Here is a 480,419-nt window from a genome sequence, read left to right as displayed (position 1 = left end):
ATGTGAAAGGCAAAAAGATAACCGTGTACCCTTTCCAAGCCCTGATAGAGCGTTGTCTTCACAAGGCAGCCTCTGGGCCAGCTGGGTCTCGGAAGATGTTAGTTCGAGCGGCTCACCATGTGCTATGGGTTAGGACTCAGCCTCTGGAGTTAGAGGTTATGTCTGTTTGTTCCTGTAAGACACTAAAAAACTTTGTCTCTAACTGTGCCATCTTATTCCAGCATTCTTTTTTTCCTACTAAATACACGTGTGTGTGTATGTTACGTACATACATGTGTGCATAATAGTCCTCATCTCCGCCTTTGACTTGCTTTCTCATCCTGCTCCTTAAAGAGTTCAATACATTTTTTGACACACACTCGCTGTATATTAACATCAGAATCATGTTTTTAACCTTTGGGAAGTTATACTTTGACAAGTGAGGGTCCTTATAACCTCAGCAGGATTTGGGAAATCTGAAATAGCTATACTAATGGCTTCAAAGGTTCATATTAAATGCTAGTGGAGTGGACGTCATGGTGCGCCACCCAGATAGACCTCCCTTTTAGGACTGAGGTGTTCGTCCTTCTAGGTGTCTCCTTCGAGATGCTGGAGGTACAGCCCCTGAAGCCTGTCGGTGGACTTCCTGTCTGGGAATTGCCCTTGGCTGAAGGAGGTTGCCTCGCCAAGGTTAAACCTCCTCCTGGGGCAGCCTGTATCTGATGACTGGATCAGTTCAGTGTACAAAGCCCCTTGCCTGGAGGTAGGACAACTCTGAGTTAGCCATCCTAGCTTCAGAGCTCCCTGTGGGGTCACCTGAGGGCTCTGCAGAGACTACATTGCAGTCTAAGTTCTCCCTCCTGCTTCCTTCACGCCTCCCCACCCCAGCCACTCTGCATACATGCCCCGCATGCCAGTTGGTCTGAGAGTTTCCCAAAGAACCCATCCTGAGCCAGCTGGGCGTTGTGCTAAGGCTTTTCATGTGCTAGCTCTCCTAACCTTCCAGACAACATTCCGAGAGAGGCATGGATGTTACCATGCTCTTTTCACCATGAGGGACCCGAGACTCAGGCTAAGCCACTGGTCCGAGGTCACATGCAACCAGGAAGTACAGAGCTGGGCTTCCAACCCCAAGGTGTGCTTTGGAGCCTGCACTTGGCCTAGCTCACCACAGCCCAAAGTGCCTGCCCAGACAAATCAGACTGACCCAGCCCCTAGAGGCTCTTGCTAGTCTACACACCTTCTAGCTTCATTTTCCCAATCAATCTCCTCAACCAGCTTCCCTCACCAGAAATTGTTGCTGACTTTGAAAATCCTTGAGAATCTTCTGCTGAGGGCATTTCATCCATCTTTGTATAGCTCACACAAGCAGAATATGTGCACCTTCCACCTGGGAGCACAGTTGCTATGAGATTTTTTTCCCTCATCCAGAAGGCAACCCATTTCATAACTGCTCATTTATGAAGCAACTACGAATGAATATCTACTCCATTCTAAGCATTTTGCTAGGGATGGGGATGGAGCAGAGAACAAGACTAGAAAGTGTCCCCATCCTCCTGGAGCTTGTAGTCTAGCAGTGAAGAGAGACAGTAGACAATTTTAAAAGTCATTATTTGCAATTGTGATGGATGCGAAGGTCAAGCCTGCTGTTATACATTTTCTTTTTCTTTTATTTCTTTTTTTTTTTTTTGAGATGGAGTCTTGCTCTGCTGCCCAAGCTGGAGTGCAGTGGCACAATCTCAGCTCACTGCAGCCTCTGCCCCCGAGGTTCAAGCAATTCTCCAGCCTCAGCCTCCCGAGTAGCTGGGATTACAGGTGTGCGCCACCACATCCAGCTAATTTTTGTATTTTTAGTAGAGACGGGTTTTACCATGTTGGCCAGGCTGGTCTCAAACTCCTGATCTCAGGTGATCCACCTGCCTTGGCCTCCCAAAGTGCTGGGATTACAGGAGTGAGTCACCACGCCCAGCCCACATTTTCATATCATTACAGTTTGTGATGATACATTGATTTGTGAGATTCTTTGATTAAGGTCTATCTCCCTCACTGTAAGTGTCATGACAGCAAGACTGTCATATTCCTATTACCCAACATAGATATTGAGTAAATATTTGTGAGTGAATAAACACAGTTGTTACTGAGAAACTCTTTGAATTAAAATTATGGCCTCTGCCAGGCACAGTGGCTCACACCTGTAACCCCAGGACTTTGGGAAGCCAAGGCAGGTGGATCACTTAAGCCCAGGAGTTCAAGACCAGCCTGGGCAGCATAGTGGGACCTTTTCTCTACAAAAATTAAAATAACAGCCAGGCATGATGGTGCATGCCTATAGTCCCAGATACTTGGGAAGCTAAGGTGGGAGGATAGCTTGAGCCCAAGATACTTGGGAGGCTAAGGCAGGAAGTTAGTTGAAGGCTGCAGTGAGCTGTGATGGTGCCAATGTACTCCAGCCTGGGTAACAGAGGCCTTATCTCTAATATATTCATAAAAATATAATATAATAAAATTGTGGCCTTGGATCTGCATGTGTTTCTGCCAGACCCACAGTCTGATAAAGATAAAGGTCCCAGGGACCCTACTTTTCATATTTGCTATTGAATCCCCAGCACCGAGAACAGCACCTGCCACACAGTGGACACACGATAAATCTTTGTTGAATGAATGATTTCTCTATTGAGAATAAATATACCAGTTTGAATGGTCCCAGTACATATAGCAGAAAGCATTTTCGATATTAAGGGTATTTATCACACCTACTATATAACAAGCTCCAAAGGCAGCTCAATGGCGTCAGGATTCTAAGGCAGCATCTCTTTGAGTGTCTTGGCTTTGAAGAAGGTCGCTGTAGCACCAGCATCCCAACTGCACACCATCATGGTCAAAGGCAAGAAGTCAGTGGCAGGCTGCTCCTTGTTACTGCACCTTCCTTTAGCCAGGGAGGAAACCCTCTCCCAGAAGCCCCCAGCAGCAGATTTCTACTTCTCATTGGCCAGTACTAGGTCTTCCACCTACCCCTCAGCTCATCACCTGCCAAAGGGAGTGAGATTATTCCATGTTATTAGTTGAGGTAATGCTCGCTTCTGTAACAACCACAGCACACCTAAAATGCAGAATGGCTCAAATACAAGTTTTTTTCTTCCTTATGTGAAGTCCCAAACAGATGTGCCTGATTACAACGCTCCTCTGAGTCGTAAGTCAGAGACCAGGCTCTCTCCATCTTGTGGCCCCCTCATCTTCCAATTGTATCACGTTTTTCTGCATCAAGCTGACAGAACAGGGAAAGAGTATGGAGAAGACACATGACTTCTTAACCACCTGGGCCCCTAAGGGACATGTACTACTTCCTCTCACATTCCGTTAGTACAACTAGTCATGTGGCCCTACTTAGATGCAAGGGAAGTATATTCCCTGGCTAGTTTGCTTCTTACCAGAGATATTGCTATTCTATGGAAGAGAGAACACACATAATTTGGTGGATAGTTAGTCGTCTCTGCCATGCCATGATTGACTTAGACCAGAGCTGTTCAGTAGGAGTATCATGTGAGTCACTTGTGTCATTTTCCCATTTTCTAGTAAGGGGCCTGGGGAGGGAAGGGTGGTAAATGTTTTGAATATATTATTGTAAAATCTACCACAGAGTCCATTATGTTCTCTTTCCCTACCAGTCCAAGGGAGAGTGGGAATTGGAGTGAAAAGTTAAGACGAGACTGTGGGGTACCTAATAAATATGGGGTTGAACAAAGTAAATTCGTCAGGCAAATGAAGTTTTGGAGAGATGAATGACTTTTGAATTGGTTTCAGGGTTGTGCGTGGACACAAAAGAGACCATTTATGGTAGGAAGGGATTTGGGTATAGAGTTTCTACAGTGGGAAGGCACTGGACTTTTTCTTTTCTTTTCTTTTCTTTTTTTCTGAGACAGAGCCTCACTCTGTTGCCCAGGCTGGAGTGCAGTGGCATAATCTCGGCTCACTGTAACCTCACCCTCCCGGGTTCAAGCGATTCTCCTGCCTCAGCCTCCAGAGTAGCTGGGATTACAGACATGCGCCACCACACTCGGCTAATTTTTGTATTTTTGTTACGGACGGGATTTCACCATGTTAGCCAGGCTGCTCTTATTTGTTTATTTCTTTGAGACAGGGACTTGCTCTGTTGCCCAGGCTGGAGTGCAGTGGCGCAATCTCAGATCACTACAAGTTCTGCCTCCCGGGCTCAGATGATTCTCCCATCTCAGTCTCCCAAGTAGCTGGGACAACAGGTTCCTACCACCATGCCTGGCTAATTCTTTGTGTTTTTTTGTAGAGACGGTGTTTTGCCATGTTGTGTGGGCTGGTCTCAAACTCCTCCTTTTTGCCTTGCGTTAATGTAGGTAGACTATCTCAAAATGTTTTTCAAAATAATTGCTGAGTTGTAAGACACTGCTTTAAAACCACAGATATTATATGTCTTTCAGAACCAGAGCCAAGCCACTACACCTATTACATTACAAAAGAGTTCATCAGAAATAATTTATAGGACCAGAGGACTGACTGGTAGCAACTACCAAATTTTGTTTAGGAATTTGTCCTCCATCTCAGTAGGAAAACAGACATACAGGCAGTGACTAGAATGAGCAAAAAGAAACCTGCAGCATAAGCCTGTCTAAAAACATTTTCATCCAAACAATATAAATCAGTTCTGTCTGTACTCTGCTGTTGACAAAGCCATTTAAAAAGCAAAGGTAAAGAAAGGACAGCGTCCACAAAAAAATGCCTATATCATGGGATGGAAGACAAGGAGGAGGGAACAGGGCCAGCTAAGCATTATACATTAAATTTCATTAATAGCGTTAAGCCACACAACCAAAGTCAGATCGTTAAGGCAAGGGAAAATGCACCTGGTTCTGCCAGTCCTGGGTTCTAAGCGCTAATGGAGATGCTGAAGTCACACCATCACCATACAAACTAGGGTCAATCTGGACAACAGTGTTTTCAAGGGTTGAGAAAGCTATTTGTCCTACTGCTTCACAATTTTCTTTTTCTCACGTCAGCATTTAAAAAAGAAAGCCACACAGAAGGGTGGCGGGAGAACGTGCCAAGGCAGCTGATAGGTCTCCCCAGAAGCTGATGCTCTCCAAAAAATGACGATGGCAGTATGTACTTTGTCTAAGTCTGCATTGCAGCCTGAATTGCTCCTTTTAAAACTGTTTACATTTTTCTCTGGTTTAAGGATTTTAAAACTACCCTGAATTACAGCAAGCCTCTGTGTCCATGTTCTGGTTTGCAGGGAGTACAAGCGATGCAGCAGTGGTTCTCGTTTGAGGGTGCGTCAGAGTCACCTGGAGACTTGCTGAAATGAAGTTTGCTGGGCCCTACTCCTAGAGTTAGTTTCTTTCTTTTTCTTTCTTTCTTTCTTTCTCTTTCTTTCTTTCCTTTCTTTCCTTCCTTCCTTCCTTCCTCCTTCCTTCCTCCTTCCTTCCTTCCCTCCCTCCCTCCTTCCCTCCCTCCTTCCTTCCTTCCCTCCCTCCCTCCTTCCCTCCCTCCCTCCTTCCTTCCTTCCTTCCTTTCTTCTTTCTTTCTTTCTTTCTTTCTTTCTTTCTTTCTTTCTTTCTTTCTTTCTTTCTTTCGAGTCTTGCTCTGTCACACAGGCTGGAGTGCAATGGTGCAATCTCAGCTCACTGCAACCTCTGCCCCCCAGGTTCAAGTAATTCTCCTGCCTCAGCCTCCCGAGTAGCTGGGATTACAGGTGTGAACCACCACGCCTGGCTAATTTTTGTGTTTTTAATAGAGACAGGGTTTCCCCATGTTGGCCAGGCTGGTCTTGAACTCCTGACCTCGGAAGATCCACCCACCTCAGCCTCCCAAAGTGCTTGGATTACAGTGAGCCACCATGCCCGGCCCTAGAGTTTCTGATTTGGTGGCTTGAAGCAGGAGCTTCACTATGTAGTGTATGGTCCCACCCTTGCTTGTTTTCTTCTGATATGACAGTGGTAAGCTCTCCGGCAGGGTCTATTCTTTCAGTCTGGATCCCAGACAGGAGAGTCAAAGTTGCCCCACGATGGATGTGAAATGTAAGTGAGAAATAAACATTTGCTGTTCTTTCTTTCTCCAAGCCACTGAGGTTTTGGGATTGTTATTGCAGCATAGCTTATTCTTACCAATACAAATTCCTTGTTTGAAGCAGAGCTGGCATTCTGCAGCAGATTTGGCTTCACATGAAACCCAAAGGAAAGGAAAGGCAAGGGAGATGATACTCCGTTTCTCTTAGGCTTGCTCTGCGTACATGTGCATGTATGCTATTCATATAGACACCAAGGACTATGTGCAAACTGTTTAACCTCTCTTTCCACACAAGTAGACAGCAAATAGGGCCAAGGACCATCTACTTGTGCTGTCTGTTGACAATTGTGAGTCTGGAAAAAGACCACCTTGTTCAAAGAGGAGTCAAAAGAAATATATATATATATATATATACACATACATACATACACACATATATATACACATACACAAATATATATACACATATACATATATATATCTGTGTGTATATATGTATATGTATGTATATATGTGTGTATATATTTTTTATTTATAAATATAAATATGTGTGTATATAAATTTATATTTGTGTGTACATATATTTATATTTACATATAATGAAGACACAGAAACCATGGGAATGGAAGAGAAAAAAGAGCACATTTCTTTTTTTTTTTTTTTGAGATGGAGCATCGCTCTGTCACCCAGGCTGGAGTGCAGTGGCGCAATCTTGGCTGACTGCAACCTCCACCTCCTGGGTTCAAGCGATTCTCCTGCCTCAGCCTCCTGAGTAGCTGGGACTACAGACGTGCGCCACCACGCCCAGTTAATTTTTGTACTTTTAGTAGAGACGGGGGTTTCCCCATGTTGGCCAGGCTGGTCTCGAACTCCTGACTTCAAGTGATCCACCCTCCTTGACCTCCCAAAGTGCTGGGATTACAGGCGTGAGCCACTGCACCTGTCCCAAAGGAGCATACTTCTGAAAAGGATTATCTGCAGAATCTGAAAGAAAAATTTCACAACCGGTTTAGCATCCTTTTGGAATATGATAGGCTTTCTATAAAATCAGAACAGAAATTCGTAAGGAAATGAAAGGGTGAGATGGAGATTACTACAGTAACAAGAGAGAACCGGGCAGGAGAGAATACAAAGAAACAAAAATCTCAGTAATAAAGTTTGAGTCAAAATAGAGACAGAAATAATGCTTTAGTAAGCCATATCAGTATCAATAAAGCAAACTTGAGGTCTACTGGAAATGCTGGAAATGGATGAAAGACGAAAATGATAAAACAGGCCGGTGCGGTGGCTCATGCCTGTAACCCCAACACTTTGGGAGGCCAAGGCGGGTAAATCACTTGAGGTCACAAGTTCGAGACCAGCCTGGCCAACATGGTGAAACCACGTCTTCACTAAAAATACAAAAAGTAGCCGGGCATGGTGGTGGGTGCCTGTAATCCCAGCTACTCAGGAGGCTGAGGCAGAAGAATTGCTTGAACCTGGCAGGCGGAGGTTGCAGTGAGCCAAGATTGCATCATTGCACTCCAGCCTGGGTGACAAGAGAGAGACTCCGTCTCAAAAAAATAAATAAATAAATAAAAATAAAAAAATAAAACAGAGAACTAATACAGCTAATTGCTCTTCCTAAAAGAGAGATTAGAGCTAATGGAGCAGAAACAATTCTTGAAGATAGAATGGAAGAAAATGTTTCTGAATTGAGGCCATATATATGCAGGTAAAAAAGGACTTACACCTCTTAACCAGAAAGAAAAAGCATTATTTATTCTTACATTACAAAAACTTTAGTATGACCAGAGCATTGTGTACAAGGGGAAGAGAGGCTAGAGAATAGATAATGAAAAAGTTTGTATGCTGTTTGAAAGCATGTTCCCTGCCAAACAGGAAGCAAAGTCATATATGAAGAAAGGAAAATGATCATTTGCATAAGGCTTAAAAAGAGTGGTAAAAGGGTTTGTAACAGCAATTATTGGAAAAAAGATCACATAAAAGGGTCACATAAAATGATTACAAAGTGCTATCAGGCTCTCCACTGTGGTGGGCATCCACACATTTGTAGTGGCATCATTCTTTGATAGTTGTGTGGCTTTCTCCCCGCCCAAGCAGTGTTTGGAAATGTAGACATAGGAATGGAAAATGCAGACTGGAGTTTTAAGTGGTAGTTTAATGTTAGGACAAGTCAAAGGGCAAAGCAGGGGGCTCTGCTTACAAGAGTGGTTGAAGGCTGGGCACAGTGGCTCCTGCCTGTAATCCCAACACTTAGGGAGGCCGAGGCAGCAGGATCACTTGAGCCTAGAAGTTCCAGAACAGCCTGGGCAACATGGCGAAACCCTGCCTCTACAAAAAAAAATTTTTTTTTAATTAGCTGGGCATGGTGGTGCACGTCTGTTGCAACAGCTACTCTAGAGGCTGAGGCAGGAGTATCACTTGAGCCCAGGAGTTTGAGGTTACAGTGAGCTATGATTATGCCACTGTACTCCAGCCAGGACCACGACCAAGTGAGACCCCTGACTCTTAAAAAAAAAAAAAACAAAAAAAGGCCGGGGCGCGGTGGCTCATGCCTGTCATCCCAGCACTTTGAGAGGCTGAGACAGGCGGATCACTTGAGATCAGGAGTTTGAGACCAGCCTGGCCAACATGGCGAAACCCCATCTCTACTAAAAATACAAAAATTAGCCGGGCATGGTGGCGCACACCTGTAATCCCAGCTACTCAGGAGGCTGAGGCAGGAGGATCACTTGAACCTGGGAGGCAGAGGTTGCAGTGAGCCGAGATCGCACCACTGCACTCCAGCCTGGGTGACAAGAGCCAGACTCTATCTCTAAATAAATAAATAGGCCGTGCGCTGTGGCTCACGCCTGTAATCTCAGCACTCTGGGAGGCTGAGGCGGGAGGATCACCTGAGGTCAGGAGTTCGAGACCAGCCTGGCCGACATGGGGAAACCCTGTCTCTACTAAAAAAAAAAAAAAAATTAGCCGGGCATGTTGGCGCAGCCTGTAATCCCAGCTACTCAGGAGGCTGAGGCAGGAGAATCACTTGAACCCGGGAGGCAGAGGTTGCAGTGAACCGAGATCACACCACTGCATTCCAGCATGGGTGACAGAGATTCTGTCTCAAAATAAATAAATAAGTAAAAATAAAAAAGTGGTTGTAGTCAAAGGCCATGGGTTTAAGTTGGGTAGTGGGATTTCAACATTTAAGGTTTTAGAGATGGAGCAGTATCAAGTGATGAATATCTAGATTTTCTAGACTACGGGTGAACAAAGTAGAAGTAAAGGTCATTCGGATTGAGGAACTGAAGGAAACCAGGCTGGGTTGTGGATGTTGGATTCATTGGGAGGATGGCAGTAAATCAGATGGAGAGGAAAACTAATTCCAGACAGTCAGTAGGTGACAGTGACAAGGGAGGGCAAAAGGTGTTACTACCAGATGGCACAGAGCCTGAAAGAGCTATTTCACAAGGGGAAGAAAGAATATCAGTGTCAAGCGGAAAGCTTCAAGAGTGAAGAAGACACACTACCTTTGAGGCTGGTGCATGGAGTGTGGGAGGGGAGAAACCAAGCGAGTAGACAGAGATGAGGCAATCTTTTGAATTGGATGACGGATAGATGTTGGTACCATCCGACCATTTGGGATGTCCAGAGGGGAGGCTTTGTTTTCCGGGAATATGCTTAATTTGAGGAGTGGTAAATGGATAGAGGGTAGGTGAATGGTTAGAGATCTGCACAAAGCTGGAAGGCCCACGGGATCAAGTTCTGCCCATGACTGAGGGGTGACCTCCAATCCCTGGGCCTTAACCCCCAGGATCCCTGGACCTGGAACGCCCATTAGGTCCCCTCCTTTCCGGCGAGAGGGCGGCAGAGGGCGCAGGCGCTCTAGCCGGACCCGGCGGGCGGGTGGCAGAGGGCGCAGGCGCCCTGGACAGAGCGGCCGCAGTGGGAACGGCCGGCAGGGGGCGCAGCTCTCTGGTCCGAGAAGCCCGGGCGGGGCACCCTGGCCGGGAGAGTAGAGGATAGGGGTCGGCTGGAGAACCGGCCCAGTGCGAGGCCGCGAGCAGTGGGCGGAGCCAGGGTGGGGGCGGGGCGAGGCGGTTCCGGAAGGAAGTGGTTCCGGGTCCCACGGCCCGGCAGAGGTGGCTGGGGTGTCGCTGCTGTGGGAGGCGGCGGAAGAGTGAGGGGCGAGGCCCGAGGGGCCGGCGGCGGCGGCGGCGGCGGCGGCGGGGGCTTCCCGGCCGGGTGAGCGGCTCGGGGGGAGGCGGGGCGAGGAGGCCTGGGCCCGCAGGGAGGGCGTGTCCGCCACCCGGGAGGGGCGGTTCTCGGGGTGGCGGATGGGGCAGCGGGGAGGATGCGGCGGTCCGACTCGGGTTCTGTTGGGACAGCTCCTCTGCGCCCCGTAGGTCCCTCGGTCAGCGCCTTCCCTTGGGCGCGGCGACCCGGCGCTGGTTTCCAGGGGACAGCTGCCCGGCGCCCCTGAGGTCCCTCGACAGGCACGGCGACCCGGGCACCTGCTGCCGCGACCCTGATCCTCCGCCGTCGTCGGGCAGGTTGCGGTCCCCGCGGTTCCTTGCATCTGTCAAGAGGGCGGGGGCCGGGAAGGCGGTGTCCGGGGACGGTGCCCTTGTCCTCGAGGCGGCCCTGGACGCGTCGCCTGCGGGGCCTGAACCGAGGACCCCCCCCGCACCCCGCTTTGTCCTGGTGAGGCGCTCCTGCCGCGCAGCGGCATCTTCCTCTGTTAACGTCGAGAATGAGTAGTGAAGGCTGCTCATTATCCTGCATTGTAAAGTAAAACTTGTCTTTTTTGAAGCGTCTCCTGAAAATTGGCGCATCTCCTGTGCTTCTCTGGGTTGTATTGGGAAACTGGGCCAGTCGCTGTCAGGACTGTCCTGTTGGTAGGTCTCGAGGGAAAGAAATGGGAGAGAAACCTACCCCGTAAATATTTTCCTACTCAGGTGCTTTTCGAACTACCTATTAGGTGATTGCCTTTTTTTTTTTTTTTTTTCCTGGAACAAATTACAAACTGCAGGTAGAAATCAGGAAGGCCTCTTTAGGCTCCTCGCCAGGCAGCCTTTTTAGCATTTTTCTGAATGTGAACAGGTCCGAACGACAGAGCAGAATTTGAAAAGAAAGGTTTTGCTGCAGATTCATAACGAGGGCTTTATTTTTCATTGGTATTTTAATGGTAATGGTATAGCAATGTTTTATTTTTAATGTTTTTTTTAAATGGCTACTAAAATTTTATTTTGAAATCACAGCTGTTTCAGTCACCCCCAAGAAACCTTTAAAACGTCTTATTAGAAACATTTTTATATATAGGAACATTTAGCCATTTATACACATTTCTAAGATAGAAATCACAATGAAGATACGTTGTTTCACTATTGCAAGTTCCAAGTAACCATGGTGAATATGGTTTCCCCATTCCAAGTAACCATTGTGAATGTGGTTATACACCTCCAGTCTTTTTCTATGCAGAGCTTAATACATGAGTTTTTCTAAAGTGAATTCTCTTTTGTAATTATCTTTTTCTGACTAGATAGCATGCCATTATATGGCTGTAATATTATAATTTATTTCATTGGTCATTCTCAGTTCTTCCCTATTAAAATACATTGTTGGGTAAATGTAAAAGTCCGCATATCTGTGATTACTTTCGAATCTCACTCTGTCGCCCAGGCTGGAGTGTAGTGGCACGATCTCGGCTCACTGCAACCTCCACCTCCTGGGTTCAAGTGATTCCCCTGTGTCAGCCTCCCGAGTAGCTGGGACTACAGGCGTGTGCCACCATGCCCGGCTAATTTTTGTATTTTTAGTAGAGATGGGGTTTCACCATATTTGCCAGGCTGGTCTCAAACTCCTGACCTCCGGCGATCTGCCCGCCTCGGCCTCGCAAAGTGCTGGGATTACAGGTGTGAGCCACCGCGCCCGGCCCATGATTACTTTCTAAGTGTACATTCCTAGATGATAGAATTATTGGGCAGAGTATGCACATAAGGGTTTTTTTTTTTTAATGTGAATTGCTCAATTTCCCTCTGGAAAGGATATGCTGTTTTGCACTCCTACCAACAATCTGTGAGTGTCCTTACCCACACCCTAGCAAAAGGCAACATTTAAAGGGATTTCTATAGGAATACTTTTGAGCCATACTTGTACTCTCCAACCAAGTACAACTACCCCTCTCTAGTCATCACTTTTTTCTTATTTGTTGATAGCACTTCAGCTTCTCATCTTTTATTGCGCCTTTACTATTTTGGTAAAGAAAGCTTATCTAGGTGAGGCAAAGGCATAATAGAACAAACAAGAGATTTAAAGTTAGGATCCCCTTGAAATCCAGTATATCTGATTATCTTGAACAAGTCACTTAACTTTTCTAAGGTACTCTTTCCTCAGTGATGCATTAGGGGTTATAATACAGTTGCCTTACCTTTCTTAAGGATAATTTTAAGGGTCAGTTGAAATATTCCTGGAAAGTACATTTAGACACAATTTGTCTTGTTGGTATTTTTAAAAATTATTTTTAATTTATTATTTTTAAATAGAGACAGTGTCTCACTATGTTGCCTAGGCTGGTCTCAAACTCCTGAGCTCGAGTGATTCTCCTGCCTTGGCCTTGCAGAGTGCTGGGATTACAGGCATGAGCCACTGCACCCGGCCATGTTATTACCATCTGGTAGAAATTTCAGAGCACAGAAGCATCTTGAGGTTCATACATTTTTTAAAGTAAATACCTTAATTCAAAAGGCTATTCTCTGATACCCTTTGCCCCCATACTCTTTCACTCCTTAAATTTGAAGTTTTTTGTTTTACTGCTGCCCTAGATTATATTCAAAACTTTATCAGGGTTATGAAATTAGATGAGTGAATGAATCTGCACAAATGTTGAAGGAGCAAATATTTAAAAGCGCTATATAAAGCTGAGAGGGACAGGTATAACGCTAAATAAAACACAGTACTTGGGCTCATGATAAATAAAACATGGTCTTTGTGCCCTGCAGGCTACATTATCCAGGCAGCAGAGGGCATAAAAGCTGCTTTCCAAATTTAGATGGCAATTTTAGATGTGATGCCTGATGTCAACTATTCTCAAGTATGCTAAAGCCCATTTCTGCTGACCAAGCACCTGAGCAAGTGACCGGGCAGCCTCCACAGGGTCATCTTTCTGAAGGTAGGATTCGCAAGGTGAGGAAGTGGTAGCATTATAGTCCAAGAACCTGGGTTCTACTTTCAGGTCCTCCACCTGGGGCAGATCAGTTAACTTTTTTGAGGCTGGCTTTATTCACTCGTGAAATGGAGGTAATTCCAGCTTCCTCATGTGTTTGTTGTGAGGATTACATGACATAGTACGTGTACAACACTTAGTAAACCAGGAACTGCTGGTACTCATGTCATCATTCTTACCCACTAGAGACTTAGCTTCCCCAGGAAAGAAAGTAGGTCTCTTCTAACTTTGTATTCCTACCCCCCAGCAGTCACTGGTACTTAGTCACGTTTGATAAATTAACATAGAATGTGACCACTGATAAAAATTCAGTTTGGGGGTGCCGGGCACAGTGGCTCACCCCTGTAATCCCAGCACTTTGGGAAGCCAAGGTGGACGGATCACCTGAGGTCAGGAGTTTGAGACCAGCCTGGCCAACATGGTGAAACCCCATCTCTGCTAAAAATACAAAAAGTAGCTGGGCGTGGTGGTGCATGCCTGTAATCCCAGCTACTCAGGAGGTTGAGGCATGAGAATTGCTTGAACCCAGGAGGCGGAGGTTGCAGTGAGTCGAGATCGTGCCACTGCACTCCGGCCTGGGTGACAGAGCAAGACTCTGTCTCTAAATAAATAAGTAAATTCAGTTTGGACCAATGAAGAAGGTAATATGTAAATATGGAATATTGGGAAAAATTGACCACGTTATTTGGAGTTAATGTTAAGGAATCAAAGGAAACATTGAACTAATTGGACTTAGACTCATCTCTGCTATGACTATCATTCTACTTTAGATCCCTAATGCCAGGCAAATAGTCCCTCCTTATTAAGAATAAATGTACTGGCTGGGCATGGTGGTTCATACTTATAATCCCAGCACTTTGGGAGGCTGAACTGGGAGGATCACCTGAGGCCAGGAGTTTGAGACTAGGCCTGGCAACATAGCAAGACCCTGTCTCTACAAAAAAATTTTTAAAAAATTAGCTGGGTATGGGGTATGCACCTATAGTCCCAGCTACTCAAAGACTGAAGCGAGAGGATCACTTGAGCCCAGGAGTTCAAGGCTGCAGTGAGCTATGATTGCACTACCGCACACCAGCCTGGGTGAGGGGGTGAGACCTGGACTCAAGGGGAAAAAAAAAAAAAAAAAGAAACCGACTCAAGTTTCTCCCATTTTAAAACCTCATTCCTAGACCTCTAATCACCCTGCTGCTACCTAGTTTCTCTCTTCCCCTTCCCTTCCCAGCTGGACTGTTTGAAAGAGTTGTTAATAATTGGCTTTCTCAGTTTAGCCCTCAAGACATGTGTTAACACTTTTCATTCCTTTTATTTGATCTCTCTGCAGTATTTACCATGAAAGTCTCCCTTTTTGAAACATCCTTCTTTTGTTTCTGAGATTCTGTGTTTCAAGGTTCCCTTCTTCCTCCCGGGAAGTTCCTTCTCAGTTTCTCCTTTGCTGGTTCATCTTCCTCCAAAGGTTGATTTTCCGCAGGCTTGATCCTTCTTGTGCCGTACTGTCTCTGGAATAATTTATAGAGCATTGAGGCTATCTCGTGTTTGAAGATTTGGTAGAATTCCCTGTGAAACCATCTGGGCCTGACGCTTTTTCATGTGATATTTCCTTTATAACTTTCTCAATTTTTTTTTCTGTGGAAATTGGTCTATTTAAGCTTTCTAACTCTAATGGAGAAAATTTTAGTGATCTGTACTTTTCTAGCAAATTATCCCTTTCATCTGGGTTTTCAAATTTATTTGGTAGAGGTCTACAAAGACATCCTTTATTATTTTTAAATTTTTTCATCTTATTTCCTCCATGCCCTCATTTTGTGTTTCTGTGCTTTTCCCCTTTTTTCCTTAAGTTATCTAATGGTTTATCTATTTTATTTTGTTATTTTTTTCAAAAACTACAGAATTTTGAATTATTAATTATATCTGTTTTTCTGTTTTTTTCCCCTCATTCTTTTCTTCTACTTTCATCTTTTTTTGCTTGTTTTTTCCTGAGACAAGGTCTCTCGCTGTCACTCAGACTGACGTGCAGTCAGTGGCATTGTCTCAGCTCACTGTAGCCTCTACCTCCTGGGCTCAAGCAATCCTCCCACCTCAGCCTCCCAAGTAGCTGGGACTACAGTGGTGCACCACTACACTTGGCTAATTTTGATTATTTTTTTTTGTAGAGACAAGGTCTGCCCATGTTGCCCAGGCTGGCCTTGAACTCTTGGCCTCAAATAATCCTCCTGCCTCGGTCTCCCAAAGTGCCAGAATTACAGGCATGAGCCACTGTGCCTGGCCTACTTTCATCTTTATTATTTACTTCCATGTCCTTTCTTTTGGTTTATTTTGTTATTTTTTAAGTTTCTTTTTTTTTGAGGCAGGGTCTCACTCTGTCACCCAGGCTGGGGTGCAGTGGTCTATCATAGATCACTGTAGCCTTGAATTCCTGGGCTTTAGCAATCCCCCTGCCTCAACCTCCCGAGAAGCTAGGACTACAGGCGTGTGCCACCACGCCTAGCTAATTTTTTTTTAATTATTTTTTTGTGGAGACAGGGTCTTGTTATGTTTCCCAGGCTATTCCCAAACTCCTGGCATCAAGTGGTACTCCCACCTTAGCCTCCCAAAGCAGTGGGATTACAGGTGTGAGTGCACGGTGCCTAGCCTATTTTTAAGTGTTTTTTGACCTTGGAATAAAATTTACTTATTTTTATTCTTTCATTTTTACTAATAATTGTGTTTAGTGCAATGAATTTTCCTCTGATTACTGCTTTAAATGCATGCTATAAAATGGGATTTGTAAGCTGGTTCGAGTGCAGTGGTATTTACAACTAATCGATGACAACCAGTTACAGATTTCTTTGTTCCTTCTTCACTCCCGCTACTTCACTTGACTAGCCTTAAAAACATAAAAAAGTAAATAAAAAAGAATCTGATATGTAATGTTTTCAGTGTCGTTATTTCTTTAAAAATGTATAATTTTGGCCGGGCTCACGCCTGTAATCCCAGCACTTTGGGAGGCCGATGCAGGCAGATCACCTGAGGTCGGGAGTTTAAGACCAGCCTGACCAACATGGAGAAACCCCGTCTCTACTAAAAAAATACAAAATTAGCTGGGCGTGGTGGTGCATGCCTATAATCCCAGCTACTCGGGAGGCTGAGGCAGGAGAATCACTTGAACCTGGGAGGCGGAGGTTGCAGTGAGCCGAGATTGTGCCATTGCACTCCAGCCTGGGCAACAAGAGTGAAACTCCGTCTCAAAAAAAAAAAAAAGTATAATTTTAGTTCTAAAATACCCAGGAGTTGCTTAATAGTAGGCTATTAAATTTCTAGATGGAAGAGGCTTTCTGTTTTTTAAATTATCGTTAATAAATTCTAGTTTCATTGCATTATAATCAGACATATTGTTTGTAATATTTCCACTTTATTGAAGTGGAAATATTTTTTCTTTGTGACCTAATACATGATTATTTTGATGAATGTGGTGTGAGCAGTTGAGAAGAAACTGTATTCATTAGTATCAGAGTGTAGAGTTTGATAAACATTAGTAAGAGTTACTCTATTGAGTATGTTGTTTAGATTTTAGGTCTCCTTATTTTTGGTTCACCTAATATGTCTTGTACAAAGAATGATGTATTAAAGTCTCCTATTATTAGTGTGTTTCCAGTGTCTCCTCGCATCTCTTGTAGTTTTTGTCTCATGAAGGTGATTGCTGTGTTATGTTTATATAAATACATATATTTATATGTTATATCTTCATTGTGGGGTGTGGCTTTTAGGATTAAAAAGTGTCTTTTTGTGTCACAGTTAATGCTTTAGGACATTCTGCTTTGCCTGAGACCAGGATTGCCATCCCTAGTCTTTTTTTTTTTTTTTTTTTTTTTGAGATGGAGTCTTGCTCATGTTGCCCAGGCTGGAGTGCAGTAGCATGATCTCGGCTCACTGCAACTTCCGCCTCCCGGTTTCAAGCGATTCTCCTGCCTCAGCCTCCTGAGTAACTGGGACTATAGGCGCGTGCCGCCACGCCCAGCTACATTTTTTTATATTTTTAGCGGAGACGGGGTTTCACGGTGTTTGCCAGGCTGGTCTCGAACTCCTGACCTGAGGTGATCCACCCGCCTTAGCCTCCCAAAGTGCTGGGATTACAAGCATAAGCCACCTTGCCCAGCTCCCTACTCTCCTTTTGTTTCCATTTGCCTCGTATACCTTTTCCAGCTATTTATTTATTTACTTATTTATTTAGAGACTGTGTCTCACTCTCTTTCCCAGGCTGGAGTGCAGTGGTGTGATCTTGGCTTACTGTAAGCTCCGCCTCCCGGGTTCAAGTGATTCTCCTGCCTCAGCCTCCTGAGTAGCTGGGACCGTAGGCGCATGCCACCATGCCCAGCTACATTTTTTTTATATTTTTAGTGGAGACGGGGTTTTGCCGTGTTTGCCAGGCTTGTCTTCTGACCTCAGGTGATCCACCCGCCTTGGCCTCCCAAAGTGCTGGGATTACAGGCATGAGCCACCATGCCCAGCTAATTTTTTTGTATTTTTAGTAGAGACGGGGTTTCGCCATGTTGGCCAAGCTGGTCTCGAACTCCTGACTTCTGGTGATCTGCCCGCCTGCCTCGGCCTCCCAAAGTGCTGGGGTTACAGGTGTGAGCCACTATGCCCGGCCTAACCTTTTATTTTTAACCATTCAGAATCACTTTGGGGCTGGGTGTTGTGGCTCACGCCTGTACTCCCAGCACTTTGGGAGGCCAAGGCAGGTGGATCACCTGAGGTCAGGAGTTTGAGACCAGCTTGGCCAACATGGCGAAACCCCATCTCCACTACAAATACAAAAAAATTTAGCTGGGCGTGGTGCTGCACACCTATAGTACCAGCTACTTCGGAGGCTGAAACACGGGAATCGCTTGAACTTGGGAGGTGGAGGTTGCAGTGAGTGGAGATGGTGCCGCTGCAGTCCAGCCTGGGCAACAGAGCCTCCGTCTCAAAAAAAAAAAAAAAAAAAAGAAAAAGAAAAAAAAAAGGAATCACTTTGGTTTAGATATGTCTTTTGTATTGTAAAAGTTGTTGAGGTTTCTTCTGTTAGTCAAATTGAAAATTTTTATTGTAATAGGTGGATTAAGCCCACCCACATTTATTGTTAGGACTGAAAAATTTGACCTCAAATCCATCATAATATTTTATAATTATGTGTATTTGTTATCTTTGCCATTTCTCTATGCGAGGTAGATATTTTGCTCTTTTATTACAAAAATTAGGGTGTGTGTGGGGGTGTATTTAGGAAGGTTTGCATTTTTGTTCTAATCATTTACCTTTGTACTTACACCTTTTAAAATACCCTCACTCCTTTGTTTGCTTATTTATCTGTGCATGTGTGTGTGCGTGCATGTGTGTGTGTGTGTGTGTGAAATTGCATCTGTGTAATCAAAGTAGGATAATGATAGACAACTGTGGAATTCTGTATCTACTTCGTGCTCCTCCTTACTGAAGAACTGGCAATAACAGATAACAGCTACCCACCGTGGCCAAGATAATAATCCATGATGGTCTCTTCAGGTCTACCTTCCCCTTCTCACTATTCTACTGATTGTGCTCTTTTTCTGTGGGCTCTGACTTGGTGCGTTTCTGTGATGGGAGTGTGGCTTTTTTGTTTGTTTGTTTGTTTGTTTGTTGTTGTTGTTGTTGTTGGAGAGAGGGGGTTTCACTATGTTGCCCAGGCTGTTCTCTAACTTCTGGGCTCAAAGGATCTGCCTGCCTCTGCCTTCCAAAGTGTTGGGATTACAGGCATGAGCCACCACGCCCAGCCTGAGGCTTCTTTGTTGCAAAGGCTTTCCTGGGGAATTTTTATTCTTTGCATTTGTAAATGCTGAATTCACATTTAGTGTGGAATCTCTGTCAGTTGATTTTTTTTTCTGTAACAGCTTTGTTGAGATAGAATTAACATAACACAATTTACCCATTTAAAGTGTACAATTCAGTGTTTTTTAGTATATTCATAGAGTTGTGCAACCATCACCACAGTCTAATTTTAGAACATTTTCTTCACCCCAAAAAGAAACTCTGTGCCCATTAGCCATCATTTCTCATCCCCCCCACCCCTTCTCCCACCCAAGCAACCACCAGTCTACTTTTTATTTCTATGGATTTGCTTATTCTGGACATTTCATATAAAGGGAATCATATAATAGTGGTCTTTTGTGACTGGCTTCTTTCGCTTAGCATAATGTTTTCCAGGTTTGTCTGTGTTGTAGCATGTATTGGTACTTCATTCCCTTTTATGGTCAAATGATACATATTCCATTGTATAGTGTAGTATTAATATGCTCCTATGGATATTTGTATACAAGTTTTGTGTAGACATATGTTTTCATTTCTCCTGGGTATCTATCTAGGAGTGGAATAGTTGGGTCATACAGTAACTCTATGTTTAACTTGTGGGGGAACTGCCAAACTTTTCCAAGTGGCTACTCTATTTTACATTTCTACCAGGAATGTGTGAGGGTTCCAATACTTCTACATCCCTGAAATGCTTGTTATTTTGATGATGCCCAATTTATCCATTTTTTCTTTTGTTGCTTTGTTTTTTGTTTTGTTTTGATTTTTTTGTAGCAGCAATTGGAAATAACGTTGCTTTGTTTTTGATATCCTAACTTAAAAATCATTTCCTGATCCAAGATCACACAGATTATTTTTATGTTTTCTTCTAAGTTTTATAGATTTAACTCTTATATTTAGGTCCTTAATCCATTTTGAGTTAATTTTTGTATATGGTGTGAGGTAAGGTCAAACTGTAACCTTTTGCTTGTCGATATCCAGTTGTCTCAGCACCCGGTGTTGATTTGTTTAACCTCTTAATATCTGGTGTATCTATTTTTTCCTGCCAGTATCCCTTAAACCCACCTATTGTGTACATAGCAGTGGAACTGCTTCTACTGTTCTCTCTTGCTTTCTCTTCTTCTCCCATTTTCTAGTTGTACTTTCTTTTTTTAACTCTATCACAATGTGTAGCAATTTTTTTTTTTTTTTGAGACGGAGTCTTACTCTGTCGCCCAGGCTGGAGTGCAGTGGTGCAATCTTGGCTCACTGCAACCTCTGCCTCCTGGGTTCAAGCGATTCTCGTGTCTCAGCCTCCCGAGTACCTGGGACTACAGGTGTGCAACACCACGCCTGTCTAATTTTTTGTATTTTTAGTAGAGATGGGGTTTCACCATGTTGGCCAGGCTGGTCTCCAACTCCTGGTCTCAGGTGATCTGCCCACCTCAGCCTCCCAAAGTGCTGGGATTACAGGTGTGAGCCACCACGCCCAGCCAATGTGTAGCAATTTTACACTAATCTTCCGCCTTCATCCTTATCTTTCTTTTAGTGTCTTATATGTACATTTACATATTTTTAAATGCTCACAATCAGTCCTTTTGCTGACATTTCCCCCATTTAGTTGAATAAAGCTCATCCTCCAGTATATTCCTCAGAAAGGGTTAGTGAGTGCAGAATTCCCTATACCCTTGTAAGTTGAAAACTGTTTTTCTTGTTGCCTTGATGTTTAAGGAACTTCATGACTGATGTAAAATCCTCAGCTCACATTACTTTCATTGAGTTTTATTTTTTAGTGCTGCTGTTTCTCACCTTGCTTTGTATTTTGTTTTTGAAAAATCTCATAATCTGATACTGATCCAGTTCTTTTGGACTTGTAAGTTATTTATTCTTTTTGCCTGGGAGCCTTGAGAATTTTATCTTTATGTTTGAAATCACATAGTTTTTATTAGGCTATATTTCAGACTTACTTGTTCTAGATTAATTTTCCAAGGTACCTGTGAGCCCTTAAATGTATAGATTCAGGTATTTTAGGTATTTTAAAATTTCTGAAATGTTTTCTTGCATTCTGAGCAAATTATCATTTTAAATATTAGTTTAGTTCTATTGTTTGTTTTTTCTTCTTCAGGGACTGCAATTATATGAATATTAGTTTTTTTCTCTACCTATTTGCTATTTCCACTACTTTCTCTCTGACCCTTTCTTTCCCTCTCCCCACTATTCTCTCTCTCTCTCCCTTTCCCTCTCCCTCAATGTCATTTTTATTTTCTCGGTTGTTTTCATGCCTGCCTTCAATGTTCCTTATTAAATTTTAATTTGAGTTTATTCTCTCTTGGGCACATTGTAATTTATTCCTCACTTTTGAGATAGTTGAGTCTTTTTCTCTCATTTTTTTTTCTTGAGTTCAGTTAACTTTTATTCTTTCATTTTTTCATTTTTTGTTTGTTTTTCATCTATTTCTGTTCTTAGTTTGTGAATTTCTGATTCAAGGTAGGTTTTTTAATATCCTCAAATGCTTTTGAATATATTTAATTCTATTTGTAGTACAGGCATACCTCAGAGATATTGCGGGTTTGGTTCCAGACCACCACAATAAAGTGAATATTGTAATAAAGTGAGTCACACAATTTTTTTGTTTCCTGATGCACATAAAAGTTATGTTTATGCTATACTGCAGTTTGTTAGGTTTGCAAAAGCATTATGTCTAAAACAATACATACCTTAATTTAAAAATATATTATTGCTAAAAAAAAATGCTGATGGTCCTCTAAGCCTTCAGTGACGCATCATCTTTCTGCTGATGAAGGGTCTTGCCTTAGTTTTATGGGCTGGTGACTGATCAGGGGTTGGTTGTTGAAGGTTGGGGTAGCTAAGGCAATTTTTTTGGGGAGGGGGTGGAGTCTTGCTCTGTCACCCAGGCTGGAGTGCAGTGGCACAATCGTGGCTCACTGGAACCTCCACCTTCTGGGGGTTCAAGTGATTCTCCTGCCTCAGCCTTCCAAGTAGCTGGGATTATAGGTGTATGCCACCACACCTGGCTAATTTTTGTATTTTTAGTAGAGACGGGGTTTCACCATGCTGGCCAGGCTGGTCTCGAACTCCTGGCCTCAACTGATTCACCTGCATTGGCCTCCCAAAGGGGTGAGATTACAGGCATGAGCTACCACGCCCAGCCTAGGGCAATTTCTTAAAATAAGGCAACAATAAGGTTTGTTGCATCGATCAACTCTTCCTTTTACAAAAGATTTCTCTGGCTGGATGCTGTGGCTCACCCCTGTAATCCCAGCACTTTGGGAGGCTAAGGCAGGAGTATCTCTTGAGGATAGGAGATCAAGACCAGCCTGGGCAACAAAGTGAAACCCCATCTCTGAAAAAATATAAGACAAAAAAATAAATAAATAAGAGATTTCTCTGTAGCATAGATGCTGTTTGATAGCATTTTACTCACAGTAGCACTTCCATCAAAATTAAAGTAAACCTGTCAAACCCTGCTACTGCTTTATCAACTAAACATATGTAATATTCTAAATCCTTTTTTATAATTTCAACGATGTTCATAGCATCTTCACCAGGAGGAGATTCCAATCAAGAAACCACTTTCTTTGCTCATCTGTAAGAAGCAACTCTGCATACATCCAAGTTTGATCATGAGATTGCAGCAATTTAGTCACATCTTCAGGCTTTACTTCCTATTCTAGCTCTCTTGGTGTTTCTACCACATCTGCATTGACTTCCTCCACTTAAGTCTCGAACCCCTCAAAATCATCCATGAGAGTTGGAATCAACTTCTTCCAAACCCCTGTTAATAGTGATATTTTGACCTCCTCCCATGAGTCATGAATGTTCTTAATGGCATCTAGAATGGTGAATCCTTTCCAGAAGGTTTTCAATTGACTTTCCCCAGATCCATCAGAGGAATCACTATCAATGGCAGCTATAGTCTTACAAAACGTATTTCTTAAATAACAAGACTTGAAAGTCAAAATTACTCCTTGATCTATGGGCTACAGAATGAATGCTGTGTTAGCAGGCACAAAAACAGCATTAATCTCCTTGTATATCTCCATCAGAGCTCTTGGGTGACCAGGTGCATTGTCAATGAGCATTAATATTTTGAAAGGAATCTTTTTTTTTTTTTGAGCAGTAGGTCTCAACATTGGGCTTAAAATATTCAGTAAACCATGCTGTAAACAGATGTGCTGTCACTCAGGCTTTGTTGTCCCATTTATGGAGCACAGGCAGAGTAGATTTAGCGTAATTCTTAAGGGCCCCAGGAATTTTAGGATGGTCAGTGAACATTGGCTTCAACTGAAAGTCATAGCTGCATTAGCCCCTAACAAGAGAGTCAGGCTGTCCTTTAAAGCATTGAGGCCAGGCATTTACCTAATTGTGAAAGTCCCATCTTCCAAGAGAAGGCTGTTTCATCTACACTGAAAATGTGTTGTTTAATGTAACCACCTTCATCAGTGATCTTCTGGATAACTTGCTGCAGCTTCTCCGTCAGCACTTGCTGCCTCACTTTGCCCTTTTATGTTATGGCGATGGCTTCTTTCCTTAAACGTCACAAGCCAACCTCTGCTAACTTCCAACTTTGCTTCTGCAGCTTCCTTACCTCTCTCAGGCTTCACAGAATTGAATGGAGTTAGAGTCTTGCTCTGGATTGGGCTTTGGCTTAAGGGAACGTTGTGGCTGGTTTGAGCTTCTATCCAGACCACTCAAACTTTCTCCATATCAGCAATAAGACTGTTTCACTTTCTTATTCATGTGTTCATTGAAGTAACACATTTAATTTCCTTCAAGAACTTTCCCTTTGCATCCACAACTTGGCTGTTTGACCCAAGAAGCCTAGTTTTTGGCCTTTCTCAGCTTTCGATGAGCCTTCCTCACTAAGCTTAATCATTTCTAGCTTTTGATTTAACGTGAGATGTGTGACTCTTCCTTTCACTTGAACATTTAGAGGCCATTTTAGGATTATTAGTTGACCTCATTTCAATATTATTGTGTCTCAGGGAGTAGGGAGGCCTGAAGAAAGGGAGAGAGAAGGAAGAATGCCCCATCAGAACACATACTACATTTATTGATTATGTTCGCATCTTATAAGGGCATGGTTCATGGTGCCCCCAATTACAATAGTAGCATCAAAGATCACAGATCACCATAACAGATATAATAATAGGGAAGAAGTTTGAAATACTTTGATAATTCCCAAAATGTGACATGACACAGAGACAAGAAGTAAACACATGAGGTTGGAAAAATGGCACTGATAGACTCGTTCAATGCAGGTTTGCCACAAACCCTGCATAGTAAAAAATTCTGCATTTGTAAAAAATGCAGTATCTGTGAAGCGCAGTAAGGCAGAGCACAATAAAATGAGATGTGCCTCTACAGACTTACTGTTTCCTTTTGCTTCATGGTTTTTTGGGGAGAAAATTTTCGCAGGTAGGAAATTCTGTTTTCTGGCTGGGCATGGTGGCTCTTGCCTGTAATCTCAGCACTTTGGGAGACTGAGGCAGGTGGATCACCTGAGGTCAGGAGTTCGAGACCAGCCTGGCCAACGTGGTGAAACCTCGTCTCTACTAAAAATACAAAAATTAGCCAGGAGTGGTGGCGCATGCCTGTAATCCCAGCTACTTGGGAGGCTGAGGCAGGAGAATCGCTGGAACCCGAGAGGCGGAGGCTGCAGGGAGCCGAGATTGCACCACTGCACTCCAGCCTGGGTGACAGAGCGAGACTCCATCTCAAAAAAAAAAGAAATTCTGTTTTTCCACTCTCTTGTCAACACATGGGTGCCATCAGACTTTAAAATTTTTGCAAATCTCATGAGTATGAAATAATATCTCATTATTTTCATGTTATTTCCTGGATTCTTAGCAGGGTGGAGTATCTTTTCATGTGTTTATTGGACATTTGTATTTCCTCTTTGTTGAAAACTGGAAGGGTGGAGCTGCCATTTACTGAGATGGGACAGACTGTAAGAGGAGAAAATGTTGGAGGGAGATGAGGAGTTTGCTCATGGACATGTTTACAGAATCCGGTGGGCTGTTGGATATGCAAGACTAGAGTGCATGGGATGGGTGTGAGCTGGAGTTATAAATTTGAGGTTGTTAGTTTATAGAGGATATTTAAAGGCATGAGACTGAATGAGAGTATGGACACAAGTCCAAAGACCAAAGTCACTATTTAGAGGAAGACTGGGTTCACTCTTAAGGGTCAGGGTGATGACAGGGAAGATGAGGAGAAATGGCAAAAGAGACAGAAGGAATTGTTATAGAGGTAGGAGGAAAACCAAGAAAGTGTAGTATTCTGGAATCCAAGTGAAGAAAATGTTTCCAGGAGGAAGGTGTGTGAAATGCTCCTGGCAGCCATGTGTGGTGGTTCACGCCTGTAATCCCAATGCTTTGAAAGGCTGAGGCAGGAGGATCGCTTGAGCCTAAGAGTTTGAGACCAGCCTGGCAACATATTGAGTCCCATCTGTACAAAAAATTTTAAAAATTAGCTGGGCATGAGCCAGGCGCAGTGGCTCACGCCTGTAATCCTAGCCCTTTGGGAGGCTGAGGCGGGCAGATCATTTGAGGCCAGAAGTTCAGGACCAGCCTGGCCAACGTGGTGAAACCCTGTCTCTACTGAAAGTACAAAGATTAGTCGGGTGTGGTGGCGCACACCTGTAGTCCCAGCTACTTGGGAGGCTGAGGCATGAGAATCACTTGAACCCGGGAGGTGGAGGTTGCAGTGAGCCGAGATCACAGCACTGCACTCCACCCTGGGTGACAGAGTGAGACTCCATCTCAAAAAAAGAAAAAAAAAGGAAAGGAAAAAAAAAAGAAAAAGAACCATATAGTAAATATTTTAGGCTTTGTGGGCCACGTACAGTCTCTGTCACATATTCTTCTTCTTTTTTTTTTTTTAACAACACTTTAAAATGTAAAAAGCATTCTCAGCTCAGGCTGTATGTTTAAACCTCCTCTCTTATCTATCAAGCAGCTGAACTAGTACTTCTCGTTATCAGCTGATGCCCACTAAGCAATTGCAAACAAAGTTAACTTTAAAAAATAGCTTTATAGTTTACTGGTTTAAAGTGTGCATTTCAGTGGTTTTTAGTATGCTTGCAGAGTTATGCAACCATCTCCATAATATCTGATCTAATTTTAGAATATTTTCATCACCCCCAAAGCTAATGTTTTTACAGCTTTGAGGTATAATTTATATGCAATAAAATTCACCATCTTTGAATGAATAGTTTGAAATTTATTTATTTATTTATTTTTTTGAGATGCAGTCTCACTCTGTCACCTAGGCTGGAGTCCAGTGGTGCGATCTCGGCTCACTGCAACCTCCGCCCCCCCGGGTTCAAGCGATTCTCCTGCCTCAACCTCCCGAGTAGCTGGGACTACAGGCACGCGCCACCATGCCTGGCTAATTTTTTTGTATTTTTAGTAGAGATGGGGTTTCACCATTTTAGCCAGGATGGTCTTGATCTCCTGACCTCGTGATCCACCCACCTCAGCCTCCCAAAGTGCTGGGATTACAGGGGTGAATGAGCTGCCGTGCCTGGCCCATTTGAATTTTAATAAAACTAATTTTAATATTGGGTGAAGGAAAGTGTTCTTAATAATACTTCTTTTATCACATGCAATAAATGTCGCTTGTAAATATTTCCTCCCAAGTGATGTCCACTTTTCCTTTAAAACTAGTGGTTCTGTAGCCCCTGGACCAGCAGCATCCACATCACCTGGGAACCTGCTAGAGTGGGGCCCACCCCAGGGGTAGGGCCCAGCAATCTGTATTTTAACCAGCCCTCCAGGGGATTCTAATGCACACTAAAGTTTGAGAACTACTCCAGTGTATATTCTTGCATGGAATTGCTGGGCTGTGGGATATGGGCATGTTCGACTTTATTGGGTATTTCCAAACTACAGGTGACACTTGAACAACATGGGTTTGAACTGTGTGGGTCCACTTATATGTGAAGTTTTCCCCAATGAAACGGGTATAGAAAATACAGCATTTGAGATATGTGAAAGCTGCCTATACAGAGGGACTTGGATATGCACGGATTTTGGCGTATGTAGGGATTCTGGAACCAATCCCCTGAGTGTACCAAGGGGCAATGGTATTTTCAAACTGGTTATACTGTACCATGTACAGTTCACCTAGCAGTAACTGAGAGTTCCCATCTTCACACATCTTTGCCAACACTTTGGAATATGCAACTTAAACATTTTTGGCCTATCTGATGGGTGATCATAGCCCTTTGGCATATCAAATGGCTATGATCTTAATTTGTATTTTCCCAATTGCTAATTAAGTTGAACATCTCATACGTTCATAGGTCATTTGAGTTTTGTGTTCTGTGATAATGGAGTCGTTTGCCTATTGAAATAAATACAGTTATGTAAATAAATACGATGTGTTGAAATAATTGCAAAATAAACCCAGAATTCCCAAGGAGAAAGAAGCCCAGAGGGAAGAAACAGAAAGTCCAGGAAAGAGTCCTAGGGGATGTGATAGTTACACAATCGGGAAAGAATAGGGATTTGTCAAGCTGACCGAGGGAAGGCCATCCATGTGCTGGACCAGCATGGCCTGATCAGGGAAAGCAAGTAGTGTGGTGTAGGGGACTAGTAGGGTGTGTGGAGGAAAAGACACACATAAGGCTGGAAGAAAGGTAGGAAGCAACTAGATGTATCTATCTTACATTTGTTTAATCTTTTTTGTTGAGCATTTGGGTTATTAGTTTTCTTGAGCTTTTTTTCTTTCCTATTATAAATAAAACTGATACAAACATCTTAGTGTACACAGCTGATTTTTTTCTTTTGAATTATTTTTTAAAACAAGTTTAAACTGAAATTACTAGATTAAAGGAAAGGAGGTATGATTAGTTTCATAGTTTCTTGTAAGAAACATGTATGTTTCAAGATTACTCTCCATTAGTCATTAGGGAAATGCAAATCAAAAACACAATGAGATACCACTTCATACCCACTAGGATGGCTATAGTCAAAAATATAGTAAGTGTTGGTGAGGATGTAGAAAAATTAGAACCCTCATACACTGCTGGTGGGAATGTAAAATGGTGCAGCTACTTTGGAAAAGTTTGGCAGATCCTCAAAAAGTTAAACATAGAGTTACCAAGTGACCCAGTAATTCCACTTCTAGGTATATACCCAAGGAAGTGAAAACATATGTCCACATAAAAACTTGTACACAAATGTTCATAAGAGCGTTATTTATAATAGCTGAAAGGTAGAAACAACCCAAATGTGCATGGAGAGGTGAATGAATGAACAAAATGTAATGTACCCATACAATGAAATGTCTATTATTCTACCATAAAAAGGGATGACGTACTGATACATACTACAACACAGGTGAACCTTGAAAACATGCTAAGTGAAAGAAGCCAGTCACAAAAAAACTACCTACTGTTTGATTCCATTTGTATGAGATGTCTCGAATAGGCAGATCCATAGAAAGGGGCTAAGCAGGGGAGGGGAGAAGTGGGGATTCACTGCTAATGGGGTCTCTTTTGGGAGGATGAAAATGTTCTACAACTAGACAGTGATAATGGTTGTATATCACTGTGAATATACTAAAAAACATTGAATTGTATACTTTAAATGGGTAAATTATATGGCATGTGAATTCAATATCAATAAATATGTTTTGTTTTTAAAAATGGAAAAAAGATTATGCTCCAGAAAAATTTTCCTTTCTCATTATCATCAGCAATATTTTTGTTCCCACCCCCCCCCAAAAAAAATTACCACCTTTGGGTTTATTATTTTCATTAAATTTAATAGGTATGAACTGATACCCAGAGTTTATCTAGTGAAATTATAAGCTTCCCTATTGAATGTAATCTCTATCAGAGCAGGAAGTTTTGTCTGTTTTTGTTCACTGCTGTAGCCCTAGAACAGTGTCTGGCAAATAATTGGTACACAGCAAAATTTGTTAAATGAATACATTTTGATACTTTTAGTTACTAAGTAAACATTTTTTCCTTTAGTGTTTTAATTTCATAATACTTTGTGAGCTAATTGTTCTTAGCCTCAAAATCTTTTTAGAAAGAGGCTGTGTATAACTAAATGAATTGAATTGATTGTACTTCCTTTAATGAGTGATCTAGTTCAAGTTCTTTGACTTGATATGCTTTTACTTTCTTTCGAAATTCAGGATAACAGTAGTTTGCAAATGTTTGAGTATGAGGACCGCCTTTTAAACTGATGTCTACATAATAATTGTACTTTTTGTATCTGTGGGTGGAAAAACTGCATAGTGACAGGAAGCCTTTATATTTTAGTTTCACCATAGTGTCTTCAGAAATTTGCAAAATCGAGGTGCATAATATATGAGACATATACTTATTTATTCTGTGGTCTGTGCACGGTAGCTATATGATAATTCATGAGCCCATGGCTAGTCGTTCTAGAAGCCACCAGGGGTTTGGGACCACTAAGTTAGGAACTACTTAATATTCGTATCAGAACTGAGGAGGACTACTGAGTTGTAAATAATAGCTAGTATAGGAGATTATACCTACTTATGTGTTTTTAAAATTCAGTTTCCGAAGCTATCAGTTTCTTTTAAAGACTGAAGAATATTTGAAAAATCAAGTTTAGAAGTGCCTTTTAAAATTTACTTATTTGACATTATTTGTTTTAGCAAAAAACCAGAAGCAAACTAAATGTCTAATAATGTTCAATTATATTTTGGGCATATTTGTCTGGTGGAAAGTTAGGCAGCAGTTGAGTATTAGAAATTGTAATTCTGACCGGATGTGGTAGCTCACGCCTGTAATCCCAGCACTTTGGGAGGCCAAGGTCGGAGGATTGCTTGAACTCAGGAGATCCAGACCAACCTGGGCAACATGGCAAAACCCCGTGTCTACCAAAAATACAAAAATTAGCCAGGTGCGGTTGTGCACGCTTGTGGTCCCAGCTACTTGGGAGGTCGAGCATCGCTGGAGCCTGGGAAGTTGAGGCTGCAGTGAACTGTGATCGCACCACTGCACTCCAGCCTGGGAGAAAGAGCAAAACCCTGTCTCAAAAGAAAAGAAATTTTAAAAGAAGAAATTATAATTCTTAGAATCTAACAATTTAAAAAGCAGAGTATACCATCACGTATTCCTAAACATTTAAACTGTGATTATATGAAGTGTTTCTGTACATGGTGAAAGACAGGAAAGTAGTAGTGCTTGTATTCAGATAGAGGAATTCTGGGTAATTTTTCCTCTTTTTGGAATACTTATTTAGCAGTTGCTGTTGCCAGACACCAATAAGCTCTTTTTATGATTTAATTTAGGGGTCATTAAACTACAATGCATTTGACTTGCCGGGCCTGTTTTTGTATGACCCACTTGAGCTAAATAGTTTTTGTACTTTTATTTTTTTAATTTGACCAACATAGTGCCTTTAACCTAGTATATTCAAAATATTTCAACATGTAGTTAATATTAGAAATACATCAATAAAATATTTTACATTTTTTATATGAACTCTTTGAAATCTGATGTGGATTTTACACTTACGACACATCTCAATGTTGTCACATTTTTACATTTTTAAAGAGTTGCTTTAAAAAAAAGAAGAAACAGATGTGACAGAGACCTTATATGGCCTGCAAAGCCTAAAATAGTTACCATTCGGCACTTTGCAGACAGTTTACTGACCCCTGATTTAATTCATTTTATCCTGACAACATTCCAATAAGAAGGGGTGCTATTATTATTATTTCCATGTTAGAGATGAGGAAGCTGAGGCACAAAGGGTTTAAGTAAATTGGCAGCATTCGCTATGTTTTAGATCAAATTATAGGGTCTTTCTACAAACTTGCTAATCCTGTGTTTCTTTGCAGTGTAAAAAGTGGATAGTGGCTCACGTGTCAAAGGATGGCACGGTCACGATCTAGATCCCCCAGGTGGAAACACAGGTGAGCAGTTCTTAGCAGAGTAAGCTTGGATTTGGGATGTGCTGTGACTTTCAATTTCACCAGTACTAGTAAACGCTTAAGCTCATGGGACCTGGTTATTCACAGTAGGTACTTTATCATAGTAGAGGTTGTATTTCTACATTCTAGTAGCTGACAGCTTTGTTTAATCATAGCAGGTGGCTAGAGTTAATCCATAATGAAAAGCAGTGCAGTGGCCACAGCAAGAGAGAGTGAGAAATATCTTTGAGAGTATTACATTTTTTGAATTAGTGAGTAGTTTAGAACTCCTCAGTATGGATTTCATTTTATTTTTTCATAATTAATATGTTTAAAGAAATTTCGAGTTAGAAAATAGGGAGTTTCCTCTTTCTTCTTCATGGCAGAATAATAGAGTTTTGAATAGTTCGATTATAGTCCATTTCTCCTTCCTTCTTGGTAGTATCAAAATTATGTATCATTAGACTGGAACAATTTAACCAGTCTTTATTGTACACCTGCTACAGGCAGGTTCTTGGGCTACAAAGGCAAATATGCCATCTTCTTTGGCCTCAGCAAGCACGTGGTTGGGCTGGGAGATTGACACCATGGCCAACTATGATACAGTGGGGAAAATGCTGTGCTACTTATTGGGACAAAGGATTCTGGATTTCTAGGGAGGAAATAATTCTGTTTTTGTGGAGGAAAAAGAGGGTACTAAGAAAGTCCTCAAAGAAGAGATGAAAAGAATTTTATCTGGGCGTTTCAGGATGTGTAGAACTTCTAAAGGCAGAAAGAGTGAAGAGAAATATTCTAGTTAAGGGGGAGAGCAGGAGCAAAGGCACCGAGCTGTAAATGTGACTAGTATTTTCTAGGACTTAAAAAGGACCATCATTTCACACAAAAAAGGCAGACCAAGATTTTTCATGTTAAGATAACTTGCCCATTTTGCTTATGCGTTTCAGTTATGCAGTAACTAATCAATCATTTTGTCAACAGTTTTCATTTTGTAATTCACAGGAGCCACTTGCAATGGCAAGGAACTTGAGAAAGAAAAGGGAATGTATAGAAGTGGTCCACAGAGGTCATTTATTTATTTATTTTATTTTTTATTTTTTTTTGAGATGGAATCTCGCTCTGTCGCCCAGGCTGGAGTGCAATGGCGTGATCTCAGCTCACTGCAAGCTCTGTCTCCCGGGTTCACGCCATTCTCCTGCCTCAGCCTCCTGAGTAGCTGGGACTACAGGTGCCCGCCACCACGCCCGGCTAATTTTTTGTATTTTTAGTAGAGACGGGGTTTCACTCTGTTAGCCAGGATGGTCTCCATCTCCTGTCCTTGTGATCCGCCCGCCTCGGCCTCCCAAAGTGCTGGGATTACAGGAGTGAGCCACCGCGCCCGGCCCACAGAGGTCATTTCTTGATAAGACAAAAGGCGCTGATGAGGGGCACAAGAGACCCTGCCAAGCTTAGTGCCTGAGTTCCAGGTTCCTTCTCAGGTTTCTTTGTTAAGAACTATAAAGGATCTGATATTTTACCTTACTTGCAAACTAACACATTATTAGCCTGCCACAGGGCACTCTTGGGTCAGAGACAAAGGCCTTTATTACTCAGAATACAGCAAGCAGCTTGAGCTTCATGTTCCTGTCATTCCCCCCACCCTCTGGGTCCCGTGAGGGCTGGGACTGCAGAGCCACTGACTGGATGGATGCCGTGAGGCAGCGAGCTTTCCATACAGGCAATGGGGTTATAGTACAACTGAGGAACATGAGTCCCTTATCAGGGGCTGCAGATAAACCCATGCAGCCTTTGCCTTGGAGGAGACATTTATTTTATTATCCTGGACAGCAAACACATCAGCCCTTTTCCCTGAGTGAGACCCTATCTCTATCTTGCAACACTGCCTTAGAACAAAGGTTGTCAGTGCCTCTGCTCACAGGGCACTCGCAAGCCGTGCAGAACTCAAGAGACTGTGGAGAATTATCTCCCAACAGACTCCTTGAGTCTTTTTTGTTCCTTTAGGAAAACCAAAAACAATAGCAACTGTTCCAGCAAACTTCTTCGGAAGAAAGGGACACTGTGCTATGAAACATATAAAATAGCATATCAAACCGATATTGAATGTGAAGTAAGGATTAAAAGTAAGTTATTGGGAATTCCATCCAGACTGCAAGACCTTTGACTCTGGCTGCCAGCTTTTCTCCTTGGCTGTGAAAGAGATGAAATCTTCCAGGAAGTCCTCAGAGGCTCCACTTGCTTCCTCCTGTGATGAGGTATAGCCAGCTGGATGGCAGAGTTTCTGCTTTAGCTAAATAACACTTGCCAGTATGTCTAGCTTGGTGACTCCAGAGGGCAATATTGCCAAGTTCAGTATATAACTCCTAGTAGGTACATGAGGAAGGTAGATCTGCCTCCTTTCTTGTAGGGAGGGCACAGACTTATCATCGAAAGGAAAGGGTTTCACTCATGGTTGCGCCAACTCCATGGCAGCTTCTAAGAGAGAGCCATAACAGAAGCTGCAAGGATCGCTTCCTCATTGATTAGAAGACATTAAACCCTCAGGGAGGAGATGGAGAAATTGGGCAGCTCAGATAGGGGAAAGGTCCCCAGGTGCAAAATGGAACTTTATTGTGTCCCAGATAGTGGCACCCCTCTCTTTACATCTAGGCAACCCAGACTGGTTTCCCTGGATACAGAAGCCTTCCGCCTTAGTGGAAACACAAGCCTCAATGTTGGCAATGCTGAGGTATGGAGAAGGCAGTTCCATAAAGGATGTGCTGTCCCTGGAGAGCATTATAGCTGCTTTAAAGTATAACTTCACCGAAGTTACAAGCTCTGTTCGAACAGCACATCTTTCCATAGATATGCAAAGGAACAGATCTGGGAAAGAAAAGCAACTTACCTATGTTAGAGGTATTTCTGGAGGAACTAAGCATGAGATTCAAGTCTTAAGAGCCTCTTGTTCCCCCTTTTCCCCCGGTTAATTACATATGTTTTGTTCCTTGATACAGCCTTAGTAGAGAAAGTAGACAATCAGCTGGAGAAACTCTGGGCCTGGCTTGGGTCTGAGTTTGAATTGTAGCATCATTAAATCTTAGACTCTAATTTATTGTCAGAGGTAATGTTCAGTTTGCTGGAGACCCTCCTACACATTGATTTGTGTGAGTCTTGCCTTCCTGCTTGTTTCTTACCTGGCCTTTGAACTGGATGTAAGCTTTTGTTGACTGGCCCTTTGAAGTCACTGCATCTTCTTTTGCCAGAACTTTGCTGTCAGCAGTCTTCCAAAATGGATCCTGCTGTGCACCTAAGCTGGCCCTCCTCCAATGGGACAGGTGTGCTCAGCTCATTTGGATAAGCACATGGAATACCTTAGTTCAGATGGAAAGAGTATGCTTGTTGGTTGGGCAGTACCATAATCAGACCCCCAGATGTACAATTTAGAATGCAGATGTAGCAAATTGATAAATTTAGTTTGAGTGGAAGAAGCCGAGGGATCCTAGGAAAAGCAACTGTTTTTGGTAGGTCATATTGAGACACACTTAGTTGATTAAATGGTTTACACTTTTCTGTGTTTGTTTACATAGGTCTTTATCACCAGTACCTAGAAATGCTGAACACTACAAGCAAAGACATTCACACGGGCATTATGGCTGTGAATATAGGAAGGATCCAAAAAGACCCGTCGCTTGGAGAATGGACAGTGAGAAACATGGACAGAGTAAACCAAGGATTCCCTCTCGTGGAAATATATATTACCAGTCTTATGAACATAGATCACCTTCCCCTAACATAAGAAACTCTTTAGAAAATGTTTATATGTATAAGCCTCACCGAGGATATTCGCCTGGAAGAGGGGACAGTAACAGGAGAGCTCAGTATATGCCCAAATACTCAGAGGGTATACCCTACAAAGAGCATGAAAGGAATTCTTATCCCCAGAAAGTGCAAGGAGGGCATAGTCCTGATGACCACAGAGTTAGAGGAAGTGGAAAAGGAGGGAAACCACCTCAGAGGTCAATAGCAGATTCTTTTAGATTTGAAGGAAAGTGGCATGAAGATGAGTTGAGGCACCAGAGGATACAAGAAGAAAAATACTCCCAGTCAACTAGAAGAGGCTCTGAAGACTTTGAGACAAGGAGCTCATTTCAGAAGAGGTATAGGAAAACATTAAACCTGGGTAATTTGGTATAAAGCCTCAAGTGAAAAGATCTGTTTACTTTATGGTTGAAGATAACCACCTTGAAAAGCTTTTGTCTAAAAAGACAAAAAGCATTGTAATTTAATTATGGGGTACTGGTAGTAGTGAAGTATTTCTTTTTAGAGTAAATCATGTTGATGGCTAGAATACTTTTAAAAGATGGTATTTTCCTCTTTAACTGCCTTGTGCCTATAGAATTGGCTTAAAGGGTTATAGATTAACTTGCCACTGCATTCTGCATTTAAAGCCATGCTGCCCAACATTCTACACATATAAATTCTCCCTTTCTTCTCTCTATTGCAAGTGTAAACTGCTTTATGTCAACACAGGTATCCTGAGGATCGTGATTTCAGAAAATATGGACACACATCAAAAAGACCTAAAGACGTGGAGAGGTATGAAAGCAGAGAGCCTGCCAGGAACCCAAAGTGGAAGCCTGAGCATTCCCTCCCACCTTACCAAGAGGACACAGACCAGTGGAACCTTGGGCCCCAAACTTATCGACATGCTGAGAGGGAACACCCAGAGACCAGTTCAGCAACCAAAGTATCCTATGACTATCGTCACAAACGTCCTAAGCTCTTGGATGGGGACCAGGACTTTTCTGATGGGAGAACTCAGAAGTACTGTAAGGAAGAAGATAGAAAATATAGTTTTCAAAAAGGCCCTCTAAATAGAGAGTTAGATTGTTTTAATACTGGAAGAGGGAGAGAGACTCAAGATGGACAAGTCAAAGAACCTTTTAAACCGTCTAAGAAAGACAGCATTGCCTGTACTTATTCAAATAAAAATGATGTTGATTTGCGATCTAGTAATGACAAATGGAAGGAAAAAATAAAGAAAGAAGGGGATTGTAGAAAAGAGAGCAATTCTTCCAGTAACCAACTTGATAAAAGTCAAAAACTTCCTGATGTGAAACCCTCGCCTATCAATCTTAGGAAGAAATCACTTACAGTTAAAGTAGATGTGAAGAAAACAGTAGATACATTCAGGTATTATCTTTGTTTTTTCTTTATGATATTTAATAATGTTTCTACAATCTTTATTTGCAGCTTCAAAAATGGAATTAATAGTGTGTTTCGAGTCCATCAAGTGGGAGGGATTGCCAAGAATTTCCCCCCCCCAAAAAAAAGCCCTGTAGTGAGGCTGTTTCCTGTGATTAGTTACATGGGAGCGATTTCATGTCTCCTTGTTTCCACATCCTATCTCCAGATGCTTCTTGGATGTGGGGCATTCTGTGGAGTTGTTCCTCTTCATGAATTCACGTGTTTTTGTGCTGCCAGGTTTTCCTTATCCAAGGATTAGCTGGGTAGAGTTCAAGAAAACCTAGTCCTTGCTCAGTTTCTCAGAGCCTGTGCTCTCTGTTGCCTGAAATTCAGAGAATTTTTGAGCTGAAAGGGACCTTAGCAGGCCCTAGTTTTATACAGGAGGAAAGCGCGACCCTGAGAGATGAAGTGACTTGTCTAAGTCAGAGTGGCTCGGGCTCAAATCCACGTGTTCCCTTATGACTCAACGAGGCAGGTGACTTAATGTGGTTTTTGCTGCCGTCTCATAATGACTGGGGCTCAACCAACTAGATTCTCCCAGGTAGAGGAAATTATACCATAATCTGGGAAGATACCTATTTATAAGACATTTACTTTAGCCCTTAATGATTCTTTAAAAAAATAGACTGTTGTTGTTGTAGGTTATATTCTCTTAAAAGCAGACTCACGTGCTTTGTTCCTTAACGAATATTACTTCCATGTATGGATTCTGAGAATAATAAAGCACTACAGTTGGCCTAAAACTAAACAGCGAAAACTGTTCATGACCTTAATACACTACCAGTATGTGAATGAAAAAGGGGTGGGCCATGTTGATTTGGTATGTTTATATTCATGCTTGACTCATTTGTATTTGAACCAAAAATGAGAGAAAACAAAATCCAAATGGTAGAATGGGGAGGGAGGTAAACTCACAAGTCCTTTTTTGTAAAACAAAATATTTTTTGTTCCTTTTTCTTTTCTTTTGAGACAAGGTCTTGCTCTGCTGCCCAGGCTGGAGTGCAGTGGCATGATCACAGCTCACTGTAACCTCAAACTCTTGGGCTCAGATGATCCTCCTGCCTCTCCTGTGTTGGCCTCCTGAGTATCTAGGACTATAGGTGCATGCCACCATGCCCAGCTAATTTTTTTCTTTTTTTGTAGAGACAGAATCTTGCTCTGTTGCCCAGGCTGGTCTCAAACTCCTGGCCTCAAATGATCCTCTCGCCTCGGCCTCCCAGAGCAGTGGCATTATCAGCCTGAGCCACTGTACCTGGCCCTGTTCCTTTTCTTAAATTTAGACATGGCAACACCCCACCTCATAGTTCTTTTACATTCATTGCACTTGTAGAAAATATTTTTAAATATACATATGTGCATTTATATATGTGCTCAGAAAGCATTTATGATTATATTACATAAAGTTCAAGAAATAAAGGGGGGGAATCACCCATAGTTCTACTACTCTACAACAATTTTATTTGCATTTTAGTCTAGTTATTTTTCTATGTATATTTACACATGACTGCTGTGGTATCATATTAATAATTTTGCATCTTTTTACATATGTCTTAAATAATTTTGTGCTATTATATCTCCTACTAGTTCTTCATCTTAAAAGCACAAAAGCTTCTGTAAGTACCAAGTTTAAGAATGTTACCTTAAGGGCTGGGCACAGTAGCTCATGCCTGTAATCCCAGCACTTTGGGAGGCTGAGGTGGGAGGATCGCTTGAGCTCAGGAGTTTGAGGCTGCAGTGAGCCATCATCATGCCACTGCACCCCAGCCTGGGCAATAGAGTGAGACTCTGTCTCAAAAAAAAAAAAAAAAAGGGAGCTTGGATTATTGGATTACATTCTGATGGCTATAAGATATACATATATAACATATAACATACATACTTTTCTTTCTTTCTTTTTTTCTTTCTGAGACAGGGTCACGCTCTGTCACCCAGGCTGGAGTGCAGTGGCACGATTATGGCTCACTGCAGCCTTGAACTCCTGGGCTCAAGTGATTCTCCTGCATCAGCCTCCTGAGTAGCTGGGACTACAGGCCTGCACCACCACACCCAGCTAATAAAAATTATTTTGTAGAGATAGAAATCTTGCTATGTTGCCCAGGCTGGTCTCAAACTCATGACCTCATGTGATCCTCCCTCCTTGGCCTCCCAGAGCACTAGGATTACAGGCATGAGCCACCATACCCAGCCTTAAGCTTTTTTTCTATCCAACATTCTATTTTGAAAATGTTCAAGCATACAGAAAAGCTGAAAGAATTCTACAGTGAACGCCTATATACTCACCACCTAAAGTCTACAATTAACAGTTTACTTTCATAATTACACATCTATTCATCTATTGTTCCACCTTATTTTTTGGATATTTTTCAAAGTAAGTTGCAGATGTCAGTACACTCCCATTTAGATACCTTATACATTTTTGTTTACAGTTCCTCTTTTTTCTTTTGAGGCAAAATTATATACAATCAAATGCATAAAAATCTTTAACTTTTTAATAAAAGTAATGATGTGGCCAGGTGCAATGGCTCATGCCTATAATCCCAGCATTTGTGGGAGGCCGGGGCAGGCTAATTGCTTGAGCTCAACAGTTCGAGACCAGCCTAGGCAACATGATGAAACCCCATCTCTACAAAAAATACAAAAATTAGCTGGGTGTGTTGACATGTGCCTATAGTCCCAGCTACTTGGGAGGCTGGGGTGGGAGGATTGCTTGAGCCTGGGAGATCAAGACTGCAGTGAGCCATGTTTGTGCCACTGCACTCCAGCCTGGGTGACAAAGCGAGACCCTGTCTCAAAAATAAAAACTAAAAAAATAAAAGTAATGATACCCCCATATTTAATAATGAAGTGTGTTATAGTTAAAAGAGAATTAAAAAATTGTAACACTTTTTAAAGAATGCTAGAAATACCAGTTTTGAAGAGTTTTATTTTAATAGACCTCATTAGAGATACTGAACAGTTAATTTTATAATTTGATATGAGAAATGGAAGCTTGATCTTTATCATGTGTCACAAAAATGGGCTTAAAATGGAGACTGCTGCATCTTTTGAATTTATAAACTATGATTTTGTGAAATCTCATAATCTGTCAATGGGATCTGGTGGCATACCAGGGCCATTTGAATACATGCCCAGGGCCTGCAGGATGGCTTGTGTAATAGCCTCCACTGCAAATCCTCTCTGTTCAAAGACCTGAAAAATAAATAACTGAGCAAATATATGCATCTTTGCAGTATGATAAAGCGTCATAGTCAACAAAATCTTTATTTCCTGGTGAATGGGTTGTGGATGAATTTTGTGGTTTGGATTTAATTATATGTGGACTGATCCATAAAACAAAGATAATGCCCTCAGTAGAATTATGTTTTCAACTATTAAAATAAATTAGATTTTTTTTTCTAGAAAAGAGTAAAATAATCATAGAGTGCAGAGAGAAGTTTATTTATTGGTTAACATCTAGAGAGTTTATCTGCTTTTTTTTGGAAACGCTAAGATGGCTAATTTTGTGCATTTATTTACTTAGCTTTGGTTGAGAATTGATATTTGTTCTTCCAATTATCAGTATGGTTGAAAACATAAGGTTATCACTGTGATTTTTTTAGATTCTAGTTTGTATCTAGAACAGCAGTAGGTAAACACTTGCTTGAATGTTCACTGCACAGTTAATGCTTCTGTTAAGAAAGACTGTATTCTAATGATCCACTCTGTCAGAAACTTCATTATCAGAAATTACATCTGAGTCATAATTATATGTTTCAGAATGTAAGTTAGGGAATCACAGTATGAAAATTTCTACTAAGGTTGTTACATATGCAAAACATGAACTGTGGTATATATGCATCTGGATGTTTTGGGGCAGACAAATGCAGGTGTTAGTTTAATGTTGGGCTTGAGTGAGTGAGGGCTTGACCCTTGGCTAGGCCAGGAAGGAAGAGGAGGAGGGAGGAGGTGGTACTAATATCTGGAGCAGAATAAGCTGCTGCTGATGGATCAGAGGCTCCTTTGATCTCCTGGGAAGCTGATACGAGACACCTGGGACATGGGGAAGGTTGTCCATCAGCATTCATGGCTATCAGAGTTGATGGTGGACTGAGTATATTGGCCACATTTGTGTCTAATCCTTTATTTCCCACTGAAGAGACATAGAGGGGTGTCTCTACCCCTATCAGCTCTTTTCCTAGTTTGAAAGGGGATGAGGTGGGGGATGGGCCCCAGAGGACATTGGGACCCTGACACTCTGAGGAAATGGGTATCACGCAGGCAGGGAACAATGTGAAAAGCCATAACTGAGATTGAAGGAAGGGAACCTAGTCACATAAGTGTACCTATGATGGACACTGTTCCGCTGGAGGCAAAATAAGATGCAGGTGGGGATATTTTTTATACCCAAACCTGCCACCTTGCTGTTATATAGCATAGAAAACTAAAGTTCTCCCCTACTTTAATTTCTCATATGCATTTTAAAATCAAAAATTAATTGAGAGAAGGTTCCCTTTCATTCCTATTTTTGACCCTAGCTTCTCTTGGTGTCTCTTAGGGGGCCTTGTGTAGGGATTCTGTTGGCAGTTAGAGTGCATATGTTTTTGTCTTCCTATGGACCACTGATCAGCTTTGTGACATTGGGCAGGTCACTTGGCTGTAACCTTTTGGGACCAAATTAACCTGCAGTTCCTCCTGGCTCTTTGAGTCTGCTTGGATTGGCCATGTGTTGGTGACCATTGAAGCTGAGTTGACAGACACATGGAGGCTCATCATGTTCATCTCTGAACTTTAGTATATATTAGAAATTTTATACTAAAATATTAAATTCAAATTGGTCTAAGTTAAGCAAAAAATAAAAATAAAAGCCAAGAAAGTTAAAAAAAATTAAATTGGCCTCAATTAAAATGTTGAAGTCTGGCTGGGCATGGTGGCCCACGCCTGTAATCCCAGCACTTTGGGAGGCCGAGGCAGGCAGATCCCTTGAGCTCAGGAGTTTGAGACTAGCCTGGGAAACATAGTGAAACTCCATCTCTACAAAAAATACAAAAATTAGCCAGGTGTAGTGGTGCACACTTATAGTCCCAACTAATCAGGAGGCCGAAGTGGGAGGTTGGCTTCAGGAGGCAGAGGTTGCAGTGAGCCGAGATCACGCCACTGCCCTCCAGCCTGGGTGACAGAGCCAGACCCTGTCTCAAAAAGAAAATAAAAATAAAATGTTGAAGTCTTTTCTCTCTCTCTTGGCAGAGTCTTGCTCTGTCACCCAAGCTGGATGCAGTGGTGTGATCACGGCTCACTGCAGCCTTGACGTCCTGGGCTCTAGCGATCCTCCCACCTTAGCCTCTCGAGTAGCTGGGACTATAGGCACACGCCACCATGCCTGGCTATTTTTTTTTTTTTTATTTTTAGTCGAGATGAGGTCTTGCTGTGTTACCCAGGCTGGTCTTGAACTCCTGAGCTCAAGCAATCCTCCTGCCTCGGCCTCCGAAAGTGTTCATCCTCTTGAGTAGCTGGGATTACAGGCGTGAGCCACCGCACTTGACCTTATCATCTCTCTAGCTGAAACACTCATTTCAAATTGACCAAGTCATTTTTGATTCATTATTTATTCATTCAGTGGGTATTTTTTGAGGGCCTACCCTGTGTGAGACAGTCTGTTAGGGTGCCCTGGGACTGTAGAGCTGCATACGATTAGGTTCCTCCTCCTTTGGTTTATGGGAGTGCATGTGTGACTCAGCAGAAGATGGGTGGTACCAAGCTGGGAGATTGAAGAGAGGCATCATGTAGTTGACATGTGAGCTAGGCTTCAAAGGCTGGTGTATTCAGACACATGGAGGCAAAAGAAATTTTATATTTACAGGTTAACAATGGCAGAAAAACATACACATGAACTTTGACCTGTGTGGTTTTGAGCAGTCAGTGAAAAGGAATAGAGGGAAAGGAGACTGAAAGGTAAGAATGCTGCGACTGCCAGCCTGATTTGACATTATCAGCTGATAGGAGAGGGCTGGCAGCCCAGTTCTGGCCGCCAGAGGATTGCTGTCTATGAAGTAGACTGAATGCATGTTGGGGCTGGTGAGGCCCACTAGAGGACTTTTGTGCAAAAAGTGAGGAATTAGGGGAGGAGCAATCTCCCTGAACTTTTTCCATCAACTCCACAATTTCTAAATTGGTTCTTGGGAAGACAGGAGCAAATTATATACAGTCATGCATTGCACAATGGTGGGGATACGTTCTGAGAAATGTCTTGTTAGGCAGTTTTGCCACTGTCTGAAGATCATAGAGTGTATTTACACAAACCTAGATGATGTAACCTACTGCACACCTAGGCTATATGGTAGAGCCTATTGCTTCTAGGCTACAAACCTGCACAGCATGTTACTGTACTGAATACTGTAGGCAATTGTAACACATCAGTAACTATTCGTGTATCTAAACATATCTAAACATAGAAAAGGTACACTAGAAATACAGTACCACCATCGTTTAAGTGGTCATTAATGGAAACGCCGTTATGCTGCATGTGACTGTAATTGGGAAAGTGCTTTATATGAACTGTAGGATGCTGTATGAAATGTTAGTTATTAGTTGGAAGAAGACAGAAAGGAAAACTTTATATGTGTCGTACGGATTTTGATAGAAGCTTCCAGAGGGCAGGGGAATCTGTTGGTTTTGATTGTTGTTGGGTTTTTTGTTGCCGTTTTGCCATGCAGTTCATTTCTTTGATGAGTCCTAAGTGTGTGCAACAGGAAATTAAGGTTTAATGTAGCTTTTTACATTTTCTTGGTTATTACCCACAACGCTCAGGGAGAACATCAGTGGAAATATCCTTAAACAGAAAAATAAACGGGGAAAGTGCAGTCGAGGGAACAAAGGATCTTGGAAGATTTAATGAAACTGATACCAGAAATAGTATTAGAATAGAGGTTTTTGGCTGTATTTTAATTTTTTAGATTGTCTAAAATGCATCTCAAATGAGAACATCTGATCTTTTTAGCTTAACTACTTGCTTTGGGGGTATTTCCTGAAATTATTAACTTGTTAATCCATGCCACAGGAAATAGTAAAAAGTAAAATGTGAACCAAAAGATGATTACATTTACAAATATAAATATTTAGAACATTTTGCATTCTCAAGTCTAAAGAGGGTTTTTCTTGTACCAAAAGTATCATAATTGTTTTTAAAAGACTAAAATTTGGAGGTTATACTATGTTAATGTATATTTTCTAGAAAATGATAATTTAAATTTTTTATTAAAGATCTTGTAGTAGAGGAACTCTAGGATAAATTTTAATGGATAACAAGTTTAAACACTAAGATTTTAGGAATTAAATATATAATAGCTTCAAAGTATGTAACTCCTATGGATTGAGGATTGAGCATGGAGTGGGGACAAGAGTTTCAGCAGTAATTTGTAAGAAATTATAAGTAAATGTTAATAATTACCCATTGGAAAACTGAACATCTTTATCAGCTTATTTCCTCTTGGGATAAACTGAGGCTGCCAGAAAAAACCTTATCAACTGATTTCCTCTTGTGGATGGACCATTTGTATAGTTCTATTTAAATATACTATTTTCCTCCTATAAAATGTTTTTAAAGGCTATTTTTTCTTTTGGTATGGCACAGGAATTTTGTAACTTTAGACCCCCTTAAACAGAGAGCATTTGTAATTCTTTGTTAGTGGAGGTCGTTACGGGGTGTTCTAACATTTGCCAGCAAATGTCTCTTAGCTAGTTATCACATACACAGTGGGAAGCTTGGAGCAAATTAGGAGGAAAGAAGGGAAATGGGCCTTCTTTCTAATGAAAGTCCTTCTAATGAATCAACGAAACCACAGCAGTGCGGTCAACCTGCTGCATGATTACTTTTCTGTGTTTCTGCCTTGGCAGGGAGTTGTCCCTGGCAATGCTGGTCTGAGAGCAGGGAGCACGGAAAGTTAGATGGAAGCCTTTCCTCTGATAAGTTATAAATAGACACTCAAAACCATTTTATTAGAGGAGCTAAAATTTTTAAAGAATATCTGTAAGCCCCTCATAACCCTGCAGCAGTTTGGATATATGGCTGTTACATGACTTAAATAAGTAAGTACATATGTGCATGCGTGCACTCATACCCCCAGACACATCTGTCTGTTTGCTTTCTGCTTTATCATGAGCTATTTATTCCAGTGGTGTCCTGTTATTTAAAACATACTTCAGGGCTCTCTTTCAGATTTATCTTCTGAGCCTGTAATGTAGCCATTAAGAACCCCAGCAGTTGCAAATGTCAATTCTTTAGACAGTGAACTTGATTTTTGAGAAGAGCCAAAAGCAATTTAGAGTTAAGTACAGAGGAATGAGATAGGTACAAGCTGATTAGTGCCATTTTGGGTCCAAAATGAGATGTAAATATAAAATAATGAGAAAATTTTTTCATTGATGCATGAGGTGCCTGCAGACAAAGCATTTCTGAGTAGTTTTAAGCAAGTGCAGCATTCTTGGAATAAGGTATAGTTTTCCATTACGACACTTGGAAGACATGTTCATTTGAATGCTCAATCTCTGGGATGTGAAACAAAGCAACCAAGACATCCATTGTCTCAGGGTGGTGGCACCTTTCCCCATAGGGTTATTGTAAAGATGAAATGAGATCATGTTGGTAAGCTCTAAGCCCCCCACATGAGGGCATGTGGTAAGCCCTCAATAATTGTTAGCTCTGTATCATAACCATTAGTTTGTAAAAGTACTTAGAGGTCAGGAGAGCTCTTAACAAAAGTTATAAGATTCAGAAGGCATTAAAGTGGTAAGATAGCTGGGGTTATATAATAAATGGTAGTATTTCTTTAAGGGTACATTGAGGGTGAACACTGTAACTGGTGTTAACAATCATAACTTTGCCTAACAACTAAGACTATTTCCTGAGAATTTAGTGAGACTTTGTAATTAAGTTAATCTCTTAACAGAATTTTATTTCAAAATACTATTCTAAGCTTCTTATTATTGATACAAAGATATAAGGATTTTTATTAAGTTAGAGAGGTTCTTATGTTTGATATCAGCTTTTAAAGTGTGGTAGTATTTCAAGATAAAATAATTTTGCTGGACTAACAATGTTTTGGCCATTTGGAAGTAGAAAATAATCTAATCGATTACTTTTTGCATAGTAAGTGTCTTTAATACCTTGTATTTTTCAAGTAAAAATTGTTTCACTTAGAATTTGAAGGATTTTATTATTAAAGTGGCAAATATTTAATGACCTCTGATTTGAAAGAACTCAGAGCCATGTATCTGTAGTTATTTTCTCCTACTTGTTATTGTACATGTTTTATGGCATGGAATTTAGTGCCTTAATTATAAGAAAAGATATACATCTTTCTAGTTTTGTAGCTATCTTAATTTTTGATAAATTCTTTTCTCCACAAAATAGTTTCAAATTTAGTTAAACATTTGCAAATTATTCTAGGGTTGCTTCTAGCTATTCCACAGAGAGACAGATGTCACATGATTTGGTTGCTGTTGGCAGGAAAAGTGAGAACTTTCATCCAGTGTTTGAACATCTTGACTCAACTCAGAATACTGAAAACAAACCTACAGGAGAATTTGCTCAGGAAATCATAACAATAATCCATCAAGTTAAAGGTTGGTATATTTTGCACATACGTTAGGGATAACACAAAAGTAATATACTATTCACGAGATACAGGTAAACACCTGCAGTATAGTTTAATAGTAATTAATATTTCATTGTAAGCTAGACTGTGAATTAGGAAATCTTTTGAAGAGAGTATCAGGCATTCATTCGAGCCTAGTTGTTCTTTATATCTAGTTCCAATAACCTTGTGCTTCAAGTGTTAGTAGATTGGAACTTTCAAGTTAGAAAGGGAGAGGCTGGCTGCTGCGAAAGAAAAGGCATACTGAGAGCAGTAAGAAACAATAACTGGTAACCTAACAGGGAGGAAAAAGCAACAAAAAACAGATAGGAAACTCAAGAAATCAGGAAGCCTAGGTCATTTTATGATTCTTAAAGCCCCCTGAGGGCATTACTAGGACTTTGTATCTTAAGGATGATGCTGAGTGATCAGTGAAAGATTCTAGTTTGCTTTGGCATTCTTTATAACTGGGAGTTGCGTAATAAATACTTTTAATGGTTTGCATTAAATTGTTTTGTTTTTGCTTCTGGCGAGTTTCCATTAATTGGAAAATTCAGTGATATAGAACAGCTTTCCCCAGTGATGCTACACAAATAAGGCAGTTGTAGGTATTACAAACTGGAGGCCTTCAAGAATTTAAAATTTTTTATTTTGTGCTTCCTACTAGACAATTGCATTAATCTTTCTTACCTTCATAAAATATGTTTTGAAAATGAGTTTTTTTTCTCTGTGTCCCTCAAACTAAGGCATGTATTTACTTTAAAGCACATAGTTTGTCTGAAACAGTTCATCCTCTCAGCTCCAGTCCCTGTCACCCAAAGGAAATGTGATTCTTGGCAGAAATGGAGCTGATTTGCAGAAAAATCCAGGAGATTGTCCCAGAACAGAAACAGTAAATTAGGGAAGAGGATTGCTTAAGTAGCATTCTGATGGACCAAGTGTATTCTCTTTCTCTGTATCCTATTAAAAGTGTGTAGCATAGCTGATTTCTAAATGTTTTCATGAACTTTAATGTGAATTAAAGTAAAGTGGCATTAGAAGGCCTTCTGTGATATGCAAACATAACATTTAGTATTTGTTTGAAATTGTTTTGATGTTTCAGGCTTGTTTTTGAAGTTACTTTTTATTTTCATTCAACTGTGAAGCTCTATGCCATCTTTACTTTCCAGATATAGTAAGTCTTACCTTGGAGAAGAAAGGTCCTTGCTTTGAGAGAGCCATTGTCTTTTCCCCTGGACAAGTAAGCAGGCGTGTCAGATAGAAAGAAAATTCTTCGATTAATAAATCAGGTGTTTTTACTCTTGTTTGGGCTTGGGAAGGCACGTGAGCGCTACAAATTAGTCTGTGAAATAAGTTTGGGTCCCACATATTTTTAAGAGAAAACAGGTTGAATTTTAAAAAATAATCCCTTCTTTCTGTGCTTATATGTAATCTTTTAAGTGAAATCAGCTTAACATTGAGATAAAACTCTTCATTTCCTTTTTCAGCAAATTATTTTCCATCACCTGGCATTACTTTACATGAGCGTTTCTCAACAATGCAAGATATACACAAGGCAGATGTAAATGAAATTCCATTGAATTCAGATCCAGAAATACACAGGTAATGATTGATTACCATATTATACCCATTTAACTAATGGGGATACACCTCAGAAAAGATTTGGGAAGGGGCTGCTTTCCGAACCTGCTCACTTGGGCTTGCTGTAGACTGTAGGATTGCATTTCCTGCACAAAAATAATAGGATAATCCAAGCATTATCTGGCCACTGCACTTTGATGTAATGAATAGGATGCGCTGAAAACATTGACTAGCATTGTTTAAATGTGTAGGACTTTGAAGATGCTTACATACCTAACTTCACTTCTGCTGTCAATAGTAATTGCTTCCTGAGGTCCTCAGTAGAAGAATGAAAGACAGTTTTCAAGCCATCGAAATCATATGTTGCTTCGTGTGGTCACAAATAGGTGTTCTGAGGGCAGCCAGATGAAACCACGTGTCTTCTGCTGGCACTTGTTGGAGCAGGTGGTGTACCCTGTCTTGTGAGCTGATTTGAATACATGTGAGAATGCAGTATATCGCCAGAGCAAAGTTTGAGATTACACAGACTACTGATTTGAGAACCACTAAAGCTTCCCTGTAGTGTGTTCCACAGGATATGTATATCCTGGGAGACTGCCATATAGGTGAAAAACTATCTGGTAGCAAGTTTCTTTTGCTATCTCCAAAACATACTAGCTTTATTTCAAATTCTGTTCTGTAATAGTAGAATCAGGGTATCAGTGTATAACATAATTATTTAGTTGTACTATGCCTTTATTATTTTAGGAGAATAGATATGTCTTTGGCCGAGCTTCAGAGTAAACAAGCTGTGATCTATGAATCGGAACAGGTTAGTGAATACAATTTTTGATGAGAAATTATCTTATTGTTTGTATATTAACGGCAAGGGGCTTGGTGGTTGGGAGAGAAAAGGGAGTTAAAGTACATGAAGAAGGAGGATTGAAACCCAGGAATCTGAAATTAAAAAAGTCTTCAGGTGATTCTGACTATCAGCCAGGTTGGAGTGAGAATACTGACAAAAGACAAAAATATTCCCTAAGAGGGACAATCCCTAAGGATAACAGCTTTGTAAAATTGACACGCAATTACAGCATTTGATATTCATCCCCAAAATCCGCACTGTAAAGCTTATGGAAAGTATGTTAGGTACCTATTTTTTTCAAAGCAATCATGTGGAATATGTTTTTAAATTGTACGTGGAATGAATGCACAGGAACGAAAAATTTCATTTGATATTGCCCTTCTGTTTACTGCAGAATGTACGAAACATTCTGTGGAATATGAACTAGCAAAATAAGGGAAATAAGGGACTAAATTTCTTTATTCATGTGTGTGGTTCCCACCCGACACCTCCCCTCCCACCCCCCATTTCTTTGCTAATTAGAAAGACTGTCTTGACTAGCCAGCAGGGAAGAAAACTGGCTCTTGTTTTAGAAGAATTATATCAAGTTCTAAAAGAACTGCTAATTTATTCATTGAGGATGAAGAGTCTTTGTAGAGGAGATATTTTAATACATTTCTGATAGAATATATAAATAATTTTTTCACTTGTGAAATGATTATAATTTTTGCTGAATTTATGGAGATAGGTTAATTTGTTGAACAAATGATATTTTCAGACAATTTCTAATCATCAAAGTCCTATAATCAACTTACAGGAAATCTGTGGTTTTTTAAAAAATCACCTATAATTTAGTCATTTAGCACAAACTATTATTTAATCGTCTTTTCTGGCAGTCTTATAGCTTGCATTTTAACGTAGTCACTATCATAGTATATGTAGTTTTGTATGCTTTTTTCTTTTCACGTGATCCATAATAACATTCCTTTTATGTAAAATCTCTGAATTCGCTATGACCTTTTATGATTGAGGCTTTTTAAGTTTTGTTTTGAGACAGAGTCCTGGTCTCACCCAGGCTAGAGTACAGTGGTGCAATTATGGCTCACTGCAGCCTCGACCTCCTGGGCTCAAGTGATCCTCCCACCTCAGCCTCCTGAGTAGCTAGGACTATAGACATGCACTACCATGCCCGGCTAATTTTTGTATTTTTTGTGGAGACAGGGTTTTTCCATGTTGCCCAGGCTGGTCTTGAACTTCTGGACTCAAGGGATCCACCCACCTCGGCCTCCCAAAGTGCTGGGATTATAGGCATGAGCCACTGCACCTGGCCCTTGTTAAGTTTTAATTAACTTTTTTGTTTGTTTCTTTTTTTTTTTTTTTTTTTGCGACAGAGTCTCACTCTGTCACCCTGGCTGGAGTGCAGTGGCGCGATCTCAGCTCACTGCAACCTCCACCTCCCAGGTTCAAGCCATTCTCCTGCCTCAGCCTCCCAAGTAGCTGGGATTACAGGCGCCCATCACCATGCCCGGCTAATTTTTGTATTTTTGGTGGAGATGGGGTTTTACTATGTTGGCCAGGCTGGTCTTGAACTCCTGTTCAAATGATCTGCCCACCTCGGCCTCCCAAAGTGCTGGTATTACAGGCATAAGCCACTGCGCCCGGCCTAATTAACTTTTTTCAATAAGCACTTTTCTGTGTTGACTTCCACATAGTCTTTATTACCATAAATTAAATGATTGTACATTATTCTTTTGACTTAAGTTTACCATGATTTATTTACTCATTCTTCCCTTCCTCTTAATTTTTTTTTTTTTACATTTAAGTTGCTTCTATTTTTTGTTATTTTAAATATAATGTTTTGAATCTATTTAGGTAGATAACCTTTTATTTGGGTTAGAGTCCCACAAGTGGGAATCCTGGTTCAATATTAGGAACTTTTCTGACTGTTTATTGTCAATTGTGTCTCAAAATATTTGTATTAGTTTACAATACCATTAGCAGGATGAGTACAAGGTAACTTATCTAGGACTTGTAATTAACGTTCTTGTTAGATATGGTCTTTGTGCAACTAAAAGTAATGTGAATGGTTTGTCTTCTGTCAAAATTCCTCAGACTCTGATCAAAATAATAGATCCAAATGACCTACGACATGACATTGAAAGAAGGCGAAAAGAACGGTTACAGAATGAAGATGAGCACATTTTTCACATAGCTAGTGCTGCAGAGAGGTAATCAGTAGATGACAAACATCCTGTTATCAGGGAGCTTTGGGTTTTACCATATTTTTACATTTTTTGTGTGATGATAATTTTCATTTTAATATAGGATTTGCTCCTTCAAATCCATCTTATATGTTTAAGTGAAATCTGTTAAAATGTTTCCAGGTTATTCAGTGATTATCATATGCGGTTTGATTTAAACAACAAAAACTATGGGGTAGGTGAATATTTGAGGTCTTCGTAATTCTGATGAGGAGTGTTACCACTTTTAGAATATTAGCAGGAGGCAGGACCAGCAAGTTTACAGACTATTTAGCTTGAGCTGATTGAAACTCTGATACATTCTGCCCTTTAGATTCTGGGTTAGTCTTTGAATAGTAGAAAATTTCCTGAAGTCAGTACAGTTATCTTTTGGGACTCTTTGTGGATGTCTGTACTGGATAATTGTGGATCACTGTACTGACAAAAAGTGAAAAAAATCCACATTTTTGGATGTCGTCCATGAAATTGAGGCAGGTGTAGTAGAAAATGCAGAGGAGACCTAAGTTTGAATCTTATCTCTCTCAGTTTACAAGCTGACCGATCTTGGACAAATTTGCTTAGTCTCTGGAGCCTCTTCATCTGTAAAATGATGTTAAAATCAATTTATGCTATGGGGCAGTTATGAGTATTAAACGAGTTGGCACATGTGAAGTACTTATGTCATATATGGCAAATAGATCCTCAGTAGATTTTTCTTTCTTAACCTCATACTTCTGTTTAGGGGCTCTTAGTAGTCTAGATCAACCCCAGTTTATCTCTAGTTCTGAACACCATGTGGATGGAACTCATGGCAACTCTGGGGCCCCATATGATTATGAGGTATAATTGAACAGGACAACATTTCCAGTTCACTTGAGTTCTTATACTACTTGGATCTCCCAAAAAGTGAGACTGTATGAATACAAAGAGACAGTGCTAATTGTTTTTCCATAATCTTTTCTATCAAATTGCTAAGATAATGTATTTGACAAGACTTTTAAGTCAAGTCTGTAGCTAACTAGGTCAGAATATATGGACTTGATGCTGACAATAAATTCAGAACTAATTAAAACATAGTGAAACGATGTGTTGAGGTATATAAAACAATTGAAAATGAAAGAGTAAAAATGTTGTCCCTTGCTGGGTGAAAGTCTCCAGTCTCCTAATATGATATGGTTAATGCATGACATGACTCTGCTCCTTAATGACACAAGCTCTCTATCATGCTTTTCTTGACTCAACAAGTGTAAGAAACCCAGTACCAAGAAACAGGATTTTAAAAACAGATTTAAGACAATCAGCATATTTTAAAGATCATAAGATGCTTTAGGATGTATCTTTACCCCTTGACGTGATTAAGAACTTGAGCACTGGAGTTGGACCTGAGTTCAGTGGCTGGCTCTTAGATTCCTAGCTATGTGACTGACTTTGGGAAAATCATTTTGTCTCTGTTTCCTCATCTGTAAAATAGGGATAAGAGTTGTACTTACCTCACAGTGGTGGTTAAGATTAAGTAAAGTGATGAGTGTAAGGTAGAGTAGCTGGTCAGCATTAAGTATTATGAATGCTAGCTTTGAGGACAGTGTGGTAGTGTGCAAGGATGTGTTCCTACAAGCTGTCTTTTGCTGGGTCTGTTGGATCATTTTATTTGTATTGGATACGTGGTGAGGCATAGTGGAGCCATGGGGAGTTTTTAAAAATGAGACATTACTTAACATTCATCCTGCAAAAATAAACAATTCAGTAGTTTTTAGTATATTAACGAACTTATGCAACCATCATTACTATCTAATTCCGAAACATTTCATCACCCCAAAAGTAAACCCTCTACCCATTAGCTGCCACTCCCTGCCCCATTTCTCCTTCCCCCTTAGTCCCTGGCAACCACTGTTCTATTTTCTGTATCTTTGGATTTGTCTAATCCTGACATTTCATATAATCATTTTTCTTTTCTTTTTTTTTTTTTTGAGACAGGGTCTCTCTCTGTCACCCAGGATGGAGTACAGAGGCACAATCACAGCTCACTGCAGCCTCAACCTTCCGTGAGGCTCAGGTGATTCTCCCACCTCGGCCTCCCGAGCAGCTGGGACCACAGGCTCCTGCCACCACGCCCGGCTAATTTTTCGTATTTTTTTTTTTGTAGAGACGGGGTTTCACCATGTTGCCCAGGCTGGTCTCAAACTCCTGTGCTCAAGGGATCTACCCGACTCAGTCTCCCAAAGTGCTGGGAGTACAGGCATGAGCCACCACAACTGGCCTGACATTTCATATAAATTCAATAATATAATATGTGGCCTCTCGTAACTGACTTCTTTCCTATAGCATAATGCTTTTAATGCTCATCCATGTTGTAGCATGAGAATTCTTATGTATGGCTGAATAATATTCCATTGTATGGCTATATCGTATTCTGTTTATCCATTCACCAGTTGATGGACATTTGGGTTGTTTCCACTTGTTGTCTGTTTGTGAATAACTGTGCTGTGAACATTTGTGTGCAAGTTTTTGTGCAGATACCTGTTTTCGTTTCTCTTCAGTATATAGCTAGGAGTGGAATTGATGAGTTTGATGGTTACTCTATGATTAACTCTTTGAGGAACTGCCAGACTGTTTTCCAAAGTGGCTGTGCTATTTTACATTTCCACCAGCAGCATCTGAAGGGTCCAGTTGCTCCACATCGTTGCCAACTCTTCTTATTAATCTCTCACTTTATCCTAATTCAGTTTCCTTATTTAAATAAGAAAAATATATTATCCTTTTATCTTAGAAATTCAGTTTATAAAAATTGACCTCATTATATGTTTTTATATAAACTTTTAAAATCAAGTCAGGGTAGTTTCCACAGAAATACGAAAGAAATGAAACATGATGCAATCATAAGTCATAGGATGTAGTGATTTCTCACCTGTGTGGCTTTCCTTCAAAAAGTTGTATGCAGCCTTTCTGTCTGTGTTTGCTCACTGTTGTATCCCCACTGCCCTGAGCTCAGTTCATATTTGTTGAATGAATGAAGAGTTCCCAAAGGAGTAGACAAGACAGAGGATACCTAACTTGTAATACATTTAGATTTGGGTTACTATTCCCTGATGCCTTAGGATCTTTCACAAGCAAACCTAACACTTGGGGGTTCTGTCTCGCCTCTAGGACCCATCTGTTCTCTACAGGTGCTCCTTAACTTATGATAGGGCAACATCCCAATAACCCATTGTAAAGTAAAAAAAAAAAAAAAACTGTAAGTTAAACCATTGTAAGTTGGGGACGGTCTGGATTTACTTCCACTTCTTACCCGTTTCTTACTCTGATGTCTCCATGTTTTCTCCTGACACACTATTTCTGCCTTTTCTAACTGGAGTTACTAAGTTTCCTACAATGTAAATGAGTTGTTTTGTTATAGAGGTATGGAGTGTGTTTGATAAAGTAGCTTAAAAATAGTATCAGTGGACTTGAAGAGGACATCAAACTGCCAAGAATTTCTTTTATTTTTTATTTTTATTTTTTAACAAGGAGTTGGAACGACAGACTGTCGTTTTAGCTGGGCAGGTTACGGGAAAACATCAGTTTTTGTTCTTGCTATTGCAGTAGTCATAATCTATACTGAAGTAGAGTGAACTTTATAAAGATATATTCATATAGTCAACAGATATTTATATATTGATTTCTTTGTTCTAGTTACTGTTCTAAGGACTGGGGATATAGTGAAAAACTATATACAAACCTTTGTCTTCGTGTTACTTATAATTTAATAGCAGAAGACAGAAAATAAATACATGTCAGTGGAGTGATAGGTGAAAATAAGGCAGAAGAGGAAATTTAATAGCAAAGAGTGACATGTGTGATATGGTTTTATTTAGGGTGATCATGGAGTACACTTATGACTTTTAAAAAATGTAGCTGGGTTGTGAATTAAGTGAGGGTGTTAGCCGTAGGGTTATTTGAGGGGATAGTATTTCAAGAGAGGGAACAGCAAAAGCAAAGACCTTCAGCATGCCTGCTTTTGTTTAAGGAATAGAAAGGGGGACAGTGGGGTTGTGACAGGGTGGTAAAGGGAGAGAGTAGATGAGGCCAATCACGAAGGGCTTTGAAGAACTGAAGGACGTGAAGACTTTGTATTTTATTCTGGATGAAGTTAGAAAACATTTTGAGTTCTAACCAGAGAAGAGACATAATCTCACTTAAATTTTAAAAGGATCACTGTGGTTGCTGGGTGGAGAATGGACTGTAAGAGCTAGAGAAAAAAAGTATTTCCTTCTCAAGTGAAAAAAAAAAGATTAGAGGTAGGAAATCTACATGATAGGGTCAACACGGTAGAGTGGACACATCAGGGAACCAGGCTGCTTAAATCTTCTTCCTCCCATATCCTCTGTATGTAGCATCTGTCTCATGATCCAAGATGGGTATTTGTGCCCTAGCCATCATGTCCTCATACTAGCCTTTCCTTTAAAGACTTCTTGAAATTTACACATGATAACTTGGCCAAAATTTAGTCCCATGGCCATGCCTAGCTGCAGGGCAGCTGGGAAATAGATTCTTTAATCTGAGCATTCATTTGCCTGGTCAAAAATCAAATATCAAAGGATTTAATTTTTGTATTGTGGCAAAATATACATATCCTAAATTTACCATTTTAACCATTTTTAAGTGTAAAATTCATTGACATTGAGTATATTCACAATGTTGTACAATCATCACCACTATCTACTTCCAGAACTTTTTCATCTTCACAAACAGAAACTCTGTTTCCATTGAACGGTAACTCCTCATGCTCTCCTCTCTGCAGCCCCTGGTAACCTCTATTCTTTCTGTCTATATGAATTTGCCTATTGTGGGTATCTGATATAAGTAGAATCAGACAATATTTGTCCTTTTGTCTCTGGCTTCTTTCACTTAACATAGTGTTTTCAGGGTCAATTCATGTTGTATCATGTGTCAGAATTTCATTCCTTTTTTAAAAAATTCATTCTCTTTTAAGGCTGAATAATATTCCATTGTATGGCTGCACTACATTTTGTTTATCTGTTTTTCTGTGGACATTTGTATTGCTTTCACCCTTTGGCTATTGTAAATAGTGATGTTATGCATATTGGTATTGTCTTCTTTTTGGTTATAGCCATCCTAGTTAGTGTAAAGTGGTATCTCATTGTGGTTTTGATTTGCATTTCTCTAATGGCTAATGATGTTGAGCATCTTTCCATGTGCTTATTGGCCATTGGTATGTCTTTGGAGAAATTTCTATTCAAATCCTTTGCCCATTTTAAAATCAAAGTATTTTTATTGTTGAGGTGTAGGAGTTCTTTATATATTCTGGATACAGCTCCCTCATCAGATATAGGCTTTGCAAAGAGAATTTTAAAAAATCCATTGCTTTGTTTGTAGAAGTAGTCATACACACTAATGGTAATCATTTGGAAAAATATAATAAAGTATAAAATCAAAAATATAAGGCATTCCTAATTTTACCAGTCAGAGATGACCACTGTTAATATTTAGCACATTTCTTGTCATTTATTTTTTCTGGGCACATATGTGTATATTTTAAATAATTGAAATTATCCTCAATATACAACTTTGCACTTTACTCTTTTGACCTACTGTCGTGAGCATTTTGACAAAGCATAGGCCTTTTTAACATTTAAAAAACCCCGAGTGTCTATTTCATGTCAGATTCTGGGATCAGAGCTGGAGCCACAAAATGAATCATCCGCATTGCTTCCTCTGAAGGAATAGCAACTTGTTCCGTTAAACAGACAGGTACACCAGTAGTTACAAATACGGAATGATAGGTGTTAAGACCCAAAAATGCTACATGTGCACATAGCAGGGAGTACCTAGTTCACCTCAGAAGGGTTTAGGAAACTCTTCCTTGAAGAGGTACAAATGGATCTAAATCTTTAAGTTAATCTAAGTAGAAGGAAATGGTCACAGAAGGAACTGCACATGCAAAGGTGTAGAAGCAGGAGAGATTGCTTTGTGCCAGGAACCACATGTACTTCAATATTCCTGGCTGGGCACGGTGGCTCACGCCTATAATCCCAGCACTTTGGGAGGCCAAGGTGGATGGATTACTTGAGGTCAGGAGTTCAAGACCAGGCTGGCCAACATGGTGAAACCCCGTGTCTACTAAAAATAGAAAAAATTAGCGGAGTGTGATGGCGTGCACCTGTAATCCCAGCTACTCGGGAGGCTGAGGCAGGAGAATCACTTGAACTCAGGAGGTGGAGGTTGCAATGAGCCGAGATTGTGCCACTGCACTCCAGCCTGGGCAACAGAGCAAGACTCTGTCTCAAAAACAAGCAAACAAAAAATCCTGAAGCTCAGTGTGCCTGTTGGGGAGATTGGAGCGAGGTAGCAAGGGCCAGAGCAGAAAGGGCTTTGGGGGGTCACGATGAGGAGTGTGGAAGTTATCTTGTTGCCAGTGGGGAATCCATGGGAAAGAGTGAAGGTGGGCCTGCAGAAGATACAGGAAGGGGCTGAGAAGCATTGTAGAGAGATGCAGGATGTGACGCGGAGAGGAATCCCCAAGGGCTGTGGAAATGAGGCTTTGGAGATCAGAGGAAGATCCCAGGGAAGGACCTCCCTCCCAGATAGGGCTGCCTGAGAAGAGCCCTTTGTGGCCTCAGTACCTCATGATGACGGGAGAGAGGAGGCTGTCCTTCGCTGCTGTGGTCCTGCAGTATCAGAGGCCTCAGCTCTGCCAGTGAGGGGACCCTGAGCCAGTCATACACCTTGCCTCTGTTGAATGGGCTGGGTCATGAGCCATTGGTGCTTCCACCAGTAGGAGCTGTCAGCAAGAAGGGGAGGGGGGCAGTGCTGCCAAAGGTTCTAGAGCAGTAATTATCTTTCCTCAAAACACACATTTCACATATGGTTTCAGGGGGTTACAGCCCCCAGGAAGCCTGTCCTTAGACCCCAGATTGAGAACCTGGTTCAAGGAGTGTTTTTCCGCATTGCTAACCTCCAACTTAGATAAATAACATTTGTTGGAAAATGAGGGGTTTAGCCCTAATGACTATCATTTGTAATTTTAGTAGTGATAGATCATTGAGATATCACTTGTGTGCTACTTTAATTGTTTCTGAAGGGGCTTTTTAAAATTATTCTTGTTTATTTCTTGGAAAAAAAGGTATACTAATAAAATATTCTTATTTTCTCTGTTTCCTTATTAGGGATGATCAGAATTCCAGTTTTTCAAAGGTAAAGAATGTTCATACTGATGGATTCCAAAAACCCACACATTTTATAAAATCAAATTTTAGAAAATGTATTGAAAAACCTTACGTGGTAAGATTGCAGTTCCAAAATTTTCATTTTTATAATTTCTTCTTCTCCAATACATCAAAATGTGCAGGGATCACCAATATTTTTCACGTTTGTAATTGTTCATTAAGTATATGTTATAAGATTCCGTTGATGCTTAAAGTTATTATGACAGAAGAAATGGTCATTTCTTACTTGATTTAGTAGGCTTTTATTGGATTCATTAAATAAAGCTAATAAATCTAGCTTTCTTAAGATTTTTTGGGGGGCCAGGTGCAGTGGCTCATGCTTGTAATCCTAGCACTTTGGGAGGCCAAGGCAGGAGGATTGCTTGAGCCCAGGAGTTCAAGACCTGCCTGGGCAACGTGGCTAGACCTCATCTCTACAAAAAAATATAATAATAATGAAAGAAAAAAATTCAAAAAAGATTTTTTGGGAACAACACTTAAGATCTCTTGGAACATATTTATTAAGGCATAATTCACATACCATAAAATTCACCCATTTTAGGTGTACAATTTAATGATTTTTAGTAAATTAACCAAAGTGTGCAACCATCACCACAGTCCAGTTTTAGAATATTTTCATTACCCAATATGGACCCTCATGCCTGTTTCGTTACTCCCCTTTGCCACCCCCAACCAACACTAATCTACTTTCTGTCTTAAAGATTTGCCTTTTTATAGGGCAGCTCACAAAATGGCAGCTAGTTCCATAAGAACAGGCAAGTAATGGCGAGAAAGATGGAAGCCAGAGTCGGTAACCTAATTTCACAAGTAAAATCTCATCCTTTACCATATTCTTTTTGCAAGAAGCAAGTTCCTAGGCCCTGCCGACACTCGAAGGGAGGAATAATTGGTCGGATCACTGGGAGCCATGTCAGCAGTTGCCTAGTACAGTCCTCCCTCTGGCCAGACTCTGCAGAAAGTGGAAATAATAGAAGGTGATAAGACTGTTGATTTTAGAAAAAGGAAACCATCTTAAGAATGGGCCCCATCTTTTCTGTCTCCACCAGAGGATTTAGGTTCTTCATAGTTACAGACTTACTAATGTAGTTCTTTCTTTTATTTCTGGTACTTTTCTAGCCATGGCAAGAGCATCACCTCAGATCAGTTACCTGAGTCAGGAAAACCTGCCTCCTGCAATGTTGAGGATTTGTATTCTTCTTAGGCAGTAGGAACCCTTTAGCAACTCCTGATAGTAATGGGTTTATTTCTCTCCTAGCTGCCTGAATAAATGCTAGATGTATCATCCATTTTCTCAGATTCACCCATTATGTTATACACGAGTATGTTTTATACTTGTTACAGGCGTAAATGATCCTGGCTCCTCACAAACTAGCATGGATCATGTTAGTCAAAGTCGAGGGTCAAGTTAGCATGGGTCAAGGAGGAGATGTGTATGTGCTCTACAGCTAAGCTCCCTGCTCCCTGATTTGTGTTCTTAATCCTGTACATTTAAAATGTGTTTTCTAATGGTAAAACAAGCTTTTAAAGTAAACTTTAAAGTCTGTTAACCCACACTACTACTTTTTTTCGTGCAGAATTATACTACGCAGAGAAAAGACATAATTACTCACAAACCATTTGAGGTTGAGGGAAACCACCGAAACACAAGAGTAAGACCTTTTAAGGTATTGAGTGTTGTTTTCCATTTAATTCCAGCTTTGGTTTTATGCTTTGGACGCAATGTTTTAAGTGTTAGTAAATCAAGAGCTGTTTTGTAATATGCTTTCAAATGGTAGCTATAAACTAGTATTTCTGGACATTTATAGTTAACTGTAACCAATTTATTGATGACCCCTTTCCTTAGGACTTGATTTTCAATTTTTTTTTTTTTACCAGTAGATTCCTTTTCCAAATATTACATGGAAACACAAATACATAAAACAGATGCAGGTGGAGTGACTCTAGGTGGGGAGACAGGCAAGGCTGCAGACCCTCCCTTTAAGCCAGCACCTTTACCTCTAAGATACACGTGCAGAGCTGTAGAGCTTTCTCCAAGATTCACAGATTGAAAAACCCTGCCATGGACACACAACCCTTAGAGGCGTTCTGGATCATCACAGGAAGATTCTGGTCCAGGTAGCTTTGTTAAAGCATATTTTATCACACTCTAATTATTGGTACATCTATATCTGATATGAATGATAATTTTTAATCAACCAATATGTTTGATTATCCAGAACACCTCATCCCCCAAATATATGGAGTAAGAATTATAGTACAAGGTATTATATTTCATTTTTTTTTTTTTTGAGATGGAGTCTCCCTCTGTCGCCCAGGCTGGAGTGCAGTGGTGCCATCCTGGCTCACTGTAACCTCCGCCTCCCAGGTTCAAGCTATTCTCCTGCCTCAGCCTCCCAAGTAGCTGGGATTACAGGCGTGTGCCACCATGCCCAGCTAATTTTTGTATTTTTAGTAGAGACAGGGTTTCATCATGTTGGCCAGGCTGGTCTCAAATGCCTGACCTCAAGGATCACCCACGTTGGCCTTCCAAAGTGCTGGGATTACAGGCTTGAGCCACTGCACCTGGCCCAAGGTATTATATTTCTGTCTCCTTGCTCACAAAAGTTGAGGTGTTTTTAAAATCAATTTTGACAGTTTCTTGCCTGTAATAGATACTTTATTAATATTTTTCACTCATATTGTCTCCCTCCCCTAAATAAAGGAAAGAATGTGAGCTTTTTGTGTAAAAGTGGCAGGCAGGCTTGTTAGAGTAGTTATCTCATTAGGAGGAAGTTAGTATGAACAGAAAAGTAGTAGAAACTATCTAAAATTATGGACTAGAAGGTTAATTGAGTGATCTATTAATATTGGCTTCTTGAGAGTCAGAATTTATAGATGTCGAAAGATTTTATTCAATGAGAGTAACATAATTTGTAGGCATTGAATAGATTACATTTTTAGCCAATGGTTTATGTACCTAAAATTACATGTGTGACACGAAGTTTTTAAAAATAATTACGGCTGTAGAATATATACATGTTTTATACCATCTTTTGATCTCTTGAGTAATGGGGCATCACATCAACTGACAACTTACAGACAACATAGATGGGCTTTCTGATCTAAGTGCTTCCTACATGTTGTTCTCATTGGTCAGATATAGTTGATTATAGTATTTTTCTAACAGCATCATAAGATTTATTTTCTGTTACCTTTTTTCCTTAAGGGAAGATACTTTAACATAAATTCATAGAAAAATGTTTTCAAGATATATGTAATAACTTTACCTCTTGACCAATCATTTAAAGTTATATAATATTACATGAATGCTTAGAAGTGTACAATTCTTTGTAGTAAAATAGTGGGCAGAAATAATCCTTCCTAAGAAAAGGAAATCTTTTGGCTGGGTACTGTAGCTCACACCTGTAATCCTAACACTTTGGGTTGCTGAGACGGGTGGATCACTTGAGGTCAGGAGTTCGAGAAGAGCCTGGGCAACATGGCAAAACCCCGTCTCTACAAAAAATACAAAAATTAGCTGGGCATGGTGGCGTGCACCTGTACTGTAGTCCCAGTTACTCAGGAGGCTGAGGTGGGAAGATCGCTTCAGCCTGGGAGGCAGAGGTTGCAGTGAGCCAAGATTGTGCCACGGCCCTCAAGCCTGGGCGACACAGTGAAGAGACCCTGTCCCAAAAGAAGAAAAAAAAAGGAAATATTTTGCTAAAATTTACTTTTTACATGAATTGGACTAGTTCAAAGCGACATAGTAATAACCTTAGAGGACATGTAGAAATGGAACACATCAGTCTCAAGATTAGCTCTGATGTGTCAAGTTTGTGCAGATAGTCTTAACATTAGTGTCTCATTATAATTCTGTTTTACCTGAAATTTTCTGTAGCCTTAAGAAAATAATTGAAAAATAGGCCTGGCATAAATTTTTTTTTTGTAAAATTATGTGCTTCATTATGTCTGACATATCCACTTCTGAAATAATTGTGAAAAGAAGAATCTGCTTAGTTTTGTTAACTATTCCGTTGTAATACATCATTTGCGCATTTGTTTTCCCAGTATGGCTCATGATCTGTTTCCTGTTATTAAGCACTCTGAGGATGGAACTTAAGTCAACCAAACACTAAATTTCAAAAAGAATAAAATCTATTTCTGTGGGCAAGTCTTTGAAAATTATTACAGAACCTAAACATTGTACTTGTTCTATTTAGATGTCTATATATTAGGACATAATTTTAAAGCCATAGTTCTGTCTAGCATACATTTCGGCTTTCACTAAATTAGTAGCTTAATATTTTTGATGTTATGGGTCTTGCTACAGCCAGTTCTTCCCTTTCACAACTTCATAACTGTCTTCTTGTTAAAAAGCAACAGCAGCTCCAGCAACACCCTACCTGTCTAAGACTCAATCTCTTTTCCTCCTGGCATTGCTTTAGTTGCTGGTTAATCTGAACTTTATTATCAAAGAGGAAACAAATAGTGTTTAAAGAGGGTTGTTATTTAATGCAGCCATTGTAGTGTTTGTAAACAATTTTATTGACTTCTTTAGAGGTTAATAATGTATTCAACCTTATAATAGTTTATTTAGGAGTTATTATTGTTTAGCTCTTCATGTTGAGAAAATCTTGACTCATATCCGGCCAGGCATGGTGGCTCACGCCTGTAATCCCAACACTTTGGGAGGCTGAGGCGGGCAGATCACTTGAGGTCAGGAGTTCGAGACCAGCCTGGCCAACATAGTGAAACCCTGTCTCTACTAAAAATACAAAAATTAGCTGGGCGTGATGGCATGTACCTGTAGTCCCAGCTACTCTGGAGGCTGAGGCAGGAGAATCGCTTGAACTCAGGAGGCGGAGATTGCAGTGAGCCCAGATTGCACTACTGTACTTCAGCCTGGGTGACAGAGTGAAACTCTATCTCAAAAAAAAAAAAAAAAAAAAAAAAATCTTGACTCGTATCTGTAAAGATGTATAAATATTTATTCAGATTCTAACTTTCTATAAACGAAATGTGCTTTTGTTTGCTTTTGTAATTTTAGCTTCTGTTTTCAGCCTTAATCATTTACAAATAGTAAACTCTTTCCCTGAAACATTCTAAAAGGGGCCACTATTAGTTTCATCCCATTTGATTGGACCCTGGTCATGTAGTAGTTGGAATGTGACTCAGGGATGTTTTTTATGAAAAGCAAAGAAATAATTTGATTTAAAGACAAAACTCTTCCCATGTAACTTTGTGATGAAACATTTACATGTAACTAGGTTGTCTTTTCCTTTTTACTTGAGAAAATTGAGAAGATGAGAACAAATTTGCAGATAATAAAGTTTATATATCAATCTTCTGAGTAAAATTCTCATTTTATTAAAAAAAAGAACACATTTGGGAATAAATTTAGTATGCACTGGCTGCTATTTTAAAGGTATAGAATTTATAGCTTTTATTCTGACCCTTGTACCTGCCTGATAAATGAACACTGGTTGAGTTCTTAGCTCTTGAGTGGTAAGACAAATGGAAGAATAAGACTTCCTGCTTGTGCCATTCAAACTAAATGCTCTTTTGTGTTTTTCAAGCGTGGAGAGCCTTTTTCCTGGATCTTGGTAGACTCCTATTGGCAAAATCAGGAGGAGCTATGTCTCCAGTGCTCAGACGCAGCATCTCTACTAATTGTCAGCCCCTAAAGGAAAAGAGGTGGATCTGTTTAGTCTTTGTACCTTGCATATAATGTTAGGTATGAATTTTGTTAAATAAGTTCAGAACAGTTTTATAGTTTACTATGCCTGAGAGAGGATGCTGGGTCACCAAAGTCTTTCCTTCTCTACCATATCTCTCTCTACTTCTTGGAATTAGATCTTCCAATATTCAAGTTATGCTGAACTGGTCTTGTTAAAAGTTTCGTTCAGCCCAGGGTTTTTCTTCATATGGCTTCATGTTTATTTTCTATAGGAGAATTTAATTGAATGATTTTGGGGGAGAAATCCTTTTCATAGTCAAGAGCTTAATGCAGCTTCTTCCAGTAAGTTGGCAAGTAGCTAAGTTTTTAAGATTTAGCAGGGCAGAGATAGACTCCATCTATGAACCTTTGCACCACTGCTCCCATCTGTTTTAGATTATTCTAGGAGGATGCTTGGAAATGCAGGCAGACACAAGCAGTGTGTGATATGGGGGAGTGAGGGAGGGAGACTTGGAGAATTGTTTGGGAAGATTTGGAGAGGGTTGGTTCACGACTGACAAAACTGAGGACTGTTTTCCTCTTCCACCTCCAGCAGTAAATTAACAAGGGACCATTTCTCTTATCAACCACATGGGAAACACACAAATATTCGTTGTCCTCTTATGTCTAATGTAATGCTGGACAGTATATGCAGCCTAGGAAGTGTTCTTTTTAAGTAATGGATCTTTTGTGGTAAAGAAAGATTTGTTTGAAGGTATTAACAGGAATAAAGTTAAAAGAGTTTTTGATTCTTAAATAGATATTGATACTTAATATCTTTCCCCCTCATTGGGGTTTGATACATTTCACTATGAATCAGAAGAATAATTTTAGTTCATTAGAGGTTCTGAACATTTTATTTTGTTAGCATGATGAATTTCAAGAATTAATTTCAAATTCTTTTCTTTTTTTATTTTTTGTAGAGACAGGGTCTCACTCTGTTGCCCAGGCTGGTCTTGAACTCCTGGCCTCAAGCAGTCCTCCCACCTCAGTCTCCCAAAGTGCTGGGATTTAGGTGTGAGCCACTGTGCCCGCCCTCAAATTCTTTTAACTTAACAGTTCTAAAAATTTGGTTTGATGTAGTTTTGTTTTGTTTTTTTGAGACAGGGTCTCGCTCTGTCACCCAGACTGGAGTGTGGTGTCACAATCACAGCTTACTGCAGCCTCTACCTCCAAGACTCAAGCTATCTCCCACCTCAGCCTCCTGAGTAGCTGGGACTACAGGCATGAGCCACCATGCCCAGCTAAGAATAAAAATTAAAAATATATATATTGATATATAAAATGAGCTAGGAAGCCAGCTTGAGAGAAACCTACTTTCTCACCATCATTAACTCTTTCTGTTTTAACATCTATAAGGCCTAGAATCCAGGACAGCTCCAAGTACCAGACAGTTTTTCATCTGTTTTTTGTTTTGTTTTGTTTGAGACAGGGTCTCACTCTGTCACCCAGGCTGGAGCGCAGTGGCACTCTTTTGTACTTTTCAAGCATAGAGAACAGTGACTCGCTGCAACGTCCGCCTCCCAGGTTCAAGCAATTCTCCTGCCTTAGCCTCCTGAGTAGCTGGGATTACAGGCGCCTGCCACCACGCCTGGCTAATTTTTGTATTTTTAGTAGAGACGGGGTTTCACCATGTTGGCCAGGCTGGTCTCGAACTCCTGACCTCAAGCGATCAGCTTGAGGAGTTCCGCCTCAGTCTCCCAAAGTGCTGGGATTACAGGCGTGAGCTACTGCACCCAACCACCCACTCATCTGTTTACTAATAAAGTAGACTTGGAAGGTGTAGTTTTAACATTTAATTCCTTTTTTTTCCTTCACAGAGCAACTTTAGAGGTGGCAGATGCCAGCCCACTTATAAATCAGGCCTGGTACAGAAGAGCTTGTACATTCAGGCTAAGTATCAGCGTTTACGGTTCACTGGCCCAAGGGGATTTATCACTCATAAGTTCAGAGAAAGATTAATGAGAAAAAAGAAGGTTAGTTGAATTAAAATGATTTAAAAATGTTTAGTGACTTTTAAACTCCTAGATTATCTATGTTCATTAGATAAATTGGTTTCTCATTTAATTTTAAGAGACAACCTGGGTTTTTAAATGTTCTTGTTGCATGATAGTTGAATAAGATCTTCAGGGAGTAATGGTAATACAGTTGTGAGACTGTGTAACCTTAAAATGCTTTTAGGCATTATGCCTTGAATACTTTGCATATGTTAGCTGTTTGAACTTTTGACTTTAGAATTTCTGTTGTATGGTTAATCTTTGAAATGGAAACTCAGGTAAAGGCTTTTAATTGATGTATTTTAATCTTATACAAAGTGAATTATCTGAATGCCAAAAATATATTGAATATATACAAAGGGTGCATAATTGCAAAATACACTAACTCTTTTCCCCATTCATATATTTTTTTGTTGTGGTAAAATATGTATAATATAAAATTTGCCATTTTAACCATTTTTAAGTAGCATCAAGTACATACAGTTCAGCGACACTAATTTCATTCACAGTGCTATGCAATCATCACCATTATATGTTCTTTTGCAATTTATGTTTTTAATTGACAAGTAAAAATTATATATATTTATGGTGTTCAACATGATGTTTTGATATATGTATACATTGTGGAATGGCTAAATCAAGCTATTTAAAATACCCATTACCTCACATACTTATTTTTTTGTGTTGAGAACACTTAAAATCTACTCTGTTAGCAATTTTCAGGTGTACAATATATTGTAATTAACTGTAGTCACCATGATGTATAATACATCTTTTGAACGTATTCCTCCTGTGTAACTGAAATTTTGTGTTGATACTTTGACCAACTTCTTCTCAATCCCTCCAGCCTCTGGTAACCACCATTTTACTCTGTTTCTGTAAGTTTGACTTTTTTTTTAGATGCCACGTGTAGGTGAGATTATGTGGTATTTGTCTTTGTGTACCTGGCTTATTTCACTTAACATAATATCCTTCAGATTAATCCATGTTGTCATAAATGACAGGATTTCCTTCTTTTTAAGGCTGAATGGTATTCCATTGTATATATATACATTTTCTTTATCCATTCAGCCGTTGATACTGAGGTTGATTCCATTATGCTAATGCTTAATGTTTTTATTCCTAACTCCCCAAACTTGTTAATAACTCTTTTTTAAATTTTTTAAGTTTTTAATTTTTTGAGACAGAGTTTTGCTCTTATTCCCCAGGCTGGAGTACAATGGCACGATCTCAGCTCAGTGCAACCTCCGCCTCCTGGGTTCAAGTGATTCTCCTGCCTCAGCCTGCCAAGTAGCTGGTATTACAGGCGCCTGCCACTACACCTGGCTAATTTTTGTATTTTTAGTAGAGACAGGGTTTGTCCATGTTGGCCAGGCTGGTCTCGAGCTCCTGACCTCAGATGATCCACCCTCCTCGGCCTCCCAAAGTGCTGGGATTACAGGCGTGAGCTACCACGCCTGGCCGATAACTCTTAATGTTAATAAAAAGTTTCTTTACTTGGTAATTGGAATTGCATACTCTTTTAGTTGTAGATTGATTTTGTTTGAATTAACCATGTTAGTATTTGAAAATTCAGCATAAGGCCAGGAGTGGTGCCTCATGCCTGTAGTCCCAGCACTTTGGGAGGCTGAGGAGAGAGGATCGCTTGAGCCCAGGAGTTCGAGACCAGCCTGGGCAACATAGCAAGACCCCACCTCTACAAAAAAGTTTTTTAAAAATAATAAACTGGGCATGGTGGTATGTGCCTGTAGTCCCAGCTACTTGGAAGGCTGAGGTGGAAGGACCACTTGAGCCTAGGAGGTCACGGCTGCGGTGAGCCATGATCATGCAACTGCACTCCAGCCTGGGTGACAGAATGAGACCTATTAAAAAAAAAAGAAAGAAAAGAAAAGAAAGAAAGAGAGAAAATGCAGCATAAATATGCCATAAAATTAACTTCTACAAAATAATTATGTTTTAAATGAGAATTGCTGGGCATAGTGGTACATGCCTGTAGTCCCAGCTACTTGGGAGGCTGAGATGGGAGGATTGCTTGAGCCCAGGAGTTCAATGCCAGCCTGGGCAACATAGCAAGACCCCCAACTATTAAAAAAAAAAGAACAGGAAGAGAAAAAAACAAAATGAGAACAGTAGCATTATATCAGTAAGTGAGGCATGTTTGTCAATTCGTAGGCTCATTTTAGTTCATGATTTTAGGCTAATATTTTCTTCTGAGAAATGTATGTATCTCTGGTATTGCTATTGAATAGCCCAACTGTGGTTTTATAACTTTTATAATCATAAATGTTTTCTTAAATACTTACACTTATGAAGCCTTTACACTGAGCTTGCTTAATGATTTTAGTAAATTTTAACACTTTTCAAAAGACGGATGAGTAGAATGAAGTTGGCAACTTATTTTTTTATGTTTTAGAGTTAAATAGAATATCTTATGTCACACATACAACCCCAGTTTTAACTGAGTACCTTAGAAGATTTCTAATTTCAGCATGTGTGTCACTCATGGTTTTAGGAAAGCCATCTCTTTATTTATTTATTTATTTTTGAGATGGAGTTTCATTCTTGTTGCCCAGGCTGGAGTACAATGGCACCATCTCGGCTCACTGCACCCTCCGCCTCCCGGGTTCCAGTGATTCTCCTGCCTCAGTCTCCTGAGTAGCTGGGATTATAGGCACCTGCCACCACGCCCAGCTAATTTTTGTATTTTTAGTAGAGGCGAGGTTTCACCATGTTGGCCAGGTTGGTCTCGAACTCCTGACCTCATGTGATCCACCTTCCTCGGCCTCCCAAAGTGCTGGCATTACAGGTGTAAGCCACCGCACCCGGCCGCATCTCTTTTTTTAAAAAGTGTCAATGGAATCATTTTCCCGTCTCGTATATCTCCCCACCATCAGGTTGTGCCAGGGCTTAGGTAGAGATGCTGCTTCTCTTCCTGCCTTGTGTGGCAAGTTTCTTTGCAGCAGACCTTTCAGATATTTGTTCCCAGTCACAGATGGCAGCCTGACTGTTTTCAGGGAAGCTAGTTACTGATTTTCACTCAAGGAAAATGGCTGAGGCAGGCCTTCTCTTCATTCGCAAGGTTGGGTTTCTGGTACATGGTGTCTGTTTGTCTTCTGTTAGCTCTGTGCTAAACTTGGAGTTTTAGCTTAACTCTATTTTTGCTCCATCTTTTCCAGTGACTTGGGGCTGCTGAATGCTTACCTGACTGTCTGCTTCAGCTTATAGTTTCTATATATCTTGGATCTTGCTCCATTTTTTTATTCTTTTGTTTGCCTCAGTTTGCCCAATTCCTGCTGACCACCCTATTCTTCCAGACTACATTGCTCACCAGCCCCGCTTCACAGCAAATAGAAATCAGAAATCAGGCCTTCATCATAGGACATAAGAAGTATATCCTACAAGAAGCTACAGCCTGCTACGGGTCTCCAATCTTTAGGCCTAGGCTTTTTGTATCATCTAAAGTGTAGCAGTTATAGTTAGGTTTCAGTGCTGGTCACCGCCTCACCTTCCTGTTGCCCTTCACTGCCATCTGGCTGCATTAGCAGTGTCTCAACACACTGGATTTTTTTAAAATTAGTGTCTACTATTCTTGCAGTGTCTACTACCTGTTTTTCTTAGGCCCACCCTTCTGGATGCTGCTTCATATATCTTTCTATTGCAGCCACTTTGACATGGAGTTTTCCAATCTGGCTACTGTCAGTGCCTGCAAGCAAGCCAGAGCCACAATTTTTATAGATTTGTGTTTGAACAAAGCCCAGCTCTACAAGTACAGCATCAACTCAGGTACCTTACTACTAGCACCCTACTGAACAGCTGGGCTCCACTCTCCTAACCTTTAGAGAAAGGAATGAGGCATTGAAGCTGTTCTGTTTGTGCCAGGGTCTGAAGTAAGATACCTGAGACTAACTTGGCCTTTCAGCTGTCCCAGTCATAACAAATCCCATTCCATGTGTATAAACTGATGGCTTAGACCTATTAGTCCATTTTATCTCAGGCCTTTGTGCCTTCAAAAAAAGAGTGAAGGCCTGGAGACTCTGGTTTCTTCCAGTGTTGCTTTCCGTTTCCCTTAAATGAGGGACATTTTTGCTCAAGTAGGGTTCCTGGGTGAGGTGCCATTTATATGACTCTTCATCCCAAGCTTTAGCATCAGAGGGAACTTTGAAGGTTCTTCCTTAGAGAGAAATCTTAGTCTGAACAGCATCCCTGCACTGCTTTGGCTTTTTGCCCTCCTGGAGAGTTCATTCTTTTGGCAGTTATTAGACCACCACCCAGACTAATTAAGGATGCATCATTAATCTAAATGCCCTGGAACCTTCTTGAGCCTGAAATTGAATATGAACCTATTTATTCCCATATGCCTTAAAGTCCACCAAGAATATTTAGACAGATCGTATCTGGACTCCTCACTCCCCTGCCATATTGAAATGCTGGAGTGATCACTCATGGCTGGGAGGTCTTGCATTTCCTCATCTGTAGTACAGTCTGGTGATTGTGCTATCCTATGCCATACACTTCCTGCCTCCAACAAAAAACAGCTTTGGGGAGTGGTGGCGGTGGTGGGGATCCTAGATGTGCTCCTAATACATCCTCTGCTTCCACTTACCAGAATGATAGTGGCTTCCCTAAAACTGCATTGGCTCTCCAGCTGCCTACAAAGTAGTCAGATTCCCAAGCAGTAGTAGAAAAGTACAGAACGGAAATTCTTCCTCATTCATCATGTACTTGTCATATTCCATTGTGGCACCCTAAGTCCCTTTTACTGTGTTTATTTTCTCTTGGATTCTGTGCTTGGGCTGGAAGATAAAGGGGTGGGAGGAATGTCTGTTACTACCTGGAATAAGGCTTGTCTTTAATCCACTAGCATTCAGAAGTACCCCCAGGAAGCATCCTCTGCTCACCATAGAAAGTTTTCAGAAACTCTTGAGAGTCTGATTATATACTAGATTGGAACAAAGAAGCTAGTAAGAATTAATGAAGTCACCTCTGGGAACATTGCCTCTGAAAAACTGTAAGTAATTGCGCATTTGGTCAGGAAGGCAAGGAATTCCAAGGCAGCGGAGATCTGAGGAGCATTCTCCAGCAGTCCTCAGGTGCTGTGGTGCTTACCAGAGCTCTGTCTAGGGATAGGAAAGGAAGAGAGAAGAGGGCATAATGACAGTGCAGAAAGGAAGTTAGAGACTGGGATTCGTGGTTTTGGGGGTTGAAAGAAACCTTGAAAGTCATGGAGTACGAAAATAGAACAGGAACCAAGATTAGCTGAATCAACAGAAATCTAGTATACATTTGCCAGGTCCCTTGAGCTGAAGTGTGCCAGGGTGCAAAGGAAGTGTTGCATAAGGGCATCATCACTTTCAAGCACTTAGGATCTGGAGGCTCCAGTTTCACTACCTACCTCTCTGCCTTCTCTGTCTTATTTGGTTTTCTCTTCCTCCGTGCATTCTTTTAAAATGTAAACATTTCCTAGTGTGATGTGATATTATTCTCTTTTTTCAATCCTCCTTCTTGTCTTGATTGCCCTTACCTCCTCCCAAGATTTCAGCCATCACCTCTGTTGATGTCTTCAACCCTGACTACTCTCCAGACCTCCAGATTGTCAGCTGCCTCCCAGATGCCCTCACATGGATGTCCTAAACGCACCTCAAATTTAGCATGTTTAAAATCAAACTTGCAGCTGGGTGCGGTGGCTCACGCCTGTAATCCCAGCGCTTTGGGAGGCCGAGGCAGGCGGATCACCTGAGCTCAGGAGTTCGAGACCAGCCTGGCCAACATGGTGAAACCCTATCTCTACAATCCCAGCTTCTCAGGAGGCTGAGGCACGAGATTTGCTTGAACCCAGGAGGCGGAGGTAGCAGTGAGACGAGATCACATCACAGGACTCCAGCCTGGGTGACAGAGTGAGATTCTGTCTCAAAATAAATAAATAAATAAATAAAAAATCAAACTTGCATTGAAACATGCTACAGCATGAAAGACCCTTAAAAATATGATGCTAAGTGACAGAAGCCAGACACAAAAGACCACTTATTGTATGATTCAGTTTATATGAAATGTCCAAAATGGGCAAATCTGTAGGGACATAAAGTAAATTAGTGGTTGCCAGTGACTCGGGGATGAGGGGAAAATTGAGAGCAGGTATGGGTTATTGCTAATGGGTATGGGATTTCTTTTTAGGGGAAGAAAAATATTCTAAAGCTGATTGTGGTGATTGATGGTTGCACAACTCTGTGAATATACTAAAAAGCTACTGAATTATACACTTGAAATGGGTGAACTGTATAGTCTATGGATTATATCTCAGTAAAGCTGTTAAAAATTATGTCAGACTTGCTGTCCTCCCCCAACCACTTGTTTTCCCTCAGGTCCCCTAGCTCTCAAAGCTAGACAAGCCAAGCTGGAAACGTGTCCTACTAATTCTCCCAGTTCTCTTTCCAACTTTAATGGTTTCAAGTCTTCTCATTTCCATCACTCATTCATTACTACATTTGTTTCATCCATTTTAATGGCTGCATATTATTCCACTCTGTGGATATATGAATTATTTCAGTGGTCTTCAACCTTTTTGCTCCATACTGTAAAGTTTTGAAAAGTTATCTACCTTCTTGCACATTGGTAGGTTATCTAATATTTTTATCATAAATTATTGTATAGGATACAATTTCTGGCATATTATAAACACTGACAGTCTTAAAACTGTTGCATTATATTTTTAAATCTCTTTGGAGGAACCTACATACCACAGGAACGCGATAACTAACACCATCAATTTTTTTTAATACACAAATTCTTTTAACAGTGAGAAATTTTGCATTGTTCCTTTTTTTGCCTTGAATTTGGACTTCATTCCAATTTCTCCATATATATATATTTTTTGAGATGGAGTCTCTGTCACCCAGGCTGGAGTGCAGTGGCGCGATCTCGGCTTACTGCAACCTCCACCTCCTGGGTTCAAGCAATTCTCCTGCTTCAGCCTCCCAAGTAGCTGGGACAACAGGTGCATGCCACAATGCCCGGCTAAGTTTTTATATTTTTTGGTAGAGATGGGGTTTCACCATGTTGGCCAGGCTGGTCTTGAACCCCTGACCTCAAGTGATCTGCCCACCTCAGCCTCCCAAAGTGCTGGGATTACAGGCATGAGCCACTGCACCTGGCCCCTCCATAGAATTTTATCTTTAAAAGTATTTTGTTGATCACCAAATCTATTTGGTGCATAATGTTATTAGATTTCTGTGACTATTAAGTGTTAAATATTTCCTCTGGATTGAGTTAATATTACAGTTGAAGTATTGATGAAACAAAAGAAGTCTTACTGCAAATGCATTTTTTTCAATTAGTTTATGTATTCATATATACTGTTGCTAGTAGAATAATATAGTATTCAAGTATTCTATTTTTTTCTTTTTATAGATATAAGTGCTGAGAAACCCTATTTATATGATTACATAGATGGGAATGAAGGGACTTCTATTTATAGGAATGCCACTCAGTTCTCTGGACTCACTCTGAATTTTAGGCCAAACAAATCATGTACTAATCTATTATCAAAAAGTATTTTGAATGTTCTATCACTGATAGCTTGATTTTGTCCAGGTCTCGAACTCCTGACCTCAGGTGATTCGCCCACCTCACCCTCCAAAGGGCTAGGATTACAGGTGTGAGCCACCATTCCCGGCCTATGGTTAACTTTTAAACATATTAATATTTAATCCATTTAGAATTTATTTTATTATTCATTTTATTATTTTTATTATTTATTTATTTATTCTGAGACGGAGTTTTGCTCTGTTGCCCAGGCTGGAGTGTAATGGCATGATCTCGGCTCACTGCACCCTCCACCTCCCAGATTCAAGTGATTCTCCTGCTTCAGCCCCCTGAGTAGCTGGGATTACAGGCACCCACTACCATGCCCAGCTAATTTTTTTGTTTTTAGTAGAGGTGGGGTTTCACCATGTTGGCCAGGCTGGTCTCGAACTCCTGACCTCAGGTGATCTGCCTGTCTTGACCTCCCAAAGTTGTGGGATTTATTAGGCATGAGCTACCACGCCTGGCCAATTTTTTATTTTTTTGAGGTGGAGTCTCACTCTGGCGTCCAGGCTGGAGTGCAGTGGCATGACCTCAGCTCACTGCAGCCTCCGCCTCCCGAGTTCAAGCGATCCTCCTATCTCAGCCTCCCGAGTAGCTGGGACTACAGGCATGCGCCACCCTCCTGGCTAATTTTTGTATTTTTGGTGGGGACAGGGTTTCACCATGTTGGCCAGGCTGGTCTTGAACTCCTGACATCAAGTGATCTGCCTGCCTTGGCCTCTAGAATTTATTTTATTTTTATGATATAGTGTAAAGTCAGGATCTAACTTTTTTCCCCAATAAATAGTTTTTTAACACTGTTTATTGAAAATTTGTCCTTTCCCTGCTAATTGAAAATGCTGCTTTTACTATATTCTGCATTCTTATGTATCCCTGATCTGTTTTTGGAAGCTTTGGAGTCTTCTAGCTTGTTTCATTGCTTCTTGTGATATTCTAATTTAGTCTCTTTGATCACAGTCATTGTCCTGAAACACAGATCATATCATATCCCTCTTGCACAAACACCTTCCAAGTATTTTATTGCCTACAAGAAAAGAGACCAAACTTGTTAGCCAGGTCTAACCCTAAGCTATCTTACTAGCTGCATTTCCCCATGGACTCTCTGCTTTTTGGAGCATACTGTATTTTCATGTATTTGTACCTTTGTTCCTACTGTTCTCTTAGCTAGAAATAGCCTCCTGAGCCCCATTCTTTTCTTATTAAACCCTACTTTCCTTTTAAGACCCACTGTAAATCATATCAAAGCCCCCACTTTAACTTGTGTTTCATTTAGTCTCTAATTGTTGTCATTTGCCTTTGTATTTCCCCAAATAGATTATCAAATTCTTGAGGGTGCCTCGTTAAGCATTTTTTTTTTTTTTTTAGACAGGGTCTCACTCTGTCGCCCAGGCTGGAATGCAATGGTGTGATCACAGCTCACTGCAGCCTCCACCTCCCGGGCTTAAGTGATCCTCCCACCTCAGCCTCCCAAGTAGCTGGGACTACAGATGTATGCCACCACATCCGGCTAATTTTTGTATTTTCTTGTAGGTACGGGGTCTCGCCATGTTGGCCAGGCTGGTCTCGAACTCCTGGGCTCAAGCGATCCACCCACCTCGGCCTCCCAAAGTGCTGGGACTACAGGTGTGAGCCACTGCACCTGGCCTCGTTAGTCTTTTATCTTACCTTATTACCTTTCATATAGTCAGTCTTCAGAAAATGCTTATTGAATGGAGTTGAATTTATTCATATACACACACACACACATCCATCCGTATGCTCTAAAATGTTAGTGAACAAAAGCCATTGTGTCAGGGGTCCCTAAGACCATCCCCAGGTTTTGCTAGGACTCAGACGACTTCGCATGTAGTCTTTCTCATAAAAGAATAGAGAGCAAAATCAGCAAAAGGAAAAGGCATATAGGGCGAAGTCCAGAGGAAACCAGGTGCAAGTTTCCAAGGGTTCTCTCCCAGTGGAGTCTCACAGAACATACTTAATTTCCTCATCAGTGAGTTGTGACAACACATGCGATACATTACCACCCTGGGAAGTTTGGTAGAGTCTCAGTACCGAGAGTTTCTACTGGGGGCTGATCATGTAGGCGTCCCCTGCCAAGCACATACCCAAATTCCAGACTGCCAGGAGGAAAGGGAGTGCTCAGCATAAACCATATTATTTACACAAACAGTTTCAGCACCCATCAGTTAATGGTGGGGACCCTCTTGAAATCTAAGTTCCCAGATGCTGGCCAAGGGCCATTTTGTAAGCAGGCCTTTCCAAGGACAGCAGTCAGATCTGCTGTGTTAACCCTTTTCTGTACAACCTTTTTTTTTTTTTTTTTTTTTTTTGAGACGAAGTCTCACTCTGTCATCCAGGCTGGAGTGCAGTGGCGCCATCTCAGCTCACTGCAACCTCCGCCTCCCAGGCTCAAGCGATTCTCCTGTCTTAGCCTCCTGAGTAGCTGGGATTACAGGTATGCACCACTACACCCAGCTAATTTTTGTATTTTTAGTAGAAATACGGTTTCACCATGTTGTCCGGGCTGGTCTCAAACTCCTGGCCTCAAGTGATCCGCCCACCTCAGCCTCCCAAAGTGCTGGGATTACAGGTGTGAGCCACCACACCTGGCCAACGCAACCATGTTTTTGTTTTGTTTTTGAATGGAGTTTCACTGTTATTGCCCAGGCTGGAGTGCAACGGCACGATCTCAGCTCACTGCAACCTCCGCCTCCCAGGTTCAAGTGATTCTCCTGCCTCAGCCTCCCAAGTAGCTGGGATTACAGACACCCACTATGACGCTCAGCTAATTTTTTTGTATTTTTAGTAGAGGCGGGGTTTCACCATGTTGGCCAGGCTGGTTGCAAACAATCATATTTTTTAAGAGCTTAACTTCACAGATGGTTAATGCCTAAAGGGAAGAGAAAATCAATATGGTAGGAATGGTCAGGAGATATATGCTAAGTACTTCCATTGATACACTCTTCTTACAGGAGGTAGATTATAAGCTGAGGCCTGGAGAAGAGCAAGACATAGAAAGGGCTAAAGCCAAAGACCCATGTTTGGCAGGAGGATGTGAGGTTGGGGAGAAATGGAGGTGTGCAAATTATAGACGGCCCCAAAAGCTGGGCAGGAGGATATTTAGGGTTTGATGTGGTGGCACTAGAACATCTTCCTAGACTGAGGAGAAAGTGGTACTTTAGGATGGCTATGTAGTTAGCAGTGGGTGGGGAGGTTCTGGGGAGAAGAAATGAGGTGCAGGAAGACCAACAAGGGAACATGTGTGGTGACCCAGATGACATGTTATGAAAACCTAGATAAGAAGTGCTCATATATCTAGTTCAGCATTCTGCTTAAAATGGGCTTTTATGGCCAGGTGCAGTGGCTCACACCTGTAATCCCAGCATTTTGGGAGGCTGTGGTGGGTGGATCACTTGAGGCCAGGATTCAAGACCAGCCTGGGCAATATGGTAAAACCTTGTCTCTACAAAAAATACAAAAATCAGCTGAGCGTGGTAGCATGTGCCTGTAGTCCCAGCTACTCAGAAGGCTGAGGCAGGAGAATTGCTTGAACCCAGGAGGCAGAGGTTGCAGTGAGCCGAGATCGCACCACTGCACTGCAGCCTGGGCAACGGAGACTCCATCTCAAAAAAAAAAAAAAAAAAAAAAAAAAAAAAAAAAGGGCCGGGTTGGGGGGGCTTTCAAATCATTGGAAGGGTGGAGGGATCAAGTGGAGATAGGTTATGAAAGAAGCTATGTCAAGGGTGAATGTAACTCAAAATAATCACACATTTAACAAGATACTTCAACTGAATCTTATTTTAGAATTATTGTAGTTAGAATTTCCTTTTAAAGTTGTAAGTAGGTAACATATTTTATTTGAAGATAAATTTATATGATTTTTATATTGTATAATGAGTAAAGAACTAGGATACAATGAAGTCTACCTCTATTTAAAGGAATGATGTTGACAAATATATATGTGCATGTATTTTGAAGATTTCATTAACCAAAATAGAAGAATAAGAATTTTCTATCAGCACTGTTTTTGTTTGGAATTAAACATTTCCATACTAATATAAATGCCAAAAAATAAATCAACTTTTACATTTCTTTCAGTTTTAATAGTGTAAGATCCTAGTGAAAGGTAAGGATATGTATATTAATAAATTTTTATTTTTTAATGTCCCTAAAAAATGTACCATTTTACCATGTTTGCTCCGTTATTACTTGCATGGTCTTATGTCCAGTTTGTGGTTAGTAATTGAATATTGTGCATAGTATCACAGTATAGAATCCACGTTCATTATTCTCTAATCATAGTCTCATTGTTCTTGTAAATTCTTCTTCCTGTATTTATTGAAGCCTTACACCTTTTTATACTGTAGTTAACCATCCAAAAGTAAGAAGGCATTTCCCCCTCTAATAACTTTCTCTGCAGTTATCAGTCAGTTAAAAGAGCCCATGTAGTTTTAGAATTAGAGATATAGGATGGAAAAGATAAAATACTAATTTGAGGTGTGCGTGTGTAGTGTCAGGCTCCGTACTTGAGAGCCAGAGGTTTAAGAGTCTTGATTTTATGCCAGGGATGCCTTCACTGAAACTCACCCAAATAGCAGAAGACTGTTTTCATCAATTTACTAATATCAATGTTATCTAGCACCATATGTTTTCTTTGTCCTATTGATTTATCATGCGATATTGCTTTGATGTGTTCTGTTGTTACTTTGCGCCTTTGGGGTTCCACATGCCTTCGTGGGAATCTCGGGGTGCAGGTAACACTGTATAAACGAAAATACTTTGAAAATTGCAGTGTGAACAAAACTAGCTCAGATGTTTGACACTTTGTTTGAAGTCTTTATTTCTCTTGTTTTCTCTCAATAGGAATATACAGATGTTGCCACAGGAATCTAATCTGAAATCGTACAAATGGAAATGACGCTACAGGAGGATGTTTGGGAGCATCTCTCTCTTTTTGTCAGGAGTTAGAAGTGACACTAAGGCACTAATACTGTAACTTCTTGATAAAATAACTTTATTTTTTAGTAGTGGAATGCTGCAACTTTTTTACACCTAACAATTGCTTTTAAATTACAGTATTCAATTTAAAAGTTGTATTAACTACAGTTTCCTTTGCAAAAAGTCTCAAAAGAATCACTTGAAGGGCATTATTTGTTGATGCATTTTTCTCTGAGCATGGTTTCATAGAGAGAACTTCACCAAGTAATATTCAGACGTTTATATGTTGAAAGTTTTGCTTACATAATAAAAACAAAAACAAGTGTCTGAATTGTATAGTGTCTTTACATGAAAGAACTTTAAACAGTGGCCTTATGGTAGAAAATTTTATACCAGATTTTTCTTTTTCTGATGACATTTTGGCTTATAACTCGAAGTTTTCTTAAGTTTCTGAAGATCAAGGCCTATATAATTCATACATTTCATATTATAAGAAGGCAAGAGACAAGGTGCTTCAAATATTCCATCAGGTAGTTGTGAGTGCACTGAATTTTTAGTAATATGTTCATTCAGTTTTTTTCCACAACTATTTGCTCTTTTCCAATTTCAAAATGCTATTGTGGAAAATATGTAAAGATTTTGTAATCTATAGTCCATCTTATTTTTCCCTCAGGGCAAGCTTGTGCATATCATATTTTTAAAGGCTTTTTAAAAATCTGACAGACAAAATCTCATATTTGAAAATTGTACTTTACTACTACAGCATTACACATTTTGCAAGCACATCTTATAGAGTGTTTACTTTTAGTTCAGTTGATATGTATTGCATACCTACTATGTGTAAGAGCAAATGGATGGGATTTTAAATGAAATTTTTAGGCCCCAGTACCTTATTTCTTTATGTTTTCTGTGTTCTGCTTAACAGTACATATACATTCCCAATTACATTGTAATAAAATAAAATGTTGTTGCTCTTTCTGCTTAAATAAGTTACTTGCCAGTTTGTGAGAGCATTATTTTAATTTTGTTTGAGACTTATAGCCTTGGATAGCACCTCTGTTTAAACAGTGTTTAAAGCACTGTTCTGTGCTTACAAAGGCAGAGCTTTCAAAATTAAAATGTGAAGGTTGATAAGAACTTGGTTTTTCATGACTGGATGTGAAAAATCTTAGTACATTCAGTTTTCTTTTCCATATCTTTAAAAGAGAGGGCAGCCTTTTCCTTAAGTGAGTTCATGATAAGGGGGGCAAGTGCACTTGATTCATTGCTAAGCAGGTAATAAATTTGGGTAGATGGCCTGTCTTGTACTGTGTACAATCTCTATAGGTCAGGTTTTCCAAACATATTTAGCATTCCACTTATGGTAAGAAAGAAATGCATGCACACAGGTAGTATGGCAACTTTATATTGTGTTAGGTACTTATAAAATCTGTCTTAAATTTTAAAATAATTGATTTCATTTACTCCCATACTCTAGGGGACAGTAATGAGCTTTGAATATTTAATCATTTGATTGACAACTATGTATTGCACAGATACTGTACTAAAATTACAGCAATGAACAAGAAGACAAGACACATGGACCCTGCCTTTATGGTACGAAGAGTCTAATAGGAAAAATGGACATTAAACAGAAATATAACTTGGTAAATGGCCTTTATAGCTCGCTTTTTATTTATTGTAACACATAAAGGTAAGATGGCTGATTTACTATTATTCATTCCACAACTGATTCCCTATTTGGATATTCTTTTGGCACTGTCTCAATATGCAAAGCGTGTTATCTGCAAAATACCTATGCAGAAAACATTGTGTGTATAAGATCTAAAGCCTAAAAGGAAAAACCAACTTTATAATTTAGAGTATAAAATAAGGACAGGGACCGTGTCTGTCTTGTCCACCATAGTATCCCCAGCACCCAGCTTCCTATTTGACATGTGGTAAGAGTTCATTAAATATTAGTTGAATAATGAATGAATAAATAGGGAATAATAGAATATGTTTATTAGGAACTACATGTGTAATTTTCATATGGAGATTGAACAAAAGGTTATCCATAGCATTTTTTATTGACTGGAAAGAATTTGACTTCTTGAATGCATAAGACTTGAGAAGAGAAGTTCTTTTTTTTTTTTCTTTTTTTTGATAAGTCCCCTACCATTGCCTCCTCACCTTCCTCCACTACGTGCTAGGCCCTTCGCTGGTACTGGGAAGACAAAGATAATAAGACACAGTCCCTGCTGTGAGGAAGCTCATGCACTACTGAAGAAGAGATTCACAAAAACAAAGAATCACAATGTAGAGTAAGTACTTTAGTGGACATATATACAAAAGGTTGAGAGGAAAGTTGACATTTCTGATTCAGCATCCCCTCGTCATGTTTCTTTCCTATTGGTTTCACCAACCTCAGAAGGCACTATTCTGTTGGTGGTTTTACTGGTTTTAAAAATTGATGCATTGGGGGAAACTGGGTAAATTGTACGCGGGATCTCTCTGTATTATTTCTTTTATAGCTGCATGTGAATCTAGAGTTACTTCAACATAAATTTCAATTTGAAGAATTGCCCATAGTCTTATCACAGAGAACACTATTATAAATATTTTAGATGATACATTTTCATTTTTTTCTATTGGAAAAAAACTCGCTACATTTATGTGTAACAATTTATGTAGATGTATACTATGTATCACATTTTACCTAATAAATCCTACATTTTTGAATAGTTTTTTTTTTAAAAAAAAAGATGGGGATACTTCCAGGCAGAAGCAAGAAAAGTAAAGCTGGATGAGAAACTCTTATTGTCTTTATTACCCAGCAAATTCAGTAACCACCAGGCACAAATTCACCAGGAACAACCAAGCAAGGAAGGAAGGAGAAGAAGCTGATGCAACAAGGTGTAGTATGACTTCATCCCTCGCCCATCCCCAGAAGTAGCACTGAGTAAAACAATGGAGATGACAAAAATATTGGTAACAGTGGGCCCCAGTATGGACAAAGGCACTGACGAGGTGACCAGGCCACGTGGAGGAGAGTCAAGGAAAACTCTTGGGACAACGAAGTCTTTGCTTCCATCTCAGGACCTCAGCAGAAGGGGTAAGATTCACCAGGACTAGGCATTTCCCAGGTCTCAGAGCAGCCTGGGAAAGCCAAATCCTGCAGAAGTCAGAGACACCTTTGACTGTGTCTAGTGAGTTCTGGTTCTGGACATTTAATGGGAACCTAGAAGAGAGGGGATACCAGGTTCCCCAACAAAGTTCCGTCAAATAGGATGATTATGAGCTCTGAGTCCATTAAAATACAGAATGAACATTTAAGAACTGAGGAATCATAGATGTAGAATAGTATGTAAATGTTATAAATCTTGACAAAGAAAAATTAATGTACATTGACAAATTCAGACATGGAGGAGGTAAAGTGGGATAAAGACTAAGAACTAACCGTCTCATCATTCATGGCCAGGTGTCATGTCACGTCATGTCTTAAAATTATAATTTGGGGAAAAACTCTAGTGACCAACCTTAAGTTTTTCCACAATCTTTTTTTTTTCTTGACCTTAATACAGTGGTTCTCAAAGTGTGGTCCCAGACCAGCAACATCAGCATCACCTGAGAACTTGTTAAAAATGCAGATTCTTGGCCCCACCCCAGACCTCCTGAATCAGAAACCCTGGGGGTGGGGCCGAGCAATCTGTGATTTAACAAGTCCTCCAGGGGATTTTGGCACATACTTGAGTTTGAGAATAACTGGCTTATTTATCCCTTTTAGGAACCAGTGAAGAAACATTTATCTGAAGTTCAGCAGCCCCTTCAATTTAATGCCTAATTTTTTTTCTATTGCATTCAAATAAAGTTAAATCTAAAACTTGTTTGCTGGCCGGGCACAGTGACTCACGCCTGTAATCCCAGCACTTTGGGAGGCCGAGGCGAGTGGATCACTTGAGGTCAGGAGTTTGAGACCAGCCTGGCCAATATGGTGAAACCCCATCTCTAATAAAAATACATAAATTAGCCGGGCGCAGTAGCATGCACCTGTAATCCCAGCTACCTGGGAGGCTGAGGCAGGAGAATTGCTTAAACCCGGGAGGCGAAGGTTGCAGTGAGCCGAGGCCACGCCATTGCACTCCAGCCTGGGCGACAGAGCGAGACTCCATGTCAAAAAAGAAAATAAATAAATAAAACTTGTTAGAATAAAAAGTTTAGGGATTCCCCTCGTCAATCCTGTCTGTACATATGAGTGAATTGAGAGGTCTGGAAACATACCCACCCACTGTTAACACTGTTGATTTTTTTAAATGGTGGGATTATGAGTGACTGTACTCTTCTGTATCTATCAAATATAATGAATGTTGTATCATTTTTATAAAATAAAGTCTTTCTTTTTTAAAACAGTGGTAAGAACATTTCATCCTATCCATTATATATCTGCTACCAAAATCCAGGTAAACAAGCTTTTACGTTATAGGCTGGCTACTTCACTATAGTCCATTGGGGTTTTATTCCCGACCATTCCTCCCACATCATAAAAAGTAGGTAGGCTTATTTTAAGTATGTATTGTGTTGAGTCTTAAGTACAAATTATTGATTTGTAATATTTAACAATAATATATAAAAAATTAAATTTGGCCAGGCACAGTGTAATGCCAACACTTAAGGAGGCTGAGGTGGGTAGATTGTTTGAGCTCAGGAGTTTGAGACCAGCCTGGGCAACATGGTGAAACTCCATCTCTACAAAAAATACAAATATTAGCTGGGTGTAGGGGCGTGCACCTGTAGTCCCACCTATTTGGGAGGCTGAGGTGGGAGGATCTCTTGAGCCTGGGAGATCAAGGCTGCAGTGAGCTGTGACAGCCTGGGTGACAGAGTGAGACCCTATCTCAAAAAAAAAAAAAAATTCATCTTACTGCTTTTCTTTTTAAAAAGAAAAACAACTTTTTTTCCTGATCAAAAGTTGTTAAAAGACAACAGGCCCAAAATGGTGTCACTCATGCTAAGGTTCCATATCACCAAACAGAAACCTAAGTTGTTTATTTGGAAGATGTGACCTTCCAACAAATCAGAAGAGACAGTAGCCAAATTCCATTAAGCCAGCAAGATTTCACTTATATCCCTGTGAGGAAAGTAACCTTGAAATGGCCACTTCTCTATTTGTTCCTTGTTCCTGCTTTCCTCCACTTTTTTCTGCCTATAAAACTCACCCACTTTGTTTAGCTCATTGGAGCTCCTTTCTAATTTGTAGATTGGATGCTGCCTGGTTCATGAATCACTAATAAAAGCCAATCAGATCTTTGAAACTCAGTTTGTTGAATTTTTGTCCTTGACAAAGTAGATAGAATAGTATGTAAAAGGGAGAAAAATTTGTCTATAATCCCACTGCTCATAAATATTTAGTGCAGACTAACATTTTGGTATTTTCTCATTAGTCTTTTTTCTGGGCTTTATTGTTTTGGTAGTTGAGATTATACTTTATTACATTTTTAAGGCCACCTTGTCCGGCCTTAAAAATGTTTTATGAAATCCTGAATTATATTAAAATTTAGGGGGTTTGGCTGGGCACAGTGGCTCATGCCTATAATCCCAGCACTTTGGGAGGCAGAGGTGGGCGGATCACCTGAGGTCAGGAGTTTGAGACCAGGCTGGCCAACATGGTGAAACCCCGTCTCTACTAAAAATACAAAAATTAGCTGGGTGTGGTGGTGCGTGCCTGTAATCCCAGCCACTCAGGAGGCTGAGGCAGGAGAATTGCTTCAACCAGGGAGGTGGAGGTTGCAGTGAGCCCAGATCGCACCACTGCACTCCAGCCTAGACAACAGAGTGAGACTCTGTCTCAAATAAATAAATAAAATTTAAGGGTTTTGTTTGTTTTGATGTACACATCATTTAAGATGTTAAAAAGTAGATAGAACTTTACAAATAATTTTCTAATGTAAATTCTCATCCCAAATTCTAATCCCTTCTAATGATACTCATTATAATATTTAGTAAAGAAGAAATAGACTTTAATGTTGAGTTCTCCCTGATGACAGTTTCTGCAAGTGATTGCAGGGAACACAATGCCACTAACTTAATAGTCTCTTAACAACTATGGTGAAAAAAAGTTCCCAAAATAATGTTCAAAAAGCTAAACATAGGATTACCATGTGGCCCAGCGATTCCTCTCGTGGGTGTGTTCCCCCAAAGAATCGAAAACAGGGACTCAGACACTTGTATGGCAACTTTAATTGCAGCATTATTCACAATAGCCAAAAGGTGTCAACAACTCAGGTGACCATCTGGATAAACAAGACTCAGATTGGTGGCCTTCCCAACCTAGCCTCGCTGAGTTAGCTGCCCCTCCTCTGGGTTCCCAGAATACCCAAACACACCCCTGCTTAAGATTAAGCATGTCAAATAAGGACCTGTCTATCTCTCCCCCTCTATCTAGATCAGTGCCTGACTCAGAACTAAGAAAGAAAGATACTTGCTGAATGGCTAAAGGGCCAGCTTCTTTTTTTTTTTTTTTTTTTTTTTTTTTTGGTCAACGTTGACCAGGTTGGCCTCGAATGTGTAGCCTCACCTCCGTGTGCGCCAAGACAACCGGCCTGAGCCACTGTGGCTACCAAAAGCCACCTTCTTAAGCAAAATCTTATAGTGGCTTCCTGGTACCTACAGAAAAAAAAAAAAAAAGTTCAAATTCTAGCACCTGGCTTATGAACTGCTTGAAGAGAAAGGTGGGGAGGTGGGCTGCCCTTCAGGTTTTCTACTACCCAACCTTGTCTCCCAGCAGCTCTCCCAGGAGACCTTTGTTTCATGGTTTCCTGAAGATGCAGGGATGAACCATCAGGCTCTGTGCATCTGCTCTGGGCCAGGTGCTATGTGAGAAGACGTGTCATTGGCCACCCTTGGTGGGTTTCCTTCTGACCCCAAGCCTTGGCGTATTCATTCACCTCCCCAGCCTCTTCCCTCCCTGCCATTGATCCACATTCTACCTATTTTTCCGTATGGGCATTTCTACCAATACTTTAGTTCACCTTTTTCCACTTCAAATTCTTAACATTTCGAGAACAGAGGTCTTGTAATTTTCCTTTTCACTAAGAGGCTTGGAGGTGAATTATAGTCACCCTATTATGCTGTGGAACACTAGGTCTTACTCCATGTATCAACCTATTTTTGTACCCATTAATCATCTCCTCCTTACCCGCGCCTCCCCACCACCCTTCCCAGCCTTGTAACCATGCTACTCTAGCTCCATGAATTCAGGTTTTGTGTGTGTGTTTTTTTTTTTAGCTCTCACATATGAGTGAGACCATGTGATATTTGTCTTTCTGTGCCTGGCTTATTTGACTTCACATAAGTCCTCCAGTTTCTATCCATGTTGTTGCAAATGACAGGATTTCATTATTTTTATGGCTGAATAATAGTCCATTGTGTATATGCACCATGTTTCCTTTATCCATTCAAAAGGAAAGAGTGGAACTGGAATGTTTCTTTTTTTTTCTTTTCTTTTCTTTTTTGAGACGGAGTCTCCCCTTGTCGCCCAGGCTGGAGTGCAGTGGCAATCTTGGCTCACTGCAACCTCCGCCTTCCAGGTTCCAGTGATTCTCCTGCCTCAGCTGTTCGAGTAGCTGGGATTACAGGCATGCACCACCATGCCCAGCTAATTTTTGTATTTTTAGTAGAGATGGAGTTTCACCATATTAGCCAGGCTGGTCTCAAACTCCTGACCTCAAGTGATCCACCCGCCTTGGCCTCCCAAAGTGCTGGGATTACAGGCGTGAGCCACCGCACCCAGCTGGAACTGGAATGTTTCTAACACAAATAATAAATGCTTAAGGTGATGCATATCCCAATTACCCTGATGTGATCATTACACATTGTATGCTTATATCAAAATATCACATGTTGCCTACAAATATATACAACTATTATTTATCCATGATAATTAAATATATATATATTTTGGCCAGGCATGGTGGCTCATGCCTGTAATCCCAGCACTTAGGAAAGCTGAGGCAGGAAGATCACTTAAGGCAAAAAAAAAAAAAAAAAATAGAGTCATCAATAGATACTAAATATATGAGGCAATTTTGATGAGCAGGACATTTCAATGTGTAAAAGTGTCTTCTCAGAGATCGCTTATTTATTGCAAGGCAGGAAGGAAAAACAGCAATTATACAGTGGAAAGAACAGACAACTCCTTGACTAGGGGATGAAAATTAACATCACCAAGGAGGAGCAGATGGACATCAGTGTGATACTGTTACAGTGGGTAGCTAGTCTGGTATGAGCAGGGCAGGAGAGGGCTCCCCCGACCCACATACCAGGAGTGTCAGGCAACCATCAGGTGATAGTCAGGCGGTGGTTAACTGTCTCTCTAAAATAATGGTGATCAGCAGCTTCCCGATAAGATCTCAGGAGTTGGGAGGAGTAACGCAAGACCCCAGAAGTATGCCAACCTATAAAACCCCAAGTCAAAAGGTCAAACCGTGCACTTGCCTTTCAGGTCGCCTGCTTGGCTTTCTTCCAAGTATACTTCATTTCATTCCTGCTCTAAACTTTTTTAATAAACTTTCATTCCTGCTCTAAAACTTGCCTCCATCTCTCCTTCTGCCTTATGCCTCTCAGTCCAATTTTTTCTTCTGAGGAGGCAGTAATTGAGGTTGCTGCAGACCCGTACAGGTTCATTGCCGGAAGATATTTTGGTGCCGTGTGACACGGATATGGATTCTCCACTGCTAACAGTAGATAACACAGCATCACTAATATGGTATGTTGGCTGGGAATGCAGCACTTGAATATAATCATAAAGAATCATCAGACAAACCCAAAATGAAGACCATTCTGGTTTTTAAAGAGGGCCTCCATTCTTTCTTTCTTTTCTTTTCTTTTCTTTTTTTTTTTTTTGAGACAGAGTCTCCGTCTGTTGCCCAGGCTGGAGTGCAGTGGCACAATCATGGCTGACTGCAATCTCAACCTCCTGGGCTCAAACGATCTTCCCACATCAGCCTCCCGAGTAGTTGGGACCACAGGTGCATGCCACTGCACCTGGCTTTTTTTTTTTTAAGAGATGGTGGGGGGCGGGGGGGGGGTCTCCCTATGTTGTCCAGGCTGGTCTTGAACTCCTGACCTCAAGCAATCCTCCTACCTTGGCCTCCCAAAGTGCTGAGATTACAGGTGCGAGCCATCATGCCCAGGCATGTTGATGATTCTGGTCCAAACCAATCTTTATGGCTATGGTGGCAAAATGATGATTTTCTAACTCTAGTGCTCCCTCTACACTTACCAGCTGGCATTGGCATTCTGCTGTAAGCAAGACTCCTCCCTTCTTCCCTGCTTATTTGTCTATTTATTATTGATATGGATTCATTTCTACTTTTTCAGTGGCTTATAATTCATTATTGTCCTTGATTATTTGGGAGCTCAAATGATCCTAGCTTTGGCCAGTGGGAGCCCCTTTAAGCTGATTGCTGTGTCCTCTTGATATGGACCTATCATTCCTTTTTTGACTTTATCTTTTTTATTTCAGTAGGTTTTTGGGAAACAGGTGGTGTTTGGTTACGTGAATAAGTTCTTTAGTGGTGATTTCTGAGATTTTGGCGCACCCATCACCAAGCAGTGTACACTGTAACCAATCTACAGTATCCCTTGCCACCCCCCACCCTTTCCCTCAAGTCCCCAAAGTCCACTGTATCATTCTTATGCCTTTGCATCCTCATAGCTTAGCTCCCACGCATGAGTAAGAACATACAATATTGGTTTTCCATTCCTGAGTTACTTCACTTAGAGTAATAGTCTCCAGCCAGGTGCAGTGGCTCATGCCTGTAATCCCAGCACTTTGGGAGGCTGAGGTGGGTGGATCACCTGAGGCCAGGAGTTCGAGACCATCCTGGACAACATGGAGAAACACTGTCTCTACTAAAAATACAAAAAAAAAAAAAAAAAATTAGCTGGGCGTGGTGGCTCATGCCTGTAATCCCAGCTACTTGGGAAGCTGAGGCAGGAGGATCACTTGAACCCAGAAGGTGGAGGTTGCAGTGAGGTGAGATCACACCACTGCACTCCAGCCTGGGTGACAGAGTGAGACTCTGTCTCAAAAAAAAAAAAAGTCTCCAATTCCATCCAGGTTGCTACGAATGCCATTATTTCATTCCTTTTTCGTTATTTCATTCCTTTTTATGACTCAGTAGTATTCCATGGTGTGTGGGGGTGTGTGTGTGTGTGTGTGTGTGTGTGTGTACCACATTTTCTTCATCCACTCGTTGACTGATGGGCATTTGAGCTGGTTCCATATTTTTGCAATTGCAAATTGTGATATGCACTTATCATTTCTTTTTAGCACTTCTTTGCTCTGATGCATAACAAAATGTTTTGGTCTTTATCTTGGACATTCCCTGCCCCAGGCTTGAAATCAGTCATTTTTCTAAGGAGTCCTGGTTCCTTTTAGTGGGGGATGGTATTAGAGTCCAAGACTTGGGCCCTAGTGCCCATTGCTACTGGAGTGTCTTTGCTTATAAGCATTTTCAGCAGCCATATCTAGGAAACACACACACACACACATACATGCATATATATACATATTTTAGAAATGATGAGGTCACACTGGCACCTACCATCCATCTCCATAGGATTCTTCCTTGCCTTCTCCTATTTGATATTTGTATGTCCCTTCCTCCACAGTGAGAACCCTGGCTCCCAACATCAAACGATTTAATCATTTGCTCAATCCCATAATACATCTAAAGTAGTTTCGGAATTGCTTCACTTATACCACAGCAGGAAACAAACCTACTAAAAATAGTTCAGGATTTGTTTGCGGTTCTTCAGTGCCATGCCCCAAAGACAGAAGGTATATGGACAAATACTGTGTACATAAATTACTTGCATTAGTCTCCTCCACTCCTACCCCTGTGATATGGTCATGTTCTTCATTAGAAATACAGTTGTTTTTTCCAACTTGTTTTCAGTGGTAGCTCTCCCCACCATCCATGTTTATTTGATGTGATTTTTTTCAATATGTAGAACATTAACATACTTCCACAAATCAAACTATACCAAAAGGTATGCTCAGGGAAGTGTCACTTCCTCCTGTATTCCTTCAATACTATTCCCTCCCACTCCTTGTAGGTGACCAACTTCGGGTTTCTCATTTCTGTGTATTTTTTGGTATAGACAAGCAGATATATGTATGTTTTCTTATTCCGCCCCCCTCCCCGTTTTTTTCCATATACAGAAAGTAGCATCTTCTATATTCTCTTTTGCACTTTGCTTTTTTCACTTAAGAAATCTTGGAAATTGTTCCATACCAGTTTGTGCGATTGTCTTTTTTTTTGACACGGAGTCTTGCTCTGTCGCCCAGGCTGGAGTGCAGTGGCACAATCTTGGCTCACTGCAACCTCCACCTCCTGGGTTCAAGCGATTCTCCTGCCTGGGCCTCCCAAGTAGCTAGGATTACAGGCGCCTGCCACCACACCCAGCTAATTTTGTATTTTTAGTAGAGAGAGGGTTTCACCATGTTAGCCAGGCTGGTCTCAAACTCTTGACCTCAGGTGATCTGCCTGCCTTGGCCTTCCAAAGTGCTGGGATTATGGGCGTGAGCCACCATGCCTGGCCTCATTCTTCCTTATAGCTGCATAGTACTCCACTGTGTAGCTGTTATCATAACTTATTCAACCACACTCTTATATTTGGACATTTAGGTAGTTTGACATTTTGCAATTACAAATCATGCTGTAATCAATAACCTTGTGCATATTTATTTTCATATTGTTGGAAGTGAATCTTCAGAGTAAATTCCAAAAAAAAAAAAAAAAAGTGAGATTGCTGGGCCGAAGGGTAAAATGTATATGGAATGTTGTTAGATATTGCCAGCCCTTCTCCATGGGAGTTGGACCAGGGTGCATTTCCCCCAGCAGTGGATGAGAGTGCCACTTACCCCACAGTCTGGCCAGCAGTGTATTGACAAGCTTTTGAATTTTGCCAATCTGACCCATGAAAAATGATATCTCAGCATTTCAACCTGAGCTATTTTAATTTCAAATGCTAGAAAAAAGTCCTGGTTACAGTGTGATTGTCAGGTATTGAAACACATTTTATAGACTCTCAACTTGGTGTTCTCTAGAAAACTCTCTGGAAACAGTTTTCACCCTAGGAAAATTTTAGCATACATCCCACCCAACTGAATGGGGATGACTTCTGAACCGCTCTAACTGCTTTTTCTGCAATTTGGTCTCTTCCTGTTCATGTTTTAGCAGGTAGGGACTCTTCTAAAGCTTTCTTGCCCCACCTATTGGGCAAGAAGGGGAATTGAGCTGCCTTTCTAAAATACTGCCTAGAAACCAGATGACATGCAGCGCCCGCCAAGATGTTCTGGCCTCATAGACCTTAGTTCAAAACAAGAATCTAAAGAGAACACGATATGTAGATTTATAGCAATGGCTCCAACATACTTCTAGAACGTGTATACCTAAACCACATTCTGGAGAGCGTTAGTTAATAAAGATAGTTGACATATTTTTTTCTTAGCCGTTCTAACTCCTACATGTGTAAATTTTGGTGACAGCTGCTTGCTGCAGTTAGTCCCTAAGGTCTCAGATGCTCATTTTAAAAAGTTACTTCTTTACACGAAATGGAAGTAATTATTTTCTGGTTATGAGTAATGCATGCTTGATACGGGAAAGAAATCCTAGAAAATATGGGAAAGTATAAAGAAGAACATTAAAATGACCTGTATGCCTACTACTCAGTGGTAAGCATGGTTAACAGTTTGGTCTTAGTCCTTGTGTTCAGGCACAGTGGCTCACGCCTGTAATCCCAGCACTTTGGGAGGCTGAGGAGGGGGAGGATCATTTGAGTCCAGGAGTTTGAGACCAGCCTGGGCAACATAGTGAGACCCTGTCTCTACAAAACATTAGAAAAAAAAATTAGCTGGGCATGGTGGTGCGCACCTGTGGTCCCAGCTATTCAGAAGGCTGAGGTGGGAGGATCACTTGAACCCAGGAGGTCAAGGCTGCAGTGAACCGTGATCATACCACTCCAGCTTGGGCGACACAGTGAGACCCTGTCTCTGGAGAAAAAAATCCTTGTGTACTTTTGGCACATATATACCCACTTTGCATGCACACACATACACTTTTCTACTCTGTTTCTGTCTCTATATATGTATATATACACATATAGGTGTACATACCTACATATACAAAAATGCTCATTTTTCATCCGGGTGTGGTGGCACACCTGTAGTCCCACCTACTCTGGAGGCTGAGATGGGAGGATTGCTTGAGCCTGGTAAGGAGGTTGAGGTTGCAGTGAACCATGATCATGCCACTGCACTCCAGCCTGGGCGACAGAGCAAGACCCTGTCTCAGAAACAAAAAACAAAAAACTCATTTTCCTACACATTATACATGCACACTTTGTAAACAAAAATTGAATAGTTGTTGGCCAGGTGCAGTGGCCCATGCCTCTAATCCCAGCACTTTGGGAGGCTGAGGCAGGTGGATCACTTGAGCCCAGGAGTTTGAGACCAGCCTGGGTGGCATGGCAAAACCCTGTCTCTACCAAAAATACAAAAAAATTAGTTGGACGTGGTGATGTGCGCCTGTAGTCCCAGCTACTTGGGAGGCTGAGGTGGGAGAATCGCTTGAGCCTGGGAGGTGGAGCTTGCAATGAGCCAAGATTGCGCCACTGCACTCCAGCCTGGTGACAGAGCCAGACCCTGTCAAAAAAAAAAAAAAAAAATTGAATGGTTGTTAACATACCATTTTGTAATTTGCTGTTGTCACTTTTTCCATTCATTAAAAAGCCCTATGGCCGTGCACAGTAACTCACACCTGTAATCCCATCACTTTGGGAGGCCGAGTGGGGAGGATCACTTGAGGCCAGGATTTGGAGACCAGCCTGGCCAACATGGCAAAACCGCATCTCTAATAAAAATTGAAAAATTATCCGGGTGTAGTGGCTCATGCCTGTAATTCCAGCTACTCGGGAGGCTGAAGCATGAGAATTGCTTGAACCTGGGAGGCTGAGGCTGCAGTGAGCCGAGATCACACCACTGCACTCCAGCCTGGGTGACAGAGCCAGACCCTGTCTCAAAAAAAGCTCTATAGCAAAACGTTTGTTACATAGTAATCTTTTATTTTATTTTGTTATTTTATTTACTTATTTATTTATTTTGAGACAGAGTCTCGCTCTGTCACCCAGGCTGGAGTGCAGTGGTGCAATCTCAGCTTACTGCAACCTCCGCCTCCCAGGTTCAACCGATTCTCCTGCCTCAGCCTCCCAAGTAGCTGGGATTACAGGTGTGTGCCACCATGCCCGGCTAATTTTTGTATTTTTAGTAGAGACGGGGTTTTGCCATGTTGGCCAGGCTGGTCTCAAACTCCTGACCTCAAGTGATCTGCCCACCTTGGCCTCCCAAAGTGCTGGGATTACAGGCGTGAGCCACCACGCCTGGCCTGCTGTCTTGATTTATGAATTTTAGGCACTATCTATTGAGTTTCTCCAGTAATAGGTAAGGATTTTGCTTTTTTACTCCCCTGCCTTCCAACCCCAAAGTCTGCCAATTTATTATTATCATATTTTTTGGTTAATATTAATTGCTTGACATTATACAGCCACATAAATATTGGTTTCTCTCTCTTTTTTTTTTTGCTGTGTTTTTTTTCTTTCTTTCTTTCTTTTTATTTATTTTGCTGAACCAGGTAGATTATACAGATTGTTTCCTTTTTTACAACTTAGTTTTTCCCAATGTCAATAACTGCCTTGCATTTTCTTACTTGCTTGGTTTTGGACACTCATTCAAATCCTCTGTGTTAGTTCCCTATGGCTGCTATAACTAGGCCAGAAGTTCAAAGTGGGTCTGACTGGGCTAAAATCAAAGTGTTGACAGGGCTGCATTCCTTCTGGAAGCTCTAGAGGAGAATTCAATCTCTTGCTTTTTCCAGCTTCGAGAGGCTTCTGCATTCCTTGGCTGGTGGCCACCTTCCATCTTCAAAGCCGGCCATGGCCAGTCAAGTCTTCCTCATGCTGCGTCATGACTCCCACACTCTCTTCTTCCCTGTTCTATATTGGAAGGTCCTTCTGATTACATTGAGTCTACCTGCGCAACCCAGGATAAATTTCCCATCCCAAGAGCAGCTAATTGGCAACCTTAATTTCAATTGCAACCTTAGTTTCTTCATATAACAACATATTCACAGGCTCCACAGATTAGGGTGTGAACATGTTTGGGAGGCCTATTATTCCACCCAACATCTAGATCCTCCATTAAATCTGCCTGAGGCTTATCAATAGCATGTTCCAAACACTCAATTAAACCAGACTTCCCTCCTAGAGACTCCATTCAGTTCAAGCTGAACTGACCTGCCAGACAGTGCCATCCAGGGATTTCTCTCTCACTGCATTTGTGTATGGGATCCCTCGTTTCGTAAGTCTCATGTTTCTGCTGTCTTAACATACTCCTTTTTTTTTTGGCTGGAGCACATACTTCTGATGTTCTGTAAAACGAGGACATGGGAGGTATGTATTTGGAGTCCTTACATGTCTGAAAATGTCATTATTCCATGTTTATATTTGATTGATGGTTTGGCTGAGTATAGACTTCTAGGTTGAAGCGCCCACTTTGGTGGTTTCCTACTAAGCCTGTTACCCTCCCGGGCTGCCGTTTGAACCCCAACAGTACCTTGAGATGCCGAGCACTTTGATGCTTCCTCTCCTGTTCTCCTTGTCCTTGTTGGAGGATTTCCCTTTAATTAATTAATTTATTATTATTATTATTTTTGGAGACGGAGTCTTGCTCTGTCGCCAGGCTGGAGTGCAGTGGCGCAATCTTGGCTCACTGCAACCTCCGCCTCCCAGGTTCCAGCGATTCTGCTGCCTCAGCCTCCCCAGTAGCTGGAATTACAGGCGCCCACCACCACGCCTGGCTAACTTCTGTAGTTTTTTTTTAGTAGACGTGGGGTTTCACCATGTTGTCCAGACTGGTCTCAAACTCCTGACCTCAAGTGATCTGCCTGCCTCGGCCTCCCAAAAGTGCTAGGATTATAAGCGTGAGCCACCGTGCCTGGCCTCCCTTTTATTTATTTACTATCACTTTACCAGGATTTGAGAGGAAGAGATGATAAACACAAGTGATCAATGTGCTAGGATTGAGCAGAAGTGTGTATTTTTTAAGACTTTGCTATGAATTGTCAAATTAGATGCTCACTTCAAAGTCCTGCGATAATTTTTAAGTGTTTATTTGTTCAATTATATTCATTACTTATTCTAAGGTATTCAAAAAAGGAAAGTCATAAATTAGTAAAGGTACAATAACCTTTGAAAGCAACCTTTCCCATTATTAAAATTATGCTCTTTAAAGAAAACCTGGAACAGTGCCGGTCACTATCCTGGGCACTTTACAAGCATTAGCACATTATTGCCTCAAGACAACCCTATGAAGTAGGCACTATTCTCCCCATTTTACAGATGGGGAACCTGAGTCACAGGTTAAGAAACCTCCTGGCCAGATGCAGTGGCTCACACCTGTAATCCCAACACTTTGGGAGGTCCAGGTAGGAGGATCGCTTGAGCCTAGGAGTTCGAGACCAGCCTGGGCAACATAGTAAGATCTCCGTCTCTACAAAGAAATATGAAAATTAGCCAGGCATGGTGGCGGGTGCCTGTAGTCCCAGCTACTTGGGAGGCTGAAGTGGGAGGATTGCTTAAGCCCAGGGGGTGGAGGCTGCAGTGAGCCATGATTGCACCACTGCACTCCAGCCTGGGTGACAGAGTGAGGCCCTATCTCAATAACAACAACAACAATAAAAAAAAGAAACCTACCAAGGTTGCACAGCAGCTAGTACCAGGTGAAGCCTAAACTCATCATGCCCAGGCTGGTGGCATAGACACCTCTATGCTCTGCTGGCTCAGAAAATAGAAGGAAAACGGATCAACAACAGCCGCATGGCTTTAGGATGACCTTTTAACCTTTTGGAGTATTTGCTTGCAAAGCTTTTAATGTATTTTTTAAGTTAAAAGGCAACTGGGAGCTGGGCGCAGTGGCTCACACCTGTCATCCCAGCATTGTGGGAGGCTGAGGCGGGCCGATTATGAGGTCAGGAGATCGAGACCATTCTGGGTAACACAGTGAAACCCCGTCTCTACTAAAAATAAAAATAAAAAAATTAGCCAGGCCTGGTGGCGGGCACCTGTAGTCCCAGCTACTGGGAAGGCTGAGGCAGGAGAATGGCGTGAACCTGAGAGGAGGAGGTTGTAGTGAGCCGAGATCACGCCATTGCACTCCAGCCTGGGCGACAGAGTGAGACTCCGTCTCAAAAAAAAAAAAAAAAAGGCAACTGGGGGGCGGGCGGCTCATGCCTGTAATCCCAGCACTTTGGGCGGCTAAGGCAGGTGGATCATTTGAGGTCAGGAGTTCAAGACCAACCTGGCCAACATGGTGAAGCCCTGTCTCTACTAAAAACACAAAAATTAGCCGGGCGGTAGTGGCATGCGCCTATAATCCCAGCTACTTGGCAGGCTGAGGCGGGAGAATTGCTTGAAACCGGGAAGCAGAGGTTGCAGTGAGCCAAGATCATACCACTGTACTCCAGTCTGGGTGACAGAGTGAGACCTTGTCTCAAACAAAAACAAAAACAAACAAAAAAAAAGCAACTGGGGATGTGTGTGTAGCCGTTTTATCACTTAGTGTTATACCATGAGCATTTTATGTGTATACAGATTTCATACCAAGCAAAACACTCACGAAGATCCATTGACATTTTATATTAAGACCATTGAATAGAGTTCTAAACCGTGAAAACAAATGAGCTGTTTTGTCCAATTTCAGACGATGTCATCATTTCTAATGGAATCAGACACAGCTGACTTTACATTCCCAAGCCTGCTCTCTCCTGCTAAAGAACATTGATTGGGCATGACATTTAGCCTCTCGGAACTTGAGTTCCCTCCCTTGTACAATGTTAATACTAACATATAACTGACACTGTTGTGAGAATTTAAAAGCAGATAAGAGTATCGCAGCCCCCTTCTCCATAAATGATAGCGATTGTTATCTTAAGATTATCCTTTTTGCCCAGAGAGACTTTCAAAAGACCCATAACACTATTTTGTGGCAGGTCAAACCTTTTCATTCCTTTATTCAGGCACTGAGAAAAGGTCTAGTCCATATCTGATAGTTTTTGTGTGTGTTGTTTACAGTTATGAAAGACTGAGGCGTATATAAAACTTTTCAGAAAATTTAATTATGAACACATGTCAAAGTCAAAGTTTTGTTTCAAGATTCCCCCCCCCCCTTTTTTTTTCTTTTCTTGAGACAGAGTCTCTATCGCCCAGGCTGGAGTGCAGTAGCACGATCTCAGCTCACTGCAACCTCCGCCTCCCGGGTTCAAGCAATTCTCCTGCCTCAGCCTCCCAAGTAGCTGGGACTACAGGTGCCCACCACCATGCCTGGCTAGTTTTTTTGTATTTTTAGTAGATACAGGGATTCGCCGTGTTGGCCAGGTTGGTCTTGAACCCCTGACCTCAGGGGATCTACCCGCCTTGGCCTCCCAAAGTGCTGAGGTTACAGGCATGATCTACCGCACCCAGCCCCAAGATTCCCTCTTATTCCCCCTTGGTTGGGACATTTTCTGGGAAGTGAATGGTTAGATGATCATTGTCAGACTGGACACAAGGTGAAAGAATGTCTGGCTAAACATCACTAGACTTCTGACCTTAGGTCAGCTGAGAGGGGGGAGGGGGGTGGAGGGAGCAGTCTCCCCGACAAGGGCTTAATCTCATTAAAGAGTATCAGAGAATTGCTTTAGCATTTTTATCAGGAATTCTAATTTCTTCCCAGAAGAAGATTATGAAATGCATTCAAATTTAGGAAAAAAGAAAAAGGTGATTTGAGAGTCCTCCAGGGAAAATAGTACCCCCTCTTCAGTGTTCTCAATTTCCATCATTAGAGCACTAAAGAGGAGTTACTAGCTCCAAAAAATTACAGTGATAATAGGTGGAAATCATCATATATCTTAGTATCATTACACACTTTAAAAAATGTCTGGAAGAATATTCCTTCAAGAGTTAACAGTGATTATCAATTATCTCTGCAGTAATTGGTAATTGTGAGATGATGGAAGATTTTCACCTTATACACTGTATCCTTAATATTTTATTTTAGTTTAGTTTATTTTTGGGACAGGGTCTTGTTCTGTCACTCAAGCTGGAGGACAGTGATGTGATCATGGTTCACTGCAGCCTCGACCTCCTAGGCGCAAGCAATCCTCCCACCTCAGCCTCCCGAGTAGCTGGGACTGCAGGTGCGTGCCACCATGCTTGGCTGATTTTTTTATTATTTTATTTTTGTAGAGATGGGATCTCGCTATGTTGTCCTGGCTGGTCTTAAACTCCTAGGCTTAAGCAATCCTCCTGCCTCAGTCTCCCAAAGTGCTTGGATTGCAGGCGTGAGCCACTGCGCCTGGCCTGTTTTATTTTTTAAAATACTGAGCAGAGATTACTTTTCTAATGATAATGATACGAATATATATCGCAAAACATCAAGTCAGTTTTACCAGTTCAGGGCTATGCCTCACTGGTAGCTCCCTTGAGCCCGTTTTCATTGCCAAGGACCAAGCAGTTCATCAGATGACAGAGCGTTCACCTTGGCTCTGAGGAGTTGAGGTACAGTGGGGATTCTCACACTTGAGCTGCTGATCAAAACACAGGTTACTGGGTCCCAGCCCCAGAGTTCCTGACCCAGAAGGCCTGGGGCGGGGTCCCCAGCGTGCATCTCTAACAGGTTCCCACATGCTGCTGCTGCTGGGCTGGGGACCACACTTTGAGAGCTTCTGTGGTCCAGAAAAGAAAACTTCAGCTGGGGAATAGAATCCTTAACCCAGGGCTGGCAAGCAAAACAAAGAAGATGAACTTGACTTACTTCCCACTTTTGCCTCTGGCTGGTCTGTAATTATTTTTGAGAAGAGGAACTTGATTTGACTGACTCTATTTAATAAGAAGTCGTGCTAGAAAAGGGTTGTGCCATCTCTTATTAAGTGACCGCCTGGTTCAGAGACTTTTCAATTAAGTCCCATAGCCTCTGGGGCTTGAGGATGCATCTGAGGTTGGCTGTCTGCTTTGGGGCCTTCACAATCTAGGGGATGGCTGTGGCGTTTCACCGTCAGCTCAGGCCACTGGTCTTGGTTTCTCTGAACCCCGAGGTGATGGGGTCGTGGTTATTGTAATTCTGATTTCCTGTTTGGGAAGCAGTGTGGGGGTATTATTGGAGGAGTTAAAACACAGGGAATATCGTCCCCACCCAGCCCCATATAACCCACCAATCTCATATGTATTCATTCTCTTTTGGTACTAAAATATACATAACAAAATTTGCCATTTTAACCATTTATTAATGTACAGTTCAGTGGCATTAAATACATTCACATTGTTGTGCGACCATCACAACCATCCATCTCCAGAACATTTGCATCTTCCCATACTGAAATGCTGTAACCATGATCACTCTTTTAAAATCTTTAACAGCTTTTATTGAGATATAATTTGCATATCACATAATTAACTTTTTTTTTTTTTTTTTTTTTTTGAGACGGAGTCTCGCTCTTTTGCCTGGCTGGAGTGCAGTGGTGCGATCTCGGCTTGCTGCAACCTCTGCCTCCTGGGTTCAAGTGATTCTTCTGCCTCAGCCTCCCGAGTAGCTGGGACTACAGGCGCATGCCACCATGCCCAGCTAAGTTTTGTATTTTTGGTAGAGACGGGGTTTCACCATGTTGGCCAGACTGGTCTCAAACTCCTGACCTCAGGCAATCCACCCGTCTCGGCCTCCCAAAGTGCTAGGATTATAGGTGTGAGCCACTGTGCCTGGCAATTCACCCATTTTAAAATGTATAATTCAACAGTTTTTAGTATATTCACAGAGTTGTGCAACCATCAACACAATCAATTTTAGAACGTTTTGTCACCGCAAAATGAAACCCTGTACCCATTAGCTGTCACTCCTCAATTCCCCCAGCCCCTGACAACCACTAGCCTACTTTCTGTCTCTATGGATTTGCCTGTTCCAGAAATCTCATATACATGGAACCATATAATAGGTGGCTTTCGACAACTGGCTTCTGTCACTTAGCATCATATTTTCAAGGGTCAACCATGTTGTGGCATAAATCAGTACTTCATTCCCTTTTGTATTCATTTTTTTTTTTTTTTTGAGACAGTCTTGCTCGGTCACCCAGGCTGGAGTGCAGTGGTGCAATCTTGGCTCACTGCAGCCTCAAACTCCCAGGCTCAAGTGATCCTCCCACCTCAGCCTCCCATGTAGCTGGGACTACAGGCACACGCCACCATGCCTGGCTAATTTTTGCATTTTTTTGTTTTTGTTTTTGTAGAGACAGGGTTTCGCTGTGTTGCCCAGGCTGGTCTTGAATTCCTGGACTCAAGCGATCCACCCACCTTGCCCTCCCAAAGTGTTGAGATTACAGGCATGAGCTACCGAGCCTGGCTGTATTCGCTCTTAATAACATTCAAATTTGAATTCATTATCTCCTCCACATCCCTACCCCAACAAAAACTTCCTTCTCCACTTAGTGGATTTCTCCACTTAGTTGAAACTCCATTATCTATCCAACTTCCAAGCCAACTAACAAAATATCTCTATTGAATCCTCCATCTTTGCTCCCTATCCTCTCGTCAAATCCACTGCCTCATCAGAGCCTGTCAAATGTATTTCAAAAATGGCTCTAGAATGTAACCTCTCCTCTTTGTTAGTATCATTGCCATCATATTTCTTGCCTTTACCACCTCTGGCCTGTTGCTGGCCTCCCACCTGCAAGCTCTTCCTCCAGTCCTTTCTCCACAGAGCTCACCAGTTACCACCCTAAAAACAGCCTGCTTAGAAATCTGTGCTCCAGGCCAGGCACGGTGGCTCATACTGGTAATCCCAGCATTTGTGAGGCCGAGGTGTGTGGATCACTTGAGGCCAGGAGTTTGAGACCAACCTGGCCAACATGGTGAAACCCCATCTCTACTAAAAATACGAAAATTAGCCAGGTGTGGTGGTGCACACCTGTAATCCCAGCTACTCGGGAGGTTGAGGCAGGAGAATTGCTTCAACCCAGGAGGCAGAGGTTGCAGTGAACCGAGATTGTGCCACTTCACTCCACCCTGGACAACAGAGTGAGACTCTGTCTCAAAAAAAAAAAAAAAAAAAAAAGAAAAGAAAAAAGAAACCTGTGCTCCTACCCATTGCCTGCAGGGTCTTGTTCGATCTGGCCCTGACATAGAAACCATTTAGAATCAGACATTTCACTACACTCCTGCCCCTTCCACAGGAGACCCCTTGAAAATGCCATCTGTTCTGCAGACTCTGCACATCCTCACTTGTTTTTCCCTCTGTCAGGAACACGGGCCAATGTCTGTGCAGCCTGGAGGCTGAGCTCCAAAGGAACCCAGCCTGTGAAGGAGCCCCTGAGCTTAGCTTCTCCCGAAGGTTCTGGGACAAAAAGAGAAACTATGTTTGCAAGTCAATTCCTACTTTTAAATTTTCATTACCGATGAGATCAGAAGCCTCCCATAGTAATTTATCAGTTTCCATTTTTAAAAATTGGCCTGTTGATACAGTTTATTCCTATGTTAAATTTAATGTTAACATTTATTTATTTAGACGGAGTCTTGCTCTGTTGCCCAGGTTGGAGTGCAGTGGCACAATCTCGGCTCACTGCAACCTGTACCTCCCGGGTTCAAACGAGTCTTCTGCCTCAGCCTCCCCAGCAGCTGGAATTAACGTGCTTGCACCACCACATCCGGCTAATTTTCATATTTTTAGTAAAGACGGGGTTTCACCATGTTGGCCAGGCTGGTCTTGAACTCCTGGCCTCAAGTGATCTGCCTGGGTAGGCCTCCCAAAGTGCTGAGATTCCAGGCGTGAGCCACCATGCCTGGCTTAATGTTAACATTTATTACAATATATATATCACACATATGATCTTAATGTCTGGTGCTTTGGGAACTTTTTGGATTATCATTTGATTTGCCTTTTAATTGTGAAAATGTAGTTCCTTACACATGACCCCTTGTGATTTTGGTGGGGGAGGAAACCAGCAGGATGGGTAGAAAACAGTAGAAACCATGTTTTTTATTAATCTCCTGGGACCATTCTCCCAATTTACTATTTTCTTAGACAAAGCAGTGCTGTGGAAAAGGATGGAAAAATGTTCTTGGCAAGTTCATCTGTGCACCAGGGCTCTTTTTGCGCACTTTGGATACAAGCTTGTGTGACCAGTCAGCTTGGGAGTTGATTACTCAGGCATTCTTTGGATTTTTAAACGAGGACATCCTATTGTTGTAGCATTGTGGACATGCACGTCTCACCTTCTAGTTGCTTCCTTTGTGTTTTCCTTTGTTTACAAAGCGAGGCGTTCCCACAAACCTTGTAAAGAAGGTCATGGTTTAGCTGTTTCATAAGTGATCTACTTCTCTGATTTGATTCGTTTGTTCATCTTTATAGAGCAGGTGAACCCAGTCCTGTTAGATTTGCTGAAAAAGATTTACTGAAAAAGAAAAAGAGGGAAGGGAGTGGGTCATTCTAAGAGAGGCTATCAAGCCAGGTAAACATAATAGAGCAAGACATTTGTCATTAATATTTCTGTGGCTTTCGATCTAGACATCAGTTACCTTTAACCTGGTGTGCATGAAGCAAAGGAGGAATGGAAAAGCCTGCCTCAAAACCATCAGGCTCACACCTGTAATCCCAGCACTTTGGGAGGCTGAGGCAAGTGGATCACTTCAGCTAGGGGTTCGAGACCAGCCTGGTCAACATGGCAAAACCCCATCCCTATTAAAAATACAAAAATCAGCTGGGTGTGGTGGTGCACACCTGAGGTACATGAATCTCTTGAGCTTGAGCTCAGGAGGCAGAGGTTACAGTGAGCGGAGATCACATCATTTCACTCCAGCTTGGGCGACAGAGTCAGACCCTGTCTAAAAACAGAAAAAAAAAAGCCATCAGCACAGAGCCATGACTGCTTGCTTAAAGTGAACAGACACTCCTCAAAAGAAGCACTATTCACAATAGCAGAGACTTGGAACCAACCCAAATGCCCATCAATGATAGAATAAAGTAAATGTGGCACATATACACCATGGAATACTATGCAGCCATAAAAAGGATGAGTTCATGTCTTTGCAGGGACATGGATGAAGCTGGAAACCATCATTCTCAGCAAACTAACATAGGAACAGAAAACCAAACATTGCATGTTCTCACTCATAAGTGGGAGCTGAACAATGAGAACACATGGACACAGGGAGGGGAACATCACACACCAGGGCCTCTTGGGTAGTGGGGCGCTAGGGGAGGGATAGCCTTAGGAGAAATACCTAATATAGATGACAGGTTGATGGGTGCAGCAAACCACCATGGCACGTGTATACCTATGTAACAAACCTGCACATTTTGCACATGTATCCCACAACTTAAAGTATAATAAAAGAGAAAGAAAGAAAAAAAAAGTGCTGTTTGCCAGAGTTCTCCAAGTAAAGTTACTATTTCCGCCATTTTAAATATGAAGACATATTTATTTCAGGGAAAATACTTTGAGGCTATGCAAATATTCTGTTTCTCCTTAAAGTTTCACCCACTCATTTGTGAACGGTAGTTGGATCATGCCTATATTAGCAGTTACGGTGATGTTCTAATGATGCTTTTCCCTTTCTCTCATTTCTCCTACACTTTAATTGGAATTCCTCTGTAAGGAAGACTTGCCCCTTCTCCTTGATATTTTCCCCTAGTCAGTTATTTAGTTGTATTTCTATAGACTCAAAGATATTAATTTTCTTCCAATACAATCATTAATTATTTTGTTGCTTGAATTGCTCCAGCTTTGGCCTTTGGGAGCCCTTTGGGGTTGGCTCCTGTGCCCTTCTGCTGTGCCCTGTCACCTTTGTTGAGCACATCTTTACTTTCTGGCACTGTGAGATTTTTACGTTTCTCCATAAAGTTCATCAGAAGCACTATACAATGAGTGTCTTTTGTACAGCACTCAGCACGTAATTTATATTAATGTAAAGACAATATTAAAGGTTATCAAAGTATTGTTCATTAAAGGCAAATTACAGATGTTAAGTCCGAGTACTCAGAGATAGCAAGTATGAAAGACAGAAGCTCACCCACCTTCAATTTTTTCTTTTTTTTTGAGACAGGGTCTTGCTCTGTCACCCAGGCTGGAATGCAGTGGTGCAGTCACGGCTCACTGCAGCCTCAACCTCCCAGGCTCAAGTGATCCTCCCATTTCAACCTTCTGAGTAGCTGGGACTACAGGTGTGCGCCACCTCATCCGACTAATTTTTGTATTTTTTGTAGAGACAGGATCTCACTATGTTGTCCAGGCTGGTCTGAAACTCCTGGGTTCAAGTGATCTACCCACGTCGGCCTCCCAAAGTGCTGAGATTACAGGCATGAGCCACCATGGCCGGCCACACCTTCAGTTTTTATCCAAAAATATGTTACTACTACTGAGCAACATAGCGGTGCCTTTTAAGTCATACGATATCATTTTCAGTGTAACAGCTCCGATACTTTCTATTTCCAAACTGCATAATCTCCTCTGGTGGAAATGGGAGTTCAGTGGGACAAAGATGTATTAAATAAAATCCTATTTCTCTAGAAATATTCATGAGATGAATTTACATCATTTGAAATGTTGCATTAACCATTTTGTTAAAAGATACTCTTGTAAGAGGGAGGCAGGATGAGAAATTATGCATCTATTCATGTCAGCAGCTGGATCTGAATCTTGATATTAACTTCCCTTGTGCTGGTCAGCAAAAGTTTCTCCAAGGAAAAATGAAAGGACAATAGGAACAATTCAGAAGAACTAAACAATAAGTGAAAAAATGGAAGGTTCATTTTCATAAGTCAGAGAAACTTAAAATGAAAAATAAACTATAGTGTTTTGGATAGAATCACCACAACTTTGTTTAGTTAAGGCATTAAAATTAGGGCACATGTCCCGGTGTGATGGCTCACGTCTGTAATCCCAGCACTTTGGGAGGCCAAGGCGGGTGGATCACCTGAGGTCAGGAGTTCAAGACCAGCCTGGCCAACAAGGTGAAACCCCATCTCTACTAAAAATACAAAATTAGCTGGGCGTGGTAGCGCATGCCTGTAATCCCAGATACGCGGGAGTCTGAGGCAGGAGAATCGCTTAAACCCGGGAGGTGGAGGTTGCAGTGAGCCAAGATCCCACCATTGCACTCCAGCCTGGGCAACAAGAGTGAAAGTCCATCTCAAAAACAAAAAAATAAAAAATAAAATTAGGGCATAGCTCAGGGATTTTCAAAAATATTGTCTTGCCATCAGTCTTTATTTTGTGGTAACGCAAATTTGACCACGCAGGAAGCAGATCAAGGAGGAGCGACACCGCATTCCTGTCCAAGAAGGAAAAGATATGCCTTGAAATAGACCAGAGAATAAACAAGACTCAAAACTTCAAGCAAGTCGGGCGCAGTGGCTCAGCCTGTAATCCCAACACTTTGGGACGCCGAGGCGGGGGAGGATCATTTGAGCCCAGGAGTTTAAGACCAGCGTGGGCAACATAGTGAGACCTCATCTCTACAAAAACTACAAAAATTAGCCGGGTGAGATGGCGCGTGCCTGTAGTCCCAGCTATTTGGGAGGCTGAGGTGGGAGGATCACTTGAGCCCAGGAGGTTGAGGCTGCAGTGAGCCATGATCACGCCACTACCCTCCAGCCTGAGTGACCGTGAGACCCTGTCTCAGAAAAAAAAAAAAAAAAAGACAACAAAACGAAACAAACCCCCCAAATTTCAAGTGATCTGTCTTCACCTGTGTGAAGTTGGAAATAAAATTCCATGAGAAGACTGTCTTCTCCACATAGGACAGAGAGACCAAGCAGGACATAAGACAAACTGCTGATTTTTTCTTTTTCTTTGAGCCGACAGGGTTCAGCACACCATCTGCTGGTTTAGGTGTAGTGGCCTCTGTGATGCCTGGGTAAGTTTAGCTATGGGAAGGTATCATCAACAATGTTCAAAGACTTTTGACTCATCATTGTGAGAATGCACTGGGCAGCCAGCCAAGAATCTTCAGCACTCCAGATAACAGTCCACTGCAAGGCCAGCACAACTGTTTCCATGTTGAAATGTACCCCATCACTTTCAGGGGTCTGAGGCTCTTTGAGAGAGGGTTAGGATGACCCACTGATACGGCCTTAGCAAAGAGAACCACCTCTGGAATTGAGCAGACCCCCACACCAGTTCTTCTGGGGTTGGGGAAAAAAAATGTCCCAGTAGCAGAGGGTTTATCCAGGCTCTGTGAGTTTCAGTGTTTGTCAACTCTAAGATGGTATCAGAAGGCTTGATTGCCCTGATTAGAACATGATATAACAAGACATGTAATGAGTGAGGCACCAGGGTGCCTGGAGGAGGAATATTTGAGTATTCATCATCCCTGCCTTCAACATTTCACATTCTTTTTTTTTTTTTTTTGAGACGGAGTTTCGCTCTGTCGTCCAGGCTGGAGTATAGTGGCGCCATCTAGGCTCACTGCAACCTCCACCTCCCAGGTTCAAACAATTCTTGTGCCTCAGCCTCCCACGGAGTTAGGACTAAGGCATGCACCACCACGCCTGGCTAATTTTTGTATTTTTAGTAGAGAGAGGGGCTCGCCATGTTGGTCAGCCTGGTCTTGAACTCCTGACCTCAGGTGATCCGCCCACCTCGGCCTCTCAAGGTGCTGGGTTTTCAGGCGTGAGCCACCGTGCCTGGCCCACTTCACATTCTTTTCTTTTCTTTTCTTTTTTTTTTTTTGAGGCGGAGTCTCGCTCTGTCGCCCAGTCTGGAGTGCAGTGGCACGATCTTGGCTCACTGCAAGCTCCACCTCCCAGGTTCACACCATTCTCTTGCCTCAGCCTCTGGAGTAGCTGGGACTACAGGCGCCCGTCACCACACCCAGCTAATTTTTTGTATTTTTTAGTAGAGACCGGGTTTCACCATGTTAGCCAGGATGGTCTCGATCTCCTGACCTCGTGATCCGCCCGCCTCGGCCTCCCAAAGTGCTGGGATTACAGGTGTGAGCCACGGCGCCCGGCCTTCACATTCTTAATCTCCGTGTTCTCTGATCCCTTTTTTAGGAGTCTGATATTGATGACACTAGGACTTCAATTGCAGCCTCTGTGTGGATGGGCCTCTTGTCCCTTGATTAGTCTCCTATTTCGATCGGTTTGACACACATGAACAGTATTTAGAAAGATGATGCTACTGATCTCTTGTTTGTAAGACCCTGACTTTGAGGTTTTTTGAAAAACTCATGAAACAGTTATAAGAACAATTTTCTACAGAAATCCCAGGACGGTAACCAATTTACAAGAGTTGCCCCGCCAACACAGGTGAGGTATGGAGACAGCCCCTCTCTTGGGTAGGGGGTCGGCTTTCATTTGTCCCTTTTGAGTCCACTAGCCCTCAGCCTCCTCCATTTCCAGGGGCCACTGATGTAATTTCTCTATTGTCTTACGTGCTCTTTGCCTAAATGTCTCCCATGTAGTTCACTATCGCTTCCTACCACCAGATGGTGGAAAGGGAAAAGGAAATAACGGGCCGGTAGAGGAATGTGGTGGCAGGCAGAGTATCTATGGCGAAAGGTGTGGTGGTGAATGGACCCAAAACGGAGCTTCTGAATTGCCCACGAATGCCCACGGATTCCCTGTTAACATTTTAGCGCCCACTCAAGGGTCGGCCGTCCAGGTCTGGGAGTCAGTAAGGCACAATAATGCCTGCTAGGGAGGGAGCCAGCCCTCATCTCAGCGGATTCCTGGGAACGTCAGACCTCGGGAACATTCCTAACACCCGAACCGCACCTGGCCCAGGCACTGGGGCGGGGCTTAGGCGGGTCCCAGCGAGGCGATGCGTCCCCTCGGCCCCGCTGCGTCCTTCGCCCGTTTTTCCCCACGTCAGTGCCACCGCCTCCTCTGTGCGGAACTCGCACCTGGCCTGCCTGCGTTCCCACGCCCCACCGAAGGGACGCCGCGTTTCTCTCCCTTCCAAGGGACCCTTTTCCTTCCCCTCCAACAGCCCCCCAGGGGAAAACTCATTCCAGATTGCCTCGATGCCCCAGGGCCACCTGCCATCACCCTGGGCAGGCGTTTGGCCCCGGGCCTGCCCTGGTCTCCATCCCCAGCCCGTCCTCCACCTCTTGTCGCCCCCTCCCGCTCAGCCCCCTTCTCCTCCTTCTCCACGTGCCCCTGCACTCCCACGCCCCTCCCCCAAGAAGCCCCTCTCCTCCGGTCTCGAGGAGTCTCGCGGCACTTCCCGGGGCGTCAGCCCAGCCGCCGCGGGTGGGTGGCAGCCGCGCGGAGCGGGGTGCCTCTGGCGCGGGCGGTGAGGAGGGCGCCCAAGCGCCTCAGCCGCAGGGACGCCCCCGGCGCCTGCCCCGACGCGGCCCCGGCCCCGGCCCCGCCCCTCTCCGGCCCCGCCCCCGCCCGGCGGCCGCGCGTCCCCGGCAGGCGGAGCTGCAGGAGCCTCGCGGCAGCGCTGAGGAGGAGGGGAGAGCGGGCGGCGCGGCCGCGGCTGCCGGGCGCTGGGCTGGGCGGCGCTGTTTTTTTTTTTTTTTTTTTTTTTTTTTTTCGCAATTTCCACTCGCGGGGAGCAGGAAACCCGGCGCAGCCGGGCGCATTGGGCCGCGATGCAACAGCAGCAGCAGGAGTCGCCCCGGGGCAGCAGCGGCAGCAGCAGCAGAGGCAGCAGCGGGCGGCGCTGAGCCGCCGCCGCCGCCACTGAGGAAGAAGCCGGCCCAGCCGCCGCCGCGTCCGGACCCTCGCGCCTGGATCCCAGCGCCCCGATCCCGGCGCCCCGACCCCCACGCCCGCCTCTGCCAACTTTCACGCTGCCTCGGCGGCCCGGCCCGGCTCGACGCCAATGGGTGAGTGGGGGCCGCCCGCGTCCGGGCGTCCACTTCAGCCTTGAGGGCGGCGCGCCAGTCCCAGAACCGCGGAGCCCGGGAGGGCGCCCCGGGGGCAGGGTCCGGACGGGGGACACCGCGGTGGGCGCCCTCGCCTGCCTCGCGCACCCCCATTCACTCCCACTTGCGCCCGTGTGCCCGCCGAGCCCGCGCGCGGCGCCGACGGGAACCCGCGGGGGCCTGAGCCGACGATCACGGGGGCTGGCCCCGGGCGGCTCGGGCTGAGGGATGCAGGGGGTGTGGTTGGTTTTTCGGGTGGGCGGGGAGAGTTTTGTCTTGGCCATTTTTGCACCCGAGCGCGCCCTCCTCTGCGCTGCGGACACGGGCACCCGGACCTGGTGGGCTCCGGCCCTGCGCGGGGCTGCTGGTGTCTTCCTGGTCCTGTCTCGGGGGAAGCTGCAACCTCGGGGTCTTGGAGGGGGCTGGGTTGCCTTTGCTGGGGGCTGACAGGGGTTGGGGGGTGGGGCGGGAAACGCCCCAGTTCCTGGTCTGGCTCGCAGTCCCGGGGTCCAGAGCACCTGACGCTCCTCTCCTTGCGCCCCCCTTCCTCCCGGCCCCGACCCTTTCGCTGCTGCCTTCCTCCAGCCTGGCGAGCTCTCTGCTCCGTGATGCTAAAAGGCCACTTCCCATACTGTCCTTTAAGTCTTCAGGGTCTGGGACCTGGAAATGGTGATCCGGTCTTTGATTTACTGAGTAAACATCAGTTCGAAGTAGCCAACTAACCTTTGAACCCCTGGGTCCCATTTGATTTAGACCCCGGAGCGTTGGAACCACCTTGCTGCCCAGAGAAGCTGCCGCTTTATTGGCAAGGCACTTACGATTACTTGGGCTATTAAATGTTTGGTCTACCCAGGTAATGTTCTTGCTGACAGCCAGCTTCTGTTTTTCAGCCTCTGGCAGATTATTTTTGGATGTTCCTAGGCCAGGCATAGGAAGGCTGCAGATAATAATAAATCATAATAAAGTGAGACCTTTCTGTGTTCAGGTAATAGGGTTCCAGTACACTAGTGAGGATGTTCAGAAAGCCTGAAGGATTGGAAAAGAGGAGGTTTAACCCAGTCCGTTGTTGACAGGCAAAGTTAAAATCCCATTTGTGGTCATTTGCCAAAAAAGGTTTTCCTTTTCTAAGTAGTGGTGATCTGTTGTCCCCTTGGCTTAAATGTCACTTTTTTCACAGTGCCCTTCTCTCCCACCTGTAGTCTAAATTGGTTCCTGTTCCATTTTCTCATACAACACCTTTTTTTCGTAGCAGTATTACATATTTGTGCGTAACAGTTATCTCCTCTACTGTAAGCTCTGTGACCATAGGGACAGCGCAGTGTTGCATAGTTTGCTCAGCACTTTTGGTGTGTGGCACAGAGCAGGACCTAAATATTTGTTGAATGAATGAATGAGGGGCATGAAATCCTCCTACTCTGCTGGGGACAGAACACTTAACTCACTCTTGTTTTGCTTTGGCCCATAAGATGATTTAGTTCATTGGCAGAAGTATATACTTTAAACCTTACAGGCCACTTTAGTAATGGGTTAATTTCTCCCGAGGTAACCAAAAATTCTGTTTTGATCACCTTTCATTTTGGGTGGGTCACCGAGAGGGTTATGCACAAAAAGAAGTTAATCCAAATGTCTTCTCCCATGGCCAGACTGTGCTTTCTGTATGTCAATGAGAAGGGGACTGAGTCTCATTTAAGAAGAATCAGACCTATTTTTCAGATTTGAACTGTTTTCATTCTTCAGAACTTCCTACGAAAAATAGAGTGCTCCTGTAGTTTTTAGTCCTTTTATACTTAATCTTTACTGCAACCATTATTGCAGGGGGAGGGGGCATCGATTTTCATTTATTTCAGGAGTTAATACTTAGAGGTGATAATGTCAAAACGAATGTAATTTAATTCATGTTTATAGTGGGATTTAAGGTGCTTATAGTAGTTTGTGGCTAAAAATCACCTGCTCTTTTGAAAGCATCTCCAGCAGTATATTTGTAATGAAGTGCAGTTATTTAACGGTTCATTCTGTATGTCTTCCAATGGAGTGATCTAATGGGCTGAGGTTGTGTGTATGCAGACAGAGGCCCACCCTTTCCCCCAAGTCTCTGGTTTTCAGATTTATCCAGTTTATCAATTTGATGCAATTTTATTCTTTTTTAAGAGGGAGGGTCTCGCTGTGTTGCCCAGGATGGATTTGAACTCCTGGACTCCAGATCTTCCCAAGTAGCTGGGACTGCACGCTCACACCACTGTGCCTGATTCTGATACACTTATATTCTTACCTGGCCTGATAATGAGTTTTCTCTTGATGGATAACATAGTAAAACTGTATCTTATATTTCGTTTTCTGAAAAATAACAGAAAAGAACCAAATCCCTAACCCTGAAGTGAAGCTGGTTAGTTGCAACATGGCCTCTTATAAAAGCCCATCAGAATGTGCCCTCTGAACTTGCTAGGAGATGCATGCCTACAGTGCCAGACACAGAGAAAGCCTCTTATAATTACAATTAAACAGATATTATGGTGACCCAAATCTGTGAGTAGTGAAGAGTTTGCAAGCCCACAAATGATTTCTGTTTAATTCCAGAGTAACAACAAAGTTTGGATAGCCTTTGGCAATGTATTTATTGTATTGGCGGTAGACTGCTGTATGCTAAACTAAAGCTAAAATGAACATAATGTGTTGGTCTGTACAAATGTCTTGAGTTAGAAATGGAAGAAAAGGCTCCCACCTTAATTGTACATAAGCTTTACCCACTTCTATCCATCTTGGCACGAGCAAAAGCTTGCTGTGGCTCTGGTTACACAAACCTTGGTGGTTTCTTCTCTTACTACTTCAGTTCTTTTGGCGTTACTGACATTCTCTCATCAACTCTTGAGTTTGTAGTTTTTTTAATGTATTTTGCATACAGAAGTATTTGTTCATCTATCCATCCATCCATCCATCCATCCAATGTTTGTTGATCTTCTTTGCATAGGCACTGTGCTAAGAACAGGTGCAGAACAGAGACATGACACTTTGGGCTTCTCAGTCTAATGAAGGCTGACTTGAATGCAATTCTCATGGCAGTATGTAGCTGAAAGCCATAGTAGAGCGCATGAAAGATGAGTGGAGAAGGCCAATCTGACTTAGCCTGGAGAGTGCCCAGGACAGTGTCTTAGAGGAGATTGTGTTTGAGCAGAAATCTGGTTGAGTATGAGTCATCGCTGCCCTCCAGCCACACCTGGTTCTTGTGGCAGAGACTGAGAACAAGCACCGTGGGAACCGCGGGGCATCTCAGTAAGATGGTACAAGGAAGGATGACTTAGAGGACTTGCACCTGTGTCAGGTGGCTTGAGGGCGTGTTTAAGGAAGCTGGGCATTACTTTGGATTGGATGCTACCAGGGGGAATTTGTGATTGGGTATTTTAACAAATGTTCTCTAGGAGCAGGGAACATTGGAGGCAGGCCACAGCTATGGTTGGTAAAGCAGCAGCAGTCATTTGCATTATCCAGGATTGGGGGATATTTGGTCATGTGTGTGGTTTGGACAAGGTGCATGTTTTGTCCGTGTTCAGACATGATTAATGTGTGGTCTTGTTTTCATCTTATTCCATCCTGGTCGCAGAGTGGCCTTGTCTGATGTTGGTTTTCTAGGGAATTGTTTCTGTTCAACAGGACACCCTGGCCCAGCTGTGGGTGCCTGGCCAGCTCCCAGCCAGAAGAACTGCTCTTTCTCCGAGTTAACTATGTGACGGGCAGGGGCAGGGAATAGGAGGCAGTGGGGGAGGAAAATGGCTTTCTAGGTATATCTGTGGCTACTTCATATCAACCAGGTCTAGCCTGGACTGTTGTTCAATGCTAAGCACGATGGACATCTGAAATGCTATACTAAGGGAAGAGAGAGTGACAGAGAAAGAGCAAGCTGCTGAGAACCAAGAAGTCAGTGCTAATGGGAAAGACGCAGAACAGGAAAATAGCCCAAATACTTAGTGTTAGAGAAGGAGAGCCTCTAATGCAGCGCTTCTCAGAGGGTGGCCCCAGGCCAGTAGCACAGCCTCCCCTGCAACCCGTTAGAGATACAGATTCTCTGGCTTCATTCCAGCAGACCTCCTGAATCAGGAATGCTGGGGATGGGGCCCAGCAATCTGCATTTTCATGAGTCCTCCAGGTGGTTCTGATCATAGTCCAGTGTAGAACCCCTCCTTGCCTTACAGTTGAGAAAGCTGACATCCGGAGCTCGTGGTTCACTGGGGTACACAAGGCACTCTGTTCATAAGACTATTATAAGTCTTATAAGTACTGTTATAAGTGACTCATTACCTTAGAGAAGGAGAAAGACATACTCCTACTTCAAAACAAACTTCTTGTGTTAAGACAGTACAGTGTGGATTCTTCCACGAATCCAGTCCAACCCAGACCTCCAACACCTAGGCATTAGTGACACTAGGCAGCCGATCTCAGTGTTAGTCTCTGAGACTTTTACCAGAGTATCACACAGGCACTTCCCAGCATCCTTTACCCTCCATCCTCTTTAAAGGGGACTTTAAGTTACACTGTTTGCATTATTCCAGTGTGTAATATTTGTTCATGATTTTCTATACCTGGTACCTGTATTCGTTTCTGATTGCTGCTGTACCTACCACAGACTTAGTGCCTGGAGACATCACATGTTTATCATCCGTCACTGGGCGACAATCACGAAGTCAGCAGAGCTGCATTCCTTCTGGAGGCTGTAGGAGGGAATCCCTTTCCTTGCCTTTTCCAGCTTCCAGAACTGGCATTCCTTTGCTTGTGGCCTCTTCCTCTCTCCAAAGCCAGCAACGGCTGGGCAGCTCTCTCTCCCATCACATCATTGTTACTGACTCTTCTGCCCCTCTCTTCCACGTGTATGGACTCCTGTGATGACATTGGGTCCACCTGGATATTCCAGGCTCATCTCCTCATCTCCAGGTCAGCTGATCAGTAAGTTTAACTCCCCTTTGCCTTGTAACCTAATATTCACACATCCTGGGCTTTAGGATGTGGGCATCTGGGGGCGGGGAGGGAATGTTATTCTGACCACTACACTGCCCTGTGGTGGACCTGACTTTTCCTGGTTTCTCTTGGATAACTGTGTGTTCATAGTCAACTGCCCTGTCCCTCCTTGGGAAGATTCCATCTTTGGTTCTATTTAGATTTTTACAGTTTATTAATAAAGCCGCCTTAAAGTTACATCTTGCATTCACTTTTCTCTCCTCTTCACTGCTGTTTTTTTGAGACAGCTTGTCCCACTCTTCCCCTTTCCTCACATAGCCTGCCCTACACCTACCAGGACTCTGGCACTGCCTTGATTGTGTTCTAGAAACTGATCATGCTGAGGTTATCCTGAATGATCCTTCTCCAATCACGAAGTACATGGTCTCAGGCCTCACCATGTTTGACTTCACTGAAGCTTGAGACTGAAGACTGGAAGTCTTTGTCTTCTAGAACACCCTATTTTTTCCTGATTTCTCCTACAGTCCTCCCTTCTTTTCTTCCACCCCTGTCCACCTGTGGAATGCTGTCATCTCTGGTCCCCTTATGTTTAGTGTGTCCTTGAGTGATTGCAGCCACTTTGCCAATTCAGGTGTCGCCTATTGACGATGCCCACATCTGTCCCCAGTCTTGGTCTCTGTTCTGAGCTCAGGACCCACCCACTATAAGCACCACAAGGGCAGGAACCTCGTCAGTTTGGTCATTGTGTTCCTGTGCCTGGTACACTGTAAGCCTAAGATTAACATTGGTTGAGCTGATTATCATTGGTATCCTCTCCTAGCTAACTTCACCCAGGTGTGTCTTAGACGCCTCAGACTGAGCATGTTGCAAACTAAGCACAGCATTTCTCCTCTGTAATACCTGCCCTGCCTCTTTTTACTTCCCATTTCGTTGAGGGTATCACCATCTTTCCTGTCACTTCCACAGGGACGCTGCTATTGTTCCTTGCCTCTTGTTCCTTCCCCTTTCCCTGCCCCTTCTGATGTACAGTCAAGCCCCAAGTGGCTCTGGAATTGACCCTATGTGTCTACCCTTCTGCAAATGCTTTAGATCCTGAATGCCTTAGTGAAGCCTTCGTGAAGCTCGGCAGCCACCAATGCTTTCGCTTATTCTAAGCTCATTCAGGTCTCTGAGACTTTGCCCACGTATTTCCCTTCATGGGGAACAGATGTCACTCTCTCCTCTGCCTTGTAGACTCCCTGTATCAGTTTCCTATTGCTGCAGTAACAAATCACTGTGAACCTAGTGGCTTGAAACAGCACAAATGTGTAATCTTATAGTTCTAGAGGTCGGAAGTTCAAAATGGATCTTACCGGGTCGATATCAAGGTGTCAGCAGGGTTGCGTTCTTTCTGGAGGAATTCATTTCCCTGCCTTGCCCGGCTTCTAGAGGCTGCCTGCAGTGCCTTTACCTCCTTCACTCGTGACCCCAGCCCTCCAACCTCTGCTTCAGTCCTGGCATCTCCTATCTTTCACCGAGCCACCTGCCTGCCTTTTATGAGGACCATTGTTTGACGCTGGGCCCACCTGGATAATCCAGGATCCCCTCCCCTTCTCAGGATGCCTGGTGAATCACACCTGCAAAGTTCCTGTTGCCATGGAAGGGAACATAGTCACAGGTTCTGGGGATTAGGATATGGCCATCTTTGGGAAGTCATTGTTCAGCCTCCCACACCGCTTGTGCATCTGTGGGAGCCTGCTCCAAAGGTGTGCTGTACCATACTTTGTTTAAAACATTTTTTATTTTTAATTTTTGTGGGTCCATAGCAGGTGTATAAAGTTGTGGGGTACATGAGATGTTTTGATACAGGCATGCAATGCATAGTGATACAACATTTCCTCTTGTATTAAGTCTCCATCTCCAACTGGATCTGCTCAGCTCCATTGCCCTGGCACATTGCCTGGCATACAGTAAGTGCCATATGTTAATGAATGAACATGTAACCCTTTCACCCAAGTACGGTTACAACTTGCAATTCTCCACGACTATGGACCACCAGGAGTGAGTGTGCAATTCTGTAAAGTCCCCTGGGCAGAGCATGTTGACAAGGTCTGTTTGCTGACAGTTCCTGGTGGCCCACACTGTAGTGGGTGAGAAGGGTGATGCCACATGTATTACATGGCTTTAACAAAGAACTGCACATTTTAAGATAGAAAATTCTCTCTGGCAGTGGTTCTGAACTGGGGGCAATTCTCCCCACCAGGGGAGACAGCACTATCTGGAGACACTTTTGGTTGTCACAGCTGGTGGCGGGGGTCAGGGGAGTGGAGAGTCATTCTACTGGCATCTACTAGTTGGAGGTCAGGGGTGCTGCTAAACATCCTACGATGCACAGGCCAGCCGCCCCCCGCACCACCACAACAAAGAGTTATCTGACCCCAAATGTCAGTCATGCTGAGGTTAAGGAAGCCTGCTCTGGGGGAACCCCGGGGGCTTATTAACACAGATGGCTGGAGCACCATTTCCTTACTTCATTATCAGTCCTTCTGGAACATAAGGCTTTGTATGTAACCACAGTCTTCGTTTTATGCACGAACCTACAAGTCACTAGAGAACAGGACTCTTTGGAACTTTCACCATTTTGTTCTTTGAATGGAGAGTGTCTTAACACAACTCTTGCCTCTCTTCCGTTGATACCTAGGTAGTTAAGCTGGGGAGAGGCAAGGGCTTTGGGGCACGAAGTTGTTAAACTTGCTTCTGGTAGTGTTTGGCCCCTGTAATGTTTTGTCTTTCTATTGGGATGTGCTTTTATGTGGGGGGACAGGCGATGGGTCCTCTGCTACTCACATATTGGTCCCTGGCATTGAAGTGCTGGAAGGAGCCTTGGCAGTCATGGCCCATGACATCAGATGATGAGACTGAGCCTCAGAGAGGCAGAGTGACAATGGTCCCCTAGTGGTAGAACCCAACTGCCTTCCAGTATGGAAGAACCAGCCCCGCCCAATTTCTGTAGGTGCTCAGAAAATGTCAGGCTCCTGCTTCCCCTCGTGAGGCTCTTGCTACAGTCTCTTTCCCTAGTAAGTTTTTTATTTTTTATTTTTTGAGACAGGGTCTCACTCTGTTGCTCAGGCTGGAGTGCAGTGGCGCAATCAAGGCTCACTGCAGCCTCGACCTCCCAGGCTCAAGCGATCCTCCCACCTCAGCCACCCAAGTAGGTGGGAGTACATGTGCGTGCCACCATGCCCAGCTAATTTTTGTATTTTTTTGTAGAGATGGGGCTTCGCCATGTTGCCCAGGCTGGTCTCGAACTCCTGGGCTCAAGTGATCCACCTGCCTTGGCCTCCCAAAGCATTGGGATTAGGCGTGAGCCATCACACCAGGGTGTAAGTTTTTTTTTAAACAGATTTATTGATGTATAATTTGCATACCATACAATTTATCCATTTAAGGTGTGCAATTCAATGGGTTTTGGTACATTATTAATTTTACGCTAAAACATGTAACAAAATTTGCAATTTTCACCACTTTTAAGTGTATAGTTATACTGGGTATATTCACAATGCTTTGCAACCATCACCACTATCTAGTTCCAAAACTTTTTTTTTTTTAAATCACCCCTCCCTAGTAAGTTTCTAACTTGAAGGTCAGAATCCATGTCCCCTGGGGGTTCCTGGACCAGCCAGCCAATTTGGAGAACACTTGGAAGCCCAAGGATCCCAGTTGAGATTCCAAAGGAAGATAGGAAAAGAGAAAGCGTGGCTTTTTGTGTGTGTGTGTGTTTTTGGTTGATATTTCCTTGGGAGGCCCTTTATTTTCTCTCTCTCTCTCTCTCTCTCACACACACACACACACACACACACACACACACACACACACAAATTAGCCAGGCGTGGTGGCACATACCTGTAGTCCTAGCTACTCAGGAGGCTGGGGCAGGAGAATCACTTGAACCTGGGAGCAGGAGGCTACAGTGAGCCGACATCGCACCACTATACTCCAGTCTGGGCAACAGAGTGAGACCGTGTCTCAAGGAAAAAAAAAAAAAAAAGGTCTACATCATGGGAGAAAACACTGCAGTGCCAAACAGATCCCTCGAATTCACACAGATGGTTGATATCATTCCACGTTTCTTCACTTAAATTCCTTTAGCTGGCAAAGGTCCACCAGCAACCTGGTTGATCATGAGCACTTGGTTTTCAACTTGATCATTATCTTATGGATAAATATCTTGCAGGCAGTTCTATAGTTTTCATTAGGGGACGCTTAAGGCAAAAGGTAGCTCATGGGTCTTAACTCTGTGGTCAACTGTGCTTATATTTAGCCTTACGAAGAAAAAACACTAATAACAAAAATCCTGTGATACTTGTCCTAACGGAATACTATCCAGTTGGCAAGAAAAGACCAGAAAAGGCCTCTGCTTACTTCCTTTCTGTGGCCACGGAAGTGGTGGGGGCACTGCTGGAGGCTGGTCCATCTCCAGGTGTGGGTGACAGAGTGGCAAGATGAAGTGCAGTTCAGTTCATACTGTTATTTCTATCTTGGATAAAATACTATAAACATTTCAATGCTTATTAATGACTCATTTGGCATAATAAATTTAAGTCCTTGAGCACCCAAGTACAGCATGTATAGACAGTTTAAACAACCATCTCCTTACACTTGAGCTTCTTACCAGCCAGTATGCAGACACCAGCCCTTGTGTTTTTGCCAGATTTTTCTGGACTGTTCTAGACTTAGAAGACTTGGGGCCATGTTCTAGGTCTGGTCCTCTGGGGCTGCACCAGTTTTAGCCATCACATGCCACCTCCCCATGTGAAAAGTCTTTAATTAGCTTAGTGTCCTGTCTAATTATTCCAGCTAGTTCTTAGGTTTGTGCCTGGAGCTAGACGGAGACGCTTGGCCCTCATTTTGGATGAAGACTGGGAAAGGCCATTCTTGCTCTGCTGCCCCCTCCTCTTAGCCAGCATCTTCATGGACCTCAATTTTCTTCACCAGGGTGTTCTGGGTGCTGTCTTCTGATGAGCATTTTACATAATAGCTTCTCAAAGAAATTCACTTCACAGAAGTGACTTCGTAAATGAACTTTGCCTTTCTCCTGTTTTGATCATCAAAACAAAACCAGCAAAAACATCTCTTCACAACTTGACCGAAATGGGACAGTTTTAAACCACTTAGCCAGTGATTTCTAATTACCCCTTTGTTCTCAGCAAACTATTAGATGGCAAAGAGAGGTGTCAACTCAAATACAGTAGGTCAATGAGCTCATCTGTGATCCATGAAGCAGGATGGACAGAGTAAGTGTTTGTTAATTGATGGAGATTTTTTTAAAGCTTAATTGCTGCTTTTGGCTGTCAGGAAACAAATGAAAGTAATTGGCTTGCGGAGGGTGGATTGTGGGGGGAAGAGTGAGGTGGAAGATTTCACCAATTGAAGAAAAAATTGGAAAGGGGGAAGCAGTTCACACTGTCTTCATCTGTTTTTTGGGGCATAATGACTACAGCTGCTTGCTTGAGACATTTTTAAAGTTAGTTTTTGGAATAGGTTATATATCCCCAGGATTCGAAATTCAAAAGGTGAAAAAGTGTTTACGGGAAAAAGTCTCCCTCCCATCTCTGTCCTTCAGCTATGCAGTGACCCTCCCCATAGGCTGCTGCTATTTTGTTTCTCAAGTTTTCTTCCAGGGAGCTTTCATATGTATACCAACACAGAGGCATTTCTGTTATTTTCCCCTCCTTTTTTAACGTCCTGATTAATTGATGATGGGTGAACTTCTGTCTAGCTGGGGATTTTTCCCCCCCCGGAGATGTGCATTGGAACGCTATGCCTAGTCCTTCCATCTAGTTTTGATGGAGGGATAGGTGGACTTCGGAAAAGTTCTCCAGGAGACTGCTCTATTGTCCTGAGGCTCAGCTGATCTGGGTTATTAATTGACAGAAACTTTGTCCTGGATCTTAACCCATCTAGGTGTTTTTTTTTTGTTTGTTTGTTTTTGTTTTCTTGACAGAGTCTCACTCTGTTGCCCAGCCTGGAGTGCAGTGGTGTGATCTCCGCTCACTGCAACCTGTGTCTCCCGGGTTCAAGCGATTCTCCTGCCTCGGCCTCCCGAGTAGCTGGGATTACAGGCATCTGCCACTATGCCCAGCTAATTTTTTTGTATTTTTAGTAGAGATGGGGTTTCACCATGTTGGCCAGGCTGGTCTGGAACTCCCGACCTCAGGTGATCTGTCTACCTCAGCCTCCCAAAGCGCTAGGATTACAGGCGTGAGCCACCACGCCCGGCCTTAACCCATCTGGGTTTTGAACTCAGGAACAGTCTTCCCACTTTCATGTTGTATATATAGTAAGGACTTTCTTCAAATGATAGAAGCCAAGCAGGGCCCACTAACGTGAGCAAAAGGGATGCTTATTCTGGGGCCACAGGGACCTCTCATGCAACCCAAGGGTGCCTGCTGGAGGAGCTGGACCCCAAGAAGCAGCAGCTGGAGCTAGGTGTGGGCCAGCTGCCCAGTGTGCCCTCTGGCCATGCTTCCTCCCTGTCCCCTTTCTTCTGTGTGACTTGTTCATGGGGCACATGCCACAGTTCCAAATGCCTGTTAAGTGTGACTTGATTTGGTCCCAGTTCCACATTTTTGTTAGTGAGACTGAGCCCACCGGAGCTTCTGTCTCCCCCCACCTCCACCCTCCATATACACAGGTGGCTGCTCCATGCCCACATCCATGGTGGGCGGGAGGTGCTCAGTTCCAGTCCTGGTGTAAATGTTGAAGGAGGGCGCATGGAGGACCCAAATGAAGCCCTGCCCTGTGGAGGAGTGGGTGCTATGGGGCCGCCCTCGGGCCAGGCACTCTCAGTGAGGATGCTAGACTGCCTGCCAGTGTTGGCATTCATTTTCCCTGCCCTCCTCTTGACAAAGGAGTGACTGATGTGAGGCCGTGTGGCCTCTTCTGTGCTCTAGCCATCCAGGATGTTCATTCCATCCTCACAGAGTCCCTTCTATGAGGCTCCCTGAGGAAGGGCCCTTGTCGGAGCCGAGAACAGTTGTGCTTCAGAGTAATGGGGCTATTTTAATCCTTTGAGCTCCTGAACTGTGTGACTAAGCTCCATGTCACCTATTGAGTTGGCGGCCGTTAAAAAGTGTGTCTGTGCCTCTGGGGGCCCTTGGATGGGTTGGTGATAGCATGCCATGGGGGAAGGGTACAGTTGTGACATCGTCTGGCGCTTTTAGGGAACCTGTGGGTTTTTAAATGGAGGAAGAGATGTAGACATTGTAAAAAACAGCCACCGCCTGACGAGTTAACCCCTGAGGTAGAGATGCGCTCCAGAAAGCGGGCAGGGGGCTCTCGCCCTAATGCCTATCTCCTCCCTCCTGCCTTCTCCCCCTCTTTTTCTCCTCTCTCTCCCCCTACCTTTTCTCTCTCTGCTCTTTCTTCATCCCCTCACCCTTTCTCTCATCCCTCACTCCTCTTCACCCTGTCTCCCTCACTTTCTCTCATCCAGATCCATCTCCCCTACCCTCTTTGTCCCCGCATCTCTCTCCCATTCCCCTGCACCCCCTCTCCCCTTCCACCCTCTTTTCCCCACCCCTTCTCCCCACACCTTCTCTTTCCCTCTCAGTCTCTCTCCCCTCATCCTCACTGTCCACCCCCAGCCTCCTGACCCTCCCCACTTCTGCTCTCCCTTCCTCTCAGCCCCTCTGTGTTTTGCCCCTTTCTTCCCAGCCCGTTTCTCTTATTTTCTCTCTTCCTCACCCCTCCTCTCCTGGCCCCTGTGTCTTACCCTTCTCATTGCCCACATCCCTTCTCCACTGCCCCCTTCTCCACACTTCCTCTCCTGTTCTTACTAAGCCCTTCTTCCTTTCTTCTTCCCCCTCCTGCCTCTCTTCTCTCACCCCTCAACACCTCCACACCCCCCCCCACTTGGCCCCCCCAACTCTTCCTCTCCTCTCTCCCATCCTCTCATCTGCCCCCAAGCCCCCTTTTCTGTCTCTCTGCCCACTTCTTTGTCCCCCGACCCCAGTTCTCTCCCCGGAACCCCACTCTGGCCCCAGTGCCCACTCTCCCTCAACCCCTCTTCTCTCTTGCACTTCCTCCTCCTTCCCACATTCTCCCATTTCTTCCTTCAAACCCAGTATTGCTGCGTGCCTCAGATTTTCAATCCCACAGGGCAGGAAGAGCCAGGGACAGGGTTACTGGCCTTCTCCATCCCACAGCCAGCCATGGGTCCCTACTCTAGAATAACTGTGATTTTTATTTTAGTGTACTTCTTTTAGAGTTTTATATATATATATATATATATATATATATATATATATTTTTTTTTTTTTTTTTTTTGAGATGGACTCTCACTCTGTTGCCCCGGTTGGAGTGCAATGGCATGATCTTGGCTCACTGCAACCTCTACCTCCCCAGTTCAAGGGATCCTCCCACCTCAGCCTCCCGAGTAGCTGGGATTACAGGCGCACACCACCATGCCTGGCTAATTTTTGTATTTTTAGCAGGGACAGGGTTTCATTGTGTTATCCAGGCTGGTCTCAAACTCCTGGCCTCAAGTGATCCACCCACCTCAGCCTCCCAAAGTGCTGGGATTACAGGTGTGAGCCACTGTGCCTGGCACTATTTCTTTTTTCTTATGAACTCCTCTTACTATCATTCCCAAATATTTTGGTGTATTTCTTTTTAGGTTTTCTTTATTTTTATTTTTATTTTTTTTGATAGAGTCTTGCTCTATCCCCCAGGCTGGAGTGCAGTGGCATGATCTCGGCTCACTGCAACCTCTGCCTCCTGGGTTCAAACGATTCTCCTGCCTTAGCCTCTCGAGTAGCTGGGATTACAGGTGCCTGCCACCTCGCCCGGCTAATTTTTTGCATTTTTAGTAGAGACAGGGTCTCACCATGTTAGCCAGGCTGGTCTCAAACTCCTGACCTCAGGTGATCCACCCACCTTGGCCTCCCAAAGTGCTGAGATTACAGGTGTGAGCTACCATGCCCAGCCAGGGTTTTTACTATTAATATATACTTGTTGCTATATGTACATGTATTTTATATATACATGTGTATATATTTATATGTATATATATATATGTCCTTGTTTTTTCCACTTCATAGTCATCTTTGAAGCCAGTGTTTTTAGTAGCTGAATATTTGAGTTCATGCATCTTAATTTATGTAACTATTTCCCTGTCATTTGAGCATTTAGGTAGCTTCTATGATCTTGATATTATATAGACGAGGATGTGATGGACATATGTCCCCTTTCTATCCTGTAAGGAAATCACACTGTAGGCAGGGTGGCATTTTATATCCGTTCTTTATCTCCATAGATGCCCAAATGACTGGACTGGCCCCTGATGATGAGAAGGAAGAAGAGTTCAGTCCAGGGGAATTGGCACATGGGAATTGGCAGGGTACTTGTCCTCCATGTGTTTGCTTTCAGTTTTAGTTCCAGAAACTCTGTGTTCATATGGCTTATCATCCCTTTTATATGTGCTCTGTGTGTGTGTGTGTGTGTGTGTGTGTGAGAGAGAGAGAGAGAGAGAGAAGAGAGATGGAGACAGATCAACTGATACTTCTTTTTTTTGAGACAGTCTTGCTCTGTCGCCCAGGCTGGAGTGCAGTGGTGCGATCTCGGCTCACTGCAAGCTCCGCCTCCCGGGTTCACGCCATTCTCCTGCCTCAGCCTCCCGAGTAGCTGGGACTACAGGCGCCCGCCACCATGTCCAGCTAATTTTTTGTATTTTTTTTAGTAGAGATGAGGTTTCACCGTGTTAGCCACGATGGTCTCTATCTCCTGACCTCGTGATCCGCCCGCCTCGGCCTCCCAAAGTACTGGGATTACAGGCGTGAGCTACCGTGCCCGGCCCCAACTGATACTTCTAAAAGCAACTGCATGTGGGCTTTTATGTTCCACAGCACTGTCCCTATTTCACTGCACCACTGTGGGGCAATTAATCCTGGTCTCGAGTTCAGGTGTAAGATTAGAGGACACACAGTGAAAGGTGAAATCCTTGGGGGTTTGGTTCCTTTGTTTTCTCTCCCGCTTTTTGCCATTCTTTTTCTTTCTTTGTTTCTTTTTTTCTTTTTTTTTTTTTTGAGATGAAGTTTCACTCTTGTTGTCCGGGCTGGAGTGCAATGGCGCGATCTCAGCTCACTGCAACCTCCACCTCCTGGGTTCAAGCGATTCTCCCGCCTCAGCCTCCCAAGTAGCTGGGATTACAGCCATGCGTCACCATGCCCGGCTAATTATTGTATTTTTAGTAGAGACAGGGTTTCACTATATTGGCCAGGATGGTCTCGAACTCCTGACCTCAGGGGATCCACCCACCTCAGCCTCCCAAAGTGCTGGGATTACAGGCGTGAGCCACCGTGCCCGGCCACCATTCTTTTACCTGACTGGTATTTAAGGGAATTTTGTTTCCCAGAACCATAGGGAAAACTGTGTCCTGAAGGCCCTGAGCCATCCATGTGACTTCATGTTTGGCTGAGATAGGGGTCCAAGTCCCTTGCTGGCAAGGGAAAGTTCGTGGCTGTAATAATCCCCTTGTGGTTTCTAGCTTAGCTTTGTGTCATCATGCACTCCTCTGAAAAAATTGTGCTCTTAGCTTTAAAGGGCACCAAGTAAGGGTGGCTAGAACCCCCAGGAGCCAGGCTGGATGAACCATCTCAACGCCTTGGCCTTTTTAATTCATCACTTTCAGTAATGGACAGGATTGTGGAAAGTATTCATTCTTCAGCCACCAAGTGTACGTCAAATGTCAGCTCATGTACCTGTTAAAAAAATAAGTTGAATATTTATGATGCCATCTCAGGGGCAAGTTTTGGTGAAAGTTCTAAAGTTCATGATAATAAATGTTAGAAAGCATTGGTAGCTAATATGTACCATATACTTTCTCCCTTTGTTACCTTTTCAAATTGTGAACATAACCTGACTTGAATTTGTAGGACAAACAAAACAGTTGACTCAATACTGCTGTGTATTGGAATTCAATTAAATTCTAGAAGTGTTTATTGAGTGCCTGTTAAGCATAAGATCTGATAACCAGGGGAACTCCTCAAACATATCTAGAGTTTCCCTCAATTGTTCATTTTTCGTAACTTTCATTTCCCTAATTGGGTGAAGATTGTGATGTGGTCATTTTATGAATCGCCCAACAAAATAAGCAGTTAAACCAAAGGGTGTTTGTTTGAGAAAGTTCTATTTATCCAGAAAGAAGGAAAGATATAAATTTTAGCAAAACACATCAAATTAGAAGACAGCTTTCTGAGATAGAAAAATGTCTAGTCAGTCTCTGAAACTCCCTCCTCACTGGTAGTTTAGAGAGAAACAAAACAGAATGGGGTCTCTCAAATGAGTGCTAAAGTTCCCCTCACAAGGAAAACATTTCTCAAGAATTCCTGCTTTGCCTTAAACCCACTACCATGAAGATCAGCAGTAACAGGAGACACGGCGGTGTGCTTCGGCCGTGAGGTTGTTGCTTGGTGATGTGACAGGCACATACTGCTTGCTCTGCTGCGGTCTTTTGTGTTCACTTGCTTATCCCATCTCTTTTCTCTCTTCAAACCACTGTGAGAATCCCTTCACACAGTTTTCTCTGAGTCCTTCTCATGTGGTGCTACACAATAAAATCAGTGCTGGAAGCTGATATGATAGTTGATGTCATGTCTATGACATCAAACATCATTATAAAATGTATAGTAGTGGGCTGGGCATGGTGGCTCACGCTTCTAATCCCAGCACTTTGGTAGGACAAGGTCAGCGGATCACGTGAGCCCAGGAGTTCGAGACCAGCCTGGGCAACATGGCGATACCCTGTCTCTATTTAAAAAATACAGAAAATTAGCCAGGCATGGTGGCATATGCCTGTAGTCCTAGCCACCCAGGACACTGAGGTGGGAGGATCACCTGAGCCTGGCAGGTTGAGGCTGCAGTGAGCCATGATCGTGCCACTGCACTCCAGCCTGGGCAACAGAGTGAGACCCCAGCTCAGAAAAAAAAAAAGAAATGTGTAGTTGTGGACTCATCTCTTGATGTAAGAACTAAAACACTGCTCCAGCTCTGTCCCCTCCCTCCTCTTTCCCTAGAGGAAGCAACCACCCTAAGTCTTTTTAAAATCATCTTTCTTCTTTTTTAAGAAATAATTTTATCATTTCCATATGTATCTCTTAAAAACAAACATATTGTCTGGTTTTGCTTGTTTTTAGTTTTATAAAACTGGGACCGAAACTGCAGAGACTTGTGATTTGCTTGTTGTCTCTGATTTTGCAGTTCATGTGTTTTTCCTGTCTGGTATTCCATTGTTTGAACATGCCACTGTATACTTACCCTTTCTCCCCTGATGGACTTTTGCTTTGCTTCCAGTTTTTTGCTGCTACGTACAGACTTCCCATCACCATTTGAATGAATGTCTCTGGTGTATGTGTGAAGTGTATTTTTTTAAATGTGCATAGCAAGGAGTGGTTTTGCTGGGTTTTAAGTTGCTGGATTTCCAAAGTGTTGTGCCAGTATATGTTCTCAAGAACTGAGTGAATGAACAAACTAATGAATGAAGAAGATAACATATTCATGGAAGGAGAGAGTATATGAATATTCAGCTTTAGAAGAGAATGCCTAATTGATTTTCAAAATATGTGTTCCTAGAGTGTAAACATCTCTGCTACTCCCTGTTCTCACCAATATTTGGTATCCCAGATATATTGGGATATAGGCTAAACTGCCATCACAGAGACCCCAAGACAGCATAGCTGTTTCCTTCTCAGGCTACTGCCTCCTGACCACTGGACTGGTCAGGGTGAGTGAATTGCTTTGCTCAGATTCCTTCTCTCTTGTGGACATGGTCGGAGCTGGCTCACCAGCACTGTGTCCACCTTTCAGCCCATCGCAGAGGGAAGTAGATGGGGAGTAGCTTCTCTTTGTTAAGGACATGACATGGAAACTGCTTACATCACTTCCACCCACACCCCATTGCAAAGAACTTAGCTACAGTCTCACACCCAGCTGCAGGTGAGTCTGAGGAAACAGGCTCCAGCTGTGTAACCATGTGCCCAGCAAAATCTGAAGGCAGAGGAGTATTAATTTCCTATTCCTGCTGTAATAAATTACCACAAATGTAATGGCTGCAAACAGCATAATTTATTGTATTCTAGTTTGTGAAATCAGAAGTCCAGAATGGGTGGGCAGGGCTGAGTGCCTTCTGGAGGCTCTAGGGGAGGATTCCTTTCCTTACCTTTTGCAGCTTCTAGAGGTCAACTGCATGCCATGGCTTCTGGCCTCTTCCTCACATCACCCTGACCCCTCCTCCCTTCATCTCATTTCCTTTTCCGGCTCTTCCATCTTTTAAAGATCCATGTGATTACACTGGGATCAGCCAGTTAATCCAGGATACTGTCCTCATGTCAAGATCCTTAATCAAATCTGTGAAGTCCCTTTAGCCACTTTAGGTAGCATATTCACAGGTTCGAGGAATTAGGGCATGGACATACTTTGTGGGGATTGGGGAGCATTATTCTGTCTACCGTAGGGGAAGGGATGGGTTCTACAGACAGTCCCTGACTTATAATGGGTTGATTGAATGGTTTTCTGATTTTACAATGGTGGAAAAATGACATGCATTCAGCACATTCCTCATCATGTCCCCATAAACCCATCGTGAGTTGAAAATATCCTAAGTCAAAAGTGCATTTACAACTTAGGATATTTTCAACTCACGATGGGTTTATGCAGATGTAGCCCTGTGGTTAGTTGAGAAGCATCTGTATTTTTTAAAAGAGGAAGGGGATAATGGGTACTAGAGAGAATGATCAGTTTCTGCCATATCATACCATCGCATTTTTGCCAATCACATGGCTGTGGATATATTTTAAGTGTTAAGTTGTCAGAACTGGTGAATTTGCTGAAGAGAGGACTTTGTTTTCTGATACTTTGTGATTGTCGGGATTCAAATGTTGAAGTAATCCTAAAAAACAAAGCATATTTTTGAGGTCTTTCTCATGAGTGACAATTTCATCCATCAGTCTTCTGTTTGCCACAGTCCTTTTGCGGAGGGCATTCCCATCCACTGTTGTACTTGTAGCTTCCTCAGCGAAGCTAACAGAGCAGCTAGCATCCCTAGGATTAAGTGACAAGGTGTGTATTAAGATCCCGGCGCACAGTAGGGGCCCAGATGTGTTACAAATAAACAATAACAAAAGCCCACACTAGCACATCGTGGCCAGAGCCTTCTTGTGTGCAATAATCACCTCATCATACATTGCATGCACATAGTAGGTAGACAAATCAAACCCTCCTTTCCTAATACCCTCTGGCCCTCCAGCTTGCTGTGGACTGGACGTTTGCGTCCCCCTCCTATTCATTCCTGTGTTGCAGCCCTAATCCCTCATGTTGTGTTATTTGGAGATGGGGTCTTTGGGAAGTCATTACAGGTCCCTACTCCTTTAGGCAGCTCGATTTAGAAGTCTTTTTTTTTTTCTTTCATCAATTTTTTTTCTTTCATCAGTCACTTTCTTCTGATAATGGGGGAGGTTAAGTCGCTAATTTGTCAAATTTATGTGCACTCATTTTTGTATATAAGATAGGACAAACTTTCTGTGGTGATAACTTAGGAGTCTGCAGGGGCCAGCAAGACTCATTTGTCCTTTCCTGGATCCAGCAGCACCATCCTCGGCCCCTTTTCATTGCCTCCCTGGGCTTCACTAAGACTGTGCTTGGACCCTTCCTTCCTTCCCTCCATGTTGTCCTAGGCCCTGTCTTGAGAAATCTTGGCTCTTAGTCTGGAGCTGACAAATTCTTGCTTAGGAGGTGGAAGAGAATCGCATGTCTGACTAAAATAATTCATACACACTGCAGTTGCAATTTCACTTTCCTGGGGTTTATAAACAGGAAGACACCACCAATTGGGTATGAGTTATTTATTTTTGAGGGGGGTTCGTGAGACATCTTATTTATCTTTGTTTTACTTGGTCTGCTGGAAAATGCAAGGAAATCCGATTTGTTGTAGCCAGACATAATTCCCTCTTCCCTTTCCTCCCTCCCCACCCCTAACTTGGCTGCTTCCTGAAGCACAGGAGAAGGGTCACCACTTGAGGAGAAGGCACATGCTGGTTCAGGAAGCCCCAGTGGGTTCCTGCAAGGACTCCAAAAATTATGCTCTGTGAGCACTAGTTTCCCTGGCGCCCAGGCCAAGACCACAGCCTTCTCAGGTCTTCTTGTCTATGCCGGTATCACTACGCCTGGCACAGTGTCTCACCAACAGGCAGCGAAAGAAAAATTTTGTTGAAAGAGTGAAAACAACATGTGACTTTAAAGCCAGAGCCTCATTTTCCCCAACCAGTTCAGAAATTTAATGGGATCGCATATTGACTTCTGCTCGAATGCATGTTGGCTATGGTTGAGGCGACCGAGAAAGCCAGCACTACTCAGTTTTCCCTGCTCTTGGCCTTGTCGTGTTGTAAGGTCTGTTTACGTTTGGATAGTATTTCTCTCAAGAGGCCTAAAATATAGGTAAAATCATCAGTGACGCCATCCATGGGAGAATTTTGGCAACACAACAGCATTTGTGCCTAGACCACTTCTGCTGTATGTATGAGAATCTTCCTGTGGCCTTTGATTAGCCGTTAACAGAAATTTCTTTTTCTTTCTTTTTTTTTTTTTTTTTTTTTTTTTTAAAGAGACAGGGTCTCGCTCTGTTGCGCAGGCTAGAGTGCAGTGGTGTGATCATGGCTCATTGTACCCTCAAACTCCTGGGCTCAAGCGATCTTCCTGCCTCAGCCTCCCGAGTAGCTGGGACCACAGGTGTGCACCACCATACCTGCCTATTATTTTAATTTTTTTGTAGGGGTGGAGGTCTCGTTATGTTGCCCAGGCTGGTCTCAAACTCCTGGCATCTCGGCCTCCCAAAGTGCTGCAATTACAGGCATGAGCCACCGCATCCAGCCCTCAGAAGTTTCTTTTGCATTGAACTTGCCAAGAAAAGACCCATTTATATGATCAGCCCCTTGTAAAGCGCGTGCCCTGTCTTCAGGGTAGCTGAGGGGCTAGCTTGTTTTACTGTCCCCTCCAAAGTTTCCCTGCCATGGTTCTACCATAGAAGAAATCTTCTCCTTTATCTTCCTTAGTTGTGGTCAGCTTTCAGGCTTGCCACACTTCCTCCTGGGTGAGTAAAGAGGCACATTTGGGTGCCCTGGGTTGGGCACAGTAGATTTGAGATAAGGGAGCCAGAGTGCTCATTTCTGCAGCAGGGCTCTCATCCTGCATTTTAGGGAAGTGTCTCTGGCCCCCTGCAATGCGGGATGTTTTTCTTCTTTTTTCCTCTTGCTTTATGTTAGCTTAAACCAGTCCCTGGTGTTTTGCTTCAGGATTCTTTTCTTCCTCCCTAGGGAGTAATTGCTTAGAAAATGCCCTCCTGTCGAAAACACAAAGTCTTCAATGTCATAAATTGGTAGTGGAAACTCCTCCGTCATCTGGCTTAATATTTGAACTGTTGCTAATGGCTAAGAGATTGCAGCATGAAGGTGGGTCCCTTTGGAAGCCTGTTGGGTCAACTGGGGTGTTGGCTGTCTCCTTTGGTCAGTGTGTGTACAGTCATTTGGGGACCAGCCCATTTATCGCAGGCACTTCAATCTTTTAATGCTCTCACTCTTTGAAGAATTATAGGAGCCATATGCTGCTTCCCAGGTAACCGAGACTTGCTAAAAATAGAGCTTAAATGGCCCCACTGTTCTGGCATTGGAAATCGTTGCTTTTTATTTTTAGGCCAGCTTGTGTGATCCGTAGCTACTTTCAAGCCTGGGCAATAAGAATCACTGAGCAAGACCTTTGTCAGTTGAACACTGTTAAGGTTTGAACCTCCACTCCCAGCTAGTTGGAAGGAGAATCCAAATCTATTGAAATAGGGAGTGCTGACCTTCACATGGCTCCCCTCCTCCACCTCCACCCTCTATTAAGCAGGATTCTGTTTCACTGTGGGTTTAGGGTACTTACCACAAGAAAAATACGTTGCAAAGAATGAATTCTGGCTGTGAGTTTATGGCACCAGCCAAACAACCAGAAGAACAGACTGGCATAAAACAGCTTTGAGGCCATTAAAGAACACCACCAAGGCCGAGACCCATGCACTGTGGGTTTTGGGTGGTCTGAAATGGAAATTGTCATCACCATACTTAGGTGCAGATTAATGCATTAAATGATAAATAAGAATAGGCCTAACTTCCATTGCTCATTTCATAAGTAATAGTCTCATTTTACTATCCCCATTCTTGCCCACCTTCAGTTACAGAAATAACTCTGAGTGGGTTTGCTTTTTAAAGATCTGTGTCAAGCAGATATCTCACAAAAATGGCACAGGCAAAGTGTTCTATTTAGAAGTTGCCCTGTGACACAAAACCACAGTGTGTTTTCAGTCCTTGGGCACTGGTTTCTTTGGACATAAGTGCTAGGGGCATGGTGCCGGCCTTCCGGGGGAAGTGACTTGAAAGTGCTGTGGGCTCCGCATAGAGAGTTTTACTTCATTAACAGTTGCTTATCCGTCAGGTCCAAAAGACGCAACGGTGGTACTGGTAACCAGGTATATTCGTTTCCTATTGTTGCCCTAACAAATTACCATAAAATGAGTGGCTTAAAACAACACAGATTTTACTGTCTTACAGTTCTGTGGTCAGAAGTTTGATGTGGGTCTCACTGGGCTAAAATCAAAGTGCTGACTGGGCTGCATTCCTTTTTGGAAACTCTAAGGAAAATCCCGTTCCCTTCCATTTCCCATCTTCTAGAGGCAGCCCGTATTCCTTGGCTCATGACCCCTTCCTCCATCTTCAAAGCCACCAACAGTGACCCAGGTCCTTTTCAGGTTGTGTCACTTGATCTTCTCTCCTGTGCCCCCGCTCTCTTTTTAAGAACCCTTGTGGGTACATTGGGTCCACCTGGATAATCCAGGCGACTCTTCCTTTTGTAAGGCCAGCTGATGAGCAACCTTAATTCCATCTGCAACTTTCATTCCCTTTTGCTTGGGATTGGGATGTGGAAATCTTTGCAGGGCGTGGGGGGGGGTGTTGTTCTGCCAACCCACACCAGGGACTTTGTTTTCCTAAATCTCCATGTCGGGTAGGGCCAAAGGGGCAATCATTTTGGTGGCAGCCTACATGGAAGATGGCTTCTATATTTGCAGAGTTTCAGGAAGTTGAGAGGGTTTCTCTTAGACCACTAGACTGTGAAGTTTGTCAGATACCTTGTTTCTCTGTAGGGTGGTCCTGGAGTTTTGATGATCCCAGCTGAGACTCTTACCAGGGGCTGCTAGAGCCTGGGGATGGATGGCTGTGAAGGGGAGCAGGGAGTTAGGATGACTGGTAGCAGCTGGGCTGGCCAGCGAGCGAGGAATGAGGAAGCAGGGGGATGAGGACAGGAAATGATAGACGAGTCTGCCCCTTGGGAGAGAGAAAATAGAAGATGGGGTTGATTACATCTGGCCCCAAAGAAAATAAAAGCATGGGCTTTTTTGTTTGTAGGCTTTGTGATTGATTCTACTGTTGAGTCAACTTAGACGCTGGGCTAAACAAATTTATTTGCTTACTTTTTGGACATCCAGTGCACTCTTGCCACTAAAAGCCTCAGGGGTTCATTGTGGCCACTTGGTGTCCCGAGGGAGGTTGGGGGGTGTTGGGTGTCACTGTCCAAACAACTCTCTCTGGAGAGAGCAGCAGCCCAGCTGGGGACCTCGTCCCAGGAGGGCTCTGCTCTGGAGAATGTAAACCGGTCTGGTACAGGCTCACAGAGCCTTAAATGTGTTCTCAAGAATTCTAACAAATAATCTGTTGTGAACTTAAACTGGTTTGGACTTTGAAGAACTGACAAGTTCTTTTGAGAAATAGTACGTGGGAGCTTTGTGCATCCTTTCCCACGGTCCCATGACTGGGAGGTATGTTACAGTGAAAGCAAGTCTCAGACGCGTTTTGGCCACTCATTCAGACACTTGTTAGTAAGCAGGCATGAAGAGAGCCCTGCTTTAGCTGGGCGTGGTGGCACATGCCTATAGTCCTTGTTACTTGGGAGGCTGAGGTGGAAGGATTACTTGAGCTCAGGAGTTCAAGGCTGTAGTGAGCTATGATCCTGTCACTGTACTCCAGCCTGGGCAACAGAGCAAGACCCTGTCTCTTTAAAAAAAGAGAGAGCACACTGCAGTCTGTTTTGTAAGCTCAGCAAAGCTTGAGCCCTCTGGCCGGGCCCCTTTTGGGAAAGAGACATTCAAGGCAGATGCCACTGTATTCCAGTGCCGGGATTCAGCTAACCCCCAGGGAGGGGACAGGGTCCTCCTTTAGTGGTTGACAATGGCCCCTGACAGTCCTGGGCCTCTTCTCTGAAGGGGGCAGACTGCTGTTATTTCTAGATTCTTTTGTGCGGTTCTTCTGAGGATGGAGATGGTGGCACAATATTTTCACCCAATTCCTAGAGCAGAGAGCCACTGCTTGTTTTCATCATGCTAATTAACCAACTCTGGTGCAAATGGACTCTGATTAGTCTTTTAAATGCTGATCCACCATCCCTGGAGTGCTTGTTTTTCATTTGGATACTTCAATTGTGAGCTGACCTCTTTTAGGATAAGGATCAAAGCCAAGTAATACAGAGCTATATGAGGAGACTTCAACAAGTTCATGGGAAATGGGTATTATGAAAAAACTATTCATGGATTTAAATTTTTTTTTTTTTTTGCACCAAAATAAACTCACACTAACTTGGCTGTAACATGTCTGAATAGTATCTAGTTTGAGGCACTAAGAAAGATAAGACACCAGTTTGGAAAGAGCCCCTATCAGAGCAACATGAATTCTGCTAAAATTGAAGCAAGAACAAACACCAAACTTATAGTGAAGCTTGAGTGGAAGAATGGTGAAATAACTGATGCTTTACACAAAATTTATGGGGACAATATTCCAAAGAAATTAGCAGTTTACAAATAGATAGCTCATTTTAAGAAAGGACAAAACAATGTTGAAGATAAGGTCTGCAGCGGCAGACTATCCATATCAATTTTCGAGGAAAGAATTTATCTTGTTTATGCCCTAATAGAAGAGGACTGACAATTAACAACAGAAACAATAGCCAACACCACAGACATCTCAATTGGTTCAGCTCACACAATTCTGACTGAAAAATTAAAACCGAGCAAATTCAATGGGTGGCAAAACCATTGCTCCCAGATCAGGTGCAAACAAGAGCGGAGCTTCCAGTGGAAATTCTAAACAGGTGAGATCAAGATCATGAAGAATTTATTGGAAGAACTGTAACAGGAGATGAAACACGGCTTTCCCAGTGCCATCCTGAAGACAAAGCACAATCAGAGCAGTGGCTACCAAGAGGCGGAAGTGGTCCAGTCAAAGCAAAAGCGGTCAAGAGCAAAGGTCAGGGCAACAGTTTTTGGGGATGCTCCAGGCATGTTGCTTGTTGACTTCTTGGAGGGCCAAAGAACAATAAAATCTGTTTATTATGACAGTGTTTTGAGAAAGTCAGAGCATGAGCAGAAGAACATCCAGGAACAGTTCACCAGAGAGTTCTTCACCATGACAATGCTCCTGCTCATTCTCATTCCTCGTATCAAACAAGGGCAATCTTGTGAGAATTTTGAGGGGAAATCATTAGGCATCCACTTCACAGTCCGTATTTGGCTCTGACTCCTTTTTTGTCCTAATCTTTAAAAAAAATCTGTAAAGATCACCTATTTTCCTTCAGTTAATAATGTGAAAAAGACTGCATTGACATGGTTAAATTCCCAAGACCCTCAGTTCTTTAGGGATGAACTAAGTGGCTGGTGTCATCACTTGCAAAAGTGTCTTAACCTTGATGGAGATTATGTTGAGAAATAAAATTTATATTTATAATTTTATCTTTTAATTCTCTTTTCCATGAACTTTTTGAAGTCCTCATATAGTACACTGTTTCTTTTTTAGTGTGGATTGCTATTTTTATTTATTTTTTATTTATTTTTTTGAGACAGAGTCTTGCTCTGTCGCCCAGGCTGGAGTGCAGTGGCGGGATCTCGGCTCACTGCAAGTTCCGCCTCCTGGGTTCATGCCATTCTCCTGCGTCAGCCTCCCGAGTAGCTGGAACTACAGGTGCCTGCCACCACGCCTGGCTAATTTTTTGTATTTTTTAGTAGAGACGGGGTTTCACCGTGTTAGCCAGGATGGTCTCGATCTCCTGACCTCGTGATCTACCCGCCTTGGCCTCTCAAAGTGCTGGGATTACAGGCGTGAGCCACCGCGCCCGGCCTGCTGTTTTTATTTTTAAGTTTTTATTTTGAACAAACTTTAGACTTATGGAAAAGATGCAAAAATGGTATAGTTTCCATATATCCCTTTCCCAGCATCCCATAATGTTAACATATTATATAATCATAGTACTATTATTAGAATCAGGAAATCAACATTGCTATCATACTATATATCTAAATACTATATGCTAAATACTATACTATGCTATACTATATCTAATACTGTACTATAGATCTTGCTTAATTTCATCAGGGTTTCCACTAAGGTCCTTTTTTTTGTGGTTGTTCTAGGTTCCTCTTCAGAATCCATGTTGCATTTAGTTATTTCTCCTAGTCTCCTGCAGTCTGTAACAGTTCCCCAGTCTTTCTTGATTTTCATGACCTTGATGCTTTTGAAGAGTTATTTTGTTGAGTATCCCTCAAATTGGATTGGACTGGGGTTATGCCTTTTAAAAATCGTGGTAAAATATACATAACATAAAATGTACGATTTTAACCGTTTTAAGTGTACAATTCAGTGGCATCACGTACATTCTCAAGGTTGTGTAACCATTATCTGTTTCCAGAACTTTTTCATCATCTTAAACAGAAACTCTGTACCCATGAAGCAGTTACTCTTCATTCCCCCTCCCCCCAGTCCCTGGTAATCACACTTGTACTTTCTGTCTCTATGATTTTGCTGTTATGGGTACCTCATATAAGTAGAATTATACAATATTTATCCTTTTGTGTCTGGCTTCTTTGACTTAGCTTTTGAGGCTCATCCATGTTGTAGCATGTATCAGTACTTCTTTTTTTTTTTTTTTTTTTTTTTAGAGGTGGGATCTCACTGTGTTGCCTAGGCTGGAGTGCAGTCACTGTTCACAGGTGGGATCATAGTGCATTACAGTCTTGAACTCCTGGGCTCAAGTGATCCTCCTGCCCCAGCTTCCTGAGTTGCCGGGACTACAGGTGTGTGCCACTGTGCCTGGCCTGTTCCTTTTTAAGGCTGGGAATAATATTCCATAGTATGGATAGAGTACATTTTGTTTAGCCATTCATCTCTTGGACACTTGGGTTGTTTCTACCTTTTGGCTAGTGTCAATTATGCTGCCATGAAAATGGATGTATGAATACTTGGTTCACATTTTAAAAGGAACTTGGAGAAACTGGAGAAGAGACAGTTTGGAGCAGGCAGGAAAAGGCACTATTTTGTGTTTCCCATCCCTGACTGAGGCTTTCACAGAAGCAAGGGAGATTGAGATGCAGTGGGGCAGGGAGATGGCAAGTGGACTCAGAGACAGGTGCCAGATGGTTGAGAGGCCAGGAGGGGACAGGGAGCCCAACCTATTATACTTGTCCAAAGGTGCTGCCACTAGGGGAATGCCCAGAAGGTGCAAACAAGCCCACTGGACAGGGTCAAAGGCCTAGGAACCAGTAGGAGAATGGGTTAAGACCACGATTTGCTGCAGAAAGCACAGTTTGCTCCACACCACCCAGAGCCAGGCAGGATGGTATAGGCATGGGTTGGGTTGAAAATTAAGTCCACTTAATATTTCTTCTTGATGTTTTTCAAATTTGGGGGACTATCTTCCAGTAAGAAATATATCTTACCTTGCAACCTTGTAAACACACCTGTCTTTAGTTATGATTGAAATAGTAATTTCAGGCGGGGCATGGTGGCTCATGCCTGTAGTCCCAGAACTTTGGGAGGCTGAGGCGGGTGGATCACCTGAGGTCAGGAGTTCAAGACCAGCCTGGCCAACATGGTGAAACCCCGTTGCTACAAAAATACAAAAATTAGCTGGGCATGATGGCAGGTGCCTGTAATCCCAGCTACTCAGGAGGCTGAGGTGGGAGAATAGCTTGAACCCAGGAGGCAGAGGTTGCAGTGAGCCGAGATTGCACCATTGTACTCCAGCCTGGGCAACAGAGCAAGACTCTGTCTCAAAAAAAAAAAATAGTAATTTCACAACAAACATTTGATGTGCTCTCATATTTTCTATGCAGTTCTGTTTCATTAAAAAATGCTTCTTGTGACCTGGGTTCCTGGGTTGCCTTCATCTTGAAAACACTGTACTACACAAAGCCTCATATGCGAAGTTCTTTCTGCCAGTTACTTTTCTTTCTCTATCAAGTTTTTGTCCCTTTCCAGGTGGAAAATGTAAACCATGTAATTGATCACGTTTCTCTTTTTGTTTTGGCTATGAGGCAACACAAACCTTGGCTTGACCAAGCGATAGGTTTCTATATGGCGGTCATATACTGTACATACTGATGCCTTAACTTTTCCTAGCTCTTGACCTTCTAGCTATATTTTTCCTGATTCTAATTGGTCATATATTTTTGTTTTGTTGAATTCTTGGGAGCTGCCACAAATCTATATGGAGTGTGATGATGGAATATATAACAAATCATGGAGAACTTTTGATCTTGACTGAGATAAATTGTTGAGTAAAGTCTGCATCTTTAGAGATTTTGTTTTTGAGACAGGGCTTTGCTGTGTTGCCCAGGCTGGAGTATAGTGGCATGATCATGGCTCACTGCAGCCTCGAACTCCTGGGTTCAAGCCATCCTCCTGCCTCAGCCTTTGGAGTAGTTGGGACTACAGGTGTGTACCACCACACCTAGCCAATTAAAAACAGTTTTTCTTTTTGTAGAGATGGGATCTCACTATGTTGGCCAGGCTGGTCTTGAACTCCTGACCTCAAGTGATCCTCCTGCCTTGTCCTCCCAAAGTGCTGGTATTACAGGTGTAAGCCACTGCACCTGGTGAGATTTTATTTTTTTTGTGAAGCACGGTCTGGACGATATGATTTTCTTTTAGCTTTATGATTCTCCGGCTTACTTTTCTGGCTTTTGTTTCAGATTACCTAGAAAGCAACCTCTTCCTTTTTAATTTAATTTTATTTATTTTATTTTTATTTTATTTTTTAAGATGGAGTCTGGCTCTGTCAACTATCCTGGAGTGTAGTGGCACAATCTTGGCTCACTGCAACCTCTGCCTCCTGGGTTCAAGTGATTCTCCTGTCTCAGTTTCCTGAGTAGCTGGGATTACAGGCGTGCACCACCACACCCAGCTAATTTTTGTGTTTTTAGTAGAGACAGGGTTTCGCCATGTTGGCCAGGCTGGTCTCGAACTCCTGACCTCAAGTGATCCACCTGCCTCGGCCTCCTGAAGTGGTAGGATTACAGGTGTGAGCCACTGTGCCCAGCCCCTTTCCTTTTTAAAAAAAGGAATTTATCATAGTGGCAAAGGTAGAATTCAAGGAAGTTTGGAATTAGTGTGGAGGGAAGGTGTCATTTCATCTTTAATTAAGGCCGTTTTTACTTGTACTCACATTGCATAGAATTCTGTTTACGCAGGTGTTTTTGTTTGTTTGTTTGTTTGTTTTTTTAACAGAATCTTGCTCTGTCGTCCAGGCTGGAATGCAGTGACACAATCTCAGCTCACTGCAACCTCCGCCTCCCAGGTTCAAGCGATTCTCCTGCTTCAGCCTCCCGAGTATCTGGGATTATAGGCGCATGCCACCATACCTGGCTAATTTGTGTATTTTTAAAGAGACGGGGTTTCACCATCTTGGCCACGCTGGTCTCAAACTCCTGACCTCAAGTGATCCACCCATCTTGGCCTCCCAAAGTGCTGAGATTACAGGTGTGAGCCACTGGGCCCAGCCATAGGAATGTCTCTTAATCAAGCTCCTTGCTTCTATTCCCCTGCCTCATCTCAAGTTCCCATTCCCCTACTTGATTTACCATGTTTGCTGTCTAACTAGTGTGTTCCTGCCACCTGCAGCCTCTGCCCATGAGTCCTTCTGCCGCAGGTGTCATCAGAGAACACACATTTATAGTTATACTTCCTCTCTGCTCCCAAACCTCCAGTTACTCCCCAGACTTGCGGATAATGCAGTCTTTTGAGCTTGTATCAAGGACAGAGCCCATCTTGCCAATTGATTAGAGCACCCCAGCTTTCACCCTGCCCTCCCCGCCTCCAGTCCTTAGGTTGGAAAGCTCTGAGAGAGGATGAAATGGACAGACCATCTGATGCACATGGACCTCTTGAGAGATGATTTAGACCAGGGAGGATGAGTTTGGAGTTGAATCCATTTTTAAGTGAACTCTCCACTAAGCAAAAAAAAAAAAAAAAAAAAAAAAAAGACTAGTATTAGCTCTAGGGGAAAAGAAACTAGTGATAGGAAAGAAACATAATCTTAGTGTACCATGTGGCTAGGCTTTTAGTAATGTTTGTGTAGGCATAAGGATGTAAATACTTGTGTTAGTTTTGTAGGGCTGCCAGAACAAAGTACCATGGATTGGGCACCTTTAACAACAGAAATGTATTGTCTCACGGTCCGGGAGGCTGGAAGTCTGTGATCAAGGTGTTGGTGGGGTTGGTTCCTTTTGAGGGCCATGAGGTTCCTTTCGAAGGCTGTAGTTGCCTCTGGGGAGGGGAAGTTGGGGAGAATGAAGAATGCTTTTTTTCCATAAGAGACCTTTACAGCTATTTGAAACTTTAACTGAGTGTGAGGGTGACTTGGGTGACCTGGGTCAGCATAGCCTGTGCCGCCTGCACCGAGCTGCTCTTGCCTTCATTCGAGGTGAGAAAAGGAAGTGGGGATGTTATCGGCCTTAAAGGTTGCTACTGACAAGAAGCGAAGTCTTGGGCTTTCTGAGGCCCATTTATCATTTCATTCTAAAAGAACCCAATAGTTACTTTTTAGCTCCTTATATGAGATCTACTTTAAGATATTCCAAAGCAGGGCTTTTTGGGGGAGGGTAGTGTAGTTTATTGCATTTTTGTAATTCTTCAGAAGATATCTACTTTCTTCTCTCTGTTGCAGTTGTTGATTTAGAAGCAAGCTAGGAGCATATGACAGAAACTGTCAGTAACCCACTCTGAAGTTAATTTTGTTTTGGTTACAGGTAATAGTTTCATGTCTACTTCTGTGGGGAACAGCAGTGATAGATTTCCTCTCCTTTTTTTTAAAAAGCTTTCCTTTTACCTGTGCAAACCTCTCAGTCTCCCCATGCTCCCATGATGCGATGGGGGAGACACTGAACACCCAAATGGGCATTTCTATCTGCAGAAACCCTAAGTTCCTTCTACTGGTGTTAAATAGCTTGTGGAATGTGTTAGTCTGTTAAGTAGCCAGTGGAATGAATGTATTAGGTCATCTGTGGAAACAATTAGAAGAAAAAAATCTGGCAAAGGAGCAGACCAGGAAAGTTTAAAAAAAAATCCTTTCTGGCACGCAGTTCAATTAGATTAGTATGAGTTGTTAGAAATTAATGTTTGCGGTGTCAGTGAGCACACTTAAACGACAAAAAAGAAACTCAGTTGCAGTATGTGGCACATCATTAAACATATACTCAGATGTTTATTTAAAAACTATAGATCTGTATTTCTTGTATGTGTAGCACTGAGCCAGGTAGAGGCTATGTGTAGCACTGAGCCAGGTAGAGGCTAAGAGTAAATGAAAATATATAATACCTGGTCCTTTCTCTTAAGGAGCTTAAATCTGTTTGGAGGTAGCAAGACATAGAATGTAAAAGATAATGAAAGGGTTAAAATAACAGTCTGAGACAGGGATCAGCAAACTATAGCCTACAGCTAAAATCTGGCCTTCTGATTATTTTTGTAAATAAAGCTTTATGGAACACAGCCTCACTCATTTATGTTTGTTGTCTGTGGCTGCTTTAGTGCTGTAAAGGCAGATTTGAGGTGTTAGAGTGGAACATTGGTCTCACCAAAGCTGAAATACTTACTATCTGACTCTTTAAGAAAAAGCTTACCGGCGGGGCATGGTAGCTTATGCCTGTAATCCCAGCACTTTGGGAGGCTGAGGTGGGTGGATCACCTGAGGTCAGGAGTTCGAGACCAGCCTGGCCAACATGGTGAAACCCCCTCTCTACTAAAAATACAAAAAATTAGCTGGGTATGGTGGTGCGTGCCTGTAATCCCAGCTACTCAGGAGGCCAAGGCAGAAGAATCGCTAATTGCTTGAACCCAGGAGGCAGAGGTTGCAGTGAGCCGACATCGCACCACTGCACTCCAGCCTGGGTGACAGAGTGACATTTCATCTGAAAAAAAGAAAAAGAAAAAGCTTACCAACTCCTTGTCTGGGATAATAATTCAAAAGATGTTACAAAGCAGTGTATGAGGAGTAAAAGTGATTTAGTGAACGCTATAGTTAGTAAGTCTGAGAATGATGGAATGACAGGTGGCCTGAAAAAGGGTTTTGAAGGTGACCTCAGACCAAGAGATTGGAGGGCACTTTGTGATGTAAAGAGTTGGAAAGGAGATTTTATGGATGGGAGCATCCATGGGGCTCTTGGGGGAAGATCGTGTGGGGAGATGGGGACCAGGACTATCCAGCTGGACTTAGAGCCAGGTATAAATGCAGGTGACGTTGTTAATGTCAAACCTGTACCATATTGAAGCGGCCTTTGAGTTCCAGGATCAAGACTGGGAACTTCCTCAAACCCATAATATCTTTCAAAGGCAACACTCATTTACACAATCAATATTCATTCCAGACCTATTATGTGGTTGACTCCAAGGGGATGGTAACATACATGAAGGCACATCGCTCTCGTAGACTGGTGAGTCCAGCTTGTTTGACTCAGTGCTAGTTCTAGGTATGTTTAAAGAAATAGCTGTCGGCTGGGCGTGGTGGCTCACACCAGTAATCCCAGCACTTTGGGAGGTGAGGCGGGCAGATTGCTGGAGGTCAGGAGTTTGAGACTAGATTGGCCAACATGGTGAAACTCCGTCTCTACTAAAAATACTAAAAATTAACCGGGCGTGATGGCACATGCCTGTAGTCCCAGCTACTCAGGAGGCTGAGGCAGGAGAATTGCTTGAACCCAGGAGGCAGAGGTTGCAGTGAGCCGAGATCATGCCACTGCACTCCAGCCTGGGCAATAGAGCAAGACTCCATCTCAAAAAAAGAAAGAAAGAAAAATTGTCATTTAGAAGAGAGGTTTAACCTCAAGACCCTCCAAAGGCTGCTAATACCAGGAGACTTGTATGGACAGGTAGTCTCCCATTCTGTGAGGACAGTGTTCTAGAGAGAGTCTTTGAGAAGGGACTTCTGGCTGTTGTTTTTTTTTTAGATGGAGTTTCGTTCTCTCTTGCCCAGGCTGGAGTGCAGTGGTGCGATCTTGGCTCACTGCAATGTCTGCCTCCCGGATTCAAGCGATTCTTCTGCCTCAGCCTCCCAAGTAGCTGGGACTACAGGCGCCCACCACCACGCCCAGCTAATTTTGTATTTTTAGTAAAGATGGGATTTCACTATGTTGGCCAGGCTGGTCTCGAACTCCTGACCTCAGGTGAGCTGCCCGCCTTGGCCTCCCAAAGTGCTGGGATTACAGGCATGAGCCACTGCATCTGGCCGAGAAGGGACTTCTGAAAAGGAATGTTGTGTAGGTGAGAGATGTGCCAGGGGGAAGGGAGGAGGAGAACCCCCACCCATCCTTAGACACTGTATTGTCCTTCCTTCCTTTTAGGGCTTCTGTGCTGTCTACCATTTTTTTTCTGGGTCTGCAAAGCTCCCTGCACATATCCTCGCAGGGTGTGCTTCCACCCTTTAGGTACCCAGCCCTATGCAGTTGGTGAGACATCATAATGTTTCCACATGCCACCATCTCCCCTACTCCCTGACCACCCCCTCCAAGCCTGTATCCTGCTGTCTTGGCATCTGTTAGGCACTGAGCTTCCCCACTTTCCCTAGATCAGTCCTGCCACAGGCCACTGAGCTCACCCCAAAATCCTTTCTCTCCTACCTGGACACAGCCCTGGGGCACCTGGGCCCTGCTTGTCTCTGGCCCTGCAGTGGTCCTCATTGTCACCCATTAATGCTTCCATTTACTTCTCTCTCACTCTTTTTTCTTTTGTAAATTAAAACACACACACACACACGTGCACACGCACATACACACACATACACAGAGACAGAGATAAAAGAAAATTCTGTAGTGCATTTTGCAGTGAGTTTATTCCAGACTTTCTCTCCTCAAGCTCCTCAAATTCTCCTCTCACCTGACCCTAACCAAGAGATGACCTTGATTCCTGTTTAAGAGAAGGCATCAACTCGCTTGTGTACTCTCATCTTCATGTCTTTATATCACTGTTGTAATGTTGATCCACTTTTATCCAATGCCAGAGAAAGATACCCTTCCTTCTTTTTTTATTGTTCTCTGACTTCTCTCCGATCATGCATTCCTGACTCATCTGCCTGTTGTCCAGCATGGTGACCCTGTCCCCGCAGACCGTCAGTAAGTACTTACTGGATCAAAGAGCCATTCTGTCTGAGAAAATGTCAGCTAAGAATGTAGAAGGGCAGCAGGCCTAATTTGGCCTGGTTTCATATTTGAACCTACTGCCTATATTCATGTGTGCAATTGGGTATGTTCGTGGTTTTTTTTGTTTTTGTTTTTGTTTTTTTTTCTGTGCAGCTACAGTATCTGGAACATATGTCTCAGAAAATCTTTATTGATTGAAAAAAATATGAGCAGGAACAGGGGCAAAAAGACGGGCTTTGAGTCCAGACTGGCTGGCGGCTGGAATATTATCTGATCTCTCTGGGAGTTGGATTCTTTCCTAAACCAGGAACAATAATAGGCACCTTGTAGAGCGTATTCCAGTTCCTGTTGCTGCGTGACAAATTACTCCAAAATTTAGCACCTTCAAAAAGCCATTTTATTATGCTTACCAGTTTTGTGGGTCAAGCATTTGTACAGGGCATGGTAGGGAGGGCTTGTTTCAGCTCTACAGTGTCTGGGGCCTCGGCTGGAAAGGCCTGAGGTTGGAGTGGACATGACAGCTGGGGGCTGGAATGATCTGAAGGCTGGGTCCCTCACATGTTGGGCCAGGCTGGGATGACTCAGTAACTAGGCATGCCAGCTGGTGTGTCTCAGTGCAAATTGGCTTCCTTACAGCATGGCTGTCTTGGGGTATTCCAGCAAGTGAGTTGGAAACTGCATAATATGGCCTAGAAGTCACACAGCATCACTTTCCTCCACTCTGTTGGTCAAAGTGGTCACCAGCCTGCCCAGGTTCCAAAGCCCGGGGAGGAAGATTAGATTTCTCCTGTTGACAGCTGGATCACATTCTAGAAGAGCTCAAGGGACAGGAGATGTTGCTGTAGCCATCTTGGAAAACACAATCGGCCACAGAGTGATCGTTACAGTTAAATGATACAGTGAGGAGGATAAAGGCACCTGACACAAGATTTTAAGAGTATATTTTCTGCCGGGCATGGTGGCTCATGCCTGTAATCCCAGCTACTCAGGGCGTCGAGGCAGGAGGATCACTAGAGGCCAGGAGCTCTAGACCAGCCTGGGCAACATAGTGAGACCCCTTCTCTACAAAAAATAAAATAATTATCTGGGCATGGTGGCAGGTGCCAGTAGTCCCAGCTACTCAGGAGGCTGAGGTGGGAGGATCTCTTGAGGCCAGGAGGTTGAGGCTGTAGTGAGCCATGATCGTGCCACTGCACTCCATCCTCGGTGACAGAGTGAGACCCTGTCTCAAGAGAGTATATTTTCATTTGGTAAATATTTATGAAGTTCCTACTATATGCTAGGTATCAGGCCGGTCCTGGGTCTACAGAGGCAAACAAAGCAGACATGCTGTCTGTCCTCCTGTAGCTTTCAGTCTAGTGGCGGACACAGGCAGTAATCACATGTAATTAGATCTGGAAATTCCTCCTCCTTTTCTGGACAGGGGCTGGTGAAACATCTGGATTTGTGTGTTGCATTTTAAGTGTTTTTCTTTTTTTTTCCCCAGTGAATGATGAGGAAGGGGATCTGCCCATTGTTAATGTGGAACCTCTTGCTGCTGTTTGTTTTGTTTTGATACTTCTACAGATCTGGAGGCTCATAGCACTGAAAGGTGCCTTGTCAGGCTTGAGGTCTGCAAGCACCCCCTGACCCTTTTGTTCAGCTTCAGACTTACGTTTCTCTTTCTGCAAAAGGGATTTAGGAGAGTAGTAGGGGTACATAGAGTCACCTGGGAGATCATCTTCAGCCTAGACATGACCCACCCTGCCCCCCGCCCCATTCTGATGGGAACCAGGGTGTGGAGGAGACAGGCATGAGAAAGTTTCACAGGGGATTCTAACATCTCTGGGGGAGGAACCCAGTGTGAGATAGGCCAGCGCTTCCCAAACCATCCCATGCATGTGAGTGTCCTGGGGATCTTATGATGCAGCCTCAGATTCAGTAGGTCTCGGGGAGGCTGGGGGATGCCTCTGGGTAGTGAGGGTATGTGGAGTACCAGGCAGGTACAGATAGAGATGCCTGTGGAAGTTTGCTGCACCCTGACGAAAGGGCCAGTTCTCAGAGAGTAGGGTGCTGAGGGCTAGCCAGGTGAGCTACCAGATTTCTGTCATGTTTCAGCACGCATTTCTTACAGATAATTACTCTGCTAAAAACCATAATCACAATATCACTTTTACACCCAAACAACGCAAACAACAGCCTTCCTTATGTAAAACACATCTCAAGAAACTCAAATTCAGAATGTTGGCAGAGGTGGCCTTGTCCACACTCATAGATCTGGTGTAGAACACACTTTTGATTGTGCTACTTACTCATTTTTTAAGTAGCTTATATGTATTTTTTAAGTAGCTTATATATCCCAGCACTTTGGGAGGTCGAGGCGGGCAGATCACTTGAGTTCAGGAGTTCGGGACCAGCCTGGCCAACATGGTAAAACCCCGTTTCTACTAAAAATACAAAAATTAGCCAGGCATGGTGGCGCGTGCCTGTAATCCTAGCTATGCAGTAGGCTGAGACATGAGAATCACTTGAACCCAGGGGCAGAAGTTGCAGTGAGCTGAGATCGCACCTCTGCACTCCAGCCTGGGAGACAGAGCAAGACTCTGTCTCTAAAAGAAAAAAAAATTATAGATGCCCAGTACCCTTTATAACAAATTCAAATATTGAAACATACATATGTATACAATACACACATTTAATATTTTGTTGCCTTTAAACCCCCCATCTTCCTTTCCAGGTGCATTGCTATGCCCAGCATGGTCAGCTGAATCATTTGTGAAATAGTGATTACACCAGCTAGAGTTACGCCAGCATAAAGATTTGCATGTTTTCAGTTCAGTGTAGGACATTATTCTTCTACTTGCACATGTAGAGCATTTTAACAATCCGGAAGTGTTTCAGCATATATTTTGTAAAGATAAGGACTCTTTTCAAAACCATAATCACAATCATTTTTACACATACAGCAACTAACAGTGTTTCCTTATCATCAGACATTTAAGTTCAAATATCCAATTTTTACATGTAGTTTAAATATTTTAAAAGGTGTTTGTTTGAATCACGATTTGGAAGGTCTGTACTTTCTAACTGGTTGGTTGTCTCTGAGTCTGTTTTTTTTTTTTTTTCACTCTGCTACCCAGGCTGGAGTGCAGTGGCAGTCTCAGCTCACTGCAACTGCTGCAACTTCCACTTTCTGGGTTCAAGTGACTCTCCTGCCTCAGCCGCCTAAGTAGCTGGGATTACAGGCACGTGCCACCACGCCTAGCTAATTTTTGTATTTTTTGCGGAGACGGGGTTTTACCATGTTGGCCAGGCTGGTCTTGAACTCCTGACCTCAAGTGATCCGTCCACCTCAGCCTCCCGAAGTGCTGGGATTACAGGTGTGAGCTACCGCACCTGGCCTCTGAGTCTGTTGTAATCTAGGTTCTGCCATCTCTTTTTCCTTGCTTTTGTTGTTGTTGAAGAAACTAAGTCATTTGCCTACAGTCCTACAGCCTGGATTTTGCAGATTGCCTCCTTAGAGTGCCATTTAACATATTTTCGGACGTTCTGTATCCCCTGTAAACTGGTGGTAAATCCAGAGGCTTGATCTGATTCAGGTTCCGTTTGTTGGCAAGAATATTTTGCCAGCGGTGACACACACTTCCATCATGAGGCTCCAGATGCCTGGTTGTCTCTCTTTTTGTAATGTCCACAGCTGGCCAGGCACGATGGCTCATGCCTGTAATCCCACCACTTTGGGACACTGATGCCAGAGGATCATTTGAGCCCAAGAGTTCGAGACCAGCCTGAGCAACATAGTGAGACTGTCATCTCTGAACAAAAACTTTTAAAAATAAGCCATGAAATTTAAAAGAAATTAAAAAAAAAAGCTGGATACAGTGGCTCACACCTGTAGTCCCATCTATTTGAGAGGATGAGGCAGGAGGATCATTTGAGCCCAGGAGTTCCAGGCTCTAGTGAGCCATGACAATGGCACTGCACTCCAGCCCAGGTGACAGAGTGAGACCCTGTCTCAATCAATCAATCAATAAATATCCACAGCTGCTAGTGACCATTGCTCAGGTTCTTGATTGCATTAGAGGTTGCAAAATGTTGATTGTCCAATTCTCTCATTCCTTCTTCATTTTATTAGCCAGAATATTCCTATACAGAGAAATTTCTCATCAACCATTTGGTTATCTTGAATTCATATAGGAAAGGCAGGACAAATGTTTGATTCTTTTTTTAAATTTACCAGTTTCAAAACAATGAGTTGGCTCCCTAGCATCTTCCAAAGGTGGCCAATGATTTTTTAAAAGTATCACTGTGAAAGATATATCACATAACATATGAGACATCAAATTAATTTGATGTCTTTCAATCCAGTTATTGTTACTAATGCAGTTATTATTTCAGTGCACTTTCAATGCTGTTTCAAGGCAGTTATTGTTAATCATGCTCATGTTGCCCCATTTGTGGCCAGTGGGAGCCTCTTCAGGTTCACTTCTGAGTTGTTTTGACATGACCCTAGTAGTGTTTGCTGGCCTCCTTGCTTTCTTGGTGTGACAAGATGGTCCAGGCTTATCACCTTTCCTGCCCCAGAAATGAAATCAGCCATTTATCTAAGGGTAGCTGGCTTTCTTTTTGTGAAAAACGGTATTTGGAGACTGAATGTGATTATTTCAGAAAAAAATGTATACATTGCTCTTCATAGATCATTATTCTTAGGAGTCTTTTGGTGTGAGGCTGTTGATCTTTTTAATTTTATTTACTTATTTTCACTAACTCATATTTCAATTTTGGGAAAGGTTTCAAAAATTTTAAACCCAATCCAGTTTATTTAGGTTTTATTCTCTTTTTCCAACTTTAAGCTATAACCTTCAAAGGAAAGCAAATGTTGGGTTTTAACTTCACTTCTTTTTTGTGTTACTCTATATACACACATACTTACTCAGTGGCTTCCTGATGCTGCAATAAAGTATTTACAATGTAGTTGATTAAGAAAACATTTGTGAAGTAGATACTTGACTAGCAACTTTTTAGTTCAAATTATTGTTCAATATTAAAAAGTACCAACTCAAATGACTTACAAACGTTGGTAGTTACTGTCTTGATAGACTCACAATTACTATGTGACATCATTGGTGAAACTTAGGATGAAACCGTGAAATGCACCCTCCCTAATAACCTGCACATTATGGTGTTGCAGATATGCTAGATGGTATCTCCAGATTAGATGTCTGGGAGCCTAAAGTAGTTATACTTATGACAGTTTGAAATTCTAGACTGCTTTGAAGAGCTGTTATTTTGCTGTTATCTTCTGCTTTTATCCCTGTACATTTATGTCAGATCTCATCTTCTCAGATTCTCAGCTTCTTGTCAAAATCATCCTTGCAAGTTTCTTGCCACTCGACAACAAGCATTTCTTGAGTACCTGACGGGGCCAAGCACTCAGCCAAGCACTTGAGGGAGGAAGATGCATTGGGCAATATGACTTTTCTTTCAGGAGGCCCATCAGCTTCTGTTTTACATGTCCCTTTTGCCGTCTAGGGGCTCGCGGTAGCAGGATTACTACACCTGGGAGTATAAATGAAGCCTGAGATGGGACATTAAATCTGCCGGGGAGAAAGCAGTGAGGATTCACCGTGGTTTCCTCTCACGTACCTCACTGTCTGCTATCTCTCTTATGAGAAAGTATGTTTCTTAACAGAAGGCCATGCAGTGAGTGACTCAGCCCTTGCCCACCCCCAACCATGCTGACCAACCACATTTTTCTGTGGAATCCTTCTTCCCTCCTTTTGACTTGGTCCCTGCCTCTTACAGCTGATTCAGCTTAGCCACACTGAAATCAACAGGAAGGCTTTTGCTTTTCTTCTTTCATACAACATGTCCAAATATAAAGCCAACCTGCCCCCTTACTATCCTATCCTCAAGACAAGCAAGAGTTGCTTTCCATGATAGTCCTTACAAAGTATCCTGTACCATAAAGGCTCTATCAATTTATTTTGAATAAAATAGTTGAAGCAAATCCTTCAGATACCTTATCCATAATAAAATTGTTTCATGAAATGAGAGGGTGTTGGGGGGTGGGGAGCGATGTTTTCTAATTATTTTATTTCACATAATCTGTAATTACATTAATACATAGTATAAGCAGACACTTGACTGTTTCTTCTTCTGTTTTGAGGTTTACATATTCAGGTTAGCCCACAACCTTTTGGATCTTCTCACTGAGAAAAACAGGATCTCTTTCTAATCAGGCACTTGTCTTTGGGTCTTTTTTGAATCTGAGAACTAGGCTATCATTATAAAGTCAGGAAAATCTCTACTCATCCTCAAGCCATTTTATTATGTAACACTGTCAAATATTTATATAAAGCAGCATACTTTCTTCTCCATGCACAAAAAAAGGTTATGTCTTTAAGTGGCTAAACTTTTTTGACTAAACAGACTTTTTATTAAATTGGTTTTCTGGCCAGATGTGGTGGCTCATGCCCGTAATCCCAGCACTTTGGGAAGCTGAGGCTGGCCAATCACTTGAGGTCAGGAGTTTGAGACCAGCCTGGCCAACATGATGAAACCCCATCTCTACTTAAAAAAAAATTTAGCTGGGTGTGGTGGTGCATGCCTGTACTCTGGAGGCCAAGGCAGGAGAATTGTTTGAACCCAGGAGGTGGAGGTTGCAGGGAGCCTAGATCATGCCACTGCACTCCAGCCTGGGCGACAGAGCAAGACACTGACTCAAAACAAGAAAAGAATATTGCTTCATAAACAGTTGTGCCTAGTAGCTCAGGAGACTACAATTAAGTCCATTTAAAAAATGTGTTTTTCTGAGATTCCATGTAACACTACCTGAAAAAAAGTAGAATGATGGGAATTAATTGGAGGCTCTAAAAACTAAATAAGAATATCGGGCCAGGCATGGTGACTCACCCCTGTAATTCCAGCACTTTAGGAGGCTGAAGTGGGTGGATTACTTGATGCCAGGAGTTCTAGACCAGCCTGGCCAACATGGCGAAACCCCGTTCTACTAAAAATACAAAAATTAGCTGGGCATGGTGGCACATGCCTGTAATCCCAGCTACTCAGGAGGCCAAGGTAGGAGAATCACTTGAACCTGGGAAGCGGATGTTGCAGTGAGCTGAGATGGCACCACTGCACTCCAGCCTGGGCAACAGAGCAAGACTCCATCTCAAGAAAAAAAAAATGGTTTTCTAAGATTCCACTGATTTTTCCCCTCCGTGATTGTTGTATAGAACCATTCTCTACACAGGCTTATCCAGCTTTAACCTGTTGTCTTTATTTTTTACTAGGTTTTGTTGTTGTCTGTCTGTTTGTTTTTGAGATGGAGTCTTGCTGTGTCGCCCAGGCTGGAGTGCAGTGGCATGATCTCGGCTCACTGCAAGCTCTGCCTCCTGGGTTCACGCCATTCTCCTGCCTCAGCCTCCCGAGTAGCTGGGACTACAGGTGCCCACCACCACGCCCGGCTATTTTTTTGTATTATTAGTAGAGACAGGGATTCACCATGTTAGCCAGGATGGTCTCAATCTCCTGACCTCGTGATCTGCCCACCTCGGCCTCCCAAGGTGCTGGGATTACAGGCTTGAGCCACCGTGCCCGGCCTGTTTTTTAACCTGCAAAGTCACCTGCCCACTTTCTCCGTTCTTTCTTTTTCACTTAAAAAGCCTTCTTCTGGTCAAGTTATTTTTATCCAGTCTATCTAATGGATATTCTTTTTTTTGAGACGGAGTCTCACTCTGTTGCCCAGGCTGCAGTGCAGTGGTGCCGTCTTGGCTCACTGCAACCTCTGCCTCCCGGGTTGAAGCAATTCTCTGCCTTAGCCTCCCGAGTAGCTGGGATTACAGGCTCCCGCCACCACGCCCGGCTAATTTTTTTGTATTTTTAGTAGAGACGGGGTTTCACCATCTTGGCCAGGCTGGTCTTGAACTGCTGACCTTGTGATCTGCCCATCTTGGCCTCCCAAAGTGCTGGGATTACAGGCGTGAGCCACTGCGCCCGGCCTCTAATGCATATTCTTAAAAGAGCTGTGTGTTAGGTTTGCAAAGGTTAATTTCAGGAAGCGTTTGATAACCCTTTGTTTTTGCTCCTTGAGGTTTTGTTCCAGGGACAGCCCCTGGTGAGGCAGAGCTTCAGAAGGCAAGTGGTAGGGGACTCAAGGCCCTCAGGTCTTGTGAATGCTTTCCCATCCAGGCCCTGCATTTCATTCTGATCTTTGATTGAATGCCCCTCTGCTATATAGGCATTGGTTGTGGTGAAGGTAAGAGTGAAATCAAGACTGATCACAGTAACTTGAGAGGCCTGGACTAGTGGCGTATACTTGTTTTGTGGCCAACTGGTCATGTTGATCATCAGCTTTCTCTAGCCTTCAAGTTAAATAACAAGGCTCACATTTGTAACTGCATTTCTTTGAGTTGAATGGTAAGGTATAGTTCGAGGTCAGTACTTTGTAAGGACACTCCTGGTGTCGTATGGTGCACTCAGTCACCAACATTTATTGAGCACCTACTTTGTGCCAGACACCAGACGAGGAGGAGAGGGTGCTCAGATCTGCCCTTTAAGAGCTCCCATTCCAGGGTGTGTGTAGGGAGGGCATGTGGGGGAAGCCCTCACAGCATAGCATGATAATGACCTGCAAGACTAGTATCTGGCATTAATGGAGCAGCTTCTGTATACAGTTTACAGATATCACATCTCACCCTTGCCACAGATCGTCTTCTGATTTTAAACACAAAGAAAGTGGGCTCGAGCTAGGAATCTCACCCCATGTCACACAGCCAGTGAATGTCTAAGCTGGAATTTGCTCCCAGGCCTGCTGGGCTTTCTCCTACACCTCATGCTTAGAGGTGACAAGAGAGGAGAGATGGGCTGGGAGGCTCAGGTTCCTTGGGCCTTCGTGGAAAGCAGCAAGTGACAAGAGTATCCTTAATGGTGTCTGAGGCAGGCAATGGTGGGCCTTTCTTTCCTCTCACACAGCCGGGTTTGTTTTTTCTCTTCTTTCTTGATTCATCTCTTTTCTGCTTTCCCTGCTGCTCCCCAATTCTTTGAGCTGCTACTGGGCCTGCTACAGACATTGTTGAATCCTGCCAGAGGCCATCCAGCCACAGGTGTGCTGCCTCCTGCCCAGGGAGAGAGTTCAGGCCCAGGGACTGTCTGTCACTGGGGTCCGTGTTCTGAGCCTGTCTTTGTTGGAGAAGCTGATGTTCAGTTTTTAAGATGCAGGTCTTGGGAATTTCCTGCTTGTTGGGTTGGTGTCCCTTAGTGGTGTGTTTGTGAAGACACCAAAAGGAAAACGTGGCTGGTATGTAGGTCAGCTTTATTGTACGCGGAGATCCCCACAGTATCTGTGGCCTTGACCTGGGAAATTCAGGCCCCCAAACCCTTCAGCCCTGACACTAATGGGAGGGCACTGGATGGTAAGAACTTGGCCTTGTGCAGACTTGCATAGAGAAGAGTCTGTGTGTATGTAAAGTTGATGTATGGCCAGGCATGGTGGCTCACGCTTGCAATCCCAGCACTTTGGGAGGCCGAGGTGGGTAGATCACCTGAGGTCAGGAGTTCGAGACCAGCCTGACCAACATGGTGAAACCCCTTCTCTACTAAAAAATACAAAAATTAGCTGGGCGTTGTGGCAGGCGCCTGTAATCCCAGCTACTCGGGAGGCTGAGGCAAGAGAATTGCTTGAACCTGGGAGGTGGAGGTTGCAGTGAGCCGAGATCACGCCATTGCACTCCAGCCCAGGAGACAAGAGCAAGACTCCGTCTCAAAAAAAAAAAAAAAAAAAAAAAAAAAAGTTTATGCACGAGTATCTGTTACGGTTCTCTGGTTTTAAGTAAAAGAAACCAACTCTTCCTTAACTAAGGTAGCAAAAAGGATTTATCAGAAGGCATTGGGGTAGTTTATAGGGTGGAAGGAGAAGCTAGAGGATCAGGTCTGAGAAAGATGGCAACTGGGCAGCTTCAGGGATCTCACTTCTGAGAGCCCTGGTGGGGGAATCTGCTCCAGCCGTCTCCAGTGTTTGTCACATTGCTTTGATCACAGTTGAGTCCTATGTCATACATTGGCTGGCAGAGGGCAGGGCATGTTGATGGACAGTCCCATCAAACTATCTCATGGTGGAGGGGAAGTTCCCCCAAACAGTTCCCCTCCCTGCATGGGGAGTGTTCTCCTGCTAGGGCACAAACACAGTCTACCACCTCAATGACCGACAATCTACAATAATAAATTCTTAAATATATATTGTTTAGACTTTTAATATTATTATTTTTTTGAGATGGATTCTTGCTCTGTCACCCAGGCTGGAGTGCAGTGGCGTGATCTCAGCTCACTGCAACCTCTGCCTCCTGGGTTCAAGCTATTCTCCTGCCTCAGCCTCCTGAGTAGCTGGGATTACAGGCACGTGCCACCACACCCAGCTAATTTTTGTATTTTTAGTAGAGACAGGGTTTCACCATGTTGGTCAGACTGGTCTTGAACTCCTGACCTTGTGATCTGCCCGCCTCGGCCTCCCAGTGTTGGGATTACAGGCGTGAGCCACTGCGCCCGGCCAATTTTTATTTGTAAAAGCTGTACTGAGGTATAAAATTTCACCCATTTTAAGTGTACAGTTTAATACTTTTCAAGTAAATTTACAGCATCCTGTAACTCTCACCACAATTTAATTTGAGAATATTTCCGTCACCCCAAAAAGATTCTTCATACCCATCTGCAGTCCATCCCCATTCCCATCCCCGGCCCTAGGCAGCCACTGATTGGTTTTCTGTCTTTTTAGATTTGAACATAGTTTTTTTAAAAATATGTTCCTGACTGGTGTAACTTTTTCTGGGTATTCTGGAAACTATGTTATACATGAAAGAAAAAAAGAGACCCCCCCGCCTCTGCCCGCATCAATGGTGTGAAAGTCTGTATCTCGCTGGTCTCAGGTTTCTCTGCTTTCTCTTTTAAATCCTTCCTTCTCTCCAGTGGACCATAATTTAGGAGAACGTAGCCCTGGGCTTGATGCTGCCATTATTTACCTCTCAATGTCTCTAAGCCTAAGTCATGGAACCTTCTAGGCCTCAGTTCCTCATTTGTAAAATTCAGGGGAAAAAAATAGACTAGATGATATCTGATGTTCTTTCCATCTCTAATGATCAGTACTCATGATCTTTTTTGGTGAAGTCTGTTTTGGCAAAAAATTACTTCTTGATTTTCTATGCCCTTCAGAGGACTGAAACAAAACACTAAAATTAAAAATTTATTCTTCAGAATTCACAGAACAGAATAAGTGCAAAAGCAGTAAGTGTATAACATTTCTACTTCTGAAATGATTAAAGCTTACTGCACTGAGACCTCTGTGACGTTGTGTATATGTGTATACAGCGGAGGAAATTAATTGGAAACTTTCATTCTCCTTCATGCTTTCTGGTTTATTCAAATATTTATTGAAGCAGACAGGATGCTAGGTGAGGGATTTAGAATCCTGGCAAAGATAAGGGCTTTTCCCAGATGAAGGTTGCAGTCTAGTTGGGGTAAGTCAGTGTGAAATTATAGTGAGGTGAACTGGTCCTAGGAGACAGGAAGGACAGTGAGCAGAGGGAGGTAGGGAAGGACTGGGTCACAGAGCAGGGCCACGGATATACCACCGCCACCACCACCACCATAGTGAGAAGCTGGCCCTGAGAAGCTGCTAGGCAGCTGGCTTAGCCAACCCACAGTTAAAAACCACCCATTTCATCTTTGGGGGAGGAGACATTCCAGCAAGTTTGAAGGTAGAGATAGGGGAGGGTGAAGTGTTTTGCATTTCTAAGCAGATCTCTTATCTCCCCTGGCTCTATCTTTTTGTAACATGGGGTTAACTGTAGCATTGGTTTTTGCAGTGACTGTAGATGTAGCAAACTTGTGGAGGCTGGCTTTTGGCACAGCACACAGCTGGAGGGTGGTATTTTTCTGACAGGGAGATGTTCTTAAGTTTTGTAATTTATGGTGTCTTTAAATATGGGATTTTGTTTACTGTTATCCTAATTACACCTCTGATGTATTTTATTTAGCTTAATGTTTTAATTTTCTGCTCATACCCAGAGGTAATTTCTCAAAGGGTACCACTTTAAAAAAATCATAGGTAATGTTTCATCCTTCCTGCAGTTACCTGCAGCCTCTCGAAGGCAAGGAAATGGGTTTTGGGGGCATAGACTTTCTTCTGGGCTCTTGTGATATAATTTTGGCTGTGTTTGTATCATCCAAGATCTTCACCACCTGTTTGCCAAGTATTATCCTAAACCATTCTGTTCTATAGAGACGTGATACAAGCCACATGTCATTTTAAATGTTCTAGTAGTCACATTAATAAAATTTTAAAAAGGTAAAATTAATTTGTATAATATATTTATTTAACCCAACAGATCTAAAACATCACTTCAACATGCAATTGATGTGAAAATAATGAGCTATTTCACATTATTTTTTTCTAAACAAGTCTTTGGAACTTGGAATGTATCTTATGGCACACGTCAGTTCAGACTAGCCACATTCCAAGTAGTCATTAGCCACATTTGCAGTGACACTGTATTGGACATCAAAGTTCTAAACCTTTCAAAGGCTTGCAGAGGGCACTGGAAAGAGCCCTTAGAGTGGGTAGGAGAGACATATCCTCATGATTTATGAGCTCTTAACAAAGCCACAGGTTTCCTCTTCTTAGAGAAACCTGATATGTAAAAAAAATTCATCTTGACAGGAAAGGTAAAGCAGGAAGTAATTATTCATGTTACAAAAGAATTAACCACAGGATCTTTTAAATAGCAAGCTCCCTTAGTGCACGGAAGAATATGACTCAATTTGCAAAATGTGATTGACACTTGACATTTTAGTAGCACCTTTGTTGGGCTGGGAACGGTCTATCATCATAAAATGCAAGCTGAGCGGTCAGTTGATCAAGTCTTTATTGAGCATCTACTGCATGTCATGGATGCTTATGGGGCCCCAGCAGAACTAAGGGTGATCCATACCCAGAAGGCATTCAGGGGCTCACAGGGAAGACAAGACACAGCTTGGGATTGCCTCAGTGGCAGGGGCCAGAGAGGCCTTGGGTCTAGAAGAGCTTGGAAGGTGATGTGGAGGCAGTCAGGACCTAGCTGTGGCCAGAAGGCAAGGAGGCTGTGCATGATTACTTAAGTTTAAACAAAGGGCAATGGCCAGGGTGGTCGCTCACGCCTGTAATCCCAGCACTTTGGGAGGCCAAGGCAGGCAGAACATTTGAAGTCAGCCTGACCAACACGGTGAAATCCTGTCTCTACAAACAATACAAAAATTAGCTGGGCATGGTGGTGTGCACCTGTAGTCCCAGCTACTTGGGAGGCTGAGGTGGGAGGAACACTTGAGCCTGGGAGACGGAGGTTGCAGTGAGCTGAGATGGTGCCACTGCACTCCAGCCTGGGCAACAGAGCCAGACCCTGTCTAAAAAAAAAAAAAATTTTGTTTTTTTTTTTAGTATCTTCTTAATTATGTATAGATTGTGTACATATATTCCTGTACTAATTGAAGATCAAGAAAACCCCAGAGAAGCTCCTACACTGTTATTATTAGGCTTAACAAACTTTCGAAACACATAAAATTGAGTATTGTATGACTTTAGACATTGGTGGAAAAATGAAGACATTTTCTTCATGGCTCAGGTACATAGTTTTAAAATATCTTGCTAATCCTGATGGTTCCACACTTACACCAATGTCAAGGGTGGAAAGAAACCCATATTACGAATGATCTTGATAACTGAGTGTTTGGGGGCCATCTCCCCGTAAGATCTGGTGTGTCTTCCCCATGTGGTGGGCAAAGAGCTCCCAGCAGAAGCTGAAGTGGCAACTCTATCATTTTCTTTCTTCCTTTTTTTCCTTTTCTTTTTTCTTTTTTTTTTTTTTTTTTTGAGACAAAGTTTCGCTCTTTTCCCCAGGCTGGGGTACAGCGGCATGATCTTGGCTCACCGCAACCTCCGCCTTCCGGTTTCAAGCGATTCTCCTGCCTCAGCCTCCAGAGTAGCTGGGATTACAAGCACCCACCACCAAGCCCAGCTAATTTTTGTATTTTTAGTAGAGACAGGGCTTCATCATGTTGGCTAGGTAGGTCTCAAACTCCTGACCTTGTGATCCGCCGGCCTCGGCCTCCCAAAGTGCTGGGATTACAGGCATGAGCCACCGCGCCCGGCCAGCTCTCCCATTTTCTTGGCACTTGGCCTCATGTTGTCTACAGCTCCTACTTTCGTTACACAAATCTTTTCAAGCAGCTGACCCACTTTGTGAGGGTGATTTCAGCAAGAAGGGGTCATAGCCATAAGGAGGCTTTACCAGGAGGCACCAGAGAACTGCAGGGCACCCCATGGTGGGGACACAGTCAAACCATATCAGATGTGAATTATTAGCTTTGACATACAACTGAGACCTAGAGAAGTTAGCATCACATGGAATGCTGGTGCTTGCTCTGGTGGTACTCCTTGATTCCACTGTCCCTCTGGCTGCTTCCTGCCCCTTAAAGGATCCCTGACTGTGTGTCCTGGAGACTGGGTGAAGGAACCTGTGTCATTCTGTCAATGGAACAATAGAGAAGTTGAATTATTACTTTTTTAAAGTTAAAACAAAATGAATAGACATTGTAATTTTTTTCTCCCATCATCTCAATGGATGCTTAAAACCTATCTCAGTGTATTGAAGTTGGTTTTTTGTTGTTGTTGTTGTTGTTGTTGTTGTTTTACTCATTTGTGCTTTTTGTCTCCTATTTAAGAAATCTTTGCCAAACCTAAGGTCATTAAGATTTTCTCCTATCCATTCTTATAAAAAGTTTTACAATTTTAGCTCTTACACTTAGGTCTGTGAACTATTTTGAGTTAATTTTAGCATATGCATGCTTTACAGAGCTCATTTAACTTTTCCTCTTCCATTATTTTATCATAATTTCTGAATTGCTAATTTACCACTGGGGTTTTATCTAATTTTTGCTATCCTTGTATTCATTCATTTGCCATTCATTCATTCATTCATACGGATCTGCAAATAAAAAAGGAAAAGGTGGCTGGGCACGGTGGCTCACGCCTGTAATTCCAGCACTTTGGGAAGCCGAGGTGGGCAGATCATCTGAGGTCAGGAGTTCAAGACCAGCCTGGCCAACATGGTGAAACCCCGTCTCTACTAAAAATACAAAAATTAACTGGGTGGGGTGGCATGCATTCAAGGAGAATCGCTTGAACGTGGGAGGTGGAGGTTGCAGTAAGCTGAGATTGCGCCACTGCAGTCCAGCCTGGGTGACAGAGTGAGACTCCATCTCAAAAAAAAAAAAAAAAAAAAAAGGGTTATGAAATTGGTTCATATTGAGGTGGTCATGAGGAGAAGTCCAGTCTAAATGAATTGCATAAGTTAACTAATTTTTGGATTGGTTAATGCTGCTAATTTGCATTGGCACTTTGTCAGTGAGAAGACCCACCTTTCTTACCTGTTGCCTTTGCTCATTACCAAGTATGAGAGATTTTCATAGATCAGGAAAACAATGTAATATGGAATTGATGCGTAAGAGCTCATCTGTTGAGAGGGCAGTTGTGGTTCTGATGTAGGCGGTCTGAGACATTGGCTTGGCCAGCCAGGCCCTCTATGCCACCTGTCTTTACACGTGTTGTTGCTGCAAGATGGGTGTTACCTCTGTCGGATGGTGTATTAGTCTGTTCTTGTGCTGCTAATAAAGACATACCCAAGATTGGGTAATTTATAAAGGAAAGAGGTTTAATTGACTCAGTTCAGTATGGCTGGGGAGGCCTCAGGAAACTTAACAATCATGACAGAAGGGAAAGCAAACACATCCTTCTTCACATGGTGGCAGGAAGGAGAAATGCCAAACAAAAGGGGGAAAAGTCCCTTATAAAACCATCAGATCTCATGAGAACTCACTCACTATCACAAGAACAGCATGAGAGTAACTGCCCTCATAGTTCAATTACCTCCCACTGGGTCCCTCCTACAACACTTGGGGATTATGGGAACTACAATTCAAGGTGAGATTTGGGTGGGGACACAGCCAAACCATATCAGATGGGGATTATTAGCTTTGACATTTTGTACAACTGAGACCCAGAGAGGTTAGCATCACATAGTATTGGCGGGGGATGGGAGACCCAGAAGTCAAACCGACATCTGTTGTCTGTACTCTGAGCTTGGGGAGACAATGCTGGACACCCTCTGGGTGGGGCAAATGTTGTTAGCTGGCTGTCATCATGCAGCTTCCCTTCTGAAGCGCCTGCTGGCCCCAAGACCTGTAGGCCACCCTGCCTGTGCCTGACCACGGACCAGCACTTTGTGGTTTCTGTGCTATAGGCTTCAGGTTAACCAAAATTGGGTTACTGTGTGTGGCCCTGTTATTTTGAATATTTGTAGAGGGGAAGTCCCTTTAATGTTACTTTACTGGCCTTCAAGGGATACTGGACCTCAGCCTTCTCCAACATCTGACCTAAATTACTCTGTTTTCCCTGTTCCTTCCAGTGGAGGCCATAGTGGAGTTTGACTACCAGGCCCAGCACGATGATGAGCTGACGATCAGCGTGGGTGAAATCATCACCAACATCAGGAAGGAGGATGGAGGCTGGTGGGAGGGACAGATCAACGGCAGGAGAGGTTTGTTCCCTGACAACTTTGTAAGAGTGAGTACAAAGCAAAACCCTTTTCCTGTCTCCTGTGTGGGCTCTGCTGACCAAAGTCTATGGGGGCGCTTGAGGATGAATTGCATGAACTCTCTTAGGGAATGGCTTGCCCTCCTCTGTGATATCAAGAGAAGCATGTATAGTTTTGCCCTTGGTATCTGGGATACTTGTTTTGAAATTGCTTTTTTGAGGCTCAGGATGATCTCTTTCCACTGTGTATCACTTCTTAGGATATGCTAAGGCTGGGTGCAGTGGCTCATGCCTGTAATCCCAGCATTCTGGGAGACTGAGGGGGGCGGATCACTTGAGGTCGGGAGTTTGAGACCAGCCTGGCCAATATGGTGAAACCCCATCTCTACTAAAAAAAATACAAAAATTAGCCAGGTGTGGTGGCATGTGCCTGTAGTCCCAGCTACTTGGGAGGCTGAGGCAGGAGAATCGTTTGAACTTGGGAGGCAGAGGTTGCAGTGAGCTGAGATTGTGCCACTGCACTCCAGCCTGGGCAAGAGAGCGAGACTGTCTCAAAAAAAAAAAAAAATAGTAAAGGCTGTTAAATTGTTGTATGTACTTGTTTATTTGCTTTGGAAGTTTAAAAGAATTTTATTTTTTTCTATTCCTTGCAAAATAGAGGTAAAACTCAGTTTTGACCACTTAAATAACAATTAAATTAAATGTAGAATTCAGCCAGACATGGTGGCTCATGCCTATAATCCCAGCACTTTGGGAGGTTGAGGCAGGAGGGTCACTTGAGCCCAGGAGTTTGAGACCAGCCTGGGCAATATAGGGAGATCCCTGTCTCTACAAAAATAAAATAAAATAATTAGCCAGGCATGGTGGTATGCACCTGTATTCTCAGCTACTTGGGAGGCTGTGGTGGGAAGATCACTTGAGCCCAGGAGGTTGAGACTGCAATGAGCCGTGATCATGCCAGAGCACTCCCTGTCTCTAAATAAATAAACAAACAAATAAGTAAATGTAGAATCCAAATTATGGAATGCTTTAAACGAATGAATGAATATAGAATTCAAATTATGCAATGTTTTCCACCTTTGTATTCATATTGCCTTTTTTTTTTTTTTTTGAGACAGTCTTGCTCTGTTGCCCAGGTTGGAGTGCAGTGGCATGATCTCGATCTCAGCTCACTGCAACCTCCACCTCCCAGGTTCAAATGATTCTCATGCCTCAGCCTCCCGAGTAGCTGGGATTACAGGCATGTGCCACCACGCCCGACTAATTTTTGTATTTTTTTTTAAGTAGAGATGGGGTTTCACCATATTGGCCAGGCTGATCTCAAACTCCTGACCTCAAGTGATCCGCCCACCTCAGCCTCCCAAAGTGCTGGGATTACAGGTGTGAGCCACCATGCCCAGCTCATATTGCCTTTTTGATAGGAGCAATATTATTTTCCTTTACCCCTTTATGTCCATGAAGCATTAAACAAGACTTACTTCTTCAGTAATGTTTTGAAAATTATGCCTTTTGGAGAAGTCATCTACAGGTTAATTATAAAAATGTAACTCATTCATATTAATAAATTACCACACAGTTGTAAGTAGTACTTTGAATTGTTGGGTAGAAAAAGATCACCTGGAGGCTATTCCTCATGGGAAATATTAACTAGGTCTAGAAGTCCCCTTGCCATAAACTTTCTATCTCATACTGGAGAAGAATGGATTGTTCTCAGAAGAATGGGTTGTCCTCAGTGGGAAGACCTGCATGCAGAAGTCCCCAGGTCCCCTGCTGTAGTCTCCGTGTTACCAGATAATACTTAAGAGGACTGTGCCTTGGATACAGGGAGGCAGGTAGTATGGGGAACCTTGGGCCCAGAGAAGCAGGTGACCCCCGCCAAAGGAGCCCTGAGGGCTGGGTGGGAGGGGTTTTTTTATGACAAGGAGTTGTTGATGAAAAATGTGTGATGGACACTGGACTTCCAGTCACTACCCTTTCAGAGTCGAAAATGAATAGGAACCTATTTAAATCTTTCTTTAGGATCTTGTCTCAGGGTGATCCTGCTAGCATTTCTGTTTTCTTTTCTCTTTGGTGTGAGAAGGCTGGGGAGAGTTTTGTAGGGAACATGCTGCTAAACATTGCTTTCTGGAGTTGTAGGAATATAGGCTTTCCCCCCACTGGACTACACTTGAATCCAGCCGCTCTCTCCCATTTTAAGAGTGGGAAAGTGCTGCATCTGGGCCACCACAGACTCTGTTGAGGTGTGAATGGGAGTTCTTTTGCATATCCCAACAAAGACCCCAGTTTTAGGAAAGGAGCATCCCTGAAGTTGAGCTGCATTCTAGTGTGGAAAGAGGGTTTTTCCAGATAAAAGGGGCAGTGGTTAGAGTGAAGATGAAGGAAGAAGGAATGACAGAAGGGGACTGTGGGAAAGAGAGAAGACCCTGGGAAGGAGGGAAGACTGTGGGGAAGGATAGCAAGATTGTGGGAAAGTGAGCAGGACTGTGGGGAAGAGAGAGGAGGGCCCTGGGAAGAAGGAGGACTGTGGAAAGGCGAGGTGGATGGTGGGAAAGAGGGAGGAGGACCCTAGGAAGGAGGACCGTGGGAAGGGGAGAAGGATCATGGGAAAGAGAGAGGAGGACCCTGGGAAGGAAGGAGTACTTTGGGAAGGTGAGGAGGACTGTGGGAAAGAGGGAGGAGGACCCTGGGAAGGAAGGAGGACTGTGGGAAGGGGCGGAAGACTGTGGGAAAGACAGAGGAGGACCCTGGGAAGGAAGGAGGACTGTGGGAAGGGGAGAAAGACCATGGGAAAGAGGTAGGGGGACCCTGGGAAGGAAGGAAGAATGTGGGAAGGCAAGGAGGACTGTGGGAAGGGGAGAAAGACCATGGGAAAGAGGTAGGGGGACCCTGGGAAGGAAGGAAGAATGTGGGAAGGCAAGGAGGACTGTGGGAAAGAGGGAGGAGGGCCCTGGGAAGGAGGGAGGACTGTGGGAAGGAGAGGAGGACCGTGGGAAGGAGAGGAGGACCATGGGAAAGAGAGAGGAGGAGCCTGGGAAGGAGAAGGGACTGCAGCATCAGCTCCAGTTTTGAGGGTAGGTCGTATTTTGAACACCTTTAATGTGTCTTGTTGGCCTAGTGTCACCTGATTTTAAACCACAAATCTACAGATTCAGAGAACTGAGTTGGAAGGCACTGAGAAAGCCTATGGAATTTGCTCATAGCATAGGGCTGGCGCGCTGTCAGTGACTGTGGAGGGAACCAGGGCAGGGAAATGCAGTGTAGGAACTGCCCACGCGAGAGCTGGAACCTGACCCTCCCCCTGCTCAGAGAGGACTCCTTGCTGTGAAATGGAGGTGATGTCTTGACCAGAAGGTCTCCGCATTGCCCCACCTGCTCTGCTTTGGGCTAGGCCAGTGTGGGCATGGCAGCAGACTCCTGTCCTGTGGCTTCCCATGGGCTTTGGCTCAAGGGAAGCCCTGGTGGGAGATGGCAGGGAGGGAGGCGAGTGAGATTGGGGGGCGGGGGGAGGCGGTTATCCCACCAACTCCCTGCTCATGTGGATTTTGGGCTGGCCGTGTCTCTCATGGGATGGGTGGCTGCTCCAGTCAGGCTCACCTTCCTGCTTACCCCTCTCTCCTCATTCCTTCAGGTCTGGGGGCTTCCTTGTTTCGAGTCCCGGGCTACCACCTTGGGCTTTCTTTATACCTCACCCACCCTGTGAAAGAGTATTAATCCCACCTGAGATGACCCTAATTCGAGTGGGCCATCTGTTTCCTTTTGAGAACCCGACTACCTCATCGGCCTGTTCAGAGGATTAAACCAGAGAATGCTGGAAATTGTTTAGCACAGTGGCCAGCCCCTCAGTGAGTGTGCCACAGTGCTGGTCACTGGGTGAGGGAATGGGTCCTCTCCTCTGGGCCTGAATTGCCCTGCACTCACCTGCTCAGGTGTCCTCTAGTTTCAGCTGGAGCACTTCCAGGGAGGGGAAGACATGCTCTTGAGAGATGCTTGCTCTACCTAGGGCAGAAAGGATGTAGCAGGAGTGGCTGGGGCTGCGCTACTTGTAGCTGTCACATTTGGCAGAAAAAGAAACTTCTATTCTTTCAGATGGCTGAGTCTATTTTCAAGTCTTCACCCACTGGAAATGTTTTAGGCCTATTATTGAAAATTCAGTAGGTGGTTGCAGTGGAGTTAAACAATAACCAGGACTCTGTAGAGAATTCTAAAAGCTGAAAATGCATCTTTAAGTAATAGTAATCATATTGGCATAGGTGTGCACTTTTGAAAGTGGCTTTATGCATGTCCTATGTAGTGTAAGAATAATGTGTCCCCAGATGGAATTGGGTAGTTTTGTGGAATCTCTTTCTTTCTTTCTTTCTTTTTTTGGGGGGATGGAGTTTTACCCTTGTTGTCGAGGCTGGAGTGCGATGGTGTGATCTCGGCTCACCGCAACCTCCACCTCCTGGGTTCAAGTGATTTTCCTGCCTCAGCCTCCCGAGTAGCTGTGATTACAGGCATGTGCCACCACGCCTGGCTGATTTTGTATTTTTAGTAGAGACGGGGTTTCTCCATGTTGGTCAGGCTGGTCTCGAACTCCCTACCTCAGGTGATCTGTCTGCCTCGGCCTCCCAAAGTGCTGGGATTACAGGTGTGAGCCACCATACCCGGTCAGGAATCCCATTTTTATACCCACATGCCTTTCTGTCCATGTTACCACTGTCAGAGAGCCTACCTTAAGCATTTTCTTTTTTTTTTTTTTGAGATGGGTTGCACTCTGTTGCCCAGGCTGGAGTGCAGTGGCATGTTCACAGCTTACTGTAGTGTCGATCTAGGCTCAAGTGATCCTCCCACCTCAGCCTCCTTACTAGCTGGGACTATAGGTGCACACCACCACACATGACTAATTTTTGTATTTTTAGTGGAGATGGGGTTTTGCTATATTGCCCAGGCTGGTCTTGAACTTCTGGCCTCAAGTGATCCTCCCGCCTCAGCCTCCCAGAATACTGGGATTACAGGCGTGAGCCACCATGCCCTGCCAAACATTTTCTTGATTCATTTAGCAGATCCTTATTCAGTATCCCATTTGAGCGTGGTCCTCCAGAGTGTTGGGATTCGTATCCACCTTCATCTCAGTGCTGTCTCAGTCTCTCAAGAGAAAAATACCAGCCATTCCCCTGGTATACTGAGTAGCAGGCCATCCCATTGTTAAGAAGATACCTGTGCTTTGTCAGCTCTTGGGCTATTTTTCATTATGCAGAAATGTACCCAGCTAGGCCACATGCCTTTTTAGGTTTGTCTCTCTTTTATTTAGTTTGTCCTTATTTATTTATTGTAAATATGGAAGAAGAATCTTTTAAAATCTCCCTTCTCTTTCTTTTCTTTCTCTCTCTCCCCAACCATGTCTTTTTTTGAGACAGGGTCTCATTCTGTCACGTAGGCTGGAGTGCAGTGGCGTGATCACGGCTTACTGTAGCCTCAAACTCCTGGGCTCAAGCAGTTCTCCCACATCTGCCTCCTGAGTAGTTGAGACCACAGGTGTGAGCCACCACACCTGGCTAATTAAAAAAAAAAATTATGTAGAGACAGGGTCTCACTATGTTGCCTAGGCTGGTCTTGAACTCCTGGGCTCAAGCAGTCCTCTCACTTTGGCCTCCTAAAGTGTTGGGATTATAGGCATGAGCCACTATGCCTGGCCCCCACCCACTTATTTTGGAATACATTTTTCTTTATCCCTCCCCTTTACAAAAGTATTCATTTTTAAGGTGAAATTTATGTAGAGTAAAATGCATAAGTCATATGTCTATGGCTTGATGATTTTTTTTTTGTTTCTACGTAAGTGCGTACCTCTATAACCACCACCCAGATCAATGCTATTTCTATCCCTCTAGAAAGTTCCACCATGCCTATAAAAAGGAAGGGGGAAATGTCAGAGGCGTTGGAACCAGAGCAACTGCATCTTGAATAGGGGTTAGGTAAAATAAAATAAGGCTGAGACCTACTGGGCTGCATTCCTAGACGGTTAGGCATTCTAAGTCACAGGATGAGATAGGAGGTCAGCACGAGATACAGATCATAAAGACCTTGCTGATAAAACAGGTTGCAGTAAAGAAGCCGGCTAAAACCCACCAAAAACAAGATGGTGATGAGAGTGGCCTCTGGTCATCCTCACTGCTACACTCCCAACGGTGCCATGACAGTTGACAGATGCCATGGTAATGACAGGAAGTTACCCTATACTGTCTAAAAAGGGGAGGAACTCGCAGTTCCGGGAATTGCCCACCCCTTTCTTGGAAAGCTCATGAATAATCCACCCCTTGTTTAGCATATAATCCAGAAATAACCATAAAAATGGGCAACCAGCAGCTCCAGGCAGCTCTCGGGGCTGCTCTGCCTATGGAGTAGCCATTCTTTTATTCCTTTACTTTCTTCTTCTTTTTTTTTTTTTTTTTGAGACGGAGTGCAGTGGGGAGATCTCGGCTCACTATGACCTCTGCCTCCCGGGTTCAAGGGATTCTCTTGCTTCAGCCTCCCGAGTAGCTGGGACTACAGGTGCGTGCCACCATGCCCAGCTAATTTTTGTATTTTTAGTAGAGACAGGGTTTTACCATGTTGGCCAGGACGATCTCAATCTCTTGACCTTGTGATCCGCCTGCCTCGGCCTCCCAAATTGCTGGGATTACAGGCATGAGCCACTGCGCCCAGCCCCTTTACTTTCTTAATAAATTTGCTTTCATTAAAGAAAAAAAAAAAAGAAAAGAAAGTTCCACCAAGCCTTTTCCCAATGATTCCTCTCCCCCTAGGAAATTGATCATCATACATTAGTTTTGCCTGTACTAGAATTTTGTATAAATGGAGTCATACAATATGTGTTCTTTTATATATGACTGGTGCACAACAAAATGTTTTTGCGTACATCAGTACTTTGTTCTTGCTGTGTAGTATCCCATTATGATGAATATCCCATAATTTGTTTAATATTTTGTTGATGGATATTTGGGTTGTTTCCAGTTTGAGGATTTTATTGATAGAGGCTCTGAACATTCTTGTATGTTGTCTTATGGACATTAGCACTAATTGCTCTTGCATATACACACATGTAAGAGTGGAATTGCTGCTGTCACTGACTTTCAACCTGTAGATTTTTCTCTGTGTAAAGTTGTGGCTTCCATTGGGTGAGGGGAGGAGGTGCCATACCTGTGCCTGAAGCCTCATTTGCGCCACACTAGTCAATTTAGCTAATCAGCCTGAATCTTGTCATAATGTAGCCACCTATGAATATAACTGGTGAGGCGTCCTGATGCACAGAACCCAATCTCCCAGTGATGATTTGATTATTGGGCCCCAGGAACTGACAAAGACTGATTTTTAATTTATTTTTTAATTTTTTTTAGACAGTCTTGCTCTGCCACCCAGGCTGGAGTGCAGGGGTGGGATCATAGCTCACTGTAGCTTCAAACTCCTGGGCTCAAGTGATCCTCTTGCCACAGCCTCCCAAGTAGCTAGGACCACAGGTATATGCCACCTCACCTGGGTAATTATTTTGTATTTTTTGTATAGACGGAGTTTCACCATATTGCCCAGGCTGGTCTCCAACTCCTGCGCTCAAGTGATCCGCCCGCCTCAGCCTCCCAAAGTGCTGGGATTACAGGCGTGGGCCACCGTGCCTGGGCGGGTCTTGCTATGTTGTTCAGCTGGTCTTGAACTCCTGGGCTCAAGTGATCCTCCTGCCTTGGCCTGCCGAAGTGTTGGGATTACAAGTATAAGCCACTATGCCAGGCCTATTATATTGTTAAAAACATACAAAGAACATGTGTCAAAGTTTCGTTGAACTTATTTAATGAGGGAACTAGCAGAATAACAAAACAAGCTCAGTGAGGATATGAGGAACTCAGTGGAAAAAAAAAAACCTCAGTGGAAAAAGGAATGTTCAAATAAGATTGCTAAGTTAGGTTCAAAACTGGTTCATGTCTTAGAGAACAATAAAATCTTTACCTTTGGGGTTATCATCTCTACCAGAAAAGAAAAAAGAGAAAACAGCATGCCTTATCATTTTTCTACATTATCTTCTGACTTTTATAGGATTGTAAAATATCCTAGTAGTGTTAGTTAAATCAAGTTACATTTTCAGAGTCAGATGACCCTCCTGGCGGGGGATGGGGGGGAGTGTTTATTAAAAATGCAATAGCATGACATTAAAAGGTCACATGATCATCTTTTTTGCCTAGTTTCTAAGTTTTGGGTTTTTTGTTTGTTTGTTTGTTTTTTTGTTTAACAGACCATGACAGACCATAATATGGGGTACAATAATAGGAAAAACTAGGATGATATCTTAAAGTCATTTAATGAAAAAAAAAAAAAAAAGACTGCACTTCTGGGACCTCAGACTGCTACCTAAAACAGAAAGCCAGTCACCTATTTCAGGTAGATGTGGACTCTTTCACAGGGGTTAATTTTCCCATGTTGGATTTAACTACCAGTATCTTCCTCAGATCCAGACAACATTGTTCTTTAGTCAAGCAAAGCATGTATAAGCAGCCTTTTTTTCTGAGTTCTCCTGGAAGGGACCCACAGCTATTCATTTTCAAATGAATTTTAAAAGAAAAAAAGCCTTGAAACTATAGCTCGGGCTGATGTGCATGTGTCTGCCTGCTCTTTTAGGGGACATTTGTCTGTTAGGGGACATTTGATAAAGTTCAACAGGACACAGGCCCTCAACATTTTGTAGCTCACAGATAGACATGTGGAAGGCAGGAAGCTATGATAGGGGTTAAAAGAATATGCTTGTTGATCTTTAAATTTTTCTGACTCTGTCTGTGAGGAAGTAAGCTGTTTTCTCTGCCTGTTTTTGTATGTGTTCGGCAAAAGTACATTTTCCCCTCTGCCTGCCCAATTGTTGATGGGTGAAGTGTGTACACTTGCAGCTTGCATGTCCTATGTGTGCTGAGCATAACCATTCTCAGCTCACTTGCCGTGGCCTCAGCTTTCATTTGCTAGGTGTTTTAGATCTCTCTTTGGCACATTTAGAGCCCATTTTGATATTTGTTTAAAGTGGTTGGTGAATGTGGCTGTTCTTTTTTGATCCATGAGGCGAAAGGCCAGTATTTTGCCTAATTGTACCACTCCAAGATAAAGCTCACAGTTACTTTGTTCTTCTTGATTTATGAAGGGATCACAAATCTACTTCAACAAGTGTCATAAAGTAGAGATTTTCAGGTTACTGTTCTACATTCAAAGACCCTGACATGGATCTCTTTAATCATATTTCACTTTTCTTTAAACTTTAAACTCAAGGGCCATTAATTTTGTGAATTATATGGATGATTGTTTTCAAGATGTTTGTCTCTATTCACAAGGTAGCAGTAATTTTTCTGGGTGTGTTATGTTATGTTATGTTATGTTATGTTATGTTATGTTATGTTATGTTATTTAGAGACAGTGTCTCCTTCCATCGCCTAGGCTGGAGTGTGGTGGTATGATCATGGCTCACTGCAGCCTCAACCTCCCAGGCTCAGGTGATTCTACCACCTCAGCCTCCCGAGTAACTGGGACTATACACATGTAACCACCTAACCTGTTTTTTTTTTTTTTTAATTTTTTGTAGAGATAGGGGTATCACTATGTTGCCCACGCTGGTTGCCCTCCTGGGCTCAAGTGATCCTTTCGCTTTGGCCTCCCAAAATGCCAGGGTTATAGGCGGGAGCCACCGTGCCCTGTCCAGGTATGTATTATAATGTGCAGAGCCTCATCTTGCTCACAACATTTAGTCCTGGTGTCCTTGGGCATGTGGGCATCTGCTGTGTGTTAGGCACCAGAGGATATAAACTCAAATGAGATGGACTGAATGGAATATTGTCACAAATGTAACTTCTAGAGGATGATAGTTTTAGCTCCTATGACCTGCCTTTGGGAATTCTGTGCTTTAAACATTGTTCTACAAAGATATTCTGTAAAGATGTTCTGGATTAAAATGCCACTTGAGAAGTTTCTGGCTGAATTCATCCGGCAACTGTTAGAATGTGCTAAATGAACCTACAGTTAGCTTTTTGGCCCTCATGGCTGTGTTACTTTATGGAGTAATAATGGCTGCATTCTATTCAAGGCTTACTGGCTGCCTGGCATTGTATGTATAATCTACCCATGTCTGTCTGTGTACAGTGACCAAAATTTGTTCAGCCCTTACTGTATGCCAGGTAGGAAGGAGGCCAAGCCCTTTCCATGTTTTTTTGTTGGTTTGTTTTTTGAGATTGAGTCTCACTCTGTCATCCAGGCTGGAATGCAGTGGTGCAATCTGGGCTCATTGCAACCTCTACCTCCCAGGTTCAAACAGCTCTCGTGCCTCAGCCTCTGGAGTAGCTGGGATTACAGGCGTGCACCACCATGCCTGGCTGATATTTGTATTTTTAGTAGAGATAGAGTTTTGCCATGTTGGCCAGTCTGGTCTCAAATTCCTGGTCTCCAGCAATCCACCTGCCTCAGCCTCCCAAAGTGCCGGGACTACAGGCATGAACCACAGTGCCCAGCCCCTTTCCATGCTTTTTTATCTCATCAAATTCTTCTACCACTCTATGACAGGTAACTGAGGCATATCAGTGTTAAAAGCCATACTCACAGTCACACAAACTAGTGAGGAGCAAAGAGAGCATTGGAATCTAGGCCAACCGGCTCTGCAACCTGAGCTCAAGCGGGCAGCATTATCTGGGTGTCTGAATTGTCCTGACAGGACTGTGCTCCTCACCATTATTGTCTGCTGTATTATGCCTTCCCCAAGTGTCCATTCAGGTGGAATCATGGTATTTAACTTATTTCTGTCTGCATTTTAAATAATTCTCTTCAAAAGTTGGCTCTTTCAACTCAAAAGGACAACCTTTGCCTGGATTTATGGGCTTGTGTTGTTTTTTCCTACAAATTCTGAAATTAAGGCAATTAGGGAAAATATTTCATTATTATTAATTTGTAAGCACACGTTGTTTTGCAGTGTTCAGCAGGCTATGCTTTCTAGGAGTTTGACTGTCTTTTCTATCAGTGGTAAATAATCAAGATGTGTGACTATCCAATTGTTCCCCATCCACGGGGCCCTCAAAACCAACCAATTCCAGCTCAAATTATTCTTGAAACTTTAAACATACAGTTTTCTTTCAGAAAAACAATTTCTAAAACTAACAACTGGAACCTGTTAGATTCTGTTGTGAGAAATGTTATTCCAAGTAGGGTCTGGAGTAATTAAGTACAAGTGTGTTACCAATAAGAACCCACATCATTTGGCAGTTTCTTCAGGCTTTGTAACTGTTGTAGTGCAGAAAATGTGGTGAAGGGGGGCGGTCTTGTGACTCAGGGAGCAGCTGTGACCTCAGTGAGTTTTAATCGCCTGAGTGAGTTGATCGTGGTGATTATGCATAATGGAATCTTATTTTCTTAATGGCAAGATTATCGAATCTTAGCTTGGAAAAGGACTTTAAGATCATGTGTTTTAACCCTTAGCTTTCTACCAGATCAAAATCTAAACCATCTGAGATATCACCGTGATCATTACTGGATATTTAAACTTGTTAAGCTTGGGGCTCCCACAGCGACTCCATGTCAGTGTGTCTCTAACCTGGTCCTGCTCCAGGTGTACTACGTCATCAGAATTTTGTGGTGGGGGCAGGAGTAGGGATAGAAGCCTTAGAATCTTTTAAAAAGTTCAGGTGATTCTGCTGCTTGATCTAAAGCTTGGGCATTCATTTTGCACAATGGTACCGATAGGGCAGTACCATGTTTTTAATTCTAGTTTCTTTTCTCAAGAACATGAATTGGTAGCTGGTGACTTCAATTAGAAAATATTTTCATCTTATTTCTAAAGTAGCTTTATGAATAAAGTATTAATAGCTATATTAGTGAATATATAAGTAAACACAATCATGCTGGAAATTATTGTAAAAGTTTACTACAAATACACAAAGAACATAGTGCTATGTAAACAGTGCTTGATTTAAGTCCATTAGAATTAATACATTCTGGCTGGGTGTGGTGGCTAACACCTGTAATCCCAGGACTTTGGGAGGCCAAGGCGGGCGAATCACTTGAGGTCAGAAGTTCGAGACCAGACTGGCCAACATGATGAAACCTGTCTCTACTAAAAATACAAAAAGTAGCCAGGCGTGGTGGTCCATGCCTGTAGTCCCAGCTACTCAGAGGCTGAGACACAAAAATCGCTTGAACCTGGGAGGCAGAGGTTGCAGTGAGCCGAGATTGTGGCACTGCACTCCAGCCTGGGCAACAGAGTGAGACTATCTCAAAAAACAAAAAAAACCAAAGAGAATTAATACATTCTAATTGCGGAACTTCTGTACTCAGTGATTCTCCATCCCACTCTATACCTGGTGGTAGTGAGATAGGCACAATTTCTAGCAATGGTCCTCAAGATTCTATCTACTCTTAAGTCCCCACAACTTCTACACGTGATGAGCTATCACTCCAGTGATTTTGTTATGTTATATGGCACAATTGATCTTTAAACAGGGAGGTGATCCAGGTGGGCCTAACATGAGTCCTTAAGAGCAGAGAACTTTCTCCTGTCTAGTGTCAGAAGAGAAAGTCAGAGGAGGACTTGCTGCTTTGAAGAGGGTGGGGTCATGTAAGAAGGAAATGGGCAGCCTATAGGAGCAGAGAGTAGACCTTGGCTGGCAGCCAGGAAAGAAATGGAGACCTCAGACCTACGGCCGCAAGGTGCTGGATTCTGCCAACAACCTGAGTGAATTTGGAAGTGGGTTATTCTTCCAAGCCGCCAGATAAAAGTCTAGCCTATTCACGTCTTGATATTGGCCTGTGAGACCTTGAGTGAACAAAGAATCCAGTTGAGCCTATCGGGACTTTTGACCTACAGAACTGTGAGATAAAAAATGGGTGTCGTTTTAGGTAACCCATGGCAGCATTCCCTCCTCTGCTGGAATGTCGTCAGTGGAGACTGACTGGGGATTCTGGACTTCCATCCCCATCCTCCCACTCAGCAGTGGTAGGCAGCTCCCCCTCCCCACTAGAGAATGGGGAAAATCTTGGAGAGGAGGGAGCTGAAGAAAGGAATTAATTAAAGGAATATTCCCTGCCTGCATTGGAAGTCCTGGGCAAACAACTCCTAACCCACCTGCATGTGAATCTGACTAGAACAAACATGCCAAAAAGTTTAGCAATAGAAACTTTAACACAGAATATCACCCAGGTTTTCAGAATGATCTCTAAGTAACAGAGATGAAGCAGACCAGAATAGTACTGCAAGGGCTCTGAAATCAAACTATCGTTAAAACTGCAGCCAACGAAAATAGCCCAGGATGTGCGTACTTAGCCTCAATAGGGTTAATGCCAGCTAAAATTTAAATAGTATCTAGAGTCTTGTAAGATAATAACCCAAGTGCCCAAGATACAATTTAAACAATCACTTGTCATACCAAGAACCAGGAAAATCACAACTCGAATGAGAAAAGCCAATCAACAGATACTAATACTGAGAAGACTCAGATGTTGGAATTATCTGACAAAGGTTTTAAAGCATCTGTCATAAAATTGCCTTAATAAGCAATTTCAAACACTCTTGAAACAAATGAAAAATTAGAAAATCTCAGCAAATCAATAGGTTTTTTAAAAATGGAAGTTATTGAACCAAAAAATAAACAAGTTAAAAAGCTCACCAGATGAGCTCAATAATAGATGACAGAGGAAAGAATCAGTGAACTTGAAAATAGATCAATGAAACTTACTTAGTCTGAACAACAGATAGAAAATAGTCTGTAAAAAATGAACAGAGCCTTAGAGGCCTATGGGATAATAACATCAGATCTAACATTTGGGTCATCAGAATTCCAGAAGGAGAAAAGAAGGTTATGATAATAAACAATATTGAACGAAATGATGACTGAAAACTCACCACATTTGGCAAAAAGCATAAATCTTCAGAATTCAGAAGCTGAGCAAAACCTAAACAGGATAAACGTAGAGAAATCTATGCCAAGATACATACTAATCAAGCTTTTAAAAATGAAAGGCAAAGAAAATGCAGCAAGAGAGACATGACATATACTTACAAGGAAGAATGATTTGAATGACAATGAATTTCTCCTGTAAAATAATGGAGTCCAGAAGGAAGTGTACAACATTTTCATGGGCTGAAAGAAAAGAAAGATTAACTCTGAATTCTTTGTCTGGTGAAAATATCCTTAAGGAATGAAGAGAAAATGAAAACATTCTCAGATGAAGGAACACTAAGAGAATTTATCAATAGCAGACCTATCCTTAAATAATGCCTAAAGAAAGTTTTTTAGGCTGGGCACGGTGGCTCACGCCGGTAATCCCAGCACTTTGGGAGGTTGAGACGGGCGGATCACAAGGTCAGGAGATGGAGACCATCCTGGCTAACATGGTGAAACCCCATCTCTACTAAAAATACAAAAAAATTAGCCAGGCATAGTGGTGGGCACCTATAGTCCCAGCTACTCGGGAGGCTGAGGCAGGAGAATGGCGTGAACCTGGGAGGGGGAGCTTGCAGTGATCCGAGATCATGCCACTGCACTCCAGCCTGGGCGACAGAGTGAGACTCCATCTCAGAAAAAAAAAAAAAAAAAAAAAAAAGTTTTTTAAACATAAAAGAAATGGTAACAGAAGAAACTTTGGAATTTCAGAAAGGAGAAAACAGCAAATGGGTAAAAATAGGGAGTATGTATAGTAGGCCAAGTATAGGGTATGTGTCATTAATTTTTTTCTGTTGTTGTTGTTGAGACGGAATCTTGCTCTGTTGTCCAGGCTGGAGTGTAGTGGCACATTCTCGGCTCACTGCAATCTCTGCCTCTCAGGTTCAAGTGATTATCTTGCCTCAGTCTCCTGAGTAGCTGGGATTACAGGTGTGCACCACCATGCCTGGCTAATTTTTGTATTTTTAGTAGAGACGGGGTTTCACCATGATGGCCAGGCTGGTGTCAAACTCCTGGCATCAGGTAATCCACCCACCTTGGCCTCCCAAAGTGCTGGGATTACAGGTGTGAGCCACTGTGCCCGCCTTGTATCATTAATTTTTAAAAACATGTTTGATGGTTGAAGCAAAAATTAGATCATCTGGTGTGGTATCCAATATATATTGAGGTAATATGCAAGAAAATTATATTTAAGAGGTGGGGAGGATGTAAAAGAACCTAACTGGAAGTAAGGTTTTTACACTTCACTGAAATAGGAAAATGTTGATCGAAGTAGTCTGTGACAAGTTACATATGTATATTGTAATAACTAAAATACTCTAAAAATCACTAAAAGTATAACTGTACAAAGAGATATACTAAAACTGCCTATAAATAAAAGGAAATTCTAAAGAATGTACAAGTAACCCACAGGAAGACAAGAAAAAGGAAACAATGAAAAACAGAGTGAACAAACAGAAAACAAATAATACAATGGCAGGTGTAAGTCCTAACATGTCAATATGTGTTTTAAATATACCAATTAAAAAACAGAGATGATAGATAAAAAAAAAACTTGACTCAACTATATGCTGTTTGTAAGAAACTCACTTCAAATATATTGATATAGGCACGTTGGAAGTAAAAGTTGGAAAATATATACTATGCAAATATTAATTTTAAAAAAGAAGGAGTGGCTACATATAATATCAGATAGGGTAGACCAGAGAGCAAAGAAAATTACCAGGGACAAAGAAGGACATTACACAATGATAAAAGTGTCATTCCACCAAGAAGACGTAGCAGTCCTAAATGTGTATGGGCCAAGCAACAGAGCTGCAAAATATATGGAGCAAAAACTGATAGAACTAGAAAATAGACAAGTACACAGTTATAGTTGGCAACTTAGCATCTCTTTCTCAGCACTTGACAGAATTACTAAACAGAAAATCAGCAAGGGTATAGAAGGCCTGAACAACATAATCAACCAAGAAGTTGTAATTGATGTTTACAGAATATCCTACACAGAAACAGCACAAAACACATTTTTTTCAAGTACCCATGAAATATCTGCCAAGTTAAACCATATCCTGGGTCATAAAACTAACCTCAATATATTTAAGGGAATTGAGATAATAAAAAAGGTGTTCTTTGACCATAAGTAATTAAGCTAGAAGTCAGTAACGGAAAGATCAGAAAATCTCCAAACACTTGGAAATCAAATCACACACTTCTAAATAATCCACAGGTCAAAGAAGAAGTCTCAAAAAGATTAAACAAATACATAGAACTGAATGAAAATGAACATACAACATATTAAAATGTGTGGGACCCAGCTAAAGCAGTACTGAGAGGAAAATTTATAGCACTAAAGTTTACATTAGAATGGAGGAATGTTCTCAGATCAATAATCTAAGGTCCTACCTCAAGAAACTAGAAAAAGTGAAATAAACCGAAAGCAACCAGAAGAAGGAAATAATGAAGATAAGAGCAGTAATCATTGAAGGTGAAAACAGAAAAACAACAGAGAATATCAGTGAAAAAGCCAGTTCTTTAAAGACCAATAGGCTGGGTACAGTGGCTCATGTTTGAAATCCCAGCATTTTGGGAAGCGGGAGTGGGAGGATCACTTGAGCCCAGGACTTTGAGACCAGCCTGGGCAGCATAGCAAGACACTATCTCGCCAATCAAAAAAAAAATAATAATCAAAAAATTAGCTGGACGTGGTGGTGCATGCCTGTGGTCCCAGCTACTCAAAAGGCTGAGGTGGGAGGATTACTTAAGCCTGGGAGGTTGAGGCTGCAGTGAGCTGTGATTGTGCCACTGCACTCCAGCCTGGGTGACAGAATATGATCCTATTTCAAAATAAATAAATAAAAAGATCAATAAAATGGATAAACCTCTAAGAAGACAGGCAAAGATGAAAAAGACACAAATTAGCATAGTAGGAATAAAACAGGTGATATCATTACAGATTCTGCAGCTATTAAAGGGACAATAAGAGAATACTAAATTATATGTACATACATTTGACAACTTAGATGAAATGAACCAATTCCCTGAAAACTACAAACTACCAAAACTTACCCAAAGTGAAATAATGTCAATAGTCCTATAACTAACTGTTAAAGAAATTGAACTTGTCATGTAAAAGCTTCCAAAAAAGAAATCTCCAGGCCTAGAGGTTTTTCGTCATAATTTCCACCAAACATTTAAAGAATTAGCACCAATTCTGCATAATCTTTTCGAGAAAATAGAAGAGGAGGGAATGTGTCCCAATTCATTTTATGAGGCCAGTATTACCTTAATACCAAAACCAGATAGTACAACCAAGAAAACTGCAGGCCAGTGTCCCTCAAGAACATAGACACAAAAGTCCTCAGCAAAGTATTAGCAAAACAATCCAGCAACTTATAAAAAAATTATATACTATGACCAAGTGGGGTTTATTCCAGATGTGCAAGGCCACTTCAGTGTTTGGAAATCAATCAGTGTAATCCATGATATCAACACGCTATGGGAGAAAAAATCAAATCGCATAATCAGATCAATTGATGAAAAAAATTGACAAAATTCAACGCCATTCATGATAAAAACTCTCAGCAAACTAGGAATAGAGAGGAATTCCCCCAACTTGATAAAGAGCATCTACAAAAATGCTGCAGTTAACACCATATTTAATGGTGAAAGACTGTATACTCTCCCCCTGAGAATGGGGAAATAAGGTAAGAATGTCTGCTCTTACCAGTCTCATTCAACGTAATACTGGAAGTCCTAGCTAGAGCAACTAGTTGAGAAAAAAATAAAAGACATATGAATTGGAAAGGAAGAATAACATCTTATTTGCAGATGACGTGATTCTCCAGTAGAACATCCCAAGAATTTACCAAGTAACTCCTAGAATAAGTGAGTGCAGTAAGGTCACAGGTTATAAGATCAAACACACAATTTAATATTTCTAGATACTAGCAATGAACATATGGAAACTGAAATTAAAAACACAATGCCATGTACAGTCTCTCCCAAAAGAATTGAAATACAGTTATGCATTGCTGAACAACAGGGATATGTTCTCAGAAATGCATTGTAAGGTGATTTTGTTGTTGTGTGAACATCATAGAGTAGTATACTTATACAAACGTAGGTGATACAGCCTACTACACACCTAGCCATATTGTATGGCCTATCACTCCTAGGCTACAAACCTGCACAGCATGTTACTGTAGGCAGTTACGACACAATGGTAAGTAGTTGCATATCTAAACATATCTAAATATTGGCTGGGCACTGTGGCTCACACCTGTAATCCCAGCATTTTGGGAGGCCAAGGTGGGTGGATCACTTGAGGTGAGGAGTTCGAGACCAGCCTGGCCAACATGGTGAAACCCTGTCTCTACTAAAAATACAAAAATGAGCTGGGCATGGTTGCCTGTGCCTGTAATCCCAGCAACTCAGGAGGCTGAGGCACGAGAATCACTTGAACCTGGGAGACGGAGGTTGCAGTGAGCTGAGATCTCACCACTGTACTCCAGCCTGGGCAACAGAGCAATACTGTCTCAAAAAAACAAAAACAAAACCATATATAAATATAAAAAATGTACTTAATACAATAGAAGTATGGTATTATAATCTTATGGGAACCATTGACGTATATGTTGTCTATTATTGACAAAAACAATGTTATGCAGCATACGACTATACTTAGGTATAAACTTAACACGTACAGGATGTGTATGCTGAAAACAACAAAATGTTATTAATAGTATTCAAAGAAGATCTAAATAAATGGAGAGACATACCATATTCATGGACTGGAGTCAGTGTGGTTAAGATGTTGATTCCCCCAAATTAACCTGTAGATCTAACGCAATTTCTATCAAAATTCCAGCAAGATTTTTTTTTGTAGCTATAGACTAGTTTATTTTAAGATTTATAAAAGAAATCAGGAGAACTACAATAGTCAAAACATTTTGAAAACAATTTTGAAAAAGAAGAGCAAAATAGGAATCTACCCAATTTTATGAGTTAACTTTAATAGTTATAGTAATCAAGACAGTCTAGTATTGACACAGGAATACACATATAGATAAAGGAACGGACTAGAGAACCCAGAAATAAACCTACACAAATATGCCCAAGTGACTTTTTGACAAAAGGGCAAAAGCAATTCAATGGAGGAAGGATAGCCTTTTCAACAAATGATACTGGAGTATTTGGACATCCATAGACAAAAAAAGTGAAACTCAGCGTAAATCTAACATCTTATTAAAAAATTAACTCAAAACGGATCATGGATTTAAATGTAAAACATAGAACTATAAAAGTGTTAGAATTAAACATAGGCAAAAATTTTGGGGACCTAGGCCTAGGTGAAGAGTTCTTAGATATCATACCAAAAACAAAATCTTTTTTGTTTTTGCTCTGTCGCCCAGGCTAGAGTGCAGTGGCACATTCTCAGCTCACTGCAGCCTCGACCTCCCAGGCTCAAGTGCTCCTTGTGCCTCAGCCTCCCAAGTAGCTGGAACTACAGGTGTGAGCCACCACGCCTGGCTAATTTTTTGTATTTTTTGTAGAGATGGAGTCTCCCTATGTTGCCCAGGCTGGTCTCAAACTCCTAGACTCAAGTAATCCACTGCCTTGGCCTCCCAAAGTACTGGGATTACAAGTGTGAGCCACCACACCTGGCCAACACAATCTATTAAATAAAAAAAGATCAATTAGACTTCATCAAAATGTGAAGAGGATGAAAAGATAGGTTACAGACTGGGAGGAAATATTTGCAAACTACATGTCTGACAAAGGACTTGTATCTAGAATGTGTAGAGCTCTCAAAATGCAACAGTAAGAAACCAAAACAATCTAATGAAAATGGGTGAAATACACGAACAGACATTCACTGAAGAGAATATGCAGATGTAAAATAAGCACATGAAAAGATGTCCAACATCATTAGTCATTAGAGGAATGCAAATTAAAACCACAACAAGAAATTACTATGTATCTATTAGAATGGCCATTAGGATGGCTAAATTAAAAATGGTGATAACACCAAATGCTGGCAAGGTTGCAGAGAAACTGGTTCTCTCATATATTGATGGTGGGAATGAAAAGTGGTTCAGTCAGTTTGGAAAATAGTTTGGCAGTTTGTTATAGAACTATGTGCTTCCCATAGGATGCAGCAGTTATACTTTTGGACACTCATCCCAGAGAAATAAAAACTTAAGTTCACAGAAAAACCTGTACACAGATGTTCATAGCAGCTTTATTTGTAATAATTGCAAATTGGAAATATCTTGAATTGTCTTTGAGTGGATGAATGGTTAAACAAGTTCCGATCCAACCATACCATGGAATACTACTCAGCAATAAAACAGAATGAACTGAGGATACACACAACAACTTAGATAGATCTCAGGGGCATCGTGCTTTGTGAACAAAGCCAACCTAAGATGTTACACACTGTATGATTTCATTTATATTACATTCTCAAAATGACAAAGCTATAGACTTGGAGAGCAGATTACTGGATGCCAAGGGACAATGACAGGGTGTGGGGAAGACTGGTACCACAATAAAGGGGTAGCATGAGGGAGTTCCTTTTGAAGATGGAATAGTTCTGTATCTTGACTGTATATTGATTGTGATCCAGTGTGTAGATTTGTGCAAATCTACACATTGGATCAAGTTGCAAAGAGTTACACACAAATCAGTGTATGGAATGACTGATGAAAACGGAATAAGGTCTGTAGTGAACAGTATTGTACCAATGTCAATTTTTTTGTTTTGATATTGTACTATAGTCATATATCATCACTGAGGGAAGCTAAGTGAAGGGTTTATGGGACTCCATGCACCGTTTTTGTAAGTTCTTGTGAGTAGATAATTACTTCAAAATAAAAATTTAAAAAAATCTCCAATGGGTCTCAACCTTGGCAGCACACAAGTATCGCCCAAGGAGCTTTAAAAATCCCGATGCCCAGGCTGCATCTTAGTCTAATCTTTATCTCTGATTGTGAGTCTCAGCATTAGTATTTTTTAGGATTTCTAACTCTTGTCCTTGTTGTTTTCCATTAAATTAAAAAAATAATAACCACCACCAGGACCATACCACTTTCCCATACACTGCAGTTCTCCAGCTCTTTGTGGGTGATGGGTGATGGGTGATGGGTGACAGATTACAGGTGTTTCAGTTCTTTCTCAGGAGGTCAGACTCTGTCATCCTGTTGTGATGTCTGAGGCTGGGATTTGGGGAAGCCCCACCCCCAGCTTTGAGCAGGTCCAAGGAGGCATTATCACTTGGCCTGTCTGTGGTTGGCCTGGAGACTGGAGGGCCAATGACAGAAGTAGAGTTGGGAGGAGAAAAGAAAGATGGAGGAAGAGAGAAGTGGGGGTGGAGTGTGAGAGGATGTGGGCCTCAGAGACCCTGTTGAGCCTCACCCTGGGCCTAGTCTCTTGGAGCAAGCATGTTTGAGGAGGAGAAAGAAGGAGAGGGGAAGATGAATGTTGGGGATGGGATTGCAATTTATGATAGGGAGGCCAGGAAAGGCCTCATGAAAAAGGTGATTTAAGTCAAGACTTGAGGATGTGAGGAAGAGCTTTGTGGGGATCTGGGGGAAAGAGCCCTTCAGGCAGTGGGAACGGCACGTGCAAAGGCCCTATGGAGGAGGGTGTCCCTGGCTTGTTGGAGGAACAACAGAGAGACCAGTGCACCACCACTGCCGGAGGGAAGAGGGCAGGGGAGAGCAATAGGAGAAGGGGTTAGAGGACATAGGTTATAGGGCTCCAGATCAGGGAGGGCCTTGTGACTTGTGACTCTGAATGAGATGGGAAGTAACTGGGGAGGCTGATGCGACCAGAGATGTTTTAACAGGTTCCCTCTGGCTGCCGTGTTGAGAAAAGACTGCAAGGGGGAAGGGTGGAAGCGAGGAGAGCAGTTTGGAGGCCCTTTGCAGGAATACAGGGGAGACCAGGGGGTGGCAGTGGGAGGGTGAGAAGTGGTCAGATTCTGGATATTTCTGTAAGTACAGCCAACGGGATTTGCTGGTAAGACTGGGGGTGTGGCAGGAGAGGAAGGAGGGAGAGATGACTCTAAGGTTTTTGTCCTGTGCATTGGGAAGCATGGTAGGGATGTGGGTCTGGAGTGTGGGGGCCAGGTCCAGGCTAGAGATAGGAATTTGCACAGCTGCCCGGCTGTCAGCCCAGGCCCACCACAGAACCACCTCTGGCACTACAATTCCTGTTTGATGCGAGGATGGCTGCTTTTCTTACCTGTCACCCTGTGATGTGAGATCACGCATTTAGAGCAACTTGGTAAATATTAATTTGTCAACAAATATTAGCTATTAATATCAGTATTAAGCCACTCCAAGACACTGGAGAAATACTTAGATGGTGTTTAGCAGTTTGGTACTGTAGGATTCGGATGCTGAGATGGAGTTAGGAGTAGAGGAGGTTTGTTTGGGGGCTGGGGGGATAACACCCTTGAAGGATGAGAGAGCAGAGGAGCAGGGCAGGGAGAGCCTCAGGTGGTGATGCCAGTCTGTCCTGGCCAGCCTAACAGGGGGCTTCTGGACAAAAATTGCTCCATGAAAGCAAAGGGGAGATGCTAGCCAAAGGGCACAAACTTGCAATTACAAGACGAGTTCTGGAGACCCGCTGTGCAGCACGGTAACTAGAGTTAATAGTCATGCATTACATACTTAAAATTTGAGAGTAACTCTTGCGTGTTCTTATTACAAAAAGGGAACTCTGTGAGGTGATGAGTCTCTTAATTAGCTTGATTGTGATCATCATTTCACGGTGTATATATATGTCAGATCATCATGTTGTACACCTTATATTAATACAATTTTTCTTTGTCAATCATACCTCAGTAAGGCTGGAAAAAAAAAAAAAAAGAAATGGGCAGAAATGGCCAGGCTCTAGGACTGCACTCCCCAGATTAGTGACCAGCTGTTGGCTCCTCAGCGAGAGCATGGCTTCTGCTAGAAAGAAAGCTGAGGCAGATTCCAAAGGTGCAAGTTAGTTCTTTCCTTCTTCTTCTTCTTCTTCTTTTTTTTTTGTTTGTTTTTGGAGACAGGGTCTCACTCTGTTGCCCAGGCTGGAGTGCAGTGGCGCGATCATGGCTCACTGCAGCCTCGACCTCCAAGGCTCAAGTGATCCTCCCACCTCAGCCTCCTGAGTAGTTGGGACTACAGGCGCGTACCACCACATCTAGCTAATTTTTTGTTGTTGTCTTTTGAGACAGAGTCTCTCTCTTTCACCCAGGCTGGAGTGCAGTGGTGCGATTTTGGCTCACAGCAACCTCCGCCTCCCGGGCTCAAGTGATTCTCCTTCCTCAGCCTCCTGAGTATCTGGGACTACAGGCGTGCACTAACACACCTGGCTAATTTTTGTATTGTTTGTAGAGACAAGGTTTCACCATGTTGCCCAAGCTGGTCTTGAATTCCTGAGCTCAGGTGATCCACCCACCTTGTCTTCCCAATGTGCTGGGATTACAGGTATGAGCCACCGTGCCCAGCCCCAGCTATATTTTTTTTTTTTGTAGAGACAGGGTCTCACTATGTTGCCCAGGCTGGTCTCAAACTCCTGGGCTCAAGCAATCCTCCTGCCTCAGCCTCCCAATGTGCTGGGATTACAGGTGTGAGCCACTATGCTGGCCAAGTTCTTTCTTGAAGGAACATATGGGCAGTACATCTTTAGGGCTACCCAGAAGACATTTTGTTTCACTTTAGCTTCTTAACTCACAAAGGGATTTGAAATAGTATATTGCCCCACTCGCAGGCTAAGGGGTAAATTTCATCATCTTTATGCCACTGAGGGAGATGAGATAAATTCTTGAGGAGAGTTCAGGGAGAGTGAAGGTGAAGATGTGAAAGTCTCTTTAATGTGTAGTCACAACATGTACTAGCACAAAAGTCACACAAACACACAGTTATTTGTGGAATGAGGTGTATGAAGTCAGCCCGTTTTTGCTCTTAGCTGTCTATTTTGCTCGTCATAAAGGAGAGCTTTTCATTATTGTCATACTTCCTCTGGGACCACCAGGATTTTCTCATGAAGACTAACAAAGAGATGATATCATGTGTCTGGGAGTCAGGGTGAAAAACAAAGTGGGCTTGCCTGAGTTTGTAAGCTGAGAAGTTGTCCGAGTCAAACCACATCCTGCCCTGGGTTTCTAGAGGCAGGTGGTCCCAGATGGAGACCCAGAGCGGGAGGAACCGTGCCAATGCTTTCCTAAGAGCCATGCTCAGTTCCCAGGAGGTGTGGGGGAGGCCCTGGTGACTATGTCCTCTTTACACTGAAGTTTTCTTCTAGGGAGGCCACAACTCACTGGTTGCCAGTAAAGGTTGTGAAGTTGGTTCCAGTTCCAGTTGTAGCTGTGCTGTGAACCAGCTGTGCCACTGGTGGCCATGCTGAAGCTCTTGGGGTTGTACTTTTCCTGGCTGTCAAACGAAGCCATGGTCAAGGTCTGAGATAGCTAGTGCAGGTAGGTAGTATCGGCGCAGTGGGGGCCAAGTCAAAACCAAAGAGGGACTGTTTTTGCATATCATGGAAGAAAAAGTAAATTAACATTAAAACCATGTTTAAAATATTTATTAGATGTATATTTTAGTTGTGATTATACTACAACATAACTGGAATTGATGAAGTATTAACATGTGAACATATTCTTAGCAAAGCTGGACATGTTTGGAGAGTACCTTGTCAAGAGTGTGATGCCTGCTGCCGAAGGCTTCGGTCCAGTGGGATTTGCTTTCTGACCAGATAAGATTTTATCTTAGAGACAACATCCAAAATCAATAGGCTGACAGATTATTGGTAAAAGATACATTACAGCTGTTTAAAACCATAAACGCTATCAAGTTCTAACTGCTAAGCCTGTAGTCATATTGTAATATCGGGACCCTCATGAGCACAGATATGAAAGGAATCAGGATGGTAGCTGTCGTTCTGTAATTGCTGTTTAACAGCCTGGCTTATATTCATGATTCAATCTTTTTTTGTTTTTTTCTTGCTTCCACAATTCAATCCTTATTTCTGTCAGCTGCAAAATCGTGAGTGTGCGCACAAGTTTTTTTCTCCCCCAGTCTTGAAACTGGAATAATTGCCAATCTGCTTATTAAAAAAATACATCTGCCCTATGAAAGTAGTTTCAGCTACTCTGTGTTAAATGAGTGATTATGACATTGGGCTCTGGTGGCACGTAATACTAATGCTGAAACGCTTGAATATGGAGGTTAGTGTGGTTTCAGATGTTGAGAAATCACTTCTTTGTGCTTATTGACATTTTTCCAAGGACTGCTCTGTTATTTGGCTTAAAATGTCACATGACAGCTGATCTCTTTGGTGCATATAATCCATGCAATTATAGTGTGAGCTTCTGCTGTCAGTGGTGGTTAAAAATCCATATACCTCACTCCTTTTTTAGCCTCTGATTTTTTTTAATTCAATTTAACTCATCCTTTTATTTTAAAACTTGAATTTGAATGGGTTCCATTAACAGATATTTTAAGGTGACAATCAAGTCTAGGGCGCTGCCAGCTTGAAGCTGAACACAGTCCCTAGCCCTCAAGCTGGATGTGAGATCTAATTTAGGGCATGTTGCAATGCAGAGATGTAGCTGATTTGTAAACAGCCCTTGTGACAACGTAATACAGTTGACAAGTGATGGTTCTCAGGCAGGGTGAAGTGTGTTATCTAGCTGTCTGAGTGATCACCCTGATTGCAGTTCCACCTGGGGTTCATCTCACAGAGCCACACAGGATAATTAAAGCCACAGATTCATCATTGGTAGATTCAGCCCATTTTAGTCTCATTACAGACAAATTTAGTCCTGTCTTCATTCATTATAATGAAAGTCACACGAAGATTCACTTTACTATAAACTATATTCTTTTTCCCTTTTAAATGGAACGTACAAGTGAATGTTAAAGTATAAAAGTACTTGCAAGTCACTCGCTTTGCTAATGAGAATGTATGCAAATGTGATGCATGTTTGCCTTTCCTGGACTCAGCCCTATGACCCATCCCTGTGTCTGTCCTGATGGCAGGGATTGGTAGATGATTTATGTTGGCCCATCTCTTCCCAGAGTGGCTAGAATGGTCTTACGGACATAGAAGGACATGTTAACTATTCATCTGGTTTAATTGAATTTAATACACAATCCTTAAGATTAATCTGCACTTCTGGAGTTATTAAATGGCTCACTTTTTAGTAGCATATCATTTATTTGCTATTATCTGAGATAGTGAATTATTTAAGTAAAAAGGGAATGTTCTTTCCATGAGGTGGATCTTACCAAGCTGCTGCTGCTTTCATTTACAGGCGATTACCAATTATATTAAATTAGGAATGTGGGTAAAAGGAAGCATGGCCGTCTGAAGGTTTAAGATGTTTGGTTACTAGGTGTTGCATAATATACTGCAATCTGGGATCTGGCACTTGCTGGTTGACCTATGGTCTGCTGGCACATGCATTATTAATTATCATTTTCCATGAATATTAATGATGGTTGGATATCAGTTTAAAGAATAGTGAATCAGTTAACATGTAATTTTCATATACTTTGATTTATAAACATGCACATTTTAAGATACATTTGTTTTCTTTTAGAACATTAATTTTTCCATTTCAGTTTCTCCTTTCCCTTGATACTGACTTTTTTTTTTCTTTCTTTTTTTTTTTGAGACAAGTCTTGCTCTGTCGCCAGGCTGGAGTGCAGTGGTGCGATCTCGGCTCACTGCAACCTCCGCCTCCCGGGTTCAAGTGATTCTCCTGCCTCAGCCTCCCGAGTAGCTGGGATTACAGGTGCACGCCACCACACCCAGCTAATTTTTTGTATTTTAGTAGAGACAGGGTTTCACCATGTTGGCCAGGATGGTCTCGATCTCCTGACCTCGTGATCCGCCTGCCTCGGCCTCCCAAAGTGTGGGGATTACAGGCGTGAGCTACCGTGCCTGGCTGATACTGACATTTAATGGTGTATTGGAGTGATTTATATTTTTTCAGGACAATTTCTGAAGCGTTGCCAAAAATGCTGGTTGTATTTTAAAATTCAGGTGATTTCTGTAAGTTATTGAATAAGAACCAAGTGCTGTACACATACCTCAGTCTATTTATATTATAGTACTCTTTTCTACCATGGCCACCTACAACTTAATTTTATAATTTGAAATGTTACTGAACCATGAAAATATAAAAGAGCATATAACCAACATCTAGCTACCCACTACCTAGTTCTATCAAATGTTGCCGTTTTGTCATACTTACTTCTGATCCTTAAAAAAATAAATAAGTAGACTTCTGATTTCAGCTCAGAGATGTAGAGAGCTGCAAAGATGTCCCTCCCACGCTTCCAAGAAAAAATCTGGACAGATTGGAAATTAACAGAGAACTGAGTTTGCAGAGCAAACGACCATTTCAAAATCTGGAAAGAGGTGCCTTCTGAGACACAGGACAGGACCTGAGCATTTGTTTACAGGAGCAGAAGCCACCAGACCCCATAGAAGTAGGTAGGAAGATTAAGCTAGAAAATTTGACAAATTGCTGGAGGCTGAGTGTGGGCTAACTTGAGAGTGTGAAGTCTTGAGGGCAGCAGTTGTGGGGGAGGGGGTCCTATCCCTTTGCAGGCTTTTCTTCCAGGAACCCCATTTGGCTCTAACTGGGAGGGTGAGGGAAAATTCAGAGAAAACTCATGGTGCTGGCCTCAGGAACCACTGAGCAATCTACTTAGACCCTTCTCCTTTAAGGAGCAAAAGGCTTCTACTGCAGAGGAAGGCTATGGTCTGAGGGCCCTGGTGAATTAACCATTGCAGATGGGGGATGGAGCTCCCCTTCAGCCCCTTCCCCACTCCATCTCACCTAAAAAAAGGTCTTTAAGTGGGTGGTAGACTGAGAACATTGGTGATACCTGCTACAGCTGGGGGTTTGGGGTGGGAGGAGCTGTATCCCTAGGGCAAATACGTTGTGAAGCCTACACCTTCAAGACACAGGCCCGCTGTGTATATTTTAGAGACTGAGACTTGAAATATTAGAGAACTGCCCTTCTTCCCTCACCCCACCTGCAGGCTAGCAAGCCCCCAGGAATAACAGTGGGTTACAGCAGGGAGAGCTGCAAGAGACAGGCTCACACTGGGAACAGCATAAAGGAAAGCCCCAAAGCCAAGAGAGGGGACAAAAAAGGTCACTAGAGGAATTTGAAGTTTTTGATGTTCATAGGAACAACAAACCTCAACGCAGCTCAACTCCTGACTAGATTAATATCAGTTCCACACTAAGGGCTCATTTACCTTAGTATCTGCTACCTTCTATGAAATGTCTGGCTTTCAACCAAAAATTACAAGGCATGCCAAAAGGCAGGTAAAAGCAGTCTGAAGAGACAAAACACTCGGTAGAACCAGATGCAAATGCGATATAGCTGCTGCAACGATCAAAACACACATGTATCTTACCTAGCTCTGTCCACTGAGTGCCCTTTCTGTGACAGGTGCCATTTTAGGAGCCATTTCAGAATGAGCTTAACAAGGTCTGAGCTTTTAGAGAGCTTACACTCCAACAGAGTACAGAGGGCTTAACCACAGACAAGTGAAAAGATAATTATAGATAGTGAAACATGCCATGAAGAAACACAGGAGAGGAAAAGGCTAGAGTGGCTAGAGTGGCTGGTGGAGTGTGTGGGCTGTTTCAGGTGAGGAGAAGTTGGAGCCCACACGTGAATGATGAGGAAGAGGCTCCTGCCATTGCTAAGAGCCATCCAAGCAGAGAACAAGATGCGTAATTGCCCAGAGGCGTGAACAAGGTTGGATCCTCCCTCGGTCTGCACTGTTGCCTTGGAAGGTAAAAACGCTATGGGCATGGTGCTGATTACAGCAAGCTTTACAATTGTGTTGCTGTCATGGCCAACCTCTAGGGATAAAGTGGTGGGTGAGTTTTCTTTAAACATGTGTAAGAATTACCTGTCTTCCTCCATTTTGAGGGACAAGGAGAATCTGTTAGATCTTGTTTGTAACCACTTCAGGACCTGGTACAGGGTGAAAAGGAATGTGAATTTGCAATTGTGAGTAGATACTGCATCATTTATCCAGTGCAACTGTATTGTTCTTTGTATTAACTCAGCTACTCCTTACCCTCCATCCCTTGCCCCAAGTAGTGATTATTCCTATGTTATAGATGGGAAAACTGAAGCTCAGAGAGGTTGCCTGACTTGAAGATTGCAGATCTATTAAGGGTCAACCCAGTTATTTGAACTCTGGCAGCCTGACTTCCCAGGATTGTGTTGTGAGAACTAATTAGAAGGACAGGTATTCTTAAAAGTGGAGCCTCTGATGAAAAAGAAAACCGAAAACCAAACATAGTTGTAAAATTCACGTACTAAGTTTATGTGAAAACATTGGCTGCTGAAACTGCCTAAGGAAATGGATTTAGTAAATGCATGTTGAACTATCTATCACTTGTTCATTTGTCATGAGTGCTTAAAATAGATGAAAATGGGTAAATAGTTGCAACGTCCCAATTTCTGCTGTGTCTTACTACACAGCAGAATACTATACAGTGTTATTGTATAGTATTAATACCGTGAGGGCAATGTTGTTTGACACTTCCCTACCTGGAACATTCTGGAAATCACTTTTTGTGATCTCAATAACTGTTAAGTAATTGGTACCAGTCTAGTGGGTTGTTTTGTTTTTGAGATGGAGTCTCGCTGTGTCGCCCAGACTGGAGTGCAGTGGCGCGAACTCGGCTCAGTGCAACCTCCGCTTCCCTGGTTCAAGCGATTCTCCTGCCTCAGCCTCCCAAGTAGCTGGGATTACAGGTGCACACCACCATGCCCAGCTAATTTTTGTATTTTAGTAGAGACAGGGTTTTACCATGTTGGCCAGGCTGGTCTCGAACTCCTGACCTCAAGTGATCCACCCGCCTCAGCCTCCCAAAGTGCTGGGATTACGGGCATAAACTACTGTGCCTGGCCCAGTCTACTGTTTTGTAGACTGCATTTTTCACCTGCTCAAATGCTTTTCATACTTTTTCTATAGTAGTGTTTATTTTTTGAGAAGATATGAGACATAAAATAAATGAACCATATTAAGTACATGACTGGAGAGGGAGACTGTTACATTGGATTAAGAAGATGCTTGTATCCATTGGTTTTTGTTTTTCACCATTAGGGGAAGAAAAACACCTTCCCAAGAGTACCTTTCTTGATACACCAAAAGGTTGCTGGTATTTGGTAATGATATATTCATTGAGGGAAATACCAGGTGAATGGAGAGTTCTTCAACCATTGGCAATAACTGAGCACCCACTGTGTGCATAGTTCCTTTATCTGTACCATTCATGGGACTGCATGTTAGATGAGGAAAACAGCAAACAGCAAATTTTTATATAGCACTTCCCAGGGACCAGAGACATTAAGTAAGTTGCCCAAGGGAGCACAGATTGTAAATGGCAGGTCTGGACGTGGGCTGGTGGGTGGCTTAACTCCAGAGTCTGTGTTCTCTCACCCCTAATTGTACTACGGTATAGCATTGTCTGGGTGGCCTTGGCTATGTTCACAAACCTCAAACCAGACGGTAATTAGCATGAGGGGCACCCAAATCTGTCAGGTTCGGAGAACTTCTGGGAGTCTTGGCTGAGCTCTGTGATAGGGTACTGTGAGGTGTTTTTTTTTTTTTTTTTTAATATGCAGCCATGTCTTAATTGAAACCACAACTTCCTGTGGATGCCTTATGATGTTATTTGAACAAGGGAAATAAGCACATGAATCTTTAAAAAGTTTCAAGTATATTGATTTTTAAGAATGGATGCAATTAGTAGTTCTCATTAGCTCCACAAATTATTTACCGTGGAATGCTTTGGTTCCACATAAAGCCCTTTAACGCTAAAAGATTTTGCAGGTTCTGCTGCTTTGACTATCTAGAGCTGATTTCGACTGGCAGCTTTAAACATGCGCAGTAATGCAAGTGCCGATGCTGCCAGCACAAATGGAACAATGTATTGCTTTAATTTAAAAAACAGGCTTTGTCTCATTTTTGACTCCCTTTACATTTAATCTGACTAGTCATGTTTTCTAGGAGGATGGTGAGGGTGAGAGCAGGATTTGACTCTGTTGTTCATCAATAAAGATCCTGGAAAAAACTGGAATGTGAATTTTGATTGTGCCCTCCCATTTGTAAAGGGGAAACAAACAAAAAACAAAAACCCTAGAAGATTCTGAGGCCAGACGACAGTGTAGCCTTAGGCTGCCTAAACTCAGATGTGCCCTTCTTCCTAGGATCTTGTTAAAAGGCAGATTGTGATGGCAGCGGGTGGGGGGGGTAGGGTTTGGGCTGGGGGCGGGTAGGTTTGGGGAAGCTGAGATTCTGCAGTTCTAAGAAGCTCCCAGTCGATCCTCCTTTTAGTAGCAATAATTTCTGACACTTTAGACCTAGCTCTCTATCTTCTGGCTGTGTGGATCACCTGGGGGAGTTTAAACAACACAGTTTCTCACAGCCACACCAGACCTATTGAATCAGATCTCTGCAGGGGTGAAACCAGCAGGTATTTGGGGGGGAAAAAAAAAGCTATAGAAATCATTTGATAATACATCTGCCAGCTTTGTTTATTGGTGATGGGGGAGTAATGACAGCTTTGAAAACTTCACTGTTGGAATCAGATTGAGATGTTTAAAGTTAAGCTTTTTGACATCCTAAGGGCTTCCACTCCAAAACTACATGAGCTATCTTAGCAGCCACCCATCTTGGAAGGGAACTCACTAGTTCTTTATGAGTATGTCCAAACTGGCTTAGATCAGAGAGAGTGGAGGAAAAAAAGAGTACTTAATGGTTAGCTTGCTGACCTGCCTAGCATTAGATAATGTCTGTGAAGTCCCCTGGAGTGCGTCCAGGGAAGCCGGGGCCCAAATATGGAAAAGAGAAGTCATGATTATGAGGTAGGAGTTGCAATTACCATCGTGAATATTTAAAGTGTTATTTCAGCTCTTTCCTACGCTCCTGGGTTTGGGGTTTCATTTCTTTTTCCTTTTTTTTTTAATATGGATTCTCACTCTGTCGCCCAGGCTGGAGTGCGGTGGCGCGATCTTAGCCTACTGCAACCTCTGCCTCCCGAGTTCAACTGATTCTCCTGCCTCAGCCTCCCGAGTAACTGGGATTACAGGCACCCGCCACCATGCCTGGCTAATTTTTTGTATTTTTAGTAGAGATGAGGTTTCACCGTGTTAGCCAGGATGGTCTCGATCTCCTGACCTCGTGATCCGCCTGCCTCGGCCTCCCAAAGTGTTGGGATTACAGGCGTGAGCCACTGTGCCCAGCCTGGGGTTTCATTTCTAGCAGTGTGTGGGGAGCCAGGACAGGTTAGAAAGAAGGGCCAGGGGATGTCTTTGTTGTGATAAAGCAGATACCACCATGGAGTTTTGCCACTTTCACGGTATGATTTTATTTTATTTTATTTTTTTTTGATAACTGAGACACCCCAGCAAGTGTCTTCTTAACATTTCGTAAATCTTACTATTAATCTTTTCCCCTGAGGTCAAGCAGGAAGATAAGACACCAGGTAGAGACTTAGCTTTCGCTCTCCTCAAGCTATTGTGTCTCTCTTTTAACTTGGAGTCTTTCTTTAAAACCAAGTGTTTCCCAGTGTTGCGTGTGTGACTTTTCTTAACTCCTTACATTATCTAAGGATTAAAAAAATAAGGGGCTGGGTGTGGTGGCCTATGCCTGTAATTCCAGTGCTTTGGGAGGTCAAGGCAGGAGGATCACTTGAGACCAGGGGTTTGAGACCAACCTGGCCAACATAGCGAGACCTTGTCTCTACACTAAATTTAAAAATTAGCCAGGCATGGTGGTGTGTGCCTATAGTCACCACTACTTGGGAGGCTGGGGTGGGGGAGGATTGCCTGAGCCCAGGAGTTAGAGACCAGCCTGGACAACATAGTGAGACAATGTCTCTAAAATAAATAAGGGAAACCTCACAATCAGAAAAATAAAAAAAGTTGGACATTCCCTGTCTTCCTTTTCTGAAGCTTCTATGGTGAGAGATGTTGTGCATTGTCACCATGAACTTCTGTGTCAGGGAGGGTTGGAGCCGAGAAGCAGAGCGCTAAGTGTGATCTGGATAAGGGATTTCCTGCACGTTGTGGAAGCTGCCAGTGCAAGCTGCCCCCTGTGTCCTGTACTGAGTCTGAAGTCGCTGGAGGAAGGTGGGTGTGGATGAGAGCAAGGACTCCTGGAACCTGCCTCTGGCTCTCACGCCCCCAACCTCAATGACACAGTGCCCTGTGGGAGAGATTGGTGCCCTTCCCGAAAGAGAAAGATTAGCCCAGTCCAGTGGGCATCTGTTGAGTGTCTGCTATGTCTTGAGAGCTGTTCCGGGCCCCCGGGGGAGAGCATGAGGGGAGAGACTGACCTGGAAGCACACTTTTCCAACCCGTTGTGGTGCGTGCCCAGTACGCTAAGGGAGCACAAAGGGAGGGGGACCTAAGAGCCTGGGGCAGAAGAGGAAGGAATTTGATCAGGTGAAGAGGACGGGCCAGAGCCCAGAGCGAGTGAGAAAGAGGGTATAGTGTGAGTGTGAACAGAGGCCTACAGCTTGATGAGTACCTAGAAATAAGCCTTGCCAGAGTAAAATGGGAAGCAAGGCCGGAAGGTGAGAGGGATCTTGCACGCCCTTGAAAGGAACTTGGACTTTTGGGGTAATTGGGAACCACTGAGGCAGGATTCTAAGCAGGGGTATGCCGCACCGTCACATGTGGATGGAGGAAAGTTCCTTCAATCTGTGACCTCTCCTGAATGAGCACCTGCTCCCAGGCAAGGTTTTTATTTATTTTTATTTTATTTTAATATTTTGGAGTGCAGTGGTGCAATCTTGGCTCACTGCAACCTGCGCCTCCCAGATTCAAGTGATTCTTGTGCCTCAGCCTCTCGAGTAGCTGGGACTACAGACATGCGCCACCACACCTGGCTAATTTTTGTGTTTTCTTGGTAGAGACCAGGTTTCCTTGTGTTGGCCAGGCTGGTCTCGAACTCCTGGCCTCAAGTGATCCGCCCACCTGGGTCTCCCAAAGTGCTGGGATTACAGGCATGAGCCACCGCACTGAGCCTCCAGGCATGTTCCCCACTGGCCACCCCTCCCCGAGACAGAGCCTTGCTCTGTCGCCCAGGCTGGAGTGCAGTGGTGCGATCTTGGATCACTGCAACCTCTGCCTCCTGGGTTCAAGTGATCCTTCTGTCTCAGTCTCCCAAGTAGCTGGGATTACAGACACCTGCCATCATGCCCAGCTAATTTTTCTGTATTCTTAGTAGAGACAGGGTTTCTCCATGTTGGCCAGGCTGGTTTCAAACTCCTGACCTCAAGGGATCCGCCCACCTCAGCCTCCCAAAGTGTTAGAATTACAGGCGTGAGACACTGCACCCGGCCCAGGCAAGGTTTTAAAAACAGCTTTGAGGTCTAATTTACATGCCATGATATTGACCTAATGAGTATCCCAGTCAGTGCTTTTTAATATATTTACAGAGTTGTGTGACCATCTTCACAATCTAATTCTTGAACATTTCCATCACCCCCAAAAGAAACCTGTGCCCATTTGCAGTCACTCTCCATTTCCACACTCAGCCCTAGGCAACCACTCACCTTTGTAATTTCTCCTTTTTCTTTAAGGAGAATGTTTTCTGCAAATGTATTATTTACTTTAAGGAGTCTCCCAAATTATAAACTCTTACTCTTGGCTACCCGGTTACTGCTTAGCCTGTTCCTCCCAGCACACTTGAGATTGCATGGAACAGAAACCTGTCTGGGACTGCCTTAAACACAGACATTTGTTATTTTGCATAATTGGGAGGCTAGAGGTAGGGTGGACCCCAGGGGCGGTGTGATCAGCTGCTCAGTGTGACATCAGAAACCTGTGTTCTTGCTGTCTCTTCCCCCACCGTGTTGTTCTGGCAGTAGCTTCACCCAAGGGCTGGCTTCCCTGTGGTCATCAGATGGTTGTAGAATGGTGTCCATCTGCAGTGGGGCCCTTTGCTTCCTTGCTCACAGCCCGTATGTAGGAGGAGTTATTTCTTGCAGTCTGATTGGGTGAGCTTTGTTACCCCTGCCCACCCTGAAGCAATGATTGGCTTAGAATTAATTAGGCTGTCCTTCCTAGAGCTGGAAATGGGCTCCATGGGGGAATGGATGGCACCTGTGACCAGGAGTGGGCTCTGCTGGGGAAGGAGGAAGGGAGCCAGCTCTACTGGGTAGGCAACCAGCAGTGCTCACTGAGGGTTCCTGACCAACCGCATTGGATTGTTTGTTTCCTTTCACTTGGGGGCCTTTTTTATGTTAAATGCAAGCAAGGTGATCCTCTGATTTTGAACTTGTTATCTGGGGGAAGGCAGACCAATCCCAGTTCATCCTGGCTGAGTGACAGCGGATTTGATCGTTGATCTCAATAGGCTTGAGAGTAATAATATGTGAGTATTTTTGAAGCTGACCCTAACTTTACATCTCTGAAAAGTATCAATTCAGATCTCACTAATTCAGGAGGTTCTGATAATTTGGTCAAGAAGTTCACTGAAGTTTACCTTTGAACAGTTTTATAGTGAGGGTAATATTGGTGATGGTGGTAACACTAACATATGTGGGAAATAAATGATTTGAGTAACATTCGAAAAACCTGTTTGCTTTAGGCTAGAAATATCTAAATATACGACTAGAAGTAAATAGTAGAAAATCATTCCTATCTAGTTGTTAAGTTAGTCCCTTGGAATCTCTCCTTGGGGAAAAAATAAAATCCTGCTCTGACTATGTCAGTATTTGAATTACTGTATGAACCTGAAATTAACAAAAATGGACTTTCAAGTATAATTCATGCTTCACTGAGCCAAATAGACATTCTGCCAGTTATTTGGACTTTATTAAATTTTACTTTATTACTTATATGTAATAAAAAATCAAGGTAAGCCTCTGCTTTGCGAAGTCATTTATTTGATTAGGAGCTGTATTTTAGAGTGCATTTCAGGGCGAGGTTTGTCCACATGTAAGTAATGAACGTTTGCTGGTGCAGCTCGTAATGGTGAGAACGGATGTTGAAGAAAGCAAACACCATATGCCCTTTGTTTCCCGTGCATGTCCTCTTCTGGAGGCCTGGGTGGAGTGTTTCAGCTGTCTCAAATAATCTCCATTTTGCTGTTACTGCAGACTCTGCGGTTCTCCAGCTCTCTCCTCTCTGATGTTAATTATAACTTCTTCCTAATTAGGTGGCTCTTCCTCCTCCTCAGTCATACAGGTTCCACACTCTCAAGTGCCAGAGATTGGATTACTTTTCACTTGATTTGCGACAGAAATAAGTGCAAAGAATTACAAAAAAACCACCAGTGTGAGTGTGTAGTGGGAGGGGCAGGCGGGTTGGGTACGGGACAGGATGCTTAGAATAATTTTGCTGCCAAGTGAATCAGAGAGACTTGCAGTTCTCGGAGAGCACGGAACTTACTCCTGCCCAGAGTTCAGACACAGCCAGAAATTACCATTTCATACTTCACAGAATGGAGGTTTCAGCAGCCAAAGCCCCAAGTGCCGCAGACTTGTCTGAGATTGTAAGTAGGCCATACATCTGTTTTGATTGTTGCGATGTCTGCATCTTTTGTAGCCTGTTGCCCGACTACTTTGTAGGCCAGGAGGGAGGCATGATGGGGAATTTGGTCTCAGGCCAGTCCTTCCAAGATGGTGACCAACACTGTTTTCCACTTGGCCCCAGGTCTCAGTTTTCTGGTTTATAGCCGAAGGGTATTTCTTTCACTAAGCCCTTGTCTGTGATAGAAGTGGATTCTTTGGCTGAGTTCCTTTTGTAGTGGCATTTATAAAGATTTTGAATAGCTCTGTCATCTGGTTTGGTGGCTCTTTCCCTCTCTGATCACTATCGACAGCCAGGTGAGTTTTCTCCAGGGGACACTGCACACAGATAGCTGCATTCAACCAAACCCCCTGAAGGCATCCATTTCTGCAGTGAGGTACCCCTCTCAGGGGTTGGGAGCAGGTAACATTTCTGATGCAGCTGGCAGATTTGGGAATCTGGGGGGGAAGCCAGGTGTGGAATTTAGCTTTCCTGTAGTGTGAAGAAATAAAGTCTTACTTTTCTCATCTGAAAATCTCCATCCTACCACCTCGCAGGACTACTGGATTGTTTAAAGTAATGAATGTGAAGGCACCTGGTGCTTGGTTGCCATCCTTCTCCTTTTCCATGGCACTCTATGCCATAAATGCAAGCAGTGTGCTGGGCTCTGTGAGATGCCACCAGTGTTGCTGTCCTGGCTTGTTTCAGGCCATCTTTTGTGGCCACCAAGTTGTCATGGTCAGTGTCATAGGTTTGATCTTGGGGTTGGCCAGTTGGCCTTGCTTAAGTATGTAGCCCCAGGTTGCCCTTTTAGTCATGGCCTCCCAAAACAAGGTCCTGGGGAAAGGGTATGAGTGAGTCATGGTTATGTCTCATAGCTAACGTTTAAGTTAAAGATGATGGGAACTGAGGACCCAAGTTAGGAGGCTGTGTTACAGGTCCTTGGGGAGAGTGATAATTCAAAAGACCCCTTTCCCGTCCAGCTTTGAGTTTCCAACTTATTAAAACCTATATTCAGCCAGAGCGAGGGAGAAGGAAAACAAAAGGTAAACCTCGGCCAGGCACAATGATTTATGCCTGTAATTCCAGCACTTTGGGAGGCCGAGGCAGGAGGATCGCTTGAGCCCAGGAGTTCGAGACCAGCCTGGGCAACATGGTGAGACCCTGTCTCTACCAAAAATAAAAAAAAATTAGCCAGGAATGGTGACACACGCCTGTAGTCCCAGCTACTCAGGAGGCTGAGGCTGGAGGATTGACTGAGCCTGGGAGGTCGAGGCTGCAGTGAGCCATGATCACGCTACTGCACTCCAGCCTGGGTGACAGGAGTGAGACCCTGTGTCAAAAAAATAAAAATAAACCTTGATTGAAAACTGCTGAGCAGTCATCTGAATTCTGATTCAGAAGTACATGTAGGACACCGTCGTGGTACTTTTCCATTGTGTTGTTTCATTTAATGTGTTTATGAATTTAGGCAGCCACCGTGCACGTCGGTCAAGCCCCAGTTGCCTTTCGTGTGTGTGTGTGTGTGTGTGTGTGTGTGTGTGTGTGTGTGTGTGTGTTTAGGGCACTTTCTAGAGCCTGCTTTGTTAATTAACTGTACTATGTGCTTTATATTTGCTGTGAGTTAATTACCGATGATAGTGTTCCCTTGCCAGTCACAAGTTCTCTCACCCTTTTCCCCCATTGAATTCCTCATATTTCATCTCATCCATAGGCTCAAGTTGTTTGTCTTTGACTGGCAAGACTCCTCAATAATCGTGTATCAGTGATCTCTGACACAGTGCTAACTTTTATCACTGATTACGGAGAGACATTGTATAAATCATCAGGACAGTTTGTTTTGCGTATGATGATTTAAGAGCACCTCTTAACCAACATCAAAGTAATATATCAGAGTGCCAACCTTCGGTACTTTTCTTTTGCTTTTCATTGAAATCCACTTTCTTTTCTGTGGTCTACTGGGCCTCGTATGGTCTGGCTTTGCCTACCTTTTCAGCCTCATCGGGGTCATCTTCCCACTCGGCCGCTGCCTTCTGCCATATTGAGTTCTCGCCTGTCCCAGCACTGTCTCTGCGTCTCGGCACTTGCAATTCTCACTGCTGGGAATGCCCGTTTTTTTCTTTTTGGCTCCTTGCTTGGCTGGCCCTTTCTCTTCTTTCAGGTACCACTCTGAGCAGCCCTCCAGGGCCATCTTGTCTCAAGGGCCAGCCTCCATCTTGAGTTTCCTTTCTCCATTCCCATCACATCACCACATTTATTTCCTTTGCAGTCCTTATATCACAGCCTGTAAATATTTTGTTAACTCATTGATGTACTTGGTATTTGATGTCTCTCCCACCAGAATTTTAGCTCCATGAGGGCAGGGGCCTTGTCTGTCTTATCCCTACCATATCCCCAGCTCTTAACTCAATTCTAGATGCATAGTGAATGCTCAACAGATATTTGTTGAATGAATAGTTGCTTTGGATAATTAACACGGTGAATTACTTTTAAGTAGTTTGTGACTGCAAGCTGATAGAGCCAGTCCCATGTTTTATGTGGCTGGCCCCCTCCCCATCTGCATCCATCACTGCTCTGGCACTTTGGGAGCATTTCAGACCCCAGGGCACTATTTCTCTGTCTTGGCCAGCCCCTGGCTGGTGTCTGGGATAACCCTCTGTTTTAAGCATCATTTTTGTTCTCAAAATGAAAACCACCTGTCTTCAAAGTGATTTGCTTAAAATAAATGCTTTATTTCTTTACTGAGACCTTCTTCCCTTTCTGCCTTTCTCCACCTTCTGCCAAGAATAATGTGAAAAACCCCATTATCTTGGAAAGTGGTTTTCCCTCTGGTTGGAATCCAAAGCCAGATGACTTACCACCAAATGTGCTGGGATAATAGCTTTCCCCTGCCCTGATGCTCTCAGATGTTAGTGAGGTCTCGACCTTGGCACTTCCTTTCTTTGTATATTTCCTTGAAACTTCCTTCCTACAGGTAAAGAAGCTAGCCCAAGGCACCACCTAAATGGCAGTGGGGGTAGGGACCATGTCTAAGTAGCACTCTGTGGCAGACTGTTTGCCAGCTCACTGACACCTTACACCAATTCCAGGGAGTTGACAGTTTTTACCACCATTTTAGAGATAGCAAAATGGAGGCTCACTGAGGTTAGGTGACTTGTTCCTAAGCACATAGGTTGCAACCAGCCAAGATCAGAAACCAGGCTCGTCTGACTCCCAAATTCATCTTTTATTTGTTGTTGTACTCAGTGTCTCCCAGGGCTATATCAACCAAGTTCTGCAGTTAAAAAAAAATCTGGCAACCTGGTCTACGGTACACATCCATGTAACTGAAGTAAGTTTCCTGAAACAGTAGCTGCCTTCACTGTGTGTGATGCCCTCTTGTATTCTCCATTCCATTCAACAGATGCTTGTCAGGACCTTCTAAACTGATTACGTGGCCCACCGATTGGTGGCAGTCCATTTGAAAACAGTTTGAGGGACATTAGTGTAGGTGAGGTGTAAACTATGCTTAGTTTATATAGAGGTTTACATGGTGTAAGCTATTAAAAAGAATTTTTATGGCAATATAATAGACATACATAAAATGCGCATGAGGGTACGGCTGTTGAATTTTTACAAACTAAACTCATCTGCATAATTAGCACGAGATCAAAACACACACCATTGATTTAAGCTTCTTTGAATCAAGACAGAGGCATGAAGTACAACAGAAACTGATAGCCCCTCAGTTTGTTGTGAATTACGCACAAACAGCTTACTCCATAGGCAGACTCTTTTTGGAGGTCCATAGCTTGCCTTTCCAGTGATGGGGTCTGGCTGGTATTTGTTTGAGATCTAAGAATTGCCGAAGGAGTGGAATATGGCCTCTGTAATGGCCTCAGAAATTAGCACAAAAGGAGGGCTGACTGAGAATGTGCCTCGTAAAATGTGAACATGGAGGAGGAGGAGGAGGAGGAAAGGGCAAGGCCCCGTAGTTGAGTACAGAAACATTAGGGTGTGAGAATTTGTGGTCATAGTAATTGAGACCAATTTTACTGAAATGGAGGGCGGCAAAAGGAGGAAGGAAAAGGAATTTGTGATTACAGCACCAAGCCCCTAGAGGTTAAAGAACGTCTCTGTAAAATAAGGAATATCTACCTCTCATGGTGAGTGTTGACTTTTAGAGAAAATTGTTCTAGTATACTGAACTAAAATGCTTAATTCTTGGCAAAAGATACAGATGTATCTCCATGCAAAAGCAAGCTAAAGCAACTTTGCTTTCATAATGTATGGGTTCTGTAAAGCTGTCTTGGTGGACATGCCATATGTAATTCATCATAATGGGGTGTGCATAGAAATGAAAGGGAGCGAATATCGTAACATGCCTTGAAGCATTGAGTGCTAAGTTACAAAGGGCATTAATTAATACAACTTAGTGGGATTCATTTATAGCTCACTTTTAGTCAAACTGAAATAGCTTTCCTGAATCAGGGACTTTGGGATAATAATAAATCCTTTTGTCTTTGTTGATCAGATAAGCTCTTATTCACTGACTTCCTGTTACTTTCTTGGCACCCAGAGTCATGCCTGGGCACTAAGGATTTGCTGAATGAATGGAAGGAGTAAGGACAAAAAAAATCGTAGCTAGCATTTAATGAGTGTGTACTGTGTGCTTTGCCTCTTTTATCTGATTTAGTCATCACTACAAGGCTGTGAGGCAGGCACTGTTATCATTTTCTTCTTTATTTTATTTTATTTATTTTTTGAGATAGAGTCTTGCTCTGTCACCCAGGCTGGAGTGCAGTGGCGCTATCTCGGCTCACTGCAAGCTCCGCCTCCCGAGTTCATGCCATTCTCCTGCCTCAGCCTCCCGAGATGCTGAGACTCCAGGCGCCTGCCACCACGCCCAGCTAATTCTTTGTATTTTTAGTAGAGACGGGGTTTCACCATGTTAGCCAGGATGGTCTCGATCTCCTGACCTCGTGATCCGCCCGCCTCAGCCTCCCAAAGTGCTGGGATTACAGGCGTGAGCCACCATGTCCGGCCTATTTATTTATCTATTTATTGAGACGGGATCTCACTCTCACCCAGGCTGGAGTGCAATGGTGCAATCACAGCTCACTGCAGCCTCGACCTCCTGGGCTCAAGTGAGCCTCCCACCTCTCAGCCTCCTGAGTAGCTGGGACTATAGTTGCACACCACCATGCCTGGCTGATTTTTTTTTTTTTTTTTTTTGTAGAGACAGGGTTTCACCATGTTGCCCAGGCTGGTCTTGAACTCCTGGGCTCAGTGATCTGCCTGCCTGGGCCTCCCAAAGTGTTGGGATTATAGGTGTGAGCCACCATGCCCAGCATTATCCCTTCTTTTAGAGCCACCTTATATCCTCTACTTGCCTGGGGACCATTCTGGTGTATGCCTGTTGTCCTCGCATTAACATTGACATCACCTGCTTTCATTCTCAGATGTCCTGGTCAGATGATAAACCATTTCACTCTGAAATGTTCTGGTTTGGATAGACAGATGAGGAAACTGAGACACAGAGAAGCCACATCACTTTCAATGGTCACCAAGCTAGTAAGATGTAAAGGTGGGATTCTTTCCTGGGAGTCTGATTCCAGGTCATGTTGTCTGATCACTAAGTTCTGGTGCTTCACAGTTTAAGCCAAGGGAGAGAGAATATAGGAAAACCACTCTTTATGTTTTTCAGCTTCAGTATTTAGTAAAAATCACTGCCAAGTTAGCATCTGAAGTAGGTTAATGTGACTCAGGGCAGTGGGAATGTGCTAGGTAAAGACTCATTGAAACCCTAAGTGTGTGTTCATTAGCAAACTTGGCCAACTAGTACCCTAGAATGATAATAGCATTCACATGTGCGTGGTGCTTCATAGTTTACAAAACCTCTTCTTCCATATTATTGTGTTGAAGCTTCTTGTGCACTCAGAGGTGGGAGGTGGATGGCCAGTGGTGGGATTTCCAGTTTATAGAGGAGGATGGGGTAATCAGCAGGATAGTACAGTTGCCTGCCTGAGGCTTCACGGCTAGAAAACAGGCAGATCCAGGATTCAACCCAGGTATTCTGCCTCAGCGATCAGTGCATTCCCACTTTAGCACGGGTGCCTCTTAGCCAGATATATATATATATATTTTTTTTTTTTTTCTTGAGACAATGTCTTGCTTGCTCTGTCACCTAGGCCAGAGTGCAGTGGTGTGATCACAACTCACTGTAGCCTCAACCTCCCAGGCTCAAACAATCCTCCCACCTCAGCCTCCCAAATAGCTGGGATTACAGGTGTGCAACCACCATGCCTGACTAATTTTAAAATTTTTTTAAGAGATGGGGTCCCACTATATTGCTCAGGCTGGTCTGGAATTCCTGGGCTAAAGTAATCCTCCCACCTCGGCCTCCCAAAGTGCTGAGATTACAGGTGTGAGCCACCCATGCCTGGCCCAGATGCTCTTATATAGCCATTTGAGGGTGCTGTTTATGAAGGGTTAGGGAGTCACTTGAAGACTCATTTACCCAGAGTTTCTTAGCCTTGGCACTGTTGATATTTTGAGCCAGTTAAGCCTGTTGTGGGGGCTGTCCTGTGTGTTGTAGGATGTTTAGGAGCATCTCTGGGGTCTACTCGCTAGATGCCAATAGCACAATCGCCCGTCCCACCCCTGCCCCCACCCCCCGCCCCCGCCAGATCCCTCCAAGTGGTGACAACAAAGGAAAGTGTCTCCAGACATTACCAAATGTCCCTTGCGGGGGCACAATTGCCTCTGGTTAGGAACCACTGGCCTAACATAATAGCCACATTTAAAAGAGGGAAAGACGACCTTGAAAATGTTAGACCTGTCTTCTTCCCCTTTCTCTAGTTTCTAAAGCATCAGAAAAACTGTTGAAAGACCTGCAAAGGGGCAAAATAGAGAACAAGCAACATGTTTCATGTTGAATTCTCTTCCGTGGAAGAGCATTGTGTCTGCCAAAGGATAAGATAGCCAACATTTTTTTAAGTTAAAAATCACACAGTTAAAAATGTTTTGATAGAAAAGTTAGAATAGAGATCAGCCAAAATATACATATGCAGAATCTCCTGTAATCCTACTGCCGAGATAACCATGGTTCATATTTTGGTCTATTTCCTTCTAACCTTTTCCAGCATGCATATACAAGTATATATTAAAAAAATAATTTTCCAAATAGAGCCATGCCAAAAGCTGTTATAAACAGCTTTTTAATTTAAATGTGCCACAAATATCTTTCCATATCTATGATACAGAGTTACTAAGGTTTGTAGTATTTTGTTGTATGGCTAGCATATAGTTTATTCACTTAGTCTCCTGTTGTGTACGTTTGGTTTGCTTCTAATTTTGTTTTTGCTGTTAACATGCAAAACCGTGGTGAGTATCCATGTGCATACTTACGCCCTTTCCAGCTTATTTTTTTCCTTCTAGAAGTTACCATCACTGTAATTTTTAGTATCCATTGAGTAAGATATTGAATTCATAGTGTTCTGGATTGTATTTTAATTATGTCACATACCTTTACCCCTCAAAATTACGGAAATGTATTGATTAAAAATGTGTTTATGTGCTAGGCTTGCAGAATGGGATGTGGAAAGTTCTTTGGTTTTCTGATTGAACGATGACTAATAAGAAACCATTTGGGTTTCGTGCCTTGTTCATGAAGCCCAGTCTTAACTGTGTCAGGCTACTTCCTGAGTAGGAATCAGCCCAGTGAAGGTTGCTTAACCGTCCTTTAAGATTCTGTTCACTACTGAAAGAAATTCAAGGCTATACGCTCGTGAATTCTCATTGCTCATGGATTTTTCTTCTATGTGTTTTAAATTATAAACTCACGGAAAAGACATTCAGATGGTAGAGAAGAGCATAAAGTTTCCTACTTTACTCCCCTCCCTCTTGGTTTTTTTTTTTTTTTTTCATTCTCTAGGATTTTTGTATGCTTGTACAAATATTGAAATACAAAAAAATTTAAAACCCACAAATTGGGCAACAGAATGCAATGTGTGAGCCAAGTAGCTTTTTTCTACTTAATGCATCTTTCTATATCAGCACCTTATTCTGTTTAATTGGTGCCCTATTTGGGGTTGTTTTCAGCTTCTCCTGCAACAAGTCACCTTCTATTATGAGTCTATCCATAGGATACATGCTTAGCAGTGGAGTTGTTGGGTTAAGAGTTTATGTCCTTATGGTTTTGATAGATATTGCTAAATTGCCCTTCTACCAGCAATATATAGCTTGACTTGTTTCTATCAGGCATTTTTTTCATGCCTGGCATAAATTATTGATTAATAAGCTGGGAACACAAAGGTAGAATCTCATCTATAGGAAGGAGCATAGTTGGTTAGGAGACCACGTCTTCCCTAATGACCATTATGAGTATTGGTTTTCAGCCTTGAGCATACTCAGGGGGATGTGTATTTACTGGTTTTCTCCTGGGGTTGGCCTGAAACTGGCTTTTACTTTTTTCAACCACAGAGTTAGAATATGCATATAAAGTTGGGAGACAATACCCAGATAGACAACTTTCTGGGAGTATTCGATGACATGCCTCAATTAGAATTGAGGTGGTTAGAAATGGACCCTTATTACTAAAGAGGTTGTGACATGTAAATATCAGTGGGTCTCTGAAATAGAAGCATAGGTCATTTGGCATTTGGTACACTGTATCAAATGGAACATAATATAATAAATGTAAATGTAACATGTTATAATCATGTTACAGTCATTACTACCCCTCTTATCTCTTCCATGACGTCTTTTCTGATGTTTCTTCATTCCCCATCTTCTCCCACTCCATGATGACTTTTTTTCACACTGTCCTTAAAAAAAATATAGCTGGTACTGCATTTAGGGCTTTAAATTGTTTTATTATCTTGGATCAGATATGTATCCCTAATCAAATTTTAACCAACACTTGGTTTCTGGTCCTCTTCACTCTGGCTGGGTGTTTGGAACGTAAGTATTTTGATTGGTTGTCCACTCTAGAATTCTTCTGATTTCATGGGGTCCCTGTGCTTGGTAAAGGAGGGCTCTCTCCTGGACATCTCCCCCTTGTAGGCCCCCAGAACGGTGCTCATAAAGGACTCTGTCATCTCAGTCTTCAGAGCACTGCTTTCCTGCCTAGGGAAGGGCACAGCAGGGTGCCATCTTTTATATGATTTGGTATCTGAAGGAGCAGAGGATGGCAGATGTTTGAAGATGATTCTGTGAACCCTGGTGGGTACGGCAGCTGCCAGAGCCCGGGTAACCATGTGAAGGGCTCATATTTTCTGAAAAGTCAGGGCCTTCTGATGGGCACTTTTTAGGGTATTCTTGGCCAGGATTTTTTTTTTTTTTTTGAATCGGCCTGAAGTGTCCTGGAAGGTGGAAGCTAAAATCCATGTAGGTTTGGCCTCAGGCTGGGCCTCTTAGAGGAGGTGGGGCAGCTTTCATTTCCTTTCTCCTTGAGCCCCGAGGGCTGACACTGTGCCCTGGGGACTCTCCCTGGCCTTTCCCAGGGGATGACCTCGAGAGAGTCTTAAAAAGAGAACAAACCAAAAAGCTGTTATTTATTTTTCTTATTGTTCAGATAATATATTTTCCTTTATAGCAAATGAAGAGGGCTTTTAGGGGGCAGGCAGTGTGATCTGAGGAAAATGGCCTCTGGGGTCAAATAGTTCTGGGTTGGAATGTGGGCTCTGTGGCTTTTTCCCTAAGGGGCTATTATGGGCCAAATTTTGTCCCTAACCCCCCTGTACCTCATAATGTGACTGTATTTGGAGATAGGTCCTTTAAGGAGGTGATTAAGTTAAAATGAGGCCATTAGGGTAGGCCTTAATCCAATCTGACTGGTGTCCTCATAAGAAGAGGAGATTAGGGCTCACCGAGAGATACCAGGGATGCAGACGCACAGAGGAAAGACCATGTGAGGACACAGCAAGCAGGTGGCTATCTGCAAGCCAAGGAGAGGGGCCCCAGGAGAAACCCAATGTACCTTGATTCCAGCCTCCAGAGCTGTGAGGTAATGAATTTCTATTATTTAAGCCCCCCTAGTCTGTGGTATTTTGTTATGGCAACCTAGGCTGACTAAGATGGGGGCTTTTAGCAAGTCAGGTCCCCTGATTTTGCTTTCCTAAAGAGGGACCACAACACCCTGAGTTGACAAGAAGAGTGGACACAGTGCCTGGCTTCTAGGAGGTACTTTCAAATGGCAGTGGTGATGGTCACCATAATCATTTAATAATATGATAATAGAAATCACCACCCCCTTCCCTCACCCAAGTTTTCTGACCCCGTCTGGTTTGAGGTTTTTCTTTTTCTTTCTTTCTTTATTTTTATTTTTATATATTTTTTTGAGATGGAGCCTTGCTGTATCACCCAGGCTAGAGTGCAGTGGCGCAATCTCAGCTCACCACAACCTCTGCCTCTCAGGTTCAAGCAATTCTCCTGCCTCAGCCTCCTGAGTAGCTGGGACTACAGGCATGCGCCACCATGCCCGGCTAATTTTTGTACTTTTAGTAGAGACCTGATTTTGCCATGTTGGCCAGGATGGCCTCAAACTCCTGACCTCGTGATCCGCCCGCCTAGGCCTCCCAAAGTGCTGGGATTACAGGCGTGAGCCACCGTGCCTGGCCTCTTTTTATTTTTTTATTTTTTTAACTTTCCTTTTAAGTCCTTTTCAAAGAGGGTTGCAAAGAACTCATGTGATCAGAGATTGGTACTTTATAGGTTGAGTGAAGTATTTTCTTTTGAGTAACCCTTTTCATCCTTTTCATCTGTTAACATATTGGAGGTCCAGGTAAAATTGTATTTAGGACAAGGATTCTGCTGCCAAAATAGATTCAAAGTGACTTTCAGTGTGGTGTGAATATTTACTGTACCTGACACCCATTGTATTAGTTTGCTTGTGCTGCTGTGACAAAGTACCACATGCTGTGAGTGGCTTAACCAGTGGAAATTTATTGTCTGGCAGTTCTGGAGGCTGGAATTCAGAGATCAAGGTGTGGGCAGGGTTGGTTCCTTCTGAGGGTCGTGAGGGAGAATCTGCTCCTCCCCTTGCTTCTGGTGGTTTGCTGGCGATCTTTGGGTTGTAGACACATCACCCCAGTCTCTGTCTTCATCTTCACATGGCATTCTCCCTGTGTGCATATCTCTGCGTCCAAAGTTCTTCATTTTTGTGGTTTTTTTTGTTTTGTTTTTTTTTTTTTGGAGATAGAATCTTGCTCTGTTGCTCAGGCTGGAGTGCACTGGCATGATTATGGCTCACTGCAGCCTCCATCTTCTGGGCTCAAGTGATCCTCCCACCTTGGCCTCCCAAAGCGCTGAGATTACAGGCGTGAGCCACAGCTCCCATCCCAAAGTTCTCCTTTTTATAAGGATACCACTCATATTGGATTAGCGCCACTCAAATGACCTAATTTTAACTTGATCATCTGCAAAGACCCTATGTCTAAATAACGTCATATTCATGGATACTGGGGATAAGGACTTCCATATCTTTTGGGGAGATACAATTCAACTCATAACACCAATTATATTGGAACCCTATTTGCCATCTGTGCACCTCTGCCTGCATCCGGCAGCTTCTCAGGAGAAGTCCCTCTGCCTGGTCTGCCATTCTTGTTTGCCATGCAGATTTCAGCAAAGAAGTCACCTGCTGGAGAGGCCTTCCCTGGCCACCCTCAATATAGAGTGATTGAATGAATGAAATAGATTGCAGAGTAAAATTAAAATGTGATTGAGAATTATGCTGAGCATAATTTACCCTTAAAAGTGTGAGAGAACTCCTCTCCACCCCACATCAATGTTACTTGTAACTTTTTTGTATATGTTGGCTGTGTCCCCACCACAGATGCTATTTAAATATCATTTTGTGCCTGTGAATTGAGATGTCGGGCACCTTCTGAATGTCATGATGTTTCCTATTCTGTGTGCAGAGCATGCCAAGAGGATTCAATTTGTTGAATTTGGATCTTTTTTTGCAATGAGTCACTATTTGATTATGATTTTACAACAATTCACAGAATCAAACTGGCTAGACCCCTTCTCTGAAGGACATCTTGGGTCCAGAAAACCTGTGAATCATGAATAAGGGAAACATTTACTAATGCTAGTTAATTATCAGTGTTTGTTAAATATGTTCTCCTTGCTGAAACTGCTAGGGGCTGTGCAGAATACAGAAATAGAATAGGCAATAGCTGTGGCCTCCAGGAACACACAATTCACATCAAACAGCCAAAAAATAGATAATACATGCAAAGTGGTGTGAGAATGTGTAGTACAGAAATTAAGAAGAAGTGCTTGTTGTGGACCAGAAAGATCAAGGCAGGCTTTGCTGAGGAACTTAGTTAGGCTTGGGCTGTGCCTTAAAGAGTTAGAGATCCCAGGAGAGGAGGGAGAATACCAGCTCAAGACAATATTAACATAATATCATTAAGCTGTATAATAGTCACAGTATATATTGAACTACCAGGTTTTAATAAAAATTTTCTTCACAAGATAGATATGAAATGATTTGTAACAGAAAAATATTGTATACATCCTAAATGTCCATCAACTTGGGATATATAAGTTATAGTACATCCATATAGTAGAATACTCTACAGTCAGAAAAAAGAATGAGGATGCTTTTTACTGCTGTGGACCTTCCAAATAAATTATTGTTCAGTGAGAAAAGCAAGGTGCAGGACAGTGGGTATGATATGCTAATGTATGATATTTTCTTAAAGAAACTAGAAGTTGCCTAAGAAACTAATAACCTATGTGTGGTAGTGGTAGACTGGGAGAATGGGAGCTAGATTCTGTGTGGGGATGTTTGTGTGTATGTGTGTGATTTGAATGATGTAAATGTATCCTATTCAAAAAGTTAGGTGTGAAGACAATAGTATTTGGTCACACTGTTGCTACCCTTAAATTGACTTAGTGCTTTGCCTTGCTGGGACATAATAATGAAGATAATCAGTGACACCAGATATCTTAGAGATAAACTTTTGCATTTGCCCAGAGAATGAAATTCCCTTGACCAGCTTTCACTTTTGTTGGCCGCCACAAGAAAGGTTTGAAGCGTAGCACTCAATAGAGGGGCTGGTCTAATGAACCCCTTTTTACCCATCGTCTAGCTTCAGCGTTATCATCTGCTGGCCAATGCTGCTTTGTTTGTTCTCTCTCCTCCTCATTCTTCCCTTCTTCCCTGGCCTTGATTATTTTGAAGGCAATGCCATTCTGATGGAATAATTTAGAATTATTACTCTGACCTCCTGAGTCCCACCATGGCCCCAGACATGCAGAGTACATTAGATGCTTAGGTGGGAAAAGCTGTCTTTAATGGAATTTGGCTCATCACATTAAACTCATTTGATTTTACTTAAAAAAATGTAAAAAATTATTGTGCAATACACATAACATAAAATGTACCATCTTAGTCATTTGCAGTGTATGGTTCAAATAGCACTAAGTACATGCACATTGTTGTGCCACTAATCTTCAGAACTTTTTTATCTTGCAAAACTGAAACTCTACACCCATGACACACCAGCCCCCCATTTCCCCTTCCCCCCAGCCCCTGGCAACCACCATTCTGTGTTCTGTGTCTGAATTTGACTCCTCCAAGTAGTTCATGTAAGTGGAATCATATATGATTTGTCTTTTTGTGACTGGCTTATTCTACTTAGCATAATGTCCTCAAGGTTCATCCGTGTGGTAGCATGTGACAGGATTTCCTTCCTTTGTAAGGCTGAATCATATCCTCTTGTATGGATATACCACATTTTGTTTATCCATTCAGTCATTGATAGATACTTGGGCTAACTTTACTTTTTGCCCCCTCTTAGAATATAAGGTTTTATGGCTCATAATAATTTCATGCTGTAGCACATCAGAATGCCTCAGCACACTATAACCCTCCAGTTAAGAGAATAATTCTGAGCAGTTTGAGAATATATGTATTTTTGAGACAGGGTCTCACTCTGTAGCCCAGGTTGGAGTGCAGTGGCGCAATCTTGGCTCACTGCAATCTCTGCCTCTCTGGCTCAAGTGATGCTCCCACCTCAGCCTCCCAAGTAGCTGGGACCACAGGTACGTACCACCACGCCTAGCTAATTTTTTTTTTTTGTATTATTTGTAGAGACCGGGTTTCACCATGTTGCCTAGGTTGGTCTCCAACTCCTGGGCTCAAGCAGTCCGCTCACCTCATCCTCCGAAAGTGCTTGAGAATTCTTATACCAAATACTTTGACTTGAAAAACCAGCAAATTTTCCTTTCTGCTTTTGTGACCAAGGGCAGCATTTTCTCTCAAAGCTCTTACACTGAATTTTGTCTCTCACCAGACTAGATTATGAATTTAGAGAGACTAGGGCAGGGGGTGGGGTGATATCTTCATTTGCCCAGTACCTGGCACTGTGCTTGGCACTGGGTGGATACTGTGTATGTATTTGTTGGAGGAGGAGTGTTACTTTGGGCAAGGCATGTACCTATACCTGTATAATTAGGAAGTTGAACCAGATGAATTCTAAGACCCCTTTTGGTTCTAACATTGTTTGGGTCCATCATTAAACCTGAAAATCCCAGGCTGGGCGCGGTGGCTCACACCTGTAATCCCAGCACTTTGGGAGGCCGAGGTGAGCAGATCGCTTGAGGTCAGGAGTTTGAGACCAGCCTGGCCCACATGGTGAAACCCCATCCATCTCTACTAAAAATAAAAAAATTAGTCAGGCGTGGTATGCCTGTAATCCCAGCTACTTGGGAGCCTGAGGCAGGAGAATCGCTTGAACCCAGGAGGTGGAGGTTGCAGTGAGCTGAGATCGCGCCACTGCACTGCAGCCTGGGCGACAGAGTGAGACTCTGTCTAAAAAAGTAAAATAAAATAAAATAAAAAATAAATCTGATGATGAAAATTTCAGACTCTCTGGAATACTGGAGATTTGGGGGAGGTAGTGAAATTTTTGGATAGACGTATTTTCACTGCCCCTCAAATGATACCCAGAGGTGGTCACCTACAAGTAAACCCATCTCAGGATATAGTGTTTCTTAAAATAACATTCTGGATTTGGGACTTCCTCTTTGTGCAGTGGGTACCATTCTTTGAATAATAAAAAAGCTACCATCTAAAAAGTGATTTTAAGTTTAGCTTAATCGTGTACCACATTTCCTAGATATACACGGATAGAAAACAAACCTCCTCTTGACATAATCATCTTTATAATGAATCTCATCGGAAGTCTTAATGGTAATCTTACCATGAGAAGAAGTCAAAGCAATGAGCAACTGAGGAAAATGAAAATTCTGGAATTAGAGAAAAAAATGCTGATAAGAAAGGACAGATGTGATCTGAGTACTGAATCTTGTTGATTTTCTGAACTTTATGCTCATTTGTACATTTTTATTTTAAGCCTGGTTTCCAAAAGTCTCTTGTTAGCAACCAGATGGTCGTCAAATAATTGATACGGGTTCATTTTAAGCCCATTTGAGGAACATAATGGCCTGAATTTTCCAGTAGAAGGGTTTAGTAATTCTGCTGGTCTTTGAATGCCAACAGGGTTTTTTGGAAATTGAGTTCCCTAATGTCTTGGAAAATAGGAACCAGTGAATTGATTGCATGATGTACTTGGAATAAAAAGTTAAGGATATGGTTTATTTTGGCTAAAACGTCCACCCTTAGAAGTGGTTAAATTTGTAAAATTAGGTGAGGATTTTTGTGTGTGTGTTTTTTTTAATTTGTTTTCTGAGGCTTGAGTTAATGAATATGAATAGACATTTCGAATACACTAATCTGATATTTCCCATTTTCAGAGATCCGTTCAAACTCTAGGGTCTGTGCACGTTTTTACTTACATCTGGGAGCTAAAAAGTCTGAGCTCAGAAACAGAGTAGAATTATGGTTATAAGAGGTTGGGAAGGGTACAGAGAGAGGAGGGTAGGGAGAGGTTGATTAAGGGATACAGAATTACAGCTAGATGGGAGGAATAAGTTCTAGTATTCTGTGGCATCATAGGCTGACTATAAACAACAGTTTATTGTATATTTTCAAACAGAAGAGAGGATTTCAAATGTTTCAAGCACGAACAAATGCTCAGTGTTTGAGGTGATGGATATGCTAATTCTGATTTGATCATTATACGTTGTATATATGTATTGAAATAGCACATGTACCCCATAAATATGTACAATTATTATGTGTCAATTAAACAAAACACTGGGGTTTGCTATTCTAAAGTCTTACTAAATGCTTTTCAAAGAAAAAAAAAACTCCTTAAAGTGTGGTTTGCAACGAGAAAAAGGGTTGTGAGCTGCCTCCAGAGTCAGTGAGACTCAATGGTCATTTTGTTATTGTTTTTGAGACAGGGTCTCGCTCTGTCACCTAGGCTGGAGAGTGCAGTGGCATGATCACAGGTCACTGCAACCTCGACCTCTTGGGCTCAAGTGATTCTCCCACCCCAACCACCTGAGTAGCTGCACAGTGCCTGTGCATGCGCCACCACGCTGGCTGATTTTTGTTGTTTTTTTTTTTCTCTTGGTAGACAGGGTTTCGCCATGTTGCCCAGCCTGGTCTTGCACTCTGGGCTCAAGAGATCCTCCCACCTTGTCCTCTCGAAGTGCTGGGATTACAGGCATGAGCCACCGCACCTGACCTGTTATTTGAACTGGAGAAAGGCATCAGCAACTGTTTTGGGGGTGCTAGTGAGCCGCAGGTTGTATTGCTGGAAACAGTGAAAGAGAGAGCTGAGGTCTGTCTGAAAAGCCTCATGAACTGTCAGAGCGGTGACAGAGCAGCTGTGCTATGGAGAGGTACTCCTTTCAAGTGCTCTTTTAGTTGGTATTCTCAGAATGTCACTAGGTGTTTCCAGCAGAATCCCATCTTGCGAAACGTGTCTGTCCTGGGCTCTCTGTTTTGGTGTGTGCGTACAAAGCCTTCCTTTCCTCTCCTCTGCTCACGCCACCATGGCTAGCCAGTCTCTGGCTGTCTTGGGATCTGAGTGGAGCTCCTGGTGGAACCAGCCCCAGAGGCCTCATTGGTGGACAGATTAGTTTTCCTTGGCTACCACAACAAATGACCACAAACTGGGTGGCTTAAAACAACAGAAATTTATTCTCTCTGATTTCTGGAAGCCAGAAGTCCAGAATCAATGTGCCCTCCAACGGTGTTCTAGGGGAGAAGCCATTTCTTGCCTCTCCCAGCTTCTGGTGGCTCCTGGCTTTCCTTTGCTTCCAGCCGCATCACTCCTCTCTCTGCCTTCCTCTTCACATTGCCTTCTCCTCTGTCCATCTTCTCCTCTGTGTGTCTCATATGAGGACAACACTTGTCATTGGATTTAGGGACCCCCAGGATAATCCAGAATGATCTCTTCATCTCAGGATCCTTAACTACATCAGCAAGGACCCTTTCCCCAAATAAGATCCTGATTCTGGGAATTAGAATGTTGACATATCTTTTTAGGGGGTTGCCATTCAGTTTACCACAGTAGGAGTACCAATTCAGGATGGGGCCTTGAAAAGGAAGCAGAAGAAACAGAAGCCTTCATAATGTGATAGTTTAAAAAATCTGCCTGGTCATTTAAAAAAATCCTTCAGAAAGTAACTTTATTGCGGCACATTTTAAATATCATGTAATTCACTCATTTCAAGAATATAGCTCAATGGTTTTTAGTAAACATACCCAGTTATGCAACCATCATCATAAAATGCTTTAGAACATTTTCATCACCCCAATAACATCCACATCCTTCATGCCCATTTATTGTTAATTCCCATTCCCACTCCCAGCTTCACTGCCTGCTGTCTGCTGTCTCTCTAGATCTGCCTTTTCTGGATGTTTCATATGAGTTGTTTTTTTTTTGTGACCGAGTCCCACTCTGTCACCCAGACTAGAGTACAGTGGTACAATCATGGCTCACTGCAGTCTCGACCTCCTGGGCTCAAGTGATCCTCCCACCTCAGCCTTCTGAGCAGCTGGGACCACAGGTGCATGCCACTATGTTTGGCTAATTTGTTATTGTTGTTGTTTAGACGGGGTTTCACTATGTTGCCTAGGCTGGTCTAGAACTCTTGTACTTAAGCGATCCTCCCACCTTGGCCTCCCAAAGTGCTGAGATTGCAGACATGAGCCACCATGCTTGGCCTAAAGTTTTATTTAAAACTTAAGAAAACATTTCTGATTGTAAAATATGGAGAAGGACAATCCCATCACCTGGAGCCTGTTAGAAATGCAGAATCTGCAGTTTAGCAAGATCCCCAAGGCATTCTCTATATTAGACTTAGACATACTGGTACATTGTATCTGCTATATTGATCCCTTGTCCACTTAATATATTATGAGCACTTCCCCAAAAGTATTATATCTCTTCCGAGAACATTTTAAATCTCATTGTAAGAATATACCACAATCTATTTAACTAGCCACTTCATGGCAGACATTGTTTCCCATCTTTTTTTGCCCTTGAAAATAAAGCTGCAATAATTATCTTTGTATAGAAATATTTGTGTATAGTTTTATATCTACTGTATCAGTAATTCCATTTCTAGGAATTGATTATAAGACAATAATTATAGACAGACTGCTAAAATTTAGAAAGTGCATATGTAAATACTGATCAGTGGAGTCAGTCATTTAAAGTGCTGTTTTCCAGCATGGTACTGGTACCAAAACAGAGATATAGATCAATGGAACAGAACAGAGCCCTCAGAAATAACGCCGCATGTCTACAACTATCTGATCTTTGACAAACCTGAGAAAAACAAGCAATGGGGAAAGGATTCCCTATTTAATAAATGGTGCTGGGAAAACTGGCTAGCCATATGTAGAAAGCTGAAACTGGATCCCTTCCTTACACCTTATACAAAAATCAATTCAAGATGGATTAAAGACTTAAACGTTAGACCTAAAACCATAAAAACCCTAGAAGAAAACCTAGGCATTACCATTCAGGACATAGGCATGGGCAAGGACTTCATGTCTAAAACACCAAAAGCAATGGCAACAAAAGACAAAATTGACAAATGGGATCTAATTAAAGAGCTTCTGCACAGCAAAAGAAACTACCATCAGAGTGAACAGGCAACCTACAAAATGGGAGAAAATTTTCGCAACCTACTCATCTGACAAAGGGCTAATATCCAGAATCTACAATGAACTCAAACAAATTTACAAGAAAAAAACAAACAACCCCATCAAAAAGTGGGCGAAGGACATGAACAGACACTTCTCAAAAGAAGACATTTATGCAGCCAAAAAACACATGAAAAAATGCTCATCATCACTGGCCATCAGAGAAATGCAAATCAAAACCACAATGAGATACCATCTCACACCAGTTAGAATGGCAATCATTAAAAAGTCAGGAAACAACAGGTGCTGGAGAGGATGTGGAGAAATAGGAACACTTTTACACTGTTGGTGGGAGTGTAAACTAGTTCAACCATTGTGGAAGTCAGTGTGGTGATTCCTCAGGGATCTAGAACTGGAAATACCATCCCATTAGTGGGTATATACCCAGCCATCCCATTACTGGGTATATACCCAAAGGACTATACATCATGCTTCTATAAAGACACATGCACACATATGTTTATTGTGGCATTATTCACAATAGCAAAGACTTGGAACCAACCCAAATGTCCAACAATGATAGACTGGATTAAGAAAATGTGGCACATATACACCATGGAATACTATGCAGCCATAAAAAATGATGAGTTCATGTCCTTTGTAGGGACATGGATGAAATTGGAAATCATCATTCTCAGTAAACTATCGCAAGAACAAAAAACCAAACACTGCATATTCTCACTCATAGGTGGGAATTGAACAATGAGATCACATGGACACAGGAAGGGGAATATCACACTCTGGGGACTGTTGTGGGGTGGGGGGACGGGGGAGGGATAGCATCGGGAGATATACCTAATGCTAGATGACGAGTTAGTGGGTGCAGCGCACCAGCATGGCACATGTATACATATGTAACTAACCTGCACAATGTGCACATGTACCCTGAAACTTAAAGTATAATAAAAAAAAATAAAGTGCTGTTTTCCTGGAAACTAGACCTAAAGCCAAGCAGATAATAGGAAATGTGAATCCCCAATACATGATGTTAGCACATCTTGCTAACTCTCACCTCCTCCTCCTCCTCCTTTTTTTTTTTTTTTTTTTTTTTTTTTTTTTTTGAGACAGGGTCTTGCTGTCTCACCCAGGCTGGAGTGCAGAGGTATAATCATGGCTCACTGCAGCCTTGACCTCCTGGGGTCAAGCAATCCTCCCACCTCAGCTTCCCAAGTAGCTGGGACTACAGGTGCACACTATCACACCTGGCTAACTTAATTTCTTTTCTTTATAGAGACAGGGTTTTGTCATATTGTCCAGTCTGGTCTCAAACTCCTGGGCTCAAGTGATCTGCCCACCTCGCCCTCCCAAAAGGTTGGGATTACAGGTGTGAGCCACTGCACCCAGCCACCTCCATCTGCTTGAGCATTGGTTTCATTGTTGAACAAAATGAACGAGCAAATAATGAATGAATGAGTGAATGACAGTGGCATCAAAAAGTGAAGTGTAGGTTGTTACTGAGCAGCGGTGAAATAGAAAGGAACAAAATGCTGGACCCACATGTAATCAGTTTCTTATCTGTTGTAATTTTATCCTTACTCAATTTCCAACCTCCACGAGTCGGTTCTGCCCTTGTTAGCAGCCCAATGTGTCACTCCTGGAAGCCCCTGCTGCTTCAACTATCTGTAGCACACTACTCCTCATAGGTGGAAAGTCAGTCATGGGAGTGACGATACCTTCCTCAGATCACACCGACTGGCCTTTCGATTCCGTTTTCCCACTTTCCACAAGGATTGTAGTCTCTCGAATATTTACTGGCCTTCCTAGTTCTCAGATCCTTGGGAAGTATGTGAAGAGGTCGGGACTTGTGTATTCACTTCGTATCTGCCCGATTGCCAGGCTCCTTAGGTCAAGGAGGAATTGAGTGAGTTCCAAGGAGAGGGTAAGTCTGAATTTTCCCCTTGTTTTCTTTTTTTTTTTTTTGAGATGGAGTCTTGCTCTGTCTCCCAGGCTAGAGTGCAGTTGCACAATTTCGGCTCACTGTAACCTCAGCCTCCTGGGTTCAAGCAATTCTCCTGCCTCAGCCTCCCAAGTAGCTGGGATTACAGGTGCCCGCCATCGTGTCCAGCTAATTTTTGTATTTTTAGTAGAGACAGGGTTTCACCATCTTGGCCAGGCTGGTCTCGAACTCCTGACCTCGTGATCCACCCACCTTGGCCTCCCAAAGTGCTGGGATTACAGGTGTGAGCCACCGCACCCGGCCGAATTTTCCCCTTTCATTTTCTGCACTGCTGTGTTCTCTGAGCTTTCCACTGCTATAGTGTTTCCTGATAAGAAGGAAGTGTTTCCTCCAGCTTTTTTTTCATCCTGGAGGAGTAGGATATGAAGGAATCCCTGCCCCCACACGGGGTGGGATCCAGCCAGCTGCTCCAGAGGATCTCGGCCCCTCCTGTAGCCTCAACCTTTTTTGTTTCTCTGGGTGGTGACTCTCACCCCAGAGCATACGTTAGAACCTCCTGGAGGGCTTGCTCAAACACAGACTGCTGGACCCTACCCCATGCCTTCTAGTTCAATAGTCTGGGCTGGGGCCAGAGAGTCTGCATTTCTAACAGGTTCTCTGGTGATGCTGCTGGTGTGGAACTCCACTTTGAGAACTACTGCTCTGGCCCACCCCTCATTGCCCCTCTTCCCCTGCAATTGCTTCCAAGTAGGCAGAGTAAGGCGCTGGAGGACTGGTGTGTTTGAGACCCTTGCATCTAGGGAGCCCATCCAGACTTCTAGGGGTAGCGCCTAGCAGTGGTGTGTGCCTGTTCCACCAATGAATGCAGCTTTAGACAGGCCCTTCAGAGTATAAGAAGCAGTGGCTCATTCAAATTCCTTCAAGTAGTGGGGGTGAGAACTAGGGGGTTAAAAACAGAGCCCCAGGTCCTTAAGGCTTCACAGGAACTCATCCAGAAAGCCAGCAGGTATGGGCAGGCTGGGGTCTCAGCCTGCCACATGCCTTTGTGTTTCAGCTGGCCCAAGGCTGTACTGAACATTATAACCTTTCAGCCCTGGCCCTTTCTGTTGACTTCCTCTCCTCTCCTCTTGGTGGGATTTTCCCCGTATTTAGGGCAGGGCAGTTTCTTCTGGAAGGATCCCTTTGGCTCCGGGCTCTGTGTCTAACCCTCCCACTTGACCCTGTAGCACACAGCCCTGGCCAGTTGCTGGTGGAAGCTGCAGTCCTTAGTGAAATGGGGAGTGGACTGTGGTTCCTCAAATTGCATTGTCATTTGGAGGCTCAAGGGCATACCTTTTTTATCCTCAAAGGCTTAAAGACAACTGATGGCAGCTGGAGAGGGTTAAGGGAGATGGAGGAAATCTTCATTCAAGTTTGTCTTGCTCAGTGATCTTTTAATGTGTCTTTCCAGTCTTGGGGTGGTTGTGTGGTCTTTCAGTACAGATTCAGGTGGCAGGCGGTTGGTGGTTTGGTTTAAATCAGAGGTATGTTAAAATATTCAGGATGGTGAGGGTGTCTGTGAAAACTAAGAGAGGAAGTGGCTTAAAGAGCTAGGCTGTCAGCTGGGTGCAGTGGCTCACACCTGTCATCCTGGTGCTTTGGGAGGCTGAGGCAGGAGGATCACTTGAGGCCAGGAGTTTGAGACCATCCTGGGAAACGTAGCAAGACCTTGTCTCTACAAAAAATTAAAAAGAAAAAATTAGCTGGACATGGTGGTGTGCGCTTGTGGTTCCAGTTACTCAGTAGGCTGAGGTGGGAGGATCACTTGAGCCCAGGAGTTTGAGATTACAATGAGTTATGATCATGCCACTGAATTCCAGCTTCGGTGACAGAGTGAGACCCTATCTCTCTCTAAAAAAAAAGAAGAAAAACCAGGTTGTCAAGCTAGATTTAGAATTCTTTTTTTAAAAAAATTCTTTTATTTTTTCCATGGGATTCTGCTTGATATAGACTTAATTCTGTTGTCTGTTGGCCCAGGGACATCACTGCCCAGTGGATACCTCATCCACTCCCACTCTTTTTGAGGGTTTTCTCCAGGGAGTTGAATCTGTGAGGCAGTCTTTCCCTCCTGCTTTCATTTCTCCCCCAGCATCTTCTCTTAGGCCCTGCTAGGCCACTTGAGCAAGAATCTCAGGCCATAAAACATTTCCACATCAGATTTCCTCCAACAGCACAGGGCGCTTATGGCTCACATGTGGAAGCGTGGACATTGACATGTTATTTTGAGAGTTCTGACTTTAGAGCATTTTGAGGAAAGTATCTTCTGAGGTCTTTCTTTCCTGTAAGCTAGCTGTAGTAGCCAATTCCTTTTGGGGGATGGGGGAATGAATTCTTGGCACACTCTGTTGTCCTTTGGGCTAGTCACATTTGTGCTAAATATCAGGCGAGCTCCCTGCAGACACCATGGGATGAGGACAGCATCTTATTCTTGGCAATTTGCAAGGGACAAATTAGGCTGTGGTACTTGCAAGTAGAATTATTAAATATCAATGGGGGATAATAAATGTGAAGTAGCTTGCAAATCTTCTGATATTATGGCTGTTTCAGTAAAAACACAGCTGCTAAGATACTTTCCTAGCTGTAATCGAGAAGGTAATTTTCCTGAAAGGCCATTTAAAGCAGATCTTTAGTGCCTTTGGCTCATTAAGAAGCATGAATAGGGGTAAGTCTCTGAAAAAGATGAATTAGACACAGAGCAGAGGAGCGGTGGTGTCCATGATGCAGGATGATGGTGTCCAGGGCCCGCGTACTCCAAATAGACCAAGGACTAATTAGTTGTGTGGTTTATTAATGGACTGGAGTCAATCCTGGACTAATACAACTAATTCTTCCATTTAGAGTTAATGTTGGCACTCAATTTTCCCCGGTAATGAGTGAGTTAGAGTAAGCAGACACGTGAGTGTAAGATACAGTGCTAATATTTTGTGAGAAACATTGAACGAGGCTTGATGTTTAAATCAATAGTTGAAAATGTGGGGGAAAACTTTCCAGAAAAGGCTTACAGGCTAAATAAGAGCAGTTAATTGAAAGCAAACCAAGCCCACCCAATATTTAGATTTGTTTAGAAACCAAGTGAACATTTGAGATGAGAAACATTTCTCTAGTTCTGTGATGTCGTCAGCTTTCCTGGTGTGTTTGGAGCTTTTGACATTGGTGTGGTACTTTACCTCAGTGAGGCTGATGGAACAGAGCGGATGTTGCAGGGCCTCAATTTCAGAATTCTTGTTGTGTACTCGTGAAGACCTGTGGAGAGATTTTGCCTCAAGTCAGTTTGGATGGTTTCTGCCCTCCAGTCTGATAAAGTCCCCTGATGTCAAACCACAGGTGGAATTTCCAGAGACTGTGATCTGTGGACTGGTGACAAATCCTTTGTGAAAAGTCTGTGTGACACTACTAAACAGAGAGGGCTTGGGGGAGGAGAATGAGGGGACCAATGCGCTCCCCTCAGAAGCCTTGATGCTCTCATAGAAGGTCTGGCCAGGTGTGGGGGTCTAGCTTTGTAAAGTAGGAAGACCCCTTTGATGATTACTTTTTTTGTCTAGTTAAACCTTTTTGGATTTCTCTGTAATTTAAAGAATATAATTTTTAAAATGTAAAGCTGAGGATTCATTTTTCTATGTGTTAATAAAGTTAATAAACCCCCCATATTTATTGGGGAAGGCAGTATAAACTAGAATTTCCTTAGGTTTCTTCTTTCTTTCTTTCTTTCTTTCTTTTTTTTTTTTTTTTTTTTTTTTTGAGACAGGGGAGTGCAGTGGCGTGAACTCGGCTCACTGCAAGCTCCGCCTCCTGGGTTCACGCCATTCTCCTGCCTCAGCCTCCTGAGTAGAGCTGGGACTCCTGGCGCCTGCCACCACGCCTGGCTAATTTTTTGTATTTTTAGTAGAGACGGGGTTTCACCGTGTTAGGTAGGATGGTCTCGATCTCCTGACCTCGTGATCTGCCCGCCTCAGCCTCCCAAAGTGCTGGGATTAAAGGTGTGAGCCACCGCGCCCGGCGGCTTAGGTTTCTTAAAAGTTCACCAAGTGAGCATCACTGAAGATTAACCAAAGGATCTATGCAAAGATGTATTTTTACTTTGCTCAAACAGTTGTTTATAAAAGGTAAGATGAAAACCAAAGCACACATTACAGAGTAGGAAATCAAGTACTTTTATTTCATACCAGAAATAGGAGGAAAAGGATAAAATCAGGGTGAAGCCCTAAAAAAAAGACAGTCAAAAAAGACCCTATAGGAGGGCTGGGAGAGTTTTTGAGCCATGAGGACCATTTGACCTTGGTGACAGGGCAGCTACTGAGTTCCCAGAATTCTGCCTTTTCAAGCCATGTAACATTTGCAAATGCTGACAAACAGCTGCTAATTCCGTTTTCTATGAAAGGGTGACAGGGTGTTCTCAGGACATGAGCTTCTTCTCCCCAGAGCCACGTGCCTTTCACACAGTGGCACCATCAGTGAGGACCTGGGAAGGAGACACCAGTCCAGAAAAATGATGATGATTTTTTTTTTTTTTTTTTTTTGAGCCGGAGTCTCGCTCTGTCGCCCAGGCTGGGGTGCAGTGGTGAGATCTTGGCTCACTGCAAGCTCCGCCTCCCGGGTTCACGCCATTCTCCTGCCTCAGCCTCCCAAGTAGCTGGGACTACAGGCGCCCACCATCACGTCTGGCTAATTTTTTGTATTTTTAGTAGAGATGGGGTTTCACTGTGTTAGCCAGGATGATCTCGGTCTCCTGACCTTGTGATCCGCCTGTCTCAGCCTCCCAAAGTGTTGGGATGACAGGCGTGAGCCGCTGCGCCCGGCTGAAAATGATGATTCTTATAGGGGGGTGTGTGTGTGTCTGTGTGTGCATGCTCGTGTGTGTGTGTGTGTGTGTTTGTGTGTGTGTGTGAGAGAGAGAGACAGAGACTGAATTGCTTGAGAAAATTTGCATTTGAGTTCAGAAGTATGAGCCCACATCTGTGAAAGCAGTAGGTAAGAGACTAGTGAATGCAGATGACTCAGATATGCACACAAACCTGTGGATTTACGGTTATAGAAAATACAAATATACTTTGTGCTGAATTTGAATAATTTGAAGTGAGGTACAATTCCAAAGAGCAAGTTGTGATCTAGGACAAAGGAACCTCTGGGATGAGTGACAGCTTGGAGAGCCAGAGCTGGAAGGAGGAATGAAACACAGCTACTAAGGTTGCCTGTGTCATGGGCCACCCTGGAGGCTGGGAGATCTCTTCTTATGGGTTTCTCTCCTATTTGTGTCTGTGTGCCTATCTGTATTCTCTATGTGAGTCTCTATGCTTGTGCATCAGTGTCTCTGTGTATGGGGGTTCTGTTTTTCTGTGTCCATGGGTCTGCCTCTCCCACTCGCTGTAAACGGGCTACCCCAGAAACACTTGCCAGGTGGAGCACACTGGCCTGGGTCAATGCCACATATGGTTTCTTACAAGTTGCAGAAAGGTTACACTTAGCAAAAATGGGTGTGCCCCAAAGCCCCACACAGTGAACAGGTTTTCTCATGATCTTGTCACACCTGTCACAAGAGTGGGGGAAGATGAGGAGGAAGAGCCAGCTGGAAGTTTTAGAATCGTGTTTAATTTGTGGTTTACATCCTCCTCCCGACCCTTTTCCCTGACAAACCACCCACACACTTTTCACTTTGCATTACATTTGTCCTCGCCCATCTCCATGGGATATTCCTAGAATTCTGAATGCTTCCTTTGACTTTCTCTACTGCAGAAACTCTTCTCCCTGGGAATGATTTTTACAGCTCCAGTTAATTTTCATGTTCAATGTTGGAACGGAGAGGAAATGGGGGGAGCATGGGTGGTGACTCAGGAAGCTGAGGAAATCGCCCTTATTAGGCCTCGAATTTTCTTCTAAAAAAAAAAAAAAAAAAACAAAAACTGGCCCCAGGCTGTTTGGGCCTTATTTTTTTCTGATTGCTGGCTTTCATTTGACCTCCCTCCTTCCATTTCTTTCTCTCTTTGGTTCTGCTTTGAAGGTCACAAAGCTTCCCAAAGCTGTTAGAGGTGGTGCTAACTCCCTTTATTGAAAGATTACTCTTCAGCTGTACCAGTGGATTTCCCCTAACAGCGCTCCCAGAAGATGAACAGACTCTCTTATTGTTGGTAATAACTTTGAGTTTTTAAAGAGGACACCATCATTGGCAATAATTTAAATGACTTTTCTAAGGTATTTTCCCAACTGTTTTTCTCTTTTTCCTCTTCCACTTTAGCAAATGTCATGAATTTCCTTTTTTTTAAACCACCAACACAAGTATTTTTTTTCTTAAATAATGTGTATACTTAAAATTTGTAAAATGCAGGCAGGAACCAGAAAGATAATTCATTTTCTAGCCAGTCGTTTGTTATAAGCCTGATATGTGTTTGTTATTTTTCTACAAAAATGGAATCATATGGTAGGTGGTGTTTTATAAGAAGTTTTTTTTTTGTTTTAATTGTGGTGAAATACACATAACAGAAAATTGTAACCAATTTTTTTTTTTTTTTGAAACGGAGTTTCGCTTTTGTCGCCCAGGCAGGAGTGCCATGGCACAATCTCAGCTCACTGCAACCTTTGCCTCCTGGGTTCAAGCAATTCTCCTGCCTCAGCCTCCTGAGTAGCTGGGATTACTGGTGCGCACCACATGCCTGGCTAATTTCTGTAGTTTTAGTAGAGATGGGATTTCACCATGTTGGCCAGGCTGATCTTGAACTCCTGGCCTCAGGCGATCTGCCCGCTTTGGCCCCCCAAAGTGCTGGAATTACAGGCATGCGCCACCATGCCCAGCTGTAACCAATTTTTAAGTGTAATACTAAGTTACTTAATTTTCTACAACATCAGTAATGTTTTTCAAGTTTTTTAAAGTTGTAGAACCCTTTCCTCAAAGACCAGAGAGCTTCAAGCAGAGCTGCACCACCATTGAGGCAGGAGTGGGGAGCCCAGGCTATATCTTGTCAATGTTGCAGTTTACGGTTACCCTCCCCATAGCTTTGAGGCCTCCTAAGGGATCCTGGTCACACTCAGTAGCCAACTTTGAAAGCACATAGACCTACCTTATACTGCCCCAATTGTTAATAGCTTAGATTGCTCTAATTTTCTTATAAAGAAAAAATTTTGGACATACTTTAAATCCTCTTTGAAGCACATCTGTGATTACTTCCCTAGATAAGTCCTTATAAGTAGAGTTACTGGGTTTAGAATATGAGCGGTGTTGTTGTTTTTTTCTTTTTGGCCTATAATCCATATTGCCAACTGGTCTTCACCAAAGTGTGCCACCTCAGACTCTCACAGTAATGTAGGAGAAGGCTCAACCCCCCATTCCCTGGGTAAAATAAACCTTAAAAATTCAGTATGTTAGCAAAAGAAATTATCAACAGGGTAAACAGACAACCTACAGAATGAGAGAAAATATTTGCAAACTATTCACCTGACAAAGGTCTAATATTCAGCACGTATAAGGAACTTAAATTTACAAGAAAAGCCATTAAAAAGTGGGCAAAGGACATGAACAGACACTTTTTAAAAGAAGACATGCATGTGACCAACAAGAATATGAAAAAAAGCTCAATATCGTTGATCATTAGGGAAATGCATATCAAAACCACAATGAGGTACCATCTCACACCAGTCAGAATGGCTATTATTAAAAAGTCAAAAAAAAAAAATAACATGCTGGTAAGGTTACAGAGAAAAGGGAACACTTATACACTCTTGGTGGGAATGTAAATTAGTTCAACCACTGTGGAAAGCAGTGTGGCAATTCCTCAAAGAGCTAAAAACAGAACTACCATTCGACCCAGCAGTCCCATTACTGGGTATATACCCGAAGGAATATAAGTCATTCTACCATAAAGACACACGCACAAGTATGTTCATTGCCACACTCTTCACAATAGCAAAGACATGAAATCAGCCTAAATGCCCATTAGTGATAGATTGGATAAAGAAAATATGGTATATATACACCATGGAATACTATGCAGCCATAAAAAAGAATGAGATCATGTCTTTTGTGGGAACACGGATGGAGCTGGAGGCCATTATCCTTAGCAGACTAACACAGGAACAGAAAACCAAATACCGCATGTTCTCACTTATAAGTGGGAGCTAAAGGATGAGAACACATGGACACAAGGGAACAGACATGGGGGCCTACTTAAGGGTAGAGGGTGGAAGGAGGGAGAAGAGCAGAAAAAATAACTATTGAGTACTAGGCTTGGTACCTGGATGACGAAATAATCTGTACAACAAACCCTCATGACACTAGTTTACCTATATAACAAACCTGCACTTAGTGACATTATTTTCGTATGTCTGTTGGCCATATATGGTTCTTCTTTGAACTATTTATTCATAACCTTTGCCCATTTTTAGATTCAGATGTTTGTCCATGAATCCGAGAGTGAGAACCCTTGGTTATACTGTGTGTAGACATTTTAAATGATATTTTCAAGAATCAGCTGTGACACAAAAGGAGTGGGGGATTGTGGGCCAAAAGTCTTACAGTCAGAGTTTAGCATGAGAACTTGGAAAGAATAAACTTCTGGACTTTGATCTCTGATTTTATGATTCTGTGATACTAGATGACTTATCTGCCATTTAGGAAGGTTCTGTCATATTGACTAGAGAGAAAATCCGGAGTTAAAACCAATGGCTGCATTAAGTTAGATTTTTTTTAGCAGTCTGATTAATCTTTACTGCTCCAGTACTCAAACTGCAATGTGAGAGTTAAATCTTGTGGCTTATTACAACCACACATTGTATTAAACATCTTCTACTTGAGAAAAACATGAAGTGCCCCATGTGCATTTTGAGTATGTTATATCATGAGTAAAGTCATGGCTGGAAGGTAGTTAAGACAGAATTTCTTTTTGTTTGTTTGGCAAGTGATGCTAAATCAACAATAATATTGCTTTGAAAAGGAGCAAAATTATGCCATGACTATTTGCAATGAAAATAAATTATAAGGCCTGGTGTGGTGGCTCACACCTGTAATCCCAGCACTTTGGGAGGCCAAACTGGGTGGATTGCTTGAGTCCAGGAGTTCAAGACCAGCCTGGGCAACTTGGCAAGACCCTGTCTCTACGCAAAAAAAGAAAAAGAAGAAAAAGACAAAAATTAGCCGGGCATGGTGGTGCATGCCTGTAGTCCCAGCTACTCAGAAGGCTGAGATGGGAGGACTGCTTGAGCCCGGGAGGTGGAGGTTGCAGTGAGCTGAGATCGAGCCACTGCTCTGTACTCTAGCCTGAGTGACAGAGCTAGACCCTGTCTCAAAAAAAAAAAAAAAAAAAAAAATATAACGCAGCTGTATAGTAATATTGCTCAATATGCTATTATAAAGTGAAAACCTCCTTCTGCTTAACAGGAGGTGTCTCTATTTCAGGACAGGACACTTTACATGGAATAAGAACAAAGATCTTACTAATTAAAAAAACCCAAGTGTGTGTGTGTGTGTGTGTGTGTGTGTGTGTACACTGAATTTGGCCAGACAGGAAAACAAGATTAAAATGTCAGTTCTGTCTTTTCAACCTGAATGCCTCCAACAGCTACATTTTAGAAATTTCTGAGATAATTAATGTGTACTCATATGTTCACCCATAAATCAGACCATGGGATTACTGATGAAAGGATGCAAACTTGGGGGTCAGTCTTGGAAAATTTTGACTGAATTTTAATCTTCCTATTGTGAACATCTATTTCATGTTGAAAACTCAGCATTTCCTGTTTCTCCTAAACATAGACACCACAATAAATAGTTTGTATCTATTTCTTTTCCTTCAAAGAGATCACAGTTCTTTGCCTATATTATCTAGCTCCAAGATAAATTAAATGCCAGCTGAAATTGTTTGGTGTATCTAGGATGCCCATGGTATGTGCCATTTGGTTGTGTGGCTGAGTCAGTGGCGTTAGGTGGAGTTTAGCCTCCCCCTGAGTGGTTATTAGGGTTGTGGATGGAATGTATTGAATTCAAATCTCTCATTTATAAGGCGAGGTGTGAATTGTAGAATGATCCGATTAACTTGGGCTGAACCCCAGATATTGCTGTGTGCTTTTTTTCCCCCTTCAACATGTCATGGAGGCTTAAAACAGTCACCCACACGCCCTTTCCATATTTAACCTTTTGGAGGTGCTGTCTTATTGCTGAGCCAGGGTGGTAATAGCTGACTGGCTTAAATGGACAGACAGCAACAAGATAACTGAGGAGGGTAATAGATCCTGCCATTCTGTTCATCTGCGTTTGTGTCTGGGTAAAATTCTCATTAAGTTGCAGCCAGTGTGTGTATTTTGTGTGTCTGTGCATTGTGTTTGCAGTCAATTAGAAAACTGATACCCATGTGGTGCCTTGGTATTGACAGGTTTCCTGTGTGTGACCTAAAACCATTCTGCATTTTCATTTGTCAGGTTTTCCCGTGTGCTCTGGGTTCAGAGCAAATTAACTTCCAAGTCAACAAAACCACCGAAGTTCTGCTTGAACTAAAGCTAAGCTACTCTACTGGTGTGGGGGAAGGGAGGATGTTGATCATTAGAGGACAAGGGCAAGTTGAGAAATTGTTCTATATTTCAGCCAGTTAATTATCGCAGCTTCCCAGCATGTCTGCAAGGAGAAATGAGAAGAACATCAATAAGTGATTATTTTCTTTCATTATTCTGTTCACCTGCCATTTACTGTGCACGTTCCAGGGGAAGGGAGATTAGCAGGGGTTAACTTTAAAAAATCAGAGTCCCAGAGGACTCACAAAGGCATGCTGTGTCTGCCTTTCTGGTACTGAGTGATGAGGGTGGGACAGGGCTGGTGCTAAACTTTTGGATCTATTTTTAAGCTTTCAGGACAAATTTTATAAATATGAGCTGCTTCTTTAAAAAAAAATCCCTTTCTACTCTAAAAATAGTTTGCTGGGAAAAAGTTTGTGAATTGTTTATTAAGACTCAGAAATTCAGCTGAGCATGTTTCCTTATAAATAAAGAAAATCACCTCACAGCTACTGTCAAAAAGCAGATGTGGCTTCTTAGGAAAGAAACAAGATTTCTGGGATGTTAATGCCAATGTCAGAATGTGGGAGAAAATTTGGAATTTTCCCTCCTGGCTTGCTCTTTTCAGACCTTCTAAATTCTACTCATTTCTTATGATCAAGTTGGTGTGTTGTCCCTTTTGGAAAGAGTTTTCCCAGGCAGAATGAATGGCCTTAGCTTCTGTTCTTACCAGTACCCTTAGCCACACCTGTCTCTTTTCCTATAACACTTTGTTTTATGTTAATGACAATTGCTAATATTTACTGTATGCCAGGCACTGTTCTAAGCTCAGTTCATGTGCTATTTTATTTTGTTGTCATAACTCTTTGAATTAGATACTACTATTCTCATTTTAAGGATAAGGACTATGGTAGGCAGAATAATGGCCCCTCAAAGGTGTCCACGTTCTAATCTTCAGAACCTGTGAATGTTTACCTTACGATGCAGATATGGTTAAGGATTTTGGATTAGAATCACAAGGGTCCTTATAAGAGGGAAGCACATGGGCAACAAAAGCAAAAATACATAAATTAGACAACATCAAAATGTAAAACTTCCGTACATCAAAAGATACAATCGGACCAGGCGTGATGGCTCATGCCTGTAATCCCAGCACTTTGGGAGGCCGAGGCGGGCGGATCACAAGGTAAGGAGGTCGAGACCATGGTGAAACCCCATCTCTACTAAAAATACAAAAAATTAGCCAGGCCTGGTGGCGGGCACCTGTAGTCCCAGCTACTCGGGAGGCTGAGGCAGGAGAATGGTGTAAACTGGGAGGCGGAGCTTGCGGTGAGCCAAGATTGCGCCACTGCACTCCAGCCTGGGCGACGGAGCAAGACTCCGTCTCAAAAAAAAAAAAAAAAAAAAAAAAAAAGATGCAATCAACAGACTCAAAGTGCAATCTGAACAATGGAGAAAATATTTTCAAATCATATATCTGATAAGGGGTTAATATCCAGAATCTATAAAGAACTCCTACAACTCAACAACAAAACAAATAACCCAATTCAAAATGGGCAAGGGACTTGAATAGACAGTTTTCCAAAGAAGACATACCAATGACCAACAAGCAGATGAAAAGATGCTCAACATCACTGACCATCAGGGAAATGCAAATCAAAATCACAGTGAGATTGCACCTCATACCCATTAGGATGGCTGCTATAAAAAAAGAAAAAACAACAAGTGTTGGTGAGGATGTGGAACAATTGAAACCTTTATATACTGTCGGTGGGGATGTAAAATGGTGTAGCTACCATAAAAAACAGTGTGGCAGTTCCTTGAACAATTAAAAATAGAATTACCATATGATCTAGCAATTTTACTTCTGGGTATATATCCAAAAGAATTGAAAGCAGGGTCTCAGAGATATTGTACACCCATGTGCACAGCAGTATTCACAGAAGGCAAAAGGTGGAAGCAACCCAAGGTGTCTATACAACAGAATATCATTCTGCCTCAAAAGAAGGAAATTCTGACACATGCTACAATGCGGTTGAACCTTGATACATTATGCTAAGTGACAGAAGCCAGTCACAAAAGGACAAATACTGTATGACTTAACCTATATGAGGTATCTAAAGTCAACTTTACAGAGACAGAAAATGGACTGCTGGTTGCCAGGAGCTGGTGGGAGGGGAGAAAGGAGTTGTTTAATGGGTACAGAGCTTCTTTTTCAGTTTTGCAAGAGGAAAAGAAATCTGATGATCTTTTGCATAATGTGACTGTACTTAACACTACTGAACTGTGTAGTTTAAACCTGTTAAGATGTTAAATTTTATGTAACGTGTATTTACCACAATTAAAAAAAAATTTTTTTAAAAAGGGAGGCAGTAAGATCAGAGTTAGTGATGATAGAAGCAGAGGTCAGAGAGAGAGCGAGCATTGAAGATGCTATACTGCTGGCCTCGAAGATGGAGGAAGGGAATACAAGCTAAGGAATGCAGGTAACCCCTAGAGGCTGGAAAGGGTGGGAGAACCTCCTCTCCTACAGCCCCTGAATGAATGCAGCCTGCCAACACCTCCATTTTAGCCCAGTAAGACAGTTTCTGGATTTCTGACCTCCAGAACTGTGAGATACTAACTTTGGGTTAAGTCGCCAAGTTTTTGGTAATCTGTTAGAGCAGTGGTAAGAAACTATTACTAAGGACTATTCAGTTCAGAGAGGTTAGGACCTTGTGCATGGTCACGAAGTGACTGGAACTCTGATTAAGAGCTGGAGCTGGCCAGGCAGGATGTCTCACACCTGTAATCCCAGCACTTTGGGAGGCCAAGGTGGGCGGATCACTTGAGGTCAGGAGTTGGAGACCAGCCTGGCCAACATGGTGAAACCCCGTCTCTACTTAAAAAAAAAAAAAAAAAAAAGAACTGCAAAAATTAGCTGGGCATGGTGGCACAGCCTGTAGTTCCAGCTATTCAGGAGGCTGAGGCAGAAGAATCGCTTGAACCCGGGAGGCAGAGGTTGCTGTGAGCCAAGATCGCACCACTGCACTGCAGCCTGGCAACAGAGCAAGACTCAGTCTAAAAAAAAAAAAAAAGAGTTGGAGCGCATGTCCACTCCACTCAGAGTTCCAGCCTTCCTAGATGGTGAGACCCTAGGTAGCAGTGGCCATCTTTAACACTACCCCCGACATAGGACCTGATATATATGAAGGCACTTAGTAATTGTGGCTAAAAGATTTAATGATAATGCACCATCGCCTTTTATTCTGTTCCCCTGATGCTGTGTCCTAGAAGCCATAGGGTTAAACCTAGGAAAAGGCTTTTTAGAAAACGTTTCCCTTCCCTGTCATTGTGGGGCTGCTAAGGAATAGTGTCCTCAAGGTTTTAGTGTCACTTCTGGGAGCCTCTGGGTATTTGTTGCCAGGTCCCATGATGGAGTAGAGTCAGGAGTGCTTATAGAATCCAGACAGGGGTCAGAGTCAGGGGAAATTTGGATCCTGTTCTTGGTAGATGGGCAGTCTGTTTTGAGAAGAAATGACCAAATTTAGTCATGACCTGTTAACCTGTTTATTAACATTATTTCTCTTTAAGCTAAATAAACGCAGATATTTCTAAGCACAAATGAAGAAATTTCTGTGTTAGCTCTGATCAGTGGGCATTTCCCACTCTGAAATGCTTCCTCACCCCCAAACCTAAGCTTTGGAAACCAGGCTCCTAAAATCAGGGCCTTGTAATTCCCCATGTGAGTTATTCTAAATTGGGCTTCTGGGTGTTTCTTTTTTTGAAGTGGGGAGCAGATGGGAAATGAGAGGCCTTCTAATAATGTGCATTAACTTTTGCCATAAAATTATTAGAAAAAATTGGTATTTTGTACTTTTTTTTTTTTGAGACAGAGTCTTGTTCTGTCACCCAGGCTGGAATGCAGTGGGCAATTGTAGTTCACTGCAACCTCCACCTCCTGGGCTCAGGTGGTCCTCCTGCCTCCTGAGTAGCTAGGACTACAGGTGCATGCCACTGTGTCCAGCTAGTTTTTGTGTTTTTTTGTGTAGACGGGGTTTCACCATGTTACCCAGGCTGGTCTCGAACTCCTTTCCTCAAGAGATCTGCCTACCTTGGCCTCCCAAAGTGCTGGGATTACAGGCATGAGCCACCGTGCCTGGCCTACTTTGTACTTTTAAAATAATCTTTGAGTGGGAAGGCCTTTGCAATCATGTCACAAATCTGAAAGACCTAAGGGAAAAGATTGATTGATTTTACTACATAGAAATTAGAGACTTCTGTATGGACAGAGATAGAATTAATAGAATAAATAGACAAATGACAAACAGGTAAATTCTGCAACACATATGACAGCCCCAGGGGCACTTCTTTTATATACAGAGAGCTATTAGAAATGAGAGGGAAAAGCAGGATGCTATGTAGGAGAATTGACAAAAGACATGAGTAAGCTCATCACAGAAAAAGACAAGTGGATAACGGTAAGCATATGGAAAGCTGTTCAACCTTATTTTTTACTAATTAAAGAAATGCAAATTAAATATCATCTTCTGTTATCAGATTGGCAAAAATGAAGACATTTAAAAATAGTATGGGGAAATCAGCTCTCTTCCATGCTATTGGTGGGAGTGTAATTGATAAATTTTTTGGAGGCCAGTTTTTTATTATCTGCTAAAAGTAAGGATGCACCAAGTTGTTGACCCAGAAATTTCACTCTAGGGAATTTGTCCCTCAGTTGCCTTTGTGGTATATGTGCAGAGTTATGGGCACAGTGATGCTCAATGTAGTGTTGTTTGTAATCGCAGAGGACTTGAGACAACTGGGTGGTTTCATGTGGGTTATAGTTCTGTGAGAAGAGAACTATCTCCTACCCAGCAAGATTCAAATAAGTTACCCGTTTAACCAGCCAAGGATACAGAAATTTAGAAAGGAGATTGCCTCAGGCAGGAGCGTATGAGGTATATATAAAAGGTATATCCCAGATACCAATCTCCACTCGCAGGTTTCCAGTGGTCTAAATGGCAAGGGAGATTTTGCCAGATCTCAGAAACAGCCAAAGTTTGCTGTGCCACAAATCTTTTTTCCATCAGCATTTCAGAAGAGCCAATGAGGACAACTGTTGTGCCTTCATCTGTGGTATGGTGACAAATAACGCAGCTCACCTGGTTCACCTTGCCTGCTGCCTAGACAGAGCCGATTTATCAAGACAGGGGAATTGCAGTGGAGAAAGAGTAATTCCTGCAGAGCTGGCTGTGTGGGAGACCAGAGTTTTATTATTACTCAAGGAATTGGAATTTTTAAAGATAATTTGGCAGGTAGGGCTTGGGAAGTGGGTAGTGCTGATTCAGGTCAGGTTGGAGATGGAATCATAGTGGGGGTCAAAGTTAGGTTTCCTTGCTATCTTAGGTTCCTGGGTGGGATCGCACAACTGGTTGAGCCAGTTTACCAGTCTGGATGGTGTCAGCTGATCTAGTAGAGGGTCTGCAAAATACCTCAAGCACTGATCTTAGGTTTTACAGTAGTGATGTTATCCCCAGGAGCAATTTGGGGAGGTTCAGACTCTTGCCAGGAGCTGCATGACCCCTAAACTGTAATTTCTAATCTTGCAGCTAATTTCTTAGCCCTCCAAAGGCATACTGGTCCCCAGGCAAGAAGAGGGTCTTTTCTGGAAAGGGCTATTATCAATTTTGTTTTAGAGTCAAACCATAAACTAAATTCTTTTCCAAGGTTAGTTCGGCCTACGCCCAGGAACGAACAGGGACAGCTTAAAGGTTAGAAGCAAGATGGAGTCGGTTAGGTCTGATCTCTTTCATTGTCATAATTTCCTCAGTTTTAATTTTCGCAAAGGCAGTTTCACTTCCATGTTCCAAAATCTACTTTCAGACACAACCAGACTGTCCCTTTTGATACTGGTCTATCCTACAGTTGGATTCTGTGCAGCTATGAGGAAGAGGGGCAAAGCTCTGATGGAGAAGTTGTCTAAGATGCATTGTTAAGTTGAAGAAAGCAAGTTGCAGTATAGCACACATAGTAAGAGTCCATTTGTGTCCTCTTCTTATGTATTTTTTGGAATGAACATGTATACCTTTAATTATTAATTTTTGAGTGGTTACCCACACACAGTTTTGAAAGTCATATGGTGCTAAAAGATGTGTGAGTACCCAGCAGCCTCTTGTCCCTTCTCTTTGTGTCCTTATATTCTAGGAGGCAGTCGTTCTTCAGTTCTAGCTGTTGCTTCTACTATTTGCTGCTGTGCTTCTGAATAATATTCATTGCTGCTCTCTTGGTTTGTCGATTCTAGATATGATCTCTTAACTATCATGGTAGTTGAGGACTTCAGCTTTTCTCTATATGCACATATCTCAGGTTTTGCTTTAATCTATACTTAATGTTTTCATTAATGTAGCAATGTTGATATTGAATATTGAAGCAAGAATATACTATAATTAATTTACGTATATAGCTTTATTTCTCTCTCTCCCTCCTTTCCTCCCTGTCTCTCTCCCCATCTCCCTCTCTCCCTCTCTCTCCCCCCTCCCTCCCCGCTCTCTCCCTTCTCTCTCTATCCCTCTCTCTCTCTGTCCTTCCTTCCTCTTCGTCCCTCCCTCTCTCTCTTTCTCTCTCCCCTACTTCCTCTCTTCTCTCTCTCTCTCCCTCCCTCTCTCACCACCATCTCCCTCTCCCTCCCTCTCTTCCCCCCTCCCTCCTCCTTGTTTTCTTCTCCCCCCTCCCCTCCCCCCTCTCTACCTCTCTCCTTCTCCCTCTCCTGGAAAAACACCAGAGCCTTCCAACCTCCTGTTCCACTCTGCTGCCCAGCTGTCAGCCAGGAAATTCCCATCACACCTCCCCCGCCTCCTCTCTCTCATTGACTGTCCTGGATCTTGCGTCCTTCTCTTTCTTGTTTTACTCATTTGACTTGATGGAATGCACCCTCCAGTAGCCTTCTGAGGGAGCCAGTGCACGGCTTCAAGTAAATTTTTTGAAACTTCTTCAAAACCAACCACACTAGGAGTTGCATACTAAAAAGTTTTTCCTTTTAGCATTCAACCATCCCTTCTTAGCCCCTGGCCCATGTCTGTTGGCAGGTGGGGTTCTCCCTCCTACTGATGGAGCCAGAGAATCCTGGGACCCAGAGGCTGTGCCGTTATTCACAAGATCTTATTTAATCTTCAGAATGGTTTGATAAACTAACAAAACTGAGGCACCAAGGTTACACTCTCAGTGGTATCAGAACCAGGAATTGAAGTGTCAGCTGCTTGGGCCAGGCTGATGCCTTTCCTAATCTAGCTGCTCCTTACTGGAAGAAGGAATAACAGTACCATGCCCCAAGTGACACATGCCAGATGCATGTAACCATGGTTACAGGGTGAGTCCAATTCTCGGTGCCCACTTGTGTCTGGTTCCTGACAACTTCAGCTCTAGATAGCCATCCTTCTCTCTAGAAGTACCTTCCAGTATGTATGTATGTATGTATGTATGTATGTATGTATGTATTTATTTTGAGACAGAATCTCACTCTGTTGCCCAGGCTGGAGTGCAGTGGTGCGATCTCAGCTCACTGCAAGCTCTGTCTCCCGGGTTCATGCCATTCTTCTGCCTCAGCCTCCCGAGTAGCTGGAACTACAGGCGCCTGCCACCGCGCCTGGCTTATTTTTTGTATTTTTAGTAGAGACAAGGTTTCACTGTGTTAGCCAGGATAGTCTCAATCTCCTGACCTTGTGATCCACCTGCCTCGGCCTCCCAAAGTGCTGGGATTACAGATGTGAGCCACTGTGCCCAGCCAAGTTTGTGTGTGTGTGTGTGTCGAGAGAGAGAGAGAGAGAGAGACCGAGAGAGACCGAGAGAGACCGAGACTGATTTATAGTTATGGTCCTAGCTCCTTATGGTAATTAAAATGCCCTGCCTGTGATTTGTGTAAACTTGGTGTGATTATTTTTATTGCTACAGTATTTGGTTTTAAGCAATGTAAGAATGTCACCCCCCTCCTCCCATTCCTTTTGTGATGTGAAATGCTTCATTACTTAGGAATTTGCTGCTGATTGTACAGTTTAGCATTTGATCTTTTTGTTAACCACAGTCAGGTGACCACACATAGGGTAATTAGATTAACCCACCCCTCCTCTTCTCCACTGAAACAATGTAAAATCCAATATTCTATTAGCACATGCCTTCCGTAGATTAATGATCTTGGAGTTGCTGCGTGGAAATTTGCATAGCTCCCTACAGCTCTAAGAAATGAAAATGCCCAGCTGTCTAAAAGCTTTAATCAGGAAATGAGCATGAAATGGCATTGTTTTGTCACGGGCTTGGAATAATTTATTCTTGACAATCGAGTTATCCTGGATATAAATGTGTATAAACATTCTTTCAACAACCAGTAAACAGGTGCTTTTTTGTTCGTTAAAAATTCAAGATTTTCTTGACTTGGGCTTGGCTTTGAAATCGTTGGCCCTCGTGCTGGTCACTGCCAAAAGTTTATACTAAAGTCATTTTCCTTGTCCCTCCTGTTTTAAATGGCAGTTTCTGGAGGCTGGCCTTTCAGAGCAAGAATGGTCTTAGGGAGTGAAGGAATGGGGACATGGCCATAGGACCACACGGGGTCATTCCTCACCCAGCCCCTTCTTGCCTGTGTTTTCATCCCCTCTTGGGACCTACTTTCCCCTATCTGTCAAATACAAATAATAATGGCCCCTATCTCTTAATGTGGTTGTGAGCATTAAATGTGTTATCCCATGTAAAGCCTTAGAAAAGTACCTTGTTCATGGTATATTCTTCATAATGGCGAGCTAATTCCATAAGACATAGGGAAATGAAGATGCAATTCTGTTTCTTTTTCTATTTAAAATATCCTAGTGCACTTAAATTTTTTTCTGTTAGACTATTAGTCTTGGAAGCAATTGTGACTATAAATGCTTTCATTTATGTTGGCACACCGTTAAAAGAATGATAGAACTAATGATAATGGCTAACATTCATTGAATGCCTGGGAGTGAAAGACTGAATGAGGCCTATTCCTGACTCTTGGGGCTAGACATAAGGACCCATGCTTATAGCCCAGGGGTGTGTGACAGGCTCTTACTCATCATCAAAGCTGTTAAAAAGACGGCAGAAATGGCCCTTGGACCTTGGATGTTGCTTCCTCTTTTTTTCTCCTCCAAGAGCAAGCTTTTTATCTAGCACGTGATTTAACAGTTCCTGTGTTGGGGGTACTGTTTCATGGACTAGGTATGATGTAGTGAGAAACATTTTAAAATTTTTCCAGAGGAGACTTTGATGGGAAAAATGCCCATCCCTTAGGGGACTCAATTTGAGATCGTGTAATTAACCTTTTGGAGCATAATTAGCCAAACTGTTTAGCTCTTTTTACTTGTACTCTGGGCACCAAAGAAAGCTGGATCCTACCCATGATAAAACTATCATCAATAAGATTTAATGTTGCCTCTTTATATGCATTTTATTTTTCTTGATTGTCATGCCCTTAGTTATTCTTGCATTTCAAGAATCTTTTTTTTTTTTTTTTTTTTTTTGAAACGAAGTCTCACTTTGTGGCCCAGGCCGGAGTTCAGTGGTGCGATATCAGTTCACTGCAACCTCCGCTTCCAGGGTTCAAGTGATTCTCCTGCCTCAGCCTCCCGAGTAGCTGGGATTACAGGCACGTGCCACCACACCTGGCTACTTTTTTTGTATTTTTAGTAGAGGCGGAGTTTCACCATGTTGGCCAGGCTGGTCTCGAACTCCTGCCCTCAGGTGATCCGCCCACCTTGGCCTCTCAGAGTGCTGGGATTACAGGTGTGAGCCACTGCCCCCGGCCTTGAATCTTGAACTTTATATCACATGACTGAAAAAAAAACATTGATTATTGGGTTTTGCCTGATTTTCCCCACATCTTAGCTTTCCTATCTCCCCTGCTTAATGAAACGTATGGACTGGAGAGCTTTCTGTAAATCTTTTGTGTATGTTAGCATACACTGTTGGATCTTTAAAATCAGTAGTGGAAATTATATAGCTAAACTCTTATTGGGGGCAGTGTCAACTTCTTCCTTGTGTCAATCAAGAAAAATGATGAGACAAGTCTCAATCATTTTAGGAAGTTTATTTGCCAAAGTTAAGGACGCACGCCCGGGAGACAGGTGCTATGCCTTTCTCTGAAGATGATTTTGAGCGCTCCAAATTTAAAGGGGAAAGGGTGGGATATTGAGAAGTATACAATTTTCACATAAGAGGCGGGTAGGGAAAAATAGTTATTCATGTCTTTGTCTGGCTCGGTGAATCTGCTTTTTTTTTTTGACATAAGATAATATAGACAAATGGGGCAGAGGAAAAATGCAGGGAATCTGTGTTTTTACATAAGATAACATAGACAAAATGGGGCAGGAGAACAATCAGATATGCATTTGTGTCTGGTGAGCAGGGGACAACTGCACCTGTAAAGATAAGCTATCAATTTACATTGCCATGGTGAAATCTTAAGAGAAACACCTTAGGGTAAAGACCTTGGAGCTCACTAGGAATTTCCTTGTGGGTAAAATATGGGGTAGGCATGTAGTTTTTCATCTTGTAGCCATTGTATTCAGGAACCAAAAGGGGAGGCAGGTTTGCGTGACCCAGTTCCCAGCTTGACTTTTTCCTTTAGCTTAGTGATTTTGGGACCCCAGGATTTATTTTCCGTTCACACTTGTTTGCAAAAAAAAAAAAAAAAAAAAAAAGCAGTCAATAGTTTAATGATCAGGAAATAGTAAACATATTTCAATTACTCAATGTTTAAGTTAATTAAAATTTTGAATAGCTAACACAGGCATATGGTGCCAGCTAAAAGGGACAAAATATATGCTTTCTCTGTCCCTCGGCCACCTGGTTCCCCTCCCTGGAGGCAGCCTCAGTTATCAGTTTATTGTGTGTGGCTTCTGTATTACACACAGAGGCGTACATACAAATGTACACAAATGCTAGCATACGTTGGGCTTTTTTTTTTTTTTTAACCTAGCAACATGTCTTGGTGATTGTCTTTCTTGGTACATACAGACTGACTTCAGTCTTGGAGAGAGTTGCATGGGATTGATTTATGGCCATTCATCAGCTGCTCTCTACTGATACACATTTATGTTCTTTCAGTCTTTTGCTAATTTAAGCAATGGCATAACGATTAATCTTGTACATATGCTGTTTTGCACGTGTATATTTGTAGTTTAAATTCCTAGGAGTAGAAATACTGAGTCAAAAGGCACAGACATTTAAATTTTTGATAGACAGTTGTCAAGTTGCTTCCCACAGAGGCTGTACAAATTTATTTATCAATTTATACTCTACTTAGAAAGTATGTGAGGCTCTCTTTCCCTACACCCTTGCTGACATTATCAATTTTTTAAATTGTTGACAATCTGACAGATAAAAATATCTCATTGTAATTTAAAAATTAGGTACATCCCTCCCTAAACTGTCAAATTCTGGAGACATTTGTTCTTGGGGTCCTCATAGCCCCCATTCTTTGAGAGAACCAGCTGTGTGCCAGGCACTACGCCACATGCTGTGAAAACAGACAGTATTCTGAGAGAGCCAGATTCTAGTGCGAGGACACATGTAAACATTATTATAATATAGTATGTAAATGCTACAATTCTAGGTATGAGAAAATAGCCGGAATGATACAGGGTCCTTCTGTGTACTGAGCACTGTCAGGCACCGTTGTACAGGAATACCACTGTAATTTTCATTTCTCTCGTTGTAGCAGGACAAGCCGCAGACAAAACTCCTCAGACACCGAGTTAAAGAAGGAAGTGGTTTATTCGGCCTGGAGCATCGGCAAGACTCCTGTCTCAAGAGCCGAGCTCCCCGAGTGAGCAATTCCTGTCCCTTTTAAGGGCTCACAACTCTAAGGGGGTCTGCGTGAGAGGGTCATGATCGATTTGAGCAAGCAGGGGGTACGTGACTGGGGACTGCATGCAGCAGTAATCAGAACGAAACAGAACAGGACAGGGATTTTTACAATGCCTTTTTATACAATGTCTGGAATCTATAGATAACATAACCGGTTAGGTCAGGGGTTGATCTTTAACTACCAGGCTTAGGTCAGGCAGGCCCAGGCCTAGTTTCAGGTCTGGTTCCTAGGCGCCAGGCTACCTGCCTTTAGTTTCGCTTCTCTTTCTTTTTCTGAGTATAAAACAGTATAAAACAATATGAGAGGGTCTGTCTCTCTTCTCTCATCGTGAATGCAGTTAAGCATCTTGTTGTATGTTTGAGTCATTTTTTTCTTTTTTATGTGACCTGTCCTTTGCTATTTTTTTGTTGGGTTATTGATCTTTTGCTGATACTTTGTAGAAGGAGCTCTCTTTATAGAAGAGGCAACATTCCCCCAGTTTGTCTTTTGTCTTCGTTGATGAATTTTGTTGTTGTTGTTGTTTGCTATGTTATATTCTTAGTTTTCTGTAATTTATTTTTATTTATTTATTTATTTTGAGACAGAGTCTCGCCCTGTCGCCCAGGCTGGAGTCCGATGGCGCAATCTTGGCTCATTGCAACCTCCGCCTCCTGGGTTCAAGCGATGCTCCTGCCTCTGCCTCCTAAGTAGCTGGGATTACAGGCACGGGCCACCACACCCTGATAATTTTTTGTATCTTTAGTAGAGGCAGGGTTTCACCATGTTGGCCAGGCTGGTCTCAAACTCCTGACCTCGTGATCCGCCTGCCTGGCCTCCCAAAGTGCTGGGATTACAGACATGAGCCACCGTGCCTGCCATTCTGTAATTTATTGACCCTTTCTTTTCCGGCTTCTAAATTCTGTGTCAGAGTGTTAAATTATCTTTGCCTTTCTGAGATTGTAGAAACATTCTTTATTTTCTTCTAGTGCTTTAAAGGTTTAATTTTTAAATGAGTAAATTCATTTTGAATGTCTAATATTCCCAGTTAAATAAAGAAATAAGTATTACTTGTTTTTTTAAAAAAGTTAGGGACTACATGAATTTTCTTACTGTATCATCTTCTCCCCTCTGCTCCTAAGCCTGATCTGCATCTTTTAAGGTGAGAAGTTGATGGTGATCCAGCCGTATCTTTATAGGGATGATACAGATCTCCATGTTGTTGCAGCTTTGGGCTCAATTGAGAATATTCTGCCTCTGATCACTTGAGGTCAGGAATTCGAGACCAGCCTGGTCAACATGGTGAAACTGGGTCTTTACTAAAAATACAAAAATTATCTGGATGTTGGTGATGGGTGCCTGTAATCCCAGCTACTAGGCAGACTGAGACAGGAGAATCGCTTGAACCCAAGAGGCAGAGATTATGACAGAGCAAGACTCCTCCCTACGCCCCACCAAAAGAAAGAAAATACTCTACTTCATCTGTAGACAGCCATCTTGCCCATAACACTCTACTAAATTGGTCATTCATCTGATAGATATTTTTAAGTGTCCAAACAACTGGTTGATATTGACACCCTTTGATCCAGTGGTAATAATCTAGATGTTTAGCGGGGTAACATGACATAAAGGCACCAACTGTCATGCAAGTAATTACACTGTACATCAGGAAGCAACATTATCTCTTTGGGACACAAAGGTAGTCCTTCTCATTTTTGTCCAGTATCTGTTACTTGTTGTGGTCTTTATAGTGTTCATCCCTTTCCTGAAGGTCAAGAGCTTCTTGCCCTTGTTCTCATGTTCTTGTTATTTTCTTATTCGTGTTATGAGTGATTCTTGGGAGATAATACTGCAAGTATATGATATTGCAAATATGCAGTTAAAGATTGACATAGAACATGGTAATAGACCTGTTACATTTCTTGAAATTTCCTTGTTAGCTTTGAGCTGAAAATACCATCAGAATATTTATGAGTATATATCAAAGCACTTTTCTGAGCATCAGCATATTTTGTAAGTATGAGAAAGCCATTGTGGTGTGAGACATCAACGTGGTTTCGCTATGTAATTTTAGGGCAAATTATGAAATATGTAAAGCATATAACAAATACCTATGTGCCCATCACCCTTGCTTTATTAGATCCTCATATTTTGCCATATTTACTTTATGTTTTTTTTCTTCTTTACAGTTCTAATGAAGTTGGTGCACTTGGTGGTTTGATAGCATGGGTATTTTCTTTTATTGTGGTAATCAGATATATTTTTTAAAGAAACAGAATCTTAAAGCTACAGCTGAAGCTCCCCTTGGTAGTCTGCCATATTCTCAGAATACTTGCTGTGTCTACCCAGGTGTTCTGAGACAGACCAGCCTTTTGTGAAGAGAGCCAAATACTGGGAAGGCACAGTCTCTGCACGAAGGGAACGTACTCACGGGGCAGCTGTTCCTCAAACTTGCCTTTTGTGTGGGGCGGGGTGGGGTCAGGGGAGAGATATGCATGTTGGGGAACAATGTGCTATTCTAGGATTCTGTGTCTATTCAAAGCTGTCTTGATCAGTAGACTTGGTAAAAGTGTTTGTTTTTAGTGATTTTTAAAAATCTCCTGCCAGTGGTAATTTTGCAAAATGGTTTTCTATGAACTAGTGCAGGGTGCACAGCTGTGATCCCGCAGCCACGTCTGGGTCTAAAGGAAGCCTTTCCTGCAGAAAGAAATAGAGCAGGACTGAGGGCAGGCTGATGAATGATGTCTGTTTCCCCTGCCCTGCTTCCACCCTAAGCCAAGGGGGCTCTGCCCAACCTCACTGAGCTCTTCAAATGCAGAGAGAAGTACCAGGACCAGCATTCTGGGCAGGTCAGGGTGGTGCCCAGCTTTCCCTGGTGTCTGTGGCACCAGCCTGCTCTGTGTGCCAATACTGTTGGTGACAGGAGAGAGAGAAATCTGGCAAGATAGGGGGAAAACAGCTGAGGTGGAGAACAAGGATGCCCTCTTGGGAACAGATCCATTCATCTGCTTGGGTAGGTGAGATGAGACACGCATGGCTCACCCACTCCATAGGGTGCATCTGGCACATTCCGACCACCTGCCCCATTGATGTTGATCCCAGAAAACATCTCACCACCTGAGATGAACATTAAAATACCCAAGCACTAGCTTTGTGTATTTCTGACCTCCTAGGACAAAATATCAACACATTTCAATTTAAAAGAATCTGTCTTCTTTCAGTTTAAGCATTTGTGGTGTTCTTTTAAATTGAAATTGCACGCAGTGAAGTGCAGAGGTCTTAGAAGTACAGTTCAATGAATATTTTGGTCTATGTACACCTGTGTAACCACCACCCAGACCTCGTTATAGGACATTTTCATCCTCCCAGGAGACTCCCTGGTACACCTCCCCAAGTGTAACTGCTGTTCTGAGATCTCTCACCAATGATTAATTTTGCCTGTTGTTGGGTTTCACATAATTGGAATCATACAGTACATAATCTTTTATGTCTGGCTTCTGTCATTCAACATTATGACTGTGAATTTCATCTGTGTTATGTATAGTTCTTTTTAAAATAGTATTTGCTATTTAATAATGAGAGTAGATAATCAATTTGTATACTACTCTCTAATTCACTCTTTGATCCTGAAGACACCTCTCGGATGGTGTGTTTGTTGTTAGACCTCTTTTACAGATGACAAAAGGGCTGCATAGAGACTTTAAGTGTTGCCCCCAAGGTCACACCTCAGATAAATGATGACGTCAGTACTAGTTCTGGTTTTCTGATGCCCAGCATTATTCTCCATTCATTGTGAAGCCTGTGCCTTAAACTGTGTTATGAATGGTGAAAGAAGTAAAAGATGAAAGGAGGGAGGGGCCCCCAAACTGATCATATTTTGGTATTTTACTGTGTAGTATTTTGGTTACAGACTGACCAGTTAATTTAAAGGAGTTAACACTGAACCCAGCCAACTCACCAGTACCTGTAAAGTATGAAACGGATGGTGAGGGAGAAGAGAAAAGAGGTAGCCAACTTGGCTCAGCAGCCAGCCAGATCCAGGCAACGCAGCTTATCAGAAAGCAGACCATCCTAGCATAGCTCGCACTTGCATGCACATCATCTGTTTGCCCGGTGAGGCTGCTGTTTGCAGGCCGCTGAATGTGTCGTGAATTTTTGCCAGAGTGGCATTATTCTGGCTTTTTGGTCTCTGAATGTGGGTGAGCCATCCCAGGCTCTGTTTGGTACAGTGCTTTTGGGAAGGGAATGGTGTGAGTTCTCTTCCTTTTCTCAAGTGGTCCTTGTGACACAGCTGAAGTGTCCTTTGCAGCGTTGATACCTTATTGATGGCCTCGGTTTTATTGTACATGCTGAGTTTCCATTGTAAAGAGATCAGATCTGAGATAAAGAGAAGCTGGGTTTCCTTTGCTTTCTGAAGAGGTTTGCTGATACCCTGTCTGTTCTATATTGTCTTTAAGCAAGCAAAATCATTGCTGATTTATATATGTGGGCAGTTATGTATGCATTTCCATGAGCCCTCATGGCCTGTAATTCTGGTCCAGGGTGTGGCCTCTACTACTGAGATTATAGGACCCAGGTTCTTAACAAATGGCAAAAAAACACGGGCCTGATGGTCAGAAAGTTGCAATTAAAGACCGGGGTCTAGGAACCCCCAGTCCCAGGAAATCCAGAGTCCCATGACCTGGATCAGAACCTCGGAGAGCTCCAGGTACTTGGCTGTTGGCAGCTATACAGAGGCAGGAGTTGCTCTAGTTCCAAGCCAACCCTCCTCTGCAGGAAGGAGCTCTTCTATGTGGATGGATAATAAGGGACTTCAAAGATTTGGGCCTCAATAGTCTTGGGCTTTATAGGTAAGGTGATCTGTTACATCACTTAATTGTGGAGGGAAGCTAAGGTTTCCACTGGAGCCACAGGCTGAGTGGTTTTGAGTCTCCCTCCTATAGTCATGCCACTGGTTCTTCTTAGGAGGTGAGATGTACTAGGAGAGCTCTGCCTAGAAGGCTCAGAGTTTGGTTTCATGGCCAGCTCTGCCCCTTGCTAGCTTTGTGGCCTTCATCTGATCTTGCATCTTCTCTGACTGGGTCTCACTATTCTTATGTATAAAAATATATGTTTGGCAAAATCAGTTTTTTTTTTTTCCTGACAGTGTTGTTGTTAGGAACAAGTGAAAAAATAGCTGCTAAAGCACTTTAATTTATAAGCCTTTGCCAGTGTACAGTTGTATCATTGCTAGCATCATCACCTATTTTTAGAGCCTGTGGATAGGAATCCATGACGTCAGGATTCTGTGAACATAAGGTGTTGTCCAAGCAGTGCACCATCCCCCAACTTATATTTGCGTGGTAATTGGTTCTGTGGGGTCAGCATGCATGTCACATATTTTTAGTCAGAAGCAAGTACACAGAGACTTGTGGTTTGCTGTTCAATTTGAAAAGTGTTTGAATGAAAGCTTGTCCTGTGGTCTTTTGGAAGTAACTGGAGATTTCTGTAGGGACTGACAAGAACAACAGACATTTGAGTGTCCATTTTGCAGAGGCTAAACTGGGAGGGGAGAGATTGGAGGCAGGAAGACATGATTATAATCCAGGCAGTACTCCAGGAAAGAGTGGTTAAGAGATGAGCTCTTGCCTGTAATCCCAGCATTTTGGGAGGCCAAGGTGGGCAGATTACTTGAGGTCAGGAGCTTGAGACCAGTCTGGCCAACATGGCGAAACTCTGTCTCTACTAAAAAATACAAAAATTAGCCGGGTGAGGTGGCACGTGCCTGTAATCCCAGCTATTCGGGAGGCTGAGACATGACCATTGCCTGAACCCGGAAGTGGAGGTTGCAGTGAACTGAGATCACGCCATTGTACTCCAGCCTGGGCAACAGAGTGAGACTGTCTCAAAAGAAAAAAAAAAATGAGAGAGATGAGCTCTGAAGCTAGACAGGTTGAGTTCCAATCCTGGCTCCTACTTGTTTGACCTTGAGCAAGTTTGCTTAGCCCCCTGGGTCTTGTGTGGGTGTCTGAGTAGGGCTATAGTGTAGATTAAAAGTTGTAGTCCAGGCGAAGCTCTTAGAGCAGGGTTTGGCACATGGTAAGTGCTCAGATGTTAGCTGCTATTCATGTGGGAGTCTTCTATTCATTTTATTGTGGTAATATATGTAACATAAAATTTACCATTTTAGTTATTTTAAGTGTACAGTCAGTAGCATTAATTACATTAGAATGTTGTGCAACTATCCGTACTATCTATGTCCAAAACATTTTCACTACTCCTAAGAGAACCCTTTAACTATCAAACAGTAACTTCCCATTCTGCCTCTCCCAACCTTTCAGGTAACCTCTAATCTACTTTCTATCTCTATGAATTTGCCTATTCTAGATATTTCACATAAGTGGACTCATACAATGTTTATCCCTTTGTGTGTTTTATTTCACTTAGCATAATGTTTTCCAGGTTCATCCATGTTGTAGCATGTATCAGAACTTTATTCCTTTTCGAGGCTGTATAATATTCCATTTTGTGGATATACCATATCTTGTTTATCCATTCATCTCTTAATGGACACTTGGGTTATTTCCTTCTTTTGGCTATTATGTATAAAGTTGCAGTAAACACTGGCATACAAGTTTGCCTTAGGGGCAAAGCTTTCAATTCTGCTGGGGTCCCTGCTTTCAATGCTTTTGAGTATATACCTAGAAGTGGAATTGCTGGATCATATGGTAATTCTATATTTAACTTTCTAAGGAGCTGCCATACTGTTTTCCACAGGAGCTGCCCTATTTTACATTCCCATTAGCAATATACAAAGATTCCAGTTTCTCCACATCCTCATCAACACTTGTTTTCTTTTAAAATTCTAGCCATCCTAGTAGGTACGAAAGGGTATTTCATTGTGGTTTTCATTTGCATTTCCCTAATGACTAATGATGTTGAACATCTTGTCACATGCTCATTAGCCACTTGTATGTTTTCTTTGGAGAAATGTCTATTCAAGTCCTTTGCTTGGCATTTATATTTTTTCCCTTTATGTTTTTAAGATACTACAGGAGGACAAAAAAGAAACAGATTGAGAAAGTAGATGCAGCCAGACTGGGCGACTGCTTAGATAGGGGGATAATACTGAATTTTCTACTCTGGGTAATTGGGTGGATGATGGGGTACCAAAGAAGACAGGCTGCCCTTTCCTGGGAGAAGGGGCAGGTTGGAGAAAAGGTATTGACTTTGGGTGGGGCTGCACTGAGCTTGGGTGTTATCCAGGTGGGGAGCCTATAGAATTAACTGCCACGGCCATGTGTCCGATTGGTTTCTCTGAAAAAAATGCAAGACATATTTTAGGTTTTGTCTCCTCCCTGCTTCCACCTAAAGAAGCAACTTAAGCAATTCACTCATCATTCAGCTTCTCTATTTGGCAAATGTGTACAATTACTGGGGGAACAATGGAGTCTGGAATTTATGGGCCAGCCTCTCTCCTGGTGCCAGTTTCTCAGCCCTTCAGCACCTGCTCTTGATCACACCCAGTCCTTCCTAGCCAGCTGCTCCCCACGTGCTGCCCTGAAGCATTGGGGAGTAGGGGTGAGCCTTCTTGAGAACCATGGCTTCTGAGGCTTTCTCCAGGGACCACCCCAGCCTCACAATGCTGGCGCTGCTTCTCCCACCCTTCCCCGGCTGCATGCCATTAGCAGTTAGTGCTAAGTAGACACTTGCTATGTCGTCCTCAACCCACTGACTTTCTCTGAGTTACTCCTTGGCAAAGTTGGGTGTTGTGCTCTGTTGTGTTACTGCATCACGTTGTGTCTAGGTGGGGAATTTGCGCGTGCACAGTCATACCCACACTGCGATGGAAAATGAGTTTTGAGCAACTGTTCTTCCCCCAAAGAAGCAACCGGTGAGGAAATGAGCCCACTTGGTGGCTTGTTGTCTTTACTTTCAGAGCCATAGCAGGCTGGCAGCCATCACCAAGTTAGCATCCTGTCATGTGGCTCAGGCGGGCAATGTTTGCAGATTGTCCCCTGATGCCATCTGCCTGTGAGGCTACAGGAACCCCCAGCAACTGCTGCTGTAGCAGGTGCTGGGGCTGCTGAGGTAGGTGTCCGTGTACATATATTCAAGCACACACAGCTTTGTGTGGTGTGCAGAGGTACCGGTGTTGGGCTAGGGCTGAGCTTCGCCTAGTTAGGCCTCTGGGACGCCAGTTGAAACACTCAACCTAGCAAAGCGCCAGCCCCAGTTGTTGGTTTCCGGTGGGGCCCTGGTGAGGGAGGAAGAGAGGGTGAGGCTGCTGTGAACAGAGCCAGCAACTGGGGAATTGGATATGGTAACTAACACACTCTTGAGTGTGCAGGAAGCTGCGGGGAGTGGCATTGTTTTGACAAACTTTTGTTGCTTTCTTTCTGCCTCTGCCCTCTGCTCGGGCCTAATCATGGCCCTCTACCTAATTTAGCATCTCTGTTCCTTCCAGGGGGGAGCCCATCCCCATTTCTTACCTCATGGGCTCTTTTTAAGGAGCGCATTCCTCATCTTTGAGCTCTTCCTGCCATTCAGCCATGCTTTGGGTCAGCCCCTAAGCTTTCACTTTTCCCCAAGTTACTGTGATTATGGATTCAGACAAGCCTAGAAAATCCTTACTCCTTTGGGGGGAATTCCTGTATACAGACTTATACTTTGTGAGTCACTATTATCTTGGTCTAATAATGCTTTTTAAAACAATTATGTAAATTATTAAAGCAATTTGAAATAATTATATTAGCCATCAGATTTCAGAAATCTAGATCTTAATGGAGCTTTGATTAAGAGTCTACCTAGAGCAGGGGTCAGCGAACTTTTTCTGTAAAGGGCCAGATATTTTAGACTTTGATCTCTGTTGCAGCTACTCAGTTCCGCTGGTGTAGCATGAAAGCAGCTGTACAAAATACTTAAATGCATGAGTATAGTTGTGTTCTAATGAGACTTTCTTTACAAAAGTGAGTGGTGAGCCTTCATTTGCTGACCCCTGATCTAGAGTGATAAGCCATCCTTATTTTTTTTCTTTGTCAAGAGTTGAAAAGCCAGAGGAACTTGATGACTGTAAATGCATTAGAATCATCTTCTTTTGGGTTTAGTATCCTTGTGAGCACAATGGTAATTTGGGAATATGCTTCTTTAAATCTCTGTTGAGAAGAAGATAAATCAGAAGGCTTTTTAAGGGGGTGAGTCTGCTTGGCCAAAGCTTGTCATTGTTTAACAAGAACAGGCTGTCACTTAGAGCTGTATGGTGGCTTTTATGTTTCATTGATTCTCTTTATAGTCACATGGAATGGCCATAGTTACATAAGGTCGCCTCACCATACTGGGGCTTATTCCACTTTATAGGACCAGGTGCTTTTCTAATAAATGTAAGAAAACTACAAAGATATAGAAAATGGTGTTTTTAAAACATGATGTTATGCTAAGTTGGCATTGCTATAGTTCATTTCCAGAAAGATGAAGCTTAAGATAGTCCAAGAGGCATTCTAAAGTTTCAAACTATAATCTTGTTTTCCTTTTATCTGTCCTCACAGGAAATAAAGAAAGAGATGAAGAAAGACCCTCTCACCAACAAAGCTCCAGAAAAGCCCCTGCACGAAGTGCCCAGTGGAAACTCTTTGCTGTCTTCTGAAACGATTTTAAGAACCAATAAGAGAGGTATGGAAAAGGAAAAAGAGGTTCCCTCCCTGCACACAAACAAAAGCTGGAAACTTCTGGTGAACTGTGTCAAACTTTATATTGCTGAAAAATTGAATAGAGTTTGTCCTTTTGGTTTTTGGTATATATTTTGGATACACACATACATACTTGGCAAGTGACTATATGTATAGTAACTGTAATAAAGGGAACTAATAAAAATATTTTTTGACAGTGGGAAAGTAGACTACATTTGTAAATGATGATTTTTCTGGGGCTTTAGATTTCACTTTCATATCTATTTTTATGGATGAAAGGTGAATTTAGAGAATGCTGTGGTGCAGGCCTGAGCAGTGTGTCTGACCGCACTCTCCCTTTAATTTAAGGCAAACCTTATCAAGTTATTTCTCTCTCCAACTGCTAGGCTCCCTAGCGCAGACCCTGCCTCTCTGAGTTTGTGAGGCAGAATGTGCAAAGATATAGCTAACACATCTGTCTGACCAGAAGACCTTTAACAATCTTGTTTTCTCTCTTTTGAGACCTCAAGGCAGATTTTCAGGTATCAGCTTGTTGGAGTTTTGTTTTTTCTCCCATCCCCTCTTGGTGATAATTGTTTGAAATAATGTGAGAGAGAATAGAAGACTGCAGAGACGACCCCACTCAATTTTATACTGTGAGCACACTAGGGTCCCTCCGTTTTTGCTGACCTTGGACCAGCCAGGGCACATGCTGAGCATGCCTGTAGGTTAGCGCTTGGCTGCCAGCTTTTAGTGGGCTTATTACTTCCTTAAAGAGAAATAGAGAGCTGTTTGAAAGCAGGCACAGGAACTAGATTAGCAAAGGGTTCCATTAACCAGAAAAAAAGAAGGCAAGTTTATATAACCATGGGGAGGAAGAACAGCTAATCTTTCATAAAATTTAGACAGGATAAGAATTTGTCCAGTAAACTGCCCATTGATCATAGCTTTGTGCCTCTCTTCCTTTCTGTCTCTTCCTCTACTGCCTCCAGCTGCCCTGGGTTACATTTCCCTTTTTGAATTATTCAGATCAAATATTGGCTGGAGGCCCATGTTGGTTAGCAGCTATAGGATTTTCTTTCTTTTCTCGTTTTGTTAAATTCATCCTACCAAAGCAGGGGATTTCCCATTTTAAGAATTAAGTGCCCTTGCTGTAAAACTACAGTCTTGCCCAAAAGTGCCTCCTGCATTCTTGCAAGTAAGCTCTCAAACTCCTGAGACCTGCATTCATTGGATTTGGTGAGGTAGAGTTCAGTGTGTGTTCTTTCTGCACTTTCAAACCAATGAGAAGGAGCCCTCCCATTCCTCCACCTGCCTCTTGGGTCCGCGGGCACGGCAATTGCACGCATGTTGACCAGCGGCAAGGCCTCTTTGGCCAGCCATGGTTTTTGTCAAGTCAATAAGAGATTTAAAGTAATTAATTAATTTAACAAGATAAGGAATTAATTAAGGTAAGAAATTGAGGTAATTATTTGGATGAGTTTAGTAAAATTACCTGAGAACTTTAAATCAACGAAGGAATAGAATTTTTCAGATGATTATCTCTTCACCACTGAAAATCTGGCCTCTGAGTTCCCCTATGGAATTTTTCATTCACCAAAAATTGGAATGCAGAGGGATGGCTTACTGCCTTACATTCCATTTTGAAAGCTTTCTGCCTTGGACCTGCAGCCTGGTTATGGCCAACCTTTCATTCTGAGGCATTTTATATGTGGAATCTGCCGGTGGTTGTGGGACCTGAGTACATGGAGGCATTCTGTAAATATGAAGTCTATAACAAATCATCTTCATTCTGTCCGAGGCTTCACCCTGACCTCCTGGGTCACCTGGGCCTAACATAAATTTCCAGCTGAAGGGAAGCATTGTGTACCAGGCCCAGGGCTGCCTCTGGCCCTCCCCCACCAGTCAAGACTACCAGTATTCTGCTACCCCTTATAATAAACAGCGGGGGTAGATTGATTGCCCTTGTCAGGCCAGATAAATAGTTCATTGTACTGAGCTCAAAAGCTACATTTTTTTCCCACCCAAAATCAATGAAAAAAACACTTTTTCCCCCCTTAAAACAAGGATCAGAGGCTAAATCTGTGGGATGATTCTAGTTACTTGTAAACACTTCGGTCCAACTAATTTTTAAAGTTTTATGAGTTACCATAAGTGACTGAAGGGGCCTCCTCCCCCTTTGTTTCCATCATCGAGCTTTGTCTCCAGCAACCTTTCGGATGTTTTGGTCTATTACTGTTGTTGTGGCTATTAGGGAAGGAAGTTGCTTTCAGGATTTATTAACAGCCTGCTTTGATTGGCTAACATGGGATCTTAGAGGATATGAGTTGAGTCCACCTTGTGATTCAGTCTTGGACCCTTGTAAGAATTTAATAGAATGAACACAAGTTCTCTTCCTTCAACTTGATCAAAGATGAGATGACTGTTTTCTGTATATGGACCTTATCATTTGATACATGCTTGAAGTTGGTTTAATAATGAAAGATTGACATCTATTTCTATCATGAGTCTGAAACTGAACCACTTCATTGGGTCCTGAACTTGAGATAGTCCTAGCTGAAGAAGTTTTCCCAATTGTGTCCAGCTGTTTTTGCGTCTTGTGACATGCCTCACTTTGCAGCAACTGCAAACAGGTAGTAGTCCCTCACGTTGTGGGATGAGCTCACCCTCCCCAGACACCTGCATAAGGTCAGAAGACATCTTGGGTTTGAAGGAAGCTATTCATAGCCTTGAGAAAAAGCCAGGGCTATGGAAACCTTAGTTTGGGGACTGATTAGTTTCACTTTTCAGCTTTAACGTTTGTAAACGTCTGCAGAGTTGATTTAGGGGGTACTGGAATGACTCCATGGGCTTTTCTTTCTTTCTTTCTTTCTTTCTTTTTTATTTTTTTGAAACAGGGTCTCACTCTGACACCCAGGCTCTCACTCTGACATCCAGGCTGGAGTGCAGTGGCGCGATCATGGCTCACTGCAGCCTCGACCTCCCCAGGCTCAGGTGATCCTCCCACCTCAGCCTCCTGAGTAGCTGGGACTACAAGGTACGAGCTACCACACCTGGCTAATTTACTGATTTTTCGTAGAGCTGGGGTTTTGCCATGTTGCCTAGCTAGTCTTGAACGCCTGAGCTCAAGCAAGCCTCCTACCCCAGCCTCCCAGAGCACTGGGATTACAGGTATAAGCCACTGTGACTGGCTGGCTTTTCATTTGAGAAGATGATGTGACTGGAATTGAGAGAGAGAAAGTACATCCTCCCAGCTGACTTGGCAGCCACTGGCTATACATTCTGGCGTTAGAACCTTAGGGGCACTTGTGTCTGCACTCACTTCTGGCCATTTCTGTGGTCCTTACCTGAGTCACAGTGAAAGAGCTTCCTGTTTAAAACAAGCCTTTCCTGAGGAATAAGAAGTTGTTTTTCATTTAAACTTGCAGCATGGATGTTGTATGTTCTGAAGTTATCCCAGACTCCAGTATATTGATGAGTTAAGCCAGAAAATGTGAAAACTTTACTTGGAGCCAAATGTCATTCTCTTGATGAACCAGACAGAAAAGAGTTGTATGTTTTCTTCAAAGAATGATTTATTCTTTTGTTTCTTCTATCATTAAACCCATAAAAGAGAATGATGGGCCCTCCTAAATTGGAGCATTGATATATAGAGACTTTTTAAAAAAAGCATTCAAATGCCGAGATTGTGCCACTCCAGCCTGGGCAACAAGAGTGAAACTCCATCTCAAAAAACAAACAAACAAACAAACAAACAAAAAAACGCATTCAAATGTTGAGTTTAGAAGAAAAATTGAATAAAACGGAAGTTTGAACAGTTAGCAAATATCCTAAATAGGTTCTTGAAAATGAACAGTGGATTTTTGTCCATTTGAATATGGACTCTTATCTACTTGAATTAAAAATGAAATAAAAAAATCAAGCTGGGCACACTGACTCATTCCTGTAATCCCAGCACTCTGGGAGGCTGAGGTGAGAGGATTGCTTAAGCCCAGGAACTCAAGACCAGCCTGGGCAACATAGCAAGACCCCATCTCTAAAAAAATAAAACAATTAGCTGGGTGTGGTGGCATGCACCTGTAGTCTTAGCTACTCAAGAGGCTGAGGTGGGAGAATCACTTAAGCCCAGAAGGTTGGGGCTGCAGTGAGCTGTGATAGCGCCACTGCACTCCAGCCTGGGTGTCAGAGTGAGACCCTATCTCAAAACAAAAAACAAAAAACAAAAAAAAGAAAAAATTATTTGATCCTTAGAAGGATTTCCTGGCTAACTTTATTCATGTGATCAGTTAAGTATCCAGGCTGTCATCAATACCCTGCTGGCCCGTGTGAGGACCAGGTTCCATCTCAGGGTTCTCGTTTGCATTGTTAACAGTGCATGCAGAGAAGATGTATCTCTGCCTCCCTCTGAACCTCTCCTGTTGCCTGGAATTTTGGACATTGTTCCTTCCTTACTTTTTGGTAGACACCCATGAACATTCAATAGTACATGTTTAGTGCATGCCTACTATGCACCTGCCCTTGTGCTTGGTGATGGGGCAGATAAAGACTGGAAAAACACCAGCCAGTCCTGCCTGCAAGTAACTCAGTCTGTTGTATCCCTTGGGAAATGTTGAGAAAGTGCTGCACGTTTCTTATATCATTTTGATGGCAAGGTGGGGATGTGTCTTGTATTTACTTCTGTCATTCTGAATGTGAAGCCACTCCGTGGGTTTCTGGTTGGCTTTATATGTCCTTGTTTCTATTTCCAGTTTATCATGAATTCAGTGTTTGGTAAGTCTCTATTGTATTTTGCACATTTACTATTTTTTGCTATATTATTATGCTCTCCTGATACAAAATGTATTTTATAGTTATCTTTTTAAGTCGCTCTGCTACTTTGGCATCTGCCTTCCCAAAGATAAACTGCTTTTACCATCTTTATTTAAGGTTTTTTATGCATTTGCATTTTACTGCCCCTTCCAGAGATTAATGCTGAAAGATCTGACAGTTTAAAAGATGTTATTTGTAACAGGTCTAGCTCTGATGCTACGAGGTGAGATCGTCTGTCTCATGAGATTCAAGTTAAGATGGGGGAGGGTTGCTCTCTGAATTGATATGTGGGTATGACTGATTGTAGAACATTGCTCTGTGGGTTCATTTCTGGTGTGTTTAATCCTTCAGACAGGTTCCATTCAAAAGTTTTCCTTAACAGAGGGATCAACGGCTGCTCTTCCTCTGGTGACACACTGTTGCTTTAAAAGTTAGGGCAGAAGTTCTTCCACATTAACATGGACCTCGTGTTTGCCACATGGAAGGGCTCTCCAGTTTGGTCTGCTACCTGTAGCTGTCAGAAGAATGTTGCTTAATGTTTACCTTTCTTCTCATAGTTTCAGCACTGGTCATTCCAAGCCCTAAACAGATCTAAGTGACTGCCCGTCCTTTCCCCACTTCCCCTGAAGGGGAAACGTTTTTTCTAGCTTTTAGTGTGAGGGCCTGGAATGCTTCTCATGGCGCCAAGGCGGTGGCGTGGATCTTGATAGGCCGTGAGCTCTTTGGCAGAAATGAAACTGTTAACAAAGGATGGAAAGAAGTATGTCCTTAGTAAAGAAAACGTCAACCTCTTTGGTTTGCCAGTGGTTTGTTGTTTAAGGTAAATGTGAGATCTGGGGGTTTGTTTGTAGAGATGAGACTTTGTTTCTTTCAAATTTTCTATTGGAGAAATAAATGTGAATTCTCGCCAGTTAACTGGGAATCTGAAAATGTGCCATTTGGGGTCAGACTTTTCTTTGAGTTTCAAGATTGCCTGTTTATTTGACTTAAGGAGCTGGTGTTTATGGACAGATAGAATAAGAGTTAACAGAAGACATTACTGTTGTGTAGAAGCTCTTGGCTATCACCTGAGCTGGTCTTTCCCAGGGGAAATGAAAATCTGGCGATCTGGCAGTGAATGGGGATAGATATAATACATAGTCATTCAGTAATATATACGTCTGTGTGAATGTATCTGTATATGCATCTATAGTCTTATTTTCCAGTGGGCCTTCATTCTCAAAAGCTCTGGAGTCAAGAGCCTTTAAAGAAGTCTTTTAAACTAACTGATCCCTGACTGCATTTCTGGCAAGTTTTATTGGGACACTGCGTTGTTAGCACCAGCAATTGATGTTGGAGTGTGTGTTACCCTTTTTCATGTTATTTTCTGAACCTATTGAGCCTAGAGTGAGGGGTGGTGAAATGCATGGTAAGAACTACATAGAAGGGTATAGCCATCATGTTGCGATTATGTGTGGGTCATTGATAAAATCTGTTTTTAGATTTTTTTTTCTGTTATGTTTAATCTCCTTTCTATCTCTGTGTCTTCTGATTTCAAGCATTAACACTAATGAGTCTCCCATGGGTTAGTCATGGGTTTAAGACTCCCGCCATACTCCTGCTGGTGTCCGCCCAAATCCACCCAGAGGACAAGCCATGAAGTGGGTTTGTGGTGGTGGCTCCACCTGGTGGCTCTCCTAGGAAACTCCTCTTTCTGCCCACCTTTTCCTTCTCCTTGGGAGAATCTTGATGGAGGATGCCTTTGATTCCTCTGACTCAGTGTTCACTATTTGTGCAGTTCCATCCCAGACCCACGGCTTCTCACATTACTTATGGATTTTTTTAGCCCTTTTGCTTTTTCGCCTAAGAATTGCTCTTTGAACTCATACAATCTGTGTCCTGATCCTTGTTCTATCTGTGATACCCCTATGGACCAGGATTATTGTTAATGAGGATTAAAAAAAAAAAAAAGGACTCCCATAGGCATGACTCTAGATATAGATATTAATTTGGACAAAATAAAGAATCACACTGAAATCCCTGTATGTATGTATGCCAAAATCTCCTCCTTAATAGCTCCAAGTACCCTTATCTACTTCTTCACTTTTTGTTGAACCCATTTTTCCTCAAAGGAGCAATATTTTATTACCAATGTTGTTTTCAATTGTCAGCAGGTGGCGAAAGTAAAAAGCCAACTAACTTTTTGGCTTCATTGTTGTTTCATTATTGTTTGTGAATTCTCTACAGGCAGCCCCCTTCTTGCCTGGGCACAGACTGCCCCCGCTTGGTATGTCACTGAGCATAAGTATTTTTAATAAATAAAAATGTCTTTTATTCTCATTATTTTTCAGTTTTTAGTTGTTGATAATATTGCAGATGTGACTTATTTTAGCTGCATTGTGGGTCAGTCTAGGAACTTAATCACCATTTATAACTTTGCTTCTGTGGGAATAATGCATTCAGAGTTCCAAACTCTCTGCATAAGGCACATATAAGTCTTTTTTTTTTCTTGGAGGCAGAGTCTCGCTCTATCTCCTAGGCTGGAGTACAGTGGCATGATCTCGGCTCACTGCAACTTTTGCCTCCCGGGTTCAAGCCATTCTCCTGCCTCAGCCTCCTGAGTAGCTGGGACTACAGGCACCTGCCACCATGCCCGGCCAATTTTTGTATTTTTAGTAGAGATGGGATTTCACCATGTTGGTCAGGCTGGTCTTGAACTCCTCACCTCAAGTCATCCCCCAGCCTCGGCCTCCCAAAGTGCTGGGATTACAGGCGTGAGCCACTGTGCCTGGCCAAGTCTGACTTCTTTTTTTTTTTTTTTGCATTGCTGACATGAATCCTTAAGTACCTTTGTAAAAGTCAGAGTCCGTATAATCAGTGCCCACTGAAGTTTGCTCATGTTGCAGAGGAGTTTATAATTCACACAGTATAGAATGCTGGAACTGTGCAAGCTCCACACAGTACACTAGGCTCTGAGGATAGCTTTGGGTTCAATCACATTGCACCATTGTATATGGTGCTTATTTTCACAAGGCCTGAGTTGGATCTTAGTGTGCCCACGTTTGTATGAGGCATGTCGTGAAAGTGGGTCCTATTGTATATTTCCATCTACTAGTGACGAGACCTTGCACCAAGCGTGACATGCTCAGATAGAAACCAGCCCAGCATTTCTCAGTGTGTGTTGTATGGAATTATAGCCCTTCTGACTATTCCACAAAGGAGGGATGCGGGGAGAGACAGGCAGACAAGCGGGGAGAGAAAATTGCCTCTCTCGTCAAATTTCAGCTGCAGCACTAACACCATCTTGGAGACTGACAAGCACATTAGCATAGTACAGGCTCTCAGATGGCCTATGGTAAGGAGACCTGCTTATCTTTGATCATGGAACTGCATGTTATTGGATACTAGTTAAGACTCCACTTTGGGATATGTCGGGCTTTAAGATACAGGACAAGGAGCTCTGTAAGCATCCCCAAGATAATCTTCAGGTTCCACCTCTCATGGGAAATGTTTGAGTAAGTGAGTGGAGATGGTGGTGCTGGCACTCAGAGAAATGACTGGCGAGGCTTCTTAAGCCTGCGCTGTCAAAAAACATGAGTTAGATGATGCTAGGAGAACATTCTTTGAATCTGAAACTTGAAAGCCAGTCCTCTTGGTAGTTTTTCAAGTGACAAGCTGAAAGGGAATTTTCCCTCTGATCATTTCTTGGGTCCTTGTATCTAAGAATGAGGCGTAGACACATGAGTGGAAGTCCTAGTCTGGGCTTTGGCGTGAAAAGCAGGCTGAGGGGACCCAACCTAGCAACTGGTGAGGCCAGGGTGTTCAGGTCTACCTGGGACTTGGATCACGATGGAACCTGCAATTCCAGAGGTGGTTTTTATTATGATGACAGTCTCTACATAGTCAACATAGTCTCATTGCCTTCTCTACTTGCTTTGACTGAAAGACAGAAGTCTTAGCTTTTCTCGATGCCATTAAAACACTGAACGTTTATAAAGAAGAGCCTTCTTCTCTCCCTACTAGTGAAACAGGCTGGCATTTGAGTTCAAGTAATAAATCCACATGTGGGGTTGTGAGGAAAAACCACATAGCCTGCCTTTTTAGAATTCTGGAATCACAGAGTTACAGAGGTTACAGAGGGACCCACTTATTGACATCCCAGGCGAACGAACATGGAGCCTCTGCCCAGGGAATTGAAAAGGACACTCCTTGGCTCTGGCCTTGGCTAAGCCCCACGTGGGAGCCTCCTTTCCAAAGGGAAGTTTTTCTGGGTAGGGAACTGCTAGATTAATGAAAGGTAATCAGGCCAGGTGTGATGACTTACACCTGTAATCCTAACACTTTGGGAGGGCAAAGCTGGAGGATCTCTTAAGCCCAGGAGTTCAAGACCAGCCGGGGCAACATGGTGAGATGTTTTATAGTCTCTATAAAAAATACAAAAATTAGCCGGGCATGGCAGTGTGTGCATGTAGTCCCAGCCACTTGGGAGGCTGAGGTGGGAGGATTGTCTGAGCCTCGGAAGTGAAGGTTGCCGTGAGCTGAAATCGCACCACTGCACTCCAGCCTGGGTGACAGAGCGAGAACCCGTCTCAAAAAAAAAAAAAAAGTAATTAGAGGTAGATGATATTTAGGTGCTGGTTGCATTTGTTGCATTATATGGGGACAGCAGCTATATTCACTTGCAGTAAGCTCTGGAAAAGGGGCATTTTCTTCTAATTATATCTGTTGATCTGTCATCACAGCCTGGTCTCTCTGATGCCATGTGCAGCCTCAGCTTAGTCTTTGGATTCTTGGCTTTTTGTGCTTCTGAAGCCTTAAGACTGTTGTACCCAAACAATGAGGACATTTCATGGCCCACCTCCCTAACTCATGATTAGGCCAACAGCGGGCCCAGCTGCAGTGCCAGGTGGGCTGCCCTCATTGTTTCAACCAGGAAGGGAAAGAGAGACCAGCCAGAAGCTTCCTCTGCATGTGCCTGTGCATGAAAAAGAGCATTTGAGGAGGACTAGCCTGCTTGTCGCATTTGTGTTTCTCTGGAGACCTGAATAGGTTCAGTGGCAGCAGGACCTTATTGCAGGGAGGATGGCTGTTGGGAGGACCCAGACCACTCCTGCTGCACCTGCACAGCTTCTGCAGCACTTTAGACAAGTTGCAGATTCCCCCTGTGTTTCCAAGTTTCCCATTTGTAAAACAAGGAAATGCTCTTGTTAATTCCTTCAGGGCAATTGTGAAGATTAAAAATGAGTAAAGAAAATAGGTTTTGGGATAGGGAGGCAATAGAGTGAAGTGGGGTAGGGTGTCACTCACTGAATACAGTAGTAATTGCTATTAAAAGTAGTAAACTGCTAGTAAGACCCCAGAGCATTGGGAAGGAATTAGAGATTTATGGAAAATAATAAAACGTGTTTTCATGAAACAACCTGTGATCACATGCACATGGCACCTTCTCCAGGATGGACCATATGCTAGGCTGTAAAAGAAGTCTCAGTGGCCAGGTGCGGTGGCTCACGCCTATAATTCCAGCACTTTGGGAGGCCGAGGCGGGTGGATCACAAGGTCAGGAGATTGAGACCATCCTGGCTAACACAGTGAAACCCCGTCTTTATTAAAAACACAAAAAAATTAGCCGGTCATGGTGGCGGGCGCCCGTAGTCCCAGCTACTTGAAAGTCTGAGGCAGGAGAATGGCGTGAACCCGGGAGGCGGAGCTTGCAGTGAGCCGAGATCGCGCCACTGCACTCCAGCCTGGGCGACTGAGCAAGAATCCGTCCCCCCCCCCAAAAAAAAAAAAAAAGGAGTCTCAGTAAATTTAGAAGGATTAAAATCATACGAAGTATGTTCTCCAATCACAATGGAATTAAATTAGAAATCAACAATAGAAGGAAATTGGGGAAATTCACAATTACATAGAAATTAAGCAGTATGCTCCTAAATAACCAATGAGCCAAAGAAGAATTCACAAGGGAAATTTTAAAATACTTTGAAATTAATGAAAATGAAAACTTGACATACAAAAATGTACTGCCTGTAGCTAAAGCAGTGTTTCAAGTGAAACTGACAGCTGCAAATGCCTATATACAAAAAGAAGACAGATCTCAAATTAATAGCCTTTCTACTTTCTACTTTAAGAAGCTAGAAAAGAAAAGCAAGCTAAACTCAAAGCAAGCAGAAAGAAGGAAATGATAAAGGTTACAGTGGAAATAAATGAAATAGAGAATCGAAAAACTATAGAAAATCAATGAAACAAATAGTTGATCCTTAGAAATGATCAACAAACTTGATAAACCTTATCTACACTGATCAAGAAAAAAGGAGAGAAGATTTCAGTTACTATATGAGGAATTAAAGAGCGAACATCACTACCAATCTTAAGAGAAATTAAAAGGATTGTAAGGGAATAGTATGAACAACTCACCCACTGCTGGTGGAAATGTAAAATGGTACAGCCACTTTGGAGAACAGTCACCCATATGACCCAGTATTCCAGACTCTAGAAAAATGAAAACATATATGTCCACACATAACTGTACATGAATGTTCATAGCAGCATTATTCATAATAGCCAAACAGTGGCAACAACCCAAATGTCCACCAGTGGATGAATGGCTGAACAAAATGTGGTCTATACACAAAATGGAGTATCGTAAGAAGGAATGAAGTCCTCATATATGGATGAACCTTGAAAACATTATGCTAAGTGAAAGAAGCCAGTCACAAAAGACCGCATATTGTATGATTCCATTGATATGAACGTGCGGAATAAGCAAATCCCTAGAGATAGAAAGTAGATTAGTGTTTGCCTAAAGCTGAAGGTGGGAATGGAAAGTGATTTTTGGTGGGCGTGAAGTTTCTTTTTGGGGTGATAGAAATGTTCTAAAATTACACTGCTGTCATGGCTGTACAATCCTGCAGATACATAAATCCATTTAATTGTACACTTGAAATGGGTAAATTTTATGGTATGTAAATTATATCTCAATAAAGCTATTAAAAAATACAACACAAATTGGGGTTAAAATGCTATGTCTGTCTGTCTGCCTCTTTCTCTTTTATGTCCCCTACCACTAACCTCCTTCCCACAGCTGAGGGACAAGATGTGTTATTCCATTTATTCAAGTCTTTAAAATTATATATTTCTCAGCAAAGCTTTATATTTTTCTTTATTCAATCAGTTGCCTAGGAGATAGTAGGTCTGAGGGATCAAAAAGACACTGTTTTGCTAAGGGTGACCCAAATATTAGATAATCGATTTGAGAAGGGTAGAGAACTGGCTGTGGCATCCTATTGTTCATTTCTTGAGAAAAAAATGAGATTCTCTGTAAATCAAAAGCCAAACCTCTTATATTCTAAATTCTGTGCTTCGTAGAAAGAGCCTCTGCTAGAAAGGAAAGAATCCATTTATGTTTCCAATTTTTCTTGCCGTTGTCAGTAACTGCGTTGGCTATTTTTGCTCATAAATCTTTATCCACAGCTCTGATGATTTCTTTAGGAAAGATTTCTCAGATGTGGAATTACTGGACAAAAGTGTGTGTATATTTTATGGTACTTGGATTCATTATCAAATTGATTTCCTGAAAGCTTGCACTGATCTGTCTCACTACTGAAGTGGGGAGAGTGCTGCTTAGTGTTCTAAGCTTGAATTTCTCAGATTAATCGAGTGCTTGAACATTTTTTCTTCCGTCATTTGTTAATAATCTTTGCACTTTATATTGAGGTCCTTATTTTTTTTTTTTTTACTGGTTAGTGTACTATTCCTTTGTCATTCATGGCAAATTTTGCTTCCCAATTTGTTTGCTTTTCATTTTGTTTACGATTGATTTTGATGCACAGAAATAGTAAATTTTTATGTAGATTGGTATATTGATGCTTTCTTTTGTGATTTCTCTGAATAAATTATCACCTAGCTTATCTCCTTTTTTTATACTGGCTTCATTTTTTACTTCAAAATTTTAATCTGTATAGAATTTTGATGTGTAGTATGAGGTTAGTATACAAATTGATTTTTATTTTGAAATAGCCACTTTTCCAGGACCATTTATTGAATAGCCCTTTCCAGTGATTGTATGATACCTCATTTATCATATAATATTATTATATATATGAAAGTCTTTGGGCTTTCAATTCTATACCATTAATTTGTTTTACCATTCTTAATATGGTTAACTATTATGGCTTTATAATATATTTTAATATATTGTATGGCAAGCTTTTAGCCTTCCTATCACCCTTCATTTTCAAAAAGGATTTAGTTACTCTCATTTATTTTAAAATCATGTCATCAAGTTAAAATTTTAATTTCATTCAAATTATAAGTCACTTTTAGAAGAATTAACATTTTTCTAACATTTTTGTTTAAAGCTTTGCATTGTTGCATAAACCAACTTTATATACAAGTATATAAGTGAAAACCTTTTCTCCCCCACCTCTCCTCCCCAAACATCACAGTAGGCTAATTCTTGTAAATTAAAACATCTATCCCCTTCTGAATTCTAAACAGCTTATTCTAGTCAGCCAGTGACATGGGATGTCACTCTGTTGAGTCAAGTGTTATAGTTTTATTTGTGCAGTCTTGCTTATTGATGACGTTATTCCCAGATAGATAGTGGTTATTGTTGGCTTTTGTAAATAGGATCTTTCCCCTCATATTTTTTGTATTGCTGATACGTAGAGGAATTTAACTTTTGAAGATTTCTTTACAATAGCCCTTGTGGAACACTCTTGTTAATTAAAAAAAGTTCCTCTTTTATATTTAGAAAATTATTAGTACCTATCAGTCACTAGTTTTCAGAAGGTGGATAAGTGGAAATTATAAAATGCTGTATTTGAACAAATGATATTTTAGAAACAAAAATTCCTTGGCTTGGATAGAACGCTGTGTGTGTGTGTGTGTGTGTGTGTGTGTGTAGGGATTTTTATCCAAATTAAGGAATTTTATAGATACAGTTGACCCTTGAACAACACAGCTTTGAACTGCACAGGTCCACTTACATGTAGATGTTTTTCAGCCAAATGCAGATAGATAATACAGCATTTGTGGGATGCCAAACCTGTGTATACAGAGGGCCGATTTTTCCCGTGCTTGAGTTCCACAGAGCCAATTGCGACACTTAAGGATATGTGGATTTTGGGATGCGCTAAGGGTCCTGGAACCAATCTGCCGGGAATACTGAGGGATGATTATATATGTATATATATGCAGCTGTTAACAATGTTATATTGTATATTTCAAAATAAACAGAAGATTTTGAAGTTTTCACTACAAAGAAATGATAAATATTTGAGGCGATGGATAAGCTAAATGCCCTTACATGATCATTATACAATGTATACATGGATCATAACATCACACTCTACCCCATAAATATGTACAATTATTATGCGTCAATTGAAAAGAAAACTTAAAAAAGTGGACATGTGCAAACCTCAAAAAAAATCAAAAGCTAACTTTCGTTAGTTCATATTATGAAAACAACTGTTTTTGTTTGGTTTTTCAACTATGACAGTATATTAAATGAAAAAAGGAAAACCTTAGTCATCTGATCTTAATGATTTGTAATCTGATCTTAGTGATCTGATCTTAAATGAATTTTTTTATATATTTGGGGCTGCATTTCATTCTATTAATGCATTTTTATTCTTCTGCAAGTGTTGTGCATGTTTAGGTTTTTATTTTCTTTACTAGATTTTAAGGCCCTTGAAGGAAGAAACCACATCTTATTCATCTTGGAGCTCACTTTAATTGTTGAATGAAGTATATGCTTGTACTCATATACCCTAATCCTTTTGAAAAACAAGTTACTGCAAGGCAAACTACCAGAAGGAGAACTAACTTATTAAGTTACTTGTTTAAGGGGAAGCTGTTGAAATTCTGTGATTCAGAGAAATTGTCTTTGGTTTCTGAGTACCAAGGGAGAGAGGAGACTTATTAAACATCTGTTTTAAGAGTGGATCCTAGAGTAAGTACTAAACCTAGGTCTTGGCCTGACCACAGGCAGTTTAGTAGAGAGAGAGAAGGTGAAATAGTTTCAGAGGAGGAAATTGCAACTAGATCTTGAGTAATGAGATTGAAGGTGGAGCTAAGTTAGAAGGGTAACACTGTGCTCAAAGAGAAGGGTCCTAAAATTTTCACATTCACTTGTGTAACATGCGATGCGAGTGCGAGAATGTATACAAGACAAGGGAAGGTTTCAATTTCATGTGAACATTTTAATCTATATTTGATTTTACCCTTTTACCCAAGGTTTTATAAATGAAAGTGTAGGCCGGGCGCAGTGGCTCACGCCTGTAATCCCAGTACTTTGGGAGGCCGAGGCGGGCGGATTACCTGAGGTCAGGAGTTCGAGATCAGCCTGGGCAACATGGTGAAACCCCGTCTCTACTAGAAATACAAAATTAGCCGGGCGTGGTGACACATGCCTGTAATCCCAGCTACTCGGGAGGCTGAGACAGGAGAATCGCTTGAACCTGGGAGGCGGAGGGTGCAGTGAGCCGAGATTGCGCCATTGCACTCCAGCCTGGGCAACCAGAGTAAATCTCCGTCTCACCAAAAAAATAAATAAATAAATAAAATAAAATAAATGAAAGTGTATAGAGTTCAGTTTATTTTCTATATAGATGTGTACTCTTCCCTTTTTGTTGGAGTACATGGGCCAGACCTAGCTTTTCCTTCATTTCTGGGCTTTTCCTTCTCTGATATTTGATTCCTCATCACTTTCATCAGGACCAGGGAGGGAAAGTTAATTTTGGACTATGTGATTATGCGTCAGTTTTGCCTGTCAGGAACCTAGTATTATGAATGATTAATGATTAGTATTGTTCTAAGATTTCAATTTAGGTAAAATCTATCTCTCTAACCACCTGCAGCTTGCTTGTTGAAGATTCTGTAACACTAGAGCAGGGAGGTGACAACCCCTGTGGGGGTGGCCTGAGAAGCTCTTTTCTCCCCTCCCACCCTTAGTCTCTTCTTGCTTCTTTTTCCTCTCTGCCCCCTTCTTTTCTCCCTAGGGCCCACTTGGATGGATTCTTTGGTATTGTCATTCCTTACAAAGGAAAATAAAAATTCCCGGATAGTTTGCCACTGAGTTTTCCCTTTAATTATTTTACCCCTTTGCTAGCCCACATTATTTGAGAGATTAAAGCAAACAAATGAACACAGCATGCTGCTTAATAGTTATTTCTTTTATGGAAATAGAGTTCTGCTATGTTGCCCAGGCTGGTCTTAAACTCCTAGCCTCTAGTGATTCTCCCAACTTGGCTGCTCAAAGTGCTTAATAGTTATTTTTTTAAAATATTGTTTAGGGAAAAAATGATACCAGTTGTTTTATATTTGACCTTTTTTTAAAAAAAGCTTTAAAGCAGCTCTTTGATAATATCACTAGAAGTAGTTTATTTCTTTTTGAAGAAATTAGCTTCCTTTGTAATTTACTTTTGACTAAATCATTGAGATAAAAGGTAAGGCAGTTGAAACTATGTACAAAAAGGAAAAAAAAAATCGCTCAGTTACTGATGGGTCTGGCACTGTGTGGTTAGGGATGGGAAAACCAGCATACACTAGAAAAGAAAATCCTGTTTCTATTTCATACGTATACATATACTTTAAAAACTTCACATGTTCCCTCCTAAGCTTTGGCCCTGTAGCTCTTGCCCTTCTTGCACAGAACTCATGTGCAATTCACATTAATGTTGAAGAGACTCCTTTCCTCCCTCCCTCTCTCCCTTCTTCCTTCTTTCCTCTGTTCCTTTCTTCCTCTGACTCTCTCTCCATCCTTCTCTTCCATACTTTCTAAGGACCATCCCATTCTGGAGTGGGCCCTTAGGGTGTGGGTATATTTAAGTGTGTGTCATTAGCTCTTAGTTACCTTTTCACAGAGTTGATGGGAATAAAATGGACCATTGAAATCCAGGAATGACCCACAGAAATGCTTTTGCAGTTTAACTCTAAACCTTTTTATTAGAAAGGCTTATATAGGATGTGATTTCACTTTTCTCACTTCCTGCTGATCCTCTCAGGTGGAGGTGATCATAAATTTAAAAATGACCAAACCTAGGCAGCAAGAAGGAAGAGAGGTAAGCATCAGCTGGGGATTTTGTAGGATCAGTCTCTCTCCTTCCACATGTTCATAAATTATGAACTGTATCGATCCATTCACATTGATGTATGAACTCACTCTGCCAAAAGCCCAAGTTGAAGTGGAAAATGGAAAGTGATCATTTATTAGAGCTGATGAGTGTCAGCTTTGTACTGAAACAAAGAAAACGAAACCACACAGGCCTGGATGGCCTCCCCTTCAACCCTAAGATTCTGTGGCCAGAGGCAAGTGGGCCCGGGGGTAACCAGCAAGACTTAGTAACAGTTTACAAATATCCTGCCTGTTTTCAGTGGCTTAGAATCAGACTGTTATCTCCTTGAGGCTGGAAAAGCATTTCTGTGCCTTTATCTCCCCATGACTTCTGCCCAGGATGATTCAGACACCCTCACTGGAATTATCTTCATCTGAATAATTCTCAGCTCTATCAGCCATTATCAATGTTGGGAAGGTTATTTCACCTTTTTAAGCATCGATTTCTTCATCTGCAAGTTGAAAGGTTGAGAAGTTTCTAGTATGTCTTCAGCTGGGCATGGTTTCTAAAAGCTTTTGTTCCTATCTTCATCAGAACATAACTAGTTCTCCAGTTCAGGGTCATGGTACTGTTTATATAGAGTCCTCAAAGCATTTTAACCTGTGAGCCCTCATTTGGTTATTAAGCTTTTGGAAATGTTGAAAAGCTTAAGCATCCCACTTCTCTCTTTGCAAACCCTCCCCAGCGTTCCCAGGAAGAAATATTGGGGTCCAGTCTGTGTACCATCAGCCCATTCTAGCTCCTACAGCTGACAAACATTTGTTGAACAAATCAAGTTCCCACATGACCAGTCAGAAGCCTCTGGAGAGCTTCAAAGAATTCTTTGCTGAGAATGCCCCATGGTGATTTTGTTGAGTAATGAAGTTAAAATAATGTTTCTGTCTTTGGTAAACCACCCATTCTCACCCACTGCATGGCAGCATGGGTTTCTGCCAGTCTTTACTCAGCTTGATTGCACAAGGTTGGGCAGGTGGTGAGATGTGTATTCACTTTGCCTTCAGCTCAGCATGCTTCAGAATACAGGTTTAGCATCCCAAATCTGAAAATCCAAAATCTGAAATGCTCCAAAATCTGAAACTTCTTATGTGCTGACGTGACGTTTAAAGAAAATGCTCATTGGAGCATTTTGGATATCAGATTACAGATACTCAACTGGCAAGTATAATGCAAATATTCCAAAACATGAAAAAAAAATCTGAAATCCAAGACACTTCTGGTCCCAAGCTTTTCTGATGAGGGATATTCAACCTGAACTGCCTCTTCCAAAGGCTTTTGCATATCATCTCCATATTTATTTCAATGGGTGTGGGATAGAATCACAAATTCTAGCTGCCAGTTCCTTCTCCTCAACCTGTTAGATGATAGCTAAAGATTGCTAGCTAAGTGATACTTTTTTATTTGAGATGGTGTCTCGCTCTGTTTCCAGGCTGGAGTGCAGTGGTGTGATCTCGGCTCACTGCAACCGGGTTCAAGTGATTCTCCTGCTTCAGCCTCCTGAGTAGCTGGGACTTACAGGCACGTTCCACCGCGCCCAGCACGTTTTTGTATTTTTAGTAGATACTGGGTTTCACCATGTTGGCCAAGATAGTCTCAATCTCTTGACCTTGTGATCTGCCTGCCTCGGCCTCCCAAAATGCTGGGATTACAGGCATGAGCCACCACGCCCGGCCTAAGTGATACTTTTTAAAGCATGTTTAATATTTCAAAATGAGGTTTTAACAGAGACACATAGAAAGGGATCAACAAGGGACTTGAACAAATATTTGCACACCCACATTCAGAGCAGCATTATTCGCAATAGACAAAAGGTGGAAGCAACCCAAGTGTTCATTGAGGATGAATTGATAAACAAATATTATCCAGCCTTAAAAAGGAAAGAAATTATGACACTTGCTGTAACATGGATGAACTTTGAGGACATTATGCTAAGTGAAATAAACCAGACACAAACAGACAAATACTATATGATTCCACTTATGTGAGGTACCTAGAGTAGTCAAATGTATAGAGACAGAAAGTAGGATGGTGGTTTGCAGGGGCTGAGGGAGGGATAATGGGCAGTTATTGTTTCATAGGTATATAATTTCAGTTTTGCAAAATGAAAAGACTTCTGGAGATGGATGTTGGCGATAGTTGCACAACAATGTGAGTGTACTTAATGCCACTGAACTGTACACTTAAAATGGTTAAGATGGTAAATTTTATGTTATGAATGCTTTACCACAATAAAAAAGGATCAAGAATAATATGACAAATACCCAACACCCTTCTACCCACTACCAGCTAAGAAATTCTATCAATTAGCAATTACAGTTGATCTGTCATGTATGTTACCTTGTCTCAGTTGCATTGTGTGCGTTTCTTGAGAAGCGTGATGGATGACTTGGGTAAGAGAATTCTGGGTCAAGAGAGCATTCCTTCTCCTGTTTTCTTTTCATTTTTATTTGTTAGTTAAAGATAAACATAGTACAATAAGTAAAAAATTAATAACCTTTCTCTGTCCTTTAAAATTAGTGTTCCTAAATCTAAAAAGAAATGTTTCTAGAAACTTCTGTTTACCCTTTGGGCTCTGATGAATGTGGAGAAAAGAGAGAGAACACTTAACTCACCAGGATGGAAGAATAAGATAAAATATTTGCAACCTCCTTCCTCCCTGAATGTTGTGTTAAACGTTTTTTTGAGGACTTGCGCTGTGTCAAGTGTTGTCGTATCAGTTATCTATTGCTACAATATTGCTGCATAACAAATTACCACAAAACCCCAGCAGCATACAACATTAAGCTGCTCTGTGTATCTTGCTTGCATTATGTGTACAACAAACCCCTATGACATGAGTTTACCTATATAACCTGCACAATGTACCCCTGAACCTAAAATAAAAGTTAAAAAAAAAAAAAGAATTAGGACCTTAATGCAATCAGTACACCCTAGTTACCTATGCAAATGTTGTAGTGGAGACATCTATGCAGTCCTTTAAACAACCCTGAGAAGTAGGTGGCATTGGCCTCGTTTTGCAGTTGGAAAAAGCAAGGCTCAGAGAGGTTATAAGACCTATCCAAGGCCACACTGTTAGTGAGTGGTGTAGTTTGGGTTTGAACCTGGGACTGTCAGACGCCTTCCTCCATGCCGCCTCTGCCAAACTCCATGCAGCACCTTGGATTACCACCTATGGAAACATTCTGTTTTGCCTTTTGTGCTTCTATTTGCCCCTCCCACTCCCGCTCTACTCCTTTCTCTATTATATTTGATTGAGTCCTCTTCTCCAACTTCTGAAGTGTAAGCTGTTTCTATAGTCCTGTCTTTGGCATCTTCCTGGGTTCAGCCAATGCCATGAAGCATACGATTCCCTAAGCCCAACCTCTAGGCTGGCTGTCCCTCCTTGCTGCCTTCATGTCCACTCTCAGACACTCTGTGCTGGCTACTGGTTTCTGGGCTGCAAGTCATAGGCAACGTGGTTCCATCTGGCGTAGGTCATGAGGAAATACCTGTCTTGTGTAACAGGAAGTTGTACACACACAGGGCAGGCTTGTCAGGGCCCAGGTTTCTTTTCTGTGCCCTGCCTCTCCTGGAGTTGGCTTTGTGCTGTGACCAGCAAGTGGAGCAACAGTGGACTTCCCAGTTTACATCCAGTGGGGAAGTGCAGGGGACCTCTCTTCATTTAGATGCTCTGGGCAGACCCACCTTTGTCTCTCACTGTACCACCCTGACCTAGGACTGCCTGCCCATCCCTGAACCTATTTCTGGTGGGAGCTGACCCACGTCTGGTGGTCTGTGGTGGAGTGGCAGATGGGAGACAGTCACTGTGTCCCCAACTGTCCCTATGTGGTTGAGCAGCAGATTCTCTCTCCTGTCAGACTCCTGTTGCTTCTGTATTCTGCATTTTATTTGTTTTTATTTATTTTTTTGAGACAGGGTCTCACTCTGTCACTGAGGTTGGAGTGCAGTAGCGGAATCATGGCTCACTGCAGCCTCCACCTCCAGGGCTCAAGCAATCCTTCTACCTCAGCCTACCCGAGTAGCTGGGACTACAGGTGTGTGCCACCATACCTGGCTAATTTATGTATTTTTTTTTTTTTAGAGTAGAGGCAGGGTCTTGCTATGTTGCCCAGGCTGGGTTCAAACTCCTGGTCTCAAGCAATCTGCCTGCCTCAACCTCCCAAAGTGCTGGGATTACAGGTGTAAGCCGCCGTGCTCAGCTGTGTTCTGCATTTTAGTTGGTGGCATTACCAACCTTCACTTCCTCCCATCGACACTTTGGGGTCATTTTTAATTCTTCCTTCTTCTTCATCCCCTTATTTACTTACATGTTTTGTTCTAACTTTGTTTATGAGATGGTTGTTAAAGGTCTGTTCTGGGCTAGCCTGTAGTAATTCCCAAGGAGGCTGGCTGAGTTCCTGTTCACAGAGTCTAGGATTTGAGAATCAAACAATCCCCAGGCAGCGTGGGCAGGGTAAAGAGAACATTATACACTGGGTGCTGTGCTCTCTCATGGTTGTTGTTGGTGGTGGTGGTTGCAGGGGACCATAACCCTGCCTCAAAAGCAGTCAGGGAAGGTGTCTGGGAGGGGGTCACATGTAAGCTGATGATTCAACCTTAGCCATGTCTCTTGTTCTTCCTTTTTAAAAAAATATTCCCTGGTTTCTGATTTGGACTCTTAACACTTCTTCCTATAAACCAGAAGTCAGCAAACGATGGCCCATGGGCCAAACCTGGCACTGGCTGTTTTTGTAAGTCAAGTTTTATTGGCACACAGGCACACCCATTCATTTATGTGTGGTCTATGGTTGTTTTCACCACTACAATGGCAGAGTTGAGTAGTTGCTACAGAGGCCATATGGCTCACAAAGCCTGAAACATTGACTCTCTGGCCCTTTACAGTAATAGTTTGCTGATCTCTGCGGCAGACCATTAGAAAAACCGAATTCCTGCCTGCCGGGAAGTTTCGTCTTGCAAAAAGAGATATACGTAATATATAGAAAATTTTATAATAAAGCCCTTTGAGGTAAAGACATTTAAGTGCTGAATACAATATTTAAATGCTGACAAAAATTATTGTTGGGGACATTAATGTGGATTTATTTTTCCCTACTTTCTCTATTTTTGTCTGCTCTTTCTCTATTCTGCAAATGAATCTACATTCATTTTTTTTCGCCTCAGGATTTTTAGACTGACACTTTCTAGATTTATAACTTCTAAGTTTACACTTTTCATGACACTCACTTTCTGCCCTCTGAGAGGAGGAGGAAAGGTATGGATCAGTTTGGAAAATGAAGTCTGGGTGAGATATAACCCCCTCTTTTAAAAAAATACACCTTTGCACCTTTCCTGTATTTACAAGGAAAGTGGGATTTGTTTAAATAAAGAGAAAAGTCTTTATTTGCTTCGAATAAATAGATAGGACGTGCATTACTAACCTGTTTGTTTGGTGGGGTCGGCGGGGGACGTCTGCTTAATAATCTGCCCTTTTCTGGATGATGCTTATTCCCCACCCCACCAAGAGGGGACTGATTTGTTGTTTTTCTGATCCCCACACAATCATCTGCTCAGTAGGGCAGCTTTTGTGCTATTGGGTTGTTTACACCTCTCTGCTCTTTTAAAACATTTTCTAGTTTGACCTTTTCTTTTAGACTCATCCTAACTTTTCTTAGACTTACTATAAAAATAATACATGTTTAGTGTAAAAAATTAACAGAGTCAAGTCATGGTGTAAAGAGTCACATCAAATCCCTTCCCTGAGTCATACTTCCTGGAAGAAACTTGGTTCATGGTCATCCCTACAGATCTCTGTGTAGATATTAGGAGGAACCATAAGCAGATGCAGATAGTCATTTGATCATAAAGATGTCAGTTTCAAACACATAGTGGTACATACATCTTGGCATTTTTTAAAAACACAGATGGGATCATACTGTTCAGGCTATATTGCAATTTTTGTATTAAGTTGACGAGAATCTTGGAAATCTTGCCTTATCAGTTCATTTAGAGCTATGCTTCTCTTTGCTAGTTTGTGTGGAGATACACCTATGGCTTAATTAACCAGTTCCCTGATTGAAGGACGTTTAGGATAATTCTGGTTTTTCACTATTCTGACTAATGTAGCAGTGAACATTATGCATATATCTTTGTACATTTCATGTGAGTTATCTGGAGTATAACTTCCTGAAAGTGGAATTGGTGTTTTCTTGACTCTTTTACTTTTAACACTTTTTTTTTTTTTTTTTTTTTTTGAGACGGAGTCTCATTCTGTCACTCAGGCTGAAGTGCAGTGGCGTGATCTTGGCTCACTGCAGCCTCAACTTCCCAAGCTCAGGTAATCCACCTCAGCCTCCCAGGTAACTGGGATTACAGGCGTGTGTCACTACGCCTGGCTAATTTTTCTTTGTTTTGTTTTGTTTTTTGTGGAGATGGGGTTTTGCCATGTTGCCCAGGCTAGTCTCGAACTCCTGAGCTCAAGAGATCTGCCTGCCTTGGCCTCCCAAAGTGCTGGGATTACAGGCATGAGCCAGCATGCCTGGTTAAGACATTTTTTTTAGACTTCTTTTTTTTTTTTTGAAGAACTGGTCAGATGCCTCTGGTCCCAGCTGGCCATGCTGACCATAGGGTCCTTCATCCTCTAGTGATACCACAGAAATGGACCTCAGTGGAAGTCAGGCAATCCCCTCCAGGCAGATCCTGTGCAATTATAAACATTAGCATCAACTTCCCTCCTTCTATGGAATATTTCTGTGCTTGCAGCCCGGCAGGCACTGGGGACAGACAGACACACACACACACACACACACACCAGTGCGCGCGCACACACATACACACACACACACACACACACCAGTGCAGCTGAGTAGGGCTGGGAGCAAGGGGTGTGTATGAAGCCGTGTGGGTACATGGAAGCCCTAGTGACCTCTTTATACCCGAAGGATAGGGGGAAACTTGTAGTGCTTTCCAGAATTTAAGTAGTCAGAAAAGGGAGAGAAAAGTAGGGCTGAGTTGGGGGAGGGTAATGAGGCTGTGGCAGGTGTCAGCCTGCAAATTAGCTGTGCTGGCCTCCCTGGAAGAAATCATGGGCATTGAGCTCAGCCAAGCCAGGGCACCAGATGACAGAGTGGGGCTCTCGCCAGCCACTGACCCAAGTAATAAGAGGGCACTTGGCAAGCAGCTTCATGAGCACTGTGCCACGTGGCCATTTGTGGTTCAGGACTTGCGAAGTTGCCCAAAGTGGCTCTTTTGTTATGATGTGTTACTCCAAAGCTTATGAAGCATTCCAATGAACAGAGTCCAAATGTTATGTTTACTGCTTTGCTAAATATAAATAGTTTACCCTTGTACCTTTGGGTTTCCTTGGAAACTGTAATTTTTTTAAAGATAGGTTCTTGCTCTGTTGCCCAGGCTGGAGTGCAGTGGTGCAGTCATGGCTCACTGCAACCTAGAACTCATGGGCTCAAGTGGTCCTCCCATCTCAGCTTCCCGGGTAGCTGAGACTACAGGCACACATCACCATGCTCTGTTAAATTTTTTTATTTTTATTTTTTGTAGAGACAGGTTCTCGCCACGTTGCTCAGGCCTTGAAATTCTGCCCTCAAGGGATACTTCCACCTTGACCTCCCATAGTGCTGGAATTATAGGTGTGAGCCGCTGCACCCAGCCTGGAAACTACAATCTTGAAAGCAGGGATTGGGGGTTCTTTTTATTTAAAAAATTTCCATGGAACCTGTTTGCCAGTCTGGTGAAGCCTGTGGACCCCTTTTCAGAATAATGTTGGTAAATGAATAAAAAGGGAACCAAAGAATTACAAAGGAAACCAATTATGTTAAAATAGTTGTCAAAATAGTACAAAAATACAAGTAAGACATATTCTTTATTATAGCAACATCCAGCAGTGGGTCAGGAAGTGATCATAATTTTGAAGCAGGGGTGAGTGTAAATGATAGTTCAAGATAACTGCAACTGTGAAATGAAATGAAAATATCTATTCATGTAGTGGGAAATAAATAAATTTCATAGATGCTGCTAGTACCAATGTGGTTTGTTGCTTAGATTCACGGTGAGAATAAAGGCCAAATTTCAGAAGATAGTAAAAGATGTATTTTTCTTTCCATGTAAGTTTAGACCCCCTGAATTCTATCCACACACCCCAGTTAAGGACCTCTGCTTAAGGGGTTTAGCCTTTCAGATTATGAGGAATGAATTGCAGGGATATAAACTCCCATTTGCATCAAGAAAATTCATAAATACCTAGGCTTCCTCCCCTCTTTATTCTGATGGGGATGAGAAGGGAAACTATATTAAAAATGAGTCAAAATTTAAAAATATTATGACTACCTGCAATGAAGATCTCCCCCTACCCCCAAAAGAGAGGGTACATGTGGAATTCTTTGACACTTTCTAAATCTCCGAGCACAGTGGCCATTTTTGGTACTGATTTTAAAAACTGGGAAACCCTAGATTTGTTTATGGTGTGTATCTCCCACCCCCACAACCCACACACACATACCTCCCAGTAATTCTCTAAGATTAGGCAAGACAGAAGTATCCCAGGTGAGGGTCTTTAGGATTTTCTAGACCTTTGTTACAGTTCTTCAAATGTTTGTGTCTTTTTTTCTCCTCCCCTACCCCTCATTCCCTCATCTTTTCCCCCTCCCTGCCCATTCTACCTTTAACTGTAAAAGTTAGGTGTCTGATATATTCATTTGTCAGCAGCAAAGTTTGAGAATGCCTTTAAAAATAGATATGTTAGAGGGAGTATGTTGGATAGAAAGGAGAAATCTTGTTTATGCTCAATAAATAACTTATATTTAGAATCTTCCTTCAATTTTTCCTTTGAAATTCTGTATTCTCATTTCACTTGAATGACTCTGCATGGAGCGTTTAAAAGTAGATCAAACAAAACCCTATAAATATGTTGAGTTCTTTTGGGCATTTTGCCAAAATTAGCCTTGCAGGGAAAAGCAGTGTGCTTTACGTATTGGATTTTCTCCTCTGAAAATCCAGACTCCCTCTCCTCTGGAGAGCTAGCTGCCAGGGCTGGGGAAAGTCAAGCCAGGGACACATTAGGGAAGTGTCCCTGGTATGGCCTGCTGAGGTTGGGTTATTTGGATTGAGGGTTGGCTGAAAGGCCAAAACCAATGCCTGGGACCAGCCTGAAGAAAGATGAAAAGCAGAGGGACGTTTAGAGATGTCACTGATTTTATGTTATGACGTGATTCCTTTATCTCACTCTGATTGGAAGGGAAGGCTGGTGAAAAAAACATCAACAGAGCTGTCTTTTAACAGATTCCTGAATGTAAAGCCAAATGGAAAAAAGGGAGAGAGTCAGGTGGAAGTAAGCCCCTTGGAAAGTAGGTCTGTCTCCATCATCCCAATTTTATACGTGAGAAAACCGAGGCAGAGAGCCACGCAGGGGTTGCAATGCTGGGTGAGTTGGGCCGTTTGTCTCTTCTGTATTGTTAACTCAGGGTTCTCTATTATTATTATTATTATTGTTATTATTATTATTTAGAGGTGGGGTCTCACTATGTTGCCCAAGCTGGTCTTGAACTCCTGGGCTCAAGTGATTCTCCTGCCTCAGCCTCCCAAAGTGCTAGGATTACAGGTGTAAGCCACCATGCCTGGCCCCAGGGTTCTCTTTTATGTGCTTTAATGCTTTAAGTGAAGACCACGTATCCATGAGCAGTGAAATCAGAGCCCCTGCATCCTTTCACATGGCTAATTCACATATCATTTTTATAAGATATGGTTGAGGTAGAGGATGTTGAGTTCTTCATGCTCATGGCACCAAAATTACAGATGTGGCTTCTAAAGAAATATCAGATGACAGTGTTAATGTTAAAATATACATATACAGCTCCTCTTTGCAGAAACTCAGTTTATTCAATGGATGGCCCCTTTGACTATTACTTTGGAAGTAGAAACTTGATTTGGGGGGGTCATATGTTAATTGCCCAAATTTAAGACAGTTTTCAGTGACTTCTTTAAATCAGGCATTAGACTCTGAAGTTCATAGGGCTGAGGAGGGCCTGGATCGGGGATTTTCTAGATATATGGCACCTGGGGTCCACATAGGGATCTAGAGTGGTGCAGTGGCATCGCCCTAACCATCATGAGGCAGATGTGAGTGAGTCGAATTGGTTGATACAGATGTGCGTGAAAGAGCTGAGAGGTGTCAGGGTTGAAAAGATGGAGACAGACAGCAACCGACACTCACAGCTAACAAAAACACAATGGAAGGAGGACAGTGCTAGGGAAAAGCAATGGTTGTTAGGAGAACCCAGAGAAGGGGCCCCCATGGCTGAATGAATGAGTATGTATGTGTGTGTGTATGTATGTGTTCCCATGAGTGAGGGCGAGCTCAGAAGATGGACACCACAGGGCCCCTCCACCTAGTGAGAGATGGCTGTCTGGGCTGTGTAGGCTGGTGGTGTCTGGCCAGGGAAGATAACCTTGGCTTGGTCACTGATGGAATAGTATGGGCCTCCTCAGGGTTCTGTAACAGCATCTGATCAGAATAATGACTAATGTGGGCTACAGATGTGGAGCCCTGTCTCTGAGCTCACACCTCCTGCTGTGTTCGTAGACCAGCCACAACCAGTTGTCATTGGGAGGTCCGAGGCCCCTTGTCATTCAGCCCCATGAAAAGCACCTTTCTTGCTGATTGAATTGATATTTATTTCTTTCAAAACACCAACTCACTTTACTATTAATGTAATCAAAGTGTGATCAGAAAGATAAGTTTCATAATGCAAGGTAATTATTTTAATAGGTGACTGTGATGTTTTTAAAAAGCGATTACAGTATATTACGTGCTCTTTGTGAAGACAAATTGATATTGTAGAAGCATTTAAATGAGTTTCTACCCTTCCCCCAATCTGCCTCCCCTGAAGTATCACTGTTACTTTGGGGTATAGCCTTCCATACCATTTTCTGTGCTTACACAAGTGTGTCCGTGTACATATACCCCCTTTCTCTCATTCATTTGTATCTTTTTTTGAGACAGTCTCTTACTCTGTTGCCCTCATTCATTTAATTGTATTAGAACTTCATATATTAGTTGAATGTTGAATGGATTCATTTATTTATTAATGAACATTTGTTGAATGTATACTCTGTGCTAGGTTCCGAGTTATCAGGAGTAACTAAAATGCTACATGCTGCTTAGAGTTATGAGTGTGTGTGTGTGTGTGTGTGTGTGTGTATTTATAAAATTGGGATCATAGTATACATATTACGTGATTTAGTCTTTTAGTGTACTATGGACACCTTTTCACACTGATATACGTAGAGCTACTTGTTATATTTAATGGCTGCTGGATATACCTTCCCCTCCCAGTAGACATCCAGGTTTCACATGTAGATCTCTGTGCATATATGCATTTGCTATTAGAAACAATGCTGCCCTGAACCTTCTTATACATATATCTTTGCCTACTTAAACCAAATGTTTTCTGTCTTTTAAGAGGACCGAATATAAAATCAAACATACGTCATTTCTTGTTCATATATAGCCCTGCTCTACGGTTTAGTAAAGTTAATTCACAGGGGGCCATAAGTTTGTAAGAGGAAAGCAGTTAGAGGCATAGATTAGCATTATTTAGTATTACAGATGCTTCAGACTACAAAGTTGATGGAGAATGAGTTGGTCAATTAATTGACCAACTTCGACACACCAACAAGACTGCAGGGTCTACCATCTTTCCATCCCTATAGCATCAACAATTCCAGATGGCATTGACTTTTGTTTGTTTGGTATATATATATTTTTGTTTTGAGACAGAGTCTCACTCTGTTGCCCAGGCTGAAGTGCAGTGGCACAATCATGGCTCACTGCAGCCTTGACCTCCTGGGCTCAAGCAGTCTTCCTGCCTCAACCTTTCAAGTAACTGGCACTGCAGGTGTGTGCCACCATGCCTGGCTAATTTTTTAATTTTGTGTAGAGACTGGGTCTTGCTGCCCTGTTTAATACCATGTTGAAGCTTTAACTCCCTTTCCCTCCACCTTTCAGGATGTGGAATTCATTAGTTCATTCATTTGTCGAGAATGGATTGAGTGTCTACTCAAACAGACACTGAGCTAGGTGCAGGTATGAAGGACAAGTAAGAGAAGGTCATTGGCCCCCAAAGGAGGCAACAGGCATGTCAGCTGACAATTGTTTGGCGTATGTCTGCGTCCATGTCTGCTTTGTGGCCTCTCCTTCTCTGGGTGTGTAATTCTTTCCACTGTGTTTTTCCAGCTGTGTCTTTCATTCTTCTGCTGGGCCATCTCCTGCTTCTGGGACCCCTCCCCATTGCCATTCTGCATATCCCTGACACCGAGCCCTTCTCCCTGGATCCCTGTCCTCATCACATCTTGTTCTATGCTTCTCTATCCAGAAACCTCCTCTGGTTTCTTATTGCCCACAAAATAAAGTCCTCATCTTTAGCTTGGCATCCAGAGTCCACTAGAAACTCACTCCCAATCTGCCTTCCTGGTATCATCTTGCGTTGGTGGAAGAAGAGGGCTGAAGACCACAACTTATTTAACCCATGTACCCTGGACAAGTTATTGAGGCTTCCTGTGCTCATCATAAAGATGGGGCCAGCATGCTGAACCTCCTAGAGTTGGCCTCAGGACATGAGGGAAGGCCAGTTACATGCCAAGCATGGTTCCTGGCATGTAGCAGGCACTCGATGTTCATTTCTTTCTTTTCCAAGATTAAGGTGATTTTTCTTCTGTGACTTTTGATGTTATCTGCCTCCCTTCCTACCCTCCATGGCTCAAAGGCTCTAATAAATGGTTCCCTACTAGTTCTACATTTTCTCTTATATCCTGCCAAGACTTGGGAGAAAATGAGCACTGGCATAGCTATATCCACTTGTCAGATGCCCTCTGCCTTTGAAGTAGCAGGCAAATGGATTTCCTGTGTTCTGCGGTGCAGAGATGTTGATTATACACATCCCTGTGAAAATCAAGCAGGCTCATCTCCAGGGACCACACAATGCTGGTTAATTAAATATTATACATTTCCACTGCAACAGTCCAGGTACAGCCAAGAGGGGTTTGTAAAGAAACACCCACAGGGTCCTTTTATTTGGAGTGCCATTGGCTTCTGAAGTGTCCTCCTCTTCCTGTGAGTTGCATTATGTTGAAACAGGATGACGAGTGGAAATGTTTCCAGTAAAGAGTATGATGTAGGGGTTCTGCAAGATCGGTAAATCTACCTTCTCTTCCCTTGTACTCGGAATCTACTGGACGTCCCAAGTAAAAAATGTGTGAATCTATACATTTAGTTAAGTTTGTATTGTTTTCTCCATCCTGAGATAGAAAACATGGCTTCTTGCATAAATTGAAGTTTCCAACTCAAGAACAGCCTTTAAAGAAGCTGGCATGCCGCTCAGTAACTGGGGAGTTGCTGCCTTCCCCCCACCCCCTGAGCCCCTGGCACCTAGCAGTGTTTGTTAATGAATCATAGCAGAGACGTCCATCTTCTCCACTCTCCTGCCCCAACCCAGGAACACATTTCCAGAGCTAGAAACTACTTACTGCAACTGTTCCAAAGGTCTGTGAAATAAACATCACAGCACAGCAGCATTCACCTGTGCTATGTATTAAATACTATTGTCAGATATTTAGAAGTCTGAGTTCTCTCCCTTGTGGGAAAAGACACTGAATGTAGGACCTAAAATAACCTGATCCTGGAAAAGTCCCATTCGTTTTTGGCCTGATGCTCTTCTTTGGGCAACAGATCTGTCTAGGTGTCTCTGGACCTTGGCTGCACATTAGAATCACATGGGGATCTTTTAAAATCCAGATGCCCAGGCTGCACCCCAGACCAATATTGACATTTGAATCTCTAGAGGTGGGTCCAGGCATTGTTATTTCCCCTTAAAATTTTTAATCAGAAAATATTTTAATGCACAGAAAATTTGAAACAATAGTACAGTGAACACCCACCTAGATTTACCAATTATTAGCATTTTGTCACATTTGCTTTCTATCTCTATCCTCTATCCAATCTCCACACATACTCTTTTTGATTACTTTTTTTAATCATTGGGATTTTTGGCGTTTTTTTTTTTTTTTTTTTTTTTTTGAGACAAGGTCTCACTCTGTCGCCCAGGCTGGAGTGCAGTGGTGTGATCACAGCTCACTGCAGACTTGACCTCCCCAAGCTCGGACAATCCTCCCACCTTGGCCTCTGTACTAGCTGAGACCACAAGCACATGCCGCCATGCCAAGCTAATTTTTCATTTTTTATAGAGACGAAGTTTTGCCATGTTGCCCAGGCTGGTCTTGAACTCCTGGGCTCAAGTGATCTTCCTGCCTTGGCCTCCCAAAGTGCTGGGATTACAGGTGTGAGTCACTGAGCCTGGCCTGATTTTTTTCCTTAAACGGTTTGAAAATAAATTACAAACATCAGGACACTTCATCCCTAAATACTTCAGAATGTATCTCCTAAGTATGAGGACATTCTGCTAGGTAACTGCGATAGAATTAACAACTCCGGAAATGTAACATTAACATGCTATTATCTAGAATTAGTTCATATTCAAATTTCCCCAGTTTTCTCAATGTTTTTATAGCCTTTTAAAAATGCAGAATTCAATTAGAGATCATACATTATATTTAGTTGTCATATGTCTTTACTCTTTTTAAATCTAGAATAATTCTCTAGCCTTTTAAATATCTTTTGTGATATTGACTTAAGAAAAAAATATTTCTGTGCCTAGCTTATTTCACTTAACATAATGACCTCCAGTTACATCCATGTTGCTGCCAAAGACAGGATCTCGTTCTTTTTTATGGCTGAGTAGTAGTCTATTAGGTATCTATACCACATTTTATTTTCTTTTTTTAAAATACATTTTATTTTTAATTTTTGTAGGTACATAGGTGTATATATTTATGGGATACATGAGATATTTTGATACGGGCATGCAGTGTGTAATAATCACGTCATGGAGAATGGGCTATCCATCCCCTCAAGCATTTATCCTTTGTGTTACTAACAATCCAATTATAGTCTTTTAGTAATTTGAAAATGTATGATTAAGTTGTTATTGACTATATCATCCTGTGGTGCTATCAAATAGTAGGTCTTATTCATTCTTTCTAACTATGTTTTTTGTACCCATTAACCATCCCCATCTCACCCCCGACCTGCTCCCACTACCCTTCCCAGCTTCTGATAACCATCCTTCTATTCTCTATGTCCATGGGTTCAATTGTTTGGAGTTTTAGATCTTACAAAGTGAGAACGTGCGATGTTTGTCTTTCGGTGCCTGGCTTATTTCACTTAACATAATGATCTCCAGTTGCATCCATGTTGTTGCAGATGACAGGATCTCATTCTTTCTATGGCTGAGTAGCATTCCATTGGGTATATGTACCACAGTTTCCTTATCCACTTTTCTGTTGATGGACACTTAAGTTGATTGCATATCTTTGCTACTGTGAATAGTGCTGAGGTAAACATGAAGAGCTAAAAAGGTTGATCTCGTGGAGGTAGAGAGTAGAGAGGTTGGTTACTGGATACAAACATACAGTTAGATTGAAAGAATAAGTTCTAGTATTCAGTAGCAGAGTAGGGTGACTATAGTTGACAACAATGTGTCGTATATTTCAAAATAGCTAGAAAAGAGGAATTGAAATGCTCCAAATACACAGAAATGATAAATGCTCAAGGTGATGGACACTCAAATACCCTGACTTGTTCACTACATGTTCTATGCATGGAACAAAATATCACATGTACCCCCTAAAAATGTACAACTATTATATATGAATAAGAATTTTTTTTTTTTTGGCTAGGTGTGATGACTCACTCTTGTAATCCCAGCACTTTGGGAGGCTGAGGCAGGAGGATCACTTGAGCCCAGGAGTTCGAGACCAGCCTAAGCAACATAGCGAGACCCCATCTTTACAAAAAATACAAAAATTAGCCAGTGTGGTAGCTCACATCGGTAGTCCCAGCTACCCAGGAGGCTGAGGTGGGAGGATCACTTGAGCCTGGGAGGTCAAGGCTGCAGTGAGCCAAGATCACACCACTGTACTCCAGCCTGGGCAACAGAGTGAGACCCTGTCTCAAAAAAAAAAAAGTTTTTAAGAAAAAAATCAGATGAGTTTTTTGTTTGTTTGTTTTGTTTTTTTTGAGACAGAGTCTTGCTCTGTTATCCAGATTGGAGTGCAGTGGGACAATCTTGGCTCACTGCAGTCTCCTGGGTTCAAGTGTTTCTCCTGCCTCGGCCTCCCGAGTAGCTGAGACTACAGGAGTGCGCCACCATGCCTGGCTAATTTTTGTATTTTTAGTAGAGACAGGGTTTCACCACATTGGCCAGATGGTCTCAAACTCCTGGCCTCAGGTGATCCTCCTGCCTCAGCCTCCCAAAGTGCTGGGATTACAGGCTTGAGCGACCATGCCTGACCAGATCAGTTTTTGTAAACGGCTCCTCATTTTAAATTTGCATGATTGTTTCCTCGTGGTTGGATTTAGGTAAATGTTGTGGCAGAAGTATTCTATAGGTGATGTTATAGAAGTATTCTATAGGTGACGATATTCTATAGGTCCTTCTCAGTGCAGCCTATCAGGAGGCACGTGATGTCAATTTGTCCTATGATTAGCAATGTTAACTTGGATCACTTGGGTAAGGCTGTATCTGCCAGCTCTCTTCATTCCAAGGGGACCATTTTCCTTTTGTAACTGTGGGGAGATACTTTGAGATTTTGTAAATATCTTAATCCCCAACAAGCTTTCGCCCAGTGGTTTTAGCAACCGTTGATTCTTCCCAGAATCAATTATTACTATGATGGTTATAAAATGGCTATTGTCTGGATATTTCTATCATTTCTGTATTTGTCAATGTTCTTTTGTTAACAAAAGAGAAAAAAGGAGCTTTCACTTCTCACCCCATAACTATCTATCTGATCTTCTTTAGCTAGCTGTCTGGCTACCTGTTAAACATATTAATATGGACTCATGAATTTTTTAATGAATGTATTGTAATAAATTCCCTCAGTACATACCGTATTGTCCCAACTTTGGCCAGTGGAAGCCCTGTCTAGCTGACTCCTGTGTCCTTTTGAAATTATCCCTTAAATGTTTGAGTACTTCGTGAATTTTAGCACAACCAGATATTTTAGTCTCACTTTGTATCTTCTTTGCCGTAGGCTTAGAAGAAGCCATTTTTCTATGGAGACCTAGTTCCTCTGGAGCTGCTATTTAGGAAGGCATCAGTAGTTTTGTGAAAGCTCCCTAGTCGATTTCAATATGCAGCAAAGAATAAGAGACATAGATTAGAGTCTTCCAAGGGGAGACCACCTGTTCCCACAAGGTGTTTCTTTTCTTTTAATCACCTGTTATTTGTGGTACTGATTTGTTGCTGAGATGTAGATTTTCATGTGTGTTACTCAAGAGATAGCTTTAAATGCAGGCCCCTGGCCCCAACCCCAAAGAGTGAGTTCAGTAGTTCTGCCTTGCATTTTAACAGTCTGGTGCAGGTGGTCCCCAGGCCATACCTGTAGAAAATGCCAGAAGTAACCCTGGAAACTGGGAATTAGGGGTTTCTTTTGATTTTCATCTTTTGCTTTTTATCAGTGGTTTCTACCTTGCAATATGATTTCAGAATACTGCCACGTTCCCCAGGTATGTGGTAAGGATCTAATTGATTAATTTGATGGATTCTTTGAAAATATCAGATGATTTAAACCCTTGTAGCTTTACTCTTGTTCCATCATGGGGAATTGGGGATGTAAAAAAAAGAGGTGGTGGGGTGGGGGTGGGGTGGGAAGCTTTATAAGTGTTGGAAGTTTTCAGTTGGCCCAAAGACTTTTTTCATCCAATACATTATTTGTTGTTATTAGTTTATTTTCACGGACACTGAATGAATTGGCCTAGTAAAGTTTTCACATGCTGTAAGATCCTAGGATGTAGGCTCTAAAATATAGTTGTGTGTGCTGTTTTGGGGACTGGGTCATGACACCGTAGTCAGTTTCTGCTGTTTCCTTTTCTGAGAAGGCAATTAATTGCATTGCCTCCCCATCCAACCAGCTTTATTTTATTAAATCTGGGGCCTGTAGGGCCCAAGTGCCCAGCAGCTGTAAGGAAAAGCTCCTGATTTGTGGTTTTTCACTTCCTGGTTCCACCTTTCAAACAAATACCATGTTAGTGCAGCTAGTCCCTTCTGTGATCTCAAGACCCAGGACTGAGAATGCTTAAGAACAGTCAGATGTGGGAGGGAGATAGTGCTTCTGGAGTTGCGTTGCCTGGTTTGAAATCCTCTGGTAAAATACATGATCTCTATGTGCCTCCGAGGTCTTCTTGTCTGTAAAAAGGGGGTTAGTAATCTACCCCAGAGGTTCAGTGTGAGGATTAAATGGGGTAGCATATGTAAAGTGCTTAGCAGTCTATGGCACATAGTAGGTGCTCAATAAATGTTACTATTTTATTAAACAGTAAATGGTCACAAATGGAAGGGGGCCGTGGGGTCTAGTGAGAGAGTTGAGGGTGTGCTGTCTCAGTTATCATTAGATTGGCTATTGTGGTATCATAGTGCTTGTGATCAACGAACCCTTATTTCACTTAATACAGTTGTTCCCCCTTACCCGTGGGTGCTACATTTCAGGACCCCTAGTGGATGCCTGAAACCATGAATAGTGCCAAGTCCTATATATACTATGTCTTTCCCTATACGTACATATCTATGAGAAAGATTAATTTATAAATTAAGCGCAGGAGGAGATTAACACCAATAAATAATAATAAAACACTAATAATAAAATACAACACTAACAATATACTATAATAAAAGTTATGGGAATGTGTTCTCTTTCTCTTTCTCAAAATATCTTATTGTACTGTACTTACCCTTCTTATGATGGTGTGAGATGATAAAATGCCTACATGATGTAATGCAGCGAGGTGAATGATGTGGGCATTGTGACGTAGCGTTTGGCTACTATTGACCTTCTGATGATCTATCAGAATGAGGATCATCTGTTTTGAGTGATCCTGGATCATGGAGTCACAACGCTGTCTGTGGTTAGATGTGAGGAGCAGACAGTGTCAGTGACTCAGGGGCAGGGAACATCTGTAGCGTGGAGACGCTGGACAAATGGATGATTCACATCCCGGACAGGATGAAGCAGGATGGCATGAGGTTTCATCACACTACTGAGAATGACATGCAATTGAAAAGTTATGAATTGTTTATTTCTGGAATATTCCATTTAATATTTTTGGACCTTAGGTGGCCACAGGTAACTGAAACTGCAGAAAGTGGAACTGTTGATGAGGGGGGACTACTGTAAAAATTCCACTCCGAGTTCATTTGGACATGAAGGTGGTGGCTCAAACTAAGGAATTCCAAACCTCAGGCATAGGCAAGTCATAAGTTTTTTTCCTTTAGTTTATGTGAGCTATTGAAATGAGGTGGCATTGTCATCTCCTTACCTCTTTAAGGAAGGTCAAGACTCACTAGTAAACACCAGTGAAATTCCAGGAGAGGAAAAAAATGACAAATGACTTTCTTAGACTTCCTTAAGTTTAAGATGGATGGATGCAACTGAAATACAATTTCTCCCAACTTCAAGCATCACCCTTGAACTGGGTTGTAGGTCAGGTGGTACTGGCAAACAAATTCAAATCAGTGACAGGCTATAGTTGAGGCCTCGAAAAGCAGCATTCCAGGAGTTTGGTGTTCTGTGTAATGAGAGGTCCATGGCAGAGACCTAAGTGACGTGGTACAGTGTTGCAGGAAGAAGTTGAGTACAGATTGCAGAGAATTTGGCACAAAATGTGAATTGAATTAGTTTATCCAGCACTAGAGAGAGAACTATGAACTTAGGCTAAGGAAATGCTGCCACTTACTAGCTTGGTGACCTGGGGTAAGTCATTGAGTCCTGGATTCCTCATTTGCAAAATGATTGCCCATTCTGGCTTTTATTTTTTAACTCATGTGGTTGGCAGGAGGAGAGGGTGATGGATATCAGAAGGGTTTGTGAGCTATCCCAGTGCGAGGGCGAATGATTGTGCTTGGCGCCAGGTCACGTGATCTTTACCACCAGCCACCTCTGGGTCCCTCCCCTGTGCCCTCTGTAGGGCTTACTCTTTGGCATGTTGGCAGTGAGCTTTGTAGGACTTTATGCCACCAAAACAGTAACAGTCATGAGGCTTTTAAGAAGGATGGACTAGCCTGGCAGAGAGAAAGTAGCGAAGACATCATTCTTCTGACACCAGGCAGGCCTTTATGGAAGTCCGATGCGGAGATTTGGTTTAAGAGCAGTCTGATTATTCTGTTTCAGGTCCTACATCCATTGGGTTAGTCTTTTCTCTAAGAATAGATCACTCTCTCCTTTGCCATTTGTGCAGTGTTGGATTAGATGCTACTTTTTACAGAGGGTTTTTTGAACATATGAACTTACATACAACTGTAAGTTTTATGGCTTCAGCTAACACTAGATCTTCAGATGGTGTTATTTTAAGTCACTTTGGTCAGGACTTTGACTTCTGTGGTTGTGAGTGTTGGTTTTCAGACGTTTGTCATTTCACTTGTTTCATGTTCAGATTTGTGTCTGCAGAGTTTGCTTTTAACATAACATCCAGCAAATGAAAGCCCTTTAAAGATTGGTAGTAGAGCTTCATTTTAAGAAGCATCTATGGGGCCAGTGGAGTCGCAGGGGTCAGGAGTGGGATGCCAAGATTGCCTTGTAATCTAGACTTTCTTTGCTAGAATGAGAAATCCATATCCTTTATGGTACAGAGTACTTGATTTGCCTTCCATTGTATGGGAAGCCATGGTATAGTGGTGGCGTTCTTTGCATCGGAATACCCATTCCTCCTGACTTTCCTCCTTGGAAAAGCAAGTTGGAGTGGGCCCTCTGTCCTAGGGAGAGCCAAGCCCTCCTTGGGGTTGCACTACTCAGCCTGCTGACAGTGCCATCAGCACCTAGGAATTGCCCTGGAAATGCTGTGTTTGTTCCTAAGACCCAGAGGCTTGTAATTTTGCACAAAGGGGTGGAGAGTATTTGTGGAGTCACCAAAGATGTGATTAGACAAGATATCGATTCTGAACTTCTGCCCTCTTCCTTCTATTCAACTCTGTTCTTGCTTAGTGAGGTACAGGCAAGAAAAATGGAACAGAGAGAACTAGGCTGCCGGCTTTTGAAACATATTGATCAGGGCACACATCCGATGTAGCACAGAGACCTTCCCCTTTATATGATGTCATCCTGCATTGGGGCCTTAATGTGCCCTGTGATCACCTCTGCATGGACTTCCTTTCTCAGAGAAAAGATTAGAGAAGAAAAAGAATCCCTGTAGGCAGTGCTAAAAAATAATTTAAGCATTTCTAAATGTGTTTCTTTGAAGTCATTGATCCCTTTGGTTTTCTAGGCCATGCAGTGGCATGAAGGAATGGTGTGAGGCGGTCAGCCATGAACGACAAACTTCTGAGCAATGTCGGTCTCACTTCCTACCTCCCATCCACCTCCCTGGCTTGGGCCTCCACTGCTGTCTGTCTGTCTGTCTGTCTGTCTGTCTGTCTCACTCTCACCCCCATACATGTTCTTTCTCCACGTAGTGCACATCTGTGGTGTGGATATGCTGTGGACAGTTGTGTCTGTACTTGAACCAGCTCTAAGCCAGGGTCTCCCAGATAGGACATGCTGGATGAGTGAGATGTTGTAACCCTGAGTGTCCTCTGGTTGAGTGAAGTGTGGCCCTGGCTCTTATCTTGATTTGTCTGGCTTGGTTCTGTGTAAGTAGCTGGGGATCCTGTTAATGGATCCCCTGGGACAGAGGGAAGAGGACAGAAGTAGATTTGTTGAATCCTGTGGGGGTGTTTGAAATGGTACCAAGAGCAGGCTGAAATCTAATCAGCCTTCACTTATCAGGCTTGAGTTCCCGTATGTTGAAAGGGTGATGATTAGTAAGAAAAAGGCCAGGATACTTTATCTTTCCTTTGCACATTTAGAAAAATCCCCTCTGCCTTGCTAGCATTAGAAGCAGACCATTCTTTTTTCTCTACCACATCACATCAGCTTCCATTAAAAATCAACAGCAGCAAATACAAAGCCCCATCTATGGAAAACCGTTTAAGGCAACACTGTGCTCCAGTGCTTCAGGGGTGGGGTATTTGCCTTCTGCACCAATGGATCGGTTTCTCATATCCATGCCTTTCTGACCCAGCAGCTTTTAAAAGACCAAGAAGCATTGCTCTGCTTTCTACTGCCTCTCTCTAAGAGACCAGGGCTGCCGTGCCTCAAGCCATGTCCCAGAGAGCATATTTGAGACAAGTCAGCTTAATTTGCCTGCATGCCTAGGAAGCCTCTCTTTAAAATCTGATTTGGGGAGAAGAGCTGTCTCTAAATATTTTGCTTTTCCCATCCAGGCGAGCGACGGAGGCGCCGGTGCCAGGTGGCATTCAGCTACCTGCCCCAGAATGACGATGAACTTGAGCTGAAAGTTGGCGACATCATAGAGGTGGTAGGAGAGGTAAGCGACCTGGCCGGGCAGTGCAATGGCCTCGAATGGGCTGTCATAGTCACTACTTACCCACCCATGAAGACGCCTTGCTACAGACTCACAGGCTGTTTGGCCTTGAAGTTAGGGATCCTCTAGTTGAGTCTCCTGTCTGAGAAAATGGCTTTCCCCAGAGGAATGCCCCCAAGCCAGCTGAGTTCATACCTGGGGCCATTGGAAAGCATTGTCTCTAACACAGCTTACTAAATACCTCCGAATTTCCAACGCAGTGCCACCAAGTTTCTCTTCTACTTGAATTGAGCATAGACTCTGGGCATCCAGAGTGACCCAGATCCATCTTTAGAGCATGGATTTAGTATTCATTGTGGGGGACGCTGTGGATTTAGAGGGCAAAAAAGGAGTGACATTTCTTAGAAGACCTAGTATGTGGCAGATGTGACAAGATTCTTTAAGCATTAGCCCATTTCCTCAGCCCACACGGTTTATTGTGCGGGATGAGGAAGGAGGATCAAGAGACCCTAGAAGACGCAGGGCTGATGGCCAAGCCTGGTCCCTGTGACTGGAGACCCTCACTCTTCCTGCTGTACCACATTCTCTTATTCCTGCTAGTGAAATGTCCCTCCAGATTCCCTCAGGCCTAGGGGATCCTGGGTTTCAGGCTTAGAACCTTATCATTCATTCTGATTCAACAGTTGTATCTATATCTAGAAACACAGTTTTCCATTTGCTTATTGCTTGCTGATACCCTCTGACCTTACAGAAACCCACAATTCATAGAAAAGGAAGCTAGAAGTTGAGGATGACTTTAAGGGAGCTGTCATGTGGGTGGAAGTGGCAGGGGTGATGCTAGAAGCCAGACTTCCTAGCTCTCATACATAACCTAATGTGAACATGTGTCAGAGTTTTATTTAACTCATTAATGAAGGGATCTGTAAGATGGTAAGGCTGGCCTGAAGAGAATTGTGAAAGAGCAAAGATAATGACTGAAAAAAAAAAATTTAAGATTGCTAAGTTACATGCAAAACTACATAGTGCCCTACAGTGCAATAAAACTGTAACCTTTGAGGTTATCTTTTCTAGGGGACAAATCCTTTGCATTTCTGCTCGTCAAAATTTATTTTTGTTACTACCTGGCAAGAATCATTTGCAGTGCTCTCAGTTTTCACCAGTTAACATCCACAGCAACAGAGTTGTAAACTAGCCTCATAAATAGTACATAGTGTGCCAAGCAGAGATACATGTCCCTCCAGAAGCAATTAATGGGGTCCCCAGTGTGGCACTGGGAGGGCATGCAGGAACCCCTTTTACCTACTTCCGAATTTTGGATAATTAACATGTCATTCATCCTTTTTTACCCCTGGTGGCAAGCAGGGCACATAGGAGACATTTATTGAAAGTTGAATGAGTGAAAAAATGAATGGACAACAGAGAACATTTATTTCGGTGGTAGAATGACAAATTTCTTAAGGCTGTAACCATGGAAAGAAATTCCAGAAGAAAAAATAAACAGATGTGACTAATAAGAAAAATGGTTAAGATTTTGGTACGATTTGAAGCTAGTCCAGCTAAGGAAAGAGAACAATAAATAGGAAAACATTTGCAATAAATTATGACAGAAGTTATTATATATGTAGTATGTGAAAATATTAGGAAGCTATTATAACAATGATAAATAATAGATAAATTTGCCATAAACACAGATCCCAGACGGAGAAAAAAGTCTTAACCACAAGAAAATGTTCCACTCGACTGTTAATTAAATAAATACAAATTAAGACAAGAATGGGTTTTTACTTATGAAAATCCTAAGAAAATATTTAGTGGTTAAGCTGTTGGCAAGGCATAGAAGAACTGGTGAATTTGTATGTCTGTATTATGAAGCTATTTGGCAAGGTATGTCAAAAGCTATCAATATCTGAATAACACTTTTTGACTCAGTGATCTCATTCCTGAGAATTTATCCACAGAAACTGATTAATGAAAGAAGAAACATGTGAAACGTGTTAATTACAGCAGTATTGGTGATAATGAAAAATAAGAAGGAGAATTAAGTTGTATTTTCCAAGTAGAACGTTGTGAAGCCATTAAGATGGTAAACACAGAGGTTTTTAGATATGTATTTGTTATGATACTTTGCATTGTAATGATCTGTTATATTCTAAGCTGAGAGCTTTTCAATGGCAGGGACCTGATTTTTATCTATTTTTATATTTGTGGTACCTAGAATAGTGCCTGAAACCTAATCTGCACTTTAATAAATGCTTGCTGAATAAGTAAATGAATCAATGGAAATACAAAAAGAGTTTTTTGCAAATTGAACAAATCAGAACACAAAATTGCATACACTAGGATAAAACCATGTAAAATATATCTATATGCTTGTGATCAAAGACTGAAAGGGAACAAGAATTGAAAATGCTTCTGTCATAGAAGATGACTTTTCTTTTAATATTGTAATAATGCATTAAGAAAAACCACAAGTCAAGACAAGGAAAATGATTAATACATTTCTCAGAAATATTGCCCACTTTTGCCTGCCTATTGGCTGCAGAGAAACTGAACGTTGATTGCTTAAAGGAGAAGGAGGAGTACTCGCAGAGCTGTTACTGGATTTGCCTAGAGGCTGATAGGCCTTTGCCATCATCTACAATACCAGCCTCCTTTCTATTATTCGCTGCCAGCTAAATCCTGTTCGTCATTCTGGACTTGCTTCAAATAGGAAAAAGGAAAAAATAACCATATAGTCTATGATATTTACGTAAAACAAAACGTAAAGGCTGGCCTTTTAATCCAAAGTTTTAAAATACGATCAAAAACTCCCCATTGTTCCAGTTTACTTGTTATATTGCAGAGACTGGGCCCTTGTCACTGTATAATATAAAATCTGTCCTTTTCTCTTATAGTGAATGTTATATAAATGCTAGATGTAGCTCCTCTCTAATTCCACTGATGATTAAAAATAAACAGAAAAAAGCAATAAACAAAAACCCCTAAATCACAGAGAGATCAAAGCAAGAACATAATAGTTTTGCAATACTGTAGGATTAATCTATTAATAAAATATAACATGTATTGTGTATGTATATATTATATTTTTATTGATTAATAGATGGATTTCTCTAATTTTGCAAAGCTGTACACACACACACACACACACACACACACACACACACACACACACACACAGTTTCTCTTTTTGCCCTGACAGATAAGCCTTAGGAGGATTTTGAATGTATGGACTAGTTTTTTTGAAAGAGTTGAATCAAGTAGAGAATCCTAAAGTCCTAAAACATCTGCCTTAATATCTAATTTTAGCTTAAAATATCAAAATGAATATTCGTTCATCATTTATCAATACAATCTTATGACATGGGGCCAAGGCCACTTCCCTAAATATGGGTTTGCTGGTTTGAGTTCCATCTATCTCTGCATCCATAGTGCACCCTCTATGATTCCCATTGGTTTCCTTCTCAAGTTCTACAGCCCACCACCCGCCTCCAACCCCTTATCTTCTTTAGTTGTTGCCTTCACACCAAATTTGGCAACAGTTTTTTTTTTTTTAAACATTCAGATCATTACCTTTATCCCTCCTCACCATCAACTCTTTCTCTTCACACCTGTATATTTTTGTGAAATTTAACCAAATGTGTGCTACCATTAATGAGCAAAAGGCTTAAGCAGGTTTAGGTAGAAACAACCTTGACCCTTAGTCGGGTGAACAGCTTGCTCACCTGGCAGGAGCGAGTCTACCAGCCCTGAATGCTCAGCCTGAGCCAGCCTCCAAAGCGTGGTTTAGGGAAGGAAGGGAGTGCTCAGGGCAGTGTGGGCATAGTGGAGTTGGCAAAGCAAAGCACCTGCCAAGAAAGCACCTGCCATGCTTCTGGCTCCTGGCTGGAGAGTGGTGGTTGTGCTGTGAAAAGAAATCATCATTGTGAACCTAAAGGAACCAGACTGCCAATTCAAAAGGAAAGTAGCAGGCTGTGAATTCCTGGATTGATATTTTTAAAGAAATCATTGTGAATACACACTGGGTCATTTTTATCCTGAATGGAGAAGAGAAATAAATACAGGCAAAGTTCTAATTATAGGAAGAACAGAGATGGCGCGTGAATGAGATTTACAGGAGAAATGGCATTTGAAGTCCCCTGGAATTTTTATGCAGGCTTTTTGGCTTATGATGTGTTTTTGTTGTTGTTGTTGTTTTGTTTTGTTTTTTTTTTTTTTTTTTTTTAAAGTGCATTGAAGCCACTTTGTTTTTCTATGTTATCTAGAGCCTGGGAAAGGAGCCACTTTTCCTCTTGTATTGGATTAGCTTGGTCTTAGCCAGTCTCTCAGTCGTGGCCCAAGGGATGTTCAAAGATTCTTGCTTTTATGTGTTCTTTATGGTTACTTTTTGGGGTGTTTCTCAGTGGCCCCCAGTCAGGCTGGCTTAAAGCCTAACCTGGTTTTGTGGCTTGCAAAGATGATAACTTCCACTTTCAAAGTACTTTTGCATCTTCCTTCTTGTGCCCATGGAATATTTGGTCCACTCAGCTAGAGTTAAATAGGCCCTTGAACATCATCAAAACTTTAAATCAGTCAGACAACTTTTGTGGGTGTGGATAGGCCCACATCCTCATGTCATTTTTTGCCCATGAGAAGTCAAGTTTATTCAAAGGCTGATCAGTTAATAGGTGATCGAAGCATACTGAAGTTCTGACCTGTTAAGATAATCGCCTTGCTTTAGAAGGGTGTGTATCTCTTTGCAAAAAGAAGATAACATTAATATAAAATATCTGCTTATTGGAATTTGATAATCCAAAGAGCTTGGGCTGTTCTACAATTATTTCTCCAAATAACTTTGAGGTGAAAACCTCTGATTTCCTAATGTGCAGAGATGGTAAAACATTCATATTAAGGAGAAGGAAGCCGTGTTTAGAAGAGAAAGTTGATTAGATTTGAATCATCAGCATGCAAAACAGGCTGCAATCATATAAAAGTAGCATATTTGCAAGTTTAAAGGTATTTATAATAGATTTGCATAGCTGTGGGATTTATCAAATATTTCAGTGCTTACACTCTGAGAGAAACTGTGTTTATTGAGATTTGGAGATTGATTGAACAGAACCTGTCCCTTGAAACATGCTCAGTCTAGTGAGGGAGGGCAAGATATACACAGCTAAGGTAACTATCAACCCAAGATGTTACCAGAGTGGCAAATGATGGCACTGACGAATGAGAGAGGAATTTAAAAATAGGAGTAGTCACAGAGGGTGAAGAAGATGCTTTGTAGAATAGGTGAGGTTTCAACTGAAGATGCAGATGGTGAGTGGTATTTGTGTTAGGTGCTGGAGGAAGGAGGACATGGTGTTAGTAGAGCCTTGCTCTGCATTAGGGGAGGACCTGTGAAACTTTGGGACCTCCCCTAATGCAGACCTCCCCTAATACTTTGGGTGTAGAGTATAGAAAGCAGGTGCTGGTGGATGCAATGAAATGGGGTTGAGATCAAAGTTATAGTGCTGGCCACACTGAACTTTCAAAGGAGCACCTGTTTAAAGATTCCTAATCTGGAGGTTTCCCAGGTGAACATTTTCTCACCTGGAAATAGCAATGGGAGAAAACTTGAGGATCTTGATTCATCAGAAAGGTTATCTTGCTGGCTTGTGTTACCATTTGTTCATATTTTTTAATTGGAATGATAGAAAGACCTTAGTATTGGACTCACTTAGGAATTTGGGGACCTGTGGCTGTTTTTGAAGGACAGGATTATCAAGCACTGCTGAAGGAAGTTTCCGAAAGCTCTACCAGAAACCCTTTCCACTCTGATGAAAAATCATGGATGTTGCTCTGTCTTGTTGGGCAGTTGGCCTAAGTCTTAAATAGAAATTGTATATGTTTTCTTAAATGACTTCCCTTCCAATTACTCTACAGATTTCTCTTCGAGGGCCGCCTCTCATGTAGAATAGCCTTGTTCTCAGAAGAGTGAGGGGAGGGAATGAAAATCAACTTCCCTATGTGAATGGAATGTTCTGGCCCAGCCAGAAAGAGGTAATCATACAATGAACTACACAAGAATTAGGGGAAAATATTGGTCCAGCCGTTTAGGACCTAGATAATGCTTGTTTATATTTGGCATAGCCAGCTTTCCCACATCCTCTGAGATTGAAAATAGTGTAGGTGTTTATGCCTTCAGGAAATGCCCCCCTTAAAGATATATTTTTTTTTCACCAGTTCTACTGATAGAAAAACATGTTTACCAGAAATAATTTGCATTATTTTCAGCGATATTTAAAAAGTTAAATTATGTCTCAGCACATTTATATGAAGTTCTAGAAGAAGTAAAATGAATCAAAGGTGATAGAAATCAGATTAATGATTGCTTGGAGGTGGATTGACTAGGAAGGGGCACAGGGAACTTTCTGGAGTGATGGAAATGCTTTTTATGTTAATAGAGGTGTTGGCTACAATGGGCGTTTGTCAAAACTAATCAGCTTGTATTGTTAAGTTCTGCATTTATGTAAATTATACTTCAATTTTAAAAAAGCTTTAAAAGCTGTCTTAACATTTTTCTAGCGTTTTAAAAATTCTCAAAACACCTTTCCCAAGTAAGAGAAAGGAACAGTATTACAATTTTCATTTAGTTACTCCTGAAAAAAAAATTTGAGGAAAATTTTAGCAGCGTTAAGGTGTGGGCCTTTCCTTAGACTTTGATGTGTCACTTTTCTTTTATGGGAAGAATGGTAAAACAACTCTTGAAACAATGAAGCTGACTTTGTTTGTCTGGGTGCATCCGCCTAACCCCAGGCTTCCCTCAAACCCACCCCTCCAGTGTGCTTCTGACTGGGGTTTGGGTATCAAAGTATTCACTGGATGAAAAAAAGCTATAGTCATCCTTAGATGAACTTTTTCTGTCTTGCTACTTGTGCCCTTGGGTAGACTGTAGACCTCATAAAGCCTCCATACCCCTTCTCAGTCCAGTTGACAGGTAAAACTTCAGGGATGATAAATAGGAACTGGCCTGAATAGCCAAGCACTCACAGGGAGCATGCCATCTTTTCAGTCACAGACTTCCTCTTTAGTGCCTTACAAATGGGGTGCAAGAAGGGGTGGGGATGGGAGTATTGAAGTTCACCCAGGTGTTTGCCCAATCTCCAACAGGGTTAAGATTTAAAAACTACTTCCTTGGACCCTGAACCCACTTAGATGCTGTTGATTGTAAAGACATGAAAATTGCAAGGCCCTCAGATAGAAACTGTTGAAGTGGTTTTATTCCATCGTTCTCAAACGCTACCAGGTGTAAGCTGCTCTGCTCCCAGCTCTGGGCCAAAGGTGAGATTCACTCTTGGGGCACGGTGAAATTGTATCTTAGCACATTTATGTGAAGTTCTAGAAGAGGCAAAAGTAATCAAAGGGCTCCAGAGCTGATTGGGTTGGTCATAGAGGGACACAGGTGGGATTTGTTCTCAGCCTAGAGCCAAGGCCTGCAGAAGACTGTTTATGAGTGGGGAAGGGCATCTGCCCCCTTTTATTATTGTCCTTTCCTTGGGGTGGAAGTTATAAGCCCTTGGTGTGGTATTCGTAATCCCTACTTTGTTACAAAGAGATGCATTTCTTTCTTTTCTTAACTATAGAAATGCAAACATAAGCAAGCTTGATTTCCAAGCAGGGGCTGTTCAGGCTCTGTAACTGCCTCTCTCTTGTTGGAAACTTCTCAAGGATGGAGTCTTTATCTGTTTTGTTCAGGAGTGAATCTGTCCCCAGGTACTGGGGCAGTGCAAGATAGGTGCTTACTAAATATTAGTGGAATTGGGAGGACCACACAGTCCTGGGTGTGGCAGTACCTAGTTAAGAACAGTGGCAAATATAGTTAGGATCTCTCAGTTCCTTTTGCTCCTCACAGGAAGGAAACCTTTTTCTGTGGGGGAAATCAGGGCTCTTTAGGCCCCCATGGAGGATTTTTCCCAATAATGTCTCTGCCATTCATTCATTCATTCATTCACTCAATGTGTGAGGCACTGTGCTTTACTCTTAGAATGAGTGAATGAATGAGTGAATGAAATCACATGGCAGTGTCCATGTCCTCGTCTTTACACAGGAAGTTGAACTAGAATATCTCTGAAGAGGGATAGTGTGAGGTATCATTTTTCTCTTATCTCCAGCCTCAGTCTCGAGACCAAAACAGCTGGCCTGGCTATACAAGGAAATAGTACTGAACGACTCTCACTGGTACTGGGGCCACCCCCACCACCCCCATGAAGGGCTCCAGCTCACAGAAAAATGAGCATCGTGCCCATGGTGCACCTGTGATGGGAAGTGTGTCCCCGGGTGATGAGCAGTGGTTTTATTGTCTGCCCCTCCACTTACTGCGTGGTTAATGATAGGCCTCTGCCATTTTCCCATAGGCCACTCCTCTCAGACTGTGCTGTGACAGTGATACTGACATCTGAGGGTGTGGTGAGGTGAAGATACGTCTGTTTTCCCAGCAGACAGCCTGCTTTTCCTACACATCAGGAAGGCTTCCCTCAGGGATCTTGGGCAGGAGCCACTTATTACTAGGAATAGGAATGTTCCAGACATCTTCAAACTAAGTGGGTTGGAATTGGCCCAGCTGCCCCGTGCTGTTGGGGATTATGCCAGGGACTGCTCATTTGTGGTTCATGCCCTTGATTTTCTCCTCCTGCTATGTGACTCCTGGGAGAGAGAAGGACATTTTCTGGTTTCTTATTCAGTACCAGCACAAAGGACTCCACTCTACAAATCCTGTGACTACTGATACTGAGACTCATGGTGAATCTTCCTAACCATCTAAGCCTATAAAAAGCTCCTTGAAAAAATAATATGTGTCAGTTGAGTTGGCATAGAAACATGGAATGATTTCAGTGGAAATGCTGTGAAAAGCCACGATTTGGTATCAAATAGTCGTTGGGACAGTTGTGCATGAATGCCGTCATCTGGATCCTCTCCCGAAGATTTTGTGATTGTGCAAATGTAATTGCCACTCTGTAAGTCTGTATCCTACAAGTTTCCTTATAAATGCTCTAAACATATCGTTCTGGTTATCTCCATTCCACAGGCTCCATCAGCAACCCCCTTTCTCATACACACCTGTCCCCTAAGTATGGCTGCCATTTCTTCTTCTAAAAGCCTACCTTAATTTTGATTTCTTTTTTCTCAAAGCCTTCCTTTAGCACCCCAGATCTCAGTGAGCTCAACTTTGTGTAACAAGTTTGATGTGTGCTAAGTCATGGTGTTTTCTCATCTGTTTACATTGCATTGCTAATGTTTAGTCATACCTTTCTATCTTGGTAGAGTATTCACTTCTTGAGGAAAACTAAGGACATGTCCTATACAGTTCTATGTCCCGCAGCCCCTAGTGAAGATTTGTAATGCATATATACTTCTAACACAGATTGAGATGCTGCCCTAAAGACGACAACTGTGAAGTGTGTTAATTATTCCCATCATGCAGATAGGAATAAAACGGGGTTCATTTTGGTAGGACAAATTTGAATAACGTCACACAACTACTAAGTTTCAGGATAGAAAAAATTCGAACTGGACTTTTGACTCAAATTTTCTTTTCCTTTTTTGTTTAAATTGTTTTAGCTTTTACATTGTATTTATTAATTTGGATTGGTAATACAGACTTTCCTCAACTTAAAATGGGATTATGTCCCAATAAACCCATCATAAGTTGAAAATATCATAAGTTGAAAATGTATTTAATACACCTAACCTACCAAACAGCATAGCTCAGCCTAGCCTACCTTAAATGTGTTGACAACACTTCCATTAGCCTATAGTTGGGCAAAGTCATTTGGCAAAACAGTATACTGAAGAGTGTCGGTTGTTTACCCTCATGATCACATGGCTGACTGGGAGCTGAGGTTTACTTCTGCTGCCCAGCATTATAGAAGTATCGTACTACCTATTGCTAGTCCAGAAAAAGATCAAAATTCAAAATTTGACGTATGGTTCCTACTGAATGCATATCACTTTTGCATCATCATAAAGTCAAAAATCCTAAGTCGACCTATTGTAAACTGGAGACTGTCTGTACGTGCACATGGTAAAACAATTCCAAAGGTTGTATTATACCACACCATACAGCTTGTAACTTAATACTTGCTTGTTTTCAAACTGCCCTTATTTTCCTCCAAGAAGCCAGTTTGCTATTCTGACTTCTGCTGTACTACTAGTGGCTCTATTACAAAATCCAGGGCCAATTTTTTTACGCTTCTGTCACCCATCCCTGCTAGTTGATCACTCAAGGCCAGCTCAGACCTCAAAGGGCCTCAAATCCAAATCTGCCTCATCCATTCTCACTGCTCCCCCGATTCAGCCTTCCCTCCTTACCCAGATATCATAGTCTCGCTGCCCTTCCTACCTACCTACCCCCTTTCGGTTCATCTTAGGGTAACTTAGAACCCTTCAGAAATGTACGGGAAGCTCTTACACTTTCTGATTGAGTTCTTAGCCTACAGATAAATTCTTAACTATATATTTTTAGGCTGTTTAGTTAGTTTGGTAGTCTGGGGAAACCATTCTCAGTTTTTAGATAATGCTTTTAAATGCATAAAATAAAACACATAAGATTATAAAGGGGACGATTTATATTGAAATAGTTATCAAATTATTTTAAGACCAAATTTTGATATAGTAATCTATGGGTATCCTTATTAATAGACTAAATAGCAAAGGTCTCCCAGTAGGTGTAATAACTATCACCATTTCAAAGCAGCAATGAGCACATACGATATTTTGAGATACCCATAGCATCTATGATGTGATATGAAAATATCTGTGGTTTGTTTGGTGATGAGTCACAGGTCCTTCTAATATTGGTGTGTTACCTACCCTACATTCATAACCAAAGCAGATGCCAAATTTCAGTTAGAGGCTAATGAAAATGAAGTATTAATTTTGTCTGTTTGCATTTGTGGATCCCAGGTAAACACCCCCTTCTTTAGCCTGAATCTCAAGGCTCTATGTGGTCTTTTTTCTTGTTCCCTGTTAACTTTAAAGCCATTCAGTCTCCCTGTGTGGGCTCTGCATGCTACACTATACAGATGGGAGGCAAAATTGGAAACCACCATGTCTAACCTGACCCATGTATCTCTGCTCTTTTGTTTGTATCTCTGCAGGTAGAGGAAGGATGGTGGGAAGGTGTTCTCAACGGGAAGACTGGAATGTTTCCTTCCAACTTCATCAAGGAGCTGTCAGGGGAGTCGGATGAGCTTGGCATTTCCCAGGATGAGCAGCTATCCAAGTCAAGTAAGGAAGTCTACCCTACCAAGCAGGAGAGGGGCGGGGGACCGGCAGGCTGTGCTCCAGCCTCCCTTCTGTTCTGTATCCTATGCTGAGAGGCTATAGTAAACGCTTACGAGTATTTTTTTGGTTATACTGCCTTAACCCACTGTGGTTTAGGAAGTTGATCACTATAAAGGTGTGACCCGTAGCCACACATTCTGTATGTCTCTGGATAGGTAACTGCCAGCCTTCATGCCCTGGTAATACTGTCTCATGGGTGGCCCATGTTGCTGTGCCTCCATATACTTCTAGAGTGTTGCTTACTGTAAGTTCATAATTATTTAAAAAATGAACCAAATGGGATTGTCAGTATTTCTCAGCATCCCTTGAGGGACTTGGAGAAAAATTACCAAAGAAAAAAAAATTACTGGTGGTGAGAAGTGAAGTGCTATGACAAGATGAGTGCATGCCAATCCCCTTAAAAGTAGGTCAAGACAACTGAGAGTCCAGGTCCCACCTTGGGTGGTGAGCATGTGTGTCCTTCTACGATGGTGACAACGAACTTCAGGTCTTTCTTTCTCCAGGGCCTGAAGGTCTCCCTCCAGCTTCTCTGCTGCCCTTTCCAGCTCACGGAGCAAAAGGTCAGGACCGGGAAACTTCGTTCTCCCAGTCACTAACCCAACTGTGGGCGTCTGTGTATCTCTTGTGCCGTCTTGAGCCAAGGTCATGGGCATGAATGTTGTAGGAGGCTCGACTGTGCAGCACTACCTGGGGTTGCAGAATTTCCTTTCTGACAAGAGGAGGGCAGCTTAGTCCTGCCCAAATCATTCTTAAATGTCTTCCTTTTTCATTTGGAAAAACCTGACTTGAGTGGTGTTCTCGTGTTAGTTTGTGTCTCATTTATTTAACCAGTAGTATGATTAGACAAGTGTCTGATTTGGAGGTAACGCCATTTCCAGAGAAGTGCTCAAGCGACTTCCTTCACTTGGTGTCTCAGCAGCTCTGGATGATGTAGCCTGACATACCGAGAAACAGCAGCACTTGCTGGTTATCCAGTGGCTTCAGCAGTGCTCCTTCCCTCCAGTGCCAAAGCCTGGGACCCTACTACCCCTGAACCCCATTCCATCCTAGAGTCTATGGTAGGAAGCACTGGAAGGGGTTGGGGGGGGGGGAAACGAGGTGTCTTGGAGCTCCTGTTGCCTTCTCTGGCTCAGGGCAGGGGGATTCTCTATTAACATGGCCCAGCTGATGAGTACTACTGGGAGGGGAGAAGGTGTCCTTGACCTCCCATTAGTGGAAATTACTATTGCTTTCAAAATCCGTATTAGAATTCTAGCTGCCCTGGTGTCTTCTTTTGTACTCTGGAATAACTATTGTACCTGGTAATTAGATCCCATAATAACAATACTCTATGTCAGGGACATTGTGGATTAAATGGGATTTTTTGGAGGGAGGACCAAATTGGGTCATTATAACATTATTTCCATGAATAAATTCATTACAAGTTCCAGTGGCAATAATGTGCATAAACCACCTTGCTCCATAGCAGACCCATAATAAATGGTAGCTCTCACTGTTAGTCAAGATAACTGTTGAGACATAACCAGTTAGTATCAGTTGCTTGGAGGTTGCTTGCATACTGAGCGATAGCATGTTGGCTGAGGCATTGTGACTGCATTTGGAAATTACTTTGGAGTTCCTCTACTGATGCAGAGGAGGAGATCTGGGGAAGTATTAGACAACCTCTTTGGAAAAGTCTTGACATATTGGTGTCCTGCCATCTTAGCTATGCTCTCAGAGCTGGAAGATCAGAGGAGTAATGCCTCTTGTATCTTTAGAACTATTGAAACAAATTGACTTCTCTCATTCCAAGTCAGTAATATGGACAGTTCACCCTGTCTGACCCCTCAGCTAAAGGCATATGGTGCTGCAATTCCTGGTACAGAGGATTAGGAGGTTGGGCGGAATGGTCTTCCCATTTAGCATTATGTCATCACCTGCTCAGAAGGGGCATTTTCTCTTCTGGAGACTGTTCCCCCCACACACTTACTGAATTAAAAGCCTTCCATTTCAAGACCAGGAGAGCCCAGTGGTTTCAGCAGCCGTGTTTAGTTGCCATTTTTGAGGGGATTTTGAATCCCCCGGAGAGGCATGGTCCCCTAACAAGGATGGCTGCTTCTGATAAAGGATACATGGCTTTTGTAATCCTCCTGCATGTACAGTTAAGGAAAAGAGGGCCCATCTCTCCATCGGTTGGTTCATATCCATCTATCTATCCATCCTTCTTTCTCTCCTTCCTTCTTTCTTCCTTCTATTCTTCATTCATTCTATCTTTATTGACACCCCATTGTTACTAAAACACTGTCCAAAGCGCTGACGATATACAGAGACAAATCAGACAGGGTCCCTGCTTTCAGTAAGCTCACACTGCAGAAAGGGGACATGCAAACCCGAGTTCAGCAAAGTGTCCAGGTGCTCTGCAAAGTAAGCATCTGAAGAAGAGTGGGGCACAAAGAGGCCAGTCCCATGGGGATGTGGGGCTTCATAGAAGAGCAGATGTGAGAATAATGAATAGCTTGCTAAATTGAAGTAATTCCCTGAAAGAGAGAAATAGTATCTCTCAGTGTTCTGACAGAATTTCCAGTAGCAGGCCAGGCATGGTGGCTTATGCCTATAATCCCAGCACTTTGGGAGGCCAAGACAGGTGGATAGCTTGAGCCCAGGAGTTCGAGACCAGCCTGGCCATCATGGTGAAACCCTGTCTCTACTAAAAACAAAAAAACAAAAATTAGCTGGGCGTGCTGGCACATACCTGTAATCCCAGCTACACAGGAGGCTGAGGCATGAGAAGTGCTTGAACCCAGGAGGCAGATGTTGCAGTGAGCCATGATCACATGACTGCATTCCAGCCTGGGCTACAGAGAGAGACTATTAAAAAAAAAAATATATATATATATGTATATATATACACACACACACACACACACGTATGTATATATATGTATATGTATATGTGTGTGTATATATATGTGTATATATGTGTGTGTATATATATGTTTATTTGGTATTTGCATTCTTCACATTTCTGCTTCCAGAAAGTATTTGAAGTAGTTACTGAGTTGAATTTTGTGTACCAATGGATGAATATGATAGAAGAAACATTGGCATTATATTTATAAGGGAGTATGCCAAGACTGCTTGACACATGGTAGGTGTTTAATAAATGCTTGTTGAATCCCCTTTTACTATAAGGAGGCATTTTTATTTTTGAATGACAGGTGAAAATCTTTTGAACTTGCTTTTCTCTTATTCTGATGTATTTTTCCATATCGTGGTTGGTTATGAAAGTCTCTAAACTTTCTTAGATCTTTGTTTAGGGTAATCTAGTCTATCAAGGAAAGAATTGCAACGATTGTATTGGTGGATATTTTATCCATTTTATCTCAGAGAGGAAAATTTATAGTTATGTAGTAGCAGAAACTTTTCACTGCATATTTAAATTTGAAAACATCTTTACCATTTTCAGAACTTATGAAACCTTAAAGGTAGTTTTTCAAAAAAGATTCTTATAAACTTTTTTTATTATTGAAAATTTCTAACATAAACAAAAATAATAATAGTATAATGAACCTCTGTGTACCTATCACTCAGCTTCAGCAATTATCAACCTTTGGCCAATTTGTTAAAATTATAGCCCTCTGCACGCTTTGTCCATATTATCTTGAAGGCAAACCCCAGATATTATATAATTTCATTCATAAATATTTTAACATGCATCAATAAAAGAGTGTCTTTAAATACCATTTATCTCACACACATAAAATTATGGCAAGTCCTTAGAATAATTAAACACATGGTCACTGTTCACTTTCCCCTAAAGTCTTCTTTATTACAATTCATTTGAGTCTGTATCCAAATAAAGTACATACGTTGCAGTTAGTCAGTATGTCTCAAATCTGTTTGAATCTATAGATTTCTCCTTCATATCTCCATTTTTTCTTGTAATTTTTTTGCTAAAGCAACTGAGCCCCTTTGTCTATTAATTTCTCACAGCGTGGTTTTTGCCGATTTCATCTCTGCTGTGTCATTAAATCTGTATTCCTATAAATTGATCATTAGATCTGGGGACTTGATTAGATTAGATATAAATATAAAGCCTGAATATATATATATATATATACACCTGAATATATATATAAAACCTGAAAAAATATATATATATATAAAACCTCAAAAATATATATATAGAGAGAGAGAGCGACAGAGATTGAGTGCGCATGCGTGCGTGCGCGCGAGAGTAAACCTGCCACCTAGGTGGTAATGGATAATCCACTTGGAGGCTCATAATGTCTGGCCGTCCTACTTTTTGAATGTTAGCAGCCATTGATAATTGTCTCCCAAACCTAGTTACTCATTAGGACTTGCAAAGAGGTTTCAACCAGAAATTTAAAAATAATAATAAAATGGGCTCCCGTGTAACAGATCAATAGTCCAAAAAAGTGTTTAGTAAATTAGGTTTTTAAAAATCAAAACAGCCAAGTGGTTGTGCTAATAGTGTAGGCAGAATCTTATGATGTTAAGGTGGAAAGGAATTTAGATATTGTTTAACTCAGTGTCAGATGAGAACACTGAAGCCCAGTGAAATTAACTCCCAGGCTTCTGAGTGATGGGGAGAAAATGACATGCAAGCCTTCCATACACATTCTGGTGCTGCCTCCATTACACAAATAGTTTACCTTTCCACAGGTCATCTGACAAATTTCAAGCCTGAGTACAGTTTAGCTTATTTCTTCTTATTGTCACGGATCATGATTAGTTAATTGCCTTTTCAGTTACAATTTTGCACATGCTACTGTTGACTAAATAATGTGCAGTGGCAAAGAAATCCAGATACGACTGTTGTCCAATTTCAATTTCATACATATTTTGCCTTACATTTAAGACATAAATATGTCTTTTCTTTCACATCCTTTGATATTATTTGCTTTCAAATAATGGTTGTAAAACTAAAAGTGTCCCTGTTTTTTAATTCTATAGCTACGGAAACATTTTCAGTTATTTCTCACAATCTTCAGAGGGAGAAAGTTTGCATTTTCTTTCTGTAACCATTAATAACCATGAGTTTTCTGTTGTTATTGAATTTCTCATTTTCCTGATTCCTTATTTAAAAAGTTGAGGTTCTGATAATTTAGTGACTTGTCAGGCTAAGACAAAGATGAAGATGGAGGCCAGGTGTGGTGGCTCACACCTGTAACCCCAGCACTTTGGGAGGCTGAGGTGGGAGGATCACTTGAACCCAGGAGTTTGAGACCAGCCTAGGCAACATGGTGAAACCCCATCTCTACAAAAAAATAGAAATTAGCTAGCTATGGTGGCATCTGCCTGTGGTCCCAGATACTCAGGAGGCTGAGGCAGGAGGATTGCTTGAACCCAGGAGGTCAAGGCTGCAGTGAACTATGATTGTGCCATTGTACTCGAGCCTGGGCGACAGAGCAAGACCCTGTCTCAAAAAAAAAAAAAAAAAAAAAGAGAGAGAGAGAGAAAGATGGTTTTTAAAAATGTATAGCAAACCACTGCCATGATGCAGAAATAATTGTGTTTCATTAGCTGTAAGAAATGGATTGCTCAGCGTCCCTTGCATATAAAAATGAGAGCCAGTCTGACAAATCCCACTCTGTGGCATCATTAGACTTTTTTTCTTTTTAATATTAGATGATATTTGTTTGGAGTATGATGTTCTATTAGCAATGAAGAACGATGAGCAAATTGATGTGATAGTTTCAGGCAAAATTAGATGCTAGCATAAGTGTATAGTTTTGTGTGTAAATTTTAAAACTCTTCCCTTTTATAGTGTTTGCTGCCTTCAAGTACTAATATTTAACAGTGACAGTATACTATTTCCCCCAATAAGATCAACGTCACTCATATTCATAACCTTTCCAGTTGGCTGCCTCTTTTGCTCTTCACACAGGACACCTATGTGTCCTCACCCAGCCCCAGCCCAGACTACATCTCAAATTGCCTTGCTGCCAATGCACAGAGAGACTTTGCAGAAAGGCTTAACCATTCAGAGACATCAGAGCCATGGTCTACCTCAGTGACTCTCAGGCTTGGTGTTAGGGAAGAACACATGGAAGTTTTAGTGTACTTAAAGGAACATTATCGAAATACTGCCTTTTAAAAAAATCTTACACTTCCTTTTTTTGTGACACTTGAGAGGACTGCTGTTGTTAACTTTTGGAGGGCCTAGCTCACAAAACAGCTGTGTTCTGAGGAGTAATGGTGACTTAATGACTGAAGTTAAGCAGAATTGCCCGAATAAAAACTAGCCACTATTACTTGCTGCACTTTTGTCATCAAAGTCCTCAAGAGCTTCAAATCTAGCAAGAACATTTGAAACTTTGTTAGTCTTCAGATTATTCTTACACAGCCAGTGATTTGAATGCCTAAGTTTTTGCTTTAATTGGATAGAATGCATCGGTCAAAAAGGGCACATTTCAAAAGGAGGGTATACCACCATGGCTGTAGGACACGGAAATTGGAAATACCTGATCCCATTTAAGTTGTTGGTCTTCTGATCATTCACAATTCCTTTCCTATATGGGGAGTGCCAAGGCCCAGAAGCTGACAGTGTGGTTTCTCTTGGGTTTCCCATTTTAACATGGAGTGTTTCTAAGAAGTGAGACAAGTTGCTCTCTCCCTTCACTTAGTTCTACTCCCTGCTTCTCTGTAAATGTAGCCTAGCTTTTTCATCCTCCAGACTTATTAGGAAGCTGTATGACTGGCCTCCAGTTTGAATATTTAATTAACAAGCCATAATAAAATTTATTTCTCAGATAATTTAAAGTAATATGTTTATTAATTGAGTTTGCCTTTAGCAAATCATTTTGCCTGTCGGTGGTACTCTCTGTAGGGCATTTGTGTGTGTGCGTGTATGTGGGTGTGTGTGTGGGTGGGTGTGGGAGGGTGGGAGGATGGGTTGGAGTACACTCAAACCAGGGCAGTATGTGTGTAGTCTGTATAGTTGCTCATGGTTCCAGAGATATTTGGGCTTTAGGCAAGTGTTCAGCCTTATGCTATTGACAATCTCTACCTGTAACAGCAAAAAAAGATAATTTGACATTTGACACTGGGTGAGTCCTGTGTCCTCATGCTTAAGTACAGTTTCATGACTGACACAGCAGAATCCCAATTAAGATGTTTTGAGAAATAGGGTTTTCTGGTGTCCTTGGTTCTAAGCAGAAAACCCCGTATGTTTATGTGGATGCCACTGTTGGTTTCAAACCTCAGTGGTGAAACCCCCCTCACCAGTATATTAATACATTTTCTTGCTTAAAGGTACTGAGGGTGACAGATCTTTTAAAGAGAATTCTGTGTCTTGTTTAGAATCTTGGGGACATGAATATTCGTGTTTATCATGTAGGTCTCTAGGGGTAGAAGATAAAGGATAATGTGTCTAAATCTGTATTATGCATAGATCGTATTCTCCAAAGAGAAGCTTGTGCTGTACAATTGAGTTAATTAAGGAGTCCAATTGATTGGATTCCCTCTGGTTAATTGAAGTTTTCCTATTCTTTAAGTTACAATGTTGAAAGGGCTTCCAGGTTTAAACTGGGCATAATGTACATGCCAGTCATTTGCAGAGGCAAGCCCCAATTTCTGGGTGCTTATGCCATACTGGTTGCATGGGGACTTTGGGCTCATTCTGTAACATTCTTAAATCCTGCCTAATGGTCTCTACTTAATTTTGTGGATGAAGCTCTTGCAGCAGATTCATTGAAGGCAAGTTCAGTTAAAGACTCTTCCTCTTCCTTCTTTTGCCATCATTTGCTCCCTCCTCCCCCCTCTCTTGTTTTTCTCTCCCCTTCTCTTCTCTCATTCACTGTCAGGAAAGACTACCTTTGAAGGGACAATTCTGTATCGAGCTGCACCGGGAAAGACGGAGGGCCACAGACGCTATTACAGTGAGTGACCTTAACAGCAGAAGGCAATTGTAAAGATAAGATCTGGGTACTTGTGTTTTTTGATGCAGCTGCCCTTTCCTGAGCTGCTCATGCTTATGCCAAGTGTCTGTGTGAATTTCTGATCCAAGGACATGGACTTATTTGTCTAAGTAAGTGCCATCTCCTTGGTGTGTGCTAAGAAGCATTCCCAGCACCAGCCCCTGGCGCTTTTGTTTGCTTTCTGCCTCTATCATGTATGTGATATGCGTGCATGAGCCATACGTGCAAACAAAGGAGCAGTAGCATTTGTCATGGCATATGTATTTGTACCAGTTTCTCTGGGCTTCTGGGGTGGTGTAAGATGGCTTCCTGCAGAGATGTCAACCTCTCATGGTTATTGCTTTCTCTGAGTGGGTCACTGGAAACCAATAAACCATTTTGTCATTGTGTGGTTCAAAGAAGTAAGAATTTGGCATGAAAGTCCATGCCAGAAATGGCATTTTGCTTTGCTCACTCAGCCAATCACCACATGGCAGACTTTTTTTGGCAGGACCAATGTGTAGCCTTTTGTGTTGTGAAATAAGGCTGCCAAAAGTTGAGGGGAAGGAGATGAATGAGATGCCCTTAGAACAGTTCTTGCCACACAGTGAGCTCCATCCATGTGAGTGTTAAATTAAAAATAGATAAAAAATATCTCATGGATCTCAACTGATCAATGCTGGAAGACTGGGTACATTCCACAAAATTGGACAGTTAAAGGACTCTCAGAAACAAAACTGAGGAGGCTTTGTTCTTTTTTTTCACCTTGAAGGAAAAGCATCCACCTTTGTGTGCATATACACATATGCATACATACCTATGTGTATGGATATGATGAGAGAGAACGTTGAAACATGAACACCAGAGCCATGCTTCACAAACTGGGGTCAAGTTTTTTTTCCTTGCCACTCCACCATGGGAAGATGCATGGCCCTACTGCACATGACCTCACTGCACATGCAGTGTGCCACCTGTGCCTCACCGTGGGAGTTTGACAGCACCTAGATTGCTCTGTGCCCTGGTCATTTAGATGACTCCACCACCAGCCACATGTCTGGAAGTTACACCAGTGCACACTGTTAAAACACTAAAGCATCGCCCCAGACACCACACTTTCTGTAGTTCTCTCACCACTGCCTACCTGTAATGAGCCCTTCATGAACCAGCCCCCGTCCACAGTCCACACTCTGGGTTGCACCACCCAAGAGTGTAACCTGGCATTCTGGGCCTGACGTGGGGACATTTTATGGGATAATGTGCATGATGGGCACGAGTCACTAAAAGATATATCACTAAATGAACATGAAAATGAAAAGTCACCTTTCTTTCCCTCTAAAGGGAAGGAACTAGACTTTGAATTATTTTACCAACACGGATAGTTAGATATTTAATTTATACACTTAAAAGTGATAGAACCAGCCTGCCAGAAGTTCTGGAAGAAAAATCTGCTGTGTGTTTCCTTCCCGGGCCATGCTTGTGTGGTTGAATGACTGTGCAACCTCTCTCTGTGTAACGTAGAGTATTTCTCACGGTGATTAGTATAAACATATTAAGATGAGCCCAGAAGACAGTAAATCCCAAAAACCAGAAGCTCAGTGAAATGAGGATGGCAGTGGCTGAAAATATTATGGTTCTAGCTAATGGTGAATGATAGAAGAACCCTTGAAATTCTTCTCTTTGAAAAACTAAAATAGACTTGCCCTAATCTGTTTGCCCTGCTGCCTTCTGGTGGTGATGAGGGGAGCGTGCTGAGGGAGGGGAGTGGTGATGGTTTCTTTCCACTAATGGTTTCTTTATTTCACCCTTGAATGGCTCTTTCCAAGCCAGAAAGGAATATACAAGTCATTTATCACATAGAAAGAATCCATACGGCAAAATGAGAACATGTTAAGGGGGAAATGACACAATATTTAGACTCCAAAATTATATCTCCAGCAGGGATATTTGCAAAAACAATGAACAGATAAACACACAAATGGATAGCTAATGGGGGAGGGTTCTTGATGTTTACACACTCTAATCCTTCCTGTGAATTGCAGCCGACCCCCTTGTTGTGGGCTGTTCCCCATTCGGTCCTGTGTTTTTGCTCACAAATGCTGGTTTTCAGTTAATTAAAATGTACACTGGGGACCTTCCTCCTCCCCCACCCTTTTGGCTTAAAAATACCATTTTATGGAAAATGACAACAACAACAAACAAAACCATTGTTTTAAGGATTTGATTCTGAAACGTGTTAGCAGTTTATAATGACCTTTCTATATTTTGTCTGTTTTCATTTAACAGTTTCTTCCTGCACTGAGACTTCCTTATTTGAATGACTTCCACATTTTATGAGATTTTATGTGAGCAAGTATTTGGTGTATCATTCTTATGGACTAGGAGGCCACCTTACCTGTAGGAAGATAATGCACAATTGGCTAATAGAGAACAACATTTGATGGCGTACTTTCATTTCAAGGGCATGGTTATGATCAGGAGTTATGTAGTAAATGTTCAGGAGCTATTCTACACATCTAGAGGCTTTCAGAGACAGGTTAATGACAGAGTTTAGTATTCCATAAAATATTCTTTGAATCCTGCCCTTTGATGGCATAATTGATATACTGACCATCAAAGGAAGAATACACCCAGAAATTAACTAGACACAAATAGGCTCTTCCTTTTAGGAACATGATTGTGGGCAGAGCCTTGGGAAAAAAGAATCTGGGGAGGTAAGTGTCCATGTTGTCTTGCTAATAACTATTTTATGACTTCCAAACACATGCCACAGAAGATCAAAGGAAGAGTGTCATGTCCCCAGTGTTCTTCTTTGGAAAGGGATTCAGCTTTGGGAAAACACTGGTGTTTAAAGGAGAGAAGAAGGGCTGTAGGTTTGGGGGATTCTGGCCTCTGGGAGGACGGCTTCCTTTCCCTCTTTAACAAACATGATCGTCTTGCTAGTGAAACCGTCTTAATGTCAAGTTTGGTTTAATGCTTTCCTAGAGAAACATGTCTGCATGCATTTATTCCTTGTGAAGCCATCCAAAAAGATTGAATTCTTTGGCAGTTATAATTTTGTGTGGTTTCTTTAATTGCTAATTTGTTTAAATGGCTTTTAGTTTTACAGTTTCCCTTTAGGAAATGTTACTTTCATTGCTAATTGCTAATTGACATGAGTCATAGAGATTGGAGGTACAGTATGTGGTACTGACTGGGTGGGGAGGCAACAAGGTGGGTGGGAAGGGTTGCTATTGCACAGGCTATGGGAAAACAAATTTGGATCAAAACCAGGCTCCCGGCTAAAGAGGGGTGAATTTCACATGTACAAAGATATCTGCTTTGGAATTAGATTTTCTGAAAAGTTGTTTTGATTCACATCTTAAAATTAAAAGTAAGGGGTGGGGAGATCCAACAAAACTCAGAGCCAGTCAAACTACTCAACATACTGAATACAAAAGCCTAGTGCAAGTTATCCTGTGCCCAGTCACACTTTTAGAGGTGGTTCCTGGCTGGTTGTGAAGTTCTTCTTCAGGGCTCTGGCTGATTTCTGAGCTCTTTCTCTCCCCATCCCCACTCTTGACAGGTTTAAGGGAAACCACAGGCTCCGAGAGTGATGGGGGTGACTCAAGCAGCACCAAGTCTGAAGGTGCCAACGGGACAGTGGCAACTGCAGCAATCCAGCCCAAGAAAGTTAAGGGAGTGGGCTTTGGAGACATTTTCAAAGACAAGCCAATCAAACTAAGACCAAGGTCAATTGAAGTAGAAAATGACTTTCTGCCGGTAGAAAAGGTATGTTCGACAGTTTCTATTTGATTTCAACTTAATGTGGAATATCCAAAAGTACGTTGTGGGGTTTGGTGCTGGAGGCTTCCAATTCCTCTTTTAGGGTTTCCATGTCCTCATGTACTAGTTGTTTGTCCTGTCTTCTTTTTTAGCTCTCCCTCTGTGTGGGAACGACTTCCCTCGAAAGGCTCATGCTCTAGTTTGCTGCTTTCTTTCTTGCTGATCTCTCTAGGGAATGCTTCTCAGGATGACTTTGGAAATGGACCAGTACTTCTCTATCTGCTTCCCAGAAAAACCCCTCATTCCTGGACCTGCCTAAGTGCATGACCCTGACACTTTTCAGACACTGGCCAATCTCTCTCCTCTCCTTGTACATTTCTCTAGTGCTTTGTGCTTGGGTGTGCTGACTGTGGTTCTGCACTAGAGTGAAGGAATTGTGCACCTTTTCTCTAAGAGTTAGTTGGAGATAATTTCAGACTGTTGAAAGGAAGTCTCCCGCAGGTGTGAATGATGGAGATGGCCTGTGCTGTGACTCCCTGGGTTGTTCCCTTCAGGAAGCTGGCTGTTTCCTTCTGCCTCTGGTTCTGGGCTAGTGAGAGGCAGGCAGCATGTTGCTGCTGAGTACGCGGTTACCACAGCAACACACCCAGAGCCCTCGCGCTTGTGGCTGCCGATGACGTCTACTGTGGTATACTTCTAAGCATTGTAGCCGTGCTTAGGAGTTGATAAATACTGTGGAATTTTCCAAATTATAATAAGCTACTCTCGTGCTGTGCTTAAGGCATGTTTGTTAATTCGATTTAGTGCTGAAATTTTTGCTTTGACATTTGTGCCAGCAGATTTGGGGGACGGGGTATTGGCAACCTCTCTAATTCAGGTTTATGGGTGGCTTTTAAGTGTTGTTGTTTTTTCTTTCTTTCTTTCTTTCTTTTTTTTGGTGGGATAACATTTTAAAGGTTGCATCATCTTCTGCAGCTGTAGGACATCCACCCCTCCACCCGCCCTCAGCAACCTTGCCCAGTGTCATCATGCATTAGAAGCAGAATCTGAAAAGGAAACTTTTCGAACACTGAATCCCTCTAGAGATGAGTCAGGCAGAAAGGGCAGATACCTAGAAATTAAAAACCGTTTCATTTAAACTTTTTTTTTCAATGTTGAAGTTTCTTTGAGTCAGCATTGTTCCTTTCAGCAATCAATATATGATATTTTTCAAGATCTGAAAACTAGTGTCCCAGCTCTTGAGCTCACTTCTGTTGCATATGGTCACATTCAGATTCCTGTGAACATTTACAAAAGAGCAAGTCCCCATCTTGGAAAGGAACAATGGATGCAGTTTTTCTTCTTTTATTCAAGTGGTTGAAGTGAAAACGACCATTGACTCAGTCAGCAAACAGTTCATTCCTTTTGTTTGTTTTATGATTCCTGGCCTTTATCTTCTTTGTGTAGGAGGACTGTGTGTGTGTGTGTGTGTGTATGACTCTTATTATTGCTATTAATATTAGTTTTAGCTGCCAATAATAAATTGAGTTACTGTTGATAGCAATGTCAATGTCAAATAGAATACTTGAAAGTTTTTATCTCAGCACATTTCTTTCCTGAACCTCAGAGCTGTATGTCCAACTGCCTGCTTACTTCAGTATCTCCACTTGAAGATCTTAAATTCATATCCGTTTGCCTAAACCTGAACTCATCGTCCCCCTCCAACTGCTCTACCCACAGCTTTCCCCATCTCAGTTGAAGGCAGCGCCATCTCCCACTCCTATTGCTCAGGACAGAAACCCTCAGGTTGTCCCTGGCTCTTTCTCTCAGCTCTGCCTCCTAAATATGTCCATCATCCACCTAGGTCTCATCACTTCCACTGCTCCTTAATAGGGATTTCTGCCTCTCCCCATCCCCCTGGAGTTTAGTCTTAAGAGCGAAGCCAGGGAGAACCTTTGAAAACCCAAGTCACATCATGCTACTCATCTGCTCACACCCCTACCAAGGCTTTCCTGAGAAAAAAAGTGAGACCCGACCCTCGTTACTGCTGGGACTTCCTCCCCCACTGCTCTCCCTTCACTTTCTTCGTTCTGGGTCCTTGCTCTTCCTCAGACATGCCATGCACACTCCTACAGGGGGCATTTGCTGCAATGGTCTCCTCGGCCTGGGCCACTCTGCATCTACCTGCCCACTTGGCTGCCTCCCTTTCCTCCCTGCTATCTTAGCAGAAACCTCACCCCATCCCCCTTCCTGGTACTAAATATTTTGTTCTCTGTGGCACATACCATCTTCTAACAGATTTATTTTTGTTATATATGTCACTTATTTTGTTTGCTAATCTATTCTATGTGCTTAGAACAGTGCATGGCACGTTGTAGGTGCTCAATAAATATTGTTGAATGAATAATATTAAAATATAAATGCTGCACTTTAGAGATTACAGACATCTCTAGAATGAGAGTATTGGGTGAGATAATATAGCACTTGTGTAGTTGAAAATATATCAATTGTATAGTTCACTGCACCTCTGTGAAGCAGATAGTTCATTTATTGCATTGATATTGGTGCCATGAAGTGTTAACTTCATCAGACACATATATGTGTGTGCGCAAGTGCGTTGAACATCCCTAATCCAAAATCCAAAATGCTACAAAATCGAAACTTATTGGGCACCAATATGATTCTCAAAGTAAATGTTCATCGGAGCATTTTGGATTTCGGATTTTTGGATTAGGGATGCTCAACCTGGATGCATTCTGCTGATACTCCAAAATGCAAAAAGAAAAAAAAAAATCTGAAATCCAAAACACTTCTGGTCCCAAGCATTTCAGATAGGGATATTTGACATTTGTGTGTGTGTACGCATTCGTGTATGCATCTTGATTCCTGATTTGTCTGCAGAATGAAACCATGTGCTGGAAGCTCCCTAAACCCATTTCTCATGTGGAGCCTCTGGGGAAAACATAAACTTCCTAGCCTGCTTTCTGGGTGTGGACAATTTTTACAACATCTAAGAGGATTTGAAACTATCTCCACCCCATGTTGTTGGCGCCATGGATAGTTGCATAGATTTATGGATCTATCATGTTATTGTACAACCTGGCACAAAAGCCGATAAGTGTGATTCTGTTTTATTAGCATACAACCTGGTTTTCATCACTTTTGAGATGGTTTTGTGTCTAAGATTTATGTCTAAGGAAGAAAGCTTCCTTTGAGAATTGAGCTCACTGTTTTCATTTTTAGAAGTGTAAATTGGATCTTGCGTGATAGCATTCAGTAGGTGAGGCTCAAGTAGGTCTGCTCAGGCTGCGACAGTTGGCCTTCTGAAATGTCTGGCTTGATAACTTGGATGAGGGAAAAAGGGAATCTGACAATTATTAACAGCTGTGAGCATCATATTATACTTTTCGTTCAGGTTTGTGAAGTTTTTTTTTTTTTTTTTTTTTTTTGAAACAAGAGTCTTGCTCTGTTGCCTAGGCTGGAGTGCAGTGGCACAATCTTGGCTCACAGCAACCTCTGCCTCCCAGGTTCAAGTGATTCTCATGCCTCAGTCTCCTAAGTAGCTGGGATTACAGGTGCACACCACCACACCCAGCTTAATTTTTTTTTGTATTTTTAGTAGAGACGGGGTTTCACCACGTTGACCAGGCTGGTCTTGAACTCCTGACCTCAAGTGATCCGCCCACCTTGGCCTCCCAAAGTGCTGGGATTACAGGTTTGAGCCACCATACCTGGCCAAGTTTGTGAAATATTAAGATCCACTTGTCTGAGTCAGTAGATAATCTTGTGCTTATCTTATATTTTAATCTATATTACCCTACCCAGAGTTAATGATTAGATTATACACCAGGAGAGATATTGCATAACATCCCTCCACCAACTGTGAATAGATAAATAGTTCATGTAGGTATTCTTGTTTCTCTTATCAGGCTATAAGGAAGGATTCCGTTTATGAATCTTTTAAATACCACCAAGTGGATATGTCTCCGAATGATTTGTTGAATGTACCATTTAACTGAAATATTTACAGCTGAGTTGATTTAATGTCTGGGACTTGCTTCCTATAGTCCAGAAGATGAAAGAGTGGGGCATAGAGGAGACATTGATCATGAGTTGGTATTTGTTGAAACTGGATGGTGTATACATGGGGGTTCATCACACTCTATTTTTGTGTATGTTGGAAATTTCCCTTGATAAAAGGTTAAAGGGGGGTGGGGAAGAACCTTGGAGAAACATGTACCATTTAAACCAAGCTCAGATGTAAGTATGTGCTGTATCAAAATAATGGAAAATGCTATATGGCTATAGATGAACCAGGTTACACCTTAGAAAATCATAGGGCCATAGTACCTTCATCCTAGCTGATTGACCTCGATGAAGTTGGCCTCAGCTGGGCCATCTGTAAAATGGGAATACTTTTTTTTAACCTATCTTACCTCACAGGACTTAAAAAATATATACCTGAAAATACTTTCTAAATATGACTCATTTCAACTAGCATGTATTGAGTGCTCACTAAATATGCTCAGTACTGAGGATACAGTCGTGAGGGAGACCAGGTCACTGCCCTCAGGGAGCTACAGAAAAGTAAATAAACAATAATAATAGAGTATAGGAAATGCCATAATCAGGCTGAGAACACAGTGTTGTGCTGTAGGAGCCCTCAGGCATGGCAGGAAGTGGTAAGTTGTTAGGGAGGCTGGAAGGTGTGTGTCCGTTCATGTGTGTGTGTACCAGCTTCCTACAGGAAGTGATGTTTAGGCCGAAAACCATGGGTCCAGTAGGCGTAGAGTTATTAAGGTAGGGAGAGCAATATCTATAAATGCCCTGAAGAGGGAAAGAGATAGCACAGATGATGTGTAGAGGCTCCAGCAGGAAGGGGGGAAAGAAGCAGGGCCCAGATCATGAAGAGTCTTGTGAGACTCGTTAGGGAGTTGGACTTGATCTTGAGAGCAATGGGAAACTATCAAAGTGTTTTAAGCAAGAGAGTGACACGATCAGATAGGTGGTTTAGCGAAAGTATTCCAACTGTAATGTGGGGAGTGGATTACAGAAGACAGGGTGAGTAAAATTCAGAAGAAAGGTAACAGAAACATACTGGCTTTCCTGATAAATAGCCCCCCACTCCAAATCTAGGTTCTAAACCAGTTAATTAATTAGATGAGTGAGTGAATGGATAATCAAAATATTTTGCTGATTTTTTTTTCATTATAGATATCCAGTTGACCCAGCACTGTTTATTGAAAAGATTATCCTTTCTACACTGCACAGCCCTATCACCTTAGTCATAACCTAAGTGGCTATATATAAGTGGGCCTATTTCTGGACTCTGTTCTGTTGGTCTTTTTTTCCTTGTGCCCATTCTATGCTGCCTATGTATTCCTCTTCAAGATTACCTGAGCTATTCTTGGCCCTTTGCATTTTAATTTAAATTTTAGAATCAGTTTGTCAATCCCCCATCATCATTAAAAAAAAAAACCCTCCTGGAATTTTGATTGAGATTGCATTGAATCTATAGACACTTTTGATGACAATTGGTACCTTTCTAATTCATGAACATGGTATATCCCTCTATTTGTATAGCTGGTATTTTATTTTGTGAAATGTTCTCAAGCTGAACACTTATGATTTGTGATCTCTCTGTGCATACGTTTTATTGCAGTGTCATTACTGATGAAGGCAAAGTTGGAAGATATAGATTAGTGTGAGAGGCAAATGGGCCTGCCAGCTGATTCCCAGAATTAGACAGATTTGCCCACACAATCTCAGCAACATTGGACTAACTCAGGCCAATGTGAGATAGAAAGACCTGCCCCTTGAGGAACAGCAGAGAAGGCTGACTTCCAAGAGGAGGAAAGAGAAGAGCTAAGCTGAGCACGCCCAGTATATTTTTCTTAAATTCACCTATCAGATAAGTAATTTCACTCTCCCAGGGAAGGAAACATAAAGGGGAAGAGAACGGCAGGAGTGTCTAATTGTGTCCAGAGAGTGTCCATTTGAATTTCTTTACATAGAAGGGGACATCAAGGTAAGGGATGTTTTAACAGCTTGAACTATTGTCATGGAGAGAAATGGATGGTTTGGGGAAATATTTTGAAGATAGAATCAAGTTTGATAGTATGTGGGGGATAAAGAAGAGGGAGGACTTGAAGATTGTGCCTTCGGCAACTGGCTTAAGCAACTGAGTACTATTTTCTGATTAGAAAACAGTGGAGAGAGAAGATATTTGGGGAGGAAGGACATGGGTTAGACTAGCTGGATTTGGAAGTTCTTGTGGGACTGTATCAAGTAGAGACATCCAGCAGGCAGATGGATACATAAGTCTGGTGATTGGGAGAGAACTGTAAATGTAGGTTTCAGAGTCATCAGCCTAGAGATTGGGCTGGAAGACTCTGAGCAAGAAGGCAAGCCCAGATGAGACTGTATTCTCATGAATACAGGTGGTACCTCTGTCTCCCACCTGTGGACCTGAGAGGGAATTTCTTCATCAGGCTATTTTCCTGTGACCCCAGTCTGGCCCTACTCTCTGTTTCTAAACTCCTTCCCTTTTTATGAGTCACTTAGATGATCACTTCTGACTAACCACTTAGGGAAAGGAGTGTCAGGTATTACACATGGATAGGTAAGTTACAGATACTCGAGTGAGTCTCAGGACCTAACCTGACATGGCTTTATATAGAATAATGCTGGGTTTTTGGTGCCAGCTCATTCCGTGTCCTAGCTCTTTAGGCACTACCAGTCTTGGCCCACTTAATTATTGGAAAAAGTAGTCTTTTTTGCCTTACTGGAAAGATTTCTAAACTGAATGGTTTGCCAGGTTGGTTGTTTACTGGATTCCCTGCGGAGAAATCTTTCAAGAAGCTTCTTTCCCATGGTCTTCCTGTCTTAGCTGATTTCCATTAGTGACTTCTGACATCTCTCTCTTGAATTCTGTCTACACTTTCTACAAGACGTTGTGTTTGTAACAGCCTCTTTTTCAACTCTTGTCATCTTGAATCTCATTTATAGAATTATAGTCACCCAAATTAATGCCTTTATGGTATCCACATTGTAGCTTTTACTTGGGACAGATAATTAGAATTAAAATTGTGTATAAATGAGAGTGACTAATCAAGTTTTTAATTAGCCAAATTACAATAAGAGAATTTAAGTATTTTCATACGTATCTCAGGTAGTCTTTTTTTTTGTATTTAATTTTTGTGGGTACATAATAGGTGTATTTATGTGGCACATGAGATGTTTTGATACAGGCATGCACTGTGAAATAAGCACATCATGGAGAATGGGGTATCCATCTCCTCAAGCATTTATCCGTTGAGTTATAAAAAATTATACTCTTTAAGTTATTTTAAAATGTGCAATTATTATTGACTATAGTAATCCTGTTGTGCTACCAAACAGTAGGTCTTATTCATTCTTTCTATTTTTTATGTACGCATTAACCATCCCCACCTCCCACCCAGCCCCCACCCAGGTAGTCTTTTTATCCATTCTAGTAAAAATTTATTAAGCTGCATAATCATATAAAATTAAAACATGTCAATAAGGTGATGATCTTAGTACCTTAAAAATGAGAGATCTATGTCCTAATCCTTTGAAGACTAGAAATAAGCTCTAGAGAACTCCAGAAGCTAATGAGATATACTCTTTGACTAATTAAACACAAGGGTCAAAACCTTGTTGTGATTATCTGAGACCTAGAGTATTGGCTGTCTCTCATTTTGGTTGAAAAATAAGATTGTGTCTCTTGAGTTGTTGGAAAACCTGTGGTTTTTAATGAGCAGATGGTATTAAGATGCCCACTGGTTGCCTGGGTTGAATGAAGTGTTCGGGATTTTCAGACTTTGGCTTCTCTCTCCTCAGAGTGTCTCAGTTTTGTTTCCTGATCTGGAAAAAGTAAGGAAGGAGGAGGGGAGTTGGTAGGGAAAGGGAAACAGAAACAGTGAACCAGTATTACAGGATTATTCTTTGTCATGTTGGGTGCTGCTTTCTGTTTTATATATGTTTGATGTGAACTTTCTAAAACACTCAGCCTAGCGTATTTTCTAAGAAATATTTAGTTGCCACCAGATTGTCACCAAGAATCATATTCCCAGAAGGTTTTCAAATTGTGTTAAGAGTATAGTGGTTGGCCGGGTGTGGTGGCTCACGCCTATAATCCCAGCCAAGGCAGGTGGATCATGAGTTCAGGAAATGGAGACCATCCTGGCTAACACTGTGAAACCCAGTCTCTACTAAAAATTCAAAAAATTAGCTGGGCATGGTAGCATGCGCCTGTAGTCCCAGCTACTCGGGAGCCTGAGGCAGGAGAATCGCTTGAACCCGGGAGGTGGAGGTTGCAATGAGCTGAGATTGCGCCACTGTACTCCAGCCTGGGCGACAGAGCGAGACTCTGGAAAAAAAAAAAAAAAAGTTTAGTGGTTATTAAACATGGAGGACAGATAGCCCAGGTTCAGACTTCAACTCTGCCTCTTCCTGGGACAAGTTACTTAACCACTCAGTGCTTTTGATTCCTCATCTGTAAAATTAGAGTAACAAGAGAATCTACCCCAGAGGGTTGTTGTGAGGATTAAGTAACATGTAATGGTTAGAGAAGTGCCTGGCACATAGTAATCACTTGATTAACGTTAGTTATTATTATTGTTGTCCTTATTGTTATTAGAGTAGAAAGAGTACCTATAAATGACAGTACATTTTCCAGGGTTATTTCTGTTTATTTATTTATTTATTTATTTATTTGAGGCAGGGTCTTGCTCTGTCACCCAGGCTGGAGTGCAGTGGCATGATCTTGGCTCACTGCAACCTCTGCCTCCCGGGTTCAAGCAACTCTCCTGCCTCAGCCTCCCGAGTAGCTGGGATTATAGGTGTGGGCCACCACGCCCGGCTGATTTTTGTATTTTTAGTAGAGACGGGGTTTCACCATGTTGGCCAGGCTGGTCTTGAACTCCTGACCTCCGGTGATCCACCTCCCTCAGCCTTCCAAAGTGCTGGGATTACAGGCATGAGCCACCATGCCTGGCCTCTTTAATTTTTTATTATGGCAAATTTCAAACTGCAAGAAGTACAATTGAATTTTGCTATATCTGTGTTAGCTGTTTGTTTCATATCACCAAGTCTTAAATGTCAGCCACTAGAAAGTAAGTGCCATAATTTGGGACCTTGTCTGTGTTAGTCACCATTTACAGTTTATGAAAATAGTTGTTAAATGATAGTTGGCCCTCAGTAAATATTTGTGGACTGGATGAATGAAGATATTGTTTTGTGCTAATCCAATTCTGGTTGGGATCTGCTTGTGGTCTAGCTAAGATTCACTCTTCCATTTGTTCATTAATTCACTCATTCATTCATTCACTGAAGCTTTATTGAATGCCTTTTATGGATCAGCAGTGTGAAGCTTTATTGAATGCCTTTTATGGATTAGCAGTGGTAGCTCTGGGATTTCTATGTAAATGAACAAAGGGGTGGCAATCCATTTGGAAAGGGATTGGCTAAATGGCATGTCTAGATGTTGTATTTGCATAGTAAGTGCGGTTTTTTTTTAACCTGACAGGTTATTTATTTGGGGTGGAGCAGATCTGGTGTGGTTCATCGGAATGGAGTTAACACCTCCTACCCTAAGTCACACCTTGGATCAGCTGTCATATACAGGCTTCTCATTTAATGCTTTGGATTGTCCCTACATTGGAGAGAAAGGGGGTATGTATAAAAGTCATTATAATGTAAGGGGAAAGACTAGCAGAGGCATGTCCAAAGCATCAATGAGAATAGAAAGGAAGAAACTACTAACTTTCCTCCAGGTCAAGAAGGAAGGGATGGGATATCCTTGGTCTCTTTTTAAGGAATGTGGTATTTGAGCAAGGTGTTAAAAGACGTTGGGAATTCATGGTACTAGCAGTGTGCATGTGGACAAGGAGTGAGCATGAGTATGTTGAAGGAGGAGGTGGGTTAGGCTGGGGTGCAGGGGCTGTGGTGGTGGTAGTGGAGGAAGTGGGCAGCTGAAGGGGAGGTGGTGCCTCTTCCTGCAGGGCTCTGCCAGCCCACTCACAAGCTGCCCTTCTTCTGGGTGGGTGGGCAAGTTGGTGAAGGAGTTCAGTTGGGCAGCAGCATGATCAGATTTATACTTTAGAGAGATAACTGGGGAGGTGCTGAGGAATGTGGACTGGAGATGGGAGAGGAAGTAGCTGGGAGACTTGCCAGCCCCGGGGCTCCATGGTTGATGACTAATTGGCCAGGCACCAGGAACTTCTAGTAGCTCTTGGAAAGGGGCAGATGGGCCCACCTCATGCACACTCTTTAAGCTGGATCGCCGTTGCCTGGGTTGGCAGCAACACTGACAAAAGAGCCAAGTTTCCTTTCAAAGAAAATTCTTTTGTGTATTTTGGGAATGAAAAAGCCAGGAGTCAGCATTCTACTATCTTCATTAATAGATAGGCTAAGAAGATAGAGACAATTTTTAAATTTGAACTTGAGAGGGCCTTGTTAAATAGATTTACATAGATATACACATGGGCATAAACATGTATAACTATAAATCACAGATATGTGTTTATTTATATATACCTTTGCATTCAGCAGGTTTATCTTTCTAATTAGTTTTTTAATCAACTTTTAATTTTAGAGTAGTTTTAGATTTATGGAAAAGTTGTGAAGATAATAGAGTTCCCACATACCTCACACCCAGCTTCCTCTCTTGTTAACATCTTGCATTAACGTGGTACGTTTCATATTATCTTTTTTTTTTTTTTTTTGAGACAGAATCTTGCTCTGTTGCCCAGGCTGGAGTGCAGTGGCGCCATCTCGGCTCACTGCAACCTCCGCCCCCCACCCCCACCCGATTCAAGCAATTCTTCTGCCTCAGCCTCCTGAGTAGCTGGGATTACAGGCACCTGCCACCAGGCCTGGCTAATTTTTGTATTTTTAGTAGAGACGAGGTTTCACCATGTTGGCCAGGCTGGTCTTGAACTCCTGACCTCAAGTAATCCGCACACCTTGGCCTCCCAAAGTGCTAGGATTACAGGCGTGAGCCACCATGCCTGGCCCATATTATCATTATTGACTAACATCCAGGCTTTATTCAGATGTCCTTAGTTTTTATCCAGTGTCCTTTTTCTGTTGCAGGATCCCATCCAGAATACCACATTTAGTTTTCTCATCTTGTTAGGCTTTAACAGTTTCCCAGACTTTCTTTATTTTTGATGACCATGGCAATTTTCAGTTTTGTAGAATGTCCTTAAATAAGCATTTGTCTGAAGTTATTCTCATGAGTAGATTGGAGTTGTGGGTTTTTGGGAGGAAGGCCACAGAGGTGAAGTGCTCTCATTACATCATATTAATTCCATACTTATCGCTATAGATGTTAACCTTAGTCACCTTGGCTGACGTAGGTGTTAGTCAGGTTTCTCCGCTCGAAAGTTCTGGTTTTTTCCCTCTTTCCATACTTGACTCTTTGGAAAAAGGGTACTCTGTGCCCCTCCCACTTAAAGAGTGGGGAGTTTCATTCTACCTCCTTGAGGGAGGAGTATCTAAAGAAATGATTTGGAATCCTTCTACACAGGAGATTTGTTTATTCTCCTCCGTCCTAGTTGGGTTTTGATAAGGGAATTGTTTTTATCTGTTCTCTGAATTCCAAATGCTAATTCTGTAGCACTTGTATTATATTTGTCATTTACTACCTAGTGACATCACCTACATTTGTGTGTGTGTGTGATAAGTAAACAGATTTATGTCTTATTTACCCAAGGAGATTGTAAATTTCTTGAGGACTGGGACAGCATCTTATTTAAAGCCCCTTACAGAGTTAGATACAGTGCAGGCAGTTAATAAATAGTAAGCAAATGGTTTTTAAATTAGTTTAATTAAAAATTTAAATATTAACCATAGTTAACTGAAACAGGTCATCAAAGTCTAAGCATATGAGAAATGTGGTAAGATAAGGATACTGTTTACTTGGCATCCTGATTTGTGAAATTGTCCTGAACTTGTAATTGTGGCTAATATGATATTTACTGTGTGCCAAGCACTTTTGTAAGTACTTTACATATATTATTTAATTTTCCAGACAGCCCTGTAGGTTGGTGCCATTATCCCCATTTTATAGATAAGGAAACTGAGATGAACAAAGGTTGAATAAGTTGTTCAGGATCACAAAGCCAAGAAGTAGCTCAACTGGGATTTTGATCTCAAACACTCCGGCTCCAGAGTTTTGAACACTTAACCACTGCGCTCTAGATTCATTGAAGTGGTGATTAAAATGGTATCTCTTTTGGGGGAAAGAACAAAATTGTGATTTAAATATTTCATTTCAACCTGTTAGGATGCTCCTGATGACATGGCAACAATCTTGCTGTATTTTTCCTAGGGGGAGTATTTCCATAAAGCCACGGCTGTTTTTCCTTCTTCAGTGTGTGTGTGTGTGTGTGTGTGTGTGTGTGTGTGTGTGTTTATGAGTAATTTTTGTGTAGTGCAACTAATTGCATTTAAAATACAGGCATGTTCATGATTGATATGTCATATACAGACTATATTCTAGATATCCCTCACTCTCTAGCCATATGATCTGTTGAAAGATAGTGGGCTTTTTATTTCTTCTCTGGCATTTTTAAACAGACGTGATCACTAGGTCTTGCCAAATAAACACTCCCTCAGTGTGTTCCTTGTCCGAATGGTCACACCTGGGGGCCCCAGGAGGGAGCCCAGATTGCAGCAGCAACATAGGCGAGGGAGGAGGACTTCTCTCGAAGCCACCCAAGCCATGAATTGGCCCTGGCTTCCTGAACCATAAACAAATGCGAGCTTTGTTCTCCCCATTCCTCATTTGGTCCCAAGTATGACTCAGTGTTAGGCTGGGTCCTCAGGCTCCGTGCTGTTGGAAGGAAGTGGGAGGATTCCAGGGGAGTTCTGGGACCTTTTCAAACTGAAGAGAGGAGGCTGGCTGCATCATGGGAGAAGAGGTATTTCTTTTTTTTTTTTTTTTTTTTGCTTTTAGAGTTGTAATAAATCCACTTAACCTGTATCTTATCTGTATATAACATTTTGTAGCAAGACTGGGTAATGGGTTTGCATTAGTGGGTTGAAACAATGTGTGTGCCAGCTAGGATCCCACAGAGGGGAGCTATGGATAAGCTGAGGAGGAACCTATCAAGTATATGGATTATTTGCTAAAACTGAATGTTACTCTGGAGCTATTTAGCCGTTTTAATCCCTCCCACTTTGGTCAATTTGGCCATTAATTTTTACAGATGTTTCCAATCTCTCTGTGTCTTGGGTTTTCATGTGCTCATATTGCAGAGAGAAATTTAGATGGGCAGTTTGCACAAGCGGTAACTGTTACACCATGTCACAGAGATGTTTAGCAATTACAGATGTTTGTGCAGTAAACAAATCCAGCTTGCTTTTCAGGTTAGCTTAGGAGAGAAGGGTATGTCCATGCAGAGCAAGCCAGCTGTGGGGCGTTTCACTCTTGAGGGGCACCGACATTTGGAGTTTTCTTTGTGAGTGGAGCAGCTGTGAGTAGTGACTTCTGGGTGCTATTGAACTGCTTTTTTTTATGATGGGGTAAAGATATTTGGCTAGTTTTGTAGTGCCGGGCATTTATAGGTATGTACTCATGTATGGAGAAAAATTAAGACACTAAATTATTTTGATTTTATAAAAGTTTGCTAGAAATAAGTGGTCTTGTTTTTCTCTGTGAGTTGTTCATATTTGTCTACCTAAAAGCAGAAGTCTGTCATTTTCCAAACACAAAATTCCCTAAATAAACCACAGGATAAGTAAGGCTTACAGTGTGTCATATGTCTTTCATATCCCTGTCTCTCATTGAAAAAAAAAATTTTAAGGGGAGAATTGATGAGGTCTGTAAAATATGTCCCTTTATGTCTTTTTCTGTTGGCTTTAACTTATACTATTTTCAAAATTACAAAAAAAAAAAAAAAATAGCGTGGCCAAAAGGAAACACATTGTTTTAACATATCATTTTAAGAGTAGGGGAACTTCTTGAAAGGTTTTTAAATGGCATCTGTTGCTTGCCTAGAAAGGAGGACAGAGTCAGATATATGAGGAGAGTGCCGTTAGGGGCTGGCTAGGATAAAAATATATTCATCGGCAATGGCTTGAGAGGATTTTCCTAGGGAAAGATAGCTTATGTTTGCTGATCTTATGCTGGATGTCTTTGTTCTGAGTTCTGATGAGTAGAAATCTGAATGAGGTATTTATATGCAAAATAAAGATGGTGAATCTTCTTCCTTGGGGAAATGAGTGAAAGCATGATTGATTGTAAGGTGTGAAAAACATGGGAAAGTCTCAGCAGCTAGGGCCTGGAGATGGGAGAGGAATGGTAGCCCCTGGGGGGCCTGACAGGTTTTGCCTTGGTCCTGTGATGTCTGAGCTACTTGTTGCACTGGTAAGTGCTCCCTGAACCCTTTGCTTGTTTGTTTCTCAAAATGGAGGTAGCTCTGTTACTTCTCTCATTACAAGAGCTCTTTGTAATAATAATAATAATAATTATTATTATTATTATTATTATTCAAAGTTGAAGAATACAAAGAAATAAATAGAAATCATCCTCAGCTGAGTGCAGTGGCTAATGCTTGTAATCCCAGCACTTTGGGAGGCTGAGGCAGTTGGATCACTTGAGGTCAGGAGTTTGAGACTAGCCTCGGCAACATGGCAAAACCCCAACTCTACGAAAAATACAAAAATTAGCTGGGTGTGGTGGCATGCACACCTGTAGTCCCCAGCTACTCGGGAGGCTGAGGTGGGAGGATCGCCTGAGCCCGGGAGGTTGAGGCTGCAGTGAGCTGAGATCGTGTCACTGCACTCCAACCTGGGTGACAGAGTGAGAGCCTGTCTCAAAAATATATATATATATATATTACCCTCAATCCTATCATTCGGGAACAACCATAGTTAACATTTTATATGTATCCTTCCAGACTTTTTTTTTTTTTTTTTTTGAGACACAGTCTCACCCTGTCGCCCAGGCTGGCTGGAGTGCAGTGACGTAATCTTGGCTCACTGCAACCTCCGCCTCCCAGGTTCAAGCGATTCTCCTGCCTCAGCCTCCTGAGTAGCTGGGACTACAGGCGCCCACCACCATGCCCGGCTAATTTTTGTATTTTTAGTAGGGATGGGGTTTCACCATGTTGGCCAGGCTGGTCTCGAACTCCTGACCTCAGATGATCCACCTACCTTGGCCTCCCAAAGTGCTGGGATTGCAGGCATAAGCCACTGCACCTGACCTCTTCCAGACTTTTTTTTGAGCCTGAATGTGCATGCAGTACACACATCACTCTTCACTAAATAATGAAGTCATATCAAATGTTGCCTGTTTTTAAAAACTTTCTATGAGACCCCTTTTTCTGTCAGGTAGCCTCATGATTTCCCTCGATTCTCCTGCCTCAGCCTCCTGAGTAGCTGGGACTATAGGCGCCCGCCACCACGCCTGGCTAATTTTTGTATTTTTAGTAGGGATGGGGTTTCACCATGTTGGCCAGGCTGGTCTCGAACTCCTGACCTCAGTTGATCCACCCGCCTTGGCCTCCCAAAGTGCTGGGATTACAGGCATGAGCCACCGCACCCAGCCTCTTCCAGACTTTTTTTTGAGCCTGAATATGCATGCAGTACACACATCACTCTTCATTAAATGATGAAGTTATATCAAATGTTGCCTGTTTTTAAAAACTTAATGTACTATGGGACCCCTTCTTCTGTCAGATAGCCTCATGATATCCCTAGGGTCTCTGTCCGTTGTAGAGATGCAGCACCATTTGTTGAAACAATCTCCCAAGGATAACTATTTAAGTTGCTCCCCCATTTTTAACATTACAAACAACATTCTTGTAAATCCATCGTTGTTTCTTCCCTGATTATTTCCTTAGGCTGAATTTTTAAAAGAGGAATTTCTAGGTTAAAGGTCGACTTAATTCTGGCTAGTTTTGTTTTTAATGAAAATAATTCAAGTATACGGTAAAAAAAAAAAAATCCCAACAGAACAAAAGTAAGACTTTCTGAATCCTATACACTTAACTTTACTTCCTGGTGGAAATCACCATAAAGGTTATATGCACTCTTGCAGATATGTGGAATTGGTTTTTTATTGTTGTAAAATATATTTAACATCATAAATTTTACTGCCTTTGCCATTTTATGCTTTGCTTTGTTTTTTGAGACAGAGTCTCACTCTGTCACCCAGGCTGGAGTGCAGTGGTGTGATCACAGCTCACTGCAGTCTTGACCTCCTGGGCTCAAGTGATCCTCCTGCCTCAGCCTCCCAAGTAGCTGGGAGTGCAGACATGAGCCACCATGCCTAGCTGACTTTTTTTATTCCTTTTGTAGAGACAGGGTCTTACTATGTTGCCCCCAGACAGGTTTTGAACTCCTAGCCTCAAAGAATTCTCTCACCTCAGCCTTCCAAAGTGCTGGGATTACAGGCATGAGCCACTGTGCCTAGCCACCTTAACCATTTTTAAGTGTGTAGTTCAGTGATATTAAGTACATTCATATATTTGTGCAACCGTCATCACTATCCATCTCCAGAACTTTTTCATCTTGCAAAAATGAAACTCCATACCCATTAAACAATAACTTCCCATGCCTCCTACCCCTGACCCCAGCAGCTACCGTTCTACTTTCTGTCTCTATGAATTTGACTAGGTACTTCACATATGTGGATTCATGGGGATATTTGTCCTCTTATGACCGACTTATTTCACTTAGCATGATGTCTTCAAAGTTCCTTCATGTTGTGGCACATATCAGAATTTCTTTCGTTTTTAAGGCTGAGTATTATTTCATTCTATGGATATAATGCATTTTGTTTATCTATTCATCTGTTGATGGACATTTGGGTTTTTTCTATCTTTTGGCTATTGTGAATAATGCTACAATGTACATTGGCATACCAATACTTGTTTGAGTCCTTGCTTTCAATTTTTTAGATATATCTCCAGAAGTAGAATTGCTGGATCATAGGGCAACTCCGATTTAAATTTTTGGGGGAATTGCCCTACTGTTTTCTACAGTGGCTGCATTGTTTCACTCAGTGGGAGTCTCAGCAATGCATGAGAGTTCCAATTTCTCCATGTCCTCACTTGTTATTTTCTGTTTGCTTTTTTTTCTTCTTGTAGCCATCCTAATGGGTGTGAAGTGGTATCTCATTGCAATTAGAGTTGGTGTTCATGTTGCCTGTCACTAAGGGGGAAGGAAATTATTATTATTCTCATCTTGAAATGATGAGTTGGGAAATAGTCTTAGAATCACCATTAACTAGCTGATCAGTCATGTAATCTGAAGAGACTACAAATCGCTTAAAGGAAGAACACAGCCCCACTGTTCCCATAGCCCCAAAGAAAAAAATGAGTGGAGTGCCCAGGTAGTTACTTGGTTTCAGAGGTTTAATGGTGACCAGGACTGGCTTTTCATGTTGCCCCATCCGCTTACCTGAATCTATAGTCAAAGGTTTGTTGGAGAGTAGATTTAAAACAGTTCTCTTGAAAAAAGATGAATTTATCTTTTGTGCAACTGTTATTAATAATTCTAAGCGATGGTATCTGATTCATCTTACGTAGTGGATAAAGCTAGTTTTGTGATTGATTTTTTTTTTCCTCTTCACCTTCTACTCTGGAATTCCTTAGGGGTAGAAAATGAAAGTCCTTTTTTTTTTTTTTTACAAATTATTTGCTGAATCGTTTATTTAATGATTCAGTTGGTAGCCTTTAGTGGAGTGTACTAAAGTCTAAGTATTTAATTGTGACCCTCTTTTGTTCTTTACTTGTATTAATAATTGTTTTCATAATATTTATATCCTGAAGTATGCAGATGCATTTGGTTCCTGAAATCCAGTTTTAAAAATTTGGCCATTAAAACTATCATGTCTTTGTACGTAGCTGTCTTTTTCTCTCTGATATTCTCACTAGTTGTAAAATGATATTCTAGCCAACTGGATTTCAGTGGGATGGAATGAGTTTAATGCTATATAAAAACTGGCAACTTTAAAAGAAGCTATCCAGCTTACTTTGACTGCATGGTGGTGTGTCTTTTCTTACACTTAAAGAATTTAGATTACAGAGATCAGTCAGTCAGCAGCCTGTTTTGTACTTCTCTGTGGCATTGGAGGCCATTTAAAAGCTACAGGATGACAACCTTATTCCCAGCTCAGGCTCTTAATGTTGGAGGCTAGATCCCAAATAAATGTATAGCCATAAATGCTCTAGAAACAAATGGAAACATCACAATAAGCTATACTTACACCTCTAATAGGTATTTTTCTCTCTCTCTAAACCCGGGCTATAAAATGAGCAATTCACAAAATAAAAGTGTGCTGGAATTGCCTCTAAAAGACACTTCTTTATCAAAAGGCCATCCTCAAGCCATTTTACGAATGCCCTGTGACTCAGAAGTGTCACCTCAATTAAAGTTATCCTTGAACTCTTAGGAATCAAATAGGCATGGTTTGGTAAAGTGAAGGCAGAAAGTTGAGGTCTGTGTCACTCAGAAGTTGTATTTCTGTTTTGTCGTTTAAAATGAGGAAGGTAGAAATGATAAAGATGGATTTACTGCCTCATTTTCTTTTTCTTCTTTTACTTGCTAAGAATTTTCACCCACCAGTGACTTTAATATGTTTTGCTCCATTTGTTTTGGTAACATCTGCTCAGTCTGTTCTTTTTATTTTGAATTCTTAGTTGGGTTCTCATTTTCTCTCTCTATTAGAAGCAGCTTTTCTGGAACTTCTTGGGTAACTTTTCTAGATTATTCACAAAGTCGATAACAAGAGGAGTAATGATGTAAAAAGTGTCAATATTTTTAGATCCTAGAGTCGTGCAAAACTGTCCTCTTGATGCAGTGCTTAGCATTGTCTAGTTACTACATTGGAAGAACAAGATGCCTTGTATATTTTACCTGTCTAATCATATATTCATCTTGCCTCAAACCCCGTTACTCCCTTTACATTCAGGCATTGTTAGAAGCTGAGAAAGTAGACATACAATACTGTTGTTTTTTCAATTCAGAAGAGGCTAAAACATTATGAAGCTGGTAACTCTATGCCCACACATGGAAGTAATCTGCCTGAGCAATACCTGTCACAATATCAACTTGCAGTAGAGGTGAGCAGAATGTAATTCATGGACAACCTTGCTGTACTTTCCAGTGAAGGGTTATAGGATCTCTGACATTTTGGTATAATTTTCGTACGCAGTGCCCAAAATTTCAAACAACTCTAGGTTTCTATGACCTTTAGTCATAGGTCATTTGGCAGGAGAAGAGAAAAGTGGTCTGGATAAGAGATGAAAAGGGGTCTTGAGAAAATTAATGAGAGGCTGAAAGAGATACAGCTGGGTCAGGGAGTGATCACTAAGTTTCCAAGTAATAAAATTAGTTCTATGGGGCCATAGAGCAGCAGTGTGTTTGTGTGTAGCCCAACCCTGACTTTTCCGTATCAGTTGAAGACTGGCAGTTGATCATCTTGGCATGAAATTGAGTGGCTAGAAAGAAGTAAGGGTATCCTAGGGCATGATGATATAAGGCAGTGAAGATGGTTAAGAAATTAGAAATCAGGAGTGGTAGAGAAACAGTGGTCATTGCAGTAGAGAGAGACGAGTAAATGGAGTCCATGAGGAGATATATTATGTAGGATTTGACAGTTGACTGTTCTGTGGTCTCTCTGGTGACTGAGAAAGAGGCGTCCCATTGATTGATTGATTGAGAGAGGGTCTTGCTTTGTTGCCCAGGTTAGAGGGCACTGACATGATCATGGCTCATTGCAGCCTCCTCGACCTCCCAGGCTTAAGCCATCTTCTTCTGCCTCAGCCTCCTGTATAGCTGGGACTACAGGTGTGTGTGCACCACCATGCCCAGCTAATTTTTAAATTTTTTGTGGAGATGAGTTTTTGCCACATTGTTCAAGCTGGTCTTGAACTCCTGGCGTCAGGTGGTCCTCTTGCCTTGGCTTCCCAAAATGCTAGGATTACAGGCGTGAGCCACTGTGCTCAGCAGGGAGCCCCATTTAACTTGAAGCATGGTGATCAGATTGCAAATAATGGAGAAGTAGCCAATAATGAGAGTCGATAAACTCTTCGTTGTCCTGTGGGGGGAGTATGTGGAAATCTTTTACTGAAAGTCCCTATAAATTTGGGTAGATAACCAACCGAAACCTATATGTCTGAGCTAGATAAAATGTAATATCTCAGGAGTAGGGAATGTGTTGTCAATTCCAACAGTACCGTTCCTGGTCTTTATCTTCCTTTGTCACCATGTTCCGTGAATCTGTATTGTGTTTTCTCTGTGCGGAGCCTATAGCAGGTCTTTGTGGAAGGCACAAAGAAGGACTGCTGCTCTCCGGAACTTATAAGTGGAGAACATTGAAATGAACATTCTCCATTGTAATAGAAAAGGACAAGGAATTTCTCAAGACCAGAAAAATGTATCAATTGGGATATTTTACTGTGCACATTGTCTTCCCTACTCTTCCTGAAAAAACAAAATATCCCTCTTAAAAAATAACAACCACGAAAAGCACCATTTAAGAAGCACATGATTAAAATAGGTGATTTCATGTTTTGTTTTGTTTTGTTTTTTTAAATGAGGGTTTTCTTTTGCATTTTGTGTGGCTTGGTGCCTTTGTGTGTGTTACAGAGAAAGCAGAAAATAATGGGGAAATATTTTAGTACAGGAAGATGAGAACATGCAAAATGAATAATGAAAGACTTACCATTTATTCAGATAATGAGGATTTAATTTGCCTAAAACTCAGGCATCTTAAAAGATAACTTACAACCTTAAGACTCCTGTTCCTCCCAAGACTTGCTGTTAAACTGAAGTTAAAATGAATGGAAGAATGAATGAATATGAATGACAGCCAAGTATAGACTTTATTGACCTTTTGCTTCACCAGACCAGAATTTACTCTACAAAAAGGTTCATCTTAACTACATTTACTGAATCTGTCCCCACCTCAAACTTGAATCCCATTAAAAAAAAAAAAAAAAGTCAGTCCTGGTTTTTGAAGTCAGCAAAATCAAAGTATGTTCATGTTAAGTGGAGATGCTTGTCAAATAGCTGAGAAATGAAAGTATCTGTGAAATCTGTATAATTTTAAAATTATGATATACTTAAGTAAATAGTTCTAAGAGTAATAGAGAAAAAAAGTGGAACCTCAAAATTTGGGGAGCCTGGTTTTTATCACACTTGTTTTTTCTCCCATTTGAGAAACCGTAATTACTTTGATTTGTGTTTCAAAAGAATTTTTACTCATGAAGAACTAGAGAACTGCTAGAAAACTGAACAATTAAGCTATGGATCCTCTGCAAATAGATCACAGCCTTTAAATCAATACTTCTTCAAATACTGGGAGATAAGGAATCTATAAGCATTATCCTTGAGCATATATGAAAAACGTTACAAAGTGAAGTTAACTCTTTTTTTCAGTCCCTTACAGATGTATGAATAAGGAATTCATGGGTTTAACTAGAAGAGCAGGAAATATGTTTTTGAGGTTGAAAACATTTGATACAATGTCTCAATACTTTATTTGGAACAGCATGAATTGGAAATTACTTTACGTCATCTACTAGTCACTGAAGATATTAACTGTGAAAAACTATAAGTAAAGGGTGATGATAAATGGCAGGGAATATTCTATATGGGTGGTGTCTTTCGAATTACCGTCATGACTCATTTTACATCTGATGTTCTTAATATCCTTACTAATAACTTGGAGAAGGAAATATAATGACACACAAACGAAAGTTGCATATGATTTCTAGTTGGGAGATGTTGCAAACCAAATCAGACCTTATGGAAAGACATCAATAACGTGGAGGGGTAGAACATCATTTTTCGCTACCTCAGTGTATGCTATTTTCTTAGAACTTTATTTTTTCTGGCCAGGCGCAGTGGCTCACACCTGTAATCCCAGCACTTTGGGAGGCCAAGGCAGGTCGATCACCTGAGGTCAGGAATTCAAGACCAGCCTGGCCAACATGGTGAAACCCTGTCTCTACTAAAAATACAAAAATTAGCTGGGCGTGGTGGCGCACACCTGTAATCCCAGCTACTCAGGAGGCTGAGGCAGGAGAATTGTTTGAACCCGGGAGGCGGAGGTTGCAGTGAGCCGAGATTGCGCCACTGCACTCCAGCCTGGGCAACAGAGCGAAACTCCATCTCAAAAAAAAAAAAAAAAAAAAAAAAAAAAAAAAAAAAAAAAAACCTTTATTTTTTCTGATTTTAAAAGTAATAACTAGTTTGCAGAAACATTAAAAGTTAAAAAAAAAAGTAAAAAGCTAAAAAGAACTGATAATTTAATCACCCTGGGGCAGTCACTGTTAACTTTTTAAAATATTTACTTTCAGTCCTTTTGCCATACATTTTTAACTGGTTGAGATCATACCACACACATAATTTTTTCCACACACATAACTTTGTATCTTTTCCACTTCGCATTATATAAAATTTCCCATGTCATTACAAACTTTTTGTAAACATCTCTTTGAAAGGCTGTGTGTAATGCTCGGTTTTAAGGCTCTAGATACATAGAGGACCAGATCTGGGAGAACTGGAATTTGGTGGTTGTGTAGATTCCCATCAATATTATGTTTAAATCTACCATGTTATAGCTGAGAACGCAACATTTTCTTTACAATATAAACATAAAAATACCGTGGGAAAGCAGTTTGGGCTTGTGGGCTGCATTCTGCAAAGGCTTGTTGAATTAATGTACTCCCTATAGGATCTGAACAGGATTCCAGTTCTCCCTTCCTTACTAATCTTGAAAGAAGCCTTTAAGAGAAGCCTTTGGCAGGAGGCCTGGCCAATTCCAGGTAAAGGACTATGAATTCAACTTTTCATGTCTAAGATTCTGGCAGCTATTTCCACTAGTGGCTTTAGAAATCTGTACTACATGAGTTGATGGTCTCATCTGGCCCCTGTTTCTTAACTGCATCGGGAGGAGTATCTGGCCTGGCAATTTAGGATTTCTTCATCCCTTATTGAATGGATGCCAAGCTTTGTAAAAGATGGCTTGGGGTAATTTTCTATGGTGGTGTGTTTGCTCCTGAGTGTCAAAAGTTTCAATAAAAGGCTTTCTGTTCTCTGACAACAGCCCATTTTTCCCAGACACATGCCTTGTTGTTTTTCCATCATTGACAGTAGATAAGTTTGGATGCAGCCAGAAGCGGTTGGCATGGACCCGCACTTGAGGGGCTCCTGGGTTGGTCTTCCAGCCACTCACTGTAGGCACCACCTTAACTGATGCCTTCTTGACCTGAAAGCTCTTTGTTCCATTAGCTTTTTCCTCCTCAGCAATGACTTCTGTGGTGATGGCTGTTGCTTTCCTTCTCTTTCCATTTTTCAGTTATCGCTTTCCTCCCAGCATGTCTGTGCTGTGTAATTCTCTTGTAAAAGTTGCTTCTTGCTCATAAGTCCCCAAGTGGAGGAATGGAGCAGTTAACCTGCTGTTTCAAAAAGTTGTAATCGAAACCATCATTCTCTGTAACTAGAATTCATAAAGAAGCATTATGAAGATTGAGTTTTTAATTCAGTAAAATTCAATAACAGTAATAATAGCTAAGCACGTTACCTACCTAGAAAACCTATGAGATGTATATTGTTATGTCCATTTCAGAAGTGAAAACTGAGGCACAGAGAGGTTAAGTAGCTTCCACAAGATTGCATAACTGTAAGTCTTCTTAATACTAATTCAGTCTTACCACTAGGTGCTGAAAGTGGCACGGGTTTATTCATTCCATTCTTAGGTCCCTAGTGCCTAGATAACTCATTGCACTCAGGCCTTGCTCCATAAATCTAAATATTTTGTGATAGATGTTGAGTTTCCTGTTGACTGAAGTAAATTAAGAATATTTAGCATCTCCTGTGCAAGGCACATGGGTAGATACAAAGATTACCAGAACCCAGTCCTCCTCCTCCAGCATTTATAGTCCAGTTGATTCAACAGGCACATAGAGAAGCAGCCATAAATATAAGACAGAGGACAGTGAATGCTGTTTTAGAGATTCAAAGTGAGTTCAGTAGGAACATGGGGGAGGTGAGAGAGAATTCCAACAGTTGACATCTAGGATATTTTCGTGAAAGGCATACAATATGGGTTTACCCCTCATTGTTGAATATGTCTTACTAAGTGGTAACTGGAGTGTCCTGAGTTTAATTTAATCTGTTTTGGGATCTCCATTCTTGAAGCACCTTTGAATCATCTTTCTAAATGTTTTGCTATACATCTAGAAGACGTATCAAATGTGGACCTTGGCTGGGTGCAGCGGCTCATGCCTGTAATCCCAGCACTTTGGGAGGCCGAGGTGGGAAGGTCTCTTGTTTAAGCCCAGGAGTTGGTGACCAGCCTGGGCAACATAGTGAGACCCTGTCTCTAGAAAAAAAAATTAAAAATTAGCTGGGCATGTGGCCGGGCACAGTGGCTCATGCTTGTAATCCTAGCACTTTGGGAGACCAAGGCGGGCGGATCACCTGAGGTCAGGAGTTCGAGACCAGCCTGACCAACACGGTGAAACCCTGTCTCTACTAAAAATACAGAAATTAGCCAGGCGTGGTGGCGGGCACCTGTATTCCCAGCTACTCAGGAGGCTGTGACAGGAGAATCACCTGAACCCGGGAGGCAGAGGTTGCAGTGAGCTGAGATTGTGCCATTGCACTCCAGCCTGGGCGATGAGAGTGAAACTCTGTCTCAAAAAAAAAAAAAAAAAAAAATTAGCTGGGCATGATGGTGTGTATCTGTAGTCTCAGCTACTTGAGAGGCTCACTTGAGCCCGGGAGGTCGAGGCTGTGGTGAGCTATGATGGCACCACTGCACTCCAGCCTGGGTGACAGAGCAAGATCCTGTCTCCTAAAAAAAAAAAAGTGTACCTTACCTCTGGCTGTATTTAGGAAGCTCCTTTTTTGAATAAGTATGTGGCTTGAACTCATTATTTCTAATAAAAACAAAATATAAAAATGATATCATTGGCCGGGTGTGGTGGCTCACGCCTGTAATCCCAGCACTTTAGGAGGCCGAGGCGGGTGGATCACGAGGTCAGGAGTTCGAGAGCAGCCTGACCATTATGGTGAAACCCCATCTCTACTAAAAATACAAAAATTAGCCGGGCGTGGTGGTGGATGCCTGCAGCTACTCGGGAGGCTGAGGTAGGGGAATCACTTGAACCCAGGAGGCAGAGGTTGCAGTGAGCTGAGATCGCGCCACTGCACTCCATCCCGGGTGACAATGCAAGACTCCATCTCAAAAAAAAAAAAAAAAAAAAAGAAAGAAAGATATCATTGAGCCTTTTTAAGTAACTTGATATAATGTTCTCTGCCTTTTTTCTATAAAATAGAGGAGCCCAGAAAATGGGGAAAAAAAGGAATAAATGTTATTCTTTGGGAATCTGTGGAGCAGATGATGAAAGTAAAGAATGAGTCCTAAGATACTAAAGTCAGAGCTATTTAGTGTTAGCGAGATTTAGAGGTAGTCTTTATGGAAGCAGTAGGTTATCTTTCAGAGCCGTAGAAGGAGTGTTTCAGATAAGACCGAGGTGAATGAACACAGCAGGCATCCCTGAGATGGAAAGCTTCTGGAAAAAGATGGGTTTGTTCTCTGACTCACCTCATTAGATACTGACTACACCCCTGATTATTTTGTGGTCGAATATTAAGTATCAGGATATCACAGCCTCATGAGCAACTTTTTTTTCCCCCCATTCTAATCAACATTCCTGGCCAGAGAGAGGCTTATAGGAAAAGAAGAATATGTGGTAAAATATACATAACATAAGCAGCTTAGCCGTTTTTAAGTGTGTAGTTCAGTGGCTTTAAGGACATTCACACTGCTGTGCAACCATCACCACCATCCATCTCCAGAACTTTTTTTATCTTGCAAAATTGAAACTCTATACCCATTGAGCTACCCGCCCCCACCCCCAGCCCCTGGCAACCACCAGTCTACTTTCTGCCTCTAATTTTGACTACTCTAGGTACCTAATATAAAAGTGAAATCATACAGTATTTGTCTTTTTTGTAAGTGGCTTATTTTTACTTTAATGTCTTCTAGGTTCATGTTGCAGCATGTGTCAGAATTTCCATTATTATTATTATTATTATTATTATTATTATTATTATTATTATTTTAGATGGAGTCTCGCTCTGTTGCCAGGCTGGAGTGCAGTGGTGTGATGTCGACTCACTGCAACCTCCGCCTCCCGGGTTCAAGCGATTCTCCTGCCTCAGCCTCCCGCGTAGATGGGATTACAGGTGCATGCCACCATGCCCAGCTAAATTTTGTATTTTTTGTAGAGACGGGGTTTCACCATGTTGGCCAGGTTGGTCTCGATCTCTTGACCTCATGATCCACCCACCTCGGCCTCCCAAAGTGCTGGGATTACAGGCGTGAGCCACCATGCCCGGCCAATTTCCTTCCTTTTTAAGGCTGAATAATATTCGATTGTATGCCCTAAGTCTTTTTTTTTTTTTTTTTTTTTCCGAGGCAGGATCTTGCTCTGTCACCCAGGCTGGAGTGCAGTGGCACGATCGGGGCTCACTGCAACCTCAACTTCCTGGCTCAAGCGATCTTCCCGCCTCAGCCCTCCAAGTAGCTGGGACTACAGGTGTGCACCACCACATCCAGCTAAATTTTTTGGAATTTTTTAGTAGAGATAAGGTCTTACTGTGTTGCCCAGGCTGGCCTCCAACTCCTGAGCTTAAGCAATCCTCCTGCCTCAGCCTCCCAAAGTGTTGGGATTACAGGCATAATAAGCCTTTTAAGTAGCAGTTTTTTGGTTGAAAACAAAACAACAAAACACTGTTGCAGGCATTTACCTCTTTTCTGATTGAAACTATTTTGTTTCCCTTCTCTACTCTGAAAGACAGAAAAGCTCTGGAAATTTCTGCTGGGGAAAGAAATTTCCCATTTTTGTCTTCAGCTCAAGACATTTTTGGAGACATTTGACTAAACTGTTTACTTTAAATTTGTCAGATTAGAAAGATGCTTTTTCATATGTGTCAGGAGTTTCTCACATGTCTATGTTTTTTAAAATGTTTTAGTTTTCAAATGGTAGATTGATTGGTGTTTTAACAGGAAGCTAACTGTTCAAAATGATTACAGGCCCATTATTTTTCCACTAAACGTTTCGACACTAGCATCAGAGCACTGAGAGACACCTGCGCTGTGATGCTTCCCATTAGGGTATATTCTCCATGATGCCTCCTTGAGCCACCATATCTGTCTCTCTGACTCTCTAACTCTCTAAATCGGAGTCTGAACTTAGTATTGTTGTTTGCACTTGATTGACACCCAGTAACTATGTGGCATGCATATTTGTGGACTTAAGGGCATAATAGAATTAGAAATTTTTCCATCATAGTCAAACCAATTCACCATCACTGATTTATCCCTGTAGTGACTGTAAACTATGAACTGCCTTTAGATAGGCAGTCTAAGTATCTCTCAAACCTTAATTTCATCTTTAATTTTACTGCCTTAGGTGGATTATTGTGTCAACCTCCCCATTGTCTTCTTGGCTTTTGCATGTCCTTGCTTTTCTTCTTCATTCCTCCCAATACCACCAGATCATCTGTCTTAAATTCACAAATTTGATTGGGCCATGCCTCTACTTATTTTTCATCACTACTGGTTGCTTTTAAGACAAAGCAAAAGCAAAAACTGTAACATTGGCCCTAACTTACCTTGCTGGCCTTTTGAGCCCAAGCAGCTCTCCAGTCACCTCCCTTCAACTCCCACTGCGAATCCCTGCCACCCTCGATCCTGTGCTGGGAAGTCCCCATTCCCTGCACACATACCTGCCGTGCCTCCTGCTTTTCTTCAGCTAGAATACCCTTTCCACCAGTCTCTACTTGGCAAAATTTTACCCATCCTTTAGAATTTAATGCAAGTTGCATCATTGCTGTGAGGCATATTTTCCCATGAACGTTTGTTAATAGCTCTTTGTTTTCTTGTTCTATAGGTGCCTTTATCGTAGTGCTTATCCCTTTGTATTGTGATGCTCTGTTAATGATTTTGTCTCTGCTGCTATATTCTCTTTTTAATTTTAGGGTCGGGGGTACATGTGCAGGTTTGTTACATGGGTATATTGCATAATACTGGAGTTTGGGCTTCTATCGAACCCATCGCCCAAATAGTGAACATAGTACCCAATAGATAGTTTTTCAATCCTTGCCCCCCTCCCTTCCTCCCCACTTTTGGAGTCCCAAGTGTCTATTGTTTCCATTTTTATGTCCATCTGCACCCACTGTTTAGCTCCCTCTAATAAATAAGAATATGTAGTATTTGGTTTTCTGTTTCCATGTTAATTTGCTTAGGATCATGGCCTCCAGCTGCATCCATGTTGCTGCAAATGACATGATTTCATTGTTTTTCATGGCTGTGTAGTATTTCATGATCTATATGCACCTCCTTTCTTTATCCAATCCACTGTTGATAAGCACTTAGGTTGATTCCATGACTTTGCTATTGTGAATAGTGCTTCTGCTGCCAAATTTTGAACCCTTTAAAGATCTAGGACTCTGCCCATCTCACCTTTGTAGATACAGCATCTGGCTTAGATTGAGGCTCATGGTAGTTCTAGAAAAGAATGCTGAATGAATGAATGAGGAATGAATGAATTAAGGTAATTGAATCCAACCTTCATTTTAGAGGTATAAAGAAAAACTGAAGAAAATATGGCTTTGACCTCAGGTATCTCTTACACATAGAAATGTCATGAGCAAGTGTGGGATACATGTCAGTCTGTGTGTCCCACACATTCCTGAAAGCTGCTACTTTTAGCCAACTGGACCTTAGTTGACTCTTAAAGGTGAGATGGGATTCAAATATATTGGGGGAGGAGGTGCCATCTCCAGGTAAAGGCCTGGATTATGTCATGATTGAATACATAAAATATTTTGGATCTGAAAAGATCTTTGTATGCTAGTTGAATTCATACAGCTACTTCATGGGAAAATTAAGATTTAGTCCACATGTGTACAGCATGTTTCATGATAAAGCACTGGACAAATAAAACCCCAACTGGCCCCGTGATACTCATTCCAGCCATATCATCTTTCTCTCTCCCTTACCCACCATCTTAAACTTTCAAAATATATCTAAAAGGAAGGCATTGTTAATCAAAAGATAAAAAACTAATCCTCTAGTAGGAGGAATGTTTATGATTTCCTTTTATCTGTCATAACAACAGAAAATAGCATTTTAAACATTTTAAAGCATGATGGCAAATTATGTTTTGCCAATGTGGTATATGAAATGGAAATTTACTCTGGCTCGTTCATCCTCTGTGAATAAGATGATCCTACAACAAAATAGCATGCAGGCTCCTCTCTCGGGAACAGTGGGGGTAAAATATAAACAGTATTTTCATATACTGTCAGACGTTTAGAGGGCTGCCTTCCATGATTTTAATATTGTCTGACTGTACCTTCTCCACTTCATTTAGCACATGAGTAGGTTTTGATCCCATCTTCGACACTGCATTTCCCCATCATGAGAAGGCCCTACTAAATCTTAGAAAGTCATTTTGCTTCAACGAAGAGACAGTCTCACCCCTCCTGTTACTGTCATATGGTTCTTTCCAGTTTTTTAGAACATGGTCTCTAGAGGTGTTCAAAAAGCAAGCAAATGAAGCAAATGATCAGATTTTGGCAGAAGGTAAACTACATGATAAATGATAGAATTTGGCTCAAATTCTACTGGTATACACACATACACACATGTCCCTCTGTGTGTGTATGTCTAATATACAAATATAAAACAGACTTCATCTCTATATGTTCAGTAGAATGATAGATACTAAAGTTTTTATTGGACAGATTGAAAGAGTAAACCCTAAAAGACAAATAAATATTGAAGAATCTAAGATGGGACCAGGTGTTTTGTATTCAGAGAAAGTTTCCCATTAGTCTTGAGAGTTGAAGAGAAAGATAGCTGTTAGGAGACATGGCAAGTTGCAGCAGCAATCAGAAGTAAACCCTGGAGTTTCTTCTGAACTTTGGGAATTTATATGAACAGCTATTAAGAAGCTATGTGTGTGTGTGTGTGTGTATTTAGACATATATATATGTGTATGTATATATATGTGTGTGTATATATATATTCAGACGTAGTCTTACTCTGTCACCCAGGCTGGAGTGCAGTGGTGTGATCTTGGCTCACTGCAACCTCCGCCTCCCGGGTTGAAGTGATTCTCCTGCCTCAGCCTCCCGAGTAGCTCGGATTACAGGTGCACAACACCACGCCCAGCTAATTTTTGTATTTTTAGTAGAGACGGGGTTTCACCATGTTGGTCAGGCCAGTCTCGACCTCCTGACCTCATGATCCGCCTGCCTCGGACTCCCAAAGTGCTGGGATTACAGGCGTAAGCCACCGTGCCTGGCCAAGAAGCATTATATATTCTGAGTGCATTGGTGTAGGGGTGTGTAAGAGATGATGGCAGAAGATGATTAAAAATTGAGTCTTGTGGGAGATCAAATGAAGAAGATGGAATCTGGGGATAGGATCTTTGTCTATAAAATTATTGAAAAGGCTGGTGTGATGGCTCATGCCTGTAATCCCGGCACTTTGGGAGGCCAAGGCAGGAGGATCGCTTGAGCCCAGGAATTTGAGACCAGCCTGGGCAACATAGTGACTTTGTCTCTACTGAAAAATAAAATTAGCCAGGCAGGGTGGTACACACCTGTGGTCCCAGCCACTTGGGAGGCTGAGGTGGGAGGATCGCTTGAGTCCAAGAGTCCAAGGCTACTATAGTGAGCAGTGATTGTGCCACTGCACTCCAGCCTGAATCAGAGCAAGACCCTGTCTCAAAAACAAACAAACAAAAACCAACAACAACAAAAAGAAAATTATTGAAATAGTCCCCATGATGGTAACAAGGCTCTAGACTGGCATCAAAGAGGAAGGAGATAAATCTGAAAGCACAGCCTTGGTGATGGGTTGGATATGAGAAGGCGCAATAAGAGGTGAATTTCAAGTCATGAGCCTAGGTGACAGGATAGGCAAGAGAATTTTAGGAAGAGGAGGTGATGATGTTCACTCAACTATTCCAATAGACTACTCATTCTTGTGATGTGTTCATGGGTGTCACAAGAAGTAGGAATTCTGTAGTCAGGTAAGTTTGGAATATACTGAGATAAAGTTAAGGGTAAAGTTAAACAGTAACTGAAGGACTTTTCATAGCCTTTAATATGCTGTGATGAATTGATTAGACCGAGTATTCAGTCTTTGCCAAATTTATCAGATTATGGGGTTAAGTGTTTTGGAGATTGTGTCAGGGAGGGAGGGTACACTTTGGAAAATGATTTCAGAATAAGAGAATGGGGCGTGTGTGTGTGTACGCATATGTGGGTGATAATCACCCATCAAAGTGAGAGTCTTTTGATCATAATAGATATGGAACTTGAGAGAATGTGAGAGAGCAGGCTAATATGAGGAGTATTTGGAAGTCAGGCAGAGAGATGTTCACTGGAAACATAGCTGAGATTAGATTCTTCTCTATAGCAACCAATAATTAATAGGAGGATAGGTGATGTGTGTTGGGGGTTGAGGTGGGGTGGACAAGAGGAAGCAAGGCAAGGGCAACCGAGGCCCAGGAAGACATCCCAGACAAATGTGCTGTCACCAGTAACCAGGTTGGAAAGAGCTGGTACATGGCAGTGATTGAAACAGTAGGGCTCTAATCTAAGAGGCGTAGAGGCTCTCTGGTTTGTCAAGGAGGACGTCTCCTCTCTTTCTGCCTGTTGTGGTAGGTGCTAATGCTAGGGCAAAGGGTGAGTGAATGGTATCCCACTACTCCCTGCTCCACTCAACAGACACTTCACCGACCTCTCATTTTGTAAGGATAAGAGAATAATGAGCATTTAGGTCCTACTCTCGAGGTGGGCACTATTTCTGAAGGAAAAGGGCAAGAAAGGTAGTTAAACTGCTAACTGTGACATATTTGATTGATTGATTGATTGATTGACTGACTGACTGACTGACTGACTGTAGAGATGAGGTCTTGCTATGTTGCCCACGCTGGTCTTGAACTTCCTGGCTCAAGTGATCCTCTCACCTCAGCTTCCCAAAGTGTTGGGATTACAGGTGTGAGCCAATGCCCCCAGCAAGTGTGATATACTTGACAACTGCTTCTACAGCAGCTGTGAATCTGACAAGGTCTTTAACTGTGGGCAAAGAGGTTTAATATATTTGAATTCTCTAACTTTTTGAGGCAACCAAGGAAATAAACATCATATGAATAGCTCTAAGTCTTAAGCCCCATTTCATAATCAGAAAATTACTTTTTAAATTTTATTTTTCCTTATAACCAAGTTTAAAAATAGACTGGGAAGCACACCCCTTTGGAGAAGTTGGAATTGGCATAACAGTATGTGAGGTGTTACAAAGGTAAACCCTGGTCCTGGAATGGAACTACAAGTGTAGTTTTTTTTCTTTTACCGGACCATACGCTTTATTTTTAGAATTTTGCGTTGTATTTTACTCTGGTGTATCTTCTATTGATATCAAATAGTTTAAGCTGGGCCCACCAAATGTAGATGAGATGACAGTTTCTAATGTAAATTTCTAAGGGAGCAGAAAAGCTTCCGGGGAAGCACACAAGGCACCCCATTGTAAGGACACTCCTTTGTGCTAGTTCTTTTCCGGCTCTGACTTGAGCTGGCTCACAGGGCTTCTGCTCTGTGCCTACCACTCCTCACCGAGAGCCAAGAAGACTTTTCATAATGCCATCCGTCATAGGTGTTCATGAAGGGGACATGTAAAAATAAATATAAAAAGTTTACAGTGAGTTTTAATAGCAGTTTAGGGATCTTTCTGAATTATGGTAAACAAAAACTGAAAAGTTACAGATATGGTCATATATAGATAACTGTTTTGACCCTCCTCCTGTCACTGTGTCCTGTAGCCCTCTGTATCCCATATATGAGCAGGATTCAGGATAACTGTGTGGAATGGTTGGGCACCCCTCAGCACACCATTCTGGAGAACCAACCCCACAACTGCAGTTTCAGTGTTTGCTTTGATGTTCACCATCCTCCTGCCTTTTTTCCCCACTTTCCTGCCTCGCACTGAATGGGCACTTAATAAATCTGTACTGAACAGAAAGGGAAGGAATCCTCTCAGATGCCAGTGTTGTAAAAGGAATGCCATCAAAGAGTCATCTTTATCTTGCGTCTTAGCAGCTGTTTGAAAAGTGATCTCTTGTGTTTGACTTTGTGTGAGTGATATGGTCTGGCTCTGTGTCCCCACCCAAATCTCATCTTGAATTGTAATCCCCATGTGTTGGGGGAGGGACCTTGTGGGAGGTGATTAGATTATGGGGGCGGTCCCCCCATGCTGTTCTCGTGATAGTGAGTGAGTTCTCACGAGATCTGATGGTTTTATTAGGGGCTTTTCCCCACGTCACTCATTCTTCTCCTTCCTGTGGCCATGTGAAGAAGGACATATTTGCTTCCCTTTCTGCCATGATTGTAAGTTTGCTGAGGCCTCCCCAGCCATGCTGAACTGTAAGTCAATTAAACCTCTTTCCTTTATTAATTACCCAGTCTCAGGCATAACTTTACTAGCAGCGTGAGAAAGGACTAATAAGGTGAGTGTTTGAGTACTATCTATGGATAGCTTCTCAGACCACCATCTTCTTCTTATAATAGCTGCCAGAAAGCCAGGCCTCTGGACAGGGGAGCTTTATCAGCTGCTAGAATGCAAGGAGCTCTCTCTCTCTCTCCTCCCACTACCCATTGAACCTGGCTGCCTTTGTGATACGAGAGTTGTATGTGGTATTCTTGGAGAGGAGATTTTCAGAGATTTTCTTCTCCTTAGCATTGTCCTATAATTGGAAGCTTGGAGTTTGCATGTGAATTGGAATAAAGTAGGAGAAGGAATTTTATACTCTTGATTTGAGCAGGATCTTGGTCTCACGTTCTGCAGTCACAAAGAAACAAATACATTAGTCATTTGGGAACTAGATTCCCCTGGACTCCAATCCAGCGATTGCCTTTCCTGTAAGCATTAGTTTCTTCATTTTGGCAGAGAAAACAAATTAGTTGCTCCACTAACTGAAATCATATGGTGGTTATCTGTCTTGATGCTGTACCACTGGATCTTGTAGCGCTAGGAGTACATATGATACTCCCACTGTACACGAAAATCCTGAAACGTTTATTTAGTGCTTTTGGCAAGACAGCAAATGGGAGAGGTAGTTACATTATTAAATGTTCAAAGGAATGAACTTTCTGAATTATTGATTTTTAAAAGTCAGGTTTTAAATGGAGATAGGTATGTGGCAAGAAAGACAAAAGTTGACAGCAGCCTGGTAATTACCATGTGTAGAAGAAGATCCACAGTGATACAGATACAGCTCTATCCATCCAACCACATGCACATCCTTTCCCAGACCAAGCAGATCTGACTAATGTGGGTGTGTGTACTGGGAAGTCTTCAGCTGCCTCACAGAAGGAAGAGGAAATAATGGGCCAAGTTAGGGAGAAGAACCTGAGAGTCTGTTCTATAAAGTCATATGGCAAAATGGGTCTGTTTCCAGATCCCCTGGGAGGTGAATGGGCTGTGTCCTGAGCATGTCAACACAGCCCCTTAGTGCATGGCTGGTGTTTGTCGTGGATAAGCCACCTTCCTTAAGGCACTCAGGGGAGCAAGAACACTGTGGAGGAAGCCAAAGGGGAGATCCTGTATCCTCTTCCCCAGCCACTGCAAGCCTAACATCCCTCTTTGTTGCCTTCTAGTTGGAGGAGAGATGTATGGATGCGATTCCTGATTGTTCTGTCCACTTAGCCCTGCAGTGTAGCTGACCTTCAGTTATCCATGAGATATCTGTGTACTGGAGCTAGACATTGCGTTCATGAGGCATGCCCTTTGAAATTTGGGATTCTATTCATTTTAAGCCCAATTGGCCAAAGATGTTTTCAGAGGTAGAGGGAAGCTGGAAGGCTGATGGGAAAGCAATAATTCACCACCGTTTTTCTTTGCTCCTGTATGTAGGGAAGGGTAGGGGCTAGAGGTTCTCAACTAGGGATGTTTGGAAAGGTGTGTGGTGTTCAGGGTACATGCAATGACTAGGGGACACTATAGACTTTGAGTGGGTAGTGGCAAGGGTTGCTAAATGTCCTTTAATGTGTGAGCCAGTCTTCTACATGAAGAAACACCTCACCTAAAATGCCAGTAAAGGGTAACACTGAGAAGGAGAAACAGGGTTTGGGCCTCTATGAAGGCTCATACAGTCATGAGAGTCTGCCTGCTTAGCCTTCTGGGCAGTCTGACCCCAGAGAGGCTAGATACAGCCTTCCAGTTTTGGTTCAAAGCCACCTTTCTTTCCTCCTTTCTTTCCTTCCTGTCCTCCCTCCTTCTCTCCCTCCTTCCCTCCCTCCTTCCCTCCTTCCTTCATCTTTCTAACTTTCTTCCTTCCCTCCTCCCTCTTGCCCTCCTTCCCTCCTTCCTTCCTTCCCTCCTTCTCTTTTCTTCTCCCCTTCCTTTCTTCTTCTCCTTCCTTCCCTCCTTCTCCTTCTTTCCTTCCCTCTTTCTCTTTCTTTCTGTCCTCCTCCTTCCTTCCACCTACCCATCCCTTCAGTGGCCAACTATCCTCCCCCATGTTTCCCTCAGCAATGTTGTCACATTGTCTGATCTACTGTACTCAAGTTCCTCTCTGAACTGAGTCATTTAGTAGCAATGACAAGTTCTTAGGCCAGTGAGAATAGAGAAGGCAGATGTGTTTGGTGGGAAAGGAGAGAGAGAAGAGAGGGAGAAGAGTTAAAAAGATGTTTTATAATTTATCTAGGTATGAGAATAGGCCCCTGAAGTTTTAATCCAAGAAAAGGCATTTGATTAATACTAATGGACTCCCTCCCACATCTAGGTCAGTGGTTCTCAAATGTGAGCATGCATCAGAATCCCACGGAGGGTGTGTTCCTAGAGACTGCTGGGAACCATCCCCAGAGTTTCTGATTGAGAAAGCCTGGGGTGGGGCCTGGGAATTTGCTTTACTAACAAGTTCTCAGGTGCTGCTGGTGCAGGGACCACACTTCTCTAGGTCTGGGTCCTAGAGACAAGAGAAACACTAGGCCAATTCCCATCTCCGGAGCACTGGCAGGAACAGGCTGAGATGGGGAGAAACTTTGCCATATTCTAGACTTTTAACTATGGCCCATGAAGGAGAAGGGAAGATTTAAGGCCAGCACTTCCCAGAAGATGAGGATAATACCAGCTTCACCATCACCCCTGTCGCTGGGATCCATGCAGAGGCCAGTGTGCTGTGTTTTCTGAAATAGGAAGGAAACAAACCACAGTGAGCCTTACTTTTTTGTGTCCTTCTGTACCAAAGTAAGTGCATTGAATTGGTGGCCTTGCTTGATGTCTGGTAGCTTGGAAGTTTTGGTAAGCCAGGATATCAAAGATGATGGGCAATACTTTTCTTTTGTTACTAAAGAAGGGGAAGTTGTAAAAATGTGCAACCTGTTGAAGGTCTCTCTAAACCTGTTGGTTTAATGCCCAAACCGTTACATGTGTCCTTTTTTTTTTTTTTTCAGGGAAGCAAACAAAGTCAGGAGTAGGGACAGTGTTTACTATTGCCTTTCCTGAATTCTTTGTTCAGTGATACCAGAAGCACTGGTTGTTTTTGTTTTCCTCTTCCTAATGTGTTAACAATGGTGATGCTTTATTCCAGCCCCAGAAAGGGAAAAACAAATATGTTGGCAGGGATGCTGCTAGAAGTGTGAACAGGAATGTGAATGAAATGAACACTTTGAGAGCTGCTATTTTTACTTTCGGTACCTGATTTTTCAAAATAATTCTAAGAACAGTTTTTCATCAAATTTGACCTGATGCCAGAATAACATCAAGCTTTTTTCATCCCTGATGTTCCCCTGGAATCATCAAATGTTATTAGTTTGAGTACTTAGCGGCAGTTTAGAGGTGGCATATTATTTTGGTTTCCATTTTTTATCCAATACAGAAGGCCCTGCGGCACTAAATAAAAATGTCACTGTGTAAGATGTAAAGGCTTTCTGTCACAAATGTTTTTAAAAATTCATGAAGGGCTGAGGATTTGATTTATCTTATCCTCTTTCTGTGATTTATTCATATTTAATGTTGGGTTCAACGTTTGAAGCATGAATAACTTTTTCAAATTAAAAACTGTGGTGAATCAGTTTTTTTTGAAGAAAAATTCTACCATGCCAGTTTTTGAATTATGCAGTTCATTCCTCTTCATGTGTTCAAGGGCCAGAGATGTTTGATTTTCCCAGTGGCTGGAATTCTCACTGGCAAAACCCTTCATTGTTGCAGGAGAGGTTGATTTCCCCAGCTACGTGGTCGTGACAGCTGTTGCCCTGGTATCAATAGACATTTTCCCTCAGGCATCAATCATGATCACACACGTGTGGTAGCAAAGGGGAAGAGTGGGAACAGACCTCGCCTTGGGAACCAATGGATCTGTATATTTCTTTCTATTTTTGAGCTGCTGAGTTGCCTGTGTTTTTAGGAACATCTTTAGGCACAGATAAGATCCAGTCTTCTCTATGGACAGTTCATAAATAATGTTAATAGAATTAGCCGCAAATGAAGGAAAGGAAATGAACTCAAAACAAACTCATAATCTTTCTTTTTTTGAACTAGTCAGTGGAAGCATAGGGTCTGAGGCGCTGGACTTTTTCTAAGCCCTTGGAGGCTTAAAAGACTATAAGGAAAAGAGCTGCTTGGTGGACTCGTTTTTGCCTTTGTGGCAGGCAGGTAGATCTGTTTAGAGGACATGAGAGTATCTCCCCTTTCTCTGGGAGGCAGGTGGAATTCTAGATGGCTAGACAGAGATGCAATAGGGTACACTGTCCTGGACATCCTGACTTCTGCCTGCCCATCCACCTGCCTGCCCGTCCTGCCCTCCTGGGCCTCCATTCCTGTATCCCTTCCTTTTGATTTCTTCCCTCCTACTTCCATTTTTCCAGCCTGCAGTGACTTTTGAGCATCTCTGTTGGGCCAGCTATTGTACCTCCATAGACTGAGTCAGCTTCTCATAAACTGAGGGGAACTATGCCTGTTTTCTTTGCTAAAAATAGTCAACCTTTTATAAGAGTATAAAGGAAGAAAGAGAATAAACGCTACTAAGTGCCTACAAGGATAAAGCCCTTTTTACCTGTTTTTCTCCCTTGTTTGTCATTGAGGATGAAACCTATTAAAGGGTGGCAGCCAGTATACAGAGCAGGGCATAAACCAAAGAATGTGGCTTTTTAAACCAATTTCGAGCATTTTGTCATTATGATCTGGATCTTATTCCTTTGCTTAATGGAGACAATCATCTTGATAAGTAAAATCATCTGTTTTTCCCCTCAGACTATTGGGAAGAAGTTACCTGCAACTACAGCAACTCCAGACTCATCAAAAACAGAAATGGACAGCAGGACAAAGAGTGAGTTTCCTTAGTTATCTGTTTCACATTTAAAAGCATTTAAGGATTTCCCAATAACAGAAATGTTTTTTAGAAATCCCTATATAACCTTGATAGCTTTTGCAAACGCATCAGAAAAATGTACACAATTGTATTTCATTCAATTCCCCACCATTAGGGTGGGCACAGGTTAGATTCAGAACTCCTGTTTTTGTTTTTTTCTTTCCCCTTATTACAGAACGTGGTTCTCTCCTGCCATATGTCTCTCACTCGTATGAAGAGCTAGGGATTATCCATATATAACAAGCACTTTGCACAGTTAAGGTGGCTGAAAGATTTTAGAGAGTGGCAAATTAAGCGCTTTAGGGATTCACGAGCCCTCAGGTCAGAGAGGCCTAACCACTTGAACTTGACCAATTTTACTTACCCTTGACTTCCCACTGGTATCTTCAACACATCTCTGCTTGAATATCTCCAGATACCACTGCATGTCTGCAGGCAGGAGGCTCAAGTCTTTTTGGAAGGATTAGGCTAATGAATGGGAGGGGTTAACTGTGTTTTAGAACAGTGCTAGCCAATAGAAATATCATGTGTGAGCCACATATGTAATTCTAAATTTTCTAGTAGCCATGTTTAAAAAAAAAAGGAAAAACAATTGGACTTAATTTTAATGTATTTTTATTTAACTCAATATATCCAAATATTATCGCCACATGTTATCTACGTAAAATTATTAAATGAGATACTTTCATTGCTCTCTTCATGTGAAGTCTTCACAATCCCATATGTATTTCATAGGCATAGTATACCTCAATTTGGAGTAGCTACATTTCAAGCACTCAATAGTCATGTGTGCCTAGTGGCAATCATATCGGAAAGTGTAGTTTTATTTTTAAAAATATTTTCTTTTTAAAACAATGTTGTGGGTACATAGTAAGTGTATATATTTATGGGGTACATGAGATGTTTTGATACAGGCATGCAATGTGAAATAAGCACATCATGGAGAATGGGGTATCTATCCCCTCAAGCATTTATCCATTGAGTTACAAACAATCCAGTTACACTCTTTATTTTAAAATGTACAATTAAGTTATTATTGACCATAGTCACTCTCTTGTGCTATCAAATACTAGGTCTCATTCATTCTTACTATTTTTTGTACCCATTAACCATCCCTCCTACCCCCCAGCCCCCAACTACCCTTACCAGCCTCTGGTAACTGTCTGCCTACTCTCTGTGGACAGTATAGTTTTAGAGTAATTCTGGGGTCCAAGAGGGGCTTCCTGGGCTTGAAAATGAACACAGTTACAAATGCTCAGCTTGCCTAAGCATGTGGGAGAATCCTGGCTCCAGCCCAAGCCTTGTTCAGTCCTAAAAGCGTCTATTAACTACATCCACATACCTGGCCCTCTAGGAACAGCATGGTGGGGGATGGGTTACTCATAAGAGTGGGTTTATAGGAAGCCCATATTCTAGGACCAGCTCTGTTACTAGCTAGCCATGTGAACTTGGGCAAGTCATTTTATTCCTTTGGCCTTCCTCTTCATCATCTGCATTGTCTGTGAAGTCAGAGGGTTATACTAGAGATAAACCCCAGGGTTTATCCCAGCATCTTCATCCTCTCATTCAGTTCTAAAAGCTTTACAACTCAGAGGGGAAGGTTTCTGCATTCAAAAATTAAGCAGCTGATGGAAGAGCCAAAAGGAAGACGTGAACAATTCAGTAGGAATATGAGAAAGGTGTCTTTGGGTATAGATGTTAATATGCCTGTAAATGGTAGCAGGTCAGGAAAGGGAATTATTACTGTCAGCAAAGGCTTGAGGGATGTTTATTGACAGACATTTTTCATAGACACCAGGATAAGAATTTCTACAGTTGGGCTGGGCACAGTGGTTCACAGCTGTCGTCCTAGCACTTTAGGAGGCTGAGTGAGGCAAGTGGATCACTTGAGCCCAGGAGTTTGAGACCAGCTTCTTGGAAGGCTGACATGGGAGGATTACTCGAGCCCGGGAGGTTGAAGCAGCAGTGATTGAGCCAAGGTCATACCATTGCACTCCAGCAGGGTGGCAGAGTGAGACCCTGTCTCAAAAAAAAAAAAAAAAAAAAAAAAAAAATTCTTCAGTTTCAGCCCACACACACTGTCTCCGGTTGTCAAGAGCAAATTCTGGGGTAATTGTTCTTCCATGATTTCCATTTAGTGCCACCCCAGACCCCTAAGAAGCCCCCTAAAAAGCCCCTTTCATTTGGACCATTTCCATGCTTCGGGATTTTGATATGACACCTATGTTGAGGTAACAGGCCACAGAGTAACTGAACAACTACATATTAGAAATGACCCTGAGCTTGGGATCTGAGCAACCTCCTTCCCTCTTCCTTCTGGCCAGAAGACAAACTATAACAAAAATTGCCCAGCAGTGCAGAAGAGGGCAGCTCCTTCCTGCGTAGATGTCTGTCTCCTTAGCATCCTAAAATACTAGCTCACATCAGGGTTAAGAGTTGTGATGATTTTAAAAATGTTGATATGAGTTGGTATTTTCTGAGTGAAAGTGAAACTCAGCTGATCAGGATTTAGTTAAACAACATTATCATCCCCACCCTCTCAAAAAAAAAAGCTTTTATGATATTGAAATTCATCAGAAACTCATGCTGGGGAACAGATTGACATAATTTTCATAACAAGAGGAAAACTGTCTAAATATTCATAATGAAGTGCCCTGAGGTTCCTCCAGCTCACCACATCTGGAGTTTCCCTCTTTCTTATTATAATTGATAAGATTTGTGGCCTCTGTGGGATAGAAAAATAGCCCAAAGGGCTATTGAATATTTTTCTGAAAAATAGTTCAGTCTTACAGATTCAGAAGACCAGTTGAACAGGTGGGTTGGGGGGAAAAATCCTTGACAGAATTTGTACAAGGGCAGATCAGGCTTCTGCATAAATTATGACTGCAGGACAAAGGCTGTTTTCCCTGCTGAACCTCATCTCACTTCCTAACTGGACACTCATACCGCCTTTGCAATCCCTTTGTTCATTGACTTGCTTCTTAGGAGTTCTCATCTGTGATGGCAACAAATGGAACCTTGTTGCTATCATTAGATCATTGGTCCCTCTAGGTTGAGGCTGTATCTTCTACTTGATATCCCCACCATGCAGCCTAGAAAAGTGCCATGGATTCAGTGGGCACATAAAAAGTGGTGGTTGAGCAAATGGAGAAGTATACATGATTTATGATTTATCAGGCTGTAGATTGCACAGTTTTTTAAGAGCCGTTAGCACCATGCATGGTGGCTCATGCCTGTAATCCTAGCACTTCGTGGGGGCTGAGGCGGGAGGATCTCTTGAGCCCAGGAGCTTGAGGCCAGCCTGGACAACACAGTGAGACCCTGTCTCTACAAAAAATAGAAAAAATTAGTTGTGCATGGTGGCACATGCCTGTGGTCCCAGCTCCTTGGGAGGCTGAGGCAGGAGGATCACTTGAGCCCAGGAGGTCCAAGGCTGTGGTGAGCCACGACCGTGCCACTGCACTCCAGTCTGGGTGACAGAGTGAGACCTTATCTCAAAAATATATATAAAAATTAAAAAGCTATTAGCCATTGGTCCCCTTTGCCAAGTGTACATATACCTGTATATGTAAGCCCCTCACAATGAGACCTTAAACACAATGGTAAGAAACATCTTTCGAAAGTATGTTCCAAACACCTACTTTAAGAGCCCTCTGCATGGAAAACAGTTCCATTCACTGTAGGAAAACAGCACATAATGTATCTCTTAAAAAGTATGCTTAGATTTAGCTCTAAAACATTTATGTATAAAGCCCTCATGCACGATGAGATGCAATGCTAGAAACATCTCCCAAAAACATGTTTGAAACACTTGCTTATGAAATTTTATGCTTGGAAAACAGTTCCATTCGCTATATGAAAACAGCACATAATGCATCTCTACAGAAGCAAGTAGATTTAGCTTTTAAAGTTGTATATGGAAACCACATATAATGAAACTTGAAATACAATGGTAAGGAACATCCTTCAAAAGTATGTTCAGAACACCAGCTTACAGAGCTCTCTGCTAGGGGAAAAAACAAAACAAAACAAAAAATCAAAACAAAATACATTTGTTCCTGTAAGACACTTGAGCATGTTCTGGAGTCTGAGTGGTTAGCAGTGGTTGCTGGTGTTCCTTGGCTTGCCGGTGTTCCTTGGGGCTTGCCAGACCCTCTCTTCTTACCAGCCACTGCTCTCCCAATCGGCCTAAGACTGTTACCAGTGGAGGGTGTCCAGGTTCTTGGCGTCTTGAACAAATAATTGGACAAAACGCACAAACAAAGCAAGGAAAGAGTGAAGCAACAAAAGCAGAGATTATTGAAAATGAAAGTACACTCCACAGGGTCAGAGCGGACAGCAGCATAGGGACTCAACAGCCAAATTACAGAATTTTCTGGGGTTTAAATACCCTCTAGAGGTTTCCCATTGGTTACTTGGTACACACCCTATGTAAATAATATGGTGGCCCACAGTCAGTCTGATTGGTTGTGGAAAGCAACCAATCAGAGGCTGAAGTGAAGCTACAAAGTTACACTTCTATGCAAACATCTGATTGGTTGCAGAAAGCAACTAATCAGAGATACTTTCAATTTTCCATCTGCCCCGCAGAAAAGGAGGGGGATTTGCAAAGGGAGTAGCCTATGGTCCTTTTGTTACTTAGGTGTGGAAAGTTGGGATTTTCCTTTTGATTTAGTTCTAGGAAGTCAGCGTGAATCGGCCTTAGGTTCTCTGCCTCCAGACCCTATTCTGCCTCAAGACCACCAGGGACAAGGCTGTAGTCTGACGAATTCAGGTTTATTGGCTCGTTGTGACCAGGGAGACTGCACACCGGGGGACGTGTGGATGTTACACCAAGCAAAAGCAAAATTTAAAAAAAAAAAAGTCGTTGCAGATTTTGAGAAGGGGTGGAATTTAGTGAAATGTAAATGAAATTATGTTTTGATAGGCTCAAGGCAAAGCAGGGCTGCATGGCAAGGGGTCAGCATCAGGTCTTGACTGTGAGGTGGACTCAGGTCCTGTTTCTTTGGCAGCTGCCAAGTGAAGATAGATGTGTAGTGCTGTGTCCAGAAACCCCTTACATGAGGCGCTGCACTTGGGCTGGAAATGAAGACTGCTTCTCTGGGTCAAGTGGCTTAGCGCCTTCAGGCAAGAGTGGACTGTTTCATTCTTCCTGATGTAATTTTTTTAAAAACCAAGTTTCTGGTAGTTTGTCTCTAAAATCACATACTTTGTCAGGGAGTGAGAAAGTAGGAGCACTCCAAGAAGAGGGTTGTTAAGGACACTTTGCAACTACTGCATATGCTTGGGAGAGAAACACTGTTTCCTGATCACTTTGCAGGTGGCCTTATCTGTGTCTGTTGCCCCAGCCTCAAGAATGGCTGGGCAGATTGCTACTTACTCAGTGCAGCTCATTTTTGCTTTCTCACCACATGTTTAAATAGGAAAAAAAAAAAAAAAAAAAAAAAAAGAGTCAACTCTCTTGTGTTGGGTTTTCCTCAGCTTCATAATATATACCCAGGAACTCTGATCCTATTTTTTCAGACTCAGTGGTTTTGCTCACATATCCTCCCCCAAACTCACTCATTCTTGGGCCTGGGGATTTGGGCACATCCAATTTGCTGCAGCATGTCTCATATTCACCCCTTTAGTGCCTCCCATGCCTGTCATGTACTGAAGCCCCTCATGCTTGATGTCCCAGGGGTACCCACCTCTTCCTAAGAAGCACCTTTCATCACTTGCTCCCCAATACAGACATTGCTGTCTGGATTCAGAGTGGGAGCCTTCCCAGGAGGGTGCCCAGCCTACCCGTGTGGCTTAAGATCTGCATTTCAAATACAGTCCTCTTGAGAAAAAGGTTAACTCCCTTTGTGTTTTCCTGGTAGGTTTTCTTTCTCCCAAAGACTCTCCAAGGAGCTTCTCATTTGAGCTTCTCATCTGAAAGTACCATCGAGAGGAGCAGTGATCCAGCCTCTGCTGCATTGTAGAGACAAGAAGGGCTTTGCTTGTCAGATTTTCATTTCTTCTTTTTAAAATATACTTCTCTTTTTAGAGGAGGTTAAATGGTGTCATAATTCATACTTGTGAAATAATTTGAAAGTCAAATTCCCAACAGCATCCGAGACCGAAGGTGGTTGTTTGGAGTTATGGTCAGCTTCTTCATAAAGGAAGACACTGGGTTGGCGTTGACAGACATACTGACGGACACATCGTGTTTCATTTCTCCGTCTCAATTTAAATGTAGACCATGGCTTCTTCACCTCAGCAGTATTGACATTTGGGCTGGATCATTGTCTGTTGGTGGGCGTTGTCCTCTGTGTGCATTGTAGAATGTTTAGCAGCATCCCTGGCCTCTGCCCACTAGATACCAGTAGCACTCAACCCCCATTCCCTGCCAAGTTCTAATAGGTAAAATTGTCTCCAGGTATTGCCAATATTTCCTGGGAAGCCCTAGTTTCAAACTGCTGGTATAGACTGTAGTAAGCCCCACGAGGGCATTGTGGCATCCCTGCTGCCTGGCATGCAGTGGACACTCAGTTATTATTTACTGAATAGATGACAAGCCTAGTATGTATTTCACTACTCCTCACTAGCCCCAGATCCTCAGAATCTGACCCAGAACTGGAGTTCCTGTCTAAATCTAGCATATGGCACACCCACCCCCAGTGCTACCACCATACTTGTCCACCCTCCAGGTCCCCACAACTGTTTTGCTCCTTCCTGGAATTAAACATTTGCTAATACCCATTACTAGACCAGTGGTTCTCACAGCATGGTCCCAGAACTAGCAGCAGCAGGAACATCACCTAGGAACTTGTTAGAAATGCAAATACCAGCCCTACAGAATCAGAACCCCTGGGGGTGGGGCCCAGTTGATCTATTTTTACAAGCTCTCCACCTGATGCCAATGCCCACTCAAGCCTGAGAACCGCTGACCTAGACTAAGGCCTTTTTTTTTTTTTGAGACGGAGTCTGCTCTTTCGCCCAGGCTGGACTGCAGTGGCGCGATCTTGGCTCACTGCAAGCTCCGCCTCCTGGGTTCACACCATTCTCCTGCCTCAGCCTCCCTAGTAGCTGGGACTACAGATGCCCGCCACCGCGCCTGGCTAATTTTTTGTATTTTTAGTAGAGACGGGGTTTCACCGTGTTAGCCAGGATGGTCTCGATCTCCTGACCTCATGATCTGCCTGCCTCGGCCTCCCAAAGTGCTGGGATTACAGGTGTGAGCCACCGCACCCGGCCTTTTGTTTGTTTGTTTTTTTTTTTTTTTTTGGAGATGGAATTTTGCTGTGTCACCTAGGCTGGAGTGCAGTGGTGCAATCTCGGCTCATTGCAACCTCTGCCTCCCTGGTTTAAGCAATTCTCCTGCCTTAGCCTCCCAAGTAGCTGGGACTATAGGCACTCACCACCAAGCCTGGCTAATTTTTGTATTTTTAGTAGAGACGGGGTTTCACTATGTTGACCAAGCTGGTCTCGAGCTCCTGACCTCGTGATCTGCCTGCCTCGGCCTCCCAAAGTGCTGGGATTACAGACGTGAGCCACCGCGCCCGGCCAGACTAAGGTTTTTAAAGCTTCCCTGATGATGAGAATCACCAGAGTATGTGTTTAGTAAATGGATTCCCGGTCCCACCTCAGATCTGAAGATTCAGATCTGCAGGGAAGAGGTCTGGGAAGATAAAAGAATGAACAGGTGCCCCACAAAATTCTTATCAGGGATGATTGATTGGGAAACATACCCCAATCCTACTCCTCTGGTCAGTGTCCTAGAACATTGTACAAAGCCCACTGTCATTTTCTTCCTCTCTGACAAGATCCTGAGTCTCTTGTTTGGGAAGTGATTGTCCCGTTTCAGATACTCTGACACTTTAAGCTGAATGCATGGCTCTCATCCTATCTTCACTGTTGTCTGGTCAACACTGTATGTTTGCAAACCCTTTTCTGCTACTTGAGCTCCTCGAGCAGATAGTGTCTTATTTACCTTAATTTCTCTTTCCTAGAACATGATAGAAGTCCACACCCTTATGTGCCATTCTAAAATACAAAAAGCTCTGAAAACTAAAATGTTTTATTACTCATTGGGTGATAAAACTTGTTCTGGACTGACATATGCCTACTCATAGTCTTTATTTTTCCCACTTGGAGTGACCAGTCATCCATTTACTGCAGAATTTTAATGGTTGGGTGCAGCCCCAGCCCCCAGCTGAGGATGTTACATATTATATGGTATATGCAGTATATTTCCTTTCTAAAATCTGAATAATCCTGTCCCCAGGGCTTCTGAGTGAGGGATTACCAACCAGTAGTGTCTGAGATAATATTTGTCAGTTGAACGAGAGAATTTCTGATTATGATGTTGGTGAAACTAGATTATCCCTGAGCTTGATACTTTTGTTGTACTGTCCCAAGGGAAAGGAAAACTCCAGTTTTAGGTGTGACCTGGTACTTTCCAAATGCTGCTTAAAGCTCTGAAAGTCTTCCTACCAGAATCTGCCTATGACACATGGGGTTTTGATCTTTATACCCTAAAACTGAACTCAGAGAGTTGTCCTGGATTTAATGTTATTTCCTTCTGTGTATATGTTCAGCTTGCTGATATATTTATTCTGTTGGTTCTGCTTTTATTTTTTTTTAAGCTGAGAGGGTTTTTGCTTGTTTGTTTGAAGTTGGTTTGTTTTTATTGAATAGATTATAAAACTAGCTGCAGGCAGTCATGTGATGTGGGCATGTGAGTTCAATTCCTTTAACAGTCTGTTTTTAATATTATGTAAATTTCTAAAAGTTTAGAGATTGAAATAATGTTTTTTGGGGAGGGTGTAAATCATGACTGGACATTTTGGTGATTTTAATAGAGCAAGCTTCTTAAAATTTGAAAGCCAATAATTAGTACCGGGGCTCTTGATGTGGGAACTAGGTAACTAACAGCTTTGGGGTCCTCAAACCTTCTGATATTGTACACATTTTCTCTGCACATTTGAGTGTGTGTGTGTATGGTTTGTTGTGTTGTGTTTTTTTTTTTTTTTTGGAAAGAGTCATTGCTTTTTATCAGATTCTTAAAGGACTCTAAGACAAAAAAAGGCTTATGAACTGATTTAGGATTTCAGTCTTATGCTAATTCATTAGTCATTTTTAACCTTTCTAAAGAAAAAAGACAAAATCATCTCAAATTGCTGGATAAATTATGCTTTATTTTTTTTCTCTCTATGTGTGTGTGTCTATTCATTCCTATTTGATCTCTAATTAAATCCATCCAATTGATGAATAGATGGAAAATGCCTGCCTCTCAAAATTAATTTAATTCCCTGCTTCTCCAACTCTGTCCAATACTCATTTAGAATTTATAATCTTCCCACATCCAAAGGATGTGGAATTATACCCTTCTTTTAAGACATATCAAATGCCTCCTCTTTTGAGAACTTTCTCCTGAATGTAATCTTGCCTTTCTCTGAAACACAACAATATTCCATCATAGTGAGTTTATGTGTATGCATGGGTTTGTCTTTTCTTTCTGCCATTCTCCTCCCCTTGCTTTTCTCCAAGAATTAGACTGTCACTTCCATGCAGGGACAGGAGGGAGTGGTTGGGCTTACTTGTATATTACAGTCCCCCAAATTGGCAATGTCTTTTTCATGGTGGTGGTCCAATAAATATTTAAGTGGAAGTCAGGAACATCTTTGTTCCATATACTTTAACATTAAAACCACAAACTCAGACTTAATAATTTTTTTGCAGATAACAATTTTGAGTGTCTTAAAGCCACTGATACATCCAATGCAACATAGTATTTTTTTTCTTTCTTCTAAAAAAAAAAACGGGATACATGTGCAGAATGTGCAGGTTTGTTACACAGGTATATGTGTGCCATGGTGGTTTGCTGCACCTGTTGACCCATCCTCTAAGTTCCCTCCCCTCATCCCCCACCCCCCAACAGGCCCTGGTATGTGTTGTTCCCCTCTCTGTGTCCATGTATTCTCAATGTTCAACTCCCACTTATGAGTGAGAACATGCGGTGCTTGGTTTTCTGTCACTGTGTCAGTCTGCTGAGGATGATGGCTTCCAGCTTCATCCATGTCCCTGCAAAGGACATGATCTCATTCCTTTTTATGGCTGCATAGTATTCCATGGTGTATATGTACCACATTTTCTTTATCCAGAAATATTTTTATTTTCTAATACTACTGAATTCAGGCTCAAATGCCTCATCAATAAAAATACATTCCTGTTTTAAAATATGTCATAATAAATTAAAGTGTGTGAAGCTAATGGTTGCCGGGTTTGGTCAGGAGTTCTGGGTGATAGTGCCTGTGACTAGAGTCATGAAAAGTCACAGCTCAAAGTCAGAGCTCCCAGGAACTCAGGTCTAGCCCAGTGTGCCCCTTGGAGCCCTCAGAGCTTCACTGACATGTCTTTGGGGACCTGGGTGGGAGACGGGACAGCCCTACTCCCCAACCAGAACAGCTCTTTTTTAGTTCCTTTATATTTGAGCTCTGGAATACCTTGAAATTTGCTAAGTGTCCTGCTGAAGTTAACCAGGCTCTCCTCTCTCCCCTCCTTAGCTGGTCCCTGATTTTACACCTGAGGACACTGAGGTCATCCAGAGTTGTAGTGTGATTGTCTCAGGTCATGTGCTTGCAAAAGCCCAGCTGGGAACCCAACCTAGTCCCAAGTATCCTGCCTTCTGGCCCACCGTCCTCTCCTCCTCCTCCTTGTGGCCCCTCCAAGTGTTCCTCCCCTTTATAGGGGTCACTTGGAGATCATCAAGAAACATTGAGTGGGAGCTCTGTGTCCGGTTTTGGGGGGTGCAAAGAGGGCTGAGATATGCTGCAGCAAGCCCTGGCACCAGTATCTCCTCTTTTTCTCTAACAGTGGTGCTTTCCGGATAATTCTGTGTCTAATGCCTTACACATAAAACAGCATAGCTGCGCAGTCGAAGTGTTCTAAAGCTGGATTATGGTGATGGTTACACAACTGTATAAATTTATTAAAACTCATCAAATTATCACTGATTTTCTTGGCATTCCTCTTGCAGTTGAAATATGATTTCAAGAGCACCAAACACTGTACTGACGTCCAACAAAGATAAAACTGTTAAAAGGAGAATGGCAGGGGCAACTGTCTTCCTCAAGTCTGCCTGTCTGTCTCTCTGTGTCTGTCTGTCTGTCTCTCTCTCTCTGTCTCTCCATGTCTCTCTCTCTCTGTGTCTCTCGGCCTTTCCGTCTCTCTTTCTTTCCCTCTGTCTCTCTCTCTCTCTCTCTCACACACACACACACACACACACACACACACACACCAGGGAACAAAATCTAACAGCCTCTCCCACCCCCAGCAGATTTCCTCTCACATCTCATTGGCTGCAAATAGAGCACCTGCCCATCCCTTAACCAGTCACCAACAAAAGAGAGTGAGATTAACATTATTTGCCTGGACATATTTTGCTTTATCCCCAGGGCTGTGAGAGGGTTCCATGTTCCTGAATGTAATGCCTGAACAAATTAGGATTCTGTGAACTAGGAAGAGGGTGGGGAATGTCTGCTGGGATGTTAACCAACAGTCTCTATTACACTTAATTAACTTTTTTTGACTGAAGGGAACAGAAACATGACCTGTTCTTTCTTTGTTGGCTGTGGGTTTCTGTATTCTTTGTAAAAATTGTTTCATGATTTCCATCCAAATAATTATTCTTAAAGCCAGGACTCTGTAGTGCAGTTCTTCAGTGATACTGTGTTTGTGTTGTTGTAAGTTTTGAGATTGGCAGTCATATTTCACTAGCACAGTCAATAGGAAAATTGGTGAGGAGCTGTCATTATCCAATTTAAACATGTTTTAACTTTTTCTGTCTCTGTAGAACATTTGACCAATTCAGATTTGGGGAGGTTTGCTATTACTAAGTAAAGAGAGATAGAACGTTGGTAACTATATGGGTTTAGGAATATGGTATTGATGGGATTTAGAACTATTGCCCCTCAGCACAGGTTAAGGGGCAAAAGCCATCAGAGGCCCAGAATACCCAAGATGGAAGATTTCCAACACTAGGACAGGGAATGTAACTAATATTTTCAAGCTATTGTAACAGAATATGAAAACATCTGCACAAAAGCAAAGTGAATACCGCCTCTCCTCCCTTCACTCCTTCTCCTTCCTCCCTCTCTTCTCTGTCCTATCCCAACCCTAGACCACAGTGTATCTGTATTATGGATTTTTTAATTGCTTTTATTTTATATGTCACAATCTCTGGTTGTTGGGATGTTAACCAAAATAAATAAACACATTTCAGTAATAGAAATTACACTAGGGACAGTATAATTGTCATCAAGAGGTTACCTCTAAGACATAGCTCTAGGTTGTGATCCGTCTGCAGGAACGGGCCTGATGCTTGGGAAATATCTAAGGCCATTCACAGCCATTAGGTTTGTTGACTTTGATGCAGAATACTCGATGCCTGTCCCAGTAGATACTAATTCTCTTGAATTTTTCTTTCCACCTTCTGTCCTGAATCATCAAGGCCTAGTTTTCCAAGTCTCCATTTCCGAAATACAAATGTTTTCACTATCTTCGTAACTTGTGCTTTCAGATAAATAGAGATGATTTAACAGCACATGGACTTTCAAAAGCATGTAATTCAGGACATACTTAAATCGATTTTTAGTGGCCTTAGTATTTTTCCCTCTTTGGTGAGGGCTATTGCATCTCTTTGCTGAGGAACAGCCATCTATGCATAGGGAGGTTCCCACAGAAAGGCCATGGGACATATTTGGACAAGCTTACCCCCACACATATGTGTGTAAAGAATGTTCAGTCAATACTTGTTGGCTGTTTATGGTTGGCATGTGCTTACATAGAAATACATTGACATTTGTCTCTTAAGACGTACCATAATGGGGTAACTTTTCATTGTTTTATGTATCCTGGGTAGCTTTGTAACATGTATAAATACCTTGTTTCTAATTTAGTAATGTGTGGGAAAAGGCAGTGAGGCAAAACTTAAGGGTTTTTTGCCCTCTGTAGACTATATATGTTTATGCATGCACCTGAAGAGTATATAAAATGGTATATGTCTGTTTTCCTGAGTAAGGAAACCTTTTTACCTTTCTGCCAGAGAAAAGCAAAGCAGTCAGGGGCATCTCATGATGTCACATGATTTGTAAGGGGAAAAAAAGTGGAAGCCAATAAATATACATGAGCTAAAAATGAGCACTCTCGGGTCATTTTCTGAGGGTCACCCTTTCTTCGTGCAGCAGTAATATGCTACCTGTTACGTGTGCCTTTCCCTGAACTTAATGTTGTAGAGATCATTTTCTCCTGGGCCAGCTCATTAGATAAAGCATTTTAAAGGTTATGTTTTCTGTTTTTCTTATAGGCAAGGATTACTGCAAAGTAATATTTCCATATGAGGCACAGAATGATGATGAATTGACAATCAAAGAAGGAGATATAGTCACTCTCATCAATAAGGTAAACAAAGGTTGTCTCCTACCTTCTAAATCGCGAACTGCTTTGGGGTGTTGACTGGACAGTATAAGCTTTTGCTTCAGCGCTTGAAAGCTTGGTTTTCTCAGTCCTGAACTTGTGAGGAAGAATCTTGTATCTTTCCTTTTGATCAAGCTAAGCCCAGCATCCAAGTGAATGCATTCGTTGAGACGAGAATAGATTTGTTTGCCTTAGGACCAGCTGCAGATTTGCATGGTCCTTCAGAAAAGTCTGTTCCAGAAGGAATAACCCAAAAGGCAGCCTGCTCGGCTGGAGATCCTGCCCTCCACAGCAGCCAGGCTGCAGAGCTCTGTGTCCTGAGGTATCCGAGGAGGAGTTTTTTTTAAAACGCTGGTCATGCCTCACAGGCAGAAAACGCTTAAAGAATGTTTGCTGTTCAGATCAAAGACAGGTAGAGTGCCTGAGAGAATTTTTCCTGTCTCGTTTGGGCTAAGAAGATTGAATGATTTTATTATTATTAGAGCCAGAGCCCTGTAAATAAACAGAGAGCTATAAAATCTGTGTGAAGTGATGCAATTGAACAAGGGCTTTGGCTGTGTACTTTGTGTGCTTTCACACAATGATACTCACCAAGTAGGTGGTTGAAAGATATATTATTTAAGCAATACCCAGAATATATGACTTTTTCTCTGAAGAACAGCATTTTTGTGATGGTCAAATATGGTAAGAAGCTGAATGGTCTTGAAGATGTGTATGGTGGTTTTATTCTTGTATTCAGGGGAGTGACAGGGAACTTAGCACAGTTCCCTTAGCACAAGTGTGACTTGGGAGATCATCGTGGCTGCCTGCGCTCGGTCTCGCAGGGCTGGGAAGCCTTGGCAGGGTGGAGGATGCAGGGAAGGGGAAGAGATTGCAGGTGCATAGAGTGGGAGTAGGCCCAGGGTCCCGCCGACTGTGGCCATTACTGAGAGGGTGGAGACTGTGGTGTCACCTGGCCCTCCCCCTCCCCCAGGGCTTGTCCATAAGGTGATCAGTAAGATTTACCTTTGTTATCAAGAGGTTACCTCTAAGACATGGCTTTAGAGATTGTGTGTTTTATGAGCCAAATCCAAAGATGCCAGGGAACTAATGACCCAAGAAGTTAACTAGCTTGCCACAGGTCAGGAGTTTTAGGGAGAAAGCTGGTCCTCTCATGGACTCCATATAACAGTGGTATGGAGTATATAATGCTTTCTGGAACAGCAAATCATTCCCTGTTTTGCAGATCACCCAAGAACTCGTCCATCTTTTTACCTGTAAAGTATTCTCCCCTGAAGTTATTTCAGTATGTCTCTGTAGGTGTTGAATGTGGCAGGAGGAAATGAGGGGAAGAATGCTTCCCTTGTTGTTTTCTGCAAATGAGGCAGAAGTGATTCTTTTCTGTCTCTTTCAGATTGCTTTCTGACACACAGTGCATTTCCTATTTTTAATCAGACCTGTAACCAAACAAGCGGAATAAGAAAGTTGTTAAATGGGTGTGAAGCACAATACGAATGCTGTAATAATTAGCACAGATAATTTGGTTTTAGAAATACTGGGAAAGGGCTAGAGTGCTTTTTTCCCCCTTGATAATAAAGCAACCAGAGAATTAAATAACTGCTATTCTTTGCAGTGGGAGGGAGGGGGGGACTCACTAGCCTGTTTTTGTTTTGTCTTTGGAAGAGAGGGAGCCTCTTTTTAGTTGAAAACCTGGTATGTCAATAATATTTAATGAGGTCTGAGAAAAGACACCCATCTGTTTTTATTTTGACATATTATACTCCAGTCCTTCCATTTGAATACATATCATAATGAGAACACATTCATCTTGATGATTTTGTTTCTAACCTCCCAGCCTGAGATCCAGTCTGATAAAAATTAATGTGATTTTTCTAATGACCTTAGTCAGAAAGGGAGTATCTATCGGTCCCATCCACATGGTACAGATAAATGAACAGGTAGATGTGGCAGGCTGCTTTCAAGAGTGTCGTGAAGGTTACATCCCATTTCTCTGGTTTCATAGATTAACGTCTTTGAAAGCAATTTAGAAACTGAAGCAGCGCACTGCTATTAATATTATATTTGCAAAACATGACGTTGTCATCTCTGCTGTACACTTGGTCTGTTGACCTGACTTTCACATTGATCCAACTCCTCAGGCCTAGAGTTCTCATATCACCATTTTGACACTTGGTCCTCCTAGTCCCACCCTGCTCCCACCCACAAGCCTTTCTCTATCCCTGCCACTTCCTGCCCTGCAGAGCTAAGCACAGGCTTGAGTTGTTCTGTATCTGTCCAGGCCAGGTGAGCAAGGACCAGGCTTCCTCCATCCTTCTTTCTCTATCACCCACCATAGCACCCGGTCTGGAGGAGAGCCCTGGGGTGGTGAAGGATGGAGGGATGTTTCCCCCAACTCCAGTGTCCCCTACCCAGTTCATCCCTAGCACCTCAGCCCCTTCTTTTTGTCATTCTCTAACACTGCTGTGCTCACTTACCCTTCTGCGCCAATCAAAATCTTTAGTAACTTTCTTTTTCTTTATTGTAAAATCCACATAGATGATCCTAGCACTCCTTCACCCGTCCTGACCTCAGTCTGTCTTGGTGGCCTTGGTCCATGTGGCTGTTCTGCAGGTACCCCCCGTATATCCCCCTCCTGCTTATGTGTCCTCACTAACTTGACTCAGACCGTGTTCCTGATGCCCGAGATGCCCTCTGCCTACCCACATTGCTATTTTTTGTTTGTTTTGTTTTATTTTGTTTTTGAGACAGGGTCTCACTCTGTCGCCCAGGCTGGAGTGCAATCGTGTGATCTCGGCTCACTGCAACTTCCACCTCCCAGGTTCGTGCGATTCTCCCACCTCAGCCTCCTGAGTAGCTGGGATTACAGGTGTGTGCCTGTACAGTAAATCATGCCTGGCTAATTTTTGTATTTCTAGTAGAGACGGGGTTTTACCATGTTGCTCAGGCTGGTCTCGAACTCCTGACCTCAAGTGATCCACCTGCCTCAGCCTCCCAAAGTGCTGTGATTACAGGCGTGAGCCACTGCAGCCGGCCTAGCCACTGCACCCGGCTTCCAGTTTGCTGGGTTTTTTTGGATAGCTAATCACACAGCCAGTCTTAACTCATGCTGCTTGGGCCCATTTTAGAGCTTGCTGCTTAAGAAAATCCTTTGTGCTCTATCATTTTGCTTTTATTTTTTTTTTTATACAACCTGCTGGGAAATCAAATCTCTTGCTATCCTGTGCTTGTGCAGATTTTTACTTTTATTTCCATAAAATGCCTGCCAGCCTTAACCTAGCATTCCAGTTTGCTGGAAGCGGTGTGTTCAGATGACAAGTGCCATGTAGGCTACCAGCTCCCGGAACCAGGGTTTGAATCCCAGCTCCACTGTTCCTGGCTGTGTCTTTTCGGGCATGTTGCTTACCCCCTCTGAGTCTGAGTTTCCTCAGCCATAAAGCAAGGGCCATAAAGCTGACCTCACAGGGCTGCTGCGAGGATTTACTCTGGCAGGGAGGAGTCTGTCAGTGGCACCCATAATTCTAGGAATTGTCACCCAACCCTGGCTGCTCTTTCTTGGGCCCTGGAAGTGGGAATGGAAGGGCTGTTGTGTCTGAGCCCAGTTTGCTGCTGAGGCTGGAATGCCATGACGTTAAGTAGGTTAAAATGGTGAAAAATCCACCTAAAATAGTTAAGTGTTCACAGTGGAGGAGATTTTAGCAAGAATTTGGAAAGAAAACATGCCATAAATATTTTGCTTGCTGAAAGTGGGAAGAATGGAGTCGGAGCCTGTAAAACCCTGCTGACATTATAGAAGATTGTTACTCTTCCTCTAAGTTAGGAATCGCCCAGAAGTTCATTGAGATGATTGTATACTATTGCTATTATAAAATGAATGGTTTCACCATGATCTGTTTAATATGCATTCTGATACGCATATTTATTGGATGTAGGAGTTGAGGTGAAAGACCTGAACTGCTGTTCTCTAAATTCTGTGTTCGCCGTAGAGGTTCCTGATAGACCCCGAATTCCTCTGACATTTACTTTGGTATCAGTGAAGGTGGTTTCCCTTTGCCCTGCTTTTCTGTGCTGTAGCAGGAGTCACAGAGCAGGCTTTGCCCTCATTTTTAGCCCCAGATTGTCAGTTCATGTGGCTTTCTAGAAAATGAGTCAGACACCTTTAGTGGGTGTGTATAAGCCCTCTGCAGTTCCTGAAATAATGTGCAAAGACCCAAACTATTTCTGTATGTCCCTGGAAGCCAGGAGGAAATGTGGCAACCTGAATGGTTTGTTTTCTAGTTTATTTATAAAGAATTCTTGTGAATTTAGGAACATTTCCACTCGTGCAGAACACACCTGTGTTTAGCTTTTATTTCCAGTCACTCAAAAATAACTCCCGCGTCTGTGTTCCTGCCACCCCCATCCCTGCCTTCCTGATTTGTGCTCAGAGTGTGTTTGAAAAGGTTCCGAAGCTTCTGGGTCTCATCCCAACTGGAGAAGCTTCCTGGAGAAGGGCTGAGGGCAGCTTGGCAGGAGCTATGCCAGGGCTCAGCTGCAAGGGTGAGATGGCCATTGGAAGGTGTCCCACGCTGTGGCCGCTGCCGCTTGGGGCAGAATGAGCCCAGCTGTGGAGAGTGGCCATGTTCCCACTCTTGGCCAACAGCCTCCTGGCCTCAGAGCAACAGCCATTCCTCACAGCTCCCACTAACCTAGGAGGAAAGGCTTCCTCTGTGACCCTATTGTAAACAAGGACCTTTAGGTGTTTCTTATCAAACAGGCTTCCTTGGGTAGTTGTGTCTTTGACCCTTAAGCATACCCAACCTCCCTGTCTTCATTGTTTTAAGCCTATTTGATGACATCAAGATGAACGCTTAGAAAGCTAACGTTATTGGTCAAAATCGTGGAGTCGTAGAGATGGAGGGAAGGGAACGGAGGCAATATTAGCTAGCATTAATGTTCATGGAAGGAAACTGATAGACACACCCTAGAGAAAGAGGGGACCCAGGCCGGGCTCAGTGGCTCCCGTCTCTAATCCTAGCAGTCTGAGTGGCTGAGACGGGAGGATCACTTGAGCCTGGGAGTTTGAGACCAGCCTGAACAACATGGTGAAACCCCATCTTCACCAAAAAATACAAAAATTAGCCAGGTGTGGTGTTGTGTTCCTATAGTTCCAGCTACTTGGGAGGCTGAGGCGGGAGGGTTGCCTGAGCCCAGGAGGTTGAGGCTGCAGTGAGCCATAATTGTGCCACTGCACTCAGGCCTAGGGGACAGAGTGAGACCCTGTCCCCCAAACCACAAAAAAGAGGGGACCCAGAATATTAGCTAAAGACAGTTAGTGGCATCCCCAACACAGTAGTACAGTCATCTTTCCTTGGACCATGAGGATTATCCACTGAAGATTATTGACAACAATTTTAATTTGCGCCCTGTCCTCTTCCCCTCACAATGTTCGTTCACTCATTCATTCATTCATTCATTCATTCATACATCGAAGAATATTTATGGTGTGCCAGGAGCTGTGCAAAATGCTGGAATACAATGGTAAGCCAAAAATTCAAACCAGGAATTTTGCTTCTTTGTAGGGACCCCAAGTATTTGGAGCTAGACATGCTGTGAGGGCACAGTTAGAACCGCTCCTTTTCATCTCTACCTCAATATGTTTTCCTCCCTCCTGTCCCAGACAACAGTTGAACATTTAATTAACTTAATGATAGCTAGATCTTTCTCCAGGACCACAGCTTCCCAGCACAGGATTCTGAACCACGGGCAGCAAGAGCCCGGGACCATCATCACCATTCCCCTTTCCTCAGGAGTCTCCCCGGAGCTCAGCATTTCCCCTCATCTTCACAGCAACCCCGGGAATTAGGTGGGACCATGCGTGTTCTCTGCAGATTACAAAGGAGGAGCAGAGGCCCAGAGTGCTGAAGCAGCTTTCCCGAGGGACTCCCAGCAAGTCAGTGGCAGAGCCAGGTCAGAGGCGTCTGCTGACCCTGGGCCAAGTGCTCTTGGAACTTGGGGGCTGGGCAAGGTGGTAACTGCGGGTGGAGTTCGTGTTTCCTGTGGGGCTGAGTCACTTCCAGAGGTGACTCTTGTCTACTCATTGAGAGTCCTCATTGTTACTGGATATCCAGGGCAAGTGTCTGTGGAGTTTCCTTTGTAAGGTAATGACATTATCATTGTTACTTAGCAGAAAAACAGTATTACCATGCCATCACCCCATCCTTTGTTGATGATGCTCGCGTTTTGAAATCTATGTTTCCGATCTGTTAGGGTCAGGACATCACTGTGGTGGTTTCTGGATCATCCATGACTGTAGGAGTCCACTGCCACCTCTAAAAGAGTGAAATGATGGTCCATGCAGAGGGAATGATGAGTTCAGCTCAGGGTTGACATTGGTTCTTTTTGTGCCTGAGGCCCGCCTCCCCAACTGCTTTCTTCCAGTTTCTTCCCATGCCCAGAGTATTTTGCCTTCTTCTTTTCTTCCTAGCCTGGTTGCCACTTAGCTTTCCACTCGCTGTCGGGGGAAAAAAAAAAAAATGCAGGCAGGAGTCCTGAGGTCCTTCTAAGACATTCTGTGATCAACTCTGTTATTTTTTTTGTTCTAATGTTTATTTCCCCTTCCTGCCTCCCTCCCATTAATTCATTAATGAACTAAAACATGTATTCATGAGAAAAATGTTTTCAGACTTCCTTGCTTCCCACCCCACAGGAAAATAAGGTTGCCTTCACAAAGAGAAGCAGCCTTAGGAATCTCAAGCAAGATCCTTAGCTTGGTAGGAAGAAAGCCGATCAGCTAAATCGATTGCTGGCCCTGACCCTTTCTCTCTGAACTGCTGAAGCTTTTAGCAGAGCTCAAATGGTAGGATTAAATGTGGTTCCAAGGGTGAGGAGTAAATTAGCAGGTGTCACCCTGACGATGATGACATGCTGACAGACCCATTAGACAGACATGTTTTATGAGTGAATGAAGAAGTTAAGCATAGGTCTGGGATCATCTGGGTTTACAGACATTTGGAAAATGTCAGTGTTGAGCAAATGAGTCATTTATGTCATAGAATGTATTTCTTGCAGCATGGCCTATCTTGTTAGGCTGCTTATGTCCTTATTCTAGACAAAAGTCACAATATATCTCCTCCTCAGAGCATTTAAAACCCAAAGGAGTATAATTTGTTGCTGTTTTGTCTTCCTTTTATAAGTAGCCAGGACACTGGGACCAGTGAGAAGAATCATTACCATCACACAGACATAGTTTTAAATTACATGAGGATGGTAAACATAGGGCTTGGGGTGGGAGAAAATATCGTTTTAGTTTACCAGTAGACAGTTGTTGAAAGGCCACCCCAACATTTTGATGGTCATTATTATAGATTTTTCCTTTGTATCATGGACAGATGAGCTTGCAGCTGATGTAAATTCCCAGGTGCATATGCCTACACAAATTATATAAAACTGTCTAAAGAGATCCTGTGTTTGTTCAACCTAATTGTCATATCTCTGCAGAATGTTGTGCTAAAGTGGCAGGACATCAGTAATCCCCCATCTTGGAATACTTTTTTTCCCCCTCTGCAACACACAGAAAAAAAAATCTGTAGGTATCTTAAGGAATTAGAGAAACTCCCCTTTTTTTTCTGTTTCTATCTCCACCCTTTCTATTTGTATTACTCTGTTAGGGGTGTTCTGAGGCTTAAATGACATGTTGTATTCAAAAGTGCTTGGGAAACATAAAGGTTAAATCACAGGGCTGGGTGTAGTGGCTCACACCTGTAATCCCAACACTTTGGGGAGGCTGAGGTAGAAGGATTGCTTGAGCCAAGGAGTTTGAGACCAGCTTGGGCAACACAGCGAGAGACTCTGTCTTTACACACACAATATTTTCTTTAAAGGTTAAATCATAGTTATTGCTATGATAAGTTATTAGAAGAAGATGAAAAGACAAATGCCTGGTAACTGAATGTTCTTTCCTGGTATATTGAACTGTCCTGAAATTAAGGTCAGTACTTCCCCTGAAGTTCCTTTTCATTATTTATTTTAGCTTTTCTTAGGATGAAAGTAATGTATTACAGTTGTGTAACCTGTCTTGTTCAGTATCTCAGAGTGCTTTGCATTCATATTTGCATTTTATTAAATTACACGGTTTCTGAGATGAAAGTGGCATGGGATACACTTTTTTGTTTGTTTGTTTTTTGAGATGGAGTCTCGCTCTGTCACCCAGGCTGGAGTGCAATGGCGTGATCTTGGCTCACTGCAACCTCCGCCTGCCGGGTTCAAGTGATTCTCCCGCCTCAGCCTCCGAGTAGCTGGGATTACAGGCAACTGCCATCATGCCTGGCTAATTTTTGTATTTTTGTAGAGACGGGGTTTCACCATGTTGTCCAGGCTGGTCTTGAACTCCTGACCTCGGGTGATCCGCCCACCTGGGCCTCCCAAAGTGCTGGGATTACAGGCATAAGCCACCACGCCTGGCGGGGATACACTTTTAAGTCATACTTTAAAATTGTATAAATAACACTTACTCTTGGAAAAAAAATGAGAAAAACAGACAAATAAATACAAAGAAAAATCAAAATTACCAGTGACCTTACCACCTTCACATACCTCTTAATATTTTCGCAATTATTCTTTCAGACTTTTTCCATATGTGCACATAATTACAGTTTAAAATAAAAATAGGATCATATTATATACACTATTTTATAATAACCCTCTTTGTCCAAAATACATCATGATTATCCTTGGCAGCATGGGTAAATGATTCCTTAGCATCCTGAATCCTAATGTATGGAGAGAGTACCAAAATCCTCTTTTTTTTTTTTTTTTTTTTTTTTGAGTCAGAGTGTCACTCTTTTGCCCAGGCTTGAGTGCAGTGGCATGATCTCGGCTCACTGCCACCTCTGCCTCCTGGGTTCAAGCGATTCTCGTGCCTCAGCCTACTGATGAGCTGGGACTACAGGCCTGTGCCACCACACCCAGCTAATTTTTGTATTTTTAGTAGAGATGGGGTTTCGCCATGTTGGCCAGGCTGGTCTTGAACTCCTGACCTCAAGTGATCCGCCTGCCTTGGCCTCCCAAAGTGCTGGGATTACAGGCGTGAGCCACTCGGCCTGGCCCTCGACAATCCTCTTTTATGCTTAGCTTGTTTCCAGTTTTTCTTTGTGTTAGACCATGTTGCACATAGTCGTCACCCTGTTCAACAGTCTTTGTGTGCATTTCTGCCACTTCCTTCTAGCTGTGATACCTTGGCAGGTTACTCATCTCTGTGTGCATCAGTTTTCACATCTGTGAAATGAGAGTAATAATAGTACCTACATCCTGGTGTTGTGAAGATTAAATGAGATGAAGTAGGTAAAGCATTTAGAAAGGCTGGGTCCTAATAGCTGCTACATAAGTGTTAGCAGTTACTATTTCCTGATGATAAATTGCTCAGTGTAATACTGTATTGATGCATTTTGAGGGCATATTGAGGATACATCCTGAAAGATTGTGCCAATTTAGTCTCCTCACAGGAGTGCATGCAAATATATTTCCCTATTCTTGTCATCCCTGGATATTATCATTCTTTTTAATCTCTGCTAATGTGATTTGGGCTCTGCTAATTCTGCATTTTAAAAAATGATTACCGAGCTTGAACATTTTATGCATCATTTCCAATTGATTTTTATAAAAATACCTTATATTCATGACATTAACCTGTCATCTTCATATTACAAATATTTTTTCTTAGTTTATGACTCATGGAGATCTTTAAGAAAAAAAGTCATTAAAATAAATGCCTTTTAGGCTTAAAATTTCCTCATTTTATAGTTAACTGTGTAGTGCAGTAAAATGTGTCCTTTTAAAAATAGTTTTGATTAAGGTTTTTATATTTTATTTCTAGCTGGAAATGGTAGCCAACTATTAAATGCATTCTTTTTCTGCCTTCCTCAGGGCTTTCAGTGTTTTTATTTAAAGCTTCTGTCTTTACAGTATTTTTTTTATAGTGGCATTGAGAGAGTCCCTGAGGTTCTGCATGGATGCGTATAAGGATCCTCATATCCTAGAACAGGGTTTGGCAAACTTCTGCAAAGGGCCAGGGAGTAAATATTTCAGGCTTTGTGGGTCATGCAGTCTGTGTCACAATTACTCAACTCTGCCATTTTAGAGCAAAAGCAGCCATAGAGGTAAATGAATGGGTGTAGCAGAGTTCCAATGAAACTTTATTTATGGATACTTAGATTTGAATGTCATATAATTTTCACATTTCTTGAAATATTCTTCTTCTTTTGATTTTTAAAAACCATTCAAAAATGTAAAAACTATTCTTAGTTTGTGGACCACAGAGAAATAGGTGGCAGGCTAGACTTGGCCCATGGGCTGTAGTTTGCTGGCCCTTGAAATAGAATATCTGGAAATAGACTCATAAAAAAATCCAGCCGATTAATTTTCAACAAAGATACAAAGACAGTTTAAGAGAGGATAATCTTTTCAAGAAATGGTGTTGGTGACCGGGCATGGTGGCTCACGCCTGTAATCCCAGCACTTTGGGAAGCCAAGACGGGCGGATCACGAGGTCAGGAGATCGAGACCATCCTGGCTAACATGGTGAAACCCCGTCTCTACTAAAAATACAAAAAAAAAAAAAAAAAAATTAGCCAGGTGTGGTGGCGGGCACCTGTAGTCCCAGCTACTAGGAAGGCTGAGGCAGGAGAATGGCGTGAACCCAGAAGGCGGAGCTTGCAGTGAGCCAAGATCGCGCCACTGCACTCCAGCCTGGGCAACAGAGCAAGATTCCGTCTCAAAAAAAAAAAAAAGAAAAGAAAAGAAATGGTATTGGCACAATTGGACACCCATAGGCAGAAAAAAAAAAAAAAAACAACCTGAACCTATTATACAAATTTAACTCAAAATGGACCATAGATCTACATGTAAAACATAAAACATCAAAAGTTATGTATGAAACACTGGAGAAAAGAGTTGTTAGACATGATACCAAAAACACAATCCATAAAAGAAAAAACTTGCCAAATTGAACTTCAGCAAAATTAAAAACTTTTGCTCTGCAAAGACACTCTTGAGAGAATGTTATTGGCTAGTCTATTTTTCCTACAAGGCCATCTAAGCCCCAGTGTTCAGTAAGTAATTGCCTGCTACGTAATTGCGTGGATTTGAAGGACCTTGGTTTCATTCTGAGTCTTCCTGGGAATACCTCTTGTAATACATGGATCTTTCACATTGGAGCCTTTCCTTGCCCCGTGCCCTTTCTCCCCTGTGGTGGCAGACAGACAGAGCCATACTCCAGTGGTCTGTTCTGGACTCGGCTGAGCAGCCCGAGGGCCTGGATTTGACTTTGGAATTGTATTTTTTACTCGCTGCACAGGCCTAGAAGCTAAATCAGCTAAGTATAGATTAAAAGCCACCAGACAAGTTTTCAGGCTAAGAAATATGTTTTCCTAGTAGAAGAATTTCTTAAAAGAAGTATGGATTTATCTGGTGAAGAATGGAAGTGGAAGATAGGAATTTACTAATAGTCGCTGCAGCTGGCTTCAATGTTCTTGACCTTCAAAATGATCATGTCTATGCCCTTCACCTCCTGTTCCTTCCCAGTCCTTATCTGTGGAATGAAGAATACCACCTTCTCCTTTTTTAAAGCTTTCTTTGTATCTCTTAGAATTGGTGCAGGAGCTAAGAAAATCTCTTAAAACATAATAATAAAAAATGCTTTATGAATGCCACTGTCTACCTGTGAAGCAAAATGATTTTCTCTCATATCTACCATCCTTTTAATGGAAGAAAAGCATGTATTTGGATGCAGAGTCAATGCAGTTCTCTAAACCATAAATGAAGGTAAAAACTCAGCTATGGGATGCTCATCCTGGAGGAGTAGACTATATATTCAGCAATGTGCTATGGATGAGCTGAAGGTGCCATTAGAAACAGCTTTTAAGATTTCCGATTAAGCGGTCATCTCAATGTAAATGACCTAGCAAGGTCCCTAGCAACTTTCCCACAAAATGAGAAGTTTCTGTGAAAATGTTGTTATATAAGTTTACATTCTTGATTATATCTATTTATATTTTTTTAATTGTATTTATTTTTTTTTTTTGAGACAAAGTCTCACTCTGTCGCCCAGGCTGGAGTACAGTGGCACCATCTCGGCTCACTGCAACTTCTGCCTCCTGGGTTCAAGTGATTCTCGTGCCTCAGCTTTTCAAATAGCTGGGATTATAGGCATGCGCCACCACACCCGGCTAATTTTTGTATTTTTAGTGGAGCTGGGGTTTATGTTGGCCAGGCTAGTCTCAAACTCCTGAGCTCAAGTGATCTGCCCACCTTGGCCTCCCAAAGTGTTGGGATTTCAGGTGTGAGCCACTGCACCCAACCGCATACTTGATTATATTTAAATGGACAGGAAAAAAATGTAAAAGTGCTAGCTTAATAATTTGGATTTTGTGTATGACTTGTTCACATGCCCTTATATATAGTTAACGTCTCTTGGAATACTTAAAGCCATCTTACGAGGACATTGGGAAGGTCCTGTCTATATAAGGATCTCCTTTTCACATGATTACTGTTTTTTGGTTTTTGTTTTGTTTCGTTTTGTTTTGTTTTGAGACAGAGTCTGGCTCTGTTGCCCAGGCTGGAGTGCAGTGGCACGATCTTGGCTTACTGCAACCTCCGCCTCCTGGGTTCAAGCAATTCTCCTGCCTCGGCCTCCCGAGTAGCTGGGATTACAGGTGCCCACTACCACATCCAGATAATTTTTGTATTTTTAGTAGGGATGGGGTTTTGCCATGTTGGCCAGGCTGGTCTCAAACTCCTGACCTCAGGTGATCTGCCCTCCTCGGCCTCCCAAAGTGCTGGGATTACAGGCGTGAGTCACCGCTCCTGCCCGATTTTTTTTTGTTGTTGTTCGTTTTTTAAGACAGGGTCTCACTCTTGTCACCCAGGCTGGAGTGTGGTGGTGTGATCGCAGCTCACTGCAGCCTTGACCTTCTGGGCTCAGGTGATCCTCCTACCTCAGCTTCCCAAGTAGGTGGGACTGCAGGCATACCACCACATCTGGCTAATTTTTTGTAGAGATGGGGTTTTGCCATGTTGTCCAGGTTGGTCTCAAACTCCTAGACTCAAGTGATCCGCTCACCTCAGCCTCCCAAAGTGCTGGGATTACAGGCGTGAACCACTGCACCCAGCCAATTACTGACCCTTGAAGTGGACTTATGGGAGTAGAAATTCTTTCATTCCACAATTAGAAAAAAGGCTAAAGCATAAACATTTTTTAGAAGACTTTAGATTGCATATGTTGCAAAGGAAATTATGAAATCAATAAATAATTCTGGTATATTTTTTGTATACAAACTATATAGCCATGTTCCACAACTCTAGGAAGTACCAAATATGAATGGTCACCCTGGAGTTGGGCCAGCACGGCAGCATCTGTTGGGTGCTGTTCTCTGAAGAGGCTCCGGATAGAAACTTTTTTTTTTTTTTTTTTTTTTTTTTGAGACAGAGTCTCGCAGTCTGTCACCCAGGCTGGAGTACAGTGGCACAATCTCGGCTCACTGCAACCTCCACCTCCTGGGTTCAAGCGATTCTCCTACCTCAGCCTTCTGAGTAGCTGGGATTACACGTGTGTGCCACCACGCCCGGCTAATTTTTGTATTTTTGGTAGAGACGGGGATTCACCATGTTGGTCAGGCTGGTCATGAACTCCTGACCTTGTGATCCGCCCACCTTGGCCTCTCAAAGTGCTTAGATTACAGACGTGAGCCACTGCGCCTAGCCCTAGAAACATCTTTTTCTAAGAGGAAAACAGGCTGAGCACACAGAGGCCTTTAGGGCTTCTGCCCTTGGTTGTCTTCTATGAAAATCCCCATGGGCCTTCCTGATTCCTGCCTTCGTGACACTGAACACCTGTGGAAGTCCTGTTCTCTTACTAGGGACTGAGATTTGGTTTAAGGTTTTTTTGTTTTTGTTTTTGTTTTTTCCCCTCATTTCTTAATGACATCTGAACTCAAAGGTTACTTCTGTAGCATTTCCTCACCTATGTGCTGTGAGGGTAGGGTAGTGATTTCTTCAGCTCTCCAGGGTGGATGGGAAGGGCCTTAGCTGGCCGGAATCACCCCTCTGGGCTGATGGCCTTCAACAACCTTTGGCCTCCAGCAGTATGTCATAAAAATAACTACTATTTTATGTGTGCGCCATTATCTGAAGAAAGCTAGGTGGCACTAACTTACTGCATGTATTTATCCTTCTGTATAAAGATGTTCAACAATGGCTCTACTTCAGGGAATACTTCACCTTCCTTGTTAGAGAAAGGAACATATGACTGGCAAAGGAAACTCCAGGATAATTAAAAACCCTTGTATGTGTCTTCATTTCACACATTCTTTCTCTAGGACTTCTTTTGGGAATTAGACCTTGAAATAGCTCAGACTTTTAAAGATAGAGCTGAAAGTTCTATTATATCTAGAATGAAAAAGTCCAGTCTAATTGAAGAAACAATCTTTTTGAGGGAATATATAACTTGGTGTTGCGGCTATTATAGAGTAAAGGGTAGTTAGACTTACCTTCCTGTCATAGACAACTCTAACATTGGCCAAAACATACAAAGTGGCTGTTTTTAGGCATTGGACAATACATATCACAAGAATGTGATCCTGGAGACAAGGGAAGCATAAAAGTGAGTTTTACATCAACCCTGGCTTTTTGCCTAGAGGCACTTTCTAAATTGCAGCACAGGGCAGTGGAGCCCAAACAAAGAGTAGCAGACTCATTTATTGGATAGAGGAAACAAGTTGTAATTCAGGACTGCTGGGGTGGCTCAAATTTTCAGGGCATGGAACTGCAAAAGAATGAGCTACACAAGGAAAGAGTGTCAGAAATGTATAGATCTAGATGATTTGGCCAAATACTAAGCCAGGCATCAGTAGGGCAAGACTCTATGAGGCCTGGCAGAAAATAAGAACTTGGAGGGGCTGTGAGCTGAGTGGATATCCCAGAGATCACCAGTAATGGGAGATGTTAGAGTTCTAGCTAAGCAGAGTAGAAAAACACGAGGTGCTATCCTCGTGTTGAGAACTTCTGGCATCCAGTTGAGAACCCAGAAAAGCCAGCCACAGGAACAGCACTACCCTAGACCCATTGTAACAAAGCCTAAAAACCCAAGCCTTGACCAGTCAAGCTGACCTGCAAGTAACCTGCCTACCATAGCAGAACTCAACACTCTTTCAGGGAAGACAACAAAATCCAGTCTTTGAACAGCAGCATGCACAGTTGCTCAACAACTGTTGAGATAATATAATCGCAAATGACTAGATCTGTGAAGAAGCAGGAAAATGTGAGGTGGCTTGAAGAAGACATAGGGGTGTTTCTGAGTACAGTTTTCAGGCATTGATACCTGCTTCAGTTAATATTGGCATCCCCAAGAGGAAATGTGTTTACTGTTTTTTGTGTGTTATCCACCCAGTTTCTTGTTACTAGTTATATAGTATGTAAAAAGAAAAAAGCAAAAGTTAGTATAGCAAAGCCTGTAAATTGTTGCCTGCTAAGAAGCCACGATTTTTTGTAAGTAGTTCAACTCTGGGTCATGACTTCGTTGTATTACAAAAGAGTGAGTGACTGCCAGTCAGGCGTGGTGGCTCACACCTGTAATCCCAGCACTTTGGAGGGCCGAGGCGGGCAGATCACTTGAGTTTAGGAATTTGAGACTAGCCTGGGTAACATGGCAAGACCCTGACTCTACAAAAAAATTAAAAAATTAGCCATGCATGATGGAGTATGCCTGTAGTCTTGGCTGCTCGAGAGACTGAGTGGAAGGATTGCTTGAGCCTGAGAGGTCAAGGCTGCAGTGAGCCATGATGTATTTATCCTTCTGTATAAAGATGTTCAACAATGGCTCTACTTTGGAATGCCACTGCACTCCAGCCTGGGCAACAGAGTGAGGCCCCGTCTTAAAAAAAAAAAAAAAAAAGTGAATGACTGCCTAAGCCTTAGTTATCCTGTGATGTTGGCATTTGGAATGTAGTGTTTTCTTGAGTAAGCTCGTCCCTAGGACTGTCTCCTCAGGCTTCTCTCTTTAATTTTGGTCTGCCAGGCATTGCTTCTGACACTGAATAGTAGTCAGTGTAGTCCTCGTTTTTTCTTCTTACCTTATAAACCATGATATGTGGCTGAGCCTCCTTTAGTAACTGATTTATGGGGATGTAGAAAATTCTGAGAGAAATCCCAGCCATGCAGAATAATTGCATCTCTTGGGGAGGTGTTAACAAGCAGAGACAGAGATGAGTGCTTCTGGGCCCCAGCTTCCATGGAACTTTCGCTCAATAGCCCCCACCCCTAAGCTCTATGCAGAACGCGTTCATTAGCAAATATTAAATGGCTGTTTCCATACTGCTGGTGGATGCTGAGGGTGTGAGGCCCTCTGGGGGCATGCTGAGGCTCACTTAACAGCCTCACCCAAATTGTCCAACACTCATTTTCTCCTCAAATGATATCAGGGAAGGTCATGAAGAACAGCCATGCTGGATAACTTCTGGGAAATTGGGACTGGGGAGCCTGAGGGCAGCTGACCACCAGAAGTGACTGAGCAGAATACATTTCTTTTTCGTTTGCATCAAGTGGTGTACCCATTTTTATGTTTTCAGTTTTTGGTTTGAAATGTCTGTTTCTAAGCTGCATGTTCCCATTTGAACTCAAAGAAGACACTTACAATGCCTGAGAAAATGTAGCCTTCCTTTTTGGGGTAATTTTAAAGTTTTTGCCACAATTTTGAATAAATAATAAATTCAGAACAGATCAGCAGGTAAAGCCTGATCATATAGATGAAGCTTCCTTTGTGTAGTAATTCTATACCTGCTTCCCCCTTGTTCAGTTTGACCTCACTTCTGATGTTTGAAAGTGGAGAGAAGTGGGACAACAGTCTGGAGGAAGATTGGGTCATTCATCTATTCAGTCAACATTTATTCAGAATTGACATGTTCCGGGCACTATGGCAGGAATTAGATGGAGACAGAGGTGTGAAGATAAGAATCCTCATTTTCAAGGAGCTTATCGTTTTCAGGAACCTTGTGACTCAAAGTATGGTCCACGGAGTAGTGGCATTGGCATCACCTGGGAACCTCTTAGAAGTGTAGAATCTCAGACTTGCCCCAGACCTACTGAATTTGAATTGGCATTTTCACAAAATCCCTAAGTGAGAAGCATGCACATTAAAGCTTGAGAAGCGTTCATCTTAAATCACTGATTCTCAGCCTACACACTGGAAAAACCTAGGGACATTGTAAAAGCACTGATTTCCTGTGCCCATTCCCCACCCCCAAATTGTGATTTAATGGGTATGGAGTCTGGCCCAGACATCGGCATTTTCTTTTAAATTCCCAGGTGATTCTAAATGTGCAGACAGGTGTGAGAGCCACTCATCTAGTACATGGCTTTGTACTCTTGACAAAACAGCCCAAGATGAGATTGTAGCTCATTCTGTTAACCAATGTACAAGCTAGGTGGCAAGTTTGTCTTTTCTACAGATTTGAAGTGCCTAGACTAGAGGTAGGCACACCAGGTCTCACGTGCCCTCTCTGTGCCCACAGGTTGTATGTCAGGGAGTCGCTCTCAGCTGTGTGGAGCACTTCGGCCAGGTTACACGGGGCCATGCTGGCAAGATTGAACAGACTGAGGCCCGATACTGAAGTCTGGGCAAGGCCTCCTTCCTCAGACACACCCCGGGGCCTTGGCATCCCTCCCCTTGGACCCCCTCCAAGTGTGTGAGCTGCTGCCAGGGGGTTTCACCTGAGGCAGCAGGGACTAGGAGTGGCTCCTTGGCACTCGAGGATGGCGCTGGGTCACATGACAAATGCACATGAGTGTAATTAAGCAGCTCTCCTGGTCACATTGTCCCTCAGGGATTCGGACCAGGCCATGTAATCACGATGATGACAATAACAACAACCAGCTCTTGTGTCACTCTTTATACTTTGCAAAGATTTTCACATTTGTCAGGAAACCGAGATCCAGGGAGCTTTCGTCACTAGGGAACAGCTTAAGTGTCACATGGCCCATGCTTGCTCTGTTCCACCTCTCTCTGAGTTCCACTTGAACATGTCAGGCAAAATAAGGAATGGCTCCCTTGTGACAAAGTGAGTTCCCTGTTATAAGCAGTATGCTAGGAGAGAGTAGATAACCTGAGATGTAGCAGAACGCAGAGGCTGGACTACACAACGCCTAATGCTCAATTCATTCATTCCTTAAAAGGAAAAACATCATTTGCATTTTATAGGGAAAAGTATATGTTACCCTAATATCTCCCTGGTGTTGAGGCATAGAGAAACCATTTTTGCCATTTTAAGGACTTGAGTTTGAAAGAGTAAAAATGATATGTCAGAAATAAGATTTCTTTCCATATTCTTGCTAAGCGTTTAGGTCTACTTTCCCCTGAGTTCATGCTAATGGAGCTTATGTCTAAACAGCAGCTTTCTGGAAGCGTCATCTACATGCTGCTCCTTTTCTCATTTCTACCTCCCACCTCATTCAGAGTTCATCCCCTCACCTGCCTACAATGCTCTTTCTCATTTGTATTAGAGTCTAAAACTCCATGAAGGTAACTGTCGTCTGGAGTTATGCCTGGGGTCCTGGTGTAATTTATTAATAGCGCCCCAGATTTGGAAACAAATTGTAGTACTTGGGCCACGTTACCTCTCTCCTCAGTGGTCAGCTACTGCCTCACCATCCTGCCTTCACTCAACTTCTACCATCTTCCTTGGGGACATCCACTTCCGCCCTGATGGCAGTCGGGCCTCACAAGTGGTTGATCACCTGCCCCTCCTTTCTGCCCCTGTCACTCAGTGGGTGCTGTCTTGCCTCACACCTCATATCACTGTTCAGTAGATGTTGGAGGGGCGGGGTTTGTTCCAAGCTCTAATTCCTGTATATTCTCTTCCATGAGCACAGCTTTCCTCTCTCCCTCTTCTCTTCCTTTACGCTCAGCAAGTCTGCCCTTGACCATTCTCATTGCCTCAGTTCTTGTCCTTGTTCTCTGCTTCCAGGCTGCCCAGCTTGTCTTGGTCCCACTTGTTTGTAAATCCATTCTAGCACTTCTGCCAGTGTTTCTGTGTCATTCTGATTCACTGTGTCTGCCTCTCCCACTAGACTCTGAGCTTGGGAGCCCCACAAGGACATGATGGTTTTCTTTTCTCCCCTGGATTCATCTCCTATCCTGCACATTTTAGAAGTCTAGCCCAGCCATTGGCATTTTTTTTTAATTCCCAGGTGATTCTAAGTGTGCAGCCAGGTTTGAGAGCCATTTTAGGTTCTCAGTAAATAAATTGAGGCCAGGCGCTGTGGCTCACGCCTGTAATTCCAGCACTTTGGGAGGCCGAGGCGGGCAGATCACCTGAGTTCAGGAGTTCAAGACCAGCCTGGCCAACATGATGAAACCTCATCTCTACTAAAAATACAAAAAAATTAACCAGGTGTGGTGGCAGGTGCCTGTAATCCCAGCTACTTGGGGAGGCTGGCGCAGGAGAATCGCTTGAACCTGGGAGACAGAGGTTGCAGTGAGCCGAGATCATGCCATTGCACTCCAGCCTGGGCAACAGAGCCAGCCTCTGTCTCAAATAAACAAACAAATAAATAGAATTTGCTGCTATTTTATACTTTCGAAAGCACAGCCCTCATACAAGTCTCTTCATCTCTGCCATCAAAAGACTAGTTCTTTTGTCTGGTTTGTTGAAGAGGACTTATTTTCACTTCTCATTTTGCTGTTAAAATTATTCCTATTTCCCTTAAATTAGCTTGTATTGCTGGGGGAAAAAAATGCCTTGCTTCTCTGTAAATCTCTATCCCACTCCAGGCATCCTGACCCTGTGCCCACTTTCTGTCTTATAGCAGACTCTTTTCTTTGGCTATTTTTTCTTGTTTTTTTTTTTTTTTTTTTTTTCTACTTCTGCTAGTAGCACTAAATCACACTGGCAGTTTTCTCTTTTGACTGTGCTTATCTCATCCATGGACCTTGTGTTTATTCTTGTACCAATCAGAACAATTAGACATATTGTGTTCTCCCTTCATGCTTCCCTTCTCTTCTTTGAATTGTGCCATGAGTAGCACTGTTAGTGTTTTCCTTAAGAAGCAGAATATAGATGGGCCATCCAAGCCAGTCATCACCAAGGGGAAATATGAGACATACAATGTCATTATGTACCATTTTCTCCCATAGGGGTGTATGGGATCTAAAGTTATTCTGGGCCGGGCTCGGTGGCTCACACCTATAATCCCAGCACTTTGGGAGGCCAAGGTGGGCGAATCACCTGAGTCCAGGAATTCGAGACCAGCCTGGCCAACATGGTGAAACCCTGTCTCTACTAAAAATATAAAAATTAGCCGGGTGTGGCAGTACATGCCTGTAATCCCAGCTACTTGGGAGGCTGAGGCAGGAGAATTGCTTGAACCAGGGAGGCGGAGGTTGCAGTGAGCCGAGATCACGCCACTGCACTCCAGCCTGGGCGACAGAGTGAGACTACGTCTCAAAACAAAAGCAAAAACAAAAACAAACAAAAAAACCACACAAAAAAAACCAAAGTTATTCTGGATGGGCTTTTGCTTATTAACATTTTCTATATTGTTTTTCTCACATGTGAAGCAAAAAAGGTTCTTGGGTTATTATTTGCATAAGACTAAGATGAAGCATGAATTTACACTGTTTAGAAAGTTTGAGCCCAGGTGTGGTAGCTCACACCTGTAATCCCAGCACTTTGGGAGGCCGAGGCAGATGGATCCCTTGAGCCCAGGAGTTCAAGACCAGCCTGGGCAGCATGGCGAAACCCCATCTCTACTAAAAATATGAAAAATTAGCCAGGCATGGTGGCATGTGCCTATAGTCCAAGCTACTCAGGAGGCTGATGTGGGAGGATCTCTTGAACCCAAGAAGTCAAGGCTGCAGTGAGCCGAGATCATGCCACTGCACTCCAGCCTAGACAATGAGAATGTGACTCTGTCTCCCTGCAAAAACAGATAGTTTTTTTTTGAATGCCTTTTGTGGGTATAGTTCTGTATCAGATGACCTGAAATGAATGTGGAAGGAAGACCAGTCCTCAGCTAAGCAAACCATTCACACATGTAAAGATTTCAGATTATTGCAAAAACTGTTAATGGTTCTCTCCTCTTTTGGTACTAGAGCACTCATTTGATCCCTGTTACCCAAAGGACCTTGCGTAATATTGTATGTCTGTCTTTCCCATACATCTCTAAGCTCCCTGGGGTTAGAGATCATGTTCTCTGCATCTGCGTGTTTAAGGTTTGGTGCTTACAGAGCTTAAATATATTTTGCATTTAATAGATGTTTATTGAATTGAATATCATTAATTGCAAATTAACACTGTACTGAGCATTAGAGAAAAGATAAGGCATTCATCATAGTCAGTTTCTTAAAGGTGAGTTTCAAGTTGAGTTTTGAAGAAACCTAATTCCAAGAATTAGGGTCAAAGAAATTCTACTCCCAGCTTCCTTCATAAGTTTTTCTGGTATCATTGATGATGTTTGTAACATCCTAGGGTCAGAAGAACCTCAGGAGCCACCAAATCCTGCCACCACTCCTGTTCATAAATCCCTTCTTTGAAGACTGATGCTAGTATTCAGGGGGTGATGTGACATGGGCAGGACCAGATTATCTACTTGGACTTCTCACTGTCATTTTTCCAGAAGGATAAGCATCCTTTCATGTTGAAAGACTTTTGGACCCTTGTTTTGTTCTGGGTAAATCTGAACTTGATACTTCAAGGGTCTTTGGTTTTTTTTGTTGTTGGTTGGGGCTAGAATTTATAGTCTGTGACTAAGGACTGATTTCCAAAATCTGCACTCTCTTCCCTAAGGAAGACCCTAAGGGGTCAGCTTATCTTTGTAACAGATACCACTGGGGCAGTGGAAGGTGGTGATGAATTACTTGCTACCTGAGGTGGGCCTTATGCTAACTTATAGAGAATTCCCACGAGTTTAGGCAGATAGAGGCCATCCTGTTCTACAGTAATTCAAGTATTGGACTGGAGGAGATCGCAGAACTCTCAGGGCTAGAAAGAGTCTGCATTGATTCTACAAATACTTATTATATGAGGCATTGTGTACATGGCTGGGAGTATAATGGTGAAAAGTCAGATGTGCTCCTCACCTTGCTGGAATGTATGATCTAACAAGGTACAAATGAGCCATACGAGCCATGGCTCTCCCAGGGCCCTACAGCAAGGCCTTAGGCCAGCTGCACATCTGGTACTTGAGCCCTTTTCTAATCCCACTGGTGTCGTGGAGACCATGGGTTCTCCATGGGCCCTGAACATGATCTCCTCTCTTTCTCTGTCACCTTCTTGCTTTCCCTTATGTGTTATCAGCAGGTTTTTTGTTTGTTTGTTTTTTGGAAAGCCTTTTCTCATTTTGGGCTTCAGCTGGAAGTTGTTGATCACAAGACTTGGGAGTCTGCTATAGGACAAAAAGCAGGCTCAGGGTCAGGATGCCTGAAGTGGGATGGAGATTAACTGATTACAGGGATTTTATTCAAGGAATTTTATATTTGACAGTGGTGTGTATATTATATATATACTGGGCAGGAAGCGTTGCCCAAGTGAGGAGGTTTACAGTAGGCTGGATGAGTCCTGGGTCAGGCGGTAGAAGTGGAATTGGACTCGGAGGACAAATGTGAGACATATGATAAAACTCCAGCAAATGGGACTTCCAACCAGTTGAAAATGGGAAAAACTAGAAGTGGTTTTGTGGCATGAGGTTATGTGCCCAGGAGAACCACGAGGCCATTAGGCTCATGAAAAAGGCCAGGCTCTTGCCATTTTTGCTCGTTGTCCTTTCTCTAGCACCTGGCTCAGTGTCCAGAACAAAGTAGATGCTTGATAAATGTTCGATGAATGAATGAACAAAATAGAGATTATCCAAAGGGAAGCAAGTTCACTCTGGAAGAATGGAGAGCCTTATTCATTCATTTAGGATGCCAACATTGCATCCTGTAAAGTGGAGGAAGGGATTTTCATGATGGCAACTGTGCATCATCAACATCCAAAGGAGAAGGTGAAGGAGAGCAGTGCATTAATGAGCTTGTGTAAAGTATGATTTTTCTTCTGGTTGGCTGACTGTCACAAAACCTTTTTTCAATATTGACAAGCTTTGTGACAGGCTAATCACATTTGTGCATGTGATATTTTCTAAGCCATATTTGCAGTTAATGAAATACTTTTATTTCAGTAAAATTAAAATGAAGAAAACACATATTCTCCCATCCTTAAAGAAAAAAGAAAGGCTGGGCGCAGTGGCCCATGCCTGTAATCTCAGCACTTTGGGAGGCCAAGGCGGGCGGATCACCTGAGGTCAGGAGTTTGAGACCAGTCTGGCCAACATGGTGAAACCCCGTCTCTACTAAAAAATACAAAAATTAGCCAGGCATTGTGGCACGTGCCTGTAATCCCAGCTGCTGGGAGGCTGAGATGGAGGAATCGCTTCAACCCAGGAGGCGGAGGTTGCAGTGAGCCGAGATTGCACCACTGCACTCCAGCCTGGGCGACAGAGTGAGACCCTGTCTCAAAAAAAAAAAAAAAAAAAAAAGAAAGAAAGGAAAAAGAAGACCTTATTGATTCAGGGCATCTAAAAGCAGCACTGGGTTTTGAGTACCAGCCGACAATGTTAAGCGGACTTAAGCTTTTGTTTTCCCCTCTGACATTGGGGTTTGTGCTGACTTGGTAACCATTGCCTCATTAACACGGACCTCCAGGAAAGGGCCTCCATTCTCTTGAAAAGGGGGGTTACACCCCTCTGGAGGCTGCTTGCCCCCATCTCTCACTCTCTGTTCTCCTGTTTTCTAGGACTGCATCGACGTAGGCTGGTGGGAAGGAGAGCTGAACGGCAGACGAGGCGTGTTCCCCGATAACTTCGTGAAGTTACTTCCACCGGACTTTGAAAAGGAAGGGAATGTAAGTCTCCTTCACTTTGATTTCAGCGGAGTTGTGGCTCCCATGTTGGGACTTGGGATGGGGGAAGTTTGGTGTAATGTTGAAGAGCACTGGCATTTGAACATTCAACAGACCCAGATTCTGAGCCCTCGGCTGCCATATACTCTGTAACAAGTTTCATCATAGGATGCATCTGTTAGCTGGCAACAGTGATCTCTACTCTGGGGTTGTTGCATACATAAACAAGATAGTGTGTGTAAAGCACTCGGTGCAGCACTGGCACATTTCAGCACCCAAATAAACTGTGAGAACCTTGGGTGCTCTTTTTGGTAAGTGGACTGCCAGCATCCCACATAGCATGGTCCTTGGGGGTGGGAAAGTAGCCAGTGTTGTGGAAGTGGTTGAAAAGCACATTGTAAGGCTGAGGATGCAGGGCGAGGCCTGTTAATCTTTCTACACTATATGCGTACATGTGTGAGTACACCCGCACATATCCGTATATTAGTATATACACATCTCTCATCCACGGTTTCTCTTTTGTTGTGGGAGCCATTTGACCATGCCACTGTTTAAATCAGCCACTCCATCTGTGTTTGCCTCACTCCAGGTGTATTCTTTCCCTGCTGACGATGTAATAAGAAATATTGGGAAGTTAGAAGCACTTTCCAGTATAAGGGAGGAGCAATCCCATATTTAGGTTCTTTGCCCAGGCTTTCGCGTGGCCTCTGCCCACCTTTCCCAGCCTCAACCCACTTCATGTCCATGGGGACTCTGTTACTGGACGGTGCTGAGCCAGATCTTGCCATGGCACGATTCCAGTAGGGCTGAGGTGTGGGAAGGATAGCTACAGTGCTGGTGGCTTCGTTGCCAAGGATACTAAAGTAGCATTTAATGGAATTTGTGCTGCTTTGATGAATGGATGTAATTGTTTAAGAAGCTAGATGGTGTTGGCGCCTGCCAAGATTACGGCCCATAGACCATTAGGTTGGTTTAAAGGCTAAGTTAGCCACACTTTGTAAGCTTTTTGATTGCTTGCTTTCTTGTATTGTTTAGGTGAAGGATGTTCTGTTCCACACCTGTTATTCTCTCTTGGAGTCTGAGTTTGGGTTCTAGAAAATCTGGATTCTGGTTCTTAATGTTTCCTAGATTCTTGATACTTAAAGTGAGATCCATGGACCGGCAATAGCAGCATCACCTGAGAGCTTGTTAGAAATGCTCAGACCCCACCCCAGACCTGGTGCATCAGAATCTGCATTTTAACAGCGTTCTCTGGTGATTTGCTTGCATATTACAGTATAGGAAGCACTAGTGTAGAAGCAGGTATCTAAGTGATGACAACCCACCTTCTGGTTTCCTCCCCCATCCCCCATATTTTAGGAGGGAAATAAATTCACACAACAGAGAAGAGCTCATCATTCAATAAGGAAATTTTCCACCAAGCAAAATCACTTGAAATGTTTTTACTGATGACTGTAGCAATAGTGGATTGTCATTTGACAAAATCAGTCACTGAGAAGAAAAGATACTAAACACTTAGTAGTGACTGCATAGGAAATGTTTTGAAATAGTAGGACACAGGAATAAGGATGGCAAACATTACAAAGAGTACAGTGGTTGTGACCCTAAGCTGTGGCATCAGATAGATCTGGGTTTGAATCCTGGTTCTGTCACTTACTTGTTCTATAGCCAAACCCGAGTCACTGAATGTCTCTAAGCCTCTGCATTCTCATCCATAAAATCATGAGAATAATTGTACCTACCTTGTCGAAGTGTTGAGAGAAGATTTACTGGGATGATGCACATAAATTCTTAAACATGGTGCCTAGTAGTTGGTAAATGCCTCACACAGATTAACTATTCCAGTCTTTATAATTACTATTTACCACGAGGGTAGGAAGACTCTAGCTAAAACTGTGAAGTAATGATAGAAGGCTGACTCTAGTTCTTTTTGCTCCAGCTGATCAAATCAACACAGTTATCTTGGTATCTTGGCGATCTTCCCTGGGAATCCAAATGCATCTAAAAACTTTGATAAATAGCCATTAAAAATAAATCTAGCAACTTAGAAAATGTGTTGGTAGAGACACGTGAGCACAGAATGGCATAATCTTTATGTTATTTGTCATGGGTTTTTTTTTTCTGGATCTGCTGCCTGATAAATGTTTTATTTTCATTCACTCATTCAGTATTTATTGAGTCCTTTCTCTGGGCTGGCCACTGTGCTGGTTGATTGAAAGTGAAGCATGCACATGGGTACTGTCCTTGTGAGCTTAGAGTTAGGCAGTTAGGTCTGGCGTTTAGGGCCGTGGAGACCTGCCAGACTCTTCTGAAAGGACACTTGATGTAGGCCTCTCCAAGTGAGTGGAGGCAAGGGGGCTGTTCAGTCTGCCCATACCCCGCTTCTCCCCTATCTTTGTGAGGCTGGTAAAAGCTAGGCACATCCTGAAGCATTTGGGCGCCAAGACCTTCATGGTGACTCCTCTCCCTTCGACCAAGGAATCTTAGCAAGCATACCATCTTACTAGACATTTGCCACCTTATTGGTTCTGATTGAGGCAGTATGTTTTTTTAATTGACAGATAAAATTGTTTGTATTTAATGTTTACAATGTGATGCTTTGAAGTATATATACATTGTGGAATGACTGAATCTAGCTAATTACCATATGCATTACCTCACGTTGTTATTTGTGTGGTGATGGGCAGTAGGGTTTTGAAGACTAGGGTAAAATCTAGATCATTCTTTTAACAAATGGGTAAAGCATGCCTTCTAATTCCCAGTCATGTCTTGGGGGGGCAGTAAATTCACTCAGGTGAGAGCGACTCCATACAGTACTTTTCTAGAAGCTCTGTGTTACATAAGCTATTAAGGGAAGCACTTCCACCAGGAGAGTGAAGTTGTCAGTGATGAGTGGACTGGGCATGGCACACTCTTTGGGACATGCACGCTCTCTGGGGCCCCATGGGCATCTCTCTAGTCCCCCACAAGCAGCCGCCATCTCTTTGATAGGTCTTTTAACCTTGTCCTTATGAAGCAGAAAACCCAATTTAAGGGAAACAATAGTCATACCCGTCAGACAAAGTAATACCTATAGCTGAAAAGTGATTGTATAACCTAACATTTAACTTCTAGAAAATTCAAAGTATAACATCCCTTTCCATCTCCTCTGGTCTATAAAAACCAGCCAACCATCTTCACATTGGTTGTTATACCAGCCTTTATTGCTGCACCCAGAGTATTGGTGAGTTGGTGACAATGCGACTGGAGATAGGGCTGTCATTTGCTGCGTTGAGGGTGTGAAGATGATTAGAATCATTAACACGAAGGCACTATGTGAATGATAGAGTCTGAAACGTTCTGCCACTGGTTTCAGCAGATGTCATCTTGTCTTGCCAGTGACTGGGGTTACAATCATTCACCCAGAAAAGAGGACGATCTCTGATGATTAGGGTAGACAGAAGCAAACGGCATTTATTCAACAGCAGGCCTCTTGACTCCGTAGGCATCAGCAGAGCATTCTGATAAGGCTGACATATTTTCTGCTGGGGTGTGAATTCAGGTAGTTGCTACAAGGCCTTTTGGAATTCCTGGCCATCTTTCTTTCGGAGAGTGCTTAGTGGATTCTCCCTCACCAGGGTAACAAATGCTTTGGGGTTTTTCCTCAAGATATTCCAGAAGAGCATCCGTTGATCTCTTGGTGCATATTTTAGAGCAATTATGTAAGCTATTTATAAGAGAACCTAGATTCAATGGCTGTCTGTTTATTTTTGGCCTTGACAGTAAAATTGAATACCAGAACGGAAAGATTAAATATTCTGAGAACTCTAATGAAGCAGTGTGTGTGCTGTGTCATTGTTACAGAAGGCTAACGGGGAACTTAGACTCTCAAAAACAGCAGAAACAACTGCTCACTGTCATTAAAAAAAGAACAAAATTAGAATAGGTATTTTGAAAGATAGTGTTATTTAAGAAAGTGGCCAGTGTGGTGGTTCATGCCTGTAATCCCAGCACTTTAGGAGGCCAAGGTGGGAGGATTGCTTGAGCCTAGGAGTTTGAGACCAACCTGGGCAACATAGCAAGACCCAATCTCTACAAAAATAAGAAAAATTAGCTGGACATGGTGGTACATGCCTGGAGTCCCAGCTATTCAGGAGGCTGAGTTTGGGGGATCGCTCGGGCCCAGGAGTTTGAGGCTGCAGTGTGCTGTGATCATGCCAGTGCACTCCAGCCTGGGCAACAGAGCGAGACCCTGTCTCAAAAAAAAAGTAAATCTCAGGCTCCAGTTCTTTTAAGAGAAACTGTTCAAATCACCAGAAGATATTACTGATCTACCATGCATTTATTTGGAGGGCTCTTCAGTGTTAGTGCAAGTCAAGAATGATGGCATTGCTAAGATTCCCATAGGCGTTTCCCTAATGAATGCTCCCCAGTGGGAGCTCAGCCTCAGGGACTCAGAAACCTGCCCTCGAAGATGTCCCTGTGAGTATGATGCAGGCTCGCCTTTGCTGAGTCATAGAGACTTAATCAGGTAGCAGGCAGCCAGCTTACTCATCGCAACAAGAACTCAGATGTCAGCCAGTCTGGAACGCAGAGGTCTGCCTGCCCCGGTCATTTTGTCCCCTATGGGTCTGATTCCTTAGAAGCCGGGTTCCACCAGAAGCCACGTTTATCCGGTGCTTTCTGGGAGGGCAAGGAATCAAAACAAGAGGAGTTTGTTGTTCTTACCAAGGGTCTGACAGGTATCACTTGAGGCCCCTTCATGCACCAAAGGGAAAGATCTGCCAAGGGAACCATGTGTTGAAGTCAACTAAGCCTTGATGATACTTCTAAGAGCACTGCACCACTGCCTTCGGCCTCCATTTGTCTTTGTTTTCATGACTGACTGGACCCTTCCTGTTCACATCAATCTCCAGACACATTGTGATGCAATCAATTAGATTTCCCACTTTCTCCATTATAATCATGTGCCAACCCACCCTCTTACGATTTTTTTTAGCACAAGTTTTGCAGGTTCCAAACTTTTGCAAGAAAGGAAGTCTCTTGCTCGATTCCCACAATGGCTGAATTTTGCTGGTTTAACTCTACCTTCCCTATACCAAATTCGTAGGAGGCCCCTCACCTTACTTAGCCTCCATCTTCTGACAACTCAGTCCGTAAAATCTGTTCTTAGTCAACATTTTCTTTATTATTCATCATGTCCTTTAGCCTTTAGCCCTGGCCCTAATTTTTATTTAGAATCATCTTAAAAGACATCTTGTTTGAAAACGTGGCATCTATAACAAGAACTGTTGTTTTTCTAGTTTCTGAAGATGCCCGATAATTTCCCTATGTTTTAGCCTTCCAAAAGAAAGAAATATGTGCTTCTAATAAGCAGCCTTATGAAAAAAATTTACCTAAACATTATCTGTCTTGAACATTTAGTTTCATGGGTGGTTTCACATGCAAAGAAATGGGGTTTGTCAAGGAGTTAATGTCATCCGAGTATGGCCTATTGACTCAGCCCCAGTGGACTTTCTCAAAGCCACCCAGATGGTATTCCCTCTCCCTTCTCCAGCTGTACTTACAGCCTGTAGTCTTTGAAGGCAGAGCCCATGTCCCAAGCTTCTCCTTCATGGGGCCTTACAGCATGCATGGTACATGGTTGCTGGTGAAGAACCCATGGTCCTTTAGTTGGTTGGTGCCAGAGTGTATCTTCTCTTCCTCCTGCCTCTCCTCTCCTGCTTGCTGCTTTCTCTTGTACAAAAGAGGAGGAAGAGTGGAAGGGAGGGGCAGGGGGAAGCTGGCCTCCTGTCAGATTGTCCTTCCTAGACCAAGAGAGGCCCAGATCCTTCCATCTGATCATGGGGTCTGGGCATGGAATCAAGGCATCACTTTCAGGGTGGGGCAGATGGAATGAAGGGGTGAGCCAAGGGGTGAACTGTGAGAGCATCTTAGGGAGAAACCAAATGCCAAGGCCTGGCTGACCACCCAATAGGCCATCAGTCTGAATGGGAGATGATGGATGTAGACCACTAGGCCAGAGGCTGAGGAAGGAAACTAGAGAAAGACTATTCCAAGAGCAGGTTCCCTAGGTCCCTGGGGATCTCCAGTGCGGATGACAGGGCAGGCAGTTGCTGGGGACTCTATAGGGTACAGAGGTGCAGTTTAAGACACTGTCATCACCTAGAGCATAGCTTTAGCTGCACATTTCAAAGGTGTGGCTGTTCCTCTAGGGGCAGGGGAGAAAAGGGCAGAGTGGAGATCCCCATGTGTTTCTAGAGCTGCAAAGGGGTGCCCTAATCAGGAGCTGTCCATTTGTGTCCCCTCTCCAGCCTCACCCACAGACACCACCAGAGAACTTAGTGGGATGTGTGGAGGAGGTCTTCCAAAGTCCAGAATTGCTGAAAATCAAGCTGAGACTTACTTCCAGAACCTCACCATATTCCTCTAATGAAGCCCTTTAAAGGTTACCCAGCCATCAGGGTACACTTCTGTTTGTGTTTGTTTGTTTTTACCAAATCACATCTCTGGGGCCAGAGCTCTGAAGGCAAACCAGCTCAAGAGGCAAAGTAGCAAACCAGATTCCTGCCAGGGGAACAGTTGAGCCAGCCAATGAGCCTTTTGCTTGGGAAGGGCCAGTCTTGCCAAGCAAAGGGCAGAGTCAGTTCTGAAATCCTTCACAGGAAACAAAGCTTGTCTTCCTGCCATTCTCATTCCAGAACGTTTATATCTATTTCCTTCCTGGTAATGTAAAGGTAAAAATCAAATCTAGCTAATATATCCTTTGAAGGATGGTGTCTGCATGTCTTGGTGCCAGCCAACAACCCTGCACACAAGCAGACACAGACGCATGTGCACTTAGGCCTGTGCTCCCTCCATATATGAAGACTATGGAAGGCATTCGGCTCTCCCAGAAATCAGAAAATGTGGGTTCATTGACTTTGTTACCAGTATATTCATGTTGGTTCTTGTGAAATGAATTCCCGTAGTCTGGACATTGAGAAACGTAGAGTTCTGGGCCCTCTGGCTACCAACTAGCTGTTGAAACAGCCTTTCTGGGCCTCAGTGATCTCAGCTGCAGGGGGGACTCCTGTGATGACTTGCAGCTCTTAATATCCACGTTTTTTTTTTAGCACTTACCTGCAAATTGAGCAGGCTGAAGCCACCTGAGGTTGGAGCTGGAGCATTTTACCTTCACCATGGAGGGAGGGATAAAGAGAATAAATAGAACAAGTGCCTCTAGAAACTCAGGACTTAAATACTTGCCTGAGTTGAAAGGATGTTTTTGTGTGTGCACCTATAGGAGCTGGTTAATATCTTATTACTGTTAAACTCCACACAGGAAACCTTGACCTACTACTTAGCCCGGAGGACCCCAGCCCCATTTTCTTTATCCAGTCACAATGGGATGTTTGGAGGGAAATCAACTAAATGATCTCTTCATGTCTTTTTATTTGAGAATAGTGAACTCCTGTGATGAATTTTCTACTGTCACATTTTGCTGGAGAATCACCTGTTTTGCCTTCTCAGTTCACACTGCCTTGTCTTCCTGTTGCATTTAAAAAGAAATTTTTAATTTGTTTCATTTTTTTTTTACTGAGACAGGGTTTCCCTCTGTTGCCCAGGCTAGGGTGCAGTGGCACGATCTCAGCTCACTGCAGCCTCTGCCTCCCGGGCTCAAGCAACCCTCCTGCCTCAGCCTCCCGAGTAGATGGGACCACAGGCATGCGCCACCACGCTGGACTGACTTTTTGCATTTTTTGTAGAGATGGGTTTTCACTGTGTTGCCCAGGCTGCTCTCAAACTCCTGAGTGCAGGCAATCTCCCTGCCTCGGTCTCCCAAAGTGCTGGGCCTGTTGCATTTTTTTTTTTTTTTGAGACGGAGTCTCGCCCACTGCAAGCTCCGCCTCCCGGGTTCACGCCATTCTCCTGCCTCAGCCTCCTGAGTAGCTGGGACTACAGGTGTCTGCCACCGCGCCTGGCTAATTTTTTGTATTTTTAGTAGAGACGGGGTTTCACCGTGGTTTCGATCTCCTGACCTCGTGATCTGCCCGCCTCTGCCTCCCAAAGTGCTGGGATTACAGGCGTGAGCCACCGCGCCTGGCGCCTGTTGCATTTTTAAAAAAACATTGTAGGCCCATGTGCAATACTTTATGAATCATTTTGGGGAGGAGGACAGTCTACAGCCGCATAGAACCCTGGTCCTGATTTTTATTTAGAATTACCTTAAAGACATCCTGTTTGAAAATATGGCATCTTTTCTCCTTTGAAAAAGCATGAAGGCTAAGTTTGATGGAACCAGAGAAAGTGAAGTCAGTAAAGGATTAAAAAAGAGGAAAACTTGTGAACCCCCTCTGCTAGTAAGCAAAGCAGGCACCTGGCCAGCATTGATCAAGAGTGGTAGATGCAAGACAGACAGCTCACAAACTGTTCCTTCCTTTCAAAACTGTGCTCCCAACTGCCTCTGCAACTGCCGGGTTTCCGAACAAAACTTCACACTTCTGTCTCTGTCCTTTGCCACATTCACACACATGCTTGCTGTGACCACACTCTTCATACACTGTCTGTTAGTGCAACATTTTCCTCTCTCCCTCCCCTGGTGCCCCTCTGCTCTGCTCTGTCACATTTCATGTGTCTGCTACATGCTAAATGTGACACAACATTAAAGGGGTTTTTTTTTTTCTTTGACCAGTAATCTTGGAAAATATGATGACTTGTAATTGTCGTTTTTAAATTTGGGGCCCTGTGGTTTGAGGCAAGGTCGCTGGGGTAATGGCCTCAGCGAAAGGAGGCTCATGTGAAATTGGCTATAGAAAAATTCAGACCAGCAAGGAGTGAGGAAGATGTCCAGGGGTAGGTGTCCTTGGGACTTGGCTGGGAAGAATAAGGCCATGGGGTGTTGGCAGTTTTGTAAATAAGGAATGACAGGCATACTTCATTCTTCTGTGCATTCCTTTATTGTGTTTCAGATATTGCGTTTTTTACAAATTCAATGGTTGTGGTAACCCTATGTGGAGCAAACCTACTGGCACTATTTTCCCAATAGCATGTGCTCACTTCATGTCTTTGTGTTACATTTTGGTAATTCTCACAACATTTCAAACTTTTTTATTATTATTATACCTGTTATGGGTAATCTGTGATCAGTGATCTTTGACATTACTATTGTAATTGTTTTGAGGCACCATAAACTGTGCCCATATAAGATGGCAAACTTAATTGATCGATGTTGTGTGTGTTCTGACTACTCCATTGACCTACGATTCCCCATCTCTCCCTCTCCTTGGGCTTCACTATTTCCTGGTATGTAACAATGTTGAAATGAGGTAAACTAACAGCCCTATGACAGCCTGTAAGTGTTCAAGTGAAAGGAAAAGCCACATATCTGTCACTTTAAATCAAAAGCTAGAAATGATCGAGCTTAGTGAAGAAGGCATGTTGAAAGCTGAGACAGGCCAAAAGCTAGGCCTCTTGCACTAAACGGTTAGACAAGCTGTGAATGCAAAGGAAAAATTTGTGAAGGAAATTAAAAGTGCTACTCCAGTAAACACATGAATGATAAGAAAGTAAAACAGCCTTATTGCCAGGCATGGTGGCTCACACCTGTTATCTCAGCACTTCGGAAGGCCAAGATGGGAGGATCACTTGAGCCCAGGAGCTCGAGACCAGCCTGGGCAACATAGTGAGACTCCATCTCTATAAATAAATAAAATAAATAAATAAATAAATAAAAGCAGACTTGCTGATGATATGGAGAAAGTTTGAGTGGTCTGAATAGAAGATCAAACCAGCCACAACACTTCTTTAAGCCAAGGTCTAATTCAGAGCAAGGCCCTAACTCTATTCAAGTCTATGAAGGCTGAGAGAAGTGAAGAAGCTGCACAAGAAAAGTTGGAAGCCAGCAGAGGTTGGTTATTGAGGTTTAAGGAAAGACACCATCTCTGTAACATAAAAGTACAAGGTGAAGCAGCAAGTGCTGATGGAGAAGCTGCAGCAAGTTATCCAGAAGATCTAGCTTTGATGAAGGTGGCTACACTAAACAACAGATTTTCCATTGATGAAACAGCCTTTGATTGAAAGAAGATATAATCTAGGACTTTCATAGCTAGAGAAGTTGATATCTGGCCTCAAAGCTTCAAAGGGCAGGCTGACTCTCTTAGTAGGGGCTAATGCATCTGGTGACTTTAAGTTGAAGCTGGTGCTCATTTACCATTCTGAAAATCCTGGGGCACTTAAGAATTATGCTGCCAGACACGGCAGCTCATGCCTATAATCCCAGCACTTTGGGAGGCCAAGGCAGGAGGATCACTTGAGCCTAGGAGTTTGAGATCAGCCTGGGCAACATAGCAAGATTCCATCTCTACAAATAATAAAACTGGCCAGTTGTGGTGGTGTGCACCTGTGGCCTCAGCTATTTGGGAAGCTGAAGTGAGAGGATCTCTTGAGCCTGGGAGGTCAAGGCTGCAGTGAGCCATGATCGCACCATTGCACTCCAGCCTGGGCAACAGAGTGAGATCCTGTCTCAAAAACAAAAACAACAAAAAAAGAATTATGCTAAATCTACTCTGCCTCTGTTCTATAGATGGAAAAACAAAGCCTAGATGATAGCACATCTGTTTACAGCATGGTTTACTAAATATTTTAAGCCCACTGTTGAGACCTACTGCTTAGAAAAAAAGATTCCTTTCAAAATATTACTGCTTATTGACAATGCACCTGGTCACCCAAGAGCCCTGATGGAGATGTATAAGAAGATGAATGCCGTTTTCATGCCTGCTACTACAACATCCGTTCTGCAGCCCATGGATCAGAGTCGTTTCAACTTTCAAGTCTTGTTATTTAAGAAATACATTTTATAAGTCTATAGCTGCCGTAGATAGTGATTCCTCTGATGGATCTGGGGAAAGTCAATTGAAATAATTCTGGAAAGGGCTCACCATTCTAGATACCAGTAAGAATATTTTTGATTCATGGGAGGAGGTCAAAATATCAACATTAACAGGGGTTTGGAAGAAGTTGATTCCAACCCTCAGGGATGACTTTCAGGGGTTCAAGACTTCAGTGGAGGAAGTAACTGCAGATGTGGCGGAAATAGCAAGAGAACTAGAATTTGAAGTGGAGCCTGAAGATATGACTGAATTGCTGCAATCTCATGATCAACCTTGAATGAATGAAGAGTTACTTCTTATGGATGAGCGAAGACAGTGATTTCTTGAGATGGAATCTACTCCTGGTGAAGATGCTGTGAACATTGTTGACAACAACGGGTTTAGAGTATTACATATGCTTAGTGATAAAGCAGTGGCAGGATTTGAGAGGATTGACTCCAGTATTGAAAGATGTTCTACTCTGGGTAAAATGCTATCAAACAGCATCGCATGATACAGAAAAATTTTTCACGAAAGAAAGTCAATCGATATGGCAAACTTCATTGTTGTCCTATTTTAAGGAATTGCTACAGTCACCCCAACCTTCAGCCACCACCACCCTGATCAGTCAGCTGCTGTCAACATTGAGGCAAGACCCTCCCCCAGCAAAAAGTTTACAACTCGCTGAAGGCTCAGATATCATTAGTTTTTTCTAGCAGTGAAGTATTTTTAAATTAAGGTACGTACATTGCTTTTTTAGACATGCTATCACACACTGAATAAGCTACAGTAGAGCATAAACATAACTTTTACGTGCACCAGGAAACCAGAAAAATTCCTGTGACTCGCTTTATTGCAGTGGTCTAAAACCGAGTTTGTGTTATCTCTGAGATATGCCTGTACTCTGATTCCGAGGTAAAGGAAGGTTAACTGGCAGAACTTCACTGATACTTTTGTTAGGTAAACACACATCTGTCCCCAGGATAATTAACACAACGACAGAGAAGGGAGGAAGAAAAAGAGTTAGTAGAGAGCTAGAAGGGGCTGGCAAAAGGGGAAAGAATAATGTGAGATCATGAGGCAGAAACACATCCATCCCATGGAGGACCTGTGTGTTAAGGGCAGGTGGCCCTTAGAGCAGCTTTCTTTATTTTAATAAAGTATATTTCTCTGCACTCATAGAGACAATACAGAAAAACATTAAGAATGACACACACACGTGTGCGCACACATATGCACCCAGAATCAGAGATCACTGCTTCCCCCTAACACAGCTGTCTGAGAACAGTGCCCTGGCTGGATTCTTTGGCCATGGAATAATTTTCCAAGTCCAGCCTGATCATCTCTCTCCCACAGTCAATCCTAGGTGGCAAGAAAATGCTGGCTACTCTGGAACCAGTTCAGGGATGAATGCCATTGATTGCACTGCTACCTCCATCACCTACAGAGTGACAGCATGTGAGAAAAACAAATCACGGCTGATATGCAAAAAAAAAACAAACCAAAAAACAACAACAAAAAAATCCCTCTCTGTTCCAGTTTATCACGTGTACAATGAGTCTGTGGGGTGTCTAACAAATGGCCTGCCAGCCTCGGTGTAGAAAGGGGCAGAAGGCTTGCAACCTGATGTGGCTGCAGTGGGCCCTCAGCCTGCATTTTGTTTAAAGTCCTACATCCAGAGCAGATTCGATTTTGAATCTTTACAGTGACTCTTTTCGAATGCATGGTTATTCAGCAGATTAAATCTTAATTGCAAATGCAGCTTCAGCGTAGGAGTACCATTGTGCTTGCTGGTTTCAGGCCATTTTTGCTGAGCCGTGCTTTTCCAGAAGGCTGTTACAAATTTAGAAAGGGGGAAATGGCGTTTCATTTGTCGATTGGAGTTTTGTTTTGCCGACTGGATTTATTTTAGTGTTTGTTTAGAGGTGCCAAAAACTGACGTCCCTGGAGAGAGAATTGCTCAATTTTTTTGGAGAGGTTCTCTAAATTGTCCAAACTGCACATAGAAAACAATGTCTGTGGTCCTTCTGTGAGAGGACAGGCTTGCCAACAATCTCATGTGGTATAATTTTTATTAATTTTTCAGAGACCCAAGAAGCCACCGCCTCCATCCGCTCCTGTCATCAAACAAGGGGCAGGTAATGTACCTTTCAGTTCCATCAAATAAAATATGCGTCTTTCTTTTTGCATATATTCAAATCATCCTCAGTGTAGAGTTCGGGATTCCTGGTTCAAGTGCCATAGATTGACTACTTGGGAAGTTACGATTTGATCTCAGCAGGCAGGTTTTAAAGATACTTCTGTTTTTCCTAAAAGATAAACATACCATTAAAATGTGACCCTGATATAGTGTAAAAATCTAGGCTCCCAATGAGAATGATCAGAAAGAATTAAAACAAACAAACAAACAAACAAAAAAACAAGTTTGGGTTTTTTTAAGTAAACAGCTTTTGAGGAGAAAAGAACTGAATTGCCCTGTTTCACATGTGCCCAGTTGAAGGTCAGCTTAGGGAAGATTGTTTCCCACAGGTCATAGCATTGTTGTGCGTATATAGTGTTGCTGAATTTTCGATATCTGTCCCATGTGGTTAACCAAAATTTGTACTGACTTCACTTACCCCTCAACAAAAAGATGTTTTTCTAGCAATAAATACTTTTCCTTATGATTCTTGTTTAATTTTGAAGAGTCTAATTCACTTTTTTTCTGTGTAGTTCAGATATTCAGGTTGAATAATATAGGAAGAATTGATGTTGAACATTTGGTAGCTTGTTTCACATTGGATTCTCATATATAAAAAGATATTTCATATTTCCCGGTAGAACTCCTCTTTATAATAGTTAAAATTAATTATAGGGAAAAATTCCTCCATGAGTTATTAGTTAAGTAGCATTTTAAAAAATTAACAACTAAAATAGAAGAGAAAGGGTATTTTTAGTTCTACACATTCACAATTATGATATTTCTATAACAGTTAAATTATGAATAAATTTCAAGATTGCTTTATTTATAAACTTATTAAGAAGTGATTTTTAAGTTCTTTTGGCCCACCAAGTTAGGAGGAAAAACTTGACCCCAAATTCCTTTCCCATTCCCTTTGGCATAGTTGAGAATTATTAGAGATTAAGTCCTGAAATGGGATGTTAATTACATCTTTTGCTCCGCCCCCATCCTTGTTTGCATCGAGCAGTTTCATTTTGCCACCTAGTGGTTCTGGCCATATATTTTATTGTGTTGAAATTGAAGCAAGCTATTTATTTACTTTTCTCTGAAGACCCCTTTCCCTATAGGCCTTGGTAATTGATCAGAGACCCTGGAGATTAGTTGAGGAGTCCAAGGCTCAGGCAGTCTAGAATGTAGCTAAGATTGGATTCTTCAGTATAGTAGGATTGTCAGTTCTTTCTGTGTCTATAGGAATGATACCGACTTCATTATTGTTAGGTGAGTAGATTGTAGCATGGTAGGCAAATTCTTACCCTTTTAAAACAATTTTACCAAAGTTTATGATGGGTCTCTGTGGGGCAAAGCAGGATGGCATTTAATGTTTATAGATTACTGCTCATTTATCCTGCCTGAACGATCGTGGGAACTGCTTTGTAATGGGGAGATAGATATTCATATTTTCTCCATCGTCAACTTTCCTTGCGTTTGATTATTTTACCAAAAAAAATCAGATATGAAATTGACAGAAATGAGATGTGGTGATTAATTTGTAGTGAGTCATTAAGAGGAATTAAGTAAAGGGTGTGTTTGGTGGATATTTTTTTTAACTTCTTTTGTTCTCTGAGGTTGTGTAATTGAGATTTCTAGTACCAAGCACCCATCTTTGGAACTGGTCATGTAAAGAGTTTGTTAAGAACTCAGCCCAGTCCATACATAAGAGGAGTACTTTTGACTGGTTTGTGCTTTAGCTATTTCTCAAGTGCTCTTACATGCCTGAGGCCACTGGCACCAATGAGGAAACCCCAGGTAAGGGAGCAGCTGCAGTCCATGTGGGTAAAGGCTAAGTGCTAAGTGGTACATTTGAAAAAATGTAATACTTGAAGGACCCCAAATTTGGTGGCATAAAACAACAGCCTTCTTATGTTCATGGATTCTGTGGGTCAAGAACAGACCATGGCTGGGATGGCTTGTCTCTGCTCCGTCATATCTGGGACCTCAGCTGGGAATACTGAACTAGCTGAAGCTGGAGGATCCACTTTGAAGATGAATGTTTCCCTCACGTGTCTGGCTCCCCTTGGCAAGGGTGCCTGGAAGGCTGGGCTCCGCTGGGGCTGTAGGCTGGAGCATCTGTATGTGGCCTCTCCAGGGTAGTTGACTTCTTACATGGAAGTTCAGTATTCCAGCAAATAAAGCATAAACTACAGGGACTTTTATGACTCAGCTTTGGAAGTTATGTGGTATCATTCCTGCCACTGATTGAAGCAGTCACAGGCCCACCCACATTCCTGGCAAGGGGATGTAGACCTCACCTCTTACTGGGAGGAGTATCAGGTAATTCCAGGCCCTGTTTTAAAATGGCTACAAAATGGGATCCAGATTCCTATGAAACCCCCTTTTTTTGGTAGAACACAACATTCAGTGGCCCCTTATTTGTAAAGTTTGATAATTGACATTTATTTATACACATTCTCCACCCCCACCCAGTGATTTCCTGTGACTATATTGATGCCTAAGGAAATCAGGCTTAAATATCAGAAAATATTATTAGTGGTATTCTTATAAATTAAGGATACATAGGCAGGTGAACTTAATGACATAGGCCAGAAATGTCTTCTGCTCTGTTTCTAAACAGCTCGTGTTTGCCAGATAATGCTAACGCCCAACTCAGGGGAAAAAATCTTACTGACTTTGCTCTACCTGATAAAGATTTAAATGCTGGTGTGTGTAATAATTGAGTACAGAAAACATTTTCTGATCACTATTACCCTTTCCCTCCTAGGCACCACTGAGAGAAAACATGAAATTAAAAAGATACCTCCTGAAAGACCAGAAATGCTTCCAAACAGAACAGAAGAAAAAGGTATGAAATCAATTCTTCATTGGCACTTCCAGAACAGCAAGAGCTGAAGCTGTCTGTTACACGGCTAGTCCAGAATACCCACAGAATTTGCTTTTCCTTTGGAATATGGTGATCATGGTTTTGTTTTGATTGCTTTTACAAATCCTATTGCTAAGGAAGTAGGAGAGGGTTATGTGGTACTTTGTGGGACCACAATTTCTCATCAGATGAAAAATAACCAGTCTAGTCAATTAACACATTGCTGCTGTTTCCTGATGTCTCTACCATGGCCACCCTCTCCGCACCCTGAAGTCGGATGTAAGTTCCTTTAGGGCCTGGTATATATCTGTCAGTTTCCACTTAGCCTGTCCTTCATGCCTAGTGTCCCAAGGTGCTCATTCACTGTTGATGGATGGATTTGGCTTAGTGAAATTCACATCCAGATAAATAAACAAATGAAAGCTCTTTTCTTTGGTCACTCATGGACCCTTGACTCTGGGTAACGTTATTACAGACAGATGTCCTTGGTCAAGGATGTTGGAGGAGGGGAGGGTGGCATGGTAATACTGGGAAAGCAGCTTGGTCCCCAGCGTCTCCTGAAGGTGGTCAGGAGTGTCATTGGCAGGGAAGTAGGTTAATGTGTGTCCTGCAATCAGGTTTATGAACGTGTTTGACTCCTACCATTTTGAGAGTCTCTCCCAAAGAAATCTGCATACTGTAGAAGGACTCATTTTATTAGGTGTCTAGGATTTGATTGATCACACATTTTTATGGGAAAAGTGCTATGTTATTACGAACAGGAAGCTGAGCAAATCCCATTTTAAAAAGTAGTTATTTTTAAGTCACAAGAGAAATGCTGAATTAATGAATGTAATTATTTGGAGGTGCTCCTTGGTGTCCTCATGAAATTTTATTGTGAAATTTGATATTTGATATCAGCCTGCCAAAAATTTTACCAACATTGCCAGCTCTTAAGAAGCTATACCTCTTTCTTTCACAGTGAGCAGTTAGAACTTGACTTGTGGAACCTCATTGTGAAGGCCAGGTCTGTGTCACGGATTGAAGAAAAAAAACAGCCATTGAGTATATACTATATGAATAACTCTTTGTATAAAAGCATTGGTATGGCCAGGCACAGTGGCTCACACCTGTAATCCCAGTACTTTGGGAGGCTGAGGCGGGAGGATCACTTGAGCCCAGGAGTTCAAGACCAGCCTGGGCAACATAACAAGACCCTGTCTCTACCAAAAAAAAAAAAAAAAAAAAAAAAAAAAATAGCCAGGCCTGGTGGCCTGTGTCCATAGTCCCAGCTACTTTGGGAGGCTGAGGTGGAAGGATCGCTTGAGTCTGGAAATCAAGACTGCTGTGAGCTGTGATCATGCCACTGTACTCCAGCCTGAGCAACAGAGTGAGACCCTGTTTAAAAAAAAAAAAAAAGTGTGTGATGTGAAATAACCAGACACCACCCTCTGTCCTCATGGAGGACACATGGCTAGTTTCTGGGTAATAGCCAGGCTCCGTGATGGGGACACTTCCTGCACTAGTCCATGCTGACATATGGACTAGGCTTACATGTGAACAACCACCCTAGTTGGCTGACCAAGTGGCCCCACATCTCTGGTTCCTTCCTCTCCCATGATCCCTTGTTCTATGCCACAGCGGGTGAGGGACGTAGAATCCCTGGTCAGATGCAATAGGGAAGCCAGGGAATCAGCCCTACCCGGAGACTTGGTTTCCCTGTTGGGTCAGCACAAACTCCCTTTTCCATTCATCCAGCAGGCTGCTGGAGTTCCTGTCCCTGTCCTGCTGCAATAGGAGAAATGTCCCCTGCTTTGCATTTCAACAGAGCCCTTCCTCCTCTGGCCCCTGTGTGCCATAAAATGAGTTGCCAGCATTCCTGATTGGAGCATATTTCCCCACATTGTGGGAATGAGCATAATAGTACCTGATGGGTTTATTTTTATTTTATTTTTTTAGAGACAGGGTCTTGCTCTGTCACCCAGCCTGGAGTGCAGTGGTGCGATTGTAGCTCACTGCAGACTCGAACTCCTGGGTTCAAGATCCTCCCGCCTCAGCCTCCCGAATAGCTGGGACTACAGGTGTATGCCACCATGCCCGGCTAGTTTTTGCAGAGACGGGGTTTTACTGTGTTGCCCAGGCTGGTCTTGAACTCCTGGCCTCAAGTGATCCTTCCGCCTTGCCCTCCCAAAGCTCTGAGATTACAGATGTGAGCCACCGCGCCCAGCCCTGATGGGTTTTTTTTTTTAACCTTTTGCCAACCATCTGGGCACCCAAACAACATGAGTCTGTGTTTGCAAGTAGAAGGCATCCTGAGTACCATCTTACAAGTAAGCATAGGGAGCCTGCCTATAGTCCGTTGGGCAACTCTCTCAAGTTCCATCTTTATCAAGAAGAATGTGGATGTATGCTTTTTATGCCACACACGGAGCAAGGCTAGTTGGGAACAGAAAATATGAGGTTGTCACTGAACACTGCCCCCGTTCGGCCAACAGATCTGGCTTCAACTTCATTCTAATATCTGTGACTCCAAAAAGCCTTGGAAACCTTATACCTGTGAAGTCCTAGTTTGCCTTCCAAGTTCAAACTTCTTGTGCACAAGAAGAATCCAGAACTCATTGTTCCCTGAAATGCTCTCCCTTTTATTTGCTCATGGCCCTTTTCAGAGGCCAGCCTGAGACGTGTCAGGCCTCTTTCCTTCCCATACCCAGCAGGTCCCGTGGGCCAAACCCCTCAGCCCTCTGCTGAGCCCTGACTCCATGCCAGCACCACATACAGCTCTGAGGAGATGACCAGACTTGGGCCCTGCCCTCAGGGGCTGTCGGCCTACAGGCTGTGCCAAACATGCAAACACCCAGAAAGTGTCTGAGCGTGTTTGTAAAGCGCTGCCCTGTAATGCTTAGGTGAGGAAGGAAGGAAGTCTGCCTTTGAGCTGTTGGGAAGGGAACATGGCAGTGTCACATTTCAGCCAGGCTTCGAAGGAAGAGCTGGAGTATGCTGAAGGTGGGCGGTGGCCAGAAGGGCGCTTCAGGCAGAAGGACCAGCATGAGTGAAGGTGTGCAAGGGAGGGAACAGTGAGCTCTGTGGGACTTCTTCTAACCTGACAAAGAATAAGTGGTGCTCTTGGCCTTCCATGATCACCTTCAGAAATAGCATCAGTAATTTTTTTTTTTTAAGCAGGAAATGAGTGATCTGCATCTAAGTACTGTCACTTACACTCGATCTATCTGTTTTCTTTAAACAATGATTTAAAGAAAGACCAGAGAGAGAGCCAAAACTGGATTTACAGAAGCCCTCCGTTCCTGCCATACCGCCAAAAAAGCCTCGGCCACCTAAGACCAATTCTCTCAGCAGACCTGGCGCACTGCCCCCGAGAAGGCCGGAGAGACCGGTGGGTCCACTGACACACACCAGGTACTGCTGTGCTCTCACCTCCGGGGCGGGTGTGGGGTGGCTATGGAAGGAACACAGGAGGGGAGCTGACTGCCACAGACCTTGGGAGGAAGGGAGAGGAGAAGGGGGTGCTCAAGCTTCCCTCTTACATCCTCCAGCAAAATTATCTGAAGACACCGGCCACTTCTGTCCTTGCTCCTGCACTCAGGCAGGAGTGAGTGTGAGGTTGAGGGGTGCGGTGTGGGTTTCAGGATGGCAGATGAGGACTGGGTACCCAGCATTTAGGCCCTGCTCACACACAGGGGTTTTTCCTGGGCCTTATTAGAAGCAAGGCCAACTGCCCTTCAGCCTGGAAATGCAGGTGGCGTGTCCCTCTTTGTCCCCCTGGATGTTGTGCTGGCCTCAAGTATGTATATCTCATGTGTGGCTACGACCCCTGACCCTCACTGCTCTGCAGGGCTTCTTTCCATAGCCCAGGCTCCCTCTGCTCTTCACTGTACAGCCTGTTATGGAACCCCGAGCCAGGAACGTCTCTAACTCTAAGACCCTCAAAGGCTGGGGACATGTTTTATGCAGGCATGTGTTCTGAGATGTGCTTGACAGAATGCAAATTCATTCGCCAGCTGGCTGGATGCATGTGTTCCATGAAATCAGAGTTGGACATTGTGTGTTCCAGACCTGAGATACCTACCACAGAGCAAGGAACTGTTGAATTCTCTCCATAAGTTCATTGCCAGAACTTTCTACCATAATATGAAAATATATATGTATTATATGTGTTGGTGTAACACACCAGGGCAGGTCAGTGACTCAGAGGTCTTTAGGTATACATGTCAACACACAGTCACTGAATTTTTGTTCTTATGAGCTAAGTTGGCCTGGTGAAATTTGCATGGGCTTCACAGCTCTTGCGTTGGAGTCAGACAGACCTCAGGGCTGGAATCTCAGCCCACCTCATTCATGGGAGGAGTAGGAGCTTGGCTACTCTATCCTCTCACCTCACTTTTTTCATCTGTAAATAGAGGATGATAATGGAATGCACCTAAATAATTCCCAAGTATGCAAATCAACATTATTTTCATTGTTATTTTGATTATTGCCTATTGAATTGGGCACGCTGCAGTAAGACGAAAAGAGCTCATTTACTCTCTTAAAGACAAGTTTTAATTAGTGGTAAAATACACACAATGTAAAAATTACCATCCTAACCATTTTAAGTGCACTGTTCAGTGGCATTAAGTACGTTCACATTGTTGTACAACCATTTCCAGAACTCTTTTCATCTTGTAAATCTGAAATTCTGCACCCTTTAAACAGTGACTCCCCATTTACCCCCTCTCCCAGCCCCTGGCAGCCGCCATTCTACTTTCTGTCTCTATGGATTTGACTACTCCAGGTACCTCAGTAAGTGGAATCATACAGGATTCATCTTTTTTTTTTTTTTTTTTTTGAGGCAGAGTTTCGCTCTTGTTGCCCTGGCTGGAGTGCAATGGCACGATCTCGGCTCACCGCAACCTCCTCCTCCTGGGTTCAAGGGATTCACCTGCCCCAGCCTCCCGAGTAGCTGGGACTACAGGCATGTGCCACCACGCCTGGCTAATTTTGTATTTTTAGTAGAGACCGGGTTTCTCCATTTGGTCAGGCTGGTCTCAAACTCCCGACCTCGGGTGATTCACCCGCCTCGGGCCTCCCAAAGTGCTGGGATTACAGGTGTGAGCCACCGTGCCCGGTGGATTCATCCTTTTATGACTGGCTTATTTCAGTTAGCATGATGTCTTCAACATTCTTCTGTATTGTAGTATGGCTCATTTGCTTTTCATAACAATGACAACAACAAAAACACAACTCCCAGGCTCAAATGTAGAGGCAAGTCGCAACGTGGGCTGGCTGCCCAGTTGATACAGAGCTGTGGTCATCTCAGGTGCGTGTGAGCCCATTCAAGTAGCAGCTGGTTCACCTGTGTCATTCTACAGGCGTCTCCCAAGGTCCAGTCTAACAATTGCCTCCATGTGACACCCCCTGTTGAGTTGGTGAGGCCTCTCCATGTTCCACCCTCTACTATGAACTGGCAATAGAAGGTTCTTTGCACATGCATATATTGGGGCCACTTGACAGCCTTGATGACCTTAGCAAGGATCATTTCAGTGGTGTGGTCAGCCCAGAAGCTAGTATATCAGAAGAAAAAACTTATTTAAACCAAAGTGCTTCCGAAAAGAATACGAGCTATACAAATGCGGAAGATGTGGAGCAGCAAAGGTTGCACATCACTGAAGCCACACCCTGGCAAATTCTATTAGTCTCCAGGGGCTACAAACATTTCCGTTAGCTCAATAACAATTTCCAAAATATTCCTGCTGCTCTTTCTAACAATCTGATTGAAGAGAAGTGGAATTCCAACTGCTGCTTTGCCTTCTAGAGTTGCTTGCAACTCTCTGGTTATAGGATAGGTACAGGCTTTGCAAGCCTGGGGGAAATGTGGCATCACCACCAAACTTCTGGGCTCACAGAGGTCCCATTTGCCTCCTTCCTCTGCTTATCTCTTCTCTGCCTCTGGGTCTCCCAGTATCCAGTGGTTAGTTAGAAGTCCAGGCCATGAAGGGAGATGCATGAGAGAGGTTCGTGAAGCCAGTGGAAGATGTAATTGTTCTTAACAGTGCGTGCCATCTGAGCAGCCTGGGAGAGGGTGGTCAGCCCCCAGCCCTCCACACACCCCATGGCTGCCTAGCTCCCTAGACACTGGTTTGCAGGAGGGTGTGGGGGAGGAAAGCCCTGAGATTCCTGCTTAGCCGGTTTAAGGGAGGGCAGTGCCTGCTCTAACTCAGTGGTTCTCAAACTTCAGCATGCCTCCGAATCACCTGGAGAACTTGTTCAAAGCAGATGGCTGGGTGCTATCCCCACAGTTGCTGACTCAGTAGGTCTTGGGTGGGCCTGAGAATTTACATTTTTAAAAGCTGCTGCTGCTGCTGGTAGTGGTGGTGGAATCCACACCATGACACCCATTGCTCTAGATTCTTCCAAGTTGTTGACGGTGCTCGCCCCTCCTTGCCTGGCTGCCTCTCAAGCGCCTGCTCGTGCTTCAGATTTGAGAGCCCCTGTTAGCATGCCCTCCTCTGGAAGCCTTCCCTTAGATCTCATGATTGCTCTCTCCTCCAAATGCCTGCCACCCGTGTTTAGCCTAGTGCTGGGCCCCATGCTGTGCTACTTGGGATGCAAACACCCCCGGACTTCTTTACCAGATTTAAAGCAGATCAAGAGTGTGTTTTGTCATCTCCACATGCCTTACGGTGTCGAGCATATGGTAGTGGCTCATTTAACAAACACTTGTTGAATGCCATGGTTCCTTAAAAGAGGGGGAGGTGCCAGTGCTTATATTTTGTTCAATTTTGCCTCTCCTGTCGTCCTTCCCAGCCTCCGTACAAGCTCTTTAGTATGCGTGTCTTACATTCTAAGTAACCTATTATGCCATGGATTGCCACACAAAAACACTTTTAAAAGTCAGAGAAAGGCTTATTGTTCCTTGGTACTTAATGCACTTTATATTTTTTTGCTAAGCGATTACATTGAACAACCAACCTGTATATTGGTTTATGCACTTGGTTTCTTCTGCCAAGTTAGTGGAGGTAGGAATGTTAATTCAAATAGTTTTGTGTCAGTGGTCCTCTGGAGAAAGGGTATTGTGTTCTGTGTGAACCCAGATCTTCGCCAGGATTTACCTGACCAGGTGAATGGATGGATAGATGGACGATTGCATGCATGGACATGTAGTCACTGTAAGCAGCTCTCGTTGGAAGCTAGGCATTGCCACTCCAGCTGCAGCGTCCGGGCTCACGCTGCTTCTCACCAGCCAGTAATCTTGCTGCCAAGTGCGGCTTTCAGAGGAGAGTAATTTCTTTCTCTTTAAACAGGAGCTAACATCCTTCAGAAAAAAGGAATACTGTACATAAGTTTAGGAAAAGCATCATCACTTTCAGATATATTCACTTAACAAAAAACGTATTACAGGGCCAGGTACAGTGGCTCCTGTCTGTAATCCCAGCACTTTAGGAGACCAAGGTGGAAGGATGACTTGAGGCCAGGAGCTCAAGACCAACCTGGGCAATATAGTGAGACCACATCTCTACAAAAAAATTTTTAAAAATTATGCAGGCATGGTGGTACACATCTGTAGTCCCAGCTACTCAGGATGCTAAAGTGGGAGGATTGCTTAAACCCAGGAGGTTGAGTCTGCAGTGAACTGTGATGGTGCCACTGCACTCCAGCCTGGGCAACAGAGTGAGACCTTTCCTCCATAAATATATATATGTGTATTTATATATATAAATATAAATATAAATATATTTATATATATAAATATAAATATAAATATATTTATATATAAATATAAATATATTTATATATAAATATATTTATAAATATATTTATATATAAATATATATATATTTATATAAATATATATATAAATATAAATATATTTATATATATATATATAAATATATTTATATATAAATATGTATTTTGTATATTTATATACATATATTTATAAATATATATAAATATATGTCAATATATAAATATATATTTATATATAATATATTTATATATAAATATATATTATTAATATGGTAACATAAAATCTGTTGGACATTGTATATTTTGTATATACAATTAATATATATTTATATTTTTTGAAATATAGAAAAGATATATTACAAATATATATTCATATATTTGTAATACATATTTTATATATTGTTAATATAATAAATATTTAGAAATATATCATTAATATATATTAACAATATATATTTATAAATATAAATATAAATGATATATATTTATATATTTAGAAATATATAAACATATACCATTGATATATAAATATATGTTAACAAATATATACATATGTGTTAATAAATATATTAGTATATTAATATAGTTATAAGTATACATAAATAATATATATTATTAATAGCACCATAATTATTAATAATTATAATAATACTATAATTAATAATTATATTAGTCCTGGTCAGACCCAGGTGTTCCAGTTCACAGTTTTTAGGAATTATATCTAGGAAAACCACAGTGACATCAGTAAGCAGTCTGTGTTCAGCCTGAGCAAGTGGAAACGCACATGAAGGCTCTTACAGTGATCGCTCCCTTCCTCAGATAGTAATATACTTGACCTTTAGTAAGAATGTTCTCCCCACTTCTAGAAAGTAAGTTCATATGGAATTTCAACAGGAAGAAAAGACTTTCAAAAATGTAATACCAGCATTGATTTAAAAATTCAATGGTGGGCTGGGCACGCTGGCTCATGCCTGTAATCCCAGCACTTTGGGAGGCCTAGGCAAGTGGATCACCTGAGGTCAGGAGTTTGAGACCAGCCTGGCCAACATGGTGAAACCCTGTCTCTACTAAAAATACAAAAAATTAGCCAGGCGTGGTGGCGGGTGCCTGTAATCCCAGCTACTCAGGAGGCTGAGGCGGGAGAATCGCTTGAACCCGGGAGGCAGAGGTTGCAGCGAGCCAAGATTGCACCATTGCTCTCCAGCCTGGGCAACAAGAGTGAAACTGCGTCTCAAAAATAATAATAATAATAATAATAATAATAATAATAATAATAAGGTGTATTAGCAATTGAATAAAAATGGGTTCCTCTGTGAAAAGAGTTCCTGAGACTTGGGAGAAGAGTCCAAAAGAAGAAAAAGAAAAACCCAAGGAAATGCTGGAGAGAGGCAGGCTGCCCTTAGCTCTAGTAATTGCATGCAGTGGAAGGCAGCAAGCAAGAAACCTGAGGGGCAGGGCAGGTGTGTACCCTCAAAAGGAAATAAATCTGATAGGGCAAGAGATAGAAGCAGCCTGACCAGTCCAAAGCAGGCTTGTTAATCCTCCCAAACTCAGACATCCCAAGGCATAAGGATTAGTCATTTTCTTCCCAAAGAATAGAGAAGCTAGAGCAGGACCTTCACTGTGAGTTGGGGAGCTTTGCCTGTCTCCCGCTGTAGCACATGCTCTCTGAGTGGCCAGGGGCAGGTGTCAGGGAGCCTTGAGTTAGAGATGTGGGGAGAAGGTCTGGGATGAAGGAGAGGAAGTGAGGCCAGCAAGGATGGAGTGGGAGCAGGGCAAAGTTGATGGCTGGAAGGAAGCACAGGAGATGGTGATCAGAAAGGGGAGGTTGGTGCTTACAACCTTGGAGGTGGGTTTGTTTGGAAGATGAAAACATTCGCAATGGTTGTGGCCACAAATGTGGGTGACTGAAGATGAATGAATGAAGGTCATAGAACTGAAGATACCGAGGAAGGAGGGGCCGGAGTTGGGGATGGATCACCCACGCGGCCACCATAGGCTCAGGAAGATGGCGAGAGCTGGAGTCAGGGAGGCCAGTGTTCTACAAGCCAGTGTCCTCCCATGGGTGCTGGTGTGTTCTGGGAGTTGATGATAGTGACAAGAGGGTTTGACAGTGTGGTAGCAGGTGGTGTGAGCCTGCTGGCTCTATCCTCTGTCGGGCAGAGCAGAATTAACAGCTTTTGCTTTGGCCGGTGGCTGAGAATGTCAGGATGGAAGCGGACCATTCAATGAGAAGGGTCCAGATATGGGGGAGTTGGTTGCTATGAATCAGACATCCCAGAGGTCACTGTCCATTGACTTTACATGTGGAAACATGTGCCCAGGAATTGCTTTCGAAGATAGGCAGTTGGATGATGGACACCAGGATGTGGGTAGGAGGCCCAGTGACTTTCCAGACCTATGCCACTTGGAGATGACCTATTGCTTTAAATGTTAAACATACCATGTGGACTTCTTGTGAAGAGCTGGAGGCTATACTGAGAGAATTGGAGCATAGGATAAGGGGAGGGGCAGCACGCAGTGGAATCGCTTTTTTTTTTTTTTTTTTTTAACCTGTAGTGATGCTGGAGCACTGGATTTCAGAGAAACACTGGGAGTTAAGTGACTGATGAGTTCTGAGGCATTTTAGCTTGAGGCAAAGATTAAGTAAACATTTATATGCCAAACATCAACTAAGTGCATAGGGAAGGGCAGATGTCTCTCTTGGGACCAACTTAAGAGCATGGAAGTTAATTTTTTCTTTAAATTTACCAAGGCATCTTGGCTTAAGACCTTGGGGTTATGATGTAGCAGGAAATAAGCTTCCAGGTACTGATCACTCCGTGAGGTGTCCAACTCCCATGCCCACCAAAAGAAAGCATTAGAAAAGACCTCTTTGCTTTTATTAGGCATAAACTAATCAATCCATTAATCAAAAAAGAGGAAGAGAAAGCTAGTGAGTGTGTGCAATGTTCCCTAAGTCAGCAGGTAAACTGGATACTTGGATGCTTAGCCCATCATTTTGAATTGGGATTACTCAGGTGTTGTGAATTTCTTTCTAAAGATTCCTAGTGATTCCTTGTGTGATTTTTGTGTGTTTCCCTCCTTTAATACAAATCAGGATGAAGACTTATCTTTGGAGAGTTCAGGAGAGAAGTCTTGGCTAGAAATTACAGAGGTCGGCTTGGTGCAGTGGCTCACATGTGTAATCCCGGTGCTTTGAGAGGCAGAGGCAGGAGGATCACTTAAGGCCAGGAGTTCTAGACTAGCCTAGGCAACATAGAGATCTCTACAAAGTTTTAAAATTAGCCATGCATGGTGTTGCATGTCTGTAGTCCCAGCTACTTGAGAGGTTGAGGTGGGAGGATCACTTGAGCCTGGGAGTTCAAGGCCATAGTGAGCAATGATTGCACCACTACACACCATCCATCCTGGGTGACAGAGTGAAGCCCTGTCTCTAAATAATTAAAAAGAGAAAAAAAAAGCAATTACAGAGGTGGATGTCATTGGCTTATAGATGGTAGTTACAAGCATGGAATAGATATGACCACTGCAGGAGATTACGGAGAACAGGAGGAGGAAAGAGTAGAGACAGCAGCAGGGAAAATCACTGCGTACAGGGTGGAGGAAGGCCTAGGAGCCATCCAAAAGGGTAGGAGGAGTGTGATGTCATGGAAGCTAGAAGGAGGAAGTGTGGAGCAACTACTGATCAGCAGTGCTCACACCTGGGCGTGCATCCGAATCACGGGTGTTTAGGGGTGCTTGTTGAAACACAGATTGCTGGCACCCCAGGTTTCTAACTCAGTAGGTCTGAATTAAGGCCTGAGAATTTGCATTTCTCCCAAGCTCCCAGTGCTGCTGCTGCTGCTGCTACTGGTCAGGGGACCACATTGTGAGAACCACTGCCATCTCGAGAGCCAGGGACACCCAGGCTTTGCTCATTAGTTGGCCCTTGGTGATCCCAGTCGAGCAATTTCCATGCAACAGTTGTGGGCAGGAGACAGATTTGGGGTGAGTTGAAGAGAGAATGGGCAAGCGGCCAAGCGTGGGTAGACTTGTCTTGTGAGAAATTGGCTATGGAGAAAAGATGGAGAATGGGTGCTAGATATAGATTCAGGAAGGAAAGAAAATTTGTATGTGTGTATATGTGTGTATGTGTATGTATGATTCATTTGTTTGTTTCAAATACTCGTTAAGTGCCTACCTTTGCCCAGGCCCTCTTCTAGGTAGTAGTTAACTATGGTAACCAGGCCCACCCACTGCTTGCTTGGGCTTTGGGGCCAGGCACACTGGGGTTGAAACCCCAACCCTCTTCTTAGATACCCTGTGACTTCGTGCAAGGTGCTCACCACCTTGAGTCTCACTCAGTTCCCTCCCCTGCAAAATGACACCACAAGGCCTACCTTGCTCAGGTGTGGAGAGTTTAAACAAACTGCTCCACCTCAGGGGCCTAGCTCATTGCCTGGCAACTTGAGAGGCACTTACCAAATCTGTGACCTCCATGGGGGAGGGGTTCCTGCATCAGGCTCTGGGGCCCCAAGGGAGTGGAAAAGTGAACATCCTCCGGGTGGAAGCATGAGTGGCCTCCCCCAGCTGCAGCAAGAGCCAGGACCCAGGGAAGGCCAGCAACTGATGGAAGGTAGTCCCATAGGTCACAGGCATGGGGGGAAGTACCTTGTCATACTTTAGGGACATCTGCATGATTTGCTGACCTCATTCCACTTGTACATATTATCTTCTCTCACTCTCTTTCCTTCCTCCCACACATAAAGTGAATCAACCATAGTGATGGGATTTAGCCTCAGCCCAGGCTGAGTCACATGGATTTTCCTGCCACTGATGGCCAGAATCAGGCAGTGAAACAGTAGGAAATGTTAACACCTCACGCATGCTTTGTACTAATTGGTTTCTAGAATGTGTTTTCCATGGGCTATGTCTTTGAGTAGTACGGTTCCTCCACACGGCACCCTGCAAACTTTTCTCACAGTCACATGATGATGAATTCTCGTTCCTCCAGACACTGCCCAAGATGGGGGCTCAGCATCCTTAAAGCCCCTTGCGCCTCTTTGAGATGTCAAGCTGTGGGTTTGCAGGTGACGTCTACGGATGTCATCATCCTTGTGCCATAGTGGATTGCAGGGCTTGTCAGGCCCTGGATGGGCTCTGGAGAGAGGCCTGCTTCCAGATATATTTGCAGAGTCTGCACAATGAACAGGAATTTGGAGGGGAATTGAGTGAGCACTTTCCCATCACCTTCCAGCGTGTCTTCACCATCTATAAATAGCCAAGCTTGTTTGTGCTTATCCAGACAAGGACGCACGATGCAAAGGGAGAGCTGCCAGGAAAACCACTCTGGTTTCTGCTTCTTGTGCCCCTGGCCTCCCTCTGCTTGTCCCACATTTAAATGGTACCACTTTTTCAGTCCAAAAGTTCCTGTGATTCCTGGGACATTTTTGGCTACCAGGTGAGTATGTGGGGACTCATAGCAGATAACAGCAGAACCTTTGGATTTGGATTTCTGGGAAAGGGAGGGAGGCTCCTCCTGCCCTCCATCTGAGGAGCAAAGGAAACTGGGATTACTGATACTCCCATTTTGTCCTTTCCTGATGGAAGGATCCAAGTTCCATGAGCAGTAACATCCCTCCTGGGGCAGAATGCTTCTGAAGGACTGGCTTTGCATCTGCTATCTTCACAGATGGGCAGGGCCCTCTTGTTGCTGTTCATTTGAGAGAAAAACATCTCTTGGAGCATAAACCCTGTGCACACGGATGCTCACTTACATTATTGCCATCCCAAATGTGGTAGGAAAAGATTGGACTGGCTTGGCATGAGGAACTTTCCATCTGGTTCCAGCTCTGCCACCAATCAACTAGGTGGCCTTGGGTATATCACTCCCCACTCTCAGAGCACAGGACCTCTGTCTGTAATAAAATGGGGGCTTCAGCTGGATAGTCTCTACTCACCTTTAACAATCAGAGCTGAAGTCTGAGATGTTATAAGTAGGCAGCCAGGAGAGCAGGAAGGGAGCGCTTACTTGCGTTGGCCTTGTATCCTCAGGCACCCGACTGGACAGGGCCACAGAGGTAAACAATGAGATGCAGTAGTTTTACACTAGGAGGGAGTGATAAGCAAGGTTGCAGAGTTGGAGAAAGAAAGAAGATAGGTTCTCAGGTGACAGGTGCTCTAAAATCCCAGACTTCACTGCTGTACAATTCATCCACGTAACCAAAAATCACGTGTACCCCAAAAGCTATTGAAATAAAGTAAAAAGTTGTCATAAAAAAAGAAGATAGGATAATTCGAGTGGTTTCTCTAGGATCTGCACATTTGACATCCATTATCATCTGTTCCCAATGCAATGAAAAGTGATGAACAATAGAGGATGTGTGGTGTGTGCCTCAGTGGTTTCCTAAGCACAGGCAATGGGGCGTTTCTATTTCTTTTCCTTTCCTTTTCTTCCCAGCTTTCTTTCCTCCTTGTCAAATTTTGTAGGCAGTTGAAGCCCAAACACTTGTACCTCCTTTCTGGGGCACGGGGTGGCGGCGGAGAGTGGGGGTGTTGCTGCCAAAAAGAGTCACCATATGGACTTGGACTCTGGTTCAGTAGCAGTCGGTAGATTTGCTCTTTCTTCTTTCATCCTTGCTCACCTCCAAAAGGTTTGTGGGTTCTTTTTAGTATTTTTTTTTTTTTTTGTGGCTGCTGTTAGTGCTACTGCTAATTTACTTGTTTGTTTGCTTGCCTTGGCTTCCTGTGCACTTCAACACCTTGTCTGTACCACATGTCTTGGCTTAACTGTCTCAACGCAGGCTAAATTGGGCCATGCCACTGGCTGAGTTCATGGTCTCGAGAGATGCACATGGTGCATCTTCCACATTCCCGTCTGTGCACGAGCCCCATCTTATATCTTGAGTCTGAGTGGGAAGAACAGGCCCCTCTGGATAGGTCGAGTGCATGATTTTTGTTTATTAGTAGTACTTTTAAACTGAGAGAGGCAAAGGTAATTTACTTAGCTGGCAGTGAGCCGGGGTGACACAGGCTGCCTGGCGTCCTTGATAACTCACTGTCTCCAAGGCCAGATCCCCAGCCTGGAAGACCAGAAGGCTGACTAAAGCAGCTTCGAGAAGGAGTCAAGAGCTTGGGCTCTGGAGTTGGACTTAATAGGCCCAATTCTAGACCCTGCCACTTTACTGCTTTTATGACCCTTAATCAGCAAGTGACTTAATTTCACTGAGCCCCAGTTTCCTTATCTATGTAATGAAAACAAGGATGTCACAGGTGGGGTTCTCTAGAAGGCATACCCTGAGCCAGCATTTAACATGAAGATATGTTATAGAGTTCAATACCTATGAAGCAAAAAGGAAGAAGGATTGGGCAGAGGGAGAAGTCATGATGTGATACTGGCTCAAAAAGCCTTGGCCAAATCCATGGAAAGTTTTGGAGCCAAAATGGCCCATCTGAGTCATCCCATGTTGGGCTGAGATGGCTGAGACTTTGATACCATGGGGTGTGGGCTGCCCTGGAGGGGAGGGAGTGCCTTGGCTGAGGAGGCTCTCTGCAGCTGAGATGGTCCCTGGAATAGCTGACAACTGGCAGCTGCCTGCTGACAGCACTCCCAGCAGGCAGTAGGGGCAATGAGCCCTTCACTCAAGGGGCTGCGCATAATAGGTACCTCAAGGGGTGGTTGTGAGGATTGAGTATTTAAAGCATGCCTGTTATCCCAGTGACTTGGGAGGCTGAGGCTGGAGGACTGCTAGAAGCCAGGAGTTTAAAACCAGTCTGGGCAATATAGTGAGAGCCCCATCTCTACAAAATTTTTTTTTAAATTAGCCATGCATGGTAGCATGTACCTGTAATCCCAGCTACACAGGAGACTGAGGCAGGAGGATCACTCGAGCCCAGGAATTCGAGGCTACAGTGAGCTGTGATCATGCCACTGCACTCCAGCCTGGGCAACAGAGTGAGACTTTCTTTCTTTTCTTTTTTTTTTTTTTTAAGTGCTTATTCTAGTGCCTGGCACATGGTAGGCATTCAGTAAACAGTAGCTGTTGCTGTTGTTTCTTTTTTCTTTTTCTTTTTTCATTCTCAAAGGGGGTGAGCTGCTGTTATTTCTATGGGATCATAGGTTCTACTTATACCTGGTGTGGTGCTTGGGCTCGTCAGTCTCTTCTCTGTGATTTAGGTTCCTGCTTTAGTAAAACAAGGAGACTTTTAGCCGGTACTTGCCTATCCAAGTCATGTGTCCTAAGTGTCCATAACGAAAACTGCTAGGTAAAATATAAGAACATTGCATTACTTTGATTTAAAAATCAGAAACAAGTAAGGGCAACTTTCTTCTGATGCCTTTGGATATATGGTAGTATCTCCTGACTTCTCTTATGTTCTCCTTTTAGTTAACAGCTGTAGGCATAGAAACTCACCAGACAGAAACACTTGCAGGAGCTTGCAAATTACAAAAGGATGGGCTTTTTCCTTTTTCTCTGAATTTAATAACATCCCTTTTGCCAAATGGTACCCACATGCTGGGCAGACTGGGGAGAACAGGGACCACTGAGGGGCTGCATCCTCATTGGGTGTCAGCCACTCCAGACACATGCTTCACAGAATTTCAGAAATTTTGGTGTTTTTCAGAACTGAAATTCATTAGCATTGTTCTAAGAGTCTATAAATACAGTGAAAGGCATTTCCAAATAGACATTGTAAAATGCTTGCACACCCACAGTCTGAACACTGTCAAAACACCAGCTGCAGCTTCCCTACTTGGAAGGATCAGAACCTTTTTTAAACTTCACCTACTGTGTTTTCAAAATAGGCTTGCTTCTGGTCCTGTGTCGAAGATCATTTCAACTTAAGCCTGTGTCTGGTGCTTGGCATGAGGGATCAGGGCTCAGTTGGAGAGACTGGAGAGATCCCACTCTCCTTCCTATCAACATGTGGCTGGTGCTTTAGAATCTGGGGAGGAGTGGCTCAGGGATGATTAGTTCCTATTTCTTCAGGATGGTCCCTTGTGGTTCAGGCTATCCGACCATCTGTAAGGGGCCTGCAGGCAAATCCCAGAGATGTAAAACACTCTCCTGAGTCAGAAGCCCCTCCCTGACAAGGGTTCACCCCAGGTCACACTAAATGCCACTTGAGGGACAGCTACCTTGGCCAACTTTGGAGCATAATAGTTTTTTCCTTTTATCCAGTGCCATTAGAACGATGCTCCTAAAATTGGGGATAGAGCGTCTAGTAGCTACAAGCAATTTGCACCTTTGTTTTTCATTTGTGTGGTATTCTTTATAATTTTAACAGTTGCAAAGACAAAATGCCCTTGTGGCAACAGTTTTCCACTGATAGCCGTTGTCGTTGGCTGTTTTTTGTTTCTTATGATTTCTCAAACAGGGATGTTGTATTAGTCTGAGTGGCTTAACCAACAGAATTTATTTCCTCACAGTTGTGGAGGTTAGAAGTCTAAGATCAAGGTAGCCGCAGGGTTTGTTTCTTCTGAGGCCTCTTCTAACAGCCTCATTTTAACTTAATCACCTCTTTAAAAGGCCCATCTCTAAATACAGTCACATTTTGAGGTATTGAGGGGTTTCAACTTCAACATATAAATTTTGAGAGGACACAATTTAGTCCATAACAGACATATACATGGGGATCTGCAAGAATTTTTTTGTTTAAAAAGTGTTGACACTATACTCAAGTCTGTGGTCTGAATGTTTATACCTCCCCCTCCCACAAATTGATGTGTCGAAATCCTCACTCCCAAGGTGACAGAATAAGAGGTGGGGCCTTTGAGAGGTGATTAGGTCATTGGGGCAAAGCCCTCATGAATGGGATTAATGCCTTTATAAAAGAAACCCCTCTCCCTTCCACCACGTGAGGGCACAGCGAGAAGGAAGCTGGGTCCTCACCAGACAGAATCTGCTGACATCTTGACCTTGGACTTCCCAGCCTCCAGAACTGTAAGAAATAAATTTCTGTTGTTTATAAGTCATCCACACTATATCAAGAATATAACTTATCCATAGGTTATTTCCTAACGTGTACAAGGCCCAGAAAAATCACAATGTTTGCTTATTCATTTAGTTAAACACTTTTTGGCATACATAAATGTATAAAGCATTGTACTAGGAGGAAACAAAAGTGACAAAATCCCATTCTGAAGAATAAGTGGGGAAGATTACTGGGTACATATATAAATATGAAGTGCTGTGATAAGGGTTGCGATACAGGGGTGTGTTGCAGGAAACACGAGGAAGAGAGGTGGATCTCTGAGTGCTAAAAGGGTGAGTTACATTTGCTCAAGTCAAGTGGGAAGGGAAGGAATTCACAACATTGGCCAGAAACATGAAATTTGGAGTCAAAGGAGATGATGAAATGTCCCAGAATTTGCCACAACTCACAGGACCATCTCCACTCCAAGCCCACCCCAGACTCCAACATTTCTCTAATGTTGACATTATGGAACAAGAGCTCTAGATAGAACGCCTCTCGGAGGTGATCCTGTTGAAGCTAGCCCACCAGTCATTTTGTTGATGAAGCACTCAAGTTCCAGAGAGGTTCAGTAACCCGGCCAAGGTCACACGGGTGATGAACAGCAGGTTTACATGTAGCACACCTGGCCTGGATTTTTAAGTCTAGGGTTCATAACTCCACCCCTGGCCTGCAAACCAGTTCCCAGGAGAGATGACCTCGTGGGCCACCTACTGCCTGGGTGGTTCTTAAAGGAGAGTTTGTGAGGCAGGATCCAGGCAATCTCAGCTTTTACCTTGGTAATACTATTGGAGAGAAAGGAGAGAGAACATGAGCTGCCTCAATTAGATAAGCCTCTAGTTGCTATTATTAAGAGTAAACTTTAGGCCGGGCATGGTGGCTCACGCCTGTAATCCTAGCACTTTGGGAGGCCAAGGTGGCCAGATCACTTGCGGTCAGGAATTCAAGACCGTCCTGGCCAACATGGTGAAACCCTGTCTCTACTAAAAATACAAAAATTAGCCTGATGTGGTGGCACGCGCCTGTAATCCCAGTTACTCAGGAGGCTGAGACAGGAGAGTTGCTGAAACCCAGGAGGCAGAGGTTGCAGTGAGCCAAGATTACGCCACTGCACTCCAGCCTGGGTGACAGAGTGAGACTCCATCTCAAGAAAATAAAATAAAAGTAAACTTTAAAAGGAAGGAAAAATCCGCCTATAATCTTATCCCAGAGATTACTACTATTAACATTTTGGACTATTTCTTTCTTGTCTTTTTCCTATATATGATTTTGTTTGTTTTTCACCAGTTTTCCATAGATGTGATCATACTGAACAGCATACAACTTTAGATATTGAGGGAAAAGTGCATTTATTGTACAAATACATAATGCATTCTCATTTCAGAAAATCTGGCAAATGTTCACTAGTTCCACAGATGTTTTTTGAGTCCCTGCCATGTTCCAGCTACTGAACTGGGTGGTGGAAATCACCCATCAGACTACCCAGGAATAACCACTGTAAATTTTCTTCCAGTCTTAAAATCGCTCTTCCTAATATGTCAGGAGGGCATGTGGGTATATGTGTGCTGCTGTGTGTGTTGTTTTTAACCTGCCTTTGTCCCTTAACATTGCAACGTAAGCATTCATTCTTGTTAGTATAAGCCATTTATAAACATCGTTCAGATGGCTATATGAAAGTCCATCAAATATCATAGTTTATTCAAGTGTTTTCCTATTTATGAAAGATTCTAGTTCTTTTCAGTTTTTCTTCATTACAAATGACACTGTGAAAAGCACACTGATGCATAAAATCCATTTGGGAGGCGGAGGTTGCAGTGAGCCGAGATCACGCCACTGCACTCCAGCCTGGGCGACAGAATGAGACCATGTCTTAAAAAAACAAAAACATTTTACTCTTTTATATATAGACAGAGAGAGAGAGAGTACATATATATGACATATATATGTACTATATATAGTACATATATGTACTATATATAACATGTACTCTATATAACATATATGTACTATATAACATGTATGTACTATATATAACATATATATGTACTATATATAACATATATATGTACTCTATATAACATATATGTACTATATAACATATATATGTACTATATATAACATATGACTATATATAACATATATGACTATATAACATATATACTCTATATAACATATATGTACTCTATATAACATATATGTGTACTATATATAACATATGTACTATATATAACATATATATGTACTTTATATAAAAGAATAAAATAGTTGAGAATGACAATAAAAGGAAAATAAGAGTAGTAAAGTAATAAAGCATAGTAATGCACAATAGGGTCCTCTAGGGTCCTCTAAAGTTTCTGGAGACAGGCTCACATTTGATTGGAAGCTTCCAGCTGTCAAATCACAGAGGGAAACAGCAGCTCCCAGATTGACAGATACCATAATACACAAATAAGCCACATGTTCAGAAACTGCTGAGCTGTTCCGAGATACATGTGATTAACTCATGAGCAAAACTTCATCTTTCTGCCAGCAGCCTCTCTGACTTAACCCCAGCTGCCCACAGGGTATCACCTCAAACCATCTTTCCCTCTTGACTGGAAAAAAAAAAAAAGCCAAGTAGAGTTCACTAAACTCACTGCCTGAGTGCTCTCTTTCTCCTGGGCAGGACATGTGGTCTTATAAGTTTTGATCTTTGGTGTGTTTCAAAAAGGACAGAGCTGTCTGGTTGTGAGTATAATTTGTGTTTAGTCTGTTATTTTGAAGGATGGCAGCACCCAATCCTTCTGGGATCTGTGGATCCCAGGTAATGATATTTAAGGGTCCCCAGGAATGTATTTCTTTATATCTGGGGAAAACTCTTAAAAATGAAAATGCATTTCTGCTAATAATTCTGCATTTCTGAAACTTTTCATTCAGGTTACCTTCAAATTAGTGGGTGCTGGGGCCCTGACAGTGAAATGTTTTGAAATAAATGTCCTCCATCCTGCCCTTTCTGTTGGCTCGGGATCAGTCTGAGGCAATGGCCGTGGTGGGGCCCAAGCTTGGGTAGCCAGGGGACGGAGAGGGAGTCTGCTGTGGAAACCTAGCCTAGGGGAGCCCACAGCCTTAGGAAGTTAGGGTGAGGCAGGAAATAAAGGTCCTTCTCTGAAGCCTAAGCTGCTTCTCCTTTCCAAGTACAGGAGTTCATGCTCTACCTGAACTTCTATTTCAGCCTAGCTTGGAAGGGCCCAGCCAGCATCATAACACACACTCCCAGGACAGTCTTGGAGCTGTATTTTCTCTTAGTGGAGGCCAAGCCATTAGGCCTAGGCCTGGTCCCTGGTATTCTCACCCCTGCCCCTCCTGTGGTGGAGGATGCTTGAGGTTAAGAGGCAGTGTTTTTTGCTTGGGAGTTGAGGAGGACTCACCTCCTTCCATTGGTCCTTTTCTCCCATCACAAAAATATGCATGTTGTGCCAAATGCGCCCACAAACACTCCCTTTTTTGAAACAGGATCTCACTCTGTCACACAGGCTGGAGTGCAGTGGCACGATCACGGCTCACTGAAGCCTCAACTTCCCTGGGCTCAGGTGATCTTCCTGCCTCAGCCTCCCAAGTAGCTGGGACCACAGGCGTGCACCACCACACCTGGCTAATTTTTGTATTTTTTGTAGAGATGGGTTTTCACCACATTGCCCAGGCTGGTCCCAAACTCCTGGGCCCAAGTAATGCTCCCATCTCTGCCTCCCAAAGTGTTGGGATTATAGACGTGAGCCACTGTGCCCTGCTCACCACCCATTCTTTGAGTGAAAAACGCAGCAGTCTGTCCTGTCAGCTCCCTGGTTTGGAGTTTACCCACAGCACCTGCCCTGACCTGACCTCCAGGTATACAGGTCTCCTGCTACAACCGTCCCTCGGCCCCTCATTGCCTCCCAGACAAAACAAGCCCTGTAGTATCCGGCCCAGCAGTCAGGTGTTCACCAACCTTGCCAGCCTTTGTCCTGTCACTTCTCTCTGAGGACTTCAGACTTTGGTCCCGGGGGACTTGGCCACACTGGCACTCTCACCTACACTGGAGTCATTGCTCAGTCACACCTCTTAGGAATATGTCCTCTCTCCCTTTTCCTCCAAGGCTCAAGTGTAACACCACCTCCTTGCCCACTACCCTCTGCCTCACAGATCTCCTGCACTGACCCACTCCTTTCTTCTAATAGGACTGTGACACCTGCGTCTTATAGCCTAGGCCATGTGTACCTGTGGCTGGCTGGCTGTCTCTCCCATTTAGACCACAAGCCATTCCAGAGTAGGCACACCTCTGAATACCCACAGCACAAGTGGCACGTGACAAGTGCTTGTTGACTAAATCTTGTACTACTCATTGTGAGGTGTAACTTCAGGCCATGGTGGCCTTCGGGGCGGTGAGATGGACTATTTCTGTTACTTTGCTGGGAACAACTGCTCAGCTTCTCTCTCTCATTTTATGGGCAAGGATCTTTTCCTATTTCACCGCTCTCATAGCCCTTGGATAAACTCGTTTGTGACTCATCCCCCCAAAAGGGTGCAAAGAGCTGTCTTGTGGAGTAATTTGGAGGAACCTTCTGTTTGTGCATGAGAAGGCTAGGTTTCTCTCATCATCTTGGAGGCCTGTTCCCATCCCATAGAGCTGCTCCTAGCCCAGATACAGAGGGAAGTCATTCGTGTCCTGATGAGCATGGGGCACCCATCCAGGAGCCGTCTAATGTTACAGGCCTGAGCCCCAGCGCCAGCATTCAGGCCGCCAGATCTCAACTCGACACCTTGTGCCTTTCAACAGCCTGGCTGATGCCACAACCCCAGGCCAGAAAACCTTTTTCTCAAGGTTGAAAGTAGCTGACCTTTGACAAGCAGCATTGGCTAAATTCCTTGTTCCTTAAAAGGAAAGCTCCCAGTTATCATTAGCCAGTGTTTATTTGGCCGCAGGGCAGGAGCAGGCCCTATACTGCACCCTGTGTACCCAGCAGGAGGGTTTGTGGCTGGAAGTACATTGGCGAACAGTCATTATTAAAATAGCCATTTTTGAAAACGTGTGCTGGAGAGGGACGCATCCAGCCTGTCAGCTGGTCTGCACCCCATCTCATGTGGCTAGACAGCTCGTTGGTTCTCTGGCTCCCTCACAGGCAACAGTGCCATCCACTCCACACGCAGCACACTCCTTAACGTGTGCAGCAAGAAAACTGACAGAATGACAAGGACACACACCAATTATTAAATGTCTGGGCTTGTGTTTTTAATGTAGGGGTGACAGTCCAAAGATTGACTTGGCCGGCAGTTCGCTATCTGGCATCCTGGACAAAGATCTCTCGGACCGCAGCAATGACATTGGTGAGTAAGGACAGTGTTCTCGCTTCTCTTTGCAGAGTTAGTAAAGAACCTCAGAGCCTGGCTTGCCTTCAACCAGCATGATGAGAAGTAATAAAGCCATTGAAATGCCAGGCTGGCACCCTCGCTTGGCTTTAGGTGTTACAGTTTTGTAAAGAAGGGAAATGATGGTGCTTTCCACATTAAAACACAATGCCTGGGACCTTTCCCCTCCCTAGGAGAAATTCCTTACAAGATCTAATGAAAAGAAATGATGAATAAGCCTTTTTGTAAAAAGTGGGCATTAGCCCTTATGTTCACAGTTTCCAGTGATTTGTGTGTTTTGTGTAAAAAGGTGGATGGATGCAAATGTGAGATGGCAGGGTTCATTGTTGATACAGCACTTTTGACTGAGTTTCAAATGAGCTTTGGTATGGTAATTGCCACTTAGTTCAGAACATGAGTGAGTTTTCCCAAGGTCAGGATACCACCATGTGATAAATGGGAGGGAGCTACAGTCTCTCTGGGTAAATAAAAGTCAGAGGTCCTTTTGGAGGTGTACGTGACTGGGTGTGAGGCCACCGGTGTGCTGTTAAGGCCACTAGTGGTCTGACCTGGGTGACAACCCTTTTAAGAAGTCCAGATTCAGGGACTAATTTTTTCTTATTATTTTATTTTATTTTTTGACATAAAGGCCATTTAATGATAGAAATATATAAAAATAATCATATTGTTTAGCAACAGGCTATCACATTTCTTGGGAAGAGGAAAATGACCTGCTTTAAGAAAAACTTGCAACCATGTGCAAGTCTTCATTTCAACATATTTTTCCCCATCCACTTAAGCATTTATCCTTTGAGTTATAAACAGTCCAATTACACTATTTTAAAATATACAATTAAATTATTATTGACTATAGACATGCTATTGTGCTATCAAATAGTAGGTCTTATTCATTCTTTCTAACTATATTTTTTGTACCTATTAACCATCCCCACCGCCTCCCCACCCCAGCCCTGTACTACCCTTCCCAGCCTCTGGTAATCATCCTTCTGCTCTCTACCGCCATGAGTTCAATTGCTTTGATTTTTAGATCCCACAAATAAGTGAGAACATGCAATGTTTCTCTTTCTGCACCTGGTTTATTTCACTTAGCATAATGATCTTCAGTTCCATCCATGTTGTTGCAAATGATAGGATCTCGTTTTTATGGCCAAATAGTATAAATTTTTTTTAGCTTTACATCTTCTGTTTGTACCTATCAAGGTCATAAGTTAGCATTCTCTCATATTCTACATAATATAGAAGGCTGAATTTTAAAATTTACTTTGTTTTAATTGAACTTTTTATTTTGAAGTCATTGTAGATTCACATGCAGTCGTAAGAAGTAATAGAAATCTGTGTACCCTTTACTCAGTTTCTCCCCAATAGTAACATCTTACAGAACTATAGTACACTGTCATGACTAAGATATTGACATTGATATGATCCACCAATCTTACTCAGATTTTCACAGTTTTACTAGTACTTGTGTGTGTATTTCGCTCTATGCTATATATATATATATATATATATATATATATATATATATATTTTTTTTTTTTTGAGATGGAGTCTTGCTCTGTCACCCAGGCTGGAGTGCAGTGGTACGCTCTCGGCTCACTGCAACCTCTGCCTCCCAGGTGTAAGCGATCCTCCCATGCAACCTCTGCCTCCCAGGTGTAAGCGATCCTCCCACCCCAGCGTCCTGAGTAGCTGGGACCACAGGTACATGCCACCATGCCTGACTAATTTTTGTATTTTTTGTAAAGGTGGGGTTGCACTATGTTGCCCAGGCTAGTCTCGAACTCCTAGGCTCAAGCGATCCTCCCACCTTAGCCTCCCAAAGTTCCAGGATTACAGCTGTGAGCTACCGCACCCAGCCTGCAATTTTATCATACATGTAGGTTTGTGTATCTACCACCACAGTCAAGACATAGAACATTTCCATCACCACTAGATCCCTTGTGTTGCTCTTGTTAAGCCACACCCACCTTTCTCCAGCCCACCCCCTTCCCTAACCTCTGGCAAGCACTATCAGGGATTGATTTGACATGGAAGATAGCTTTCCAGCATCATCTGCTTGGGCCACTCACTTTAGAAACAGATGTGCGATGGTTGGCAGGCCTTGTAAGAGCACTAGAGCTCCCAACATGAGCATTCTGCTCTCCTGCTGCTGTCCCTCTGTTTGGGTGCTGTTTTCCTCTGAATCTGCTGATAGAGTTGCATCTTTGCAACTGCTGACCTGCAGTCTCTGGTCTGATCTCATAAAGGCTTGGGGCTAGGATGTGTGACTGTGACTGTAAATGCCAAAAGTACTTCCCCTGTTTCCACAAGCTCGTTTACATCCTCAGCCCTTGAGAAGCCCAGTCAGGAAGCATAACCTGATAGCTTGGGCTGATGCAATAACAGAAACTCTGGCCTGCTGTAGCTTTTGTTCTGCTTAAAGTGCAGGCAGAGCAGAGCAGAGCAGTAATTGGCTGTGAATGAAAGGGGATTGTCAGAATGAGCCTAAGTTCCGGTTCTACCACCGCAGTTTCATATTTGGGCCCTGTTTTAAGCCAGGGTGGCTGGTTGGTGAAGGTCATGTGCGACCTCAGGAGGCTGTCTTGTCACCTCCCTCATGTCAATAGGAAGGGAGGTATTCTCCCTCCTCCAGAATATACAGGATAATCTGTCTTGCTTGCTAAGAGCATTCACCTTTGACCTTTGCATTCTTTGGGTCTGGAGATGTCTATGATCGCTATCATGAAAATATGAATCACATGTTTTTCAGTCTGATGAGCTAGTGTGGAAATATTGGGGGTATTGATGGGGGGGCGGGTTCATCTATAGAAGCTTTTCGTGCTGTGGAAACTAAGCACAGTTGCATGTATTTGGGAGCCCAGAAATAGAGTACTGAGGTTTGGTTTTCTCTCTCTCTTTGCCACAGAGACATTAATCCTAGAAGGCTATATCTTCTCAAGTTAATGGTATTTTTGTTTTGAGATAGTCTTGCTCTGTCACCCAGGCTGGAGTGCAACGGTGCAATCATTGCTCACTGCAGCCTCTAACTCCTGGGCTCATGCAATCCTCCCACCTCAGCCTCCCAAGTAGCTGGGATTACAGGTGCACACTACCACACCTGGCTAATTTAAAAAATTATTTTTGTAGAGACGGTGTCTCCGTATGTTACCCAGGTTGGCCTTGAACTCCTGGGTTCAAATGATCCTCCCACCTCGGCCTCCCAAAGTGCTGGGATTACAGGTGTGAGCCACCACGCCCAGCCTCAAGTTAACAATTTAATGTATGTTTTATTTGCATTGTAAGAAATAATGATTGACAGTCACATGATCAGTAAATACTTGAGTACCTACTACTCAAATGCAAGGCTGGCTGGAGACGGAGGCCCTCACACACGGGCTCTGCCTTCCAGGGGCTTTGGATCCATTTGGGCCCCTAAGATGGCAAATGAAAAGTTAAATAACACTGTAGGTCTGTATAAATGACTGAGTGGTAGAAAGTAATGCTAGTTGGAGGAGAGAGTGTTCCCTGGGGCCCAGGTTGTTGGAACAGGCTTTATAAAGGGGGACAGATTTGTCTGTATCTTGAAGTTGGATTTGCTTATGTGGGGGTAGTGGAGGTGGGCAGGAAAATCACGTGGTGAGTGTTGACCAGCCTGGCTGTGTTAGAGAGTTTGTGCTGGGAAGGAGGGAGGGTTATCCTGTGTATTAGTCCATTCTTGTATTGCTATAAAGACATATCTGAGACTGGGTAATTTATAAGAAAAGAGGATTCTGCAGGCTGTTCAGGAAGCATGGCAGCATCTGCTTCTGGAGAGGCCTCAGGAAGCTTCCAATCATGGCAGAAGGCAAAGGAGGAGCAGACACTTTTAAACACCCAGATATCTCGAGAACTCACTCACCATCATGAGTACAGTCCTAAGGGGATGGTACTAAACCATTCATAAGAAATCCACCCCCATGATCCAATCACCTCCCACCAGGCCACGCCTCCATTGGAGATTACAACTGAACGTGAGATTTGGGTAGAGACACAGATCCAAACTATATCACCCTGGAATTGTAAGTAGGGACTGGATTGAGTTTGAGGGAGATGGATTTGTAATTTATTCTGTAGGCAGTGGTGATCATTGATAGTACACCAAAGTGACAGGATCAGGTCTAAAAATTCAGATAGTAACTGCTGGAGCTTTGTGAGACTAATCAGGTGAAGGAAAGATGGGTGTCAAGGAGTCAGGTTATTTGATACTTGGGGTGAGAGACAGCGCCAGAATGAAGCTGCTTACGAAAGGCTCAGGAAAGAAGAGATAGATGTGGAAGCAGCAATACAGGAGAATTTTTGCCAGGCGATATTGTCAGACAGTAGACTGGGTTTGGGAGTGGGGAGGAGGAGAGAATGATTTGTTAGTCTTGAGGTTTTAGGGTCGGGTGACTGGGGAATCCAGCAACACGGGTAGAAATGAGCATGTCAGAAGGAGGAGCTGGTTTGGAGGAAAACGTGATTAGTTTAGTTAAGCATGTTGGCTCTGAGAGTGGGCCAGACATGCCCGTGTCAGTGCCAAGTGGAGGCAGGAGGTAGAGGGCTGAGGCTCGAGAGGTTGGCAGGAATTGGAGGTAGGGATTAGGAGCTTCCTAGTGGCTGGAGAGAAGAGGGCAGGAGTAGCCTCTGCAGACCTGGGTTTGAATGCTGAATTGGCTGCTTCCCAGCTGAGTGGCCTTCTCCAATTTCCACAGACTTTCTGAGCTTCAGCTTCCTTATCTATAAAGAATACTAACATCTCTACTGGGCAGGTGGCTCATACCTGTAATCTCAGCACTTTGGGAGGCTGAGGCAGGAGGATTGTTTGAGCTGAGGAATGTGAGACTAGTCTAGGCAGTATAGTGAGACCCTATCTCTACAAAATTTTTTAAATAACCAGGTGTAGTGGCATACGCCTGTGTTCCTAGCTACTTGGGAGGCTGAGGTGGGAGGATCGCTTGAGCCCAGGAAGTAGAGGTTGCAGTGACCTGAGATCATAACACCGCAGTCCAACCTGGGTGACAGAGATCCCATCTCAAAAAAAAAAAAAAAAAAAAAAGACTAACATGCAGCAGTGACTCATACCTGTAATCCCAGCACTTTGGGAGGTGGAGGCAGGAGGACTGTTTGAGTTTAGGAGTTTGAGACCAGCCTGGGCAATATAATAAGACTCCATCTCTACCAAAAAAAAAAAATTAGCCAGACGTGATGGCACATACCTGTGGTCCCAGCTACTCAGGAGGCTGAGGTGGGAGGATCACTTGAGCCTGGGAGGTGAATGCTGCAGTGAGCTATGATCATACCACTGCACTCCAGCCTGGGTGACAGTCAGACCCTGTCTCAAAAAAAAAAAAAAAAACAACTCTATCAACTTCCTCACCTTGTCTTCCAGAATTATGTCAGATCACTTGGTGGCCTGTAAAAAAGATAGAAATGCTTGCTATTAATGTTGTTTGCTTGGAAGTGATAGTTGGGTCAGGAAGATAAAGTCCTCGCTGTGAGAAAAGGCAAAGAAGAACCTAGGGCTGAAGACCAAACCTCCACCAAGTCCACATTTAAGGGAAAATCAGGATCTTGCAACATCAGAGAGGCCAAGGGAGGAGAGAATTGTAAACGGAATGTCTATAGGCCCAAAGGCAGGAATGTTCTTTGTAGTTGGGTCGGTCAAGGAGAAAAAGACATTGCAGAAGTGGGTGGCTTTCCTTGGGGCTGCTTCGGTAGCATTTGTTCATTGCATTGGATCAAGTAGGAAATTATTTGTACCAGAATGTTTTGTTAGTGATTCAGACAATTGAAGCTGTCTAAATGTGGGCTGCAGTGAACAGCATAATACAACCCTGAAAACCACTGGAAACCATCCATGTTAGCTATAAATAAATCTGGGTTTCCGCTTAATAAAGCTATAATTTAAAATTATTATAATATTAAATTAGAGAACATGGCTTTTTCAGATCTTGTGTGGGCAGCTCCCAGCGTCTGTCAGCCAGCGATCAATTAGAAGGAAATCAATTGGTCCAAAACTAAATTGTTGATGTCAGTTCGAGATATTGTTTATATCAAACTATGCAGCCATATTTCAAGTAACATAATAGAAAACATGGACAAACTCCAACATAGGCCTGTGCATGAATAGAAATGAAAATTGTCCAGTTTTCTCTTGCTGATGGAAGAACCACTGTCTGATTGAATGGGAGATTATAGGCCGTGAAGTCAAGTGCTATAACGTTTACTTTTATTATGCCGTATATTGTAGTTCCCACTGCATGGCAGGATTTATTGTTACACTTCAATGCTATCGAGATTTTCAGTTCCTTTCCCACTAAAGCACATAGCAACAGGCCTTCAGATAGGAAGCCTACTGTAAAGTAAGCCACCTGTTTTCAACTAATTGACTTAGAGAAAGCCCTTGTCATTCCTCCTCCTCAGTTGCCTAGCATCTTTGTTGGAACTGTTGTTTTTTTTCCATCCGATCCAGATCTCAAACTATTCCCACTTCCATCTCTTTACGTAGACCCCACCCCGTCTTCACTTGAGGACTGTGAAGATTTCCTCTCTGTCTTTTCAGCTTGACCCACAAAACGCACTTTGCACTGTAGTCAGTTTTGGGACAAGTGTTGCTTGCTTTAAAGTCAACAGACTTGGGACGTGGAAGTGGTTTGAAAGGTATCAAGGCTAACTTCAACTCATGCTCAGATCTCTCACAGATGCCTGGGGCCTATGGTTCCTTTGGACCAGGAAACGTGAAAGTACTTCCCTGTGCCCTGGGAACAGTATTAAGAGCCAGTCAATTTGAGGTTCCGGAAAGGTTCTCAAAGGGGATTATGGTGATGGTTGCACAACTCTGTAAACTTACCAAAATTATTGAGTTGTGCAGATAACATGGGTGAATTTTATGGTATGTATAAATTGTACCTCAGTAAAGCTGTTAAAAAGAAAAAAATAAGAACTAATTGAAATTTTCCTAACACTCACATTGAGGTCCCAATGTTAAAATAGATATGCACACCACTGATCAAATATGGGATTCAAAGTTCCCCTTTGCCCCACTTTTTTTTTCTGGAGACCGGGTCTCACTCTGTTGCCCAGGCTGCAGTGCAGTGGTGTGATCTCAGCTCACTGCAACTTCCACCTCCTGCATTCAAGCGATTCTCCCACCTCAGCTTCCTGAGTAACTGAGACTACAGGTGCGTGCCACCATGCCTGGCTAATTTTTGTATTTTTTGGTAGAGACGGGGTTTCACCATGTTGGCCAGGCTGGTCTCAAACTCCTGAGCTCAAGTGATCCACCCGCCTCAGCCTCCCAAAGTGCTGGAATTACAGTCATGAGCCACCGCACCAGGCCTCCTTTGCCCCACTTTATAAAATAGTTGTGATTATTTAGAGTAACAACTACTACATTGATGTTTCTGCATCATCTGTAAACTAATCCTTTATATATATAATTACGTTTTAGATGTGTTAAGAAAGCTCTCCAGGATGGGCGCGGTGGCTCATGCCTATAATCCCAGCACTTTGGGAGGCCGGCGGGGGTGGGTGGTGGATCACCTGAGGTCAGGAGTTCGAGACCAGCCTGGCCAACACGGTGAAACCCTGTCTCTACTAAAAATACAAAAAAAAAAAAAAAAAAAAATTAGCCGGGCATGGTGGCAGGTGCCTGTAATCCCAGCTACTCAGGAGGCTGAGGCAGGAGAATCGCTTGAACCCGGGAGACAAAGGTTGCAGTGAGCCGAGATCACACCACTGTACTCCAGCCTGGGGAACAAGAGCAAAACTCCATCTTAAAAAAAAAAACAAAAGGTCTCCAAAACCTAGTAATCATTTTGTAATGTAAAACGTCCCCTTAGGGTGTTAAATGTGTGTATTGTTTTACACCATTTTAAAAAATCAAGGTCCACCTGGACATTGATCTGTAGCTGATTACAACCCTGGTGAAACAATAATCCCAAAGCGTTTGAAAGGATTAGGAGTGTTTTGTAAGCATGTTTGGGGTAGAACATGCCTTTATAACTTTTAATCCTCGTTGAGGTACAGTGTGAGTACAGGAGCTGTGTGTGGAATATCCTCGTGTTAGAATCATTCTGCTAATATAGTGGAGCACAAACCCTCCCCCTTCATCTCCCCTCTTCCATCGTCCTGAGGTTCTAGTGTTGAAATAAGAGCAGTGAGAGCAAGCAAGAGTAAGGAAAGAAAGAACTAATATTCACTGGGTGCCCACTAAATGTTTTGTCTATTTTTTTTCTCACCGTCCATAGCCCTATGAAGGATGTGTAATGACTCATGTTTTTACAGTGAAGGAACGGGGAAGAAAGCAAGCTGGGGAAACTGAGCAAGATTATCTGGCTAGTAAGAAATTGGAGTTGAAGGCCAGGCGCGGTGGCTTACACCTGTAATCCCAGCGCTTTGGGAGGCCAAGGCGGGCAGATCACCTGAGGTCAGGAGTTCGAGACCAGCCTGGCCAACATGGTGAAACCCTGTCTCTACTAAAAATACAGAAATTAGCTGGGTGTGGTGGTAGGCGCCTGTAATCCCAGCTACTTGGGAGGCTGAGGCAGGAGAATCGCTTGAACCCGGGAGGCGGAGGTTGCAGTGAGCCAAGATTGCACCACTGCACTCCAGCCTGGGGGACAAGAGCGAGACTTCACCTCAAAAAAAAAAAAAAAAAAAAAAAAAAAAAATTTGGAGTTGAAGCCAGGTCTCTCTGACCCATAAGCCCAAACCTTCTAGGTCCACATCAGCATTTCTCAACTGCTCTCCCCAAGGGGACATTTGGCAATGTCTGGAGACATTTTTGACTGTCACATCGTAGGGGTGGGGGTGGAGATGCTACTGGCATCTAGTGGATAGAGGCCAAGGATGCTGCTAACCATCCACCAGTGTGTAGGATAGCCCCCACAGACAACAAAGAATGACCCAGCCCCAAATGTCAATAGCACCGAGGCCCAGAGAGCCCAGTCTGTGTTAGGAACAGGAAGAGGACAGGCTTCCCCTGCAAGTGCAACTTGTGTTCCCTGGAGTGGCCTGTCTCATTTCCTGAGAATATCTATAAAACCTAGTTTGAAAATATTTCATATACAAAAAAGTAATTATATTTGAAGTAATTAAACATCAACCAAGGACATGACTGTGACCTTTGTGAGAGAGAAAGAGGAAGGTGGGGGGGAGAGAGAGAGAGAGGGGAGAGAAGAGAGGGGAGAGGGGAGATCTTAAGGCTTGCAGCAAGTGAAATGATACCATTTGAGTCTGATTTCAAATAGAAAGAGTATTGGATTTGTGATTAGATATTTGCCAAAGATCAACTACCCAGTGTTTAAACGGGTATTACATAAAAGGACAATAACAAATTTGATCAATACTAAGTTCTAAATCTGTACTCTGTATGGTAAAGTTATACAGGAGAGCAAGAGAGAGCAATTGTAATAGCGACCATTAACACAACATTTTTGTGAATGTGACACCAAATCTCTACAAACAAGTGATTACATTCTTACCTTATTTTGCAATTTCTACCTTTTATGATAATAAATCACTTCTAAGGGTTTCTCATACAAATTTTGAGGAAAAATTCAGATCTCCTGACTTGGGGCTATTGGTTTTTCTGTCCTGTTTTTAAAATACATATTTTAAACTTCCCCTTTTGGAGCCAGAGAGCCAGTTATTGGTCCTTGCAGCATGTCAGATCATTGAGCAATTTCTCAGGTTCAATAAAACAAGATATACTGTGTCCTGCCTGCCATTAAAAAAAAACAAAAACCCATGAATGACACTTGGAGTGTTCCAGATTGACTACTGGCTGAGCATGTGTGTGAACAACAGCTGCACCTTCCAGCTCTCTCGGGATTAGTTGCTCAGACATGAGAACTTTCACTGAAGAGCCACGGCTGGCTCCTGCAGACACTGTCTCCTTACTGGCAACCTTCAGACACAGCCTTTGGGACCAAGGACATGGTTGATGTTACCTGTGCTGAAGAACAGGAGATACGGTTGCTACTGGTCTACAGTCAAGTCTGCATATGACAGGCTGCAGTGCCCATGTGTGGACGTGTGCAGCTCCGGTCCCTATCTAGGGACACAAATCGTGATCAAACTTAAATTTTCGTCAGGAGTAGCTGAAAAGCACTATACATTTCTCAAGTGTGATGACAGAAAGCAAAAGAGATTGTGCTGAGGGTCAAACGCTTTATACAAAGGAAGTGAAACAGGTTGCGCTTCTGATTGATGGGTTTTTAACCCAGGCAATCCTCTGAGCATTTTGGGTTCCTTCCTCGAACTTACAGAGGCGTAGCTAATTCAGAACAGCTTCTGTGGATGGCCTTCTCCCTGCATCGCCCTTGAGCCCTCCCCTGGTTCCCAGCCTCTCAGGCTCACAGTGGAGGTGTGCTGCTGAGGAAACAAGGTCAAGTTGGCAACCAGCACTCATTTCGAAAGGCATCCTCCAGTCCTACAGGAGATGGTCCTTCAGGGCCCTTTGAAGGGCCTGATCTTGGGTGTAAAATGAGCATCTCCACTTAGACTTTCTCAGTCAAAGATGTTGATCCTCACCAGAACTGAGGTGCTCACCTCTGCCTGTGCACCTTGCACAGGGCGGTCCTGCTGGCCTTTAGTGGTCCATCACGGTGGCTGGGTTTGTGCTTAGTTATGAGGGTCTTCACGAACATCTTTTACACCATAACATCCCATAAGCGCAAACTCAGTAAACATTGAAAGTGCCTGTAGGAAAAGCCTCACAAATGCTATAGAAACAGGGGGAGGTTACGTCAAAGTGGGGACATGATGGCAAATGTTGCAGAACCTCACTGCAGCAGTGCATTTGGTGGTATGAATTATTCCAATATACAGAGAGCAAATTAGTACTGTCCTACCCAAGTGCTCTATACCCACGAGCCTGCAAAATAGCTGACCTGAGAGAGGTGGAGGGACATTTAGGGAGCATCAATTCAGATGGCTGTTGGCTTGGAGAGGGTCACAGAGGCTAGTAGCTGTGTGGACTTGCAGGCAGCCCCAAATGCTCACCTATGTGCAGAGTCAGCATGTCCTCCCTCCCCTGGTAATGTGGTCGCCTGCATCTCTGTGGCCAGGGCCCTCGTTCATCATTCAGTCTGATGGCTTGAGTGCCTCTATGTTTGCTACATGCTGAGACCGTATTCTAGTGCCGTATTCTGGAGGTACTGGGTGTACCTACAGGTTTAAGAATGCAAATCTGGAGGTACACCCAGTGGATTCAAAGTAGTCTCATAGAACAAAGAGACTTATATAGTGACCTTTGCTGCATCCACAGTATACACCACAGAGGTCTCTGAACTGAAAATGAATGTGGAAGCAAGGGAACAGGTGATGTTCAGCTCTCAGATCTCACATGGCATTTATTTGGCTTGAGGTGCCCCCCTCCCCCTGTCCCCTGGCTGTGGGCTCATGGATTGGCAGAGCCCGGTTATGGCTTCCGTTTTACTTGCAAATATCCAGAGGAATGTACAATCTACCAGAAAATTGTGCTCAGGCATCCCTTTGTCACATTAAAAGCATTATGGACACACGACATTTTATTAAGTATTTTGTTCTGGTATCACTTTATTAAGTAAATTATCAAAATCCTTATTTAGCCATGGACTCTCATTAAAGCATGTTCTGGAAACCTTGGCCAAGGTTAGGAGCCTGTAAAGTTTGATTCATTGCAAAAGAAAAGTGATTAGCAGTTGGAGAGTGACATTGATGGGCCCCATTAAAAGGTCATTGGATGTGGTGGTGGCAAGCGAAGGTTGGAGTTGGAGGTCAGCAGGATGCCCTGATTTAGAACCAAGCTTACCTGTCCATAACCTATAGTGACACTCTCTTCATCTCCCCAGGCCTTAGCCATGTCTCCCTGAGGTTCATACTGTTTGGAATTTCACAGGTTCATTTATCAAAAAAAAAAAAAAAGGCTTTTAATTTGGGAGACGGCTTGATTTTTCTTTTATTAATGATGCACATTCAAAATAAACAAATGCCATCTCCTACTGGAAAGGGTATAATCTCCAAGTGTAAAATTGAACAAATTTAGCTTAATGGGAAACTCACAATGTTGACCTTTTTCTCAGTGCATTATGACTGGTGATAACCTTGGCGCAGACACATGCCAGTTCTTTTGAAAACCATAGGTCCAGCTCACATCTGCAAAGATGGAAGGTGGCGGGAAAGAGAAATGTTGGGGGCAAGGAAAAGGCCCTAGAGAGAGTCAGGCGTTGAAGCAGTGGCTCAGGTAAAAACTTAAGTGTCCAGAAATGTACAATTAGTAGATTAACTTTTTTTTTTGATAGAGATAGGATTACTTGTAATTTTTTTCCTAAGAAAAAGTCATGGAGTGTCAGATTTTTCAGAGCACTTTAAATCCTTTTTACCTTCTCCTGATGTTTACAAATGAGAAATAGCTCATCAAGTTACCCAGGCTGGTGAATGAGAGCCTGCCAGCCCTTTCTAGCAGTTTTGGGGGACTCTTGTCTCTCCTAGGGTAGTAAAAAGCATACTAGGCTTTGAGACAGAAGGTTTTTCCTCCTCAAATTTTGTAGTAAGTGTAATTTTGGCTTCCATGTAATTCTGGACATTAGAATATTATTGTTTCACATATGCATTAAAATTCTATATTATGAGTATCAGACTGCTCTTTTTTTTTTTTTTTTTTTTTTTTGAGACAGGGTCTTGCTCTGTTGCCCAGGCTGGAGTGCAGTGGCACAGTCACAGCTCACTGCATGCTCAACCTCCCAGGCTCAAGCAGTCCTCCTACCTCAGCCTCCCAAGTAGCAGGGACCACAGGTGTGCACCACCATGCCCAGCTAATTTTTTATTTTTTGTAAAAATGCATCTCACTGAGTTGCACAGGCTGGTCACAAACTCCTAGGCTCAAGCAATCCTCCCGCCTCACTTCCCAAAGTGCTGGGATTACAGGCATGAGTCATTGCACCTGGCCCTGCTCTTCTTATATCTAAATAAAGTGCTGTTAAAGAAGATGAAATGACCCATACATCTTGCTCTCGAAAAAGAAATGTGCACTGTGCTCTGGCTGCTCATCCCACTGAAGCTGACCATCAAGCACACCATTGTACCTCCTTGGATCTTGGTTTTTCATCATTAATCCAGGGGCTTGGATGACATGATCATAAATAACCCAATTCAGGCAGTGCATGGGGTCTCATTCCTGTAATCCCAGCACTTTGGGAGGCAGGAGGGATCACTTGAGGCCAGCAGTTCGAGACCAGCCTGGGCAATATAGGGAAATACTCTGTCTCTACAAAAAATATTAAAAAGAAAGGACCCAGCGCAGCGTCACAGTCTATGTTTCTCTAACCCTGTCCATTTCTTTTAGCTGAGTTTTCTAGACATTGAGAAAACTGCTGTCTTGGTAGCCTCTGAATCCTCTTTGAAATGAAGCAGCTTATTCTTTCCTTTGTCTCTTTACTTCATTTTCTTTAGTTCTGTCAGTTCTTTTAATCTAGAATTGATAATTTGGCCCTTTATAAGATCTAATCTAGGGATTTTTTTTTTTGGCTTAATGATTTTTTGCTTTTAAATGATTTGCTGGCTATATGGAGATTTAAGAAATTGTTAAGGGGTTATGAACATAACTATTTTTTTTTATTTTTAGTGATGGGGTGTTGCTATGTTGCCCAGGCTAGACTTGAACTCCTGGGCTCAAGTGATTCTCCCACCTTAGCCTCCTGAGTAGCTGCGACTATAGGCATGCTACTGCACCTGGCTCATGAGCATACCTTTTTGTAAAGTTTTAAAAAGTACTCATTCGTCTTTTAAAAGAATTATTTTGATTTTTTTAACCCAAGTTATTACAGGGAAATGTGAAAGAGTAGGATGTTTGCCCTCCTAAATAAGTTTGAGATCCTAGAGAAAACCCTGACATAGATGCAAGTTCCAGGTTGCAAGTTCTATTTTCAAATCAGTTGGTTAGTAATTCTTTGCTTCCAGTGACATTGAAGGAGGTACCCACTAAGTTGTTTGGTGGTAGACCATTAAAAATAATAATTCCTGGTGATGCTAGACTATGGTCTGGTTTTTGGCATATAATTTGCAAGGAGTTCAGAGAATTGAGTGACATTGATAACAAAATTATTTCCATTCTGGCCGGGCGCAGTGGCTCACACCTGTAATCCCAGCATTTTGGGAGGCCGAGGCAGGTGGATCACGAGGTCAGGAGTTTGAGACTAGCCTGGCCAATATGGTGAAATCCCGTCTCTACTAAAGATACAAAAAACTTTTAGCTGGGTGTGGTGGCCCATGCCTGTAATCCCAGCTACTCTGGAGGCTGAGACAGGAGAATCGCTTGAACCCGGGAGGCGGAGGTTGCAGTGAGCCAAGATCGTGCCACTGCACTCCAGCCTGGGTGACAGAGTGAGACTCCATCTCAAAAAGAAAAAAAAATTGTTTCCATTTAATCTACTGTTTTTTTTTTTTTTTTTGGTGAGACAGAGTCTCACTCTGTCACCCAGACTGGAGTGCAGTGACGCCATCTCAGCTCACTGCAACCTCCGCCTCCCGGGTTCAAGCGATTCTCCTGTCTCAGCCTTCAGAGTAGCTGGGATTACAGGCATGGGCCACCACACCCAGCTAAGTGTTTTTTGTATTTTTAGTAGAGACGGGGCTTCACCATGTTGGCCAGGCTGATCTTGAGCTCCTGACCTCAAGTGATCCACCCGCCTCGACCTCCCAGTGTGCTGGGATTACAGGCATGAGCCACCACACCCAGCCTCCATTCCATCTACTTCTATTTAAGTGAACAAATTTTCTTGGCACTTACGTCTCTAAAATGAAAAATAGAGAGTTGATACCAAACCATCTCTTCCTGGTATTGAGTGATAATCATACACACATGAAGTGTTTGAGGGAAAAGCCCAATAAAATTCTGTTTTGTCATGCTTAAAAATTATTTATCAAAATGTGTTCTGATCATTTGTATACTAATAATAATGTAATGAGAACTCAATCCAGAAGAAAAATAATTTTTACACTTAGAGTCTTAAGATTTCAGGAAAGAAAAAATCTTAAACTTCAATTTCTGTACATGTTTTTACAATAGAAACATGATAAAATAGTTAACAACAGACTTGAAAATGGATTAGGATAAAATTCAGCAGTAGGGGTTGGAAATATGAATTTAAGGAGGAAAAGGAAGGATGTAAAATTTCCAACTGTTAAAATCTTATGATATTTTAAAATGGATGATGGTGGTGGTTAAATTGCTGCAGTATTCAAATATATATTGGATATATTTAAGAAATCTATGTAAGTTATATTTTAAAATCTCAATGTTTAGAATATAACAGAAATTACATCCTTTGTGAGTAAAACTTACATAAAAGTTTAGATTTCAACTTGATATGTGTGAGGAGGTTATACAAGGGTTTCCAAAATTATTTTAGCAAGTACACTGGCTTCATAAATATATCATTTTATACTTACACAAACATTTCTATGGATTAATTTCTAGAAGTGACACTGATATATCTGAAGGTGTACACATTTACATTTTGTAATAGGTATTGCCAAATGGCATACAGAAAGGTTGTGCCAATTTATGTTCCTGTGGATAATAGTGTAACTACTGTTTCCAATAGAGAATTACATTATTTATCAGATCACTTTGCATAGCAAATTTGGGCCTGTAGTGAGCAATTTTTAAAGGAATGCAAATGTGGAGAGCTACTTTTCCCCACTTAGCATTGCTTGTCATCAATCCGAGTGAATCACTACCTCTCCTCGAAGCAAGACTACAGTAAGACGTGTCCCCCCTTTCTCTGATCTAAATTGGGTCCCCATGCTATCATTGCTAATTTCACCTTTTATCATTCTTTCATAGTAACTAAGAGAATTTGTAATTATCCATACAAAAGCCTGTCTCCCTCAGTGGGTTCTTAGCTCCATGTGGGCAGGGAATGTGGCTATTTTCCACCCCTGTATCCCCCTTTGCCTAGCCCAGTGCCTAGCTCATAGTGTATGCTCAGAAAAATAGCCACTGAATGAATGGGCTGAGCGTTTAAGTGAGGGGAAATATCAAGATGCAGGATCATAATACACAATCTTCATTGCCACTAGCCACGTGTGACTATTAAAATTTAATTAAATAGCTATACTTACCCATAATCTATGCACTCTGTAGCCACGTGGGGCTAGTGGCTACGATTTGAATAGTATAGATTATAGAAGATCATCACAGCAAGTTCTACTGGACAGTGCTGATATAGGATGATTGTACATTCATTTTCAAAACTATCCCTATGCTTGGCACAAAGTAAATACTTAAGAAATGTTTGATTGAATTAATGAGCAAATAAACACTGTATCTCCCTCTCTTATTCTTGAGCTACACGTTTTGATGTAGAAGTTGCTTGTACCAAATTGCCAAACATTCTCTTAACTTGCCTAACACATTACATTTCTTGCCACAGAGTGCCTTGAAGAAGCCAGCCCCTTTTCCTGCCCATTTGAAAACTCATTTGAATAAAATAGAAAAAAAACAAGCAACGTTCTGTAGTGGAAAGAATCCCTTGGATGTGAATCTGTGTGTGGGCCCTGTTACTTGTTGGTAGTGACCTTGGGCATGTTTTCTAACCTCTGGCCCTCCATCTCTTTCTTTGTGGATTATAGTAATGCCCACACAGCTTGGGGTTTTGTGTACATGAAATGAGGGTGTGTGCATGCGAAGCATCTAGTAATGGCATGGCTGGCACATGGAGTTCAAAACAGTAGCTCAAAACTTGTTTATAGCAAGGCATGGTGGCTCATGTCTGTAATCCTAGCACTTTGGGAAGCTGAGGCAGGAGGATTGCTTGAGGCCAGGAGTATGAGATCAGCCTGGGCAACATAGCAAGATCTCATCTCTACCAAAAAATAAGACAAAACAAAAAATAACTGGGTGTGGTAGCTAGCTAATTGGGAGGCTGAGGCAGGAGGGTTGCTTGAGCCCAGGAGCTTGAAGCTATAATACCATGAGCTATGATCACACCACTGCATGCACTCCAGACTGGGTGACAGAACGAGACCCTGTCTCTAAAAAAAAGGAAAACCAAAACCCCCAAAAACTTATTTATTCTCAGCAGCTTGCGTCCTGCAAACTTCACACCTGGATTATAAATGAAAACACAACAGCTGATCTCCTATATCCTTACACATTTTGGAGGGCTTATTTTCCTGCAGAATCTAATCATTGCTAATCATTTCAGTTAGTGAGTCAGCTAACACAGGTGCTCATTTGACCCCTCCCTAATATTGGGCCCATCTTGATAGTCTGCACAGATTTTCCACACTAGTCAAATGACTGAGGCATGGAGCGAGACTTCCTCCTCCCATTCAGACTACCTCATGGTGTTTCTGCAATGCGGAGAAAGTACCTGCGGCCCTGTGGGTTTAGAGTTTTCTCATCTTAGACCTTGGAAAAAAAAAAAAAAAGGTAGGGGAGGGGGGATTTCTAGCCTTGCTCTTAGATTCTTGTTTCCAAATCCCACAGCTCCATTAATGGTGTATGAAAACAGAATTCTGTCTGCATGATTTGAAAGGGTTTTCACATAGTCTCTCATTTACGAAAGAATAATCTTATGAAGCTGATGGCTCAGATAATTCTCTCATTTTTTTCCTGCTGGAAAATCTGAAGCCTAGAAAGGTTGTTTGTTAATGTATTTAATAATCATTTTTTGAACACTCGCTGCAAGCCAGGAGTGATCTTAAGTCCAGGGAAGCAGAGAGAAAAGCCATAGCTTCTTCCCTGGCTGGTGGGGGAGGCAGAGAAGTCAACAGGAAATGTCAGTACAGGGCACTAAATGCCGAGATCACGATGATGGGTGAGTAGGGATGCACCCAACCCAGGTCTTAGGGTGCAGTCTGGCTTCTTGGAAGAGGCCTCAGTTGTGGCACTGAAGGAATTAGTCAGGAGAGGAAGCCCTGAAGGGACATACTCAGATGGGGACTGTACACCTCTCTGGTGGCAGCATGTGAGTGGTAAGGGGCTTGAAGTGAGAAATCTATTAACAGTGGTTCCAGGCAAGAAATTCAGCGGCCTTAATAATCTGAGACAGGGTGTGGAGGAGAAGAGATGGCTTCCAGAGTTATTGGGAGGTAGCGACATTGCCAGGTTTTAGCTGTAAGCAAACTTATATCCTAAAGCTCTGTTTAAAGTGCACAGCAACATGCTATAATGAATGCAGAGAACCATTTAGGAGCTCCCAAAGAACTCTGCTGGTGACAGCTAGCCTGACTTAGCCTTTTGACTGTTTCTCCTCTGTGCTTTCAGTGGATGTGCTTTACGTCACCTGCGGTCACTGGTACCATTGCTCCTATCCATGGAAAATGAGGCTACATTTTCTAATTGAACCAAATAGAGTGTGACTGAAGTTCATGGAAAATGAGCAACTTCATGTGCCATGAAGAGTCAAAGGCCCTTTCCAAGCCAACTCCATCGTGCCCAACATGAATTATCCCCGTATGTCTGCAGAGAGTTTGTTGTCCAAGTATCACAAAAGCAAAGGGCCTCTCGTCCTTATGAAACGAACTTCTTAAAAATACCCCGGCATTTGCCAGTTCAATAGTTTTGGACTGACTTATGGGCATTAAAACCTTTTTCTCTTAAGAGGAAAAATTCCCAGCCAGGCCGAGAAAGCTCATATCAAGTTTCAGCTTGATTCATTTCAAAACCACCATGAAAATTGGGACATTTTCTCCACACCACAGTGGGTTAGTCATGGAAATTCTGCCTTAATCGCAGCTACCATGGCCACAGCCATGAAGCATGCGCTCTGTGCCTCTGAAAAGTGATGTGACAGTATTGGAGAATTTCTCCCCTTCACTGTCAGAAAGCAGAAATGCATTACAGTTCATGGTCTATGGAAAAATGCCAGGGTAACCTGAGGTTCCCTTTTCAGCAAGCAATCTCATATTTGATACATTTTTTTTCTGTATGGCAGTTTGGTTTGGTAGCTGTTTCCAAAAAGTGCTCTTTCCAAACTAAAACTATGGAAAGTTAAACTTAGCAGAAATGTGCATTAAGCTGGGTTTAGTGGCTCACGCCTGTAATCCCAGCACTTTGGGAGGCCGAGATGGGTGGATCACCTGAGGTCAGGAGTTCGAGACCAGCCCGGCCAACATGGTGAAACCCCGTCTCTACTAAAAATACAAAAATTAGCCAGATGTGGTGGCACGTGCCTGTAATCCAAGCTCCTCGGGAGGCTGAGGCAGGAGAATTGCTTGAACCCGGGAGGCAGAGGTTGCAGTGAGCCGCGATTGTACCACTGCACTGCAGACTGAGGGACAGAGCAAGACTCTGTCTCAAAAAATATATATATTATATTTTAATATGATATATAATATTATATTTTAATATGATATATAATATATTTTAATATGATATATAATATATTTTAATATGATATATAATATATTTTAATATATAATATTATATTTTAATATATATATTTTAATATATATTATATTTTTTAATATATATTATATATTATATTTTAATATATATTATATATTATATTTTAATATATAATATATATTTTAATATAATATATAATATTTTATATATATAATATATATTGTATATTAACATATACTTTATATATAATATATATTATATATTAACATATATTTTAATATATATAATATATATTATATATTAACATATATGTTAATATATATATAATATATATATGCATTAAGAGGTTAAGAGTGGCTTCCCCTGAGGTATTCGGACCTTCCTCTTACTCATGAGTGACAGAAATAGAGCAGTCTTCTCTGCCATATGTCCTGGAGACTCTTGCTAAGCGTGGCCAGGCTTCACTGTGCATAGGTCTTCTTAGTGCAAACCTCAACCAGTAAAACAGAATGGGCCATTCCGCCTTCTCTGCATCCATAGCAGAGAATGCTTCTTCAGCCTCGAAGCTACTCACATCCCGCTAGGAGCCACTTCTATAAGCTACATTCCTGGTTTTTTTCTTGAGATAGTTTGTTCATTTGTTCGCTTGTTCCTTTATTGACAGAGGAACCAGCATGTTTTCCCTAGGAACATTCTAGACTTTGAGAACACAAGGATGAGTTCCTGCCCTCCTGGGGCTCACAGCCTAAGTGCGGGAGACAGACATCACACTTCTGGGTTGTTTTAAAAGTATAACTCATTACAGACTGCCACCTCACACATTCTGAAATCCTAAACTGCCAGGTGGACTTAATTCAGTGGGCCCAGGAGGGTCGGGGGATGGCAAAGATGGAATCCTCCCTGGAGTCCTGGCAGAAGTTTCCTGGTGTGAACTTGTCCACCCCTGCACACAAGTGGACTTACCAAGTCCATCCTAAGAGGGGCCCAAAGCTGTCCCATCCCCTCCCCTGGCTCCCTGCATTCCTCTCCCACCCCACTGTTATGCTGGGTCACATCTCGGGCCTCTTCCTAGCTCCAGCTGCAGTGTGTCTGACCTGTCACCAATCATTCGAGCCTTTGGCCACCATTTTCGTCAAGTGCTCCAGCACCTCTGTGGCCCTCCAAATCGGGCCAGCACTCCTCAGCCCAGCATGGGAGGACCCACTGTTAGAGAGCCCAGGCAGGCTCTCTATTCACTGGGCCCTGGAACACCCTTCAGTCACTTGGTGGCCTCTCCACTCCTCCGCTTGGCCAAATCCTCACTCCCTTCCCTCCCCTCAGCCCCCAGCCTCTTCTAGAGCAGTGCTTCTCAGCTTTTGCCGCATGTTCACATCCCCTGGGGAGATTGACATCTGCTTGTGCCCAGGATGCACCCTAGATGGGGTGAGTCAGTTCCTGGGATGCAGTGGTGTTTTGTTTTTTTAAATTGTCCAGGTGATTCCTCCGTGCAGCTGAGTTGGAGAAGCAGTGTTAATTAGCCTTTCGTTGTTCTTTAGTCACTTCATCCTGTTCAGTTTTTGCTCCTGAGCTTGTTTTAGTTTCCTGGACAGAGCCATAATATAGGTTTGTCCAGCTCTGCCCCTGGTAGCTACCAGCCAAGGCCGTTGGCAGCTGTCTGTTTGCTGGAAACTTTAACAGCCCCCTCTTCCATCTCCTTCACTGGCTGCCAGTCAGCATCTGCTCCTTGGGTTTTTGTCCTCTCTCCTCTCCCCGAGCCTTCCTCTGCCCCTCGTCATGCCTCTGTCCTCCCCAACCAGCACCCCGCCCGGCCCCCAACAAACCTCCCTGTCCTGGGCCTTATTTCCTTCTTCCAGAACAGTTGGAGATCTGCACGGATAAGCTGCTAAACTCATTATATGTAGAGTACATGCAAGGATATTTGTGCAGCGCTCTTCCAAAACAGTAAAACATAGGAGGGGGAAATGATTTGGAAACTAGCTATCCAACAAATGGGATTGATTAATTGCAGTGCAACAACAATTAAAATATTTACAAAAGAATTTTTAGAGACATGGCATATCCGGTTAAGGGAAATAAGCAGAATGCAATATTACATATAGTATGAGCTATACTATCTACAGGAAAAGAAGCCTGGGGGAGAATGTACCAAAATACTAACAGTGCTTGTCTTGATGTGGTAAGATTATAGCTGACTTTCTTTCGTTGTTACAATTTCGTGTTTTGTTTTTTAAAAATTATACGCTGATCATGTATTACATTTATCATCAGGGGAAAGTGATTTAAAAAGATGAATTGGGGGGGTGTTCATGTCAGATGGTGGCTTTTTACATCCATCCAAGTGTGTAATGGGGAATTTTCATTTTAGACAACATGGACTCAGTAGAGGAGAGTCCCAGGGTAGAGTCTGGAGGAGAACCTTTTAAGAAAATAAGTTTCTCCAACCTGGGCAACATGTCAAAACCCCGTTTCTACAAAAATTAGCCAGGTGTGGTGTTGCGTGCCTGTAGGGAGGCTGAGATGGAAGAATCACCTGAGTCCAGGAGGTTGAGGCTACAGTGAGCCAAGATTGTGCCACTGCCCTCCAGCCTGGGAGACAGAGCAAGACCCTGTCAAAAAAAAAAAAAAAAAAAAAAAAAAGAGGGAGGGAGGGAAAGAAAAGAAAGAAAGAAAAAATAATAATAAGGTTCTCTTAAAGGGAAGGCCCCTGAGAGGGGTCAGCTTAGTGAGCCAGGACTGGAGAAGCACATTCTAGCAGGGGGAATCTTTGCCCTCCCCCTGGCCAGGGTCCTCCTGGCACCCTGCTGAGCCCAGCTAGAGAGATGGGTACCTTTATGAGCCTCATTCAGGTACTGGATGCTGATGGGCTCCCTCTTGGCTTCAGAGCACCACTGATGTTTTCCTTTGTGCCATCTCTGCAGATGGTTAACCTTTCGTTATACCTGCCTTGCCCTGATAAGAGGAGTTATCATCAGGTGCTAGGATAATGTCACTTAATATAATCCCAGGTGTAATTTAATGGCTTCTCCTGACCAGTGACTTGTGCTTGATTTTGCATATTCTACTAAAGAAAATAGTTTGCAGATAACACCTGCCTGTTCATTAATAGAATAAAGCTGTCATACAGCCAGACCACTTATTATAACCATCAGCAAAAGAATTCTCCCCAAAATAAAGTGAGGGGAAATGCACATCATTTTTTTTAACTTCTCTGTCCTGGACCAGTATAGCTGCAGTTATGGCAGTTAGGATGTTTTTAGCTGCAAATAAAGAATATCTGATTAAAACTGGCTGAAATAACAGGGGTTTGTTAATTTCACATGGCAAGAAGTCTGGGCACTAGATCATCCCAGGGTTGCAGCCCATCGGGGTTGTCAGTTAACATTTTCCATTTTTCTGCCTTGCCATCCTGTGACTAGATGGCCACATGGTCACCAGATGGCTGCCACAGCTCCAGACATCCTGTCCTTACACAGTAGCATCCCAAGCAGGAAAGAAGAGGAACAGCAACACAAAAGGCCTTCTCACTTGCCTCTCTCTGGACAGAGAGAAAAATCTGTTTCCCACAGGCTCTCAGTATACTGCCCTATATTGCTCAGTAACTCAAATTGGACTACATAGCTGCCTCTAGACCAGTCACAAGTGCAGAGGAGCAGGACTGCCATCTCTTCTTGTCTTTTGGAATCAATGACCGGCATCCACTCGCTTGTGGCTGTTGTACCTTGTAATAACTGCCTTTTGTGTCGAGACTGCCAGAGTGTTCTGTCTACTAAAATGGACTTGGATTTGTGGAAAAAAGAGGATTCTTCCTCTAATCCTCTTTATGTAGCTTTTTAAAGATTTATGGATATAGCTGTAGAAGGGAAAAAGAAAAATCCTGTTTCTCTCTCTTCCATGCAATAGCTTGTTAAACTAAGAAGGACATGATTATTCTATTCAGTTTGAATCCTGTTTATTGAATGACCAAAGGACGTAAACAGCCTTTGTAAAAGATGAAGTGTAATCCAGACAGAAACGATTATTATTGAGGAAGAGAGGTGCTTATGACATATCATAAGAGTCTTTGCTCCTATTTTGGCTCTTAAAACTGTTTTACTTTTGTTTTAGACTTAGAAGGTTTTGACTCCGTGGTATCATCTACTGAGAAACTCAGTCATCCGACCACAAGCAGACCAAAAGCTACAGGGAGGCGGCCTCCGTCCCAGTCCCTCACATCTGTAAGTGTCTCCTCAAACTGTATGTCCCCTTACTTCTCTACAGCGGAAAAGCAGGACAGATTAGAAACTCTAGCTAAGGACTCTTCTGCAAGCAGCCGATTTGAGGACACCCTGGGAGAGGGAGGCCATGAGATACACTGCCAACCAAAAGTGATTTCAGTCTTCTTGACTTGAGCGGCATTTCTTTCTATTTGTTCTTTGTGTTTCTGCCAGCAAGGTAGGTGCTCCGTATTCCCACTTTCCTTTTCTTTCCTTCCAGACTGATTTTTATTTGAACCTGAAATGAAATGGGTAAGAAAAAAAATCACGTTTTATGGGTGGGGAGAGGAGAATGAGGCTGGTTTGGTGTATAAACAAAACAAAACTTTACTAAATAAAGATCTGCTCCTATATAGCGCCAGGCAGCAGCCGAACCTTTCTCTCTCAAATCCCCGTTGCCTGTACCCCTCCACAGAATACCATGCAGACCTTCAGGAGATTGTTTTCAAACATATGAGGCACCTGGTGATGAAGGAGAGACTGATTGGAACACTCAGGATAACCCATAGAAGATTTTTGTTTGGGTTGTTTTGAATGACTTTTTATTGCAAACCTATTACACGTTTATTGTACCAAATTTGAACTACAAAATGTATAAGGAAGAAAGTTATCTGTAATCCTGCTCCCCAGTGCAAAGAACCGTTAACTTTTTGTTATACAGCCTTAGCTTTTTAAAAAAAAATTATTTGTATATATAAAATTATTTCTTCACAAATAGGATTACGTAGTACGCATCGTTGTGAAACTTGCTTTTCTCCTCTTCTGTTGTGTGCCTTTCTCCCCAGTCATGACACATTCTTCCCTGACATCACATTTCATGGCTGCCCATTTTTCTAACCTATGAGTATGTGAGCGTTTAGCCGATGTATCGTTATTGGGCATTTATGTTGTTTCCAGTTCCTCATTATAAACAACACTCAAATGAATGCCACTGCAGAAAAATCTTGATGCTGCTCTAAAATTATTGACTTGGGTAAAAATTTTCTGGAAGTGGGTCAAAGGGAAATGTATGCTTTGCTTTTGCCACAGGTTGTTCTGTCCCCTCCAAGCTCACCTTCCACAAGTTGTGTTTGTGTATAAGTTCGATCTCTCTCTCTCTCTCTCTCTCTCTCTCTTTATTTCCATATAGCACATTGCCTTGTTCCAGTGAGTCTAAGTCCTTATAACCTCTACCCAGATAAACCAAGGAATTAACCTTTTGCAGGTTTCCCAGGACACTTCCTATTTTCATGTCATCACTGATCCCACCTAAGGTGTCATCATTTAGAAGAAAAAGAATGTCACTTCCTTGGAACCTCTTCTCTCATATCTAGAGTCTGGAAGTATGGTTTGAGTCATCCTATTTTTCCTCTTAGTACGAAAAACCTAACTGCATTGACACCTTTTTGGGTGAAACACTTTTAAAAGTAGCTGACTTTTTTTATTGTTATACAGACTTCTCTGTCAACACCACCTTCTTTCCCTTCTCCCTCTCACCTCTTCACACCCCACCCCAACACCCCTCTTATACCCACGACCTGTTTAGTTGGTTCTTAGTATCTCTATATTTTGTTTTTCAATCCTACCTCCTCTATCTTCTCTGTAAATCCTTCATCATTTTTGTCTTCCTTCCAAATGCTTCCCAACTTTTCAAGGTCTGGAGAGCCTTGTGACTTCCAGAATTACAGAAAGGTTTAAATTACCATCTCTTGTCCCACCTTTGGTCCATACATCCCATGCCTGAGAGTTCGTATGTATTTGGGGGATGTGGTGAGGACATATCATCTTCACTGCCTTCAGACTACACAGTTGTTCATTCATTCAACAACTCTTTATAGACATCTATCCCCTATGGGCTCGGCACTGTGCCAGGTACCAAAGATACAACTGGAATGAAAAGCACATGGTCACTGCCTGCAGGAAGCTTACGGCACAATGACTCGAAGTTTGGCATTTTATATGAAGTGATTTCATTTGCAGACTTAAAACAAAAGGATATATTTGTGCTTTAAAGTATAAATATTATATTCTCTTCATTCTCATTCATCCCTACTTGGATGTGTACATTGAATTCCTATTTACTCTTCTTCAGTTAGCACCTGTGGATTTTTCATAGGCAAGTGGAGGCTTAGTGGATATGGGCGTATTCCTCAAAGGCCACTGGGGGAAATGATGGAGGAAATGCACCAGTCATGATTCCCCAGCCTGGGGCCTCTGACCCTAGCTGAAGTTCTTTATGTTTATAGGACTCAAAGAGCAAGCTTTGATTGGCAGCTCATGAACCCTAGGTTGTAATGGAGGGAACTGGCTTTTTGAATAAAATCTCAAAATGAAAGGATTCAGGCATGGTATGGTGGCTAAGCAGTTAAGCCTAGATTAATAAGAAGGCTTGGTGGTGGGGGAAACGTTATTCTAGGTAACTGGATTTTCAGATTAAATGAAGATTAACAAATAAAACCTGTTAAATTGAAAAATTTGCTTAAAAATTCCCTAAAATGCATTAGGTTTCTGCCTTAAGTAAACAGAAGAAAACATACGATATTTTTGGGTGTAATTTTTCTATAATGACGCCAAGTGGTGACTTTAAATGGGACTGTTTTTCTACCACCAGGGTAGAAAGCATAGAGATGAAGCTGAAGATGAGCTTGCTCAAAGAGATCTGTGGAAGATTCTTCATTATAAAGGATTCCTTGCTATAGGAACTCTTATTTTAATTTGCTTTGTTCTAAAATAGGGAAATTCTAGCCCAGTGATCATCTATGACCAAGTGAATTCCAGTGAATTGGTCCAGAATTTTTTTTTTTTTTCCAGACAGGGTCCCACTCTTTTGTCCAGGCTGGAGTGCAGTGGTGCAATGTCAATGGCTCACTGCACCCTCGACCTCCAGGGCTCAAGTGATCCTTCCACCTCAGCCTCCCGAGTAGCTGGGACTCCAGGTGCACACCACCATGCCTGGCTAATTTTTGTATTTTTCATAGAGATGGAGTTTCGCCATGTTGCCCAGGCTGGTCCCAAATTCCTGGGCTCAAGAGATCCTCCTGCCTCATAATCCCCGTGTTGGGATTACGGTTGTGAGCCACTGTGTCTGGCCTCATCTGGCTTTTTTATCTTTATAGTGATCTTCACAGTGAGGCAGAAAGAACAGGGGTGTCGTCCTATATTTTACCAAAAGATGCTGCCATTCTGTAAATATACTATAGCCATACAGACTCCAAAATGAATGTTGACTGTCAGCAATAATGAGGGCAGAGATTTAGCAGCAGGTACCAAAGGAGATATGAGCTTGTTGCACTAGCGAGCAGGGCTGTGCTCTCAAGCTGAGGAAACACTGGTCACTGGACCACAAGCCTGGTGAGCCCTTATCCCTGGAAATGGTTTTCTCTCAGACACATCCTTTAGGGCACTTCCGTATGCAGCAGATTTAGTGATCATGGAAAAGGTCAAGGAAAAGGAAGAGGAGGGAATGGAGGAGAGGCAGATTAGAGCAGCCTCTTGTTGACCTGTGTGTTCTTCCCTGGTAGACTGTCAGCCCTGTGAGGGCAGGCATCCTGTGTGGCATGTCACTAAGTCTGCAGTACAAGCTCACTGCTTGGCACATGGTAGCAAATGTTTAGAGGAAGGAGCAGGAAAGGATGGACGATGGATGCTTGCAAGGATGAAGTGATTGATGGACATCAGTGGCAAGATCCGTGGTTTAGGAAACCTTGCTTCTTAGTCGCAGTTCTGCCACTAATCAGCTGTGTGACTTGAGCGCGTGGATAACAGCACACTTTTTTGCCTCACAGGGTTATCGTGAGAAGACAAAATAGCAGTGTCGAGTGCTTTTAAAGCATACAGCATTATATTAACGAAAGTGGTGTCAGCTAAGGTGTAATTCTGACAAAAGCATTTTCTTTTGGCTTTATCAGTCATCCCTTTCAAGCCCTGATATCTTCGACTCCCCAAGTCCCGAAGAGGATAAGGAGGAACACATTTCACTTGCGCACAGAGGAGTGGACGCGTCAAAGAAAACTTCCAAGACTGTTACCATATCCCAAGTGAGTCACCAGCCATGGCGAGGGTGTCCCTGTCATTTCATGCATGTGCTAATGATGGGTTATAAACCAAACAAAGATACACAAACAGTGCAGGTGTTTGTCATTCTTCAGTGACAGCGATTCTGTTACTCATCAAAATCCCCAAGGCATGTTGCAGTCTCCGAAACTAGGCAGAATCCCTGAGATACAAGTTCAGTTGTTTATTTCCCATGTTGTTCTCTTGTGGTTTGATCTCCTCTTCATACCATCACACACACATTCACAAATACCTTCACACACTACCACCATCACCACAACCAGAACAATTTAAAAAGCCGTGAGACGTCTAGAGAGAAGACATTAAATATATTAAATGCTGTGCCCTCTGCCCACAGATCTTGTCTTTTATGTTCAAAGCTGGTCACAAATTATAGTTGGAAGATCATAAATATAAATAACTAATGTGGTCTCTTAAAGAAAATTGATTTGGAGTCACATTCTATGATAAATTTATAGTCTAAAAACACTTTAATTTTATTCCATGCCCAGAGAATAGCATAGATACTTTATTAGTTTATGAGAAACAAGGAAGACATTTAACTTTTAGCTACTGCATGTAACTTTTGAGGAGCATCTTGTACAAATTCTCTCCCTATGAATACGAACCAAGATTTTAAAATTCCATTTTCTCCCACTAAGAAAACCAAGTCAATTGGAATTATTTTCTCTGAATATTAGCAACTTCTTTCTGTCTAAAAGCAGAAAACTATAGTCACTTGAAGCAGGAATAGCACAAAGAAATCAAAGGTTACCGTGGAATTTTCCTTCTCCATAGATTTAAGAATTTACATGTATAGATTTTCTTAAAAATCTGATACGGTAAGCAAAACGTGATCCTATACAACAGATCAGTTGTAATTATTCACAAAACCAAAGCATTCTTTCTTTATAAAAGGATTCCATCTGCAGAAATTGGATTTAGACCCGTTTTTTCTGGTGACCATAGGTATAGTTTCATTTGACATCCCTGGGGTGTCTCTACAGTGACATCTACTGGTGGACAGTGGGTTTTCGTGGTTCTGATTTACACAGTTGTATCCCATTAGCCTATTTCTCTTCCCCGGAGTTGTCATGTTGTGCTCTTCAGTGCTTCTAGAAATTCCACTTGAACTAATTTGATCAGGGAGGGTGGTGGCCTATACTCTGTGAGGGCTTTAAAATTGCTCAGTAGCCGAAATGGGCCGGGAGAGCGTGTCATATAGGAAATGCCAAGAGAAGCATTGATTCAAGAAGTGTCTGGAAGTCAGTCAGTGCAAAGGCACTGGTGGGTCACAGGAGTATGGGAGGTCCGCAAGGATGCAGGATGGGCAACAGGAAAAGGCATAAGCCCAGGAATAGGTGACAAGCAAAGGAGAGGACAGGAGAGTGCAAATCTTCAGACTCAGGCAGCCACAGTCGCAGTGCTGGACTTGAGGGATCCAGTTGATAGGGAATTGATCCCCTGTTCTGCCAGTTATTACCTATGAGTGTTGGGGAACTACTCAGCCACTTCTCTAAGCCTCAGTTTTCTGCTTGGTAAAATGCTTGTGCCAACCGATCGTTGCTCAAATTGTCTAGCCGGTGTCCGGCATGTGATCGTTGCTCCAGAAATGTCAGTTCCTCTTCCCTCTTACTCTGACTCCTACTAATGATAAAGCACAGGCTGGCGGAGCGCTATTCCTGGCAGCAGAGAGCACTTTTCCTCAATGGTAACTTGGCAGAAAAAAGGCGAGCAGAGAGGCTGGGAATGATGGCCCATCTGCTTTTGGCTTTCTCTGCCCAGTCTCTCCCTCTAGCACAGCCTGAATCCAGACTCTGCCTCCTCGCCATGCCAGCCAAGCCCCTTTTGGCTTCTGCGCTGGGGTAGCCTGCTGGGTACCTGCTGCTGGAGGGAGTCTCACGGCCGCGTTGCCAAGCTTCACCACCAGCCTCTACTTCTGCCCTGCTGCTCATCGCCCCCGCCTCCCAACATCCTGTCCCACTCTTTTCCCTCCTCGCCACCTGCCTCCCAGCTCCCTTGTTGGTGCCTTCTCCCCCAGGGGCCTACTGGGCACCCCTCTTCTCTCTTGCCCATGACTGTCCTTCTTCCTCGGCCCTCCTGGCCTCCTCAGGACACTTCTCCATCAGGCCTCCCCCGCCAGTCTCCTCCACCTTCAGCCTGGCCCTTCGCTGGCTCTTTCTCTCAGCGTATCATGCAGCTTAGGGTCTCCCCAGTCCTGGAAAGTGAACAGAACCCTTCCCTGATCCCACCTCCCCCTGAGGCTTCCGCATGAGCATGCTCCCTCTCTCCTGTCTTCCTGCCTCAACCAAGTTTCTGGAAAGAGAGTCCTAAACTTGCAGGCCACACCTTCACCTCCCATCCAGGTGCTCATCTGCCAGGAGCAGCTTTCTGTCTCCCTGGCTCCACCAAGTGGACTCCACCCAGTTTTCCTCTCAGCACCCTTCACCCACGCATGCAACCACTTCGTTCCTTCTGGACTCTCCTCCAGGCCTGTCTTCTGCTTCATCCCCTCTTCCTCCCCTCTTTCCCAGTCACTAAGGGCTCCTAAAATCCAATGTGTCAAAAACGGAAATCATTATCTGATTCTTCAGTCTGCTGTTTCTCCCATGAAAGGTACAATCTCGATGCCTGGTGTGTGCACCACACCCGTGGTCCCTGATCTGTCCTTCCTCCTCCACCCTCTGCATCCTGTCCAGGACCACATCTCCCTGCTCACAAGGCGTCTGTTCCATGAGGGCAGGGTCTCCATCCTCCTGGCCCACTCCTGCCCCCAGCACTGGGAACAATGCCTGGTGCTCTATGTCGGCTGTGCTTGCCTTCGCCACATCACTCAAAGTTGTCTTGTGTCTATCCTCCTAGCCACTGCCTGGGTCCAACCCTGACCGCTTCTAGCTTACGTTGTGTAAGACTCTCCCAGCAGTTCTCTCCAGCTCCAGATCTGCCAACCCTTCAGCCTTTCTGCAGCCAGCATGGTCCTCAGCACCGTGTGCCCTCCTCTCACCCTTTCGCCTAGCCGCTTGTACTTCCCAGCCTTAGCTCTGCCCCCAAGGCCCTCTCTTGCCCCCTCTGACGGTCTAGCAGTACTTCCCACCAATGCATTTTGCTCTGCGGTCTCTAGACCTTTGCCTGGCGTGTTCCCTCCCGCTGCAGCTTCTTTCTCTAAGCGCCCCTCCTTTCCTCTGGCTACTTCTTGGTCCTCCTCCAAGACGGGACTGTCAGCACCTGCTTGCGATGCCTGCCCGTCTGGATGGCTGGCCCCTTTTCTGTGTTTCTGGGGCTCTGTATGCTCACCTCCCTCTGTGCAGTTGTCCCCCCATCTCAGTGCGTTGGTCTGTCTGTCTGTCTGCGCCCCACTGGGTTCTGAGCTCCCTGGAGACCAGGAGAATGCCTATTAAGGCATGTCTTGTTCACTTCAGAGTTTGTGGTGCCTGGCAAGTAGTTGGGCATCTCAATGTGTATATTGAACCAGTCGGAAACTCTCTGTCCAGAAAGAAGGTCACATTTAAAATACATAGAAGGCGGCGTGTGAGTAAGGGGGAAATGCCTGTACCAAGCAGGCCCTTGGTGGCTTGTGGATGAAGGAACAAGTGAATGGAGTGTGTGGAGAGAGGCGGGGACAGTGGTGTTAACGGAGAGTTTGACTAACCAGGACAAAGACGCAGCACACAAATCCCCGGCCCTGAACCCTCCCTGCCTTCCCTCGTCACAGGTGTCTGACAACAAAGCATCCCTGCCGCCCAAGCCGGGGACCATGGCAGCAGGTGGCAGTGGGCCAGCCCCTCTGTCCTCAGCGGCGCCCTCCCCCCTGTCATCCTCTTTGGGAACAGCTGGACACAGAGCCAACTCCCCGTCTCTGTTCGGCACGGAAGGAAAACCAAAGATGGAGCCTGCGGCCAGCAGCCAGGCGGCCGTGGAGGAGCTAAGGACACAGGTCCGCGAGCTGCGGAGCATCATCGAGACCATGAAGGACCAGCAGAAGTGAGTGCCTGGGGACTCTTGGGGGCCGTCACCCAGGTTGCTCTCTGCCAGGCCAGCACCTAGTTCTGAAAGCATGGATCCCAGCCTGCCTTGGAGGGCGGGCCTGGTCTCCCCGTTGATGGTGGCAGCAATGGTGGGAGTGCGTGTGGACCCCGAGAGTCTTAATTTATACCTAAATTATGCTGCATGTTTTTGCTGGACTTACTGTGTGCAGGAAGGGCACAGGCTGGCCATGGGGCATAGAGGGATGAGTCCATTGCAGGGACTGATGCTCTCAGCAGGCTGCTAAGAAGAAAAGCATTTAAATCCCCCATAAAATACAGTATGTACATGAACCACTTCTTAAATAAGCTCAACAGCTAGCTTTTCCTCTTGCAACAGAAAAATGGCAATTTCTTCACTTAGGTGCCAGATGAAGCAGTTGGCCTGCATTGAGGTACCAGTAATGTATGAAGAAGATGTAGGGAATCTTGAAGCCCAAGATTTTACACTCAGTAAGATGTTCTCACCATGAGACTGCAGTGGGCGGGGCGGGGCAGTGGGGGTCTTTCTTCCTGCATGGCTGCACACACACTCTCGCCACATCTCTAATCCTCAAGGAGCACTTTGTTGAGGAGAAAGACCTGGACACAAAAATAAGTATCATACATCATTATCATCCAGGATGTGGTTTGCAATGACAAAGCCCATAGGAGGATTAGAAGTAGAGAATGGGCATGGTGGCTCATGCCTGTAATCTCAGCACTTTGGGAGGCCAAGGCAGGTGAATCACCTGAGGTCAGGAGTTTGAGACTAGCCTGGCCAACATGGCGAAACCCTGTCTCTACTAAAAATACAAAAAAATTAGTTGGGCGTGGTGGCGTGCACCTGTAATCCCAGCCACTTGGGAGGCCGAGGCAGGAGAATTGCTTGAACCCAGGAGGAGGAGGTTGCAGTGAGCCAAGATTGCGCCACTGCACTCCAGCTTGGGTGACAGAGCGAGACTCCGTCTAAAAAAAAAAAAAGTAGGGAGGCACTGCTCTGAGTAAACTGAGGCTCGAGGAGTTTAGGGATCAGTTAGCTGTTTCTTGAGAGAATCAAGGGAGGCATCTCAAAGAGTTATTTCCCGGGTAGGATTTTGAACGATGATTTAGGATTGCCAAGAGCACACTACTCCAGCAGCGAAAACATCATGTTGATTCCTGGCCACACGGGGCAGCCTGGTGATTTCAACACATCCCCAGGTGACTGGCCTCCTTGGATTGGAGGTGCCTGGGGTGGTGACAGGAGATGCAGCCAGAGACTTACAGCGATGAAGCCCTCTGCCAGTCTGGGGTCAGCAGAAGCCCTGTCACCTGCCTCCCTCTACGTGGCTTGAGGGCCCTAATGTGTTTTGTGGTCACTTTGGGGGGATAACTGGGTTAAGCAAACTTAAGTTCTTTTCTGAAGGGCTCTTCAGAGCCTTCGCTTTGCATTGGGAGGATGGAGAGGATAGCATATGCAAGGTGTCCCACACCTGCTTAATCACAGAACCTTTTTTTTCCAGAGCATCCTAGGATGAGGGTTCCATGGAATTCGCTTTGAGTAATGTGGCTCTAAGCGGGTTCTGTTCCACTCAGGCTGGGAGGGAATTGAAGCCTCTTGGACTTACCCCAGCCTGGAAGAGATCCATCAGATTAATATACAGGACAGACAGATGGTACTTGAGAAGGAATCCTGGGGCCAGCCAGGCTACCTCTAACCCCTTAAAGTCCCCAGCTCCTATCTGGCTCTGGAGGTTACTCATTTGGGTACCCAAAGGCCCCATCCACGTCCAGGTGACCTGTGTCCCTTTCCTAGACAGGACATCCCAGAGGCCCCAGGATACCCCAGAGCATTGGTTCTTGCCTTCTGAACAGGACCATCATGGCATCAGACTGGCTTGAATTCAGGGCTTTAGCCGTTTGGACCCTCTGAGAGGTGCCTGCAACATCTGAAATGCCCTGTGCTTCCGGGCTGCCACACCATGTTTCTCCCCCACTGTGAAGCCTGCAAATAGTTGGTGGGAATTGTCTTTCCCCGGCCAACATCTCTTGAGTCAACACCCCACAGTGGCCTCTCTTCCAAGGCCTGCCTTTTGCTGCCTACGTCAGTCTGGCCTTCATGCCCAGCGTCAGTGGGTCCCTACTAGTCTCTTGTATTAGTCCTTCATGTCAGTTTCCTGTTAGCCTTCAACTCAAGTCCACACCAGCTCTCCTTATCCCCAAATAAGCTGGTTCTCACCTCCCTGCTTTTCTCTGGCTTTTCTCTGTCAATTCCCCTGTGTTTCTTCCTCCTCATAGACTTACGCTCATTTTCATTTCACTAGTTCAAGACTTAGTGACTTTCTTTGGACTGCTTTCCCCAATTAACTCCCCACAGCTGGACTGCTTGAGGCTTTGCCTGCCAGTCTCCTGGGGTTGGAGCATTTGCTTGGAGTCTCACCTTCTTCCTTCCTAATCCCTAAGTAGTACCCACTGAGATATGGGTGCATGATGTGTGCTTAAATAAATACAGTAATGAATCACAACTGGTTCATATTCGTTGTGATATAAACCCAGTATGTTGACAGCAGAGCTGGGACACTGCCCCAGAGAATAGGGACCATCATCGTGCTCATCCGAAGTGAGAAAATGCAATATAACTTCCACCTTATTTTACTGTGGTGTCTCAGGCATCTTTGTTTCTTGATTTTCCAATCCAGTCTGTAAAAATATGCATGTAAAATGGAGTGTTGGATACCTGAAAATGGAGGACAGCTCTCTGCCCAGTGTTTGGATGGTTGCAGTGTCCTAAGTATAGAGCCCTAACTTTGTGGGATGGTTAGTGCTGTGCACTTCATTATTTTTAATGTTGGAAAGGGCATTAGGCCGTGGATCCTAAGTCATGCCAGTTTCTCTAAGACATGATTGCCATACCATTACTCCAATTATTTTACCCCCAAGTTTTTGGGACTTACTGTGTAGGATTTTGTGAGAATCCATGAAAACATACCAGTAACCTTTCAGCAATTAAAAACCCTATTGAAAATAAAGGAAATAGGCCAGGTGCGGTGGCTTACGCCTGTAATCCTAGCACTTTGGGAGGCTGAGGTGGGCTGATCACCTGAGGTGAGGGGTTCGGGACCAGCCTGGCCAACATGGTGAAACCCCGTCTCTACTAAAAATACAAAAATTAGCCAGGCATGGTGGTGTGTGCCTGTAATCCCAGCTCCTCGGGAGGCTGAGGCAGGAGAATCGCTTGAACCCAGGAGGCGGAGGTTGCAGTGAGCCGAGATCACCCCACTGAACTCCAGCCTGGACAACAGAGTGAGACTCCATCTCAAAAAATAATAATAATAAAAATAAATAAATAAATAAATAAAATAAAGGAAATATATATGGAGTGGTAAAAACATCTGCAATAAAAATTACAAAAGAGCCAGGCTTAGTGGTTCATGTCTGTAATCCTAGCACTTTGGGAGGCCAAGGCAGGAGGATTGCTAGAGCCCAGGAGTTCAAGACCAGCCTGGGCAACATAGTGAGACCCCCATCTCTACAAAAATAATTTTAAAAATTGGCCTGTCATGGTGGCGTGCGCTTGTAGTCCTAGCTACTCAGGAGGCTGAGGCAGGAGGATCGCTTGAGTTTGGGAGGTTGAGGCTGCAGTGACCCGTGATCGTGCCACTGCACTTCAGCCTGAACAATAGAGCAAGCCCTTGTCTCAAAAAAAAAATTGTAATAAGTACATTTAAAGCCCAGTGATTTTGTAATAAAGGAATGGTTATGGGGAAGATGACAGAATATGAACCTGTCATATTCTGACAGGTTACGTGAAGTCTAGTAATTGGGCAAGTCAGGCCACCACGCTGGGCCTCAGTTTCCCCATCTTATCCTTTTGAGAGAAGTTTGGACTAAGGGATTTCAAAGGTCACTTCCGCACCCACCAGTTGCTGGCTACATATTTTAGGGGCCCCAGAATAATGGTGAGCCTTACTGTCTGAAACAAATTTTAAGCAGTAACAATGCAAAGAAAATAATGATGTGTTGTCCACAGTTTCTTTGTAAAAAAGGATCAGATGGATTTTGTAGTCATAATAAGAGATTTCTGATCTCTGATGAAGGAAGTCTGGGATTTTGGTTAATTTCATTGCCATTTGCTTTTCAGACGAGAGATTAAACAGTTATTGTCTGAGTTGGATGAAGAGAAGAAAATCCGGCTTCGGTTGCAGGTGCGTCCCTTTGGGTTCTGCTGCCCGTGAGTCCTAGGCTCAGTGGGGCAGGACATTGTGAGGGCTTTTATTTCAAAAATAAATGATTGTCACCTCTCTGCAGATCTGGATACATTTCCTGTGACCATCTTCTTAGAATCGTATGGGCTTACTACATATCGTTTCCCCAGGAAGTCTTGGGGAAGGGAAACATTAGGAAATGTGCCCCAAATTGGGTTTCTCATTTGGAATTTATCTTTTTTTTTTTTTTTTTTTCTTTTTGAGACGGAGTCTCGCTCTGTGACCCAGGCTGGAGTGCACTGGCGCCATCTTGGCTCACTGCAACCTCCGCCTCCCGGGTTCAAGCGATTCTCCTGCCTCAGACTCCCGATTAGCTGGGACTACAGGCATGTGCCACCACACCTGGCTAATTTTTTGTATTTTTAGTAGAGACGGGGTTTCACTGTGTTAGCCAGGATGGTCTCGATCTCCTGACCTCAGGTGATCCTCCTGCCTCAGCCTCCCAAAGTGCTGGGATTACAGGTGTGAGCCATGGCACCCAGCCTGGAATTTATCTTAAACATCTCTGCGAAAAGCCCCTCTCCCACCTCCATTTCCAAGAGGCCTCATTATATGTGGTCACTATGGCTCCAGGGGCCACAGCTGTCCACGTTCAGGGGCATTTGCTCTTGATTTCTCAGTGATGGCCATTTCTGTCCTGCCAGGGCGTTAGAGCTCTGTCCCCCGTAGCCTCTGATTCAACACTGCTGTTACCAAATGGCAGAGAATGCGTGGGAGTTCTGATTGACCGAAGGTAGACTTTCAGCTTTCATCCAGTTGGCGCCCTTGTGGTGATGGGGACCCATGCTGCTTAACAAAGGATAGGTAGCTGCTTGCCATCATTTTGGGGGTGCTGACAGACACCCCCTTGAGCCAACCACAGCTGCCTTCCAACACTGCCAGATGGCCCCGCCTGTTAGGACCGCCTGCTCTACCCTCTGGCTAAGAAACTGGAATTATTGCTGCTTTTGACAAACTTTGCAGCCTGGCAGCCTGAGAATCAAAATGTGCACCATTTCCTAGTGCCTCGTGTCTGTGTGCCTGTTCTGTGTTGATGTCACTTCTGGCATTGCTGTTGATTGTCTATTCAGATGTCATGTCACCTTTAAAATGGTCAGATTGATTGTTTTCTTTCAGTCGACCGGGTTGATAATCTTTCAGCTTCTATAAAACCAGCCGATTCGTTATGACTTTGTTCCATTCTTATTTTTCTCTTTCTAGATGGAAGTGAACGACATAAAGAAAGCTCTACAATCAAAATGAATACTTGATCAATGAAATGTCACATTATTCATCCTGAGTCCGAGACTCAAATTTTCTGCCCCAGCCAAAATAATCTTGTGCCAAAAGATTAAAGGTTTGCCTCAAAATGTCCCTGTTTGAAAGATTAGCACAAAAGTCTTGATAGCACAACACAAATTCCATCCAAGAGGAGAATCTTCCCCAGGGTTTAGTCCTGGGGCTGGCACTCGTTGTGACTTACACAGAGCAAAATTGTGCTAAAGGCTTTTCTACTCTGAGATCTCAATGCGAAATGAAAACTCAGGCAGTTTAGTCCATAGTGGTACTATTTTGATGATATTTTCCATTAATAAAATGTAATTTCAGATTATTCGTTTACAAGCTTTATAATTTTATGATTTTTTAATCGTGTTTTGTCACAGACTTCCCTAGTGTTTGTACTACACGTAGTCAGAAGCGAGTGTCCTTTTCTTTTGCTTCAGGCTAAGAGCTGCCTCGCTCTTTGTCCCCCCATTAGGATTCTATTACATATGCAATTGTAGGTTCAACCTGTCCCTTTCCCTGCCAGCAAACCCCACCACCCTAAGAGAAATTTTAGCTTATATATGATGGTATATTTACAAAAAGAGAAAGAGAAAATCTGGTATTTGCAATGATCTGTGCCTTCTTTTTACCACCCTCTTGATTGGAGCTTTTGTGATGCAGCTACCATGATTCAAAAAAATTAAAAATTAAAAAAAAAAAATCTGCCACTTATCCAAGTCCACTAGAGGCCACTGTCTTCAAAGCTTCTCTCACCCTAGCCAAAGGTCCTAAGAGGAGACAGCTGTGAAGTTGGGCGTGCTCTGTGGTACCAGCTGTGACTTTTCTATTTCTCCTAGTTTTAGGTTGTTCATGAAACTAGAAATGTCATCCTGCTTGATTTTTCATCAGCCAAGTTAAACCCCTGCTTTCTGTCCTTTGCACCTTTTGCGTGAACAGAATATGCATTATTAAAGCAAAAATAAATAAAAGTAAAATGCAAATGAAAACAAGGGAGGGAAAGTTGTATTATTTCCTGCACTGGGTTACCCGTGTGTGTGATCGTTTAAACTGTATTCACATAATGTCATTTGCCTTGCTCACTTGTAACCCCTTCCTCAGGTCCAAGAGAATGGGAGGAGGGTCATGTTGAAGTGTAGCCACTGGAACTTTCTTGCATTTATGGAGTTGCTTTTTCTTTCCCAAGGAAACTGATGTTTGCCTGTCCGCTTTATCTTTGTAGTACATGAACAGTTCAGCCTTAGACTATGTAACTGTTTTCTCATCCTTAGCTGAAAATGAGGGGCCTACTGTATTGTGAGACTGTTCAGGGGTAGGGGTGGAGGGGGTGGTCCCTTAATGGCCCCTGAAGATGTTGGATGTGTTTCTCAAAAGCTGCTTTGTCTGTTTCCTGAGTTTAATAGTGAAACTACTAAACATTAATAGATTTGCACAGCCACAAAGAATGAGACTTGATAATACCGAAGAAGTGATGCAAAAACAAAAAATCCCATTACTGATCATTGATAGTATTACAAATAAATGTCTCTTCCTTTCTCTTCCTCCCTCCCTCCCCCTGCCTTCCTCTTAACCTATGTGCTCATCCTTGCTACTTGAGGCTGTTATTTCCCTCCGAGTATTTAAGGAGCCCAAACACCTTGGTCTTCCTGGGTGGGGGCATAATTAAGGGAAGGGAGTGTATAAGGAAGGAAACCTCATACCCTCCATTCCCATCCCTGGATATATTGCCTTTTCAGCAGCCTCGGGTTCAGTGTGCTTGGGGTCAGGAGTGCCAGGTTCCCAAGAGCAGCGTAAAACATCCCTGTACCCCTTGACAGTTATAAGCATGTCTGCGTTAAACTTGAAGATTCCAGAGATTCCCCACGACCTAATGATCTAAGAATGCAGATTGGATTCTTTGATGTTCAAATTTCTCATTTACTTATGAAAATCCCTAATTATATAGTTTTATATAATGTGTATACAGAGTAGGATTGTTGATGAAATTGAGCGGTTGGAACACCCTCATGGAGCACTGGCAACATGGAATGTAGAGAGCTGATGTCTTCCCCCTCATAGAGGCCATTGGCTTCCTTTGTATAAGGAGAGGGAGAAGTGATTCTGGAAGGAGAAGTTGGTATGTCTAGCTTCATTGCTGCCCCTCGGGCTACCCAGCAAGAGGATTCTGCGTCAAGGAACTGGACGAGCCGCTACCCAAACTGCCACCATCTTTACTCTTTACAGAATGGACCCATCGAGAATGTTGAAAAGCTTGGAAGTATCACTTTTGAAAAAAAAAAAATTATTTTGCATTCAGCATGGACTCGACCAGGCATCTATGGAGATTATTTTTTTGCTTCATTTTATAAAGTTGTATTTAGAAAAGTCTTAAGTATTGTGCTTTGTAAAGAAGATGATTAAAATGAAATTTTGTGAGAATAGTTTTGTTCAAAGTTGTCATGGTCCAAGAGGAATGATTTTTTTTTTTTTTTGGAATACCGTTTTTCTCCACTTTATACAATTTGATTTCTCTTATAGAAATATCTTTAGAAGACATGGAATATAGTGCCTCTCCCCCATCTTTCCCAAGTGAACAGAAATAATCTGTGAAATCTGTGCCTGTGAATTCTATTTTTTAAATTGTTCAGTTTTATACTCATATCTAATCAGAAAATGCCAGTTAGGTATAAATTCTTTTTTAGTGTAAAAAATTTTAAGTCATCATTATTCAAATAACTGTGTAAAGCCACTTTTTTTTTTTTTTTTTTTTTTTTTTTTGGAGACAGAGTCTCACTCTGTCACCCAGGCTGGAGTGTGATGATGCGATCTCTGCTCACTGCAACCTCCGCCTCCCGGGCTCAAGTGATTCTCCTGCCTCAGCCTCCCCAGTAGCTGGGATTACAGGTGCCCGCCACCGCGCCTAACTAATTTTTGTATTTTTAGGAGAGACAAGGTTTCGCCATGTTGGCCAGGCTGGTCTCGAACTCCTGACCTCAGGTGATCTGCCCACCTCGGCCTCCCAAAGTGCTGGGATTACAGGCATGAGCCACCGCACCTGGCCAAGCCACTTTTATTCACACACAGTCCTCTAGGTGGCACACTCAAGTACATGATTTGTTTTCTTCCATAAGGACATCCTGTATGTATTCTCACACGTGTCTTTGCTTATTAGTGGCAGGGTTTTCTTTCCTTTCATAACCCGCTCCTTGATGGGAAAACTGCAGGATGTATAATTTATTGCTCAAATTCGCCACGGTCTGTATAAAAATAATTCCCAGGTCCCACAAAGGCCTTTGTATTGTAACGCGAGGTCATCCTGGTCTCCTTTTTGTGGTATGAGATTAGGTTTTAGTCCTCTAGTTATTTTAGCACAAATTAACATCGAGATGTTTTGGCACCAAGGGGGCTTGGTGAAAGCTTCCCTCTTTGATTTTGTACAAACGAGAACCGTAACAAAGCACGCATGCGTGGGTGACCGGCATTCAGCGTGACTGATTGTGGCATCCGACAGAGGGAAGCCTTGGCACATAGGACCTAAGCCCAGGGAAGAAGATGCTGTGCCCAAAATTAGCACGAGTGAAGGAGCACAATGGCCAAGCCAGAAATAAATATCAGTGGTGTAAGGACAGGCAGGGACCAGGTCTCTTAAGGGGATGAACTTTTCCTGTCACTCCTAGTCCTATTCCTAGGGTCACCAAGGCTTGGTTCCCAACATGTGGAGCAGAGGCAGCCTGTGCAACTGACAAGAATCCATGAAGTCAGTACAGGTTCCCACATGGTGGTTTTACTTTATGCCCTTTTTCTTTTTTGAAGTGGAGTCTCACTCTGTCACCCAGGCTGGAGTACAGTGGTGCAATCTTGGCTCACTGCAATCTCCGCCTCCCGGGTTCAAGTGATTCTCCCACCTCAGCCTCCTGAGTAGCTGGGACTACAGGCGCCCACCACCATGCCCAGCTAATTTTTGTATTTTTAGTAGAGATGGGGTTTCACCATGTTGGCCAGGCTGGTCTCGAACTCCTGACCTCAGGTAATCCGCCCGCCTCGACCTCCCAAAGTGCTGGGATTACAGGCGTGAGCCACCGCACCCGGCCTATTTCATGTCTTTTGAATTGATCCCAAATTGAAGTGGCTGTGGGGGCAGCCCCTTCCCACAAATGACGGGGTGCTCATTGTGTTTGTGAATTTGGAATTCACAATAAAATGGGCTCTTCCTTTTTTCTTGTTGAAGCAATAGGTGATAACTTATTTCAACCAAACAACAGAACAAGGTGATGTACTAGGTTGTACCTAGAATTTTCTGAGGAAAAAGAAAACAAAAACAAAAATAAAAAAACTGAATTCCTGGCAAACCAGCTTCATGGAGCTGTTCTCTTTAAGTGGCAACAAGTTTAATTAAATTATGCAGATAATTATGTAACAATATCATTTTAGTCTTGAATGCTCCCTGTTCCCACCCACCCCATAGAATATTACCAGTTCTCCAGAAAGCTAAGATTTGTTTGCAAGCTTTGAGCTCTTTGATGGGAAGGTGCCCTGGAAATGCAAATTTTCATTATAGCTTCTATTAAAAAAAAAAAAAAGTCCGGGCGCGGTGGTTCACGCCTGTAATCCCAGCACTTTGGGAGGCCGAGGCGGGCGGATCACCTGAGGTCAGGAGTTCAAGTCCAGCCTGGCCAACATGGTGAAACCCAGTCTCTACTAAAAATACCAAAAATTAGCTGGGTGTGGTGGCGGGCGCCTGTAATCGTAGCTACTCAGGAGGCTGACACAGGAGAATCGCTTGAACCCAGGAGGCAGAGGTTGCAGTGAGCCAAGATCACGCCATTGCACTCCAGCCTGAGCAACAAGAGCGAAGCTCCATCTCAAAAAAAAAAAAAAAAAAAAGGGCCGGGCATGGTGGCTGACGCCTGTAATCCCAGCACTTTGGGAGACTGAGGTGGGCGGATCATGAGGTCAAAGAGATCGAGACCATCCTGACCAACATGGTGAAACTCTATGTCTCTACTAAAAATACAAAAAAAAAAAAAAAAAAAAAATTAGCTGGGCGTGGTGGCACACGCCTGTAGTCCCAGCTACTCGGGAGGCTGAGGCAGGAGAATCACTTAAACTTGGGAGGGGGAGGTTGCAGTGAGCCAAGATCACGCCACTGCACTGCAGCCTGGTGACAGAGTGATACTCTGTCTCAAAAAAATAAATAAAAACGAAAGTTTTAAGGGATTTACAAACCAAATTTTAAACTAACCCAGCTGGTAAAAGCCATCCTGAAACCAAACGAAAAAACATGAAGAAATCAATAACATTTCCAAGGTTATTTCCCCCAAAGAAAAACAGAGATGTCTGGCCAGGCGAGGTGACTCATGCCTATAATCTCAGCACTTTGGGAGGCCAAGGTGGGTGGATTGCCTGAGCTCAGGAGTTTGAAACCAGCCTGGCCAACATGGTAAAACCCTGTCTCTACTAAAATACAAAAAATTAGCCGGATGTGGTGGTGCACGCCTATAATCCCAGCTATGTGGGAGGCTGAAGCACGAGAATTGCTTGAATCTGGGAGGTGGAGGTTGCGGTGAGCCGAGATTGTGCCAATGCACCTCAGCCTGGGTGACTGGAGTGAAACCCTGTCTCAAAAAAAACAAAAACAAAAACAAAACAAACAAACAAACAAAAAAAAAACAGCGATGTCTTAGGAGACATACAGCAGATTCTTTTCAAGCTTCATGAATATTTCTTAGAGTCAATCTGAGAAAACCAAGAATTTGGCTGGGGCTGAAGCTCTGCCCTTGAATGCCAAAGGGAAATAGATGAATAGGGAGTAAACGGATGCCTGTATGAAATGCCTGCTCATTTCCCTGCTGTCATCCCAAGGCAGCTCTCAGAAAATGTTCTTTGTTCTCAATCAGGGCAGTCTTCTTGGAGGAAGTGAATCTGGAAAGAGGAGAAGGACATGAATTGAAAGAGGAATTATCAGAGGAAGCTTCAGGCCTGAAGGTAGAACTAATCTGCTTTGATAGGGACGCATGTGGTGCTGAGAATCTGGGAGGGGTGATGAGGAAGACAAAACGGTACAGCTGAGGGTGACAACTTTCAGGGTAATTGAGGACACTTCACATGCTGAGGATGGGCCTGTCGATGAAAGTGTCACCAATGAATCTTCCATGTCTTAAAAATGTTTAGGCCAGGCTGGGTACGGTGGCTCACGCCTGTAATCCCAGCACTTTGGGAGGCTGAGGCGGGCGGATCACCTGAGGTCAGGAGTTCGAGACCAGCCTGGCCAACATGGTGAAACCCTGTCTCTACTAAAAATACAAAAATTAGCCAGGCGTGGTGGTGGGTGCCTGTAATCCCAGCTACTTGGGAGGCTGAGTCAGGAGAATCGCTTGAACGTGGGAGGCAGAGGTTGCGGTGAGCTGAGATGGTGCCACTGCACTCCAGCCTGGGCAACAGAGTGAGACTCTCTCTCAAAAAAAAAAAAAAAAAAAAAAAGTTTAGGCCGGGCACGGTGGCTCACACCTGTAATCCTAGAATTTTGGGAGGCCAAGGGAGGTGGATTGCTTGAGCTCAGGAGTTCAGTACCAGTCTGGGCAACATACGGAGACCCCATCTCTACAAAAACAAACAAAAAAAAATACAAAAATTTGCCAGGCTTGGTGGTGCGTGCCTGAAGTCCCAGCTACTCAGGAGGCTGAGGCGGGAGGATCACTTAAGCCCAGGAGGTTGAGGCTGCAGTGAGCTGTGTTTGCATCACTGCACTCCAGCGTAGGTGAGAGAGTGGAGACCGTGTCCCCACTGCCGCCAAAAAAAAAAAAAAAATGTTTAGAGCACCAGAGTGGTGACTGTAGGCTCAAATGTAGAACAAAGTCACCTTGAGAATTTTTAGATAACTTTTTTTTCTGAATATGAAGCGAATATTTATGCCCAAAGTAGAAAATACAAAATATAAAGAGAAGACAGACATTCTCAGAAACAGCCTTTAATTTTGGTCTCTGATAAGAAGGTCATTCTGTATTTATAGTTTTATAGCCTGCTTTTTATACTTAATATCATTTTTTGTCTTTTTTTTGTGAAAACAATTTGTAATGGCTGCATAGTATTCCATCTGTAAATATTCCAGAAAGCATTTGACCAATCTCTTATCTAACATATATAGGGTGCTTATGGTGATGTGCCAGATGCCATGAGAGGCGCTGAATGCGACAGAGTCCCTGCCCTGAAGGAGCTCGGTGTCAAATGGGCAGAAGTAGGCAGGTAAACAGGCAAGTCTTCCTCAATACAAAACACAACCACATAGAAAAGCCCCCAGAGCTTTGGCATGACAGAGGAGACACGCCCACTGGAGCCTTGAGGGGAGGGAAGGTCAGGGAAAGAAGCACATTTCTCACAAACTTAATTTCTTTCTTTTTAAAATAAAGTTGTCATGGACATCTTTACGCATCAATCTATGTCCACATTTCTTTTTTCTTTTTTCTTTTCTTTTTATTTATTTATTTATTTTTGAGATAGGGTCTCACTCTGTCACCCAGGCTGGAGTGCATGCAGTGGTGCCATCTCGGCTCACTGCAACCTCCATCCCCTGAGCTCAAGGGATCCTCCCTCCTCAGCGTCCTAAGTAGCTGAGACCACAGATGCACACCACCACGCCTGGCTACATTTGTGTGTGTGTGTGTGTGTGTGTGTGTGTATTTTTGGTAGAGACAGGGTTTCACCGTGTTGCCCAGGCTGCTCTTGAACTCCTGAGCTCAAGCAATCCACCCACCTTGGCCTCCCAAAGTGCTGGGATTACAGGCGTGGGCCACCATGCCTGGCCTATGTCCACATTTCTGACCTATCCTTAAGATAATTCCAAAATGTGGAACGTGAGTATAAGTTGCCTGATATTTTTAGCAAAAATCATTTTTGGCCAATTATAAACTTAGTTAATTATTAACATTAGCATATACAAGTGACTAACCACCCATCTTTCCTTAAAGTTGCATTTGCCTAAATCCTGATGGGGATCAGGTCTGGATCTCTTTTTTCCTGATTGGTCACTGCTCCAATGTCACCTCATCAGAGAGGCCCTCCCTACCCCTCTAAATAAAAGAGCAACTTTAGCCTTGACCCACCCCCAGAGTCCCCATATCAATACCTCCTTCATTTATTTTCCCTTGCTTGCTTTGTTTCTGTTTTCAATCTCCCCTCCCTTAGAATGAAACCACTCTGAGGATAGTGACTTTTCTGTCACTGCTCTATCCCCAGCACCTAAAACATTGACAGATATATATTAATAGTAATCACTTGATATGTAGTTGACTGAATAGATGAATTGGTAATTGTGACTGATGTCAAATGCAATTTATTCTATACATTTGAGCAGCCCGGTTTGACCTTTACTAAAACTTTAGTACAAAACTGGGGCAGTAGGGAAGCTCCACAGCAAAAGAAACAGATACAAAGAAAGCCTTCAGAGCACTTTACTTCTATATGAGTCTCAGCCAACACCCGGACCCTAAGGAGAGTGCTTCTTGCATTACGATGGTTCTCAAAACCAAGTTCATGTCATCTGAACACCATTTTCTCTAAGACGTCCAGTCACTACTTAGAAACCTGTGGCTACCTCTGTTTTAGAAAGTAAAGTTTTTTTTTTTCCTATACTCATTCTGGAGGAAAGAAAAGAAATGAATTCTGGGCTGAAAATGGTGGCTCAAGCCTGTAATCACAGCACTTCGGGAGGCCGAGGCAGGTGGATCACTTGAGGCTAGGAGTTCGAGACCAGCCTGGCCAATGTGGTGAAACCCCATCTTTCCTAAAAATAGAAAAATTAGCTGGGCATGGTGGCACATGCCTGTAATCCCAGCTCTTTGAGAGGCTGAGGCGAGTGGATTGCTTGAGGACAGGAGTTTGAGACCAGCCTGGCCAACAAGTCCTGTCTCTACTAAAAAATACAAAAATTAGCCCAGCATGGTGGCACACACCTGTAATTCCAGCTACTCAGGAGGCTGAGGCATGAGAATCACCTGAACTTGGGAGGTGGATGTTGCAGTGAGCTGAGATCATGCCACCGCACTCCAGCCTGGGTGACTTGCAGGCTGCACTCCAGCCTGGGTGACGGCAAGACTCTGTCTCAAAAAAAAAAGGGAATTCTTTGCTGACTCTTGATTCTTCTCTGAGGTCAGCTGAGAATCTAATTGCTCCCTCTCAGGGCAAACCATCTGCCCTCAAAGTGATGAGTAAGTGGGAAAGGTAGATAAGCGCTGAGCTTCTAGGAAGAGCCATAGAGCAGTGGTTCTTAGAATGTGATCCCCAAAAGAACAGCAATAGTATCACCACTGGGGAACCTGGTAGAAATGAAAATTCTTGCGCCCTGTCCCAGACTTCCTGAATCAGAAATTCTGGAAAGCAACCCAACAATCTGTGTTTTAACAAGTCCTCTCAGTAATTCTGATGCACGCATAAGTTTGAAGACCACCATCATGGGGGGATCAACTCATTCCCAGTGAGTCGTGTGTAGAGTAGCTGACAGCAGTCTTTTCCAGAAATCTCTAGTTGTCCTTGGCTGAAGCAAAACAAGGTGCACTACTCAGAAATAATGCCGTAGTCTATTTGGTTGAAACATGTGAAACTAACATTTTTTTTAGATCAAATATGGTTGAATAGATAGGACTTCCAGTTTCAGCTCAGAGATATGGAAGAGCTGCATGAAATCCCTTCCTGTGCTAACAACAAGAAAAAATCTGGACAGACTGGAAATTAATAGAGAACTAAGTTCAAAGAGCAAATGGCCATTTGAAAATCTGGGCCAGGTGTGGTGGCTCACACCTGTAATCCCAGCAGTTTGGGAGGCCGAGGTGGGAGGATTGCTTCAGCCCATGAGTTCAAGACCAGCCTAGGCAACATGTCAAGGCCCCGTCTCTACAAAAAGGACAAAAAATAGCCAGGTGTAGTGTCGCCTGCCTGTGGTCCCAGCTATTTGAGAGACTGATGCAGGAGGATCACTTGAGCCTTGAGGCTGCGGTGAGCCGTGATCACACCACTGCATTTCAGCCTGGGTGACAGAGCAAGACCCTGTCTCAAAAAAAAAAAAAAAAAAAAAAAAAAAAAAAAAAAAAAAAAAAGAGGCTAGGCACTTCCTGCAAGACACAGGATCTGAGCATTTGGTTACCAAGGGCAGAAACCACCAGATGCCATAGAACTAGGTAGAAAGGTCAGGCTAGAAAATTTGACCAATTTCTGGAAGCCAACTGTGGGCTAGCTTGAGAGTGTGCAGCTCCTAAGAAAGACTGTCATCCTTCTGCAGGCTTTTCCTCCAGGAACCCCACCTGGTTCTCACAGGGAAGATCAGGGGAAATCCAGAGAAAACTCATGGTGCTGGCTCAGGAACCACTGAGAAATCTACTCAGACCCTTCTCCCTTAAGGAACAAAAGGCTATTCTGCATGGGGAAAGACATGGTCCGAGGGCCCTGGTGAATTACCATTGCAACTAGGGGAGGGAACTGCACTCAACTCTAGCTCTTCATCTCAACTAAAAACAATTCAACCTTCAGAGAAAAGGGCTTCAAGTCTATAGACTGAAAACACTTGTAGATACCCACTGCAGCTGGGAGAAGGGAATGGGAGGGAGCTCTGTCCCTGGAGGAGAAACAGAAACAACTGTGAAAGTTACACCCGAGACAGAAGCCCACTGTGCACTCCAAAGACTGAAGTTTAGAATATTAGAGAATCCATCTCCCAACAGCATGCTAACAAGCCTCCAGGAATAACAATAGCAGGGAAGACTGCAAGAGACAGACGTTGGGGAGCAGCACAAAGGGAAGCCCCAAAGCCAAGAGAGGTGGGGGACAAAAAAAGATCACTAGAGGAATCTGAAGTTTGTAATGTTCATAGGAAAACAAATCTCAACACAGCCCAACTCCTGGCTGGATCAACATAAAGTCCCACACTAAAGGTTTATTATCTTAGTATCTGCTGCCCTATATACAATGTCCACCTTTCAACAAAAAATTACAAGGCATGCCAAAAGAAGAGAAAAAGCATTCTGAAGAGACAAGTGATCAGATTCAGACTTAGATATGGCATTGCTATTAAAGTATCAGAGAGAGAATTTTATTTTATTTTATTTATTTTAGATGAAGTCATGCTGTGTCACCCAGGCTGGAGTGCAATGATGTGATCTCGGCTCACTGCAATCTCTGCCTCCCAGGTTCAAGCAATTCTCCTGCCTCAGCCACCCGAGTAGCTGGGACTAAAGGTGCATGCCATCATGCCTGGCTAATTTTTTGTTTGTATTTTTAGTACAGACAGGGTTTCACCATTTTGGCCAGGCTAGTCTTGAACTCCTGACTGCAGGTGATTTGCCTGCCTCAGCCTCCCAAAGTGCTGGGATTACAGGCAGGAATTTTAAATAATTATGATCACTATGGTTTCAGTTTTAGTTTTTTTTTCTTTTTTTTTTGATATAGTCTCACTCTGTAGCCCATGCTGGAGTGCAGTGGTGTGATCACGGCTGACTGCAGCCTCAACCTCCTGGACTCAAGTGATCCTCCTGCCTCAGCCTCCCAAGTAGCTGGGACTACAGGCATGCATCACCACAGCCAGCTAATTTTTTGTATTTTTTTGTAGAGATGGGGTTTTGCCATGCTGCCCAGGCTGGTCTCGAACTCCTGAGCTCAAGCGATCTGCCTGCCTCAGCCTCCCAAAGTGCTGTGATTACAGGTGTGAGTCACCGTGATCAGCCCGATTACTATGTTAAAGTCTCTCACAACCTAAGTAGACATCATGCAAAATCGGATAGGTAATTTCAGCAGAGATGGGAACTATAAGAATCAAATGGCTAGAAATAAAAAACACAGCAACTGAAATGAAGACTATCATTGATGGGCTCATCAGTAGACTTGAATATTTACATTTACTTGGATAGATAGCAAAACTGAAAAAGATAAAAAGAGAGAAGGCAGCCATTAAAAGTATAGTAAATAAGAACAACTTTATGACATCTTGGGCATCTTTATGACATCAACATCTTAGAACAAATGGACCAATTCCTTGAAAACCACAAATTATCAAAACTTAACCAAGATAGAATGGACAATCTGAATAGTTATATAACCATTAGAAAAAATTGAACTTGTAATTAACACACCCTGAAAAAGAAATCTCCAAGTCTCAATGACTTCACTGGAGAATTCTACCAAACATTTGAAGAAGTGACACCAATTTTACCCAGTCTATTCCAGAAGAGAGAAGACAACAGAATAGTTCCCAAGCTATTTTATGAGGCTAGTATTACCCCGATATACAAACAAGGCAAAGGCAATACGAAAAAAATGAAAACAAAACTACAGATCAATATTTCTCATGAGCCTAGATGCAAATATCTTCAATAAAATATTAGCATATCACGTTCAGCAATGCGTAACAAAAATGACATGCCACAACGAAGTGGGATTTATTCCAAGAATGCAAGGTTGGCTCAACATTTGAAAGTCAGTGTAATCCACCATATCAACAGGCTAAAGAGAAAAAATCATATGGTCCTATCAATTGATACATAAAAAGCATTTGCAAAAAAATGCAATACCCATGCACAATAAAGACTCTCAGCAAATTAGGAACAGAGGGAACAGCACCTACAAAAAAACTTACAGCTAACATCATCCTTAGGGTGAAAGACCTGAATGTTTTTCCCCTAAGGTCAGGCAAGGATGCCCACTCTCACTGCTCTTTTTCAACATAGTACTGCAAGTTCTAGCCACAGTAATAAGGCAACAAAAAAAGAAAAGAAGAGAGAGAGAGAGAAAACTCTCCCTTGCAGATTACATGATTGTCTACATAGTAAATTTCAAGAAAACAAAAATCTCTTGAACTAATAAGTGAGCTCAGCAAGGTTGTGTAATACAAATTCACACAAAAAGTTGCATTTCCACATACTAACAATGAACACGTGAAGCCTGAAATTAAACATCATACCATCTACAATCACGCTAAAGAAAATTTAATTCTTGGGTATAAATTTGACAAAATGTGTACAGGATCTGTATGCTGAAAATTAAAAAATTCTAATGAAAGAAATCAAATAACATCTAAATGGAGAGTCATACAATGCTCATAATTTGGAAGATTCAACATAATAAAGATGTTTATTCTCTCTGAACTGATCTATTGGGTTTGATATACTTCCTATCAAAATCCTAGAAACTTTTTTTGTAGACATAGGCAAGCCTATTCTGAAATGTATATGGAAAAATATAGGCCAAAACTCAACCAAGATAGAATAGACAATCTGAATAGTATATAACCATTAGAAAAAATTGAACTTGTAACTAAAACACCCTGAAAAGCAAATCTCCAAGTCTCAATGACCTCACTGGAGAATTCTACCAAACATTGGAAGAAGTGACACCAATTTTACACAATCTTTTCCAGAAGATAGAAGATAACAGAATAGTTTCCAAGCTATTTTATGAGGCTAGTATTACCCTGATATCCAAACAAGGCAAAGGCAGTAGCAAAAAAATTAAAACAAAATTACAGATCGATATTTCTCATGAACCTAGATGCAAGTATAGCTAAAACAATCCTGGAAAAAAAGTAAAGGAGGAATCCTTCTACCCAGTATTAAGAGCTACTATATAGCTTCACTAATGAAGAGAGTGTGGTAATGGTGGTGGGATAGACAGGTCAATGCAATATAGAACCCAGAAATAGACTCATACACATGCACAACTGATTTTTGACAAAGAGGTAATTCAGTGAAGGAAGGACAAGCTTTTCATCAAATGGTGCTGAAGCACTTGAACATCCACAGGCAAAAAAGTAAACCTCAACCTATATCTCACATCTTATACAAAAATTACCCCAAAATGGATCATGGACTTGCATGTAAAAGTGAAACTATAAAATTTTTTAGAACAAAACATAGGCAAAAATCTTCAGGCCCTAGTGCTACACAAAATGTTTTTAAATTTGGAACCAAAAGCACAATCCATAAATGGAAAAAAATTGATAAATTGAACCTCATCAAGATTAAAAACTTTTGTTCTGTCTGTGACAGTTCTTGTTAAGAGGATGAGAAGACAAGCTACAGACTGGGAGAAAATATTTGCAAACCACATATCCACCAAAGGATTGGTATCTAGAGTACACAAAGAACACACAAACTAAAGAGTTAAAAAAAAATCCAACTAGAAAATGGCTGGGCACAGTGGCTCACGCCTGCAATCTCAACACTTTGGGAGGTTGAGGCTGGCAGATCACTTGAGGCCAGGAGTTCAAGACCAGCCTGGCAACATGGCAAAACCCGGTCTCTACTAAAAATAAAAAAATTAGCAGGGTGTGGTGGTGGGCGCCTGTAGTCCCAGCTACACAGTGGCTGAGGCACGAGAATCACTTGAACCTGGGAGGTGGAGGTTGCAGTGAACTGAGATTGCACTCCAGCCTGGGTGACAGAGTGAGACTCTGTAAAAAAAAAAAAAAAAAAAGTGGGGGCAGTCATGGTGGCTCACGCCTGTAATCCCAGCACTTTGGGAGGCCACGTGGGCAGGTCACTTGAGGCCAGGAGTTTGAGACCAGCCTGGCCAACATGGTGAAACCCCATGTCTACTAAAAATACAAAAATTAGCCAGGTGTGGTGGCACGTGCCTGTAGTCCCAGCTACTCGGGAGGCTGAGGCAGGAGAATTGCTTGAACCTGGGAGGTGGAGGTTGCAGTGAGCTGAGATTGCACCACTGCACTCCAGGCTGGGTGACCGAGTGAGACTCCATTTCAAAGAAACAACAACAACAAAAACTGGTACATGAAAGTTTATAGCAGCTTTATTTATAATAGGCAAAAACTGGAAACAACCAAGATGTCCTTCAAATGGTGAATGGTTAAAGAAACTGTGGTATATCCATGCCATGGAATAGTACTCAGCGATAAATGGAATGGACTATGGATACATGCAACAACTTGGATGAATCCCAAGGAATGATGCTGAATGAAAAAAGAATTTCAAAATGTTACATATTGTATGATTCCATTTACATAACTTTTTGTTTGTTTGAGATGGAGTCTTGCTCTGTTGCCCAGGCTGGAGTGCAGTGGCACGATCTCAGCTCACTGCAACCTCTGCCTCCCGGGTTCAAGCAATTGTTCTGCCTCAGCCCCCCAAGTAGCTGGGACTACAGGTGTGTGCCACCACACCCAGCTAATTTTTGTATTTTTAGTAGAGACAGGGTTTCACCATGTTGGCCAGGCTGGTCTTGAACTCCTGACCTAGTGATTCGCCCACCTCGGCCTCCCAAAGTGCTGGGATTACAGGCATGAGCCAATGCCCCCGGCCCTTTTTTTCATTTCTATAATTTTGTCACTTCAAAAATGTTATGTGGCTGGGCGCCTGTAATCCCAGCACTTTGGGAGGTCAAGGCGGGAGGATCACTTGAGATCAGGAGTTTGAGACCAGCCTGGCCAACACGGTGAAACTCCATCTCTACTAAAAATACAAAAATTAGCCAGATGTGGTAGCAGGCACCTGTAATCCTAGCTACTCGGGAGGCTGAGGCAGGACAATTGCTAGAACCCGGGAGGTGGAGCTTGCAGTGAGCCGAGATCGCGCCAGTACACTCCAGCCTGGGTGACAGAGCAAGACTCCGTCGCAGGGGGCAAGTAGGGAAGAAGAGATGAGTGCTTGCCAGCAGTTAGGGATGGGGGTTGAGAAGGGTGATGGGTGTGGCTATCAAAGGGTGACAGAACCAATCCTTGTGTGTATACACACACACACACACACACACACACACACACACACACATATATATATATATATATATATTTTTTTGAGACACAGTCTCACTCCATCACCCAGGCTGGAGTGCAGTGGCATGATCTCAGCTCACTGCAACCTCTGTCTTCCGGGTTCAAGCAATTCTCATGCCTCAGCCCCTTGAGTAGCTGGGACTACAGGCACATACCACCACGCCTGGCTAATTTTTATACTTTTGGTAGAGATGGGGTTTCACCATGTTGGCCGGGCTGGTCTTGAACTCCTGACCTCAGGTGATGCGCCCATCTCAGCCTCCCAAAGTGCTAGGATTACAGGTGTGAGCCACTGTGCCCGGCCCTGTTTTGTATTTTGATTGTACCAAGGTCAATGTCTCGGTTATGGTAGTATACAACAAGATGTTAACATTGGGACAAACTGGATCAAGGGTACACTAGATGTCTCTGTTTTATTTCTTATAATTGCATGTGAATCTACAATTATCTCAAAAGAAAACATTTTAATTAAAAAAGTTTTTTACATACACAAAACAACAATAGAGACAAATATGGAATCCTCTAGGAGAGGGTCATCAGGGTGGAGAGTAGTCTGGAAATGATGCCATGGAGAAATGATCGAAGGGCCTGGGAGGTGGGGTATCACCTGCAAAAGAGAAGACTTAAGGAGAATTCTTGGACAGTTGCCATGTGGAAGAATAATTAAATTGGAACCAGTGGGTGTGGCCAGGCACAGTACCTCACAACTGTAATCCCAGCACTATGGGAGGCGGAGGTGGGAGGATTGCTTGAGCCTGAGAGTTTGAGACCAGCCTGGCCAACATGGCAAGAACCCATCTCTACAGAAACAATTAGCCAGGTATGGTGGCATACACCTGTGATCCCAGGTACTTGGGAGGCTGAGGCGGGAGGATTGCTTGAGCCCAGACCAGAAGGTCAAGGCTGCAGTAAGCCATGATCACACCACTGCACTCCAGCCTGGGCAACAGAGCAAGGCCCTGTCTGAAAAAAAAAAAATAGTGGGTAGCACTCACAAAGGGATTTCCTCTAAATATATGGAAGAGGTCAGGCATGGTGGCTCATGTCTGTAATCCCAACACTTTGAGAGGCCAAGGCAGGAGGATTGCTTGAGCCCAGGAGTTGGAGACCAGTCTGTGCAACATAGTGAGACATCATCTCTACAAAAAAAATAAAAAAATGTGGTAGGAGGATTGTTTGAGCACAGGAGGTTGAGGCTGCAATGAGCTGTGATCGCGGCACTGCACTCCTGCCTGGGTGACAAAGCAAGACCCTGCCTCAAAAAAAAAAAAAAAAAAAAAATTAAATATATGGAAGAACTTTCCATGATACCTCTACATTAGGACAAAGTTGTTTCCAGGGCATGTACTTAATAAGGGGCAAGGCAAAGGTAAGAACAAGACAGTTGTTCAATTAAACAGAAGAAACGAATCCAGCATTTTGCAATTTTCTTCTCAGTGGGGCTGGGGGGAGGTAGGAAGGACATTGGGGGAAGGGGCCAGGGCATGCTTCAGGTGTGCAAATTGCTACACACAATGAGAAGGTGGGCTGTGTGTCCCAACTTCAGGGAAGGTGCTCGTTAGCTGGGTAAATGCTGCGCGCTCAGCATTTACTCAGCAGGGTTTGTATTTAGAGGAAGCTCTTATTCAAGCCAGAATTCACAGCTCCCGTGGGTCTCACTCCATCAGCAGGGCCCCAGTGAGAGCTGAGAGGAATTCGGGAAGATTGTGATGGGGACAACAGCAAGATGCTGGCAAGGGATTTTAAGTGGGCATCTTTGCCCTTCTGAAGGCTGTGGCAGTCCCTGGAATAATTCCAGATGAACAGGCATATTAGGAAAATTACTATTATTATGCATTACAAGGTTACAAAGAATACATGTGTCCTTTTATAGCATCATACAAAAAATGTCTTAGAACAAGGTGTGGAGAGTTTTTCTGAGCTTTCCTGCTTCCCAGCCTGGTCTGTGTGTTCTCACAGATTTCCTCAGAACCCATTTTCCATTCGTTGACCACAGACGAGGATGCACATGGAAGCTGCTTGTGATTTCTGCCAGGGCTGGAACGAGGGCAGGATTTCTTCATGGATTTATACAGATAGTTTCTGCTTTCTTTGGGGGTGGGAGGTGGACTGTATTAGTACTGAAGCATGCAAAGAAGCTGAAATGTTTTATAAGTCCTATCCTGCATGTGTCAAAATGGCTTGTGATGTGCTGCCAAGGACACCCTCAAGAAAGTAAAAAGACAGCTCACAGAATGGAAGAAGATATTTGCAAATCACATATCTGATAAGGAACTTCTATCCACAATATGTA

At 42.7% G+C, this 480,419-nt stretch overlaps 2 protein-coding genes across 50 annotated transcripts; both read left to right on the top strand.

Annotated features, from left to right (window-relative positions):
• The first annotated feature begins 10,111 nt into the window (after window positions 1–10,111).
• BCLAF3 (BCLAF1 and THRAP3 family member 3) lies at window positions 10,112–85,859 on the top strand. Of its 29 annotated transcripts, XR_010154651.1 has the most exons (16): window positions 10,113–10,248; window positions 30,854–30,928; window positions 34,486–35,055; window positions 35,429–36,091; window positions 45,567–45,742; window positions 47,241–47,355; window positions 48,082–48,145; window positions 50,270–50,385; window positions 57,561–57,675; window positions 59,195–59,284; window positions 65,136–65,291; window positions 77,754–79,474; window positions 80,021–80,131; window positions 80,645–80,723; window positions 80,806–80,922; window positions 81,595–85,859. XR_010154651.1 is itself a non-coding variant. In XM_054676983.2 (13 exons), exons 2-12 carry the CDS (start codon window positions 30,888–30,890, stop codon window positions 76,992–76,994), a joined length of 2,112 nt encoding a protein of 703 aa, XP_054532958.1. In that variant the 5' UTR covers window positions 10,112–10,248; window positions 30,854–30,887; the 3' UTR covers window positions 76,995–77,016; window positions 77,754–85,859. The 29 variants fall into 29 exon arrangements, 16 of the variants coding, with proteins under 16 accessions (XP_054532958.1, XP_054532959.1, XP_063660018.1 ...); XR_008542090.2 differs by having other exon boundaries at window positions 80,573–80,723; window positions 80,806–85,859; XR_008542086.2 differs by having other exon boundaries at window positions 80,645–85,859.
• A 21,432-nt stretch (window positions 85,860–107,291) lies between these two features.
• Window positions 107,292–463,373, top strand: SH3KBP1 (SH3 domain containing kinase binding protein 1). Of its 21 annotated transcripts, none has more exons than XM_054676590.2 (20): window positions 107,298–107,726; window positions 158,685–158,842; window positions 248,117–248,240; window positions 287,496–287,599; window positions 298,711–298,840; window positions 299,401–299,457; window positions 306,706–306,780; window positions 310,361–310,566; window positions 348,863–348,938; window positions 362,314–362,408; window positions 386,216–386,323; window positions 399,236–399,287; window positions 402,090–402,170; window positions 405,422–405,581; window positions 425,122–425,207; window positions 448,693–448,802; window positions 452,729–452,857; window positions 456,586–456,854; window positions 460,998–461,061; window positions 462,322–463,373. In XM_054676590.2, exons 1-20 carry the CDS (start codon window positions 107,723–107,725, stop codon window positions 462,361–462,363), a joined length of 2,130 nt encoding a protein of 709 aa, XP_054532565.1. In that variant the 5' UTR covers window positions 107,298–107,722; the 3' UTR covers window positions 462,364–463,373. The 21 variants fall into 21 exon arrangements, with proteins under 21 accessions (XP_063661000.1, XP_063661003.1, XP_054532565.1 ...); XM_054676595.2 differs by having other exon boundaries at window positions 107,404–107,726; window positions 158,685–158,816; XM_054676597.2 differs by lacking the exon at window positions 452,729–452,857.
• The last annotated feature ends 17,046 nt before the right edge of the window (window positions 463,374–480,419 follow it).

Source organism: Pan troglodytes, chromosome X, assembly GCF_028858775.2.
Source record: "Pan troglodytes isolate AG18354 chromosome X, NHGRI_mPanTro3-v2.0_pri, whole genome shotgun sequence".
NCBI classification, from domain to species: Eukaryota; Metazoa; Chordata; class Mammalia; order Primates; family Hominidae; genus Pan; species Pan troglodytes.
Note: the sequence above shows the minus strand (reverse complement) of the source record. Positions and strands in the feature narration are given on the sequence as shown.

Bases quoted from the DNA above. Each gene is read 5' to 3' on its own strand.
- SH3KBP1 (XM_054676590.2), top strand. The intron at 298,841-299,400 runs GTAAGGAAGTCT...TTCTTTCTCCAG, and splicing joins TGAGCAGCTATCCAAGTCAA to GGCCTGAAGGTCTCCCTCCA. The intron at 362,409-386,215 runs GTAAACAAAGGT...CCTGTTTTCTAG, and splicing joins TAGTCACTCTCATCAATAAG to GACTGCATCGACGTAGGCTG.
- BCLAF3 (XM_009438838.5), top strand. From the start codon at position 30,888: ATGGCACGGTCACGATCTAGATCCCCCAGGTGGAAACACAG. The intron at 36,092-45,566 runs GTATTATCTTTG...AAATTATTCTAG, and splicing joins AAAACAGTAGATACATTCAG to GGTTGCTTCTAGCTATTCCA. The intron at 59,285-65,135 runs GTATTGAGTGTT...TTTCCTTCACAG, and splicing joins CAAGAGTAAGACCTTTTAAG to AGCAACTTTAGAGGTGGCAG.